Source organism: Callithrix jacchus, chromosome 2 (genome assembly GCF_049354715.1).
Source record: "Callithrix jacchus isolate 240 chromosome 2, calJac240_pri, whole genome shotgun sequence".
Taxonomy (NCBI): Eukaryota; Metazoa; Chordata; class Mammalia; order Primates; family Cebidae; genus Callithrix; species Callithrix jacchus.
The window spans coordinates 190,094,717-190,619,549 of NC_133503.1; the positions used below are offsets into that span (position 1 = coordinate 190,094,717).

Below are 524,833 nucleotides of genomic sequence, written 5' to 3' on the forward strand. Positions count from 1 at the left end.
GATTTCAACACCTCAATGACATTATTAGATAGATCATCAAGGCAGAAAACAAATATTTTTGGACCTGAACTTGACCCCTGACCCAATGGGCCTAACAGACATCTACAGAAGTCTCCACCCAAAAGAAGTAGAATGCATATTCTTCTCATATGCACATGGCACATACTCTAAAATCAAACATATAATCAGCCATAAAACAATCCTCAGCAAATTCAAAAAGCCTGAAATCATACCAAGCATTCTCGGACCACAGGCAATAAAAAGAGGAATCAATACTAAGAAGATCACTCAAAACCGTACAATTAAATGGAAATTTTTAAATTTCCTCCTAAATGACTTTTGAGTAAGCAATGAAATTAAGGCAGAAATTAAGAAATTCTTTGAAACTAATAACAACAAAGACGCAACATACCAAAATATCTGGGACACAGCTAAGGCAGTGTTTGGAGGAAACTTTAGAGCAGTAACATCCACATCAAAGAGTTTAACATCTCAAATGAACACTTAATATCACATCTACAGAAGCTAGAGAAACAAAAGCAAACTAACCCCAAATGTAGCAGAAGATTAAGCATAACCAAAATCAGAGCTGGACTAAAGGAAATTAAGGTGCAAATAAATAAATAAATAAATAAATACAAAAGATCAACAATTCCAGGAGTGGGTTCTTTGAAAGGACAAATAAAATAGATAGACTGCTAGCTAAACTAAAAATACAGGAGAAAAAAAGAGAGAGAGAGAGAAGATCCAAATAAGCACAATCAGAAATGACAAAGGGGACATTACCACTGACCCTATAGAAATACAAAAAACCCTTTACGTACACAAGTTACAAGAAAAGCATAAAATCCTAGGCACATACAACCTCTCAAGATTGAACCAGAAAGAAATTGAATTCCTGAACAAACCAATAAGTTCTGAAATTGAATCAGTAATAAAAAGTCTACGAACCAGAAAAAAAGCCAGGGCCAAAAGAAGTCACAGTGAATTCTACCAGATACATAAAGAAAAATAAGTACATTTCCTACTGAAACTATCCCAAAAAATTGTGGTGGAAGGTCTCCTGCATACATCATTCTATGAGGCCAGCATTATCCTGATACCAAAACCTGGCAGAGACATGGCAAAAAAAGAAAACTTCAAGCCAATATCTTTGATGAATATAGATACAAAAATCCTCAACAAAATACTAGCAAACTGAATTCAGCAGCACATCAAAAAGCTAATCCACCACAATCAAGTAAACTTTATCCTTGGAATGCAAGATTGCTTCAGTATACACAAATCAAGAAATCTGATTTGTCACATCAACAGAACTAAAAACAAAAACCACATGATTAGCTCAATAAAGGCTTAGAATAAAGTTCAACATCCCTTTATATTAAAAACTCTCAACAAACTAGACACTGACAGAACATACCTCAAAATAATATGAGCCATCTATGACTAATCCACAGCCAATGTCATACTCAATGGGCAAAAGCTGGGAGCATTTCCCTTGAGAACTGGAACAGGACAAGGATGCCCACTGTCACCACTCTTATTCAACACAGTCCTAAAAATGCTGGTCAGAGCAATTAGGCAAGAAAATGAAATAAAAGGCACCCAACCAGGAAGAGAGGAAGTCAGACTATCTCTATTTGCAGATGATATTATTCTATACCTAGAATATCCCATAGTTTCTCTATGCCCAAAAGTTCCTAGATCTGATAAACAGGTTCAGCAAACTTTTGGGATACAAAATCAATGTATAAAAATCAGGTGCATTCCTATATTTCAATAATAACCATACTGAAAGCCAAATCAAGAATGCAATCCCATTCATAATAACTGCAAAAAGAATAAGATACCTAGGAATACATCTTACCCGGCAGGCGAAAGATCTCTACAACACTGTTCAAAAAAATCAGAGCTGACATAAACAAATGGAAAAACATCCCATGCTCATAAATAGAAGAATCAATATTGGTAAAATGTCCATACTGCCCAAAGCAATGTAAAATTCAAATTACCTATCAAATTACCGATAATGTTCTTCATAAAATTAGAACAAACAATTTTAAAATTCATATGGAACTGAAAAAGAGCCTGAATAGCAAAGGCAATCCTAAGCAAAAAGAAAAGCTGGAGGCATCATCACATTACCCAACTTTGAACTATATTGTAAGGTAACAATAACCAAAGCAGCAAGGTACTGATACGAAAACAGACACACAGACCAGTGGAACAGAATATAAAGCCTGGAAATAATGCCACACACCCACAGCTATCTGATCTTCAACAATGATGACAAAAACAAGCAATAGGAAAAGGACTTTCTATTCAATAAGTGATGATGAGATAACTGGCTAGCCATATGCAAAAGACTGAAACTTCTTCTCCCTTATTACAGTATATACAAAAATCAAGTAAAAATGGATGAAGTTAAGTGTAAAACCCAAAACTATTTTTTTTTAAAATTAGTAGAAGATAACCTAAGAAACACCATTGTGGACATAAGCCCTGGCAAAGATTTCATGGTGAAGTTGCCAAAAGCAATTGCAACAAAAATGAATATTGATAAGTGGTACCTAATTAAGTTAAAGAGCTTCTGCAGAGCAAAAAAAACAATCAACAAAGTAAATAGACAACCTAAAGAATAAGAGAAAATATTTGCAAACTATGCTTCCAACCAAGTTCTAATATCCAGAGTCTATAAGGAACTTAAAACAAATTTACAACAAACAGTCCAATTAAAAAATGGGTAAAGGAGATGAACAGACATTTTTCAAAAAAAGACATCACTCAATCAACGAGCATATGAAAAAATGCTCAACATCACTAATCATTAGAGAAATTCAAATTAAAACCACAATGAGATAGCATTTCACACCAGTCAGAATGACTATTATTAAAAAGTCAAAAAATAACAGATGCTGGCAAGGTTGTAGAGAAAAGACAAGGCTTATATACTGCTGGATGAAGCATAAATTAGTTTAGCCATTGTGGAAAGCAATGTGGCAGTTTCTCAAAGAACTCAAAACAGAATTACCATTCAACCCAGAAGTCCCATTTTTGGGTATACACCTGAAAAAACATAAATTATTCTACCATAAAGATACATGCACATGTATGCTCATCACAGCACTACTCACAATAGCAAAAACATGGAATCAACCTAGATGTTCATCAACAGAAGACTGAATAAAGAAAATATGGTATATACATTTCATGGAACACTACACAGCCATAGAAGAAACAAGATTATATCCTTCACGGCAGCATAGATGGAGCTGGTGGCCATTATTCTAATGCAAGAACAGGAAAACAAATTCTGCATATTCGTGTTTATAAGTGGGAGCTAAACATTAAATACCATGGATGTAAAGAAGGAACAATAGACACCAGAACCTATTTGATGGTGGAGGGTAGGAGGAGAGGAAGGATCAAAAAGATACCTATCAGGTACTATGCTTATTACCTGAGAGAAGAAATAATCTGTACACCAGACTCCTATGATGTGCAATTTATATATGTAACAAACCTGCACATCTACACTTGAACCTAAAATAAAAGTGAGAAAATAAATGAGTACAAAATACAAAAAAATTATGAAAGACTTAAGGAAAGTAGGGGAATTATTATCTACTCTGGGTAAGCAGAAGAGGTCATGGTACAGAAAGTGGGTTGTAGGTGTATGTTCATTGCAGCCCTGTTTACAATAGCAAAGACCTGGAACCAACCCAAATGCCCATCAACGATAAACTGGACAAGGAAAATGTGGTACATATACACCACGGAATACTATGCAGCCACAAAAAATGATAAGTTTGTGTCTTTTGTACAGACATGGATGAATCTGGAAACCGTCATTCTCAGCAAACTGACAAAAGATCAGAAAATCAAACACCACATATTCTCACTCATAGGCAGTTATTGAACAATGAGAACACATGGACAAGGGAGGGGAGCATCACACACTGGGGTCTGTTAGGAGGGTGAAGGGAGGGACAGCAAAGGGGTGGAGAGGTCAGGGAGGGATAATATGGGGAGAAATGACAGATGTAGGTGACGTGGGGAGGAAGCAGCAAACCACATTGCCATATGTGTACCTATGCAGCAATCCTGCATGATCTGCACATGTACCCAGGAACCTAAAGTACAATAAAAAAGAAAAAGAAAAGTGGGTTGTAGGGCCAGAGATTGAAAATGAAAGCCTGCCTTCCAGATACAGCCTAAGGCATGTGGTCGAGGTTAGCCTCACCAGTTATAACTCAAGTCAATGTCAGTCACTGACATCTGCACTCAATGACAAGGGCACTTCACCACTGTAATATTATTCTCAAAAATGTATAACCCTCATGTAAACATGAGAAAAGCATCAGACATTCTACAAAATCTCTGAACTCACAAGGTCATGAAAAACAAGAAAAACCCAGAAACTGCCACAGGTCAGAGGAGGCTAAGGAAGGAAGACAGCTAAATGCAATGAAGTATCCGGGATGGTATCCTGGAAGAGAAAAGAGACTCGACTGGAAACAGTGGTGAAATCCAAATAAAATAGTTTGGTTACAGTAATATCTTAGTGTGTTTTCTATTGCTTATTACAGAATATCTGGGGACAGAGATCCAAGATGGCTGATTACTAGCAGCTCAGGATTGTAGCTCCCAGTGAAAGCACAGAGAACGAGAGGACGCCACATTTTCAGACAAATTTTTGTTTCTCACGGACCAGGAGATTCCCAGCAGAGGAGCCCCACAGGTCACCAGCATGACTCTTGTGGCCAGCACGCCGGTTTTGCCAGCGCCTCTGCGCAGTGGTGCTTGGTGCAGAGTAAATGGGACTGGGTCCCCTTTTGGTCAATGTTTGGAGCTCCAGGAAGGCAGAGTGGCCTATTCAGCTGATTGAAAAAGGGACTCAAGAAGGAAGCCAGACTGGAGATTCCTGGGCAGAAAAGCACCATGAATCTTAACGCCGCTGTTTTAGCCGGTGCAGTAGGTCACTCAGATTCCAGCGCTGGGAATCAACAAGTTGGACGTCCACTCAGAGACCTAATTTGAAAGACGGTAATTACAAAGACAACAGATGGATACATTTACAATGATGGGAAGAAACCAGCGTAAAAAGGTTGAGAATACCCAAAATTAGAATGTCTCTCCCTCTACAGGGGATCACAGTTCCTCATCAACAAGGGAACAAGGCCTGATGGAGAACCAGTGCGTTCCATTAACAGAATTAGGCTTCAGAAGATGGATAATAAGAAACTTCTATGAGTTAAAAGAACATGCTCTAGCCCAGTGTAAAGAAACTAATAACCTTGAAAAAAGGTTTGACAAAATCCTAACAAGAATAGACAATTTAGAGAAGAATATAAGTGAATTAGTGGAACTGAAGAATACAATACAAGAACTCTGCGAAGTATGCACAGGTTTTAACCGTCGAATTGATCAAGCAGAAGAAAGGATATCAGAGGTTGAAGACCAACTTAATGAAATAAAACGAGAAGACAAGATTAGAGAAGAAAGAGTAAAAACGAATGAGCAAAGTCTCCAAGAAATATAGGACTATGTGAAAAGACCTAATTTACATTTGATAGGTGTACCTGAATGTCATGAAGAGAATGAATCCAAGCCAGAAAATATTCTTCAGGATATTATCCAGGAAAACTTTCCTAACCTAGTAAGGCAGGACAATACTCAACTCTAGGTAATACAGAGAACACCACAAAGATATTCCTCAAGCAGAGGAACTCCAAGACACATAATCATTAGATTCACCACGGTTGAAATAAAGGAGAAAATTTTTTGTTGTTGTTTTTTTGAGATGGAGTTTCGCTCTTGTTACCCAGGTTGAAGTGCAATGGTGCGATCTCAGCTCACCGCAACCTCCACCTCCTGGGTTCAGGCAATTCTCCTGCCTCAGCCTCCCAAGTAGCTGGGATTACAGGCACGTGCCACCGTGCCCAGCTAATTTTTTGTATTTTTAGTAGAGACGGGGTTTCACCATGTTGACCAGGATGGTCTCGATCTCTTGACCTCGTGATCCAACCGCCTCGGCCTCCCAAAGTGCTGGGATTACAGGCGTGAGCCACCATGCCTGGCCAGGAGAAAATTCTAAGGGCAGCTAGAGAGAAAGGTCAGGTTGCTCATAAAGGGAAGCCTATCAGACTCACAGCAGATGTCTCAGCAGAAACCCTACAAACTAACTAGAAGAGAGTGGGGTCAGTATTCAATATCCTTAAAGAAAAGAATTTTCAACCCAGAATCTCATATTCAACCAAACTAAGCTTCTGAAAGAAGTACTATATAGAGAAAGGAACAACCAGTATCAGTCATCCCAAAAACTTACCAAACAATAAAGAATATCTCCATAACGAAGAATCTATATCAACTAATGGACAAAATAGACAGCTAGCATTAAATGGCAATATTAAACTCACAAATATCAATATGAATCCTAAATTTAAATGGACTAAAGACACAGACAGGCAAATTGAATAAAAAGTCAAAACCTATTGGTACGCTGTAACCAGATCCATCTCATAAGCAAGGACACACAAAGACTCAAAACAAAGGGTTGGTAGAACACTTACCAATCAAATGGAGAGGAAAAAAACAGGAGTTGTAACTTTCCTCTCTGACAAAACAGACTTTAATAGTAACAAAGACTAAAAGAAACAAAGAAGGGCATTACATAATGGTAAAAGGATCAATGCAACAACAGGAGTCAATGTTCATAAATATATATGCACCCAATATAAGAACACCCAGATACATAAGACAAGTTCTTTCTTTTTTTTTTTTTTTTTTTTTGAGATGGAGTTTCACTCTTGTGACCCAGGCTAGAGTGTAATGGCGCGATCTCGGCTCACCACAACCTCCGCCTCCTGGGTTCAGGCAATTTTCCTGCCTCAGCCTCCCAAGTAGCTGGGATTACAGGCATGCGCCACCATGCCCAGCTAATTTTTTGTATCTTTAGTAGAGACGGGGTTTCACCATTTTGACCAGGATGGTCTCGATCTCTTGACCTCGTGATCCACCTGCCTCAGCCTCCCAAAGTGCTGGGATTACAGGCTTGAGCCACCAAGCCCGGCCCGACAAGTTCTTGATGACTTATAAAGAGACTTGAACTCCCGCACAATAATAGCAGGAGACTTTGACACCACATTGTTAATATTCGACGGATCAATGAGATAGAAAATTAACAGGGACATTAATGATTTGAACTCAGACCTGGAACAAGTAAACTCAGTGAGTATTTATAGAATTCTTCACCCCAGGTCCACAGAACATACATTTTTCTCAGTATCACATTACACCTATTTTGAAAGTGACCACATAATTGGAAGTAAATCACTCTTCAGCATTTGCATAGCATTTTACAGACTTAAATGAAATATTGGTTGCTGTTTGTTATTTTCTTCCCTTATTCCTTCCTGTCTCCACTGTTAAGCACAATTATTGGCATAAAAGAGGTTTTTAATACCTATATTTAGATTGCATTCCAGCCTGGGCAATAGAGCAAGACTCCTGTTCTCTCTCCCCCTTTCTCCTTCTCTTTCTTTCTTTCTAATAAAAATAAAGAATATCTTTAACTGTGTTATCTCTAAGGAAAAAGAATTTACTTCTTACCACAGAAGCTGAGAAGTCTAAGGTAGAGAGGCCATATCTGGTGTGGGCCTTCTTGCTGGTGGGGACTCTGCAGAGTCCCAAGGTAGCACAGGACATAACATCATGAGGAGGATGAGCATGCTAGCTCAGGTGTCTCTTCCTCTTTTTGCAAAACTACCAGTCCCATGCTGGTGATAACCCATAAGACCACTAATTCATTCACCCATAAATGGATTAATCCATTCATCAGGGCAGAGTCCTCAAGACTCAATCTTTTTTTTTTTTTGAGACAGAGGCTGGAGTGCAATGACATGATCTTGGCTCACTGCAGACTCCGCCTCCTGGGTTCAAGCGATTCTCCTGTCTCAGCCTCCTGAGTAGCTGGGATTACAATTGCCCACCACCACGCCTGGCTAATTTTTTGTACTTTTAGTAGAGAAGGGGTTTCGCTATGTTGGCCAGGCTGGTCTCTAATGTCTGACCTCGAGATTCATCCACCTCGGACTCCCAAATACTGTGATTACAGGCACGAGCCACCACCCCCAGCCGACTCAATCACTTCTTAAAGGCCCCACTTCTCGATACTACCACATTGAGAATTAATTTTTAAAGGAGACAAATATTCAAATCATAGCAAGTAATAGACCAATGTCAATTTCCTAGATGTGCACTAGACCACAATTATGTCAAATGTTAACAGGAGAAACTGGGTGAATGGTACATGAGAAAGTTATCCCACTCTTCTGTAGATATAAAATTATTCCAAAATTTAAACCTTTAAAAAAAAGCCGCGTTACCAAAGACCAGTTGGATAATGTTGCTTCTGGCTAGCTCTGCAATAAGAGAGAGTGAGAGAAACAAAGTGAACATTATGATACTTAAATGGTAGAGTCATGGAGTTGGGTAAGTGGGTGTCCAACAAAGAAATGTAAGAATGGAAGAAAAAGTCCTTGAGGTTTGTTTAACTTAAACATCAACTATTAAAAATTCCAATTGAAGATAAAAGTTTCATTTGCCAGAAGAAGACGAAGAAGTTAATATATCAAAATAAGTTTAACTTGACAAATTGTAATATAAATAGTTGCATTCAGAAGAGTGATGGGGAAATTAACTGTGTTCTATGTGCCGGAGCCAAACAGAATGGTCTAAAATCCAGTGGTAACAGATGGCGTGCAGAAATTAAGTCCAGCCCTAAGCTTTTCAGATAAGTCAGTTAAAATTAAAGGAAACAAAAATGTTGAAATGTGTATGTTTTTAATGTGTAAGTAGTGCATACTGGCCTACTGACAAAACAACAAATTGCAGTTTTATGTAGCCTCAATTTCATTATAATTATTTTAACTGACTCTCATTGAACACACATAAACACACACACACACACACACACACACACACACCATATTTTTATGGCAAATAACTGAATAGTTAATAGTTCCAAGACTCAACAACTTCAATAAGCGTTCTATAAATGGAAAAAATGTTCCAAAACCACTAACAATATAACTGGAAATATGGAAAAGTTTACCAAGTTTACAAAAAGAAATCTCTGAATCACATGAACTAAACAAATAAAGAACCCAAACAGCTGACTTAGCACATGGGGGTTAGAAGGGCAAAGACTAAGACAAAGCAGGAAAGGCAATTAAGAAAAGATTGGGGGTGAAATATGCAACCAAGACTCAAAGTGAAAAATAAACTGAAAATAATGGAAAATAAGACTTCTACAAGTACCAGTGTGATGACATCAGATGAAACGCTTGCTAACCCTAAAATTGATTCCATCTGACCTAATTAGTGCTAAAAATTTGTCACCTCATCTTCTCTTTTTATTCGTTTCCATTCATGTCCTGTCTCAATATTTTATTGTTTATAACCTTATGGCATATGTATGTGTATGTTACAGGGTGCTCAATGTGACTTTTCCTGGCCTCAGCAGAGACTCCTAGGCACTATCCATTCCAAGTTCTTGATCAGTGTCTCTCAAATTTTAAAGTGCATAAGAATCACCTGGGGATTTTGTACAATGCAATGTTTGTGTATCTAACAAGATCCCAGGTTCAAAGACTACTCATTAAATTGCAAGAGTGTAGAGCATCCATGAGTTTTGGCCAAGGAACTGTGAAACAGCTTTGCAGGTGTGGCTCCTTTACTTCCCTCTAGGTGGCATTACAGAAGACAGAATTCCTTGGGTTTTTGAAAAGTCCAGTCATAAGGACCTTCTTTGCAGACAGTGCTCTGATTTGCTGTTTTCCCTTTCCTGTAAGCCAGTTGAGGAAGGTTTTAAGAGAACTCCATGGAAAGGCTGGCTCTATACCTTAGAGTTTAGAAGACAAGAGGATGACTTCCTGATTCCCACCTGTCTAAAGGTGGAAAGGTAGGACTGTGCAGGTAATGACCTGAACTTCCAGAGTTTGCAGGAACAAGGATACATGCAACAGGAGAAAAAGTCCACATTTTTAAGATACCACACCAAATGGAAGCATGACCACATTACAACTTTACCAGGAAAACGACTGCTTCCTTGCCTTTCTAGTGCCTCTTCTCTCAAGGCTCCAAACAGCACTAGTGAGCAAGGAACGTGGTGGAATAGTTTATTTCATAGAGGGAGAAACAGAGCCTATGATGAGGACAGCATTTCTGTCTACTACCCCCACTACAAGAATCTAATTTGGAGGCTGGTTGAAGCCAGCGTAGAAGGGAAGCACCAAATTAACTGTGAAGCAGAGGTGCAGGTGTGGCTTAAGGTGTCCCATGATTTTTCAACTGAGTGGACTTTTAATTTTATAGCAGGGTTCGGATCTGCTGAGATTCTAAAGACTTTACCCAGGGTTGGAAAAGCACTATTCTATAGATTAAGTTTAATAGGGAGTGGTAAAGGGAAAAAAAGTTGTTTGTTCTTTGCATCTCAGAAGTCTGGTTGATTTCATATCTGAGATGCTTATTTATGCTTTTTACAGGAAGGGTATCAATAGACCATACATATATATATACACACACATACACATGTATATTATTATATATTATATACATACATATATACTATATGGAGATCACTGCACATATGTCATGATGAAAAAGAGGAAAGGTTTAACCAGAACAAAAACCCTTCTATAAAATCAAAAGAAATAATTATTTAGCAAATATCTGAATGCTAATCTGCCATATAAAGACTTAGACTTTGAGAGCCAAAAGAGACCCAAAGAATAATCTTGTCAAACTTTTACACTTTATAGAGTGGAAAACTAAGAACTTTATCAAGTTATGTGACTTATCTGATGACACAATTGCTCTTTGGTGGCAGACTCAAGCCTGGAAGTCAGGTTCCATGACTCCTAATGCAGTTTTCCAATAAGCTATGAGTATAGGCAAATAATTTCAAAGAATCAGTGTACCTAAAATAGTTAACAGATTTATAGTTATTTATTGCAAAAAATAAAAAATAAAAGTCATTTCACTAGAAAATTTTGTCTGGTAAATAGGGCAGAAAAAAGTTCCACGATGTAAACATTATAAATTTAACGTAAGTTTGCTGTAAAATAGTGTGAAGGCAAATCACCCTTGAAAAAAAAAACAGGTTGGAGGTCTCAAACTTCCTGATTTTAAAACTTATTGCAAAACTACAGTAATCAAAATGTGTGGTACTGGCATAAAGATAGACATATAGGCAGATGGAGAATATTGAAGCCAGAAATAAAACCCTTGCATATATGGTTAATTGATTTTGTCAAGGGTGCTGAGACTATCCAATCGTAAAAGGACAGTGTTTTCAACATATGGTGCTGGGAAAACTTAATAACTACATTAAAAAAAAAGAATAAATTCAGACCCTCACTTTACACAACATACAAAAATTAACTTGAAATCTATCAAAGACACAGTAAGAGCTTAAACTATAAAACTCTTTAAAGAAAATATAGGAGTAAAACTTTGTGACACTGGATTTGGCAGTGATTTCTTGGCCAGTGACATGATACCAAAAGCACAGTCAACAAAGGCAAAAGTAGACAAAATTCAGCACATAAAACTAGGAAACTTTTGTGCATCAAAGAAAACAATCAACGAAGTGCAAACGCAACCCATGGAATGAAAGAAAATATTTGCAAATTACATGTTTGATAAGGGGTTAATATCTAGAACACACAGGTAACTCCTACAACACACGCACTCACACAAACAAATACAAAAATAGGCAAAGAATTTGAACAGAAATTTCTTCAGCTAAAATATATAAACAGCCAATAAACACAGTAAAAGACACTTACCATCACTGACCATTAGGGAAATGGAAATCAAAGCCATAGTGACTATGCCACCCATATGCCTTGACTGTGTCCCCAGCCAAGTCTCATCTTCAATTGTAACTCCCACAATTCCCATGTGTCATGAGAGGAACCCAGTGGGAGGTGACTGAATTATGGGGGCAGGTCTTTCCTGTGCTGTTCTTGTGATAGTGAATGAGTCTCACGTGATCTGATGGTTTTTAAAACAGGAGTTTCCCTGCACAGCTCTCTCTTTACCCGCTGCCATCCACGTAAGATGTGACTTGCTCCTCCTTGCCTTCTGCCATGATTGTGAGACCTTGCCAACCATGTGGAACTGTAAGTCCATTATATCTCTTTTTCTTTCAGTATGTCTTTATCAGCAATATGAAAACAGACTAATACACGGCCTCATGACCATTGGGATGCCACTATCAAAAAAACAGTAACAAGTGTCAGTGAGGACGTGGAGAAATTGGGACCTTTGTGCATTGTTGGTGGGAATATAAAATGGTGCTGCTGCTATGAAAAACAGTATAACAGTTCCTCAAAATATTTTTGAAAAATGGAATTGTCATGTGATCCACAATTCCACTTTTGGATACATATACAAAAGAATTGACAGTGGGCTCTCAAAGAGATACAGGCACACCCATATTCATGGAAGCATTATCTTCAATAGGCAAAAGGTGGAAGCAACCCAGTGTTCATTGACAGATAAATGAATAAACAAAATGTGGGAGATATACACACACACAATGGATTATTAGCCATTCTTTAAAAGGAAGAAAATTCTGCTACGTGCTACAACATGGATGAACTTTAAGGACATTAAACTGAAATAGGCTAGTTACAAAAAGGCAAACGCTCTTTGATTCCAACTTCTATGATGTCCGTAGAGTAGTCAAATTTTAGAGACAGAAAATAGAATGGTAGTTGACAGGGGCTGGGAGAAAGAGAGAATGGGGAGTTGTTTAATGGGTATAATTTCCATTTTGAAAGGAGAAAATGGAATCCTGAGATTGGTTGCCCAATAGTGATAATGCATTTAACACCACTGAATAGTACATTTTAAAATGTTTACGACGGTGAATTTTACATTATGTGTATTTACCACAACTAATGTTTTTTAAGTTAGAGAGACAGAAGAGCATCAAAGTGATTCACAAACCATCATCAAGGGCTTTTTCAGCCATCTCCTCTTTCCAAAGCCAGTAAATCTGTACTTTAAGGCTGGAATGGCAAACAGAATCCAGTTCATAGACAGTCCCTGATCTCTGGTCGCTGGCACACCCTACTGAGGATTCTCAGGGGCATGGAATGCAGTGAATCACTGTGACATCTGCTCTGGCATTGGGAGGAGGGGCTGGTGACCTGTGTGCCAATTTTTTGTTATGCATGGTTTATGGTTTACAGTAACCACTTTGACCACAGTGGTATCCTTATAACCACTGTAAATACTAGGGCTGAGTTTACTGAAAAAATCCCACTATAGGAACAATGAGAATTTTGCCAATGCCCCATCAATCCTCACTTCTCCACTTTAAAGAGGCAGCCAGGGAGGGCCCTGGTTGAGCAATGGAATAACATTTAGACCCACAGCTTTGCTTTGTTGTGACCAGCATGGTCAAACCTTCCACAAAAATAAAAATACAAAACCCTCATCTCATTGTTTTGGTTGTGAAGAATTTTGTCAACCTTCGGAGTGTAAACAAGTGAGGAGCCTTTCGCTGAGTCCTGCCTTCATCTCAGAAGTTACCTGGAATAGTTAGACCTGAAACAGCCCTGACACCTGGAAAGGCCAACTCTCAGACCTGTAACGTCTGCTAGCCAAAATACCAATGTTAGCACAGAAACAAAAAGTCTGTTGGATTCCTTTATATGTTTTGCTGTTGCAAAAGATGTGAAATTAAAGCAATCCTTATCAAAATGTTTGCAAGACATGGCTGTGCAAATTACTTTTCTATGAGCATTTATGATCAGTGTAAATGATAATCATTTGTGCATTTCTGTGCATGCACACATATCTTTTAGGCCAAGGGAATCCCACATCACTGAGAATCACACAAGCAACATAAAAACCAGCGGCTGCTGGGATGAGCTTTTAAAAGGCATCTGGGTCAAAAGGCTTGAATTATATCCCAGAATCCAAAAGCTCAGAAAATTAATGGAACATAATTACCAAGAGACCAAAAATTAGGCATACCTATGTGTCCTGTGACACTACAGCTAAGGAAACAAAGCTTAGATCAGAGGTTTATATTCAAAGATGCTCACTGCAGCATTATTTACAACTTGAAACAACTTACAAACATCAACCAAAATATAACTCCTAAGAATGTATGAGAGGATAAGATTTTAAATCTTATCCTTGTTAAAATTTTTCAAGAGATACTGAAGAACCAAGAAAAATGCTCATAATGAGGAGTGAGAAAACAGTATCCATAGAGAAAGATGATATTGAGGTGTAGACTAAGAAAACATGGAGAGATTGAGCCAGTGGGGGCCAGATATAGAGAAAGACAGAATCAAAGGAAAGACAGACACCAAGAAAACTGAGAGGAAATACATCAAATTACTAAAGCAGTTATCTCGGGAGGGATTGTTGATCACTTTTTGTCATACTTTTAAGTATTTCATATCTTGCACCAAGCAGCTGTAACTTATATAATTAGATTTTATATATATAAGTGTGTGTGTGTGCATATGTATATATGTATACATATATACTTTTTAAGCAACGTAAAAGTACAGATAGTGGAATTTGCAGTTAGAGTAGTTACACACCAGCAGAAGCAGCCGAAACAACAATTACTTGTCTTGTTCAGTTCAATTCAAGCTCCTAAACGAGAACTTACCTATATTTAAGAAAATACAAAGAAGAAGAAAACATTGTCCCCAGCCATGCCCTGCCAAAAAATTTCTGAGTTGGTTACAACTCAACATATCAATAATTTTAAAGGCATCTTTAAATGTTACCATTCTCCTCCAACCATAAAAATCTGAAGAGCAAAATGGATAGCAAGCTAACAATTTTGGCAAGTGGTAGAATGGCTTCACTATAGTTTTGTGGGCATGGGGGTAGGGAAGTAGGGAGATAAGGAAGAAAGATGGAAGTTCTAGTGAAAATCAAGCACCATCGCTTCTTGGATCGAATTATGAATTATGGAGTCTAAACAGAGGGTCTAACATAGATATTGAATTGTTAGCTTTAATACTGAGAAAAGACAACATGAGCATGTCCAGTTACTTCCCCCAAATTCATGAGACTCCTATAGTAAGGGTGAAAGTATCAGGACAGGAATGTTACTCTAACTTAGGTGCCTTAACATAAAAACAAATAAAGAGAAAAGCAGTTTCCGCCTCCACCTCAACCTATGATTGCCACTTCCTGGCGGAATTTTACATTCTAAAAATGGCAGCTATGGTGAGGGGAGCAGAAAATGTTATATAAGATTCTAGACTTAAGCAAGAGTGTTTTCAAACTCTGCTTCAGCTTTTTAGAAACTACAACTATTAAAGGAAAGTCCAGCCTCCTAACCACTGAGAACTTTGCACATCTATGTAAAGAAAAAAGCATTATTTGTCTCAGAGTCCCCACCCCACTTGCCTCACAGAGTCGTTTTGAGGCTCCGGAAATTGTATGCACAAAAATGCTTTACAAATTCAATCGTGCTAAGAAAATTGCATTTTTCCTAACCTGCTAAGCACATCATTTGAAAGAATACCATGACATTTCGGTTCCCTTACTCAAAGTGAGTAAGCCACTAATTTGCTCGAAAATCTCTGTGCATGAAACTGCTGACATTACAGAATCTGCTTTTACAAAGACATTTTCTTATGCAATAGCAGCCGGGAAACTTCCAAGCAAATTGGATGGTCCAACCAGGTGACTTGAAAACCAAGTCATAAAGAAACATGGGCAAGTCTGAGTCTCCGCCCACAGCCTGCACATGTCTTATGGGGAGTGCTACTGTAGCTTAAGTGATAAATCATCAACTAGAGAAAAATAAACACTAGTTACACAAACAAATTCAATTTAAGAGTTTCTTAATGAACCTTTAACGAGTTACATGTGGGCTGTAAATGCCCTGGAGGCTGCCTCCAAGTGTTTGCTTTCAGGGAAAGAAAAACAAAAATGCATCAGTTCCAGTCATCTTATGATTCATCTCATCAGCAAAATGCAATAGAAACAAGTGACGTTTGAATTAAAACACTATTTCCAAAGGAGGAGGAATGCATCTGCCATTGATAAAGAAATGGACAATCTGAGAAAATGTAATTCTCTAGGTTAGGGCAGAAAGAAACAAAACAACACCGATATGTTTGTTACAAAGAGTGATGATTTACGAGAAATTCAGAACTTTGCATTTACCACACGTGGTGTCATAATCAAAGTGACCCTTTTCCTTTCCTTACAGTTTGAACTTTAAAATTACAGGGTTTTCATCCTCAAAGTTTTTCTGTATTGGCTAAGAGTTAAAACACACACACACACAAAGCATTTGACTTGGGAGGAAAAAGATATAATGAAAGGCTAGATAACAAAAGGGGTGCAACCTATGATTTTTCCACCATGACCCAGACCTACCCACATTTCCATTTCCTGATAATGGGCTGCACAGAGCCAAAATAGATAGGTCATAGGAGCAGTAAAACGAGCTTTATCAAAACATGTACCAGATGGAGCCTGTTTCTATAACTTCTAGGTACTTTAAACTCTCAGGATGAGACACAGGGATTCATTTATTCTGTCAACATCCTTAAACAGGACATACCAAGATGTGTCTTCACATACCAAGATTCTGACCTCAGAGAATGTAGCTAAGGGCCAAGTCCAGCCAGCTGGCACCACACAGCCACCAAATGGCCCATGAATGACTCACAATGGGCAGCCAGGATGGACACACTGGATGCTTGGGTGGGACACAACCAGCCTTCAGGAAGCACGTGGACCTAGAGAAAGCTCCGCCACTTACATGCCAGAGCACGCTCATGCTGAGAGATGCAGGTAGCTTCTGTTATTTGTTGATTTCACTTCACTTTGGGGAAAGCCTTAAATTTGTGTATGAGGAAAGTCCTCCCTCCCCAAATTGTAAAACCTCTAGAAGACTCTTAGAACAAAGTCTCTCAGACTAGGTACTTCAGACAAAATCTTTCCTCCATCCCGTGGCCTGTTTTCTCTACACCCTGGTTTGAAACTCCCCAGAAAATGCTCCCCTGTTAGCATGGGTTCGTTGCCGTCGGAAGATCAGGGTGAAAATATATACATGGTATATGCAAGCATTACGGCAGAGGCCCTTCCTTGGGCAAAACTACTTGAGTCTTTCTTATCCCCGTGTTCCCCTCTATCAAATGCTTTCATAATATTACCTATATCGTTGTGTTATTAAGAAGATTGAATTTCATTCGCAGAAGCTAAGCAGTTACAACAGTGCCTGGCACAAAGTAAACACTATATCAGAGTTACCTATTACAGTGCACACATTAATTCATGCATCAGAGAGAAATTTTCAGCATATTTTGTATGCTAGGGAATGCTTTTGATGCAAAGACACAATAATTTCTGACATCGGTTAAGTACCTACTATGTGCCAGGTAGTGGGCTAAACGTTTTACATTTGTCTTATTTCATGTCAGAGGGGAAAAAAGAAATGGCTTATATTGACTGACGACCATCAGTATTCCAGGGAGGTCTTCTTATCTCATTTTAGAGGTGAAAGAGTCAACCAGCTGGAAAATGAGCCAGTCAGAAATGAAATCACATATAGAGTCCCACCACGTTTATATTCTTTCCACTAGGTTCCTCTGTATACTTATTATATACATATGAAGAATTTCTTTTCTATAATATAAAACCCTAGGCAGACCAATGATTTCCTGAACGCACATACGCACACAAATGTCTAATATGGAATCTGCTTGTTTTTTTATTTGTTTGTTTAAAGGAGACAACATGCCTATGCGTCTGAGGCAGAAGGCTCTGACCGGCCCCCTGTTGTCATGTGTATCTACTAAGAGGCTTTCTTTGGCTATTTTTAACACAGCTACACAGTATTTTTAAAGGCAAAGCAAAGCACCTAGGTTGCCATTGTTTGGCCACAGTTCCAGAATCTTGGCATCTCAGAACAGCCCGCTCTTAACATCTATATTAACCACAGACCTGTCCCAGACATTTGGATTTAGTCCTTTGAGATTCTGAGAAAATCAACGGGGAAAGTTTCCAATTATGTTTGGAATTTTATTTCTGCTGTTTTCAGATACAATTTAAATGCTTCATACGTTTCCAGAAGAGTTTGTGTGATTCTCTGGTGTGTTGTTTGTCTTTTGGCATCACCCAAACTTGAGAGATGAGCTGAAGTTTTAAACCTTGGAAGTAAACAACCTCATCTCCAGTCAACTCGATCTTTCTCCTCTGGGAATCAGCATCCCCTCGGCCACCAGGTCTGGGATGGAAGTGAAATCATGACCACTGTCTTTGAAGATTAGGAAAAGGACCTTCATTATCTGCTTTCTGTCCTCACGTATCTTTGGGGCACAGGGTTCAGGATTTATTGCAGCTGTAGGACAGGAGTTAGAGAGTATGAAAGGAAGCTGGGAAATATGATTTCATTTCCCTATCCATTTCTCATTGAAAGGATGATGGATTTCCCATTCACTTCCAAACAATCACTCCTGCCCACCAGGCAGTACTCACAAGGAAATGGAGCCTTTTCTAGAAATCCTCCATTCGTCTTGCCCTTTAGGGCCTTCCCTCCTTGTCTCCATCGAACAAAGGTCGCAGATTTCTACAGAAATAACTGGGAAAGGTACCTGGCCAACTTGTAGTGGCTCCTCAGAAAATAGTTTCCAACCCCAGTTGCACCTTAGCATCACCTGGAGAGATTTGTAAAACTAGAAATGTCCAACTCATCTGGAGAGATTCCAATTTCATGGGTCTGGGGAGATTCCTGGGCACTTATAGATTTTAAAGTTCCCCAGATGGTCCTAACACACAGCCAGTGGAAAGCCACTGCCTGATTTGAAAATCGCTGTTTCTCAGGATGAGTGCCTTGGTCAGTTTCTCTTCTTTACCTGAAGGTTAAACTCCATCTGGGGTTCCCTGCTGCTGCTCAGAAGTCACCACGGGCTTTGCTTCTCTCAAGAGCCCTTCTCAGTGGGAGGTTTCCAGGACTGGATATTAATTCTTGTGATGGATTGGATTGAGGGATGCAAAATATTGATCCTGGGTGTGTCTGTGAGGGTGTTGCCAAAGGAGATTAACATTTGGGTCAGTGGGCAGGGAAAGGCAGACCCACCCTCGATCTAGGTGAGCAGCATCTAATCAGCTGCCAAAGCAGCCAGAATAAAAGCAGGGAGCATAACATGGTAACACTAGACTGGTTTAGTCTTCTGACCTACCTCTTTCTCCCATACCGGATGCTTCTTGCCCTTGAACGTCAAACTCCAAGTTCTTCAGCTTTGCTACTTGGACTGGCTTCCTTGCTCCTCAGCTTGCAGACAGCCTATCATGGGACCTCGCCTTTTGATCATGCAAGTCAATACTCCTTAATAAACTCCCCTGTATATAGACACCTATCGTAATAGTCTCTTTAGAGAACACTGACTAATACATTTCTCGAAACCAACTTGGCCCGTAGCTGTTTGCCAGTTAGACCCTCCAATATGGGACCTATGCAGAGGAGGTAAGGGGCTAACGGGTCACTTGCCTTAGGCTCTAGATAGCTGGAGGGTCTCAAATGCAGACTCCTGGCCTTATCAACAAATGAGCGGGTGCATGCAGCCAAGAAGATACGCTAGCAGCTTTGAGAAAATATTTTTATCTGACAGTTTTAAACATGACTCCCATTCAAAAACTGTACCACCTAGAGTGTATTATGAATTTACATTTTTATCATAGATTCATTTGTGAATAACACAATTATAATACCTTGTACTTAGCAGATTTGTTGGAAGCATCTAGTTAAATTGCAGACATTATAAACTCATCACAAATTTTGCAACTCTGCTTTAGCTTCTTTCGTTTTTAGTATCTTGGAGAGGTGACAGCTCTGCCATATCTAGCCTAGCTCACTGACCCAGGCATCCATGGTGTCACAGGCCTCCCATATCCACAAGAGGACAGGAAACTAAGCCAGCAATTCCTCTATCCATCACCCCCTCTATTAGAGAACGAGTGTGGAACAAGACACCTACAGCCAATATTTAAGGAGGTACTCACTTGAAAGTAGCAATCTGGCCAGGTGCAGTGGCTCATGCCTGTAATCCCAGCACTTTGGGTGACTGAGGCAGGTGGATCACCTAAGGTAAAGAGTTCAAGACCAGCCTGACCAACATGGTGAAACCCGGTTTCTACTAAAAATACAAAATTAGCCAGGTGTGGTGCCACATGTCCATAATTCCAGCTACTTGGGAGGTTAAGGCAGGAGAATCACTTGAACCCAGGAGGTAGAGGTTGTGGTGAGCCTAGATTTCACACCATTGCACTCCAGCCTGGGCAACAGAGTGAGACTTGTTCTCAAAAAAGAAAAAAAGAAATTACCAATCTTTCACTTGCACAAGAGTGAGAGCCTCCTTAAATATTGCACCCTGGCTGCTCAGGTACTAAGCCAGCTCACTCATGCACATTTATGCATACACACACATCCACAGGTGCATGCACACACACACACAGGTCCCGCCATCTCAAGACTAGTGTGATGATAAAAATCCTGATATAAAGCATCTCATTGAAATGCCTCTTACTCGAAAGAATGTCTTGCATTTAAGAGATGTATTTGATCACCAATTTTCTAGCATAGTAATGAAAACAATTTAAATCTTTCTATTGGATAGCAGTCATCCTGAACTGGTTATAAGGTACATAGAGAACAGGTAGAAGAGGGAAAAATGTGTACCAGCATCGTTGGTATGCAGCGCCTGTCCTCGTAGATCTATAAGCAGGAAAGAGCCACAGGGACTCTTGGCAGCTAAGCTGCTGAGGCTGTTAATTACTTTTGTTTTCATTAAGGGGAGTTTTCACAAAAGTTACAATATATGATGTTCTTTGAATGGTGGAGATGAAAAAACAGACCCATTCTAATCCAGCCAAGCTGGAAGCTGTGTTTATAAAGATAGGCCTGTGGTTAATCCTGAGTCATTTTTTGGTGAACAATATGAACTACAAGAGAGTATATTTCTGTCCTTCCTTTAAAATAAAATATTGTTTATTTCAGTTTGCTTTTATCATTTCAGCACTTTGCCAGTTCGTTACTTTTCCATTTTGAAAAGCCTCCTGCATCACTCTCTATGCATATGCAGCAGATATAGACACACCAGCACACCCCTAAGGAGACAGCCCACTTGGACTCAGGGACATTTATTGTGGCAGCTCTCTGAAGAGACAGTTATTTCCTTGGCAGAGAAAAGCGTACTGTTTCTTAAGGGTATGTTGGAGGAATGTACCTACTGAACCCTTTGCACAAATATCTTCTAGAAGGACTTGGTCCTCACCCACTGGCCCTTGATTCTGTCTCACTATTGAATGAGGTTTGTCCACCAAACAGCTTAAAGGATTAGTGTGTGCTCCAGAGAGAGCAGGAAAAACGTGAGAGCAGCTCTGCTTTCTGTGGGTCAGCCAACGTCTCTGCCAGTCCTACGACTCTCATTTTGCTGAGGACTGATATGCCTGAAGTCACTACAAAAACAAATGATGTGCTAAAGCTCATTCTGTCCTTGCACAAAGAAGCCAAAAAAAAGGGGGCTCTAATTTATTTTAGAATTGGCATAATGAGACAAAAGAGTCTGCTGTGAGAAATTTTTGCTTATGCAATGAAATTTTTACTCTCCAGCTCTTTAACAAATTTTTTTTAATTTTTGACTTTTATGAATGAACAACCAGTGGGATTAAGGTTGGGAGGTAGTATTGTTTTTAACAGCAAATGAAGTCCACTACCAATAATGGCAGTTCTAGTCATTACTTTCTAGGGTGATAACGTGTGTTCCACTTTAGGGGGAAAAGCTTAATCAATGATCAAATGCAAATCTTAAGAATAGAGTCTTGATAACAATAGTGTATCATGATGTCAGAGGCAAAATACTGACTCTGGTATTTATAGGCAGAACAATAGGCTTTGCAATAATTCATCCCTGTTCACAGTTAATCCCTGGAGCTTTCAGAAAATCAGAAACAAAAGGTAATCCATAATTGTAGGTCAGGTGCAGTGGCTCACTCCTGTAATCCACTTTGGGAGGCCAAGGCGGGCAGATCACTTGAGGTCAGGAGTTTGAGACCCACCTGACCAACATGGTAGAAACGCAGTCTCTACTAAAATTACAGAAATTAGCCACACCTGTAATACCAGCTACTCAGGAAGCTGAGGCAGGAAAATCGCTCGAACTAAGGATATGGAGGTTGCAGTGAGCCGAGATTAGCCACTGCACTCCAGCCTGAATGACAGAGCAAGACTCCTTGTCCAAAACACAAAAAAAAAAGGTAATCCGTAATTGTGAAATAGCAGAACATACACTAACCGCTAAGGCAGTCTGTGATAATTTACAGGTTCAGAGATTCCAGTCCAAGTATGAGCTTTTCTATGCACACCATTGCATCTTTACACAGTAGGAAGCCATTTTGCCGGTTGACCTGATAAATGAGCCAGGGATTAATTCAGTTTGTGGGTTTGCCAAGTGGAAGACAAACATTTGCACTTCATTCAGCCCTCAATAATCCAAAGGTTATGCTGTTCGAGAGAGATAATCCATTAAACACAGTTGCTCAAGTGGCTGTCCATTTGGGGAAGAATTTATCAGGAGGCTGTCAGAGAAAAAGACCCCAAATGATGCATCACCAGACATCAAGCTCACCCTGCAGAAATGAAGAGTCCTGCGAAAGAGCCCACACCGGAGACAAGGACAAGCAGATGTATCGAATAAGGGACTATATTTGCAAGAGGATCCCATAGCAGCCTTCTAACTTCTCAAGCTTTGGATCTAGCTTCAGCAACACTGGACTCCCCTGGACATTCACAATGATCTATAGCCTCAATTTGAAGCTCATCCAAAGAAAACTGCATAGTCATCAAGTTTCTATTAGACTCCTCTGGAATTTATTGAGTCTCCACTGGACTTGAGACAAAGATGACTTTGGTTTGCTTTGTCACAAGGTCATCAAAACCATACATTTCAATCATTAGATCCTTGCAAAGTATAAAAGTCCAACCTCCATAATGATTAGAACCTACATAATGGTTCTAAATGAGAAACATTTTTTCTTTAATTTTTAAGTTGATGGATGGATCGTGGTAACATCCAAAAATCCATAATTCTATGGATACACAAAAGAGGTAAGAATATCCATTGCTGGTCATATTTAGAATGTGTACCACAAATAGCATAATGTAGAATGCGATTTGTATTTCTCACATAGTAAATTTAGTGGGACATGGACTAACAAAGAAAAATGCCAGGAGAAGTCCTTGGATTGACACACGACAACAGAGACAGCTGGAGGAAAATGACAAACTCCGTGTTGGCACAGACAAGAAAATACTTCATTTTCCATGGGAATATTGCTACACAAACTGGTTAAGCTCTAGGCAAGGGATATAACAGGGACAACTCAGATTGTCTTCCTTCCAGTCCGCCTTCTAGGTCTTTGTTTCAAATCTTTTGGATGTCGAACACAGCATTTGATCGGCCAGACGTCTGCTGTTGAAGCTTTTTCAATGGTTCAACTACACTCTCATGTGCTCCTTCCCAGTAGAACAAGATTCTGAAACACTGCCATCTTGTGGTGGCTCCCAGACAGAGCATGAGCTCCGGGCATCAGAAACCAACTACCCAAGTGGAGAAACCTGGAGATGAAGGGTTCACAAATGGGAGTGTCAGGAATCGGGAAGATGACACACTGTCAAATGTGAAGTAAATTGTCGAAAGTGACTCATCTAACAGCATTTATTTAAAATAGAATTGACTTTAACAATTATAGCAGTATTTCCAAAATGCTGAGTGTGTGTGAAGCCAAGTCATCATTCTGGGAAAGACAAAATGCATAACAGCCATGTATAGGGTTATTCATCAGACTCCACAAATGTCATTGATTCGTGAGTTAGTGTGAGTGAAAACAAACAGTAGGGTTAGACAAGACACTTTGGGAATTCGAAGGGAGCAGTGAAGAAATTCTCCAAGGATACTAAAAATTGTTACTTTGTGATTTTTTAAAGCCCATTATAAAAGGCATTGTTGCCATTGTCCATGTATTTAGCAGGGGCCTTTGCCAAAGACAGGGAAATTTTAGTAAACTGGTCCCACCCCACAGGATAAAGGACTATTTGGCCAGCAGCTACGGATTTCCTGACTCTGCTTAGCTGAACATTTGGCCTCAGCTGATAGAAGCGGGTAGAGCTATAGCCTGGTCAAAATGATATAGATGAATGTTCTCTCACTCTCTCTTCCCAAACTCTTTCACAAGAAGTGAATTTGGCTCAATCAGCAGGCCTGGGTGTGTGAACTTGCTCTAGGCAAGGGAAGGGAAATTCAGGGTGAATTGCAACACCCACCTCTCCCGGCACTTGGCAAACGTCACTCAGCCGCAGCACGCTCCTCCCCGAGGTCCACACCGGCCTCCCTGCCTCCTCAGCTCATCACTTCACACTGCCACTATCAACCGACTGCAGCAGACACTCAAGTTGATGTTCGGTTTTCTGCTTTCAGGTCATCTGGATGTTGGCTGGTTGGAATTGGAGTCCTTTCAGCAGTGTAACCTTGTGTTGTGATGTTTGCATGTTTTTCATTATATCAAACTAGGTTCATTCTGTTACCTTTAACTTCACCTTCACTTTATTCCTTTGAGAAGAATGAGAATGAAAAACCTGGCCATTTTTCATTCATATAACCGACGCTAACACATATAAGCCTACTATGTGCCAGAGACTGTCCAAAGGCCTTCTGTATCAAGGCATTTAATCCCCATAACAATGCTGTCACGAAGGTGCCACTATTACCCATATTATTTACATAAGGAAAAGCCCAGAGAAGCCAAGTTGTTTGTCCCACACCACATCCCTAGGATGTAGCAAAGCTAATGTCGGAATCTAGGAGGCGGAGCCTGTGTAATTAAACACTACCCTATGCTGTCTCTAAGATTCATTCATTTGCTCTGTAAGCACATATCATTTAAGACAGTATACATAGGGCTGTTACAGGTACATAAATTCTACTTCCACAACTTTATGGGTTTGATTTACAATGTTTGCCACAGCACTTTATTACAAGATGGTAGATAAGCATATTTCACATGTCCAAATTTTAATGTTATGAGAATTTCTCTACTGGCCCTTGTCTTTTTGGTTTTAATTACCTGCATCCAGCTGTTTTCATTCTTCATCTATTTCCAAAACTACCAGACTGATGTCTCTTTTACTTTGTTGTTGTAAATTTACCTAAATTACTACATATGGAGAATGTTTTATGGGTTTTTTTTTCAATGAAAACTAAGAAAGCTGTTATATCCTTAAAAATATCTAAATGTCACAACCTTTGGCCGTCTTAAAGAGGCATTGATGTGTTTGTCATATTATTTAGAAATGATAAACATGAACACATTGGCAGCAAATGAAGAGGAGACGGAAAAAAGCAAATTATGCTTTAAAAAAAAAAAAACAGAAAAAGGTGAGTTAAGATGTTAGGATGATATAATTGCTCACATATGTCTTACAGCAGAAGCTCCAGACATTAAAATAAACAAAGCGTGTTTATGCCACTGACGGCAAAATCAAATAATGAAAATGGAATCTTTCTTTAAAACTATTCCACATTTAAGATCATTTATAAATGAGGTGTAAAATGTGCTGCGTGCAAGGGTTGTATCTCACTTTTTTAAAAAGAAAATGTGGAGAACATTCTTTCACATGCGGCTGGTAGGATAGAAATTAGTCCAAATTAGCAGTAAACTCAGAGCAGCAGCTTCTATCACTACCATGAGAGAAGCACAGCTCACAGATTTTATTTTCTAATTGGTTTCTGAAAAATACAGCTTTATCAATCCCTCTGCTTTACATATATACAAATATAAACCCAAAAGTGCACTTGTCAAAAGTACTCACTTTAGCCAAATGTTGACTTGTTGGATATTCTTTTTTTTTAATATATATTTTATTGCACTTTAGGTTCTGGGGTGCATGTGAAGAACATGCAGGATTGTTGCGTAGGTACATACATGGCAATGTGGTTTGCTGCCTCCATCCCCCTGTCACCTATAAATGGCATTTCTCCCCACATTATCCATCCCCAGCTCTCTACCCCCTGCTGTCCCTCCCTGAGTCCCCCTCAACAGACCACAGTGTGTGATGCTCCCTTCCCTGTGTTGTCCATGTGTTCTCATTGTTCAACACCCACCTGTGAGTGAGAACATGTGGTGATTTTCTGTTCTAGTGTCAGCTTGCTGAGAATGATGGTATTTAGGTTCATCCATGTCCCTACAAATGACACGAACTCATCGTTTTTTATGGCTGCATAATATTCCATGGTGCATATGTGCCACATTTTCCCCGTCCAGTCTATCATTGATGGGCTTTTGGGTTTGTGCCAGGTCTTTGCTATGGTAAGCAGTTCCACAATGAACATATGTGTGCATGTGTCTTTATAACAGAACAATTTATAATCTTTTGGATATACACCCAGTAATGGGATTGCTGGATCAAATGGCATTTCTATTTTTAGGTCCTTGAGCAATCACCCACTGTTTTCCACAATGGTTGAACTAATTTACACTCCCACCAGCAGTGTAAAAGTGTTCCTATTTCTTCACATCCTTTCCAGCATCTGTTGTCTCCAGATTTTTTGATGATCACCATTCCAACTGGCGTGAGATGGTATCTCAATGTGGTTTTGATTTGCATCTCTCTAATGACCAGTGATAGCATTTTGTCATATGTTTGTTCACCTCATATATGTCTTCTTTTGAAAAGTGTCTGATCATATCCTTTGCCTACTTTTGAATGGGCTTTTTTTTTTTTTTCTTGTAAATCTGTTTTAGTTCTTTGTAGATTCTGGATATTAGCCCTTTGTCAGATGGGTTGATTGCAAAAGTTTTTTCCCATTCTCTTGGTTGCCGGTTCATTTAATGATTGTTTTTTTTGTTTGTTTGTTTGTTTTTTGCTGTACAAAATCTCTGGAGTTTAATTAGGTCCCATTTGTCTATTTTGGTTTTCGTTGCCAGTGCTTTTGGTATTTTAGTCATGAAGTCCTTGCCTATGCCTATATCCTGAATGGTTTTGCCTAGGTTTTCTTCTAGGGTTTTTATGGTGTTAGGTCTTATGCTTGAGTCTTTAATTCCTCTGGAGTTAATTTTAGTGTGAAGATTCAGGAAGGGGTGCAGTTTCTGCTTTCTGCACATGGCTAGCCAGTTTTCCCAACACCATTTATTAAACAGGGACTCCTTTCCCCATTGCTTGTTTTTGTCAGGTTTGTCAAGATGGTTGTACATGTGTTGGGTTGCCTCTGAGGTCTCTGTTCTGTTCCATTGGTTTATATCTCTGTTTTGGTACCAGTACCATGCTGTTTTGATTACTGTATCCTTATAGCATAGTTTGAAGTCAGGTAGCATGATGCCCCCATCTTTGTTCTTTTTGCTTAGAATTGACTTGGCTATGCGGGCTCTCTTTTGGTTCCATATGAAGTTTAAGATGGTTTTTTCCATTTCTGTGAAGAGGGTCATAGGTAGCTTGATGGGGATAGCATTGAATCTATAAATTACTTTGGGCAGTATGGCCATTTTTATGATATTGATTCTTCCTAACCATGAACATGGAATGTTTCTCCATCTGTTTGTGTCCTCTCTTATTTCCTTGAGCAGTGGTTTGTAGTTCTCCTTGAAGAGGTCCTTTAAATGCTTTGTTAGTTGTATTCCTAGGTATTTTATTCTCTTTGTAGCAATTGTGAATGGCAGTTTATTCTTGATTTGGCTCTTTTTAGGTCTGTTATTGGTGTATAGGAATGCTTGTGATTTCTGCATTTGTATCCTGAGACTTTGCTGAAGTTGCTTATCAGTTTCAGGAGATTTTGGACTGAGATAATGGGGTCTTCTGAATGTACAATCATGTCATCTACAAATAGAGACAATTTGACTTCCTCCTTTCCTAATTGAGTACCCTTTACTTCTTTTTCTTGCCTGATTGCTCTGGCTAGAACTTTCATACGATATTGAATAGGAGTGGTGAGAGAGGGCATTCTTGTCTAGTGCCAGACTTCAAAGGGAATGCTTCCAGTTTTTGCCCATTCAGTATGATATTGGCTGTGGGTTTGTCATAAATAGCTTTTATTATTTTGAGATATGTTCTGTTGATATCTAGTTTCTTCAGAGTTTTTAGTATAAAGGGCTGTTGAATTTTCTTGAAGGCCTTCTCTGCATCTATTGAGATAATAATGTGGTTTTTGTCTTTGGTTCTGTTTATGTGGTGGATTATGTTTATAGACTTATGTATGTTGAATCAGCTTTGTATCCCTGGGATGAAGCCTAATTGATTGTGATGGGTAAGCTTTTTGATGTTTTGTTACAATTGGTTTGCCAGTATTTTATTGAAGATTTTTTCATCTATGTTCATCATGGATATTGGCCTGAAGTTTTCCTTTCTTGTTGAGTCTCTGCCTGGTTTTGGTATCTGGATGATGTTGATCTCATAAAATAATTTGGAAAGGATTCCCTCTTTTTGGATTGTTTGGAATGGTTTCAGAAGGAGTGGTACCAGCTCCTCTTTGAATGTCTGGTAGAATTTGGCTGTGAACCCATCTGGACCTGGTTTTTTTTTTTTGGTTGGTAGGTTATCAATTGCTGCCTCAACTTCAGACCTTGTTATCTGTGTATTCCAGGTTTCAACTTCTTGTTGGTTTAGACTTTGGAAGGTGCAACTGTCCATGAATTCATCCATTTCTTCCAGGTTTACTGGTTTATGTGCATAGAGTTTTTTGTAGTGATCTCTGATGGTAGTTTGTGTTTCTGTGGAATCAGTGGTGATATCCCCTTTGTCGTTTTTTGTTGCATCTATTTGATTCTTCTCTCTTTTCTTTTTTTTTAATCTGGCTGGTGGTCTTATTTTGTTGATCTTTTCGAAAAAACAGCTCCTGGATTTATTAATTTTTTGAAGGGTTTTTGTGTCTCTACCTCCTTCAGTTCTGCTCTGATCTTAGTTATTTCTTGTCTTCTGTTAGCTTTTGAGGTTTTTTTAATCTTGCTCCTCTAGCTCTTTCAATTTTAATGATAGGGTATCGATTTTACCTCTTTCCTTGCTTCTCATGTGGGCATTTATTGCTATAAATTTCCCTCTAGACACTGCTTTAAATGTGTCCCAGAGATTCTGGTAACTGTGTCTTCGTTCTTGTTGGTTTCAAAGAACATCCTTATTTCTGCCTTCATTTCATTGTTCATCCAGTCAACATTCAAGAGCCAGTTGTTCAGTTTCCATGAAGTTGTGCAGTTCTGAGTTCGTTTCTGAATCCTGAGTTCTAATTTGATTGCACTGTGATCTGAGAGACTGTCAGTTATGATTTCCATTCTTTTGCATTTGATGAGAAGTGATTTACTTCCAATTATGTGGTCAATTTTGGAGTAGGTGTGATGTGGTGCTAATAAGAATATATATTCTATAGATTTTGGGTGGAACATTCTGTATATGTCTATTAGGTTTTCTTGGTACAGATTTGAGTTCAAGTCCTGGACATCTTTTTTAATTTTCTGTCTCATTAATCTGTCTAATATTGACAGTGGAGTGTTAAAGTCTCCCACTATTATTGTGTTGGAGTGTATGTCTCTTTGCAGGTTGTTAAGAACTTGCTTTATGTATCTGGGTGCTCCTGTATTGGGTGCGTATATATTTAGGATCATTAGCTCTTGTTGTTGCATGGATCCTTTTACTGTTATGTAATGCCATTCTTTGTATCTTTTAATCTTTGTTGGTTTAAAGTCTATTTTATCAGAGACTAGAATTACAACTCCTGCTTTTTTTTTTTTTTTTTTTTTTTTGCTCTCCATTTGCCTGGTAAATCTTCCTCCATCCCTTTATTTTGAGCCTATGTGTATTCTTGCATGTGAGATGGGCTTCCTGGATACAGCACACCAATGGGTTTTGACTTTTTATCCAATTTGCCAGTCTGTGCCTTTTGATTGGGGCATTTAGCCCATTCACATTTAAGGTTAATATTGTTATGTGGAAATTTAATCCTGCCATTTTGATGCTAGCTGGTTGTTTTGCCCATTAGTTGACACAGTTTCTTCATTGTGTTGATGGTCTTTACCATTTGGTACATTTTTGGAGTGGCTGGTACTGGTTGTCTCTTTCTACATTTAGTGATTCTTTCAGGAGATCTTGTAAGGCAGGCCTGGTGGTGACAAAGTCTCTCAGCAATTGCTTGTTCATAAAGGATTTTATTTTTCCTTCACTTATGAAGCTTAGTTTGGCTGGATATGAAATTCTAGGTTGAAAGTTCTTTTCTTTAAGGATGTTGAATATTGGCCCCAACTCTCTCCTGGCTTGTAGGGTTTCTTCCAAGAGATCCACTGTGAGTCTGATGGGCTCCCCTTTGCGTGTAACCTAACCTTTCTCTCTGGCTGCCCTTAGCATTTTTTCCTTCATTTCAACCCTGGTGAATCTGACGATTATGTGCCTTGGGGTTGCTCTTCTTGAGGAATATCTTTGTGGTGTTCTTGTATTTCCTGGACTTGAAAATTGGCCTGTCTTGCTAGGTTGGGGAAGTTCTGGATAATATCCTGAAGAGTGTTTTCCAGCTTGGATTTATTCTCTCCATCACATTCAGGTACACCTATCAAACATAGGGTAGTTCTTTTCACATAATACCATATTTCTTGAAGGCTTTGTCCATTTCTTTTCATTCTTTTTCCTCTAATCTTGCCTTCTCATTTTATTTCATTGAGTTGATCTTTAATCTCTCATACCCTTTCTTTTGCTTGGTTGATTTGGCTACTGAAACTTGTATATGCTTCATGAAGTTCTCATGTTGTGTTTTTTAGCTCCATCAATTCATTTGTATTGTTTTCTAAGCTGTTTATTCTCATTAACATTTCATCTAACCTTTTTTTAAGGTTCTTAGTTTCTTTGCATTGGGTTAGCACATGTTCCTTTAGCTCAGAGAAGTTTGTTTTTACCCATTTTCTGAAGCCTGTTTCTGTCGATTCATCAGACTCATTCTCTATCCAGCCTTATTCCCTTGTTGATGAGGAGTTGTGATCCCTTGGAGGAGAAGAGGTGTTCTGGTTTTGGGTGTTTTCATCCTTTTTGTGCTGGTTTCTCCCTATCTTTGTGGATTTATCTACCTGTGGTCTTTGTAGTTGTTGACTTTCAGATGGAGTCTCTGTGTGATGTCTTTTTGGTGATTATGAAGTTATTTCTTTCTTTTTTTTAGTTTTCCTTCTAACAGGCTCCTCTGCTTTAGGACTGCTGGAGGTCCACTCCAGACCCTGCTTGCCTGGGGATCACCTGCAGCAGCTGCAGAACAGTACGTTTTGCTGCCAGGTTCTTCTTCTGTTATCTTTGTCAAAGGAGGATACCTGCCAGATGTCAGCCTGAGCTCTCCTTTATGAGGTATCTCTTTGGATATACAGGGTTGGGGAGCTGCTTGAGAAGATAGTCTGTCCTTTATAGGAGCTCAAGTGCTTAGCTATGAGCTCTGTAGTTCTGTTCAGAGCTGCTGGGCAGGTACATTTAAGTCTGCTGCACTGGAGCTCATAACCACCTTTCTTTCCCAGATGCTCTGTCCTGGGAAGGTGGGGCTTTATTTGTAAGTTCCTGATGTGCTGCTACCTTTTGTCAGAGAAGCCCTGCCTGGCGAGGAGGTAGCATAGTCACAGCCTGCCAGCAGAGGCATTGCTAAGCTGCCGTGGGAACTGCCCAGCTGCTGTGTGAACTTCCTTGCAGTTTTGTCTATAGAGGTATAGTTAGAACTGCCTCAGTAATGGCAGACTGTCTCTGTAATGGTGGACTGCCTTGGTAATGGTGGATTGCCTTGGTAATGGTGGACTGCCTCAGTAATGGCAGACTGCCTCAGTAATGGTGAACTGCCTCAGTAATTGCAGACTGCCTCGGTAGTGGAGGACTGCCCCAATATTGGTGGACTGCTGCAGTAATGGTGAACACCCTTCCCCCAACAAAGCTGGACCATCCCAGGTCCAGCTGTGCTTGCTGTCAAACTCTCAGTCCAGAGTGTTTCAGATTGCTGGTCTTTGTGGGGATGGGACCTGCCAAGCCAGATCACCTGGCTCCCTGTTTTTTCAGTTGAATGGGTGACTCTGTCTCCCAGGCATTCCAGGTGCCAGTTGAAACAGCACCCACATTTGTGTGAGTTTTTGTGGGGAGACCTACTGCACCATCTGAAACAGCAATGCTGGAGACTCATGGCACTTTTCCACCTAGAATCTCCTGGTCTGTGGGCAGTAAAAATTCATTTGGGAAATGCTGTGATCACTTATCCTCTGCATTCTTGCTGGGAACTGCACTCCAGAGCTGTTCCTATTCGGCCTTCTTGGATCATCCTTTCTTGACTTTTTCGATGTGTTGGATATTCTAAACATTTAAACTGATTTGCCAGTTTTCTTTAAAAGTCAGTTTCATGTGTATGCCTTACATGCCTACCACTGTGATGATCTATGCTATTGTAAGTTAACAAACTATGCAATAATTCTCTAACAGCAACGTAATCATCAAAATTTTTTCCAGAAACTGAAAATTCAATCTACTAGCTGTTTAAGACTTCAGCTCTGCAGGGGAAGTCAAAACCCATATCCACAAGTCATGTGACCTCGAGAAAGTTACTTAATCTTTCTGAGAGTCTCAGGAAACTGCTCTATATACTAGGGATAAAAACAGAGCCTGCTTCATAGTATCAAAGTGAGGATAAAATAAGATCAATCATGTAAAACATTTAGTACAGTGCCTGGCACATGAACAGCATTCAGTATTGCTGGACATTGTCAGCATCAACATCATAATCATCACTATCATCATCATCATCACTGTCATCACTATCACCATTACTGCCATCATCACCATCATCAACATCATCATTACCATCACCATCAACACCATCATTACCATCACCATCATCATCACCATCACCATCGCCATTATCATCAACATCATCATCACCATCACCATCATCACCATCACATTCATCATCGCCATCACCATCATCACCATCATTATCAACATCATCATCACCATCACCATCAACACCATCATTACCATCACCATCATCATCACCATCACCATTATCATCAACATCATCACCATCACCATCATCACCATCACTTTCATCATCACCATCACCATCATCACCATCATTATCACCATCACTATAATCACCATCACCATCACTTTCATCATCACCATCACCATCACTTTCATCATCGCCATCGCCATCATCACCATCATTATCAACATCATCATCACCATCACTTTCATCATCACCATCACCATCATCACCATCATTATCACCATCACTATAATCACCATCACCATCACTTTCATCATCACCATCACCATCACTTTCATCATCGCCATCACCATCATCACCATCATTATCAACATCATCACCATCACTTTCATCATCACCATCACCATCATCACCATCATTATCACCATCACTATAATCACCATCACCATCACTTTCATCATCACCATCACCATCACTTTCATCATCGCCATCACCATCATCACCATCATTATCAACATCATCATCACCATCACTATAATCACCATCACCATCACTTTCATCATCACCATCATTATCACCATCACTATAATCACCATCACCATCACTTTCATCATCACCATCACCATCACTTTCATCATCACCATCACCATCATCACCATCATTATCAACATCATCATCACCATCACCATCACTTTCATCATCACCATCACCATCACCATCACTATCAGCATCATCATTGCCATCACTTTCATCATCACCATCATCATTATCATGACCATCATCATCATTATCAACATCATCATCACCATCACTATGATCACCATCACTTTCATCATCACCATCATTATCACCATCACCATTATCATCACCATCATCATCACCATTACCATTATCGTCACCATCGTCATCATCACAATCACTAACATCACCATCATAATTGTCGTCATCAGCACCATCACCATCACCATCATCACTATCATCACCATCATTATTAACATCATTATCATCATTACCATCACTGTCATTAACATCATCATTACCATCACCATCAGCATCATCATTACCATCATCAGCATCATGATAGTTATCATGAACATTATCGTGATCTTTATCATTATTATTAAATCATCATCAACAACGTCATCCAAAGATAATTTGTATTCCTTTGCTGTAACCCCTGCTTTTGAGATATTTACAACATAATAGACAAGACAGATTAGCCAATAAACAGTTGTAATTCATTAAGACATAACCTGTGATGTGATAGATATAATGAATAAGAGGAACATGACAGAACCTGTGATGTGACAGATATAATTAGTAGGAGGAGTCTATCTCCTCTATCTTGAAGAACAAGATCTGACTTCCAGGAGGAAAGGATGTCCAAGGTTGGTTGGAAAAATGCTTATCTAGCAGCTAGGTGCGGATTTTCAAAGCAAAGGGAGAAATGTTATACAAATATCCAGGACTGATAGTGTGAGATATCTTGGAGGTTGTACTGGCATGGTGTTCAGAGTGAGAAGTGAAGAAGACTGAGTTTCAAGCTCTAAGAAATGAGGACACTTAGGGGGCATATGGAGCGAGCAAGAAGAACTTAAAAAACACAGCGGGAATGCTCATTCAGCAGCACATGAATGAAAATTGGAACAATACAGAGAAGATCAGCATGCAGGGTTGACATACACATTTGTAAAGCAGGTTGTATTTTAATGTCCATCAACAGATGAATGTATAAATAAAGTGTGGTATATACGCAAATGGGTTTTTATTTGGCCTTAAAAATGAATGAAATTCTGATACATGCAAGAACATGAATGAACCTTGAGGACATTATGCTAAATGGAATAAACCAGTCACAAAAGGACAAATACTGTATGATTCCACTTATATCTGGCACCAAAAAAAGTAACTTAATAGAAACAAAAAGTAGAATAGTGGTTTCCAGGGGCTGGGGGATGGGAGGATGGGGAGGTTTCATGGGTACAGAGTTGCTGTTTGGGGTTAATAAAAAAAAGGTCTGGAAATGTAGAGATGATAGTTGTGAACGTATGCAATCCCACTGAATTGTATAGTTTAAAAGGGCTAAAATGTGAAATTTTATGTCATGTATATTTTGCCACAATTTCTATATTGAGCAGGAGAAGCCAAAGCAGTGGTTCTGTGCATCAGAAGGGTACACAGATTATGAATCCAGGGAGGAAGAGCATCGGGCAGAGACTGGACAACAACGTTGGTTCTGCTGAGAGGCCAGGCAAGGGATGTAGACACTGGATGTAGACACTGTAGAGTCAGCTCCATCTTTGGAGATAAAGAGTCTCCAGGGGGCAGAGAGGCAGAGATCAGATCACAGTGCGGTGAGGAAAAAATGAGAAATAAGCAGTAAACGGGAGAGATGGACAAAGGTTCATGATGAGTGTCTCTGTAAGTAGGTGGAGGAAAGGTAGCTAGAGGGAAGTGGGGATTTGAACACGTTTTCTTGGTAAAGGGTAAGTGTAAATGCTGATGGAAAAAGCCATGTTAGAGAGGAAGGTAGAAAAGGCCGGAGTGAGAGGAGCAGGGAACCCAATACACTGAGGAGTTGGGGAGAATGAGGGCCTGAGCCCTAGAGACACGCCTTGTCCAGGGATAGAGACCAAGAGACCACAGAGCAGGGCCAAGGGCCCTTTTGAAGCTGGACACCATGAATCTGTAATGATGGCCAAAGTGAGAGGTGATAAAGACAGAGGTAAATGTCATGGCTAAGTCAGCAGTGGCCAGCCACAGTGGCTCATGCCTATCATCCCAGGACTTTGGGAGGCCGAGGCAGGCAGATTACTTGAGGTCAGGAGTTCAAGACCAGCCTGGACAACATGGTGAAACTCCATCTCTACTAAAAAGTACAAAAATTAGCTGAGTGTGGTGGTGCCTGCCTGTAATTCCAGCTACTTGGTAGGCCGAGGCATGAGAATCACACGAACTCGGGAAGTGGTGGTTGCAATGAGCCAAGATCGTGCCAATGCACTCCAGCATGGGCAACAGAGTTAGACTCCACTTCAAAAAAACAAAAAAAAGCAGTAAATACAGGTCTCAAGAGCCTTAAACTTCCTCCAAAGAGAATAAAAAAATGTTTTAAAAGAAAGAAAAAAATACCAAGGTGTATTTCTATTATCCTCTTAAACTACTTTATCTGGACTGAAGGTAGCTACAAAGCAGGATCTTCGCTGAAGCAGCCAAGTTGACATTCTTCTGTGTCTAGCATTATCCCAGATATTCCTCAACACCAACAAGAGTTCAATTTGCAGAGACAGCTGAGAAATTTCAGTAAATTGATTCAGCAATCTAGTATTTTTCTTTTTCTTTTTCAGTTTCCTTTACAATGAATAATATTTCTTTCCAATGTAACTGCTGAGTAGACAATGAGTTTAAGAGTAATCTATTTCTCTTTTTATATCTTTCCAGGCCATGAAAAGAGTTCGTTCCTGGATCTTGAGAACTGATTGACAAGTATCTACATTTACCACCCTCTAGCCATATAAAGATTGTTTTCCCTCTAAGAAAGAATATATATAAGCATATACATAGTCAAACACAGAGAGAGAATATAGATCTAAAAGGATATCTATATGCAAATATATAAAAGGATCTTTACATATATCCTTTTATATCTATAACATTTTATATAGCCTTTCATGTGTACATGTGTATTTATGCCATATATGTACATATATACCATCTGTGTATAAACACACACACACAGAATTTTTTATATATTAGGTCACTGGAACTTAGACTAAATGTTTAAAGGAAACTATACAAAATTTTTGAAATAGACATCAAAATAATAGCATGTTTATGAACTGGATTCTAATCTAAGTGTTTTAACTTTAAAGTGTCACCAGCCCATGTATTTCTCACATAAGGCTCTTCACTTCATGTTAAATTATTATTTATATAAGAGTGTAATAAGCATCCATCACCTCTCTGACTCTCAAAACAAACAAAAATGTGGCTATTTCATCTCACTCACTCTGAATTGCTGTTCTAGATAGCACAGAAAATTGTAGAGTTACATGGCTGCTAATTAGGTAGGGTTTTTTTTTTTTTCCAAAGATTGCCATGGGGCTTTGGAAGAACAAGCTATACAAGTATGTGTTACATGAGGGTGAGGCCAGGCTGGTAGATTTCCTTCAAATTCTGAACACACTCCAACGTGCTGCACATTTCTCAGCTTAGCAAAGAAGAATGCCAAAGCTAATAAAATGGACTCTTTGTTGGATCTCAAAGGCTATAATGGTTGGCATTTTAAATATACCACAAAGCCATTGTATTTGAGACAGCACCCAGGAGAAGTAGTCTTCAACCAGGAACATGCCTCTTCCAGAATTACTGCCCTAGAAATTCAAGTCATCCACTATAGAGAATAATTTTAAAATTTTAACATTCTTCCTGACTTCAAGGAGATAGGGAGGTTGAGAGTGCTGGAGGCCAACAGTCATCCATGTGTAATGCAAGTTAATAAGATCATGACCTGCTCTGATATAGCACTTGGCACATCCTCTCATTAAATCTTATGCTCCGGGTTCTTCGTTCTTCCTAGGGGTATAAAAGTTTTAGGTTAGAAGGGAAAGGCAGCAACAACAGTCAAAATGGAGATACGATTAGTGAGGAAGTATTGGAATACTAATTGCATTATATCCGTGTCTCGCAGAGTTTAAGTATGTCACATATGCTATACACAAAGCCACCCACCTCCAAATCAGACTGTCTCTTTCAAGAGCTGAAAATCAAGTAAATACCATTCCTACTCAAGACGCCCAAATTTCTTAATTCCAGAGTAATTGCAGCTTTTCACAGCAGTCCAGTGTTGCATCGATTTTGCAACCAGTGTAACTTGAAAATAAATTACTCAAGAGGTTGTTATTTGGTTCCTAACTGCAACGTAGACTGTTCATCGACCCCAGCGCCTTTGTTTTCTAGCCTCATTTTTCAGCAGCTAGGCTAATTTATTGCCATTTTAATTACTGACAATCCTCGTGACTTTGTGGCTAAATTAGATTTATAATTCTACTCAAAAGTTCCATGCCATACTCACACCGTTTATCTCCTTGCCGTTACTTTTTTCTTTTTTTTGAAACTGTAACATATTGTTTTGGTGAATCTATCTAGCTTACCCTTTAATGACTAGCATGCTAAAGCTCATCAAGAGGGGTTAAAATATCATGTTTTCCCCCAGTAGCTTAAAAACAGTTTTCCTCAGAGCCCATGACTGACACTGGTAAATATCTAGGTCAGTATTGGCAGTGAAGATATCTTTCAAGAGAGTCTAAGGCATAAAATTTAAGCTAAATTACGTCATTAAACTTCTTTCATGTAGTTACCATGTCCCTTGGGGGACATCTGACATAGAAGTCATAGGGATTCACTAGGCTCAGAGAATCTCAGGAGATGCTATTGGCCTCCCAGTGTCTGGAGTACTTGGGGAAAGACTGGGACGCACCTTACACCAGGATTAATGAAAAAGAAATGTCACAACAATGGTATACAGAAGATTATTGCTAGGCATGGTGGCTCACACCTGTGATCCCAGCACTTTGGGAAACTGAGGCAGGTGAACGGTTTGAGCCCAGGAATTTGAGACCAGCGTGAGCAACATGGCAAAACCCCATCTCTACAAAAAATCCACCAATTAGCTGGATGTGGTGGCATGCGTCTGTAGTCCTAGCTACTTGGGGTGCTGGGATGATGGAAGGACTGCTTGAGCCCAGGAGATTGAAGCTCCAGTGAGCTGTAATCATGCACCTGTACTCCAGCCAGAGTGACAGACTGAGACCCCATCTCTCTCTCATTTATGTAGTTCATTCAAGCCCAATATTACAATATTTTCTCCTCCATGTTGTTTTTAATTCTATTCCTTCCTATAATCACTACAGTCCATACCCATGAGGAAAATTATAAGAATTTTGATATTTTTATTTTTGCAACCTTATCTTCTCTTCACTTAGAATCTAAAATGCACCTGTTGAGTCCTGGCTCTAACCATTCTGTATTTCCATGATTGAGCTCACACTTGTGTTTTGGAGATCTTGTATCTGAAACTCACAAATTTCAGAGGGGAAGAAGAGAGACATTTTTAAATGAGGTAGACATTTTTAAACTGCCCAAGAGACTCTCTCTCTCTCTCTCTCTCATTCTCTCTCTTTTTTTTTTTTCTTGAATGTGCACAAGTTTTCCCAGTGCTCCAGGTAAACCTGAGACAAATCACATCAGAATCACCAAGAGTGATATGCTAGCAGTATTAGTATTTTGTGAAGTCTAATGTGCAGACAGAATGGAGAACTCCCTCTGGCAAGGAACTAGGAATTTCTTTGTCCTCCTTCATCCTCAGACACCCCAAACCATGAGTCACCCAAATCCTCTGCCCCCAGACAGAGGCAAAGGGACAAGCTCAATGATCACCCCAGAGAGCACAAAGGCTCCACCTCCACTCTGGGGAATTACTCTATGGAAAAGGGGTCCTATATCAGCAGATGTTGAGCTTTCAAGATCTTCATTTCTCTTTTCTCTTGTGGTATGTGGAGTTAGGTTTTTCTTTGGGTGACAAGCTTGCCTTTGGGGACCTCAAAAGTCCTTTTACACAATTTGAGTTTAATGGAAGTGGTGGATACCATGCCTAAATTACCAGTTAATAGTTTTTTTAAAAAGAAAGATAAATCTTATAGGTGTGACTCTCTGAACAACAATTGATGCAAAGGAAGAGAAGATCTCTACTATTTCTAGGTAGACTCTGCAAGCATTTTGGTAACTAAGGTTCCAGTGCATCCCAGAAAGCCCTGGTGCATCCCAGGAGCTTGATCCCCAGCCCAGAGTTTGCAGAAGTGTGGCCCGTGGCTGGGGTATAATCCTCTGGTCACTCAGGCTGCAAGAGCCCAGACAGCCAGGGAGTTCAGAGAAAAGATGTGGTGGAATCCAGGTGGTCGCAAAAAGGACAAGCTCCTGCACACTTCTCAGAATCCTCGTGGGCTTTGTGAATGAAATGGGAGAAACTGGAGAGGCTGGGGATATTGTAATAGCCATGGGAGGGAGAATCTGAAAGACACACTCACCATTGTTTCGCCAGATTGATGTCTGGGAAGCAGAAATTACATCAGGAACCAATGTGTTTTGGACACAGACTTTTCCTATTTGGTCTAAGTGTTGAGGGAGAAGAAAGAAGACTTATTTTCCTCTTGGCTATTCAATTTTCCTATTATTGCCATCAGCCCTCTTTCCTCTTTTCTCTATGCTTTTCCCTGGGGAATCTCATTTTTTCCCATGGCTTCATCTATTGTGACAACACCCAAATATATACATTTGGCCCAGAATCTGTCTTCTGAGCCTCAGTCACCTACCTGCATGTCTCAAATCACATCTCTGCTTCAGGCATCTCTATCTCAATGTGCTTGGGTCACAAACACTATGGGTGCTGGGAACATGGTTGTAGGACTCAGGAACAGAGACAGAGTTACAACACCTGCCTGCCTCCTCCTGGTCTTACCCGTTCGCTGTTTGGTAGAGGTGGAAACATGCCATTTCGAGCTGCCATTAATGGGCATCCTAGGTATGGGGCAGGAAATTTAGTAGGGTGGCGTCTCAGGGAGAGGTGAGTGAAGACAGGGCAGGGCTGCTGAAGGGTCACTCTTGAGAATGGGATTGCCAGGATGGGAAGAAGGATGGGGACTCAGGGTGATGACAGGCAGAGCAGCAAGTCCAGGAGGTGTGGCATGAAGAGCACCCCATGTGTCTGTGGGACCTGCTGAGGGGACACCCTTTAAGCCAGTTCCTCTGTTTCTAGTTTGTCCCTCACTGGCTCACTGTGGAAGAAAATATGTTCACAAATTTTCCCTTATTCTTCTGATAATTTGCTCCCTAAATTAAGTCCAATAGAAGTCTTCTTTCTTCCCTCTCAACACAGACCAAATAGGAAGAATCTGTGTCCAAAACACATTTGTTTCTGATGAAACTTCTATTTCCCAGACATTAATCTGGGGATTGAGATTTTCTAATGGTTTGGTATTTATTCATTTATTCAAGAGAATAGTTGATCGTGCATCTCTTACATGCCAGGCACTATGCTGAGTGTCAAGGATATAAGGGGGAATACAACAGACATGGGCCATGCCTTCATGGTGCTTAAGAATACTGTGAAGAGTGAAACAATGAAAGTTCAAAGTAAAACACCCACACAAAATTATCACAATGGTCACAAACACTATGGCAAGGCACTAGGATGCCAGGATTGAAAATACTGGGGGAAATCTACTACTGCCAAATATACATATATAGGGTGATCATGAGAGGCTCCCAGACATGTAAGCTAAGAATGTGAAGAGCTGATGAGAGTGGGACAGGCAGAGAAAGGGCTTATGTGCTAGAAGTACTGAGCAAGGAAGAGTTGCATGAGCCGAGGCTTGAGAAGATTATATAGAGCCATACAAGTCACGTTCTGTGATTTGGATTGTACTTAACTGCCATAGCAAGCCATTTGAGGATTTATATAGGGGCATGGAAAAATACGTGTTTGACACATGACTCCAGCTGATGAGTGGAGAATAGGTAGGGTGTCAGGAAAGAAGGTAGGGAGTCTGTGGCAAAGGCGTTGAAAGAGGTGGTGATGCAGACATTGGAGATAGAGAAGACTGAGGGGAATCAAGGTACACGGTGGATGCAGAATCAATAGTATTTGTGGATGGATTCATTTGTGGAGATTGCAGGAAGGAGAAAAATCAAGGCAGACTCTTGGATTGGGGCTAGAGCAATGGGTGGATGCTGGAATCATTTCCTAAGATGGGAAAATGAGGGCACTGAAAATCAAATGTTAAGTCTCAAACGTTAAGACTGTGATGGCTGTGGAACTTCAAAGCAAAGATGTGAGATAGACTTGCAGGTGTACGACTCTGAAGCTCAGAGGAATGGTCCTGACCAATGTTTATATAGCTGGAAGGTGTCACAACAATGAGACAGGATGTGACTGCTTGGGCTGCCTCACAACATGGCAGACTTAACAGTAGTTGCCCTTCTTACCTGGTAGCTAGATTCCCCCAGATAATAGGCTCCAGAAGATTTAGGCAGACACTACAAGGTTTCTTACAACTTAGTCTCAGAAGTGACAAACTTTTCCTTCCACACATTCCCCCAATTCCCCATCTTGCACAATCCAGTCCTGTATACCATACAGTGCAAACTCACTTTCCTGAATGGAGGCAGGCTGGATAATGTGGTCATAGTAATTGGGAGTGTGTCTACAATAAACACACATCAAAACCAGAAAAGGGATCTGTGCTATCACTTGCCACAGCCCAGAGCTTGAGCTGTCAATTATCTGTTTATCCTGATCCAATAGGATGGAATCAATTAGTAAGAATTTTGCTGACTAAGACAAAATATTTTTTAATACCTTTAAACCGTGATTTTACTATAAACCCCCTTTGATTTCACATTAAATCGGTCAAAGCAGTCCCTGAGATGCAAAATTCAAGGGAGCAGAGGCTTGGTTACCCCTCTCAATGGAGGAATGACCTGCCCATGCAGAAAGAGAAGAAATTAATGGGACCATGCTAGGGACAAGTTACCATGCAGGGCCTTGCCTTATTCCATTACATTTGACTTGCAAACCTGAGTTTCCCTATTGTAAAATTCTACACTTTGATTGAGTTTTTCACTCTGCAGAACACATAACAGTCTGAAATCTTCCAGACTCTAGACTGAAGCTGGGATTGTTTTCTTACTGGGTCTATATTTAAACCACATTCTAAAATATGAAATTTCTATTTGGAAATATATTAATAAACTAAAAACCATAAGAAAGGACATAACTGCAGACACCTCCTTTTTGGAATGGCAGCAGAAAGGGAACACTGAAATCATGAGACAATGAATAAAAAAGGGAAAAGCCATTTTTAGAACATATATGTTACCACCAAACAGAAATCTAACACGGACTCAGTTCCCAGCACGCGTTACAGAATAATCACTAGAAGTGGTTTCACAGATATAACAGCCTCTAGCCACATTCTTTATCCCTCCCTTTTACCCAATATCAGGTTTCTGGAACTGACATTCTTACTTTCTCTCTTCATAGAATTGTTCTTCTCCAAACCACATCTTCACAAATAAGAACCAAAGCCATCCAGTATTTTTGCTCTTTTGGAAGTTTTTAAACAATCTTTAATTAAATTCCGGCTAGAGATATCCTATGAGTCTGTCTAGACAGCGTTGAATTCTGATTGAAATAGTTGTGCACATGATTACATCAGAAATGTGTTAAGGATATGGAGACTGTACTATTTAATTATTTAAACTTTTTATAATTAACATTTTTTATAGTGAACTTCTGGCCCTGATCCTAATAATGCCTTGGGAAATGTGTCACACCATTTCTACACTGGGTTTTATTCCAAGGAATTTTTTAATGGTACACTGCCTGAAGTTAAGACACTTTTTTCTTTTCCTATAGTATCACAGTATGAAATGCAGTGAAGTTAAATATTGGTGGAGAGACTGTGTTTCAGGGACCAGGAGAGAACACACAGCATGGACGCTGAGACCAATCTGAGGTGACTCCCTCTGGATAGCTTCTGCGGTTCTCCTCCAAGGGTGGTAACTTGGAGTTAGGAACAAATAGTAGATGAAACACCCTTAGAAAGAGCCAAATGCTACAAGACGAAACTAAGGAGCTTTTGAGGCATGTCACCATTTTTTAAAATGAAATTTTTTTAATTCAAAGGGAGAAACAATAAAACAACTTTGACATCCTTTAAGTTTGGGAGAGAAAATGTTTTAAGATTGTCTGAACTATTGAAATGTCAAAGTTTCACCAGCATCTGTATTGCTCTAAATCAGACATCCTATGGATGTTTACTGAGTATTCTAGAGTTCTACAGAAGATTGATGACACATGTCTGAAAAACCTCCGTGCTAAATTGTCATGGCCGTACTCTTGGTAGAAATCACAAACTAGATATCCACAAGCCAAATCCAGCCCTCAGATGTGTTTCGTTCGACCCACACCATGCTAAAAAATAATTAACAGATTTCATCCAAAATTATTCATTCATGCACTCAGCAAATATGTATTGAGTACCTTCATACATGCCAAGCGCAGTACCAAATGCTAGAAAGAATACAATGAAAGAGACACGGGATCTCTGCTCTTATGAGACTTATCGTCAAGAAGGGAAGACAGACAGTGAAGCAAAATCAGATAGACAAGCACAGTAAATATGATAAAGCAAAGGACATCATTGTACAAGTATAATAACTGTACCTATTGACCATTTACTATGCACTAGAAATTGTATTATGTGCTTTACTGCATTGTGATGACAAGAGCCCTGTGAAGTAAGTACTGTTATTATCGTTTCCATATTTCAGATGAATATTCTGAACATACGGGATTGTTTTGGTATTGGTAGCTTTTTCAATGTTATAAAGCATTTACCCTTTTGAACTGAATATTGTGATTCATCTATTCTGGATTATATTCCCAAATCATTCATATTAGGAAGGCAACATGGGTAGTTTCATAGTATCAGTAGTTATTCATATTCTATTGGGGATCATAAACTATTCTCTAATATGTTTTTCTTATTTTAATACGTGAATATTTGCAGTATAATGAATGAATACAGATTTTGAGGCTAGTTAGACCTTGATTAGGCCCTTGAGGCTGTTGCTTTCTAGCTTTATGGTTGTAGTAGGTAGAATTTTGTCCCACATGACTTCAGCCTCTATTGTTACACTCATAATTATGTTGTGTCACGTGGCAAAAAGGATTTTGCAGATGTTATTAAAGTCCCAAGCCAGTTGACCTTAAGGTTAACAGAGATTATCCAGGTAGGCTTGCTCTAATCAGATAAGGTCCCTTAAAAGAAGAGAACTTCCTCTGGCTGGAGAGAGAATAGATGCTGCAGAAGAGGAAGTCAGAGAGATTAGAAGAATAACTCTGTGCTGTGCTGGCTTATTGGGTGCCTCATATATGTCACTTGGTGTCATAGGCATTCAGTAAACAGTGGGTTTTGTTGTGAAATATTAATGAGAAAATACTTTTATGAGGTAAAATTACTTACAAATGTACTATCAGAATATGTCTTACAGTTATGATTTTCTCTTCACTGTCCACCACATAGAACCATCCAAAGTCTTAACCCTTTTTTCTCTATGTAACCACTGGACACCCATGTTCTCTGTCCCATCCTGAGCCCATCATATTTATTTATTCATTTACTTTGGTTGTAGAAAACTTTTCTTTATTGCTTGTTCTGACTCTGAATCTATTCAACTGTGCATTTCTAATCTGATGCATTGTAACGTGGTCACTGTGTGGTTACCAGTCATGTAAAGTTACATTTTGCATTATGATTTAGCAGTAAACAGCTTCTAACCCTTAAGGAAAAGGCAGAATACAAATCAATCATCAATTAACTTTACCTTCCTAGCCCCCCCCCCAAAAAAAGTGCATGTGGAAATAGGCAATTAAAATGTAATAGATTTGTTAAAACAAACATCTGGCAAGCCAGAAAATGGTCTCTGCTTTAAATTACTTGTTTATGATAAAACTTTACTAATAGATCAATCACTGAAAAGTTGGCTATAAAATGAATTTTGAAACTGAACTTTTGAACTTGATGCTCCAGACAATATTTTTTTTTAGACGGGGTCTCCCTCTGTCACCCAGGCTGGAGCACAACAGCACAATCACAGCTCACTACAACCTCGACCTCCTGGGCTCAAGAGATACTCTCACCTCAACCTCCTGAGTAGCTGAGACTACAGGTGTGCACCACCACACTTGGCTAATCTTTCAAATTTTTTGGTAGATACTGGGTCTCACTATGTTGTCCAGGCTGGTATTGTATTTCTCGACTTAAGGGATCCTCCCACCTTCACCTCCTGAAGTACACAGGTGTCAGTCACCACACAAGGACCACTTTTATTTAGAGTAAAATACCTGTTTTGAGCTGACCTGCTTCATACATTCAAAATACATCTAAGGTTTTGTTTTCTTACTCAATGCATGTTAGCAAGGCAACATTAGCAGGAAAACTCAGTATGCTTCATCGTTCTGTTATCGACCCTTGCTTCCATCTATCCTTTTACTCTTATTTATCAATAGCATGAGTACATATTGAGCTATGCTCTAGGCAAGGCCCTGTTCTCATTTTTCTGCCTCCAAGAGCTTCCAATCCATTAGGGAGATAAGAAAGACCCAAATAACAGTAGTACAAGGAATATAAGATAGATATTGTATTGGATAGGTGTTGTAGTGGTAAAAGGAATATAACATACATACTTTGTAAATAATTATATGGCGTCAAGTAAGACTTAGAAGCAAACTCTAGACTGAGCAGCAGAGGTGGAAGGATAGCCAGACTGAGAGGCCTTATCATTCATTCTTTGAGTGACTTCAAGCAGGTAACCTGGAATTTTCCACATAAAACTGGAGTGGTCACATGCTGCCCAAGACCTTACAGCCAGTCCACGTGGCTCTCACCTAACAAAGGGGTCAAAAACTAAAAAGCAGAACTGAGAGACTTGAGAGGAAGCAATGCAGCCTCTTTCTCTCTCCAACTGAAGGGTAGAAAACGGGGAGGTTTGCAAAGGAGAAAGGAAAAACATAATGCAGAAACTTCATCAGGAAACCTCAGCAATGACACAGGAATTAAAATCTAGGGTTTTCTGAACTTTCAAATCAATGGTCACATGAATTCAGAGCAAAAGTTGTGTAATCAAGTCTGATTTTGACATCTAAAGAAATCCCCCAACCCTTGATCTAGCTAGAACTACACTTACCAGAATTGATAATACTGTATTCTTCTAATGTTTGACTGTGTATGTCTGCATGCTTTCAAGGAGTGGAAACCATGTGTCTGCACAGAAGTCCAATTCAAAGCTCACCCTGTAAATGGAAGGTCAGCAACTTCCTTATTCCTTTCCTAAAACTATGAGCCACCTCTGACATCTCTATTCTGTGACATAAGATTTCAAAACATATAAATGTTAGATTACATATAAACTTTATTTTAAACTACAAATAAAATAACTTTTGCTGGGCATGGTGGGACCTGTAGTAGTAGGAGGCTGAGGTGGGAGGATCGCTTGAGCCCAGGAGTTTTGGGCTGTAGTGCACTATGTCAGTTGGGTGCCCACACTAAGTTCGGCATCAATACGGTGACCTTCCAGGAGCAGGGGACCACCAGCTTGCCTAAGGAGAGGTGAACCGGCCCAGGTCAGAAATGGAGCAGGTCAAAACTCCCTTGCTGATCAGTAGTGGGATCGCGCCTGTGAATAGTCACTGCACTCCGTGTGGGCAACATAGCGAGACCCCGTCTCTAAATAAATAAATAAATAAATAAAACTTTTAAGAAGGTTTTAGACTCCCTATTAATGTTAATGCCTCTGAAATTATCCACTAATCTTGAAATTTGGGGCAATTTAAAAGGAAAGACTACAAATATACTAGAAACTTTAAATAAGGCTTGAGGACTTCAAGTAAAGGAAGCAGTGTACAGAAGCCCATCACACCATGTCTATATACCATTGGGGTTCAGAATGTGAGATCAGAAGTCAGGCAGGGTGGGTCTGCCCTCCACCATTTTCAACCATGTGTCCAGGACAAGTGACTCTACATTCCTCTGTTTTATCTGCTCATCTGTAATGAGGACAATAATAGTACTTGCCTGTATTAGTTCTCTATTGCTGTGTGACAAGTTACCCAAAACTTCCCAGCTAAATATAACAAACATTCATTATCTCACACAGTTCCCAATGATCAGAAATCCCACAGTTGCTCAGCTGAGTGGCTCTGCCTTAGGGTTCCACATGAGGGGCTGCTGTCACCCCTGTCTCTCCTGGTGCTGGGGAATCAGCCTCCAAGATGGCTCCTGCAGTTGTTAGCAGGCTTGATGGCTATGGGCTGGAGATTTCAGCTCTTCACAAAGTGGGTCTTTTCACAGGACTGCCTGAGTGTCCCCAGGACATGGCAGATAGCTTGCCCCAAGCAGAGTGGGGGGAATGGGGAAGCAGAGAGAGAGAGAGAGAGAGAACAATCAAGATGGAAGCCATAGCTTTTTTACGACCTAGGATCCAAAGTCACACATTATTCTGGCTTTGTTCTACTAACTAGAAACGAGTGATTAAGTCCAGCTCACATTCTAAATGAGGGGAATGACACCCCATCTCTGGAAGGGAAACACCTCAAAGAATTTGCGGGCATATTTTTAGAATTACTACACTGCCTAACAGGATTGTGGTGGGGTCAATGAATCAATACTTCATACTCCCGTGCTGATCAGTAGTGGGATCGCGCCTGTGAATAGCCACTGCACTCCAGCCTGAGCGACATATCGAGACCGTGTCTCTATAAATCAATCAATCAATAAAACTTTTAAGGAGGCTTTTACACTCTCTATTAATCTTAGCACCTAGAACTTGTAAGGAGAGCTTGATAAATGCTGGTACTTCTCACGACTTTGATTACTCATTGTGCACTCACTGCGTTCAAGGCACTGCTATCTGTTGGGGAGACACAGAGCAGGAAGACAATGAGTGATGGTGAGAGAGATGGGTGGGAGGAGCTCCCTGGCAAAACTCCAGCTGGCCTGAGCACTGGAGTGGAGCCTCAGGAACTTCACACCATTCGCAAGCAGGAGGAGCCCGGCCCCTCCTCTTCCTGTGTGGAACCTGGGATTCAAGCTGTGAGGTGAGAAGCACACCAGCAGAAACTCTGGCCTTGTGGAAAGTCCCGTTCTCCCTTTTCTTTCCATTTGCCCAGTAAATTCCATTATTCTCACCCTGCAATTATCCGTGTGCCTAAATTTTCCTGGCTGTGGGACAAGCACCCCCTCTTTTTTTATTGTACTTTAGTTTCTGGGGTACATGTGCAGATCATGCAGGATTGTTGCATAGGTACATACATGGCAAGGTGGTTTGCTGCCTCCACTCCCATCACCTATATCTGGCATTTCTCCCCATGTTATCCATCCCCAACCTCCCAACCCCCCGCTGTCCCTCCCCTACCCCCTTGCAACAGACCTCAGTGTGTGATGCTCCCCTCTCTGTGTCCTCATGTTTGCATTGTTCAACACCCTCCTATGAGTTAGAACATGCAGTGTTTGATTTTCTGTTCTTGTGTCAGTTTGCTGAGAATGATGGTTTCCAGACTCATCCATGTCCCTACAAAGGACACGAACTCATCGTTTTTATTATGGCTGCATAGCATTCCATGGTGTATATGTGCCACATTTTCCTTGTCCAGTCTATCATTGATGGGCATTTGGGTTGGTTCCAGGTCTTTGCGAGTGTAAACAGAAGCACCCCCTCTTTAGCTGAGCTAAGGAAAAGTCCTGCAACAGTGGTTTGACTCAGGAACCGGTGACCAAACAGGATGGGACAACACATGGAAGGGAAGAATGAATCAGGGAAAGTAAAGCCAGAGATCTAGCTTACATCAACCCTGAATGCTGCTGTCCTTCTGGACTTGCTTCTTCATTTAAATCAATTCAAGTTTGTTATGGTGGCGGTGGTTATTTACATCCCCAAAACATCCCCACTGATAAATTCCTAAACATTGAAACATTCTCTGCTGTACTTTGCATGTTTGTTTCATCTATGATCTAAACAACCATAACTGGGTGGTAACTTTGGTTATGGAAAGGACTCAGAAAAAATCGATTTCATGTGTCCAAGGTTTTAAGGTATGCATTCCAAATGTCCAATGGTTAACTTTCTTCTTGTAGATTAAACATAAAGTACAAATTGAGGATTAGCATGTGGCAGTATGTTATTATCACTTTAAAATATTAGTTTCATCATTTAAAGACTTAGACAGTATTAGTAGAAAAATACACTAGTAGCTTTTAGCTAAGTATGCTCCTTAAGCATGTTTTCATTTCTTTGAGAGTATTTAGTTTGGAAAAGAAAAGGAAACAGAATTTTTTAATAAATTAAGAAGGATTTCTTTGCAGAGTTTTAGTTAATTGTGGGAACTCACACACTGCTAATTCTTAGTCATTTGTCTTCAGGCAGACTCTTCAAATTTCTTATTGGAGTCAGGATATTTTCTTTGGTTTGACATTAGTGATAGCTAAAATTTAATTTTTCACCCATAGGAAATATTAATCTCTCATTTGAGAGTCAATAATATTATTTTTCTCAGATTAATCATCAGTGGGTCAGCCAGCTCTGAAACTCAAGAGTCATAAATCATAAAATCATAAAGTTGAAGGCATCATAGGATCTTTAATCCCTGTCCTTATATGGATAAGAAAATTGAGCCCTGGAGTGGTGAAAAGAACTGCCTACAGTCTTAAAAGTTGCAAGCAGGCAGGTCCAAACCCAGGTCTTCTGACACCCAGAGCTCTGGTTTTTCAACCATATTATTGCCAGAATTAGAAATTCATTCCAATTTTCATTTGATTCTAATTATGAATTAAATTTTAATTATTAATCACTAATCAGAATAGAAAAGAAGCATAAGCTGCCATGTTATTTCCCTGTATTTCATATTTTTTATCTCCCCATATGACCTAGGGCCATCTTGACTTACCCTATGTTCGTATCCCTCAGAAAGGATCCGTCACTTTTTACCTTCTTAAGTTGCAAGTTCAAAGTTAGAAAAGTTCTATATCATCGAGTTAACGTCCTTAGCTTACAAGTCAGCCATTTAATTATATCTGCCTAAAAATGGTTGGTGTTTCATAACTTTACCCTCCTCAGTGTGTTTCCTCCCCACAAAAGAAGATCAGGGTTCCTCCTGTGGTCGGCTGCAGCTCAGACACATCTGAAGACAACAGGGGATTTTGTAGCCTTATTCCTGTGCTCTTCACTCTGTTGATCTGTCCAGGGAACACCATAAATAGTGCTTATTAATCTTGTTGAAAGAATTTTGGCTTTGCATATATAATGTGCACTTCAAGGAAAATCAGCTTTCACCTCTGTGTGTCCTCAGCATTTCATCACTGCATCTTAAAAACAGGGTTTTCTTTTACAAAGAAGGGCAGTTTTCTTGTTTTACATCAGCTTATTGAGTTTCTCTCTGGAAATTGTTGCCCAAATGTTTCTCATTTGTTGCTTCCCTTTTCTCAGTTAATCATCTAGTCAGCAGAGCCTCAAGTACAATTTTTCATATTTCAGGGCATCTTTGACTTTCTAGAGTAGAAACTCGTGTCTATACCTTGGAGATAGTTCTTGTAATTACAGAATGTTGCACTTTTAGGAAACCATCACCAAATGGTGTTTGTGCAGGCACAAGGCTATGTCTGTGCCCTATAGCTATTTAAATGTTAAATTGATCAAGGCCTATTTTAGAATGTCACTGTGGAGTTAATAGGAAGTATACACTACATAGGTTCTTCAAGAAAGGGATGAGAGGACGTTCACAGAAAGCAGATATTGACTTGGAAGATATGATAAATAAGGTTGTTGGTAAGATAAAGGAAATGCCACTGTCTTGGCCTGTTCTGTGCTGCTATACAGAATACTTGAGACTGGGTAATTTATCATGAAAAGAGCATGTTTCTTAGAGTTCTGGAGACTGGGAAGTCTGAGGACAAGGGGCTTATATCTAGTGAAGATCTTTTTTCTGCATCATCTCATAACAGATGGTAGAAGAGCAAGAGAACATGCACCAGAGAGAGGGGAAGGGAGCCAAATGCATCCTTGCATGAGGAGGTCACTCCTACAGTAACTAACCCACTCCCTCGATAATGCCATTAATCCACTCACGAGGGCAAAATTTTTATGAGGTCCTACCTCTCAACACTCTTGCATTGGGGATTAGGTTTCTAACACAAGCACTTTGGCAGACACATTCATACCATAGCATTCCACCCCTGGCCTGCAAAATTCATGTTCTTCTCCCATGCAAAATACATTCATTCCACCTAATAACCCCACAAAAGTCTTAATTTGTTCTAGCATCAACTCAAAAATGCAAGGTCCAGAGTCTCACCAAATCAGGTACAGGTGAGACTCAAGGCAAAATGCATCCTAAGGCAAATTCGCCTCTAGCTGTGAGCCTGTGAAATCAAACAAGTTTTCTGCTTCCAAAAATACAATGATAGAACATGAATAGGGTGGACATCCCCACTCCAAAAGGAAGAAGCTGGTAAGAAGAAAGGGGTAACCAGTCCCCAGTAAGTCCAAAGCCCCACACGGAAAACAATGGTAACTCTTAAAGCTGGAGAATATTCTCCTTTGACTTCATGTTCCACATCCTGGAGTGGGGAGTGGGGCTCCAAGGCCTCAGGCAAGCCCCAGTCCTGTAACTTTGCTGGGCTCAGTCTATCCAGCAACTCTCGTGTGTTAAGAGTCTTATTCCTGCAGCTCTCCCAGGCTGGCATTGCACAGTAGTAGCTCTACATTTCTGGGATCTTGATAGCAACCTGATTCCTACAGCTTCACCAGCCATTGCCCTAGCGTGAACTCTCTGCAGTGGCTCTGCCTCTGCGGTGCCTCTGGGCAATGCCCTCGTCAGGGCTGCCTGCAGTGGCTCCACCCTTGAAATAAATCTCTGCTTAGGCACTCAGGCTGTCCATGGCATCCTCTGAAATCTAGGTGGTGTCCACCATGACCACACAGCTTGTGCCCTCTACATGCCTGCGGAGTCAGCACCACAGGGATGCCTCCAAGGCTTACTGCTTGTGCCTTGTGGAACTGTGGCATGAGTGGCTGAATGACACTGCAGCACTATGAGGAGAACAGAGTCCCAAGACTCTCCTGAGCAGTGAACACTGAGGTCCTGTGAGTGCCTCCCAGAAAATCCTTGCCCTCAAAGTCCTAGATTACCCAGAAGATCTCTGAAATGCCTTTGGGGATATTTGCCATTGTCTTGATGAATAGAATTTGGCTTCCTTCTATCCATATTAATCTCTTTGGCAAAAAAAATCACTTGGCCACAACCTTAATATTCTCTCCCAAACAGACTTTTTTTTTATTCTTTACCTGGCCAGACTGAGTTTTCCAAATCTTTCCCCTCCACTTCCCTTTTAATTACATAAATTATGTTTTTAAATCATTTCTCTCTTCTCTTATTTTACTGTAAGTGACCAAAAGAAGCCTTGTAGCACTTTGGATGCCTTTCTGCTTAGATACTTCTTCTGCCAGATATCCCAGTTCATCATTCTTAAATTCTGCCTTCCGTACAGCCATAGGGCATGGACACAATTCAGCCAAGTTCTTTGCCACTTCATAACAAGGATGGCCTTTAATCAAGTTTCCAATAAGATATCCCTCTTTCCCATCTGATATCTCATCAGAATGGTCTTTACTGCCCATACCTCTACCAACGTTCTGCTCATGATCACTTCAGTAATTGCTAAGAAGTTTCAGATTTTCCCTATAGCTCTCCTCTTCTGAGCCCTCACTAGAGTCACCCTTAATATTCTGTTTATGCCAGTTTAGGCTTTTTCTAGCTGCTCTTCCAAATTCTGACAGCCTCTACTCATTACCCAGTTCAAAAGCCACTTGGACACTTTCAGACATTTCTTATAGCAATGATTCCATTCCTGGTACCAATTTTCTGTCTTTGTTTGTTTGTGTGTTATAACAGAATACCCGAGACTGGATAATTTATAAAGAAAATAGACTTATTTCTTACCATTCTGAAAGTAGGAAGTCCAAGGTCAAGGGGCCCACTTCTGGTGAGGGCTTTCTGGCTGCATCATCCAATGGCAAGAGGTGAAACAGCAAGAGAGCGTGCACGAGACAAACAGGGAAGAAGGGGATGACTCATTCTGTCATCAGGAACTCACTCCCAAGATAACAAGCTTACTCCCACAATAATGACATTAATCCATTCATGAAGACAGAGCCCTCATGGCCTAATCAATTTTTAAATGCCCACTTCTTGACACTGTTGCATCAGGGATTAAGTTTCCAACAATGAACTTTGGAGGACACATTCAGACCATAGCAGCCAGGCAGCTGCAGAACTCTTATGCATGGAGGCATCAATCAAAAATGAAGATGTGAGAGTTGTTCTTGTCCTCAAGCACCATCTACTCCATTGTGCTCAAAACATAAAAAGCTGGGGCGGGGGGGGATTGGAATATGCCACCCCTAGGCAGGGGTAACAGGGATATCCACTTCTGCACATGCGCATGGCAAGTCTTCTCCAGCATTCCTAAGGTGACTGTTACCTTTCACAAAACTACCTCACTCTACACCCACATGTCATGCAGCAAATTCGACTCTAGGAGACCCCAGTGCCTACCATAATTTTGTAACACTTTTATTGAGATGGAATATACCATGCAATTAACTCGTTTAAAGTGTGAATGTCAGTTAGTGTGGGTCTTAGTGTATTCACAGGCTTGTGCAACCGTTACCACGATTAATTTTGGAACATGTTTATCATCCCCAAAAGAAACTCCGTATTCATTAGCAGCCACTCACATTTCACATCCCCAGTCACCAACCTGCTTTCTTTCTCCATCAATTTGCCTATTCTGGACATTTCACATAAATAAAATCACACAATATGTTGTTTTTTGTAAATGAGTTTTTCACTATTCATACTGTTTTCAAAGTTCCAGAGCAAGAAAGAAATTCTAGCAAAAGTCCTCAAATTCATACTCATTGGCATTGCTCCAGATTAATGCCTGACTCCAAACCAATTCCTGAATGAAACATACAAATGGATCTTGTCCAGGTCATGTTTCTTCCCTGGAATTGTGAATGGAGATGGCTTGTCCAGAAACCCCTTTATTCCTAATAAAAATTAGGATAGTAGAAGCTGAAGAGGTAACAGGTATCCACCCATATCTTGAAATATTTATCAATTCACTGTTATCATACAAACTATGAATAATTATCCTAGCACAGAATATGACTGCATTGCATATATGCAAAATACAACAATGACCATCATGAATACCCTTGTCCATGTGTATGAAAAAAAGTTATTAAATGAAAGCTATTTTGTTCTCTCTTTGTAGAGGGGTAAAAATGTTAAGCTTAATCTGTTCTATCAATTTCTAAATTTTTTTTAAGTTAGAGAGAAATGGAAGGGGTAAGTAGCTCTCTTTCTTTGATTTCAGAAACAAAAAACCTCAACTCAGCTTGAGAAGCATTAGCATTCTGTTCAAACATAATTTGAAAACCATTTATTCAACTGAATTATATTAATCAGTTATAACCATAGTAGTTCTGAGTAACAAATTATCCCTCAACTCATTGATTTATTAAACTGAGCGTTTATTCTCACATTCATAGGCCTGAGGTTAACTGCAGTTGAATGGAGCTAAACAGAATGACTCTACTTCAGGCTGACATTGAGTAGGATGACTTCAGCCTATAGTTTAGGTTCAAGTCTGTTGCACAAGTGCTCCTCGTGCATTAGAGGCAGACATACTAGGCATGTACTTCTAATGGAAAATCACTAGGTTGCCAGAGCCAAGCCAAAACACACAAATATTTAAGACCTCTGCAAGCATCATGTCAGCTAACATTCCACTGGCCACAAGTCACACAGCCAAGCCCAACATCAGAGTAGCAAGGAAGTATGGTCTGTGAGATGGACAGGGGAATATTTGCTCAACTCCAACTATCACATACATGAAAGCTTCAATACAATTTAGAACTAAGAGAGTTGTGACAATCACCTAATGAAGTTATATTTCCTCATTTTGCAGATGAGAAGATTGAGGCATAAAGAACATCCTTCCCAAAACTACACTGTAAGTGAGTGTGTAGCTGTGTCTAGATTAGAAATCTGCTTTTTTCTCTTACAAAAGCAGGCTCCTGCACATGAAATAGTCTTGGTCTCCAGTTTCTTAAAAGATTGCAAACAAGCTTTGACTTCTGACATTCCCCCAAAATCAACACTGATGAAACCAGAGAAGTGAGAGGAATTTACAGATTCCAAGAACTTTTGGGAAAACTAAAGCCTGTGTCAAACGTGTGTAAATTGAAGGCTTGGAGAGTTGAAGGTAGGCGTGTCTACAGCTTAGTTTCTTCAACTGGTTAATAAGCTAGACAGACCTCTGACAAAACTCATCAGGGAGAAGAAAGAGAAGATGAAAATTAAACAATATACAGAATAAAAATGTTTTAATATTTCCAAGTATTATGAAAAACAATACATAAATTTTTAAATCTAGTTAAAACAAGTAAGTTCCTAGAAAAAAAACAAATCCTGCCCAAATAGTTTTATAGGATTTTTCAGAGAACAATTAATTTCTATTTTATGCAAATTGGTCCAGAAAACGAAAAAAAAAATCAAGCATAATCTTGAGCCTAAAATCAGATAATAATAATACAGAAAAAAAAATCATAGTCTATTTTCAGAATAAATGTGTACACAGACAATCCCATCTGAAGCATTAGGTAATATTAGCAAATCCAATGGTGTATAAAATGCACAAAATGAGGAGGTGGCCTTTGTCCCAGGAACACTAAGCGTCAGAAGATCTAACGAAGTGATTACCACATCAATGTATCAATGCAGAAAAGTATTTTGGTGAATGTCAGCACTCACTTCTAATTTAAAACAAGGAACTGGTGGAAGCTTCCTTAACTTGATGTGGAAATAATGCTACTGTTCAACCTTAATTGGCTTTGCTTTTCTTACAGACACACAATCAACTCCACATCTTAGTCCCTATGTAGCTGGACAGCATCACATGACCAGTTCTGACCAATGGATGGCCAGGGGACAATTATTTGCCACACATGTGCAGAAGCAGTGAAACACTGTGCATAATTTTTTGGTCTCTCATACCTCCTTCTCCATGGAGGAGTCCTCTATTGAGATAGCATGACCCAGATTTCCAAGCCGTCAGCACGTGGAGGACAGATGCCCCTGAATGTTTCCTAGTTCCCCAGAGGACTACGCGGCCAGGACAAGCCACTGCTATTAGGGCGTTGCTTTGTTTTTGTTATTTTTGTTTTTGTTTTTTTTAACTGCAGCATAGCCTAGCCTATCTTAATGAATATACTTGGTAAAAGTCATATTCAAAACAACTAGAACAAAGTCATTCTTTTTTTTTTTTTTTTTTTTTTTTTTTGAGATGGAGTTTCGCTCTTGTTACCCAGGCTGGAGTGCAATGGCGCAATCTCGGCTCACTGCAACCTCAGCCTCCTGGGTTCAGGCAATTCTCCTGCCTCAGCCTCCCGAGTAGCTGGGATTACAGGCATGCGCCACCATGCCCAGCTAATTTTTTGTATTTTTAGTAGAGACGGGGTTTCACCATGTTGACCTGGATGGTCTCAATCTCTTGACCTTGTGATCCACCCTCCTCGGCCTCCCAAAGTGCTGGGATTAAAGGCGTGAGCCACCGCGCCCGGCCCCAAAGTCATTCTTAATGGGAAAACTTGATGTCATCAGTGCCTTTAAGAATAAGATTTTTTTTAATTCCCAATGTTTCCACCACAATTTAATATAAGGTTTTGTTCATGATAATAAGAAAAAAAGAAAATATATAAACATTGGAATGAAAGATAAAACTATCATCCTTTGACAATAATAGGTTACTAGATAAAAGATCAACTTATAAAAATCACTATCTTTTCTGTTGGGAAATTTTTTTAAAATTTACTTTTGAAATATCTCTCAGAAGAGCAACAAAAAGTTTAGTTCCACAGAATACTCAAGATTTTGATGGGAAAATGCTTTTAAATATTTATTAAACACATAATAATAATGGTCTGAGTAAACAGACATTTCGTGCTCTAGAATAAGACAAGACTTTTTTGTAAAGTCAGTTCTTCCCAAATTAGCCCATAAAATCAGTTAAATTTCAATCAAAGTTGCAGGATATGTTTTTTTAATGTAAGTAATGTATTCCACATTAAATATGGAAGACTGAAGGCCTGTGAAAACTTACGTCAAATTTGGAAAAAAAAAAAAAACTAAAGAACTAAGACTTCCTCTATAATAAACACAGACTATATAGCTGTAGTGATTTTTTAAAATGGAATTTTGGCAAAAGCACAGACAAATACACAATAGAATAGAATAGAAGACTCAAAAACATAACTGATGATGAAAATGATGTCATTGAACAGTGGGGAATATTAAAAAGAGTGAATAGTTTTGGAGAAACTGGTTCACCTGTAAAACAAAGCAAAACAGTATTTATCTAAAACATACAAATGTAGATTCCAGAGAGATTAAAGGTCCAAATGAAAAAAAAATGCAAAATCAACAGACAAAAATGTAAAATTTTTTTACCTGTGTCACAAAATTATAACTCACTAGCTAAAAATGTCATTCGTTTATCATACCAATTATTAAGAAATTATATTCATTGAAGGTTATCCTGAGCAAAGATAATGAAAAAGAGTGACATTGGAATGTATATGCAATACCTGCAATCAAAAGGGACTAGTGGAAAGATGGGTTCTAGCAAATCAATAACAAAACATCAGGAGCCCCCTTTGGGAGAGAAAAGGCCTAAGTGAACAGCAAAATTATAGACAAGGAAACGTAAAAGTTATTCAGTCATATTAGTTACTAATAAATGCAAGTTGAAAACGTATGAGATACTCTTTACACTCATCTGGCAAATAGTAGAAAGCTAGATAATGCCCAGTGTGTGTGGGGTATGGAGATGCCAGATCTCTGGACCATGTGAATACAGTCATTCTGGAGAGCAGAAATAAGTATATGGTTCCAGAGAATCAGAATCAACAGAAGTGTGTGTGTGTGTGTGTGTGTGTGTGTGTGTGTGTAAAATCTGACTGGGGAGACCAGCAGGCCAGAGACCCAGGAAAGAGAGAAACAGTTGCTGTTCAAATCCAGTGACCATCTGATAGCAAAATTCCTTCTTGCTCAAGGGAGTTCAGTGTTTATTCTGTGAAGGCCTGGAATAGGTTAGATGAGACCCATCTCCATTATGAATGGCAATCTGCTTTACTCAAAGACCACAGATTTAAATGTTCCTCTCATTCAAAAACATCTTCACAGAAACATCCCGAATAATGTCTGACCAAGCATCTGGGCACCATGGCCCAGCCAAGTGGTCACATAAACCATCACACCACCGTATAACCTAGCAGTTTCACTGCTAAATAGAGATCCCATAGAAATGCTTACAGAGCTATCCACAAGGAAGTATGCATGAGGATGTTTATTGTAGGGGTCTCAGTGGTAGCAGTAGCCCCCAAATAGCCTCTCTCTCCTTTCTGTCATTCTCTCCTTAGACTCATTCTGCACACCGGACCTATTGAAATTAATTTAAAACACAAACACGTCCACATCATTTTTCTAACACAAACCCTTTAGCACTTCCACATGTGTTGCACTAAGAACACCACCACAAGTTTTTCAGCATAGCACTCTCCACACTTGGTGCCTTTAGCCCAGTCTAGCCCTTCTGCCTTGTTCCCCACCTAAGCTTTCACAGGTGGCTAGTAAGAAACTGACTGAGTTTCCAAACAGTGTGCTGTCACACCCTCCTGGCATTCTCACCACATGCTCCCTCTGCCTTTTCTTCGTCTTCACTTGACTACTCATTTCTCCACTCTCCTCTCTTTTTCTGAATGTCCTGGAACCTGTCAGCAAGCCTGGGGAGTCTACGTACAAAATATACCCCACATCAGCCATTTCCCAGCTCTCGCTACTGCAGATGCTTTCATCCAAGCCAGGACATTTCTTTCGTGAAAATGCAGTTTCCCTACTCTCTGTCACAGTCTAAGTCCCAAGCAGCAGCAAGACTGATCCATGTAGAGCTGTGTTGTCCAATGAAGTTGCCACTAGCCCCCATGGCTATTTAAATGAAAATGAAAAAGCAGGTTTTAGTTGCACTGGCCATATTTTTGTACACTCAATGGCCACATATGGCTAGTGGCTACCTTATTGCACAGCATAGATATAGAACTTTTCCATCAATGTAGAAAATCCTACTAGAGTGAAGTATTTTAGAGCATGCCACATTCTCTGCTCATACCCCTTCTGTGTTTTCACTTTGCCCAGAATGAAATCAAATGTTCTTATCGTGGCCTACAAGGCCATTCATGAGCTAAACTCTGCTTATTTCTCTACCCTAATATCACACAACTGCTCCTCATGCCCTTTACTCTGGCCACACCAGCCTTCTTGTTAGTCCTCGAACATGCCATGCACATCCTTGCCACATACTGCTGTTCTCATGGTAGTCAGTGAGTCCTCATGAGATCTGGTCTCTGCACTTCTCTTTCCTGCTACTGTGTGAAGAAGGTTGTATTTGCTTCCCCTTTTCCCATGATTGCAAGTTTCCTGAGGCCACCCCAGGCCTGCAGAACTGTGAGGCAATTAAGCCTCTTTCCTTTATAAATAACCCAGTATTGGGTATGTCTTTATTAGCAGCATGAGAACAGACTAATACACCCAGCCACTTACCAGCTATGAGACATTGAAGAAGTTGATTGACCACTCTGACCAAAGTATTTTATATACATATGTATGTAAATAAAATATTAAAATATTTAATATATAAAATACATACACATACGTATGTATATAAACTACTTACATGGTATTAGCATATCAATATACCTCGTTTTTAATTGTTATGATTTTTCTAACTTTGCAGTGAACATTAACAACTAATCTAAGTTTGTATTCAAATAACACTATACCACTTCATGGAGAGTTCAGGTACCTTATAACAGAGTATTCTCGATTCCTCCCATCTGTCCCTTATAACGTTCCTGTCATTCATTTTACTTATTTATAAGACAGAGTCAACCAATACATTGTTGCTATTATTATTTTGAATAGTTATCTATTAGATCAACTAAGAATGGGGAAAAGCCCTTTGTCAGATGGGCAGGATGCAAAAATTTTTTCCCATTCTGTTGGTTGCTGGTTCACTCTAATGATAATTTCTTTTACTGTGCAGAAGCTCTTAACTTTAATTAGATCCCATTTGTCTATTTTGGCTTTTGTTGCCATTGTTTTTGGTGTTTTAGTCATGAAGTCCTTGCCTATACCTATGTCCTGAACAGTATTGCCTAGGTTTTCTTCTAAGGTTTTTATGGTGTTAGGTCTTGTGTTTAAATCTTTAATCCATCTGGAGTTAATTTTTGTATAAGGTATAAGGAAGGGATACAATTTCAGCTTTCTGCATATGGCTAGCCAATTTTCCCAACACCATTTATTAAATAGGGAATCTTTTCCCCATTGCTTGTTTTTGTCAGGTTTGTCAAAGATCAGATGGTTGTAGATGTCTGGCATTACTTCCAAGGCCTATGTTCTGTTCCATTGGTCTTTGTCTCTGCTATGGTAGCAGTACCATGCTGTTTTGATTAGGGCAGCCTTGTAATATAGTTTGAAGTAGCATGATGCCTCCAGCTTTGTTTTGTCATTGTTGTTGTTGTTGTTGTTGTTTGCTTAGAATTATCTTGGCTATGTGGGCTCTTTTTTGGTTCCATATGAAGTTTAAGGTGGTCTTTTCCAGTTCTGTGAAGAAAGTCAATGGTAGCTTGATTGGGATAGCATTGAATCTGACAAACAGCTAATATCCAGAATCTACAAAGAACTTAAACAAATTTACAAGAAAAAAAAACTCCATCAAAAAATGGGTGAAAGATGTGAATAGACACGCCTCAAAAGAAGGCATTTATACAGCTAACAAACATATGAAAAAAAGCTCATCATCACTGGTCACTGGAGAAATGCAAATCAAAACCATATTGAGATACCATCTCATGCCAGTTATAATGTCAATCATTAAAAAGTCTGGAGACAACAGATGCTAGAGGGGATGTGGAGAAATAGGAACGCTTTTACACTGTTGGTGGGAGTTTTAATTAGTTTGACCATTGTAGAAGACAGTGTGGTAATTCCTCAAGGATCTAGAAATAGAATTGCCATTTGACCCAGCAATCCCAATCCTGGGTATATACCCAAAGGATTATAAATCATTCTACTATAAAGACACATGCACTCATATGTTTATTGCAGCACTGTTTATAATAGCAAAGACTTGGAACCAACCAAATGTCCATCAGTAATAGACTGGATAAAAAAATATGGTTATTCCTCAAGGACCTAGAAATAGAAATATCATTTGACCCAGCAACTCCATTACTGGGTATATACCCAAAGAATTATAAACTGTTCTATTATAAAGACACATACACATGTATGTTCATTGCAGCACTGTTTATAATAGCAAAGACTTGGAACCAATCCAAATGTCAATCAATGAAAGACTGGATAAAGAAAATGTGGCACATGTACACCATGGAATATTAAGTAGCCATAGAAAATGATGTGTTCATGTCCTTCATAGAGACATGAATGAATCTGGAAACCATCATTCTCAACAAACTGACACAAGAACAGAAAAACCAAACACCACACGTTCTCACTCATAGGTGGGTGTTAAACAATTAGAACATGTGGACACAGGGAGGGGAGCAAAACACACTGCAGTCAGTTGCAGGGGCCTAGGGAGGGACAGTAGGGGATGGGGAGGGTGGGGAGGGATAACGTGGGGAGAAATACCAGATATAGGTGATGCAGGGATGAAGGCAGCAAACCACCTTGCCATGTATGTACCTATGCAACAATTCTGCATGATCAGCACATGTACCCCAGAGCCTGAAGTACAATAAAAAAAGAGAAAGAAGATGTGCACATATACACCATGAAATATTATGCAGCCATAAAAGGATGAGTTCATGTCCTTTGCAGGGACATGGATGAAGCTGGAAACCATCATTCTCAGCAAACTGACACAAGAACAGAAAACCAAACACCGCATGTTCTCATAAGTGGGTGTGGAACAATGAGAAAACATGGACACGTGGGGGGGAAATCACACACCCGGGCCTGTTGGAGGGTGGAGGGCTAGGGGATGGGTAGCCGGGGGTTAGGGGGATTGAGGAGGGATAACATTAGAGAAATATCAAAGGTAGGTGATGGGGTATGGAAGCAGCAAACCACCATGGCATGTGTGTACCTATGTAACAATCCTGCACAATCGCGCATGTACCCAAGAACCTAAAATACAATAAAAAAAGAAAAATAAAATAAAAGAATAAGGAAAAGATTATATTTTATCTTCACTTACTCCTTCTCTAATGCTTGTCCTTTGTTTATGTCCAAGTTTCTGACCTACTTAATTTTCCTTTCCTCTGAAAGAACACCAAGCACTGGTGAGGATGTGGAGCAATTGCCACTGGGAATGCAAAAAGTGTTACAGCCACCTTGGAAGACGGTTTGTCAGTTTCTTAGAATACTAGCACAGGCTCACTATACGACACAATAATCACACTTTTTGGTATTTACCCTGGTAATCTGAAAAGATATGTCCACATAAAACCTGCATACAAATATTTAGAGGAGCCTTATTCATAATTGCCAAAAACTAGAAGCAACCAACATATTCCTTAAAAAATTAATACATATCGAGACCATCCTGGTCAAACATGGTGAAACCCCGTCTCTACTAAAAATGCAAAAAAATTAGCTGGGCATGGTGGTGCTTGCCTGTAGTCCCAGCTACTCGGGAGGCTGAGGCAGGAGAATTGCCTGAACCCAGGAGGCGGAGGTTGCGGTGAGCCGAGATCGCGCCATTGCACTCCAGCCTGGGTAACAAGAGCGAAACTCCGTCTCAAAAAAAAAAAAAAAAAAATTAATACATAACAAATGGATAATAAATTAATTTTAATGTCTCATAAGAGAAATCAGTTACAAGTAAATACATGAAAGATTACTTTTGAAGCAATATTTAAATCAATTATGAAAACTTATTAGAACGTAAGCAGAATTGACTGCATCTAAAAAGACAGAAATCTTTGCTAGACTCTCTACAAGGCAATGTACAATTTTAAAAAGAAAAAAAAATTTAGGACCTTTAAGCCAATGTTAGCAATACATTAAAAGGTGAAACTCAAGTAAGAGAAGAGATTTGATGCAACTCTTTGATGTCAATATTTTCAGAAGTGCTTCAGGTCAAAAAGAAAGGACAAATACAAAAGGTGTCCTACCAAGCTAAACCTTCATTTAACATGCCCAGAAGACATATTGAAAACCTGGTTGAGAAACTGAGTTTCTCTATTCACAGCTGGCTGAACATATAAATGTTCAGTATTTAATCATTTTAATGGTGATTTTCTGTGAAAACGTGTCAATTTTCAGCATACTTGAATGGAAAATAGCTGATGAGAAAATTTTTTACAATCAGTGATTGTTTTAGTGGATATGGGGTCAACTGAAAAAATTGATGAGAAAATCACGTGCAAAGGCAAATCAATGAAGACAAAACTGCTGAAGTGGTGGCTGTCATACCCCAGGCCATTAAGAACAAGAAACACGTCGGTATTCATTTCATCATTCACCAAGAATGAAGTGTTTGCCTCTTAACTTTCTCACTGTGTTTGATGGGGTGGTTCAAAACAGGCAATTTGGAAGAAAAGCAAGATGAGAAAAAATGAGTGCTTCAAGCCATCTTCGAGGAATGGGAAGGAGCTTTGAAAACTTCCTCCGGACAACAACAGCAAATAAATAGATAGGGAAATGTCCATTGATTGTTACGAGCTAAGAAAGTCAAAGCCAGGAACACATATAGAGCAAGTTGCAGGAAAGATAGGAGGTGATTATGAACTCCAGTCTTGGAGGAGAAGGGACAAGAATAACGAGTGCCAGGAGTGAAAAAGGGAGTCTTAAAAGAACAAAGGTCATTGACATTATTAGTAGCAGCAGTCATTTTCTTTCTTCCCTTCTTCCTCCCAGCCTAAAAGAGAAAAAAAGGATGGAGAACTCGAGAAGACAGTATCCAAAGAAGGGGATATTTCAGACATTTGAAATATTTGATACAGTGTGTAGCAGTTGTCATTCTTCACAGTTTCCAGGTGTGTCTTTTTACCACCCAGGAGTCCATTATATGAAAGGCTTTGAGAAATCTTTGAGAAACCTTTATAGCAGACTGCTGAAACCCCTTCCTCATAGCCAAACACCAAAGACTCATTATTTACCAGGATGACCTGCTCTGCAAATCATCTTCTTTTTTTTGTTGGTCTATTCTTATCAAATGATCTCATAAACAAAGCAGCTATGACAGCGTGGTGGACGTTGAATGGCCTTGATAACAATGAGTCTCCCTTCAAAGGCCAACCTGGCTACAACCACTGCAGATTTCTGATATTCCAGCTACAGTGACTGTGTTAGTCAGAGTTCTCTAGAGGGACAGAACTATGGAATATATATACATGTATAGAGAGAGGAGTTAATTAATTATTAACTCACATGATCACAAGGTCTCACAATAGGCCATCTACAGACTGAGGAGCAAGGAGAGCCACTCCAAGTTCCAAAATTGAAGAACTCAGAGTCCAATGTTTAATGGCAGAATGCATCCAGCATGGGAGAGAGATGTAGGCTGGGAAGCTAGGCCAGTCTCTGTTTTCACCTTTTTCTGCTTTTATCCTAGCCATGCTGACAGCTGATTAGATAGTGCCCACTCAGATTAAGGGTGGGTGTGCCTTTCCCAGCCCACTAACTCAAATGTTAATCTCCCTTGGCAACACCCTCACAGACACACCCAGGATCAATACTTTGTATTCTTCAGTCCAATCAAGTTGAGACTCAGTATTAACCATCACAAGTCCACCCCCTGTTAAATTGAACCCATACACATCTCCTAAGATCATACATAATTTTGAAATAAAGACAATAAGGTCATAATTATGCCTAACATAATACAACTATCTTTCATACAACCAGAAACACATCAATCCCCAACTCAAACACTATTGCATAAAGTTAACGATACTAAAGTGCTGATGTGAAGTCAATAAATCTTATGTCACATAATAAAGGAGAAAGGAAATAAAATGAAGATATTTTCTTAGTACAAGTGTATACACGCACAAACATGTTTTTAACAAAAGAAGGAGGAAATACTCCTGACAGTTACAGTCCTCATTTCTGCAGCTGGTCACGTGGTCATAGCTGGTATTGATGAATACCTTCTTCTACCCATTCTGTATTCCCTTTGCCTTCTGCAAGCACCTCAGCAGGTTGTGGTGTTTTCCTGGTGGAGTGACCCAAACCTTCATTCCTAAGGGCTCTGGGTCATTTGTGGCCCTGTCTGGATTGGACTGTTGTAGTTTCCCATTGACCTTAATCATAAGCATGGTAATACTAAGAGACGCCCTAATGGATCCTGTATACCATGCATAGCCTTCCTTACCTCCATTGTGGAGTAATAGACTGATTTCATCTGGATAGTACAGATCAAGCACCCCAGCCAACTGCAACTCCCTTAGTCTGTTGACTTAAAGGTAGGAAGAATCCAAAGTGTCCAGGTGGCAATGTTAACTTCCAGTTTAATGGAATTGTTGTGTCTCCTGGTGGAAGTGTTCCTCCCTCTGGACCTAGTAACTCTAGGCCAGCAGAATGTAATGTTGAGGGAAAAGGAAGCAAAAAATTTTGCTAGTGGATCACTAGGGGTGATGGTGAGTGGTGTCACTTCCACTTCTAGCCCTCGATTCCTGGAACTGTGAATCCTGACTATGGGAGAAACAGTATCATATATTGAATGCTGATTCAGAGCACGCACAGCCTTCTGGAGAACTCTGCTCCAGCCGTGCAAAGTACTATCACCTAGTCGGCATTGTAATTGTAACTTCAAAAGGCCATTCCACAGTTCTATCAATCCAGATGTTTCAGGATGTAAGGAACATGGTAATACTAGTGAATTCCATGAGCACAAGCCCACTTTAGCCATAAAGGGAGTGCCTTGGTCAGAGGAAATGCTTTGTGGAATACCACAATGGTGGATGAGGCATCCCATGAGTCCACAAGCGGTAGTCTTGGCAGAAGCATTGTGTGCAGGATAGGCAAACCCATATCCAGAGTAAGCGTCTATTCCAGTGATGACAAACCTCTGCTGTTTTCATGATGGAAGAGGTCCAATATAATCAACCTGCCACCAGGTAGCTGGCTGATCATCTCAAGGAATAGTGTCATATAGAATGCGCGGTGTTGGTTTCTGCCTCTTTCAAATTGGGTATTCAACAGCGGTCATAGCCAGATCAGCCTTGGTGAATAGAAGTCGATGTTGCTGAGCCCATGCACAACCTCTATCCGTGCTACCAGGGCCACTTTGTTTTTGGGCCCATTGGGCAATGACAGGGGTAGCTGGGGAAAGAGACTGGGGGGTGTCCACAAAAGTCATCCTATTCACTTGATTATTAAAATCCTCCTCTGCTGAGGTCACTTGCTGGTGAGCATTCACATGGGTTACAAATATCTTCACAGTTTTCGACCACTCAGAAGGTCCACCCACATACCTCTTCCCCAGATTTCTTTGTAACTAATTTTCCAATCAGGCTTCTTCCAAGTCGCTGACCATCCAGCCAAACCATTGGCTACAGCCCATGAATCAGTATATAATGTCACATCTGGCCATTTCTCCTTCCATACAAAGTGCACAACCAGGTGCACTGCTCAAAGTTCTGCCCACGGGGAATATCCCTTCAGGGATGTCCTGAAAAGGGACCGTAGTGTCTACTTTTGGGTGGTGCCTGCATATCATGCAGAACAACCTGGGAACCAGGCCCTAGTCATCTCTTCCTCTGTCAACTGATCACAGGGAACTCTCCATGAGGCCATCAGTGCAGGGTGGGGGAGAGAAGGCAGGGTGGCAGGAGTGGAGACCATGGGCATTTGAGCCACTTCCTCATGTAACTTACTTGTGCCTTCAGGTCCTGCTCCAGCCCAATCATGTACATACCACTTCCATTTGAGGATGGAAAGCTGCTGTGCATGAACCAGTTTATGGCTAGATGGGTCAGAAAGGTTCATGATAGGCAGTTCGGGTCACATGGTGACTTGATGACCTATAGTCAAACATTCAGTTTTCACCAAAGCCCAGTAATAGGTCAATAGCCATTTCTCAAAAGGAGATTAGTTATCTGCAGAAGATGACAGGACCTTGCTCCAAAATCTTAGAGGCCTCCGCTGTGATTCACCTATGGGGGCCTGCCAAGGGCTCCAAACAGCATCCCTATCTGCCACTGACACCACAAACACCATTGGATCTGCTGAGTCATATGGCCCAAGTGGCAAAGCAGCTTGCACAGCAGCCTGGACCTGTTGCAGAACTTCTCCAGTTCTGGACCCCACTCAAAATTGGCAACCCTTCAGGTCATTACATAAATTAGCCAGAGTAACACATCCAGATGAGGAATGTGTTGCCTCCAAAATCCAAATGGGCCCACTAGGCATTGTGCCTTTCTTGGTTGTAGGGGGGACAAAATGCAGTATCTTATCCTTCACCTTAGAAGGAATATCTCAACAGGCCACACTACTGGACTTCTAGAAATTTTACTAAGGTAGAAGGCCCTTGAATTTTAGTGTGATTTATTTCCTATCCTCTGGCACTCAAATGTCTTACCAATAAGTCCAGTGTGTTTGCTACTTCTTGCTCACTGGATCCAATCAGCATAATGCCATCAATGTAATGGACCAGTGTGATATCTTGTGGAAGCAAAAAGTGATCAAGACCTCTCCGAATAAGATTATGACATAAAGCTGAAGAATTGATATACCCCTCAGTTAGGACAGTAAAGGTATATTGCTGACCTTGCCAGTTGAAGATAAATTGCTTCTTGTGGGCCTTATGGACAGGAATGGAGACAAAGTCATTTGCCAAGTCAATGGCTGCATACCAGGTACCAGGAGATGTGTTAATCTGCTCAAGCAATGAAACCACATCTGATACAGCAGCTGCAAATAAAGTCACAACTTGGTTATGCTTACAATAAGCCACTGTCACTTTCCAAGATCCATCTGTCTTGAGCACAGGCCAAATGGGAGAGTTGAATGGGGATGTGGTGGGAATAACCACCCCAGCATCTTTCAATTCCTTGGTGGTGTCACCAATCTCCACAGTCCCTCCAGGGATGCAATATTGTTTTTGATTTACTATTTTTCTAAGTAGAGGCAGCTCTAGTGGCATTGATTTGGCCTTGCCTACCATAATATCCCTCACCCTACCAATCAGGGAGCCAATGTTGGGGTCCTGCCAGTTGCTTAGTATGTCTATGCCAATTATGCATTCTGACACTGGGAAAATGACCACAGGATGAATCCAGGGACTCACTGGATTCACTGTAAGTAAGACCTGAGCTAAAACTGCATTAATTATCTGACCTCCACAAGCCCCTACTTTAACTGGAGGACCACAATGATGTTTTGGGTCCCCTGGAATCAATGTCAGCTCAGAGCCAGTGTCCAGTAGTACACAAAATGTCTGATCATTTCTCTTTCCCCACTGCAGTTACCCTGGTAAAAGGCCAGAGGTCTCCTTGGGGAATGATGGGAGAAAGATGCACTGCATAAATTGTTGAACATGTGGTGAGGTCCTTCCTCAAGGGGACCAGTCCTCCCTTTCATTCAAGGCATTCTGAGTCTGTTAATTGGCTCAAGTCTCCGGAAATTGACTGAGGGTCCATGATTCTCTGTTTTTTTTTTTTTTTTTTTTTTTTGAGACGGAGTTTCGCTCTTGTTACCCAGGCTGGAGTGCAATGGTGCAATCTCGGCTCACAGCAACCTCCGCCTCCTGGGTTCAGGCAGTTCTCCTGCCTCAGCCTCCTGAGTAGCTGGGATTACAGGCACGCGCCACCATGCCCAGCTAATTTTTTGTATTTTAGTAGAGACGGGGTTTCACCATGTTGACCAGGTTGGTCTCGATCTCTCGACCTCGTGATCCACCCGCCTCGGCCTCCCAAAGTGCTGGGATTACAGGCTTGAGCCACCGCGCCCGGCCGATTCTCTGTTTTTATAGTTCAAATTAGTCTTTTATCCATTTGACCTAGAAGTTTTCTGCTTATATAAAGTAAGTAAGGATGAAGTAGGCTTCCTATCAGTTTCACTTCTAGGAACATCATCATTAATTAGCCAATGCCAGAGCTCTACACAAGTCAGACTATTCTTATTGCCGCTTTGCCTCTGCTGTCCATTACAGTAGCTGCACCCACCTTGCCTTTGATGGTTGAGTGCCACCACTTGGCTCCTGACACTTCGGGATCCAATTATTCCCATTGTATTTAAATTCTGTAATTGAGTGACTGCTGTACCCACGTTGGATCTGACATACAGAGAAGTGCAATTACAGGTCTCTCCAAAGCCGCAGGTGCTGACCTCACGAATCTATTTCGCAAGGCATTGGTCAAGGATATATCTTCTGGCCCATCCCAGCTGGGAGAGGAGTAGGTCTAAAGTGACTAATCCACTCCACCATCCCAGTCTCCCTGAGCCTTTGGATCCCTTCCTCTACATCAAACCAAGGGAGATCAGGCATTTCCAGCTTTTTCACAGTGGGTCATCTTTTAATCCGTATGTCAGCTAACCAAGCAAATAAACTATTAGAACCATTTTTAACTCCCTGAGCAGCCATATTAAAAGCAGAATCCCTATTTAGTGGGCCCAAATCAGTAAGTTCAGGCTGACCGAACTCTATATTCCTTCCACCATTATCACACACCCTTGATAAACATTCCTATGTCTGTTCTCCAGATTTCTGTTTATATAAATTAGAAAACTCTAGCAGTTCTTTTCAAGTGCAGCACACCTTCTCATGAGTCACTCTTTCAAACCTCACCTCTAGGGGCCTGCCGGGACTTAAGTCTAAATATACGCCTAGAAGCAAACAGGGGTGTGGGGATTCCTCCTGAAGGGAATTTACATTATTTTGCCTGGCAACTGCCTCAGGGGAGGCCGTCACTGTTGTCTCAGGCAGCACAGGATTTATCTCCTCAGACAAAGGTGGAAAGGCTGATGGCAGCATGGGTCGGGGAGGGGATATTGCTGCTACTGGGGATGGGAAAGCTGTTTCTTCTGGCAAAAATGGTTCATCAGAGTTTATAAGCTCAGTGTCCCCAGCTTCATTAGGGTCCTCCCACAAATCCCCATTCCAAGTTGCAGGGTCTTATTCTTTCCCAATCAATGCCTTCATTTTAACAGTAGACACCTGGCAAGGGTGCAAACACCTTTCATTGCAGGTCAGCCACTTGCATGATAACAGCTTATGTCTGTTTTTCCACAATTTCAGCTCTTTCTCAACAAGAGATAAGACTCTCACTTAGGGCAATCTTAGCAGATTTGTGTCTGCTTCTGAAGCCAGGAGACAGAATTCCTGAGTTCGTCATTTCTTTCATCACTTTGTCCACTGAACTTAGAAGCAACCAACCAGCTTTATTATGTTCCTTGGTTCTCCACATATGGTCAAGGATATTATGTATAGAGGAAGAAGAAAGCACAGGATACACAAAGTAGCTAACAAAATCACAGAAGTAAGTATTCACATATCAATAACAGTCTTGAATATAAGTGAATTCAATCCCCACTTAAAAATCACACACTGGCTGAATGGATGAAAAAAAAGGCAATAACCCAACATATACTGCCTATAAGAAATTCACTTCACCTGCAAAGACACATGCAGACAAAGTGAAGGGATGGAAAAAGATATTCCACACTAACAAAGACAAGAGGAAGCAGGACTAGCTATACCTATATCAGATAAAATAAGACTTTATATCAAAAAACAACGAGATGTCATTATATAATCATACAGAAATCAATTCAGCAAGAGGATATATATATATATATATATATATATATATATATATATATATATCTCCAACACTGGAGCACTCAGATATACTAAATATTATTGTATCTAAAGAGACAGCAAACTCCAATGCAATAATAGCTGGGACTTCAACACCCAACTCTCAGCACTGGAGAGATCATCTAGATTTATCTAAAGTACACTTTAAATCCAGCATTTCTCATGTACTTTAGATAAAATGGACCTAACAGACATTTACAAAATTTCATCTAAAAAGAACAGAATACACTTTCTTTTTATCAGTACATGGAACATTCTCTAGGAGAGACCACATTTCAGGCCACAAAATAAGTATCAATAAATTTAAAAGAATTAAAATTATATTAAGCACCTTTTCTGACCACAATGAAATAAAACTAAATATTAATAACAAAAAGAACTTTGAAAACTGTAAAAATGCATAAAAATTACAAACATGCTCCTAAATGACTAAAAAGTCAGTAAAGGTATTAAAAAGGAAATTTAAAAACTTCTTGAAACAAATGAAAATAATACCACAACATACCATAACCTATAGGATACACCAACAGCAGTACTAACAAGAAGCTTATAGCAATAATGTCTAAATTCCAAAAAGTAAAAAGACTTCAAGTATAGAATATAATGATGTATTCCAAGGAACTAGAAAGTCAAGAACAAATCAAATCCAAAATTAGTACAAAGAAAAAACAATAAAGGGCAGGGTAGAATTTTTTTTAAATAGAGACTGAAAAAAAAATAAAGTTTCAAGCCACACATAATAGAACCTCCAGTAAACTAACAGTAAACTTCTCAGCAGAAAATTTACAAGCCAAGAGAGAATTAAATAATATATTCAAAGTGCTGAAAGAAAAAAGATTACCAGCCAAGAATAGCTATTCTTCAGAAGTGAAAGCAAAATAGTCTTTCCCAGACAAGCAAAACCTGAGGAAATTCATCATCACTAGACCAACCTTACAAGAAATGCTCAAGAGAGTCCTATATCTAGAAATGAATGACACTAATAACCATTAAGAAAATGCACAAAAATATAATGCTCACTAATAGAGCAGATATGCAAAGGAGAAAGACAAAAAATCAAACTTTATCACCAAAGAAAACCAACAAAATGCAACGATAAACAAAAGAAAATCCTAGGAACTGATAACTTCACTTCTTAACTCTACCAAACATTTAAGGAAGAACTGATATTAATTCTTCTAAAACTCTCCCAGAAGACGGAAGACAAGGGAATTCTTTCAAACTAATCCAATGAGGTCAGCATTACCCTGATATCAAAGCCAAACAAGGACACAACAATAACAACAACAAAAAATTAAAAACCACAGGCCAGTATCTCTGCTAAACATAGATGTGAAAATCCTCAACAAAATACTAGCAAACTGAATTCAGCAGCACATTAAAAAGACCATTTACAACAATCAATTGGAACTTATCCCAGAGAGGCAAAAATATTTTAACACATGCAAGTCAATATATGGGATATATCACATCAACAGAATGAAGGACAAAAGTCATATAATCATCTAAACGGAAACAGAAAAAGCACTTGACAAAATTCAGCATTCCTACAAAATAAATATTCTCAACAAGAAACATGCTGCAACACAATAAAGGCCATATGTGACAAACCCACTGCTAACATCACACTGAATGAGGGAAAGCTGAAAGCTTTTTCTCTTTGAATTAGAACAAGCTGAGGATGTTGACTCTCATCATTTCTATTCAATATAGTTCTAGACGTCCCATCCAGAAAAATTAAGTAAGAAAAACAAATAAATAACATCAAATTGGAAAGAAGGAAGTCAAATTGCCCCTGTTTGCAGACAACATGATCTTATATATAAAATGACCTAAAAACTTCACTGAAAAACTCTTAGAAATGATAAACAAATCAAGTAAATTTACAGGATACAAATTAACATATAAAATTCAGCATCATTTCTATACACTAATAACAAACTAGCAGAAAAAGAAATCAAGAAATCAATCTCATTTACAACAGCTACCAAAAAATAAAATAAAAAATACCTAGAAGTAAATTTAACCAAGGAAGTGAAAGATCTTCACAAGGAAAACTGTAAAACACTGATGAAAGAAATTGAAGAGGATAGAAACAAATGGAAAGACATCCCATGATTATGGATGGGAAGAATCAATATTATGAAAATGACCATAGCACCAAAAACAATCCACAGATTCAGTGAAATCCCTGTCAAAATAACAATGACATCCTTCACAGAAATAGGGGGAAAAAATCCTAAAATCCACAGGAACCACAAGACCCCAAATAGACAAAACAATCCTGAGCAAAAAGAACAAAGCTAGAGGCTTCACAGTACCCAACTTCAAAATAAAGTTACAGTAACCAAATACCGTGGCACTGACATATAAAAACAAATACATAGGCCCATGGGACTGAATAGATAAACTAAAAATAGATCTATATATTTACAACCCACTAATTTTTGGCAAGGGTGCTGACAATATTCATTGGGGAAAGGGCAGTCTCTTCAATAAATGGTTTTGGGAAAAGTGGATATCCATATGCAGAAGAATGAAACTAGACCCCCACCTCTCACCATACACAAAAATCACTCAAAATGGATTAAAGATTAAATGTAAAACCCCAAAAACGAAATTACTAGAAGAAAACACTTCAGGACATTGGTCTGGGGGATTTTATGAATTAAGACTTTAAAAGCCCAGCCAACAAAACAAAAATACACAAATGAGATTACATCAAGCTAAAAAGTTTCTGCACAGTAAAGGAAACAACAGAGTGAAGAGACAACCAGTGGAATGTGAGAATATATTTACAAACTAGTCATCCACCAAGGATAAAAATATTTGCAAACTATTTATCCACAAATAATTCATTATGGATCTATATCCAGAATACACAAGGAACTCAAACAATTCAACAGGAAAAAAATAATAAGCGCAATTTTAAATGTCCAAATGAACATGTAGACATCTCTCAAAGAAGGCATGCAAATGGCCAACAAGTATACAAGGAAATGCTCAACATCACTAATCATCAGGGAAATGCAAATCAAAGTAACAATAAAATATCACTTTATCCTAGTTAGAATGGCTGTTATCAAAAGATAAAAAAATAACAAATAGTGGGGAGGATGTGGAGAAGAGAAAATACTTATATACTTTTGGTGGGAATGTAAACTAGTACAGCCACTGAGGTGAACAGTATAGAAGTTCCTCAAAAAACTGCAAATAGAATTATCATGTGTTCCAGCAATCCCACTACTGGGCATTTATCCAAAGGAAAGGAAATCAGTATATTAAAGAGACATCTGCACCCCTGTGTTTCTTGTAGCACTATTCATAATGCCTAAGCCATGTAATCAACCTAAATGTCCGTAAATAGATTAATGGATAAAGAAAATGTTGTGTATGTGACATATATATATTCAATGGAATACTATTTGTCCATAAAAAATAATTTGTGACAGCATGGATGGGTTTAACTGAAAGAAGCCAGGCACAGATAAACAAATACCACATTTTCTCACACAAATATGAAAGCTAAAAGAGTAAATCTCACAAAAGTAGCAAGTAGGAAGTTAGCTACTACTGCCTGGGAGAAAGGGAGAGGATGGCCAGAGGTTGGTTAGTGAAATAGGGAGAAGCTAGCCAGAAATCAGTTAGTGAATACAAAATTACAGTTATGAAGGAGAAATAAGTTCTAGTGTTCTGTAGCATTGTAGGGGAGACTATAATTTACAACAATTCGTTTTACATTTTCAAATAGCTAAATCTGCTAAAAGAGCAGATTTTGAATATTCCCATCACAAAAAGAAACTTTAAAGTTTGAGTTGTTAGATGTGCTAATTACCCCAATTTGATCATTACACATTGTATCCATGTATCAAAATATCACACTCTACTCCATCCCCAAAAATATGTACAATTATTATGTCAATTAAAATAATTATTTTAAAGTTATAGACTTTAATTTAAACTTTTTTTAGCATAAAGAGAAACTAATCTGAGATTTAGATAAGAAAGTAGATCAAGGGAACTAAGAATTAAGACTATTAGTTCCATTTAATCTGATTAAAATTACCAGTAATAAAATGCAAGATCAAAAATGTCAACTTCTGAAAAAGTCTTCTGAGAAGTACTTTCTTAAGGCAATAAAAGAAATTTGAGCCATAAATCAGAAATGTTTTCATACGCACATTATTCAACCCTTGTGCCTCTCAGGGAGGTACTCTTCTCAAAATGCTTAGCAATAGCACCTGAAATCATTACTTGTTACCACCTCTCTGATGAAATTTCTTTAAGAATGAAAAGAGAAAATGTGAATTATATTCATGTATCTTTTTAAGTCTAGGTTATTGAAATATTGTGACAGCAAAGAAATAGCCTTCTTTGCAGATCTATTATTAATAATGCTTCATTACATTGCTCTTGAATTCAGCACAATTTTCTAAAATTGATAAATTCAATACAATGTTTTATACACAAACCAAACACCCAGTGAAACAGGAATTCAGGCAGAAAAATTTTTTGTCAATGTTTGTTTTTTTCTTATAGTATTTTGAAATATTTTTATAATCATAGAAATACAGGTTTAATACAGAGAAATACAAATTGAATGTGACAATCATGAATTTTTAAGATTAAACACAAGACTTCTAAACAGTGTCTCACTTGCTGCAGTCAGCTTCAATCCACTCCCCAGATTTTCCAGGGTTCAAGTTCATGTCTCTGCTATTGGGTATACTTAACTGGAAGACTGAGAAGCAGATGTTTTTGGAAAGTGTCTTGATTTTGCAAGCAAAGTGGAGCCATTTAAAATTCAAGGTAGAATTATACTAGCCTTTGAGGAGAATCCACTAGAGGAGAGACATCCTGGAATTGCAGTGATTTCAATTTAAAATTATGATTCTTGCTTAATGGTATGTTCAGTGGTGATAAAGAATAAATTAAACTTGTACTCTATGAAAATTTTTCAATAATCTTATTTCTACTGTATGCCCACTAAGCTAATACTATAGCCTCTTACAAGCTGTTACCAAACTGCAGTCTAACCATCCATCCTTTCCTACTACTCTGTTTAAAAGCTCTCTTCCCTCAATGGCATTACAAAAAAAAAAAAGCACCAGAGTTATGAAAAATGAACCCAGGACTCGGTTTTCCCAAATATGTTTTTATTACCTTTGTCTATATATTGCAAAGCACAGTGTTAGCAAAGATTGAAGGAACTAGAAATCATTTTGTTGAAATCTTGAATTTGAGAAAGCATAATTGCTTCTAGACAGCATATGATTTCAATTTTCCAAATGCATGCTGAAGCACTATGGAAGCTGATTTGCCCTAATGATGTGTCAAAAACTCAACAAGGAGGTTACTCACACTTTCTTATGTGCTTTTTATTATTATTATTTCTCTTTTTGGAAGAAATCATGACTTTATCTTTGAAACTCACACAAAGAGCTTTCATCATATTTTTTCTGTCCTCCAATAGCTTACATTTCCCCTCCCCTTACACGCTGCAAAAGGTACTATTGAAAACATTTAATAGATAGATGGCCAAATAGATAATAGGTAGGTAAGTAGATAGATAGGCAATAGATGGATAGATGGGTAAATAGGTGGATAGGGAGGTAGATAGACAAATAATAGGTAAATAGGTAGATGGATAGAGAGGCAGACATAGCTAGGGATATATAAAATGCTTATGTACATGCATCTATACATACCAGGATTGGAGATAAAATGTGGATAAATGACTATGCTTATTTGACTTAGGGTAAAATAGAAGTGTTCGCATTTTCAATCCTTCTGTATTACTTAATACTGAACAATTCAAGTTATCTTGGAACTATACTATCTGAAAGATTCGCCACAAATGGTTATGTAAATTTTAATTAGTTAAAATAATGTAAAAATAGAAATTTTCTGTCACACCAGCCACATTTCAAATGCTAAGCACCCCTATGTATCTAGTAACTACTGAATGTAACAGCACACATATAGAACATCTCTATCCTCACAGTTCTGTTGGACAGCTGTTGTCATGGAATTTTTTCCTCAAACACATTTTTTCTATCATTAAGTGAAGGTTTAATTGGACATTCAAGGGCTGAAACATTCTTTTCCCAAGAGGAAAATTGCTTTCCTCAAACTCAAATAAAAACCCTAAAAAGGTCCTACAGATAGATCAATTTTGAGTCACCAGATTACAGCAAGAAAAGCTCAAAGCCTCTGACTTTAAATTCAAGATTCTCTCCTGTAATCATTGAACCTCAGGGTTGAAATGGACCTTAGGGGTTATCTGATGCAATCATTCCTTTCCTATTTACCATAGCCCCTTCAAAAACTCTACAAAATTGCAATCTAGCTCATGCTTGAAAACCATTAATAAAACATAGCCATGCCTCCAGGCTAAACCCAAACCCTAAGAAACTGTACAAGTTGTTAAATCAACAACAGCTGATTATAGATCATAGATCCTAGTTGCTCATGGCTTTGCTGCTTGTGATTTTATTAAATTGCCCCCATGCTGAGGGCAGTGACACCCTTCCTTTTGTATGCTACTTACAAGAAAATTAATAGCTTTTGCCCAAAATGCCGTTTGGCAGCACTTCTTTAAGAAAACACAGCTGGAGGGGAGAAAAAATTTTGTTTTTCATAAAGCACTTCTGTTTTGACAAAGTGCTTGATTATGCAACAAAATGCTCCTATCACTTTGCTAATTCTTCTCCTAGCACACAGTCAAGATACACTCTAGACTTTCAAAACTGAACCCAGCCATATTTTTATGTTGAACTGGAGTATATCCAGTTTGGGTGGATGCTACAGAAGCTTCCTTTCTCCTGGGTTCATTGTTCTTATTTTTTAATCACCTGCCAGGTGACTATGGTTATGAGGAATAAGGAGGGCTAAACTCGACTTGCTTATAATGCCCTTGAAAGCACGAAAACTGAGGGGATCCAAGATGGCCAAATAGGAGCAGCTCTGGAGCACAGTTCCCAGTGAGAACAGCACAGAAAGTGAGTAAGTGATCACACATTTCCGAACGAGTTTTTACTACCCACAGAACAGGGTATTCCAAGGCTGAAAAGCACCATGAGTTTCCAACATGGCTGTTTCAGCTGGCTCAGTGGGTCTCCACACAAAAACTCACATAAAACTGGGCGGCCATTTCAACTGGTGTCTGGAACACCTGGAAGACAGAGCTTCCCATTCAACTGAAAAAAGGGGGCTGAAACAGGGAGCCAGTTGATCTGGCTCAGCAGGTCCCACCCCCACAAAGAACAGCAATCTGAAATGCTCTGGATTGAGAGTTTTGCAGCAAGCACAGCTGGACCCAGGATGGTCCAGCTCTGTGGAGGGAAGGGCATCCGCCATTTCCAAGGCAATCCACCATTACCAAGGCAGTCCACCATTACTGAGGAAGATCACCATTACCAAGGCAGTTCTAACCATACCTCTGTAAACAAAACCATAAAGAAGTTCACACTGCAGCTGAGCAGAGCCCACAGCAGCCCAGCAACACCTCTGTTGGCAGACTGTGAATAGGCTACCTCCTTGCTGGACAGGGCATCTCTGAAAAAAGGCAGAAGCACATCAGGGACTTCTAAATAAAGTGCCACCCCCCCAGGACAGAGCACCTGGGGAAAAAACGCAGTTATGAGTTCCACTGCAGCAGACTTAAATGTACCTGCCCAGCAGCTCTTAAAGCAACAATGCAGCTCACAGCTCAGCTCAGCACTTGAGCTCCTATAAGGAACAGACTGTCTCCTCAAGCAGCTCCCCAACCCCCATATATCCAAAAAGACACCTCATAAAGGAGAGCTCAGGCTGCCATCTGTCAGGTATCCTTCTGGGACAAAGATAACAGAAGAAGAAACTGGCAGAAACCCTTACTGCTCTGCAGCCACCACAGGTGATTACAAGGCAAGAAGGGTCTGGAGTGGGCCTTCAGCAGTCCTACAGCAGAGGGTCCTGACTGTTAGAAGGAAAAGTAAAAACCAGAAAGAAATAACTTCAACATCAACAAAAAGGATGTCCACTGAGGGACCCCATCTGAAAATCAACAACTACACAGACCACAGGTAGATAAATCCACAAAGATGGGAAGAAATAAGTGCAAAAAGGATGAAAACACGCAAAACAAGAATGCCTTTCCTCCTCCAAAAGATCACAACTCCCTACCAGCAAGGGAACAAAGCTGGATGGAGAATGAGTCTGGTGAATTGACAGAAACATGCTTCAGAATGTGGATAATAACAAACTTCTCTGAGCTAAAAGAACATGTGCTAACCCAATGCAAAGAAACTAAGAACCTAGAAAAAAGGTTAGATGAAATGCTAATGAGAATAAACAGATTAGAGAAGAACATAAATGACTTGATGAAGCTGAAAAACACAGCACAAAAACTTCACAAAGCATACACAAGTTTCAATAGCTGAATCGAACAAGAAGAAAGGATATCAGAGATTGAAGATCAACTCAATGAAACAAAATGAGAAGGCAAGATTAGAGAAAAAAAGTGAAAAGAAATGAATAAAGCCTCCAAGAAATATGGGATTATGTGAAAAGACCTAATCCATATTTGATAGGTGTACCTGAATGTGACAAAGAGAATAAATCCAAGCTGGAAAACACTCTTGAGGATATTATCCAGGAGAACTTCCCCAACCTAACAAGGCAGGCCAACATTCAAGTACAGGAAATACAGAGAACACCACAAAGATATTCCTCAAGAAGACTAACCCCAAGGCACATAATCATCAGAGTCACAAGGGTTGAAATGAAGGAAAAAACGCTAAGGGAAGCCAGAGAGAAAGGTCAGGTTACCCACAAAGGGAAGCTCATCAGACTCACAGAAGATCTCCCAGCAGAAACCCAACAAGTCAGGAGAGAATGAGGGCCAATATTCAACAGCCTTAAAGAAAAGAACAATCAACCTAGAATTTCATATCCAGCCAAACTAAGCTTCATAAGCGAAGGAGAAAGAAAATCCTTTACAAGCAAGTAATTGCTGAGAGATTTCATCACCATCAGGCCTGCCTTACATGAGCTCCTGAAAGAATCACTAAACATAGAAAGGAACAACCAGTATCAGCCACTCCAAAGACATATCAAATGGTAAAAACCATTGAAACAATGAAGAAATTGCATCAACTATCTGGCAAAACAACCAGCTAGCATCAAAATGGCAGGATCAAATTCACACATAACAATATTAACCTTAAATGTAAATGGGATAAATGCCCCAATCAAAAGACACAGACTGGCAAATCGGATAAAAAGTCAAAATCCATCAGTGTGCTCAAAATAAAGAAATGGAGGAAGATTTACCAAGCAAATGGAGAGCAAAAAAACAAAAAGCAAGAGTTGCAATCCTAGTCTCTGATAAAATAGACTTTAAACCAACAAAGATCAAAAGAGACAAAGGAGGGCATTACATAATGGTAAAAGGGTCAATGCAACAAGCAGAGCTAAGGATCCTAAATATATACACACCCAATACAGAACAGCCAGATACATAAAGCAAGTTCTTAATGACCTGCAAAGAGACATAGTCTCCCACACAATAATAGTGGGAGACTTTAACACACCACTGTCAATATTAGACAGATCAACCAGATAGAAAATCATCAAAGATACCCAGAACTTGAACTCAAATCTGGACCAAGTGGACCTAATAGACATTTACAAAACTCTCCACCTTAAATCCACAGAATATACATTCTTCACAGCACCACATTGTACCTACTCCAAAATTAACCACATAATTGGAAGTAAATCGCTCCTCAGCAAATGAAAGAACAGAAATTATAACAGTCTCTCAGACCACAGGAAAATCAAATTAAAACTCAGGATTCAGAAACTAACTCAGAACTGCACAATTTCATGGAAAATGAACTGGCTTCTGAATGTCAACTGGATAAACAATGAAATGAAGGTAGAAATAAAGATGCTCTTTGAAACCAATGAGAACAAAGACACAATGTACCAGAATCTCTGGGACACATTTAAAGCAGTCTCTAGAGGAATATTTATAGCAATAAATGGCCACATGAGAAGCAAGGAAAGATGTAAATCAACACCCCATCATCAAAATTTAAAGAGCTAGAGGAGCAAGATCAAGAAAAACTCAAAACCTAGCAGAAGACAAGAAATAGCTAAGATCAGAGCACAACTGAAAGAGATAGAGACACAAAAAAAATACTTCAAAAATCAACAAATCCAGGAGCTGGTTTTTTGAAAAGATCAACAAAACAGACAGACCACTAGCCAGATTAACAAAAAAGAAAAGAGAGAAGAATCAAATAGATGCAATAAAAAACGATAAAGGGCCAATTCCACAGAAATACAAACTGCCATCAAAGATTACTACAAACAACTCTATGCACATAAACCAATAAATCTGGAAGAAATGGATAAATTCCTGCACACTTGCACCCTCCCAAGCCTAAACCAGGAAGAAGGTGAAGCCTTGAACAGACCAATAACAAAGGCTGAAGTTGAGGCAGAAATTAATAGCCCACCAACCAAAAAAAGTCTGGGTCCCGATGGGTTTTACCAGACACACAAAGAGGAGCTGCTACCATTCCTTCTGAAACTATTCCAAACAATACAAAAAGAGGGAATCCTTCCCAAATCATTTTAGGAAACCAACATCATGCTGATGCCAAAACCCTGCAGAGACTCAACAAGAAAAGAAAACTTCAGTCCAATATTCATGATGAACATAGATGCAAAGATCTTCAATAAAATACTGGCAAACTGAGTACAACAGCACATCAAAAAGCTTCCATCACAATCAAGTAGGCGTCATCCCAGGGATGCAAGGCTGGTTCAACATATGCAAGTCTATAAACATAATCCACCATATAAACAGAACCAAAGACAAAAACCACATTATTATCTCAATAGACACAGAGAAGGCCTTTGACAAAATTCAACAGCCTTTTATGCTATAAACTCTCAGTAAACTGGGTATTGACAGAACATATCTCAAAATAATAAAAGTTATTAATGACAAACCTACAGCCAATATTATACTGAATGGTCAAAAACATTCCCTTTGAAATCTGACACTAGACAAGGATGCCCTCTCTCACCACTCCTATTCAATATAGTATTGGAAGTTCTAGCCAGAGCAATCAGGCAAGAAAAAGAAATAAAGCGTATCCAATTAGAAAAGGAGGAGTCAGACTGTCTCTATTTGCAGATGACATCATTGTATATTTAGAAGACCCCATCATCTCAGCCCAAAATCTCCTGAAACTGGTAAGCAACTTCACCAAAGTCTCAGGATACAAAATCAATAAGCAGAAATCACAAACATTTCTATACACCAATAACAGACTCACAGAGAGCCAAATCATGAGGAAACTCCCATTCACAATTGCTACAAAGAGAATAAAATACCTAGGAATACAACTGACAAAGGATGTAAAGGACATCTTCAAGGAAAACTACAAACCACTGCTCAAACAAATAGGAGAGGACACAAACAGATGGAGAAACATTCCATGCTCATGGTAAGGAAGAAACAATATCATGAAAATGGCCATACTGCCCAAAGTAATTTATAGATTCAATGCTATCCCCATCAAGCTACATATCACTCTCTTCATAGAACTGTAGGAAACCACCTTAAACTTCATATGGAACCATAAGAGAGCCCACACAGCCAAGACAATCCTAAGCAAAAAGAACAAAGCTGGAGGCATCACGCTACCTGACTTCAAACTATACTACAAGGCTACAGTAATCAAAACAGCATGGGACTGGTATCGAAACAGAGATATAGACCAATGGAACAGAACAGAGGCCTCCGAGGCAACACCACACATCTACAACCATCTGACCTTTGACAAACATGACAAAAACAAGCAATGGGGAAAGGATTCCCTGTTTAATAAATGGTGTTGGGAAAACTGGCTAGCCATGTGCAGAAAGCAGAAACTGGACCTCTTCCTGACACCTTACACTAAAATTAACTCCAGATGAATTAAAGACTTAAACATAAGACCTAACACCATAAAAACCCTAGAAGAAAACATAGGGAAAACCATTCAGGACATAGGAGTAGGCAAGGACTTCATGACTAAAACACCAAAAGCATTGGCAACAAAAGCCATAATAGACAAATGGAATCTAATTAAACTCCAGAGCTTCTGTACAACAAAAGAAACCATCGTTAGAGTAAACTGGCAACCAATAGAATGGGAAAAAATTTGCAATCTACCCATCTGACAAAGGGCTAATATCCAGAATCTACAAAAAACTAAAACAAATTAAAAAAAAAAACCATTCAACAGTGGGCAAAGGACATGAACAGATGCTTTTCAAAAGAAGACATATATGAGGCCAACAAATATATGAAAAAAATTCTCATCATCACTGGTCATTAGAGAAATGCAAGTCAAAACTACATTGAGATACCATCTCACGCCACTTAGAATGGCAATCATTTAAAAAATCTGGAGACAACAGATGCTGGAGAGGATGTGGAGAAATAGGAACAGTTTTACACTGTTAGTGGGAGTGTAAATTAGTTCAACTATTGTGAAAGACAGTGTAGTTACTTCTCAAGGACCTAGAAATAGAAATTCCATTTGCCCCAGCAATCCCATTACTGGGTATATATATCCAAAGAACTATAAATCGTTCTACTGTAAGGACACATGGACACGAATGTTCATTGCAGCACTGTTTACAATAGCAAAGACCTGGAACCAACTCAAATGCCCATCAATGATAGACTGGACAAGGAAAATGTAGCACATATACACCATGGAATACTATGCTGCCATAAAAAATGATGAGTTTGTGTCCTTTATAGAAACATGGATGAATCAAAGCATTCACAGATGGGATATGAACAGAGTTTGAGATACTACTTAAAAGGTTTATTAGTCAGGGTTCTCTAGAGGGATAGAACTAATAGGATATACATATATATAAACTCATATACATACTCATATATATAAACTCACATTTTATATATATAAACATATATATGTGTGTGTATATATATATATGTTTAATAAGGGATATTAACTCACATGATCACTAGGTCTTAATAGGCTGGCTGCAAGCTGAGGAGCAAGGCAGCCAGTTCAAATCCCAAAGATGAAGAACTTGGAGTCTGATGTTGGAGGGCAGGAAGCGTCCAGCATGGGAGAAAGATGTAGGCTGGGAAGTTAAGCCAGTCTACTCTTTTCACGTTTTTCTGCCTGCTTTATATTCTAGTGCTGGCAGCTCATTGGATGGTGCCCACCCAAATTACAAGTGGTTCTGCCTTTGCCAGCCCACTGACTCAAATGTTAATCTCCTTTGAGAACACCCTCACAGACACACCCAGGATCGATACTTCCCATCCTTCAATCCAATCAACTTGACACTCAGCATTAACCCTCACAGAGGGTAATACCATTTTATACTTTGTGTTTGTAAAGTCCCAGCCTTTATAAAGATACTCTTTGGCCTTTCTAGTGGAATTGTCATGGTTTAGTTACTTCATGCTAATAAATCTGCCTCCAACTTGGCATAGCAATCTAGAACATTTCTGCTTAAGAGAAAAATGGAACTAAGCCTATTTTGCAGTTCCTAGATCATGAATAGTATTTGCAAGCCTATAAATATATAGGCTTACATATAATTTCTTCCAAAACCAGCAGTAATTCATTCAAAAATATAATCTCTTCTCCACAAGGTAGCCAATGTTCACTCTTTTACAATGCACATCAGATCATGTCACTCCTCAGCTCAAAACCACATCACTAGAACAAAATCCAAGGTCCTTTCCATGGCGTGGGAGGCCCCACATGCTCTGGTCCCAGGCTGTCTCCAGTTATTCTCCTTGCCTCTTTGCCACTTCCTCTCTGTGCGTGACTCCTCCTGGGACCTCTTACTATTCCTCAAACATGCCAAGCACACTCCTGACTCAGGATTTTGTACTTGCTAATCCCTCTTTCTGGAATGCTTCCCACCACATATTCACAAATACCCTCCAGGGCTTAGATCAATCGTCGTCTCTTCAGAGAAGCCTGTCATGGCCACTATTGAAAGTGATTCCTCTTTTCCATCACGTTCTTACCCCTTACCCTGCTTTCCTAAGTGCCCTATCCCACCTGACAACATGTTCACATGTTATTGGTTTTCTTGTTTTAATAAAACTTGTAGGGTATAGATTTTGTTTTCTTCATTGCTGTATTCTAGTAAGCATATCAGTGCCTAGCACATAGTAGGTGTTCAATTAATATATTTTGATAAATGCACAAATGAGTAAATGAGCAATCACCACCTGTCAAACGTGCTCTCTCTCTCCCTCCCTCTCTCTCCCTCCTCTCTCTCTCAGACAAGTACTTATATTTGCACTTTATACCACTGACTGCCCTTTTAATTACTTGACATTTTTATTCACTACTAGATTATGGCTGTTTCATTCACTGCTGTGAGCCCCAGTGCCTTTCAAATTGTTCTTTAAGTATGTACTGAGTAAAAATAAATGAAGGAACTTCCTACTCTGATTACCCATAGGACCTGCCCTGATGTCAGATTTCCCTCTCACCCTCAGATAATAAAGGGAAGCAAGACAAATCTCATAGGTTCACTGGTATTGCCATGAGCACTAGCTCAGAGGAGTGAGAGTGTGGGAATCAATGGGCAGATCAAGGCAGGAAAAGCGGTGCTCTACCAGAAGGGATGGCCTTTAGTGCCCAGGAAAGGTGGGCAGAGTGCCCAACAGTCCTGGAGACCAGTGGCCATACTGACCACCAGGCTAGGGAAGAGTGGAGTCACCACACCTGTGGACAGGCTCTGAAGGAATTTTTCATGCCACACACCAACGTGGAAAACATGCTTAATCTATAGGCTTTATTTAGGGAATATGTGACCCTGGGAACATGTTGGGAAATAAGACTATATAAGCATGTCCCTTGTGATGGCCACCATGTTTTTCTTCCCATTCTAGGTTAAACTGCCTGGAATAGGCGTGAGTGTCTGACCCACAACACCCAGATACCAAAGCAGAGGCCTTGTGTAAAAAGAACCAGGACAATGGTAATTAATCAAGTCAGCTGGCTGGTCTCCTTGAAACATTTCATTAGAGGTTAAGGAGACAACTAGCTAATTGGTGACAAATGGAAAACAGAGTAGACTCACAAAACAACAGAGATGTCACAAGAAGGAGAGATCATGTGGACCATAAGAAAGATGAGACCACCAGGGCCCTAAAAGGGTTATAGTTCCTGACGTCCTGATGAATTTCATGTCCTAACCAGAGCCCACTTGCATCCTTAAAACAAACAACCGTCAGTGAAGCAGCCTGTGTGTATCACTTTCAATTCCCTAAGAGAGAGAAGACTGCTAAGGTGTGGACTCTAAACAGCAACTCCTCCAAGACACCATAAAATGAGCATTATCATCCGAAATCAATGAGCATTGTGCAGTAGTGATCCTCCCATTGCAACAGGGAACGCAAACACTCCATGCCTTGCCATGCAAAGCCAATAATAGCCGCTTTGGCTCCTTTGAGGTAAAGGGCAACTCAAAAGGAGTAAGAAGCACAGGCAAGGGTAGAAGAGAGCTTCTCACAGCATCAGGCTGTTTACACCACGAAGAAGAGAGCTGGTTCCAAGTTGCCCAGAGGGATGCACATAAGGAGACAGGGCTGGCCATCGTGTAATTCCGCTGCAGGGAAAACTTTCTGCTCAGTTAGACATCCAAGGAAGCAAACCAGAGCCACAGGCTAAGGACAAGCCGTACTGATGACCACAGTCTTTTGTATTCACAGATGTTCAGGGTTTTGGTTAATATTAATATTCTAACTGGCAAAAGCTGTGATCTGAGAAATCAGAATGGAAGAACCCCAAACTATGAAATGCTCCAAACATTTCCCATAAATCAGCAAGTGTGTCAGTCTGCCCAAGAGGGTAGGAACATTGCATATGGCTTAGGAATATGTGAAGAGATAGGATGGAGAAGAATTCTAAGATACAAACACGTATATTAGTTTCCTATGTAGGGCCAGAATTATCAGTATCACTGTCTTCCACCCTCATATCTTTGGCCCATCAGAAGTTTTTCGGGGCAATAACACCTATGGAGCTGTCATCTCCCATGATAACAATGCTCCTTCTGGAATAATACCTGTCAAGGGACCTGCCTGAGTCAGCTTTACAACTAACTTTTAAAAAGTTCCTTTTGGAATAATGCCTGATGAAGGACCTGCTGAGTGTCAGCTTTACAACTAAATTTAAAAAGTAAGTAGACTGAGTACACTCTAAAAAGAATAGCATTGTAAATACATAAACCAGTAATTGTCATTCATTATCAAGTATTACGTACTGTTCGTATTTGTATGTGCTCAACTCTTATGCAACTGGCAGCTCAGTAAGTTTCCTACGTGAACATCACCACAAATACATGAGTAACGCGCTGTACTGCGTTATAAGTATTGTGTAGAGAAGACTGCTGAAGACTAGGAAGAGGATATGTTGCTAAGAAATTTACAGGAGCTTATCCAAGGAGGACAAAATATAATTTTAAACCAACTCAAATTCATTGCAATGAAGAGAGCTTTCTTAATTTAAGATGTATATTTAGATGCCTGCAGAAGACAGAAAGCAAAGACTGAAAGAAAGGAATGCCAACCAGCCCTACCTCCCACTCCTTTTTCATTAAGAGACTATGGAAAACAGGTACCCTCTAGACATGACTTGGAATGTAAAAATAGCAGAAAGCAACCGAAGTGAGATCATTGGTAGCAACGGAAATAGTTGGTACTGGAACTGACTGATCCCAAGAGGGAGGAATTAATAGCAAACAACACTATCTTGTGAAGATATCTGCACTCCCATTCACTGCAGCATTATTCTCTGTAGCCAAGTATGAAAACAGCCTGGTGTCCACTGATGGATGAATGGATGAAGAAACATATATATATTACATATATGCATTCATGTGCTGCATAATGACGTCTCAGTCAATGAAGGCCACATATACAATGGTGGTCCCATAACATTATAACGGAGCTGAAAAATTCCTGTCACCTAGTGATGTTGTAGCAGTCATAACATCGTAGCACAGCGCGTTGCTCATGTGTTTGTGGTGATGCTCATGTAGGAAACTTACTGAGCTGCCACTTGCATAAAAGTTGAGCGCATACCAATATGAACAGTACATAATACTTGATACTAAGCAACTGTGACTGGTTTATGTGTTTACAATGCTGTTCTTTTTAGAGTGTACTCCATCTAGTTACTTTTTACATTTAGTTGTAAAGCTGACTCAACAGTTTCTTCAGCAGGTATTATTCCAAAAGGAATATTATCATAGATGACAGCTCTATGGTGTTATTGCCCCCACCTCCTGAGTCCAGCCAAACTCCTGATAGGACCGAGATATGAAGAAGAAATGTCAATATCGCTATCCCATATTGATATTTGATAGTGATAATCCTGTGATATTATGATATTGATAATTCTGACCCTATATAGTAAACTAATATGCATGTTTGTATCTTTGTTTTTAACAAAAAAAGTTTAGAAAGTAAAAATTTTAAAAGCTTATAGAATAAGGATATGAAAGTAATATTTTTGTAGAGCTCTACAGTATGTTTGTGTTTTAAGCTGTATTACTACAAGAATCAAACATTTAAAATTTTTTAAAGTATATAAGGTAAAAAAGTTAAGGTAAGCTAACGTTAATTTACTATTGAAATAATTTCTTTTTCCAAAACGAAGTCTCACTCTATCACCCAGGCTGGAGTCCAATAGTGCAATCTTGGCTCACTGCAACCTCCACCTCCTGAGTCCAGCCAATTCTCCTGCCTCAGCCTCCCAAGTAGCTAGGATTACAGGCACCCACCACCACGCCCAGCTAATTTTTGTATTTTTAGTAGAGATGGGGTTTCACTATGTTGGCCAGGATGGTCTCAAACTCCTGACCTCATGATCCACCCTCCTCAGCCTCCCAAAATGCTGGGATTATGGGCATAAGCCACCACACCTGGCCCAATTTTTTTAAATAAATTTAGTGTGCCCTCTTTATACAGTGTTTATACAGTGAGTATGAATGTCCTAGACCTTCACGTTCACTCATCGCTCACTCACTTACTCTTCAGAGCAACTTCTAGTCCTGCAAGCTTCGCTCATGGTAAGTGCTCTATACAGGTCTACCATTTTTTAATCTTTCGTATTGTATTTTCACTATATCTTTTTCTATATTTAGATGCACAATACTTTCCCTTGTGTTACAATTGCCTACAGTCAGTAGAGTAACATGCTGTGCAGATTTGTAGCCTAGCAGCAACAGGCTATCCCATATAGCCTAGGTGTACAGTAGGCTAGGATTGTGTAAGTTTGTACTATGAAGTTTGTACAGTGGACAAAATCACCTAACGGTGATTCCTCAGAACATATTCCTGCTGTTAAACAATGCAACTGTATGTACAGTGGAATATTATTTAGTCTTAAGAAAGGAGGGCGGTCCTGCCATTTGCTACAACACAGACGAAGGAGCACATTATTCTGAGTGAAATAAGCCAAACACAGAAATAAAAATACCGCGTGATCTCACTTTTATGTGGAATCTAAAAAAAGAAAAAGAATGGAAAAAAGTTGAAAACGCAGAGGTAGAGAATAAAATGGTTATCGGGGTGGTGAAGGGAGAGGAAACAGGGAGCTGTAGGTCAAAGGATACGAAGTTGTAGGTACGTAGGATGAGCAAGTCTGTATATTATAGGAACAACATGAGAACTACAGTTACTAACATTGCATTGCATTGTATCGGAGATTGTTGTTGAAAGAGTAGATTATAGGTGCTCTTGCCACACAATAAAAGTAAGTTACTATGTGAGATAGTGGATGTTAATTTGCTTAACTACTATAACCATTTTAATATGTGTATGCCTATCAAAACATCACGTTGTGCACCTTAAATATAAACAGTTTCTAAAAAGCAATGGAGAAATAATAGAAGACTTCAGACTAAAGTAAATACATACATGTATACACATATTCATACATGGAGGCAGTCGCGTGAGATAGAAATCCCTATGATGCCTGATGAGGTCCCACCCAAGCACATGAGGTTTGTAAGAATAAAACAGAAACAATGCCCACTAAGCTGAATTTTTGTGTTTTCTGTTTTTGTAAAACTCAGTGGTTTAAAACAACAGTCAATTGGTATCACTCACACATCTCCCTATCAGCTGGGAGTCTGCTGATCCAAGCTGGGATTGGCTGGGTGGCTGTTAGCCTCCTTGGGCCAGCAGACTAAATAAAAGGGCTTGAGAAGTCTTTGAGAAACCTGTGAGAGAGGCTAGCCTGAGGTCCTCGCATCAGTCCACTACAGAGAGGCTGCCATCATCTACCAGGATAAACCATTTTGCAAATGTTAATCATTTGCCTCCTGCCGTCAGTCGGTTCCTGTCCAGTGGACTCAAGAATGAAGCAGCTATGTTGGCACAGTGAACTCTGCATGACCTTGATAATAATAAGTCTCCTCTCAAAGACTAATGTGGCTACAACCACTGCAAATTCCTGTATTCCAGCAACAGCGACCTACCCAGCCCTGGGATAAGCTCCAGGGGACAAGCCTTTGTGGCAGGTTAAACAAATAGAGGCTTTTCTGCCATTGAGAAGAGAGCTATTCCGATTTTCCTTTCTTACTTTCTTGCCATGGAATCATTACCTGAAGGCTTATGAGACTTTGTACATCACATATTCTTTTTTTTTTTTTTTTTTTTGAGGCGGAGTTTCACTCTTGTTACCCAGGCTGGAGTGCAATGGCGCGATCTCGGCTCACCGCAACCTCCACCTCCTGGGTTCAGGCAATTTTCCTGCCTCAGCCTCCCGAGTAGCTGGGATTACGGGCACGCGCCACCATGCCCAGATGATTTTCTGTATTTTTAGTAGAGACGGGGTTTCACCATGTATATCACATATTCTATGCAACACTGGTTCTGGCCAAGGAATTTATCTGGAAGCTAAAGAAACAAATCTATCAACTAATACATATGAGATTTGCTGACTTTACTCCCAATCTTCCAGAAATAAGTAGTGTCATTAAGTGCAACAACAAAGCAACCATGACTAAGACATGTTTCAAATAATCGCAGGAATTTGGACAAATTCCCCTGATGAAAAAAATAACCTGGCTAAAAGACGAAAACACCAAATACACCAATTATCAGGGCAAAATCTGGAAGAAAGTCTGAATCCAACATGCGCTGAATCCTGGAGTGTGAAAGCAACTTTTTCACACTCTTGGGTCTCCATTCTTTTCTTTGGACAGAGTCTCACTCTATCACAAGGCTGGAGTACAGTGGTGCAATCTCGGCTCACTGCAATCTCCACCTCCTGGGGTGATTCTCCTGCCTCAGCCTCCTGAGTAGCTGGGACTACAGGCACGAGCCACCACGCCCAGCTAATTTTTGCTAAATTTAGCTGACACATTAGAATGAAACTAAACAAACAAAGACAAATGGAAAATCTTAAAATCAGCCAAAGACAAAAGTAAATAGGGATGATAAAATAAGACCAGCCTACAGACAAGGTAACTAACATGTGAGCTAAAGCTCGCCACATTGGACTTAGGCTACAAGTGGAAATGGTGCTTTGCAGATTGCCTGGTTACTAAGATTTTGACCTTAGTTGACCCTAGTTACTAAGGTTTTGGGAGCCAGGAACAGTAAGGATGCAACTCAGCTTGTACCAACCCTTCACCACTTTCAGGATATTTTCTCATACAACTGTACACAGTGGCAAAGGCTAACAATAAACCTCTACAACCCTACACAAACAGAACTACAAGGACGTAGCCAACTCAGGAATGAGGATCAGGATCATCCGCTAGACAAAGAACCCAGGGAAAACCGTGCTAGTGCATACCAACAGTATTTTCTTAATATGGCAGTTGTTTTTAGTGTATGACTTAATTCCTTCCCTGCTACTGATAAGAGGTTTTCTGGAGATGCATACATTTCTCATGTAGTTATTTGGCTGGGTAACATCAAGAAGTTACATGGTATGATAGGCCAAATAACAGTTCCCTAAAGATGTCCACATTCTAATTCTTAGAACCTGTTAATATGCTAGTTTACATGGTAAAAGGGACTTTGACGATGTGATTAAGTTAAAGATCTTCAGATGGGGGATTATCCTGGATCACGCACGAGGGCCAAATGTAATTACGAGGGTCCTTCTAAGAGGAAGGTAGGAGAATCAGAGCCAGAGAAGAACATGTGACAATGGACATAGAGATAGCAGTGATGGGACTATAAGCCAAGGAATGCAGGCAGCCTCCAGCAGCTAGAAAAGGATAGGAAACAGACTCTTGCCCAGAACTTCCAGAAAGAACACAGCTCTGCTGACACCCTGACTTCAGCCTGTAAGACTCATTTCAGACTTCAGACCTCCAGAGCTGCAAAATAATAAATCTGTGTGTTTTAAACCTCTAAAGTTTCTGCGATTTGTTATAACAGCAATAGCAAACTAATACACTTAAGAATTGAACTGATTTAGAACAAAGATATCTCCATGGAGATAACCTGGAGATCTAAACTCTTAAGAGAAACAAAAAGCCTTTAAAGTAATCCCATAACTGCACCTCTACCTGAAGGCATAATAAACAGAAGAGAAAGTGGTTTTTTTCGGGTAGATGTATGATAGAATGTGTTCAAATGAGGCATCCTTAGAACTGGATAAATAGGAACGGGGGCCCCTGTGCATGGCAATCAAGGGGTGAAATGCTCTAGACATATGCTGCTTTGAAGAATCCCCTTAAATCACCCCACATATAATCCCCTATACAGGGAAACTTTGCTAGGCCTCTTTCAGGGCAGAATTTCCTCTAACAGGCGCATTGATATATGTGTCTGACACAAAACGTAACTCACTTAGACTTGAAGCTAAACATGCACCTGTGCTGTGGCCTAGTGCAAGGAGAAAACAAAGAAAGAAAAGAAGGAAAGCAATGCAATAAACTCACGTAGACTCACGTAGTTACTCTCTTTCCCATGAACATTGAGGAACTATATCCTAAGTAGCGTGAAAAGCCAATCTTTGTTTTGGATCATGTCACAGACTACACCAGAGTAAACACAAAGTAAAATGTATAATACTTTTATCACTCCATGACTATCTTAAAAATCACTTATAAAATGAAATCAGAGATTATAGTTGCCCTCAAAAGGGATTTTCTTTCTTTCTGATCACTACCTAAAAATCCCCCAGAGAACTACTGTATGAAATGGCATTGAAATGGACTACAAGCTGGACAGTGGGGGAAAGGGCCAAGCTTCAGCCCGCCACTTCCAACAACGTCATCTAAGCTACTGAAAATCGCAGAATAAGAGCCGTGCTCAACAAGGATTTTTCCATTAATTTGAGTCCTTTTTTATGAGCTGACAATGTCTTGCTTGCAGATTTCAGTAAAGTACATGGCCTTCTAGGAAAATATCACCTGTTAGAAAAATAATGGAGCAACCAAATAAAATTCTTCTTTGAAATGTATTCAATGAGTTCTCAACTGTTATTGTGCGCACAGAGACCTAGAAGCTAGGAGGCTGGTCTTCGCCTATAGTGTACAGTTGGGAATTTATTTAGCTTTACTCAAATATGAAAAAAACAGACTCAATTTAGGAAATTTTCAGTGAGGTGCAAATACACATACAGAGAGAGAGAGAGAGAGAGAGACCAAGATAGTGCTGAAAATGACCCCCAAAATGGAATGGGGTTAAAAAAGAAGTCCTTCGGTGGGAATTCTGGGGGATAACTATAGCTCCCCTTATAAATTCAGTACCAGTTCCACAGGCAGAATTTATTGGGCACATGTCATGCCAGGGGCTTTAATGTATTTTCTCATTCGTTTTTCACAACTCTTGTGGCAGTGGCTACTTCGGCCCTCTTCATGTGATGGGCACTTCTGACCATTCCCTTTCCCTCTTGCCCGCCACTCCAAGGAAGGAAGAATTTCCAACGTGGTCACTCAGAGCCCTTTTCTCTCTCTCAGACTTCCACTACTTCGTACCATGAACCTGAGAGGCTAAACCAAAGTCCAGGGTCTCATTCCTCATATGCACATGTAGATGCATGTATGCAGATACCAGAATGTAGATTCTGGGGCTGTTTAAGGGGACACTCTTTAGCCTAAAGCATTGCAGCTACCACCAGTTCAGCTTGTTACCAGAGCTTTGCTGAACTGTCAGAATTACATTTACAGGCTGGATGTGGTGACTCACACCTGTAATCCCAGCACTTTGGGAGGCCAAGACAGCCTATCACTTGAGGTCACAAGTTCAAGACCAACCTGGTCAACATGGGGAAACTCTGTCTCTACTAAAAATTCAAAAATTAGCTAGGTGTGATGGTGTGCACCTGTAGTCCCATCTATTCGGAAGGCTGAGGTGGGAGAATATCTTGAACCCTTGAACCCAGAAGGCAGAGGTTGAAGTGAGCCAATATTCAGCCACTGCACTCCAGCCTGGGTGACAGAGTGAGACTCTGTTTCAAAAAAAAAAAAAAAGAATAACATTTACAGTCACTAATTATGAGGGGACCCCAGTCTGCCATTGTTCCAGGTGTCACAAACCTCTTGGGAACATGTAAACACAAGAAGAACCCGAGTAGGGTAAAAATCAACATCCTTAGTCCATGGGTCCAAGACCCTTAACTGCTCCAAAATTCTCCCTTTGCCTCCTAACAAGTATTGATATTATTCACATGATACAGATGGAGAAACTGACGATTAGGTAAAATAGTTTAGAGTCACAGTTTGTTCTTCATTCTATAGCTGAACTTCGAGTTCAGTTCACTCTGTCTCCAAAGTCTATGTTGTACCCACTAGAAGATTTAATCATAAGTCCCTAGCTTCTTTGACCTGAAGGGGGTAAAATATCACTCTTTGGAAAATACAAGTAAATAACTTGCTTCTAAGACTTATTCTATACCAATGTGTAAGAAATTGTAAATCATTTATATTATCCATGCAAAAAATCTTAGCACAATTCATAAAATACCATCAGATCAATTTCCCATTGTTCTCAACTCAATGCATCTTTATTTTACAGCTGTTTATTTACAATGTTCTTATTGCAGGCCCCGATGATAAGATCCGTTTTTGATTTAAGCAGGAAATAAAGCAGCTTCTACTCATAAAGGGTAAAATGTGTTATGGATGGATTGCCAACTCAGAATACTGGCAGGTGAGGGGAGAAAAAGAAAATTTTCCCAACTCTGACGTTTTGAAAATGCACAAAGAACTCAATTCTAAGGAAATAGGACTGAAGACATTCAGACTGAACACAAAGTAAAGAAGCGTCCTAAGACAGAGAGGAGCAGCATCTTTGGTTCAGAACTTGAGGCCCCACTCATCTGTTATCATGACACTGTGCAGGTCTTAACCCCTCCAAAGATCAGATTTACCATCAGGAAAATGTCATCAAAATCTTCAGTCTTACCAACCACAAGGTAAAGCAGTTATGAGACTCAAGAAAATTATGTAAATGAAAAGGTTTTAAATAGTATCAGCTGTGGTCTGCATGTGTCTCCCCAAGCTCATGTGTAGGAAACGTTTTTTTATTTTATTCCTTTCTTTCTTTATTTATTTTAGAGATGGAATCCCACTATGTTTCCCAGGCTGGTCTCAAACTCCTGGCTTCCAGCAATCATCTGGCCTCAGTCTTCCAAAGTGCTGGAATTACAGGCATGAGCCACCACGGACTTCCATGTGTTAGAAATTTAATCCCCAATGCAATGATGTTGGGAGGTGAGACCTTTAAGAAGAGATTCGGTCATGAGGGCTCTACTCTCATGAATGAATGAATGCCATTATTGAGAGCATGGTTTTGTCATACAAGTGAGTTCTGCCCCTTTGGTCTTTTGCACATTCTTGCCCTTCTACCTTCCATCACGAGATGACGCTTTAGGAAGGCCTTCACTGATGTCAGTCCCTCGGCCTTGGACTTCCCAGGCTCCAGAACGATAAGAAATGAATCTGTTTTTTATAAATTACCCAGTTTCTGGTATTATGTTACAGCAGCATCCAGTAGACTGAGATGGTAGCCATAACAAAAACACCAAGGGATTGTATCAGTATTGACTGGAGGCTCTGAGAGAATGAGAGCTGGGAGAGCAGGCAAGTGGAGGCATAGTACAGGAGTCTGTCCACAGACAGCACGCTCCTGCCCTGCTCACGTTCCAGGCTCCACAGACAGCACCCTCCTGCCCTGCTCACGTTCCAGGCTCCACAGACAGCACCCCTCCTGCCCTGCTCACGTTCCAGGCTCCACAGACAGCACGCTCCTGCCCTGCTCACGCTCCAGGCTCCACAGACAGCACCCTCCTGCCCTGCTCACGTTCCAGCCTCCACAGACAGCACCCTCCTGCCCTGCTCACACTCCAGCCTCCACAGACAGCACCCTCCTGCCCTGCTCACACTCCAGCCTCCACAGACAGCACCCCTCCTGCCCTGCTCACGTTCCAGCCTCCACAGACAGCACCCTCCTGCCCTGCTCACACTCCAGCCTCCACAGACAGCACCCTCCTGCCCTGCTCACGTTCCAGGCTCCACAGACAGCACCCTCCTGCCCTGCTCACGTTCCAGGCTCCACAGACAGCACCCTCCTGCCCTGCTCACGTTCCAGGCTCCACAGACAGCACCCCTCCTGCCCTGCTCACGTTCCAGGCTCCACAGACAGCACCCTCCTGCCCTGCTCACGTTCCAGGCTCCACAGACAGCACCCTCCTGCCCTGCTCACGTTCCAGGCTCCACAGACAGCACCCTCCTGCCCTGCTCACGTTCCAGGCTCCACAGACAGCACCCTCCTGCCCTGCTCACGTTCCAGGCTCCACAGACAGCACCCCTCCTGCCCTGCTCACGTTCCAGGCTCCACAGACAGCACCCTCCTGCCCTGCTCACGTTCCAGGCTCCACAGACAGCACCCCTCCTGCCCTGCTCACGTTCCAGGCTCCACAGACAGCACCCTCCTGCCCTGCTCACACTCCAGCCTCCACAGACAGCACGCTCCTGCCCTGCTCACACTCCAGGCTCCACAGACAGCACCCTCCTGCCCTGCTCACACTCCAGGCTCCACAGACAGCACCCTCCTGCCCTGCTCACGTTCCAGGCTCCACAGACAGCACCCTCCTGCCCTGCTCACACTCCAGGCTCCACAGACAGCACCCCTCCTGCCCTGCTCACGTTCCAGGCTCCACAGACAGCACCCTCCTGCCCTGCTCACGTTCCAGGCTCCACAGACAGCACCCCTCCTGCCCTGCTCACGTTCCAGGCTCCACAGACAGCACCCTCCTGCCCTGCTCACACACCAGGCTCCACAGACAGCACCCTCCTGCCCTGCTCACGTTCCAGGCTCCACAGACAGCACCCTCCTGCCCTGCTCACACTCCAGGCTCCACAGACAGCACGCTCCTGCCCTGCTCACACTCCAGGCTCCACAGACAGCACCCTCCTGCCCTGCTCACACTCCAGGCTCCACAGACAGCACGCTCCTGCCCTGCTCACACTCCAGGCTCCACAGACAGCACCCTCCTGCCCTGCTCACACTCCAGGCTCCACAGACAGCACCCTCCTGCCCTGCTCACGTTCCAGGCTCCACAGACAGCACCCTCCTGCCCTGCTCACGTTCCAGGCTCCACAGACAGCACCCTCCTGCCCTGCTCACACTCCAGCCTCCACAGACAGCACCCTCCTGCCCTGCTCACACTCCAGGCTCCACAGACAGCACCCTCCTGCCCTGCTCACACTCCAGGCTCCACAGACAGCACCCTCCTGCCCTGCTCACACTCCAGGCTCCACAGACAGCACCCTCCTGCCCTGCTCACACTCCAGGCTCCACAGACAGCACCCTCCTGCCCTGCTCACACTCCAGCCTCCACAGACAGCACGCTCCTGCCCTGCTCACGTTCCAGGCTCCACAGACAGCACCCTCCTGCCCTGCTCACGTTCCAGGCTCCACAGACAGCACCCTCCTGCCCTGCTCACGTTCCAGGCTCCACAGACAGCACCCTCCTGCCCTGCTCACACTCCAGGCTCCACAGACAGCACCCTCCTGCCCTGCTCACACTCCAGGCTCCACAGACAGCACCCTCCTGCCCTGCTCACACTCCAGGCTCCACAGACAGCACCCTCCTGCCCTGCTCACACTCCAGGCTCCACAGACAGCACCCCTCCTGCCCTGCTCACATTCCAGGCTCCACAGACAGCACCCCTCCTGCCCTGCTCACACTCCAGGCTCCACAGACAGCACCCCTCCTGCCCTGCTGAGCTCACACTCCATGCTCTTCTGCTCCTGCAGATCCAAGGGGAGAAATGGGAGCCAATTTTTGCTTTTAAACTGCATTTGCTTTTCTGGAGAACCTGGAGTCTGAGTTTATACTTGCCCTCAAATGGAGATTTTATTTCTTTCTGGTTATTATCGAAGAATATTCCCCTCAGAGAATCGCTATATTCAAGCCTCCCAGATTTAGATTTCTAGCCTCCAGAAGAACTGAGAGAGAATAATTTCTGTGGTTTTTAAATCACAAAATTTGTGGTCATTTGCTACTGTAGTACTAGGAACATAGTCCAATATCATTTAAAACACTGAGACTGGATGAAATCAACAAAGGCATGCATATTAACAGAAAAGAGAAGAGGACTTAAGACTGAGCCCTGGGGCCCTGCAGCTGTAAAAAGCTGAGAAAAACAGGATTCAGGAAAGGACAGTGCTGTGGGAGGCAGCCAGGGAGGATGGTGTCCTGGAAGTATATGAGCAAAGAGGGTGAGCCAACAGGTCAGATGCTGCTGGGAGTCAATAGAATGAGGAAGAAGAACTGACCAGTGGATTTAGCAACATGGAGGTCACTGGAGACCTTGACAAGAAATGTTTCAGTGAAGCAAAATCTGATTTGGGTTGATTTAAGACAGAACTGGAGAGAGAAATTGGAGACTGCGAGTACATAGGCAAGTCTCCCAAGGTCTTGTGAAGAAAGCAGAGATGGGATGACAGCTCTGCAGGAAATAAGGTCAAGACAAGGTCTGTAAGACGAGAAGAGCTCCAGCACCATGCTTATATGCTGATGGAAATGATCAAGATGACACAAAATATGTATTACAAAAGAGGAAAATTACTAAAACAATGTACAAAATTTTTTTTAATATTTTACATCTATGTCCTGCCAAGATAATAAATGTATAGAGACTTTCCATAAAGTAATTTAAAAAAAAAAAAAACAGACTCTCACTCTGTGACCAGGCTAAAGTGCAGTAGTGTGATCTCAGCTCACTGCAACTTCCAACTTCCAGGTTCAAGTAATTCTCCTGCCTCAGCCTACCGAGTAGCTGGGACTACAGGCACGCACCACCATGCCCAGCTAATTTTTTGTATTTTTTTAGTAGAGACAAGGTTTCACCATGTTGGCCAGGATGATCTCGATCTCCTGACCTTGTGATCAGCCTGCCTCGGCCTCCCAAAGTACTGGGATTAGAGGCATAAGCCACCATACTTAGCCAAAGCTATTTTTCAATGCCTTTTTCACCGATATTATAGCTGATGAAATATATAAAGAGGTATAGATATTCTTTTTTTTTTTTTTTTTGAGATGGAGTTTCGCTCTTGTTACCCAGGCTGGAGTGCAATGGCGCGATCTCGGCTCACCGCAACCTCTGCCTCCTGGGTTCAGGCAATTCTCCTGCCTCAGCCTCCTGAGTAGCTGGGATTACAGGTGTGCGCCACCATGCCCAGCTAATTTTTTGTATTTTTAGTAGAGATGGGGTTTCACCATGTTGACCAGGATGGTCTCGATCTCTTGACCTCGTGATCCACCCGCCTCGGCCTCCCAAAGTGCTGGGATTACAGGTGTGAGCCACCGCGCCCGGCCTAGATATTCTTTTAATGATAGTCAACTGAGTAATACATACAGATCCACATGGAGTATTACTTGGACAAGACCTCTGTAAGCAAAAAAAAAAAAAAAAAAGTAGCTCAATCCATTTAATATAAGATGCCAAAAATGGTTGAATTCCTTGACAACTGAATGGCCATTGTGGAACTCTATGTAGTTCTGCTTTTGTGAAAGAAAAAAAAGGCTTTTTGTTTCACAATTATTCTTGCACTGTGTCCTGCTGTATTCTTAGCTGTTGCTTACTTAGCAAGTGCCGGAAACTGAAAAGTACAGTAATCTTATGTTGCTATTAGATATGTCAGGAAGTTATTCAGAACAGTGCATTGAAATATGTGCATTCGAGAACATGTTTTTGATATAGAAAAACTATCAATAAAGAATGAAAGAGAAAGCAAGGGAAGTTTTTTGTTTCATCAATGGCCTCCTGAATCAACCAGCCGACAAATAATAGAAAGAGTTCATGATTTAACATTTCCACTTACAACTCGGGAATATATGATATTCACATTCTCTGGTTCTTAATTTATATTCTGAAATGCTGCATTCTTTTTTTATTGCATTTTAGGTTTTGGGGTACATGTGCAGAACATGCAAGACAGTTGCATAGGTACACACATGGCAGTGTGTTTTGTTTCCTTTCTCCCCTTCACCGACATTTGGCATTTCTCCCCAGGCTATCCCTCCCCAGCTCCCCGCCCCGCTGGCCCTCCTCTTTTCCCCCCGATAGACCCCAGGGTTTAGTACTCCCCTCCCTGTGTCCATGTGTTCTCATTTTTCATCACCCGCCTATGAGTGAGAATATGTGGTATTTCATTTTCTGTTCTTGTGTCAGTTTGCTGAGAATGATGTTCTCCAGATTCATCCATGTCCCTACAAACGACACGAACTCGTCATTTCTGATTGCTGCATAATATTCCATGGTGTATATGTGCCACATTTTCCCAATCCAGTCTATCATCAATGGGCATTTGGGTTGGTTCCAGGTCTTTGCTATTGTAAACAGTGCTGCAATGAACATTCGTGTGCACGTGTCCTTATAGTAGAATGATTTATAGTCCTTTGGATATATACCCAGTAATGGGATTGCTGGGTCAAATGGAATTTCTATTTCTAAGGCCTTGAGGAATCGCCACACTGTCTTCCACAATGGTTGAACTAATTTACACTCCCACCAACAGTGTAAAAGTGTTCCTTTTTCTCCACATCCTCTCCAGCATCTGTTGTCTCCAGATTTTTTAATGATCGCCATTCTAACTGGCGTGAGATGGTATCTCAATGTGGTTTTGATTTGCATCTCTCTAATGACCAGTGATGATGAGCATTTTTTCATATGATTGTTGATCTCATATATGTCTTCTTTTGTAAAGTGTCTGTTCATATCCTTTGCCAATTTTTGAATGGGCTTGTTTGTTTTTTTCCTGTAAATCTGTTTGAGTTCTTTGTAAATTCTGGATATCAGCCCTTTGTCAGATGGGTAAACTGCAAAATTTTTTTCCCAGTCTGTTGGTTGCCGATTCACTCTAGTGACTGTTTCTTTTGCTGTGCAGAAGCTGTGGAGTTTGATTAGGTCCCATTTGTCTATTTTGGCTTTTGTTGCCAATGCTTTTGGTGTTTTGTTCATGAAGTCCTTGACTACTCCTATGTCCTGGATTGTTTTGCCTAGATTTTCTTCTAGGGTTTTTATGGTGCCAGGTCTTATGTTTAAGTCTTTAATCCATCTGGAGTTAATTTTAGTGTAAGGTGTCAGGAAGGGGTCCAGTTTCTGCTTTCTGCACATGGCTAGCCAGTTTTCCCAACACCATTTATTAAACAGGGAATCCTTTCCCCATTGCTTGTTTTTGGCAGGTTTATCAAAGATTGTATGGTTGTAGATATGTTGTGTTGCCTCCAATGCCTCTGTTTTGTTCCATTGGTCTATATCTCTGTTTTGGTACAAGTACCATGCTGTTTTGATTACTGTAGCCTTGTAGTATAGTTTGAAATCCGGTAGTGTGATGCCCCCTGCTGTGTTCTTTTTGCTTAGAATTGACTTGGCTATGCAGGCTCTCCTTTGGTTCCATATGAAGTTCATGGTGGTTTTTTCCAGTTCTGTGAAGAAAGTCAATGGTAGCTTGATGGGGATAGTGTTGATTCTGTAAATTACTTTGGGCAGTATAGCCATTTTCATGATATTAATTTTTCCTAACCATGAACATGGAATGTTTCTCCATCTGTTTGTGTCCTCTCTTATTTCGTTGAGCAGTGGTTTGTAGTTTTCCTTGAAGAGGTCCCTTACGTTCCTTGTGAATTGTATTCCTAGGTATTTTATTCTTTTTGTAGCAATCTTAATGATATCTTTCTGCTGCCTTTTTCATGAAGGAAGCTGTATGCATCAAATTCTTGGATCACACAAAGATTTCCCTCCATACTCAGATTTTTCTCCACTGTTTTTTGATCTTCAGAATCTGTATAAGAATATTTTTGTTGAAATCTTGTATAATGTTTCTTTTATCAGCCCATTTCAAAATTTTAACCAGCATCTCCCTAAGTATGTCTTTCTCTTTGGTTTAAGAAATGAGAATGTTTGGCTGAGTGCGGTGGCTCACGCCTGTAATCCCAGCACTTTGGGAGGCTGAGGCGGGTAGATCACAAGGTCAAGAGATCGAGACCATCCTGGTCAACATGGTGAAACCCCATCTCTACTAAAAATACAAAAAATTAGCTGGGCATGGTGGTGAATGCCTGTAATCCCAGCTACTCAGGAGGCTGAGGCAGGAGAATTGCCTGAACCCAGGAGGCAGAGGTTGCGGTGAGCCAAGATTGCGCCATTGCACTCCAGCCTGGGTAACAAGAGCGAAACCCAGTCTCAAAAAAAAAAAAAAGAATAAGAATGTTTAAGGAGCATAATCAACTCTTTGCTCCTCTCTCTTATGTGGGAGCTTCTGTTACATGTATTCTAATTTACAACTACAATTTTTATGTTGGATGTCTCTCTCTCCACAATTTTTCATGTCACTATTTTCTCAGCTTAATTCTTTTCCTTAAGAGTTTCTCGTTTATTTTCCACAACGCCAATTTGATGTCCATGTGAATTTTAATCTAACATTAAAGGTTTAGTTTATTAACATTCCTTCTTCTCACTCATTTTCACTTTCGGATTCTCCTGTTGTTTTTCAATCTCAGCCTGGTTTGTTTTGTTTATTTTTACTTACAATTACTGTTCCCGTTACATTAAGATAAATTCTTCTAACATCCTTTTGGAGAAAGAATGCTCTAACATCTTTTTTCTGACTTTTATAACTGACTTAAGGTACTTCTTTCTTCTTCCTTGGGTTTCTATTATTTTATAGAGAAACTTTTTTCTCTATTTCTCTACCTGTTACTTCATAATAAATTAGACTTCATTAAAATGTGAAACTCCCACTCATCATTCTGTCATCATAATGTATCCATGTGAGACAGTGTTACAGTCTTTAGTAATTATTATGTATATATATTTAACTTGGAAAAACTACACAGCAATTGTTAGCTGAGAATAGAAAGTTACTAAAAAGAGAGAATAGTGTGATCCCATCTTTGCTTTAAGTATAAATATACAATTTAATTATTTGTTAAATAAATATTTAGTACCTACTAACTGCCCATGAGTTTGACAAAACAAGACTAACTCCCTGCCCTCATGATGAGTGCATTCTACTGGGGGAGAACACCAAAAATGAATAAATAATAAGTATTTTAAATCATTAAACATGGAGATGATTCACCTAAACTAAACAAATAGGGTGGCAGAATCCAGAATACAGTGACCAGTTCAAATAGGGTAAGTAAGATGACCTTGCAGTGAGTTTACCTTGGGAAAGATAGCTCAGTTGAGCTTGGCAGGAGGACAATAAACGCTCTTTCTGTGCCTGAAGGAAGTCTCTCCAAGCAGAGGGAAAAATAAGTGCAAAGGCTGCAAGGTAGGGAGGGATTTGTTGTGTTTGAAAAGTAAATTAATAAATGAAGCCATATGCCTAGAATGTATTTATAGGGAGGAAGGGGGACATGAGGAGCAGATGGACATCCAAACCACATCCAGATTATGGAGACCCTTGGAGGCATTGCTAAGAAATTCAGATTTTTTTCTCAGAGCTAGGAAATAAAAGGTTTTGGGTGAACTAAAATTAAAATTCAGAGTTTACTTCATTTTTAAATTAACATTGTACTTATTAAAGATGCCAGTCATGAACTTAGCTCTACTGTAAGCTTTTAAGAAACTTTATTCTTCAATTTCAAATATTAACACATTTTAATAAGCATTTAAGGAGTCTGATCGATATTTGACCCCATTTTAAACCTCAATTAATGTATTGCCTTGAAGCACTTTACACTGCATATATAGATTATTTCATTTTCTTTCCAATTTTACAACTGTTTGAACTTTTCTAAGTATATGCTTAAGTAATTATAATAAACAAATTACAAATACAATGATTCTTGTCTCTCAGATGTCCCAGTAATGTGTATAAGCTTAGTAAGATTTCAAAGAAATGCAAATTTAAATTAATTGTACTTATTTTTGTATTTTTAAACTTAAATCACAAGTTTAACATATTGACATGATAATATGTCAGGTATTCTTAAACGCTGCAGGTAATTAGCATAACAAATGTACACAAAACATGTCAAAACTATTATGTTTTTATTTTCTTTATTTCTACACTTAATTCTAAAACCTCCCTGGAGTTATAGGGGTTTATCCACGAAGGGAAAAATTATAATACCTCAAACAACAACTTTGAGCACACTTTTCCAAGGGAATATTTAAAGTTTCTTGGCATGCTGAAACTGCTTAATCATCAGACTCAGTCTCCGGGTATCCAAGGGCAACTCTCCTCCCCCGCTGACTGCCAAGCCCAGTTGCATTTGTAGTCCTTCTTGTAGCTAAGATCGAAGTCACAGCATTGCCTAATTTGCATGTCAGTTTAGTCTCTACCTCCCACCCAGGTGGCTTCTCCACTTGATTGAAGTTAACAAATCTAGTTACCGTTTCCATTCATCCTCAATTTTTACCATATTCCTTCTATCTTTTAGGACCACAATTTTTAGATATTAAGGTAACATCGGATTGAATTTGGGGATGCCATGATGGCTTCATCTCACAACAACAGCAAGAAGTCCTTGAAGCAGGGGTGTAACATGAACAATATGACAGTTTCAAAATACTACTCTGGCAACTCTGCGGAAATAAGGGTCAGAGTGGCTTCAGAGAGATGAGCCAGAGGCTCTTGAAGAAATTCATGTGAGTGACTGCCCTGGGATTCCCTGGAGGACTGCACGTACCTCTCCATCCTTGACCCAGGTATGGCCCTCCTCTTCAGGAAATGAGGTCTGCTTCCACAAACTCCTCACAAAGCTGTAGAGGAAGACACATGGGAATGGGAGAGGGAGCAGATCCCATCCAGCCAACCAGACCAGTCCAGTGATACGATCTCAATGACATCACACTCCTTCCTGCCTATGGGCATAGAGGTGAAGAGCCATAGGAACGCAGCAAAGAAAGAAGCCAAGAAGGAGAGAAACCATCATGGAGGTAGACAGTCTGAACTGGACTGGAAATAGGATCCCAGAATTGCAAATGTCACGCACTGGAATCTAAGGAGAGTTGGACACCCTGGAAATGTTCACAGGTATTGCCCTTTTCCAAGCTCTCCAGTTGGTGATGGGAGGAAGGGAGGGAAATAACATCTTTTGCACCTAATTGCATCCACATTTTCCATCTACATTTCTTTTAACATTTCATTCAAATCTATGAGAGAAAGTAGACCCATTATTAATTGCGTTTTTTTTTTGAAGCCTACAAATGTTAAGTAGTTAGCCCAAGATAACATCAAAATGTGTGTACACACACACACACACACACACACGCACAGGACAGAGCTAAGACTAGAGTTTCTGAATCCATTCCTTCCTTCAGGAATCTACTCATGTGGCTTAGGATTTTCAGACATGAAATTCTCAAAGCCACACTAGGCAGCCCATTTCTAGCTGATTTGTCACAAGATAAAAATAGTATTAAGTGCTCACTAGTGCTAGGTACTGTATGTAGGAAAAATAAAGCTTACAAGATAACTGTTGTGTTGTCCCCTGGGCTAAGCACTGGGTCTGGCAAGTATAAATTTTTAACAAATATTTAACCAGATGTTTGTTGCTAGGTATGTCCCACTGATATGGTTTGGCTATGTCTCCACCCAGAATCTCATCTGAATTGTAATCTCCATAATCCCCAAAAATCTCATAATCCCTACAGGTCAAGGGAGAGACCAGGTGGAGGTAGTTGAATCATGGGGGTGCTTTTCCCCATGCTCTTCTTGTGATAGTGAGTGAGTTCTCATGAGAGCTGATGGTTTTATAAGCTGCCCTTCTCCCTTCATGAGAGACTGTGTTAAGAAAAAAACTTCTCTTCCCAGGTCCGCAAAGGGCATGGGTTCACCTCCATCTGGGAACCAGAGGAGTTTCAAATGTAAAGTTCTTTGTCTGACTTTCCTCAGCCTGGGCTAGGTAGAGAAATCTAGGTGGGTTTCTTTGTTTGAAAAGCTCCCCCAAAAGCTCTGGGAGGAGGGGGCTCTGTTGGGGACCAAGTAGCCATTCTGGTACCAAAGTCAAAGATCAATCACTCCAGAGAAAGTTTGAAAGAACTCCTCTCATTGGATGGGAACATGAATGGGGAGGGACCAACTCCATGGTTAAAACCCCCACTGCTCCTTACCTATATGGATTCCTTCCTTGGATCCCCTCACATGGCAGCATGGGAGTTTCTCTCTCTCTCTCTCTCTCTCTCTCTCTCTCTGCTTAATAAATCACTCTCTGCTAAACTTTCTGGGTCTACGATATTTATTCAAATGGGAAGCTCACCATGCCTTGGAGGCCCCTTTCCCCATTCTTGGGGTAAGACAGGCCAAGGACCTTGGATTCTGAATGGGGAAGGAGCTGAGTAGGCAGCTCCACCCCCGTTACATTCACTGGGCACTTTTTCTTCCTTCTACCTTGTGAAGAAGGTGCCTTGTTTCCCTTTCACCTTCCACTATGATTGTAAGTTTCTTGAGGCCTCCCTAGCCTTGCTGAACTGTAAGTCAATTAAACCTCTTCCCTTTAAACTACTCAATCTTGGGTAGTTCTTCACAGCAGTGTGAAAATGAACTAATACACTCAACTTTCCCAGATGGAAGCCTTTTGTGGGTACACTAGATTCAAAATCAGAGTGGGCTCCAGTTCCTGCAGCATAAATGCTAGACTGGCAGCCCTAAAACCCTCTGCCAGGGCCCAAGGAGCCACTCGGTGCTTCCCACAAGGAGCCCAGATCCCCTCCCTCTGCCCTGACCATACAGGCAGATGACACTCTGGCTGCTTCTCAGGCCTTCCCCAAGTCCTGACTCTGGTTCCTTCTCTGTTCTGTACCTTTAATGAGCACATTGGATTGGTCAGAAAAGTCCTCTTCCTTCCAGCAGAAATAAACAAAGACCACCCAAATGAGAAGAAGCAAAGGCTACTTACCTGAGCTTTCTATAGCAAGGGAGTAGCAACCCTCCCTCGGACTTTGGCAGACTCACGGGCGGGCAGAGGAGTGGAAAAGCTTGGCGGAAAAAGAAGGAAAGGCACAGACGTGTCCTGACTGAAGGCTGCTGTCATGGAAAGCCACGGTTGGGATTCACTAGAAGTGGGACATCCTATGTGATTGGTTTGGGGGGCATTTTTGGCTTTCTCTAGCCATTCCTAAGTTGGAAGTGAAGACAAAATTGGGGACGCTGTCAGTTGCTAAGCCCTTGACAGTTAGGGCTGATTGTAACGAAAGTTGTTTGGCTTTCTGAGTTGTTTCTGAAGATAGGAAACTGTCTTCCTACAAGTCTGACATAGCAGAATGGCTAGGCTGTGGATAATGCTTGGGATCCTGGGCTGGTTGTGGCACACTGCGGGTCATAGTTCTATTTTCACTTCTGCTCTGGCCATAGTCTGTATATTCAGCCTCTTCCTCCTGTACTGAATTCTGCTCTTAAAACAAAATTAGAAGTGCCTTTTACTTTCATTTTTTATGTGGCTTACACCAATACAGTTCCTGCATGTGACTTGCTCCCTACTTCTTCCTTAGAATCTAATCCAGTAAGAAAGCAGAGCTGAGAAATAATTTAGGTATCATGAGCTCACAATTGTCCTACCCTTAGGACTCCTTACCCAGAAAAAAACTACCTTCTCTCTTCCCAAGATAAATGTTCTCATCAGGTGCTCTACCTGAGGCAATAACACACTCACCAGATCACCCTTCCAGGAAGGACTGGCCTTCATTTGGAGGAGTCCCATCAGCAGACAGTTCCCAGCTGCAAGCTTTCTCTGGTTCCACCTCAACTACCAGAGCCGCCTGACCCTGGGTCATAAACCACACCCAGCTATTGAGCAAGGCAGGGGCATGAAGATGCTACCATTTAGGACCAAAGAAGACAACTGCGGCCAAGATTTCTCAGGCCTACAACCCTATTTCACTGCTTCCTCTGCTCAGATCTCGCCCTTCCATTTACGGCTGCTGATTTCTAATAAAATCTTGTGCCTCAAACTCCATATTAACAGCTGCTTTTGGAGAATCCAACCGGTGACTCTAACTCAGAGCCTGCTGCCACAGGCTCCAGGTGCTTAGCCCTGCAGATGAGCCTGGTCAGTATACATATGAATACATCCTCAGTTCACAACTTCACGCCTCACTATGTGACTGAAGCTTAAGAGTAAACACACACAGCAGTGTACAGTGTAATCCTCATTCTCTGGCTAACTGCGTGTGTAAACAAGACCTGACAGAGATGAGCAAGTGGCAGTTCATAGTCCGCCCCTTGGTCCTTGATATGCAAGAATCTAACTTAAACCCAGAGAGGAGGCTCTCCAGTTCTTCTCTGTGGAAGTGATAGGGCAGTCGGACACTCTCATAGCTCCCCCGTGCCCCATAATCTCAGGTATGAGTGTAACATTGAACCTACAACAGTCTGGTCAATAACCAAATAATAGAAAAATAGAAGAGTAGAAAAGTCCATCGAAAGAGAAAGATGATTGAATTAAGCAAAGTGTTGCTTTTCGTTGTTCCTGATTTACAGTTTCACCCCAGGCTCAGAGTCTCAGGCCAGCATAGGAATGTAGCACAAATCCTCTGAGCTCTGCGCTGGTTTGGGAGCAAGCTGTCTGGACTTCATACACAAAACCACTGGCAAGCACAGACTGTGGCTCCAGAGAGTTACTGGATTAAGGAGAAAACTTTTTCATTGGTGTTAAATTAAACATGATCCAAATCTTCACATGACTAATATTTTGTACTTTTTTTCTCATCAAAGGGTGATTTATTGAGTAGAGGAAATGGACACTAGGAGTAAATAGCAAAGTGAATGAGCGTGAGTAGGTAGAGAGAGGAAAAGGCACTAATTTGGCCTCCATTTGCTGGTGAATCACCCCCTACAGAATTATCACCAGCAATGAGAAAACACATCCATCAAGCAGACAGTGTGCTAAAGAGTCTTCGAACAAAAGCCAAGGAACCAGCCACTGCCTCCTCTTTTCCCAGTGTGCAAGTATTCCAAATTCCAAGGGCAAAGACAAGAGTCCCCAGCTGTTCATATTACCCTCAAATGAAACCTCATTACTATAAGTCATTATGTTCCAGTAGCTTTGTCTCTAATGTCTTCAAGCTGCAAGACTGAATATTTCATCTGACATGAGCAAGCTCAGGAGAGCTTGTGGTCTGAGGCATCATAGAATAACAAAAGGCAACCTGAATCACTTGAAGAACATCAAATCAAACTAAATCAAGATGGCAGACCGAGAACATAGACCTCTTCTTCTGCTGTCCCAAGTGCCCAGAAATACAGAATAATGGGAAACTGCCTCTGTGTGTGTGTGTGTGTGTGTGTGTCTGTGTGTGTGTACAGGACAATAACTGTTCATCAGCATTAGAAAAGAATTATCAGTGGACCAGAAATCTGGCTAATTCCCAAAAGACTGAAGGCAAATGAGGTTGCTGTGAATGAGTAAACAACAGCCCAAAACTCGCCCCAGGTGAAGGGAACTATGACAAATAGGAGCAAAGTTCGGTTTCTCTCAGCCTGGATGTCCAGTTCTAGGGAACTAGGGAAGCCATCAGAGCTATGAAAACACATTCACAGGAGTTAGAGCAGCCAGTGGGGTCCATCCTGCCTTCGCCATTCCCTCACTCCACACCTCCACTTTAATCAGAAGACTCTAGCAGTTAGTTTGAATGCTTGGGTTAGAAAGACTGGTTTGTGCCAATAGTAATTTCTGACAAATAGGAAAAAGGAAGCTCAAAAAACAAAGCACTCACATGCTCAACCTGAAAGCACATCCTACCCCTTTCTCCGAAGTCGCTAGAGTCAGGTTGCAGTCAACAGTAACACGATCACTCAAGTGCAAACTGAGACGCAGTTTGAAAATGAGTACATGGGCAAGAAATAGAAACTATTTCAGGAAAACTAACTCGTAGACAGACACAAAAGACCGCAAATAGAAAAACTGATGCACAGTGAAATTAAGCTAATGCAGCAAACAAAAGGGGATTTTAAAGAAAATATGAAGAAGCTTTATAGGAGAAGCTATCTCATCCACAAAACTAAAATGAGTTATTTGACAAAGAACCAATTAGAGACCTTGGAATAAAAAAGCATAATTTTCAAAAAATCTTCAAATAGGCCAAATATCAAAATGGGCACCACTGAAGAATAAGTTACTAAATTTAAGTTGGAAAATTCCCTGGGAACTCTATACAGAAGGGCAAGAAAAAGCATGAAATGAAAGCCTATAAATATTAAGGATACTTGCAAGAGTTCCAAAATATATTGAATCAGAGAAACTCAGTGCGATGTAAATCAGAGTTTCCACAGACCTTTTATTGAACTTGACAAGTTAATTATAAAAGAGAAGAGAAAATGTAGATTGAAAAAGAAAAATAAAAGGAACCTGTCCTTCCAAATAGCAAAACATGCTATAAAGTTCTAGCAACTAACACATATATACTTGGTCCTAGTACATGAACAACCACAGATAAGTTGAAAAAAAAAAAAAAGCTCATACCCAAAGGCTTATAAATCATTCTACTATAAAGACACATCCACATGTATGTTTATTGAAGCACTATTTACAATAACAAAGACTCAGAACCAACCCAAATGCCCAGCAATGACAGACTGGATAAAGAAAATGTGACACATATACCCCATGGAATACTATGCAGCCATAAAAAAAGAATGAGCTCATGTCCTTTGCAGGGGCATGGATGACGCTGGAAACCATCATTCTCAGCAAACTAACACAGGAACAGAAAACCAAACACTGCATGTTCTCACTCATAATTGGGAGTTGAACAGTGAGAACACACACAGGAAGGGGAACATCACACACGAGGGCCTGTTGGGTAGTAGGGGGAAAGGGGAAGGAGAACATTAGGATATGGATTTTTTAAATGCATGCATAAGACAAATACCTAATGCATGTGAGGCTTAAAACCTAGATGACAGGTTGATATGTACAGTAAACCACCATGATACATGTATACCTATGTAACAAACCTGCACATTCAGCACATGTATCCCAGAACTTAAAGTGAAATAAATATGTAAAAAGCCCATGATCTGACATATTACATATGGAGATGTGTGATAAATCTGGACACTTAACCATTCCCCGTTTGAAGAACAGCTTCTGGCTTACTGCTTGGGCCTTAGGAAAGACTGATGACCACCACACTTTGGAGTATCGGCATCATGAGTTCTCTACCATGAGCCAGGTGTTGCCTGACCCTCCTAGTCACACGACTGTGCTAAGAGGCAACCTATCAACACATGGAAACGGCACCACAATGGCTTTGTAACGTGTCAGCTGGGTTCGGCTGAACTACATTTCCCTGATATCCCTATCTTGTACATTTCTGGTTATGGTGAGCCAAAGCAAGATTGTTGGGATACTTGGAAGGCTGAAAAGAAGACATAGCTATTTGCACTGCTGGTGCAGCTGTTGGTCATTCATTGACACACCTCGTTAGCATAAAGTGGCATCTGGACCTGCAAATACTTTATCTTATCCTACATCCTTCCTTAGCTTTTCTGAGTTCTGGGCCAGGAATATGTGTTGATAACCTACATGATAAAGAGTCATCAAGACCAGAAGTTTTCATTCATCCTCATGGGGTTCCAGCTCATGCTTGCAAAGTTGCAATCTACTCATGATCACCCCTTCTTGACACTCTTGTTCAATGGACTTGCAAATACAACCGCCTTACAGAGGCTGCTCAACCAGCTCCTACATCGCATAAGCCAGTTCCCTACAGCAAATCTCATATACGTGAAACTCCTACTGGTTCTTCTCTGGATGGATCCTGATGGACACAGATATATAGGAGACCAAGCTCAAGCAAAGCCAGAAGGTAAAAACAAGTGACCTGAGCAGGTGGCTTGGGCTTCTTCAACACCAACTTCAGTTGGAATTGCCTCCTGTCCCTCGTTGCCACACCAATGACCTCCTAGGATGTCCCTTATGACCAACTGGATAAGGAAGAAAAACTTGAGCATGGTATGCTGGTACCACCAGAAAGTGGAAAGCTGCAGCACTGCCACCCCACTCAGGGATGACACAGAAGGACAAGGTGAAAAAAAATCCTCCACTGGGCAGAAAAGGCCCACTCCACATTCAGCAGTACATGTCCACTATTATGGAAGTGACAGATGACCAGAGGTATGGATCGACACAGTCATGGGCAGTTACTAATCATTTGGCTGGATGGTCAGGGACTTCCATGTTTAGAAGAGAGGTGACAAGGACATCTGGGGAAAGGTATATGTATGAACCTCTCAGACTGTAAGATATTGTGTCCCCTGTAAACGCCTACCAAAGAGCATTCACTACAGAGAACACCGTTGACAATCAGGTGGGTAAAAAGTCATGCTCTGACTCACCTGCCTCAGACCCACAGTCATTTGTCTTTCTGTTTTTTCTTTTCTTTTATTTTTTTTGAGACAGAGTCTTACGCTGAGTTTGGAGTGTAGCGATATGATATCGGCTCACTGCAACCTTTGCCTCCTGGGTTCAAGTGATTCTCCTGCCTCAGCCACCTGAGTAGCTGGGATTACAGGTGTGTGCTACCATACCCAGCTAATTTTTGTATTTTTAGTAGAGACGGGGTTTCACCTTGTCGGCCAGGGAGGTCTCGAACTCCTGATCTGCCCACTTCAACCTCCCAAAGTGCTGAGGTGATAGGCGTGAGCCGCTGTGCCCAGCCTTTCTGTCTTTTCTTCTACTGCTTCTTCCCCTTAGAATTGTGCTTCTCAGATTGAGATGCGTTTATGCCCAGGAGTGCACATTAGTTTCTCAAAGCCCTACCATAAACAGGGCTCACCTTCCTTGAGCACCATTTTTTTTTCCAATGATAAGCAGTGGAAATGTTATCTTTACATTGGGGAATAAAATGCAATATTCATCCCAATGTTTTTAAGTCACAAAAGACTGGAAATAACATTTTCAGCTGGTGCTGTGCCTTGCCCTCACTCCCCTCACCACTCCAACCCCAGCCCAGCACTCCTCTGCCCCAGCAAGGCAGCCGTATACAGCCAACGGTGGCCCTAACCACCAAATGATTCTTAGTTCCAGCATTTGCAATAATGAGCAACACAACAGAATCACCTTCAACCCCCTCTAGAATAGTAGGTAACATGTTAGATAATGTTTTATTGGGAATTTGTCCATATGTGTGTAAGGATCATTAGATTCATAAAAGAAATGTGAAATTAAATCTTCTTCATTATTTCTGATTATGTTTTTGAAAACTAAGAAGAAAAGAAGAGCTATTAAGCAACTATTATTGCATAACATTATTTTTTGGCAAACTGATAATAAATATTAAGCCCCTTCCTGACGGCAAAACGCAGTTGGCATCCCTCGTTTCCTTACGTAGTCACTGAGTCTGCTATCAGAGAAGGTGCATAGTGAACGGAAGAAAAAGCGCGCTAACGAAGCAGGGTTTCTCAGCAGCAGCCCCGCTGACATTTGGGGCTGCATGTCTGGAGGGAGTGGAGCACTGTTCTGTGCGATGTAGGCCATTTAGCAGCATCCCTGACCTCTACGCACTAAATGCCAGAAATACTGCCCCTGCCAGTTGTAACAACCAAAAATGTCCCCTGGGAGGCAAAATAGAGACAACAGAACACAGATAACAAGAGACACAGAAGCTAATGTCTTTTTAAAGCAGACACACACTCTGCTTGCAGTGGCTTCTAAAAGAAAATTAATTCTGCTGTAGAGCAACTGCCTACATCCTGCCAGCAATAAACGGCAACCCGTCCTCACTGCGGCAACAGTTGTTTTTAACTGCAACAAGGAAAACGTGTGGGAAAATCTGCTGTTCCAGCAGCCTCTCACTTTTCCTTGGATATGAATCTTAATTCCATTCCCCTGAAAAAAGTCGCTTGGAAGCGCTGCTTCTATTTCTTTCCACATACCAGAGATTGTTTGTGGTAGATAAGGCCTAGCTCACACTATTCATTTCAGAACGCCGCACCCGGCAGCCGGGTCCCCAGTCATCGCTGAGCTGGGAGCCGTTTTCCTTGCTTTCACAGCGGTGGCCAGAAGTGCTGACACGCTGAGCGTCTTAGACGGCATCTGAAACTGTTCGCTAAAGAGATCAGGGCTGACCCACGGACATGTTAACCGTGCACCTGAACGTAAAAAGCTGACCTAATTTCATAAGAGGCCGGTGACATCATATCAATAATGCATTAATTCGATTCCAGCGGAATGGATAGTGTTGAAAATATGCGTGTCCCCAAAGTCCAAAAGTAAAACTACAGTCCAATTGTAAGAACAGCTGCCAAAGAGCCTCTGTCTGCTCCACTGAAATCACTTTCACCCACACGATCTGCATTTTTTTCATTGCCTCAGAGCGCAGGCAGCCCTGGGTTGGCGGGGGTCCTTTACATTCTGTTTCTATTCCTAGATCTTACTTCAAACCTGAGGAACCCAGCTCTCCTCAGGGAAGGATAGGAATCTGCCTTGTGGGTATGAAAAGGAGGGACAAAGGAATGATTTATGACAGAGGAAGTGTGAGTGCCTCTCTCTGCTTCTCCTTCACTTTTGCTTTTCCCATGAAAATGTTCTGTGCCTAGTAATCTAGAAAATGCAGCAAACAATGCATGCATTTGGATATATTTTTTAAGGATATTCTTTTGTTAAGAGAGCTACTAAGCTTGCTTCATTAAATTCACCTTTTTTTCTATTTTTTTTTTTTAATTTCTATCTTTCTTTTTTCTGTTTCTTTTTGAGATGGAGTCTCACTCTGTCACCCCGCCTGAAGTGAAGTGATGCAAACTCAGCTCACTGCAACCTCTGTCTCCTGGGTTCCAGCGATTCTCCCACCTCAGCCTCCCAAGTAGCTGGAATTACAGGTGCACATTACCACGCATGGCTAATTTTTGTATTTTTAGTAGAGATGGGGTTTCACCATGTTGGCCAGGCTGGTCTCAAACTCCTGACCTCAAGTGATCCACCTGCCTCAACCTCCCAATGTGCTGGAATTACCGGCTGGCTGCCTTTTTTTTTTTTTTTTTTTTTTTTTTTTCCATAAAACTGAAACCAGGTCTACCTTTTGTTTTACATGTGCTTTTTTATACAATGTCAGAGACTGGGAAGTTGGGATTGCTGTAAATTTTTCTATTTTCCAAAAAGGGAAGCTATTAAATAAAGGCCTCAATGGCATAAGTCTAACTAGATCTCAGCTCTTCAAACTATTGCCCCCCGGGTTCTCATCACTGCACTCATGCAGCCTCACTACTTCTCTCCATGTTGTTCAGCCACTACGAGCCATGGCATGAGTTTTCTGAATGGCTCTATTTTCAAAATAAAGAAAATGCGTGTGAAACAAGAATGAAACTCAAGGTACGAACTGCTGCCTGCAATCCCATAAGTTGAATAAATTGACTGTTCAGTTAAAATATCTGATTATATGCAGTACAGTAGTAAAATCTAAGTATAATTTTTCCATAAAAGTCTTATAAACTCTATTTAAGGAAAGTGGGTCTTCAGTGGAAGATTAAGTCCTCAGAAAAAAAGCAGGTTGAAACTGTCCTAATTTACAGCCCATTGAAGGGTCTGTTTTTTGTGAGGAAGTTTATTGGTACATTAGGAACACTGCAAAGATAAAAAATATGCATGCAATCAGCAGTGAACTGGATAGTGGAAAACTAAGCAAAGCTTTCCGATCTGGATGGGAAGTGGGGGACTCCTTTTGGGCAAAAATATTGGCTACTTGGAGCATTCTGAAGCCAGGGAGCAATAGAGATCTAACTTCTTTTTTTTTTTTTTTTTTTTTGAGACGGAGTTTCGCTCTTGTTACCCAGGCTGGAGTGCAATGACGCGATCTCGGCTCACCGCAACCTCCATCTCCTGGGTTCAGGCAATTCTCCTGCCTCAGCCTCCTGAGTAGCTGGGATTACAGGCACGTGCCACCGTGCCCAGCTAATTTTTTGTATTTTTAGTAGAGATGGGGTTTCACCATGTTGACCAGGATGGTCTCAATCTCTTGACCTCATGATCCACCCTCCTCGGCCTCCCAAAGTGCTGGGATTACAGGCGTGAGCCACCACGCCCGGCCTTAGAGATCTAACTTCTAACTGACATTAGATCTTCAACTCAACTTATGGATACAATTATTCCACTGATGAAAAAAGATGCTCAGATTATCACACTGTCTTTCAGAAAATGAGGGAAAAGTTGCTTTTATGCTTTTATTATTACTGTTTTCTTCAGAGTTTGGACACTCACAACAGAGCCTCAAATATTCAACACACTTGGAGTCTCAAAAGTTAAATACAGTAAGACATTAAAAGCAAGGCACTGACCTCAAAAATAAAAAAAAAGTGACTGGGTGCCAGGCAGGGTGGGTCACGCCTGTAATTCCAGCACTTTGGGAAGCCAAGGCAGGAGGATCGCTGAAGCCCAGGAGTTCAAGACCTGCCTGGGCAACATGGTGAGACCCCTTCTCTACAAAAAAAGTTAATTAATTACAAATTTAAAAATAAACAAAAAGAGAAAAGTCACTGGGTCACCACAATATTTGTCTGGAATTCAGGGTTGCCAAGGGATGAAACTATTGGCACCAAATGCAGAAATGATTTTCCTACATGACTTTCATTCCTAAAATCCAGACTCAAGAATGAAGAGTAGACATTAAACTAAACACTGATAAAAATGTCTTTCCTAAGACCAAGTCAAATAAGGTCACAGGTGAGACAAGGAAAACAACACAGAACATTTTTGAAAACCTGCAGGAAATAGAAGATGGAAACCAAATGACTCAGCAATATAGACTAGACAACACGCAGAAAACCCTCATTAGAAGACAAACTGGGCTGGGCACGGTGGCTCACACCTGTAATCCCAGCACTTTGGGAGGCTGAGGTGGGTAGATCGCTGGTCAGGCATTTGAGACCAGCCTGGCCAACATTGTGAAACCCCGTCTCTACTAAAAATACAAAAAAAAAAAAAAAGATAGCTGGACGTGGTGGTGGACACCTGTAATTCCAGCTACTTGGGAGGCTGAGGCAGGAGAATTGCCTGAACCCACGCGGCAGAGGTTGCGGTGAGCCAAGATTGCGCCATTGCACTCGGGCCTGAGCAACAAGAAAGAAACTCCTTCTCAAAAAAAGAAGACGAAGAAGATGACGACACAGTGGAATTCCCATAAAAATGAAGTGTGAAAATGCCACTGCCCTCCTGCCTCATGGAATGAACTAGGTTCTGAGCATTTGAAGGCAAAGGTTTTAAACCCTGCTGCAATTTCTTCTCGGCTCACTTGTCAAACCCCCAGACAATAGTTCTATGTTAATAATATTTTCTTATGAGAGGATGGCTGGGTCTTTCTTCTATAGCTTCTGAGGGACAGCCAGCACATGGTAAGGTCAAAGTCATGGTTTTCATGGAAATGACCCTGTATTCCCTCAGCAAAAGGTATAGAAACAGCTCAAGCCTGAGCAGAGCCAGCTGCCCTGGCAGGCCTGGGTCTTTGTCCTCTGGCAACGATGGAGGGTAAAGAGCCCTTTGTAGGTTAGAATGGGAAGGCCTCACTAAAAGGAAGAAAATTTGGAAGGACACAGACCCAGGCCCTGGGCCAGCTTCAGGGTACAGATCTGGTGCCGTCACACAGGACTCCTTTTCAGAAGGGCTTCACAGTTGGGGTTTCATGCTCTGTGGTTCCCATCTTGAAATTCTTAAAAACTTTATCTCTGAATTTGCACTTTGTAAGTCCAATGGGACAGTGGAGCATGCACGAAGGCTTGGAGCCTCAGCTCCCCTGCACTCCCGCCTCCCAGCCTGCCCTGGCCAGGTCTCAGTAGGCCACTCCTGCTGATCCCAGCTTCCTGGCCCCCACTGGACTCCCACCAGACTCCCATCTCCCGGCTCCCAACCAGTGACTGCTGTTGCTTTCTGTCCCCAGCAGAAGCCTGGTCCCAGGTGTGGAAGAGTCTGGGTGTGGAAGAGTCCCCAGCAGCATCTCAGAGGACCATGGCTGCAGCTATCCTCACCCCAGGTGGCAGCACTATAGCACCTCAGGCAATCTCGATCTCTCTCTCTCTCTCTCTCTCTCTCTCTCTCAATCTCTCTCTGTGTGTGTGTGTCTGTGTGTGTGTGTCACTTACTCCCATCAAGGAAGTGAGACACCTGGCATTGAGGTTATCAACCCTTAGAAGTTGCCCATTGATAGGATTTGGCTGTGTTCCCAACCAAATGTCACCTTAAATTGTAATAATCCCCACATGTCGAAGGCAGGGCCAGGTGGAGATAATTCAGTCATGGAAGTGGTTTCCCCCATACCGTTCTTGTGGTTTTATAAATGGAAGTTTCCGTGCACAAACTCTCTTGCTTGCTGCCATGTAAGATGTGCCTTTGCTTCTCCTTTGCCTTCCACCATGATTGTGAGGCCTCCCCAGCCATGAGGAACTGTGAATCCATTAAACCTCTTTCCTTCATAAATTACCCAGTCTTGGATATGTCTTTGTTAGCATCATGAGAACAGACTAATACACCCATTCATGGTAGATTGGGGCCAAGGACTGTGGAAAAAGGAGATTGATTTACCTGCTCCCCCTACTGGTGGGGGCATGGCATCTGGCCCAGAGGCTGGCAGGCGGTAGACAGGGAATTTGCCAAGTCACAGGAATGGACATCTGGGTGCCTGTGAAGGTCTATCCTTGCCTGGCCAGTATCCCCATGCCCAAGGGAGCATGCCATTAAATACAAAATAAAAAACACCATGAACTGTGAACAAAGAGTCCACAGAAGACAAGGAAAGGTTATATTTTAGTATCTTTAATGGTATTTGTTTTTCCTGCATTTTAAAAGCAAGGGGTCCTACATTTTCATTTTGCACTGAGCCCTGTGAATGATGTGGCCAGCCTTGTCTAGCACATTCAAAAGCCAAAGCTCTCCCATAGACAGTGAGCAGCATTCAGGAACTGTCTGGGAGATGAACTGTTTCTTTCCAAAGCTGGAAGAGACCCAATATTAGATGCATGGCTCTTCTGGAGACTGAATCTTAAAACATAACAATGAAGACAACATGATAACTGCGTGTGCCATACAATGGACACAGGAACAACTGCCAAGCCCCAGACAGAATCCTGATAGTATTGTCTGAGCACTTAGATCAAGGTATCCCTGAAGTGATATTTACACTAATCACAAGACCCTGGAACCCACAGATTCCCTTAGCTACTCAAGCCAATTGGAGTTGGGCTCCTGTAACATTCAACTGGAAGAGTTTTAAGTTGTGCAGAGCCACTGAGATCAGTGGTTGCTGGAAAGGATGATTTTCAATCTCATTCTTCACCACACTAAATTTTCCATAAACTCCCAGAAAGGGGATTGGTAGAAAAGATACATGTTACATCACATCAGGCTGATAGGCTGACACCACCTCCCCAACTCCCAGCCCACACTGATGCAAGACCACATCCAAAGAAAAAATTAAGTTACTTGAAAGTTTGTTCCAGCCGGGTTCCGTGGCTCACACCTGTAATCCCATTACTTTGAGAGGTCAAGGCAGGCAGATCACCTGAAGTCAGGAGTTTGAGACCAGCCTGGCCAACATGGCGAAATCCCTTCTCTACCAAAAGTACAAAAATTAGCCAGGCATGGTGGCGGGCACTTGTAATCCCAGCTATGAGGAGACTGAAGTAGGAGAATTGCTGGAACCCAGGAGGAGGAGATTGCAGTGAGCCAAGATGGTACCACTGCACTCCAGCCTGGGAGACAGGAGCAAGGTGCTGTCTCAAAAAAAAGAAAGAAAGAAAGTCTGTTTCAAAGTCAATGGAAAATAATAAAGATAGGCAAGACACGAGCCAACTTTGATGGAAAGATAATCCTAAACAATGGATCAGTTGGAAATTAAAAGGCAAAGGAGTTTCTAGAGTCAGGAAATGTAAGAATATTCATGAAAAAGGGGAGATCGGCTATAGAAGGGCTGACTCTGAATTGCATAAACGATTCCTAAGTTTTAGCAATAGCGGCAATTTGGGAAGGAACAGAAAAGTAAATTGCTCAGTGCAGAAAACAAAAGTCATGGCTGCCTTACTTGCAAGAGACAGAATGAGGAGTTTACATTTTGGGTTATAGAATTTGCTTTAGGATCCAGAATGTATCGTGACATCATTGCTGACAATAATTCCACAGGCAGAAACAGATTCTTATTTTATCCTGGAGTACCCTTTTATTTGTTAGCAAAACTCGCTATTGCAAACAATCCGTTCTGTGTCATAGTCCCCTTTGTTCATGATTAACTGATACTGAGCTAAATACTTTGCATACTGCGCCCTGTTTCATCCTTGCATCTCTAGAAGATAAACTAGATTGCCTTTTCCATTTTACAGAACTGAGATTTAGAGGGTTTGCATATCTTGCCCAACAGCTCAGCAAAAACTAGCAAATCCAGGGCTCATCCAGGTATGTCTGGCTCCCCATGCTGTGAACTTTTATGTTACACAATTGCACAGTTTTTCATGAGCCAGAGAGGCCTGGGACGTTCACAGCTTCTACAGAAAAGTTTTAAGATGGGGAGGGGAGGATACACACTGCAGACTCTGCCTTTCTATCACCAGTTTTGTTATCATGGTGGTTGCTGCTCTAGAGATGGAAGTCCTGAAATGTTGCCCATGCTGGCCTCGAACTCCTGGGCTTAAGTGATCCTCCTGCTTCAGCCTCCCACATAGCTGTGACTACAGGTGCGTACCACAGCACACGACATATATTGTCAGATATTTATTCATATGGCCCCTTTCCTCAAATCATTAACAAAGAATAATATTACCATCTTGACTTCTACTTCTCAAAAGACAATCTCCTTATAAGTTCAAAATAAAAATTTATTTTATCATACTCATAGCAAGATGAGAAAAAAATTATAGGTAAAAATTATTTTATTTCAAAAAATTTATTCTTAAAGAATGACTTTAATAAAAATCCAAACTATATAAGGTGACTATAAGGTTTTGCCATGTATATGTGGGATACCTAGCACCTGGCACTAAGGGAAACCTGAGCATTTTACAAACACCCAAAAACAGTGTAAACTGTGTTTAGCTGTCACTGGACGTTGGGTTGGCTCTGACCCCATATCAAAGATCTGCTAGGTACACAAGCTTTCTGCCATTAATCAAAATGGTTTTTTTCATGGTCTTTTCCAATTATCGGAATATTTGTAGCAACCAAAAGAAAGCAGTAGTAATACTTTCACTTTTGTGAAAATGGAAAACCTCACTTATAAAAATGTCGCTAGGACCAGAAATGAGAAGGCAGATTTGACTTTGCCTGGACTCTTCACTCCCCTTCCCAGCATGGAATAAAAACACAGAAGTGAACACTAGAGGGCAACATTGTTCCTCAAATATATACTCCAGAGCAAAACTAGGGAAGTCTGAAATTTCTCAATATTTTTTCTCCCCTTTAAGAAGACTCCCTTTTGGAAGAATATTTGTATTTTCCTATGGCAGATAATAATGCATCATATTCTGTCTATTTCACCTTCAACCTAACGAATCCAAAACCAGCGTGATTCTCTATTGTCTTCTGGGCTCTCTGACTTAGTTGGTGGTCCCAGCAGATGCCAAGACAGAAATATGGAAGGCATTCCACCTCCTTGTCCATCCCCCACTGCACTGTATTTGGGTGTTTGGTCATTGGCCATTCTCGCTTGACTTCAGTCCTGTGATAACAGAACCTGATTTATCTCACCCACCATGGTGTTCTCGAAGTCTGATGCCGTAATGTCATGGGGTGAAAGTTCACTAGATCTTGGTTAGATAAATGCCACTGAACACTGTACATTCCAAACTCTTTCCTTTCTCTCATTCCTCACTTCCCAACAGTCATCAAGCCTCTGATTCTATTTCTAAATGTCTCTCTGATTCCCTCTTTCCATGGATAGTGATTCTTTGCTTGACCAAACTTTAGTCGGACTCCTGCACCTTCTTTGGGGCCCATCTGTGCATTTCCTTGTAAAAATCTGGTTTTAGCAAGAACCCTACTAAGTTGCTTCAGAAAGAATCCCCCACCCTCAATATACGATAAGGTTCCTCAACCCCCACCATTCCCCAGGTGGTGTCTGATAAGCCTGGCATGTCTTCAGCAAGAATCCTATAAGGCCAGTTTAGCCAGAATTCCTCTCTTATGCCTAATGTTACCTCTCAGTACTTTTCCATCCACTGACCTGGACCCCAATCCTTTGCTCTAAATTATCACTTGCCCATGCCATATTTGGAACTGAGCTCAATCTCTCTCTGCCACTGCAAAATCCCATTGCCATGGTCCCCATACCTATAGTGATGGTCCCAACTGAAGTGACCCTTATTGTGCTTTAACAAGTATTATTGAATAGCTTTTTCTTTAACACTATCTTCAACAATTTGTCCAAGCCTTCCTCATGATTCTCATTAACTCTTGAAAGAACCTATTAAATAGACTCCGTGTCCTCACTTACGAGCTCCTGTCCCCCTTCTGCACACCAGCACCTCTTTCTGAGCACCTGTTTTCAATCTTTAAAAGATTTATCCCATCTGTAGCATAAAGTCTAACATCCTTTGCAAGGCCTGAAGCCCACCTCTACCCTCCATCCTCCACTTCCCCAACTAGGCCAAAGTATTCCCAGTTTCCCAACTTCAGCAGGCCCTGTCCTGCCTTTACGTGTGCCATGGCCTCCCCCTGGAATGCTCCCGCCCACCTGTTCATGCTCGTCAGGATGTACCTCTAGGACAACCGTCATCCTGCAGCCCTGAAACTCTGTTCATCTTTCTCCACCTGTGCCTTGAGGGCAAGGATTCTGTCTGATTCCTCTTTGCATCCCAAGAGCCTCATCTGCTGCCTTCGTTCTGGCAGAAGCTTGAAACCCATCTGCAGAACCATAGTTTGTGAGCACATCTTCCTTTTCAGCTCTGCAACCTCCACCCCATTTTTAGTTGATTACACTGCTTTTAGTGCTTTTTTAAGGAGTTGGATTTTTATTTTCATAATGACTTTCATGAAGTCTTTTTTTCAAGAGTACATATCAAAAAGTTACTGTGGTAACTGGCTTAAGAAACCTGAAATCCAAGAGTTAACTGAGTTTTCAGACAGTTAACCAAGACATGAGGTCTTCCAGTTTCCTTGACTGGGTGGGAGGTGACCCAGTGAGTCCTCCTTGCCCAGAGTGGCATTTCCTTGCAGACAGCACTGCCTGCTTGCTTCAGCAAAGCAACGGCTGGCATCCTGGCTCCCCATCCAGATGAATGCTGTGGACTGAAAGTACACCCAGAAATTCATATAGCCTAACCCCTAGCTCCTCAGAATGCAATCCTATTTGGAGATACTGTAGAGGTATTTCGTAAAAATGAGATCATTAAGGAGAACCCAAATCAGATATGGCTGGTGTCCTTATAAGAAGAGGACATTTTCGGTTGGGAATGATAGCTCATGCCTCTAATCCCAGCTCTTTGGGAGGCCAAAGCAAGCAGATCACATGAGGTCAGGAGTTCAAAACTAGCCTGGCCAAAATGGTGAAACCCCATTTCTACTAAAGATACAAAAATTAACTAGGCCCGATGGCATGCACCTATAGTCCCAGCTACTTGGGAGGCTAAGGCAGGAGAATCCATTGAATCCAGTGGGTAGAGGTTGCAGTGAGCCAAGATCAAGCCATTGCATTCCAGCCTGTGTGACAGAGTGAGACTCTGTCTCAAAAAAAAAAAAGAAGAAGAAATTTTTGGATGCAGACCTGTACAGAGGAAAGAGCATTTGAAGGCAAAGGGAGGAGATGTCCAGCTCTTATGGGCCTCAGAAGAAAGCAACCTGCTAACACCTTTATCTTGAACTTCTAACCTCTAGGATTAGTATTTAAGTCACCCAATCTGTGGTGTTTTGTCCTGGCAGCCCTAGCAAACTACTACACTAACATTCATGTGTCTGTCCCACCTCTGGATGCCTTTCCCAATAGTGGGATGTTACTGTTTCATGACAGACTGTTTTATCTACCAGTAAGTGAACAACTTTCCAAGCCAAGTGCTTTTAATGGTCAGTAGCCATTATGAATGTAATAAAACATAATACAGTTTTTCTTAAAAGAGTTATGCCTTCTTTCCGGACATTTTAACACCCAGGAGAATGCAGCAGAATCATTTTGAAAGGTGCTCTGTGGGTGCCTCATGCCCATCGAACTATGTCTCCACTCTCACTTTTGGGGTTAGGAAAGAAGGAAGGAAAAAACGATCAGATCCTCAACCCTCAAACTCCTGTGCAATCCTCCTCTGCCCATTATCCTTCACTTCTCTCATCTGTGTCAAACATGGAGTATTAAAGATTTCCCATCCTCATGAGAAACACAAAAATCTGAATCTTTTAAATGCCATAGGCCTTTTGACACGTGATTCTGTTTTTAAATATTTTAGAAAGAAATGGCATCATCCAAAAAGTAGCTTTGAATTCACTTTGCATTGGCTTGCAAATAAGATACGTAAGCTAAGCTATGAGAGGCAGCATGGCTTCCCATATTATTATTACTATTATTGTTATTATTATATATACAGCACAGCTCGTTATGTTGATGCTGCTTTCCTGTGTATTCATTGTTTTGTTTGGGTTTGTTTCCTAAATTAGAGTACAAGCATCTTACTGAATGGGAGCTTCCCTTTAGAAAGTGTTATGGGGCAGCGGCTATATATACATGTGTATATGTGTGTATATATAATCCCTCTCTACATATTTATATATATCTACATACGTATGTATATACACACACATATATATATGACTTTATACAATCAGGGCAAAAGTGTTCATTTCACACAGAAGAATAGACCTGTCAGTATTCATGGAGGGCTTATGTCTGCCCAGCTTTATCTATGGTGATTCGGTTCCTATGACTCAGACACAAGAAACATCAACCTTTGTAACTCTCTGCCTCAACTCCAAATATGGCATGGGCAAGCGGCAATTTAGAGCAAAGGATTGGGGTCCAGAAGAAACATTTTTTGTACCTCATGTAAGGCTTTGTTGATGAGAAACACTCTATTGAAGTGGGTAAGAACTCAAGCTGAGGTGGATGCTACATCTCCATTCAAATCTCAGTTCTGCTACCAACAAACCATGACAGCTGGGGCAGGTCTCTTACCCTCTTTGGGTCTGTTTTCATGTGTAGACATCTGTTGCATGTCCAACTAGCAATATCTCTCTGTTGTGCTGTTGGGAAGAATAAATGAAATATAAAGTATTTAGTGTGGCACCTGACACATAGTTGAATATGTATATATATATGTATATGTATATATATTATATATATATAAATATGTATGTGTATATATATGTATACATACATATATATATAATTATATATATATACATACATATTTATATAGATAGATAGATATAGAGAAATTATATGTATATATATGTATATGTATATATGTACATATACGTATATATGTATGTATATGTATATATGTATGTATATATATAATTGTATATATATAAATGTATATATAATGTATGTATATATATGTATGTATGTATATAATTTCTCTATATCTATCTATCATAATTATATATAGATAGATAGATGTATATATATATAATTTCTCTATATCTATGTAAATAGATAGATCCATATAATATATATAAATTCTATATATATTATAGATCTATATAATATATATAAATTTCTCTATATATAGTTAGATCAATATAATATATATAAATTTTTCTATATCTATCTATCTATATAGATTGATCTATCTATATTATAAATATATAATAGACAGATAAGTGGGTAGATAGGTAGATAGATAGATTTTATATGTATATAAAATCCACTATAAGAGAGAGCCTGTCTTCAGCAAGAATCCTATAAGGTCAGTTTAGCCAGAATTCCTCTCTTACTCCTGATGTTACCTCTCAGTACTCTTCCATCCACTGACCTGGACCCCAATCCTTTGCTCTAAATTGCCGCTTGTCCATGCCATATTTGGAGTTGAGGCAGAGAGTTACAAAGGTTGATGTTTCTTGGGTCTGAGCCACAAGAACCGAATCACCATAGATAAAGCTGGGCAGACATAAGCCCTCCATGAATACTGACAGGTCTATTCTTCTGTGTGGAATGAACATTTCTGCCATCATTGTATAAAGTCATATATATATGTGTGTATATACACATATATGTATATATATATATATGTAGAGAGAGATTATATATACACATGTATATATAGCCACTGCCCCTATAACTCCTTTATAAGGGAAGCTCCCATTCAGTATGAAAAACTCGTATCTTAGGTATATAAAGAATGCTGATTTGGATAATATTTTGTCCTGCTGTTCACTGGTTCATTGGTGAGAACTTGACCTAAAAAACAAAGTTCATATAAAATGAGTCCAAGTATAAATTTAGGAAAAAGGAAATAGGCTACAGTATGAGCACAGAAATTATTAGCTTGTTCTTTATTGTTGCAACAGCAACATGTCAATGGATGCGTCTTAAAATTCCTTTTCTACTCAAAATAATGTCTTTGTGAACAAGCAGTTTGCTGCTGCTTTGAGTTTCCTTTAGCCCCTTGGTCAATGTCACAGGTCTGGAAAGCATATACAAAGAGGCAGAGAGTTACAAAGGTTGACGTTTCTTGGGTCTGAGCCACAGGAGCTGAATCACCATAGATAAAGCCCGGCAGAGGTCAGCCCTCCATGAATACCGACAGGTCTCTTCTTTTGTGTGCAATGAACATTTCCACCATGGTTGTGTATAAAGTCATCGATGTAATTTGTTAAATAAAGGCACTCTCCTTCCTTAAAAGTTTATCTTAATATTTTAAGAATTAAAGTATTTAAGTATACCATTGTAACTTAAATCATCCATATTTTCTAGTGAATTTGAGCTCTCCTTGGGAAAACAATTATACCCCATACTTCTTTTGCTTAAGAAACCAAGACATCTTTGTTAAATTTTATTTTAATTTCCATCCCCTTTCCCAAGTCCACTACCATGGCTTTGAAGGATTCCATTCTTTTCCTCTGCCCTTCATCGAACCGCCTTTGATGACCGTGCCATGAGGCACTGCATCCCTAGCCCACCAGCTGATATGCCCTGGCCTCAACATCCCACCCACAACTCTGAGACCTCTTCCATGCATCTTCCACAGAAAACCAAAGATGGCCTGGGCCTTGCACCAAGACAGCTTTTCCCCTAGAATCACATTGAAACAGAGTAACTCTTGACCATCTTTGTTAAGTGGTTTTCCGTGTTTTTTCCCTCTAAGAAGAGAATTTAAAGAATGATGTGTTGAGGCAGTGTTTTCTTTTAAAGGTAAGGAAACAGAAGCCCTTAAAGAGGACAGGCTGTGATTGTTTGGAAGTGGCTCTGGGCTTTGCTGCGTGCCTCCTCCCTGCCTTCCCACATCGCTGCAGCTGCCCACTACAGGAATCCAGCAGGGCCAGAGCACACCGCCTGCAGGGAACCACAGCACTTCCCGGCACGCCAGACACTCAGCCTCTGGATGACGCAACCGAGCGGGACATGTTAGTCATGCACAAACAAGAACTCCCCTTGCCCAGTTTTATTTGCTTGGATTCCAAATATCGCCACCTACACTGTGTCAAGCACAGAATGGCCATGATAGTCCTCTTTCCTCTCTTCACTTTTACAGCAAAACAGCACTGTGCTGAGTACAGCAGGAGTATGAATGAAGCTGTATCCACCACTGTCAGTGACTCACAACCTAATGGAGAAGAAGATAATTTCAAAACAATATGGAAACCCAGTGATAGGTATGCAGCATAAAAGAACTTCTAACCCAGAGGGCACAGGACAGGAGTTATTAACAAAGACTTTCTGGAAAAAAGGCAAAGCCTGAACTGATCCTACACTTAAGATCTCAGAATTCTAGAGAGATCAAAATATGTTTACATGCTTAGGAAAGCCCCTGTTTCCAGGAGATTACTTCCCAAGACAATGTATTCAATAAATAACCCTCAATTCCCAGTGGAAAATGGGCAGCAGAGTTATGATTTCTTTATGGAATTAATTTTTGTCCATTTGCTTTCACTTCTTCTTGTAGGAATGAAATAATAAATTCTGTTCACAAAATAGGTATTTCTTGACTTTTAAACCCTGGTACGGAAAACATCCATTTCCTGCTCGGTTAAATAAGGTTTTTGCAGATGCTGGTTCTCAGCCTTCTGCCAAAGCCATTATAGACGTGGGCTGTGGTGTTTGGACAGACTTTAAATAGGAGCATTGAGTCCCTGTGGGTGTGTCCTGATGTGATAATTGCTTTTGGGACAGGTTATTGTGCATATCGCCCAGTCCGAGACGTTTGGCTTAAAATACATTTTGCATATCGTGCAAATCACTTGGAAAAAAAATCCTTGGTGAGCTGCCTGTAAAACTCTTAGCACAGACTAAGTCATATCCTCAAGTATTTCATTTTTCCATTGGATCTAACATCCCCGGAGCCGTAAAAAAATAATGGAGACTTTAATTAAAGGCCAATTTTATTACTCTTCTTCTAGGGATGGAGAAACTGAGACATTGGCATAAAATGAATCATCCACAGTTGCAGAAAAGGTCTGAAACAACATCTACTGGTAAATGCTAGCTCTGATGTCTGTTCGTTAGATATTCTGACCTTTTGCATTCCCTTTCAGTGAGGTATTTTCCACGTTTGTAATATCATGCAACAAATCTGTAGACCAGAATGCAAAAAAGAAAATACACACTATTGAAATGGACTTCAGGATTGTCTTGTCATGCACCCGATGTGCTTTAATTATATAGTGTAGTATATGCAAAAACCATGTCTAATTTCTTTATCCTTCTGAGCACATAACTATGCTATCCTTCAAGATAGCACATTGGGGCCAGGCGCGGTTGTTCCAGCACTTTGGAAGGCCGAAGTAGGTGGATCATGAGGCCAAGAGATAGAGACCAACCTGGCCAACATGCTGAAACTCCATCTCTACTAAAAATAAAAATAAAAAAATAGCTGGACGTGGTGGCAAGCACCTCTAGTCCCAGCTACTCAGGAGGCTGAGGCAGGAGAATCGCTTGAACTCGGGAGACGGAGGTTGCAGTGCACTACAGTTTGGCAGCAGAGTGAGACTGTCTCAAAAAAAAAAAAAAAATAGCACATTGGAGGCATAAACTAAACCTATTTCTGCTCTCCGTAAAGCACACTCTAAGGTTATATTGATGTTACAGGACTACTCCCCAGCAAACGTACTGGTTTATTAACTTATTTTGAATTCATTGTCTTCAGCAGGCAATATACACCAAGACATACACTGTCAATATTCAGCAGTCAAGTGGGACTATCCTCTGGCTGTTGAGTATTGAAAAATGTATTTCTTGGTAAATATTCCCTGCTAAAGACAAATTAAAAGTAAGGTAATACAATTGTGGGCGGGCAGCCCAGTGGTCAAATGTAACCCTTGATATTTTTGGTGCTTGCCGTGACCTGAAGTTCATGCATTCCAAGAGGCAGGAAAATATTCTTCCCAGGTAATGAAATTGTGGTCACCTCGTCCAGGCCCCTCTTCATATTGACCTGTCATATACTCACCATGTGGGTGCACATGCCTGAGCCAGATGATCAAACTACAGCTCCCCGTCCCCGGAAAGAACCATCAGCTGATGATAGACAAAGGGGCCAATCCACATTAGAGCTTCCGTTCTTTTCATTTTTATTTCCTAAGTGCCAGGCTCTGTGCTACACACCAGGAATGAAGAAGGGAACACAATAGATACAGCCTTGTGGAGCTTATAGCGCAGTGGGAGAGACTTTGAATAAATACAGAGTGTTTGTTGAAAACTCAGAACTACTATGAGAACATTTAATGAGGGAATCCAATCCAGACTGGGAAATGAGGACAAGAGCATCTCTAAGAAGAAAACAGTTACGCTAAGAACTGGTTCTCAGAGTTGCCTACGCTTTTAAAAATGCTTTTGCCTGCCTGTTTCCTCCAGAGATTCTGATTGAACTGGCATGGAGTGAAGCCTGGGTATCAGGATACTTTCAGGCTCCTTAGGCAACGCTAATATGCAACAAAGTTTGGGAAGTCACAAGTCCAAGGATAAGCACCAGAGAATCTAGTGAAGATTGTCCAAGTGGTGGGAACAGGACATACAAAGTCCCTGCAGTCAGAAGGAGCTTGGGGGGCATTCCTGGAACAAGGGATCTGCAGTATAAGGAGGAAGCTGGGAGGGCCAGATGAAGCTGAAGATGAGTGTGGAGAATAGGCAGGAGTTACATCACACACGACCCTGCTAAGTCAAGTTCCAGATTTTTCACGTTTTAGTAAGATCTAGTAAGATTTAGATTCGTTATAGGAAGATCACATTTTAGTAAGCAGTGGGAAATCACCATTTGGGTCCAGGCAAAAAAGTGACTTTATCAGATTCCTGTTTGCAACAGGTATCTCTGACCACTGGGCACAGAGTGCATTACAGGGCATATGACGTCATGATATTCACCTGAGGCACACTCTGTATTCAAAGAGGTTGGTCTCCAGAAGCAGCAAGATCAGCCAGTTGTGGTGTCTCACACCTGTAGTCCCAGCACTTTGGGAGGCTGAGGCAGGCAGATCCCCTGAGGCCAGGAGTTTGTGACCAGCCTGGCCAACATGGTGAAACCCCCTCTCTTCTAAAAATACAAAAATTAGTCTGGCATGGTGACACGCGCCTGTAGTCCCAGCTACTTGGGAGGCTGAGGCAGGAGAATCCCGTGAACTCTAGAGGTGGAGGTTGCCGTGAGCCAAGATCACGCCACTGCACTCCAGCATGGGCAAGAGAGAGACTCCATCTCAAAAGAAGAAGGAGAAGGAGGAGAAGAAAGAGGGAAGGAAGGAAGGAGGGAAGGAGAGGGAAGCAGGGAGGAACAGAGAGAGAGAAAGAAAGAAAAAGAAAGAAAGAAGGAAAGAAAGAAAAGAAGGAGAAAGAAGAAAGAAAAAGAAAAGAGAAGAAAGAGAAAGAAAGAAAGAAAGAAGAAAGAAAAAGAGAAAATAGAGAGAGACAATAGAACAGGAATGGAGCTATGGTCACACCAAGCAAAGCAGAAGGGTGTCTGGCTCTCCTGGCTTTCCTGAGCAGTGGGAAGGCTCTGATTTTCTTTTAGATAAGCCACACTGAGACCAGCTCCCCGGACACATGTTACACTCACATCCTGTCTTTCGCCTGCAGATCTAAATTCCCCCTGAACCCACCCCATGCTCTCAGCTCCTCCCGCAGCAAACCCAGGTTTTGCTGAATGAGCAGAGGCAAGAGCACAAAGAAAGAAGGAAGACGAGATTTCCCTGCTGAACCATGGTGGTCACCACATGCAGTGCTCTGAGAATGGAAAATAAAAGCCAAGTGCCTCCTGCAAGGGTGTAACCTCAAGAGGAAACAGGGGTCATTCCTACACCTACACCTCTGTGCTGTCCGGAAGAGCCACTTGACCACTGTGTGAACCTTCTCTGGACTCTGCGTGTGAGCAAGACTTGCCAATGGCAGCAACACTGTCTAATGATGAGCAAGTTACTCCTTCATTCCGCAAAAAGCTGCAGGTTAAGGTATGCGGTTACACTACTTTCCTCTCCACACCGATTTGCTCTCAGACCCTAAAACAAACCCTTCTTGTCCCATTTCTTTCCATACACAAAATGAGTGTTGTAAGACCTTGGGAGAAACATAGAGGACTCTGATCACCATTTGACTTTTGCATTCAAATAAATTAAAAGAGAAATATACAAAGTCAAAAAAATTAAAATAGAAATATAATAATGGCTCCTATGAACCACACCCTATGCACGCATATCTCAACTAATACTCCCACCTCCTCCCCCATGAGTAATGCATTATTATATCCATTTTACAGAAGAAGAAACTGAGGTTCTAAGAAGACACTGTAATTTTACCAAGGACACAAAAGGAATAACTGGGTAAGTCATGACTTGAATCCCATTCTAGTTGGACCCTGGAGTGTGTATCCTTAATCAGTGTGCTCCATGGCTTCCCTCTTTGTGGGCGCTCTCTCAGCTTGTGGAAACTCCCCAGCTCCTTCCACTCCACAGCATCCTAGTGATGGTGTACCTCATGGTACCAACCTGAAAAGTCTTTATCTTCTAAATACTGAATGTGTAACCTAGGCAAGTAAAGCTCTCTGGGCCGCAGTTTCCTTACCTGTAAAGTAGGCATAATGATGATAACAGATAACAAATAGATTCTCGTGCGGATGGAGTACGATGATTATGAAAAGCACTGTGTACAACTTTTGATCATGTACTCAGTGCTCAATATACACAAGCAATCATTACAGTGCAAGTCGTTTTATCATTGCAACTGGGTGCACACTTCTCCCTCACATTCTTAATCCAGTTGTGCAGCACCTTTAACTTTCGGAGTGAACAGTGGCAATAAGTTTAGGTCAAAGATCATAAATAGAGCACAATCAGCTGTGCTTTGGCTGTAACTTGTTTGAGAGGAAGGGCGGGGGTGGTGAAGAGAGGCAGCTTTGCCCATCACCACTAGATGGTGCTAGTATATTACGACCCACCACAAGGCTTTTCGTATAAATTACACCATAAAACATATGCAGGAGGGCTGGCAGGCACCCGGACATTGTTTTCTAAATGTTGCCCATTATTCTACTTTTGGCACAAGGGCTCTGCAGTTCTTCTTACATTGGGCCATACACTATCCCAAGAAAAAGGCCGGGATTGTATTCCAATTCCTTTGTTGCAGACAGAAGATAATTTAGTCTTTCGATATCATAATTAGGGTCACAAAGGCAATCTGTATTTTTTGCTTAAAAAAAAATCTGTATTTTTTGTTAAATATAAAGGGTAATGAACTACTACTCCACAAAAAGTGATGATATAAGCAGAGATTAGTCAAAGAATCTTAAAAGTTTTCACGTTAGTTGTTTCCTTCGTTGAGAAAAATCTTAAAGACCTCCTAAAATTAAAATGTCCTGGCAGTTTATAAATCAAGAATAATTGCGGTAAGTTGCCCCTGCCTAATTGCAAAAGTTAAATTTTTTAAGTTAATGTTAAAAGTAACTTTAAAATTTTAAAAGTAAATTCCTGCCTTTTCTCAAGTTTCCCGTATCAACAATGCCCAATTTTTATCCACAGATGGAAGCCCAGAGCATAGCTTCAGGCTTATTTCCACGAAAGGGTCGTTCCAGGATTCTTGCTGGTTGCCACACAGCCTCTGTGATGAAGCCCTGTCGTCGTTGCTCCCTGGGAACCACAGGTGGGAGGGCTTTTTGGCATGCTCTGTCACAGTAGAGGACTCAGCTTCCCCAAATTGCATGCCTGGCTCTTCCAAATGGAAACGTTCTCTCTTCACACTCATTATCAGAAGATTTCACATGAGGTGTTCAGATATCTCTCACTCACACATATTCCAAGTGATGAGACAAGGAACTATTTGCCAAAGGGAAAATATCGTGTGGTTTTCTGTTCTTATCACCAAAAATGTTTTCCAAAGGAGCCTGTTTTTAACTTCTTGTTTTAATTTCCATTTGGGCATGACGAACAGCCTTCAACAGCTATGTCATCGGAGATTCTAAATGCAAAGGGAGAAGGCTTGCCTGATGATTTGGATACCTTCCGCATTTCATCTTCCAGCTCACTGCCCTTCTTACATGCATTTTTCTCACGCTGGCTTCCACACTAGCGCTGTGGGCAGACAAAGCCGGCAATTGCTATCGCTGTCTGTTGATGCAAAGGATCTGATTCATCTGCGACTGAGTTAGCTGGTGGTACAGTTGGGACACAAACTCAAATCTTTCTGCGATTCGCTTGGGTGTTCACCACTGCACACCACAGGCTGCTTCTCCATTGCTCCTGCTTATTTGCTGTTCATGGTCAACTGTCCTCAGCTCTTCGTGGGTGTGTGTGGTCTCTGTCCAACTATTAACTCGGTGCAAAAGTAATTGCCGTTTTGCCGTTGAAATAAAAGACTAAAAATAAATTCTGAGTCTAAAGACAATAACTGTCTAATATACCAGCTGTCTAATATAAGGCTTCCCACAAAGCCTTAAATACTCAATAAATAATTAATTGGTTAGGCTTTTATTGTGCAAAGAACGAGAGTAATTAAGGCATATTATTTGTAAACCCCAAAATCGAAATAAAACTGAATACTTAGATTTTTCTTTCATATAAAGGGAAAACATATCAGGACTGAAATTTTTTCAAATTTATTTCAAATGGAAAAACTATGTCAATTCAGGGCAGACTTATTTCCTATTCTATATTCATTGTGGGTTTAGGTTATAATTTTGGATGACACCAAAAAGACGGGTGTTTCGCTGTTTTTCTTTGCTAAATGACATGACTTGGGTACATGTAAAATTGTGTTTCTGTGGGTTCACCTCCATATTTATTCGCTGCCTGAGTCCCATTTTCCAGTGTTTCATAGTCTGGAGAGGAAGTGTGGTCAAGTGGTCAGAAAAACAGTTTAGAAGGCTAGTGTTGTGGTTCCTATTCCTGTCTGACTCCCTGACTCATTGTAAGATCTTCAGAGAGTTACTTAAGCATTTTGAGCCTCAGTTTATCCATTTCTTCCCACCTAGAGATGTTGCTAAGAAATAGATAATTGAAAAGTGTAAAATAAAAAATGAGGTTGGTTATAAAAAGAAAGAATGCTACATAAATGCAAAGCTTCATGTAATGAGTAATCAGGGCTACAGAAGGAAAACAGGATACTCTAGTTTGCCAGCTGAAAGGAGTCTTCAAAGGCCCTTCTAGTAAGTGCTGATTCCACTGGGGCACTAACTGGGATAGTACCTGGAAAATAATGTGGAATGGGAAGAAAATCAAGGAACCAAGAATCTAGGGAAGAGGAGGGTTGGGAATTGGGGGTCTTTCTCCTAACCTCCGAGGGAAAATGTAAGTGAGCAGAAACACTCAAATTGCATTTGGGGTCACACTCTCAGGCATAGCAATAGACCTTCTTAGAAGGTTCTGTTTGATCAGGCTACAAATTCAAGATCAACTTGAAATCTTGGCTTCTCTTCACCCATCATTCTTTCCATCCTTGGTATTCATCTTCTAGAAGAAAAGCTACAGTGGATGTTATTTCTTTTGAGTTAAAAAGGGAAGCATATGCAAAACAAAAATTAAAGCCACTCCAGGGGCCAGGCGCACGTTCCAGGTGGCTCACGTCTGTAATCCCAACACTTTGGGAGTCCAAGGTGTGTCACTTGAGGTCAGCAGTTCCAGACTAGCGTGGCTAACATGGCAAAACCCCACCTCTGCTAAAAATACAAAAATTAGCTGGGCGTGGCTGTGCAACCTATAATCTCAGCTACTAGGAAGGCTGAGGCAGGAGAACTTCTTGAACCCAGGAGGTGAAGGCTTCATCTCAAAAAAAAAAGCACTTCAATTATTCACACATAGAGAATGATTTTTTTATAATTATTTTTAATTGTTACATAATTATACATATTTATGGAGTGCAATGTGATATTTCAGTACATCTATACAACATGTAATGCTCAAATTGGGGTCATTAGCATAGCCATCACCTCAAACATTTATCATTTCTTTCTGTTGAGGACATTCAAAATCTGTTTGTCTAGCTGTTTGAAAATGTACAATAAATTGTTGTTTATTATAGTCACCCTGTAATGCTGTAGGACACGAGAACTTATTTCTCCTGGGGAATCATTTTTATTTCATCACGTGGTCTATCAGCTGGTTGATTGACTGGTGTTCTCAGCCACTGATAGCCACCAGGAGAACAAAACAAGGAAGCGCTTTGAACCTCACCGTTGGCCCTGTGATTGCTGTCATTGTGTCAGGGGTTGCTGTCACCTTCATGAGACAGAACCTGATGAATCAATAGTTCATTATAGTCCTGACACTAAAACTAATAATAGTAATTATAAGAATAACAACTATTTACTAAGCATACATTGATTGTCAGGTACGAGGCTCAGCATACTCTATATGTGATCTCATTTAACTCTCTCAAATTCGATCACGTAAGAATTGTTATCCCCATTTGCAAACAAGGAGACTTCAATTCAGAAATCAAGTAACTATGTGAGGCCACAGTGAGGAATGAAATCCAAAGTTTTCTGACTTCGAAGCCATGGTCTTGACCACCAACCCAACCTCCCTCCTACCGGAACAAGTTAAAGAGGAGCTTGCTTCAGGAGTTGTCAGGGAGAAGCAACGAACTTGACATCATTCAATAAACCTTAAATTTCAAGAAGTAAAGAAGCCGAGAGGACTGTTTCTACGGCCTGTGGCATTGGGTTTCTTTTCCTGCTGGAGGCCGCCAGTCAGCCAAGCTGGTCTCACTTCTTGAAGAGCAAATGAAAAGGTGGAGAGAATTTCTGTGTGCATGCCTGCTTGCTACATGCAACAAAGCGCTCCGGGACAAAACAAAGAAAATGATTCAGAATATCAAAGATTCTCAGAATACAGACTGATGAAAAAGTAGAGAAAGGTAAGAAGACATTCAGAGCGAGTTCACCTGTACAACAGATGTAGCCCAACCTCCCACAGTGAATTAAGACCTGCTAAGGACCAGTCATGAGCACACATCCTGCATGAAACAACCAGGGAATCAGCATGTTGAAACTGAGGGATCAAAGAACCCAGGAGGAAAAAGACACATCAGGACAGATGGCACCCTCCAGCTCTACAAAGACTTCACATAGCCAGGAGCATGCGACTATTAAACAGAAAGAAAAAAAAACCAGAGCTGGAAGTGCTGGTCAGGAAATTAAAGAGCCAAGGGACACAGACATTTTTTTTCTTTATTTCTAATTTAGGATTCAGACTCTGAGACAGGACACAGAATGTAGAATTGAAATTTTGATACGCTGATCATATAATTTATCATTCAAACTAGCACGCTTTTGACAACAGAAGGGAAACATATCAATTATTAATTACTCCAGGAACAACAAGTAAACTAGGACCACAGGAAAACTAGAACATACAGTCACTCTAACTTTTGGGAAAATCTGTGAATACAAGAATAAAATTACGGAAGAAAAACCCAGGTAAGGGTAAAAATATATATGTATGTGCATGTATGCATAAATATAAATATGGGTATACAACACGTGTGTGTGCGTGTGATATAGATAGAGGAATAAAGGAAGTACTGTAGTGGAATATGCTGGAGAATTTGGTTAAAGTACTTGACATTGATCATAAAATTGACACATTAGCAAGTTATGGAAAATAAGGAGAGGCTCCAATTACCCAAAACTTCTGGAAATTTTCATCTGAAAATCAGGTCATCTGGTAAGTGTCTAGATTTACTTGTTCAGCTTACAATTTCACTTCTCAGAAAATAAAGCGGCAAAGGAACTGCTACTTTGGGTGTACTTCTCCTTAACAGTAAGGAACTTCCAGGAGATGTGAGATTCAACGCATGCTCAGACTGACGCCAAGTTTCCAACGAAAGAGAGATAGGATCACTCAGACTGAGATGGCTCAAGAGAGGAGAGAAACCCAGCAGAATGAAAATCGGACAGCAAAGTCACAACCTCTGGAAAGGTGAGGGCATAACACTAAAAACACCTGTAGAAATAGAGCCAGAGACGCTAAAACCAAGACAATGTAAGGCTGGAGGGAAGGTCTAAAGTTTCGAGGAGATTTTCTTAGGACCAAGATGGAAGACATTCTGGCACATGCCCCCCTCCCCTTCCACCCTAAAGAATCCCTGTCATGTTGAATGAGCACAGTAAGTGGAAGCCTTGAGGATGGCAGAAGATAACGGAGCACAATTTCCACTTTGCTTTTGTGTTCTCTTTCAATAGTGGCATTGTGTTGGTAACTGGGCAAAGTGATAATCCTGAAATACTTTAAGCTAGTCCAAAGTATCAAGTTTAAACTGAGAAGAAAATGACAGACTGAATGCTGTCTGGAGGAAAGCAAAGGGATGATGAAGGATGCCTCGACTGAGGCTATTTAACCTGGAGAAGGAAAGTGTCTTCCGTTTGAGGGAGAAGATCCATGCTTTCCACTGTTGGAGGAGCCATTCTGAGGGAACAGTATTACTTTGCAGGCATCAGAGAACACAATTAGAAGGTCAGATTCTTTACTGTATACACACTCACACCTTCTGAGGGTTAGCATTGTCCCAAAGAGACGTCAGGGTCTAGTCACCTTCCTGGCACGATGCAAACAGAGGCTGGAAAAATCATTTAGTGGAGATGATGGTTGCTTCAAATCCTCTTCCAGAAGAAGAGTCTTCTAGAAGACTGTGATTGTGGACTAAGGAACAGTGAAGATACTTTTGAAGAGATCAAAGCATTTATTAAGTGGTTTAAAAGTGTTCTTTCAGCCTTCAATTTCTATACTCTTGACTTTAAATGGCCAGTCAACCTTAGTGGCTCACTCTGCCTGGCAGGGGCCCTATCCTTCTTGCTTTATGGGAGGTAGAAAAGGTTAGTGCTGCAAGAGTGGACACTGGATTCCATCTGCCGACGGTGGGTCTCAGCTTTATCTTTTACTAGCTTTGCAACCTTGGAAAAGTTTCTTACCTTCTCCGCATTTCAGTATTCTCATCTCTAAAGTATAGGAGATGATACTACCCACCTCCTAATGTTGCTATAATGAAATGAGACAGTGTATGTAAAGAGTGTCAATGCTTACTATGTAATAAGTACTCAGTCAGTTTTAACTATTAGTATTGGTTAAATCCAAAACCGAGTTCGGAGAGGGTCTACAACTGATCAATTTTACTTTTTATGCTTTTTCAGTTGAAAATCATTCAAAATGTAATTCGTTTACATTCTAAGATATGCTATTATGGGTTTGAATTGTAAGTTTCTAGAGAACTGAAACCTCAAGCAACTTCTAAGTTTCTTGGTTGGCATGGCAACAATAAGTTCATGGTGACAGAGAAACTTTCTGCTCTCAGGGTTGATTGCTAAGCTCCCGGACTAGCTATGACAGAGTCAGTTTTTGTGTGACTGCGCTAAGGGGATACTAAAGAATAGAACAGTAATATCAATTCCTCAGCTTCTTAACATTACATGGATTTAGCGAGTTACTTCAACTACGTCTTATTAAACAGACTATATATAGGGAAAGCTAAAGAAAATTATTCACCTAGGTCCTAGACATTTTGAAGCTTTTCAAACCTCAGGTTCCTTTTAAAAGTCTCCGATACATTGAATGAATACGGTAAATAGAATTGCATAATGTTGGCTGAGGGTAGTGGCTCACTCCTGTAATCCCAGCACTTTGGGAGAGGGAGGCAGAAGGATTACTTGAGACCAGGAGTTTGAGGCAAGCTTGGACAACATAGTGAGACCCTATCTCTATTAAAAAATAAAATAGTTAGCTGGATGTGGTGGCATGCACCTGTAGCCTCAACTACCTTGGAGACTGAAGCTGGAGGATGACTTGAGCCCAGGAGTTCAAGGCTGCAGTGAGCCATAATTGCACCACTGCACTCCAGCCTGGGTGACAAAGACCCTGTCTCTAAAAAAATTAAAGAAAGAAAGAAACATAATGCTATATGGTCAGGAAAATGAAAGATAACCTCAAAAGCCATTTTAAGGCTATCAGATTGAGGAATGATGTCTTCTTGTGAAGATGCTTATGTGAAGATTTCCCTGAACTTTCCACATGCATGTGTATCTGGCTTTACTCTGGTTATTCAAAACGCATCTTTGCACATCTCATTATCTACAGGGAGACAAAAGGGAATGTGATGTTCCTATCAGATGGCCACGTACAGCACCTGATTTTGGATAAAATGGGAATCGTTTAAAGAAAGAGGAGGCTTGAAGGGAGATGCATCAGTAATGAGGTCACACAGGTTTAGTCCCATCTCAAGTATAAACAGAAATGTCCTGGGGTACAGAGATTTGGATTTTAGGTATTGTTTACTAATGCAGCAATAACGAAGAGAAATGATTTTAAAGCAATCGTCCAGAACAAACAAGATGAAAATGGTCTTTATGAGGAGCTTAAAACTTAAATTTCTAATTTCCAATGTCTCAAAAAAGTGATTAACCTATAATAACATAAAATAGTTGCTTAGCTGGGTGTGGTGGCTCACACCTGTCATCCCAGCACTTTGAAAGGCCAAGGCAGACAGATAACTAGAGGCCAGGAGTTCAAGACCAGCCTGGCCAACGTAGTAAAATTACAAAACACGCAATTTAGCAGGGCATGGTGGTGGGTGCCTGTAATAATCCTAGATACTTAGAAGGCTGAGGCAGGAAAATCGCTTGAGCCCAAGAGGCAGAGGTTGCAGTGAATCAAGCTCATGCCACTGCCCTCCAGCCAGGGCGAAAGGGCGAGACTCCATCTCCAAAAAATAAATTAAATAGTTGCTCCTGGTTTTAGGAAAACATCATGGTGAAGGGATCAGTGCTTTCATCTGTGTCGGCACCATCATCCTTATAGTTAGCATGATCCTCATTCAAGGGATGATACTAAACACATCCTGACGTTTAAGACATTTAGGCCCCAAAAAGGACTGGCCTACCTCTATGCACAGAACTCAACAAGTGGCCCAAACCACTTAGGCGGAGGTCTGAACCTGAGACAAAGGTCAGAATGTCACCTAAAATTAAAGTAAAAATGCACTAGTGGAAAAATAGACAATGGAAAATATTTACTCAATTTTAATTAATAATAACCCATACAGATTTTATTTTATACTCACTATGAGTATAAAATTATTTCTATAACAAAAAGTATTTGAACAAAAACTACAATTGATTCTCAATAAATTAGTCTCTCTGTCTTCGGCTTTTCTGGAGAAATAGAACCAATAACATAGATGATTCTATCTATGCAGAAAGATTTACCAGAAGGAATTTGCTCACACAATTATAGAGGCAAACAAGTCTGAAGACCCACAGTCTGCAAGCTGGATTCTCAGGAGCACCCATGGGGTAGATAGGGCATTTTAAGAGCCAGCAAGCTCAAGACACAGGAATAGCCAATGCTTCCATTCAAGTGCAAAGACAGGAAAAAGCCAGCATCCTAGTTCAGAATCAGTCAGGTAGAAGGAATTTTCTCTTCATCAGGGGACAATTGGTCTTTTTGTTTTATTCAGGCCTTCTACTGCTTGGGTGAGACTCTCCCACATTAAGGAGGGCAACCTGCTTGACTCAGTATACCAATTTAAAGGTCAGTCTCTTCTAAAAACATTCAGAGTAACCCTTAAGCAAATATCTTGACACCCCATGAGCCAAGCAAGTTGACACATGAAATTCACCATCATAGTCCCTTTTAAATTTACTTTCTATGAGTACTGGTATTTCTCATTAAAAAAAATGTTAATGCAACTCAATAACAACAATAAAATTTTTAAATGGGCAAAGGAATCGAATAGCTATTTCTCCAAACAAGATACACAAATAGTCAATAGACACACGCAACAATTTTCACCATCATCAGGTATAAGGAAATGCAAATCAAAACCACAATAATATATCTTCACACCCACTAGAATAACTATTATCAAAAAAATGGAAAGTAAGAATTGGGAAAGGTATGAAAACATTGGAACCCTTGTGCATTTTTGGTGAGAAAGTAAAATTATACAGCCACTGTGGAAAAGAATATGTCAGTTTCTCAAAAAGTTAAACATAGAATCACATATGATCTAGCCATTCTACTTGTAGGTATGGACCCAAAAGAACTGAAAGCATTGACTTGAACAGATTCCTGTGCACCGGTGTTCACAGCAGCATTATTCACAATAGCGGAAAGGTGGAAACATCCCCGTGTCCTTCAACAGATGAATGGATACACAAAATGGGGTGTATACATACAACCAACTACTATTCAGCCTTAGAAAAGAATAAGATTCTGATACATGTGACAATATGGATGAACTCTAAAGATATCACGCTAAGTGAAATAAGACACAAAAAGACAAATACTACGTGATTCCATGTATATGAATGTGATGGTCTGAATGTTTGTGTTCCCCAAAATTTATATGTTGAAAACTAATCACCAATGGGATGATAGGAGGTAGGATCTTTGGGAAGCGAGAGTGAAGTTCTCTTCAATGGGATCAGTGTCCTTATAAAAGAGAGCAAGGGAGCTTCTTTGCCCTTTCCACCGGGTGAGGTTACAGCAAAAAGGTGCCATCTATGAACCAGGAAAGACCTCGCTGGACACTGAATCTTGATTTTGAACCTCCAGCCTCCAAAGCTATGAAAATTACATTTCTGTTGTTTATAAGCTACCGGGTTTATTGGGTTTATTGCATTTTGTTGTAGCAGCCGGCATGGACTAGGACAATTAGGTGCCTAGAACAGGCAAATTCATAGAAACAGAAGGTAGAAGAGAAGTTACTAAAGGCTGGAAATATTACAGAAAACCAGAGGCTGGCAATCATTTTAAAAGGATTTTATTAAGGAATTACTGCAAGAGGGAGAAAGGAACTTCAGTATAGAACTGGGCTCAATTATGACAACACCAAGGATACGTAGGGGCCTGTGGATAGAAAATTAGTACAAGGAGTCAAGAGTAGGGAGGGATTCTTGCTAAACTGACCTAACAGAATTCTTGCTGAAGGCAGACCAGATTGATCCAATATCACCTGGAGGATAACGGGGGATGAAGAGTTTGATCAGATATTAAGAAGGATCAGATATCAAAAGTGGAGGGTTCCTTATACTGACTTGGCAGGATTCGTTTCAAAACTGGGCAATGCAGTCCTGACAAGGATGGAGGTCAAGGTCAAGGCCTAATTGAGAAGCTGGGTTAGAGGAGTCCAACTTAAGTTTAGTCAAGGAGAGAGTCGTTGTCAGGGGCAGCTAATATTTAATGGGTACAGAGCTTCTGGTAGCTGGGGTAATGAAGAAGCTTTGCAAATAGCAGCGATGGCTGTAAAATATTATGAATGTGCTTAATTCCACTCAACTGTGCACTTAAAAATGGTCAATATGGAAAATTTTGTGCATATTTTATCACAATAAAAAATCTTCAAAGAAAGTATCAAGGTTAATCCACACTATTCCTTCTGTTTCCATTAATTTCCATGCACATAGTGGTAGTCAATAAATACTAGCGTCAACAACCGTCAGTTTCGTACATCAATATCTGTAATACAGTCCCCAAAGACTATACATCATTAGCAACCCAAGGAAGACACAAAATGAGAATGAGAATATATAGCTCCCATAAAGCAAACAATACTTTTAAAAGACTCAAGTTACCTGCCTATAAAATGGAAATCCAAGTGTACCATGTAAACATAAAATAATAAAATTAAATGTAAAATAGGCAAATCACACAGGATATCTGAAAATAAATTGGTTATCTTACTTGGGATGAAACCCATGTCCTAACAATGGCCCCATGAGATGAGATCAGGGTCTCCCTCAAATTTCTGTCTGCATCTCCTTTTTCTCCTCCTCTCCCTCCACTCCAGCCACACTGATGTGACAGCCTTTGCCTGTGCCATTTTCTCCCCTACCTAGAACGCTCTCCCTCCAGTTATTTGCATAACTACTACTACCTCCCTTCTTTGGGACTTAGATCATGTGCACCTTCTCAGTGATCCCACATATCCATTTTACTTATTTGTTTATTGATTGATCGAGATGGAGTTTTACTCTGTCACCATAGCAGGAGTGCAGTGGCAGGATCTTGGCTCACTGCAATCTCCACCTCCCAGTCTCAAGCGATTCTCCTGCCTCAGCCTCCCAAATAGGTGGGATTACAAGTGTGCACCACCATGCCAGGATAAATTTTCTTTTAATTTTTAAAATTAATTAATTTATTTATTTATTTTATCGCACTTTAGGTTCAGGGGTACATGTAAAGAACATGCAGGATTGTTGCATAGGTACATACATGGCAATGTGGTTTGCTGCCTCCATCCCCATCACCTATATTTGGCATTTCTCCCCATGTTATCCCTCTCCAACTCCCTACCCACCACTGTCCCTCCTGTATTCCCCCACAACAGACCACAGTGTGTGATGCTCCCATCCCTGTGTCCATGTGTTCTCATTGTTCAATAGCCACCTATGAGTGAGAACATGCAGTGTTTGATTTTACTGTTCTTGTGTCAGTTTGCTGAGAATGATGGTTTCCAGGTTCATCCATGTCCCTACAAAGGACACCAACTCATCGTTTTTTATGGCTGCATAGTATTCCATGGTGTAATGTGCCACATTTTCCCTGTTCAGTCTATCATCGATGGGCATTTGGGTTGATTCCAGGTCTTTGCTATTGTAAACAGTGCCATAATGAATATACATTTGCATGTGTCTTTATACTAGAACGATTTATAATCCTTTGGATATATACACAGTAATAGGATTGCTGGATCAAATGGAATTTCTATTTCTAGGTCCTTGAGGAATCGCCATACTGTCTTCCACAATGGTTGAACTAATTTACACTCCCACAAACAGGGTAAAAGTGTTCCTATTTCTCCACATCCTCTCCAGCATCTGTTGTCTGCAGATATTTTAATGATTGCCATTCTAACTGGCATGAGATGGTATCTCAATGTGGTTTTGATTTGCATTTCTCTAATGACCAGTGATGATGAGCATGTTTTCATATGTTTGTTGGCCTCATATATGTCTTCTTTCGAAAAGTGTTCATATCCTTCACCCACTTTTAAATGGATTTGTTTGCTTTTTTCTTGTAAATCTGTTTTAGTTTTTTATAGATTCTGGATATTAGCCCTTTGTCAGATGGGTAGATTACAAAAATTTTTTCCTATTCTGGTGGTTTCTGGTTCACTCTAATGATTGTTTCTTTTGCTGTACAGAAGCTCTGGAGTTTAATTAGATCCCATTTGTCTATTTTGGCTTTTGTTGCCATTGCTTTTCATGTTTTAGCCATGAAGTCCTTGCCTATGCCTATGTTCTGATTGGTTTTGCCTGCGTTTTCTTCTAGGGTTTTTATGGTGTTAGGTCTTATGTTCAAGTCTTTAATCCATCTGGAGTTAATTTTAGTGTGAAGATTCAAGAAGTGGTCCAGTTTCTGCTTTCTGCACATGGCTAACCAGTTTTCCCAACACCATTTATTAAGCAGGGAATCCTTTTCAAATTGTTTGTTTTTGTCAGGTTTGTCAAAGATCAGATGGTTGTAGATGTGTGTTGTTGCCTCTGAGGCCTCTGTTCCACTGGTCTATACCTCTGTTTTGGTACCAGTACAATGCTGTTTTGATTACTGTAGCTTTGTAGTATGTTTGAAGTCAGGTAGCATGATGCCTCCAGCTTTGTTTGTTTTTCGTTTTTTGGGTTTTTTTATTGTTGTTGTTTTTGCTTAGAATTGACTTGGCTATGCGGGCTCTCTTTTGGTTCCATATGAAGTTTAAGGTGTTTTTTTTTTCCAGTTCTGTGAAGAGGGTCATAGGTAGCTTGATGGGGATAGCATTGAATCTATAAATTACTTTGGGCAGCATGGCCATTTTCACAAGATAGATTCTTCCTAACCATGAGCATGGAATGTTTCTCCATCTGTTTGTGTCCTCTCTTATTTCCTTGAGCAGTGGTTTGTAGTTCTCCTTGAAGACGTCATTTACATCCTTTGTTAGTTGTATTCTAGGTATTTTTTTCTCTTTGTAACAATTGTGAATGGCAGTTCATTCTTGATTTGGCTCTCTTTAAGTCTGTTATTGGTGTATAGGAATGCTTGTGATTTTTGCACATTGATTTTGTATCCTGAGACTTTGCTGAAGTTCCTTAACAGTTTCAGGAGACTTTGGGCTGAGATGCTGGGGTCTTCTAAATATACAATTGATATCATCTGCAAATAGAGACAATTTGACTTCCTCTTTTCCTATTTGAATACCCTTTATTTCTTTTTCTTGCCTGATTGCTCTGGCTAGAACTTCCAGTACTATATCGAATAGGAGTGGTGAGAGAGGGCATCCTTGTCTACTGCCAGATTTCAAAGGGAATGCTTTCAGTTTTTGCCCATTCAGTACAATATTGGCTGTAGGTTTGTTGTAAATATCTTTTATTATTTTGAGATACATTCCATCAATACCTAGTTTATTGAGAGTTTTCAGCATAAAGAGCTGTTGAATTTTGTCAAAGCCCTTCTCTGCATCTATTGAGGTAATCATGTGGTTTTTGCTTTTGGTTCTGTTTATGTGGTGAATTACGTTTATAGATTTGCGTATGTTGAACCAGCCTTGCAACCCCAGGATGAATCCTACTTGATCATGATGAATAAGCTTTTTGATGTACTGTTGCAGTTTACCAGTATTTTGTTGAAGACTTTTCTTTTTTTTTAGGAGGAAAGAAAGAGAAAGAGAAAGCGGGGGAGAGAACAGGAGTCTTGCTCTATTGCCCAGGCTGGAATGCAATCCAAAAATAGGTATCAAAAACCTCCTTTATGCCAATAATTGTGCTTAACAGTGGAGACAGGAAGAAATAAGGGAAGAAAACAACAAACAAACAGCAACCAATATTTCATGTAAGTCTGTGAAATGCTTTGCAAATGCTGAAGAGTGATTTACTTCCAATTATGTGGTCACTTTCAAAATAGGTATAATGTGGTACTGAGAAAAATGTATGTTCTGGGGACCTGGGGTAAAGAATTCCATAAATATTCACTGAATTTATTTGTTCCAGGTCTGAGTTCAAATCATAGATGTCCCTGTTAATTTTCTATCTTGTTGATCCATTGAATATTAACAATGTGGTGTCCAAGTCTCCTGCTATTATTGTGCGGGAGTCCAAGTCCCTTTATCAGTCATTAAGAACTTGTTTTATGTATCTGGGTGCTCCTGTATTGGGTGCATATATATTTAGGATCATTGACTCCTGTTGTTGCATTGATCATTTTACCATTATGTAATGTCCTTCTTTGTTTCTTTTAGTCTTTGTTACTATTCAGAAGATTTTTGCATCTATGTTCATCATGGATATTGGCCTGAAGTTTTCTTTTTTTGTTGAGTCTCTGCCAGGTTTTGGTATCAGGATGACGTTGGTCTCATAAAATGATTTGGGAAGGATTCCCTCTTTTTGGGTTGTTTGGAATAGTTTCAGAAGGAGTTGTACCAGCTCCTCTTTATGTCTGGTAGAATTCGGCTGTGAACCCATCTGGACCTGGACTTTTTTGTGTGGTAGGCTCTTATTTGCTGCCTCAACTTCAGCCCTGGATACTGGTCTTTTCAGGGTTTTGACTCCTTCCTGGTTTAAGCTTGGGAGGTGTCCAGGAATTTATTCATTTCTTCCAGGTTTACTGGTTTATGTGCATAGAGATGCTTATAATAATCTTGATGGTAGTTTGTATTTCTGTGGAACTGGTGGTAATATCCCCCTTATCTTTTTTATTGCATCTATTTGGTTATTCTCTCTTTTCTTTTTTATTAACCTGGTTAGTAGTCTATCTTGTTGGTGTTTTCAAAAAACCAGCTCCTGGATTTATTAATTTTTGAAGGGTTTTTTTGTGTGTCTCTATCTCCTTCAGTTTTGCTCTTATCTTAGTTATTTCTTGTCTTCTGCTAACTTTTGAGTTTTTTTTTATCTTGCCCCTCTAGCTCTTTCAATTTTGATGATAGGGTGTTGATTTTAGATCTTTCCTTGCTCCTCATGTGGGCATTTATTGCTATAAATTTTCCTCTAGACACTGCTTTAAATGTGTCCCAGAGATTCTGGTACGTTGTGTCTTCGTTCTTGTTGGTTTTGAAGAACATCTTTATTTCTGCCTTTATTTCATTGTTTATCCAGTCAACATTCAAGAGCCAGTTGTTCAGTTTCCATGAAGCTGTGCGGTTCTGAGTTAGTTTCTTAATCCCGAGTTCTAATTTGATTGCACTGTGGTCTGAGAGACTATTTGTTATGATTTCTGTTCTTTTGCATTTGCTGAGGAGTGATTTACTTCAGACTATGTGGTCAGTTTTAGAGTAGGTGTGATGTGGTGCTGAGAAGAATGTACATTCTGTGGATTTGGGGCAGATAGTTCTGTAAATGTCTATTGGGTTTGCTTGGTCCAGATCTGAGTTCAAGTCCTGGATATCCTTGTTAATTTTCTGCCTCGTTGATCTGTCTAATATTGACAGTGGAGTGTTAAAATCTCTTATTATTCTTGTGTGGGTGGGACTCTAAGTCCCTTTGTAGGTCATCAAGAACTTGCTTTATGTGTCTGGGCGCTCCTGTATTGGGTGTGTAAATATTTAGGATCATTAGCTCTTCTTGTTGCATTGATCCCTTTACTATTAACTAATGCCCTTCTTTGTCTCTTTTGATATTTGTTGCTTTAATTCTATTTTATCAGAGACTAGAATTGCAACTCCTGCTTTTTTTTTTTTTTTTTTTTGGCTTTCCATTTGCTTGGTAAATGTTCCTCCACCCCTTTATTTTGAGCCTATGTGTGTCCTTGCATGTGAGATGGGTTTCCTGGATATAGCACACTGATGGGTTTTGACTTTTTATCCGATTTGCCAGTCTGTGTCTTTTGATTGGGGCATTTAATGCATTTACATTTAAGGTTAATATTGTTATGTGTGAATTTGATCCTGCCATTTTGATGCTAGCCGGTTGTTTTGCCCATTAGTTAATGCAGTTTCTTCATTGTGCTGATTCTCTTTACCTGGAAGGTGGAGGTGGCAGTGAGCTGAGATCACAACCACTACACTCCAGCCTGGGTGACAAGATTGAAACTCTGTCTCCAAAAAGAAAAAAAATACAGTTGAACCTCATTATTCACAGATTTCATACTTTCTAATTAGGGGCCTTCTCCCAAAAATGTATTTGCAACCCCAAAACCAGTCCTTGAGGCACCTTCATGGCCGTGTGCAGACAGGCATAGATCAGCAAGATGTTTGACCAGCCCAATGCACATGTCCAGCTGAGGTGCAACCTGTTGCCACTGTGCCTTCTGGTTTCAGCTGTCATACCATAAACAAGTCTTTTCGTAGTCTATTTAGTGTCACATTTTTCATATTTCCATGCATTTTGTTGTCTGAAATGCTACCCGAGCAGTGTTGATGTGCTGTCTAGTGTTCCTAAGCACAAAAAGTCTGCAATATGCCTTGCAGAGAAAATGCATGTGTTAGATGAGCTTCATTCAAACATGAGTTGTAGAGCAGCTGGCCGTGAGTCCAAAGCTAATGAATTAATACTGCATACTAAATAACTGTCTTTCAACAGAAACCTATAAAACAATGTGATGTATTGATAAGTTAACTCAATGTGACCAGAAGCTCACAGATACCTAGCCCTGTACATCTTCTGGAAGCAATCATTCAGTATTTGCTAATTTGGTGTTCATAGTGACTTTATAGTATGTAACTATTGCCAATAATGAGAATCAACTGTACAGGGTACTCTAAAAGCACTACACAGGGATCTTTCTTGCTATAACAAATCTATCAGTCCTTGGTCATATCCTCATTGCCCTCGGCCCTATGTGTGAAAGGCTGCTGAGTGCAAATATCAGCAATGCCACCTGAAGTCTTTTATCTGACTTTCAACTTGCAGGCAAGCTGGAAGTCCAAGAGCATCTTGAACCCTGGAACTTCCCCCAACCAGGACAATCTGGGGATGTGCCCGATGATGCCCAACCTCCTGGAGCCTCAACTGGGATAATTCAGAGACACATTCTCCACTGCTTCCCAGAGCCCCCACAGAGAAACTGATCTCCAGTCGTGTGTGGTGGTAACTGGTTTAATAACACACCCTTTAGTGGCTTCATTCAATTCCTGTCTCACTTCTTCACTCACTTAACATGGGAACATATCCTAGATAAACTACTGGCACTCACATCCTTGTTTCAAGTCTGCTATATAGGAACCAAAACCAAGACACGTGCTGATCCCAAAGCTATCACAAGCACCTCAACTGAGGTGATGCCACTGCAAAGTCACAACCATTATCATGATACCCTCCCAATCAAGTAGAATAATTCATGACTTAGAGGCACACTGACTGCCCATGACACAAGGTGGTCCCAATCACTGAGCTTAGAACCCCACACTAGGGATCCATCTGTGGTCCAACTTTTTGGTGACCCCCCTGGAGCTGCTAGAACATCTATGACAAGACAGCTCCTAACAGCGCCGGGTATGTGACATGTGCTCAAAAATTTGTCATTCAGTGAATGAACCTGTAGTGGACTTGTAACCCCATGTGGTAAGTAATGCAAAAACCATTGTGGTAGAAATATACACTGTAGCTTTTTTTAAATTTTAAAATAAAAACATCATGGTTTTACATGTTTTGGAGTACATGTGATATTTTGAGGCATGTATATAATGTGTATTGATCAGATCAAGGTAATTGGGATTTTTGAGCAATTAAATGGCAATACAAATTGTATTGACAGAGAGGATGGGTAGGAAGGAAGATGAACTCCTGCTCTCTAGTTAAATGAGACAATGAAACATTTGAGATGTTTTATTTAAGTATATTCAAAATCAAAAACCAAATTCTAAATGGAAGAGAGAGGAAGACAGAAAGGAAGAGAGAGACAGGGAAAAAGAGAAGAAAATCCTGTAGGAACAGAACAAAGGCATTCACCCTCACCAAGAACCTGTCACCCTGAGACCCAAGCCCTGTGGCTAAAACTGTGGAGTAAAGGTCCAGTCAGAGCAGGGCTGGAGAGAACCGCGAGCTCAGCCTTCCCCAGGCTGTTGATGGCATACACAGTAGCAGGCAGCATCCTGTGCAAAGGGGAAACCACAAGCAGGAAGCAGCCTCTGTCTTTATGCCTTTCTAAGATATTTATACACTCCACTGTGGCAAGCAAGCATAACTGGTGTAACTTGGATGAAATTTTAATTATACAGGATTTTAATGATTTAAGTTGCTGTGGGCAGAGAGGGGAAGATAATAAGGAGGGAGTGAAGGTTCACCCAAGTCCAGCTGTCTGCTTCCCCTCAGCCCCCTAGAAAAACCAGCATACCAGAGGAAGGTCTCAAGGTTCACTGTTGAAGGTAGGAGACAGCCACATAATTCTAGCTACTGGCTATGGGCACCGGCTGTGTCAATATCCAGTCTCGCCACAACATGTCAACAAGTTTACAGATCTGGAGTTGATAATCTTGCTATAAAAAGGATTATGGGGAACATGGGCATCTCCATGCTGCACACTGCCACCTGCCATTTTCTCCTATTCTTCCTTCTCTCCTTCTCTCCCTTTCTGCTTTAGTTTTCTGGACTGGTGCTTGCAATGTTGACACAAAAAAAAAAAAAAGCAAAACTCTCCAAAAAATTTGAAGAGGTTTATTTTGAGCCAAATATAAGGGCCATGGCCCATGACACAGCCTAAAGAGGTTCTGATAACATGTGCCCAAGATGGTTTGGTTATAGGTTGGTTTTACGCATTTTATGGAGACAGAAGTTACAGGCAAAGATGTAAATCAATACACAGAAAGTGTATTGGTTTGACCCAGAACCGCAGGACATCTCCAAAGGTAGAGGGGCTTCCTGCTCATAGAAAGACAAAGATTTCCTAATTGGCAATTGGTTGAAAGAGGTAAGCTTTGCCTGAAGAGGTACCGTCAGCATAAAGAAATGCTTGAGTTAAGATAAAGCGAGTGTGGAAGACAAGGTTCGTGTTAGGTGCATGAAGCCTCCAAGTCACAGGCTTCCAAGAGAACAGATGGTAAATGTCTCTTTCGGACCTTAAACAGTGTCAGACTCTCCGAAAAAGACCTAGTAAGGGAAGGAAATTCTCTAGAGAATGCAAATTTCTCCCAGAAATTTCCTGGCTTTGCAGGACCATTCCAAAACATGTCAAAGAAATGTATTTCAGGATGAAATAGTTTGATTTTCTTCTTATTGCTATAGAGTCTGTTTGGTCCATGTTAAGATCTGTTTTAATGTGAATACTGGTCAGTTTTGCCTAAACTCCAAAGGGAGGAATGTTCAACACTGCCCCCACCCCCACCCCCCACTTCCTACCATAGCCTGAACTAGTTTTTCAGGTTTCTTTCGGATCCTCTTGGCCAAGAGAGGGGGTGCATTCAGTCAGTTGGGGAGCTTAGAATTTTATTTTTGGTTGACACCATCTCCTATCATTGTCAAGAGCTGTGGCAGAGGGAGACCATTCTGTTCTATTCCGTGTATGCCACCATTATCCTGCAAACACTGAGAAGGCCACGCTTGATTGGTCTCAATGTAGAGCAGTGTGGAACCATGGAAGGGGCCTCCACAACACGCTCACCCAACACTGACTTTGCTGACACACACCTTGCCAAGGCGGGAATGAGGTCATACTTGGGCCAGTGATACTTACCACGAAGCTCAAGTGAATCAAAAGTAAACTTCTAAGCCCCTGACTAACTGAATGGACACCCTCTTAGCCAAGGGGATCCCTAAGAAACCTGAAAAACTAGTTAAGGGCATGACAGGAAGTGGGGGTGTCGGACATGCCTCCCTTTGGAGTTTAGGCAAAAGTGACCACCATTCACATTGAAAGAGATCATAAGACGGATCAGACTCTTTGCAGCAAATAAGATATCCAGTTCAAACCTGACTCTGGGATAGCATCACATTACAGATAGATGGCCCTAAAGGAAACCAAACTATTTTATCCCAAAATATATTTAACAAGAACCTTGGCTTCCACATCCCCCTTATCTTTTTTTTTTTTTTTTTTTTTTTTTTTTTTTTTTTTGAGATGGACTCTCACACTGTCACCCAAGCTGGAGTAAAGTGACATGTACTTGGCTCACTGCAACCTCCGCCTCCTGGGCTCAAATGATTCTCCTGTCTCAGCTTCCTGAATAGCTGGGATTACAGGCGATCACCACCATGCCTGGTAATTTTCAGTAGAGACGGAGTTTCACCATATTGGCCAGGCTGGTCTTGAAATCCTGATGTCAAGTGATCCACCACCTTATCTTAACCCAATCAATTCTTGATACTGATTTTACTTCTTCAGGCAAAGCTTATCTCTTTCAACCAGTTGCCAGTCAGGAAATATTTGAATCATCCTGTGAGCAGGAAGCTTTCCCACCCTTGGAGATGTCCCACTTTTCTGGGCCAAAAAAAAATGTACAACTTCCATGTGTTGATTCATGTCTTTGTCTGTAACTTCTGTCCCCCTAAAATGTATAAAAGCAACCTATAACGAAACCATCCTGGGCACGTGTTCTCAGAACTTCTTGAGGCTCTTGTCACAGGCCATGGCCTTTAACTTTGGCAAAATCAACCTCTACATTGAGACCTGTCCCAGATACTTTGGTTTATCCTCAAAAGGCCCTTTTTAAAACTAACACATAATTCTATTCAGCAGAACTACAACATCTGATTTTACAGTAGGATGCCCTGGGAGGATCTGCAAGATGGGATGACTGAGTGGACCAACAAGAAAGTGTGTTTTCATTCATTCAATCATTTACTGAGAACTAGCTACTCTGCTAGCTGCCTTGAAGGCTGCCACAATGAACCTGATAGAAGTTTGATCCTCAAGCCCTTGACAGTTTGGCAGGAGACACAACACATGCACAAACAACATTGAAACAAAACAGTGCCCTGACCAAGAACATGGGTAAGAGGCTCTCAGCTGGGAGTTCAACAACGCTTCACAGACAGCATTTGAACTTGGCCTTGGAGGATGGATAGGCTTTCCATAGGAAAAGACAAATGATTCCAGGTAAAATAAACAGGTAGGAAGGTACGAGGTGAGGGCATTCAGGCACAAGAAGTATTTCATTTTGGCTGAATTACGTGTATGCTAAAGGAGGTAAGGCTAAAAGAGTTAGCACGGGGCTAGAGTTTTAATTTACAGGTAATGGGGAGGCAACGAATGTCAGAATTGGTTCAACTCTTCCCTTCGAAGATTAGATTCCCACACCTAGAGAGGATCAGAATCTTTTCCAAGACCCAGAGCCTGTCAGAGCTGGTGCTAGGTTCCCCATCCAGGGACTCTTCACTGTGTGTGGCTATTTCTCAATCAGAACTGAGCCTTAGAATGAATAATCTGGCAGTAGAATAAAGAATGGATGACAGAGGTGGAGGAGCGATGGGCACGGGAGCTGCAAAGAGGCCAGGTTCCAGGAAGGGAACACTAGGCACCTGGAGCCAGCTCTTGGTAGTGGAAACGTGAAGGAAGGTAGGAGTCCAAAAGTAATTGTGGAGGGAGAATTTACAGGACAAGACGACTAGTTGGATGTGTGGGCTGTGGCAGAGCGAGAAGGAAGAGCTGATTCCAGGGCTTCAAGTCTGAGGGACTAGGAGGCCCTTTTATGGGCAAAGGAAACCACCCACTCTTTCCTTGGCTCCTGGCAGGGCACCTTCCTCTCTGCCACCCTGCTGCCAAGAGCACTCCCTCAGGGGTGTCCTGGCCCCCAAGTCAACACTCTCTACAGAGCTCTTGCTCCCTGACATGTGACAATGTCAAACACTATTATTCCTTTTTGTTAAGTCTCCTTTTTCTTGGATTTCCTAGTTCCATGAGCTTTTAATACTTACTCTAACTTTTCTTCAGCCCCATAAAATGCAATTGTTTTCTAAGTTTGCATTCTTTTCTCTTTTTATGTTAGTAACATATGACAGAAACCCAATTCAAACCAGTTCAAGCAAAAAAAGGAAACGTATTGGTTCCTAAAATTGAAAAGTTTGCAAGGGGATATGTCTTTAGCTATAGCTGGATTCAGGGGTCTAAAGTGCATCCCTCTCTCTTCTCTCTCTTTCTTCCTCTCTCTTTCTCTTTCTCTTTCTCGTGTGTGTGTGTGTGTGTGTGTGTGTGTGTGTGTGTGTGTGGTGTGTGTGTGTGTCTGCTCTACTTTTGTTTCTGCTGGCTTCCCTCCTAGGCAGACTCTACTGATAATATAACCTCTAGCAGTTCAATAGCCCTCCAGTTTAGTTGCTCTTGTAGAAGGAAAAGAAAGTTTTAATGGATTCAGCAAAAGCACCAGGATTTCTTTTATTAGACCCAATTTATTAGATGCCATTCCTAAACCAATCCCTATGACCGGAGGGCTGGAATGTGCTGATTGTCCCGGCCTGAATGGCAGGTGTCCAGGGTCGTGCTCATCCAACTCACTAACTCAACTAACAGTTGGAACGAGTGTGTTCACTGAAAGGAGACTCAAAAGTAAACCACGAATTATCTAACCACGTGCTGGCTAGGGAAAACAACATGTAGTTGTTGTTGTTTACATCTATTTATATCTATTAACATCCTAAATTCTTATCTGTAGACCTGGCTTCTCTGTGGATTTCTGGATGCCTTACTGGATACTTTCTCTTAAACATGTCATTTCTGTTTAAAACTCTACACATTCAAAAATAAATGCTTCTCCTATTATATGTCCTATTTATCTACATAGTGCTGCCATATTCTAAGTCACCTGAAATCATGACTCTGGAGCCATTCCTCCTCCAAATGCATGGATGTGTACATTCAGATGAATACACGTACATTCAGATGAATACACAAACACACATCCCAGTCCTCTTAATTTCTTCTCTGCTTCATCTCTCACAGCAGCCACTGATGTGACAGATTTAAAGGTGGCCAGATCCTTCACTCTTTTCTGACCACTCATTTTTCATTGTGATTTTGCAACAGGTAGAGTTTATTTCCCCACCCAGTGAATCTGGGTTGGACTTGGAGTTTTCTTGGCCCAATCTAAGCCTGTCTTTGTGACTTGCTCCTCTGGCTTCAGCCTGAGATCATGCTCAAGCTAACCTGTGAAGCAAAGGCAAGCCATCCCAGCTGAACCCAGCCCAGACTAGCCAGACACCAGGTAACCTGGCTACTGACCAGAAATATTTATGTTCAGCAGAACCAAAAGAAGAAAAACTGCCAACGTGAGCCCAGTCCAACTTGATGATCCACAGACCTAGGAGCTAAATACATGGTTGGTATTTTTAAACCATTACCTTTGATATTTCCGTGTTACATAGCTAATGTTAACTGATACACTTTCTTTCCCAAGTCGTGCTTTCCATTTCCATCTAAGCTGACTGATGAGTTAAGGCTAGAGTTGGCCTTAGAATAACCAGTAACAATTATTTCTAATGTTTACATAGTACTTATTCTGTGCCAGACAGCATTCTAAGCACCTACATATAATAACTCATTAAAAGTTTCACACAGATTAATATAGTTATTCAGCCTTGAAACAAGCCAAGCATTCAGTGATATTTGGTCCTCTAAATATCAGGAAGCATCAGGGACTTCCATGAGACCAGTTTCATACATTATCTCTCTCTAGCATGGAATCTCCAGCCCAAGAATATAATTTTAATTTTAAACAATCACACTAAACCATCCATTACTCTAAAAAGAACATGAGGATATCATACACATCAATGGGAATTCCCCATGTATCTCTGAGAATTAAATTGCTCTTTATTGATTAAAAATCCATTCAAATAAAATATTATAGTATTAAAAGGGGATGTATTATTTATCCTCTTACAATGTTTATCAAAGCTACTGTGTTTAACAGATAAATTTAATCAGAACAATTATCTACTAAGTATTTAAAGACAGAAGTACAAAATAGTAATGATTACCCCAACCCCCCATCAATTAATCTGCCGTTGTTCCAAAAAATAACCCATATCTAAAGTGAATCCTACGAACATTCTTCCTGGGAAAGTTCTCTATTGTAAAAGATCCCCAGGGTGGTGGTAGAGGGGGTGTGAAAGGGAAAGAAATCGTTTAAGAAAGCACAGCATTTTAAAAATTAAATTAAGGATTCTAGTTAAGGACTATTTGAGAATATTACACATTATAAGACTAACCTCAATACCTTTATTTTTCAGTTAGCCTAAAATTTCCAATAGCTATTTTGTTCATTGTTTTTTATTCTATTTTTTCCAAGTATACAAGAGAAGGAAGGGCTGGTTCCCTTTATTAACAAGTGAAGCTGAAAAGGAAGTTTTATAGTCAGTCATAAAAACGAGCCCAGTGAATAATTTTATTTTTGTTGAAAAAACACCACAAGATAGGTAAAGGTCAACTTTCACAAGATTGTAAAACAGAGAGAGGTAGCAGAGTAAGTCTGGGCCTCCTTCCCAGAACAAAAAGAGCTCACTGTGCTGGAGGCCTGTCACCTAGGCACAGGTAGGCATTCCGTGCCCTGGAAAACGTCGGTTTTGTTCTTGAAGCCTGAAGAATAATGCTTCCCTAAAACTCGGACTGTTTTCATCTCTGTCACTGCCAAACACACACAAGTGTTCTGTAAACACATATGAGCACAAAGAGCAATGAAGACATGGGACAAAGATGACCTTATTTCAATGGTATAACATGAAACGCTAGACAGTAAACCATTTCAGGTCACAAAACCATCAGATCTATGCCACACAACACACATGTGTTGCATCATTTGGTACCCTGTTAAGATGTTCCTTTTACATGGCTTGCAAACAAATTGGCATTTCATTTCCTAATATTAGTAACTGCAAAATGTAAGAGGTGAAAAAACTTTTATAACAGGTAAAGTATTAAAAATGACAAAAAGAAAAATCTCTTAGATCAGGTGAGAGAAAATTGTGTTCATAATGTTGTGTTTTATTGACTGCCCAGAAAAATTGAAAAATGTTGTCAATAGACAAGTTCCATTCTGTTTTACTACAGAAGACCTTCAAAGGAAAAAAAGCACACAATTTGCTTGCCATCTTACCTCCGTCATATTGCTGGGTACTCTTGCTCTTTCAAAATGGAAGGCTGGGCTAGCCTTTTAGCCTTTTCTCCGTCTCTCTTCAAGACAAACCCGAAATGAATTTAGCTTTAAAGCGGTGGTAGAAACGTTTTCCTTATACTGCCGTGAATAAACACAGCAGGAGGAGTTCAATATGGTGGATCAAAGGCTTGCTGCAGTAGCTCTGCTAGAATTTCCTCTTCACACCAGTGTCACTCCAAAACCACTTCATAGTAGTTAAAATGGATTGTTGTAATCTACAAATATAACAGATGATGAGCAGGTCACTCTTGTGCAGATGATACTCAGAATTTCAAAATCCTAATACTCCTGACATCACCAATTTTTTTCAATGGATCAAATTGATATTTTATATTAACATTATATTAATACAATAGGGACTCTTTCATGTTCACTTAGCATCATGCCTGAGATGTATTTTTATTGTTGCACTAGTTTTAAGGGTTCTTTTTGGCTACACAGTATTTCACTGTGGAAGTATACTATGATTTTTTTAATCCATTCTATTGATGGACATTTGGATAATCCCAGTTTGAGGATATTGTGTCTCTGGTGTGCAGATATACACAGTTCTGTTGAATATCTACTAGGAAAGGAAACACTGGGCTAGAAAATATGTGTATGTGAATCTTTAGCAGATACTGCCAGTTTTCAAAAGTGGTTGTATGAATTTAGACTCCCAACTCTACAGTCTAAAAACTGGGCAGCCAGTGAGAATTCCAGTTGTTTCACATCCTTACCAGCACTTCATATTGTTCCTAAAATTTTAGCCATGCTGGTAGACCTGTAGTCGCTAGGATCTCATTGTAAATTTCATTTGTATTTCCCTGACAATCAAGGAGTTTGAGCATTGTGAATCTGCAGTTTGGTCAAGGCTCAGTGGGGTCAGTTTGTCTCCGCTCCACTCGGTGTCAGCTGGGGCTACTCAAAGTCTTGGTCACTAGAATCATCTGAAGGCTCTTTCACACATATTTCTGGAGATTGATGCTTATAGCTTGGGATGTTAACTAGAACACCTATACACAGCATCTTCCTTTTACCTGAGCTCCCTCACAACATGGCTGGACATTAAGTTTCAGTTTCCTGTAGAGGGAGAGAATGGAAAAGAGAGGGAACAACTGAGAGCAGTGACTCATACCTGTAATTCCAGCACTTTGGAAGGCCAAGGCAGGAGGATCTATTGAGCCCAGGAGTTCGAGACTGTGGTAAGCTATGACTGAGCCACTGTATGTTAGCCTGGGCAACAAAGCCAGACTGTCTCTAAATATCAAAAATTAAATTAGAGCAGGCACAGTGCTCATGCCTGTAATCCCAGCACTATGGAAGGCTGAGGCTGGAGGATTGCTTGAGCCCAGGAGTTCAAGACCAGCATGGGCAACACAGTGAGACTCCAACTCTACAAAAACTAAAAGTAATAGTCCTAGCTACTCTGGAGACTTAGGCAAGAGGATTGCTTGAAGCCAGAATTCAAGGTTACAGTAAGCTATGATCATACCATGGCACCCCAGCCTGGGCAACACAGTGAGATCTTATCTCTAAAACGAATTAATTAATTAATTTAAAAGAAGGGAGACAGAAAGTTAGCGGCAGCCACATTGGCTTTAAGACCTAGCCTCAGAAGCCACACAACATGAGGTTTGCGACATGCTATTCACATGGTCACAAAGTCCTGTCGACCACTGAGTGTAAAAATTATAAGGCTCTAGAAGAGATTGGAAATGTCACTGTCCTATTCTGGGAAACTAAAATCCACCACAGGTGATAATTTTTTAGACCCTGAAGGAATGAATTTTTTTCTTTTTTTTTTTGAGACGGAGTTTCACGCTTGTTACCCAGGCTGGAGTGCAATAGTGCGATCTCGGCTTACCGCAACCTCCGCCTCCTGGGTTCAGGCAATTCTTCTGCCTCAGCCTCCTGAGTAGCTGGGATTACAGGCACGCACCACCATGCCCAGATAATTTTTTTTGTATTTTTAGTAGAGACGGGGTTTCACCATGTTAACCAGGATGGTCTCGAACTGTTTACCTCATGATCCACCCGCCTTGGCCTCCCAAAGTGCTGAGATTACAGGTTTAAGCCACCGCGCCCGGCTGGAATGAATATTTTTTCTTTTTTTTTTAATTTTTTATTTTTTATTGCGTTTTAGGTTTTGGGGTACATGTGCAGAACATGTAAGATAGTTGCATAGGTACACACATGGCAGTGTGTTTTGCTGCCTTCCGCCCCCTCACCCACATTTGGCATTTCTCCCCATGCTATCCCTCCTCAGCTCCGCCCCCCCCGCTGTCCCTCCCCTATTCCCCCCAATAGACCCCAGTGTGTGGTACTCCCTTCCCTGTGTCCATGTGTTCTCATTGTTCATCGCCCGCCTATGAGTGAGAATATGCGGTGTTTCATTTTCTGTTCTTGTGTCAGTTTGCTGAGAATGATGTTCTCCAGATTCATCCATGTCCCTACAAAGGACACGAACTCATCATTTTTTTATGGCTGCATAGTATTCCATGGTGCATATGTGCCACATTTTCCCTGTCCAGTCTATCATCGATGGGCATTTGGGTTGGTTCCAGGTCTTTGCTATTGTAAACAGTGCTGCAATGAACATTCGTGTGCATGTGTCCTTATAGTAGAATGATTTATAGTCCTTCGGATATATACCCAGTAATGGGATTGCTGGGTCAAATGGAATTTCTATTTCTAAGGCCTTGAGGAATCGCCACACTGTCTTCCACAATGGTTGAACTAATTTACACTCCCACCAACAGTGTAAAAGTGTTCCTATTTCTCCACATCCTCTCCAGCATCTGTTGTCTCCAGATTTTTTAATGATCACCATTCTAACTGGTGTGAGATGGTATCTCAATGTGGTTTTGATTTGCATCTCTCTGATGACCAGTGATGATGAGCATTTTTTCATATGTTTGTTGGCCTCATCCTAAGTAAAGAGTGGAATGTTTAAACAGAAGAAGAAGAAAATAACCAAGTAGATGGAAATGTATAACATATTACTTAACAATAGAAAATATTGAAATCAGAGGGAACATAATTAAAATACACTAATTCAGAATCATTTTTATTAAGGTGAGAAGGATAAAAGTAAATTAAAATTTCTATCCCATCATTGATCATTTGTTATGTGCCAGGCACTGTGAAAAGTATTTCCTATTTAATTCTCACAATAACTCTGTCTAGAATATTTTTATATCCCCATTTTATGGGTGAAGGAACTGAGTTTCTGAAAAGTTAAAATATTTATGTAGCTAGTAAGAGGATCCCATACAAACTCTATCTAGTTTCAAAGCTCATGGTCTCAATGGCAGTGCTAGTCTGGAAATGGAAAATAAGAACTAAATCTAAGCAAAAAACCTAGAACTGTCATTTCAATTAACAGATTGCTAGCCAATGAGTGGATAAACCCCAAAATCTCCACAGAGTAACATAACCAATGTTTATTATTTTTATGTAAATTTTGAATGTTTCTGATAAGCAGGACTCTCTTTTCAAGCAATAGTTCAGGGGCCTCTGCCTCTTCTTTCTTGAGGTCCCACTATCTTCTGTATTTCCCCTCTGAGGTTGTCCTTGAAGGAGAAACTCCTGGGAGATTTTTATGGCTCAGGCCTAGAGGTGACATCCCTCACTTCCACTCACATCTATTGGCTGAACTCAGTCACATGGTCATATCTAACTGCAAAGGAGATTGGGAAATCTGTCTCCACCATAGCACTTAGTGATTGAAGTCCCTCTTTTACAGAACTGTGGCATTTGCTTGAAGCATTGAGAAATACTACAGAAATTAATTAGCACTTCATTTGCACTGGTTAAATCAGTAGATTTTTATTCATTTCTCTTCATACCAAGATGTGGAATTCTAAAAATCATTAGCATATGACCTAAAGGCAAACTCGTCAGTAATCATTTTCTGCGGGGTCTGTTTTATTTGTGTTGTGTTGTTTTGGTTTGGTTTGGTTTTTGTGACAGGGTCTCCCTCTGTCCCCCAGACTAGAGTGCCCTGGCGCATCATAGGTCACTGCAGCCTCAAACTCCTGGGTTCAGATGATCCTCCCACCTCAGCCTCCTGAGGAGCTGGAACCATAGTTGTGTGCCACCAGACCTGGCTATTTTTTTTTTTTTTTAGTACATATGGGATCTCCATATGTTGCCCAGACTGGTCTCAAACTCCTGGCCTTAAGTGATCCTCCTGCTTCAGTCTCCCAAAATGCTAAGATTACAAGCATAAGCCACTGTATCTGGCCTCCTAGGTTTGATTATAAATGAGGCAATAAAAATTATATCATGAATACTAGCGTCAAGGGGAGAGTTATAGGTTGAGTTAGCCATTGCCAAACACATAAGTTAAAGATTTTGGAGTTTTCAGTAAATGAGATAGCCTGTAATTAAGAATTAGTAAAGAGAGAAGACATAATATACATGTAAATGACATTAAATGTGCCCACATTTTGGATTTTGATGACTTAAACTTGTATACCAACTATCTACAACTGCCCCTTGCTGTTCTTTGAAAGCCAGGCATGCTCCTGTGTCCAGGTCCTTACTCTGAGGAAAGCTTTACAGGCAGAGGAAACAGAGAGCAGAGAAAAGATAATCTGCCCACAAGTGTGTGTAAAGCTGGAAACATGCAGTGCATGTATTATATATTGTGTACATAATACATGCACTACATGTTCATGCTTTGGAGCTGATTTCCAAACCTGACTGGAAAACAGATATCCAAAGCACTGCACAAGGCCAAACAGTAGGCCCCACAGAGGAGGCACAGACCCAGAGGCGGCTCTGAAACTGAAGTCCTGTTGGGTGGACCAAGTTTGAGCTTAGTTGCCTTAGAGATCACAGAATCCCTTCCAAGTAATTATCTTTGCCAGGTGTGGTGGCCACACCTATCATCCCAGCACTTTAGGAGGCTGAGCAGGTGGATCACCTGAGGTTGGGAATTCAAGACCAGCCTGGCCAACATGGCAAAACCACATCTCTACTGAAAATACAAAAATTAGCCTGGTATGGTACTCCAGCTACTCCAGAGGCTAACGCACAAGAACCCAGGGAGGCGGAGGTTGCATTGAGCTAATATCTTGCCACTGCACCACACCCTGAGTCACAGAGCAAGACCCTGTCTCAAAAAATTATTATTATTATTATTATTGTCATTATTTTTATAGAAAGAGTATATTAAGGGAAATTTTAAAGCTGAGAATCATTCATCTTCATCCTCATCCCATCCCACTCTAACAAGGACATGAAGCAAAAGCACTAAATTATAATATAATAGATTTTGGTTAAGCATGAAAAATTTTGGGGAATTATTCACGAATAAAAATAGGAAATAATGAGAAAGCCTTCGCTCTGCTTAAAAAGAAACCTCTGGGCAGAGATAGAACACCCTTTTGGTTAGTCCTTTAAACTCCAGTTGTAAATAGAACATGCCTTAGGGATAAGAGCTGAAATCAGATGGTGTAGTTCTAACACTGCAATCGTCTCAGGAGACAACATTTCCAGAGCTCTCCCTCAGAAAATTCCCTATCTCTGGAGAGTGAAACGGGGTTGAGGGTTGAAGAATTATGTGTTGGCCACAATGTTCACTATCGGGGTGATGGTTCCACTGAAAGCCTAGACCTCACCACTACATGATATGGCCATGTAACCAAACTCCACTTGCAAACGTAAAAAAAATAATAATTTTTTAAAAACTACCTACCTCTCTCTCCTGAAGGAGACTATGGACAGAATGTGTATGTCTCCCCACAAGAAATTCATCAAGCCCTAATGCTCAATGTGGTGTTATTTGGAGGTGAGGTTTTAGGGAGGATTGCTGTGTAACTTATGATAGGCTTACATCCTCATCAGCCCACTATGAGTTAAAAATATCATTAAGTCAAAAATACAATTAATCAGCCAGGCACAATGGCTCATGCCTATAATCCCAGCACTTTGGGAGGCCGAAGTGTATGCATCACTTGAGGCCGGGTATGGTGGTGCACACCTGTAATCCCAGTTACTTGGGAGACTGAGGCATATGAAGCACTTGAACCCAGAAGGCAGAGGTTACAGCAAGCTGAGATCACACCACTGCACTCCAACCTGGGTGACAGAGCAAGACTTCATCTCAGAAAAAGTAATTATTATATTTATTTATATATATACACACACACACACACACAATTAAACCTTCTAACCTACTCAGTATAACTTAGCCTAGCCTGCCTTCTATGCTCAGAACACTTACACTAGCCTACAGTTTGCAAAATCATGTAACACAAAGCCTACTTTATAATAAATTGTTGAATATCTCGTGTAATTAATTGAGTACAGTACTAAAAATTCAAAAGCATATGGTTGTATGGGTACTCAAAGTACAGTACAACAATCACACCACTGTGAAGTCAAAAAGTCATCAGTTGAACCATCATAAGCTGGGAGCCATCTGTAATTAGGTCATGAGTGTGGAGCCCTCATGAATGGGATTAGTGTCTTTATAAAAAGAAGCAGAGTGAGAATCTTTCTGTCTACCATGTGAGACTACATCAAGAAGTCATTACTCTACAAACCAGGAAGAAGGTCCTCACTAGGAAGTGAATCAGCCAGCGCTTTGATCGTGGACTTCCCAACTTCCATGACTGTGAGAAACAAAGGTTGGTTAAGCCACCCTGCCCCTGGTGTTTGTTACAGCAGCCTGACATGACTAGGAGGCTAAAACCAGTTATCACTTTAATAATGAAAGTAGGGTCCCAACTCCTCAAATGAGCTTTCCCCTAGTACACAGGAAATTTGTACCTTTCACTTCATTTCTGTTTACAACCCCAGCTATTTGGGGTAGAGACAGGTACGGAAGAAACAAAGTCAAGGAATTCTTCAGAACCTCAAGTATACTCACCTAAGAGCAGAAAAATCCAGATACAGAAACTGATTACAATGTGTTCACCCTACCCATTGCTCAAGTACAAATTCACTTGTTATATGCTTCCTTTTGGGATTTTTCTGTTCCAATACCCAGGCAGGAGAGAAACATATAATTAATCTCAAAGCTTCAATGTGCTTTGCAGTGTGGAAGAGGTCACAAAGAATACCAAAAATTTTCAGCAACCACTTCAAACATAGATAGAAAATAAAGCTGATTTTGTCAACTTCAGATAGAAAGGCATAGAAGTAATCCCAAGGCTAGTAATCTCTTGTGTTTTGTTGTTTATATTTTCTACCAAGGTTAGCTACGATATTAAAAAAAATAGAAGCAACGCAAATATTTCACAATGGGAGGGCAGTTTGGTAAATCACAGCAAAATTAATCATCATCATAACTAACAACTACCAGGAGCTTATTTTGTGACAGGCACTGTGCTATGCAATTTAGATGCATTACCTCATTTAATCTGTACAATAATCTCCATTTCACATGTAACTAAATTTGAGACCCAAAGACATTCTGGAAATTCCCTGAGACTACAGAACTAATAAGCAGGAGTCTGAATATAAACTGAGGACTCCAGGACCCTTGTTTTTAAGCACTACACAATGCTACTCTGTGGTCAGACGTGTTCCCTTTCAGAAGGGAATTATTAGTCTCCAAGAGAGGCCAGGCCTGGTGGCTCACACCTGTAATCCCAGCACTTTGGGAGGCTGAGGCAGGTGGATCACCTGAGGTTAGGAGTTTGCGACCAGCTTGGCCAACATAGTGAAACCCCATATCTACTAAAAATACAAAAAATTAGCTGGTTGTGGTGGCACGTGCCTGTAATCCCAGCTACTTGTAGTTGAACCCTGGAGGCAAGGGTTACAGTGAGCTGAGATCGCACTCCAGCCTGGGTGACAGGAGCAAAACTCTCAAAATAACTAAATAGTCTTCAGGAGAGTTAGATGTGTAAACTAACATAACTACAATACCTTGTACTAAGTGCAATGGCAAAAGTACAGAATCTAGGAAGACCTCCCAAATAAAATAATACATGCACTACATTTTGAGGATCAGATTGGAGACAAGGAGGAAAGAGTAAGTAAGGGCTTTCCCAACAGAGGAAAAACTGTGCAAAGGTCCAGAGGAAGGCTTTGGGGATGTGATTGACAGCATGTGAGCTTGTGGCCAGTGGCACTGTGCTGGAATATTGCAGAAGGGTGTGGCTGAGGGTTAGGCTAGAGATGGAGGCCTAATCACAAGTGCTCTGACCCCTGGCTAACAGGTCTTAGGGAGAGCCAGACTTGAAGGGTCAAAAAGGTTCATGTTAGAAAGATGCATTTCAGAACTGTGGGAGAGGAACTCACAGGGGTCAAAGTGGAGGCAAAGGGATGTGTTAAAAAATTATGGCAACAGTGCAGGTGAGGGACGATAATGGCTCAAATAAAGCAAGGGTATATAGTCAGGAGATGGTTTGCTCAATAGATGCACAGGAAATAGAGTCAGTTAGACATGGAGAATAATCGCTGGTGTGAGGAAGGGTCTATCTAAATGGCCTTCCAAAATGCGGCCTCAGCTCTCAGCACTGATGGTTAGAATCTCTGGTTGAAACAGTGGAAAAGGAAGGAAGCTGAGGCCGATCTGTCAGCTTAAGTGCCTATAGGACAGGCAGGAATAGATGGTCGGGAAGGCCTGGGGCTTTCAGAGGTGGTAGCACACTTCAGCACTCACAGACCGTCTACTCAGCTTTCCAGGAACATTCCTAAGAAAGCACAACTGTGTTTTATCTAAACAAATGAAGTTAAAGTACAGCTGAAAACCCCACATGTTATGCATAAAACAAACATAACAAGACTCTGAAAGGTGATTAAACGAAGGCAAACTGACAAGGGCCCTAGAGCCCCAAGGATGGCACTCTGACAAGTTCCCTTGGTTTTCTTTTTGCCTCACTCATCCCAGCCATGGTGCCAGAGAAGCCAGCAACTGAAAAACACTAACAGGTGCAGACTAAAAATGCCCCCAAGAGAAGCTACTGCTTCTAGCTGAAGAACAAGGAAAGGTATGGTGAGGCGTGGTGGCTCACACCTGTGATTCCAGTACAATGGAAGGCCAACGCAGGTGGATCATTTGAGGGTGGGTGGATCACTTAAGGTCAGGAGTTCAAGACCAGCTTGGCCAACATGGTAAAACTTTGTCTCTACTAAAAATACAAAAATTAGAGGGATGTGGTGGCACACACCTGTAATCCCAGTTACTCAAGAGGCTGAGGCAAGAGAGCCACTTGAATCCGGGAAGCAGAGGTGGCAGTGAGGTGAGATCGTGCCACTGCACTCCAGCCTGGAAAATAGAGTGAAACTCCAACTCAAAAAAAGAAAAAAAAAGAACAAGGAAAGGCACCACATAGCAAGACAGAAAACTTTTGGACAGTAACCACTCTACCCCAGCCACACACCACAGAAAAATAGAGCCCCACTTCCTCCTCCATCAGCAAAGGGCAGGAGGGGATCCTGGAATTCCACCCTCTCCCTGCTGTAACAATCACGCCTCACTCTATCTCTTCCATTATTATGAAAGATGATTGAGTGGGAAGCCAGGATTCTCACCCTCACCACCAAAGAGAAACCCCTTCATGGTGTCTGTGGACACCATATGGAGATCTTGGGTTCCACTTCCACCCAGAGGGAATAAGGCATCCCTCCTCCTCCCTAGCTGTATTTAAACGGTTTGAGAAGCCAGAAATCTTACCACCATCTGTTGGTAAGCACCCCTCAAACAGTGTTAGTGACGGCCGCATGGGGAGCAATAGTGAGACGTTCCTCTCCTTCCCAACCAGAGTGGTGTCATCTGAGGTCTACAGGAGCCTGAAATCCACCTCCACCCAGCAGTTATGGGGGTCCCTCCCCTGAAGTCATAAAGGAAATTAAGTGGGGAACCTAGATTTTCACCACCCCACCCCACCCCGCCACCCCTGGCAGTAACAAGGTAGTGCACCCTTTCCCTGTAGCACATGTCAGAGGAAGCCTGCTACACAGAAGATTTAGGTAAGGACCAAAATATCCAGGGTAAAATACAAAGTCACTTATCACACCAAGAACCAGGAAAATCGTATATTAAACAAGGAAAGACAATCCACAGATGCCATCACCAAGATAACAATGATGTTAGAATTATCTGATAAAAAATTTAAATCAGCCATCATAAAAAGGCTTCGACATACAATTATGAAAAGCATTCTTGAAACAAGAGAAAAGAGAAAATCTGAGCAAATAGAACATGTAAATAAGAACCAAATATAAATTTTAGAACTAAAAATACACAAAAAATGAACTGAAATATACAAAAAACAAAATAAAGTCTCAATAGATGACCTTGATAGCAAAAGGGAACTTTGACAGAGAAACGAATCAGCAAACTTGAGGATAGAACAATAGAAATTGGCCAGACACTGTGGTTCACACCTGTAATCCCAACACTTTGGGAAGCAAAGGCAGGCTAACCACTTGAAGTTAGGAATTTAAGACCAGCCTGGCCAACATGGCTAAAACCCATCTCCACTGAAAATAAAAAAATTAGCCAGGCGTGATGGTACACACCTGTAGTACCAGCTACTCAGGACCCTGAGGCAGAAGAACAGAAATTAATGTAAATAACAGAAGAAAAAGAGAAAAACTAACTGAAAAAAAAAATGAACAAACTCAGGAACCTATATGACTATAACAAATAAATCAAACACTCAGGTCATTTGAGTCCCAGAAGGAGAGGAGAAAGAAAGTGGGCTAAAAAAGTATCAAAAAAAGATGGCTGACAAGATGGCTGAATAGTCTGCCATCTTGTCTGGTCTGTAGCTCCTAGCAAGATCAACACAGAAGACAGGTGATTTCTGCATTTCCAACTCAGGTACCCAGCTTATCTCATTGGGACTGGTTAGACAGTAGGTGCAGCCCACAGAGGGTGAGCTGAAGCAGGGTGTAGCATCACCTCACCTGGGAAGTGCAAGGGGTCAGGGAACTCCCTCTCCTAGCCAAGGGAAGCCATGAGGGACTGTGCCATGAGGAATGGTGCATTCTGGCCCAGATACTGTGCTTTTCCCACAGTTTTCACAACCCACAGACCAGGAGATTCCCTTGGATGCCTATACCACCAGGGCCCTTGGTTTCAAGCACAAAACTGGGTGACCATTTGGACAAACACCATGCTAGCAGCAGAAGTATACTTTTTATATCCCAGTGGTGTCTGGAATGCCAGTGAGACAGGATTGTTCACTTCCCTAGAACGGACGCTGAACCCAGGGAGCCAAGTGTCTAGCTCAGCAAATTCCACCCCACAGAGCCTAGCAAGCTACGATCCACTGACTTGAAATTCTCACTGCCAGCACGTCATTCTGAAGTCAACCTGTGACTCTTGAGCTTGGTGGAAGGAAGGGGCATCCATCATTACTGAGGCTTGAGTAGGCGATTTTCCCCTCACAGTGTAAACAAAGCCACTGGGAAGTTAAAACCACAGCTCAGCAAAGCTGCTGTAGCCAGACTGTTTCTCTACAGAGAAACAGAAAGAAAGGCAGCAGCCCAAGTCAGGGGCTTATAGGTCAAACTCCCATCTCCCTGGGAGAAAGCACCTGGGGGAAGGGGTGGCTGTGGGCGTAGCTTCAGCAAACTTAAATATTCCTGCCTGCTGGCTCTGAAGAGAGCAGCAGATCTCCCAGCACAGCACATGAGCTCTGCTAAGGGACAGACTGCCTCCTCACATGGGTCTCTGACACCAGTGCCTCCTGACTGGGAGACACCTCCCAGCAGGGGTTGACAGACACCTCATACGAGAGAGCTCCAGCTGGCATCTGTTGGGTGCCCTTCTGGGAGGAAGCTTCCAGAGGAAGGAAGAGGCAGCAATAATGGCTGTTCAGTAGCCTCCACTGGTGATACCCAGGCAAACAGGGTCTGGAGTAGAATTCCAGCAAACTCCAGCAGACCTGCAGCAGAGGGGTCTGACTGTTAGAAGGAAAACTGACAAGAAGGAACAGTATCAACATCAACAAAAAGGACATCCACACAAAAACCCCATCAAAAGGCCACCAACATCAAATACCAAAGGTAGCTAAATCCACAAAGATGAGGAAAAACCAGCTCAAACAGGCTGAAAATTCCAAAAACCAAAATGCTCATTCTGCACATGTATCCCAAAACTTAAAGTATAATTTTTATAATAACTAAAAATTTCCCAAGTTTGGTAAAAGATGCAACTTCCCAAATTTTCCAAATTTGGTAAAAGACTCAACTTAAAGAATGATGATGCTATGTAAATTCTAGACAGAATAAACCTAAAGAAATCCATGTCAAAACACATATTAGTTAATCTTCTAAAAACTAAAGATGGCCAGGCACAGTGGCTCATGCCTGTAATCCCAGCACTCTGGGAGGCCGAGGTGAGTGAATCACTGGAGGTCAGGAGTTCAAGACCAGCCTGGGCAACATGGTTAAAATCTGTCTCCACCAAAAAAAAAGCAAAAATTTGCAGGCTGTGGTGACACATGATTGTAGTCCCCAGCTACTCGGGAGGCTGAGGTAGGAGAATGCCTTGAACCTGAGAGGCAGAGATTGCAGTGAGCCTAGATTGTGCCACTGCATTCCAGTCTGGGCAACAGAGCAAGACTCTGTCTCAAAAAAAATAAATACATACCTATACATACAGACATACTAAAGGTAAATAAATAATTCTTGAAATCAGTGAGAGAAAACTAAAAGACAGATAGTAGCCAAGAGGATTTTTAAAACATTACCCAACTATATGCAAGGACATTATGGAGTGGAAAAAAAAAAGTCAGTCCGAAGAGGTCACATACCATATAATTCCATTTACATAACATTCTCAAAATTAGACATTGTAGAGATGGAGAACAGATTTGTGGTAGCTGGGGACTAGGAATAGTGAAGGGAAGAGGAAATGATTATAAAGAGGTAGCATGAGGAAGATCTTTGTGGAGGAAGATCTTTGTGGTGACAGTGTAGTGCTATATCCTGGTTATGATGGTGGTCACATAAATCTACACCTGTGACAAAATACCAATGTCAATTTGCTGGCTTTGATAGTGTACTATAGTTATATAAGATTGGATAAAGAGGACCCAGGGCTTCTCTGTACTGTCTTTGCAAGTTCCTAAGAATCTATGATTATTTCCAATAAAAAGTTTTAAATTTTTCATACAACTACATATAAACACACATACATATACACACATACACAGAAAAAGAGAGATAGAACAAAATCGCATAGAGAAATGGGTTACCAGATCATATTTGACTTTAGCACATTTTTCACTGTACTATAGTAATGTGCTTTCTTATAGAAATGTCTGCATTTATTAAAACTTATTGCACTTCAGTGAAATAATGGAACTATACTCTGTAATTCTATCTGGAAGGAGTTGGACATTTTTCATTTTCCACAACTTGCTTTTTACAGACCTTGTGTGTATCTTTGGCTCTACTTTTTTCTAACTCTGTTACCTTCTCCAAGCTTCAGCTTCTTCATCTAAAATGGAATTAAGAATGCATACCTCCTGCTTTACTTTTATTAGTAGTAAAATTCTTCTCGGCCAAGCACGGTGGCTCACACCTGTAATCAGAGCAGTTTGGGAGGTTGAGGTGGGAGGATTACCTGAGCCCAGGAGTTCTAACCTGCCTGGGCAACAGAGAGAAACCCCTAACTCTTCAAAACAATTTTTCAAAAAATAAAAAGTGACTGGGTGTAGTGGGGTGTGCCTGTAGTTCCAGCTACTCCAGAGGCTGAGGTAGAAGGATCACTTGAGCCCCAGAGATTTACTGGTGCCCCAGTGAGCTGTGATGGCACCACTGCACTTTAGCCTGAGTGACAGAGACCATGTCTCAAAAAAAAAAAGAATAAAATAAAATAAAATAAAATGTCTTCTTGTATAAAATGATACAGCATCAAATAGCAAAACCAGAATTTATGGAATAGCAAAATGTTACCCGATTTGAGGGACCTCTATATATTCCCAGTATTTAAAAAGTGCCTGGAAATGCCAGAAAGCCAGGAACGACCCCATCCTGTCCCAGCCTGCGAAGTTAAGAGTTAGGAGATTATCTCACTCATATCAGCAAACAGTAGGAAACTGAAGCATTAGCAATGAAAAATGAAACGAGGGCAATTTGAGAGAGAGCTTGATGATGAATTGAATGTCAGGAATAAAAGTGAGAGAGAAAAAGTAAGAATGACACACAGATTTCTGGCTCGGGATAAGACAGTTGCCCTTCCTGAAGATAAGTCAAAGAAGTGGGCGGTTTGGGGGCAAATATAATAAGCCCTCCTGGGAACACGTCTAACTTTATGAGTCTGGATATGCAGATAAAGAGCTACAAGAGAGGCTGCGGTAGAGAAGTTGATCTGATAGTTACTGGTATGCCAGTCGAAGCAGTGGCATCAGTGAGGCACCCAGGAAGAATACAGAGAGAAAAGTGCAAAGGACAAGAGAAGCACCTGAAAGAAGACTGAAGCGCATCATGGGCAGGAGAAGAGGTTCCTGAAAAGGCAATGCAAAAAGAGAGCCAGAAAGGAAGGAGACGATTGGGAGGAAGTGATGCCAGGGAAGACAAAGGAAGGAGAGCGATGTGGTGGGGGACCAATGTCGCAGACAGCTTGGGTAAGGTGGGATGCAAAGCTCCACTGGATTTGGCCTTTGGAGATCAGTGGTGTGGGGCAGCGGACAGGTGACAGCAGGTTGGATAGCGAATGGAAAAAGAACAAGCAAAGCCGATGAATGCGGAGGGTTCTCTTTAGAGTGGTGGTTCTCCAATCATCAGCATTACCTGGGAACTTGTTAGAAGTGCACATTCTTGGACCCTACCCCAAACCTATCAAATCTGAAACTCTGGAGATGAGGCCCAGGAATGTGTGCTTTAACAAGTTCTGTAGGTGATTCTGATGCACACCAAAGGTTGAGAGACATACAGGTCTAGAAGAAGAAAGAGAAGCAACTGTTGGGAGAAAAAGGAAGATAGTCAAAGGAGGGTTTTGAGTTCCAAAATGGGAGAAATTTTGGTGTTTTAGCTAGAAATTACTCTTTACTGATTAAATCACCAGAAATTTTCAGCACAAGATTTAACATCTTAATGACCACCAAGGCCTGGGCTCTAGGGCTCTCTCTGCATCTTCCAGTCCTTGATGGGCTATAGAGGGAGATACGGAATTAACAGAGTCCAAGTCAGATGGTTGCAGGTCCTCCTTTCCCAGTTTTTGAACAAGCTGTCAATTCATGTCCAGAGCAGGAGAGAGCCAGTACTTCAGAAAAATCTTATAAAGAATTTGACATTGCATTATAAGATCTCTCATAACAATTTAGATTTATCAATAGTACTGGCATAAACTCGTTTGCTTCAGATCTAAATGTTTTTCATTGTCCAATTTACTTTTTGTGTGTGTATGCAGTTTTGTAAATAATCTCACTCCCTGTGCAGAAATTAACCCAACGCAAAGAAAAATCCCTCAAACTGGAATAGCCTTATCTTACTTTGGAAAGAGGAAACAAGTTTTTCTGCTTCTCTTCTACCCATGTCTACAGATGTCCCCACAAAGTTCAAAAAGTTACTTCTGGCCTTGGAATGCACATACAGGCAGCTTTTGATGGGCTAATTTAGATCACCTAGAAAGGGCAATCGCAACCATATGCAGGTAGCCTTCTTTGGAAATTTCTTAAATCAACTTTTGAGAATTGTCCATGATCGCTTACAAAGGCCCTAAGCTCTAAACAACTTCTGCCATTTCATTTCATGAGCTAGGCTCTGAGGACACATTGGAATGTGCAGGAACTAGAGCAGCGGCAGTGGCCCCATGAGGTAGGACCTCAATAACTCCAGGCTTGTCAATGATCCAGGCTGTCTGATTTCCCTTTTCCACAATGCCAGCGATCCATCCTTGGTGACCCTCTCTGTACTTGGAAGATCTAATTTTAGAACAAAAGTGATCCACCTATTCTCTTAGAAGACAAATCAGTAATCCTCCTGAGGTTTCAGCTGAGTTTCCTTGAAGAAGCCTAAATTGCCCTCTGGTCTTGCTGATGGCAGCCATCTTGGCAATGACTGGCATATTGTGAGTGACAACGGACACATCATTTCTTTGTTGCTTCTCAAGGTTCTGAGAGTGTCCTAGAATGCCAAAGCCTGTGACATCTGTGGCCGCATGGGCACTGAATTTGTGTATTAATCCAGGAGCAGTTCTGTTAAGGATAGCCATATTAAACATGGCTTCCTGATAGGCCAGCTCCACATCTTCTCTGGAGACCACCATCTTCACCTGCTTCCGTCTTTCAGGATTATCCAGCCATTGGTGTGCATTGACAGCAACTTGGGTTCCTAAAGGTTTAACACCAACGCATCCCTAACAGAGGCATTATTAGGCATTAAGCTGCCACAGTGGCAAACCCACCGATAAGCCAAGAGGTGACCACCAATAAGTCGAGAGGTTACCACCGTTTGTCCACCTGTCACTGCAGTTCCTCCCTCCTCAGTAGCTGTCCGAAAAGCCTTTGATCATGAGCGGCATTATCTTTTCCCGTTCCTCCTCACTTACACTCTGGCTGAGGCTGAGTAACATCAACATGTTGTCACACTCGGTAATGACCATGGCCCAGGGGTCACATAGCACACTGGCACAAGCTGTGCACCCCATCATGTAAAATCCTCCACCAAGGGGTAGAAGTCGTCTGTGGTCTGCACCAGTGACAGGCCCTCATGCCTCAGGGGACCAATGCAAGAGTCCATCCCAATGCCCTGAGCTGAAGGGCTGGGCCAGGGTCCACCCCCTCTGGCAGGCGGGCTTCCTGGGGAGCTTGTCCCAGCTAGGTGTGGGCCGTGTCAGTCCCGCCAGGAGTTTGGGCAGTGCCTCCTGCAGGTCCTTGCAGCCTCAGTCATTCCTGCCAGAGACGCAGTCAGTCGCCAGCTCAGGCTGAGGCCCCACGCCTGGGGCTGGAAGGACTGGTAACTCGAGAAGACCAGGCCCAGAGACAAGGCCATGGGGCCGAGAAGACTTTTGCCACTGTCATGGCTGCAGTAGTGTCCGGCATTGGCAGCTTCCGGCACTGGCAGCTTCCAGCATCGCAGGGGCTTCCGTCATTGCACCTGCCTGGCCGGCCTGAGGAGAGGGGAGAAGAGGACAGGGCCCTTTTAGTTTCCACTCAAGTTAATATGAAGTGACAGTCAAATATCTCCCGCAGAGATTCTCCCGGACACCGCTCTGGACACCCTACTCGCCCACACCACACTTCCCTGGCCTTCCTCCAAAATGGGAGCGGTTTTTAATATGCTTGCATGGTACTAAGAAAAGAGCTAGTATTTGAAGAGATTGAATCTATAGAAAAGGGGAAATAAGTGTTGGAGCCAACTTTTGGGAAACCCAGAAATGGATGTTGAGTATTTTGAGATAGGAAGTCAGAGGAGCAGCCTAGGAATTATGTCCCAGCCTGCGTACCTGCCTGTTTATGAGGCAAAGCAGGAATGACAGGATACCTCTGTTCTGACATGTCTGCTTCTAATACTTCACCCACTGCCTCCTCCAAGATTCTCTGTATTTTCGTTTACTGTGTGACTAATATCTTCAGGCACTGAGGAATATTTCACATCATCTGACCTTTGAAGGCTAGGCAGGCCCGCTGCAGGTTAACAGTTCACCTAGCCCGTGTCCCAGGGCTATTCGGAGCATGTGTGTTAACTCCTGTCTATTCAGGTGCCCGGGAGCAGGGATTGAGTTTCATGCTGGTGACCATGTGGGCTCCAATGCCTGAGCCAGGGAGGCCAGGAAGGGCAGTGTTCCCAGGCGATGGGCAAATGAGAAGGGGATGTTTGGAGCTTTTTCCAAACAAAGTAGGTAGGAGACACTGGTCCAGCAACTTCAACAAAAACAATATTCCACATTCTAGGGTGATTCAAATGTCAAATACAGACAAAATTTTAATGGAGGGGAAAAAAAAGAGATTTGTCTGGCAGGAAAGAAAAAAAAGAGGCTGCCAGTTATGACAGCCACCATTGGTAATGTTTATTTTGTTTTTCCTTTGGTCGAGTTGGTCTGCAAAGACCTGGCGCACCCAGACCAGAGACAGTTGCAAAACAAGTGTCTGTACAAGGGACCTACAAGGAGTCTCCAAGATTTTTAACTTTCATTAACCTCAGTGCAGATTTTCTTTTTCTTAAAAACATGATGCTCAATCTTTGTGGTCAAAGCCTTAGGCTGACAGCCTTTAATACAGAAGTCCAAACATTGGAATGCCAAAAATAAACAGAACTACGCACCAAATCACATTCTCCTTTGAAAGTTGCTTTTGAAGGCCCAAGGGAGTACTATTAACATCACAGGGAAAGCTCAGCAATTAATTGCCTTTCTAAGGGCTTTTAGAATGTTTCCCAGAATTGACAGGGAAAGAAAATTAATGCCATATCAAGACATTAATTCACATCACCAGTTAGTTTACTCGAGGTCTTCTCTGATAGTAACTTCTGTTTACTACTAGCTTTGATGAAATGTGAGAATTGAAAAAAGAGTTTCTATCCCCAGCACCAACCTATGCACTGTGTAAATTCAACTGATATTGATCCTTTCTTTTCTATTCCACTTCAGGGAAAGTAAAGTCAAGTTTGGGGACTATTCATGGTAAGTATCCACATACACACAAATTCCTCTATATATATGTATTAGACAGAAGGAATATACCTTACCTCTTCTCCTTATCCTTCCCACTTGGGAGGAAAAGGGCTAGGCACGTTGTCAGAAATCAGTATATCTGTGGGCACCAGGTTGTTTCATACAGAAGAGCATCTTTTTCTGCCAGTGCTCATGAGGCTGCACCATTGTTGGTTTTATTATCTGGAAGTAGATCCACCAGATATTAAAGTGTTGTAATATAAATGTAATGAGTCATGACTAGCACTTTGGATACAGATAGAATAGGATAGGGTGGGATGAGATGGGATAACATAAGATGGGAGAGGATAGAATGAGGAGAGAGAGAGGTGGGGAGGGGAGGGGATGGGAGACAGGAGGAGAGGGAAGAGAAGGAGAGGGGAGGAAGGGAGAAGAGGAGAGGATGGATTGCATAGGAGAGGATGGATAGGATAGGGTAGGATGGGATGGATTGAATCGGATAGGATAAGAAATACCAGAGCAAACCACAGGTAAGCAGGAGAGAACTGGTCTATGAAACTTTTATTTAAGTTTGACGTGCAAGCGTGTGCGCACACACACAACTGCAGTTGTGTTCTAAATCAAAATGTAAAATGAATCTTTCATAATCAAAAAGGTTGATTCTAATTTGATAGTAGAAATTAGGGCTGGGCACAGCGGCTCATGTCTATAATCCCAGCACTTTGGGAGGCTAAGGCAGGCAGATCACGAGGTCAGGAGTTCAAGACCAGCCTGGCCAACGTGGTGAAAATCTGTCTCTACTAAAATACAAAAGTTAGCAGGGTATGGTGGCACATGCCTGTAACCCCAGCTACCTGGGAGGCTGAGGCAAGAGAATTGTTTGAACCCAGGAGGCGGAGGTTGCAGTGAGCCGAGATTGTGCCACTGTACTCCACCCTGGGTGACAGGGTGAGACTCTGCCTCAAAAAAAACAAAAGGAATGAAAAGAAATGAAGTTGATAATAGAAATGAGACTTCTCCACCTAATCCCCAGTGATTGCCAGTTTTTCACCCATAAATAAAGAGCTGCTCACATTGGCTGGGCATGTCAGCAAAATACTAATTGTGTAGTGTTCAGAGTGAGGATGAGCCCATCCGTGCTGAGCAGAGGCTTCTCCAGCTGTGAATCTGTGCAGTGTGGCATCGCTGGGACACTGTGTAGCTAATAGGGTTTGTATGTTTGTCCCCTCCAAATCTCATATTGAAATGTGAGATGAAGCCTGGTGAGAGATGTTTGGGTCGCAAGGGTGAATGAATGGCTTGGTGCCCTCCCCATGGTAATGAGTGAATTCTCACTCCATTAGTTTATGCAAGAACTGGTTGTTTAAAAAAGCATGGCATCCTCATCATGTGACATACCTGCTCCCCCTTCACCTTCTACCTTGATTGTAAACTTCCTAAGGCCCTCACCAGAAGCAGATGCCAGCATTAGGCTTCTTATAAAGCCTGCAGAACCATGAACCAAAATAAACCTCTTTTCTTTATGAATTGCCCAGCCTCAGGTATTCCTATATAACAAAGCAAAACACACTAACACTGGCACCAAATGCTCTAGAATTGAAAGGAGGTGAAAGCAGGCAAATCATGGGACTTGCTTATTTCAAGTTTTCCCAGAAACAATGTGTCTAGGTCTGTCCATACCTCGTTCAGCTCACACAGGCCAACACCTAAACACCCAGCCTTGGTCCAGCCTCTGAAGACCACCCGTGGACAAACTAATGAGCCCTACAGTTTGTATTTTCAATTTCAAATGATGTTTTAAGAAAACACTTAAGTATTACTTTCCAAGAAACTGGTTTCAAGAGGTTCAAGCACAAACACTCCCATTTATGTTTCATCCTCAATCGAGATGAAAGAAGCTAGTTTAAAATTTTTCCTTTCCATGAAACAGATCCCAAACCCTGAGTTTTACCACCACAAGTTTAAAGGTTGCTGTGGTCGACCAGCATGACGCCCTTGCTGCTCCTAATGGGTCCTGCTCTGGTCAGCTCATTGGATATGCACTGTGAATACCTGGACTCACTTGACATTGGCACAAAATATGGACAATGCTGCTTTTTATTCAGGCAATAATATTGCAAAGTTGCTTTGTGCTTCTTAGAACTCAAGATAATTTTATTGTGAAAATAAAGATCAAAATATTTCAACTTCCCCTTTTCCCTTTCCTCTTCATGTACAATGATGGAGTTTGGAGAAATAAAAACAAGCCAAGGGTTTTACAAGGAATATCTGTCATAGTCAGGGGCTGTCAAAGCATCTCACTGGGTGCTTAATGTATTCGTAACAACAGAACTTGGATTTTAAAGTTCCCTTTGATAAAATGGAGCTTACACACCCCAAGAGATGTTCAAAATGGCTTTTCATGGAAGAGGATGAATTTATCTAATCCAAACTACATTTAACAAATAAATTAGATAAAAATGTTTTCCTTTCCGTATTTCACTTTTGCTGAGTCAAAAGTGACTAAGGAATAATATCTAATCTTAATTTCAAATTTATTTCCTTCATTATTGACTATGTATTACATTCATTCTCATTGCATTCATTTTGTACATTCTAGTGTATACTTATAACTAAACAAACTAAAGAAGTTACATTGAATCATATTTAAAATTATTTCAGCTATAAAAAAAATATGAAGCAACAATGAAACTTTATATAAAATAAATATTGGGGCCAGACACGGTGGCTCATGCCTGTGATCCCAGCACTTTAGGAAGCCAAGGTGGGAGGATCACTTGAGGCTGAGTTTAAGACCAGCCTAGGAAACATAGTGAGACCCCCATCTCTACAGAGCAACAACAACAAAAAATTAGCCAGGAGGTGGCACACACCTGCAGTCCTAGATATTTGGGAGGCCAAGACGAGAGGATCACTTTAGCCCAGGAGTTTGAGGTTGCAGTGAGTTATCATCATGCCACTGCACTCCAGCCTAGATGACAGTTTGAGACACCCCTCTCTAAAATAATTAATAAGAAATAAAATAAATATTGGCTGGCCAAATGCATACTTTACAGTTTTGTGACCATATTCTTTTTCTCATTCTCTGTGTTCTAAAAGGAAATATACTTGTAAGTAAAGATTCACATACTTATAGAAATGGTATTCATTTTAATTTATTTTTAAAATAAGCATTCTTCAGAACTGAACTCAGACTGCAAATTCTTAAAGGCCATTCCCCACATGACATTCTCCAGAACAAAGGCAAAGAATGAAGATAGTTGATTGGTGCAGATATTCTTTCTGTGCAGCCTTCATAAAAAATAGGAAAGTTCTTTCCTAGAGTCTAGTACCGTGAGCTCATGCCCCTGTCAAAGCATTAGGAACCAAGAAAACAACGACAGCCTGACCTGGGCTTTCTCTCACTCCACAAGAAGGACTCCATTTAGAAGCTGGAGGCCGGACCATGCAGCCCAGGCCTTCAGGACTGATGCCGTTTGCAGTGGGCACACTGAGCAACAGCTCCAGATGATTCTGTTCAAACCGGAGGGGAGTTTTCACCACCAGTGGTAATGGGTAGTCTAACAGGTCAACATGGAAAGGCTACAGTACCCAGTACTTGATCAAACACTAACCTAGGTGTTGCTGCCAAGGTATTTTGTGGATGTGGTTAGCATCTACAGTCAGTTGACTTTAAAGAAACGAGATTTTCTTCAATAATCTGGGTGAGCATCATCCAATCTGATGAAGGCCTTAAGAGCAAAACTGAGGTTTCCCAGAGGAAGGAAAATTCCACTTGTAGCCAGCAGCATCAGTTCTGGCCTGACAGATTCCAGATGGCTCTTCCTGAAAGCCTGCTCTAGGGATGTCAGACTTGCCAGACCCCACAATCACTGATTCTGTTTCTCTGGCAGAATCTTGACTGATACGCCAGTCAACTGGGTTTGGATGAAATCAACCTAAATTTATGTAGAAATAAAGGACCTCATTATACCCTAAATTTTAGTCAATTGCCAAATCTCAAAACATAGCTTTTTAAAAACTTTAGAACACAGAGTAGCAGACATTTAAGATTATTTGCTACTATATCCTTAAATGCCATCTAGATGGGAGTTAGTAAAAATACTCTATTGTACGACTAGTTCATTACAATTTCTATCTGGTGTAAAAGACATTTGAAATGAGCATTTGCACCAGTTGGGTTTCCATTGTTGTGAGTTGGCTGCAGCCTTTCAAGGCAGAAAGGAACATATAAGGAATATGCTTTCTGAAACTCCTCCAAAACCAAAGTCATCTAAAATAAGTATGATTTAATGAAAGCTAAAATGAAGTTGAAATTGGTTTCAGCCCATTTCCTAAATTGCAGCTGTTCTGAATAATTCCACCTTACCTTCCTTATTTCAGTAGTTTCCTGGAGGATTTTTCTCCCACATCTAAGAAGGAATTTTTACTCCAAATTTTTTACACAAACTATCACTGATGAGTCTTCAGAGTCCTTTCTCCACCATAACTACAACTTTGCTTCCTGTTACATTCCACTTTAGCCAAAATAGGCCCCTGTAACTGGGTGGTTTTATTTTGTTCCATCGTAAGAGAGTTTAATATAAGCTTGTCAAGAAAAGAGACAGCAGTGACAGTTAAATTAAAAGTGGTGCCAATTAATGTATTTATAGAACACCATACACAGACAACACATGAGGGAAGAATTTACAGTACACGAAAAGCATACCACACTTCAGCAACAGTCGATTTGTCAAAAGAGCTGTGCTCCTGACAAACGATCAGTAAGAGAAAACCCCAAAGATCGGAGGAGGATGAAACGAGGTTCACTCCTGCAGCCTGGGGAGGCAGTGGCAGAGGAATATTGACTGTAGGACTGTGGAGCCACATAAGAGATACAGGGCATCAAAGCCACCTGGTCCCACTGGTTATTGTGACACTGGAAGGATCACCTGCCTCTGTCCCCAGGACACTGCTGATGTTGGCAGACTGTTTTTCTCTTTTCCACGTCTTTCCCTCTGTCATAGCATGTCTTCCTGGTTTCCCATTCCTCCTCTTATGGGAGAATCTCCTATCTGTCATTCACCAAAGTCTGTGTGTTGCCCTGGGCTCTCAGAGTCTGGAAAGTTTAAACTCTGCTAGGGAAGTAATGAGGAGATTGCCATGTTCCAGTGAACACATTACCAACTCCAGGCCCTCTTTTTCCTGAGTTCCCTTATAGTGCAGAGAATGTTCCTGCTCAAAGGGATTGCTGGCATCTGTGGCTAGCTGTGGTGGGGAGGATATAAGGTATTTTAAGGCTGGAGGGCCCTTGCAGGTTCAGAAACAGCACATTCAGGCAGTCACCCTGCATGATTCATGTCACTCTGGAGCCACAGCAGTGGTGAGAGATGAGGGAGGTGCTCTCTCTCCATACTATAAGAGGACTCGGGAGAAAAAGGGCCTGAAGTTAGCAGTGAGTTCACTGGGACAAGGCAGTCTCCTCCTTACTTCTCTCCATAGACCCCTTAAGCAACACATGCTAATTGGTTTCTTAAACAATCAGAGGTTTCTCATATGCTGAAGAATATATGTACAAAATATATAATTACAGGACTTTTTGTTCTGGCTATCATGGAGTAGATTAAAGAAAACTAAAGGAAAACCTAAAGAACAGATAAATTATATTTTTTAAATTTGTTTAACCTGAGTGCAGTGGCTCATGCCTATAATCCCAGCATTTTGGGAGGCCAAAGTGGGCAGATCACCTGAGGTCAGGAAATCGAGATCAGCCTGGCCAACATAGTGAAACCCCATCTCTACTGAAAATACAATTAGCTGGGTGTGGTGGCGTGCATCTGTAATTCCAGCTACTTCGGGAAGCTGAAGCAGGTGAAGCACTTGAACCTGGGAGGCAGAGGTTACAGTGAACTGAGATTGCACCACTGCACTCCAGCTTGGGTGACAGAGTGCGACTGCACCTTACAAAAAATAATAAATTGTTTAAAGGCATGGAGGAACTGCCAAGACAACCAGACAGAATTTGGGCACCAGATCTGCAAAAGATAGGAAGCTTCCAGAGGTGAGCCCAGCTCGCCACATTCCAATTTCACCTTCGGACCACGTGTCAATTCTTCGTACTGGGCTAGGGACTAAGAAACTGGGCAGGGGGCAGATACTAAGAGGCAGAGAAGCCAGCAGAGCGTCAAGCAATTTTACAGGACTGGGAAAACAAAATGGGATCTGCAGCTGCAGAAGTGGCCTTGAAAGGCCAAAATACCGAAGGGACGGAGGACACCAGTAATGGATCCAACATGTAGTGATGGCTTTCTCCAATTAGTCAGACAGAAGATTGTCACACAAATACATATAGAAATAATTAGCAACGTAAATTTATTTGAATGTAAATGAATATAAATTGTACAAAACGATAATAATATCTGATGGAGATTTAAATATGTATAGGATTAAACAGCAGGACAAAAATAAAAAATTTAAAGTCCTTTGAGAAGCAGTGAAGAACTCATTTATATTAAACCTGATTAAATCAAAAGTGATTGTTTTAATCTCTATGATAACTTACAAAAGACTATCAGAGGGATATCTTTATCTCGGGAGGCCGAGGCGGGTGGATCACGAGGTCAAGAGATCGAGACCATCCTAGTCAACATGGTGAAACCCCGTCTCTACTAAAAATACAAAAATTAGCTGGGCATGGTGGCGCATGCCTGTAATCCCAGCTACTCGGGAGGCTGAGGCAGGAGAATTGCCTGAACCCAGGAGGCGGAGGTTGCCATGAGCCAGATCGCGCCATTGCACTCCAGCCTGGGTAACAAGAGCGAAACTCTGTCTCAAAAATAAATAAATAAATAAATAGAGGGGAAAATGAAATAATCTTTAAACTATGTAATTAAATCAAAAGAGGCAAGAAAAGACATAAGCACCATGAAAGGTCAGGATATGGAAAATTCCTGAGGGAGACATCAGGGGCTGAGGGCAGGAGTTCTTGCTACACCAACATGGCAGGATTCTGAAGGCTGGCCAGAGTGATACGATATTGAGGGTAGGAGATGAGCAATTTGATCTGATATTAAGGGGGATCAGATATCAAGGGTTGGGGATTCTCTCTGAATGGAATTAGTACAATTCTTGCTGCAAAACTGGACTATGCAGGCCCCACAAGGACGGGGACCAAGGTCAAGGCCTGGTCAAAAGGGATTCTACACGAAAAGCACACCAAGCTTCTCAGGACTCAGAGGAGCCTAATTAAAGTCTGACCAAGGAGAGAGTCCTTGTTAAGGCTCAAACAATTTTGTCCGGAGGATTTTCTCCCATTTAAAGCAGTGGTGCCCAACCTTTTTGGTACCAGGGACTGGTTTTATGGAAGACAGTTTTTCCGCTGACAGGTGTGTGGGATGGTTTTGGGATAAAACTATTCCACATCAGATCCTCAGGCATTAGATTCTCATAGGGAGCTCCCAACCCAGATTCCTCACATACCCAGTTCTCAATAACAGTTTATTCTCCTGTAAGAATTTAATGCCACTGCTGATCCGACAGGAGGCAGAGCTCAAGCAGTAATGCTCACTCGCCTGCCATTTTCCTCCTGCTGTGCAGCCCCATTCCTTACAAGCCATGGACCAGTACCAGTTCATGGCCTGGGGGTTGGGGGCCCCTGGTTTAAAGCATAACTGATACTGATGCTACACAAACTTTTCTACAGATTAGAAAAGGAAGCTACACTTTCTAACTCATTTTATGAGGACAGCATGAATTCAGTATCAAAATCTGAAAATAACAGTACAAAAAAAGAAATACTACACACCAATCTCTCTCATAAACATAGATGCAAGAAAGAGAGGCCGGGTGCAGTGGCTCATGCCTGTAATCCCAGCACTTTGGGAGGTCAAGGCGGGCAGATCGCCTGAGGTCAGAAGTTCAAGACCAGCCTGACCTACATGGAGAAACCCTGTCTCTACTAAAAATACAAAATTAGCCAGGCATGGTGGCACATGCCTGTAATCCCAGCTACTTAGGAGGCTGAGACAGGAGAATTGCTTGAACCCAGGAGGCAGAGGTTGCGGTGAGCAGAGATCACACCATTGCACTCCAGCCTGGGCAACAAGAGTGAAACTCTGTCTCAAAAAAAATAAAAATAAAAATAAATAAATAAATAAACATAGAGGCAAGAAAGAGAAAAGCAGTCCTTGATACCAGGAAGTGGCTGGCACTAGCAGCCAGTACTTGATGCTGCTAGGAGCTGGCCTGGCTCCCACAGGCAGGCCTTGGTGTCCTCCTGTTCAACATAAACCATTTCGTAGAACACCAACAGCAGGTAAGGGCCCTCTGTAACCGTGATGGATCAAGACAAATTGAGACCATTCATAACCATGTCTTAACACAGACAAAATCAAGACCATTGTTCAAACCACAAAAATGACTGGACATCCTCTCATCCTGGCTATTATAAGGGACTGTTGCCTCTCTGCTGATTACACCTTTAGCCTCAATGCATTCCTCCAGCCTCATAGATAAGATTTCTTAAGACACTCAACTAAAGAATTGTCCCTGCTTCCTGATAGCATGATTGGAGCACAGCTGTACTTTCTTAAACTCTCCCTGAAAATACCAAATCCTATACTAAATCCTTCCTAATTCTCTCTGACTGAGATACCCCCATGGTTCCTGTTGTACACAGTCTTATTCTTTGCAATGAGCAATAAACCCACTTGTTCAACTTCAAATGTGTTTCTTTGGCTGTAGGGTATTGACAGATGCTTAAGTACTCATCAAACGTTTCCGTATCAAATCCAACAGTATGTAAAAATAACAATATATCACAACCAAGTTGGCCTGATTCCAGAAATGAAATCCAAGATTTGTTTGATATTTTAAAATCTGTCGACATACTTTTATGAAAGAGGCTCTGGACAGCTCCCACGCCCCGGCAACCATGTGAGGACCAGGGAAAAGACAGGCATCTGCAAACCAGGAGGCAAAGCCCTCACCAGACACCAAATCTGCCAGCACCTTGATATTGAACTTCTTAGCCTCCAAAACTGTGAGAAATAAATGTCTGTTGTTTATAAGCCAAAAAATAATAATAATATAATTCATCACATAACAAAAAAGGGATGTCACATGATCATATTAACAAATGCACAAATTGTGCTTGATAAAATGCTTCAATTACTTGTATTAACAAAAAATTAAACGTTTAGCAAAATTAGAATAGAAGAAAACTTTCTTTGTCCTGATATAGAGAACCTAGAAAAGCCATGTAGCAAACATCATATTTAATGGTGAAATAGGAAACGATCTCCTCCTGAGACAGAAAATATGCCACTGTGATCACTTCTACTTAACCTACTGGAGGTTGTAGCCAGTATAAGAAAGCAAGAAAATAGTCAGTAATAAATCTGACAAAGATTTTTAAGAACTTTACACTGAAAGTTATGCACATTGAGAGAAATCTTTAAAATCTAATTTAATGGAAAGCTTATTGAGAAAAAATTTTAAAAATCTATTCAGTGGAAAGCTATGCAATGATTATGAATTGAAAAACTCAATATTATAAGGGTCTAAGTAAGTTATTTCCAAGCAAATCTAGATTCCAGCAGGACTGGGAAAATCTAGAAGAAAAAGCTATGGGATTTACATAAGCAGATACTAAGATGCATTATAAAGCTACAGCAATCAAGAGGGTCATGGCATTAGTTCCTGATATACCAATAGGCCTATGGAATAGAAAAGAGAGTGCAGAAACTGTCACTTGATTTTTGATAAAGGTGACACATCAGTCCAATTATGGGAAAAACTGCCTTTTCAATAAAATGCATAAAGTAATTAGAATCCATATGAAAAGAAAACTTTTAAATCTCTATTTTACATCATGCTTTATAAACTACAGGAATTGTAGCTGTAAAAGTAGGCATAAATAAAGATTCTAGGGGGAAGATGGAGAATATCTTCATGACCTTATGGTTGGCAAAAAAAAAAAAAATTAAGAAGAGGCAACAGCAATAACCATAAATTAAATGATGGATAAATTCTACTACATGAAAAGTAAGAATCAGTTCATCAAAAAGACACCATTAAGAGAGTGAAGGCTGGGCATGGTGGATCACATCTGCAATTCCAGCACTTTCGGAGGCCAAGGCGGGTGTATAACTGGAGCTCAGGAGTTCAAGACCAGCCTGAGCAACATGGCAAAACTCTGTCTTTACTACAAATACAAAAATTAGCTGGGCGTGGTGGCATACCTGTAGTCCCAGCTACTTGGGAGGCTGAGGAAATAAGATGGCTTGAGCCTCAGAGATGGAGGCTGCAGTGAGCTGAGATGCTGCCACTGCACTCCTGCTTAGGCTACAAAGCCAAATCTGTCCGAAAGAATGAAAGAAAAGAAAGAAATAAGGAAGGAAAGAACGAGAAAAAAAGAAAGAGGGAAGGAAAGGAAAAAAGAGAGGAGAGGAGAGGAGAGGAAGGGCAGGGAGGGGCGGAGCAGGGTAGGGCAGGGTAGGACAGGGTAGGTCAGGGTAGGTCAGGGTAGGGCAAGGCAGGGCAGGGCAAGGCAGGGCAGGGCAAGGCAGGGCAAGGCAGGGTAAGGAAGAGAAGGCAAACAATGGACTGGGAGAGAATATTAGCTATGTTATATACATATCCAACAAAGGACTTATATCTAGAATATATAAACCCCCCTCAAAAAAGGAAAAAAGACCTACAAGTTAATAAAAACAAGACAGATCATCCAATAGAAAAACAGGCATAAAACTTGAACAAGCACTTCACACACACAAAAAAAAAATCCAAATAGCTACTAAACATATGAAAAGATGTTCAATGACATTAGTCATCAGGAAAATGCATATTAAAACCACAATGAAATGGCATTAGATCCTCGCCAGAACACCAACTTCAAGTGAGGCCATCTAGCAAACGGATTTTCCATAGACTGCTATTGGTAATGCAAATTAGCACAACCAATTGAAAACAGCTTGTCTGTGTCTACTAAAGCTGAACCTGTGCTTCCCCTATGACTGGAAATTCTACTCCTAAATATATGCTCAAAGCAATTGAGTACACATAAATATATACCAAAATACATGTGCTCAGACACCCATAGAAGCACTCTTCATAGTGAGCAAAAACTAGAAATGACTCAAAAGTCCATCAAAAATAAATGTATAAATTGTCTTTTATCCAGGTACTAAAATGCTACATGAAAATGAGAATAAACAAGGCTGCTATATGTAACAGAATGAATGAGGCCAGGCACAGTGGCTCACTCCTGTAATCCCAGCACTTTGGGAGGCCAACTCAAATGGATCATGAGGTCAGTAGTTCGAGACCAGCCTAGCCAACATGGAGAAATTCCATCTCTACAAAAAAATACAAAAAATTAGGTGGGTGTGGTGGTGCGCGCCTGCAGTCCCAGCTACTATGGAGGCTGAAGCAGGAGAATCACTTGAACCTGGAGGCGGAGGTTGCAGTGAGCTGAGATCACACCACCGCACTCCAGCCTGGGTGACAGAGCAAGACACCATCTCAAAAACAAAAAGAACAGCATAAATGAATCTCACAGACAAAATGTTGAATGAAAGAAATTGAACACCAGAGTAACTACTATGTGATTTCATTTGTATAAAATTCAGAAACGTACAAAACTAAATTGGTGACTGAAGTCAGGATATTGGTACCTTTGACGACAGGGGGATGGGATTTCAGGGAGTAAATGGAAGGAGTCTTGGGGAGGGCTTCTGCATGGACAGCAATGTTCTGTGTCTTGGCCTGGATGACATTTATCATTTGTGTTCACCTTGTGAAAATTTATTACACACTTTTCCCTATTTTTATGTTTTAATAAAATGTTTATCTTTAAGATACCAAAAATATGTGTTTACTGTTGTGTAAGATAACAACAGACATGTAGGGAAGAGAGTTATTTCTTGAAACATATGTAGATGGAAGGTGTTGGTTTTGCCTGAGATTTGAATCAGGAGCTTTGGAAGACTAGAGGACTTTGCAGAAAATTACTTCCAATGACATAATTCCAATGTTCCAAAGACTTTGAGCATTCAGAGTTAACTTTCACTGTTTTGTTTTTCATTCCGTTGTTTCCACTCCATTTTCCAAACGCCCTAATGAAATCTACATAGCACAATAAACAAAACCTGCTGCTTGTTCCTGGCCCGTTGACACCACGTCAAGGTTTGAGCAAAAATAATTAAAATCTTAAACCCAAATCTTCTTCTCCTAACTATCTCAGTGCCACCCAAGGCACCACAATGGCCCAGAAATGGAAATGAGTGTCTTGGCCATTTCCCTGAGGAATACCACAAAGGCTCATTGTGGTATTTCAAAGGGCAAGGCTTCCAGGACAAAATCCCTCAACAGGAAGCATGGTGCCTCACCCTGGCTGTTTCAGCGTAGCCTGTGTAGATCCCACTGCAGAAACCAGTTCTTCCTACTTAAGGTCTGGGTCAGTAATGTTCAGAGGAGAAGCAAGAAAGGAACAGGTAGTAGTACGGTGCGGAAACGCTCCTGACTGTGAGCTCTGTCTCTGTCCCTAACAAACTGTTGGGTGCTGACAAACTCAAGGGCCTCTCCGCACTTACTCTTTGTCCATAACATGGACATCTGGCTGGATGGTCACAAAGCCCCTTGACAGTGCAAATGTTCTATGACACTCTGGTGACGCCCTAAGGTAATTTTTTTGGTCTTGTTTAAAACTCGACCTTGACACAGGCATGGGCTCTAAAATGAAACTAAGTACTGGTGCCCTCCACTGGACGGCATATGCCAATGCTTTGTGACACATGCTGCTATGTTGCCTAGACGTGTTGAAAAGCCACCGTTCTTCATATATTCTCTGCAGGTAAGTTGTGTTTTGAAGAACTAAGACTGTGTCGCTTCTGCTAGAGCCTCAGTTAGGCAATCATACTGTTGAAGCCCGACTTCTGGTCCTTTGATTTTCACACATCACTGAATATAACAGTGCATAACAACAAACAGAATGCTTAAATGGAGCAAAAAATCAGCACAACTCTTTATCCAATTGGTCAGATAGTCGTTAAACAGGAGGGAAATTTTTACTTCTGTTTTTTCAAATGTTTGAACACGATGTGACTTCCAATCAGAGGTATTGTAAAGTGTTCTGGACAAAGTTAAAAACCTGTATCCAATTAATATGTTATAGAAATGGAATTCTCCCTGTACAAACACATTAGACAGCTTCCAACCTTCATCATTCTGAGCAAGCTATGCCCAACACAATTATAAATTCCCCACCACTGAGGACGAGGCATTTCGGTTCACAAACAGGCACTGTCAATAGTATCACTAAGCTTCTCAGGAAAGCCCAAGAACCGACTACAGAGTCCTTGAGAGCTTACTAGGTGTCCAACACTGCTCTAAGCATGAGATCTACAATGGTGAGCACAAACAGACACAACTGTTGACTTCATGGAAATAACACTCCAGGACAATCTTTGAAAAGTATAGAATAACCGTAAGTTCCCCTTGACCAAGTAAAAGCCCTGCATCAACTTTCTTTTTAAAGATCTCATCAATTTTATACACAAAGGAACAGGAGTTGGGAGGTAGGGAAAGAAAGGTAATCCCAAGGCTTCTAAATATTAGTGTTATCATTTAAGTTTGCTTCTATATTCATGGTACCTGCCATCTGTATTCGAAGGATGTCAAGGCAAAAGCATAATATGCAGCAGAAAAGCAGGTCGAAATGAGTGCTCTCAGTGTGGTCATTAACGAAGTAATGACAATTGAGATTTGGGGACTCTAATATTGTTCCTGGAGAAGACACGAAGAGATGCACATTGAAGCAGGAGATTGTGTCATCTCCTTGGGTGGGTAAAGCATGGGAGGTGGGGATGCAGGGAAGAAACCTGTAACGTTTCAGACCTCTGAGACATTCACGAAAATGAAGTTCAGAAGATGTTCTGATTAATGGAGGAGAAAAATCATTCTCTTTGATGTTTGGTTTAGGCTGAGTAGTAGGAAAAGATTGACTTCGTTCCCAGGAAGTTTTTTTTGTGGTTGTAGGTTCCAGAGGAATTCACAGAAAGGATTGGCTTGCTCTCATGGACTTCACAACAATCAACGCAAGTGCCAAGAAAGAGGGACAAGGCTGGATGAAGCCCAGGTGAATGACATGGGAAAGAGGGAGACAGAGACCAGAATTTCAATAGGAAATGATTGAGCCATCGTGTCCATGAGTGGACAATAAGCCCTCTAAATTGGAATAAATACAGTGCCCACTCGAGGATGGGTACTTCTATTGCTATGCCTGTTTAAAATAAAACCAATGACTTACGTCGTATATTTTTCTAATAACAAACAACAAAAGGAAAAACAGCTGAAAACAGCCCAGAAAAAAATCCTGGGTTTTGAGTTGGACAGAAAGCCATGCTTAGGAGATGCAGGATCGCCTGCAGGGCTGTGCACCTTAAAGCCATCACTTCTGTCCAGCGGGAGCTTCGCCTTTGGAAGAGATAAAAAGATAAACAATTCTGTATAAATAATAGATATGCTTTGTATAACATCAGAGGAAAACTCCCAGGAGCAGCAGCTTGGGTAATCAGATACCTAAGAAATTTGCTTCAAGAAAATCCTTCTTCATTCTGTGATCTGGACATATTTGTTTATTCATTTGATGCATGGTTACAATAAAACTAGACAGAACTGGGGAAGATGACAATTTTGAACAATGCTTAATACTGTGTAATTCTAAATGCAACTTTACATGATTGGTTATAGAGCCACAGCATTTAATTACTGCATGTGTCTTTAAGGCTATAATGTTTCTCTTCAGTTACATTTTTTATGGTTGATGAAATAGGGGGTCTTGCCATTTCTATGAAATATTGAGCATTGAAACAATTCCCTCGTACACTAATATTTTAAAGATAATACCCCTTTGCTGAATTACAAACCCCACAATTGATATGTGTATACTGCCAAACACTCATTTGATCCCAAATGAAAAAAAAAAGACATCTAAAGTTAAATTTCATTATTTTTAGTAGATTTTAGGAGTCTATTAAATAATGTGTTCTTGTCATTCTTTCCAGCCCACACCTTTGTGTGAGGATTTGATAAATGCCACATCAGTGAATAAGATGAAGAAACAGAACTATATTTAACATGACAGATGTAAGGAGATGTCAGATTGGGGATTCGAAGTCAGGTAATCCTTTAGCACCTGCCTATATGAATACCAATCAATCGGGCAGTTCTCTTGAGACCACAAAATTGGGAGGCTGGAACTCTGTGAATATTGGGGTTTTGACTCATACTGTCAAGTGGATTTTGGGCTTTCAGTTCATCTTAATTACTGGTTATTTTATTTCTCTTTGGTTCTAATAGAACTAAAATATAGAATAAAAAATATCAAATGACCTTTTTCTCAAATTCTGCTTGTTAAACAGAAACAAGATAATGAATTCAGAAGGTTATTTTTGAACCAAGCTGATGTCACAGTTTCTAACCTGCCAAGCCATCATTTATGCTGAGAAGTAAAAAAGATAACCCAGAAATATCCAGGCGCAGCGGCTCATGCCTGTAATCCCAGCATTTTGTGAAGCTGAGGTGAGCAGATCATCTGAAGCCAGGAGTTCGAGACCAGCCTGGCCAACATAACGAAACCCTGTCACTACTAAAAATATAAAAAATTAGCTGGGTGTGGTGGCACACACCTCTAATCTCAGCTACTCAGGAGGCTAAGGCAGGAGAACTGCTTGAACCTGGGAGCAAGAGGCTGCAGTGAGTTGAGATCGTGCCACTGCACTCCAGCCTGGGCGACCGGGTGAGACTCTGTTTTAAAAAATGAATAGTCTACAGTTAGATAACCCAGAAACAGTGTCTAAGATAAGTACATTTGATTTGACATGATCGGTTAGTTTTCTGCAGAAAATGAAGAAAATGTTCTCTATGGCTTTGGGTGCCCTGGGTCTGTAAATCTCCATTTATCCACCGAGGTGCTGAGCAGAAGCAGAGGAGCCAGGCACCTGTTTCAGGATATTACCTCAGTACTTCACTTCCTTGTACCTTCAAGCCACAATGTACTCTGTGAGGAATTAATTTTCCTTTGACTCTAAATATAAAGCTCAAAAGATGACTTCAGTGAAAGAAGTATCTACCACTCTCATCTTTTTTCATTCCAAAGCATAGTAGAAGAATAGAGTCCATCAGAGATGTCTGCCTTCCCTAACTATATTAAAAACAAAATTACAAGGCACGAAACATGCCCTGAATTTGAACAGTTAGAAAATATTTTTACAAATGCATATGAAACAGCTGCTGTTCCCAACAGAGGGGGGAAAGTCCATGCCATTAATGACTTGAGTTGGGAGTATTTAAAAATCATCTCAAATTGGCAAATTACGAAAATTACCAAAACATGAGTTTCTCTCATGCGGGATGGAGAATCTGTGACAGTGCACAACTCTGCTCTCTACCCTGTTATCTAGATGTGTGAGTTTAATGGTAAATCCTATAGGTGGGGACTTGGCAATTCCCAGACACGCTCACATAGGATTAGGTTTTTATGAAATGATTTGTTATTAAGGAAATAATGAAACAACATGTTTATTGCCAAAAAATTTTTAAATAAAAAAAATAAAAACCTCTGTTTTCTAATTTGGTCAACCTCAAGCTCATTATTTTGATTTCTCTAACTCATATTTCTGAGGACAGTGTTGTAGAGCTTTTTAGAAGGATATATTCCATGAAATATAAAACAAGTCTTGCTAAGTATTTGGAGAGTAAGGGGTAAAAGTTTCTATAAAAGAAAGGAAAAGTCTACTCAACTGTTAGTGCTAGGAAACGGCACTTTTTTCCCATGCCTCTCTTGGAGTCATTACCTTTAATTCCATTTAGACAACTGTTAGTCATGGTTCATGGTTAAATGATCAGTAGATATTTTCCTAGACAGTTTTTGTGCCTTGTCATGAGCACAGTGAGTTGTTCCTGCTACAACATCAAATGTTCATTCATTTGTAGGAAAAGGGCCAGAAGTCAGTAAAAGAGAAAGGCAGAGGTTGATCACTTACCTCTCTGCTGAGCTGCACATGGCATTTTAAACAGATTCCAATCATTCAGAGAAACAAATTACTAAACAGTTTAAGTAGGCTCTTCAGACCAAGAAGTATTTTTTGAGACAGAATCTCATCCTGTCGCCCAGCCTGGAGTACCGTGTCGCAATCTCAGCTCACGGCAACCTCTGCCTCCCAGGTTCAAGTAATTCTGGTACCTCAGCCTCCTGAGTAGCTGGGAATATAGGTGCATGCTACCACGTCTGGCTAATTTTTGTGTTTTTAGTAGAGACAGGGTTTTGCCGTCTTGACCAGGCTGTTCTCGAACTTCCAGCTTCGAGTAATCTGCCCGTCCCCGCCTCCCAAAGTGCTAGGACTACAGGCATGAGCCACCCTGCCTGGCCCAGACCAGGAATTTACCAGAAGATTATCTCAATTAACAGTGGAAGCTTTGAGTTCTTAAATATTTTCTGAGATATGTTTCTTTATTCTGGTGTGGCTCTGCTTATAAACACCCAAGCCGCTGATGTCATGAATTTGCAGATGAAGACACAAAATAAACAGGTGTTTGTCTTAATTCAGCAAACTTTCATCAGGAAGAACACTTTTCCTTGCCTCAAAACATGCATTACATCTTATTTTTTCTCCTCTTATCAGATGAGAATTGTTTCCTTAATCAAGGAACAGATTGGAATGCCCCCTAACTAGTTCTTGTCCTTTTAACCCTGGTATTCGTATTCTAGTCTGGATTAACTACAGGCTGAAACAAAGGTGCCAGCTAAGACAGATTCAACAAATTGCCCAGGAAAGAGATTCATCAGAGGCACGCCTTCTTTTTATTTTTTATTTTTTATTTTATTTTTTTATTATTTATTGCATTTTAGGTTTGGGGGTACATGCGCAGAACATGCACGACACTTGCATAGGTACACACATGGCAGTGTGTTTTGCTTCCTTTCTCCCCTTCACCCACATTTGGCATTTCTCCCCAGGCTATCCCTCCTCACCTCCCCCTCCCACTGGCCCTCCCCTTTTCCACCCAATAGACCCCAGTGTGTAGTACTCCCCTTTCTGCGTCCATGTGTTCTCATTTTTCATCACCCGCCTATGAGTGAGAACATGTGGTATTTCATTTTCTGTTCTTGTGTCAGTTTGCTGAGAATGATGTTCTCCAGGTTCATCCATGTCCCTACAAATGACACAGACTCATCATTTCTGATTGCTGCATAATATTCCATGGTGTATATGTGCCACATTTCCCAGTCATCAATGGGCATTTGGGTTGGTTCCAGGTCTTTGCTATCGTAAACAGTGCTGCAATGAACATTCGTGTGCATGTGTCCTTATAGTAGAACAATTTATAGTCCTTTGGATATATACCCAGTAATGGGATTGCTGGGTCAAATGGAATTTCTTTTTCTAAGGCCTTGAGGAATCGCCACACTGTCTTCCACAATGGTTGAACTAATTTACACTCCCACCAACAGTGTAAAAGTGTTCCTATTTCTCCACATCCTCTCCAGCATCTGTTGTCTCCAGATTTTTTAATGATCGCCATTCTAACTGGTGTGAGATGGTATCTCAGTGTGGTTTTGATTTGCATCTCTCTGATGACCAGTGATGATGAGCATTTTTTCATATGATTGTTGGCCTCAAATATGTCTTCTTTTGTAAAGTGTCTGCTCATATCCTTTGCCCATTTTTGAATGGGCTTGTTTGTTTCTTTCCTGTAAATCTGTTTGAGTTCTTTGTAAATTCTGGATATCAGCCCTTTGTCAGATGGGTAAACTGCAAAAATTTTTTCCCATTCTGTTGGTTGCTGATTCACTCTAATGACTGTTTCTTTTGCTGTGCAGAAGCTGTGGAGTTTGATTAGGTCCCATTTGTCTATTTTGGCTTTTGTTGCCAATACTTTTGGTGTTTTGTTCATGAAGTCCTTGCCTACTCCTATGTCCTGAATGGTTTTCCCTATGTTTTCTTCTAGGGTTTTTATGGTGCCAGGTCTCATGTTTAAGTCTTTAATCCATCTGGAGTTAATTTTAGTGTAAGGTATCAGGAAGGGGTCCAGTTTCTGCTTTCTGCACATGGCTAGCCAGTTTTCCCAACACCATTTATTAAACAGGGAATCCTTTCCCCATTGCCTGTTTTTGTCAGGTTTATCAAAGATTGTATGGTTGTAGATATGTTGTGTTGCCTCCAATGCCTATTTTGTTCCATTTGTCTTTATCTCTGTTTAGCTATTTACGACAAACCAACAGCCAATATCATACTGAATGGGCAAAAACTGGAAGCATTCCCTTTGAAATCTGGCACTAGACTAGATGCCCTCTTTCACCACTCCTATTCAATATAGTACTGGAAGTTCTAGCCAGAGCAATCAGGCAAGAAAAAGAAACAAAGGGTATTCAAATAGGAAAGGTGGAAGCCAAATTGTCTCTATTTGCAGACGACATGATAGTATAGTATACATAGAAGACCCCATCGCCTCAGCCCAAAAATTCCTGAAACTGATAAGCAACTTCAGCAAAGTCTCAGGATATAAAATCAATGTGCAAAAATCACAAGCATTCCTCTACACCAATAACAGACTTAAAGAAAGCCAAATCAAGAACGAACTGCCATTCACAATTGCTACAAAAAGAATAAAATACCTAGGAATACAACTCACAAGGAACGTAAGGGACCTCTTCAAGGAAAACTACACACCACTGCTCAATGAAATAAGAGAGGACACAAACAGATGGAGAAACATTACATGTTCATGGTTAGGAATAATTAATATCATGAAAATGGCTATACTGCCCAAAGTAATTTACAGAATCAATGCTATTCCCATCAAGCTACCATTGACTCTCTTCACAGAACTGGAAAAACCACCATGAACTTCATATGGAACCAAAAGAGAGCCCGCATAGCCAAGTCAATTCTAAGCAAAAAGAACACAGCGGGGGCATCACACTACCGGATTTCAAACTATACTACAAGGCTACAGTAATCAAAACAGCATGGTACTGGCACGTCTTTTTTTTTTAAATGAAGATCTGAAGGCTCATTGTTTTCTGCAATAGTCATCATAAGATACAACCTGTAACTTTTTGCAAATCCAAAAGGAGATTTTGTTTGATCTCAGTGTCTTTCTGTTGGAACTGTAGACTCAGTCAAGAAGAAAGCGAGCAAGAAAGAACGAAAAGAAAAAGAAAAGCTACATAGGAATCTCAAAATAAGCCAATTATAGTGGCCACAGAAGAAGGAACTATAAAAATGGTCATGATCCATCTGGTAACAAGAAATGCAAAATGGCAGGTGTGCTGCCATCTCCAACAACCAAGCGGCCTTACAAAGAGTCTACTCTGCAGAGTTTGAATAGAGGTTACATAGTTTCAGGTGGCTCCATTCTTCCTTCCAATCTGCCTTATTGCAGTGGTCTGGGTGGTTGACTACCAAACATACACTTTACCCCAAATGGTCAGCCATGATGATCTTTTCTCCTTGCTAGTAATTGGCTGGTAATTGGCGTGTCATCCAATCCTGGCCAAAAAAGATTGGGAAATTTTTTCTTTCTTCCTTGAGATGACCCCCTGCATGCTTCAATACCTAGAACTACAACCATGATGTCAACATGTAGTAAAGGTCAAAGCTTTAGACAGAATTGCCAGAAAACAAATTAGGACCCTGAGATACCACAGCAAGAGCTGCTGTGCCTATGAAATTCTGGTTAAGTGAGATGAAATACTTCCTGATATTTCCTAACTAAATCATTTTGAGTTGGAAATTTCTGTTACTTAAAACCGAAGTGACCCTCATAGCCTCACTTAGTATTTAAAATCTCAAGATCCTTAATCATCACTAAGAATGGTAGGATGCATTCAGAATCATGCTGATCCACCTAGCAATTAGTACCTGCAAACAATGGATAAAAGTATTCACCCACGACTGGGTGTAGTGGCTCACGCCTGTAATCCCAGTACTTTGGAAGGCAGAAGTGGATGGATCACCTGAGGTCAGGAGTTTAAGGCCAGCCTGGCCAACATGGTGAAACACTGTCTCTACTAAAAATACAAAATTAGCCAGCCATGGTGGTGTGCACCTGTAATCCCAGCTACTTGGGAGGCTGAGGCAGGAGAATCACTTGAATCCAGGAGGCAGAAGTTGCAGTGAGCCGTGATCGAGCCATTGCACCCCCGCCTGGGGCAACAAGAGCAAAACTCTCTCTCAATAACAACAAAAGACATAGTTAGCCATAGAAACCACTTTGAAAAGTGTTTATGAAGACTGCCTCTTTTTTCCCTATTTTTTGCACATCTAAAAATAGAGAAGAGAATTTTTAAAAGCTGAACGCTTTTTCTTCCTAAAGATCATGATACAAGTGTGATTGAGACAGAATCTTCTGAACAATGCTTCACAGTGCTTTTCACCATGAAAAGTATTGTCAAAGTACTGTCATATACATCGCATTTTATTTTACTACCATTCTGAGATTCAGGTAGGACCTATACAACCTTCCTTTAACAAATAAAGAAACTCATTCAGAAAGATTGTAGGACTTGCCATAATTGAAGAAGGCTAGGAAGGTCCCTGATTTGCATCTCAATGTATTTTCCATTATCTACAATATCTGTGAATTGAAAGTCCCTGAAACAGAATGGAAAGGGCATGAGTTTTTAATTCCAGCTCCACTCCAAAGTGCTACTAACTATGTTACTTTAAACAAACTACTTGTGCCTAGTAGGCAAAACAAGTCCAGTTACAGCCAAATCTTAGGGGTTTCCCACACTTGGTGGGCCCTGGTAAAAACAAGAGGGTCCCAGGCTGCCTCATTGGTAGGAAGTCTGGAGAGGAGACGGTGCACAAGAATGGCCCAAAAGATCTGGGCTGAAACCAGTTTCTCTTCACCCTGGTCTTTGTGTGAACCTAAACCCACTAGGCAGCTCTGTCTTGGCCACAGTCAGTATTGAGTTGATTTGGATTGACTTCAGTCCAGCCTCACATCACCCAAATAGGCCATTCTAAAAAACGGCAGGAAAACTGGAAAGGGCAACCATCATAACAGTGGATTCTTACTTCATTTTCCTCTCCATTGAAAATCTGGCTTATTGCATTACAGAATAAAAGTTTCTCTTGCTACTAATTTTTTTCCATAAGGAAGCAGTGGTAACAATGAGAATAAAAACTTAACTAGGCGTGGTGGCTGTATTCCCAGCACTCTGGGAGGCCAAAGCGGGTAAATCAGTTCAGGTCAGGAGTTTGAGACCAGCCTGGTCAACATGTGAAAACCTGTCTCTACTAAAAATGCAAAAATTAGTCAGGAAGGGCAGTGGGTACATTTAATCCCAGCTACTCAGGAGGCTGAGGCATGAGAATTGCTTGAACACAGGAGGTAAACGTTGCAGTGAGCAGAGATCACACCACTGCACTCCAGCCTGGCCAACAGAGCGAAACTCCATCTCAAAAAAAAAAAAAAAAAAAAAAAAATCTCAAGTGGTTCTAATGGTTTTAGTTAGAATGATCATCAATCTAAGTTTGCCCAAGACAGTTTATGCCTGTCATCCTGGCGTAACTAATAGTCCACCACTCCTTTCTCAAAAGTTTCCTGGTTTGGACAATAAATTATGTGATCTCTAACACTGAGTTGCTTAGGAAATGAATTTCTCTTCGTTGATCGAAATTTTTACTGGTGGAACTTACCCAGATCATCCCCCATGAAGGCTCTCTTAGAAGAAAATCATCAATCCATGTTTACAGGGACAAGTTATGAGAAGTTACACGTTCTTTCCCTATCCATTTCATCAATGTGTCAGAATTCTTTTTTTTTTTTCTTCTTTTGAGGCAGTGTCTCACTCTGTCAAACAGACTAGAGTGCAGTGGCATGATCTCGGCTCACTGCAAACCTCTGCCTCCTGGGTTCGAGTGATTCTCCTGCCTCAGCCTCCCAAGTAGCTGGGACTATAGGCATGCACCACCACACCCAACTAATTTTCGTATTTTTAGTAGAGATGAAGTTTTATCATTTTGGCCACACTGGTCTTGAACTCCTGACCTCAAGTGATTCTCCTGCCTCAGCCTCCCAAAGTGCTGGGATTACAGGCATGAGCCACCACACCTGGTCAGAAGAACTTTATTTTAAAAGACTGTTTCATCATTTCACTTAATAACTAATTTCACTAGCATTGATAAGAAATGGAATATATGCTATAAATGTAAAATCCATAAAATTGAACCCTTCCCTTCTGAGAACTTTTAAATGTTATGTTTATAGGACTTTTTGTTAAATGTACTGAGTGATTTATACTAAATATAATTTGGTGTTTCATCTACCTCAAAGTCATATAAAAATTTTTGACTGTACTCCCATGGCCCTCAGCAGCCCCCCATGTCCCAGTTCTCATTGCCCTCCTCTGCACTGGCCAAGGGGCTGCAGAGAGGATGCCCTAGAGTGTCCAGAAATGGGGCTAGAAAATGAACTCAGAAAAAAAAAAGTAATGATTCATTGCATTGTGGAGCGACATGGTGACACCACAAGGACCACTGAAGTAATTAGCATTTAGCTTGCCCTTTCCCTGAACTCCTTCTGATTCGACTTTTCTTACACATTGTCCCTTGTTGCCAATGGTCATTTCTCCCAACTGTCAGCTGCTGGCAGTTCCCTATTCTCCATCCTCCCTTTGAATGCATTATACATCATAAGACAGAACCAGACGTGTCTAAGGAAGACGCCCTGAGTAAATCAATAGCCCTAATTTAAGGAACAAACTCTGAGTCAATGGGCTTTTTTCAGAAAATAGAGCTAGTCTTCTAGAGTGAGACACATAGCTTTGAGACGGTCATTGTCTTCCTCCTAAGAGGACTATTCCAATATTTCTATGTTCCAAAATAAGTAAATTTGCCCAAAAAAAGTCTAATCTCAGAAAAGGTGGTGCATTATTGAACCACTGGTTTTACTTAAATTGTAATACATGGAGGATGTCCTGCAAGATCCATTACTTTCAGTGGGATATTGAATAGCAGTGGTGAAAGCAAGCATCCTTATCTCATGCCCGTCTCCACCTCTGCTATTCAATATTGTACTAGAAGTCTGAGCCAGGACAATTTGGCAAGAATAAATAAATAAAAGGCATCCAGATTGGGAAGGAGAAATTAAAACAATATGTATTTCCAGATGACATGATTCTATTTTTTTTTTAATCCCAAAGAATTCACCAAAAAATGACAAAAACTAATGAACAAATTCAGCAAAGTTGCAGGGTGCAAGATCAACATGCAAAACTAAGCTGGAATTTTATACATCAGCAACAAATAATTATTTGAATTATTTTGATTGCCTTGGGTATATATCTAGGAATGAAATTGCTGGGTCAAATAATATTCCGTGTTTAACATTTTGAGGAACCACCAAACTGTTTTCCACAGTGGCTGCAAAATTTGAAATTTCCACTAGCTAGGGTTTTATTCTTTTGGATACTATTGTAAGTTGAATTGTTTCCTTTCTTTGGAATTGTTTCCCTTTCAATGGGGACTGGGACATGGCGGGGCTGCTGGGGGCACAGTCAATAACTTTTATATTTAAAATTTAAATCCCAAATTATATTTAGTTTAAATCATTCAGTACATTTAACAAAAAGTCCTATAAACATAAAATTTTTAAGTTTGCAGAAGGGGAAGGGTTCCATTTGAATTAATTCAAATAATTCAAAAATTAAGAAAACACTTCTTTCTTGTCAACCTCTGAGAATATTAGAAAAAAAAGAAAGAAAACAATTCCATTTACAATAGCATCCAAAAGAATAAAACCCTAGCAATTAAATCAACCAAGGAGGTGAAAGACTTGCACACTGAAGACTATAAAATATTACTGGAGGAAAATTTTAAAGGCCTAAATAAATAAAAAGACATCAGTGATAATGAAGAGGAAGACTTAATATTGTGATGAAGATGGCAATAATCCCCAAAGCAATTCATATGTTAAATGCAGTCCCATCAAAATTTCAGTAGACTTTTTTTGCAGAAATGGAAAAGTTGATCCTCAAATCCATATGGAATTACAAATAGCCAAAACAATACTGAAAGAAGAAAAAATAAAGTTGGAAGACTCACACTTATCGATTTCATACTCACTACAAAGCTACAGTAACCCAAACAGTGTCATGCTGGCATCAACACAGACATAGAATGGAGTAGAATTAACTGTACAAAAATAAACCCCAACATCTATGGCCAATGGCTTTTTGACAAGGGTGCCAAGATCATTCAATGAGGAAAGAATAGTCTCTTCAACAAATGGTTCTGGGAAAACTGTGTGAACACATGCAAAAAATTAAAGTTGAACTCCTACCTCACTCCATAATCAAAAATTAATTCAAAGAAAATCAATAACCTAAAACAAAAAAAAAAAAAAAAACCTTAAGGAGTAAAACACAGGAGTAAATCTTCATGAAGTCAGATTTGGCAATGGATTCTTATATTTGATACCAAAAGCATGAGCAACAAAAGAAAAAATAAGTATGCTGGACTTTACAAACTTTAGAACATTTTGTACAGCAAAAGATATTATCAAGAAAGTAAACAGTCAACTTATGGAATGGCAGAAAATATTTTTGAATCATATATATAAACCATGGTTATTACTCAAGAACAAAAAGACAAAAAATACAATTTAAAAATGAACAAAGAATTTGAATAGACATTTCTCTAAAGAAAGTAGGTGTATAGCCAACAATAGCATAAAAAGACTTTTAGTATCATTAGTCATTAAGGAAATACAAATCATAGCCACAATGAGATACTACTTTGCACCTACTAGGATAGCTATAACAAGAAAGAAAAAGAGAAAAAAGAAAAGAAAGAAAGAAAGAAAGAGAAAGAAAAGAAAAAAGAATCAGTGTTGTCAATAATATGAAGAAATAGGAACCCTCGTACATTGCAGGTAGAAATTTGAAATTTTGCAGCCAGTGTGGAAAACCATTTGGTGGTTCCTCAAAATGTTAAACATAGAACATTGTTTGACCCGGCAATTCCATTCCTAGGAACCCAAGACAATCAAAAACAGATGTTCAAACAAAAACGTGTACAGGAGTCTTTTTATCAGCTCTATTTACAATAGGCAAAAGGTGAAAATCTCTCAAATTATCCATCAAGAAATTAATGGATGACAAATTGTGGTGTATTCATACAATGAAATATTGTTCAGCCACAAAAAGGAATGATGCTTGCTATAGCATAGATGAACCTTGAAAACATGCTAAGTGAAAGAAGCCAGGCTCAAAAAGTCACTTATTGTATGATTCCTTCTATATGAAATATCAAAAGCAGGTAAATCCATTGAGGCAGAAAGCAGATTAATGGTTCCCAGGGGATGGGGGAGGAGGGAAGCAGAGAATGATTACTCAATGGGTACAGGCTATTCTGGAGCAATGAAAAAGTCCAAATAAGAGAGAGCGGCTGGTTTTGAATTTCTGGCCTCAAGCTATCCTCTTGCCTCAGCTTCCCAAAGTACGGGAATTACAGGCGTGAGGCCACCATGCCCTGCTAACATGTTTCTTTTAAAGTTACCTGACAATAAATTATGAAGAGAATTGACCAGAAATAGAGATATTTCCCTGCTATCATTTTAAAAAGAAAGTTGTGCTCATAATACACATATTGGCATGAATCCAAACACGAAAACTTCTTTATCAGCGCCCAATTTGTCTACTGTTTTTAAGGACTGGGTTGTCTCCACTAAGAAGCAAGAACGCCATCCACTCCAAATTCTTGGTGCCACCAAAGCGAAGTTCTTGCACAGTCCTGGACAGCTTTAAATATCAGGAACAATTAGAGGGAAAATGCCAAGAGGGAAAGCACAAAGAAAAAATTAAAAGAAGGAATAAAAAGAGGAACATAAACAAGCGGTGTCTATTGGAAAATGAATTTCTATGACAGCACCTCACCTAAACTACAGATTTCTTTTTCTTGATCAAAATGCCTTTCAATTAAATCCAGTTCAGGAGATTGGGGCAAAAATGCCTAACACCATTCCCTGAAGAAGGAACCCTCACAGTTTAGTAGGAAATAATTCGGACACAAGTAATGTGAGTGACAGCCACTGGATCACGAGAACGAATCACTTGAAAACAACACCAGCTGAATTCAGGTTTTTCACATATTGGTATTTTGGGGGTACCATGAAGCAATTTTCCGTTTTTTTATAATGGTAAATACATATAAAAATTTACCATTTTAACCATTTTAAAGTGTACAATTCAGTATTCATTTGTGCATTCACAATGGCGTACAACCACTACCACTATCACGTTCCCAAACATTTGTATCGCCCCAAAAGGAAACCTGTGTTCGTTAAGGAGCCTCTCCCTTCTGCCTCACCTCAGTCCCAGACAACCACTAAGCTGTTTTCTGCCTCCATGGATTTACCCATTTTGGCTATTTCTTGTAAAAGGGAGCAAACAACATGTGAGCTTTTGTGCCTGGCTTCTTCAACTGAGTATGTTTATGCTGCAGCCAGTGACAGTACTTCGTTCCTCTTTATTTCATTGTACGAATATGCCACAATTTGTTAGCCATTAATTTCTCCATGGATAATTTGAGAGTTTTCCACCTTTTGGCTATTGTAAATAGTGCCGCTATAAACTTTCTTGTACAAGTTTTTGTTTGAACATCTGTTTCTGATTGTCTTGGGTATATTCCTAGGAATGGAATTGCTGAGTCACACAATATTCTATGGTTAACATTTTGAGGAACCACCAAACTGTTTTCCACAGTGGTTGCACTATTTTATATTCCCACTAGCAACTAATGAGTCATATGTCTTTAAGCTTTGGGGTCTATTTTACAGTCATTTGAAAATAGTTTTCAACTAATATGATTTTTTATTTCATTTTCTATCAACTGTGCATGCTCTGCCCTATTCATGGTGCAAAAGGTGAGACACAACTGACATGTTCATCTGTCGGAGACTGTTGAAATCAAATATGGTACATGAGGGCACAGAAAAGTCACTTCAGTCTTATTACTGTGTTTAGTATTTTTCCCTTGATATGGATAAATAAAAGCTTATCTCATTACTTCCCAAGCTCATTTGACCAAGGAATGTTCTTGGCTTCTTTTTATTTTCTTTTAAAGATAGGGTCTCAGTCTCTCACCCAGGCTACAGTGCAGCAGAGTGGTCACAGCACGCAGCAGCCTGGAATTCCTGAGCTCAAGCGATCCTTCTGCCTCAGCCTCCAGAGTAGTTAGTTAAGACTACAGACATGAACCACCACGTTCAGCTCTCTTTTTTTTTTTTTTTTTTTTTTTTTTTTTTGAGATGGGGGATCTCGCTTTTATTGCCCAGGCTGGTCTCAAACTCCTGGCCTCAAGCAATCCTCCTGCCTTGACCTCCCAAAGCGCTGGGATTAGAGCCACCGCACCCAAGCGAGAAATACTCTTAAACTCTAACAGGTGTTTAGATAAAACAAGAAATGACCCCCAATTTAATTAATATTGATAAACATTTTAATAGAGCAAAAATAAAGTGGGAATTTAAAATTTTGTATCTTTTAATATGCTACTAGAAGGGAAAATGATCCAATCTTGATATCTGATGCAGCATAAATAATAACTAATAAAAGCAGTTCATCCTCATTGACTATCACATACCAGGCACTGCACTAAACAGTTCACATCTCACCCCCAAAACAGATACCTGTGGGATACCTGTTTCTGATTTGTTTTTTACTTTATAAATAAAAAAATGCTCTATAGGCCAGGTGCAGTGGCTTGCGCCTGTAATCCTAGCAGTTCGAGAGGCTGAGTGGGGTGGATCACCTGAGATCAGAAGTTCAGGACCAGCCTGACCAACATGGCAAAACCCCGTCTCTACAAAAAGTACAAAAATTAGCTGAGCCAGGTGGCTTGCACCTGTAATCCCAGCTATTAGGGAGGCTGAGGCAGGAGAATCCCTTGAACCTGAGAGGTAGAGGTTGCAGTGAGCCAAGATCATGCCAGTGCACTCTAGCCTGGGCAACAGAATGAGACTCCATCTCAACACACACACACACACAAATACCTATTTTGGCTCATTTATATTGGGTATTTCATTTAATCTTCCTCTGTCAGCTATAGATCTTGGGGAGGAAGTTTGCATATGTGTGTGAAAAACTCACACCCAAAGTGTTTTTTTCTCTATTCTCGCTCAACAACAACACAGGCTTCTGTGACCAAATGTGAGGGAACTCTCTTCACACACCAAGCAACCAACCAATCCTGCAGCAGGCGCCAGCTGGTGTCCTCCAACTCAATTCAATTCTGACGCTGTTGACCTCGAGATAGCCTTGGAACCTACAGGTTAATGCCTCAGTCCCACAAGACCGCCTCCTCTTTCCCATCAGTCTAAAGTCTGGGCCTCTGGAACTTAGGACTTCAACATAGGATTTCCCTTTTTGGGGTTTAATTTGTTAGAGTGGCTCACAGAACTTAGGGAAATAGTTACTTAAGTTTACCAGTTTATTATGAAGGATATTTTAAAGGATACAAATAAACGGCCAGATGGAGACACACAGGATGAGGTCTGGACAGGTTCGAACACAGGAGCTTCTGGCCCCATGGAGCTGAGAGGCTCCCCCTCCCCCGCACCCACCTCCGCACTCCCGGAATATGGGTCCGTTCTTATCAGCCTCCGAGTGTTCAGCAGTCTTCTTGACCTTCTATGGAGACTTCACTAGATAAGCGTGATTGACAATTGGGTGTGGTTTGTCCAATAGCATTGGACAAAAAGGCTATGGCCTAATACAATAGGCTGAGTAGGAAAAGCCAGCAAGGCCTGTCTGTTCACATTCTTCCTGGTCTCTCTGTGCAGCATTCCTTCCTCCAGGGTATGGGGCAGAACTAGAACCCCCTTTAGAAGGAGGGTCTTAGGACCTACAATCAAACAAGGTAGGTCAGGGAATTTCTTCATGGCCAACTCCAAGACAAAAAGGTGGGAGAAGATTTCTGCCTTGGGAAATTAAAAAAAAAAAAAAAGCATGTGAAAGGAAGGCAGGAGAAGGTCAGAGAGAGAAAGATTATGTTTTCTGGGGTCTGCTACTGAGTCCTAAAGTGTTCCCACATTAGAACAAAAACCATGGGAGTCACAAGCCTGGAACCATGGATTAAAAACATATATGTATATACCCATAGTGTGAATTAAGATTCAGTTAGGCCAGCCCCAATGGCTCACACCTGTAATCCCAGCACTTTGGGAGGCCGAGGTAGGCAGATCACCTGAGATCAGGAGTTCAAGACCAGCCTGGCCAACATGGCAAAACCTCATCTCTACTAAAAACACAAGAAAATTAGCCAGGCATGTTGAGGTGTACCTGTAGTCCCAGCTACGAGGGAGGCTGAGGCAGGACAATCAATTGAGCCCAGGAGGCAGAAGTTGCAGTGAGCTGATATCACACCACTGCACTCCAGCCTGGGTGATAGAGACAGACTCCATTTTAAAAAAAAAACTCACTTGGAATTCTGGTAATGAGTCTCTGAGTCTCTCCAGCCTAAAGGACGATCAGCAAAAGACACTACAGAAAAGGGAGTTCAGATGCTGTCTCCAGCTAAGGGACGCTTACATCTTTTACTTAACATAGTCATTAGTTCTTACCATAAAGGCTCTGTGTTTCCAAAAGTTCCTTTATTTCATTCACTACCTGTACCTGGTAGTCCACACTAGCAGAGTTTTCTATGGAAAGTTCCAAGAGAACACAGTAAAATGTAGCTTACTTTCTGTAAAAAAAATAAATATATAAGAAAGTCATTTAGGTCCATTCAGAATTTAAACTATGTAAACTATTTATAAGGAAATGTAATCCTACCTAAACCCTGATGGAGTTGTCACAATTTGACATTATCCAGAATTAGAAATCTAGTTTCCTTCATTGTAGGTAACAAAAAATATTTTGGGACAACAGAGGCTAAAAGGAGTTAAGCAGCAAACACAGCTGGAAGTCTTAATGATCCAAAGGCATCTCCATGGAGGAACTCTCAGCCAAGAAGCTCAGAGACACAACGGTCCACTTGAGAGGCACAAATTAGCCCTCCAGGTGGTGAAAGCTGCTGATAGGTGCTGGTGGTAGGGCAGGTTTGGATGGACGAAAGCCACAGAGGAGACGGTGATGTAGGAACAAGGACAGCTTCCATTTTGTCCCTTCTCTTCTCAGCCAGTCACCTGCAGCAGCAGCTCAGGCCAGAGCCTCCTGCCCCAGAGGAAATCTTGTCATCTTGCTCAACAAAAGTTCCATACCTTCAGTACCCTGATTTATAGCCTTCTTCTCTAATAAGAGAGATGTCTGACAATTTCGCACTCAGGTTGGCCTCGTCCAAAGGGTATTTGACTTAGGACTCTAGTAATTCCAAGGGATGAGTCTCTATTAGGAAGAATTGTGAACAAGTAGAATGAGCCTGGTGGAGTAGAAATGACATATCTGGCAGGCCGGGCGTGGTAGCTCATGCCTGTGATCCCAGCACTTTGGGAGGCTGAAGTGGGTGGATCACTTGAGGTCAGGAGTTCGAGACCAGCCTTGCCATCATGATGAAACCCCGTCTCTACTAAAAATACAAAAAATATTTTGGGACAATAGAGGCTAAAAGCCAGTCATGGTGGTGCAAGCCTGGTCCCCAGCTACTCAGGAGACTGAGACAAGAGAATCACTTGAACCCGGGAGGCGGAGGTTGCAGTGAACCGAGATTGTGCCACTGCACTCCAGGTGACAGAGTAACACTCAAAAAAACGACATACTTGGAAGATGGGAAATCTGAACCCACTGAGACTTGACCACAGAAACTTCTCCCTGGGCCTCAACTCCATCATCAGCAAAGCCAGGGGACTGAGGGGATGGATGCAAAGATCTCTTCCGTTCTAGCACTAGAAGCCCCTAAAAAGGCTATGATACCTTCCCAGTGCTGGTAAGCCGGGGGCCAGCCCTGCTTGTAGGGCAAATAAGGCAGAGAGAGAGGCTATGATGAGGTTACAAGTAAGAGTGAGTCAGCCTGGAGGTTAGGAAAAGCAGCCAGCCGGAACTCAGCCCACACTGGGTAAGGATGTGTGGGTGATGGAGAACGTTCCCTCACACCAGATCTTTCACCACAGTTGCCTGCATTTCACCTTCTCTGTCATCCTCAGAGATGAGGGGCAATGAATAGAAAAACATTCAAAAGGCAAAGGTGGTAATTAGGCCTCATAATCAAAGGGGACCCTACCACTCTCAACAAGCCATTAGCTTTCCCAGCAACTCAGTGCCCCTCATTTAAGCCTCCTGGCTGTCTATTAAAGATGCTGTGACTTCTTTCCAGGGTCAAATGACTGATATGGACAAGAGATGGTAGGACAGATTCTCATGTAATTCTGATTTTATTTCCTGCGAAAAAGAAAGAATTTTAAAAAATATATATCAACCTCATCCGTTACACACTATAAATTGTCCCTGTGATTGAAGACCTGTGTTCAACATTAGCAAACCTCTTTGCCCTCACACCTGGTTTTAAAATTAAGCTTGAGTGTAAAAAGTTTTATTATGTGCGTGTTTTTAATAGTCAAAAGTTCAGGACAGTGGATGAGTGTGTTTCATAATTTTTGTTTGTAATGGAAGCCACAGTTAGACATTTAAAGCAAGTATAACAGGCTAACAACCTCTCCTTCCTGTGGTTAAAATGATAGGAAGTGATTTATAAACTGTCATTAGCACAGCTCAGCTAAGCAATATTGGTTTTTGTTAGCATGATCTAAAACTCTTGGCAAACTAAAATGAAAAGCGTAATCTTCATCTGTGGTCAAACGATAAGATTCATTATCCAAAAAAGTCGTAAGACTTGAGTAAGGATATAGATGTATAAGATCTTTGTAAAATTTAGACTTACATGCACAGCCAGGAGTTATCTTAAGTCAGTATGGGTGGTCTGTAACTCAAATCTTTAGAAAATAAACTAATTGCTAGAGAGATTAAGGAGAGATTAACAATAAAAAGCTGTTATTTTACTAACCTCTAAAAACCAGATACCGGTTACACCTGAATACAAATCACTATATGTAATAACTGCAATGAAAATTTTAGTAAAACCATAAAAACCCATTGCCTTCTGAAGATCAACCCATTTTCCAATAATAGATTAATTCAAATGAAAATCTCCACCTTTGTGATTTGGGCCCATTGTTAATCTCTCCACAGAAAACTGCACAAGTCCTGTTGAAGACTTCTGTGACATACCACTAATTAAAGAGAAGTTTGTATCTGACATAATAGAGATTCTCAAATATTTGTTGATTAATTTTCCTGCACTATTACTCTCTAGTGCTTGTATTAACCAAGAAGCATTGTCTTAACCCTGGAATAGAAAAACATATTTGAGGCTGGATGTAGTGGCTCACAACTGTAATCCCCACAGAGCTTTGAGAAGCAAAGTGGGAGGATTGCTTGAGACCAGGAATTCAAGATTAGCCTGGGCAACAACAAAGTGAGATCCTGTCTCTAAAAATTTTTTTTTAAAACTTAGCCATGCGGCTCATGCCTGTAACCCTAGCTACTCAGGAGGCTGGGGTGGGAGGATCAACTTTAGCCCAGGAAGTCAAGGCTGGAGTGAGCTCTGACTGCGCCACTGCACTTGGAATAGAGAGCAAGGACGAAAGAAAGAGAGAAAGAGGAAGGAAGGAAGGAAGGAAGGGAGGGAGGGAGGGAGGGAGGGAGGGAGGGGGAGGGAGAGGGAGGAGGAAGGGGAAAGAAGGGGAGGGAGGAAGGTAGAAGGGAGAAGGGAAGGGAGGGAAGAGAGGAAGTAAGGTTTGAATGTCATTAGAAATAAGTGGATAAAAAATTAGGTGTATTAACATCATCAAATTCATAAAACAATTGTTTTACATATTTAAAATATAGAACATATCATACGTTTTCAAATCATAGTGGCCAAACAGCCACCATCTTCAAGAATCAAGAATAAAAGAAATGTTAGGAACTCTTACAGAGGGATGAATGACAATATCATAGAGTATTACAGAGCCATTCAACAAAATAAATAGGAGTTATGCCAATTTACTTGGAGAATTTCTAGGAGGTGACAGTAAGTACAAAAAATAGGACAGAGATAAGTTCATAATATGATCTCATCTTTGTAATGTAACAAAATACCCACTTACAAACGGATTTACATATGTGCGAATCTAAATGTTTTTATACAAGTATATGATGCATGCGTGTCTGTATGCACAGTCATATGTGGTCATAAGGTATATGGTTAGATAGAAAAAAGTACTAAAGAGCACACCAGGTGGCTAACACTTTTCCTGGGGAACTGGTGGGTGGGGACAACACAAGTCAAAAGAAAAAGACAAAGGAGACTGAACCAAAAAATATGATTGTATTTGTGTAAAAGTATATGTATGCTTTTTAGAAAAAAGAGCCCGGGCACATAGACTCATGCCTGTAATCCCAGCACTTTGGGAGGCCAAAGCAGGCAGATCACTTGAAGTCAGGAGTTCAAGACCAGCCTGGCCAACATAGCAAAACGCTGTCTCTACTAAAAACACAAAAATTGGCTGAGTGTGGTGGTACATGCCTGTAATCCCAGCTACTCGAGAGGCTGAAATGAGAATTGCTTAAGCCCAGGAGGCAGAGGTTGCAGTGAGCCAAGACTGTGCCACTGCACTCCAGCCTGGATGACAGAGTGAGACTCTGTTTCAATAATAATAATAATAATAATAATAATGTAAAAAGGATATGTCTACAAACTTATAGGGATGGGTTTGGAATACTAAAACGTTAATGTGTCTAGTCTGATTCTCCATTTTTTTATGATAGCTTTACTTTTTCTTTTTATAAAACCAACACTTTGTCATTACAATATATATCAGAAAAACAGAGAAGCAGAAGGAAGAAAATAAAGATTATCCATAATCCTAACAACCACTGCAACCACCACCAAGTTCTTCACGCCTGTCCTGGGTTCTGCTGTTGAGGAAAATGTGATCGTGCAAGTACAATCTTCCTTTATCAGGTCAAAATAAATCATGACTGTCACCTGGCCAGGTGCTCGTTTCTCACTGAGCTGGCCTCCCTGTCTCTCGGAGGCACAGGAGTCCCTGAGCATCCTCTGTTAGCTATTAGTCTGAGTGCTCCCCTTGGCCTCTGGCTCCTCTCCACAGTGGGCCCCAGGCTGAGATCTGCTGTCCGGAAACAGCCACCTCTGTGTCTCCCTCCCCACCTCCAACCCCATGAGTGGGAGAGAAATTCTAGGTTGTTTCCATGACCCTCCAGAAGAAAGAACTCGGGCAAATTAGATCCTGGCCCACTCTCTGTTTCCTAGTCTACTTCAAAGTGGCTTTCCCCCAGGTTCAAAAGGGAGCAATGCTTAGATGATCTCTTTCCAGCGCTCCAAACATTAAAATGGAGCAAGAGCCCTAAGCTCTCAGCATTCCCCTCAGTGCCAGTGACACCCCTCCTTTCTCTGAATTCTGTCCTGGGAAAATGTGATCAAGACAACATGTCTTCTTCCTCACCTTTGCTGCATTGTTCTCTCCTATGTGCTAGTTTGAGGAATCTTCTCTAGGCAAACCTGGCTTTCAGATCTATTGTTTGGCAGCAAAATCCTATTCTGGATGTCAGGAGCTGACTATTAACTCTTGTTTTCCTTGGCACTTCTGTTGTAATGTCAACAAATCCTCATTTATTTACCCCAGCACTGTACCTTACCTTGGGCTGACCGAGGATAAACTAACGTACCCAAAGTACAAACAGAAAGCACATTACAATGTTTTCTAATGTTACCTCTGTTTCACAAAGAAATAACTTTTTTTTTTTTGAGACAGTCTCACTCTGTCATCCAAGCTGGAGTACAGTGTCGTGATCTCGGCTCGATGCAACCTCTATCTCCTGGATTCAAGCAATTCTCCTGCTTCAGCCTCCCAAGTAGCTAGGATTACAGGCATGTGCCACCATGCCTAGCTAATTTTTGTATTTTTAGTAGAGATGGGATTTTTCCATGTTGGCCAGGCTGCTCTTGAACTCCTGATCTCAGGTGATTCGCCCCCCTCAGCCTCCCAGAGTGCTGGGATTACAGGTATGAGCCACTTTTTAGTAATGATCAACAGCAATAATTTTCTCCAAACGTATTCTTGGTTGCGTTAGAACATAAATGGGTGCATTGATTATGGGGGGACAAGGGAAAAATGTCTCTTTGCCCTCTGACAATTCACTGAAAACCAAAACTGAAAAAAACACAGAAAATGGGAGGAAAAAGCATACAAATATGTTTCATCATATTTTTCCATGACACAAGAACCTTCATAATGAAGATCGAAAGATACAGGGGCAATTGCTTCTTTTTATGCTTTGGTTCAGCAAAGTGTGAACAGCCATGCAGGAAAAGGGTACGATCCAGGCCAATAGAGTGAAGGGAGGCCCAGCAAGTCCTGTTTGTTTCGATTTTTTTTTTTTTTTTTTTGGCCTCTCTATTTAGTGTTTTCTTCTCCTCCTCCTTCTTCTTCTTTCCTCCTCCTCCTCCTCCTCCTCCTCCCCCTCCTCCTCCTCCCCCTCCTCCTCTTCCCCCTCCTCCTTCTCCCCCTCCTCCTCCTCCTTCTCCCCCTCCTCCTCCTCCTCCTCCTCCTCCTCCTCCTCCTTCTTCTTCCTCTTTTTACACAATTAAAATGAAGTCTAACTCTGTTGCCCAGACTGGAGTGTAGTGGCACAATCTCCTCTCACTGCAACCTCTGCCTACCAGGTTCAAGCGATTCTCCTGCCTCAGCCTCCTGAGTAACTGGGACTACAGGTATGCGCCACCACACCCAGCTAATTTGTATATGTTCGGTGGAGATGGGGTTTCGCCGTGTTGGCCACACTGGCCTTGAACTTCTGACCTTATGTGATCTGCTCCCCTCAGCCTCCCAAAGTACTAGGATTACAGGCATGAGTCCTGCGCCCAGCCAACATTCCTTTTTTTCTGAGTACAGGGCAGGGCCCTCCCTGGAATGGGGGTCTTATGACCTATAATCAACCAAGGAAGGTCAGATCATTTCTTTGTGGCCAATTTTTACACAGGGATATGGGGGAGCTTACAGTCATATTTTCAGGTTTTATGGTTGACTTTGGGGAAGGGGATTTTGGTTTTGATAACCTGCCTTACGGAAAGGGATTCTAGTTTCTGTGGCGAGCCTTTGGGGAGAATAAGACTGAGAGATAGGAGGGAGGAGAGGTCAGAGAAAAACTGCTGCTTCTGAAGCTGCTTCTGAGACTTTCATTTGAGGGTATCATTTTCTGAGGCCCAACAGTTACACTATAAAGTAATTTAATCAGAAAAGTCATTCCTGCCCTACGAAGGAAAATGGGAGGTACCTAGAGGGAACATTTTTTTTTTTCTTTTGAGACTGAGTCTCGCTCTGTCACCTAGGCTGGAGTTCAAAGGTACAATCTCGGCTCGCCACAACCTCCACCTCCCAGGTTCAAGCAATTCTCCTGCCTCAGCCTCAGGAGTAGCTGGGATTACAAGCGCCCACCACTGTGCCCAGCTAATTTTTGTATTTTTAGTAGAGATGGGGTTTTGCCATGTTGGCCAGGCTGGTCTCGACCTCCTGATCTCAAGTGATCTGCCTGCCTTGACTTCCCAAAGTGTTGGGATTACAGGTGTGAACCACCACACCCGGCTGGGAACATCTTTCTTTCCCATTACTTGGTTCATGGCTGAGGCCCCCATAACAAAAGGCAGATTATCATGAGAAAAGCATACAGATTTATTTAATATAACTCTTTTGTGACAGGAGAGCCTTCAGGAATGAAGACCCAAAGACACCAGCGCTTCTCTGAAAAATAGATAGGAGATTGGTTTAAACTGAGCTTCTGCACTAGACCCAACAAACCAAACCAGAATGGGGTTACTCATGGTAAAGTTCCATGCCACCTAGCTAAGTTGGTTATCTGATCTTTCAGGAAATCCACAGACAGAGAGAAAGAGCCAAATCCCCAGACAGGCCAGTGTTAACTGGCATAACAAGGAAGCCCTCTTCCCTTTAACCTCTACAAGAAAAGTAACTTTGAAATGACCACCTTACCTTTTTTTCTTTTTCTGCTTTCCTCAGCCCTTTTTTGCCTATAAAGCCAATCTCCCCAGCTCATCTCTATTTTATAGAATGAGATGTTGCCTGATTCTGGGTTTGCAAATAAAAGCCAATTAAGATCTTTACATTAAATTTGTTATAATTGTGTCTTTCGATGTAGGTGAACTTGTGTCTCTTTTTACATTAGGTTTGATGAAGAAGTGGGCAGTCGTGGAGAAGTATAATTGGACATAGGGGTATAATCGAATGGTAATAACCTGGGGGGGCACTAAGCAAGGCCTGTTTGTTCAGATCCTTCTCTGTGTGCCTGTGTTTTCAGATATAAGAATGCTCCTGACCAGGAGCCGTGGCTCATGCCTGCCCGTGGTCTCAGCACTTTGGGAGGTCGAGGCGGGTGGATCGTGAGTCAGGAGTTTGAGACCAGCCTGGCCAACATGGTGAAACCCTGACTCTACTAAAAATACAAAATTTAACTGGGCATGGTAGTGGGCCCCTGTAATCCCAGCTGCTTTGGGAGGCTGAGGCAGGAGAATCGCTTGAACCCGGGAGGCGGAGGTTGCAGTGAGCCATTGCACTCCAGCCTGGGTGACAGGGTGAGACTCCATCTCAAAAAAAAAAAAAATGTTCCTTTCCTCCCAAAATAGTGAGATCATGAGGACACATCCCAAACCAGTCTTTTGATCCATTTTGGAGGAGAAGGTAGGGGAAGGTAAGAGTGGCCTTTGGGTTTCTACTGTTTTCTCAAATGCCCAGGTGTCACATTTTGGGGTAGCATGTCCCAACCCCCATCAAACCCAAGCAACAGATATATTCCTTAAATGCAAACTAGTGAGAACAGCTTCAATCTAAAAGATGTGATCGAAGTAGTTAGGTTCATCACGTAAAATTTCCAGATCAATTGTTGGGGGCCAATCATGGTGTGACACACTTGTGGTCCCCGCTACTTGAGAAGCTGAAGCAGGAGAATTGCCTGAGCCCAGGAAGCCAAGTCTGCAGTGAGCTGTGATTGTACCACTGCACTCCAGCCTGAGTGACAGAGCAAGATCCTGTCTCCAAAAAATGATTGATTGATATAGATATAGATAGATGATTGATAGATAGATAGATAGATACACAGATAGATAAAAGATAGTTGGGTTTCAAAATTTGGTGAAAGATAAAGAGGTTGAACTTAGAAATCTCAAGTCCAGGCCGGGCGCGGTGGCTCACACCCGTAATCCCAGCACTTTGGGATGCCAAGGCGGTGGATCACAAGGTCAAGAGATCAAGACCATCCTGGTCAACATGGTGAAACCCTGTCTCTACTAAAAATACAAAAAATTAGCTGGGCATGGTGGCGCATGCCTGTAATCCCAGTTACTCAGGAGGCTGAGGCGGGAGAATTGCCTGAACCCAGGAGGCAGAGGTTGCGGTGAGCCAAGATCGTGCCATTACACACCAGCCTGGGTAACAAGAGCGAAACTTCGTCTCAAAAAAAAAAAAAAAAGGTCCAAATGTGAAACGACTGAATGGTGCCCCAAAGAGGTATCCTTCATAATGATTCAGGGAACAAGAGCTTAGCTTCTCTTTTAGCCAAACAGGTTCATTGGTGACAGTCAAACCTAATGGCTTCTATTGCCGTACAGGGAAATGAAGCACCACAGGACAGGATCATGGAAAAGGCAGTGGCAAAGTCAGAGCCCAGTTTCCCAAACCAAACCAGAGAAGTTTCTAAGTCCCAGTGGATAAATTAGAATATGGTCCAGGCTGGGTGGGGAGGTGCAGGTTGGAATTCGGGCAGAGCTGAGAACAGGAAGCCAGCACCAAAGCCCAGGTAAAGCAGAAAGGCCCAGATCAGAGAGCCTGAGGCTTGAACTGAGCACGGAAAACTGGTAACAGCCAGAAGACAAGTCCCCAGGGAAAAGCGTGAAGCAGGGCCTTGAAGTGGACTGACCATGGCCTGCCCTCTGCTTTGTTTGAAGCAACCTTCCTGGTGTGGGCAAATGGTGGCTGCCAGTCAGGAGTTACTATCAGAACAAGGACAGGCCCAGAAGCTGTCAGCAGTTGCAGCAAATCTCTGGGGAAGCTTCCTGATTCTAGCAAAGAACTAGAGAATTCAAAGGAGGAGCATAGGAGTGAGGGATAACCTGCTTTTAGAATGATAGGGGTCCCTGACCGCAGACATACCTGTCTCTACCAGAGCCAAAGACTCCTTCTACCCTATGGATTAAGGTCAAGGGAATCATGAATGAATTTTAAGATGCTTCTGAGCTACAGAGTTTCTCCATTCCTTGGACTGGAATCAAAGTTGTAGGGCAGGGTGCTCCTGAAATGTATGGAGCCATTCATAACTGAAGGAGATGGATTGGGAGGTGGAGAGAGAGATGGACAGAGAGAAAGAAGTTTGGGGGAGGGGAGGAGATGCAATATTAGGTTAATGGGAAAAGGTACAGTGACCTCATGATGCGAAAATCCTGAATTAAATGCCATTTCAATAGATCTCTATTAAGTATGGAAAGAAATGCGCTGTAGAACTAAGCAGATGGTACCCAGAAACTCAAAAACAATGACTATAGTGGCCACTCTAAAAAAGCCAGTTCCTAGGAATAGCTGGTAGCTGGCCAACATTTTCAGCTGGAAACTATGAATTCACTTTATTTGGGGACATCTAAGGCTTCAAGGCAGGATATGATGAGTCCAATCAGTGCCGACAATCCACCCTACAAAGATTTCAAGAACATATCCCCTCCAGGCCATTCTCACCACCTGTGTTTGAATGCAAGCCTTCTCCACTTCTCACCTGAATTCCTGAAACAGCCTTCCAACTGGTGTAACTGGGCCAAACTCTCTCTACCACCCCCATCCGCAGATGGAGGCCACAATGTGTTTCTTGGTTATGTTCCAGGAGCCACTGACCCACGGAAGTGAAAATTGATCTACCAGGGATTCTCTTTGCATGGCCTGAAAGCCCTTCTGTGGGTCCCGTGTGGGTGGGTCCACTGTCCACACACTGAGCACCCACCCCAGGAGTGGAGAAGAAGGGAAGTATACAGTCTTTGAAGAGAAACTACCATGCACATACCCTGCTTTGGTCCCTCAGCCTGCTGCCCTGGGGCCATATTTGGCCCTAACCTAGGGAACACTGAGTGGTGATCATTAAGCTCCTGTCTGTCCTCCCCTGGTAAGCAAAAATTTGATTCATTAAGTCATCTCTCCCTCAATTCATCCATTCATTCACTCATTTAATAAATATTCATTTAATAAACATGAGTGGATACTAACACATACCAGGCAATGCTCTAGGAGCTGGGGATACCATGGTGAACAGACACTGGGAAGACTGTGAATACCTTTATTCTTGATGGCTTACTGCCATGACCCACAACCTTTCTCAGCAGAGCAAATTCTCTCTGCAGAGGAATCATGGAAGCAGAAAGGAAGAATATTTCAACATTGGAGTACGTGAAACCACAGGTCTGCAGAATTCTCTTCAAGGGGAATCTCACACGGAACTGGTTTTCAATATTGACTCTTGCCTTCGGCACCACAAGCTTATCTTTGGTTTCCCCTGGTCTAAGTTCAGGGTCCCCTAGACAGTCTCAGGATGGGGGACACTCCACCTATTCTGGGCAGCTCTAGTCCCAATGCACTCACCTACAAGCTGTGGGACCTTAGACAGGCTGTATTACTCTGTTCTCACACTGCTGAAAAAGACACACCCAAGACAGGATAATTTATAAAGAAAAAGTGGCTTCACGGAATCACAGTTTCACGTGGCTGGGGAGACCTCACAATCATGGTGGAAAGCAAAAGGTGTGTCTTACGTAGTGGCAGATAAGAGAGAATAAGAGCCAAGAGAAAGGAGTTTCCCCTTATGAAACCATCAGCTTTCATGAGACTTATTCACTACCCGGAGAACAGTATGGGGAAAACCACCCCATTATGCAATCATCTCACATGGGGTCCTTCCGACAACACGTGGGAATTATGGGAGTTACAATTCAAGATGAGACTTGGGTGGGTACACAGCCCAACCATATCACAGGTTGATTCACATTTCTGAGCTTCTGAAAAAATGAAAATCATAAGAATCATCACTAACACATAGATGGCTTACCCTGTGCAAAGCACTATTCTTCATGCTTCACATGTGTTACCTGGGCAAGGCTCAGGACAACCCCTTGAGGTGCATGTGCTTGTTATTGCCATTTTACAGGGGAGGAAACTGAGTCTCAGAGAGATGAGTGGCAGAGTCAGGATAGGAACCCAGGCAGTCTCCCTCCAGAGCCCATGCTCTCAATAGCTCTTTTGTCTTGCTGGCTAGTCAGCTGCAGGCTCCACGCAAAGCACACATGGAAACCCAGCAACTCACCTCCTTCTTGTGTGCTGTCCTGCTAGATCACTACTCACCACAGCCCCCAGACCAGCTGGTATAAATTCTCCAGGTCTGGGCCACCCTTCAGAATTTAACACATACTCAGATGTACATCTGAGGAACATAAAACACTGAAAAATGAAGCCTTTATTTTACCTCCTCACAAAAGAGCTTGTTGCCTTGTTTATGGGACATGAAAAATCAAGATTGCCTTTTTGGCTGCCAAGCGTAGTCTACTATTTTGAGACAGGTCTTTGTGAGTAAGTAAAAATTATTGCTTTCATTATAGGCATTCCCCTCCGGCTCTAAAACTCCATGATCCAAGGCACAGCACAGTAAGTGACTGCCCAACAGGACGGCTTCCTGCATTTCTTCGGGTGAAAAGTTCAGTCCCAGGATCTCTCAGTGTGGCGCCTGCCAGCCATCATCGTGAAGGATTGTCTTGCAAGCTAATCTCAGTGTGTTATGCCATTGCAGTGGGTAATGACACATAGCAACGCCTAAATCATAAGAATCAGCTTCACCTAGAAGAAAAGAACAGAAAGAGAAGTACTCGCTTCCTTGGCCTGCTGGGATTCAACTATTTAGGATCATTCAAAACCACGAAAGCTCAGAAAAGCCAAAAAGTTGTGAGTTCTAGAATTCCCTTTTGACAACCCTCGAAACAGCAGTTGGTCTCATGAAAGGGAATGAACTTTACAACAAAAGAGACCTGGCCTCTAATCCAGGCTTTGCCCCTTACTGGGTGTGTGACCTTGAACTTGTGACTTCTCTGAGCCTGTTCCTTCATCTACAAAAGACAGATAATAAAACCCACTTTGTTGGGTTGTCCTAAAGATGAAAGGAAATATGGTAAGCAAACTATAATAGTGTCTGAAATGTAGGAGACATTTGATAATATTTCTGATTTTATTTTAAAAGTACAGAACTTTTTGGGGGATCATTTTGCTGGGTCCCTGTTTCATTATAATTTAACAGCGTTCATAAGGGATTTTTACAGAAGCCCTGAAGGACTAGCACACCCAAAGTATAGAAAATTCTGCTCTCTATATCCCATGAACCAGACTTTCCACATCTTTAGTAATTAGTCATAACCATGACTCCTGAGACACTGCCGGCTACTAATGTATCTTCTGAATCATCAAAAATAGATTGACTTATGTTTTAAGTGGCACTTTTTCAAAGGTATTTTATAATGTTGTTTTTTGGATACACATTTGCAAAGGAAGAGATTTTTTTTTTTTTTTTTTTTTTGGGCATGGCTGAGTGCCAATAAAGCTTTATTCACACAAACAGGCAACAGATCAAATCTGGTCTGTTCATAGTTCACTGAGTCCTGTTCTGGGTCACCATTAACTTCAAGATATTTAGGGAGACAGAAATATATACGATATTTCCAGGTATCGTTCACCTGAGGTGTATTGTAAAAAGAGTAGAAGCATAGCTGGTAGATGTTTCTGATGGAGGATATTTTTATTTTTACCCCTGTTTATCCTGGGATCCAGAAGAGATATTCTTTACTGTTCTCTGAAGACAGAGTGAAATAGCTCCCATTTCCCCAGTTCTTATTAATTTCTAATTAATGCTTCCTGTACAGAGAATGAATATGACAAGGGTTACTGAAGTTGCCTCAAGCATTCAGCTGCCGAAGTTTAAAAAACTACACAAACCTTCAAAGAAAAGTGTTTAGTAATCAGGGTCCTCGTATCACCAGTGGAGGGGGTTCAGGTTCTTGGCATCTTGAGCAAAGAATTGGACAAAACATGCAAACAAAGCAAGGAAAGCATGAAGCAACGAATGCAGAGATTTATTGAAAATGAAAGTACACTCTTCAGTGTGGGGGGGCGACCCAAGCATAGGGGCTCAAGGGACCCTTTACAGAATTTTCTGGGGTTTAAGTACCCTCTAAAAGTTTCCCATTGGTTACCTGGTATACACCCTATGTAGATGAATGATCTGCAATTAGTCTGACTGGTTGCAGAAAGCAACCAATCAGAGGCTGAAATTACAAAGATTACACCTACACAAGCCTCTGACTGGTTGCTTTCCACAACCAATCAGAGGCTGAAGTTACAAATGTTACACCTATGCAAGCCTCTGACTGGTTGCTATCCACAACCAATAGGAGGCTGAAGTTACAAAGATTACACCTATGCAAGCCTCTGACTTGTTGCTTTCCACAACCAATCAGAGGCTAAATTGAAGTTACAAAGTTACATTTCTAGTCAAAGAAGACTTGGCCAGCAAACAGTCTGATTGGTTGCAGAAAGCAGCCAATCAGAGATACTTTCAATTTTCCATCTGCCATGCAGAAAAGGGGTTAGTGGGTGGGTGGTGAGTACCCTCGTGTTTTTTTTTTGTTACTTAGGTGTGGAAAGTTGGAGTTTTCTTTTTGATTTAGTTCTAGGAAGTCAGAGTGAATCGTCCTTAGGTTCCCTGCCTCCAGATGCTATTCTCCTGCCTCACCAGAAGGAAATAGGTGGCACACACAGAGCAGGAGTTTTAACAAAGGAGTGGGCCCACCTCGCTGTTCTCCCCACTTTGGATTGCCTCCTTTGCCTGGCATTGGCTGGACCCAACGAGAAGCCCTACAGCAAAGAGAGTCACCCCTGATTTAGTCAGCCTTCCAGTCCAGCCTTCCGAGGCACAGAACACGCTGAAAAAGAGAGAAGAGTGGATTCAGAAGGGCTACAGAAAGATATTCCTCATATTCTTATCTCATTATCCCGTGGTACACCACTGCAATGGGGAAATGTTTGTCTTTTTAAATAGCTACAATGTAAGGGCTTAAAATCCTCTCTGAACAAAAAGTTTTCAAAAAAATAAATCATCCACTTTCCATATCACTAGGAATAATTTCTAAAGCATTGTATTCATTCCACAAGTCTTTTTTTTTTTTCATCTGCTTGAGAAACCAACATTTCTGCTAGGTTGCAACATAGGCGTACCTGACTATACCTCAACATTCTCAAAAATCACACACTTAAATTACAGCCTTTCAGAGAAAAATATGATTGGGCAGACCACTCCAAACCTATGCAACTTTGGAACCAGAATACTCACAAAAAACAGTAATTGGTTCCTGGGGAGACAACAGGAACCCAACATGCAGGCAGCTCAGCCTGGCTGGAAGCTGTCGCTGGGCCATTAAAAATGCACAGAAACTGTGGCTCATGCCTATAATCGCAGCACTTTGGAAGGTTGGAGCAGGCGGATCCCTTGAGTCCAGGAGTTCGAGAGCAGACTGGCCAACATGGTGAAACCCTGTCTCTACTAAAAATACAAAAATTAGCGAGGCATGGTGGCAGGTGCCTGTAATCCCAGCTACTTGAGAGGCTGAGGCTGAGAACTGCTTGAATCTGGGAGGTAGAGGTCGCAGTGAGCCAAGATCATGCCACTGCACTCCAGCCTGGGCAACAAAGCAAGATTCCGTCCCCCTCAAAAAAAAACAAAAAAGCACAGAAACAACACAGTAAACATATCAGCCGCACAGCAGTTAAAGCAGAGCTGGGAGTGTGGAGGACCATAAACAGAGGGGTGGCTCCTAGCCAGTGGGGCTACAGCAAAACTGGGCCCGGTGGCAGCCCCATCTAACCTAGTCGAGAGCTGTGTCTCTCAAGGGAGGGGCTCCAGAAACAGGCCTTCATCTTAATTTTCTCAAAATTCAGCCAAAAGCCCTTGCTGCTTGGGCAGCCACTGAATTTATTACCCCCTTCGTGATAAATGTATGATCTATTCCGGCTCCTCTTGTGTTCCACTCCCATGATCTATTCCGGCTCCTCTTGTGTAAGAAAAATCATATATGAACCCAAATGACTTCCACATTCTTACACTGGTATTGTCTTCACCTGCTTCTCTGGAAAACAGCTCTGAGGCAAAACTTACAGGTTATTGGGGGTGGGTGTTTGCAGGAGTGATGGGGAAGGGGAATGAATCAGGAAAGAGGAAAGGAATTTAAAGTTGTGTTACCAAGACAGCCACAGTTTTATGAAAACAGCCCTGGTTCCCTGGGTCATGTGGGTCATCTCCAGAAAGTTCACAGGGAATTACTGCATCTCAGGAAAGATGGCAGAAGGGAGGCTGGCAGTTGACCTACCAGCTTCTTCTTGTCTCCTGTCTCTCATTGCTAAGGTTTACCTCACAGTACAAGAATTCTGCTAACCTCCAGGTGGAATCCCACCCCAGATAGCCGCCAAGGAAACTGGAGTCCCTGAGGGTTGGACAGAATGCCATCGCTGTCACAGCCCCTAGAACCTGACCATGACCCTGTGCCCAGGGGAAGATGAGAGGATGAGACAGCCAGCTGTGCTGGGAGACCAGGTTGCTGCATGAGCTGTCTAGAAGCCTCCCTGGCCAGGAAGAGGGGGATGCAGGTGCCGAGAACATTTGGAAGGGCACAAAACTGGGTTCAGTACTGACATTATTCCCTTATTTACAAATTGCACTCGAGCAAAATTTTGCCCTAACATTTCACATGATAGCAAAACAGACTGCACTGTGTTAAATCAAGTTTAGCCTAAAGCTGCCTCCTTACATATTTTAAGCTTGACCTTAAATATTTTGAGTTCAGGACATCGTGAACTATAGCTAGTGGACGTGTAAACACACCATAACCTACACTTGTGCCAGTCACTGAGTTTTGGCCAATCAAACGTAGCCAACCGTTTGAACCATGTGCAAATAAGGCACATGCCAACCTGTAACCAATCCAGCTGTTTTATACCTCACTTCCATTTCCCATACATCACTTTCCTTTTTCTGTTGATGAATCTTCCACCATGTAACTGCGCTGGAGTCTCTGAGCCTACTCTGGCTTGGGAGGCTGCCCAATTCACAAATCATTCATTGCTCAATGAAATTCCTTTAAATGTATTTATTTATTTTGAGACAAAGTCTTGCTCTGTTGCCCAGGCTGGAGTGCAGTGGTGTGATCTCGGCTCACTGCAACCTACGCCTCCCAGGCTCCAGTGATTCTCCTACCTCAGCCTCCTGAGTAGCTGGAACTACAGGTGCATGCCACCGCGCCCAACTAATTTTTGTATTTTTTGTAGAGATGGGGTTTCACCCCAGGCTGGACTTGAATCCCTGAGCTCAGCAATCCTCCTGTCTCGGCCTCCCGAAGTGCTGAGATTACAGGCATGAGCCACTGCGCCCAGACCAACTCCTTCAAATTTAATTTGGCTTAAGTTTTTCCTTTATCAACCATAAACAAACCCATATACCTTGCCCTCGAGAAGCCATGTTCTTGTTAAATATATACGATAGGTAGGATAGGTACCCCAAAAGCATACCAAGCTTAACTCTCTCCCAAATTCTCATGACCCCCACTCACCAACCTGTTTCAGCAGGTATCAGAATGATTCTAATGCCTGTCTCTTCTCATAACTCCTGGTTAGAAAGGCTTCAGTGCTTCTCCCGGTGTTCATGGTGGGTAAAATCTATGTTTCATTATGTAGCACACAGGTCACCTTTTCAGTGAGTGTCCTTTCTACAGGCATCTTTTCCAAATCAAGACCTGGCTGCCCCTGATCGTCCAGGTCGTCCTGGTCTCTCTCTGCTCCACTGGACTCTTGCCAGTGCAAGAGTCATTAACAGAGTTAATGACTGGGGATGGATAAAGGAGAAAGGGATAAAAAAAGAGATACTAGGTTGGTGAAAAGCAATTGTGTTTTTTGCCATTTGAAAGTAATGGCAAAAACGCAATTACTTTTGCACCAACCTAGTAACATTCATGGTGAGATGATTACTATCTCAGTGTGATGATCATCTAAGAATTAACTGTATAGATTTATCATTTGTTTTCATATAAAGTTCTACAGCTTGAGAGTTCCTGTGATTCACCAAGGATTGTCACATACTTGATTATAGGCTTCAGAAAATTTTTATAAAATAATATGATCTTTTCATGCCTATCTGCACTGAGATACTCAAGTTTCCCAGGATGATGGGAAACTTGTTATTTCCTTGAGTTAAAAAACATATATATATCATAAGCCCATGAAATGTGAATGGTGATGTTGTTTTCCTTTATTTATTATTCCCTTTATTTTGGCATCTTTCTCAGACACTTATTTTGTGTTAGTGGTGATGGTACTCATAAGTGCACTAGCGTGTCACACATTACCTGTCGTGTATGAAATCTCATGCAGGGGACCCTCTATATACGCTTGAGTATACAACCAATACATTAAAAGGATAAATACCCATCTAGGCTGCTAGGTTCAGTTAATGAAGCTGATATTATCAGTTTTATGTCTAATGAGCCAGCTGCCTGAACAGGGTCCCATACCAGCTTTTTACCTTGTTCCTCTGAACGCTAGTAATCCAGCACAACGGTAATACATTTTCACAGGGAAAAAAACGGAGAGGAGTTTCCATGAGCAAATAAATTTGAGAAAGATGGAGTTATAGATATATAAAAAGCCATCTTCACTGCAGGACTTCTCAGGGCCTTTATGTTCATGTGTATTGTGATTCTCCTTCCATAAGGAGACTATAACATGCATAACATGTAGTGTTTCTCCTCCTCCCACTCCCACCACCCCTTGTTTTGTTTTGTTTTTTTCTTTTGCCAGCGTGATGGTTAATTTTATGTATCAATTTGAAGAGTGTTTTTGGATGAGATTGACATTTAAGTTAGCGAACTTTGCGTAAAGCAGCTTGCTCCCCATAATGCGTTGGTTCTCACCCAAGCAGCCTGAACAGAACAAAAACACTGGCCTCCCAAAGCAAGATGGAATTCTCCAATAAACGGCCTCAGAACCTCACCCGCACCATTGGCTCTGCTGGGCCTTGAACCTGCCAGTTCATATCACACAAATTTTGGACTTGCTAGCCTCCATAATCACATAAGCCAGTTCCTTATAATAAGTCTCTTTGTGAGAGACACACACACACACACACACACACACACAGATGCTCTTGAAGTGATGATGGGGTTATGTCCCACAAATTTAAAATAACATTAAGTCAAAACTGCATTTAATACTTCACAAACCAAAGTACAAAAATTGTTAAGTCAAACCATCAAAAGTCAGACATGGTCTGCATGCATACGTATCTTCTTTTTTCGTGAAATAACTATTAACATTTCATGAGACACTAGAGTTCCAAGAAGAATAATCCATTAGGGAAATGCTACCATAGACCACAGCCTTATAGAAGCTCTGGTGTCTCACAGACAGAGAATATTGGTAGGAAGGGAATCTAAAAAAAAAAAAAACCCTGAAGAAACGTAAAGCAATTATTTATCACTACTGGTTGTCAAGTTTTATGTCATATTACTGGGTTCATTCACAGGATAATTTTTATATTACTATATAATTGTTAATTCCTTCACACACACTTCAAAAAAAAGTAATTGCAACACAAGTATAAACACAATCCCCAGAATCCTTCTTTTTTTTTCATTTGGCCCACCTATATTCCATTATATACATGTCACAGTTTTTCTTTGAGCATTACTGTACAGGTGTGGCAAGGGCACTGTCTATGATACAATCAAATGCTGACAGATGTTCCATTTCAGTGCCAGACATCTGGTTTATCTCCTACAGTAAGTACTGACTGCACTCCCACCTCTCCCTGTGCTGAAAGACAACTCGCGAAGGTATTTTAACTTGTTTTCCTTACCCACTAGCAACAAATAATCTAGTCATTGGGTTAAAATATACCAGGCCAGGCATGGTGGCTCACACCTGTAATCCCAGCACTTTGCGGGGCTGAGGCAGGCAGATCATGAGGTCAGGAGTTCAAGACCAGCCTGACCAATATGGTGAAACCCCATCTCTACTAAAAATATGTAAATTAGCTGGGCGTGGTGGTGTGCTCCTGTAGTCCCAGCTACTCGGGAGACTGAGGCAGGAGAATCACTTGAACCCAGGAGGCGGAGGTTGCAGTGAGCCAAGATCACATCACTGCACTCCAGCCTGGAGACTCTATCTCAAAAAGAAAAAGCACATACATATACATACACACACACACACACACACACACACACACACACCAGTTGGACAATACTAAGCCAAATATAAATCCTTCGCTAAAATGTATGATAAAAAACATAGAAGACTCTAGGTATTTCAGCAACTCAATTATCATCAACTTGATTTCAATCTTAAACAAAAATAATTTTCTGCTAAAGTTGAAGGGAAACATTCTTTCTCTATTGGGATGAATTATTTCAGGCACTGACATCCTAAGAATAAAATAACTACATGATTACAAAATATTCATAATGCCCAGGAAGTCCTTCCACTGGGGAGGAAAGGTGGGTGGAATTAAACATTGATTTATCAACTATTTTTAAGTAAAAATTATTGGTTCTAGAAAAGCTCACTCTGCTACAGCAAATCCTTGTGGAGATTTCTTTTCTAACAATATAATATAGTAGTATACGCTCACATAGAGCATATAGTTTCCTTCATTTACATATACTAAAAAATGACTTGCTATAACACAATTTTTTTTTTGAGACAGAGTTTCACTCTTGTTGCCCAGGCTGGAGTACAATGGCATGATCTTGGCTCACTGCAACCTCCACCTCCTGGGTTCAAGCAATTCTCCTGCCGCAGCCTCCCAAGTAGCTTGGATTACAGGTGGCCATCGCCACACACAGCTAACTTTTTGTATTTTTAGTAGAGATGAAGTTTCACCATGTTGGCCAGGCTGGTTTTGAACTCCTGAGCTCAAGCAAGCTGCCCACCTTGGCTTCCAAAAGTGCTGGGATTACAGGCATCACAATTTTAAATATATTAAAGAAAAGATGCTCGTATTAATCCATTCCTGCATCTATATAAAGAAATACCTGAGACTGGGTAATTTATAATAAAAAGAGGTTTAGGTGGCCACAATTCTGCAGGCTGTACAGGAAGGTTGATGCTGGCATCTGCTCAGCTTCTCGGGAGGCCTCAGCAAACTTACAATCATGGCGGAAGGTGAAGTGGGAGCAGACACAAAACATGGCCAGAGCAGGAGCAACAGAGAGGGTTAGGAGGTGCCACACAATTTTAAATGAGCCGATGTCACAAGAACTCACTCACTATCAAGAGGGCAGTGCAAGCGGATGGTACTAAACCATTCATGAGAAATCTGCCCCCATGATCCCATCACCTCCTACCGAGCCCTACCACCAACATTGGGGGTTATGATTCAACATAAGGTTTGGGTTGGAACACAGATACAAACCATATCACTGTTGAAATTTTACAAAGTATTACTTTGAATGATGGTAGCGTTTTTGGCCAGACTAGAGTAATAAAGCATTAGGCTACGTTAGCCTTCATGTCATACGCCCCTGCAGAAAGGTTGGCAGCTCTAATGGATTAAACAGGCCTATGGATAGATAGATAAGGTTGGAACCCTTCACAGATGGGCTTTGCAGTCTAGGAGGAAGGGGTTGAGATGCAATCCTCCACCAGGGATTATATGAGATCTACCCTAAAGCTGGCATCCTTTACATGAGTGTAAGAAAAAGGCAAAAGAGAAAATGTGGCATTCAGAAGCATTATCCACACAAAGCTGATCAGAAGGAAGGGTGTTTTTCCAATTAGATAGAAAGCTTGGTCATACTTTCTCTAGGTCATTAGGCATCATATGATGCTATTCAAACAATGGCTTTGCTGCTCCCATTCCAGCCAGAGTGATTATTCAGCATTTCTAAAAGAGCACTACACTATTATTGAGATATACAATCCTTTTCTTTTCTTATTATGTCTAGATTTTATTAAGATGGCTATAAGATATTAAAACAGTTGCTATATATCACCATATGTAAATTTTACAATGATGAAAATGGTCCTTGAAGAGAAGTTTAAAATATTTTTCAAGTATTTTTGAGTCTCCAGCAATGAAAGTAACTACATAATGAAAAGTGTATTCTTTCAATTCAGGATATTTTATAGGAAAGTAACGGGTCTGGGAAAATCCTTAAGGCAAATAACTTTGCTGTGATAAAAATTACAAGACTCAGAAAGAACTACATAATGGCATTTCTCATCTAATAGCTTCTAGCTAGAAAATCAGGCAGGCATTTCCCAAAGGTTGATAAGAGGTTACTCACCTGTCGATTTCTCTTAGCATCCAGTTGAAATAATGCAAGAAAAACTAGACTAGAGAGTATCTTTCCCTAAAACCTCTTTGCCTTAGAGCAACTCTAGGGCTTACCATTACCCACGAGGCCATCACTGAGAAGAGACAACCCCATCCTCATCCCTGGGGACCCACTCATGGCTACCAGCAGGTAGGGGTGATAGGGAACACACAGACAGGATGAACCTTCCAGTAATGTCTGCCATCGAAAATGAGGCCATTTTGCAGTGCCTGAAAAATAAAAGTGATAATGCAGAGAAGGATGGAGAGATAAATGATTTTTACAGAATAGTTTATAACAGCTATTATGAGCTACTTGTCATCTGTCACTGGGAAAAGAATCTTTTATAAGGGATCTATGCAGAAAGAACATCACCTCAGAGAACTTAGGATCATGACTTAATTCAAACCTAGAAGTGACCATTGGTCTAAGGATATGTTTCTATGCATTATTCTACTGACTTCAGTCCTTTGTGTGTGCAGGAGCTGTCTGTCATCTTTGTTTTTGTTCTGCATCTGGAGAGGCAGATACTTAGGGGAGAAAAGATGCTCAAAACCGCCAAGTTCAATCCACTCCCACTGAGATTGAAACCCACATTCACTGACTACTGAGCCTATTCAAACATTTACAAGGGCTTTTCCACATTCTTTAAAATTTTAAATTACTCTTTTGACTTTTTGATAATTTTTAAAACTCTAAAAATCATCTATGAGGCAGTATAACCATATTGTTTTTTGTTAGGTGACTATTTGCACTTGGAAACATGTGTCTGCCATGAGATAAAGATGGCAATCTAATTTGATCACTGAAAAAAGGAGAGATTGGATTTAGAAATTATATCCATACATAAGTTTTAAATGTGCCAAAAAATTATTATATCAAAATATACTTAAAACTTGAGGAATCCATAAAATGTAATATGGAAACCCTGATAGGCTATGTTGCCTACCGAGTTATTTTGTTGGCATACCCTGAAACACTAAATTTCTGCTTCCAGATGCCACGAGGTCATTGACTTAGAACCATTCTCTGTGCTACCTGTTTTCTTGAAAGCTGGTAGTTCTTAAGGGTGAGGCTGTTCAGCATTCTCATACTGTGCCCCAGGAACCACAGCTGAGAAGGCAGTGAGGCTTGGCCTCACCCACCTGGGACCTAAGTCCAGGTCACCAAGCTAGAGCTGATCCTACCTTTGACTTCTTGTGCCTACATCTAAATTCAACCTTCAACCCACCCTTCATAAAGCACCAGTGTTGGTTTTAAAATATATACTGGCTGCATTCTGAGCATTGGATATATGCATGAATAGACACATTGCTAAAACAGCATAATCTGACAGTATATACATTCCCTCCTCTGCCCATCAGAGAAAAGAAAGGCCCCTTTGCACCATTAAATTAGTTCAAAGGAAGAATGCACAAAAAAAGAAATGATTGTTGTCAAAGAAAGAACCCTTCACTGTGTAGGAACAATTTTTCCCTCCAGATTTCAATTACGGGACACATAAGAAATACCTTGTTACTGCTTTTAACACCCGAGTTGAAACCCTATAATAAACTCCTTTTGATGTTTCAGTCACCATTAAGCAACTTACTCATTTTATGCATGCTACATGTGAAAACTACAATATAAAGGTAAATGAGATGGAACTCCTTCTCTCAAGGAAAAGGAGAGAAGGAGCTTTTTCCTACTCTAGAAAAGAAATCAGCTTTGTGCCTGTCTGAGTATATTCCAAAATAGGAAAATGGAATCAAGTGATGTGTAGTGACCATAGACAGTGTGCTGAGGGAGGTAAAAGCAAAGGAGATTTTTCCAGAAATCAGAGGCAACCGAGGCTTGACCGAATAGACCCTGAAGTCGGGCAGGAATTCAGGAACAAACCAAGGCTGAGCAGAGAAGGACAGTGAGGAAGCAGGAATGAGACCCAACTTCAGAAAGCAAAGCTTTGTTCACCAGACAAACCCGGGGAAGTAACTTTATTCTGTACATGTTCATGAGAATAACGCTTTCTGTGGCTACCAGCTTTTGCAGCTTAATCATTCTCTGCAGGAGACCAGGGAAGTGAGATGAGCATCTCCACAACTTGAGTACCTTGCTCATTTGTATGGAATTGAGTTATATGGGGCCAGTCTACCGTCTTATCACCCCGAACATGCCCGATATAATCTGAATTAAATTGGGCAGGCCGCACGGAGGAACATCTGCCAGCGGGAAACTCTTGGGGCGGCAACTACATGGGGCGCAAGAAGTCATGAAGGCCTGGGCCAGGTGGTGGCAGTGGGACTGGAAGCAGCCAACGAAGATCTCTGACAATAAACTTGCCGTAATTTTACTCCGTGAAATCACAGAAAAGACAGCAATAACATCCTGACCACAACAGAGAATGCAGTCCCACCAAACGGGGCTTTTCTTCCCTTGATTGTTCAGCGAAGGAGCCAGATCCTGAGCACAGACCGTCTGAGGAAGGCCAGTTCCCCACTTTTTGGCTTCTTTCCCTTCACTCCTCCCAAGCAGGAAGCAGGCTCCAGAACAGCCTTGCTCTTCATGGCACAAATGCCGCCATCAGTCTCCACTGCTGACATCTATGGTGGGTTTGCCATAGCTTACCAAATACTGGGCAGGGGCAGGGGAGATGGAATTTATGAAGAAATAGAAGGCATGAGCCCTTTAATGTCCTTGGGAATACGCAACCCACAGACTGAAAACAAGTGAACCCTTTCAAAGGAAAAGATAGTATTCACAGCAATAAATGCTTAAGATATACCAGGCACTTGGCAAAACAGTGAACACACATCATCTCTTTTAATAGTCACGGTCATCCCTTTTGGTAGGCATTGCCACGTTTTGTCTAAATTCTAAAGATGTTCATTTTTTTTAACATGTTAGCATGCCTGGAAGTTGAGTGTGTTTTGCAATCAGTATGTGTTTTAAAATAAACAGGCAGGAACTATACAGTGAGATGTTCTATTTATGTATGTATTTATTTGGTCTGGTTTGGATTTTTTCTCTGAAAAGCTATTATTAAATAATGATCATCTTAAAGTCAGTGGTGTCTTAGGATGAAGAAAATGTAAGATATTATCCCCATCTTAAAATGAGACTGAGGCCAAGGGAGTTAAGAAGTCTTCCCACTAGTAGATCAAGAAAATCCAGCCATCTGTCTCAAAGCCCCCACCCTGAGAGGCACTCTTAAATGGCATGAGAAATAATGTATCCCCCTGCAAAAAAAGAAAAACAAACAAAAACAAAAACTGCATGCCAGGACACTCAGTCACCGCACTAACCCCACCCTGCCACCAGCCACAGCATGTCGGTATCCATTTACTCATTTGCAAGCCTCAATTCAGCACCTACCTGGCAGGCATTGTTCTGGTGGCCACACACTTTTGGTGATAAGAAAAAGCTGTCCATTCCTGCCTAGACCTCATAGACCAATGAGAGAGACAGACGTTCAACTCTGATGACACATATAACCATAGAATTACAAACTCTAAAGCATCACAAGCAAAACCACCAGATGCTGTGATAATATGATAATATAAACCAGAGTCCAGACCTCATCTGGGGCATCAGGGCAGCCTCGCCTGCAGATGGGGTTTTGGAGTTCCTCTAAAGGATTCCAATAAGACTGGACAAAGGAGGGTACTGGAGTGAAATGTGCTGAGTCAGGAGCGATTTCCCGGAGGAAGGAGACCATTCTAGGCACACGCAAAAGCCCCGAGGCTGGAGGAACATGCTGTGTTTGAGAGCCAGAAAGAACGTCAAGGAGGCTCGAGGGGAGAGTTCTCAGGAGAGGAAACCAGACAGGCTTGTGGCTCATGGCGAGGTTGTAGCTATTTATCCTCAGAACAGTGAGAGGCAGCTACTTTTTTACTTTAAATGTTGAATGGATGGAAATCCTACCATTGAGTGTGCAAATAATTCTTGCCTTATATAGATACAAGTTTAAAAGCAATGCAGCATCCCAAGGTAGAATGTTCTTTCAAAATAGTTGAGGCTTATGTCAACAAATTCCCTGGAATGTGGGTGATAACAAATATCTGTAAATCTTAACAGGCCAGGACTGAGCCATATGATACTCATCAGTTGCCCCTTAACCAGAATCAATTTCACATGGGGAGAGGTGTTCCCATTTGGAAGGGATTTTTGTCAGTAATGGTGAACATCAGGGCTGGATTATGACAGTTGGAAGGGGCCAGCCACTTAGGGTGAATCTGTGGCTTTGCTGAGTATTGTGCCTAGCTTCCTATAAAACAGCGAACTACCAAATAACGGGTTGTCCTTCCTCTCTGAAGGCCTGCAGTACAAGTGCCAGCTGCGGCGTAGGAGGAGGTGAGCAGTAACAAGACAGGCCTTCAACCTTATGACTGGAAGTGACTGAAATCATCGGAGGGAGCGGGGTGGCTCTGAGATTCCCACAGGAGCAAACATTAGGGAAATCGCCCACCAAGCCTGTTCTCCTGCCAGAATCCACTCCCTTCCTGAGGTCTGAACCACTGCTAGAGGAAATCCAAAAGAAAACAAGCCCAGAGGCCCAGGAAAAACAAATTTGCTTAGAGGTGGGGTGAGTTTAGCAGACTTGATACCCAATTAAAGAAACTTGAATTGATTCATCCTTTTGGGAAACCAGTTTGACAATGTGTATGTGCCTTAAAAATGCCCATACATTTTCATGAGAGATACCAGGCAATGTTGGCAAAAAAAAAAAAAAAGCCCATACATTTTTAACCTGTCTGGCTCGCATATCTTCCTAGAAATATATCTTAAGGATATACTTCTTAAGAAATAGATATAGACAGATATAAGTTAATATAAATATGGGCCGGGTGTGGTGGCTTATGCCTGTAATCCCAGCACTTTGGGAGGCCGAGGCAGGCAGATCACCTGAGGTAGGGAGTTCGAGACCAGCCTGACCAACATGGAGAAACCCCATCTCTACTAAAAAATACAAAATTAGCCAGGCATGGTGGCACATACCTGTAATCCCAGCTATTTGGGAGGCTGAGGTAGGAGAATCGCTTGAACCTGGAAGGCAGAGGTTACAGTGAGCCAAGATGGTGCCATTGTACTCCAGCCTGAGCAACAAAAGTGAAATTCCATCTCAAAATATATATGTAAATATAATATTAAATATATCTATATAGAAATAGAGAGAAATATAGCTTAAGAATATATTTCTTCTCAGCAAACTGACACAAGAACAGAAAATCAAACACCACATGTTCTCACTCATAGGAGGGTGTTGAACAATGAGAACATATGGACACAGGGAAGGGAGCATCACACACTGAGGTCTGTCAGGGGGGAAATAGGGGAGGGAAAGTGGGGGTTGGGGAGAGATAGCATGGGGGGAAATGCCAGATATAGGTGATGGGGAGGAAGACAGCAAATCACACTACCATGTGTGTGTACCTATGCAACAATCTTGCATGTTCTTCACATGTACCCCAAAACCTAAAATGCAACTTAAAAAAAAAAAGAATATATTTCTAGGCGGAGCGAGGTTGCTCACGCCTGTAATCCCAGCACTTTGGGAGGCCAAGATGGGTGGATCACGAGGTCAAGAGATGGAGACCATCCTGGCCAACATGGTGAAACCCCATCTCTACTAAAAATACAAAAATTAGCTGGGCGTGGTGGTGCGTGCCTGTAGTCCCAGCTACTCGGGAGGCTGAGGCAGGAGAATTGCTTGAACCCAGGAGGCGGAGGTTGCGGTGAGCTGAGATCGTGCCATTGCATTCCAGTCTGGGTAACAAGAGCGAAACTCTGGTCCTAGCTACTCAGGAGCTGAGGTGGAAGAATCGCTTGAAACCAGGAGGCAGAGGTTGCAGTGAGCTGAGATTGTGCCACTGCACTCCAGCCTGGTGACAGAGCAAGACTCCATCTCAATATATATATATATTTCTAGCATTTCTTCCTAAAATTTCCCTTTTAACAAAAAACAGCCCCAAAATCATTTCTTTTCTAACAAAGAGTAACCTAAAAAATCAAGCTGTTAACATAGATAAGCAAGCCAGAAGCTTGCACGGGTGAATGCTGGCTGCTGTGCCAGTAGATAAGGGCTACCCGGGGTGCAGGTATATTCAACATGGAGGCTCCAGCTTCCTTTTTCTTTGTCACCATGTGTACAGTAAATAAAGGCAGCCACGAACGGTGGCAAACGCCTGTAATCCCAGAACTTTGGGAGGCTGAGGCAAGTGGATCACCTGAGGTCAGGAGTTCAAGACCAGCCTGGCCAACAAGGCAAAACCCCATCTCTACTACAAATACAAAATTTAGTCAGGTATTTCTGTAATCCCAGCTACTCAGGAGGCTGAGGCAGGAGAATCACTTGAACCTGGAGATGGGGGTTGCAGTGAGCCATTGCACTCCAGCCTGGGCAACAGAGTGAGACTCCATCTCAGAAAAAAACCATGGTTCTGGCCAGGTGGAGAATCTATCTGCATAATAAAAGATTAGGGTGAGGGTGGCCAGGTTTTCATACCCTATGTAAATGACATACCTAGCTCTAACCAGTTTTTCACACCCTGTGCAAATGGTACACCTGGTCCAACCAATCTTTTGTGCCCTATATAAATCAGACACTGCCTCCTCAAGCTCATCTATAAAACCCTCTGCATTTCACTGCAGAAGCAGCAACGCATTTCCCTGGGACGCCTCTCTGCCGCAAAGAGCTCTTCTCTTTCACCTTCTTCAGAGCAGACTTCTGCTCTGAACCTCACTCTTTGCGTCGGCATCCTAGTTTTCTATGGCCGTGAGACAACAAATTTCAGGTATTTACCCCAGACAACAACGCCGCTTCGCAGGCATCCTCCAATCTGCCCCTCACCTTTGCACCAATAGCTTCCACTGATTGCAGCTACATCCATCTAGGGCATTTTTCCTGCTGTGCCTCCTCCAGAAGTAGTAAACATTCATTTGCATAATATGCTGAACACAACCACCTTATCAACTTGTTTACTTCTCACAACGTTATGACTTAGTACCATTGTTATTCTCGTTTTTCACTTGGGGGAATAAGGCGTAGAGAGGTCAGGTAACTTACTCAAGGTCACACAGCTGGTAAGAGGCGGAGCTGGACTCAAACCCAGACAGTGTGACTCTAAAGTCCACACCATGATATCCTCTGCTGCTTCCTATCCTTATCTCATTTCCCTCTTTATGGCCTCGCCTCTCCCCCGCCTCAATGGAGAGAAGCAAGGGTGTCCTGGGTCCGGACTCTGACTCCATCTCAAAAAAAAAAAAAAAAAAAAAAAAAAGGGCCGATCACAGTGACTCACGCCTGTAATGTAGTCCCAGCTACTCAGGAAGCTGAGACAGGAGAATGCTTCAATCTGGGAGGCAGAGGTTGCAGTGAGCTGAGATCACATCAGCCTGGGCGACAGAGAGAGACTCTGTCTCAATACATATATATTTGCTTATTCTTTCCAGCCAGAGTCCTTGTCTCCTTTTAATTATTGAAACATTCACAGATGTGAAATGCCACCAGATTTGATACTTGACTATTGCTAATTTCAACTTTATTTGGCTCAGGAAAAAAAAAAAAAAGCCACTATACAACAGACATCATAAGCTCATTACATGGCAAGATCGTTTCAGTTGCTATAATCTCATACAATCTGCAGTTGCTCTAAAGCTTTTTACTCCATAAAGGCAGCTTTTCTTTTTTAATTTTTGCACTGCTTAGCAGTGAATGATAGTTATACTATCATGGTGGTAAATACTGCTTCCTAGAAAGTGTGTCAGAGTTTCTTGGGTACAATGATTCATGGCTCACCCAGGGGGCAATAAAGATGAGGTGAGCCACACACTAAGCCCTTCCCGGGCTCATGGTACATGCCTAACTACATTATACTCTGTGATCCACCGCACTATACAAGAATTTTTTTTTTTTTTTTAGGTGTTGTTTCATTCTTGTCACCCAGGCTGAGTACAATGGCATGATCTCGGCTCACTGCAACCTCCGCTTCCTGGGTTCAAGCAATTCTGCCTCAGCCACCTGAGTAGCTGGGATTACAGACGCCCACCACCACACCCAGCTAATTTTTGTATATTTAGTAGAGACATGGTTTCACCATGTTGGCAAGGCTGATCTCAAACACCTGACCTCAGGTGATCCACCTGCCTTGGCCTCCCAAAGTGCTGGGATTGCAGGCATGAGCCACTGTGCCCGCCATACAAGGATATTCTTTTGGCAGTCATGAGTACAAGATCAATTCTGTTGTGTAGGGCTGAATGTTGTGAAATGTGCATAAGAAAAGGATTGCAATTACCTGTATTTATCATGTCAGTCATTCTAATCATCAGACAATGATATGAACACAGTGAAAAAGACATCCCTCATACTCTCTTCTTCCTGAAATAGAGAAACTATAAGAATTCCATCAGCTCATCTGCCACTCCACGTGGAAATGGCCCATTTCTGACGACATCGTGGGAGTTTTGCTTTTTGGTTTTTGTGTTTATTTTGGTTTGGGTTTTTGCTTCAAGGTAGATCAACAGGTAAAATCTGGCCTCCCCATCCTTGTTGAATATCACTCTGGGCATCCCCTTCTTGTAAGACTCTCTCTCCCTACCCCTGTTCTCTCAGCTAGGCAGTGCTCTGTCTTCCTACACCCAACCCCCTCCTCACTTCCTATCCATCCCCCTACCCAGAAATTCTGGCTGCCCCAGAGTCTCCTAACATTTCCCAGAAAATTAAGTCACCTGTGTTCTATGGCCTGAATGTTTATGTCCCCCCAGAATTCATATGTTGAAACCTAATCCCCAAGTCAATGGCATTAGAAGGTGAGGTCTTTGGGAGATGATGCTGTCATGAGGGCTCCATCTCAGGAATGAGATTGGGGCCCTTATGAAAAAAAGTCTTGGCCGGGCATGGTGACTCACACCTGTAATTCCAGCACGTTGGGAGGCCAAGGCAGGCAGATCACCTGAGGTCAGGAGTTCAAGACCAGCCTGACCAACAGGTAAAACCCCATCTCTACAAAAAATACAAAATTAGCCGGGTGAGGTGGTGCATGCCTGTAATCCCAGCTGCTTGGGAGGCTGATGCAGGAGAACCACTTGAACCCGGGAGGCAGAGGTGGCAGCAAGCTGAGATCAAGCCATTGCACTCCAGCCTGGGCCACAAAAGTGAAATTCTATCTTTAAAAAAAAGGCCCGAGGGAAGTAGTTCACCTCTCCTGCCATGTGGACGCCACAAGAAGGCACCATCTTTGAGGAAGAGAACAAACCCTCACCAAACACCAAATCTATGGGCACTTTGATCTTGAACTTCCTAGCCTCCAGAATGATGGGAAATAAATTTCTCTTGTGTCAAAGCACTCAGTCTATGTATCTTGTTAGAGCAGCCCACAGGGACTGAGATAATGAGCTAGTGGGAGAAAGGCACACGACACCCACATCCTCTCTCTTCCCATCCAAGTCACCCTAGCAGGGTGCCCATTCAAACAGAATTTTTTTCAAAGACAAAGCCCTCAATCATTTTGCTAAAATAAAAGGGATGGCCCTTTCATGAATTTTAGGTCCTATTATACAGGACTACTCAAAGTAAGCTGGGCACAATGGAAAGGGTGATATTTATGAGTAGGAATTTTTATTGCAGTCTCCACTAACATCATCCATTAAAGGCGCCTCCCTATTTGCTTCAGAGGCCCAGGACTTTCTTGCTTCCTCCTTTCACAGCGATCATTCTCAGGAGTTGGGATTCCACAGCAATCTACATAAAGTGGAATTTCAATTCAGAATGATCAGTTCATTTTGCCAAGTAAGAGCACCTAAAAAAAAAAACAACTACAAGTTCTTATCACCATTATTTCATTTATTTATTTACTTATTTTTGAGACAGAGTTTCACTCTGTTGCCCAGGCTGGAGTGCAGTGGCACGATCTCAGCTTACTGTAACCTCCACCTGCCAGGTTCAAGTGATTCTCCTGCCTCGGCCTCCTGAGTAGCTGGGATTACAGGTACACACCACCATGCCCAGCTAATTTTTGTATTTCTGGTAGAGACCATCACCATATTGGTCAGGCTGGTCTCGAACTCCTGACCTCATGATCTGCCTGCCTTGGCCTCCCAATGCTGGGATTACAGGTGTGAGCCACCGTGCCCAACCAATTTTATGTTCTTATTTTCCTCACATCAAAGACTGGTAAGTCCTTGGTCCTAAGCCGGCACTGGACCATAGACCAAAATTTGGGAACCATTGCTCTGGATATCAGGACGGTCAGCTGAAGCTGGGATCAGACACCGACATTTTGCAGGTAATAGTCAACATAAAATTCACCTTGGGTGCATTTCCTCATTCTGTCATTCCGAACAGTTAGGAAGAGTTCAGACAGTAGAGACAAATACCCCTGCATCCAAGGTTCAGCTCCCCCACCTGACAAGGGGTGACCCAAGTAGCTGAACCTCTCTAAGCTGCCATTGCCATGTCTGCAAAATGAAGAGAAAGCAAAAATTCACCAAGTTGTTAGGATTAAATGCGGATTAGCAAAGGGTCTTTGCTTCAACAAATTTATAACTATTAATATAACTGTTACTAGACCAGAGTGTCTATGCATATGCCAGACATTTTCTAAGACCCCTGACTACAGGGTCTAGAGTCTCCGTTTTGCCTTCAAGGAGATAATGCTCTGAAAGGGACCCACAAAAGGGTGGCCAGATACAGGGAAGCCAGAGTTAGGGTAGACGCAGATACTGGAGGCCAAGGAGATTATAGAGCAGTGGTCCCCAACCTTTTTGGCATCAGGGTCCGATTTCATGGAAGACAATTTTCCATGGATGGAGTAGGGGAGGTGGGTTTTGGAATAAGACTGTTCCACCTGGGATCAGCAGGCGTTAGTTAGATTCTCATAAGAAGCGTGCAGCCTGCATCTCTTGCATGCACGGTTCACAAAAGGGTTTGCATTCCGATGAGAGTCTAATGCCACTGCTGATCTGACATGAGGCGCAGCTCAGACGGTAATGCTCACTAGCCTGCCACTCACCTCCTGCTGTGCAGGCCAGTTCTTAACCGGCCACAGACCAGTGCAGACCCACAGCCCTGGGGACTGGGGGCCCTGTTACAGAGGATTGAGAGTGAGGAAAAGAAAATAGAAAAAGAGAGGCCTCTCAGAGGAGGTGGAATCTAAGGAAAATCTTACAGGACACAACACTAAAAAAAAGCAAAATTTTCAATGAGGCTTTCAGTTGAGAATCAGACCAAGTCATCCTGCCATGCCTAAAATGTGCAGATTGAAGTCTGGCACACTAAACTTCCTTCTGTTATCCTGGGTCACCACATTAACTGCTTGAAGAAATGGCTTTCCTCAAAGCAGTAATTTTCCTTTGCCTCCCTGGCTCTATTCTACATGAGTTGCCCTAAGGAAATTCTTCTCTGTCGCTTCTGACCTGAAGAAGATGACGCCTGGTGAGGTGGCTCATTCCTATAATCCCAGCACCTTGAGAGGCTGAAGCAGACAGATCACTTGAGGTCAGGAGTTTGAGACCAGCCTGCCCAACATGGTGAAACCCCGTCTCTACTAAAAATACAAAAGTTAGCCAGACGTGGTGGCACACACCCATAGTCCCAGCTACTTAGGAGGCTGAGGCAGGAGAATTGCTTGAACCTGGGAAGCAGAGGTTGCAGGGGGCCAAGATGGCTCCACTGCACTCCAGCCTGTGTGATGGAGAGAGACTCTGTCTCAAAAAAAAAAAAAAAAAGATGAGCTTTCAGTGAAAAAGGAGAGAGAAGTTGCAACTGATAGTTTTCAAGAAATTCTGGGCATAGAGTATTTGAATGACTGAATCCCGAGTGCTACCTCGATCCTGCCACTCACAGTGTGGTCCCCTGAGCTGTAATACTGACATCACCTGGGAATTTGCTAGAAATGCAGAATTTTGGGCCCTGACCACAGTGGCTGAATCAAAGTCTGAATTTTAACAAGATTCTCAGAGGACTGGGAAATCCATTAGGGTTTGGGAGGCACTGCCTCAGCCCAATTCTTGGTGAAAAAAGTCAACAACTGGACTGGATATGATCATCGTCAGAGCCTTTGTCTTTACCTTCATTTGATCCCATTCATTGCTCCTCTAGATGTCTTAAAGGATAATAGTGAGGGAACAGAGAGAACAGCTCTGCCCTAGAGGCATCTGACTTAAAATTACCCTATATTATGTTACAAAAGAACAATGGAGTTTAGAAATATTTACTTGGCTCTAGGCCCATGATCCTTAGTTATATTTCCAAACAACCTGTAATTTCTGGAGCTTTTTGTTTGTTTTATTCTTCTTGTTCTTGGTATTATTATTACTTTTTACAGAGGAGAAAACTGGAACTCAGAGACATTAGGGGACTCGCTGGGTTCACACAGTCAGTCCAGGGCTCCTTCTTCAAGCCGAGCAGCCCACCATTCACCACAGCAGAGAAGATGGTCCCACCTGCACGACTCAGATGGCCCGTGGCCCAGCATCAACCAACTGCAGAACCTGTGGCTCCTATTTCCAGACCCTTCTTTTCCATTCCGGTTACCAGCACCCTTGTTCAGTCCACAGTTCCTAAACTGCCAGACAGGCCTACTCCTTGCTGCTTCCAATTCTTTGCCCTTTAAATCCATTTCACACACAGCCGCCCAAAGCCCAGCTTCATATCCCCTCAGGAAGTAGTTCAGAGAAGCAATCCACAGGGTGCCATCCCACAGACAAGGACTATGGGACTCATCCTTGTATTCCTCATAAGGCTACTGGATGCCTTACAGAGTAGATAGGCTGAATACAAGGGGGTCCTAATGAACAGATGAGAAAAGCTACTACTGTCTCTGGGCAAGAGACAGAGGCAGCCAAAGAGGCGGGACTGCATAAGTGGACTAGAAGCATCCTGGTGGAACAGAGGGCTCGAGCAGACTCGCTGGCCTAAGATAGGAGGAACCAGAGCAGGGCTCCCACTTTTTCCCGTAGCTGGGAAGCTCCAAGGGTGAAAAGAATGAATGCTGAATGGCAGCATTCTGGTTCAGCACAGAGAGAAGGGAGGCATTTGTAGAATCATGTAGGCATTGTGCAAGGGACTCCACATGTGGCACCTCTGATTTCCCAGGAACGGGACATTCTGAGGTCAAGATTAGGATTCACTTTTCACACGTTCAGACTGAGCTTAGGTTAAGGATAATTGCCAAGGTCTTGTAGCCAGTCGGTTTCCACCCAGGTGTGTCTGATCCAGACATTCTCTTCCACTCTGCAGTGGCCCTAGACACCACAAGGTGAACCACCTCATCCTCTATTTGTTTCTATAGACGACTTACACATGTTTATGATATTCTCCTGAATGTGGCGTTGTGTGCAAACACTTAAGACATGGACATCAGAGGAAGACCACACCCCAAACCTCTAATTCCTTCCCACCACCTTCAGGGTAACACGGTATAGTGAGTGGGATGGTGATCCACTATGGTTCACCCCAATAGTGATCCATAAATATGTGTCCCCAAAATATGGTGACCTCAAAACATATATTCAAATCCTAAGCATCAAAACTTGTGAATGTGATCTTATTTGGAAAATGGTGTTTGCACACATAATTAATGATCTCAAAATGAGATCATCCTGGATTTAGAGTGGGTCCTAAATCTAATCACAGTGTCCTCATCAGAGAAACCCAGAGACAGATTTAACACACAGAGATACAGGGGAGAAACCAAATATAGACAGAGCAGAGATGGGATTTACACTGCCACAAGCCAGGGAATGCCTACAACCACCGGACGCTGGAAGAAGCAAAGGAAGATTCTCTCCTGGAGCCTTCAGAAGGGGCACAGCCCTGCTGCTTCCTTCATTCCAGACTTCAAGTCTTCAGATGACAAGAGACTGAAATATTGTTGTTTTAAGCCACCCAGGTTTTTGGTAACTTGTTGTGGATGCCCTAGGAAATGAATTTACACTGAAATTAAGAATCTCAACAGGCGTGGTGGCTCACACCTATAATCCCAGCATTTTGGGAGGCAGAGGTGGGTGAATCATTTGAGCTTAGGAGTTCGAAACCAGCCTATGCAGCATGGAGAAACCTCGTCTCTACCAAAAATACAAGCATTAGCCAGGAGTGGTGGCATGCACCTGTGGTCCCAACTATTTGGAAGGCTAAGGTGGGAGAGTCACTTAAGCCCAGTAGATGGAGGTTTCAGTGAGCCAAGATTGCACCACTGCACTTCAGCCTGGGTGACAGAGGGAGACTCTGTCTCAAAAAAAAAAAAAAAAAGAATCTTTTGTTTTAAAACTATCATCTAGAAAACTGTATTGGCACCAAGGGCCTATAAACCTATGCTCTCAATCCATTTGGCTTTGGATTGGGGAACCCAGATTTGAAAAACTATGTTTAGGGTATTGAGACATTTTAAGAACACACAGTCAGAAACTAGTATGTATAAAGTAGGGCAGTTCATTTGCTACCTTTTTTTCCTCAAAAAGAGAAAATTCCTTTTCATGCAAATATTTTGCAGTGAATAGATAACACTGTTTAGGAATGAGGATTATCTGTGCTGTTCCTATCGTAGCCTAATTAGCTTTTCTTTAATGTGCATTAAGCATCCAAGAAATGAAATGAGAAAGAACAAACACGAAGAGCTTAGGTTTCACCCACAAATCTGTTTTGTAGCCTGCAATCTGGCAGAAAAGCCTACAAATCTCCCACTACATCTTTTTGGTGTAAACAATTCTTATTTTCAGTCTTCCTCTCTCTCATGCCAAAAAGAAATTTTTAAAGCAATCATGAGCTAAACCCAAAGGTAAGTGGTAAGGCAGGCTTCTCCTAAACGCTCTCCATTATCCCCTCTCTGGCCTCATTTTGAATCATTCTCTCTGAAAATTCGGCAGGAATCTATCACCCTGCAAATAGAGGTGAAGCGAGTGAGGCTCCTTCCCCAGTAATCTTCTCTGGAGCACTGCTGCTGTTTACCTGGGAGCGGAGGTAAAAGCCAGGGCTCTACAACAGGTAGTAAGAAGGGAAATGTGTATCTCCAGGGTAGCCCTGGGCATGAAGTTGGCAGCCTCTGAGGTTAGAGACCCTGGGTGTGAATCCTGGCTGTGTCACTTGATGGTGTGGGCCCAGGCAAGTTGCTGGTTTTTTTTTTCTTAATTGACAAGTAAAAATTGTATATAATTATGATGTAAAACATTCATATATGCACACATTGTGGAATGCTAAATCACACTATTTAACATATGCATTACCAGGCTGGACACAGTGGCTCATGCCTGTAATCTCAGCACTTTGGGAGGCCAAGGCGGGCAGATCACTTGAAGCCAGGAATTCAAGACCAGCCTGGACAACATGGTGAAACCCTCTTCCTACTAAAAATACAAAAATTAGCCAGGAATGGTGGTGCAAGCCTTTGGTCCCAGCTACTTGGGAGGCTGAGGCAGGAGAAGTGCGTGAACCTGGGATACTGAGGTTGCAGTGAGCTGAGATCATGCCACTGCACTCCAGCCTGGGCAACAGAATGAGACTCTGTCTCAAATAAAATTAAATAAAATTAAAAAATATATATATATATACACACACACACACACACACATATATATACACACACATATATACACACACACACACATATATATATACACACACACATATATATATACACACACATATATGCATTACCTTACTTACTTTTTTGTGGTGAAAACATTTAAAATCTACTCTTTGACATACTATATATGTTAACTGCAGTCACCACGATATACAATGGATTTGCTGAACTTATTCTTCCCATCCAAGTGAAGAGCTTTGCGTCCTTTGACCAACATCTTCCTAGTCTTTTCCCTAATGGTAACCACCATTCTACTCTCTATTTCTATGACTGACCTGTTTGCTTTTCACATATAAGTAAGATCATGTGGCATTTGTCTTTCCGTGCTGGACTTATTTCACTTAATATAGCATTCTCCAGGTTCATCCATGTTGTAGTAAATAATGAGATGTTCTTCTTTTTTAAGGCTGAGTAGTATTCCATGGCATTTGTATACCATACTTTTTTTATTCCTTCATCCATTGATGGACACTTTGGTTGATTTCATATCTCAGCTATTGTAAATAGTGCTACAATGAAGATGTAAACATCTGTTTGATATACTGATTGTACTTCCTTCAAATAGATACCCAGTGGTAAGCGTGCTGGATCATATGGTAGTTCTATTTTTAATTTTTTGAGAAGCCTCCATACTGTTTTCCATCCAGCCTCCATACTGTTTTCCATCCAAGCCTCTCTGAGTCTTGGCTTCCTCCTTTGAAAAATGAGGAAAATGGATGGGCGCAGTGGCTCACATCTATAATTCTAGCACTTCAGGAGGCCAAGGCAAGTGGAGCACTTGAGGTCAGGAGTTTGAAACCAGCCTGGCCAACATGGTGAAACCCTGTCTCTACCAAATTACAAAAAAAAAAAATAGCCAGGCCTGGTGGTAGACACTTGTAATCCTAGCTACTTGGGAGGCTGAGGCAGCAGAATTGCTTGAACCTGGGAGGCAGAGGTTGCACTCCAGCACAGGCCACAGAACAAGACTCCATCTCAAAAGAAAACAAAGAAAAAGAAAAACAAGGAAAATAACAGCGTCTACCACATATGGTTTTGAGACGAATGAAATCCACATTGCCAAACCTTGTGGTCAGTTCTCAGTACTCATCACACTCAGTTTGTTAGCACACTTGCTCCATTTGCCATCAAAATAAGTACTCTCTGATTTCCTCCTACCTCCTTCAGCTCGCATCAGCATCCATCCCTTTCCTATGGAAGTTGGTTCTTGGACCTCACATCTCCTCCCTCCTTTGTTGGTCATCTAGGCCTCTGACCTCAGGGACAATATATCTGCTGATGGCTCCTAAATCTCAATCTCCAGCCTCCTCTCTGAGCTCCAGACTAGTTTATGCACTCAGCTCTGTCTATGACATCTCCACCTGACGTCTGGTGAGCAGCACAAAAGCAGTACATCCACTTCAAATGCTTTTCCATCTCCAGACCAGCTCCTCCCTCAGGCACTCATGTCAGGAAATGGTACCCCTAGTTTGAGCTCCAGCCAAACACTTAGATGACATCCTTGACTCTTCTCTTGCTCTCACACCACATTCAAGTCCATCAGCTATTCTGCTGCCATTATAACTCCAGAGAAGATCCAAAACCCACCATTTCTCACCTGCTCCAGTTTTAGCTCAAGCTTCAAGCCATCATCTCTTCCTCAACTATTGCAGTAGCCTGTGAACCAACCTCCCTGCCTCCTCCCATCCCTTCCCCAGCCTCTTCTCCACCAAGCAGGCAAAGCAATTCCTTCAAAACCAATGTCAAAATATGTCCCTGCTCAACAGTCTCTAGCGGCTTCTCCATTTCACTGGGATCTGGCCCTGATCCCCTATCATGCATTGTGAAGCCCTTCCCAGGCTCAGGGCCTGTTGTTGACTGCCTGCAAAGCAGACAGATACCTACTCAACAGAGTGACCTCCTCTGGGATCCCCAGCCCCCTCTCTCATGCCCAGATTTATTTTCCTTCTTAGCACTCATCTCCTTTATGTATGTATTTGTTTGTTGTCCAACTCCCTCCTAGAAGCAAATTCCACAAGAGCAAGGACTTTGTTTTATTCATTGCTGTGCCCTTGGTACCTGGAATGCTACTTGACACATTAGTAACTGCTGAACAATTGGATGAATGAATGAGTGAGGTGACCCATGTCAAGCACCCAGCATAGTGTGGCACACAGCATATAAGTAGTAAGTACTACCTGTTGCTGTGCTTGTTCTTATTTGTATGACTAATTATCGTTTGTCCAGGAACTTCATGCACCTCCTGGCCCTTCACCTGTTTGAGCTCTTTCACTGTCATGCCCAGTCTTCTCCACTGGGACTCTGAGAACAATAAGAAGAAAGAAACAGATTACTACGGCAAGAAAGAATGTCACTGGCTAAGCCTCCTACATTGTCACTGAGTCTGCTTCTCCCAGATAACACACGAAAGGTGGGGTGAAGGTTGGACTCAATGGATGGCAGAATCGCCATTGAATGCCCTGAATGTACTTTTGGGGCACCCACAATTCAAATAATCTCTTCTGTGATCTTTTTATAGACCAGCCCTTAAGTATTTCTGCCTCCAATTATACCTCCCAGACTGACTCTACAATGTAGCAAAGATTGCACTTTTTGTTCAGAAAACACAATCAACCTTCTCTGTAATGACTATTATGCTATTTTGGAAACTGTACATTTCATATATTCAAACGTACACATTCAAATATATGAAATTTTGTGGGAAAAAGGTAAGCCCTGGGGAAATCAAGCCAAATAAATTTGTGCTGTTATTTGAATTGGAAACTGAGATATCAATCTAACTTGTTCTTGATCTACATAACTGTTGAGATTTGGGCTAAATGTTCTGCATGGATTCATCAAAGAGAGGTGGGCACACACTCAAAACATCATTGTAAACATGTTTTAAAGACACTGTCTATTCTCATGCCATTGACAAAGACATACCCAAGAATGGGTAGTTTACAAAAGAAACAGGTTTAATGGACTTATAGTTCCATATGGCTGGGGAGGCCTCACAATCATGGCAGAAGGCAAGAATGAGCAGGTCATGTCTTAAATGGATGGCAGCAGGCAAAGAGAGGGAACTTGTGCAGGGGAACTCCTCTTCATAAAACCATCAGATCTCGTAAGACTTATTCACTCACAAAAACAGCACAGGAGAGACTTGCCCCCATGATTCAATTACCTCCCCCGGGGCCCTCCCACAACACATGGGAATTCAAGATAAGACCTGGCTGGTGATACAGGAAACCCTATCAGGCACTTACTGGAGTCTTTGGAAAACACTGGAGCAAGGACGATGCTGTTCTTTGCTTCTGAGATGAGGCCTCCAGCAATCAGCTCCCCTGGTCTGGTTGACAGCCAAGCCACCCCAAGATAAGAACTACTGGTTGGCAACGTGCATGGATACCTGTTGTGTGCAGACAGCTCTGGTGATGGAGCCAATGGGGTTAGTGTCAGGTTTAAGCCAAACGCCCATTTGTGGCCCCAGTGCTGTGGGAGGGAATTGGAAAGTTACTGAACCAAAGCCTAAAAGGACTGAGTCTCAGTCCAGAGCCAGCTGAGCCACCATCCACGCTAAGGGCAAACACTCTTTTGGAGACAAACTGGCAAGATTCTTAGACAGAAGGCGACAAAATCACTGACTCAGGGAAACCAGACCCTCTCGGGAGGGGCTAAGCCTTTTAAGACATGACTGGAACATTCTTGGGTGAGGCAGTTCACTGAAAAACAAACAACTTAACAGTTATTCTCCATCCAAAACAGGTCTCCCTGTGAGCAGCCCAGCCATGGCCTCCACCTCAGGTCTGGTCACACCTGAAGGCTCTTCGTGAAGCTCCTGTCTTTCCCTTGGCCATGTGGACCACATCCTGGTTTGTCCCAATTCCTGGCCTGCCCCTGATATTGCCCCTGCCTGCCTGCTGCCCTACCTCAGTCCAAGTGGGGAACTGCCTTCCAAAGCAATCCCTGTCTCAGTCCACCATAGGTGATAATAAGGTCACCACCTATCACGCCCAGTAGTCATGGTGACAACATGACCCCATCCCCTGACTCATCTGATTACATCAGCATGAGCACCTGACCCACACTAGACCCCTCAGGCTCTCTTTTGCTGATATATAGACCTGGAAGAAAAGGACCTAATATCTAAGCTCAGACGCTATGGCATGGGCACTGGACCAGATAAGCAAAGGCATCCTGTACCAGATACCAGATGTTCCAAGGTCAGGTGCCCACCCTGGCTCAATCAGTTGAGAAAGGCCCTCTGTCTGGCACCCGGAGATGCTGGCTGTGCCTCTTCCCATGGGAAGGAGGAGAAGACTATGTAGCTGAGAGAACTGGTTTTGGAATTAGAGAGACTTAACATCCCATTTCTACCATTTTCAGCTGTGCAGAAGTGCAGGCCTGCCCAATGGGTGACTATGAGTACTTTTCCACGCTTCTATTTTCTGGCAATAGGTAGTGAGGTCCAAGGACTCAGCCCTGCCAGGCTAGCCCCTCCACACACAACTGCCAGAGAAAGGGGTTGTGCCTGAATTCAACTTCCCATGGGAAAAGGCACGGCCAGGGTCTCCAGGTGCCAGACAGAGGGGCTTTGCCAGCTGATTAAGCCAGGACAGGCACATGGCCTCTGAGTATCTGATACCTAGTCAAAGGGTGCCAGGCAACCGAGCCTATGGTGCTTATTCTCCTGGGCAAAGCCACCCTTCCCTATGAAAGCAGAGATCCTGGGCAGGTCCCCTTAACAGAACACAACCCCCTGGTGTGTGCAGCTGTGCCCCAGTCTAAGAACAACTCCCCACAAGATGCAGAGAGAAGAGGAAGCACGTGCAGACACACAGAGTTTTGAAAACCTAGTCAGGAAAAAAAAATGTAAGATATCTTATTGATAGTTTTATATTAATCACATGTTGCAATAATAATAATGTCTTGGATACGTTAAGTTAAACAAAATACATTCAAAACCAATTTCCCCTGTCTATTTTTTTTTTTTTTTTGAGATGGAGTCTCGCTCTGTCACCCAGGCTGGAGTGCAGTAGTGCAATCTTGGCTCACTGCAACCTCCACCTCACAGGTTCAAGTGATTCTCCTGCCTTGGTCTCCTGATTAACTAGAACTATAGAAGCCCGCCACCACACCCAGCTAATTTTTGTATTTTTAGTAGAGATGAGCATCCGCCATATTAACCAGGCTAGTCTTGAACTCCTGACCTCAGGTGATCCGACTGCCTCAGCCTCCCAAAGTGCTAGGATTACAGGCATGAACTACTGTGCCCATCATGCTTTACCTTTTTAATAAAGCTACTTGTGAGAAGCTAAATAATGGTATCCAAATATATTCACTTCCCACGCCCTGGACCTTAGACCATCATGTTATATGGCAAAGGGGTCAATATTCCCTTATATGGAAAAAGATAACACTGTCTATAAACCCTGGTGCCAGGACCCCAGTATTGCCTATAGCAGCTGATTATGAGCTGTTGAGTTACCTTCTGTTGGGGAAAGAGTACATTTGGGATTGTAGCTGGAGTAGAGCCTTGTTAGGCAGAGGCATCATTGAAAATGTGTACGTATGGGATGACGTATACTTGTGTTACAGAGAAGGCTGCCACGTGTAAGACATCTGTTCAGTTTTCTGCTTGGCCACTTCTCCCTGGGACACCCAGTAGTCATGATGGACAAGATGACCCTATCCCCTGACTCACCTGATTGCATCAGGATGGGAAGCTGATCCAAGCTGGACCACTCAGAGTCTCTATGTTGACATATAGACCTGAGGGGAAAAGGGACCTAATATCTAAGCTCAGAAGCTATGGGTTGGGCATTTTCTACTCCCATCTGGACCAGACAAGCAGAAGATGACAGGCAGGAGGTCAGGGGGATAGTGATTAGAGATGCAGGGCAGACAGGAGGTCAGGGGGATAGTGATTAGAGATGCAGGGCGAGTCCTGACAACAGCCGAGTCTCTAGTACCAGTCCCTTCCTGAGGCCACTTTGCCTTTGCCTTGGGTTCTGTGGAACATACTATATCTTCATAATAAATCCCTCTTTTCAGCGTAGGCTAATTTAAGCTGATTTTTCTTAGATTCTACCAAAAGAATTCAACTGAAAGACCTTCTCATAGATTAGTTGTGAGAAACTACTATGCTTGATATGAAAAGTAGGTTGGAAACAATGCTGTGCCCTAGAGAGGCTAGTTGTGCAATTATATCAAGGCAGCCCCCATCACTGCTCTAGCGGTGACTCTGATTGCTCCAGCTTTGAGGAGCCCTGACATCACTGTCTCTTCTCCAAAGCCTGTAGCACAGACCCCTGTCCCAAACTATCCCATTTCCTCATTGTTGAGAAACCACTCACACAGCTGCTCTCCTTCCAGGAACACTTTGCCTTTTCTTCTCTCTCCCCTCCCCCGCTACCTTTTTTTTTTAAACAGAGTCTCATTTCTTTGCTCAGGCTGGAGTACAGTGATGCAATCATAGCTCACTGTAGCCTTGAACTCCTGGGCTCAAGTGATCCCCCTGCTTTGGCCTCCCAAAGTGCTGGGATTACAGGTATGAGCCACTGCACCCAGACCTTTCTGTCCCTTTTTAAACTAAAGCATAGGATATACCCTTGGACTAAATCATCCCTAAAATTCTTTGCAGCTTTGCTATCTTGTGGTCCTGAGTCTCTTTCATGGTCCACTCAACTTCACTGGTCAGATTCATTATCCAGTGATAATCAACAGTCCTCCCTCGGGGAGTTGCTCTGAAGATTCCACATCACAGCGCATGTGAGGTACCTAACAACATTCCCGGCACATGGAAAATGCTCAATCCAGGAATAGTTAATAATTATGATTACAAAAATAAAATAAAATGGGCCATGCACGCTCCAATCCCAATCCCTCCCTCATTTTTTTATTTAATATCCTTTAGTATTTTTTTAAAATAGAGATGGGGGTCTCACTATATTGCCCAGGCTAGTCTCAAACTCCTGAGCTCAAGCGATCCTCCCTGCCTGGCCTCCCAAATTGCTGACATTACAGGCAAAAGCCTCTGCACCTGGCCCTTCCCTCATCCTTATGGATCCTACACTAGCTGTCTGAGTTCTAAATACACAGTTCCCTAGTCTTATCCCCTTGTACCCTCATTGAACCCCTGAACTCACTCTTCAAGTTCCCCTTTCTCTCTAGACCACCAGTGTTTTGGCTTCTGCTGGGATGCCCCTCCACTGCAATGGGCTGTGGGATTCTCTGCAAGGTTCTTTGCTAGAACTTGCACTCAATTAGCTGAATGCGGTGGTGGCCCCCTGTAATCCCAGCTACTTGGGAGGCTGAGGCAGGAGCATTGCTTGAACCTGGAGGTTGCAGTGAGCCAAGATTGCGCCACTGCACTCCAGCCTGGGTAACAAAGCAAGACCCCATGTCAAAAAAAAAAAAAAAAAAAAAAAAACTCGGTTGTGGGTCTCACAGAGGGATCAGCCCTTTGAAATGTTGCCTTTTCTTCCTTGCCTTCTCAAATGTGGATTCTACTGGCCCTTCTAGGTTTGTTTAGCTTCTCTTTAAATCCACTGATGAGACCAGAAAAAGGTTGGTTTGGTTTCTGTCACACTGAGCTTCGACTGAGAGATCATTTTTCCTGGGTTAGAGGTACGGTGTGAAATAGTATATGAATAGAATACTGTGCATGTATAGGAAATATACAGTCCATATAATGACAGGTTCTCTGAACAGCTTGCATGAGACTCTCCCAGAGTGCTTGTGAACACACAGCTCCCCAGGACTTACCCCTATTCTACCATCAGAATCACAATCTCTGGGTAAGGGCTGAGACTTTGCATTTCAAGCATACTAAATTTAAAATGCCCTAGCATGGTGATTAATATTTTTTGTCATGTATTTCTGGGTTGGAGTACCAACTTTGCTGCTTGTTAGTTGTAAGATCTAAGACAGTTCGCTTAACCTTTGTGTTTATACTTCTGTTTTCCTACTTCCCTCCCCCCAAAAAATAATAGTAGCAAATTCATGGGATTACTTTAAAGATAAAATGAACAATGAGAGTGTATCCTCTGATCTTGCTAAGTTCACATATTAGTTCTGGAGGCTCTCCTGTTGAAGTTTTGAGATTTTCTATGCAAATTATCACATCATCTGTGAACTAAATACTTCTTTCTCTCCACTGTAAATGCCTTTTATTTCCTTTGCTTGCTTGATTGCATTGGCTAGGACTTCCACTCTGTGTCGAACAGGAGTGATGAGAGAGCTCATCTTGCCCTGTTCCCAGTCGTAGGGGGATCATGTTTGGTTTGCACAGCACTTTTTGCCCTGCACTTTGCACCATGCCTGACACACAGCAGCCACTCAAAAGAGATTGCTAAATGAATTAAAACAAAGTTAACCAATTTATATAGAGATAAAAATGACACTGGTTTCATTAGCAACATTATCCAACCAATCAAATTATTGAGTCACAAGTAAAATTATGAAATAAATAGGGGGATACCATCTTGAAATCAGGAACATTTCCAAGCATAAAAATCTTCTGGCTGGGGGGGAAAGAAACTTAGGGATAAGCTACGTGCATAATATAAAGGTAAAATCGGGGCTGGGCACAGTGTCTCACCATGATAATCCCAGAACTTTGGTAATCCCAGAATTTTGGGAGGCTGACTCAGGCAGATTAACTGAGATCAGGAGTTTGAGACCAGCCTGGCCAATATGAGGAAACCCTGTCTCTACTAAAAATAGAAAAACTTAGCCAAGTGTGGTAGTGCACACCTGTAATCCCAGCTACTCCGGAGGCTGAGGCAGGAGAATTACTTGAACCCGGGAAGCAGAGGTTGCAGTGAGCTGAGATCATACCACTGCACTCCAGCCTGGGTGACAGAGTGAGACTCTGTCTCAAAAAAATAAAAATAAAAGGTAAAATTGCACTACTTATTTGATGAACTGATACCTACTAAAATATAATTAATAACACTGAAAACAGAAAACAGATTTGATTAGAGTGCAGTAACAATTTAAAGTACGATTGCTTGTCTACCTTTTCTCTGGGATAGTGAAGCCTGAGAAGAAAGAGAATCTGATTTCCACATATTATCAAAACGCTAAAGATGTCCAATTAGTATTAACTGTATAATGGAAAGGATAACACACTTGCCGGCTTGGAGATCAAACATAAAACACTCAACTCCAAACGTATTATTTAGTGTCTATTACTGCCTTTACGGATGCAGGTGGTGGAGGGTAAAAGGAGATGTAACAGTACTCTAAATCAGCGATCCCCAATCTTTTTGGCACCAGGGACCAGTTTCATAGAAGACAATTTTTCCACAGACTGGGGGCAGGGTGGTTTCGGGATGATTCCAGCACATTACATTTATTGTGCACTTTATTTCTATTTTTATTACATTTTAAGACATAATAATTACATAACTCACCATAATGTAGACTCAGTGGGAGCCTGAGCTTGTTTTCCTGCAACCAGACGGTCCCATCTGGGGATAATGGGAGATCGTGACAGATCATCAGGCATTATATTCTCAAAAGGAGCCCACAACCAAGATCCCTCACATATGCAGTTCACAATAGGATTCACAATCCTATGAAACTCTAATGCCACCACCGATCTGACAGGAGGCTCTGGTCATGTGAGTGATGGGAGTGGCTGTAAATACAGATGAAATTTCACTTGCTTCCCCCACCATTCACCTCCTATTTTCTTCCCCCACCATTCACCTCCTACTCAGTAAATTTAATATTTTGTGGTAGATATCAGACTTATACTCTAGAAACAGAAAGGAATACAGCCCTGACTCTGACTGCCAAAATATTAAATGGAAGAGAAGAGCAAGAACGCTGGGGCAGTGACTGGGAAAGGCAGCAAGAATATGAAGGCTCTCCGTACAGACCGCAATGCCAGTGTTTTAATCTCAAACAGCAGTGGCCCCGAGCGGTATGCCCCAACAGTTTATGTCTCACTGCCTGATTAGAAAGAGCTAAATGTATTTTATTGCCTGAGTTTTATATAGTTAAATAGTATCTCTTTTAGATGGTGGAAAATTAAAAAGATTTTGAATAGGTGTCAAGGATAATAACATAAGCTTTATTATTATTATTATTATTATTATTATTATTTGAGATGGAGTTTTGCTCTTGTTGCCCAGGCTGAAGTGCAATGGCATGATCTTGGCTCACTGCAAACCTCTACTTCCCAGGTTCAAGAGATTCTCCTGCCTCAGCCTCCTGAGTAGCTGGGATTACAGGTGTGTGCCATCATACCCAGCTGATGTTTGTGGCCAGGGTGGTCTCAAACTCTTGACCTCAGGTGATCCACCCAACTCGGCCTCCCAAAGTGCTGAGATTACAGGTGTGATACATATTTTCAATCACAGGCATTCTATCTTATTCTGGTATTTAAACAAAACAATCAGAAGTTGAAGAAAGAGGGAAAAAGGAGAGCGAAAAGTCGTTATATTTTAGTCTTAGCTGCAGCTCTTCATTCCATTCTCCTCGTTAGCATTGCCAGACCTCAGGCTTGCAGAGCCAGGATGAATTACGTATATGCTCACCTTTTATGTTGTATCATTATGAGCCAAATATAAGTCAGCAAATCATCAAATGTTTACCTGTATAAAGTACATTACTTCAAAAATCCTGAAAGTCAGCTTGTGGTGGCATCATTTCTCAGGGGCACAGGCAGAATCTGTCCCAAAACTCACTCTTGTTTCTTAGGTCACTTTTCAGAGGAAAGAGTGAGTTAGTACTTACCAATACCAATGCCACCAGATTACACAGTTGCCCGGCAAGAGTCTCTCCAAATGATTTTATTCTCTAGCAGTTACAGACAAATCAAAATTTATCCAAATGCATAAGGTATGTATCTGTGCTCTGATTTAAGCTGCCTCAAATTCTTTCCTCGGAATAAAAGGGGACCAAGTCAGAAAAAAGCTTGTGTGAAATGTATCTGCTGTCAATTTTTCTTTTGGTTTACTTTTATTTTTTTAACATCTAAAACAGGAATGTATCCAAGGCCAAAATTTTATTCTAAGGTACATTCAGAGAAAGCATCATTCCTCCCCAATTCCAACCTGTTCTCTTCCTTCTCTCATAAACATTTAATTAATTTTTGGCTTATCCTACCAGTGTGTCTTTTCACAAATATAAGCACATTCACATGCGCGCGTGCACACACACACACACACTCACCCATATTCATATTTCTCTCCCTTTTTGCCCCCAAAATAGCATACCACTTTATGGTTTGGCACCTTGCTTTTCTCACTTAACAAAATATTCTACAGATTATTCCATATCAGTATATAGAATTCTTCCCCATTCCTTTTTACAGCACACATTTTGAAGCATCTGTGTGGTCCCTTTAAAAATATTATTAAGGAAGTCATTAGAAGTGAGAACTGTAACTCTTGGCAGAATTTAGCTAATTCTAGCTTATGTGCAGCAAATGACAGTTTCAGGATCATTTACTCATTCCCCTCACCTCCTACCTCCACTTCTGGCGTGCGCTGAGAGTGCAGAAACTGACTTTAATAATTAGCCCAGGCAAATCATACTTAGGCATTAGGCTGGAATAGCAAAAGTAAAACTTAACAATCGGGAGGAAGCAAATACTTCTCTTTTTGCTCTCTTGGAAGATGGCAACTTGGCAGAAACCATGACTTGATCAATAGGATGATGTTTGTATGAACACAATTAAATAGGCTGAAATTGTAGACTTCCCCTTACCACATCCCCAGTGAGCCATGGAGCAAAATTACTCAAGGCCCAGATATAGAACTGTGAGGTTTAAATTTATACCTAGTCTACCCTATATTGGAGGGTTGTGACTCAAAACTAGATATCAATCTTTAGGACTAAGTCTTCCATCACAATTATTAAACAAGTTGGCTATACTAAATACATGATATAGGATGACTGCATGGAATCAATGAAGATAACCCTGTTGGGTCAAGCTTACACAAATAAACCAATATGGCAGCTACTCCCAAACCATGCTCACAGCTACACTCCCAACCTGTTGTCACAGGTTCCTCAAGTTGAGGCGGTCTGAGTTACAGAGTTCTAGAACTGGGTTACTTAAATACGATATTTTATTTTGCCCTTTGAAGCAGCTGTTTCTTGGCAAGGGGTAGCGGGGGTTACTTGAATCTATTCATTTAAGATCAAATTCAGGAGAAAAAGGTAAATTAGACATGTATGCAACTTTTAGTCTTTCTTTCTGCATTAGCTCCTTCAAAAACTTGGAATTAATAATTTTAGGCACCAAAATGATATTGCTGGTCATTTACGAAATTGTTTTGCAAAGAGTAACTTTTTCCATGCTCTGAAATCAGTGCTAGTTTGCACTTCTAGTAACATTTTTTTTGGTGGGGGGGCTTTTTTTTTCTTTTTTATTGCATTTTAGGTTTTGGGGTACATGTGCAGAACGTGCAAAATAGTTGCATAGGTACACACATGGCATTGTGTTTTGCTGCCTTCCTGCCCTTTGTTTTATAAATATTTTTTAAAACTGTTTTTTAAATGAACTTATATATACCCATTGCATTAAACACAGAAAAGTATACAAAGGAAGGAATAATCAGCCATATTCATACCACTCAGCAATAACTATCTACAGTGAATAGTTGAGCATATTTTCTTCGAGCATTTTTTTCTACATGTACATATTTTTTTCTTACACTATTGAGTGTTGAGTTTGTAAATCTTGTAATGATCTTTGACCAAAAGCCATCAAGTCTAAGACTCTTTAAGCAGAAGATAAAGCTGTACCTTCAGAAAGAAAACACCCAACAATTTGGGGATGTCTTTTTGGCTTCTGAGTAATTAAAAAAATATCCTACTCATTATTATTACTTACATTCTGAAATTATATTTTCAAAGAACAAAATTTAAAAAGAGAGGCCAGGCATGGTGCCTCACACCTGTAATCCCAGCACGATGGGAGGTAGACTCAGGCGGGTCAAGATGTCAGGAGATCAAGACCATCCTGGCTAACAAGGTGAAACCCATCTCTATAAAAAATACAAAAATTAGCTGGGCATGGTGGCACATGCCTGTAGTCCTGGCTACTTGGGAGGCTGAGGCAGAAGAATCACTTGAACCTGGGAAGTGGAGGTTGCAGTGAGCTGAGACTGTGCCATTGCACTGCAGCCTGGGCAGCAAGAGCGAAAACTCCATCTCAAAAATAAAATAAATTAGATAAATAAAAAGAGAGAGAGAAGGCAATATTTCACGTTTGGGTCAAGATGGCTGGCAGGCCGGCTACTGCAGCATCAGACAGGTGGCTGGATGGTATTTGAAAATGATATTACAGTGCTGCAGGATTCAAGAAATGGGTAAATGTGAGATGAGATGATGTACAAGGACAAAGAGGTAAAGGAAGCCGTAAGCGGACTTTCTAATGGCAGGATGTTTCGCATCAGAACACTGGATCTGACTCTGAGACAGCAGATCTTAAGAGCAGCGGACCAAACACAAAGAGGATAAATCCTACCTTGAACCGTATCTGGAAGTGCTTATTTGGGAAAGAAAAGACTGAGAAGAATGGTCAAAGAAGTCATCACGTATTTGACGTCTGTGGATGCAGCTGTCCTCCAAGTATTTTTATGAAGATGGTAAAACCTGAAACATAAAATTTAAGAATTATTTTGTCTGCAAATGTTTAAATAAATGTCTATTATAATTATTAAAAGGAAAAAACGGAGGAGCCAAAAAGTCTTTGAAATCTGTTTCAGATTTTGACTGTGACAGAAAAATAAATGTCTCATTTGTTTCCATGTTGCCATAGTGTTACTGAAATTCATAGGCCTTTAAAATCTAAAAAGGGCTCTTTGCCATAGTCAGAGATGACACTTCCAAATCACTCATTTGAAAAATGCACTTTAGAACACTCAAACAAGGATGATGACTTTTCATTGATCCACTGGAATTGTCTCACCATTGCCCCTGAAGACCAAAGGTGTGCGTTTGCATCAGGCAGCCGGGGCTGTGGCAGTCCTTGTCCAGAGACCAGTGAAAGGAAACTGGACTTGATGGGGATCGATCTAGGACCTCATCAATCCCAATTCTCGACAAAGGTCAGTGTAATTAGATTGCTCTAAGTAAAATGAGTCAGCCCATGAAACCTAGAATAACAGAACGATAAACCGTGAGGTGATATTTGCTTTAGAAAAGAACTCTTTCCCAGAGAATTTCTTTAAATAACAAGATCCTCTTTTGTATATTTAAGTAAGATTCAAATATATTTAAACACACCTTTCGGGAACTTGCTCCTGAAGACAGTCCTATCCACATTAACCTCCTGTTATGCTGGGAAATCTTTTAAATACAGCATTGCTATTTGACACATTTAACACAATAAATACTTACCAAAGTTACTTTTTTTAAAAGAAATTAAGATCTTTATTACTGCAATATAATGTCTCATGACATAAATATTATGCAGCTTGGTATTTTTTTATATATATATTTTTAATTATACTTTAAGTTCTGGGGTACATGTGCTGATCTTGCAGGATAGTTACATAGGTATACACATGCCATGGTGGCTTAGTTTAATTTTAATTATAGGGAATGTAATATGAGGTTACATCAGAGCTACAAGGAAAATTAGCTTCCTATTTCTCAAGGCCTGTTCAAGTTGTGTGGAATTTCAAAAAGGTATTTTAAAAGGATGTAAAATATGAAAATATTTATTTATTTATTATATAGTTTGAGACAGAGTTTCGATCTTTTTGTCCAGGCTGTAGCGCAATGGCACAATCTCTGCTCACTGCAACCTCTGCCACCCAGGTTCAAAGGATTCTCCTGCCTCAGCCTCCCCAGTAGCTGGGATTACAGGCATGCACCACCACGCCCGGTTAATCTTTTGTATTTTTAATAGGGACTGGGTTTCTCCAGGTTGCTCAGGCTGGTCTCGAACTCCCCACCTCAAATGATCCACCTGCCTCGGCCTCCCAAAGTGCTGGATTGTTTATTATTTTTTGAGAGGGAGTCTAGCTCTGTCATGCAGGCTCGAGTGCCATGGCGCAATCTCGGCTCACTGCAACCTCCACCTCCCAGGTTCAATCAATTCTCCTGCCTCAGCCTCTCGAGTAGCTGGGACTACAGGCGCTCACTACCACGCCCCGCTTACAGACACATTTAATACTTTCAAAATAGTTGGGAAACACCTGAATCCAGGATATTGAGGTCTCATGCTCACTATTTACAAAAACTTTACAAAGCTAAATTGTGAGTTAATAGGTTCATTCTAGGCACAAGACACTTTCTTACTTTTAATAATAAATTGCCTTATCATGTTTATTAAACGCAAAGAGATGTGTGTGAGAGAGGGTACAAAATAAGACCGCGATAGGCTACTACTATGCCAGGCTAAGTGCAAAATGAAAATGCAGTGACCCTTATTCAAATTCAAGAGAGCAACAGCAGCGAGTTAGTCCTTCTAAGTTCGGGCGCTCTGTGACTGCACAGGTCGCATACTCGTGAAGCCAGCCCTCTCCAGAGTCCCTTTTCATTCCCCAGGTCCTCCTCCCTCGCGGCACACAGTGCTGGGATGCGGGGATGGATGCTGTAGTTGCTGTCACACTGCTGAGCCTTAGGTCAAACTCTCAGTGCCACGACTAGTTACCTAAAATCAGGTCTTACAAAACAGAACACACTTTTCTCTTTCTTCTCCTTTATTTAAAAGAGATGATAGGCTTAAGGAGTTATTTTTAATAGGGCCTTTTTACACTGAAAAGAATCCGGGCGTACTGTTTGCGAACTGCCTGCAGCAGGCAGGTCTCAGCGCCCCAGAAGGCGGCCGGCCTCAGCCTGGGCGCCTGCGGGGATCGCTCCCTGCTGCCTCGGCGCATTTTTTCCCCAGGGACGTGGGCCACAGTCTCCCCTGGAAACCCTGGGTGACAGGCTCCCTCCTGGGCGACCGACCTTTCCTCGCGTCTTTCGCCCTCCCGGAGCCGCAGCTCCATCCCTCCCGGGCCGCTAGTCCTCCGAAGCAGGCCCTAGCCCCGGCGCGAGCTGCCTCCTCCGCAGTCCCCGCCCGCCGCCAGCCCCCGGCCACCGCGGGACGGCGCCCTTCCCAGCCCCGCGGCGCCGGGCCCCGCGCCCCGGCCCGCCTCCCGCGTCCGCGCCCACGTCGCTTGCCCTGGCTGCCAAGTCTTCCAGACGCCCGGGCCCTCCCGGGGAACCCAGCGCTGGAACCCCCAGCCCCCGGCCCCGCAGGATGCGGGAGACAGGGCCCGGCCGCCGAGCCGGGGCGTCCCCGGGCCTCGAGGCGGCCCAACGCCCCCGCCCCCGCTAGCGCCCCCGCGTCCCCAGGCCGTCCCCGCCGCGCCCTCAGCGCCGCAGCCCCCGGGCGGTCCATGGCTCAGCGGAGAACCCCGCCCCGCGCCCCGGAGGCGCCCACCCCGCGGCCTGAGTGTGCGCAGCGCCCCCAGCGGCCGTACAGAGCGCAGGCGGCGTCTCACGGAAAGAGGCCTCGGCGCGCCCGGCCCGGCCCCCTCCCCAGCCCGCCCCCGGGGCCGCCGGCGGTGTCCGCGCCTCCGCGCCCGCCCCTGATTTCCTCCGGGCGGCGGCGGCGGCGGCGGCGGCGGCGCCTCGTGCGCGCGGTTATTTATTTCCGGGCCCCAGAGCGCTTATAATGGAGCCGCTGTCAGCAGAACCTTCTGCCGCTGCCGCCGCCGCCGCCGTCCCTCCTCTTTTTTTTCCCGGCAGATCTTTGTTGTGTGGGAGGGCAGCAGGGATGGACTTGAGCTTGCGGATCCCCTGCTAGAGCAGCCGCGCTCGGAGAAGGAGCCGCAGCCGCCGCCCCGCCGGAGGCCCCGCCGCACGCGGCCTCAGTCCGCCCGCGCCCAGCTCGCCCCGCGCCCCTCGCCTCCCTGCAGAGTCCCCTCGCGGCGGCAGATGTGTGTGGGGTCAGCCCACGGTGGGGACTATGGTGAAATTCCCGGCGCTCACTCACTACTGGCCCCTGATCCGGTTCTTGGTGCCCCTGGGCATCACCAACATAGCCATCGACTTCGGGGAGCAGGTAAGCCCCGGCCCTGCGCCCCGCGCCCGCTCGCCCTCCCTCGGCCTTAGACGCCCGGACACTGGGGCGCAGGGGAATCACCTGCTCTGAGTCCCTCTTTATCCTGGAACGTTTGGTCGACTGTGCTGCTTGTCAAGGGTGACTTTTCCAGCACCCCATTCCCTCTCTCCCCTCAATTATTCAGCAGACTTTTCCAGCCCTCTCTGGAAAATGTTAAAAAGACCGGATGGTGTGAAGCTTCACCTATGGAAGGGTTTTTAGTGCACAGCAGTATTATGTAATTTGCGATTATGTAAACCTCAGCTCTGTAATTAAAATGTAGTTTCTAGAAGCTTAAGTGCTGGGTTTTTATTTATCCATGGCTGGTGGTAATGGTGACGGTGGGAGATTCTGTTTTATAATGCGTCCAAGTTGGTTTCCCAGGTACTTCTAATTTTTAAACATTTGTTTCGTAGCCCAGGTAAAGATTAGGAGTATCCCAAATGTGTCCTGATAAGGCGGTCTTGACCACTTCTAGTTTGGGATTTCTTTTTTTCCTTTTCCTTTTCCTTTTTCTTTTCTTTTTCTTTCGTTTTTTTTTTGTTTTTTGTTTTTTTTTGTTTTGTTTTTTTTATGGACCACTAAAGAAGGGGAGCACGTTTTTGTTTAGTGTCGCCTTCTCGTCCTTGTTTCTTTTCATGTTTTCTCCATGTGGCGTCATTGCAAATCTAGCGCTGCAGGCTCTTCAGCGATGGGGCATTGACACCCTGCACTTTGCATGTGGGGACCGTTTTGGCAGGGCCACCAGCGGGATGCAGCTGTGTTCTAAGGCCGGGAGAGGATTTGGTGATGGAGAGGCAGTGGCACGCTACCCTGATGGGTAGGTGTCCGAAGTGGCCACGGGGTGCGACGAACGGCACTCCTGTGTTGTGGTACTGTCTTAATTCTTTCCTTTTAAGTAAAGAGACTTTAACGGGTATTTATATAGAATATGCACCTATTTTGATGCAGCGCTCATTGTAAAAGCCTAACAGCTTTGGGAAGGCAGTTGCAAACCGGAGATTTGTTTGACTCCTTCGTTTGACACATACCTATTTGGATTCTGTGCTCTGAACTTTTGAATGATTGCAACTCAATAAGCTCCTTAATATGTAGCCCACATTGTAAGCTACTTTTTACTTTGAATTTTATTGGTGATAAGTGTTCACAGTGTGGCATATTCTCTAGAGACCTTTGTTTAGAGAGCCAACCAGTGTCCTTTGATAAAATGTTGTCTCTTCTGTTGCCACTGTGCCCTGCCAGTGCCTCACAAGGGTACCCCAAGGGCTTCTCCTTCCCTGCTGCACCCTGTTCCTGCCCACCTTCCCTTCTTTCTTAAGTAACGGGTGACTTTGAACATTTCCTACAGTCTGTAGAAAAGGTTTTAGACACGAATTTACTGAATGCCCCATTTTAGATTAGACAAATGCTGTATATTCACCCAAGCCTTTTCTTATTTTAAGGCTTACCTTCTTGGAGCTGCACCAAAGGTTGTCACAAAGCCCAGGCTGCTCATCTGAACTGGTGTGTGTTTGTGTGCATGTAAGAATCACATAGAGATAACTAGTGGAAACAAGAGTAGTCTGTGCCGTCATTAAACCACCACCTCACGCGTACCACAATACTGCCTCCCTTTTGCCTTGATTTAGTGATTTGATTTTAGTATAAGAAAAAACAATGTCCTGAAGTCACAAAAGGGAGGCTAAACATAAGAGACAGCTATCCAGATGGTTTATCTTCACAGGTCTAATAATTCTAACTCATCCTTAGAACATTGCCAACCTGATTCTCATAGCTGATGTAAGCAAAGTACTTAAGAGAGTTGTGTTTTTGTAGAGAAGCAAAATGTTATCAACAAGTGTCATTTGAGGTCTTTTTCCCAAAAACACCAGAGCGTTTATGAGGTTACAGGCTGCCTGGCGGCGGAGATATTTTATCACAGTTAGGGGTGGAGAGATGGGGAAAATAAATTGATAGGTTTTCAAAACCTTGCGTTGCCTTCTGGTGTCAAATGATAATTGTTTTGCAAAATGCTGCAGGGCAAGAGAGTGAGACTTACTCTTTCTCAGCATTAAAATGAAGGGAAAGAATTACAGTGGAAGCCGAAGAGTGGCCTGGTATGTGTGGGTGATGAATAGAAGAACATTTTACCCCATCTCTTCTGAAGCACAGTAAAGAGGGGGAGAAATGAACCAGTTTGCAAAAGTGGGTCTAGGTTAGCTGAAAATACGCAGCCCTCGAGTTTATATGGAGTTCTAGACAGATGGACACATGTAGGTCCTGCCGCCAAGTGGGCAGGTGTGTTACACCTTGTTGGGAGTGAATGATGGTTCATTTGCCAGAGAGTTACAAATCCTAAGATGGAGAGGTAGCATGGGAGTACAAAGGTAAATGCAGCCTCACATTCATATGCTTTTGAGATGATTAAGAAATCCAAAACAATCCTAGCACTTAGGGAAGCTGAGGCTAGAGGACTGCCTAGGCTGAGGTGGGAGGATCACTTGAGCTCAGGAGTTCAAAACCAGCCAGCCTGGGCAACATAGTAAAACCTCGTTTCAATTAAAAAAAAAAAAAAGGTGGGTGTGGTGGCTCATGCCTATAATCCCAGCACTTTGGGAGGCTGAGGCAGGTGGATCACCTGAGGTCAGGAGTCAAGACCAGACTGGCCAACATGACAAAACCACATCTCTACTAAAAAATACACAATTAGCTAGAAGCGATGTCAGGCCCCTATAATTTCAGCTACTTGGGAGGTTTAGGCAGGAGAATCACTTGAACCTGGGAGGTAGAGGTTGCAGTGAGCTGAAGTTGCGCTATTGCACCCCAGACTGGGAGACAGAGCAAGACTCCATCTCAAAAAATAAAAATAAAAAAGAGGCCAGGTGCCGTGATTCACACCTATAATCCCAGCCCTTTGGGAGGCGAGGCAGGTGGATCAGTTGAGGTCCCACCAGCCTGGCCAACATGGTGAAACCCTGTCTCTACTAAAAAGTACACACACACACACAAAATTAGCCAGGCATGGTGTTGCATGCCTGTAATCCTAGCTACTCAGGAGGCTGAGGTGGGAGAATTGTATGAACTCCAGGAGGCAGAGGTTGCAGTGACCAAGGATTGCGCCACTGCACACTCCTGCCTGGGTGACAGAGTGAGACTCTGTTGAAAGAAGAAAGAAAGAGAGAAAGAGAGAGAGAGAAGGAAGAAAGAGAGAGAAAGAAAGAGGAAAGAAGGAAAGAAAGAAAGATAGAAAGAGAAAGGAGAAAGAAAGAAAGAGAAAGAAAGAAAGAAAGAAAAAAAATGCAAAATTAAAAAATAAAACATCTCATGAACTTTTAAGTTCCTGGTTTGTCAAGAACAGAACAAAAGCAAAGTCATATTAAATGTTTCTTAGATGAGGTATTTTATGATTATAAATATCACAGTTGATGATTTAAAAAAAAAAATGTACAGACCTTAATGGAAATCCAGCTATGTACAAGATTCCACTGAAAGTTAAATAAGTAAGTTGCACATATGTGACCATGTAAAGGAATTACCCATTAATGACCCCAGAGCCAGTGTGTATGGAAGGGCTAGGAAAGAGCCTGTAACAATCTCTACAGAAACTTCTGATGTTCTCCGTGAACATTACCTGGTGTATACAGGTTTGTCATTTTTTAGCTCAATCAGGAAGGAAACCAAGTATTATGGAATATTTACTGTAACAAAACTAGCAAAACTTATTATCACATTTTTTCAGTTTTGGTAGTGGCAGTAATTGGAGGTGGTGAGGTGGAGAGGTTGAATTTTATACTAAAAAAAGCTCTACAGAATAAAATGATCTTCTTTTAATACTAAAACAGGCACCATAGAAAATAGGAACACATCTACTTTTGCAGAAACATAAATAACGTTTGTAATATAGAGCCCTATAGGTATATAAAATACTTTATGATCATTGCATATCTAGAATTATTTTATCTCCATTTTTACAGATTGAGAATCAAAGGTATTAATCACTTCCATTGATTGGGCACCTAGTATGTGCCTGTATCTCAGCATAGGACATATATGAGGAAAGAATGGGAGGTCTACACATGGTGAGGTAATGGTTCAAGATGACACAGATAGTAAATGGCAGAGCTAAGGTTCAAGCTCATACCCACCTGGCCCTTTATCAATTTAGGAATAAGTTGTAGCTTTACTGATTCTCAGAATAGATCTAAATTTAATCTTAGCTATCATATATTGATTTTTTTTTTTTTAAGACTGGGTCTAGCTCTGTTGCCCAGGCTAGAGTGCAAGTGGTGTGATCTCGGCTCACTGAAGCCACCATCTCCGAGGCTCAAGCAATTCTCCTACCTCAGTTCCCTGAGTAGCAGGGACCACAGGTGTGTGCCACCATGCCCGGCTAATTTTTGTATTTTTTGTAGAGATGGGGTTTCACCATGTTGCGCAGGCTGGTCTTGAACTCCTGAGCTCAGCTGATCCACCCACCTTGCCTTCCAAAATGTTGGGATTACAAGCGTGAGCCACCAGCTCTAGCCTGTATATTGAATTTTTAAAACTCAACATATGTAGGATGATTAAAAGGAGGACTTCCAGTAAAGGGATATTATGACCAAGAAGTTCATTTTAAGAAAAGCCGAATTACCCAGGTAATTAAATCAACATTGTATCTTATTTTAACAAGGCATTGATTTTGGTCAAGTTGGGGGAAGAAACAGTTGATACCTCACAACAAAGCTATTTAGAAGTCACTTAGTCTTTATCATTAGAACAATACAGATTGCTAAGGAAAGAAGGAGCATATTAAGACAGTTTATAAACAGTGTATTTCTTTTAAAGTATCTGCAAATGTCCATTTGATCTCACCATCTCCAAAGAATTGTTTTTCTGTTTAAATTTGTTTCAAAGTCCCTGATTTCCTTAAAAGCCAAATTCACTAAATTAGTAAATTAGTGAACTTTTATAAAAGGTACTCAGTGTTACTTAAAATGTTAAGGGCCACTTTGTTGTGAAGACCTTGAAAGAGAAAAGAAAGTTGAAATTGTTCTCACTTAAGAAATGTGTTCTGCCTTGGGCCAGGTAATCTACGCTTTCATACTCAAAGGAGAAAGGAGGCCGGGTGCAGTGGCTCAGGCCTGCAATCCCAGCACTTTGGGAGGCCATGGAGGGTGGATCACCTGAGGTCAGGAGTTCGATACCAGCCTGGCCAATATGGTGAAGCACTGTCTCTAGTAAAAATACAAAATTAGCCAGGCATGGTGGCAGGTGCCTGTAATCCCAGCTACTTGGGAGGCTGAGGCAGGAGAATCACTTGAACCCAGGAGGTGGAGGTTGCAGTGAGCTGAGACTGCGCCATTGCACTTCAGCCTGGGCAACAAAAGAGAAACTTCATCTAAGAAAAAAAAAATCAAAGGAGAAAGGGGTATTTCAAATATCTTAATTTCTTTCAAATACTTTAGATATTTTAGGCTAGGCACAGTGGCTCATGTCTGTAATCCCAGCCCTTTGGGAGGCTGAGGCGGGCAGATCACAAGGTCAAGAGATCAAGACCATCCTGGCCAACATAGTGAAACCCCATCTCTACTAAAATACAAAGATTAGCTGGGTGTGGTGGCACACGCCTGTAGTCCCAGCTACTCGGGAAGCTGCGGCAGGAGAATTGCTTGAACCTGAGAGATGGAGGTTGCGGTGAGCCGAGATCACGCCACTGCATTCCAGCCTGGCGCCTGGCAACAGAGCGAGACTCTGTCAAAACAAAACAAAACAAAACAAATACTTTAGATATTTCAAGTGGCCTTGTATAATTCACTGAATTTGGTTGGGTCTAATACGATAATTCCAAGACCAGAGCTCTTTATCTGTGCATGGAGAGTTTTGCACATGAATTGTGACAATTCCTAGACTAAGATGTGTAATAGGACTATTCATATATCCTCAGCCCTTTCTATTCAGGAAACCTAGAGTTAGGCTTCTACAATGTAAAAGGAGCCCAAATTATTAATATCACAACGCAGACAAAAAGAGAAGCCCAGGAAAAATAGCTCTCCATCCCTCCTCCCAAAGTACAACAAAACTATTTCGTTACATCAGGAGGAACAGGAATAAAAAAGGGCAAATGTAGTGTATGACACTGGCCCCATCAGGGAAGAGACTCTTCATCCAAAGTCACTGAGCACAGGGCCTCCTTCGGCAGTGCTTACGAGCTTGCCTTAAGGAACAAGATAAGGGTCTCTTGTAAGATCCACTTCCCGAAGTGCTTAAAGAGAGAAATGGAAATCTCAAGATTCTGAGTCACTGTGAGGGAGAGTTTTTCCCCCTCCAATCTATTCTATAGTAACAGAATAAATTTCAAAATAATTATTTTTTCTAATTATAAATAGAAGTAATATCAGCTAATTTTTTAAAGTTTGGTAAATTTTTAAGTGGGAAAAAAAATACCTCTAATTTCACTCTGAAAAGTCCTTTAATAATTTGGGTATCTCCTGCCAATTTATTTTTATAATGTAATTGAGAAAATAAATGTGTATGGGGTGTGTGTGTATATATCATATATATATACACATATAAAAATGTGTATGTGTGTATATACGCATTTTATATATAAAATTGTATATGTGTGTGTATGTATGTATGTTTCACAAAACACAGAAGCATTTTCCCCAAATGATTTAAAAGTGTTTATGTATGACTTTAAATTGCAGCATAATTTTGGTAATGAGAGCATGCTGTAATTCCTTTTGCTGTATATTACCCCTATTGTTAAGCACAGGTTTTTTTGTTTGTTTTTGCAATATAAAGTTTCAATGAACATCTTTGTGTAATAAGTAGATAAACGTGTTTTCTCTGACTGCCTTGGGCTTTATGCCTGGCATAATTTGGTGCCTATTTCAGTTTCCGATTCATACATAGAAAATGAGGTCATGCCTTTCTTGCAGTCCATATTTAGTCAAGGACACTGTGACCTCCTGAGTCCAATTGATACTTACTTCCCCGTTGTGTGTCTCAATTTTCTTTAGATGTCCATCCGCATTTAAAATACATCCCTTAAGATGACTTAGGTAAGTGGGTTGTTTCTAGAGCCACAGAGGTATAATCTTGAGGTTGGTTTGTTTACTCATTTATTCATTTATTTATTTATTGAGGTGGTTTGATGACCAGCCTAGATACTACTCTGTCAAAATAATTCCAAGCATATTGGTCATACAGAAACAATATTTAACTCTCTTTCTAGTAATAGATCAAATTCTTTAAAAGCAGTTTTTATTTTGTTTTGTTTTTTTGAGACAAGTCTCACTCTGTGGCCCAGGCTGGAGTACAGTGGTGCAAACACAGCTTACTGCAGCCTTGAATTCCTGGGCTAAAGCCATCCTCCAGGCTCAGCCTCCTGAGTAGCTGGCACTCCAGGCATATGCAACCATGCCTGCGTAACTTTTTTTATTTTTGTAGAGATGGGGTCTTGTGATGTTACCCAGGCTGGTCTTGAACTCCTGGGCTTAAGCAATCCTCCCACCTCAGCCTCCCATCCTGCTGGGATTATAATAAGGTGTGAGCCATCACATCCAGCCTAAAAACAGTTTTTAAAGGGTACAGTGTGATACTGTTTATGGGAATCACTTTTTAGATGAGATAAGCCCAGTTTTATATTAGCAGTGAATAATTTGGTTTCCATATTTGGTTTGGGACAATGGAGCAGGTTATGCTAGGTGGGAGGAGGAGAGGCCATGGACGGAGATCCATTCCTTTATTGTCTTGTGTCAGTAAATAAACCTCCTTAAACTCCTGATATAGCATTCCAGAGTGACTTGGGTGGTGTTTACATTCAAAAAAGAAAAAATCGGGTGTTTTCTGAACACCTATGACTCTATTAGTTTCAGTAAAGATGCAGTAGAGTAAAATCTAGTTTTCTACAGCCTTATCTGGGTCTCAGCTACCCACATGAGTGACTTCTCTTTAAAGTGGAAGTCACTGGGTTTTTCCTCTTCTTTTAGTATAAGCACTAATGTTGCTGGAAGGCTAACCTATATTGCACATTTATCTACCTTATTAAATGAGTATCATATGGCAAAGCATAACATAGCATCTTTGGAGGCTGTGAATATCCATTGTTGTGCTGGGCAGTCACGTGAGATTCAAAATACTTAACCAAGGGATTGTCACCAACCAGTGGGAGCTGACCTTGGCTGGTCCTGAGCGCTGCATGACCAGCAGTGTTATGGCCTTCTTGAGACTCTTAGGTGTGTGATGGGGTTTTTAAAAAAAAAATTCATAGGCCATGTGCCTGCTTTTATCATTTTAATACTAACCAGTTGCCAATTAACTGGTTAATAGTAATCAGTTGCTACTGGTTTCAGTAATTGGTTACTGTGAACTCAGTTTCCTCTTGCTGTGCAGTATGCCCACATAACCACGCGATGATAACACCAACACCATAAACATAGCTAATGTTTATTGAGTTCTTGCTTTCTAATGTTCTGCTGTGGACCTGCTCTGGCCCCAGGCAACTAAAATTCACTAGAATTCCAGGAAAGATGAAGGAGTAACTTTGGTGGCTTCCTTTGGGAAAGGCATTTATACTCTGTGACACTTGTTTTCCTGCTCTCATTTTGCATCCGTTATAGAGAGATTCTAGAGTCAATGTCAGTGAAGTGATTTTTGAACAAGGCAAGGAGGCATGGCCATATTCGACCCAGCCCCTGCCCTCAAATTGTTTAGAGCCTGGTGAAGAAAACACGTGAAACACCTCTGCAGTTGGAGCAGCACAGAGCGAAATGTCTGATTATATAGCACAGTATATTATGACACACAACAAGGTACTCATTCCTTACAGCACAGCAGTAAGTCTGCGGTCATGAAACAGCAAGATGTTTGGACAATAGTTCTCATCTGGAGGTGCTCACCTCCTGCCTTTCCTCTCTAAATGCTCTGCTGGGAAACGTGGAGAGCTCTGGTCTGCAAAGATGAAGATAGAATTGCAAGATATGCCAGTTAGCAGGCTTCATATCAAGCCATATCAGCCCAGGCGTTGTTTTTGTCTGTTGGTTGGTTTTGTTTTCCATAGCTCTGGGATCATTCAATTCTTGTTCCAACAACCAAATACCACTCATGATGCTATAAGAACAAATGCACTTAAAATGACAAAGAACATTTAGGAGGGCTTTCAGTCAACTAGAAGGAAGTTTTATTCATCAGAACTTAGTGTTTTTCCTATGTAGTTGCTTCTTCATACCAAAAAATGCTCTATTTTGTTTGTTTGTTTTGTTTTGAGATGGAGTCTCACTCTGTTGCCCAGGCTGGAGTGCAGTGGCACAATCTCAGCTCACTGCAACCTCCGCCTCCTGGGTTCAAGCTATTCTCCTGCCTCAGCCTCCTGAGTAACGGAATTAGAGGCATGTTCACCATGCCCCGCTAATTTCTATATTTTTAGGAGAGATGGGTTTCACCATGTTGGCCAGGCTGGTCTCCAAGCCCTGACATCAAGTGATCCACCTGCCTTGGTCTTCCAAAGTGCTGGGATTACAGATGTGAGCTACCATGCCCAGCCCCAAAAGTGCTCTTAAAGTCCATCCAGGGAAGGAAAGTAACGATTATTTGTCAGGGCAAAGGTTGGGGCAATATTTATTCCCCTAGATAAAATGTTATCTAAAAGCAGTCTGTACATCTGGTGTAGGGTCCCTAGGAACAGACTGGCCAGCTTTGTCTCTAGTTAGGGGGAGGATATTTCGGTTTAAGTTAGCGCGCAGGTCCTAGCTGGTTTTTAGATCAGTAATGGCATTTTCCAGAGGTCACACTGAAAGGTGGGTTTGTCAGTAAGAATCTGCACTGTCCTCACTAAGATGGGCTGACATCACTGTCCCCAGCCTGGGGGACACAAGAGGGACTGAATGTATGCGGCTCTGTACTCTGGTGTGTGAGGAAGTAACAGGCACTGCCACACACCACACCCACCAGGCTATCCCACCTAGGCAGAGATATGCCAGTGAGGACCTCTGGCTCCAGGCTAGGGAGAAATCCAAAGACAGAGCAGAGTCCCCAGATAGGGAGTTCCAAAGATGACTTCAAATGTGAGGCTGAGGCTTCTTAGGACATTTTGTCATCCTGATTAAATAGCTTGGAAGCAGAATATCTGCTGATAGGTTAATGAGACATTTCCTAGGGAGCCAGATGAACCAGGAACCAGGAGGGACAGAGGTCAGCTGTGGTTATCAGCTTCTGAGGACATGAGAAGGAAAGGTGGCTTATTCTAGCGTGCGACCCAAAGAGGAATATTATGGGCTTGGAATCTTGCAGGTTCGGTCATCCTGTGTGAGAACTAGTTGCTTCAGGTTACTGCCTTTCATTCAAATGATAGTGAGTCCACGTCAGTATGCTTTTCAGAACCTTTGTTTTACTTAAAATATATACATACACACACACACACACACACCAGGCACGGTGGCTCATGCCTGTAATCCCAGCACTTTGAGAGGCCGAGGTGGACGGATAACTTGAGGTCAGAAGTTCAAGACCAGCTTAGCCCACATAGTGAAACCCTGTCTCTACTAAAAATACAAAAATTAGCCGGGTGTGATGGTGGGCTCCTGTAGTCCCAGCTACTCAGGAGGCTGAGGCAGGAGAATTGCTTGAACTCAGAATGTGGGTTCAAGCGGGTGAGCCAAGATCACTGCACTCCAGCCTGGATGTCACAGGGAGCCTCCATCTCAAAATAAATTAATAGTAAAATAAAAATACATATGTGCTATTTAAGTCAAGGGGAATATGTGAGTTCCTGACTGCCATTTCCTAATTTGCCATTTGACATCGCTTTGTGTTTCCAAAATGGTTTTTAAGATGATAAGAATTTTGTATGCTCTTTATGCTGCCCTGTGAGCCACCTGGAGATCGGCCGGCCATTGAATCATGCACTTTAACAGAGGGGAATAGTAGTGTGGAGAATCTGAAATAGTAAATGACAAAAAAAAAGTTCTCTGACTTCTCAGTGCTTTGAATGGTTTGGCAGGAAATTCACCATGGCTAGGACACTGAGGCCTCCCTCCATGTGTGGCCTAAGCTTGACATTTTATAAAGGCAAACTGCACAGAGGAGAGTAACAGATATTCACACTTAATACGGAGGCAGTGCCTTTTACCTCTTCGTGATTCTAGCCAAGTCCAATGCCACAACTGGAAAGACAGCTCGCAGCCAGCCTGACAAGGAAGTCAAGACATCACCCTCCTCCTCTGCAGGTTTCTGTGTTTGAATGTTGCTCCCTCACCGCCTTCCAGAGAGGCTTGTTTCTTTGGGATGGTTTCAGATGAGGCCTTGCATCACCTGTGAAGACACCTGGCCTGGAGCCTGGCATGCAGCCAGCTGCCTGTACCTCATTTCTACCCCTACGCAGAGGCATTCCACCACCTGGGGCTCATGCCTATTGGGCTATCTCCTAAACGTGGGCAGATGTCCTGGCATTGTAGGTATTTAGTCTACCACGTGTTTCTCAGCCTCTCCAGACAAGCCAGTGTTTTAGTGAAGAGCAAGGAGCTTGGGATTAATACCAGGTATAGTAGAGACCTGCCAAAGGGCCCTACAGCAGTGGATGACAGTAAGCCTCACTAGCTGAACTGTAGAATCTCCTTTGTTTCTGTAAAATTTATATTTACTCTGATTTCCTTTAGGCTGTAAGTGAAATCTACAGATCTTAAGTGTATAGGTCTATGAGTTTTCTCAAATGACAAATACATACCTGTGTGTAATCCATGCCACTAGGATATGGGACATTTCCATCAGCCCAGACACGTCCATGGTGCCCCTTTGCAGTCTTCCTGGCCAACTACTGTCCTGATTCCTGTGCCAGCCTTTGCATCTGCTCATGAAAATGACACGTGTGCATTGTTTATTACAGTGTCTGGCACCTTATTCTTTCTTATTGCAAAATATAGTAATATTGAGTGTTTAAGTGGCTTTTCAGCAGGTGGCGAATTTATAAAATTATTTTTTCCAATGGTACACTTCTTAAATTATGTGAACTGTTGATCATTTTGATGTTCAGACATGGTTTTAAAAGCCTACATTAAAAAAACTAATGCCCTACAACAAAATGGGGCATATACATACAATGGACTATTATACAGCCTTAAAAAGGAATTAAATTGGCCAGACACGGTGGCTCACATGTAATCCCAATGTTTTGGGAGGCCGCAGTGGGCAGATCACGAGGTCTGGAGTTTGAGACCAGCCTGACCAACATGGTGAAACTCCGTCTCTACTAAAAATCCAAAAAGTAGCTAGGCATGGTGGTGTATGCCTGTAGTCCCAGCTACTCAGGAGGCTGAGGTGGGAGAATCACTTGAACCCAAAAGATGGAGGTTTCAGTGAGCAGAAATCTTGCCACTGCACTTCATCCTGGCCGACAGAGTGAGACTCCATCTCAAAAAAAGAAAAAAGGGCCGGGCGCGGTGGCTCAAGCCTGTAATCCCAGCACTTTGATAGATTAAATTGAATCTTCTTTTAATTATAGCTTGCTATTTGACATGAGATTAGGGGGATGGTGGCTACCATGTACCATGGACCCCTTCTGTAATCAAGTCATACAAGTGGGACCAAGTCTTTCTCAATTTTGTTGACAATTATGACAATAACACACCCATGGTGTTTTGAAACAATGTATGATGGTTGCTTAATGAGCTAAAAGTTGTAATATACTTCCCCAAGTGCTCAGTATATTATTTTGGAGTGTTTTCATTATTAAATAATGGAGAGTATGGAACACAGAGGGCAAGAGTATGTTCAAGAATTTGTTCATTCAACAAATGTTTCTAGGACATTTATTAAGTGCTGGTCACTGAATGGAGTCAGCAAAAGGACAAATGTAGTCCTTGCCTTCCAGTGAGTCTATTAATAGGAGGGCAAATAGACAAGGAGGCACTTAGTAAGAAATAGGATCAGAGCTGGGAGGAAGAGACCAGGGGCTTTGCTCTGGGATCCTATGGGAGGAATCTATAGCCCATCCTCAGAATCAGGGAAGCTTTTTGGAAATTTTTGTTCCAGCTGAGGCCTAAAGAGAATACTGTGTCCCCATTCTGGAAAGCAAGACAGATCCAGTAAAGGAATGAAAGATGCTTAGTATGACTGGAGCAGGGGAAAAGACCTGAGAAACAGCAGGAGAGGATGGCTAGGTGAGTGACCCCAGACTGGGAAGGGCCCAGTCACTCAGGGTTAGGTGCGTGGACTTGGTCCTGTTCACAGTGGAGAACTTTAAAGTGTTCTTAGTAAGGTGTGGTGTGCTCAGATTTGCATGTTTGAAAGATAATTTGGTTTCAGTATAGCTAATGAATTAGAGGGAGGTGAGACCAAAGGCAAGGACACCAATTAAGAGGCTACTGTGGCAACTACCAGAGATACAGCAGTGGCTTGGATCAGGGTTGGGGTGCGGACGGAGGGCTGGAAGAGAAGATAACCTAGAATCAAATGGACTTGGCTCTGATCAGATGAGGTGGGAGAGGCTGGGGCAGGTGATGATGCCACCAAGTTATATTTTATTTATTTATTTTAGAAACTGGGTTTCACTGTGTATGTCACCCAGGCTTGGAGTGCAGTGGATAGTGGACGATCGTGGCTCACTCCTGGGCTCAAGTGATCCTCCCACCTCAGCCTTTGGAGTATTTGGGACCACAGGTGCATGCCACCATGCCTGGCTAATTTTTGAAGTTTTTTTGTAGAGACTGGGTCCTGGTATGTTGTACAGGCTGGTCTCAAACTCTTAGGCCCAAGAAATCCTTCCACCTCAACCTTTCAAAGTCCTGGGGTTACAGGCTTGAGCCACCATGCCCAGCTGCTACCAAGAGCTGGGTTGTGGTGAAGAGAATGAGCTCTGTTTCAGTCGTGTTAATTTGTTAGTAGATTTAATGAAATGTTTTAAATTGCTTTCCTGAGAGAATACAAGTTATGAATAAACAGTGAGGACGGCAATGAATATTTAGTGTTGGATCTCTCTCTTCAGGACATTCGCTGTCAGTGGGAGCTGAACTAGAGTTCGTTTTTCCTACCTGCAAATGCTGTGAATATTCATTTATCTCTTTAAAATATAAAAATGTTCTATTATAATACAGTTAGTTCTCAGCCATTTGCCTTAATGAAAGAGTGATATGGAAAATTCAGAACTATTTATGAATATGTGGCATTGGAATATATTAGGACTTTGGAGGAAGCAAATTTCTCTGCATCATTGTTGTGCTCTGCTGAGGATAACATTACAGTTGGACCAGGTGCCTGGTAACAGCGGAGAGAACCAACTGGAATTGAAATGGATGAGGCCCCTTGGTTTGCTCTGTCTTTATGAATAGTAAGTGTTTACCATGTAAGCAGTAGGGGGTAGACTCACCTTAGAGGGCTTTTTTACAGCTTTATGTTTGCTCCTGTGTTTGTTTTAGTATTGTCTATAGCTTACCATCAACTTGTGATTCATAAAATTCACTTAAAATACATCTTTCTACAGAAACAATATATAAATCATGTTTAGGTTTCCACGCCCCTCCACATAAATTATTTTATTTTATTAAGTCAGGGTCTTGCTCTGTCCCCCAGGCTAGAGTGCAGTGGTGCAATCTCTGCTTACTGCAACCTCAACCTCCTGGGCTCAAGTGATTCTCCCACCTCGGCCTCCCAAGTAGCTGTGATTGTAGGCGCTTGCTACCATGCCCGGCTAATGTTTTGATTTCTTCGTGGAGACAAGGTTACTGTTACCCAGGTGGGTCTCAAATCCCAGGGCTCAAGTGATTCTCCTGTCTCGGCCTCTCAACATGTTGGGATTACAGGCATGAGCCACCACACCCTGCCACCTAAGTTATACCACTCCTAATCTTGTTTAAAGATTCTGTATTTGCAATGAAGAGTAGACAACCATACCGTTAAAATAGTAGCAGTTGGGGAAAGCAGTAGTATTGCAATTTATTATTTGTCTTGATTAATTGCACCTTAAGAACTGTTGGGCAGATGGCAGTAGTTCGGGGGGAGGTTGGTGCCAAGGGCTTAGTTTTAAACGAAAACATCTTCTGGGTCTATGTGGCTCATCAGCATGATTACAATTATCTGAAAACTCACCAATGAGAGATGAGTGGTGCACACTCCCAGGGGTACCTTGACACAACATGGAAGACAGGAGGGTGCGTGTGAAACAGATCCGCTTGGGCGGAATTAATGGGTGTGATGGGAATGAATTCTCCTGGGTGAGGCTGGATCTTCTGCAGGATCCCACAGGACTCCTGCGCTCCGCTGGCATCATGACCCCAGGACAGCCTGAGTGGGCCGGGATTGTGAGTAAGGTAAAAGGAAGATACTGTGCGTTCTTCCAGTTGCATGTGAAAGACATTTTTTGGGGACAGGCAATAGAAGCTTGTTGCCTGTAACTTGATATAATCTAAAGTATAGTAATGGCCAGTTGTCTGCTGCTAGGGTCACTTGCAAGGCAGTTTAAAATGTTTTTAAACTAATTTACCCTCCAGGTGACAAAATAATCTGTATGACAAACTCCCATGACACAAGTTTACCTGTATAACAAACCTGCACATGTAACCCTGAACTTAAAAGTTAAAATTTTTAAAAAGTAATGTTTTTGCATCAAAAACTCACTTCTGTATGGTTAGAGAAAGGCTTGTTCTGATTGTCACTATCAGTAGCAGCTTGGACTTTAAAATATATGTTCCCTGCCCTGTAATTTGTTGTGACCTAATCATGTGCTATGCACCAGGCTCATTTCCAAGGGCCTTGCCGCTTCCATATCACATTTCCTTTTTCCTAATTAGTCCTTAAGTGGCATTCCATTTTTACTTTTTTTTTTTTATAGTCACCCAGGCTGGAGCGCAGTGGCACAATCCCTGCTCACTGCAGCCTTGAACTCCTGGGCTCAAGCAATCTTCCTGCCTTGGCCTCCCAGGTAGCTGGGACTACAGGCATGTGTCACCACTCATGGCTAATTTTTAAACTTTTTATAGAGATAGGGTCCTGGTATGTTGTCCAGGCTGGTTTCAAACTCCTGGGCTCATGCAGCCCTCCCACCTCAGCCTCCAAAAGTGCTGGAAATAAAGGTGTGCGCCACTGCACCCAGCCCCAAATTATATTTTCAAGTGTGTTATTGCTATGTTTTCTAGTGAGGATAAAATTTTAAAACTCCTAACTGTATTCATTGATTTAGTCCTACCCGTAACTTCATTCAATTGAAATCATCTTACAAAATAATGTAAAAAGCAATGTTTTCATTTACTTTACTAAGAGACTCATAAGCTGCTAGGAAGCTCATCATTTAAATGAGAATTTGGGGAAGTGAAAATGCTTTTTATGATTGGACCGTATCAATCTTGCGAAGGGAACATCTCTCTATATGTCACATCCAATGCTTACTTACATTCCTTTTTTTGTTTTTGTATTTGAGAATTGTTCAAGTCATCTCCAATGTAAGACAAATGCTTTAGATTGAGGGAGTGGAAAGTACTTAATCTATTGTTTTCTTCTTTTTAGTTCAGCAGAAATAGACAGTCTGATTTCAGGATGCAACAAAATGAACATTGCCTGGTGCTCACTTCACATTTATAGAGCACTTCACAATTTATAAACTATATTTCCATTCAATGTAATAGTTCCACAGTCCACAAGCACCGGGGACGACCCCATCCAGAAGAAGAGTGGGGCTATCCCCAGGGGATATGAGAGCCCACTGACCACCCCTCTTTCCCTCCTCTCAGGTGAACCCATCTTCCTTCTGAGCCCCGAATGGCGCTTCTGTGCAGAGCTTCTCTTGGAGCACAGAGGAAGGCAGAGTCCAGTCTTGGTGTTACAGAGAACTGCACACAGAGGCAGTGAGAAGCAGAGCCACAGATAGCCTGGGATCAAAGTCCCCTGCCTGCAGCCAGCCTTCCTTTTCTCTGGGTCTTGGCATCCTAAGCCTCCTGCTGGTACCCTTTGAGAATCATGCCCTGTTGGAACAGAGAGCGAGGTTTCCCTAGCAGCATCATGTGGGTCACAGCCTTAGCAGCATTCCATGTCATGGGCAGGTTTCGCAGTCCTCCTAGAATTCCCTTCCTGTATACACCACTCTCCTCCTTCTTAAACCTTTATAACACCACCATGCCTCTCCCTGCCCCCTCTGCCCTCTTCTAAACTAATGGGAGCACCTGACAGTTCCTTATCTCTACGGCAGAGCATGACTTTCTTCAAATCTAATCATCAGGAGAAAAAAACTCAATGAGGCCTCTCTGGGCTTTAATTGGCTGTGCCTTCTGGCAGACATCGCAGTTTCTCTGCTTTTCAGCACCTTTTCATAAATCAGGTCTTTTAAAAAGGTTTTTCCTGCTTCTAAGCATTCGTTAGTTTCAGATTAAGTTGCTCAGCTTGCCTTTGTAAAGGGTTCCTTTCCTCTCCACAGCAGGCAGCTCCAGGAGAGGGAGAGAGGGCATCACAGCATTCGCCCCATTCTTCTAGGGGGTGCCATAGTAGGACTCCTGGCAGTGCTACACGCTGTCCCCCTCTTACCGTGAACCCCAGATGCAGCTGAGGTGTGATTCCAGCCTACTGTCCTGTCTTCTGTCTTCTGTACTCAGCACACAGTAGGGACTTCAGAGGGCTTGAAGGAAATGAGTGGCTGAATGCCTGAAAATACAAGCTTTCAAATGCAGTTTGCTTAAGGTTAGTACAGATGTCCCCATCCTCTATCAGCCAGAGCACGTTTTTCCCTCCAAATGGAAGGACAATGCACTGAGTTTATTAGATGACTTCCTAGACACACAATACCTTGGTACACACATTTAGCTCAGGGTCAGCAGCGGGGAAGCCCACGATGCATGACTGTGCAGCCACGGCCCACCCTCCCCAGCCAGGTAGCAGGCTGCTTCTCTCAGGCTGCGTCTGGAAGCGGGGCGGGGTTAGCCATGGCATGGACCTGATATGCGGGTTCCTCATCAAACCAGTGAGACCAGCTACTTTGAAAGACAATTATTCTTGTGTTTGCTGAGAAATCCTTTTGCGGTGAAAGGAAATATACAAAAACATCCATTTTGTGAGGTGATTTTACCTGAAGAAACGAAGTGAGAGTGATTTGAGTACTGAAGTTACTAAAGTACTGAAGGGATTTGAGTGCTGCAGGTGCCAGTTAGGAGCAGGTTTAAACCGGAGGGTGCATCGTGAGGAGGCAGAAAAGGATGCAGAGGAGGGCACCTCACCACCCTCGTTCACATTCCCAGCCCTGAAAGTCCACAGGGAAGACCAGCTTTTCTTTTGAGGACACACATCCACGTGACCGTGAGAAGCAGCGTCTGCCCGAATGACAATCTAACTTAACAAGTGTGTATGTTCATCCAGCGCAGGGGGACACGGCTATGATTAGAAGGAGCTGAATAGACCCAGACGTGAAGAGCAACATTTGTGAGAAGACTTAATGATTGTATAGCTCGTAAAGAGCATTCTGGGCTGACTGTACTTTTGATCATCAGAGTGGGCTGTGATGACCAAACCAAAAACCTTTTAATGTGTCACACTTTATATCACAGCAATGAGACCCAAACAGAGAATAACACGGAAGTGATAATGATCTAGGAGCTAGCAAACAGTATTGTCTGTTGAGCTCTTCCCTCCCTCCCTGCATCCAATAAATAGTTTAATAACCCGTAATAATTATCTCTGCAAATAATGTGAACGGCCACTGTTTATGGACTCTGTGTATACAGCTAACTTTGTAAGGAGAAAACCCCTTTGCTTTAAGGGATCCCGACTTTGTTAGATTACTTACCATTACCCAAAGGGAAAGAACGTGGTCAAAAAATAGGATGCTTTCCCTCTCCCAAGTAAATGAGAAGATGGAAGAGAAAAGACTTTTACTTACCTGCCATACAAATCTGACAAAGAAGAAATCTGATCTCTAGTATGTACTAATTTCTTAGTGACTGAAGATTGACGCAAAGTCCAAAGGGAAAAGGATGGAAGTAAGCGTGGCATGTTTTTAAAACATAACATTGTTTTGTAAACTGAAACCTTATCCCCCTTCTCCCAGAACCATGATATGTCTTCATTTGGGATTATATTTTAAATCAAATGTTTTCTTTTTGAGGTTATTAAATCACTGATTATATAACCATGGCCACCTTTTTATACTTTTCAGTTGTTTGAAGTTTCCCTTAGTATGATATAAGATATTTACAGGTTTTTTGAAATATGCTAGATTATTTTTTAAATGGAATGGAATTCAGTTAAAAAAAAAAAAAAAAAGCAAAACCTTAGGAAGCAAAGCATGTATTTGCCATGAAGATGATAGTGGGGCTTCTAAAAGAAAGCTTCCAGCCCAAGCTGGAGGCGAGTGTGATATGATTAATCTCTCAGTGGCTCTAGATTCCATGGAGTCGACATATCATTGTGGTTTCCAGAAATGTAGAAATAACCTTCTAATGCATGCACTGTTGTTTTTCCCAAGGGTAGACAGACAGCTGCTAGGCATGAAAGCCCTTTTCTTTCTTTTTCTCCTCTTTGAGGGTTGTTGGTTTGAGGGTTTATAGGGTTTTTGCCTTCTGTGGTTTGGTAGGGGCAAGTGGGATGAGTGAGAACAGGAAGAAATAGCTAGTTTTCTTTTAGCAGATCACTAAAAATACTTTATAACTTACCTCTCTCTTTCTCGTAATAAATAATTATTGCTGCTTATTGCAGAAAAGGTGCGGTAGTGACAACATTTTTCTTCATAGAACAGAGTGTAAAACTTTGTTGGTGTTTAATTGAGACAAAAATCTCACTCCATCACCCAGGCTGGAGTGTAGTGGTGCAGTCCCAACTCACTGCAACCTCTGCCTCCTGGGTTCAAGTGATTCTCCTGTGTCAGCCTCCCAAGTAGCTGGGATTACAGGTGCAAGCCACCACACCAGAGTAATTTTTGTATTTTTACTAGAAATGGGGTTTCATCACATTGGCCAGGCTGGTCTCGAACTCCTGACCTCAAGTGACTGCCTGCCTCAGCTTCCCAAAGTGCTGGGATTACTGGCATAAGCAATTGCACCTGGCCCAGAGCGTAAAACTTTGAAAACAAATTTAAAATTCTAATTTTCAACTTTCATTTTCCTAGTGTCTCGTAAGAAGCTATGGTTATTTGAAAGCATATGGTCTTCCCATATTGAGCATGAGAAAATCTCTTTATCCTAAGATTGTCAGAGAGACTGGGTCCATATCTATAGGCACAAAATAAATTTTTTTTTTTACTCTGCCCATCCATATGCTTTGTGCTTTGGCAGCCTGAGCAGTAGATTGTTACCCAGCCGACGTGGCCCCACACAGTTTTTACCAATCCAGAAGACAGCCAGAAGAACCAGGCCTGCCCAGACCACAGGAATCCCAATGGAGGCCTGGATGTGCCCTCATTCTGGATGGTGACCCTTTGTCCGCTGAGCCGCCCTGGGACCTTGCTCCTTGTCTTTGCTGCACCGTGAGGTCCCAGGGATTTCCGGTGGAACCTTTCTTCCACAGTCAGGACTCAATCCAGTCAGCACGCCCTACAGTCGGGATGCACTAGCACAGCTCTTACTCAGAGCCACACCCACGGCCTCTGCAGCAAAGGAGACTTTGTCCCCTTTTGTCCCCGCTTAGTGATCTCTGTGTTTTCACTGGCTACATAAGCATTCACTTTGAGGTGCCAACTTTTCTGTCTTTTTCCCCAATATGGATGAAAATAATACATAAAAAATTTTGCTCTTATTAACCAGCCACTGTGTCTTTAGTAGTTTACTGGCTCCCTTGCTCGCCTAAGAGCAATGCCTTTTGCCTTTGATGCAACACCCTCCATCCCGTAAGGCAATCTGTAAGGTGGTAGTTTGAAAATCAAAAACTTGAAGTTCATTTTTTTTTTGCACTGTCGCCCTGGCTGGAGTGCAGTGGCATGATCCTGGCTCACTACAACCTCTGTCTCCTGAATTCAAGCAATTCTCTTGCCTCAGCCTCCCAGGTAGGTGGGACTACAGGTACACACCACCACGCCCGGCTAGTTTTTGTATTTTCAGTAGAGACGGGGTTTCACCATGTTGGCCAGGCTGGGCTCAAACTCCTGACCTAAAGTAATCTGTCCGCCTTGGCCTCCCGAAGTGCTGGGATTACAGGTGTGAGCCAGCCCTCGAGGTTCATTCTTAACCATGCTTCTCCCTAGGTGACAAATGTGTGTGCTCTCTGCTAAGTTAATTGTGTTGGGTGATGTAAAATAGGTCTCTAGTAGAAACAGCCCAAGAGACAGTACTCAGTTGCTTCTCTGGGACTTTGTCACTTGCTCTTGAACCATTCCATTGCTTACATATAATATAATTCAGAAAGGCCTTATTTGAAAAGCCAAGGGACTAAAAATCACATGAAATTAATTATTAAATAAGTCTTGTCATCCATTTCTTATCCTAGTCCAAACCTCTACTAACTATTAAGCTGGATACATGTAAATGTCATTGTAAATATAGCTCTTTTCCCACTGTTCTATAATGAAGAATAGCATGGCATTGCCTGTATGGAAAATTAAAGGAAAGCAGGGGGAATGCCATCTTAAACACTTGTATCATGGAAATGGTAGACACTTAGGTAACAGTCTTTAATCTTTATGATTATAACCACCTCCTCACAGTTTCACACACTGCCTTAAGCATATTTACAAAAGATGCCCAGAGATTAGAATTTGGCTGCATCAAAATACGTTGGGCACCAGGCATGTTGGCTCATGCTTGTAATCCCAGCACTTTGAGGCAGACAGATCACTTGAGGCCAGGAGCTCGAGACCAGCCTAGCCAACATGGTGAAACCCTGTCTCTACTGAAAATACAAAAAATTAGCCAGGTATGGTAGAAGGCGCCTGTAACCCCAGCTACCCGGGAGGCTGAGGCAGGAGAATTGCTTGAACCTGGGAGGCAGAGGTTGCAGTGAGCCAAGATTGTGCCATTGCACTCCAGCCTGGGCAACAAGAGGAAAACTCCATCCAAAAAAAAAAAGTTTTACCAGAATCTCTTAGTTGGTTATAAATAAATAAATAAATAAATGGGAAAAAAAAAGAGACTGCGTAGGGATTTTCTCTGACCAGTTTGTAGTACTGACGTAGTAATCTGTTACCTTTCGCTCATAGCTAATTAGGCATGTCCTTCGTTGCCCAGCACCTCTGGTAATTGATCAGGGTTGTAGGACATTAAAGGCACCCCACAGAGCCCAGGGTGGGGAGAGTCAAATTAGGCACTGCCTAGCACCCTGGGGTGGTTTCTTCTGCAAGGACTGGACCCAGAACAACTTCCTCTCAAGTCAATGTCGATCCAAGCCCTTGTGTAGGGGCCTCAGAAGTCCCTGTCAAAGAATGACACTATATGGTAAGGTCACAAAAATCATGAGAAGATCCCAAGATAGCTCCTCTGGGACATGTACTTCTAAACACACCTACCTACCGTTTGGTTTAATTTACTTTATACTGCCTTTTTTTCCTAATAAAATCAGAAAGGTTAAAAACTATATATATGTATATGTAAAACTGCCAGATTTTCTTCTGTCAACAGTGATGCCTTCAAATCTTAGTATGGTGGTTTCAGGCACAGGACAGACGGAAGAAAGACAGTTCTGGACTCATTATTCACCCAAGCTAGAGTCTTATCATATACACTCGGTAAATAAATATGTAAAACAATACCCATTTTTGTTTTTTTACCAGATTATCAAAACAGGTGTTATTGGAAAGCATGCTTCTGTCCATACCATTAATCTGGATGTTGAATGGTTAGGTGCCTTATTAAAATCCTCTTTGAAAGTTCAGCTGCAGAAAAGGGGCCTTTCTTTTTCTTTCTTTCTTCCTTTCTTTCTTTCTTTCTTTTTCTTGCATGCTGAGGTAAACAGTAATAAAAGAGCAGGAAGAAGTTGATAATATGATAGCTTGGTAAGTAGTTTCTCCCCGAGGGAAACATTTTTAAGTAGAAAATTGATACCAACCCTATGGCTCCAATCCTCCCTGAAAGATGCTCCCAGAAACTTGGAGTTCTCTGAAACCAAGTCAATGAGCTGGTTATGCACAAAGGAAAGAGGGGTGGGGAGAAACATGAGAGGCAGAAATAGCTCTCAAACTCAAAGCAAACATGAAAAATCCTTCAAGTCTGAGGAGTGTGCTGCCAAAGAAATCCCGAATCCACAGCTCCATAGTCCCACTGCAGAGCAGAAAGTCACAGGCAGTGAAAGGGGTTCACCTTTAAATAGTCACCTGTGACCAGCTTCCATCTGCAATTACAAATAAAGAAAATATAGGGTTCTCTGTGACCTCTGGTTTTTCACCAGATCTCTGACTTGTAGCTCAAACACTCTAATAAAAATCCGAATACCCACAGTGAGTGCTTAGCAGAGTGAGAGCAAGTCTGAAGCTTCAGAAGGCTGCAGTTAGATAAAAGAGCATTCATGTCTCTTTAGGTGAAGGACCTCTTCTAAGTGAAAGTTTGTTTCTTCTGAGCCGGTAGTCAAGAAATTTGGCAAAAGCACTGAAATACTACATTTCACTAGAAACACCTTAGGCCAAAAGTAAGGTCAGAGAAACTTGGCAAGTGAAACAGTTGTGCTTTTAGAAAAGAAGCATGCCTATTCGCTTATTGTGCAGAGAAAGCTGGGACTATAGGAGAGGTACATAAGACATCAGAACTGTCCCAAGACTGGCAACCTTGGGGATTTTTTTTTTAAGACTTTATGTTACGCCACACTTGGGGAGTAGGAAGGCATGAGGCAGAGTGAAACAAATCACTGCCACTCAGAGAATAAAGTTGTTCTTTCTGAAACCACATGTCTTATTTGCTCTATGGTGAATGTGAACTTGACTCCAGGTGAAATCTTGTAGATGATACAGGAACACGGTTTTTTCCCTTTTATCCCTCTCTCCTTGGACTTACAGGAGGAAGGGAAAAATGTGGTCTCCACTAAAAAAAGATGATATTCTGGTGTCTACAGTAGTTCATGCTTGTATTTACATACCTTATATGCAAAATGTGTGCCCACTGTGAATGATTGATACTGTCTGGGCTCTGCGGGTTAAACAGCCAAGATTTCCTTACTGTAAGCTTTAAGTTATCCTTACTGCTGCTTTTCCATCATCCTCCCTCACCCAGAGAATAACTCAAGAGCAAGCATACACTGAGGAGGTAAGTAGCAATAGGAGAGAAATCATGTTAAGCTTGAGTCTCCTCCCTTCTTGCTCAGGTTCTGTCTTCTGACCAGGGTCTATTAGTCTGCCCTGGTTTCAGCATTGCCTAGTTCACTTTTTCTGCTTCTGTCAGATAGTCTTCTTTTTTTTTTTTTTTTTTTTTTTTTGGTAATCCCCTGATAATTGTTTGGGAGGAAGGCCTGTTTATTGGGGTCTGGTGCATTATAATAAATGAGAACTGGCTGGGCACGGTGGCTCACACCTGTAATCCCAGAACTTTGGGAGGTCGAGGCAGGCAGATTACCCGAGGTCAGGAGTTAAAGATCAGCTTGACCAACATGTAAAAATTAGCCAAGTGTGGTGGCGCACACCTGTAGTCCCAGCTACTCAGGAGGCTGAGACAGGAGAACCACTTGAACCTGGGAGGCGGAGGTTGCAGTGAGCCAAAATCGTGCCATCGCACTTCAGCTTGAGCGATGGAGCAAGAGTTTGTTTCAAAAACAAAAAAGAACCCTTGTAGCTCGGCAAAGGTCTGGTTTTTAGGGAGCTGAGTGGCTCAGGAGATGGGCTGTCGCTGCTGAATTGTAGGCAATTAGCCAGATTGAGATGTAGTGTCTGAATGTTCTGATCACTTAATCACTCCTGGGCATCTGGCCACAAATTGAGACCCTCTTACCTTGAAGCTCTCAGAACAGATTTTGCTGTCCAACAGCAGAACCACAGTGGGAACAGAACATGCCGAATGGAGGAGCAGGGTGCATAGAACAGATATTCTCTCTAGGAATTTTCATATGTTCTGCCGTCTAATGATCAGAACATTCTGTTTTCAGTGCCATTACTGAGAGAAGAAAGGGAAGAAAATCACCACCCATGGGTGATATGATTGCTCCTGCATGGCTCATGAGCACCCAGTGAATGGAAGAGACACTTCAGTGTGTTGTTCCTACTTGGACTAGATAGAAGAAAACCCCCACTCTCTGTGTCTGCAGCCTTTATCTGTTCAAGTCTAGCCCAGGGAACTTGGGTGCACGTTTTCTCAGGACACTGGAAACTAAGAGATTTGATACTCTGCAGGCTGGGATGAACAGTCCATTTTAGTTCCTCCAGGTCTTATGCAGACTGAGTCACAGCTGGTCCCTAAGAAAGGCTGTAGACGAGAGTCTGTGTCCTATAGGCCAAACCATGCTCTCCAAAACTGAATAACCAGGACCACCCTAGGACTCCATAAAACATTGCTGAACTGGCTTGGACCCTCCAGGCCAGTCTCATTGGGGTGTTCTTGGTCAGAGCAAGTCTCTGTTCTTGACCATCAGGTATGCCAGTGAGCTGAGCCTTTGATACGGTTTTCTTATGCCTGAAGCACATCAGCAATCTCCAGGCCCAGTAGGTGCAGAAATGATTGGCAAGGCACTCAGCCAAGTAAGAAACCACACCCCTATCATCAGTCAGCATTATGGAGAGGACCCTAATTAGCTGTCTCCCATCTCCACCTGATAGCAGGCTAAAATGGTGGTATAAATTTCCTCTAGGAAATAGCCTCCTATATATCTCTTTCCTAGGAATTCATCTAATTTTAGTGAAAGCATTTATCTATTTAACCTTTTATTGTCTTCTTGGGATACAAATTGCTCAAGGTTTATTATCCTTTTGTAAAGTGCTAATCCTTTTTATTTTTCTTAAGACTAACTCCCCAGAACTTTGGAATTGACACCTAGTTCTAGAATTCTAGGATTTTGGTGAAGTAAATAATTACATATTGACACATGCTGCAACATAGATAACCCTTCTAGACAGTGCTAGGTGAAATAAGCCAGTCACCAAAAGACAAATACTGTCTGATTTTATTCGTATGTGGTGCTTAGAATAGTCAAATTCATAAAGACAAAGTAGAATGGGGGTTGCTGGGGCTTGGGGAGGAGATAATTGGGGGTTAGTGTTTAATGGGGACAGAGTTTCGGTTTTGCAAGGCAGAAAATGTTCTGGAGATGGATTGTACAGATGGTTGCCCAACAATGTGAGCTTCACAGGACTTAGTGCCTCTGAACTTCACACTTAAAAATGGTAAATTTTGGCCTGACGTGGTGGTTCGTGCCTGTAATCGCAGCACTTTGGGAGGCCAAAGTAGATAGATCACCTGAGGTCAGGAGTTTGAGGCCAGCTGACCAAGACGGCAAAACCCTATCTCTACTAAAAATGCAAAAATTAGCCGGGCATGGCAGTGCATGCCTGTAATCCCAGCTACTTGGGAGGCTGAGGCAGGAGAGTCGCTTTAACCAGGGAGGCAGAAGTTGCAGTGAGCTGAGATAATGTCATGGCACTCCAGCCTGAGTAACAGAGTGAGACTTCATCTAACAGAACAAACCAAAACAAATGTTAAATTTTATATTCTGTATATTTTATCATGATTTTAAAAATATGTTTAAAAGATTATCACGTTTTCTGCATTAATTATTTTCCCTTGAAGCTCTTTTTTAAGAAGCTTTTTCTTTTGTTTTTTTAAATAAAACTTTGTGAGCTCTTCGTTCCTCTACCCATTTTGCTTACCCAGTTCTACCTAATGATTGTAAAATCTGTCCTCCCAGTAGTGACAATTAGTATCGTCAGGCATGTTAGTCATACATATTCCCGCTCAGAACTTTCAGCCGTGTTGTAAACTGAAAGAGAAAATATCACGATTAAGGTGTTAGCCTATCAAGTTATAAAAAACCAAACGGCATAATATAGTGGAACAGCTGTGATTTTTTTCTTTTTTTTTTTGTCTGAAGCTCACTCAGAAATGTCCTGTTTTCCCATTAGTGTTCCCTTTCCATAGATGCCCCTGCAGTCACCTTCCAGGATGCCCCTTGGCTGTCTTTAGGTGTCAGAACGTTCCCCTTTCCGACTGACTCTGAGTGAGGGGGATGTAAATGCCTGGGCATCATTAGAAAGCCAGGGGGAGCTCATTTAACCTGATATACCAGTAGAATTTTGAAGCAGATAATTTGAAAATGTATAATAATAACTGCTAAATCAGATCATTTGTCATTTCTAGAAACCACCTTATGAAGCCAATTCATAAGCATCCACTTTTGCTTGAAATAGGCAACTAAACAAACTGTCACAAATCAAGAAAATGCACAATTCAATTTACTTTGGATCCCAAATCTAATATGATAAAATCCAGATTCTAAAAATCAGAATGTGGTAGAGTTCTGAATCCAGAAAAGAATAATCTGTGGGGTTTTTTTGGGTTTTTTTTGTTTGTTTGTTTTTTCATATTCAGCAGTCACCTTCTTCCTAGAAAACTGCGGCAAAAACAACTTCCTTATTTGGTTTTGTCTGCGACAAAATAGAAAATGGTGGACACTTATACTCTGCTGGATGACTATTGGTTTCCTTCATAAAAATCTTTAAACCGTATCTTGAGTACACAAAAAGGAAAAAAGAAACTTCTTAAAAAGTGCTATGGAAATTCCTTCACCTGGCCAGACCCTTCACTTGTTGAGAATAGAAGAGCAGTGGATCTCTTCATGAGCAAACCCAACATGTTCAGAGAGGTGTGGTAAGGATGAGAGCAAATGTTATCATCCATCCTTTATAAGGCAGGAGCTCCCTTTTAAAAACATTTAAGAACTTCTTGTATATTCCTCTGCTTATTCTTAGATGGTTTCTGCGATATTCACAGCAGGGTGCTTAAGTGTCTTGGACAAAGTCAGCCAGAACATTTATTAGGTTTGATCACAAAAATCAGACATTGATAATTTTCTATGATTTGAGCTGCTGTTGGTGAGATGGTACTTGCCAATCAAGGTAATGTTTCTACCTCTGATGGGGGATGTGTTTGCATCTTTACATTCCTTCCCACATCAAAATAAATACATGGCCGGGCGCGGTGGCTCAAGCCTGTAATCTCAGCACTTTGGGAGGCCAAGGCGGGTGGATCACAAGGTCAAAAGATTAAGACCATTCTGGTCAACATGGTGAAACCTCATCTCTACTAAAACTACAAAAAAATTAGCTGGGCATGGTGGCGTGTGCCTGTAATTCCAGCTACTCAGGAGGCTGAGGCAGGAGAATTGCCTGAACCCAGGAGGCGGAGGTTGCGGTGAGCCGAGATTGCGCCATTGCACAATTGGGTAACAAGAGCGAAACTCCGTCTCAAAATAAATAAATAAATAAATACTATGTCCTGCAGACACCCTCAAATATATGAAGTATCTTATTTACAGTACAGAATTAGAATATTAAAGATGAAAGACTAAAAACGAGTGCCACTAGGACTTTCATTCTGTTTTCCAGTGTCTTGAAGTTTCTTCTAGGAAAGAGAAAGTCGAGGACTTGACCTTTGGTAGTCTTGATTTCAGCCCGAAGGTAACATGAGTTTGGAGACTGATCAAAATCTAGCCAGCCTTACACAAAATCAAACAAAAACCCTTCCTTATACTGAAGAAGAAAGAAAGGAATCTCTGGGGTTTTTTGTTTTGTTTTTTTTAACTGATAAGACTTTGAGTCGAGGCTAGAAGGATCGAGCCTGTTTGGCAGAATATATTACAATACCTCTTCTTTAAGAAAAGCAAGTAAGACGTTGAGCCAAAACCCTGTCTGTGCATGTGTATGTGTTCAAGTTTTGAAGTTTTAACTTATCTATGTTACCATTTTTACTTGTCTTCACTACTCTTGATATTAAAGATTATAATGAAAGAACATAATCTTTCCAGAAATAAAAAATTAGTCTACATATTTCTGCATTCAGCGCTTGGGTTTACATCCAAGGATTGAAGTCAGGATGTGCAGACTGTGAGTGCTGTCGTCGCTCTGGCTGCATACATACGTCACTCCCTCATACATCCAATGTTTTCCTTTGAAGACCTTCCCCCCCACCCCACCCATGTTAAGCTAATGCGGCATGAGGCTCAGTGTGCTATCAGTGAGGTAAGGGTCTATTGGATAACTGGGTCAAAATCACTTTAAGGATCTTTGCTAAGACTTTTATGAATAGCTTTTCACTTGGGTTGTTGTTCAAAGGGAGTGTAATGTTGTTTAACATTAACACATACCTGAGTCTTCAGGTCTTTGCCTTCACGTAGTTAGTGATTTGGTTCCTTGGCCAACATATGCACACCTTAGGGGCTGGCAGGGACTTGGCTGGATTTTTGCCTGGGGACACCTGCAGTCTGTATACACTGGCAGAAAAATTCACACCATGGAGTGTTTTGTTATTCTCATTAAGTGATTTACTGAAAAAATAAACTGTTTCCAAACCCTCCTTGATCAGAAAGTGTGCAGAGTCATCTGCCAAACAAAACAGTCCAATTGGAATTCAGAGAAGCTCCCCTCGGAATGGGGTATTTGTGTTGCAGCTTGGCCCATCCTCAGCCTCCTCTCTGGTCACCCAGAGCAGGGATCAGGTCCCCAGAGGATGCCAGTCACCTATGCCCCAGCAGGGCTTTCCAGTTTCAGGCCTGGACCTAGAAGAGCATACCCCTTGAGTCCAAGAGACTTGTAACAGTTTTATGGAGTTGAGAGGACTGCTCCAGGGTGTGATTTTGTCAAAAGACAAAGAGTGTGACTAGTTAAGCAGAAAGACAAACCGGAAAAGTAATAGTAGACAGCAGGAGCATCTGCCAGTCTCACCAGCCAGAAACCCATAGTAACATGGCATCAGAGTTTCAGGGTAGAAAGCAGGACACTCAGTCTATCAGGGAAGAGTGTGGGATTCATGCAGCTTTTCATCACTGAGTGCACTGAGATGTCTGGAAGGATGAAGGGTCTGATTACAAAAATGGCTTCCGGTCAGTAGTGCTGGACTCAGGAAGCATTTCAACCTGGGCATGGACTGCAGGTTTTCACAGGGCTCCTTTTACAATGGGACAGACTCTTCCAAGAGGCTGGTATTCCCGCAACTAACCAGGGGGACAGCAGTCATCTCACTGAGCAACACTCATCTCTTTCAGTCTCAACAGAATTAAAAATATATGTGGTTTCCAGTTAAGTCTGGTCATAAAATATACATATGTGAGACACTTTAAAATTTAACAAGCTCTGCACTTATCCAGAATTAGTTTTTTAAAAACTTGTAAAGATTATATCACCATAAAAATGAAAATGAATTGTACTAGTTTCAGAAGCAATGGTTACTCTTGCTTGATTAAAGTAATGTTACTGAAGTAAGTAACCTTTTCTTTCCTACTTTGGCCATTTTGTTTGAAACCATGCTGTTGTCTTACTGATGGTGCTAAAACAAAACAAGCAAATACGTAGCCATGACAGTGTTCCAGGTAACTGCTCAGCGAGCTTTATGTCTATTAATTCACAGTCTTCTAAATAATCCCACGAAGCAGCCACTGTTATTATCTTCTTTCTCCAGATGAGGAAACAAAGGCACAGAGAGGGTGAATTCACTTGCCCAAGATGACACAATAGATCTTTATTTATTTTGAGACATGGTCTTGCTCTGTCACCCAGCCTGGAGTGTAGTGGTGTGATCTCTGCTCACTGTAGCCTCAGCCTCCTGGGTTCAAGTGATTCTCCTGCCTCAGACTCCCAAATAGATGGGATTACAGGTGTGCACCACCACACCTGGCTCCTTTTTGTATATTTTGTAGAGACAGAGTTTCCCCATGTTGGCCAGGCTTGTCTTGAATTCCTGGCCTCATATGACCTGCCCACCTCAGCCTCCTAAAGTGCTAGGAATACAGGCCTGAGCCACCCTGCCTGGCCAGATCTTTTTTTTTTTTTAATACTCCTAAGAAATTTCCTAGTAAATCCCCAGTATTTATGGGTTTTTCCTCTAATGTCACAATGTCCTTTCTCCTGTAGTCTTTGGGGCATGCTTGCCTGAACTATAATTAGCAATAGTAATCATAGCAGGTATCACCTTCTGTGGAGGCCTCATCACTCCAGACCATTCATAGACTGAGCATTTACCAATGCTTTCCCCTGTGACACAGGTCCTGTCATTGTCTCCATTTTACAGATGGGGAAACTGAGGTCAAAGATGTGAGATAACTTGTCTAGGGTCAGACAGTGGAGCTCTTATCTGTACCCAGACAGGCTAAGGGTGGAGCTCATGTTATTCCCACTAGTCCTCCTTTCATTGTACCTTTAAATTTTATATAAAATAATTGAAATCTGTCCCTGTACTTTAAAGATGCTGTGAATTTTGTGGAGGGTGAGCCGTGCTCTCCATTTAGGCCAGGTTTGTGTGTGAGTGAATGCAGGTCAGCATGAGCCCCACGGAAACCCTGTGCGGTTCTGTTTGGTTTCCTAGTTCTTTTTTTTTTTGAGATATTGTCTCCCTCTGTCGCCCAGGCTGGAGTGTCATGGCACCATCTCAGCTCACTGCAACCTCTACTTCCTGGGTTCAAGCTATTCTCCTGCCTCAGCCTCCTGAGTAGCTGGGATTACAGGCACGTGCCACCATGCCCAGCTAATTTTTGTATCTTTAGTAGAGATGGGGTTTCACCATGTTGGTCAGCCTTATCTCGAACTCCTGACCTCGTGATCTGCCCACCTCAACCTCCCAAAGTGCTGGCTTTACAGGTGTGAGCCACCGCGCCTGGCCGGTTTCCTAATTCTTTCATGCTGCCAACTCTGAAGCAGTTGCATTATTGAAAAGAGTTTTAAATACAAGAGAGAAGGTAGAGTGCTGTTGGAGGACTGCAGGGCCCCAGCAGTTCCTTTGCATGTAAATAAGTTTCTTGAGTAACGAAATGGTCCATAAGGGGATGTACTTATGTAGGAGGTAGTTTTCTACTTGGCATCATACTGTAAGCAAGACAGGGCCTATAGGTCAGTTTGGCTCACTTCCCTCAGGACCAGTATTGGCCAGTCCACAAAGTGATGTGGTGGCTCTTTTGAAAGGTGTCTGGCAGATATCACTTGTCTTTGAGGTTGTGCAGCAGCCTTTTTTACCCTGAATGCTAAAGTAGGTCCTCATCCTTGTCTCCTGTAGCTTTGGGAGTCCATCCTGGACCATATACCCAGACTAGGGGAGGAGTAGGCGAGAATCTTGTTTTGACCTAAATGCTGTAAACATTAGCGTGTTGTCTAAGAGCTAACAAGCTCTGCAAGGTAGGAGACTAGAGCTTTTACTAGTCTATTGCCCATTCCCGTGAATAGCAAGCACCCTTGTATGTGAATGAATGAAACCTTCTCAAGACCTGAGCTTTAGAGAGTAGGCATGTTGGAATATCAAGAAAGACAGCTCATTTTTAATGAGCACACCAAGCTAGTTCTTATAGTCTTAATTCCTCTGATACAAGTTCCAGAATATATGGGAATGCTATAATTTAAGAATGGAATGAATATTTACGTGCGTCTGAACATCTGAAGACATAATCCATTGCAAGCCTTAATGTGGGCGGAAGGGAAGCCATCATGCCTAGAGGGATTCTGTTTGTGGCCTAACTGATCCATCTGAGACATAGGAATCATATTGCAGGTTGAGAAAGCCCTCCCCACAGGTCAGCAGGGCCAAGCTTGGGGCCATCAAAGCAGCACTGTGATTGCATCAAGAAATGGAAAACATTAAGCACAGGAAATTGTTACTCATTCAGCTGCGACGAGCTACTTTTTAGTAGTCCATGGAAAGGTAGGCTAGTAATAATTTTTGCAAACAAATTTCTTTTCAGAAAGGTTAGGTGTTGCTATGTTTTTCAGTATCCAGATTCTTCATTGCTCTCACAGTGGAACAGATATTTTCTCCCCATTTTGAGTCTTGTTTCTGCTTTCTTTGCTCCAAATGTTACAGAGATTGTTATTTGTAACAGCCCAACAAACTCTACAGGTAAATAAAAGATAACTAGAAAAGTAGAAAATAAAGCATGAATCGTAATTAAAATTTAATTTATCCTTTCTTGGAAACTTACTTCCTCCAATTCCTTCTTTGGCACTTTTTAATTTGTTTTCATTCTCATACTATGTTTTCTGGGTAACTTGAACGGTTCTATCAATCTGTTACTTACTGCATGTAATCTCTTTATTTTGACTTCCCCTCTACCCTTAGGACCAGGAACTAGCAATTTGATAACTGACTTTGGTTATTGAGTGTTTTTGAAAAGGATGCTGCTTGTTTACAAGCCAGAAATTTGTTTTATCCCTCATTGCAACTATTTTGGGAGCTTATAACAAACCACAATAGTGGAAATAATATTTATTTGCACATGGAGAGCTGTTACAATTCCCAGAGACAATAAAATTTATGTCTGTGGCAGCAACTTTTTAATAGCTTTTAAATATGTTTGTTATTTTTAGTTTTTGAATTATGTTCTACTTTGTAAAGATAACTGCCTAAAGACTGTGTGACTTTTCAGATCAGGAAATTATACATACATATGTGTGTGTGTGTGTGTGTGTGTGTGTATTTAAAAACCTGTATTTTGAGGTTATTGATCTAAAAATTGCTTTTCTTAGAAGGGGGCTGCCAGGAAATTTCACTGTCATTTTGAATAGAGCTGTATTCACTGCTGGTATTATGAGCTGTTGAGAAATTCTATCGAGAATTGAATATTTTGCTGGGCCAGAACTTTTTCCCAAAAAAATTTAGGGAAAGTTTTAAAAGCAAAATATCTCTTGTAGTTTATTAATCCTTGTACCTTAAAGTTCATTCATCTTCCTTATCTTTCTTAATAATTTAATTTGGTGATGAGAAAGATTCATATATGGGAAATAGTTCATGGTTTGGTAACTGCTTTTCTTTAATTAGCACAATGAATATGTAGGTTGAGGAAAAGACTGTTTTCAAGTCTGTGAATATCTTAGTTGGGCACGTTTCCCAAAAGTTGCTGCAGGATAATAAGTTTTGGGTGAAAATTGGACGCTGTGATCAGGTAAATGCGAACAGTGCTAAGCTGACTGCAGTGAAGGTGGCTTCCTGTACTATAGGATTTCTCTGGTGTGGATGAGGTACAGGGCCCCCTTCGAGCATTTGACCATGAATCCCTTTGGCACCATGGTAATCACAGCTATAAATACTGTAAAGGCCCCCAGCCATCCCCTGGGGAGATTATGAAGCTGTGGATGATATCAGTCTCAGCGAATGTCATTCTAGTGCCTTGAGTCACCAGTGAACTCAACCACAGCAAGGTGCAGAGATATGAGAAACACAGAAAAGTTGCTTTGTATTAGGCATTTAGGGACTTAGCCAAGAGAGGCAAAATAATAATAAAAAATAGCAAGCAGGGGCATCTTTAGGCAGCTTTTCATTTAACAGCTCCCCATACAAACATTCGTGATGGGATATATATTGAAACTTTAGAATTCTTCCAATAGGAATTCAGAGTATCAGCTGGCTGTCCAATTCCAGTTCTGTGGAGTTTTCACTCCCTTCATTTCAGGACTCCCTGTGACTCTCCAAGGTCTCCTGAGTTGGACACCACAGTCCCACTCAGTAGAAAGCTGCATTTGTGGCCCAGCGAGGAGCTGTTCAGCAGGACCTATCCTTGCACTCATTCTGACCAACTCCAGAGGAAGTACCTGGTGCTGACATTCAAAAAATTCTTTTTTGCCCTTAAAAAAAAAATGAACGATTTAACTGTCTCTCTGTGAAGACATACTGAGGAAGGGATTCCACATGGGGCACCTTGTAGGGTAGCCAGCTGACCCAGTTTATCCAGGACCAAGGGTTTCCTGAACTGTGGCCTTCAGTCCTGAAGAGAGGCGAGTCCCAGGCAAAGCAGGACCGTTGGTGCCTTCTGGATGCCGAGAGCCAGACTAGATGTTGGGAGTAAAGTGATGAACTAGCTCTAGCATTTCACCAGGAGGGCCAGTGACATTCCTTTCTGGGCAGTGCTTGGGAAAATGGTCAGTGGAGAAGCAGTGGAAGAAACACACCTGCAAAACAGGCCTACAACCTGGAGCTCTTAAGTGGCTCCTTGCTTAGTAGGACTTACTGTTATTCTCTTTCAGTTATGACCAAATTATTTTTCTAAGTTTCTAAGTTAGCAGTGTTGTTTTTTATTCCTGAGGCTACACACACACACACACACACACACACACACACACACACACACTCCCCCTTACCTCACAGTATTTAAATGTCCAAGCCATCAGGGAATAACTTTCCAGCCACTTCCTTCCCCAACTGCAGCCAAGGACTGTGTTTGGTTTGGACTCTTCCCCGGCACTGGGGCACGTTTTCATTACTTCCTACTCATGTTGTCCCCACCTTCAGTTATTCCGGCCTGTGTGGGTGTATGTACTGGGCAGGAGGTAAGTCCAATGCTGGGGCAAGCCCAGCAATGTCTTCCCAGTCTGATATGGCTGCCCAGTGAGCCCAGGAATAAGAGGATGTCTTTGAAAGGTAGCCTCAGATACACAGGAGGACTTCTCTGTATCAATTTTGCTTACTTCCTTCACATAAAAAAAAAAACCTGCTTCATAGTTGTCCATATGTATGTGTTCAGTCTGTTGTGGTGATTTTAGTGTATCCTCTAGTGAGGTGCTTTCCAAGGTCAAACCCTGGACTTTCTTCACATTACTTCATGCCTCCATTTATCATACAGACAAAAGGTAAGTGACTCTTACCCTTGCCCAATCCAGAAATTGAAAAACCTGGATCAGAAATAAAATATCGAAAATTCCCCAGGTTTATATGAAATGGTTAACTTGCTAAAATTGAGAACGGTCATTTTAGAGGCTAGGTTGATGTTTTGCTTGCTGAAATTTTATTTAGTTATGAGGTTATACACTCTGAGGAAAACACAAAACGTATTCATGTGTTATGTCTTCTATTTATCCTGAGGATGGAGAGGACAAAGTATATAGGCCTCAGGTACCTGTCTAAATAAAACACAGGAAATATGCAACAGATCTTTTTATGTAATGATTTTGTGAGAAGGTTTTCTCAAAGACTGATTCTTAGGACACACAAGATGTGTTGTGGTTGGGCAGCACTAGCCTGGCAGAAGTGAATTCGAGATCATGTGTCAGGCACTTCTGTTCATTTGCTGCACGAGAACAGGCAACTTGCCCAAGTGCATTCTTCCTAAGCATTTGGTAGTTTATTTATAAAGTAAGAATTTGGCACTTTTTTCTTTCATATCTCAGAACCTGTATTATTTGTAGAACTTTGACATTTTTCAGTAGAAGCTGAATTTTAGCGATGTACCACATTCAGCTTTTGATGAATTGTTCTAGAAATTTGACCATCAAGCTTGAAGGAGAACAGAGGGACTTTGGGCATCTGTATGCCAAAATAAGTATTTCTGGTTAAGGCTTTCTGAATTCTGTTGTTCTCTTCATTACAACGGACAATAAGAGTTATTGATTAACTAAAACTGTAGTAAAAGTCTGGGTGCTCTGAAATTGCTTCTTCCGAGTGATTACCATATAAGGAATTCTCTTGGGTAATTCAGACCTTTAAGATACGTACCTATGACTTGGGCAAAGTTGTTTCTAGCTTATTCTTCTCCCTCTGATTTGGATATAGTGCAAAGGGATGAGCTTTATTAATAAGCTTATATTTTCCACTTGTATGTCTAGAGTCCAGGCCATGAAATATTTTTACAAGTGTATCTTCCATGTGATGAGATTCTTATTAGAAGGCATATTGCTGATGGTATCATTTCATGGTATAGGCTTAAAAAACCTACTTTTTTTTTTTTTTTTAACTGTTACGGTTAAAAAAAAAGAAGAAGAAAAGAAATAAGGAGGAGGAGAAGGAGAAACAGAAGCAGCAGCTTGTTTTTGTTTGTTTTTGAGATGGAGTCTCACTCTTTTGTCCAGGCTGGAGTGCAGTGGTGCAATCTTGGTTGACTGCAACCTCTACCTCCCAGGTTCAAGTGATTCTCCTGCCTCAGCCTCCTGTGTAGCTGGGATTACAGGTGCTTGCCACCATGCCTGGCTAATTTTTGTAGGTTGTTTTGTTTTGTTTTATAGAGACCAGGTTTCACCATATTGGCCAGGCTGGTCTCGAACTCCTAACCTCAAGTGATCTGCTCACCTCGGCCTCCCAAAGTAGTGAGATTACAGGTGTGAGCCACCGAGCCTGTCCAGAAGCTTGTTTTTAATGTTAGGAAATACCCTTGCCTGATATCCAAGCTGACCTGTCACACACTCTTCATCATATGGTGAGATTACCATGGTTTCTTTTTCCAAATGGCATAAAGCAGGTGGTAGTGCTTAACATAAGAGTGTTGCAGCCACAGCCTAGAAACAAAGCAACATGTTTTAGTTTGTCATTGATGTGATTTATCTTATGCCGGAACAGGCATGATCTGAGATGTGCAAATACTCTTCTTTATTCAAACAGATATGGCTCCCACACCTACCTGAGGATGTTGTAAACTGTTGGCAACCAAGTTACTATTTCAGATTACGGTATTGTCCCTGAAGGCCTCAGAAATAAAAGATAATCTGAGAGAAAGATAACATTGATAAAACGTATCAAATTACAATTTGAGAGAAAGAGAACATTGATATCATGTATCCAATGACTGAGTTATCAGCACTCAGTGAGTAGGATCTCCCAAAATACAGGTCTTAAGACAGCAGTTTTGATATAAGGAGAAATACAACAAAGGTCCAAAGACCTTAGTGATGCCCAGAGAGGATCCTTTAAGTTGGGAGCCCCAGGAAGCCAAAGGAGATGATGAGACACCCAATTATCTGCTACCTGATAAGATACCTAGTTAACAAAGGAAATGGAATGTGCCTACAGCAGGGGCTTTGGGGATCCCTTATTCACAAGCGCAGCCTTCTTCTCAACTATGCCTGGACTGACCCTGCTTAACACTCAGGCAAATAATGCCACAGCAGCATGTCTTGTATGCGTGCATTTGTCTTTAAAAGACTGTTTCTCAGTCACCTAGACTAGTGACTGAGAATGTGGACTCTAGGGCTGGCTAGACTGCTATTTGCATCCTGCACCAGTTCATCCACTTACCTTGGCTGTGCACCTGAGACAGATCACTTAAAATCTTTCTTTTACCTTCCTTAGCTATAAGAAATACCTGCCTCAGAGGGTTGTTGAGAAAATTAAAAGTGAAATGTATATGCAGTACTTAGAGCAGTGGCCCATGGTAAAAGTCTTAGGTGTTACTGTTACAAAAATGTACAGTCTCTCTCTAAAAGAGAGAGAGCCATGGATAGGAGTGAGCAAACTGCCAGAGTGCACAATGGTGTCCTCTTCCTCTCAGCCGCTTAGCCCAAGTCAGTGAGGTTCCTCAGAGACGGTGGTTCTGTTCTCTTCTAGGCCCTCTGAGTTCTTCACTGATTTTCAGCCTCTAGCCAGCAGGTGAGGAGAGAGGTTTGCTCAGGAGTTTTTGGAGACCAGACTTCCCACATTCTCACACTCCCAAAGCTCCCACCTTCCATTGGCTTCCTACTTTATTACTTCTCCCACATCCCATTGGCTAGAAATGGTCATAGGGCCCCACCTAACTGCAGAGGGACATGAGAAATGTAGGTTAGCTGGGGGCCTAGGAAGCAGAGAAGAACATGGATATTGGTCAGAACATGGATAGCAAATGCATGATTTTGACTTTATGGTTTCACTCGAAGCAGAAACACTTTTTTAGTTTCATTTTAAGAATATGAAAATCTGCTCTCACTTGGCATGCAACAGTCAAATTCCAGTGTTCATGCTGAAATTTCGCTGTGTTATCGTCTCTGAATAACATAATGAAAGCTACCAGGTAGGGAGCGTTTGCTGTGTACCAAAACACCAAGGACTTGACATACTTATTTGGTCTTATTGAATGAGATGAAATTAATTTATTAATTCCCACCACAGCCCTTATGAAGTAGGTACCACAATTATCCCCATTTGACAGATAAAGAAAGTGAATTACCAAAAAGGCGTGAGTCCAAATGACAAATAGGAGTTGAGGAAGAAGCACAAACAGGATGAATAAAGCTGCTAGTTGGTCGTTTTCACTGTCCCTTTAATCTGTAATCTGACAAGATTTGGTAGAGAGATAACCTAGTCACCAACTCTGTTTTCTTTTTTGGGAGACCAAATCCAGATACACAGCTTGAGACTAAATCCCATAAGAGGTGTTCACTCTACCTAATACAGCACCCATTAATTTGTCATGAACTGTGTGGTTTGCCAAGAAAACCTAATGCACATGTGCGTGGAAAAACACACATCAGTGTGTACTGTATCCTTAGGTTTACTTTAATTTGTTTGCTTAGAGAAACATGTTATGGTTGTTAGCAGGTTAACCATGCATACATTGCATTAGTCTGGAAAAGAGGTTTTAGTGTCTTAACCACGGATAATTTGTTTAGTTCGTCCTTGAAAAATTAGTTAGGACCCTTACGTGGATCTGCAGTTAGTATTTTAATTATAGATTGTATTTACTTAGTTTTTAATACTAACTAACCTCTAGATTTTAATCATAGAGGTAATATACCATGATGTCACTGGTACTTGTGTTTTAATTTTTTTGAGTTTTCGAGTATAACACTGTAGAAAGAAAAGATGACGGCACAATTCTGTGGGCCCCTGTACTCAAACAGTGTGAAGAGTGGTCTTCAGATTAGACACTTATTTCCTTAAGAGATTCTGCAGGAACAGTTCAGGTGAGTCAGCTCATTACCATCCTTATCAATTCCATAGATTTCAGGTTCCTCTAAGGCACTAAGATGTGTTTTTTTAAAAGGCTTGAGGCTGGGCGTGGTGGCTCACATCTTAAATCACAGCACTTTGGGAGGTCAATGGAGAAGGATCACTTGAACTCAGGAGTTTGAACCCTGGGCAACATAGTGAGGTCCTGTCTCTACCAAAAAATACAAAAATTAATCAGGCATGATGGTGCATGCCTGTAGTCTCAGCTACTCAGGAGGCTGAGATGAGAGGATTGCTTGAGACCAAGAGATCAAGGCTGCAGTGAGCCGAGATTGTGCCACTGCACTCCAGCCTGGGCAATGGGGAGATCCTGTCAGGAAAAAAAAAAAGAAAGAAAGAAAAGAAAAAAGCACCAAGAAGTAGATATAACAGATGTCAGATAGAAGCAGCAGATGTGTAGTAGTACAAAGAGTTTTGATAGGCCATGGAATAGCTGAGTAGTTAGAATTTCTGTGTACCAGTCTACCTTAAAGACTTTTGGCCAAGCTACGAGGCAGCCAGGTATTTGCCCAGTTGTTTGTGTATGGCCTCATGTGTCTTTTGAAAATCTTGATGATGGTAGCCAAATGAGGAAAGCACCTGTTCTTCAACATTTGTTTTTTCTTTTTCACAGTTTTTGTTTCAGTTTTATAAAAATATAGGGAACAATTAGGCAGACCATCCGTCTGTGTGTTGCTAACAGGTAATAAGCTCTTGCATTTTACCTCTAGATCTCAAAGCATTTTCCATTGTGCAAAGTTAGAATATTCTTTATTGCATTTGCTCTTAAAAGTTATTTTCATTGAGTTGAGAAAGTGATATTGCTCACCTTTTGGGGTGGGTAACCAGAGCTGTCAGGGGCCGGGGGGACACTAATATGACCTCTATCAGGCCACGCAGAAGTCAGGGGCAAGGCAGAAAATAGAAGTATCAGGGCTGACTCCTTGGGATGTTACAGTGGTGATTTAATAGGGACTTTGGACTTGGGACCTCATCACCTCATTGGGAACCAGGAGTGTTAGCAGTTGCTCCTGTCAGCTGATGAAATGAGCTCACATACCGCAGAACTGTTCATTGCATTTATTAATTCGTATTGATTGGAAATGACTGCCATTCTGTGTTACGATTAACATGGCACAGCTGTTCTCATTCTGTGAACTCACAATGAAGGCACCGTGTGACTCTATGGCACATCGAGCTTTTGTGGTTTAGAATTCATGACCATGAACATTGCTTCCTAATTTAAATGCAACTTAATTTTAACTTTAAAAAGAAACTGCTTTTTCATATCTCTATTATTGGAAAAATCCCCCAGCCTTATTGCCCTTTAGGCTTCTAGTCCAGTTTTGGTTTTTATTTTCAAATGAGAATATATTGTATGCAACAGACATGTCATTTATAGGGTAGGTCTGCTCCACTAACTTGACTAATTTTTTTTTTTTTTCAAAAGAATCTGAAAAATAAATCATCACTTTTAATTTTTTCCTATTTACATTTCATCAAAGACTATTTTTTTCCTTCTTTCAAGAAAGGATGGTCCTGCTGGGAACAGATTGTTTCAGCCTCTATGGCTGTGGAGATAGAATGTTATGGAGGTGGGTTTTTGTCTGCAGTCACTGCTGTCTGAGGGCTCTGCAGACTCTTGGTTGGGGTAAGGTATTCTTGCATACCACACACTTGTGCCATGGGTTTCTGTCTGCTGCCTCTTTTTCTGGGCAGCAGCACCGCAGGGATAAAGAACAGTGTTTAGTTTAGTTTTGTTTGGTTTTGAGATAGATTCTCACTCTGTCACCCAGGCTGGAGTGCAGTGACACGATCTCCACTCACTGCAACCTCCACCTCCCAGGTTAAAGCAGTTCTCCTGCCTCAGCCTCCCAAGTAGCTGAGATTACAGGTGTGTGCCACTATGACTGGGTAATTTTTGCATTTTTAGTGAAGACAGGGTTTCACCATGTTGGCCAGGCTGGTCTCAAACTCATGACCTCAGATGATCCAGCCGCCTTGGTCTCCCAAAGTGTTGGGATTACAAGAGTCAGCCACCATGCCCTGCCAAAGAAAGGTTTAAATGTGGAAATGACTTCTCATGCATCAGAGGCTGTGAACTGTGAAAGTCATTTGTGAGTTTTGATCTCCAGTTTGTTTGAAAATATCCACTTTTTCTCTCTCAATCTCCCAATTCCTGAATTATTTCTAGAAGGATCACTGCCTCACAAGCCATGCTAGGATGGCTTTCTTGCCATACAATGTTGTAAATTGTTCATTTCCACTGAAAATTGTTCATTTTATAAAAAGGATCTCTCCTTTTTAAAAGTTCTTTTTATTTTAAAATAAGTATTGTTGTTATTCCTGATATTCTGAAAAATAGAGACACTGGTATTTAAGTGAATCACAGTTCAAAGCACTTATGACTAACAAAATAAATGAACTAAAGTTATTTTCTTGTAATATAGGTGTAAAATAGTAGATGTTAGGCTTTCTGACTACTCACGCAATTGTTACCAGTAAACACTGAAGTTCATACTTTTCCCTCTGCAACAAATAATAGTCAATGCCAGAAGCGTGGTTGAATGTTTGGTTGTATTTAGTGTTGTAAAATCACGTTAATAGTGAATTTTATATTACCAAGTCCAGATAACCTTATATTAATTACCGTATTAGTGGTGTTTAATGGTAGGTTCTTAGAGCATAAGAAAAGGGCAAATGTGGTTTTCGTGTATTTCTGGGATGTGAACATTTGTGGCCATGAAATTTCTGTTTATGGGCAGAGTTTTTACTATTGCGGTTAACATTGCTTCTGAATGCATGCTGTCTGTCATGAAAAATGAAGGCCACTACCTTTATATATAAAATAAAAAAAGATAACAGTTGAATCCTTATTCAAGCAGATGGACCCAATGTAGGGTCATTATGTGATTCTGCTGGTAGTGCTATTTCTGAAGTGTGAAATTTTCATTCTGTTCAGATGGCTAGGAAAAACAGCCTCCCTCAAAGAAGTGTCTCATGCAGCTGTCCAACAGAAGTAATGTGAGCCACATATATAACTTAACATTTTCTAGTAGCCGTATTTAAAAAGTAAGAAACAGTTCTAATTTTTAGTACTATATTTAACTTAATATATCCAAATACTATTATTCCTGCATGTCATCAAAATAAAATTATTGTTGAGATAGTTCTTCATTTTCTGTTCTAAGTCATGGAAATCCTTTACACATACCGGACACTGCAGATCAGTCTAGCCACTTTTCAAATGCTCGTAGCCACATGTCTGGGTTGCTAGATTGGACAGCAAGGTCCATCAGTGGCTTGATTGCAGCTTCTGATAGGAGGAAGAAAGGGATCACATGAAACGTCTGTTCCCTTTGCAGAAAACTAAATGTCAGATCTTGAACAGGAAAATGTTGAAAGAACTGTCTGCAAAATATAACCTTCTGATGTTTATTTGCACAGATCAAATGCTGTTCCATAGCAGAGTTTAACTTTATTTTTATGGAAATAAAACCAAACACTGATCTAATGTTAGTCATTTCCTAAAGAAAATTAAAAATCCACATCAGAGGGCCTTAATGTAAAGGATTCCTATTTCACTCGTTTATCTGGTTCTACTGTTGCCATAGCCACATAGAAGGGATGCGGCAGAAATTAAAGACTCCAGTTAGAGTCACAGTGCTTTCTTTAGTTAACAGACTACTTTTCAGCCAAAGACTGTTTTTACTGTATCGAGCTTTTTCCCCTGAAAATGTGGAAGTTTCGCTTACTGAATGTTTATGTTTTGGTTTAGTATGGGCAGTGGAATGATGGCACATTAATGCCATTTCAAATGCTTCACAGCCCTTGCAGCAAGTATCAACCATCATTACCAAAAACAGTCAGCATTTATTCATAACCGGAACATATCACAGAGTCTGTCTGAGGATTTTCCTCCCTCCATGCTTCTCTGGAATACGGACTATTTTATGTCATTCCATTTTCAGAGTAAAAGAGCTGTTACTGTAATTTTAAGTGAGATGATAACATACTATGTCTTCCTGGCCAATTTAAACGGCTGTTGTCAACCAGATGGCCCTCATTTTCAAGAAGCTGTGACCTTTGGGTTTATTACTGTTGATTGGAGAAGGAGGTTTTGTAACATTACCCTCAAAGGATTGGTAATAGAGGCATGTTCTCAGAATTAACTTGGAGCGTATCTACAAACTCACACATCTATCATTTATATGATGTTGGGCTTTAATAAAGTCTTGACATGTTTTTGAAGTTTAGTAACTGAAGCAAAAAAAAAATTCTTTTTTTGACACAGGATCTCATTCTGTCACCCAGGCTGGAGTACAATGGCATGATCAGGGCTCACTACAGCCTCCATCTCCCAAGCCCAAGCAATCCTCCCACCTCAGCCCCCTCAGGTTGCTGGGACTACAGGTGCACACCACCACCGCCAGCTCATTTTTTTGTATTTCTAGTAGAGACAGGGTTTCATCATGTTGCCCAGGCTGATCTTGAGCTGCTGGGCTTAAGCGATCTGCCTGCCTTGGCCTCCCAAAGTGCTGGGATTACAGGTGTGAGCCACTGCACCCAGCTGTAATAACTTAATTTTTTTGTATGGTAGAAACTGATAAAAATTCTCTGCTTTACCAAATTTTAGTTAGGCTCTCCTGAGCCTTCTCAACCTTCTGTGTCTCTCCCTCCGGGTCTATCTTAATCAAGATTCTTCCAAGTCAGTTTAGTGGGAATCCTCCTATACTTTATATCTGGTCAAGTTCCTCATTCCCCGACCCTTGACGTGGGGACCTTGGTCTACCCTCAGCAAGAATCCTGTTTGGTGAGTTTTGTAAGATTCTCCCTACCTGTGGTGTCTCCTCTTGGTAATTTTCCATCCACCAGTTCTCTGACTCTGCTCATTGGCTGTCATTTCCCTCATTCTTGTATTCAGAGTTGAGCTCCATCTCTTTCCCCTACTGTAATTGTCCCAAATAAAGTCTTCCTTACCATTTTAACAAGTGTCAGAGTAACTTTTTTTCAATGGCACAATAATAAGTTACATAGAAAGCCCCATGTATTAGCACTTTAGGACAATTTTGTTGTGAAGTGGTACAGAGTAAGTTTATGTCATCTCATTCAAAAAACTAAAAAACGCTCTATTCGGCAGGTTAAGTAAACTCTGTGGTTAGAACTGGAGTTTATGTGTACTTAGAACATTCATTGTTTAGTACTATTATATTATGTACATATTTTATTATGCTTACAACCAAAGTGCAAAATCTGTCCTAAAATTTAGTAAAATACTTTCTTATAAAATAGTGGTTTCTCTAGTCTGAATTATTTCTACAGGAGTGAGATCTTAATTTATCCCACAGTGTTTGATCCAAAGTATGTGGGCATGTAACTCCCGCTGGCGTTATATACTGAGTTGCAAAGGTTGTTAGAGATTAGGCTTGTTTTTGTTTTTGTTTTTATTTGAGATGAGGTTTCACTCTGTCATCCAGACTGTGCAGTGGTGCCACCTCAGCTCACTATAGCCTCAACCTTCTGGGTTCCAGGGATCCTTCCTCCTCAGCCTCCCAAGTAGTTGGGACTATAGGCACACACTACCACGCCTGGCTAATTTTTTGTATTTTTGGTAGAGATGGGGTTTTGCCATGTTGCCCAGGCTGATCTTGAATTCCTAGGCTCCAGAGATCTGCCCTCCTCAGCCTCCCAAAGTGCTGGGATTACAGGCGTGAGGCACAGTGCCCGGCCAAGGTTTATTTTAATCCACTTGTAAGAAGTCAATGAGAGCTTGCACTGAAAGTAGCTCTCTCAATTGCAGACTGAAATAAAGGTGATGCAGAATTACATTGTAATATTATTGAGCCACTTTTACTGCAGAGAGAACCTCCTTGTAGAAATATTGGCCCCCCACCCAGAGGGCTTATTGAAATAAGAAAGTCCAGGCTCTCACTGCAGATTTTCATGCCTGCATTACAGCAATATAGTCCCACATAGATATGGGTGCATGGACTTGTGTATCAGCCTGTTTCCTCCCCATATGTCTTTCCTGAATGCTTAGTTATTCTATGAGTTATGCAAAAAGAGAGAGGTTGAGACAGCAGAATAAAAGGTAGTTTTAGTGTTTCATTTTTTTCTGAAGATAATTATGGAAACTCCCCAGAGAGTTACTTTCCAGGAAGACTTCAGCTCTTTCTGGACACTGGACCGCAGTGCCATTCACACCAGACAAGGGGTAGCTCATGCTGGCAACTGGTCATTAACTCCCTATTCAGGGTTTAGCCTTCGGTGCTTTATGGTGAAGCTACTTTCAATCTCTACCTCAATATATTTCCGTTTGTTTTTAGAATACAATATTGTATGGCTTAAGAAAATTAGCTTTTTCCAAAAGTAACTCTTCAGCAGTGATTGAATGTAAGTTCTAGGTTAAGGCCTTTGATGAAGGTATCCTCTACTAAGTGTCCATTGTGTGCACTTTTCAAACAGTCAGAGACCAGAGTGATGACCTTTCAGTGAGGCTCTTTATCTCTTTGTAAAAGAATCAAGGGCAGAATTGCTATCTTTCCATTAGAAGTGGCAACCTTGAGACTAGGGGTGGTGTGGAAGCCCAGTGTGCACACAGGAGTCTAATTCTTTTTTCTGCTTCTGCCTTATTATTATTATTATTATTATTATTATCTTCGCTCTTGTCACCCAGGCTAGAGTGCAATGGTGCAATGTTGCCTCCACCTCCCAGGTTCGAGCGATTCTGTCTCAGCCTCCGGAGTAGCTGGGACTACAGGCACCTACCACCACATCTGGATAATTGTCTGTATTTTTAGTAGAGATGGGGTTTCAACATGTTGGCCAGGCTGGTCTCAAACTCCTGACCTCAGGTGATCCGCCCGCCTTGGCCCCACTGAAGTGCTGGGATTACAGGTGTGAGCCACTATGCCTGACTGCTTCTGCCTTATTTATTTATTTTTTTAAAAAAGATGGAATAGCACCAAGAAGGAGAGGAGGAGGGAGGCTTTCTCCTCCTACTGATCCTACTGAAGAGTATAAGACTTAAATATGGAGTATGGGCAAATCCTGGGCTTCCATGTGGAATAAGGTAGGTAGAGAAAAGTGCTAAAAGTTTTATCAGAATGCATGGTGAACTATAACGAGTATGGGTAGACTAATGAGATAAGTGACAAATTCTCCTAGCCACTGATTATTTTTTCCCTTTTTTTTTTTTTTTTTTTTTTTGAGACAAAGTCTTGCATTGTCACCCAGGCTGGAGTGCAGTGGTACAATCTCAGCTCACTGCAATCTCTACCTCCCTGGTTCAAGCAATTCTCATGCCTCAGTTTCCCAAGTAGCTGGGACTACAGGCCCACACCATCATTCCTGGATGATTTTTGTATTTTTAGTAGAGATGAGGTTTTGCCATGTTGACCAAGGCCATTGGTTACTTTAAGTTGCTTTTTTTCTTTTTGCATTACGTTTTACATTAAAATTGTTACCGCTCCTGTTATAGTGAACCCTTTATTCTTTACAGTCAAAGGGGGTTGACATACCTCTCTCCAGGTGAAGCCTGTATCTGTAGATTATGTAGCTCTGTCAGAGGGAACATTCTCTAGACAGAATACCCTGGGGAAATGCACAGCTTTTTACTTCTTCACACTTGTGAACCTAAACATCAGAAGTGATGCCAGGTGTCACACTTTATCAAGTCAAGTCTGTCTTCTTGACTGGTTCTGTATACAGTGGGAGGATTGAGGAGTAAGGAGAAAGTTGGTCTCTGGGGAACACAGAGCCTATGACCTTGAGAAGATTCATTTAACATGACAATTGTATTCCATCTCATGGGTGTTCAGAAATACCTATATTCTTTATTAAATTCACTCTTTGTTTTTTCTTTCACTCCCTTTTGGCTTTCTGATTCTCATACTTCTGTTTCACTCATTTCCACTCATGTTTAGCAGTTTCTATCCTTTTCTTTCCTGGTGTTTTAGCGTCATACATAAAAACCTACCACCATCAACGAGCCTCATGCATGGTCACACAGCCTCTGACACACCTACGCAGGCTGCCAAAATGCACCGCAGAAAGCCAAACAGAATCAGTAAGCTTTGATTCATCATTTCTACCCTGTGGTGCCCAATGCTAGACTCTTACACGATACATCCTTTCCATCTGCCTATTTGGCAAAAACAACAGAAAAATGGGAGCTCATGTCTAAAAGAATTGAAGCACTTTATTCAGTGAAATATTTGAACGTAGAAAACATCATGGTATGGGATAATCAAAGCAGATTATGTTATTTTTTAATTTAAAAATCAAATCCAACAGAAATTCATGGCAGTCCATCTAAAAAAGGCTGAGATCTGTACAATGAGGTAAAAGCATGAGCTCCCAGCCCCCGGTCCTTTCTTTGGTCACATCCAAAATGAATGTTTTTCTTTTCCCCATGGGAGAGTTTGTTTGCCATTGTGTTCATCCTGGCCAAAGCTCATGGCTTGCAATGTTGACTGTCCTGTCTCTTGGTTGGGTGAATTTTTGAGAAGCTGTTCTTGGTGCCAGACCAACCTGTTACAGAGACTGTACTGAAGAATAGTCAGGTGTACCTGATATTTGCATTCCAAGAAAATCCACTGAAACATGTGCACTTCTTGAAAATACTGGTGCCCAAATAAAAACCTTTTGTAAGAGAAGAGAGCCAGAAACGGGAGTCATCTCCAAGGCTTTTATGTCGCTTTTATAAGATGTCGTAATTTCTTCTCCCTTCTGAGTTGGACAAGTTTGAAATGGAATTATCCCCTTCCTCTCTTGCTGGGTCCTGTTCCTCTCTCTTATGCCCCAAGTCACTCTCTGATGGTACATCAGATCGTTCAAGTAAAAGCCTTGTGAGAAAAAAATTATCCACACAACGATTCAAGGTTTAGAAGAAATTACAATTAGACCTATCAAGTGGCTTCTCTCTCATAAAGCTTCTAACCCAATCTTCTTTGATTTTGCATGTGAGAAAACTGAGTCCTGCAGAGGTCACTGGCTGAAGGTGATTGATGCTCAGGTGTCCTCTCCTAAGACAATGACCTCTGACCTCTGACCTTCAACCTCTTTAGCTCAACAAAGTAAAGAAAAATGTTTCTAGGTTTGGAAAGGAAAGGAATTTAGCATAATGTGCTCTCCACATGAGAATGGCAACTGGGATGTTTTGTGGGTCAGGAATACTTTTTCTTCAGCTTATCTCCAATAATTAGTCAAACTGTTATGCCAAAAAATGTCTTTAGCTGGAAGCCAGGATTGGACAATCTAGTAAACAAGGATGAGCAAACAGAAAAATAGGGGTTGGAATTCATAATTGGTTGTTGACAACAATGACCTGCCCACTGCCCACCTTGGCCTTGGTCTGGCTTACTAGCCAGCACCCTTGATCTGTGGCTTAAGAATCACTAGACTCCACTGGGCAAAATTCCCAATCGTGTTTGACTTGTGTTTGGCAGTATTAATTCTCTGCATTGGCCAGTGCCTCTGTGCTCCTGGGCACTTGTGGTCATTGTGTCTGTGTAGCTCAGGGCCCCTGTCTTTGTGTGTATATGTTGGCATTCCTTTTTCTGTTTGTCTTGGATGGCCTGGGTATGGTTATTATTGCATGAAGAACTCCTTAGTAGGGTGCAAATGAGTACTTTGTCATCCATGACAACTGACTCGGGCACAAGAAACAAAGAACTAGCACATCACTGGGGAAGTGTAGAAACAGTGGGGCTGCCTGGAAATCTTGGTGGACCTCAATATCATCCATATTTGTTTAATGATCAATGGGGGACAGTAAATGGTAAAACAGCTAAGATTGCAGATGACAAGAGTGACTATGAATGAACAATTCCGAGGCAGTGGAAGTGTACTTGTTATTCAAACACAGGTATATCCGTACACAGTCACACGCATATAGACAGATGAGCTGCAGCCCGAACACCTGCTAACTAGGGGGTTTATGTGGGAAAATCTGTCTCGTTACTGCACAGTAGGCATTAATTTTAAATCCTCATATGCAGAACAATCAGGAGACTTGCCTGTGGTCCCTTGAAGACATCAGCCCAGAGGTTCTGCCACAGCCCAGTAGGTATTATTAGGTGGAGGATATTTAAAGAGAAACAAAATGTTCACTTACTTTTCTAAAAAGCCACAGGCCTAGAGGGACAGGTGACATGTTCAAAAGGGCAGAGACACAATGCTGGTGGGTAAGAACCAACTTCAAGGCTCAGGACTCCTCAGACTGGAAAGGCTAATGCTCTGTTAATATTCCAACTCTGTTTTGAAGTATGGACAGAATAAAAAGGCCTTGTTGGCTTTCTGAAATTAGGGCCCCTGCTCCCAAACTTGTGAAACTTTCAGAGAGAGGAGGGAGGGACAGAAAACTGGATTGACTCCAAGAGGTGCTATAGAGACAAGATCTCTCTGTGTTGCCCACGCTGGATTGCAGTGGCAATCATGGCTCACTGCAGCCTGAACCTCCCAGGTTCAAGCCATCCTCCCACCTCAGCCTCCTGAGTATCTGGAACCACAGATGTACACCACCATGCATCTCTAATTTAAAAAATAATTTCTGTAGAGGCAAGGTCTTGGTATGTTACCCAGGCTGGTCTCAAGATTCTGGGCTCAAACAGTCCTCCTGCTTCAGTCTCCTGACGTACTGGGATTACATGCATGAGCCACTACGTCCAGCCTATTTACATTTTCAATACCTGGTATCGAGAAGCTGAATTGATACATTGAACACGCACACACCAGTCTCCTGCCCTCACGTTATATATGATCTAGTGGAGGAAACAAAGATAAACAACTATAAAGCTATATGAGAATGAAATAAATGTCAAACAGTCATGCAGAGAATAAAATTGTCTATGAAAACATTGGGAAAGGCATCACTGATTCTGGTGTGAGAGATGGAACATCGTCTCAAGAATGTTAGCATCTGAACTTGACCTTGAAGAATAAGTAGAACTGGGATAAGGTGGAAATTAGGAGGGAGGAGTGTCTGGCCTGAGGAATCTGTCTGAGCCAGAGGGAGGAGAAGTGGCAGGTGTGATGCTTGGGGGCTGGCAAATTGTCAGGGGAAGCCAGAACATGGAATGCAGGGACAATATGGGAAAGGAAACTGGAAGAACATGGCACAGATCATCTGCAGCAGGAGTTTAGCCTCATGTTGTAGGAGTGAGAGTCCTTAATGGGTTCTGAAGATGGAGGTGGCATGGTCTTGTCCATGTTTTAAGAAGATGATGCTGGAGCAATGGTGAGAAGCAACGGAGAGCTGAGAGGTATTGCTGGATTGATGGCTGAAGCAGACACAGATTAGGGGCCAGGTCCCAGTGAAGCTTAGCCTCTGATAGATGCCATGGGCAGGGGTTACAGGAAGGACCCAGGCGTTGAAGGTCACTGTAGCACACTTCAGTTCAGATCATCTTCACGTGGGAGGTTTCTGGGATCACCTTCCCACTACAAAGCTGAGAACACTGTTGCATATTTTAATTTGTGTTTCTTTTTTTGTGTGTTGTCTTAATTTCTTAACTAAGAAATTCTTGTTTTCTTAATTTCTTAATTAAGAAATTCTTGTTTTTTTAATTTTGTGTGTGACTCTTCTGAATTTATATTTTGGCCAAAATAACTCTTTAATAGCCCTTGGGACTTAACATTTTCCTATGGCATTCAGATGACAATTCATATTACTAATCTGTAAGTATTTTTGCCAAAATTCATACCCTGCAAGTATCTATGCGCCTATCTTTAATACCATCCTGTGTCATCCCAAAACCTTTATGTGCATTGAGAGATAGGTTCTGCTGATAAAGACCTAGTCAACCATACTTTTTTTTTTTTTTTTTTTGGAATAGCCCTCTCTCTGTCACCCAAGCTGGGGTGCAGTGTCCTGATCATATCTCACTGTAACCTTGAACTCCTGGGCTCAAGTGATCCTCCTGCTTCAGCCTCCTGGGTAGCTAGGACTACAGGTGCATGCCACCATGCCCAGTTTATTTTTTAATTTTTTATAGAGATGGGGTTTCACTGTGTTGCCCAGGCTGGTCTCAAACATCTGGCCTCAAGTGATCCTCCCACCTTAACCTCCCAAAGTGCTTCAACCATATGTTAATATGACTGGGATTATTACACTGAATAAAAAGAAAATGTAGCACTCTGCTTATTCTGTTACTATAGGTTGCTCTCATTTCAGACTGCTTTGTATGTATGTTGGTTTATTGCATGGCTGTTTCTAGATAGCAGTCAATTACTTGAGTACAAAGATTGTACTTTATTTGCCTTTTGAACGGTTCCTGTGTTAAAGAAAAAATTGTTCTGATGCTTACTAAAACCATAAAGAAGACTTTATTAATAGGATTCTTGCTGAAGGCAGGCCAAGGAAGGGCATAGACATCAAGGTTGGAAGATAAGGAACTTGATCAGCTATCAAGGGTGTTCAGATATTAGGGATGTGGGAATTCTGGCTAAACTAAATTGACGCAGCAGGATGATTGCTACAAATAAGCAGGCTGAAGACAGGGCTCAAGGGCAAGGAAGCGGGCTCAGAAGGGTCCCATTAGGGTTTGCTCAAGGAAGAAAGTCTTTGTCACCCCCCAGCCCTAGAACTGCTTGTTACATGTATTAAAACTGGAAAACATGTAGTTATGGGGTGGGGCGTTCTGTCGTACCTGTGCGCAACCTGATTCCAGATTAAGAAGCATCATGAGAGACTGTGTCATAATAGTCAGGGGGAACACTCAGTGAAGGAGGCGGCAGGTGCATTAGTTAACAGGTGGCAGAGGGAAGGGGGTTTTGAGAGGGTGGTCTCCATCAGACACATTTGCTCCAAATTTGACTACTCTATTTACTTATATTTTGGTTTAAAAAAATAATTGTTTGGGGTTTGATTATAATTTGAGAAAGTACTAACCCTTAAAAGAGAAAGGGTTAGTGAAATTTTCTTAAAAGAGATTTTCTTAAACAGATTCTTAAACAGATTTTCTTAAAAGAGAAACCTGTTTTCCTTTGGTAGTTTTTCAAACTTACTAGGATCTTTTCTTTTTTTCTTTTTCTAAACATAGTACTCTTAACAGAAACAACTACCTTCAGGATCCAGTGATTAAAAGTAGCCCAGCATGAATTTTATAAAGGGAAATAAAAAGAGAGGGAAGAATTGACTGTGTTAGTAGCATGAATGGAGGTAGGAGGACAGATTGTTTTCTACCTTCAGACTTTTAAAAGGTGCTTCTATGAGCCGCAGCAGTGTTATTTATTTTTCCTGTGGTCCTCAGACCTTGATGGCGTAAGGGTAGAAGAGACTGAATTAAGATGGATAATATCAAGCACGGAATCTTTATGAAAAGGTAAAAGAGACATCTCAGCCCTGGGGCCTTGCCACCGTGACTAATTTCATTGTTGAGTTTGGAAAAGGATTAACTGCTCAGGCATTTTCTTAGGAGAAAACAGGAACTTAAGAGAAAGTGGTAAAGTTCCTCTTTGAGTTAGACCCTAGAAACTACAAGGAAAGATGTTTTGAGGTTTCTTCTGAAATAGAAATGTGTGAAAATGTTAGTAAACTAAAAATTAAGTGGATTGAACATCAAAGTTTCAATATTCTTTTGCTGTCATATCACACAAGATTAATTGTTTGCTTGTACTTGGAGGCAGCGTGTACCATAATCAGAATGCTCTTAAGCGGTTAGTTCTAATAGCACACAGCCACCAGGCAATTCAAAAGGACCTACAGTATACTGGGATTTTTATTAGCTAACACCAGCAATCCTGCATCCCACTGACATCCTGCAATTGCACATGGAGGCTTCCTGTGGAAAGTGTATGACTGGCCAGGGGAGAGGTCAGAGAACAGTCCTGGTGACTGTTAAGACCCTACATACTTTTCCTCTTTTCCCCTTTCCCTGTCGCCGTGCTGTAGCCATTGGTCAGCGCTGCCGTTTTATGGTGTATGAATAAGGACATGAAGTGGCTGAGCTTGTTTCACCAGCAGAGCTGAGACTCTTGAAAGCCAAGTGACTGTTTTGTTACTGGCCAAAGTAAAGTGTTCAGAATGCAATACGCTGCTTGGGGCAATGAGGTTAACTTAGTGAGGAGGCTGTGCGGGCTGCGGGAGGGATCGTCATCTGCACTTGCAGGAACATGATTTATCTTTCGCTTTTTATGGTCCATTTATTTCCCCCCTCCCTTCTTCACCCCACAGTGCCCTGGAGAAATCATATTTCTCCATAAAGTGGCATTTTGTCATGATGTAAATGGTAGCATTGAATCTGGAATTTTACGAATGCACTATCCCACCCAGCAGTCTAGGTATAGAAGAGGTAAAAAATGACCTTGACAATGGCTCTTAAGGTTTGTACTCATACTGAGTCTATTTTCTTTTAATTTCTTTTGCAGATGTTTAAACATAGAAACAAAAACTTCATCCCAAGGGAAACAAGGTGAATAGTGCCTTCTCAGGGGTCAGAAGGTGGAAGTTAGACATGTAGTTGTCTCTCTGGTGCTGCAAGGGTTGGGATAAACAGCCAGGCACCGAATTCATGGTTACTGTGATTAGTCGTGTCACTTGGGTACTTTAAACTCCAAATCAATGAAAGTTAATTCTGAATTGACTTACCGGTGCAGGCATGTGCAAGCATGCTCGTTGTTATTCTACTTTAACAGTCGATCATTTTTGGGCTGGGTGCAGTGAATTGCACCTGGAATCCCGGTACTTTGAGAGGCCAAGGCTGGCGGATCACCTGAGGTCAAGAGTTTGAGACCTTTCTGGCCTTAAACTCTAAGGTGAAACCCCATCTTTACTAAAAATAAAAATACAAAAATAAAAATTAGCCAGGCATGGTGGCAGGCACCTGTAATTCCAGCTACTTGGGAGTCTGAGGCAAGAGAATCTCTTGAGCCTGAGAGGTGGAGGTTGCAGTGAGCCAAGATTGTGCCACTGCACTCCAGGCTGGGTGACACAGCGAGACTCTGTCTCAAAAAAAAAAAAAAAAAGTCCATTATTTATGCTTTCATAGAGTTATTCTCCTCCCCCATGAAGCTCAGAATTGCAGATTGCTTCTTCCCTCACTTAGAGAAACACAGAAGCTGTCTCTGGTGAGGAGACCCAGGAAGTCAGAGTCGGGAAAACAGGTACCGGTGCCACCAGGGAATACAAACAGTCCGTGTCTGTGGCTTGAATTCAGCCGGTACCCAGAAACTAACTTCCTGTGTAGGATCCTTTGTGAGCAAAATCTGGGTTTCAGATCGTAATTCTGTTGTGGCTTTGAGGGCCCAGTGCCCAGTCTAGGGTCACACCGAGACTGGGTGACTCAGAGGAAGGATCCCTCCTATTGAGTCATCACCCAGCTTCCTGTGGCTCCAGAGTTTTCTTTGGAGGCTTCTCATTTGAGTGGTCTCTGGCCTTTAGCTGGGAAATGGTAGGTCTGGGAAGTGCAGAAAGATGAGAATTGAACATTTTCAGGTCATAGTTGCTTCTGTATTTTGTACCTACAGAAAGTCATCATTTCTTCCCATGTCAAGGAGAAATGGAAAGCTATGGTGGAAAAAACTCAGAGCTTTCTGTTAAAATTATTGATTGACTGATTGAGACAGGATCTCACTGTGTTCCCAAGGCTGGAATGTAGTGGCATGATCATGGCTCACTGCAGCAACTTCCTGGGCTCAAATCATCCTCCTGCCTGAGCCTTTCAAGTAGTTAGGATGACAGGCACACACCAGCATGACTGTTTTTAGTAGAGACTGGGTTTCGCCATGTTGGCCAGGCTGGTCTTGAACTCCTGGGCTCAAGTGATCCGCCCACCTCAGCATCCCAAAGTGCTGGGATTACAGGTGTGAGCCACGCGCCCAGCCCTGTTATATTTACACATCTCGTCAAATCACTCCCCTTGCATGTGCCACTTTGCTGGCACATAGACTTACTATAGGGGGCACAGTGTCTGACTTTTAGACAATTATAGTTTAAAACAGGTGTCAGTAGTGCAGGTGCATGTAAAATGATGCGTACAAACATGGAATACATTTTAATATGTTTACCTTTTTCACAGCAGTTCAGGTTAAGTATCGATACCTAGGAAACAATGCTCAAGAAGTATTAGAATTCTTAAGCCCCACAAACTCATCATGTGGGCTCCACAGCACTGTAAGGAACATCACGGCAGGCTGGGCGTGGTGGCTTAAGCCTGTAATCCCAGTACTTTGAGAGGCCAAGGTGGGTAGATCACCTGAGCTCAGGAGTGCAAGACCAGCCTGGTCAAGGTGGTGAAACCCCCCCTCTCTACTAAAAATGAAAACATTAGCTGGGCACAGTGGCATGTGCCTATAGTCCCAGCTACTCAGAAGGCAGAGGTGGGAGGATCACTTGAGCCCAGGAGGCGGAGGTTTCAGTGAGCCAAGATCAGGTCAGTGCACTCACAGCTTGGGAGACAAAGTGAGACCCAATCTAAAAAAAAAAAAAGAAAGAAAGAAATATCATGGTAGACCACACAGGACAATCTATTGCTATAAATGATTAGCTAGGACTCTTTGTGGCAGTTGGTTTAATGCCTGGTCAGGAAGAAAAAGATATAAGAAACATTTGATCATGTGAGATAAAATTTTAAAAATTAGTTTCAAAAATGAGAACCATATTTTCTGAATTATGACAACGAGTATTGTTCAGAATGTGGATAATTCATTTTATACCTGAAATAAAATGGGCTTCCTAAAGCGGAGATTCTCCAGGGCAGACACTGGCATGCTATGCTTCTCCTTTGTGATTGCACCGGTATCAGTTTAGAGATTCATTGTGGCTTTCCCAGCATCTCCTTTTCATATTTACAAGAGGTCACAAGAGGTCAGTTAAAACTGATGACGCCTAAGGACTGATCACACTTAATAGAAGAGCCGCCGCAGCCGGTTCCCATTAGAAGGGCCTCCAAGAACAACATGCACAGGAACTCGCCTGCTTTTCTCCTGATGGTCCTCAGTCGCCCCTGCCTCCTAGCAGGAGGAGCATGACCTCCTGACACAACCATGGCCACAGCCACTCCCATGACCACCTAGGAAAAGGGTTTATAGCGTGAATGGTGATAAAATAGCAAGCACTCATCAAAGACTGCCATGCAGGGACGGTTCTGTTGGACACTCAGATAATTATTAAGTGACAATTATTGAGATTGTGGTCAAGATTCCATTTAAAGCATTAAAGTCTCTTGTTTTAGCCCTGACTAAGCAATAGGCTTCTATGGATTGGGTATTTTTTTACCCACCCAAATATGTTTTATGTTGAGATGTTTAGAGTTTGTTGGGGGGTTGGGGGTGATGCAGGTTGCAAGGGGCAAGAGGTGCTGCATAGGAGAGAATTCTCTTTAACTGATTAATGTTGTCTCTTTATTCAACAGCTGTTGAATTAGGCAGTCTGTACCTTTAGTGTTTTCCAGAACAAGTGTGTTGACGTGGCAGAAGGGTGGAGGAATTAAAAATTATCCTTGCACAGTTGCACCCGAGTTGTATATCGCTCCATGTCTCCTTACGTATACAAGTTTTGTACATTTATCTTGTCTTCCCATCTTGATTGTGAACAAGTCAGAAGTTACCTGTTAATGTTTTATATATAGCCTCAAAACACCTACTTCAGTGCTAAGCAGAGTAGTTAGAAGCACAGCCTTCGGACTGGGCACAGTAGCTCATACATGTAATCCCAGCGCTTTGGGAGGCTGAGGCAGATGGATCACAAGATCAGGAGATCGGGGCCATCCTCGCTAACATGGTGAAACCCTGTCTCTACTAAAAATACAAAAAAATTAGCCAGATGTGGCGGCAGACACCTGTAATCCCAGCTACGTGGGAGTCTGAGGCAGGGGAATCGCTTGAACATGGGAGGCAGAGCTTGCAGTGAGCTGAGATTGTGCCACTGCATTCCATCCTGGGTGACAGAACAAGGCTCCATGTCACAAAAAAAAACAAACAACCAGAAGCATAGACTTTGAAGCACAATCAAAACGACCTTTTTTTTTTTTTTTTTTTTTTGAGACGGAGTCTCGCACTGTCTCCCAGGCTTTAGTGCAGTGGCACGATCTCGGCTCACCGCAATCTCTGCCCCTCGGGTTCAAGCGATTCTCCTGCCTCAGCCTCCCAAGTAGCAGGGACTACAGGCTTGCACCACCACACCCAGCTAAGTTTTTTGTAGTTTTAGTAGAGATGGGGTTTCACCATGTTGGCCAGGATGGTCTCAATCTTATGACCTCATGATCCGCCCACCTTGGCCTCCCAAAGTGCTGGGATTACAGGCATGAGCCACCACACCCGGCCGAAACGGCCTTTTGAGTGACATCTGGTGAGACCAGGCGTCTGGCTTTATCCAGGCAGCAGCAGTGTTTGCTCTCCAGTGTGAATGTGGTTGTACCCTCGAGTGGCAAGGGAAGGTGGATGTCTTCGTAGTGGGTTGGAACCATCTGCAGGGCCGTTAGGCATCCAGCTTTAATAACCTTGTGTCAGGTAATCAGTGTGAGCTACCGTCTAACAGGGAAAGAAATGTACGGATTGGGTCTGTAGACAACAACAAGGTAGCTAAGAAAAATAAGGCCCTTCTGAGCTGAAAACATAAGGCAAATTTCATATAAATAAGATACCTTAGAATAAACACCTAAAGCAAGTGTATTAGGGTTCTCTTAGAGCGACAGAACTGATAGTATATACATATATGTAAAGGGAAGTTTATTAAGTTTAACTTACGTGATCCCAAGGTCCCACAATAGGCTGTCTGCAAGCTGAAGAGCAAGGAGAGCCAGTCCAAGTCCCAAAACTGAAGAACTTGGAGCCTAATGTTTGAGGGCAGGAAGCGTCCAGCATGGGAGAAAGATGTAGGTTGGGAGGTTAAGCCAGTTTCTCCTTTTCGTGTTTTTCTGCCTGCTTTATATTCCCTGGCAGCTGATTAGATTGTGCCAGCCAGATTAAGGACGGATCTGCCTTCCCCAGCCCACTGACTCAAATGTTAATCTCTTTCGGCCACACTCCTAGGGACACACTGAAAATCAATACTTTGTATCCTTCAATCCAATTAAGTTGACACTTAGTATCAACCATCACAGCAAGAAAGGGTAGAGTCAAACCTTGGTCATTTCCAACTGCCTTAAGCTGTCGTATGGACACATCGAGCATCACGTCATTGGAGGATGTCAGAAGCCATCAGAATCACGCAAGGCAACCCAGTGACTACTCTAATATTCCAAAGCCAGTTGTGCAGCAAAAAAACTAAATCCTATGCCTGTGATTCTCCATCAAGTCTCACGCTGTTTGAAATGCCAGCGAGCACTGATTTCTTTATTTCTCTGTTCAAAAAACATAGGAAGTATCTGTTTCCTCAACTCTAGCTGTAAACCTAGCAAGAGTATACCTTATTTAGAGAAGTCAGCTGTGGTTTCACAGAATTTTATTCTATTTTCAGCCCCTGTAAAACTCCAACAAGAATTTTCAGTCCATCCCTGACAATCACATTATTTTTACAGAATAAACAAAGTAAGCATAAAGTAGACACGGACTCTCACCCTGGCTGGCTCCTTCCCAGCCTATTACCTGCCAATCAGTCATAGACTTTGACACATTCATTCATTCTGTCATTCAACACTATTTATTTGGGCCCTAGAATTGTTCTGGGTGCAGGGATCACAAAGGAAAGATGACACCCACATACCTGGAACTTTCAGTCGTCAACTGAGGGACACAAGCAACCCGTTACGGTGTGGTGGGTGGGCTGCTCTGATGGAGGAGGTGCAGAGCTGGGGACATATATTGCAGACCGGGATTCAGATGAGTACCTGCTGTGTGACCTGGGGGTGAGTAATGAAATTCTCTGTGCCTCCATTCCTTCATCTCTGTAGAAAAGGGGAACTGGCCAGGCATGGTGGTTCACATCTATAATCCCAGCACTTTGGAAGGCTGAAGTGGGCAGATTACCTGAGGTCAGAAATTCGAGACCAGCCTGGCCAACATGGTGAATCCCCATGCCTACTAAAAATACAAAAATTAGCCACACGTGGCGGGGGGCACCTGTAATTCATGCTACTTGGGAGGCTGAGGCAGGAGAAATGCTTGAACCCAGGAGGCAAATGTTGCTGTGAGTCGATACTGTGCCATCGCACTCCAGCCTGGGCAACAAGAGTGAAACTGTCTTAAAAAAAAAATCAGGGTTGGGTGTGGGGGTACTAATAGAATCTGCTTTGTAAGATTATGATAGAACCAAATGATAAAAGCTCTTCCCGCATTCCTTGCCAACAACGCATGATAGTTGTGGTTGCTGTTGTGGTTGGTTTTAGACAACAGAGTGAAAGAGCACTTGGCTGGAGGGGGCTAGGTCTGCACATCGCATTGATCATGGAGTGAACCGAAACCTGGATTTCACTAAGATCAAGGGAGTATAGAAGAAGAAGTGTAAAATTTAAAAATTTAAGGCCAAAGAGAAGAAAAAATATGAAAGAAAAGACAGCAGATGAGCACAGTGGCTTATGCCTGTAATGCCAGCACTTTGGGAGGCTGAGGCAGGTGGATCACTTGAGGTCAGGAGTTTGAGATTAGGCTGGCCAAAAGGGTGAAACCCCATCTCTACCAAAAACACAAAAATTCATTGGGCGTGGTGGTGCATGCCTATAATCCTAGGTAATCAGGAGGCCGAGGCACGAGAATCACTTGAACCCAGTAGGCGGAGGTTATAGTCAGCTGAGATTGTACCACTGCACCCCAGCCTCAGTGACAGAGCAAGACTCTGTCTCAAAAAATAAACAAATAAAAATAAAATAAAAAAGAGATAGAGACTAAAGACCTTTAGAGAAGTCCATGGCCTTCAGCCCATATCTAAGGAAAAAGATTTGCAGGCGGTACTTTCAAACTTTTCCACCACCTGACACAGTAATAGATTTTCATTGCAGCCCTCATTCAAACAACTAAAAGATACTTACATGCTGGATGTGACCTATCAAATTGATTTCATGATCCAGCATGGATTGAAATTCACAGTATGGAAGATGCCGATCTAGAGAATTACAGTATTTATCAGACATCACTCTGCAAGTTGGTTCCAGAGCCAACAAGTTGGTTAATTTAACATTCCTGCCTAAAGATGGGTGAGAGTCACATTCCCATTTAACAAGTCTTTCTTGAGCACCTTCTGTGTGCCAAGTAATTCAGTAAGCTATGATTGGATCGTGATGGACAGCTATGGGAGAAGGAATGGGGGTGGGGAGCTAACCCAGCCCAGGGGTCAGAGAAAGGCTTCAGAGGAGGTGACACTGAGTTGAGGGATAAGTAGGAGCAGCCAGGAAGAGGCAGGTGGGAGGGAGAATGGGATGGCTGCGGGGGGGGGGGAAGAATCTGCATTTCTCAAGGAGATGACCTGAGTCCAGAATCTAGAATGGGGAAGAAGAGGAAGTGAGGGACCAGACCATGGAGGGTCTCAAATGTAAAACTAAGGAGACTGGGATTTGGCCAAAGGATAACAGGTAGCTGTGGAGGAGAGACAGGGTCAGAGCTGCATCTTCAGAAGATCCCTCCAACTGTGAAGCAAGATGGACTGGAGGTGACAAGAACAAGGTCAAGAGAGATCAAATAGTAGAAAGGATTCAACAAACTCCATGAGAAGTAATACTGGTCTGCACTAGGCAGTGGGGTTGGGAAGTGATAGATGGATATAATCGATATTTAGGAGGCAGAATCAACTGGACAAAGCAATTGATTGAAAATGTAGGAATAGGGGAGAGGGAGGCCTCAGAGATAATGCCAAGCCTTGCTGAGGAGAACATTGAAGGAGCAGCCTTGGGAACTGTCAGAGGCTAACTGAGGAATTCATTTCTGAACACACTGAGTTGAGGCACCTGTCAGCCACCCAGCTAGCACTGGCTGCTACGCAGTTAACTTTGCCTATTTCAGGCCAAGGAGAAGAGTCTCAGATAGAAACATTGACCCAGTGTTGGCGCTGCCAACATGAAGAAAGGAATTGAAGCTGTAAGAATCAATGAGAGATCTCCTGAGGAAATGGCTGCCAGCAGAGCACAGAAGGAAATGTCTCCTGTCCTGCAGCCCAGTCTATAGACGTGCAAGTGCACACACACCCACAACAGACCTATATAGACGTGCAAGTGCACACACCCACAACAGACCTATATAGACGTGCAAGTGCACACACACCCACAACAGACCTATATAGACGTGCAAGTGCACACACCCACAACAGACCTATATAGACGTGCAAGTGCACACACACCCCACCACAGACCTATATAGACGTGCGAGTGCACACACACCCCTACAACAGACCTATATACACATCTGAGTACACACACCCCACAACAGACCTATATAGACATGCGGGTGCACATACACCCCACAACAGACCTACATAGACGTGCAAGTGCACACACACCCCACAACAGACCTATATAGACATGCGAGTGCACACACACCCCACAACAGACCTATATAGACGTGCAAGTGCACACACACCCACACAGACCTATATAAACATGCAAGTGCACACACACCCCACAACAGACCTATATAGACGTGCAAGTGCACACACACCCCACAACAGACCTATATAGACGTGCGAGTGCACACACACCCCTACAACAGACCTATATACACATCTGAGTACACACACCCCACAACAGACCTATATAGACATGCGGGTGCACATACACCCCTACAACAGACCTATATAGACATGCGGGTGCACACACACCCCTACAACAGACCTATATAGACATGCGAGTGCACATACACCCCACAACAGACCTATATAGACATGCGGGTGCACATACACCCCTACAACAGACCTATATCGACATGCGAGTGCACATACACCCCACAACAGACCTATATAGACATGCGAGTACACACACACCCCTACAACAGACCTATATAGACATGCGAGTGCACATACACCCCACAACAGACCTATATAGACACGCGAGTGTACACACACCCCTACAACAGACCTATATCGACATGCGAGTGCACATACACCCCACAACAGACCTATATAGACACGTGAGTGCACACACACCCCTACAACAGACCTATATAGACATGCGAGTGCACATACACCCCACAACAGACCTATATAGACATGCGAGTGCACACACACCCCACAACAGACCTATATAGACATGCGAGTGCACACACACCCCACAACAGACCTATATAGACATGCGAGTGCACACACACCCCACAACAGACCTATATAGACATGTGAGTGCACACACACCCCACAACAGATCTATATAGACATGTGAGTACACACACACCCCTACAACAGACCTATATAGACATGCGAGTGTACACACACCCCTACAACAGACCTATATCGACATGCGAGTGCACATACACCCCACAACAGACCTATATAGACATGTGAGTGCACACACACCCCTACAACAGACCTATATACACATGTGAGTACACACACCCCACAACAGACCTATATAGACATGCGAGTGCACACATACCCCACAACAGACCTATATAGACATGCGAGTGCACACACACCTCTACAACAGACCTACATAGACATGCGAGTGCACACACACCCCACAACAGATCTATATAGACATGTGAGTACACACACACCCCTACAACAGACCTATATAGACATGTGAATGCACACACACCCCTACAACAGACCCATATACACATGCGAGTACACACACCCCTACAACAGACCTATATAGACATGCGAGTGCACACACACCCCTACAACAGACCTATATAGACATGCGAGTGCACACACACCCCACAACAGACCTATATAGACAAGCGAGTGCACACACACCCCTACAACAGACCTATATAGACATGTGAGTGCACACACACCCCACAACAGACCTATATAGACAAGCGAGTGCACACACACCCCACAACAGACCTATATACACATGTGAATACACACACACCCCTACAACAGACCTATATAGACATGCGAGTGCACACACACCCCACAACAGACCTATATAGACATGCGAGTGCACACACACCCTTACAACAGACCTACATAGACATGCGAGTGCACACACACCCCTACAACAGATCTACATAGACATGCGAGTGCACACACACCCCTACAACAGACCTATATAGACATGTGAGTACCCACACACCCCACAACAGACCTACATAGACATGCGAGTGCACACACACGACACAACAGACCTACATAGACATGCGAGTGCACACACCCCACAACAGACCTATATAGACATGCGAGTGCACACACACCCCACAACAGACCTATATAGACATGCGAGTGCACACACACCCCACAACAGACCTATATAGACAAGCGAGTGCACACACACCACACAACAGACCTATATAGACATGCGAGTGCACACACACCCCACAACAGACCTATATAGACATGCAAGTGCACACACACCCCACAACAGACCTATATAGACAAGCGAGTGCACACACACCACACAACAGACCTATATAGACATGCGAGTGCACACACACCCCACAACAGACCTATATAGACATGCGAGTGCACACACACCCCACAACAGACCTATATAGACATGCAAGTACACACACACCCCTACAACAGACCTATCCCCACTATATGTATTAGGGCATTTTTCCATTCTGTTTAAAAAATTGTGGGTTGTAATGTTCTAAGTTGTTTTCATGACACACTCATGGCTTAGGTAATATGTAGAATGAGAAGAGAGGTGAAAGTCAACACCTGAGCTTTCAAGAACTGACACAGACGTTCTGTTTTTTTGTTTTTCTATTGGATCCGCTTACCCACATTCCACCTCATGTCACAGTAGAGGTGAGGTCATGGCAGCATTTCCCTAAATGTCCCATGGAGGACTTTGTAACATCAACTTCAAAAGCAAGGTTCTATAGGCAAAAACATTTGGGAAATTCTCTAATTCCATGGTCCCTTTGGAGATTTTTAGCATACATTGACAAAGTGAGAACTTCTATAGCAAAAAAAAAAAAAAAAAAAAAAAGGAGAGAGAGTTTAACTTTGTTTTCTAAATTTATTTCAATATAAAGAGTTTTTTAAATACATGGCACCTATTAACATCTGAAAGAAATAGTGTTCCTTAGAGTATACTTTCAGTAACATAGCATTAGCTTGTCCATTTCCAAACCTAGACTGTTTCACAATGAGTATTGGTAATCATCAGTCACTGGGAAAGGATTTGCAACAGTGGGATTTGTTTTTAGGGAGGTCATAGGGAATTTAAGGACTTAAAGATCAATAAGGCATCTAGTAGAGTTCTATATAAAGATAAGAGACAATCAGGTAAGGAACCTTTTAGTCCGGTAATTCTGTTAAATCTTTCAAGATATGTACATCAAATATCTTTGATGCCTATACAAAGATGTATAGGCATCTCTTGGAGTGATTGCAGCTTTGGTTTCAGACCACCAGAATGAAGCAAATACTTCATTAAAGCAAGTCACACACATTTTTTGGTGTTCCAATACATATAAAAGTTATGTTTGGGTGGGTGTGATGGCTCACGCCTATAATCCTAGCACTTTCGGAGGCTGAGTGGGGAGGATTGCTTGAGCCCAGGAGTTTGAGAGCAGCCTGGGCATCATGGCAAGACCTCATCTTTACAAAAAATAAAATAACTAGCCAGGTGTGGTGGTAGCATGCCTGTGGCCCAGCTACCCAAGGCTGAGGTGGGAGGATCCCTTGAGCCCAGGAGGTCAAGGCTGCAGTGAGCCATGTTCACATCACTGCATTCCAACCTGGGCAAAGAAGCAAGACCCTGTCTCAAAAAAATTAAAAAATAAAAAGTTACATTTGAGCTAAACTATAGTCAATTAAGTGTGTAATATATTAAGACTTTAAAAACAGTGCGTATACCTTCATTAAAAGATACTTCATTGCTACAAAATGCTAACGATCATCTGAGCCTTCAAAGAGTTGTAATCTTTTTGCGGGTACAGGATCTTGCCTCGGTCTTGATGGCTGCTGACTGATCAAGGTGGTGGTTCAGAAGGTTGGGTTGGTTGTAGCAATTTCTTCAGATAAGACAGGAATGAAGTTTGCCACATCAGTTGACTCTTCCTTTCATGAAAGATTTTTCTGTAGCATGAGATGCTGTCTGATAGCATTTTGCCCACAGTAGAACTTCTTTCAAAATTGAAATCAGTCCTCTCAAAACCTGCTTTTGCTTTATCCACTAGGCTTATGTAATATTCTAAATCGTTTGTTGTCATTTCAACAGTGTTCACAGCATCTTCACCAGGTGTAGATTCCATCCGAAACACTTTCTTTGCTCATCCATAAGAAGCAGCTCCTCAGCTATTGAAGTTTGAGCATGAGATTGCAGCACTTCAGTCCTGTCTTCAGGCTCCACTTCTGACTCTAGTTCTCTTGCTATTTCTACCACAACTGCAGTCACCTTCCCCACTGAAGTCTTGAACCCCTCAAAGTCATCCATGAGGGTTGAACTTCTTTCAAACTCCTGTTAACGTGGATAGTTTTACCTCCTCCAATGAATCAGGAATGTTTTTAATGGCATCTAGAATGGTGAATTCTTTCCAGAAGGTTTTCACTATCTTTTGTGGAGATCCGTCAGAGGAATCACTGTCGATGACAGCTATAGCCTTATGAAACATATTTCTTAAACATTAAGACTTGAAAGTTGAAATTACTCCTTGATCCATGGACTGCAGAACGGATGCTATGTTAGCAGGCATGAAAACAGCATAAATCTCCTGTACATCTCCATCAGAGCGCTTGGGTGACCAGGTGCATTGTCAATGAGCAGTAATATTTGAAAGAAATCCTTTTTTCTGAGCAGTAGGTCTCAGCAGTAGGCTTAAAATATTTTCAGTAAGCCATGCTGTAAACAGATGTACTGTCATCCAGGCTTTGTTGTAACACAGGCAGAGTAGACTCAGCATAATTCTTAAGGGCCTGAGGACTTTCTGAATGCTAAACGAGCATTGGCGTCAGCTTAAGGTCACCAGCTGCATCATCCCATAACAAGAGAATCAGCCTGTCCTTTAAAACTTCGAAGCCAGACATTGACTTCTCTTCTCTAGCTGTGAAAGCCCTAGATGGCACCTTCTTCCAATAGAAGGCTGTTTTGTCTACCTTGAAAATCTGTTGTATAGTATAGCCACCTTCATCAGTGACCTTAGCTAGATATTCTGGATAAATTGCTGCAGCTTCTCTGTGAGCACTTGCTGCTCTGCCCTGCATTTTTATATTTTGGAGATAGATTCTTTCCTCAACCCCCATGAACCAACCTCTGTTAGCTTCTAGCTTTTCTTCTGCAACTTTTTTACTTCTCCCGGCATTTATGGAATTAAAGAGTGAGGGCCTGGCTCTGGATTAGGCTTTCATTTAAGGGAATGTTGTGGGTGGTTTGATCTCCTATCCAGACCACTCAGACTTTCTCCATATCAGCAATAAGGCTGTTGCACTTTCTTATTATTCTTGTGTCCACTGAGGTAACATTTTTAAATTTCCTTTAAGAACTTTCCCTCTGCATGCACAACCTGGCTAACTGATAGAGAAAGCCTAGCTTTCTCTGCCTAAGTCAGCTTGCCGTCCTCACTAAGCAGGGGTTTTTATTTACGGTGAGAGAGGTGTGACTGTTCCTTTTACTTGAACACTTAGAGGCCATTGTAGGGTTATGAATTGGCCCAATTTCAATTTTGTTTTGTTTCAGGGAACAGGGAGGCCTGGAGGCGAGGGAGAAGGGAAAGGCCAGTGGGTAGAGCAGTCAGGACACACACATTTACTAAGTTTGCCATCTAATACAGTGCAATTGGTGATGTCCCAAAACGATTAAAATAGTCACGTTAAAGACAGCCTATCACACTTCACCATACCAGATATAATCATAATGAAAGAGTTTGAAATATTGCGAGAGTTACCAAAATGTGACACAAGGGACACAGAGTTGAGCATGTACTTTTGGAAAAGTGGTGTCAATAGACTTGCTTGACACAGGGTTGCCACCTACCTTCAATGTGTAAAAAAAAAAACAACAAAAACAAAACACAATCTGCAATGCACAAGAAAGTGAAGCTCAATAAAACAAGGTGGGAACATGCCTGTACCCAAAAGGCACACACACAAATTTCTTTGTAAAAATATCACAAAGAATTTTTTCAGCTAAGATCTACTCTGATAATCTGGAAGGAAAATATGTTCAAAAGTTTTAACTGTAAAAGGCTCCAAAGAACAGGACACCACTAAGGTGTCACATTCCAAAAGGGATAATTAATCAGTCTCATGGCCTCAGGGCTCATTTTAGGATATTTGCTTTTATATATGTTGGGCTATAACCTGCTTTTTTTTTTTTAAGACATGGTCTCACTCTGTCACCCAGGATGGAGTGCAGTGGTATATTCTTGGCTCACTGCAACCTCTACCTCCCAGGTTTAACTGATCCTTATGCCTCAGCCTCCCAAGTAGCTGGGATTACAGGCATGTGCCACCATGCTGGGTAATTATTTTGTATTTTTAGTAAAGATTTAAAATGGAGTTTCACCATGTTGGCCAGGGCGGTCTCAAACTCCTGTCCTCAAGTGGTCCTCCTGCCTCAGCCTCCCAAAGTGCTGGGATTACAGGCATGAGCCACTGCGTCCAGCTTTTAATCTGCTTCCGTAGCATCCTTTATGTAGCTCTCATTTGAAAAAGAGTGAAGGTCTGCTGAAGGAATCCAGAATTTTGTCTTCTTGGTTTTTTACATCCTATCAATCAATTGCACATGATTTGGGGATTATTTTAACTTAAGATGAGTTTAAACCGCACCCTATTATTATAGAGATCTCTCTAGTTCAGAATAAAAGCTGCATCTATTTTTTTCCAAATGCAGAAAATGTGTTCACTCTTCAAATAATAAACACCGGTGTTTAGTAGGTCACAACTGGATTTTACCACCATTGTTGAAGACAAATTTTTTCCATCTTTTTTTGCTGACTGCCTTTTCGTGGCTGGTGGTAATGGCTCCAAGTCAGCAACTGTGTTTTACTTTGCCGTTAGCATGCCACCAAGAACATGGAAAACGTTTCTGTGCACACACGTGAAGGATCAGCTTCCGAAAAGAGCAGTTGCCTGCAGTGATGTGTGATGAGTGAGATGCTGTGGGCGGATGCACGTTGGACCAGACTTGCATCCAGGCATTCTTCTGTCACTCAGACAAGTAGTGTCAGGCACACATTGTTTCTGTATACCACCTCCTACTTCCATTACCTCAGATCATACACAGTAGAGCAAAGGGAAACACAAGAGCATGCCTCCCAAAGCACACACGGAATTCTGTTTTCATTGCCTCACCTTGTGCGGAGGAAAATGCCATGTATATTTCTTTGAAGGGCAGTGCAACGCTCCGTGCAGTCCTGACATCATTCCAGGAAACGAAGCAACTAGTCAGTTCCACACATTGCTCTACGCATCTAAAGGCCCTATCTGTTCAGGAACAAGCTTCTTATATGACCTGCAGCAAGCTCTCTCATCTGCTTCTGAAACTTGTCACCTCTGTGGGAAAAATAATTGAACTGTACTGGAAGAAGTGATCTGCCTTTGGGAGTCAGCTTTTCACCGCAGCACATTTCCAAATTAGAGCAGTTAGTAAACCTGGGGACATTTATCTTAAGACTGTGATCCAACAGTAAGCAAATGGACTTTCTGTGGTGGGCAGAACTATTAGATAATTAGGATAAGAAAGAAGAAAGGAGAGGGAGCGAAGAGGCATTCAATGGAACATCCCCCAAAGCCTCTTACACAGGCTCCCTGTGCTCCCCAAGCTGTCTTTCATTCACGTTCATGACCAGGGCCCCTCTGCACTTCACCTGTCTCCTTTCTGTGGTCCCAACTGTAGCTACCTCATGGATTCACTGTCAGTGCTGGGCACACAGGAAGCTGCAGGGTATAGTTCCAGCATGAGAAATTCAGCTTTTTCCAGGTCTCCTCTGTGGTTAAAATAAATGTCCTTTGAAAATAGGCTCTGCTGCTCTAGAATAGGCTGGCTTTCCTAGGACACTTCCCAACAATGCCTTACCGCCCAAAGCTGCTGGGACTTGCCGGAGGATAAAGCCATGCAGTTAGCTGCATTGACTCTGTCTACATCCTACGAGGTTTGGTTTTCACCAGTGTGAAGAGATCTTAGTGATATTTCTGTTTATCCCAACAGAAATTCGCCATCAGATAAGTGTTGGCTTAGCAAACATATTTGTTTTGCAGGCCAGAACGGATCAGTGGATAGCGTTACTTCTTCTACTTAGGGAAAAACATTTTTCTCCCAGTGGGCGGTCGCCCCATTCATTGTTCAACAGTCAGCCACACAGAAATGCAGTGATAGCAAATGAAGAGGGAGAGGATTTACTGCCCCACAAGAGAGCAAACAGGGCAGGGAAATGCTTCTGCCAGGTCCTCGCTTACTGCCCTTTCAAGGTCACACAACTGGCTGGGCCACTAGGTGTCACTTGCAAACTTCCAGGACAAACTCACTTGGGACTGGGTTTCTCCAGGGCAAGAGGAGCTGCAGCAGTGAAGGCAAGAACAGCACCATTGAGATTTGCAGCCACCATTCCTGCGAGTCTCCTGGCCTGGCTGCTTGCCCTTTGCCTATTTATTCTGCCTCCTCACCCTAGTGCATCTCCAGTTACTCAGCCTCTTCCCTCTTACCTTGCTGCTCCACCAGAGAACTGGCCACTGCATGTCTGGTGGTCTCACTGCCTGTGATCCCCTGTAGTCCTCACCACACTGCCACTTTATCATGGGCACAGCCCCTGGGCATTGGGGAAATACCCAAGAGCTACTGGACAAAGCCACCATGGGTGAGGAACATTTAGGGGTTTAGGTCTTTAGCTATGACTGAGTGGCAGAAGTGAGCCCTCGCTGGTTCTTCAGCAGCCCAGCATGTCCCTATGGGCCTCTTTCCAGCCCCAGAACCCTTAGATGTCAGGATCAAGGCAGACAAGTCCAAGGCAGCCTGACTCTGCTGACTCATCCCTTCCTCCTTAAACTTTGATAAGGGTGTCCACCTCTCTTTTATTTTAGGCTTTGTTGTAGCTAAGTGTTGTCATATGTATGTATGTATTTTGAGATGGAGTTTCTTCTTGTTGCCCAGGCTGGAGTATAGTGGCACAATTTTGGCTCACTGCAACCTCCAGCTCCCGGGTTCAAGCAATTCTCCTGCCTCAGCCTCCTGGGTAGCTGGGATTATAGGTGTCCACCACCGTGCCCAGCTAATTTTTTGTATTTTCAGTAGAGATGGGGTTGCACCATGTTGGCCAGGCTGTTCTCAAACTCCTGACCTCAGTTGATCCACCTGCCTCAGCCTCCCAAAGTGCTGGGATTACAAAGCATGAGCCACCATGCCCAGCCCTGTTTTATTTTTATTTCATTTAACTTCAAGGATGAGTAGTCAGTCCTAGATAGTGTATTTAGCTTTTGTTCACCAGCACCCATCTGCCTCTTCACCTAGAAACCCCAAAATCATTCTTTCCTTTCATCAATGCTCATTGACAGCCTAGATAGAGTGGTGAAGGAGGCACGTTTCCCGCTGTGAAGGAGATTCGCCTGGGGAGGAAGGCCACTGGCGGCAGACAAGAAACAGATCTTAGTTCTCACATCCAGATAAATGTTGGCTTTCACCCTCCTGTCCACATCATCAGTCTGAGTCTCAGACCAAGCACCTCTTCCCTGGTACTCTGTCAAGAGTTGGTTTCCTGCCTGGTTTTTGCCACTCTAGTCCACTCTGCACATTCTTCCCAGATCTGTCTTCATAAGCCCTCCACTCACAAGCCTGCAGTCTTTCCTATCACAATCAGATCCAATCTCAGATCCCCTGCCCAGTATAATGGGACTCGACTCTAGACACCTGACCTAATTTCTCTCCACTCCATGCACCCTTCCTCAAGCCAGCCTCTGTTCCTCTCTAAGCCCAGAGCAGGCTGAGCCCGGGTACTCCCTCCCACTTCCAGAGCCCTCCACCCTCTTCCCAAGGGATCTAGGATCCTCGCCATCTTCAACACAGGCAACTTGCTCTTGCTGATCAAATTGGCACCATCATTTTTGTCCTGTGTTGTTCCATATTCTCATCAAGACCTCCTTAAAGGCAGAGACCAGCTTTTAAGCCTCTTGTCTGTGGTCCATGGTTCTTGCCTAGTACAATACCAGGCACATAACAGGTACTGAACAAATCCTTCTTAGTCAAGCAATTGCTGGGGTGGGCCCCTTCCACTGTAGCCCCTGCGTGGCAGAAGTTTGCTGGAGTATAAGGTGTAAGTTGGGACAGCTCCCCGGTAGAGGCTGGGGTAGACTTTCAACTTCACGAGCTATCACTGGAAGCTGCTTTTGAAAATGCAAAACTGGCATTCTTTGCACACACTGGGTGCTTTCCTTCCAAAGCTGTCAAATTCAATGAGGATAAATATTGAGTAATAAGTGGGCTTGATTTTGCTTAGCTTTTGACAAAGCAAAAGTGAAAAGCTGACTTTGGGGTGGCTAATTTATTCAAAACCAATTTTTTATGCTTTTTTTTTTTTACAGCAAGGGAACCATTTTTTACAGAAAGAAAATGAAGCTAAGGAAAGGCTTATTACAGCTGTAGGAGATTGGGTACTCAGCAGACAGACTTGGTATAGAAGGTGCTTTTGAAACTTACTTCACTGAGTCTAGATCTTTGTACTTTTTTTTTGGAAATCACCAAGCAGGTACCACAGTTCCTCATTTTGTTCTTCCTCACCTCCCTGCTGAATGGAGAGTCATGAAATCTCAGGCAGTCTGGGTCAGCATGGCTGCCTCTTGACTGAGCTCATCCACCCACCCCAGAGTTAAGGTTCTTTACGTCCCTCTCCAGGCACCCGAAGGGGCTGAGGATAACACAGCTAGTAGGGGGAAACTCAGATATTAACCTGATGGTCCACATTCTTTCCAGCTTACTTGACTGGATTTAGAGGCCAGAGTCCCAGTTTTGTCACTAATAGCTTTATAGCCTTGGGTAAATTTTTTTTTTCCTATGAGCCTCAATCATCTTGTCCTTCACAAGAGCTAAGAACTCTACCTTTGCTAGGTTTTTCAGGAGGATTAATGAAGTATGATAACTCACGAGAAAATGAAATGCCCAGCACAGAGCCTAATACTCACAGGAGAATGCATGAAAAGAGTTGAATCTTGGCTTGGCGGGGCATGGTGGCTCATGCCTCTAATCCCAGCACTTTGGGAGGCCAATGTGAGGTCAGAATTTCAAGACCAGCCTGGCCAACATGGCAAAACCCCATCTCTACTGAAAATACAAAAAATTAACTGGGAGTGGTGATGCTCACCTGTAAGTCCCACCTACTCAGGGAGGCTGGGACAGGAGAATCACTCAAACTCAAGAAGCAAAGGTTGCAGTGAGCTGAGATAGCACCACTACACTCCAGCCTGGGTGACAGAGCGAGACTCAGGAATGAATGAAAAATAATTTTAGATTTCTACTTAGCAGTTTCTTTAAAATATATTTTACAAAAAGAAAAAGAACAAGTGAATAAGTGATTTGAGTCTCACTCCAGATATATTTTAATGTTCTCCCCTTTTCAAAATTGACAGCCGATGTCAACAAATGCTTAGTTTGTCTAATCTTTTTGTGGTTTGCATAGAAGGTGGATAGAGTGTTTTTGAAAGTTGGGACTTCCTGTTTTTCCCTGATCTGTATTTTTCTCTTTGAATTCTTCATTTTTTGCATCAGCTAAGAACACGGTCATATGGGACTAGTCTTAAGTTCCAAGTGTGTTTGAGGGGTTTTAAATTAGGTGATATAGTAGTTAATGTCATATTTTATCTGTTTAGTGTACTTTTATATTCATATGGAAGTAAGTAATTATGGAGAAACATTTTTGTTCTGTACTTTTTTTTTTTTTTTTTTTTGAGATGGAGTTTCGCTCTTGTTGCCCAGGCTGGAGTGCAATGGTGCAATCTTGGCTCACCGCAACCTCCGCCTCCTGGGTTCAGGCAATTCTCCTGCCTCAGCCTCCTGAGTAGCTGGGATTACAGGCACCATGCCCAGCTAATTTTTTTTTTTTGTATTTTTAGTAGAGACGGGGTTTCACCATGTTGACCAGGATGGTCTCGATCTCTTGCCCTCGTGATCCACCCACCTCGGCCTCCCAAAGTGCTGGGACTACAAGCCTGAGCCACCACGCCCGGCCTGTTCTGTGCTTTTAGAATGATATGGGGAGGGAGGCAGAGCAGGAATCTTAAGGCATTTTAACTTGTGAAGAAAATTCATATTCTATATTGGGGAATTGAAAGATATCTTACAGCTTACTTTAAAGCAGACTAAACTGTATTGTCAGAGCTGTTAATTTACGCAAAATGAAAACATGAGCTGGGCACAAGTGACTCATAACTGTAATCCCAGCACTTTGGGAGGCCAAGGCGGGTGGATCACTTAAGCCCAGGAGTTCGAAACCAGTCTGGACAACATGGTGAAACCCCATCTCTACTAAAAATTTAAAAATTAGCCAGGCATGATGACATGCAACTGTAATCCCAACTACTGGGGAGACTGAAGCTGGAGAATCGCTCGATCCTGGGAAACAGAGGTTGCAGTGAGCCGAGATGGCACCACTGCACTCCGACCAGGTAACAGTGAGATCCTGTCTGCAAAAAGAAAGAATGAGGGAGGGAGAGAGACAGAGAGAGAAAATGTGTACCGCTCAAAGTCCAAAATTCTCATTGTTTTAAAGTACAATTTTAAAAAATCTGCACTTTGCCATCTTGAAAGTTAACAAATTACCTTAGGAGATTCCCTTTTACTCTCAGTAAAACAGAAAGAAATATTTACTGTGGTTTATTCCTTAGCATTAAAGAGAGGTTACCAAGCCAAACACTGAATACTTTAGAAATTTTCCAGATAGACACAGCTTAGAAATGGAGCTTAGCTATTTTTGCTGTTTTGTTTTAATGTATTACCACCATTCTAGAAGCACAACATGAATTTAGGATAATTGAATGGGACCTAAATGTGATGCAAGAATATTAAATTTGCTTTTAAAAATGCATTGAAGCCACAGGGAAGCTCAAAAGTGAGACTTTGTAAAAGAATTCTGACATTGAGGTTGGAACCATTCTTACATTTATATAAACACTGTGGTATAGATGCTAAAGGAGTTGTTGTGGTGGTTGTTGTCTGTTGCCCAGGCTGGAGTGCAGTGGTGCAATCTTGGCTCATTGCAACCTCTACCTCCCAGGTTCAAGAGCTTCTCCTGCCTCAGCTCCTGAGTAGCTGGGACTACAGGCGCACATCACCACGCCCAACTAATTTTGTGTTTTTAGTAGGGATGGGGTTTCACCATGTTGGCCAGGCTGGTCTCAAACTCCTGACCTCAGGTGATCTGCCCACCTCAGCCTCCCAAAGTGCTGGGATTATAGGCGTGGGTCATCGCACCCAACCCCAACGAGTTTAGATGTAGTTATGTCCAAAGAATCCAAGTGACAGTAAGACATGCGAAGCACCCTTTTTTTTCCCCTTTTTGCACAGCTGCTCAGGAAACATTTCACATACCTTTTGTTCTAAAGTTCCCTTTCCACTCATTTTGGTCAGTTAGCATTATTAACCTGTATGATTTGCGTAGCTATCCTCTTGTGTTTCTGTCTTAGCTTTTGTTTCAGTGACAGTCTGTCTCTGTATATTTCTCTCTGCCTTTCTACTTTCTCCACCACTTTTTCCATCTTCAGCTCCTGAGTTCATCCTCCTTCTTGTGATATGAAAGTGCCTAACCTTTACAGCAATTAGTCAGTAATGTTCAAGTATACTTAGCGTGTTTTGCGTATTTGCCCTTAATGGCGAATGTACATATGATGGCCATAAAAAGTAAAAAGTCTGTTTGGCCACCACATCTGCACATTTATCCACCAAGAGATGGTGCCAGGCAGATACACCACAATCATTAAGTATATTTGAATACATGAAGTAGTTCTTTGAATAAATACATGGATGGCAGTGATAATCCCTGGACGGGAGCAATCATGTGGCCTAGACAAGTTAAGGAGGTTTCTAATTGACCTTGTTCTCAGAGGATGGGCAGAAGACAAGAGGAAGCCATTCTGCTGGCGTTTCAGCAGGGCGAAGACATAGCCCAGCCAGGAAATTCAAAGTTTGGGCCTTGATAATTTAGAGTTCTAATGAGGGCAGCACTGATAGTCCTGGTAAGTTTTTAGGGCTCTGAGAAGCCTTCTTGGACCCAGTAGACTGGACGCAATGCCTTCATGCTCTCATCAGACTGTTAGAATTTTTTCACCTATTTGTAAACCAATCGTGATTTAGGTGCTAACATCCAAAACAGGGAAGTAGGTCATGAAGGGCTTAAACCAGCTGCAACAGGAAAGTGAGTCAAACGGAGAAGATTCCTCTTTTCTCACGGCCAAAGGTGTGGGCTTTGGAGCCTCACGGCTGTCATTTGACTAGCACAAAACTCCTAGCGTGTAGCATTGTGTTTCAAACTGTTGGAATTCACGGTGTTTTTCAAGTGAGATGAACAGGGAGGTTTCTGCTACACAAAGCACACCAGTGACCTGTCAGCCTTTGCTTGGCCAGGTGCTTCCTCGACTTTGCACCCTGCCTTGATAAAGGTGCTTTTATTTTTTTCATTTTTAAATTAACAAAAGTAGCATGTGCTCTGCTCTTTATCGTAAGTAAAATGATACGGAAGTGTATCAAGTTAATAATTGTCCCATTCCTGTCCGTCTTAATCCCACTTCTCCTAAAATAACCAGGATCAACAGCTTGGTATGTGTCACTCTCCAACTGTCTCTGCTCATACAGATAAACTTACACATTTTTTTAGGGTCTTTTTTTATATTTTTAACAGAATGAGAATATTTCTATATTGCTTGACTTGCAACTTACTTCTCCTTAACACTGCTTCTTGGACCTCTTTCTTTTTTTTCTTGTTTTGAGACAGAGTCTTACTCTGTTGTCCAGGCTGGAGTGCAGTGGTGCTATCTTGGCTCATGGTAACCTCTGCCTCCCAGATTCAAGCAATTCTCCTGCCTCAGCCTCCCAAGTAGGTGGGATTACAGGAAAGCGCCACCATGCCTGAGTAATTTTTTTTTTTTTTTTTGGAGGTTTCAGTGGGACTGGAGAATCACAAGGAATCAGGTGTTCAGAGGAATGTATTGAGTAGAGGTGAGGAAATAGGATGTTGAAAAGTAAAAAAAGGAGAGAAGGAGAGGAAGAAAGAGGAAGAAAAAGAGGGAGAGAGAACAGGAATATTGCTTCATTCTAAAAATGGGTATTAATAATGGCCGATCAATATTTTGTGTATTTAAAATGGAGACTCTATAAATATTTATTGAGTTTACTTGTTCCAGATCTGAGTTGAAGTCCTGGATATCCTTATTAATTTTCTGTCTCGTTGAGTCTAAATCTCGTTATGGGTCTTATGTATCTGGGTATTAAGATCTCTTATTGTTGCATTATTGATGCTTTTACCACTGTATCTTTGTTGCTTTGAAATCTATTTTATCAAATGTGAGAATTGCAACTCCTGCTTTTTGTTTATTTATTTATTTTTGCTCTCCATTTGGTTGGTAAATTTTTCTCCAACCTTTTGTTTTGAGTCTTTGTGTATCTTTGGATATACCTTTAGGTTTTGGCTGTATCTTTTGATTGGGGGACTTAGTCGATTTAAATTTAGGGTTACTGCCATTTGATGTTAACTGGCTATTTTATCCATTTGTTGATGTAAATTCTTCTTCATGTTGATGCTCTTTACTTTTTGGTATATTTTTAGAAAGGCTCATACTGGTTGTTCCTTTCTATGTATAATGCTTCTTTCAGAAGTTCTTGTAAAGCAGGCCTGGTGGTAATAAAATCTCTGAGTACTTGCTTGTTCATAAAAAATTTTATTTTTCCTTCAATTGTGAAGCTTAGTTTGGCAGGATATAAGATTCCACACCAAACAATACTATCTAGGCTGAAAGTTCTGTTCTTTAAGTATGTTCAATATTGGCCCCCACTCTCTTCTGGCTTGTAGGGTTTCTGCTGAGAGATCTGCTGTAAGTCTAATAGGCTTCCCTTTATGGGTAACCTGGCCTTTCTCTCTGGCTGCCCTTAGTATTTTCTCCTTCATTTCGATCCTGGCGAATCTAACGATTATGTGCCTTGGGGTTGCTCTTCTTGAGGAATATCTTTGTGGTGTTCTCTGTATTACCTGGGGTTGAATAGTGTCCTGCTTTGCTAGGTTGGGAAAATTTTCCTGGATAATATCCTGAAAAGTCTTTTCCAGCTTGGATTCATTCTCTCCATCACATTCAGGTACACCAATCAAACGTAGATTGGGTCTTTTCACATAGTCCCATATTTCTTGGAGACTTTGCTCTTCCTTTTCATCCTTTTTTCTCTATTCTTGTCTTGTCATTTTATTTCATTAAGTTGGTCTTCGACCTCTGATATCCTTTCTTCTGCTTGATCCATTCTGCTATTTAAACTTGTGCATATTTCACTAAGTTCTCGTGTTGTATTTTCAACTCCTTAGTTCATTTTTATTCCTCTCTATATTGTCTATTCTTTTCAGCATTTCGTCAAACCTTTTCTCAAAGTTCTTAGTTTCTTTACATTGGGTTAGAACAAGTTCTTTTAATTCCCAGAAGTTTCTTATCATCCACCTTCTGAAGCCTACTTCAGATAATGGAACACAGTCCTTTTCCATCAGGGCTTGTTCCGTTGCTGATGAGGAACTGCAATCCCCTGTAGAGGGAGAGGGGTTCCGATTTTGGGTATGCTTGGCCTTCTTAGGCTGGTTTTTTCCCTTTATTATAAATTTATCCATCTGTCGTCTTTACAATTACCACCTTTCTAATTAGGTTTCTGAGTCAACGTCCAATTTATTGATTCCCAGCGCTGGGATTCAAGCAACCCACTGTGCTAGCCAAAATAGCAGCGATAAGACTGATGGTGCTCTTCTGCCTGGGAATCTCTGGTCTGGCTTCCTTCTTGAGTCTGCAACAAGTGGCTCTGCCTTCCCGGAGCTCCAAACACCGGTCAGTAAGGGAACCAGTCCCATTTACTCTGCATGAAGAGCTGCTGCACCAAGGCGCCAGCAAAACCGCTGCTCCAGCCACAAGAGTCGCGCTGGCAACCCGTGGGGCTCCTCCACTAGAAATCTGCTGGTCCATGAGTGACGAAAATTCGTCTGAAAGTGTGGCATCCTCTCATTCTCTGAGCTTTCACTGGGAGCTACAATCCTGAGCTGTTAGTGATCAGCCATCTTGGATCTCTCTCCTCGCCTGAGTAATTTTTTTACTTTTAGTAGAGACAGGGTTTCACCATGTGGGTCAGGCTAGTCTTGAACTCCTGACCTCAGATGATCTACCCACCTTGGCCTCCCAAAGTGCTGGGATTACAGGCATGAGCCACCGCACCTGGCCTGTTTCTTGGCCCTCTTTCTACTTCAGTACATTGACTTTCACTTCACGTTTGATGGGTAACCTTCCGCCATCTGTACGGACCCTGATTATTTCACCTTTCCCATATTTGTAGACACATGAATTATTATCAGCTGTGTGTCATGACAACGCTTTCATGAACGTCCATTTGTGCATGTCATTGTATACTGGGACTTTTGTTTAGATGGTTTTCCGAAGGGGAATTACTGGATCAAGGAGTTAGCACGCTTTTAATACCTCTTGATATATTCCTTTTCCACACAGTTATGGAAGTTTCCACACCAAACAATACTATCTGACATTTCCCACTACTCATTGCCCTTGCTAGTGCTAGATTTTACCAGTTAGTTTCATTGTTTTTTCTTTTTTTTTTTTTTCACATCAAAGGAGATTTCAGGGCTATATTTTAATTTCTAAAATCCAATGGCAGTCTCATTTCAGTTTTTCCTCCCCTGACTTCGGCTGAGGCAGAGCATCTTTTCCTGTGTCTGTGGCCCATGAACACTGCATCTTCTGGGAGCTGCCTTCTCCACAGTTAGTTTAATATCTGCTAAGGCAGGCATCCCTCGCTGGTCTCTTCTGTCTCCTTTTTCTTGCTTTTTTCTCCTATATGGAGTTAAAACTCATTTTGCCCAGGTCCAAATAAAAATGCAAGTCACTAGAATTCTGACTGGAACACCATCAAATTTACAAATGGGTTCAGAAAGAGCTCTGACATATTTATGACATTATGTCTTCTCATCAAGGAACATAGTTTGCCTCTCCATTTATTCAGGTCTTAATTTATGAATCTTAATAAAATGCTATGGTTTTCTTTATTTAGGAACTACTTGTTTAATTTATTTCCAGGAAGTTTATAGTTTTATCTCTTTTATAGTGGCAGTGAGGCAGTTTATGAGTCTAATATCATTCTAATAAGACACACAAGAATGTGCCATCAAAGACAAAGAAAGAAAATAGACCTTTATTTTTTTCTTCTTCTCCTTGATACAGATTACTTTTAAATAATAAACATGTTTTACATAGTTTTATTAGAAAACAGTTTATCTCTTAACACATTTATATTAAAATTTTCCTACATGATGCTTTAAAATAACAATTTCAATTTCAACTCCTGTATTAGTTTTTTATTAGTTTTTGCATTGCTGTAAAGAAATACTTGAGACTGGGTAATTTATAAAGAGAAGAGGTTTAACTGGCTCACAGTGCTGCAGGCTGTACAGGAAGTGTAGTGCTGGCATCTGTTTGGCTTCTGGGGAGGCCTCAGGAAGCTTCCAATCATGCAGAAGGTGAAGGGGGAGTAGGCAAAGCAGATGGTGAGAGCAAAAGAGTGAGGAGGGGGAAGTCCCAGACTTTTAAACAACCAGATCTCGCATGAACTGAGCGAGAACGCACTCTACACCATGGTGCTGAAGCATTCCCGAGGGATCGACCCCCATGATCCTATTACCTCCCTCCAGGCCTCACCTCTAACACTGGAAATCACATTTCAGTGTGAGATTTGGAGGGGACAAGCATCCAAACCATATCAACCGATAAGATTTAGTACTTGTACCTATGGATATTCATCTTTTTTGTTTTGGGGTCCCTGAGTAGAAATCTCACAGATCTCAGAAAGTCTTAAATAACTCTGTTTGGGCAGTGAATATTTTGGGGAAGAGCTTCACTGTCTGCTCTCAGCCCTCAACTGTCAGAAAAATGAACACAAATGAAGGAAAAGTCCACCACACGCAGAAGATTGAAGGTGGTGTCCAGAGTCACTGGAAGAGTGCTGACCAATGGACCTTTCCACAGTCTGCTGATGTCTGGACTTTCCACACTCCACTGTCCTGCTGTGGGTGGGCACATCACAAATCTTCCTCTGTCTGGAGTCGTTAGGGCCTTCGTTGGGGGTTGTACTAACTTCAGCAAGTGCCTTTTCTAGGGCCTCACTCACCCATTTTAGGTGAGTGTTAGAAGGCAGAGAAGAGTGATGCATCACTGAGATACCGTCTTTCTTTGGGGATCTTCCTGGAAGCTTCAGTCCTGGGAGTATTCTTGAGCTCCTTATCCTGCAGGATTTCTTTACTCAGACTTCCAGGTAGAGGTTGGCCAGGCCAATGCTCTGTCACTAGATACCATGGCCCTGCTCCTTATTCTGTTCAGAGGAAAATGCCTCCAACAAACAACATGACATACACTCTTTATGAGGGCACTCCAGTTCCCCAAACTATGTGACCGTGACATTAAAAAGCAACTTCTTTTAGTGATGATTATTTTTCATACTTAATTGCCTGGGCAGGTAATAAAGCATTTCTTTGTGAGGCCATGTACCACCGCTCACCAGCTTTTCTAGCCTGATGATGGTAGAAACGTGTTTATCCTGCCTCCGTCACCCCACCCTTCCTCCTCATCCAGTGTTGAGGCGAGGAGGAAGGAGTACCAGGCAGGCTACCAGTATCACTGGTTCTACTCAGCAGCACCATATATTAACCAGGAACCTGGGGCAGGGCATGGAATCTCTTCAAGCCTCAGTTTCCTTATCCACATTGTGACATGGTAAAAGCCCCATAAAACTGCATACCTCAATCATACCTCGGCTTCCTGTTGAAACTGCTCTCTGTAACCCTAATGCGACAGGCAAGCAGTCCACACCCAAGCTTGGCCCCTGTGACCTGTAATAACTAATTAAGGTCTGTAATTTCCACCCTACCCAGGCAATGTATAAACTGACGCTTATCCTGACTTCTGTGAACCACTTAAGTAACAATCAGAATGTCAGAAAGCCCCTCACCCTCACCCCCACCCAGGAGGTGGTCTACGGAATTTCCAAAGTCCACTGGCCTTCGGAATGTCCAAAGCCCCTCACCCCCACCCCTGCCCAGGAGGTGGTTTACGGGCATGAAAGGTCTTAACACCCTCCTTTCGGGGCCACCGGTTGGAGAGACCTGAGTCCTCCGTGGCCACCAGCAATAAAAACCCTGCAATTTGGCATACTTTTGTCTTGGTGTTGACTTTCTATGCTCCCTCTGGTACAACAACATCATGGGAATTTTCAGTTCTTACCCTGTAGGGTAAGATAACTTACCTTTTCCTTGTTAGATAAAACCAATAAGATAACATGTGAAGTCATGTTCAAGAATGCGCAGTAGTGCGTATGTAAGAGGTTGTTTATACTTCATGGATCCATAAATGTTTCTTGGATGAATTCGTGTACTTCACTGTCGGAGTTCAACAGGCAGACTTCGACAGATGAATAAATTCACTGAGACACAGATTTTCAGTGAAAGCGGACTGGGGTGTCCAGGCTATTCACCCAAAGGAGTTAATGGCTGCTGGCCTTGACTCTGGCCTTGCGGACTTTTATTTTGTATAGACCAAAGGATAAGGGTCTTTGGATAAACTCTATTAGAGAGTAATTAACATCTGCTGATCCCCTCTTCCCCAGTAGAAGGCAGTTTTGCCCTCATGGAAGATCAAAGCTTTGCTAACGGAGGTAGGGGTAAATTGACTTCTCTGGGGAAGCCGCTTTACAATTCCTAGTATGTACTCTATGTTCTAATGCCTTAGGGTAAGAACTGACTGCCTTTGGCCTATTCTCTCATCTGAAGCTATGTAAACCACTTGACCTTCAAAGGGTGTTTTGTGACTGTTTCCTGTAACTATCTCTAATATTTTTCCTTTAATATTTTTGCCACCACCTTGACTGAACTCCACCAACAAATACACCTTCTGATGCTGCGGCATCTTCCCAGGGCAAGGTGTGGGACAAAGGTGCCTCCTTGCACTGGGTCTCCTTGGTCCTTGGTCCCCTTACCCATGTAGGTGAAATGGGAGCAAGACAGTGCTTCAGGCTACTCTAATATTCAGAAACAAGGTCTGAGTCACAGGGAACCTGGACTTACAGAATGAAGCACAGCATGGGCCCTTACTGCTTCCTGTTTCATGTATGTATGAAATAGCAAGTAGTACAAATGAATTCATTTTCCCATCTTTAGTAATTTTTAAAGCAGTTTAATTTTATTCACATTATTCTATAACTCTCATTATTACATCACTTTTCTAGGTGAAAAGCCTTAGGCATGAAGCATGGATATCATTGTAAAGACAAAACAAATCAGGACATATAATTCTTAAATTGCTGTTGCAACCAATCACACTGTGGACTCTGGAAATTTGGGGGATGCCACGATCATATCCTTTGTCCTTCCTTGTATTGTGTTCTAAAAAGCTTAATTCATTGAGATGAGTTTACTTCACCTAGAATACTGTGCATCAGTAATTGAAACCAATAACAGCAGTGTGGGATGGCGAGGTAATGACATTCCTACTTCCACACGGCAAAGCAAATGCTGAAGACAGCCTTGTCACACGTAAAATAGTGTCTATTTGAATTTTGCTGAGATTCCTATCTGTGTGTGTGTGTGTAGAATGGTGGTGACCCTCTTCTGTCCTGCGGTGTCTTCTCTTGTCCTGATAGTTGTAAGCAATGTTACTGATTCCTAACAAGTGGCTCAGTGAGACTGGTCAGGGGCTGAGTGGACTAACTTGTGTAATGACTGCTTTTATCTCTCTCTCACCTCCTAAAAACAACCAGATCAATCACCCCTGACCCTTAGAAGTCATTCACAAAACTTGATGTGTGCCAGTTACGTAAATACCAACAGTGAGTTCTAAGGGATCCCTCACACAGAAGTAAATGAACCCCACAGCTGAGAAGTGAAGAAAACTTTGGACAAGTTAAAGATCCTTGTATAATACACTCTGCCATGTGCAAAAGGAGCCCCTCAAGTTCTTGTCCTCCTCTTCAGTAGGCCACTAAAGGGGTTCTCTTGGCATCTCCACTGCACTGGTGATAGTGAGCAGGTACATGAGCTCTGCAAGATGGCCTGTGTGGTGCTGGATTTACAGGTTTCAAACTCTTCACCAAGCTTCACAGTCGTGATTGCACAATGTAATTGACCTTATTTTTTCATTCTCATTTTCTTGGCATGGCTCAGAATATTAAATACCTCTTTAGTTATACTCAGTTCAGCCGTTACATCTACGCCGTAATGTTTATTGTATAGTACTGCTTAAAAAATAATCTTTACTTTAGAATCTTTGGAATTTTTCATAAGAATAGTCTTTAGTCAGAAGTTCTCTTTGATCTGATAGCCAGTCGTCTCGTGTTGAAAGTATCGCTAGCATCAACTATAATCTCTAATTCAAAGTGAAGAAAGGGTTTGGTTTTAGTGTAATAGAATGATGGTTAGGATCACTAGCTATGAAGCCAAGCTCTCGGGATTTTTCTCTGAGCTTTGTGTCCACCCTGGACGAGTGATTTAGCCTCTTCATACATCAGTTTCCTCCCTAGTAAGCTTGGAAATATCTCCCTCACAGTGTTGTCAGGGGAAGGTAAGATCTTAGAATAGTGTCTGCCACAGGGTGAGCACTAGCTGCTCAGATCGTCACCATCATTATCATGGTCACTGGATTTCTTAAGGTCCAAATGCAAATGGACCTTCACTCTTTTTTTACTTATAAATGTCCATGGAAAGCAGTAGATGACGCATCTTGAAGTTGCACTTGAGTCAGAAGAAGGAACAGAGATTCTGAGCTGCTTAGGATCCACAGTCACAGTTAGGGCTCTGGGGTCATCAATAAAAAACATCCACCACGAAGCAGGGAGACAGCAGGTGGAAGAGTTGGTTAAAAGACTTTCAGGATCCCAGAGGTAAACCTGTATTCCAGATTGTTGTTTGTGGAGTCGGTGGTAGTGTTTTAAAATGTGGGCAGAATCTTGAGATATTAACTAAGCAATATCATTTGGGAACCATCTCTCTCTATAAGTATAAAAAATTAGTAGGAAATGTGAGAATTTCACTCACAGTAAAGCTGTGAGATTGAGGTGGGGAATATGCATTCTGAAATGGCACAGGAAGCTTTGGTTTTTAAATACACTACAACTTTCATAATAGCAATCCTTCCTTGTCAGGCCTTCTACCGTCTTGAATTAAAGTTACGTTTAGCTGGGTTAATAAGCTTCATGTTTCATGAGACATCTGGAGGATTCAAAGAGGGCCTTATGACTCTGAGGCTACTCTTTCATGAAGGAGCATATTTTCAGATTAAGAGGTCACACAGGAAAATGCTTTTCATTTTCTTCTGACATATCGAAGACACCAACAGGAGAAAGATGAGTTAGCCAGACATCATCCTGCGCTGCTTGGTTGTTTGTCCCTGTTCTTTACGGAAGCTCCTCTCCAGGTGTGGGAGGTGACCGAAAACACCAGTGTCGTATTTTGGACTTGCCCGATGTTGTCCTGGAGTTTTCAGGAAGCACTAAATATGGACAGCACCACACAGAGCAGTCCCTTTGACTCCTAAAGGGACCAGGTTCCATTTGACTGCTGCTCCCCCTGAACCACAACCTCATGTGTGGGCGTGAAGTTCTTGGCTGGAGCTCCAGCTAAACAGAGTGAGGGAGTCTCATTTAGCACTGTATAGATCCCTGGGAAAATAAAGCATGGCTGGAAAACTACCGGGAAGACAAATGATCCAATTTAACCCAAGCCACTTTTCAAAACTCAGACCAACAGAACAATAACAGTGGAAAATTACAGGAACCCAGGCTCCTTGAGAGGACCAAAATCCAAAATTGCTGATTCTCCATGGCTTTGGAAGAAGCTCTTCCCACAGGTAACTCTGCCTACACATGTACTTCTGACTTTTCCGTGGATCCACACGTGTACATTTTCTCAGGACTTAGGATGTAAGGAAGATTTTTAAACTATATTTCATCTGCTACAATGGCCAGTTTACTTGATGTCATTATAAGTATAATGAGATCATTGAAGCTGTAGGCCGAGGAGCTGTCTTTTATCAAAGGGATTAGATGGCAGCCCAGGCTGGTTCTGAATGAGACAAAATAATTACCTGGCTCTTAGGTATCATTGTTTTTTCTAGTCCAGGATAAGGCAAGTGAAGGAAGTATTCATCTTACTGAAAGTAAAAAATGCAACTTTCAACATTTCACATAATAATCTCTTGCTATTTTAGGGAAAAGTATCAATTTCCAACTAGACACCCTTTTTTGTGGAAGAATTTGAGAAGCTGTTTCCATATGAGAAACATGATTTTTGTTTTGTTTTTTTAAGACAGAGTCTCACTCTGTTAGCTAGGCTAGAGTGCAATGGCGTGATCTCAGCTCACTGCAACCTCCGCCTCCCAGGTTCAAATGATTCTCCTGCCTCAGCCTCCTGAGTAGCTGGGATTACAGGTACCCACCATCATGCCTGGCTAATTTTTGTATTTTTCGTAGAGACAGGGTTTAACCATGTTGGCCAAGTCTTGAACTCCTGACCTCAGATGATCTAACCAGCTCAGCTTCCCAGAATGCTGGGATTACAGGTGTGAGCCACAGCATCTGGCCTGTGATTTTATTTTCTAACCATGTGGCTGTGAATGTTTATAACAAGGTCAGGGCCCAGCAGCCCTTGGCAGGTCCTGACTTTCACGGCTGCCTCTCCTGAGTGCTCTGTTACGCATCCAGGCACCCTTCATTCACCGTGAAAGGTGGTTCTCTTTCAGTAGAAGACTAAGCTTCTCCAGGGTCTGGTCAGGAAAAAAAAAAACCTCTCTTATCCTTTGAATGTGAACTTCTGATTTCCTCCTTATGGCAGCTAACTTCTGTTACAAGATTTGACTCCATAATGGAACAGCTTGTCCTGTATCCCAATTGACATCCAAAAAGAGTGGAAAACAATCTTGACTTCCACTTTACACCAAGGAGGCTAATTATGTGGCCCATCACTACATTCTGTTCGTGTCCGTGTGTCTCCAGTTAAGCAGCCAATTAGATGCTCAGTGTGGCTTGGTGGAAATGGTCATGGAAGCCCTTCCCGTCTATTGAGAAATGATTAGAACTACATGAGTAGGTACAGTGACATTGTCAGCACTTTTTATATTTTGAGTTCACAGACTCTACCCAAAAGTATGGGTTTTTAATCCAGAGATCTAAACTTACATTTAGAAGACTTTATTTGTGAATGACCAGATATAAACTTTGTATCATAGTTAATACACATTCATTTGTGCATGTATTGGGTTTCAAGCAATGTGCTAAGTAAATGCAGAAAAACTGGGGGAAATAAGCCCCATCCCTGCCTCAAGGAGGTAACCGACTGGTGATGTGGGTGATCAGGTAAGCAGGTCACCGCTGCACACCCTGACGAAGGCAATGACAGGATCTCAGATCTGCACAGGGGACTGCAGAGCACAGAGGAGGGAAGACCAGAAAGAGGATGGGAACCAGAGGCTAGAGGATATTGGGAGTCAAGAGGGGGTTTTTTTAGGGTGGAAGAGACTTTTGCCTGTATAAACATTGATGGGAAGGCCAGTTAAGTAGCAAAGATCAGACAAAAAAGAGGAAGATGGTGGATTTGAACAAGGCTTCTGAAAGGGTCAGAGGAACATAAAGGTAGAGCCCCAAATGGATGGCCCCAGACTCGCCCGCCTTTCCTTTGTGACGGGAGGGAGAAGGTGAGGAAGAACTTAGGTCAGATGTGTTTTGTTGAGTTTTGTAGTTTCAGAGAGAGAAGCAAGAAGAAATTTAGTTTCTATCTGCTGGATTCCACATTCCAGATGAAAAGAGGTGAGGTTATCTGCTGAGTAAGAAGGAATGCATCTCCCAGTCTTTCCAGCCTAGGAATACTGAGAGCCAGGAACAGGAAAGACCAGAGGGATAACTGGGCAGCTGACAGCTGACTCGTGGTTGTGTATTCGCTTCCAGCAACTCTCAAAGCCCAAGTAGGAGTCTACAAATACAGTGAAGAGTGGAATAGGTCAGTCAGATGAATCTAAGGCTAGAGATTTGCAGGCAGGGAGCTGTGGGTTTGACAAGGGCAGGGTTAAGTGATGACCCTGAAGTGTAGGCTACAGTAGTAAGGAAGGGAAGACGGGAGCGATGAGAGGGAAAGTGGGGAGTTGAGTGAGTGACAAGTTTAATGCAGTTTAGAATCGAGGGAGTGGGAGAAACAGAGAGAGGGCAGAAATTGCAGCCAGAGATTTTAACTGAAATTTGAGAAGTGGAGCAACTCTGAATGATGAAAGCAAAGGTGTGGCCACAAGAGTGGGCGCTTGAAGCAGAGTAGACAAGGTCACTGGCATGGAGGGGGTCAAATAACTCAGCGGACATTGGGTATGTTGACCAGATGGTTATTGAAATGCCTTCCCTGCAGAGTTGAGATGCGGAGGAGACTGAGCCAAGTGGCAGGGTCCCCAGTGAAAATCAAAGTGACTTGAAAGGATCACCTTTTCCATTTGGAACTCTAAGATGAGAGAGGAATATGGCTAGGGGTGTGAATCTCAGAAAAGCAGGGAGTTTACAGGAGGGCAGAGACACATTGGCTGGAATGGTGTGGACAGCAAGAATGCACACCTACTTCCAGGACTGCAAGGATGAGGATGACACCAGGCTGGGAGCTGCAGGCACCCTCACCTCCTGTTGCCCAGCTCTGGGGTTGCCAGGAATTTCAGCTGCTGGGTGGACAGCAGCAGTCAAAGGCCACGTAGTGTCATCTCAGGTGGAGGTGACACACATGGCAGAGACAGGGAGGTGCTATTCACTGGAGCAGGACTGCAGAGCTTTTGCCCAGGCCCTATAACCATGATAGAACCTGCAGGAAGCATGATAAGGGACATTCTCCTCCAAAGGCCCAGAGGAATTAGACTAGGGTGCCACTCTATTACGGTAGCCAGGGTGGTGGTTCACGGACCCAACTTATGTACTGAACCCAAAAAGATAATCTGTCTACACATCAGTGTCTCACAGGTTTCCCAGACAGGAGCTGAGCTGAGCAGTTTGTACACCAGACCTCTCAGGGAGGATGGGTTGCCACCTGGACCCATGCCCCAGGACTCCTTCCCACTTGCAAGGAATGCTTGTTGCTAGCATTAGCATAAAATGACTGGCAGGATTGGGGTGAATTGGTGACTCCTATCCTGAGGAATCTCAGACTGCAGTATAAGGATATTTCTGGTCTCCAGATCTGAAGTTTACAATGTTGGCATCTCTTTTAGGATTTAGTGATCTAGACAGCTCATACCAAGGAGATCAGTTCATATCTGTGGGATTTGGTAACCATTTCTGTAGAAGTTGTATTTTTTACTTTTTAATATCCTGTGGTTTTGTTAACTTTTGATGGAAAAAAAGAAATCAGGCCATCAGGACACTAAACCTGGTGGATACTGGGAAATAGATACAGAGGCATGCGTGACCCACTCAATGCTTTGTGGACCCTGGTGGATACTGGGAGATACAGAGGCATGCGTGACCCCTCAGTGCTTTGTGGACCTAGATATGTTTGGTGTTTTTTGTTTGGTTTGGGTTTATTTATTTATTTATTTATTTTTTTGAGACATTTCTTCTCTTGTCGCCCAGGCTAGTGTGCAATGGTGTAATCTCGACTCCCAGGTTCAAACAATTTTCCTGCCTCAGCCTCCAGAGTAGCTAGGATTACAGGCACCTGCTACCACCATGCCCAGCTAACTTTCTTTTGTATCTTTAGTAGCAACAGGGTTTTGCCACATTGGCCAGGCTGGTCTCAAACTCCTCAGGTGATCCACCTGCCTTGGCATCCCAAAATGCTGGGATTACAAGCGTGAGCCACCAGACCCGACCCCAGATATGTTAAGTCAGCCATTCCATGTTGCTGAGTACCCATTGTGCAGAGAAGACTGATCTGAGTGAAGAAAGGCCTTGTGCCGTGCACCTGGGGCCAGACCCAGGCTGTGATGAAGGGGCGGCTTCATATTTACAATTGTTGGAGTGCTGTTAGATCTGGCCCTAAAGTAAAGTGTCTTTACTTTGGAAAGCCCATGAATGTTTAGAAACTCGCCTTTAAACAGTGAACCTCTGCCCTGATGAATGTCTTGGCCATCTGCCTCAAGGCCTAATTTATGCTGGAGACATCGTAAGACACTTTTTTAGCTGAATTTCATGAACATAGCTATTCCTCTTTACCAGCCACAGCAACTGTTCTTCCTGGTCTTGGCTAGAGATGCAGCAGAATTTGGGATTGACATTACCCGAAGAACACGTCCTAGCTACGTAAGGGAACTACAGCATTCTCACAACCCTGGCATGACACAGAAGGCTCGCCACGTCCTTCACGTGTTTAGATTTACTCCTAGTGTGCTGCAGAGCCAAATTGTGGACTCTTTCTTCCTAGCTCTGTTCTTTCTAGATGACCTCGTTCAGTCCCCTGGCTTTAAATTCTGTCTGTAGGCCAATGACCTCCAAATGTATATCCACAGCCCAGACGGAACCTCTGGACTCCAGACTCACCGAGCTGACTCTCCCACTCAACTCCTCTACTTGGAATCCTAACGGGCATCTCAAATCCAATATGAGGCTCCCAATGGAGCTCTTGCTTTTTCCTCCCAAACCTTTCCTCTCTCATTTTCTCAGCCCAGAAAATCGCTGCAGCACTTGATCAATGACTCAAGCCAGAAAGCTCAGCAGTCATCATCAGGTTCTCCCTCTTCCTCACACCCAGGAGGACACGGGGGCGGCCCCCTGCCCATGCTCTGCTCCCTGGGAAGGAAGGTGGGAGGCATGAGCCAGGCGTCGGGACCTAAGCCAAGTGTAGTCCATGCCACACCCATTCACTTTCCCTCCCACAAGCTTACCAGTCAGGCCACCTTGTCTGGCTTGGGTTACCATGGAGCCCTTGACCTCTGTGCCTCACATCCCTCTCCAGTCCACTTCCATCACCAAGGCCAGAGGGAGCCCCTGTCTCACCTCTGTCCAGACCTTTAATGGCTTCCCACTGCTGTTGCAGCAAAGTACATATTCTTTACCACCACCTAGAATGATCTCAGCATTGCCTGCTTTTCCAAATCCACCTTCTACCCATCTCTGTTTCTCTTACTGGCCTCCCTTCTGCTCCTTAAATATACTGAGCCCTCCTGCAGGCCTCTCCCTGTCTCCAGTCTTTATGGACCTGTCTCTCTCTTGGTCTTTGGGTCCCAGCTCAAATGTCACCTCTTTAGAGGGACTGCCTTATCTACCTAAATGAGCCCCTCCAAAAAATGTCCCATGATTGGCATGTAGTATACCCCCCTTATCTGTGGGTTTGTATCTACAGGTTCAGCTACCTGCAGTCAGCCACAGTCTGAAAATTCTGCAGTATTTTGAGAGAGAGGCCACATTGACATAACTTTATTACAGTATATTGTTATATTTGTCCTATTTTGTTATGAGTTATTGTTGTCACTCTTACTGTGCCAAAATTATAAATTAGACTTTATTATGCTTTGGAAGGAAGAGGCAGAAGGATCACTTGAGCCCAGGAGTTCAAGACCAGCCTGGGCCACCTAGTAAGACTCCGTCTCTACAAAAAAAATTAAATAAAATATAAAATAAGCTGAGCGTGGTGGTGCATACCTGTAGTCGCAGCTACTCAGGAGGCTGAGGCAGGAGGATCACTTGAACTCAGGAGGTTGAGGCTGCAATGAGCTGTGATATTGCTATAGTACTATAGCCTGGGTGACAGAGGGAGACCTTATCTCAAAAAAAAAAAAAATGGGACTTTATCACAGGTGTGTATGTATAGGATAAAACAATATATAGAGAGTTGGGTACTGTCCAAGGTTTCAGACATCCACTGGGGGGTCTTGAAACATACCTTCTGTGAATAAGGGGCGCCTATGTGTTTTGTGTTCGGAACATATAACAGTAAATTTTTATTCTATTTGTATACATTTTACTTCATTCTTCCAAATCTTTATTGATCATCTATCTTGAGAGGTCCTTTATGTTGTAGATCTGGGGAGGTAGCAGTGAAACGAAGATCTCTGCTTCCTGGAGCTTACATTCAGGTAGAGCAGTCAGGCAAGAAAATAAATAACAAGTAAAGATATGATGCAATGTTAGGTAGTGAACATGTGATGAAGGAAAACAGGGTGAGCAAACAGAGACAGATAAAGCAAACAGAAGGTGACTGAGGGACACATAGAACTTAATGATTAGCCGGGCATGGTGGCGGCACCTGTAATCCTATCTACTCAGGAGTCTGAGGCAGAAGAATTGCTTGAGCCTGGGAGGTAGAGGTTGCAGTGAACCCAGATTGCACCACTGCACTCCAGCCTGGGCGACAGAGCAAGACTCGAGGAAAAAGAAAGTAAAACTTAATGAATGGAAAGAAATTACCAAATAAATGGGCAATAGGTGGTTTATTCAATAAGTGGTTTCGAAGTGATAAACTACTTGGAGGCAATTAGTTTTAATCCGTAACTCACTTCATAAGTTTCAGGAAGATTAAAAAGTTAAGTGTGCAGATGAAGCCATAAATTAGAACAAAATTATCCTATCTGTGGTGGGGTAAGACTGGCAAATCCAAAAATATAGAAACAAACTCCATAAATTGATTGACAGATGGCATGAGAACTGATGCCACAGTTCTTGTATCAAAAGAAAACCTGGAATTAAGCAGTGAACTCACTGGGGGAAACACTTGCTCCAGATGGGGCTAACAAAGTGCTCCTTATGCAAATGTAGCTCAGGTCCTCAATTCCACAGCTTTTCTCATACTTTTGAATGTTTCTTGAAATTGGGATCATTTTCAAATAATGTTTATATTTAATGTGGTCTTTAAAAATATGAAATCAATGGCATCTCTTACAAGCAAGAATACCTTGCAATTATAATGTGCTTTTAAGAAGTGTTTCTTTAAAAATTAGTTCATACGTCTCTTGACCTCGTGATCCACCCGCCTCGGCCTCCCAAAGTGCTGGAATTACAGGCGTGAGCCACCTGGTCAACAAGGTGAAACCCCGTCTCTAATAAAAATACAAAAATTAGCTGGGCATGGTGGCGCATGCCTGTAATCCCAGCTACTCACGAGGCTGAGGCAGGAGAATTGCCTGAACCCAGGAGGCGGAGGTTGCGGTGAGCTGAGATCGCGCCATTGCACTCCAGCCTGGGTAACAAGAGCGAAACTCCGTCTCAAAAAAAAAAAAAAAATTAGTTCATACAATTAGTATGGACATTTAAGTTCTCGTTGGAAATAGGCAATTCGTTCATTCATCCAATAATGGAGTGTTTACAGTGTTGCCTTGGCGACAAGGTGGTAGGTGAACAGCAGTAAACAAAAGCGGCAAAAATCCTTGCTTTCAAGTGTCTGTCGGCCAGCCACAGCTTCGAGCCCTGTGCACTACCTACCTTGCTTCTCAAATCAGTTGGGTTATTTTAGGGAGAATAAGTACTTTGACCAAGCCACTCAGCGGTTAAGCGATAGAAGCAGATTCCAACTCAAGCCTGCAAGGCTTTAAACCCTGTGCTCTTTCTCCAAATTACGGTGATTGTTGGGCTAAATGAAACTTTCCCACTCTGTCTTGCTGACAGAGCTATCATTACCTGGGCCCTCTCTCTTCCCACCTGCCTCAGCACTGGCCTGAGGACTCAAGTCTGGGAACTGTCAGTAGAAATAGAAAGCATTTCAGTGGATGCCTCAGCCTAGGCTGGAGTGTTTTTAGCAAAAAAAAAAAAAGAATGCTTTGCCAAGAAGACACAAAAAATGTCTAGTTCTCCATTATTTAGCAGCCCTATGAGATTCACAGTCCTAAATTTTGGGAGGGATGGGAAAGAAAAAAAACAAACCATACGCTATTCTTGACATCTGAGAAATAGGTGATTAGAAGTTGTCTCAGATGGGTGCGGTGGCTCGCATCTGTAATCCCAGAACCTTGGGAGGCCAAGATGGGCAAATCATGAGGTCAGGAGTTCGAGACCAGCCTGCCAACATGGTGAAACCCTGTCTCTACTAAAAATACAAAAAATAAGCTGGGCATGGTGGCAGGCAACTGTAATCCCAGCTACTTGGGAGGCAGAAGTTGCAGTGAGCCGAGATCGCACCACTGCACTCCAACCTGGGTGACAGTGCGAGAGTCTGCCTCAAAAAAAAAAAAAAAAAAAAAAGGCTGTCCTAAATGGAGTTCTCCAGAAGCAAAACCTGTGTGTAAGGGAGGAAGCAGGAAAAGTGAAGCAAGGATGTGGTCTCCACTGGAGACTGGCTTCACCCTGATCCCAGGGAGAACTCTGGACGGTGAATTGTAGCACAGTGGTCCCACATGGAGACAAGGGCGGTGATCTTAAACACCCCTGTGTCACCCAATGCAGTGGCTTCATGCTGACTGGAACTATGGTGGGTGCATCAGATGAGTTTCACCAACGAAAAGTTGCTGGGAGTACTTCCCCCTTACAAGAAGACAGCTGCGAGCCATTAGTGGCCAACTCCCAGCTTCTGGGGATGGGTCCACTGCCAGGTAAAGGATAGGGGATCTGGGTGAGACACCAACAGTGTCCCCTACAGAAGGCCAAAGGGAATTAATTTGGTAGATTGTCAAGTGGTAAGTTTTGCACATAGACAGGAGGAGCCCTTAGACTAGAGATGTTTGTTGAACACAGGGACTTGTTATAAAGGAGCGTTTTGGTTTTTATTTTGTTCTAGGGTGTTAATGTATTCCATCAGGAAAAAAATTTGTTTCTAAGAAAGGCATCATGGCAGGTGTGCTCTGCAGAGACCATGATGGTTCTTATGGAAGTTTTCAAGTTATTAGTAGAAAAAGGGAAAACAATTAGAGATAAAATTGGAAACAATTATCAGAAGCGAGCTTATATAATACCAACTGAGTCAGAAAAATGATAATGAATTCCTGCAGATAGCCTACAGTTTTATTCTAGATTTTTCTAAAAAATAGTTTTTCACATTGGTATTTTCCTATAAATCCGTTTTTTTCTGACAGTGCTTTGCAGGGAATGTCAGTTCGATAAGTTTTCATTATTCCAGTCAGCTGTGTCTCCTAGTAAAGAAATGAAACGAAGGCAAAGAATGTGAAGCCCTTGAGTTTTGCCGAGTAGCTGTACCTGTGCTTCTGCCAGAGGATACTGACACTGGATTACATTTGGAGACCAAAACCTAGATCAGCCCTCAAAACTAAGGAATAGCTTGAAGTGTAACATGAAATAACCTCCTTTCATAGATTCTGAGGCACATTCCTTCCACCTCTATATTTTAGCAGCTCTGAAATCTGGATACATCTTACGATCAATGACATCCAATTATAACTGGGGACATTTTTTCTTTTTCTTTTCTTTTTTTCTTTTTTTTTGAGACGGAGTTTCGCTCTTGTTACCCAGGCTGGAGTGCAATGGCGCAATCTCGGCTCACTGCAACCTCTGCCTCTTGGGTTCAGGCAATTCTCCTGCCTCAGCCTCCTGAGTAGCTGGGATTACAGGCACGCGCCACCATGCCCAGCTAATTTTTTGTATTTTTAGTAGAGATGGGGTTTCACCATGTCAACCAGGATGGTCTCGATCTGTTGACCTTGTGATCCACCCACCTCGGCCTCCCAAAGTGCTGGGATTACAGGCGTGAGCCACCGCGCCCGGCCCTCTTCTCTTTTTTTTTTTCGAGACAGAGTCTCTCTCTGTTGCCCAGACTGAAGTGCAGTGACACGATCTTGACTCATCCCAACCTCCACCTCCCAGGTTCAAGTGATTCTTCTGCCTCAGCCCCCACTGGTAGCTGGGATTACAGGTGTCCACCGCCATGCCTGGCTAGTTTTTGTACTTTTAGTAGAGACGGGGTTTAACCATGTTGGCCAGGTTTGTCTCGAACTCCTGACATCAAGCGATCTGCCTGCCTCAGCCTCCAAATTGGGGTTACAGACATGAGCCACCATACCCAGCTGGAACATTTTTTCTTTCTTAGTGGCATATAATAATGTATCTTACTGTGGTGTCAGACCTGTATTGACTTCGATAGGGATGGTACCATGTTCAAGAGGCCAAAGAAGGGACCTGGAGCCAGTGAATGAAACATAAACCCTGTTTGCTGAGGGGACTTACATACAGGGAAGTCCAGTGGTGGCAGGCTGCACAGGAGAGCTGCTACTATTTGTAAAAAGCATGCAGTTTATGTAGATCAGGTGTGTCCGCAGTCTTAGGGTATGTTTAAGTTGTTATTGCTATCGGGTGCATCTGCCGTGCAGGGTCATTCTTAGGGTATGCTGAAGTAACTAACAGATGTGTCTGCCATACACTTACAGTCTATAGTATCAGATTCAGTGAAACACAATAGATGGAATTTACTTTGTTTTGTTATAATATAGTATGATTCTCATATATGTTTGGAGATTAGTTCTTGAATCTTTCGTTGTATTCAGTCTTTCCTCTTTCAAGCACCCATTGGCTCCTTTGGTATTGCTCAGATTACCCAGTGTAGCAAGGTAGCACTCAGACTATGGCCGTAACCATATATTTGCAGGGAAAATTATCAACAGCTATCTTGATGAATAGAAACAGGGAATAGACAGAAAAAGTGCATTTCTTTCATTTCTTCTTCTTTTAGTTTACACAGCAGAGATAGTATGAATTCTGTGAATGTGACTGTGTCTCTATTGGATGTGTGACAAATGGCAGGCCAAGACTTTAACGTATCTTTTTCCTTAAAAATAGGATGGTAGATATATGTCATTCCACATTTGTCAGAATCCATGCAATGTATAGTATACCTAATGTAAACTGCATTGCATTAGACACCCTATCCACAGTTTTACTTTCCATGGTTACAGTTACCTGGGGTTGACCAAGGTTCAGAAATATTAAATGGAAAGTTCCAGAAATAAATAATCTGTAAGTTTTACATTGCGTGCCATTGCAAGTAGTGTAATGAAATCTGTCACCGCCTTGCTTTATCTCTTACTCGTCACAAGGAGTACAGTAAGATATTTTGAGAGAAAGATCACAGTCATATAACTTTTATATTGTTATACTTTTCTGTTTGATTATTGTTGTTAATCTCTTATTGTGCCTAATTTATAAATTAAACTTTATCATAGGTATGTATATATAGGAAAAAACATAGTCTATAGAGGGTTTGGTACTATCGATGGTTTCAGGCATGCACTGGGGGTCTTGGAATGTTTCCCCCATGGCTAACAGGAGACTACAGTCTGGTCTTTAGTTATATTGTTGTGTCAGTGTCGATTCCTGATCATAAGACATGTACCACTCTGGTGTGGGATGTTGATAGCAGGGGAGGCTCCGTGTTTGTGGGGGCAAAGGATATATGGAATGCTCTGCACGTTCTGCTCAGTTTTACTGTGAACCTGAAACTGCCTTCAGAACAGTCTATTTTTAAAAATATATAACTACAGAACGCTGACTCTTCTGCTTAGTTGCCTGTCCTAATGACAAAGGCAATGTTCTAGAGGCATTTTAGTCAGAAAATTCATTTACCTGACATCCTTCCCCACTGGTCTGCTGTTACTGATTTGTCTAAGGGGTGGGAAAGTTAGTTTGGAAGTACCATCCTAACAAGGCCTGCAGTACCTAAGAGGGTCTCTTGGAGGATGGTTAAAGTGGTCAGGGTATTTTACGACCATATCTTCCTGCACAACCATTATCCAAAAACATTTCTGTATTTTTTTTTTTTTTTTTTTTTGAGACAGAGTTTCGCTGCTGTTACCCAGGCTGGAGTGCAATGGCATGATCTCGGCTCACCGCAACCTCCGCCTTCTGGGTTCAAGCAATTCTCCTGCCTCAGCCTCCCAAGTAGCTGGGACTACAGGCGCGCACAACCATGCCCAGCTAATTTTTGTATTTTTAGTAGAGACGGGGTTTCACCTTGTTGACCAGGATGGTCTCAATCTCTTGACCTCGTGATCCACCTCAGCCTCCCAAAGTGCTGGGATTATAGGCGTGAGCCACCACGCCCAGCCCTATTCAAAAACATTTCTAAAGGTGTTCTTTTCATATTTGTCTGCATAGAGCTCAGGAATGTGTTTCAGGTTAAAATACAGTAGGAATCAGGTAAGCAACATGCATTAATGAAGGATATAATAAATTCCTTCAGTGCCCTTTTTCAAAGCATAGAACTCTGTGCCATGAAGAATACATAACATATACACAGTATTTAAGATTACATGTGCACACCTGAACACACACATACACACACACCTTCTTTAAAGAAAAAAGAACCCATCCCCTTGATATAAACTGTTTGATTCATTTCCAGAATTCCTGTTGCCGTTATGTCAATTCAGCCTGCAAACAAGATTTAACATGTTAAGTTTTTTTTAAAAAAATCAACTTTTAACCAAAATGTCTTAGAATTATTTTTCAATATTAGCAAAAAATATTAGTTGGTGTTTTGCTATTATTTTAACCGCAGTGGACAGGTATCTCCATCACAAAAAGAAACTCAAACTGAAGCTGATGCAGAGGAAAATGAAAACCAATCACCTTTATCTATAAATTACATGAGATGTACCCTATAAGCCGCTTAGCGTTTCTATAGAAACATGGTCTGCTGAGTTTTATCTTAGAGCTATGATTCCCCAGAGAAGAGATGACATTTCTGACACTCTTTGTGGGTTTTTTCCCCCTTCCCAGGCCTTGAACCGGGGCATTGCTGCTGTCAAGGAGGATGCAGTTGAGATGCTGGCCAGCTACGGGCTGGCGTACTCCCTCATGAAGTTCTTCACGGGTCCCATGAGTGACTTCAAAAATGTGGGCCTGGTGTTTGTGAACAGCAAGCGAGACAGGACCAAGGCCGTCCTGTGTATGGTGGTGGCTGGGGCCATTGCTGCCGTCTTTCACACACTGATAGGTGAGGCTGCCGACTGCCACTGGTGAATCTAGCTTTGGCAATTTCTTATTCCTTTTCATTGATTTAAATATATTTATTGAGATAAGTGGTTTCTTCACTAATTATCAAATGTTTCTTATGAAATTTCGAGGGATAGATGGAACAGTGCTTGTGCTCCTAGCTTAAGACAATAATGTGTTTTCTCTGGGGAGCTGTAGTTTAGTGTCTCTGATTCCCAAAGTGAAAAGGAGTGATTTCATTAGCAGGTGATTACATCTAGGAATAACATTTGGTAAGGGCAATAAAATAGCAGTTGCTTTCATTAGAGATATGCGTGCATCGTTGTACTGGCTCACTGAATCTTAAAAATAGAAATGGGAATGTGGCTCACACCTGTAATCCCAGCACTTTGGGAGGCCAAGGCAGGCAGGTCACAAGGTCAGGAGATCATACTGGCCAACATGGTGAAACCCCATCTTTACTAAAACTACAAAAATTAGCTGGGCATGGTGGCACATGCCTGTAATCCCAGCTACTCAGGAGGCTGAGGCAGGAGAATCACTTGCACCCAGGAGTCAGAGGTTGCAGTGAGCTGAGGTCCCGCCACTGCACTACATCCTGGCAACAGAGCAAGAGCAAGACTATGTCACACACAAAAAAAACTGGAATGACTCTTATTTAGAATTAATGCTTATTAGCAGTAAGAATAAATGACAGATTGTTCTATTTATTAAATTGATTTGTTCTAGGATCTCATTATTCTATTTTATTCAAAGACAAGACTAAATACTCTTGTCATAGCATTCTTTCCATGAAACAACAGGAAAAGTACATCATACATATAGTGAATGGCCTCCGGTCTAACTAAGACCTTGGAAACACAACTCTCCTTCCAGGCTGGAGTTCTGCTGCTGCTGCTCTCTTGGTGGGGCTAAAACCTTAAGGGCATGATTTCTCAATGTTGTGGCTTTAAAACAGCTTTGCTTACCTGGCATAAAAATTGAGTGGTATTGCTTGAAGCCGGTTACATAAAACACTGTGAATGACATTTCATAAACCCATTGTGTACCTTGAAATTGTTGCTGATTTGTGTAAGACGCATGACTGTCAGTGGTAAATAAAGGAACCAAAAGATTAACCCAGACCATTTACAGTGTGTTTGCATGGCAGCTAATGCTTACTCACATAACTGTGAATCTGAAAGTAAATAAGGTAAGGGCTTTGTGGTTTTCCTTTTTAATGTGGCATAGAATTCTGTGCTAAGAACAGTGTGGAAGAGAGTCTGATGGACCAGACATTCAGCCAAAGCATTGATATTGATCCTTTAATTTGTGCTCAGAGCCTCAGGGCATGCAGTAAAGAGGAGATGCCTCTCATTTCCTCATTTATGCCCTGAATGCTAAGTCCACACTGATGGTTTGCACATTTGAAGTAAATTTCTGCTACATTTGACCTGAACCATTTTCAAAGAGTATGTGTACAGTAAGGGTGGGGGGGGAAGCCATATATTTTTTAAAATAAGGGCTTCCTTAAATGAGCAAATGAGTTCCTTTTGCTACTAGCTCTTTTTTTACTTGGACTTCTAAATAATCCAACATTCCAATAATCCATTCTAAATAATCCAACCTATTTAGCCATGGTTGAATGAGACTTTGGGACTAATTATCAGTTGTCAGTAATTCTGAAAGGAAAAAGCTAAGCATCCTGTGTTATTGCAAGTGTGGGGAAGAAAATGTGGCCGCTGAAATAAAAATCAATGTCATTTTAGTTTTTCTATTTTAAAATAGATTATAAAATTTCTAATTTAAACCAAAATGGTTCTATATCTCATATATATTTAATAATCATTATTAGTTTTTATACTTTTACAATCACAGCATTTTTCCATCCACCAAACAGATGTTCTCCACAGTTGCTACAAAAGCACATATCAATTTCTTTTGAACATTTGAAAATCAGATTTTCATGATGCATCCTTTTCTAGCGTGTTGGCCTCCTTCCCGTTTTCTGCCTAAGTCTTTAGCTCTCTTGCCTCTGCCACCTGCTACATCAGGCACCTTGCTCACCTTTCTGCTTCCTTCCAGTTTTAGTAGTCATGTCAGCTTTTTCTGTATCCAGATCTTGCCCATTTTGTTTCCTACAATCGTGACCACAAGCTCCATGATGGGATGTTGCTGTCTCTCCACCCACCCCCCAGTCTTACCACCACTTTCCCATGTCATTGAACATTTCCCTTCCGATGTCAGTGTCTACTTTATGCATCACCTATATTGGACGCTTACACCCATTTTCACTTCCTAGTAATGCTGAAAACAGATACTTACATTTCTACTTCAGCAGTCGGCTCCTGGATAACCATATGTGTGACAGGGGAACACTGACATAGATGAAACAGAAAAGGAAATACTCCAAGTATATTTGACTTGAAAAGCTATTGTGTGATTTCAAGCAGTCTTCCTAATTATATTTGCTTGGGCTGATATTGAAATGAGCATATTTTCCCTACATGTACAGCTCCTGAGTGGGGCCTACAGGAAGTACAGGAAGCCTTGTATTATAAATTCATCACGCTGAATTCAAAGAGTGGGAATATAAAGCAGATACATCTAGGCTTAAACTAATTTCTCTCTATTCTTTTACCCAGGCAAAAGTACTTGAATTGCCTTCAACATTTCTTTAAGTGCTAGTTTCCCATCACCTTAATGAATTTATTTTCTTTTAGCAAGTTCTTCTGATTTTTCTTTTTTTTTCTTTTTGAGACAGGGTTTCACCATGTTGGTCAGGCTGGTCTTGAACTCCCAACCTCAGGTGATCCACCCGCTTTGGCCTCCAGAGTGCTTGGATTACAGGCGTGAGCTACCACGCCCAGCCCTGATTTTTCAAAGGCCTTTATTTTGACATGTGAGAGCACAGAGCAAGAAGAGATTATTTCTTTTTGGGGTTGGGACAGTCCTCATGGATTGAGTCGTTTCTTAACCATCTCTGAAGGATGAGCTGCATTTCAGTGCCACCTTTTCTTTTGTTTGTTTGCTTCTTTGTTTTTGAGACAGAATTTTGCTCTGTTGCCAAGGCCAGGAGTGCAGTGATCACAGCTCACTGCAACCTTGAATTCCTGGGTTCAATCAGTTCTCCCACCTCAGACTCTCGAGTAGCTGGGACTACAGGTGCATGCCACCACATCTGGCTAATTTTTGTATTGTTTTGTAAAGATAGGGTTGCCATGTTGCCCAGGCTCATCTTGAATTCCTGAGTTCAAGCGATCTGTCTTCCTGAGCCTCCCAAAGTGCTGGGATTACAGGCATGAACCACCACACCCAGCCACCACAACACTGTCTAATTTTTCCTTATTTTTGATACAAAATGGAGTTAAGAATTTACCCTGTGCTCTATAATGCATGTTTTGCTATCGCTATCTAAAATGATCCCAACGTGATGGTCTCTTAGACTTTTTTCCCCCTAGTCTGGATGAACTTTGACACTTCATACTTTTCAGTATTTACTAATAATTTACCAATCCCTGGAGCATCTTCTTCACGTAGAAGGGATTTCAAATGTGGCCATTGCCAGCTCTGAAAAACTGAGTTCAGGTGTAGCTTCTCACTTTCACTAACGCAGTGTCCTCTCTGCGCATCAGTTGATGGGTCACAGTAGGATGAAGGAGGTAAGCTCAGGTCAGAGGGCACTAAAAACTCTTTCGTCCTGTCATCCCTCATTCACTGGGTTTGCCCCAATAAAGGAAAGAACCTTTTACTAGGTCCTTTTCATTAGATTTACTGTAGTTAAGGAATTCTTTTTCCTTGTGTTTCTTTTTATTTTTTTTTTTCTGTTTTTTGTTTGTTTGTTTGTTTTCTTTCTGGACCCACTGGTGAGACCTTTGCACTTGGTAATGCGTTTCCCCAGACAAGGCTGGGGTAGATTCCACTGACCTCTCAGACACTTACCTGGAAATGCTTGATGGAGACTGTGAGGGAAAGATGGCCCCAGAGAATGTGCCCAACGACTTCTCCCACCCAGCCAAACCTTGTGCAATGAGCCAATTGAGCAGACATTTGGAATTGTGTTTGACTGACAGAGTTGAAGCCTAGAACATCCACTGGACAAGAGTTACTGTCCATTCTATGCACACCCACAGCCCGGCTCAGGATACGCAAACTGCAGGAGGCTTGGAAGTATTTTTTGACCTTTGTTGAGCAGCTGCAAGTATCTATTTTTTAGCTTAACTATAGGCATGACTTCTGTCATGGACCCATCTATGAGACATCATTTTTAAAAACTGCATCGTCCTGCTAGATTAAGTTACGAAACAAAAGCCAAAGGTATGGAGCCCAGGGTTTGCCACCTTCACACCTTCATTTAGGCTAGTGGTTGCTGTGCATTTAGGCTGACCTTGCATTTGGTTCCATTTGGGTCCAAATTAATTTCACAGGCATAGAAATTAGTATTTCCTAACCTCCTAATTCACGAAGATGTCGAAACCACTGCTGTGGATTTTAACTTTCTTCACACACTTATTCTTAACAGTAACAGGTAAGGCCCTTGCCGTGTTCTGAAATCGCCTGGGTGATCAGCAGAATTCAGGGGAACAAACCAGCAGGATCCTGTGCCCCTCTAGCAAGCCACTGGAGTCATTTCTAGACGACTTCTGGGTGCCAGACTTCTCTTTTCAAACTTTTCCATTATTCATGGGTTATTAACCAGCTCTGTAAAGGGTGAATTAGTAAAATTTGCCATAATTTAAACCAACCAGGGTACTAGGAGTGAGCAGATAGTGTCAGCATAGTTTCACAATTTATTGCCATGTAACATTCACCCCCATCCTTAGTGGTTCAAAACACAAGCATTTATTTTTGTTCACAAGACCACAGATTGACTGGGTGGATCTTTGGAACTTGGCTGGGCTCATGCCTCTGTGGTCAGCTGAGGGTCAGGAGGTGGCTCTGCTGACCTTGGCATGCTCCTGGGGGACTGTTAGCTAATGCCAGGCCAGCCTGGATGGCCTTTGTTGAGACAGCTGAGCTCTCCTCCATATAGCCTCTCATCCTCCACTAGCATTGCCTGGGCTTTTTTAGACAGCTGTGGTGACATTGCAAGTGAAGGGACAGAAGCACACACGATGGCTCCCTGTGCCCAGGCATCAGAGCCTCCCACCACGCACTGCTGACCAAAACAAATCACAGGCCAGGCCAGATTCAAGGGGCGGGAAATAGACCCTAATGTTTGCTGTGAGGAACTGCAAAATCACGTGACAAAGAGTGGGCATATAAGTCGGATGGAAGACTCGGGGATCTTTTTGCCACCCGTCTGTCCCAGTCACTTCTCTTTTTGAGACAGAATCTTGCTCTGTTGCCCAGGCTGGAGTTCAGTGGCATGATCTCAGCTCACTGCAACCTCCACCTCCTGGATTCAGGCGATTCTCCTGTCTCAGCCTCCCAAGTAGCTGAAATTACAGGCGCCCGCCACCACACCTGGCTAATTTTTGTATTTTTAGTAGAGATGAGGTTTCACCCTTTTGACCAGGCTGGTCTCAAACTCCTGACCTTAGGTGATCCGCCTGCCTCAGCCTCCCAAAGTGCTGGGATTACAGCCGTAAGCCACCACACCCGGCCTCCCAGTTACTTCTTTTGAGAGTTACAGATTTCAGCATTTATTCAATCAGCACACTGGGCTAGATCCTGAGAATTCAAACATGAATAAGAAATGTTCTCTAGAAAGAAGCAGATCTCCTACAGTGAATTATTAGGAACCCCGCTCTACCAAGTGCTGATGCCAGAGAGATAGGATTTCTGTTCTTGAGTTAAAAATTCACATTTACATTACTTACATTGTGCATGGCTTTATGGTATCTCTTCAAGGCCTAGGTGATATTTATGCCTCCCATCCCCAACACTGGACAAGTGTTGCCCAGTATAGATTATAGATAGGTGATATGATATGTCCGCCTCCCAGCCCATATTCAAGAAACTGTCCCCTTCACAGCTGTGTTAGTGTATAGTATCTCATGCGTACAAGTCACTCAACACATATTTGTTGAAGTGATTTAAATATGACCTATCAGCCATAGAAACACACATCCCTTGGAAATAATGCCTTAGAAGCACAGGGGTGAAATTCCCTGCTCCGATGAAAAGCCTCACAAGCTGGACACAGTGGGTCAATAACAGTACCTGTAACACTTGTAAACATTGAGAACTTGGGAATTTGAATTAGAATAATGGTTCTCAAATTTGCCCATTGGATGTGGAAAAAAATGTATGTATGTAGACTTATTTCAGTTAATATTAAATTTTTATGGTTTGCAACAGCTACTGAACGAACATGTTGGAGAACCGCTGATTCCAGAAAGGGACCATGGCCCTGGCTGGCTGAGGTCAGTGGAGCCCTGGATCTGAAGGGCCCTCTCTGAGTCCCTTGTTTAGGAGGGTCAAAGCTGTAAACAGGTCAAGTCAGTGTCTTCTTGATGTTGCAATGTCATAACATTTGTTTACATCCATTCAAAAACTTTAATTTTTTTTGTAATGCTCTGCTCTTCGTAAGGAATACAAGCTGTTTCAGAGCAGTCTTGGTAATGTGGTTTATAGAAGCTGACGGTTGCTAAATATTGCTAAGCCAGCTAGCCTGGTAATTATGGACTCTATGCAAAGCACTTTAAACAAATTACACACAAACCACCCCACACACACACACACACACACACACACACACATTGCTCTAGCTGTTAATAGCTCAGGGGCATGGGAGGGAGGGAGTTGCCCGGAGAGAGTGGGTGAAAACAGTTGTTGGGATTTTATACTCACAGCTCTCAGGGTAGAAGTACCCTCTACAGTTATCATCAGACTCCTCTATCATGTAGAGGAAGAGTAGAAGGAAGTAAGAAAACCGAGGAGAAAAAGTTTCTTCCCTTGGCCTCCAAATGTCTCCTCTAGTAGCTGAAAGAGGAAGAGACTGAAATAAAAAGAAGTTAAAAGGAGCAAACGCAGTCTCTAGCCTCGTAGGTCCCATAGTACTCAGAAACCCAGGGAGCTAGGGTGAGCCCTGGATGCTGAAGAAGGCAAGAGTTGGGGACACCTCACAGAACAAGGAAGCTGGCCGGGCTCATCCCCAGGAGAATGGATGGCAAGCCCCGCAGCAGTCCTTAGACCCTGTAAATATTCCATGTTTACCCCATTTACTGTGCATGAAGGCACTGTTTTTGATGTTTCTGTTAAACTATTGTAATAAGTAGTCATATTTAAGAAACTGAGGTTAAATTACATAGCGAGTTTATTTGGGCCAAGATTGAGGATTGCCACCTGGGACACACTTCCTAGTGGCCTTGGAGAGTGCTCCTTTCAGCCTTTGTTACAAGCAGGTTTTTAAAGGCAAAAAGGGCTGGGAATGGTGACTCACGCCTATAATCTCAGCACTTTGGGAGGCTGAGGCAGGTGGAATCACCTGAGGTCAGGAGTTCAAGACCAGCCTGGCCAACATGGTGAAACCCCATCTCTACTAAAAATACAAAATTAGCTGGATGTGGTGACTCACACCTGTAATCCCAGCTACTGGGGAGGCTGAGACAGGAGATTGCTTGAACCCAGGAGGTGGAGGTTGCTGTGAGCTGAGATTGTGTCACTGCACTTCAGCCTGAGCAAGACTCTGTCTCAAAAAAATAAAAATAAAAAAAGGCAAGAGGGGACAAGGAATGGGCTGACATGAAGTCATTTGACGAGAATACTCATTGATTTATGGTATAGGGTATGAATTGTGGTATCCAGCATATGGCATTTTATGGCTACTTAGCATCAGTTCATCTAGAGCCCACACAGCAAGTGGCTTCAAGGTCACTATTTAGCTCAAGGTGGGAGTGAGGCGTGACTACTGTCACACAGTGTCACATTTCAGTGCATCTCTAGGCCTGATAATTCAAGGGGCTCACCTTTTTCAGATGAGTTTCTTTCCATTCTCAGCGGGGAGAAGCTTATGTATATTGATCTCTGTATTTCTGGGCACTATATGCAGACTGCATGCCCAGCTCTCAGCTGCTGAAACTCACATGTCCCATTTGATCTTCCTGGCACCCGGGAGTTTAACATGAAAATAAGTCTCTCTCCCTTTCTCAGAAGCCACTTGCACCTGTGTTCCAGGGCTGCCGTAATAAAGTATCAAAAACTCGGTGGCTTAAGCAACGGAAATTGAGCCTTTCACAGTTCTGGATGCTATAAGTCCAAGGTCAAGGTGTCACAGGGTCGGCTCCTTCTGAAAGATATGAAGGAGACTGTCTTCCAGGCCTCTCCCCTTGCTTCTGGGGGTTTACTGGCAATCTTTGGCATTCCTTGGCTTGTAGAGGAGTCACCCTGGTTCCTGCCTTCATCTTCACACGGTGTTCTCCCTGTGTGCGTCTACCTATGTATCTGAATGTCCGTTTCATAAGAACATCTGTCACTGGATTGAGAGCCTACTCTACCCAGTAGGACCTCATCTTAACCAGTTATACCTGCAATGACCTCATTGCTAGATAAAGTCACATCTGAGGTGCCAGTGGTTAGGAGTTCAGCATCTGAATTTTGAAGGGACATAGTTTAGCTTATAACTCTGCCCTTTCACCAATTCCATAGCCCCTAGCTTCAACCACAGCAGTCAAGTCCCCTCAGCTGGTGTTTTATAGTGACGGTAACCTTCACCAGGGGGTTTTAGTTCATGATCTATTCCTAGCCAGCCCTGTGCTCTTGCACTTGGCATTGTGTCGGTTGCTCTGCTCGCCTGGCACAGCTGCCTTTGCCATTGCCAGTGGCTTAGCTGAGAGGCGGGTGTGGGGACAGTGATGTGGGCAAGGTCAAGATGGTCTCCTTGCAGGTCCCTGCACAGTGAACATTTGTTGACTGAATGAAAACACATGTGCAAATAAACAGCAGCAGCAACAATAAACTTTGAGACAAAATTTCCACAGTTCAGCACCCAAAGTAGACCACTTGTATGATTAAGTAACATCTTCATTCTGGCTTTGTGTTCCAGCCAGCTTAGCTCATGTCTGAATGCGTTTCTCACCTGGCCGCAAAATCAGACAGGAGCTCTCCCTCCCTGCCTTCCCAGGTCCAGTCAAACCTCCACTAATCTACTTTTCATCTCTGTGCAGCGTCTGATCCAAATGACAGGGACATCACAGCTGCCTCCTGTCACCCATGTCCCTTGCTATAACTAATCCCATCTTCCCAGGTCTCTCTTCTTTCTGCCACGTGACATCCCCTCTCTTGGATTTCTCTTCTTGATGCCTCAATGGTTCTGACAGCCCCGCTACCACCACACCTGGCACCTTTACTCACCTGGCAGCCCACCCTCTGTTGTTCACCTCTGCCCTGCCTGGAAGGACTAGGAGCTTTCCTCCTGCACTCTCCCTGACCTGCCCCGCCTTACTCTAAAATCGTAGTCATTCCAGCCTCCCACCCCTTGACACCACTTACTCGCAGCTCTACCCCTCTGCCCATTTGCACATTTCAGTATCCTGGATATCATCCCCAAGACCTTACTGAATCCAAAATTCCCATAATTCAAGACTAATCCTGAGAAAGGATGAAGGGTTATCTCTTTTTACCAATTAACATGGTAAGTTGCCCCCCCCACCCCCGGTTTTGAAATGTCAGGGGATTCTTATTTCATATAAAGGGAGACTTTCTGCACTCTGGCTCTAGTCTGATCTCAGAGCAGCTTCCGTGGTTGTTAGGTACACTAATATCCAGAGTTGTAAGAGAATGAAAACAGTAGGCACACCTACTGCTAGAGTGCTTGTAAGACACTAAAAAACACAAAGATTGTGATTTTCCTCCTCTCCCCTCCCCTCCCTTGTCAGGAATCCTGACAGATATTATTAGCAAAGGTTAAATAAAACATTGAGCTATTTTTCACCTCATTGATAGAGGTTTCTTTTCTCTTCTTATAAAGACAGGCTCTCACTCTGTCACCCAGGGTGGAGTACAGGGGTGCAATCATAGCTCACTGTACCCTTGAACTCCAGGACTCAAGCCATTCTCCTGCCTCAGCCTCCCAAGTAGCTGAGACAACAGGCATGTACCACCATGCCTGGCTAATTTTTTAAAAAGCTTTTTGCTAGAAAAAGAGTCTCACTATGTTGCCCAGACTGTTGTCAAACTCTTAGGCTAAGCGGTGTTTCTGCCTCAGCCTCTTGTGCTGGGATTACAGGCATGAGCCACCACGCCACGCCTATTACTTTTTTTTTTTTTTTTTAATTTTTTATTGGATTTCAGGTTTTGGGGTACATGAGCAGAGCATGTAAGACAGTTGCGTAGGAACACACATGGCAGTGTGCTTTTCTTTCCTTCTCCCCTTCACCCACATTTGCCATTGCTCCCCAGGCTATCCCTCCCCATCTCCCCCTCCCACTGGCCCTCCCCTTTTCCCCCCAATAGACCCCAGTGTTTAGTACTCCCCTTTCTGTGTCCATGTGTTCTCATTTTTCATCACCCACCTATGAGTGAGAATATGCGGTGTTTCATTTTCTGTTCTTGTGTCAGTTTGCTGAGGATGACGTTCTCCAGATTCATCCATGTCCCTACAAACGACACAAACTCATCATTTCTGATTGCTGCATAATATTCCATGGTGTATATGTGCCACATTTATATAATCTAAACCTCTATCAATGAGGTGAAAAATAGCTCAATATTTTATTTAACCTTTGCTAATAATACCTGTCAGGATTCCTGACTTTTACATTAGGAGGCCTTTCTCCTTCTTCCCTATTCCTGTTTGACACATATGCATTCATTCAGCCTGTACTGGCTGAGGGCCTACTATGTTCCGGTCACAGATGACAAATTCTGATATTGGAAGGACTACAAAAGCACCTCTCCAGTGTCATTTTCCAGCATGCAGGACTATACCCTAAGTTGCCACCCTCTTCCCAAAAAGTGAAATAAAAGAACTGGCAAGTGTGGGAAAGCTAGCTTCAAAGTTTTATGGAAAAGGCATATTAACATCTAAAAATTTTCTCTTAGTAATTAAGAATATGTATAAACATTTAGCTTCAAACCTAGCTGCCAAGCATTCTTTTGTAATATGAAAATATAGAAACAACCTAACTGTGTAACAATAGGAGACTGGGCACGTTGATACTAAGCAAACTCCCAAAAAGAAATTCAGTTCATTGAAGGGAATTTAATGAAATAAGATGTAGAGGGCCGGGTACGGTGGCTTAAGCCTGTAATCCCAGCACTTTGGGAGGCCGAGGCAGGCGGATCACGAGGTCAACAGATCGAGACCATCCTGGCCACATGGTGAAACCTCGTCTCTACTAAAAATACAAAAATTAGCTGGGCACGGTGGTGCGTGCCTGTAATCCCAGCTACTCAGGAGGCTGAGGCAGGAGAATTGCTTAAACCCGGGAGGCAGAGGTTGCAGTGAGCCGAGATTGTGCCACTGCACTCCAGCCTGGTGCCTGGTGACAAAGTGAGACTCTGTTTCAAAAAAAAAAAAAATGTAGAAACATATCATGGAAAGATGTTCATGGTTTTCAAAAGAGAATGTGTAATACAATCTCATTTTTATGTTAAAACACACGACCATAAAAGAACTTGGTGATTAGAAGCCAGAGCATTAGCTGTGAGCCACTCTGGGTAGAGAGATGAGATTGTAGATGATTCTTTTATATTTGCTTATCTAATTTATCTATGGTGAACAAATACTACATTTAAAATTGTTTTTAAGCCTTTGAAATAAAAAGAATATAAAGAGATCCTTTTCTACATATGACATTTCCACATATGTCTTTTGACCCTTTGCAGCTTATAGTGATTTAGGATACTACATTATCAATAAACTGCACCATGTGGATGAGTCGGTGGGGAGCAAGACAAGAAGGGCCTTCCTGTACCTCGCCGCCTTTCCTTTCATGGATGCAATGGTGCGTAGAGAAGATCGTTGGCTTTCTTTTTTTTTAACTGATGGTAAAATATACATAATGTAAAATGTACCATTTTAGCTATTTTTGTGTGTACAGTTTAATGGCATGAAGTATATTCACATTGTTGTGCAACCAATCTTCAAAAAACCTTCATCTTGCAGAACCGAGATTGTATCCTCATTAAACGGTAACTCTCCTCGGCCCCTCCCCAGCTCCAGGCAGCTTCCATTCTACTTTGTAACTAAGATTTGACTGCTTGAGATACCTCAGAAGACTGGAATCAAACATAAACTGGCTTATTTCACTGAGCACGTCCTCAGGGTTTATCCAGGTAGTAGCAGGTGCCAGAATTTCCTTCCTTTTTAAGGCTGAGTCACTTTTCAGTGGATGTCTAGCCCATATCTTGTGTATCTGTTCATCGGCTGATGGACACTTGTGTTGCTTCTGCCTTTGGGCTCTTGTGGGTATTGCTGCTGTGAATGTGAGTGTGCGAATATCTGAGTCCCTGTCCTTTGGGCATATACTGTTGTTTAGGGCGTATACCCAGAAGTGGAATTGCAGGATCATATGGAAATTTGATTTTAATTTTTTTCAGGAATTAGCACACTGATTTTCATAGCAGCTATACCACCAGCAGAGTACTCAGGTTCCAATTGCCTGTTGACTTTTAACCAGTTCATCTTGTCAGTTTATTTCATTTTGCCACAAGTTCTGGGAGGTGGCAGGAAAGCCCCTTTGAAAATGCTGATGCAGATATACAGTTCTTTTCTGATATACTCAGGATCAAAGGATCAGAATCACTTTCTGATAAACTTATCACTTGTATGGCACAGACACCCAAAGTTTTAGAGTAAGAATCTCTTGAACATTCTGTTAGGGTTTCATTATTTTAATAACCAGCTTTGCCCCATTAGCTAAGGGCTGCCCACTTCCATAAATTCTTTGTCACAATACTGAGGAGTGCTTAAACAGTGCTTTTATTGTCTTCTGCCATCTTATAACTATAAAAGAGACCTAGCAGAAAAAAAAAATACACACACACAAACACATACACATATATATATATATTTCCAATAAGGTCCAATGCTGGGAAGTAACCCCTTTCCTTTGGCTCCATTTTGAATTATTCTTGGAAGGAGACTTAAACATATGTTTGCCTGTATAGTTTTTTACCACCCCTACTTCCAGTTTATATACAATTAGATGCATAAGGTAAGTGCAGAACTGGCTTCCCCTTGATGCCTGATAGCCCATGGTGGTAGCCCAGTTAGAGAGCTGAAGGAAGTGGCCTTCCTGACATCCCTGAAGAGTCAAAGCCTAACTTCCTGGACAGGTCCATGCTGTTGCTCTGAGGTCTATCCTCCCATCTGTGTTTCAAGTGGAAACTTAAACATATGGAAGAATTACAGTTACAAGGTGAATTCCAGGAACTCGGGACTGTTAGTAAAAGTGAGTTGCAGATTATTAAGGACCTGGTATTCCCCATCCTTTCAATTGTATTTATTTGCCGTAAGAGAGTCTCTGAAATCAAACATAACACCAGAACATTTGTAATTGGTACCCTTTTCTTCCGTGTTTCTTTTATAAGTTCCCCCAAAGACCCTGGTATAACAGCAAGAGATGGCTAATAAGAATGAAAATAATGAATATTTATGAGGACCAGATCATATCCTCCCTCCCCACCCCCTCACCCCTGGCAGCATGGCCTTGATGTATTGGTTGGAGAGAGAATTTTTAAAGCCAGAAAGCTTATCATCTTGCCAGCTTTCAGACGACAAAGCCAGCCCACGGCCATGATCTGCAGACGGTCAGGGAAGTAGCTGTTGCTCTGCAAAGTCTTGACATGGACCTGGAGAATAGCCCCTGCTTGTCTCATTGCGCTTAGCTCAGATGAAATGTCATTTCTGTGTCAGTCCAAATCAACCTTGTAGGTACGAAGGATAATCCTTAAACAGAACCCATCATGAACTTGAAACCTTCTCCTGGTGTTCCCCAGGCTTTTCATCTGCTCCTCTCGTACCGCCTTCCTCATTTCCCAGAGTGTCAGATCAGATCCTGCCCAAACTTGAAGGCAAGAAAACAGTAGACCCTAATCACTCAGTGTAATAACTCAGACCCAAATGAGAGCCCTCATTATGACATGCGTCACGTGGGAAGGGCGCTGCTTTGGGATTGAAATGCTTGAGAGGGAGAAATTATGTTTCCTCCATTCTTGGTGTTCCTTCAGCTTTTTTGCCAGGTATACAAACCTAATGACGCACTAGTCTGCATACATCTGGTACTGAATGAATACGTTGGTGCAGTCATTCACTCCACTGACAACTCTAACATGGAACTAGCCACCAGATCGAATTACAGTAGTTTTACCAACCAAAGATTTATCGGAACTGTGCTGCTAAGGCTCTGAGGGGGAATGAAGTGTATTTCAGGAATGCCCAGAAAATCACAGTGACCAGAAACAGCATAATCCTAAAGGTGTATCTCATGCCAAATTCTTTTTTTCTGGCAGGCATGGACCCATGCTGGCATTCTCTTAAAACACAAGTACAGTTTCCTGGTGGGATGTGCCTCAATCTCAGATGTCATAGCTCAGGTAAATATGGTCTGTGTGTCAATCTGAGCTCCTCAGAGTCCCCTTCTGGCGTGTGTAGCTGATGAGTGATTTACGTTCATTCGACGTGCAGTACACTCTGCATTCGACCTGGTTTCGGCAGCACCATTACATCACATCACATAGGGACCTCAATAAGTATTTGCTAAATGAATGGGAAAAGGAAACTCCCTGTATTAAAACTATGTATAATCTTGCTACAGTATGGATTGTAAGAATTTAAATTTAGTGTTGCGGTTTTGACCTTTATTTTTAAAGAGCATGCGTGTGAGATGACTTTAAAGTCACACCTGGTACATTTGGGCATGTCCTAGGGTCCTGTGCATTTCGCTGGGTGCCCTCTGTGTGCCCTAACAGTATCAGTCTGTCACTCTGTTCTAGAGAGAGGGCTCGTAGGAATTATTCTGAGATGTTTTTCTAATCCTCTGTTGTTACCATGCGGGGCTGCCATTCACAGGTCACTTCCCCGCATTTAGAAAGAACCAGGAAGTTGATTCAGCTACCTTTCCATGCGGTCTGAGAAGAAGGCCCATATCCCACTTTCTGTTGGGTCCGATTCTCTGAGCCCTGGTACTCAGCTCTGACTTTCTCTCCTTTCTTCTTCTACCAAAGATAGAGCATGAACAATGTTAGTGGAAAATTAGATTGAGTTCCTATAATTTGTCAGTTAGACTAAGTTCTACAATCAAGGGTTTGGGAGAATGATTTCTTCATAGAGGAGGTTAGACTATATCTCTACACATCCTTCCAAATTCTCTTTTCGTTTGTTTGTTTTTTTGAGATGGAGTTTTGCTCTTGTCATGCAGACTGGAGTGCAATGACATGATCTCGGCTCACTGCAACCTCCTCTTCCTGGGTTCAAGTGATTCTCCTGCCTCAGCCTTTCAAGTAGCTGGGATTATAGGTGCCTGGCACCACGCCTGGCTAATTTTTGTATTTTTAGTAGAGAGGGTTTCTCCGTGTTGGCCAGGTTGATCTTGAACTCCTGACCTCAGATGGTCCACCTGCCTTGGCCTCCCAAAGTGCTGGGATTACAGGCGTGGGCTACCACACCCGGCCTCATTTCTATTCTGTGAACTTTTCCACACATTTTTCCTTTCTTGCACACCCTGATCTCTTGGCCACCTTCTTGAAATACTCCACTGTTGAACTGTTAGTACTTCCCTAAAGACCAAGAATTTCCAGACTCTTTGTGTTTACTCTATGGATCACTATTATAAGTAATTTAAATAGATTTCTGCTAACACTGTGTGTGTGTGTGTGTGTGTGTGTGTGTGTGTGTGTGTGTGTGTGTGAGAGAGAGAGAGAGAAAATACTAGCAACCATCATTCTTTGGTATGTCTTTGTTGATTTTCTTAAGAGTTAGTAGAGAATTTTGTCTCAGTCTTACTTTTTGCCTCCTCTGGGAGATAAACTCTTACTCACTCTTAATCACTTAGTCTGAAATTCAGGAAGCCCCTCTAATTTCAAACGTTGGCCTCAGCAAGTCGGTGAGCATTTGTGAGCACACATTTAAGTCAAATTTAAAAAAAAAACTTTAGCTTTGCCTAAAATAAACATAGTAGGCATCCAAGGACAAAAGAAGAAAAGCCTTTCTCTGAAAAAGACTTTGCCAATACACCTACAGCCATTTTCCTTCTCTATTTTAAACCTGATCCTGGCCCTTGCCTGTTGAGGGAAGGCCCGCGAGTTCAGAATAAACAGATCTGGTTAGTGGAAGCGTGGAAGCCGAGTTCAGGTGCCATCTGGCTTCAGGCTGTGCCTGATGGAGTAGTTATTTTAAACCTTGCCGCTTGAGTTCCTACCACAATTTGGCTGGAGGAATGAATTCTCTTTTTAAGCCTTTTACCCTCAAGCTTCCTCTCATTCCCTGATAACATATCTAAGTTGGTGAGTGAATAGATTCCATGCAAAGTACTTTGAAATACCACCTGTGATAAAATGGAAATCATTTATAAGACCTCAAATTTCAGTGGCAATTCTCTAGGGTGTTTTCTTTCTTCAGATTTTACTAAGTTCATGGGTTTCGCACAATAGTACAAAAAACCTCTTGGTTTGGTACAAACGTGCAGTGCTTTTCTGGCGGTCATTATTTTAATAGTTGTATGTTCCAGTCAGTCATTGCCAAGGGATCTGTGAAAACATACTGCTGTTTTTGTTTTATTTCCTGGTCACCTGGACCTTCTTAGCTTGCTCGATATCAAGGTGAGAATTCTCAGGGTTGTTTGCCCTCCTCAGACTTCCCATCCTCTAAATCCTCTGTAGTCATCAGCCCTTTCCTTTCAAGGTCAGCTGACATTCCAAGGATGGTCAGATCATAATGTATACATTCTCTGCATTCCTGTGAATGCCCTTATCTCCTGCCTTTTCATCTCAGCCTTCGGAGAAAATTCCTCTGGACCAGCCCTATGTTCTGCCTCTCCCTTCATTTTCTCCATGTGCTTCTGCAAAAGGTTATCCAGTGGAACAAAGTGATCAAGCTATAAATGCATAATCTTATCCCTCACCTTTGCTGACTCTGTAGGAACTATTTCAGAGGGTGTTTCTCCACCTCTCATCTCCCAACAGATGACCTCATTTCCCACTTCACAGAGTCAATTGCAACAACCAAATTCACCTTCCAGCCACCAAACCTACACGCGTACCTTCCAACAGGCATCCTCTCTGTTTTCTTCTCGTTGTAGTGAAAGAGGTGTCCCTCCTCCCATCCAGGGCCACTCCTCTGGGTCCTGGCCTGTGCTGCTTTCTCAGGAGCCTGTTCCCTGCTTTCTCCTGCATCATTTCCCTTATCCTGTCATGCTCAGATCTCTGCCATCTCAACACAGCAACAAGAAGCTTCCCGTGTCTCCCACCTACCTCTTTAGCTACAGTTCTCTCTGTCACTTTATAGCCAAACTTCTTGGAAGGGTGGCTTCCACTCACTGTCTTTATTTTTTCACTTCCCTTTCATTCTCTACCTATGTGAAGCTGACTTCCACCCCCATCAGTCCACCCAGATGGTTCTTACTAATGACTTTCCTGCCATTAAACACAGCAAGCAACTTCCCTGATCTTCAGTTTGTCTCTCTGTCCCCCCTCAGTCACACAGTCCTTCCCACCAGCCTTCCACCACTGCCGTCCTGGTTTTTACATGCCTATTTTCCCATTGGCATTTGGCCATTAAAGTTGATATAGCTCAGGAATATACATTGTCCTGCTTTTGTTCTCAGTATGCTTTTGAATGTGTGGATCCCAGGAGGATTCCAGACAAAGGCTGGGCTGATTCTATGATTTCTGCAGGACAGGGAGGTTAATACATTGTTAAGCTTGCTTTAGAGACTGTACTATTGAATAGAGATATACACTTGATGGTAATTTCATTCTCTCCTGACTCTGATTATTTCACCCTGTTCTACTTTTATAGGTTAGTATCTTAAATGTTAATGTAAGTTGTTTTATAATTATTACTGTTGGTGTTTCTTGGCAGCACTTTCAGTGACTTTGATAGGGTCTCCTGGCTGGAGTGCAGTGGCACGATTAAAACACACTGTAACCTCAAACTCCTGGGCTTAAGCGATCCTCCTGCCTCAGCTTCCTAAGGAGCTAGGACCGCCGGTGCACACCACCACACACCTGGCTCATTTTTTAAAAAATCTTTTAGAAAGGTAGGGTCTCACTGTGTTGCCCAGGATGGTCTGGAAATGCTGGCCTCCAGCAATCCTCCAGCTTCAGCCACCCAAAGCACTGAGATAAGAGGTGTGAGCCATGGCACCCAGCCCATTTTTAGTGCCTTCTGTCCTATAAACATTGACGCCTATTTTCCTGTATACGTCATTGATCACTACTGTTGTTTCCTTTGTTAAATGTAGCCTAGTCCTCAGTTGTGTGTTACATACACACCTCAGTATCCATCCTTGAGAGGGAAAAGCTATATTTGGAGGGACTGGGAGACCAAAGTTTGTAAATGTTTTTTAAACCAGTAACTTTAAGAAAAAAAAAAATGCCTTGAAAGATTTTTGCAGTTGCCTTAAAGAATTTTCATGGTGGGTGTAACAAAATGATCAGTGTATTCTCCCACTGAGTCCCAAACATCTGCACCTGAATTATATGAGAGCAACATTGGGTCATCTTCCAATTTTTGTTTCTCTTTACATAAAAATCAAGATCTTTGCTCAGAGGTCTGTCTCAGGTTCAAGAGTGTGCCCCTGTGCTTTTGTGGGATGGTTCCCGCTTCTCCCCTCTGACCTGTTCCCATTTCCCCTTCCCTCAGGTTGTTTTTGTAGCCATTTTGCTTCACAGTCACCTGGAATGCCGAGAGCCCCTGCTCATCCCAATCCTGTCCTTGTACATGGGCGCCCTTGTGCGCTGCACCACCCTGTGCCTGGGCTACTACAGGAACATTCATGACATCATCCCCGACAGAAGCGGCCCGGAGCTGGGGGTATGTGTACCAACCCAACGGCAGTCTGTCTGAGACTCAGAATAGGATAGAGCTGTATTCCGCCTCAATCAATGAAATCAAATCATGAAATTGGCCAGGATGTCATACCCAAAGGCCAAGTGCTAGGTGTCTGCAGGGAAAGACAGTTGGAGAATTAATGAACTCTAACAGATGGATGTGATCTGAGAAGGCACCGTCCAGCCTCCTTAGCCCATAGGAGGAGACAGAGGCACAGAGAATCTGTGGTCGAGGAATAGATATGACATTCATGGTTTCCCTTCCTCTCAATCGTAAGTTATTCTGTAGTCAGCAAAGATTTTAGGACCCATGATGCCTGCGAGTTTACATTTCACTGAGTTTAATTTTACAGCCGGGATCCAGGCTTTGTTTATACTATCTTCAATGGCCAAGCGCAGTCGCTTATTCAGGTACCTCCTGGGGACCAAGCACAATATTAGCTACCACAGGGCAGCAAAGAAAATGTTAGGATGTGGTCTCTACTCTCGGGCAGCGTCATATCCCATTGGGCAGATTAGAACAATACAGAAGGAACAGTTAAACAGTCATCCAATCAGCATAGCACCTGCGTGAGAATCGAGGAGACACTAACACTGGGAGAGTGTAAGAAGCCTCCCTGGTGGAGGTAGATCTTGCTGTGGCCTGAAAGCTGAATAAGAAACAAGTAGGAGTGAGATAGATAACCGTATACAGATGACAAGGAGCATTCTGTTTATTTTAAGTATAAACAGTATCTGGTTTCTGTGTGTGCAATTTTCCCTCCCCATAGTTATTAGACTTCATTCGGTTTGTCTGCATTTAGCCAGAAGGCATGTATTCATCCCCTCACCTCACCCTGATCCCCACTTGAGCCACACATTACTTCGTCGTGTCAGGCAGTAATTGTATTGACCACTCACCTCCATCAGGTCAGGCTGTCAGTGAAATCCTATCTAGTTATCCCATCACTAGGCCAACCACAAATTGGTGTTGACGGTAACAATCTGTCTCTTAACATTTAGCCACCAGCAAAAGGAAATAAAGTGGCCAAGACGTAACTCACACCCTTGTGAATAATCAAAACCAAAATCGCATAATGAAAGCCAGGTTTTAAAGATGTCCCACACCTTGGCCGCAGAAGTCTTAGAAATCACTTGTTCTTTACATGCCTTTGTTTTGATTGTGTTTCTGAACAGTTTACATGAAATCTATGAGAGCTCCGATAATAAGAACCTCTGTAGTCAATTTCTACACTGCCAAAATAATCAGGCACATTTTTATAAGCTGACTGATTCCAAAATAAATTATAATAACTTTTTATTTCTAAGAGTTACCTCTTCCTGACATGGCTTCTATCCAGTCCATTTGAAGAGATTAACAAAGACTTAGTTTCAAACCTGTTTCTCAGGCCCTCGACATGGGTTGTACCTTGGTTAGAAATTCCCTGAGTCCCTATGGAAAAGACTGGTTGAGATCCTTTAGGTTTCAGTGTGTGTTTTAATTTTGCAGCCGCTTGCCAGCTGTCTCAGTTAATTTCTAATAAGACTGAACATTTTATTTTAATTCAGCTTGGCTTGTCTACAGAGGCTTTTCCTTATATAACTTTCAAGTATAGTGAATTGGCTCATGATTAACATACAAAGGAAAAGCTTTGATTCGGAATCGTTTTTTTTCATCCTACTTCTAGGGTTTAGGTAACTTTTATCTTCATTTCTTAATGCAGGGAGATGCAACAATAAGAAAGATGCTGAGTTTCTGGTGGCCTTTGGCTCTAATTTTGGCCACACAGAGAATCAGTCGGCCTATTGTCAACCTCTTTGTTTCCCGAGACCTTGGTGGCAGTTCTGCAGCCACAGAGGTAGGCCATGCTTTGCGGATGTGGGGCTTATAATCACCTTGGTGGGCTAATGGGGGGGCTGAAATTTATTTCCAGTTCTTCTTGAAAGATCAAGTAATTCCCCAATATTAAATTACATGACAGTCACACGAGGAAGCTGTGACAATCTCGGTCAGTGACTTCTAATCATGTAATTTTATATTTTTATGATTAGGGAAGGAAACAGGTCGTGTGTGTCATACATCCTTCTCGTTTATCATATGAGGAACCGAGGCACAGAAAGGGTTTAAAAAAGACACAGAACTAGTTGGAGGCTAGTGTTAGAATCCAGGTTTTCTGACTCCCACTCAGTTTTCCATGTCCCTGGAGTCAGCACCGGGCCTCTTCACTGTGGTGGCAGAGGATGACAGAGCATGTCACGTGGCAGCAGAGTGGGACACACCCAGCAGCTGCAGGGCTGCTGCCTCTGTGTCGAGCTGGCCTGCCCTCACCTGCCCTTCACCAGCCTGCATGTGCCACCCCACCCATTACCACTGCGCCACGCCTGGCCCGCCTGCCTCAGATGAGGAGCTCCTTGACTGACCAAACTTTATCTGGAAACTGGCAGCCACTCCAAAGAAAGAGTTGACTCACTTTTCCCTCTTTCAAGTTTGGTTTGAACAAATAGAATTACTCATTGGCTTCCTCCTCCACTGTCCTCTGGAGAATTAATTCCATCTCTGGAACTGCTGCTCCTGAGGAAGGCTCATGGCTGCCCACGAGGGCCTTCCCTCCAGGCACTGCCCTGCAGGGAGCAGCCCGGCGCCCCGACTGCACTGTCAGCATGTCTCCAGCCAGAGTCCCTGCCAGTTTCTCTGTCCCGGGAAGCTGCTTATGTCCGCCTGGAAAGAGAAACGCATAAATCAAAAGCAGAACGCGTTCTCTTACTTCCATGTGTTCCGGGATTTCGTTTTTTTCATCGCGAACGTCATCTCGGGTGGCTACAGTAACACACAGCTTTTGTTCTGGAATTCTTCAGTTCAAGTTTCTCATAAAAAGTATGGGACCCCTGCCACCTGTGTGCTAGAATTCCATCCTCCCCTTTTAAAAAAGAAAAAGGACAAATTAGAGCCATTTGAAAATTGCCCGCGGTGGCATATAGGAACAGCACGTGGGGTACAGCACCGGCATTTACTGGTCATCTGCTAATGCGCCAGGCATTTATGTACATTTCCTTGACTCCCCAATAACCCTATGGGGTGGATATTATTGTTCTTACTGCTCCACCGGAGGAGCAAGAAGGGGAGTGGTGGGAGATGTGGTGCTTCGCGCAGCTGGTGAGCGATGAGGTGAAGGTTTGGATACAGGTCTGCCTGATCCCAGTGCTCTGTTTTGTTCCGGCACACCAAACCACACCACACTTCCTTCATACAGCTAGGGACTTGCCTCGTGTTCCTGGAACCTCTGGGCATTGCTGTTTTGTTAATTATAACAGATGAAGCTCCTCCTCCTCTTTCACAAGCTAGACAGAGAGTTGAATGCTGCCAGAATGTAGGTTTAGTTGCTTTGTTTTCATTTTTCTTCCTTTTCATTCAAATAGGGAATAAATTGTCATTTTCTTTTCCTTTTTTTTTTAGATGGGGTTTCACCATGTTGGTCAGGCTGGTCTTGAACTCCTGACCTCAGGTGATCTGCCCACCTTGGCCTCCAAAGTGCTTGGATTACAGGCGCAAGCAACCACGCCCGGCCTATTTTTCTTCTTTAAGAGATGGGTCTTGTTTTGTCACCCCGGTAGGACTGAATGGTGGCATGATCATAGCTCATTGCAGCCTCCATTTCCTGGTCTCAAGTGATCCTCCTGCCTCAGCCTCCTGAGCCACCATACCCAGCTAATGTTTTAATTTCTTTTGTAGAGATGGTGTCTTGCTTTGTTGCCCAGGCTGGTCTGGAACTCCTGGGCTCAAGCAATTCTCCTACCTCGGCCTCCTCAAGTGCTGGGATTATAGGCATGAGCCACTGTATCTGGCCAGAAACTCTCATTTTCATGGAAATACATTGATAGCTTTCTGCACAAAATATGTACTTAATTTTCTTTTTTTTCTTTTATTTATTTATTTTTTTTTAAAGATGGGGTTTCACCATGATGGCCAGGCTGGTTTTGAACTCCTGACCTCAGGTGATCCACCCACCTCAGCCTCCCAAAGCGCTTGGATTATAGGCATGAGCCACCATGCCCAGCTGTACTTAATTTTCTTAAATTAAAAATCTAAATTGGGCCATATTGACCAAACAGACTGGGAGTGAGTTGGTTTGGAAGGAGAGTAGTAGCACAGAGCCACCAAAAGCCACAGAAAATGTCAGCGTCCCTGAAGGACGGAGTGCAGGCTTAGAGGTGGATCCCTAGGAAGAGACCCTGCAGAGAGCAGAGAGGGCTTGCACTTTGATTTTGATAATCCAGAATAAATAGGGCTAAACTAGAGGGTTCTGTGTGGCTCAATGGAATGAGCAAAGATTCTGGAGCGTGGTGGACCTGGGTTGAAATCTTGGCTTCTCAGAGCGATCGACAGCCTTTTCCCAACTTCATAGCCTACACTTTAAGGTGTTATTAAAACCCGAAGGGTGAGATTGAAACCATCTTTGCAAAATTATGACTGAGACAGTGAAAGAAATCTAACTGAACTGACTCCATCTTGCTTCTAACCTCCAAGCTGTCCTTGTTCATTCCTGGGCATAAGCTTGAACTAACTTTGGGAGACACTTAGTTTATAGTTTCAACGAAGGTGGTCACAGCCCTTTCCCAAAGCAGACCTCCTTGCCTGGGGACTAGACTGCCTTTGTAGGACTAACATTAGCCACAAGATTAGAAATTATGCTTTAGGAGTCATGTAACTGGAGGCCTCAAGATTCTGCCCCTCCCTAAACTGCTCCAAAGATCAGTGCTTGAGATACTTTGCAGACCCTGCACTTGATGGATCAGCTGGTCCCACCCAGATCAATAAACTGGCTCATCTGATCTTTGTGGCCCCCACCCAGGAAGTGACTCAGAGAAGACAGCTCCGACCCCTTGTGATTTCATCTCAGATCCCAATGTTAGGGAGACAGATTTTGAGTTAATAATAAAACTCCGATCTCCCCCGAAAGAAAAGAAAAGAGAAAGAGGAAGGGAGTGAGGGAGGGAAATCTTGGCAGAAAGAAGGAGAGAGGGGGAAAGAGGGAGGCAGGGAGGGAGGGAGAGAAAAAGAAAAAGAAGTGTTGGCTTCTCAGCCAGTGGTCGGCACTTCTTGTTGGATCCACATGGAACATGATGCATTCTCCTTGTTTCACGTCCACTTTGTTGGCTGGTTCATTCCAGTCCCAGGGATGCAGCAGAGTGCCTGCCCTTAGGAGCCCAACTCGCTGTCAGTTCTCCCCTCCCCGCCCATCCTGTGCACACCCCCCCCCCACCCTGATGCTTGTCACCCACTGTGGAGGGCTCTGTCCTCTGCACCTGAGTTGGCGTGCTTTTTCACCTACTGTAGCTCCTAGAGGACTTTCTACTGATACCCTGCTAACTCTGCCAAGTCTTCTGTTGCAGGCAGTGGCGATTTTGACAGCCACATACCCTGTGGGTCACATGCCATACGGCTGGTTGACGGAAATCCGTGCTGTCTATCCTGCTTTTGACAAGGTGAGAACCCATGTGGTGTCACGTCTGAAACACGCTTTTGAAATGACTGCCTGATAAACAGGGCTCTCTGATGAGGGACACTGTGTTGCTTCTCAGTCCTGCTTCCCTTTGTAAGGTTAATGTGACGTTGGGGGCATTGAAGGAATATTTTCCTTAGAAAATAACGGGGGCAAATAGAAGCTTACCTTGACACTGATCCCTGAATGCTTTTCCAAGTCGTCTTCCTGTGGTTACTCTCACATTATTCCTCTTGAGAAGTGATTTTTTTGTGAAAAGGGAATTAAACCTCCACAAAAAATAAATTTATTGGTTTTTATTTCTGTAGTCTTTCTTTCTCTCTTTCTTTCTTTCTCTCTCTCTCTCTCTCTCTCTCTTTCTTTCTTTCTTTCTTTCTTTCTTTCTTTCTTTCTTTCTTTCTTTCTTTCTTCTTTCTTTCTTCCCTTTCTTTCGAGATAGTCTCACTCTGTTGCCAGGCTGGAGTGAGACTATCTCAATATCTCAGTCTGTTGCCAGTGGCACGGTCTTTGCTCACTACAACCTCTGACTCCCGGATTCAAGTGATTCTCCTGCCTCAGCCTCCCAAGTAGCTGATTATAGGTGCATGCCACTATGCCCAGCTAATTTTCATATTTTCTACTGGACTGTGAGTTAGGACCCATCACCTCCTGCACTGTGAGTTAGGACCCATCACCTCCTGCACTGGGAGTTAGGACCCATCACCTCCTGCACTGTGAGTTAGGACCCATCACCTCCTGCACTGTGAGTTAGGACCCATCACCTCCTGCACTGTGAGTTAGGACCCATCACCTCCTGGACTGGGAGTTAGGACCCATCACCTCCTGCACTGGGAGTTAGGACCCATCACCTCCTGCACTGTGAGTTAGGACCCATCACCTCCTGCACTGTGAGTTAGGACCCATCACCTCCTGCACTTGGAGTTAGGACCCATCACCTCCTGCACTGGGAGTTAGGACCCATCACCTCCTGCACTGGGAGTTAGGACCCATCACCTCCTGGACTGTCAGGACCCATCACCTCCTGGACTGGGAGTTAGGACCCATCACCTCCTGCACTGGGAGTTAGGATCCATCACCTCCTGCACTGTGAGTTAGGACCCATCACCTCCTGCACTGTGAGTTAGGACCCATCACCTCCTGCACTGGGAGTTAGGACCCATCACCTCCTGGACTGTCAGGACCCATCACCTCCTGCACTGGGAGTTAGGACCCATCACCTCCTGGACTGTCAGGACCCATCACCTCCTGGACTGGGAGTTAGGACCCATCACCTCCTGCACTGGGAGTTAGGACCCATCACCTCCTGCACTGTGAGTTAGGACCCATCACCTCCTGCACTGGGAGTTAGGACCCATCACCTCCTGCACTGGGAGTTAGGACCCATCACCTCCTGGACTGTCAGGACCCATCACCTCCTGGACTGGGAGTTAGGACCCATCACCTCCTGCACTGGGAGTTAGGACCCATCACCTCCTGCACTGTGAGTTAGGACCCATCACCTCCTGCACTGGGAGTTAGGACCCATCACCTCCTGGACTGTCAGGACCCATCACCTCCTGGACTGGGAGTTAGGACCCATCACCTCCTGCACTGGGAGTTAGGATCCATCACCTCCTGCACTGTGAGTTAGGACCCATCACCTCCTGCACTGTGAGTTAGGACCCATCACCTCCTGCACTGGGAGTTAGGACCCATCACCTCCTGGACTGTCAGGACCCATCACCTCCTGCACTGGGAGTTAGGACCCATCACCTCCTGGACTGTCAGGACCCATCACCTCCTGGACTGGGAGTTAGGACCCATCACCTCCTGCACTGGGAGTTAGGATCCATCACCTCCTGCACTGTGAGTTAGGACCCATCACCTCCTGCACTGTGAGTTAGGACCCATCACCTCCTGCACTGTGAGTTAGGAGCCATCACCTCCTGCACTGGGAGTTAGGACCCATCACCTCCTGGACTGTCAGGACCCATCACCTCCTGCACTGGGAGTTAGGACCCATCACCTCCTGCACTGTGAGTTAGGAGCCATCACCTCCTGCACTGGGAGTTAGGACCCATCACCTCCTGGACTGTCAGGACCCATCACCTCCTGCACTGGGAGTTAGGACCCATCACCTCCTGCACTGTGAGTTAGGACCCATCACCTCCTGCACTGTGAGTTAGGACCCATCACCTCCTGCACTGGGAGTTAGGACCCATCACCTCCTGCACTGTGAGTTAGGATCCATCACCTCCTGTACTGTGAGTTAGGACCCATCACCTCCTGCACTGGGAGTTAGGACCCATCACCTCCTGGACTGTCAGGACCCATCACCTCCTGGACTGGGAGTTAGGACCCATCACCTCCTGGACTGGGAGTTAGGACCCATCACCTCCTGCACTGGGAGTTAGGACCCATCACCTCCTGCACTGGGAGTTAGGACCCATCACCTCCTGCACTGGGAGTTAGGACCCATCACCTCCTGCACTGTGAGTTAGGACCCATCACCTCCTGCACTGTGAGTTAGGACCCATCACCTCCTGCACTGTGAGTTAGGACCCATCACCTCCTGGACTGGGAGTTAGGACCCATCACCTCCTGCACTGTGAGTTAGAACCCATCACCTCCTGGACTGGGAGTTAGGACCCATCACCTCCTGCACTGGGAGTTAGGACCCATCACCTCCTGGGAATATTTATTTGCAGCACCAGGATGCAGAGCATCTCCTAAGAAATGCTTTTGGTTCCTGCTTCACAGGCCTTTGAGAGTGAACTCAGAAGGCCTGAATCACTTGGTGGAGAGATCAGGCACTGTGTTTGAGTGGGTTTAATTCAGTCTGTAGATAGAAATCATTCTTTTCATTTCAAGGCACGTGTGTATGGAAGTAAATCCTAGAAACCCACCATGAATATGTCACCTTGCTAAATTTCAGTTCTAGCTCCTGATGAATAAGATGATCATCTAATGAAACTGATGAGAAGGGCAGGTGCTGAAGTGTTAGAACCTCCTGGCTGCCTACGTCTCATCCGAGATTATTTTTGGCCACCTTGAAATCATAAAATTTAACAATACAATACTGTATGGTTTCAGTGAGAGCATCCAAGAAAAACATTGTTTTATTCCTGATCACAGAGGCTAGGAGCTATAAAAAAAATTCCTTTAACGAGAGTACCTCTAGCCAGAACTTCGAGTTACTCTGAATTGTTTTAAAACCTCACCCATTGTTTCCAAGCATTCCTGGGAGCTACACCAGGCCTTGCATGTGAATGTCTATTCACCAAAGTCTTAGGCACCTCCATGTGGACTTCAGAATCTGCTGCATTGACAGCTGAAATCCTCAGCCTCTTTGTGGGTTCCAGAGTCAGAGATTTAAAATTTCTTGCATACCTTCTGGGAGTTCTAGCCAAGTATGCACTGAGAGGTTTCCGCTAGTGCAGATTCTGTCTAAGGTTCAGTTATCTGCAAAAAAGGATGCTCTGAGCCAATTGGGCAAACAACATGAAACTCCAGTGCTAATCTAATGATATCTGCTGGTTTATTTAAATAATCTTTGTGTGAATATGTGCCATTTTGCACATCACAATGCCCCTGAAAGAGCTGTGGTCCATTGCTGTCGCCATGGCGGTATGTGTGTTTTGCTGAGATTCTCCAGTTCTTTCCAGCAGAGGCCTCCTCTCATCGTACCCAGTAGGGCACCACTCTTAACCGAAAGCAGTCCTCTAACAGATCCAGGGTGAATGGAGATGGATGTCTCCAGCCACTGGGACTTGTACTTTGCCATAGAGTAGTCTAGAAAGCAGATATGTTTTAGAGACTTGAATTAAGAAAACGTACAGTCATTCAGAGGTTGGTGCCGGTGGTGGAAGGGATTTGAGAAATGATCTTAGCCTCCCAGTGAAGGAAAATCACAAGCTCTCTTCCAAGTGCATCCTGTAATAGCTGTGGGTGTGTGTTTCACGGGGCTGGATGCAGAGCCAGGTGTTCAGGGTTTGTTTTTGTGAGTCGGCTCTGGAATTAATTGAGTCCATAATGAGGCCAGGGTTATTTTTCCCTGCCAATTTTTGTGGTCTGGGGGCCAGGCCCACGTTTTTCGGGGTCGAGGAGCACGCTTAGCAGTGCAGCTGGAGAGCTTCAGGAGGCCCCTGTGACTGTGGGCCAGGGGACATCTGAGCCCCAGTGGTCCTGCTTGAAATCCAGTGAAGCAGATGCTTGGGGCATCTGTTCTACTCAGATGTTGTGCTGAGTGCTTCTGGGGAGACACACAGGGCATTATCTCAGCGAGCACAGCCTCACCAGGACTGGACATGTGACAGGACGCAATGCCTGCCCTCAGAGAGCGCCAGAGGCATCAGGCTTGCCAGGAGTGGGGCCCAGCTTGGAGGTCAAAGGTCAGAGAGGCTTTAGGGAACAGATGGGCTGAGAAGATGATGGGTGTTAGAAACAGGGATGTTTTTGAAAATCAGGATTCAATGGCAGGAGGAACAAAGGCACCAGGTGTGTCGGGGGAGGAGCAGGAAGCTCCATTTAAGATAGAAGTGGAGAAGTCACAGCTGGAAAGTGAGTCTGTGTCAGATTGCACAAGACCTTGAATGCCCAGTGGAATCTATAGTCTATTTGGTGGGGAGGAGAGGAGCCCTGGAGGCCACCGAGCCGGGCCATGGCATTTAGGGAGACGCCCATGGCGAGGCACAGGCCCAGGAGGAGGGCACAGCAGGCAGGAGCAGGCTTCAGAGCTGAAGCCCCAGGACTGGGTGAGGTGGGCTGCCCAGGCCAAGGGGAGGCAACTGAGTTGGACGACACTGCAGGGCATTGAGTCGAGAATTCACTCTGGTTAATGATCCTGTGCAGGGACCTGACAGCTGCCTGAGAGACACTCAGTGAGACAGCCGCCTGGCACACTGTCACATGAAACCTCTACTTCAGACACATCAGATAAAACAAAAGCAAGATGCTCTTCAGGATCCCCCAGGGGTTCAACCAAGGATATGCCAGACCCATTCATGACTGTGGTTTTCTTTCCCAGAATAACCCCAGCAACAAACTGGTGAGCACGAGCAACACAGTCACGGCGGCCCACATCAAGAAGTTCACCTTCGTCTGCATGGCTCTGTCACTCACGGTAAGGACAGAGGCTCTCTCTTCTCTCTGTTTGTAAAGGGACAAATTGCTATTTTAAAGGGGGAAATCTTATTTTCCACTGTGTAAGGTGACACTAGATTAATTAGCAACCTCTTCAATACATGTTCTTCTTCAAATATGAACCATTGTTATTCAAGGAGGCCCTTGAGTCTGGGAATAAAGGACCTACTTCTGGCGTTTCTTGGGACTTCTCAAATGCTACAGAAAGGAAGAGGTTGCCTTTTGTTGGAATAACACACTTGTCTTATAATACACTCGAGACATTTCCAGCCCACTTTTTAAACATCAGGAGTCGACTTTACAGCCATCCCTGTCCCTTTTCCAAATTTAATCAGCGTTATTGCCGTTTTCCCCAGTAAAAATTCCTTTCCACTTACGTTTGCGCTGATGTAGCCCACTTACTCGGCTGTCGTGTGCACACAGGCATTGAGCCCCTGCGAGATCCCAGGCCCGTGAGCTGAGGATACAGCTGTGAGCAAGCATGTGTGACACGTGTCAGCAGCAGAGCCTGTCAGTGTTTCTATGCACAATCTTCAGTCAACAACACACATCCTTCATTCTCACGCCCCTGTGTCGAATTCAGATGTGTTTGAACATTGATAATGTTCAATAAACATGGAGAAAATAGGTACATGTTTTATAGTCCAAAGGACGTAGTATATAATTTAAGGTCATTTAGAGCATTTATCAACAGTGGCAAAAACCCTGCCATTTATAAACTACCTTCTGTTGGAGACTGTGCCCTTCAGGTTATAAAGATGAAGATGAGAAGAGGATAAAAAGAAATAAGGGTCTTTTGAACTCAGTTCTGTTTTCGGTGTTTATTGTTGTGACAACACATGTCCTGTTAATCCTGTAGAAACTTGCATTCATATACACAATAGAAGCATTTGCAGAAATGTCTGGATGTGTGCCGTTGTCATTGTCAATAACTAACAAAGAGGACCTAACGCCGTGAAGGTGCTGGGTTGTGCCAATAATGGGAACATAGGAGCTGGGTCCTTCTTACCATCATCACAAGAAACTTGGAGTTTGATGAGCTCTGTTAAGGCCATTAAAATCAAGGCCTGCCTACACATTTAACCTTTAATGGACATTTTGAAAGCCTGAAGCTTAATATTTGATTCGTTGATCCAACACCTAATTAGATAGTCCCAAGGGCAGTGCCCATCACAGAAGACCTCTGACCCTGCCGAGTCATGACCTCGTGTCCTCAGCTGCCCTTGTCGCCACCAACACAGCCCCTTTTGCCAGACTGTCCCTGTGGAACATTGGGGCGTTGGGAATGTCTCCCAGCACTGGCTCTCGGCGGTGAATTTCTGATAGCAATGCCTGTTCGAGCGGGGCCGGTTACCCGGGCAGCCCTGCTCCTCTCTTGCCATGATTTCTCTGTGGTGTACAAGTTTTTCCATAGTTCCCTAAAATATTAGCAAAACACTGAGCAACTTTGAAACCATTTATAAGAGCATCTTAGGCAGAACAGAGAGATTTCTGTTCCAGGAACAGACCTCAGCACTTGGAGACTGTGTTAAATGGCGGCAAGTCCAAGGTTGAACTGACTCTGCTGCCAGGGCTGTGCCTTGGACCTCATCTGCATATAAAGCTGGCAACTCCTGGTTGCTGCTGACTCTGTGGTCCAGAAACTCGCCTCCTCTCTCTTCTTTCACAATGTTTAACGTCTTCCCGCAGCTAGAGTTGAATCTGATGGAAACCTTGACCAGAATGAGCTTAAGGACATTCTCCTCTCTTTCAGTTCACAGGCAATAATTTGTACTTCTAAAAAAATTATTGCCGCAAGTTTCCTTTGAAATGATAATGATTTATAATCTGGGGAAATGCTTACATTTCCCAGGTAGAGGTTTTATTTATTATTCTAATCTTCTATCTAAAAACCATCTGTGACTTGAAGTATCTCAGGGTAAATTTTCACCTTCTAGAAATAGAGATTCAGAACCCTTTGTTGGAAAGGAACTTGGAGATGAACTGGTCAAAACCCATAATTTTTCAGAAAAGGAAATGATTCACATCGGAAAAGTGACTTGTCCAGTATCCAGTAATAGAACCAGCTACAGCCCAGCCTTCAGGGCATGCTCTCTGGGGTCCCGTCCTCTGAACCACACTATTCCCAGAGCATAGGAGCAGATACTGGCCCTTAGGCCTCCAGACTGGGGCACTTGCCACCATGCCTGCAATAGTGGTTTCTTGCCCATTAAAAACCATTGTATTTGAGTTTGTGGCTTAGGAAGGCTATCACATATACCATCCTTATGATGATTCAATCAATTGATCCAACATCTTGGCTAAAGGAATTTTCACTGAAAGACACAGAAAAAAATATAAAGGGAGATTTTTTTCCTTTTTTCTTTTTGAGACAGTCTTGCTCTGTGGCCCAGGCTGGAGTGCAGTGGTGCAATCTCGGCTCACTGCAATCTCTGCCTCCTGGGTTCAAGCGATTCTCCTGCCTCAGCCCCCTGAGTAGCTGGGATTACAGGTGCCTGCCACCACACCCACCTGATTTTTGTATTTTTAGTAGAGACGGGGTTTTACCATATTGACCAGCCTGGTCTCGAACTCCTGACCTCAAGTAATCCTCCTGCCTCAGCCTCCCAAAGTGGTGGGATTACAGGTGTGAGCCGCTGCGCCCAACTGGAGATTTTTCTTTCCAAATTAAACATTAAGCTGCCTCTGTAATGAGTACACACCTCATTCTATCTCTTACTGTATTCATTCTTGTATATCTCTTGCTGCTCTTGGGCTCCAAACTTCACGTGGCAGGGTCTGCCATGTAGCCTTTTATCCCCAGGGCTTAGCATTCTGCCTGACACTGAAAAAGATCACAGTAACAGATTAATAAACAAGGAATCAATTAATTCTTAATTATGAGACAAGGGTCAGTAAGGTACCGACAGCATTCACCCTTGGTGAACAGCAGTCTTCTCCCTTATGCTCCGTTTATACTATTTTAAAAGATTTTAAAAGGCCCTTGATTTTCTAATCTATTTTCTTTTTCCTTGGCTTTGGGTTTGTGTCTTTTTTTAACTTTTTGTAGAGATGGGGTCTCATTGTGTTGCTCAGGCTGATGTCAAATTCCTGGCCTCCTAAAGTGCTGGGATTATAGGCATGGACCACTGTACCTGGCCTGTTTTTGTTTTTTGAATTTTGAAACTTCTTAATGTCTCTGTAGCAGAGGTCATTGAAACACTCGAGAGCAGCACACTTGGTGTTGCTTTCAGTGGACGATTCTGTGTATACAGTAGGAGCTGCGTGATGATTCCACAGCCCTCCACACATCACCCAGTGTTAGCTTGCTTTCCTGCACTCGGCTGCTTTGGGAAAATCAATTTTTGTCCCTGAGTCTTTGAGAAGAGTTGACCCCCAGGAGCCTGCAGATGCTCAATGACTCAGTGATTCAAAGGAAAACATACTGTCCAAAACCAAAATGCATCCTTCCCTCAGAACAGGCCCCCTCTCTAGGCCCTGGCATTTGGAGTTCAAAACTTGCCTTTGCCTGTGAAAAATACCACGGTGTCACTGTTGACAGTTAGTAAGAGGCTCGTATTTCAGCATGCTACAATGATGTGTTCGCTTATGCCCTATTATACATTTTCTATTTAAATGAGTATCTGTCCCACTCCAGAAGTTGGTTCTGCCCTTATAGTCTTATCCAGTGGTTCTGTTGGTCACTGGGTTTTCTGCCCAGTGTGGAAGAGGGGCTGAGGTCAGAGGAGTGTAGAGGGGGAAAACAGAAGTGTTCACGATTTTCGTTAGCATCTCGCTTTCATCTTTCAGAGCTGTGATTAGGCGTGCTCAGCCAGAAGTTGATTGATTGATCTCTCTAAACCATCTGATGGGCATGAGGATGAGAAAAGGGGTACCTTCAGTTGACCAAAAGATTAGCTTCAAAACAGGAGAACTGTCAGATGAAACAGAATCCCGTTGATAGCAACGAGGAAGCAACAGTGTAAACCCAGGTTAGCAAGGTGCCTGTGGACTGACAAGTAGCTGTTTGGGGTGAAGGAAAGCAGAGTTCAAAAATATGCCCAGCAGAAAGCCATTTGGAAGAACAGCTTCAGAGGGTCTGCTTTCACATGGAAGTGTTGCAGGGTTGCAGCCACGCAGGGGAGACTGCATCACAGCCTCACCATGTGAGGTGCCTCTGCTGGTGCTGGAGTCAGGGCCAGTGGTCACCTTACCCTGCACCTTCCCAGATAGCTGCGGCCTCTGTCACTCACGTGACTGGCTGTGGAACAGAGTGGCAGTGAGTGTGACCTAAAAGGCCATGCTTCTCCAGGTAGACATTCCTGAAGCCACAGGCTGAGTCGGCAGTGAGCTCACAAGAGAGGAGCAGACACCTCAGGGGACGGCAGCTGGCAGTGCTGAACTTATAGAAACCCAGCCTCGCGCAAACCCCTAGGGCCTACCATGGTGCCCTCCTGGACTCTAGATGTGGGGAGAAGATAGAAACCACTCACCAGCATGGGCTGTATCTTCCAACCGTCCTTTCAGAGGGGAAGAAGTATCCCAAAAGAGTGACGGACCTCCCGATTCCTGGACGCCAGGCCAGTTGGTGAAAGCCAACCCATCAGGCTGCTAAGTTTACCAAATTTGCCCGTTTACCCAAAGCGTGACTTTTTAAACTATTTCTGAAGTTCATAGTCAATCATATTTTAATTAACAGAAGTTTTTAACAGCTTTGGGTGCTTTTAGTTGATTAGTTTCCGTTTTGATTTCAGAACACTTAGTGTTTCTCTTCTCAAGCTCCCTGCTGCTCTGCTTTGGGGAGTTAGTGACAAGAGAGGGGGCCGCTCAGCTTCAGGAGACAGAGAGAAGAATCCATGCAAAGCACAGGCTTGGCCTCTGCTAAGGCCTCCCCAAACCCTTAGCAGACAGAGGAAATGGGCATCGCTCCAGATGGATCTTGGCAAGCAGAGCCAGCCGGGCACTTTTGTGCAGTGTACAACCTACATGACCATACCCAGCACCCCCAGTATGCCACACTCAGAGAAAGCCAGAGGAGGGAAAGAACAAGGATCAGGGAAAGGAGAGTGACTGAATGTCAGAGAGATGGAGTAGCATGAAGGTCAGAAGGAAAAGGGAGAGAGACTGGTCAGAAAGAGGGGAGGTGACAAGTCAGAGAAAGCTGGAGTGAATGGCAGAGGTGGAGGTGCAGACAGGGAGAACGAGGTCTCGGAGACCCTGGGGCCCTCCCAGCCCTTGGGGCCCCGCCAATCCTTCCAGTAAAAATTGCTATAAACTTTAGAAGAGTTTAAAAGAGACAAGATCTTAAAACTCAGAAAATTTGACAAATTGTTGGTTGGCCAGATTGGTTATCCACTGGTTGATTTTTGGTGAGCTGACCTGTTTCAAGATGGCAGGTGTGGATGGGACTCTGTCCAGGGCTGGCCACTCACATCCACGTTCCAATTATGCTGAGGTCATGGGACCATGCCAGGGGCCCCAGATTGTATCCACTGGCCCCCAAATGACTGGCTTCCCTGGCTTCGACACATGGAGGCTGCTTGGTGTGGTGGGGGTGGGGAGCTGTTGCTGTCACTTGAGGCAGAGAGAGAAGGAAGCCTGGCAGGGTGCCACGCTGGCACAGTGTGCTAGTCAAACCCCATGGCCTCACGCAGTAGGGTGCAAGGCTATCTGAGGTCAGTGGCTGTTTGTATCTAAGGATCTAGTTCTTTTAGAAATAAAGTTAAAATAGGTTTTTACTCTGGATCTTTCTGAGCCTTGTTTTTTGCAGCCTGTGGGTGGTTAAAGGGAGACCGTGAACCTGCATCCAGCCCAGAACCTTCTATCTTGATTGTTATGGGTTGAACTGGATTCACCAAACATTCTTACATTAAAGTCCTAACCCCCAGTATCTCAGACTTTGGAAATAGGGTTAAAATGAGTTTCTGGTAGGTGAGTAGGGTGGGCCCATAATCCCATATGACTGGTGCCCTTTTTAGAGGAAGGAATTAGGGCACAGACGTGCATACAGGGGAAGCGCCGTGTGAAGTTTGGAGTTTAGCTTCCTCAGCCCAGGAGCTACCAGAAGCCAGGGAAGGCCTGGAACAGACGCTTCCCTAGCACCTTCAGAGGGCGTGTGGCTCTGCTCTCTCCTTGACTTCAGTCTCCAGAACTGTGGGACAGTAATTTTCTGTTGCTCAGAATCATCCAGTTTGTGGTAGTTTGTTTTGGGTGCCTGGCAAGCTAACCACCCTGATTTCCAAAAGGAAGGAGTCTTCTTGTCACCTAAGGCCACATGGATCGATTAACCAGACTTCTTACTACTCAACTCACCTGCTTTTTTTTTTTTTTTTTAGATTCTCTCTCCTTTTGTTTCATGAGACATCTTGATTCTTTTATTTCCAGATTCTCCATGTGAGTAGAGGATTTACTTAGAAATATAACACTTTTCATGCAGTGTGGCCCTGTGTCTACATTTTTTTATTTTAGTTTTCATTTTTTGTGGGTACCTAGTAAGTGTACGTATTTATGGGGAACATGAGCTATTTTGATACTGGCAATGTGTGCCTGCATTAGGTGCTTAATGATATCTTTGCCGAAGGTTTCTGTGGGGAAAGGGGGTTGTTGACATCATAGCATCTGACAGAAGTTCCAGGGCTGGATTCAGGTGACGTTGCTTCTTGTTTTTATTCTGCTTTTTATTCATCAAATAATGCAGTGCCCCTCAACAGTCTTTGCAGAGCCCAGGACTAACTTGTGCCACTACCAGCATTCAAAAACTGAAATAGTTTTCCAATTTTCAGGAAACGAAGTTGCCAGTATTTTATTCCTTTGTGTTTATCCCCCCAGATTGCCTCAAAATCTTGACCTCTTCCACTGTTTTCCACTTGAACCTTGCAAAGGGTAATCGGATTTGGCACAAAATTATCAAAATTACTCATTTCTCAGTTGAACGTATCAGTACACACCCCTGTTCTGGGTCCCACGTGGGGCCCACCACTTGAATGAGTTTGAAAGCAGCAGGGAAGACACCATGTTATGTATACCCTGGGCCTGCAGACACGTACTGCTTACCAGACCCTCCAAGCCCGGAAGGAAGGGAAGCCTGGGCCCCACGGATCCCTGCACCTGCCAAGCGCTGCCTGACCCGAGTCCCACCCTGCCCTGCTCTTTCAGTTTTTACTGCTGTGGAAGCAGAGATATCATAGGGAGAGGTCAGTCACAACTGCCCTTCCACACAGATGGCAGTCACTCAGTAGGGCTTCAGTGGTAGACTTTCACGATTCATACTTTATGATTCCCTGTGGCTTTTTTAAAAAATTGTTTTTATTAGTCTCAGCTTAAAGACAGGGTTCAGAAATCAGACATCAGCCTGGACAGGTGCTTCGGCACACACTCCTGACACGGATGCGCCATCAACGTGGAGAAAGCAAGGACGTGGTGCCCCTGGCTTTTTGGCTTTCCGAGCCCAGCATGGCTCTGAGATGCCCAGGTCTCCGCACACAGTGCTTCCTCCACGGCCTGAAACTCCCAACCGCCTCCCATTCACTTGGGTGCAGCAGGCAGGGAGCCCAGCAAAGCCCATGTGAATGCTCTCAAAATACCTCAAAAATTACCAAATAGAGGTAATTACATGAAGCAGTGTGTGAAATGAGCACAGTGAGGACCTAAAACAGCTGATTAGCATGCTAAATGGCCATTTTGTAAGTTTAATGAAGTAAGACATCATTTGACACAAGAACGAAAGAAAACAATCAAAAAACACTCTGTTCATAGGAGAGACCTCACTGGCTTCCCTCTCCCAGAGCCAGGGTGTCTCCTGCACCTACGGGCAGCACGTGTAAAGTGCTCTTAGCTAATCTGTGGTCTTTGCTCAAAAGGGTCTTCATTTTCTCTTAAAGGGTCACTACTGTGTCCCCAGCTCTGGGTCAGACGTCCCACTTTCTCGGGCACAGTAGGGTAAACAGTTTTGAGTGGTGCCATGAAATTCTTCTAGGGTCTTTTTGTATCTTCCGAGTCCAGTGCTAGCCTTAAAAAACCACAAAGCCCTGCCAAGAAATGGCACATTTGGCAAACGACAGGGCCTCGAAACCTGCTCACTGTGAATCGGGTGCCAGACAGTTGCCAGTAGCCTATAGTCCTCCCTGGAGATGGCTCTTAACTGATGTGGCTAGAAGAATGACCTGATTGTTACCACAAAAGAAGTTTCCAGAGGGCCAGGGTGCGTGCACCGGAGCTGACACCACTCACCTCTTACAAGTTCCCACCTTTGAAACTGGAGGTGAGTTCAGATGCGGGGCTGCCTGTCACGCCTGTGGCTCTCATGACATCTGACTGCCCTGTTTGTGTCTGTTGATTTAAAGAGGAAAAAGGGATGGAGGCAGAGAGATTTAGGTGAAGCTGGACTTGGCTACATAGCTTAGTAGCTTGAACCAAGCCACAGGTCTTGGGTTCAAATCCCAGCTCCACCACTCATCAGCTGAGTGGCTTCAAGAAAGCCACTCAAAACTGCAAGCTTCAGTTTCCCCAGATAGCACACAGAGATAATGAGAATTGCTCGCCTTTTATGGCTTTAAAAGGAGTCAAAGCTTAGAGAAGTGCCTGGCATGTGAACATGCAAAGAATGCCAGCTCTCCTTTCAGCCACCAGCTCCACCACCATGGCATCGGGTGGTCCCTGACACAAGGAAAGAGGGCTGCACATGGACATAAGTGGCTCAGGGTATCTTTTATGCTAAGGAATCATTTTATGAGTTTTGTATATATCTATATTTTATAGCCATATATATATATTTTATGGCTATAAAATATAGATATATACAAAACTCATAAAATGATTCCTTGTATACATTCCTCATAAAATGTGTGTGTGTGTGTGTGTGTGTGTATATATATATATATATATATATATACATCAAATTTTTATAGGTTTTGGTGGGTGGGTGAAGGGGTATTTTTTTAAAAGCCAGTCTCTTGATTGGTGGATTTACACACACGTTCAGTAGACAGACCCTGCCACAGACATGACCCTTGGGTACACCATTTTTCTCCCCAGGGAAGCTCTTTGGGTGACCCATCACCCCTTGCTATTTACAGCCTCCCAACCCCAGGTGCAGATGGTGCTACCCGAGCCCCACCTTCTTGCTAATGCAGAGATGCCAGTTCTCCAGCAAGCTGCAGTGAACACAGTAAGAGGGGAATGAGCAGGTCAAGCCCTCTGACTAGACCTCTGATAGAGCTGCAGACACCACCACACAGTAGAAAATGCCAGTAAGGACGGATTTTAAGTAGCCCCTGGGCCTGGGAAGCACGTTTACGTTTTGAAGTCCTGGGGTGAGAAAGAATACCCCCATGTCCACAGAAACCTGTGTCCTGTGGGGGACACGTGATGCTTCCTGAGGACCCCTCACGACCCCTGTTGGCATGACACTCACGCAGCTCCCTCGTCTCTCCCCACGTTGCCTTGTCCCACACAGGTGTGGCCGTATGCGTTGCTGAAATCATCGAATGCCCAGGCAGCAGAGCAGAATACATCAGCCCGTCACTTTCGCTATCCACCTAAGGCTATATCTACTTTTTAAATTAGCTGCCTGGCACTGTTCTCAGGATAAACATGAGACCCTTAAGATCCAGTCGAGGACTGGGCCCTTCTAGAATCCATCCTTAGGATTTCCAACCTTGAGGCTCCCGGCCTCCCCCTGATTCTCTAAGCTTTCTTTCCACCACGGATGAGTTCATGCTGGGAGCCTTGCACGGTTTTACGGTTATCTCAGAAAGCTTTGCTCCCTCTTGTCAATGTCGGTCTTCAGATCCCACTTGTCTGGGTTTGCTCATCCTGGCTAGTTTTGGGGTGACCCTCCTGGGTAGAGAAGGCAGACAGGTCAGGGGTTTGGAAGGTGCCCCCAGCCTCTGGCAGCTCTTTCCCTTTTCCCTTCTTTCTCATGGCACATTTTTTCAGCTCTTTTTCTTGATCTAAGCACCTTTACTCACTCAGGGCACTTGGGTTTTCACCTCCCAACCTTGCTCTTATAGGGGTTAGGACACATCATTTGGTACAACCGTAGACCCTGCCATAGACCCAACACCTTTGTGCACCAGGCCGGCCCTCAGCCCCTCAGCCTGCCTCTCTCTCATAGCCATGGCCAACTCGGAAATGATGAAGATTTTCGGGAAATGAGCCCTCTTGGTAGACACCCATCCTCCCACAGCCTTTCCCCATAGTCCTTCACCTCTGGCCGCTGCCCCCGGGGAACGACATGGCCTTTCATGCCCATGTTGGGCCACCTCTCCAGCTCCCCGTGCAGCAGTGTCTCCTCACTCAGTGCTTTGCATTGGTGGCTGCTGTGTTGGCCTCAAGGGCCTCGTCGGGCTTCTTGGCAGGCAGGTGCTTCCTTATCAACCTCTTCCTGGCACAGACAGGTGCCCCTTCTCCTGCACTCCTGGCACCCGCTTCTTGCTGGCAAGTATGTTGGGTGCAACTGCACCACACATCAGCCCCATCCTTGAGGCTGCAAGCCCTTCAAGGTAGACTCTGCTTGGGGCATGCCGAAACCTGGGTAAGAGGGACCTGCAGTTGGCAGGTGAAGGCATGGATGCATGTGTTGCTGTCCCCAGTACCAGCTTCCACACCTGGGGAACACGAGGCCTTCGGATGCCTTCCTTCTGTTTTCCTCCTCATGGCCTGTATTCTGGTTGCTGGGAGAGAATTTGTCTTCTAAGAGTTTTTCAGCCTCTTTTAGAATCTCCGGTGCTATTAGATCATATTTGCCTCTTTTCTGTAAGTTTCGAAATCTGTTTTCCTTAATTTCTTTTTTTAAAAAAGTCCCTGATTCCTGTGAATTCAAAGAAGTCATGGCCACTCTCTTCGTCAGCAGCTCCCTCTGCATTGCCTGTCAGGATGGTTCCCTCCAGCAAGGCCGTGAGCCCGCCCCACTCCGGCATCCACAGGGGAGAAGCTATGTCTGGGAGGGATTAGGTGGAGCTGCCAGAGAGGAGAGTGGCTTAGTGGCCCAGTCAGGTCCCCCCTTGCATGCTGTTTCTGTAGAATCCCAGCGCAGATCACAGCATAGCTGGCAGCTTCTGTTGGGCTTCACTGCCTGCTGGAGGGAAGGAAGTAGGTGCCATCCCAGAGCAGGGGGCCGCCGCGGAACTGAGGATAAAGGTGTTTCATATTTAAAACATCTTCATCTTAAAGCTTCAGAACTTCAGGCCACAGAGAGAGCAACTCAGGAGGAAAGAAAACAAACCGGCAGCATCAGGGAAGGAAGCAGCCTGGAAACCCACTCTGTCAGTCTTTCTCTTGGACTCACTGAGCCCACCTCTCTTTATGCGCTCTCTGGGAAGCACCATTCCCAAAGCTAAACCAGAATTCTGGCCCCGCCCCTCTTCTCCCCACCAGTGCAAAGTAGCAGGTCTCAGGCAGTGTCGGTGTTTACAGTGCCCTCATCCCAGTGGAACACAGGCTCGGCCCTGTCTCCTCGGAAGGTCTGCACAGCTCGTCCAAGGCACAGCTGGCAGATCAAGGGAGACGCACAGGAAAAGGGAACACCTAGAAGTCAGAGATTTGGGGTCCCATCTGGCACTGCCTCTTGCATCCTCAATTTCCTCAATTAGAAGAGTTATTTTTTTTTAAATCATTTCAGGGCCAGTTTTGCACCCCTCAGGTCAGGACGGGCTCCTCCAATCTTGTTTTTCCTACTGTCCATGTGTGATGGAGAGGGCCTTCTGTGCCCTGGTGAGCCTGACCTGCTCCTGTCTCACCACTGCTTGGGCTAGCGCCCCAAGGATTCCTTCTTCTCGGCTGCACACCATTAGTTGTAACTCCATCTCAGTAAAACGTGTTAGTTCCGAGTCCTTTTGTCATGTGCCAGAAGGCAGCAGAATCTGAGCTTGCAGTAAAAATCGCCACCCAACAGACCTTTGTCTGGCTCCGGGTTAGAAGTTCGGTTCATGAGAATGACCCCGTCTCACCTTCCTGTGGCAGCCTTCCCGAAAGCCATAGCTGTCACTCAGCCCTCCTGGGTGGATCCTAAAGGCCATATTCCAGCCATGGTACCATGCTGACCCTTTGTCTGGAACAAAGACGGCCTGTTTGAGGCTTTGTTAATGCTGGGCCACCCCACCCCCATGCCATGAGGTGGAGACTGCCGCCCATTGTTCCCGGCTCCACTGGAAGAAAATGCCTCTCTTGTGCATGGGGGATGAAGAAAGAACCGAAGGTGAATTAATGGAATTCAACACTTTCCCATTTGGTGCCCCGCACAGCACCCATGGGCTGGAATGGTCTAGCAGCCGAGGGCATCTCAGAAACGGAGAAAGCAGGGTTCTGGGACCCCAAGGCCTGGATTGAAGTCTTGCCCCTGCCTCTTTACTAGCCGGTGACCTGGGGCAAGTCACACAGTACCTGTAGGCCCTACGTCCTCCTCAACTAATAAGGCATCTGTCTGGGGAGTGTATGAAGATGATACGGAATCACATATGGAGCGCTCTTGGTATGTGACTGGTGAGAGTGAGTTCCTTTGCACCGAACCTCTGCCTTCCCTCCGCACTTCTCTCTGGAAGCTGCAGGAATCCAGAATTTGCTCTTTATGTCAGCATGTATAGCAGATTTGATTTGAGGGGTTGATTGGTTGGTTTGGGGGGAATTTAGGCAAGATGAACGCAATAAAGGCTCATCTCCAAAACTCTACCTAAGCCCTCATAATAAGACACCAGGGCAGATGCACACGTGTCATTTAAACAACGAGCAAATGACAAGCAGAGCGTGCTTGTTCCCAATGTTTTTAAATTTTTGTTTAATTGTAGAAAAATACGCATAAAATGTACCATCCTCACCATTTTGAAAGGGACAGTGAAGTCCATTCACATTGACGCTTGTCATCACCGTCTGCCCATAACCGGGTTGCAAAACCAAAACTCTATACCCTTTAAACGGTAACTCCCCGTGTTCCCTTCCCCCAGCCCCAAAGAAGTTCCAAGTTGACTATTAATAGTCAAGAAGAAGGAAAAGCTAAACAGAAGCTGGGGTGTGGAACTTTCTCAATAGTCTTTAGATCCGTGAGAAAAACCAGGAAAGGATTAAACCTGCAGAGAAAAGGAATAGGAGTTGGACAACCCTCTGTAGGCTTGGTGCATGGCGCCCCCTGCTGTTTGAGTTGTGTCATTTCTTCCCACCAATACAGCGTTACTAGGAATTACGGAGTCGTCTTAGATCTGAAAGACACATTGCTTTCATGCAGTATGTGCATTTGGCAATTTCATTAAACCTAGATGATAGCAGGGGTGATTTAGTTTTCATATTCTTAAAAAAGATGGTGATGAAACTACATCTGAAAATGTTGATTTTTTTTTTTTTTACCATGAATATGCTGTAACAGTTGATGGTTGTGTCAACTCCCTTATGGAAATATTCAAGGCAGATTTACAATTATTATTATGATTACCAACGAGCTAGATGGAGGGCATTAAATTATATGTAAATACGTTGTAATATGCTTTTCCAGGCTCCTTGGCTTAGAGCACCAAGCTCTGTTTCAGTAATAGATGTCATTTACTTTCACCTGTTGTAAATAGTTGTTGTGGTTCACTACCCCTATGTCAGCCAATTGGAACTTTTGCTAGCCTGCTCTTGTGTAAAAAAGTCCGTCCTGTGTCCCCACTGTCTGTGATGGTAATAATCGTCATTCCTCCTATGAGGTTCCCTACTTTGTCCCACTGGGCACGACGCAGACGTGGAAGTGTCCCTCTCTCCCGTGGTCCCCTCACGTGCTCTCCTGGGAACAGGTGGCTTTTCACCTTTCTGAGGTCAGGTCAGCCAAATTTCAAGAGCCCATTCCTTCTGGCAGTGGCTGCAGGTGTGTGCCCCTTAAGCACCAATCGCCAGAAATGGGAGTCATTGGCTACTTTCACACATTGCTGCTTTCGGCATCTTCACCCTGGTAAAATGGCACTGTTTTTCCTTCTAAATTGGAAATATGAGAGTATGACTTGATGGAATTTGCGTTGTTCCATTTGGGACTTATCAAGTAGTGCCAACATCAGGAACACTCCTAGAGAGGCCCCATCTAGCTCATGGGACAGCTCACGAGTGAGGAGGAAACCACCATGAGGACAGGGCAGCCACGCCGCCAGCCTCCAGCCTCCCTCCCTCTTCCCTGGCTCCTATATTTCACACTCTACGTTGGTTCTTCTCCCTTCCCCACCAGTCTAAGCCCTTGCCAGCTCTCACCTGGATGTTCACAGTAGCCTTGACGAAGATCCTTGATTCTGCTCTTCCCCACCTTGCCCTGAGTGAGGCTGCCTTAGTGTCAATCTGATCTTGCCTCTTCTCTACCCACAACCCGCCGTGGCTCTCATGTCCCTCCCAGTGAAAGCCAGAGTCGTGACCATGACCTGTGAAACCTTTCCTGAACTGTCGTCCTTCCTTATACACGTGCAGCTGGTGCAATCTGACACTAGGAACCAGAAGGCCAAACAGTGTTCCTTAAGGCTGCGTCAGCTGTCTCTGGAAAGTCAAGCAGGACAGCATGTGTGTTGTCTAATATTGTCCTGCCCTGTGCTGGCCCCTCCACCCCTAAGTATATCAGATCAGTGTGCCTTCCTCATGGGGTGATGTGGGACACGGTTTCTTAAGATGCTGGCTGTGAAAACCAAGCCAACTGCCACTTTCTGAAAGCTGCCCCTTCTACAAGACAGGACTTCTCACGTTCCTGTCGCCAGCACGTTTGAAGTTTGACGATATCTGTGAAGACATCTGTAGGGGTCTGTTTTATTTTAAAATGTTTGTCTGATGAAAACAATACACGTTCTTTGTGGAAGCCACGAAGAAGTACAAAGAGGAAAATTCAGTCCTAATCTCACCACCTCCAGAGGACTCCACTGCTAGCATTTTATTAGAATACAGTCCTGGGAACCTTCTGGAATACTTAGAGCTGACATCCACAGATCACGTGCAGTGCCGGTACTGGAAAAGTGTTCTGTGCAAGCTGCAGTGCTCTCAGGCATGGCGTTCGCAGACTAGTGCCGGAGGTCTGGTCTGTGATGGGATACGAAGCTGGCACCAGAATGTGAATGACTTGACCACCAGGCATGCTGTTCAGTTCAGCTGGTGTTGATTGGATGGTAAGACTTTCTTCATGAAGGAAGCCAGATATCAGTTTACTTTATGGAGTCAGCTGCTTATGGCAGTGTGGACCGGTCCACAGTTGACAGACCGGCACTCTAGGCAGCTCAGTTCCACACACTATCCCTGTGAGGGAAACACCATCCCCATTTCAAAGAATAGTCTCAAGGCTGGGGTGCTCAAGGAACTCACCTAGACACAACAGAGAGGCACAGCTGGGTGGGAGCGCCAGCCCGGCAGTCAGGCGCCGGTGCCAAGCCCGAAACTCCTCTTCGCACTCCGTGTTGCTGAGGGCTAACCACTGGCTTGCCCGGTGGAGACTTCCACACAATTAAACGTATATTGAACCTTTTTATTGGAAGGTTCATAAAAATGATGTCCAGGGCCAATGATTTTTATTCAAAACAGCTGCATGGTTTTACTTTTTCTAAGTGCAGGGGATAAGAATCTCTCATGTACTGCTAATTCTGATTATTCGGTGTAATGGAGAAGCCTTTGTGAGTCCCGCAAAATGTGGTTAAGAGTTTATGGAAATTAAGTCAAGACCTGAGCACTCGGCAGTGTGCCCTCGTGGGTAGAGTTCTCTAAGGACTCACGGAAATGGCTGTCCCGCTGTGGCAGGTTTGCATGTTTCTTAGTTCAATTGCTGAAGGGGACAACTGGCTTTTTCAGATCCCGTTCCAAATTCTTTGGAAAGAGACTCAGATTGTCCCCAGGGCAGCCCAGGGACCATGCATGGCCCACTCTGCCAGTGAGGAAGCAGGTCTTGGTTCAAATCCCCCTTCTGGGGTTCTTAGCTTAGAGAACCAAGCTGTTTGGGACTGTAGCATAGTGAGAACCAGAGAGAACACTCTCTGTAAGGCTGGTGGCTTCCTTCATCACCTCTGCACTCTCTTGGGGAACCTGAATGTGTGGTCAGAGTCTTTCATGACTTAGCTCAGTGATACACAGATTTAGAAATAAAGGTTGAGTATTGCCCCAAGACAGAATGACGGCATGCAGTTAAGGCCCACTCAAAACTGTTAAACTACTCATTGATCTGAGTCATCATCAGCATTAGGCTCAACCAGGTCATCCCTGGAAACTGTGACTGTAGCTCACATGCTGACTGGAAACTGTATTTTAAAGGTTGTGAATAAAAAAGCTGCAACCCAGTGGTGGTTAGTTTCTAAAGAGGTTAATATGATTCAAGTCCACACCTTAATCATGCAGAATGAGACTGAGAGGGGACTACACTCTACCAGACATGAATGTGTCCTGGGTTGCACGTAAGCATTTCAGAGGTCAAAGCAGACACTGCATGGTTAATGGTTGGTCCTCAGAAAAAGAATCACAGTCTGTCAGATAACAGAGAAGTGGATTATGAGTCATTGTCATCATCATCTTCTTTTTTTTTTTTTATTGCATTTTAGGTTTTGGGGTACATGTGAAGAACATGTACGATTGTTGCATAGGTACATACATGGCAGTGTGATGTGCTGGCTTCCTCTCCATCACCTGTATCTGGTATTTCTCCCCATGCTATCTCTCCCTAACACCCCACCCCCTGCTGTCCCTCCCCTATTTCCCCCTGACAGAGCCCAGTGCTCCCCTCCCTCTGTCCATGTGTTCTCATTGTTCAACACCCTCCAATGAGTGAGAACATGCAGTGTTTGATTTTCTGTTCTTGTGTCAGTTTACTGAGAATGATGGTTTCCAGGTTCATCCATGTTCCTACAAAGGACACAAACTCATCGTTTTTGATGGCTGCATAGTATTCCATGGTGTATATGTGCCACATTTTCCCAATGCAGTCTATCATCGATGGGCATTTGGGTTGGTTCCAGGTCTTTGCTATTGTAAACAGTGCTGCAATGAACATTCGTGTGCATGTGTCCTTACAGTAAAACGATTTATAGTCCTTCGGATATATACCCAGTAATGGGATTGCTGGGTCAAATGGAATTTCTATTTCTAAGGCCTTGAGGAATCGCCACACTGTCTTCCACAATGGTTGAACTAATTTACACTCCCACCAACAGTGTAGAAGTGTTCCTAGTTCTCCACATCCTCTCCAGCATCTGTTGTCTCCAGATTTTTTAATGATCGCCATTCTAACTGGCATGAGATGGTATCTCAATGTAGTTTTGATTTGCATTTCTCTAATGACCAGTGATGTTGAGCATTTTTTCATATGTTTGTTGGCCTCATGTATGTCTTCTTTTGTAAAGTGTCCATTTATGTCCTTTGCCCACTTTTGTATGGGCTTGTTTTTTTCTTGTAAATCTGTTTTAGTTCTTTGTCAATTCTGGATATCAGCCCTTTGTCAGATGGGTAGATTGCAAAAATTTTTTCTCATTCGTTGGTTGCTGATTCACTCTAATGACTGTTTCTTTTACTGTGCAGAAGCTGTGGAGTTTGATTAGGTCCCATTTGTCTATTTTGGCTTTTGTTGCCAATGCTTTTGGTGTTTTGGTGATGAAGTCCTTGCCTACTCCTATGTCCTGAATGGTTTTGCCTAGATTTTCTTATAGGGTTTTTATGGTGTTAGGTCTTAGGTTTAAGTCTTTAATCCATCTGGAGTTAATTTTAGTGTAAGGTGTCAGGAAGGGATCCAGTTTCTGCTTTCTGCACATGGCTAGCCAGTTTTCCCAACACCATTTATTAAACAGGCTCTCTTTTCCCCATTGCTTGTTTTTGTTAGGTTTGTCAAAGATCAGATGGTTGTAGATGTGTGGTGTTGTCTTCGAGGTGTCTGTTCTGTTCCCTAGGCCTATATCTCTGTTTTGGTACCAGTACCATGATGTTTTGATTACTGTAGCCTTGTAGTATAGTTTGAAGTTCAGTAGTGTGATGCCTCCTGCTTTGGTTTTTGGTTTTTTTGGTTTTTTTTGCTTAGAATTGACTTGGCTATGCGGACTCTCTTTTGGTTCCATACGGAGTTTAAGGTGGTTTTTTCCAGTTCCGTGAAGAAGGTCATTGGTAGCTTGATGGGGATAGCATTGAATCTGTAAATTACTTTGGGCAGTATGGCCATTTTCACGATATTGATTCTTCCTAACCATGAACATGAAACGTTTCTCCATCTGTTTGTGTCCTCTCTTATTTCATTGAGCAGTGGCTTGAAGGACCTTGAAGAGGTCCTTTATATCCTTTGTTAGTTGTATTCCTAGGTATTTGATTCTCCTGGTAACAATCATGAATGGCAGTTCATTCTTGATGTGTCTCTCTTTAAGTCTGTTATTGGTGTATAGGAATGCTTGTGATTTTTGCACACTGATTTTGTATCCTGAGACTTTGCTGAAGTTGCTTATCAGTTTCAGGAGATTTTGGGCTGAGGCGTTGGGGTCTTCTAGATATACAATCATGTCATCTGCAAATAGAGACAATTTGACTTCCTCCTTTCCTGTCTGAATACACTTTATTTCTTTTTCTTGCCTGATTGCTCTGGCTAGAACTTCCAATACTATATTGAATAGGAGTGATGAGAGAGGGCATCCTTGTCTAATGCCAGATTTCAAAGGGAAGGCTTCCAGTTTTTGCCCATTCAATATGATATTGGCTCTTAGTTTGTCATAAATACCTTTTATTATTTTGAGATATGTTCCATCAATACCTAGTTTATTGAGGGTTTTTAGCATAAAGGGCTGTTGAATTTTGTCAAAGGCCTTCTCTGCATCAGTTGAGATAATCATGTGGTTTTTGTCTTTGGTTCTGTTTATGTGGTGAATTATGTTGATAGACTTGCATGTATTGAACCAGCCTTGCATCCCCGGGATGAAGCTTACTTGATCATGGTGGATAAGCTTTTTGATGTGCTCTTTCAATCGGCTTGCCAGTATTTTATTGAAGATTTTTGCATCTATGTTCATCATGGATATTGGCCTGAAGTTTTCTTTTCTTGTTGAGTCTCTGCTGGGTTTTGGTATCAGGATTATGTTGGTCTCATAAAATGATTTGGGAAGGATTCCCTCTTTTTGGATTGTTTGGAATAGTTTCAGAAGAAATGGTACCAGCTCCTCTTTGTATGTCTGGTAGAATTCGGCTGTGACCTGTCTGGACCTGGGCTTTTATTGGGTGGTAGGCTCTTAATTGCTGCCTCAACTTCAGACTTTGCTATTGGTATATTCAGGGTTTTGGCTTCTTCCTGGTTTAGGCTTGGGAAGATGCAAGTGTCCAGGAATTTATCCATTTCTTCCAGGTTTACGAGTTTATGTGCATAGAGATGTTTTTAATAATCTCTGATGATGGTTTGTATTTCTGTGGAATCTGTGGTGATATCCCCTTTATTGTTTTTATTGCATATATTTGATTATTCTCTCTTTTCTTTTTTATTAATCTGGCTAGTGGTCTATTTTGTTGATCTCGAAAAACCAGCTCCTGGGTTTATTGACTTTTTAAAGGGTTTTTTGTGTCCCTATCTCCTTCAGTTCTGCTCTGATCTTAGTTATTTCTTGTCTTCAGCTAGGTTTTGAGCTTTTTTGATCTTGCTCGTCTAGCTCTTTTAATTTTGATCTTGCTCCTCTAGCTCTTTTAAAATTGATACCCTATCTAAAATAGGGTGTCAATTTTAGATCTTTCCTTGCTTCTCATGTGGGCATTTATTGCTGTATATTTTCCTCTAGAGACTGCTTTAAATGTGTCCCAGAGATTCTGGCATGTTGTGTCTTCATTCTCTTTGGTTTCAAAGAACATCTTTATTTTTGCCTTCATTTCATTGTTTATCCAGTCAATGTTCAAGAGCCAGTTGTTCAGTTTCCATGAAGCTGTGTGGTTCTGAGTTAGTTTCTGAAATCTGAGTTCCAACTTGATTGCACTGTGGTCTGAGAGACTGTTTGTTACGATTTCCGTTCTTTTGCATTTGCTGAGGAGTGATTTACTTCAAATTATGTGGTCAGTTTTAGAGTAGGTGCCATGTGATGCTGAGAAAAATGTATATTCTGTGGATTTGGGATGGAGAGTTCTATAAATGTCTATTAGGTTTGCTTGGTCCAGGTCTGAGTTCAAGACCTGGATATCCTTGTTAATTTTCTGTCTCATCAATCTGTCTAATATTGACAATGGGGTGTTAAAGTCTCCGACTATTATTGTGTGGGAGTCTAAGTCTCTTTGTAAGTCGTTAAGAACTTGCTTTATGTATCTGGGTGCTCCTGTATTGGGTGCGTATATATTTAGGATCATTAGCTCTTCTTGTTGCATTGACCCTTTTACCATTATGTAATGTCCTTCTTTGTCTCTTTTGATCTTTGTTTCTTTAAAGTCGATTTTATCTGAGATGAGAATTGCAACTCCTGCTGCTTTTTTTTTTTTTTTTTTTTGCTCTCCATTTACTTGGTAAATCTTCCTCCATCCCTTTATTTTGAGCCTTTGTGTATCCTTGCATGTTAGATGAGTTTCCTGGATACAGCACACTGATGGGTTTTGGCTTTTTATCCAACTTGCCACTCTGTGTCTTTTTATTGGGGCATTTAGCCCATTTACATTTAGGGTTAATGTTGTTATGTGTGAATTTGATCCTGCCATTTTGATGCTAGCTGGCTGTTTTGCCATTAATTGAAGCAGTGTCTTCATTGTGTTGGTGCTCTTTACCATTTGGTATGTTTTTGGAGTGGCTGATACTGGTTGTTCCTTTCTGTGTTTAGTGCCTCTTTCAGGAGCTCTTGTAAAGCAGGCCTGGTGGTGATGAAATCTCTGAATGCTTGCTCATTCATAAAGGATTTTATTTTTCCTTCATTTATGAAGCTAAGTTTGGCTGGATATGAAATTCTAGGTTGAAAGTTCTTTTCTTTAAGGATGTTGAATATCAACCCCCACTCTCTTCTGGCTTGTAGGGTATCTGCTGAGAGATCTGCTGTGAGTTAATGGGCTTCCCTTTCTGGGTAACCCAACCCTTCTCTCTGGCTGCCCTTAGCGTTTTCTTCTTAATTTCAACCCTGGTGAATCTGACAATTATGTGCCTTGGGGTTGCTCTTCTTGAGGAATATCTTTGTGGTGTTCTCTGTATTTCCTGGACTTGAATATTGGCCTGCCTTGCTAGGGTGGGGAGGTTTTCCTGGATAATATCTTGAAGAGTATTTTCCAGGTTGGATTGATTCTCTCCATCACATTCAGCTACACCTATCAAACGTAGATTAGGTCTTCTCATATAGTCCCATATTTCTTGGAGACTTTGTTCATTCCTTTTTATGCTTTTTTCTCTAATCTTACCTTCTCATTTTTTTTCATTGAGTTGATCTTTGACCTCTGATATCCTTTCTTCTGCTTGGTCAATTCAGCTGTTGAAACTTGCACGTGCTTCACAAAGTTCTCATGTTGTGTTTTTCAACTCCATCAATTCACTCATATTCCTCTCTAAGTTGTCCGTTCTCATTAGCATTTCATCAAATCTTTTTTCAAGGTTCTTAGTTTCTTTGCATTGGGTTAGAACATGTTCTTTTAGCTCACAGAAGTTTCTTATTACCCACCTTCTGAAGCCCGATTCTGTCAATTCATCACACTCATTCTCCATCCAGCCTTGTTCCCTTGCTGGTGAGGTGTTGTGATCCCTTGTAGGAGGAGAGGTGTTCTGATTTCGGGTGTTTTCATCCTTTTTGCACTGGTTTCTTCCCATCATTGTGTATTTATCCACTTGTCATCTTTGTAGTTGTTGACTTTCAGATTGGGTCTCTGAGTGGACGTCCAGTCTGTTGATGATGAAGTTATTTCTTTATGTTTCTTAGTTTTCCTTCTAACAGTCTGGCCCCTCTGCTGTAGGACTGCTGAGGTCCACTCCAGGCCCTGCTTGCCTGGGGATCACCTGCAGCAGCTGCAGAACACTAAGGGTTGCTGCCAGTTTCTTCTGCTATCTTTGTCCCTGAAGGATACCTGCCTCGTGTCAGTCTGAGCTCTCCTTTATGAGGTGACTCTTTGGATATATGGGGGTCAGGGAGCTGCTTGAGGAGACAGTCTGTCCTTTATAGGAGCTCAAGTGCTGAGCTGTGAGCTCCGTTGTGTCATTCAGAGTTGCTGAGCAGGTACGTTTAAGTCTACTGCAGCTGAACTCATAAACCCCCTTTTTTTTTTCCCAGGTGCTCTGTCTTGGGGAGTTAGGGTTTTATTTATGAGTCTGTTGTGCTGCTAGCTTTTTTCAGGGCTGCCCTGCCCAGTGAGGAGGCAGCCTAGTCAGTATCTGCCTGCAGAAGCTTTGCTGAGCTGCTGTGGGCTCTATCCAGCTGCCATGTGAACTTCCCTGCAGTCCTGTTTATATGGGTGCCGTTAGAACTGCCTTGACAATGGCAGCCCTCCTCTGTAGTGGCAGACTGTCTCTGTAATGGTGGGCTGCCTTGCAACAGCAGGCTACCTCAGCAATGGCGGACTACCTCCAGAGTGGTGGAGTGCCTCAGTAATGGTGAATGCGCCCCTCCCCCACAGAGCTGAACCGTCCTGGGTTCAGCTGTGCTTGCTGTGAAACTCTCAATCCAGAGCGTTTCAGATTTGCTTTTTTTTTGTGGGGGCGGGACCAGCCGAGCCTGATCACCTGGCTCCCTGCCTCAGAGCCTTTCTTTTAGTTGAATGGTTGACTCTCTCCCATTTGTTCCAGTCGCCTGTTGAAAAGGCACCGGGATCTGTGTGATTTCCCATGTGGTGACACACTGCACCGGCTGAAACAGTGGCACAGAGATTCGTGGTGCTTTTTTGCCTGGGAATCTCCTGGCCTGGCTCCATTTCAGTCCCCTATTCTAACAGTTCAATTGGCTACTCCATCTTCCCTAATCTCCAATTGCCAGCTAAAATGGTGCCCGGACCCATGTATTTTATACAGAGAACCGCCGCACCGGGGTACCGGCAAAACAGCCGCTCTGGCCAAAACAGCCGCCCTGGCAACCCATGGGGCTCCTCCGCCTGGGAATCTCCTGGTCTGTGGGCAATAAAAATCCATCTGGAAATGCAGTGTTGACTCACCCTCCATGCTTTCACTGGGAGCTGCAATCCTGAGCTGCTCCTAATCCGCCATCTTAGATCCGTCCCATCATCTTCTTTCCTCTTCTTCCCTCTTCTTTTTTTCTCCTTTAATTTTTAGAGACAGGATCTTGCTGTGTCACTCAGACTGGAGTACAGTGGCGCAATGTTGGCTCACTGCAGCCTGGACCTCCTGGGTTCAAGTAATCCTCCTGCCTCAGCTGCCCAAGTAGCTGGGGTTAAAGGCACATACCACCACACGGGACTAAATTTTTTTTTTTTTTGGTAGAGATGGGGGTTTCATGTTGCCTAGGCTGGTCTTGAGCTCCCAGCCTCAAGCAATCCTCCCACCTTGACCTCCCAAAGCTCTGGGATTATAGGCATCAGCCACCATGCCCAGCCCTTCTTTTTTTAATTAACCTTTTTTTTTTTAAAGTAACTTTCAGTTTACAGAAACATTGTGGAGATAGTGCAGAGTTCCCATAGACCCCTCACCCTCACTCACATTGCTTTACTACAGCACACACATTACAACCAAGGAACTAGCCCTGGTGCGTGACTATGAACTGAACTCCATGATTCGTTAGGATTGCACTGGATAGTTTTCTCATGAGCTCTTTTTTTTCCAGGATCCCCTCCAAGACACCACAGTATGTCTAGTCATCATGCCTCCATAGCCTCCTCTGGTCTCTGGGAGTTTCTTAGACTTTCCTTGTTTTTAAGATCTCAACAGTTTTGAGAAGTTCTGGTCAGGTATTTGGTAGAAAGTCCTCAATGTGTGTTTGTCTGGGGTTTGTCTCATAGTTAAGGCTGGGCTTAGGGATTCTGGGGAGGAAGACCACAGAGACCAAGTGCCACTCTCATCATATCGAGGGCACGTGCTGTCAACCTGACTTACCACTGTGGATATTGCCCTCGATTACGTGGCTGGGATCATGTCAGCCATGTTCCTCTGCTGTCAGGATGCCTTTCCTTTCGTTCTCTTGAGAAGGAAGTTCCTTGGAAGGAGCAGGAAGGTCTGCTCTGCCCACCTTAGAGGGGATTAGCTAATGAATTACTTAGAGTTCTGAGCAGGACATTTGTCCCTTCTTTGCCATTTTTTTATTTCTATCCCTATGGACTCATGGATATTTATTTTCTATTTAGGAATATATTTCAATACTGCTGTACTTATTTTGTTGCCCAAATTATTTTTGCTCTGGCCATTTGAAAGCTCCTCCTGCCTGGTTTCTGTGTCCCTTGCTATGTTCCCATTCTTTAATTTTGGGGCATGTCCTTCCTTCTCGTAACATAGATGCTCCAAGCGAACCATCTTGCATATTCTCTGCCTTAGTCCTAGTCCTAGAATGAGTCATTTCTCCAAGGAGCCCTTGTTGCTTTTATTAAAGAATAAATAGAAAAAACAAGATCTGGACACTGTGTGGATTATTCTGTTTTGAAGGCTGTGTCCTAATGTGAGAATATTGACAGCAAACTCGACAGCAAAAAATCCACCCTTGCAGCCGCTCAGAGGAACAACTCTTGTTCATTGTTAGGAGTTTATTAGGGTTGTGTTCTGGTTTGGAAAAGTCAATGTCATTAGGCTCTGCAAATATTTGAAGAACACAGCACGTCATGGTCAACTGGGAGGCATGTTCTGAGCTGAGACTACTCTGGGTGAACTCATTAAAATGACACTGTTCCTGAAATACTCTTTGTCAAGGGAACTTCTAAAGCTTCCTGTTTTTTGAAATGGACTGGTTAAATGTAGTCTGATTATTATGATAGGGCTCAGTACTTTGCTTAGGGAGAGCTCACCTGCAGATAGGTACTATCGCTTTTAATAAACACCATACCCACTTCTAAGTTAAATGTATTCCTTTCTAAGTTACCTGTATACCTAAGTTATATGTGCAAGAAAGACCCACTCGTTGAAAAACCTGCTGAAAAGTGAAGTGGCATTTTCATACTGGAAGCATGGAAAAAGCTTCAGAGATTTCAGGGAGGGAGAGAAAGGAGGCTTTGATAAATATGGCGTTCCTCCTCTTTAGTTACCTGTGATAGTTCAAGCCCCAGATCAGACTAACAGCTTCCAGTTCCGATAACCCATGAAGACCCAGTCTGGGCTGTGGGTGTATGTGTTGAAAACTGAAGAAGCACTTCTGTTGGTACATGGCTTTGACAAGGGGCATTTAGGGTGTGCTCAGCATAGAGACCCAGATAAAGAATAGAGTGACATACTGTGGTGTCTTGGAGGGGATCCAACTTGAGTGGTGCCAAGTTGGATCATACTGTGGAATTTTAGAAATGGAATATTGAGCCACCATCCAGGAAGCTCCTGTTAGAAATCCACCAGAGCTGGGTGCAGTGGCTCACACCTATAAGCACTTTGGGAGGCCAAGGCGGGTGGATCTGTACAAGGTCAGGAGTTTGAGACCAGCCTGGCCAATATGGTGAAATCCCATCTCTACTAAAAATACAAAAATTTGCCGGGCATGGTGGCAGGTGACTAAAGTCCCAGCTACTCGGGAGGCTGAAGCAGGTGAATTGCTTGAACCCAGGAGGCAGAGGTTGCTTGAACCCAGGAGGCAGAGGTTGCAGTGAGCCAAGATTTTGCCACTGCACTCCAGCCTGGGTGACAGAGCAAGACTCCATCTCAAAAAAAGAAGAAAAAAAAAGAAAGAAAGAAATCCACCAAACCTTACTTAGCACCGTGGTTGTGTTCAAGGTACCAGAACTGTGGCTGCCGACACAGCTTGGCTGATACTGATGTCAGTGTGATGTGGGCACACTCACTATTATTGTGTCCTCAAACTGGACTTCCCGCTCCAGAGATTAACTGATCTCCCACAAGACAGGAAAACGCCTTTGGGCAAACATGACCCATGTGGGGACCCCAGTGCAGGAATTACCTGGCTTGTCTGCCACAGAGGCCCATTTGCGCCATCTTTCTCTCTGACTTGCAATTACACCCTCCTTTTTCCCTGGTTCCTTGAACAGAAGAGCCACTTTACAAGGAATTTGCAAAGCCTAGAGGGATTGCAACATTTGTGTGAGGCATTATCTCACATTCAGATCATTGCTGGCTGCAAAATAAAGACAGCACACTAATGGTTCTCCTGGAAGCTTAAGTTTTTTAGCAGTATGTGGCCTAGGTCTCTCTAACAGAAAGAATGGCTTCCTTTCTGTAGGTTCTAAAGCACAGAGCCAGCCCAGACTGTAAGGCAGTCATCCCTTAGTTCAGTTCTTTGCAGTTTTACTGCTATGGGACATATTGGGGGCCCAATACAGAGCAAAGCTGGAAGCAGGGATGACCCATGTGTTTATGGGGGTGGGATATGGACAGGGAAATAGTGTTCCAACTCCATGCTCAGTGTTGTTTCAAACTGTAACATGAAATTGCCGCCATTGGGGCTGTGACTGTGTGCAATGTCTCACCGTTGCAGGCTAGTAGCTTCACAGTGGGAAAAAGGTAACAGGGCCACTTGTCCAGGGCATTCAAATAATAAAGTCCCTGAGCATCAAGTTGCTAGACCGACGGAAGTATTTTTTCCTTCATGTCAAAAATGGGGTGTGAGTACTGTCATCAGGCAGTAGGATTAAATGATAGTACCTCTGCCATTATGATAACAGTGAAATATACTTTCCCAGATGCTGAAAATACATGGGAGAATGGCTCTATTGCACTTAAAAAGTGAAATATATTTATAATAGATCTCCAGTGTATTTCTTGAATATGTCAACATGACATAGTAAATAGAGCTTGCCTAAATCCATGAAACTGAATGTACTCAGAGCCTAAAAGAATGTCATATTCTAAAATTCCAGTGTTCTGTTCTGACACTATTGTAATTCATTTTAGAATCTATTCAGTTTTATTTTAGAGAAGAATAACGTGCATGTTAAGAAAAGGAGATAAATATTTGATGAAACTGGCAAGTTTTTAACAGGATCTTCCAAGGTTAGGTTGTTGCACTTTTAAATTCAGATTTTTAAAATCAGCACCAAGTTTTGCAAGTGAGTTCTGTCAGGATTGTTACTCACAGTAGCCATGTCCCCAGTCCACCTCTTCCAGCGCTGCTCACTTCCCCCCATCCCTTTCCTACTCCCGGAGGCACTCCCCAACTCTTGATGGATTATGACTGCAATAAACGCTGAAGGCTAAGCCCTGATTCCCTTCATTTCTCAAACAGCGGTAGTTTTTCCTGGACTTAATAATTGTCTCAATTATCATTTTTCTTAGCTTTCTGTGTACTTAACACTAAGTTATTCCCACGCTTTCCTTTCGTGGTATAAATCTCAAGTATTCAAGCACATTAGGTAGCTAGCATCTCTTGGAGCCTTTTTTCTCCCTGCTCCGGGGAAGATCAGCTGACCTGTGGGCCTTTCGCAGCCTTCACCTCCGCCCCAGAGATTCCCCTGGCTTTTGTCTTGTGCTTCACCCGTGCCTTTCTGTTTTCCGCTCCACAACTCACTCGCATTGGCAGAGCAACCCCCACCAATAGCCTCTTGAAAAAGTATGTACAGAAGGTAAAACTTTTAAGGCCTTGAATATTGAAAGTATTTTTCTTTTCTTTTTATTTATTTAGTTTTTTTTTTTTGAAACGGAGTCTCGCTCTGTCACCCAGGCTGGAGTGCAGTGGTGTGATCTCGGCTCACTGCAACCTCACCTCCCGGGTTCAAGCGATTTTCATGCCTCAGCCTCCCAAGTAGCTGGGATTACAGGCACCTGCCACTATGCCCTGCTAATTTTTGTATTTTAGCAGAGACAGGGTTTCACCGTGTTGGCTATGCTGGTCTTGAACTCCTGACCTCAGGTGATGCGCCTCCCTCAGCATCCCAAAGTGCTAGGATTACAGGAGTGAGCCACCATGCCTAGCCGAAAATATTTTTCTTTTAAACACACTGGAGTGATAGTTTGGTTTAGAGTTCTAGAGTAGAAATACTTCATTTGAAATTACTGCTCCTTGTCTTCTAGCTTTCAGTGCTATCGAGAAGCCTGAGGCTGGAAGCTCATAGGACCATCTCTCCATCCCCAGTGGTGTTCAGTGACGTGCCCTGATAGGGCTTTTCTTGTGCACGGCACCACCTCCCCCAGATGGGCCCTTTCAGTCCTGAAACTGGTATCTTTCAGTGTGAGATTTACGCTGTCCCCTTTTCTGGAACTCCTATTATTTGGATTGGACTTTTGTTTCTTTAACTGTTCTCCTGTGTTGTATTTGCAAGGCTTCGTGATTCTGCTCTGTCTCCATGGCAGGCTTCTCTAAACTTATCTCATTGTTAACTTGTGAATTTTCCTTTCTACTTTCATCTTTTTAATTCTTAGAACTTTTTTTTGTTCTGTCAATGCCTTCTTTTTTTTTTTTTTTTTTTTTTTTTTGAGGCAGAGTTTCACTCTTGTTGCCAGACTAGAGTGGAATGGAGTGATCTCAGCTCACCACAACCTCCACCACCACCACCACAGCCGGCCCGGTTCAAGCGATTCTCCTACCTCAGCCTCCCAAGTAGCTAGGATTACAGAAGGCGCCACCATGCCCAGCTGATTTTTCATTTTTTGTAGAGACGGGTTTCACCATGTTGACCAGGTTAGTCTCAAACTCCTGACATCAGGTGATCCACCCGCCTCAGCCTCCCAGTGCTGGGATTACAGGCATGAGCCACTGCACCCAGAGTGAATGTCTTCTTTATAACATTCTCCTGTTCTTGTTTCATGGGTATAGTGCTTCTCCCGTTTCTCTGGGAATATTAATGGAGAAAAGTTTTCCTTTTCACGCCCCCACCACCACCGTACTGTCTTTGTTTCCTCTTAAATTGTAGCTTTTTCTTTTGTTTTGAACTCCTCACATTGGAGGACTTTGTCAAAGTCTGATTTTCCCTGGTTGGCTGCTCATTTTGGTAAGTGGGGCACTAGTTACTACTTGCAGTAACTCTGCCTTCTACCCCCAAGCCCACGCATTTTACCTTATCCAGAGACTATTAGTTTATTGGAAGGTGTGAGCACCAGAATGAGATTTATCACGTGCAAGGGCCTCACTGATGGCTGGTCAAGTGGAGCTGCTTCACTGAGAGACACTAATTTTTAGGAACTTTATCTCCCGGGCTGGTCAGACTCCTTAGAGACCATTTCTGGTCTCCTGCCTGGGAAGAACTCAACTAGTTTCCCATGTTCTGGGAGCACAGAAGAGGGAGGAAGCCAGAACATGCAAATGTCATCTTTCTCTTAATCCCCGTTTTTCGTGTACAGATGGAGTATGCCCAATCCAAAAATAGGAAATCCAAAATGCTCCAAAATCTGAAACTTTTGATTGCTGACATGCCTCTCAAAGTAAATGTTTATGGGAGCATTCTGGACTTCGTCTTTTGGGACTAGGGATGCTTAACCTGTAAGTATAATACAAATATTTTAAAATCTGAAAAATTCAGAGTCCAAAACACTGTGATCCCAAGCATCAGATAAGGGATACACAACCTGTAGTAACTCTGCCCTCAGCCATGCCAGGTACCCTGCTGTTTTACCTCATCCAGACACTCAACTCCTGTGTCCTGTCAAATTTGGGGCAATGTCATCACCCGCTGTGCAGCGGGAGCTGTGGATGGATTGCCTACAAAGTCAACTTCCAGCCATCCGCTTTGGACCCTGCCTTCACCCCGACTCCAGAAGGACCTGTGCCACACTTCTGATCTCTGGGGAAGGGAGGTGGGGAGAGAGCTCCCCTTTCCCCCTCAGGTTCAGAATTTCCTTTTCCTGCATTTCGTTACATCAGTTTACCACCTCCCCATCTGCTTTCCAGAGTCCCACATTCTGTTGCTGTCTCTTCTCTTAACTAGACTTTGAAAGGTTCATAGGCTGATCCTTACTCTAAATATTAATATTTCCATTTTCATTATATGTGCTGATTCTATGTGGTTCTGTATACATCCAAGTACTTTCAGGTCATTTTTTATTATTTGTTAAAGCTGTAAAAATTCTATGAATAAACTTGTCCACCCGGCACTGACTGAGCTGTGTGGCACGCTCCTTAAGCCTTGCCCCAAAGCACATTGGTTCTGAACAGGCCTGCTCACCCATTCAGAAATGACCCACTCTTGGAGGAGCCACATCTGCTCTGCTGTGGGGGTCTCCTGGGGGCAGCCAGGGCACACGGACCAGGGCCTCTGTGGTCAGCAGAGGGCCAAGCAAGGCGGTGGCAGCTCTGGGACCAGCATGCCCACCACCCAGTCTGGCCAGTTGTCCCTCTTGCAACTCTCCCAGGATTGTGCCATACATGACTGGCTCATTTCACTCGCTTATACCTTTTCCTCACAACCCAGTTCAATGTCTTTCTCCCCAGCTCTGTTTCGTGATGTTTTGGACACCGAACGTGTCCGAGAAAATCTTGATAGACATCATCGGAGTGGACTTTGCCTTTGCAGAACTCTGTGTTGTTCCTTTGAGGATCTTCTCCTTCTTCCCAGTTCCAGGTAAAGAAAAACAGAATGAAAGAAATATTCCTGTTTATCCTGATGCCTCATTAAATCTTTCTTTGGAAATGTTTGCAATCGTGTCAACAACACAAATGTAAAATTTCACTGTGGCTTACAAAGATGCAAAGACATTAGCCAGCAGGTTAAGAGTTCAAGAAGTATATCAAACAGGTGTAACTTGTTTTTATTTTATTTTATTTTATTTTACTTATTTTGGGATGGAGTCTCACTCTGTCACCCAGACTGGAATGCAGTGAGTGGCACAATCTCAGCTCACTGCGACCTCTGCCTCCCGGGTTCAAGCGATTCTCCTGTTCAGCCTCCACAGGCACCCACTCCCATGCCCAGCTAATTTTTGTATTTTTAGTAGAGACAAGGTTTCATTATGTTGTCCAGGCTGGTCTCGAACTCCTGGCCTCAAGTGATCCGCCCACCTTTGCCTCCCAAAGTGCTGGGATTACAGGCCTGAGCCTGGCTGTATAACTTGTTTTTAAAAGTGCAGTGATTGCAAAAATAGTCAAGAAAGTAGACCTAAAATTGCCCTCTGCCTTGACTGTGGTGGTGGTAGTACACAAATGTGTTCATGTATCAAAATTCTCAGAACTGTGCACCAAAAAGCCAGTTTTACAATACCTTAATTTAAGCGGTAAAATCAAAAAGGAAAAATAGAGTGAGCTTATTGCTAAGGCCTGGAGCTATGCAAAGAGAAGGACTGCTGGAGAAAGGAAGACTCCAGGACAACTGGAGGCCAGATGGTGGATGGTCAGAAAGGAACCGCCCATGGCTGAGACAAAAGCCAGTTGGAAAGTTATTACACCAAGCTGATACAGTGGTATGGTGTATACTCTACAAGAATGAGGTCGTTCTAGGTAAAATGAGAAAAGCAGGTTGCAGAATGGTTGATTAGTATGCAATCATTTCCATAACAAATATGTAGCACATGTGTCTGTATCATCATATGGGTGTGCTAAGTGCTTGCATAGCTACATTCTTTTTCTATAAGTAACTCACCAAGCTGCTAACAGTGGTTGCCTGTGGGAAGCAGGCCAAGGGCCTGGGAAGTCACCACTGGGAAGAAAAGGCCTTTGTACTCTATTCCCTTTTGTACCTTTTAAATTCTGTACCACGTGTGTCACCTAGTCAAAAATAATTTTCCCAAAAAGATCCACCTAAATCATTAAACTGGGAAGCCATAATCTACAAAGCCACAATGAGTTTAAGAAAGGAGCCATGGGCTGAGTGCAGTGGCTCATGCCTGTAGTCCTAGCACTTTGGGAGGCCAAGGCAGTTGGATCACCTGAGGTCAGGAGTTCAAGACCAGCCTGACCAATATGGTGAAACCCCATCTCTATGAAATACAAAAACTTAACCATGTGTGGAGGCACACACCTGTAATCCCAGCTACCTGGGAGGCTGAGGCAGGGAACTGCTTAAACCCAGGAGGCAGAGGTTGCAGTGAGCCAAGATCATGCCACTGCACTCCACTCTGGGGGACAGAGCAAGACTGTCTCAAAAAAAAAAAAAAAAAGAAAGAAAGAAAGGAGCCATGGAGCCCAGGTAGGCCAGGGCTGACGGGGTGGCCCCTGCTCTTAGGCCTTGTAGTGTCACTTTCTGGACTGTGACAGAAATGGAGAAATGGCTGGAAGATCACAGCACCAGGATGGCATCTGGACTTTGTTGGGTAGACACAGGGTGAACCAAGCTCTGGAAGGTGCCACCATCTAGAAGAAGCTGCACTTGCAGATTGAGACACATGCAGTTAATTTCCTATGGCTGTGACCAGAGGAGGGGCCTGGAGTGCCCCAGCTGGGAGCAGGTTGTAGCTGGGTATGCAGTTTGCCTTTAAGCTCCATTGGACTCCACTTCCTTGCCTGTAAGATGAAGGGCTTCCACACAGCTGCCAGGCCCTGCCACTCTTTGCAATCTGTTGGATTTGGGCCAGCCTGGTTAGCAGACACCTGGGACCCTGACTCTCTCCTTTGGTCAGAAACCTCAGTGGGTTTGTCTGTCTGCCTAAGAGAAGAAAACGAGCCTCGTTAAAATTAATACAAGGTTTCCACCAGGGGGAAGGCAGGACACACTGTTAGGTCAAGACAGCAGAGGCTTCCTTCCAAACCAGCATATCCTGGAAAGGAGTTTTTATCCCAAGAAGGAGTATTTTCTCCTCCAAGAGCCTTTGCCTGGTGCTGTCCACAGGGAGGTCAGGCCCTGCCCTGCACTTTCTCAAGCCTTTCCAGTTTCAGATGAAATCTAGATGCTCAGGGCCTTCTTACTGACAAGGGCCAGCCCTGTGCCTTCCACAGTTCCCCGCTGGCCACCCACGGCCCTCCTGCAGCTCAGAGATCCAGTGAGGAGGCAGGGCATGGGGAAGCCATGCGGCCCGTTGTGAGATGGCAGCATACCAGAGGAGAGGCCGCACTGTTAGGAGAGGGACCAAGAGAAAGGTGGAAGTGGTCAGGACCAGCACAGGGAAGGCACAGAGGGAAGTGGGGACATGCAGTTTCCTCCTCCTACTCACCACTCTGTCCCTGTGCCTTTGACCACAGGCAGGGAGAAGATGGCTTCTGGTGCCAGCTTTTCTGCTCACCCAGCATCACACTAGAGCCCCATCATGTTGCCACTTTTGTCTGAGTGTTCTCTTCTAGAGGTGGATGATCAGAGGGTGCAGCAGGGCAGGTGTGGGGACAGGATTAGACAGGAGCAGCCAGGCTGCCTGGAAGATGCTGTCCCAGTGGAGCAAGGAGCCTGCCTACCCCCAGCAGTCTAGACCCAAAGGGCTGTGAGGAGGCTGGCCCAGCAGCTGGGCCCAGGTTCAGGGACAGGGATTGGGAACCCTAGCAGGAAGATGAGATGGCCAGGGTCTCAGCAGCAAAGCCAGGGTCCCAGGCAGCCCCTGGCTCTCCGACATGGGATGTGGGCACGGCTAATGAGTTCTCTACTCTACAGTCACAGTGAGGGCGCATCTTACCGGGTGGCTGATGACGCTGAAGAAAACCTTCGTCCTGGCCCCCAGCTCTGTGCTGCGGATCATCGTCCTCATCGCCAGCCTCGTGGTCCTGCCCTACCTGGGGTATGTGGTCAGGGAATTTGGGGCTGTGGGTCCTTCTGCCACTTAAATACTGTGTCCAGAGGTCTAAGATCTACATTTCCATGGGAAATCCCCAGGCATGTCTAGATCGGAAATGATGTCTGCCCAGGTACCAGGTGGAGGCTCTTGGGATCCCTTCTAGAAAGTGCTTTTGGGGTCAGGTCAGACACGAGCAATAGCCACTGAGCTCCTGTTGGGGCCCGGCCTACCCTGCACGGGCTAGTCTGCTGGATGTGACAACCAGAAGAGAGGAAGGACATGGTCCCTGGGCTCAGGGAGCTCCCAGTGTCCTGGGGAGGGTGGGAAATGCTGTGGGATCCATGTGCAGTTGCGGGGAGGCAGCCCAGCCCCAAGTTCCTAGTTCCCCTCACACATTATATTGTTAGCTGAGGCCCTTAAGAAGCCAGATGATGGAGAACGCTGCTGGTCTCGGCTGTCTCTAGGCTACACTGAACTTTCCTGGGTTTTGGCATTGACGGTTGTGCCTTGACTTGGCCTGAACAGACAAATTGCCTTTGTGTTCTCATCTGCAGGGTGCATGGTGCCACCCTGGGTGTGGGCTCCCTCCTGGCGGGCTTTGTGGGAGAATCCACCATGGTCGCCATCGCCGCATGCTATGTCTATCGGAAACAGGTGAGCAGTCATGCCAGGAGCCAGGAGCGTCTTCCCGGGTGCATTGTCCCAGGTGCATCCTCCCAGGTGCAAGAGAGCCTGTGCAGCCGCTGACCAGGGTTGGATGGTGGCGCTCATCACTGGGGAATCCTTGGTGACCTTGCCTAGTCTCATGGCTTAGGGCAGCTGGAAGCCTAATGGGAGTGGGGTAAGAGAAAAAGGGGAAAAGCTAAAGGCGGCAAGTAGAGACAGTCCCTTTCAAGACTTTTGCTCCAAAGGAGAGAGAGGTATTGATGTGGATTTCAGAAAGCCAGTGAAGATGGGGTGAAGTTCGGCCTGTGGCTTGCTTCAGGGAGTGACCTACAGAAGGGCAATTCTGCCAATGGGAGAGGGGACAGTGGGACAAACGTGGCTGTGTACACAAGGACCGGGCAGCCCAAGATAGGAGTTCAGGTGGCTTCTCTGGTCACGCTGGAGCAGAGATGCAGTTGGAGAGCTTGTGCCAGTGCCTTTCTGATTGCTTATTTATCTCAGCGGAGTAGGAAGCCAGATCATCATCTGAGAAAAGGGAGGTGTTAAGAGGGTGGAAGAACGAGGACACATGAGTGGGGAAACAGTTGGTCAGGAGAGTAGCCAAGTGAATGGGCCAGGGCAGCAGGGTGACTGCCAGGCCTCTCAGAGGGCCTGCTTATGGTACGTGTCGTACATCCTAGGACACTGGCTGGCCCCTGCCGTTGGGCTCCCCCAGCCATGGCAGCTGAGATGGTAACGATCTGAACCACAGCACAGCTGGAGCTTTGCCTGGCAAATATAATGAAAGAAAAGTAGGGTAGGGAAATGATGGTCATTACAGACCATGTCATGTAAGCTGATGAGGGAGGGAGAGGACATTGAAAAGGTGGCCACAGTGAAGGGATGATATGATCCGTGGATGGGGGACTAGCGGGGTTGGCAGGCAGAGGACAGTGTCCTTGCCTTGGCCTGTTGGTGGTGCCAAACATGTCCATAATGGCAAGGTCTGTGGTGACCCAGGAGTGGCTGAGTTGGGCTGGGGCTGAGAGCCTGATCCCTGAGAGGCCATCTATTGTAAGGACAGGCAACATGGCGGGACATGACCAGGAATTAGGACAGTGAGTGATAGAGAATGACAGCAGGCCTGGAGCTGTCCCGGGGGTGACTGAGGATGCTGTACAAGGTAGAATATTCTGATAATGTGAGATTCCAAGCTTGAGACTTTAGGGAGGAGGAAGGGAAAGCAGTCTGCAGGTGACTGTGAGGAGTTGGGGAGAGCTCAGCCCCCACTGGAAAGGGCAGCGGGGGGTGGGTTATCTGGGGCAGGGTAGTGGGACACTGAAGTGCCTGCCTAGCTCAGTGCCAAGCACACAGACAACCAAACTGCAAGGAACACGCTGAACTAAGATACAAAAGAGATGAGGCCACCCCAAGCATAAGCTGGCAGCGAGGGGTCCCCTGAGACCCCGGTGGTGTCTCCCTGCTGGTGGTTCTGCTGTGCAGTGTCCCCATCCACAGCCCCACACTGATGAGTCTTCTTCGGTCTAGAAAAAGAAGATGGAGAACGACTCGGCCACAGAGGGGGAGGACTCCGCCATGACGGACATGCCTCCGACAGAGGAGGTGACAGACATCGTGGAGATGAGAGAGGAGAATGAATAAGGCACGGGACACCATGGGCACTGCAGGGACAGTCAGGATGTCACTTCAGCATCATCTCTTCCCTCTCCCATCGTGTTTTGTTCCTTTTTTTTTTTTTTTGGTAATGAAAGAGGCCTTGATTTAAAGGTTTCGTGTCAATTCTCTAGCATACTGGGTATGCTCACACTGACGGGGGGACCTAGTGAATGGTCTTTACTGTTGCTATGTAAAATCAAACAAAACAACTGACTTCGTGCCCCGGCTTCACGAAAACCCAAAAGACACAGCTGCCTCATGGTCACCATTGTGTCCTCCTCCCCTGGACAATCTCCTCTTGGAACCAAAGGACTGCGGCTGTGCCAGCGCCTCTCGGTCACCCCGCACAGCAGGCCACAGACTCTCCTGTCCCCTTTCATCACTCTTAAGAATCAACAGGTTAAAACTCAGCTTCCTTTGATTTGCTTCCCAGTCACATGGCTGTACAAAGAGATGGAGCCCCAGTGGCCTCTTAAACTTCCCTTCCACCTCAGAGTTCGAAACCATCTACTCCACATGTGCGGGAGGAGGGCAGCAGGCTGCAGCCCGGAGTCACCGTTCACACTGCGGAATGGAGACCTGTGACCACACCTGGCTGACGGATGGGTATAATCTCCCATAGAAAGGTTTGAAATGGCACGGGGGCAGCAAACTGACACGGCTGAATGATAGCATTTCCCTTTGCATTTTCCTAGATCTGAGGGAGCTGTCAGTTCTCACCCCCACTGTGTATATACATGAGCTAACTTTAAGTTGTCACAAAAGCGCATCTCCAGACTCCAGTCCCTGCCGCATGACTTTTCCTGAAGGCTTGCTTTTCCCTTGCCTTTCCTGAAGGTCGCACTAGAGCGTGTCACATGGAGCGTTCTAACTTTGCATTTTAGTTTTTACAGTGAACTGAAGCTTTAACTCTAATCCAGCATTCTAATGCCAGGTTGCTGTAGGGTAACTTTTGAAGTAGATGTATTACCTGGTTCTGCCATCCTTAGTCATAACTATGCGGTACAGGTAATTCAGAATGTACTACAGTACTTCCCTCCCACACCATACGATAAAGCAAGACATTTTATAACAATACCAGAGTCACTATGTGATCCTCCCTGAAATAATGCATTTGAAATCCATGTAGTGCAGTATATTTTTCTAAGTTTGGAAGCAGGTTTTTTCCTTTAAAAAATTATAGACACAGTTCACTAAATTGTTGATTTAGTCAAAATTCCTAGACTGAAAGAACCTAAACAAAAAAATATTTTAAAGATATAAATATATGCTGTATATGTTATGTAATTTATTTTAGGCTATAATACATTTCCTATTTTCGCATTTTCAATAAAATGTCTCTAATACAATACGGTGATTGCTTGTGTGCTCAACATACCTGCAGTTGAAACGTATTGTATCGATGAACACTGTACCTTATTTGCAGCAGTTTTATAAAGCCCATAATTTGCATCTGAATGTAAGGCTCGGTAAATGACAACTATTTTTCATTATGGGTAACGGGAATAAATGCGTCACTGGAATGGGAACAGAAGTGCAAGCTGGAAGGGCAAAAATTGGAAAGAAAGAAAAACGCAGGCCTTTTGTGTCTACCGTTTTCAGTGCTGTGTGATCATAATTGTTCCTCATAGAAAAAAGAATGCAAGGGCATAAAGTAAGCTGTGAGCATCCCAGGGTTGCATTCACGTTCCTGGGGTACCCAGTGCCGACGGGGTGTGCCCACATGGGGATATGTCCTTGGCGTGCTTCCTCAGAGTGGCTTTTCCTCCATTAATATATACATAGTGCTGAAAAGTTAAGATGCATAGCTGCTTTGCAATGGTTTCAGAGGCAGATCTGAGAAGATGAAAAAAACATCTAAATGTATCAGCTTTTTTAAAGGACATTACTAGAAAATTAAACAGCAGTATTTTTTAACATGTGTGACTCTTTCATGCTTCTGGGGTTGGAGCTTAAAGATACAAATTGAGAAAGGAGGCTGGGCACAGTGGTTCATGCCTATAATCCCAGCACTTTGGGAGGCCGAGGAAAATGGATCACTTGAGGTCAGGAGTTCAAGACCAGCCTGGCCAACATGGTGAAACCCCATCTCTACTAAAAATATAAAAATTAGCTGGGCATGGTTGGCTGGCACCTGTAATCCCAGCTACTCAGGAGGCTGAGGCAGGAGAATCGCTTGAACCCAGAGGGCAGAGGTTGCAGTGAGCCGAGATGGCACCACTGCACTCCAGCCTGGGCAGCAAGAGCAAAACTCGTCACACACACAAAAAAAAAAACCAAGAAAGCAAATCCTTTCCCTCTAAATCAAGGAAGGATCAGCAAGGGCCTCTTCATTATGTGACAAGGACATGTAACTCCAGAGACCCCTTCAGTGATCAATATCAGTGGCCCATAATATTTGGTTAGAGTTTCTGAGAACACAGGAAGCAATGCCACACTCAGGCCACCACAGTGGAGCTGACTTTGCAGGACTTGTTCAAATCTTCACCTTAAAGCACGTGATCCTTCATATATTTTCTTCACTTGGGCTGCTTAAGTCACAGCCTAACAACTTCTGAAACAAAACTGAGAATTAGAATATTCCCCTGCATCTGTTTGTTCTAACCGGGTCCCATCATCCAACTAGACACGAAAGGAGATCAAACCAGGGAAGGGGAACTTTCTCCTTCCCACTTTGCAGTCATTAGGGGCAAACTTTTGACTTTTGGGACCAAAGAAACATTCCCCCAAAACGTTTATTTTTCACTGCAGGGTGTTCAGCTGACAGCTGAATTTAAAAGGGCACCATGCCTGTCAGATTCTCATGTCAAAGACCATGGAAAGACCAGGCATGACTTTCCCAAAATTGGGTGACTGCTTGTGGACGAATACAATCTAAAAATAGAGGAGTACAAAGTAGTTTTTCATTTAGATGCTGAGAAATAGGTTTGGACAGCTCAAAGCATAGAAAAGAGTGTAAGGGTTTTCTCTGAGTAAGCCAAGGCTAGAGCTCCTTTGGTGGCCTGTGTTTATTTGAGGGGCACAAGGGAGGTCATTCTCAGTATTCAGTAGCCATTTGTTCTGTACTGACTTACAGGGATCTCAGTGGCAAAGGGCGTCAGTCTAAGCAAAAAACTAGACGAGGCTTGCGCTCAGAAAGTCATGGTAGGATTGGACTGGCCAGCCACGTGGCTCAGGGAGTATTGAGGTATTTGCACATTGGCAGGAAACCCTCCCCTATTGGGGATTCTTTAATTGGGGCACGGAAGGCCACTTTTTGCATTTCTGGGTAAAAAACAGTCATGCCCCATGACTGCCTGCGTTGGGTTTGTCTCGTGCCAAAGTTACTGTTCCTTTATTTTTGTTTTGCCTTGATTTTTAGCATTAGCTAAAATCAAAAGTTTGGCTTCAAAATGTCCTGGATAGCTGATTCCCTAAGAAACTGAAACACTTAATATTGGTTTAGGATGTATCAGATAGGGCCAAGTAAAGCTTCTTTACAACAGTAAAAGCACTTTATACTTCACTCTCTGAGTCTTCCCAATACAACCTTGGGAGGTGCAGGGGCTAGGGGGCCCAGGATGGGGAGGCCTGGCAGCTCCCAGGGTAGTGACAGAGCTGGGCCGAGTTCTCCAGACACCAGGGTGCATCACAGCGGGGCCAGCTCAGGAGTGCTCACTCCTAGCCCTCCGAATCTCTCTCCAGGTTGGGATAAACATTACGTATCACAAATATCAGAAAATTTATTCACTTATATCTTCAAAATAAGAAGTATGAAATGTTAACAGCTCCTTGCTCTCTTGTTCCCCATTTGGGGATCTTCTGGAGGGAAGGGGCATGGGGAGAGTAACTTTTCTATACCCTTGGTTTCTAGAAACACATAAATATCAAGACTCGTAGCTGACTGGATTTTTTTTTCCTTCAAATTGAAGTGGGAGAGAGAGAGTGTGTGTGTATGTGTGTTGCAAACTAATAAGTATTTATAGTGTTGTAATTACATTTCCTTGAGAAATATTTTCTTGTATTTAAAATCTTTCTACTTCAGTGACTCTCTTAGCACAACAGTGCCCAGGACAGCATGTGCCAGTTAGTACCAGCTCTGCAGGTGAGCTAACTTCTAAACTTAAATTGATGTCTTCATCAAACCAGTGCACAGTCTGGGAAAAGGGGTCCTTTATGTTCTAAGTTCTGCTCCCCGCCTTTTCGGAACCGAAATTGCAATGGAGTGTGAGGAAGGGTTTTGAAAAATGCAGAGTGTTGAGATGTCTGCATTGCACGTTCAGCCAGTTCAAAGCCAGTAGCTCGTGCCTGCATTCTGTAGACAGCGCCCTCACACACAGCCCTCTGACAGCTCTCGTATAAGCACTCGAACAGTAGGAAAGCACGTTTTTGAGCAACGTGTTGGGTAACCATTCGGGATACTCCTCTGTGTGGTTATTTTGAATCTATTTCTGTCACTAAAGCAGCAAAAAACATCATGTGACTCATCAAATGATCTAAACCACACATAAAACAGGATGTAGAGAAAAACTGAAGAAAAATGTAAAAGGGCCTGTTGCCTAAGGCAAAATGTCTAAAATCAAGCAAATGTTCAAAATGAGGGAAATTACATTGTGCAATCAAAATAACCCAGACTCCACTCAGAAGTCAGAAAAGTAACAAATACATAGTATACTATCTGATCTCAAAAGGGGAAAATGAGATGGTGAGACCTTAAGACTATTTTCTTCTCAAGAGGGGACATCAAATCTATTATTAACTTGCAACTTTCTGCTAGGAAGAGCATTAAAGGTGGGCCTCCTAAATCATTTTTGAGAAATCTTTGTCAAGTCCAAGTGGTTACAGGAGAATTATATCCAGTATCTTTTAAAATATTTCATTTAATGATAATGTTTTTCTCTGCTTCATTTTGCAATCAACCAGGGTCTCTATAAGACTGCATAAGATATATGCACTTTTATAGATGGCTGTCAGCTACACATAGATTCAGCAAGTGTTTTTTATATAGTACCTGTTTTTAAGTTAGGCTATGTAACTTGAATTGCACTTTACTAACAAGACTTGACATTTACATTTATGTAAACAAAAGCACACCAGAACTAGGCACCCTTTCTCTCTCCAAGACTCTAAGTGGTTTCCTTAGGTTAAATAAGGAGAGAGAAAGGGACAGACCAGCTAAAAATGGTTGTACCACTCACTACAACCTCGTGGAAATTCTTACTGTAAGATTTAGAGGCAATGTTCCCTAGGAATGAGCCAGGACAAGAAATGGCACCTTTGGAGTTGGGGAACATCACAACCAGGTAGATGCTGGTTCCCTGAAGTTGGGGATGTGAATATCCGGGGACCCACTGTTTGAATAAACCAGCTACTGAAAGCTAAGTTCACCCTTGCGTAACAAAGATACAGGGTATGCATCAACACCAATCACCCAGCACCCCACAGCATTGGCCATGTCACCTTGCAGCAGGCCCCTCACCCCAGCGCTGCCACATCCACAAGCTCACAGTGGGAAATGTGCTGCTCCTCGGATTCAATGAGATATTTTGGTTGCTTAATGACATATTGATCAGGGAACTAGCTAAAGCTAGTAGGACCAAGGAGCTAGTTGAAGGGCTTCGGGAAAGTGGACAGAGCCACACACGCAATTCTATTCCTTGCCAACATTCATTCATTTAAGGAGTGTATTCAACTGGGAGCCTTAGCTTCCACATCACTCACACTTCTTGGCCTCACCTTGCTCATCTGTCCAATAGGAGGCTTGAGCCATTATTGCTAAGGCCCCTTCCTGGTCTAACATTCTGTGTATGGTCTAGGATTTAGAACATGGTATGAGATCCTACAGTGGAAGAATAAAATTACTTCAGTCTTCATTTCAGATATGAACATTAGCAGTGATCCAGATTTTTCTTTTTTTTTTTTTAACAAAATGAACTGTGCCTGGAGTCATTCCTCTACATGGGCTGTGGCTGTCAGCTCAGGTTTGTCACTTTCACATCAAAACTGTGGGTATAAACTATTGAAACCAATCACGTTAAAATGTTTAGCTGGGCACAGTGGTGTACATCTGTAGTCCCAGCTACTGGAGAGGCTGAGGCAGGAGGATCGCTTGAGCATAGGAGTTGGAATCCAGCCTGAGCAACAGAGCAAAACCCCGTCTATAAAATACAAATATTTGTGTAGTTTTTGATTAAAATCGACTATAGAGGTCAGTATGAAATTTATGTCACATTTAAGGAAGTGTTGTTTATGTATCTAACAGATGAAGTTTTTTCCATCAGTAAGAGCATTTATATATACTTTGTTTCAGGGTTTATGGATTTGTATTCACATATTGTCAAATAGGTTTCATACCCTAATTTTACTTTAAGTAAAGCTTAAACACTTGGCATACAATTGAGATTGCTTTTAGTTTCTTGGTTTTTTTATTCTAAGCATGCATCTATTTACTCACTGCAAAGTTACTTGGTTTCCCAATCCTGATTACAGTTTCCCTTTTTATCAAATTTACCTGAGTTATCAAATTTACTGAGAAATTTCTCTAAACTGTCTTACTTAAATGTAACCGATTTCTTCAGATTTTATTCTGTTTTAAAAATTACTTTTACTTCCCATAACTTGAGTAATACTGATAATATTCTCTGAACCCTCTCCAATTTCTCTACATACCTTCTCAAATGAGAATGCCACAATGAGGCAAGTGTTCGGTGAGTCTGAGAAGAATCTCCTACCCACATCTAAGAGATTCTTCTTCTTTTTCTTAGTCTTTATGGGAAAAGCAACAGTCTTTTCTTTTTTCTTTTCTCTCTGTGTGTGTGTGTGTGTGTGTGTGTGTGTGTGTGTGTGTGTATGTGTGTGTGTCAGAGTATCGCTCTGTCACCAGGCTGGAGTGCAGTGGCGCGATCTCAGCTCACTACAACCTCCGCCTCCCAGGTTCAAGCTATTCTCCTGCCTCAGCCTCCTGAGTAGCTGGGACTACTGGTGGGTGCCACCACAACCAGCTAATCTTTCTATTTTTTTTTTTTTTTTGAGATGAAGTTTCGCTCTTGTTTCCCAGGCTGGAGTGCAATGGCGCGATCTCGGCTCACTGCAACCTCCACCTCCTGGGTTCAGACAATTCTCCTGCCTCAGCCTCCCGAGTAGCTAGGATTACAGGCACGTGCCACCATGCCCAGCTAATTTTTTGTATTTTTAGTAGAGATGGGGTTTCACCATGTTGACCAGGATGGTCTCGATCTCTTGACCTCGTGATCCACCCGCCTCGGCCTCCCAAAGTGCTGGGATTACAGGCTTGAGCCACCGCGCCCGGCCCAATTTTTCTATTTTTAATAGAGACAGGGTTTCACCATGTTGGCCAGGATGGTCTCGATCTCCCAAACTCCTGATCCGCCCACCTTGGCCTCCCAAAGTGCTGGGATTACAGGCATGAGCCACCGTGCCTGGCCAGCATCCCTTTTCTTAAAGCATCACTTTTTAATCTCAAAGATGGCTCTAATTTTTTTAGCTCCTCCTAAGACACTGTAAAAAGTGTTTCATTACATACTCGTAGTCAGTAAGATTCTAGGCACCCTACAGACTCGTTAGGGATTGCCTATTTCCTTCCTTACTATTCTTTTGTTAAAATTCCAGATCTCAGTCCTATCTCCACTGTGCATCCCTCTTACTGCCCCTAACACCAACCATGTTTTTGAAGTCTTCACAGCTTAGCTGCCCGCCACAGTGCATGGGCTATGCCATGGCCTCAGGCCTAGCTATCGTATCAGGGTGTGTTCAGTTCCTGGTTGCCTTAAAGACTGAGCTGGCCTCAGCATCATTCACTGTCCCTGTGGTACTGTTAATACCACGAGGGGCAAATCTATACCCACCCTCATGCTTTCCGCTGACATCTCCATCTAGAGGAGGAACATTTACCTCCCACCTGGAAACCTCCTCCACAACCCCCAACTGCCAGTGGAGTCCCACCCACTGCCATCAGTCCTGCCTCCTGATATCTCTGCCTTCCACACCTTCCTCTTTATCCTCTGTAGTCTCACTGGCTTAGCTCAGGGGAAAATCATGGTGAATTTCTTAAAAATTGTGAAGAGAGGCCGGGTGCAGTGGCTCACTCCTATAATCCCAGCACTTTGGGAGGCTGAGATGGGTGGATCACAAGGTCAAGAGATCGAGACCATCCTGGTCAACATGGTGAAACCCCGTCTCTACTAAAAATACAAAAATTAGCTGGGCATGGTGGTGCACGCCTGTAGTCCCAGCTACTCAGGAGGCTGAGGCAGGAGAATTGCTTGAACCCAGTAGGCAGAGGTTGCAGTGAGCCGAGATCATGCCATTGCACTCCAGTCTGGGTAACAACAGCAAAACTCTTGTCTCGAAAAAATATATATATATTGTGGAGAGAATCACACCTCCTTCTAAGCTGTTTTTTGGGGTTTCTGACACTATAAAAGGCAATGCTAAGGTGCAGAGAAGGTTGGCATTGCTTATATTTGTAATTCTGCTCCCAACAAGCTCCGGGTTTTTTTGCCTGGACAATATAAGATAGCAAATACCATGCTGATTACCCAGTTCAATACACTGGGCTTTGAACAAAAGGGAAAAATAAATCAGGAACTGTGAGTCCTCATTCTGTCTCCTGCTTATTAGCTGTGACTCAGGCAAGCAACTAGATGCCTCTGGATCAGCCTCCTCTCCTCTAGAACAAGATCTTTTCTACACAGTTCTAATCTATTGCGACACCAGGATTTGCAGAGTGACCAATGGCAGTTCAAGAAGGCAGAGGTGCAGTATCTGCTTAAGCTTCCAAGCCACATGGCAGTGCTTTGGACAACAAATCAAAGCACATTGCTGCGGTCTGCTTTCAACAAGGAACAATGACTAGAGACTAGAGCTTTTATGAAACGAAACCTGTTTATCTCAGGTTCAGAGACCCTTGATTCCAAAGACCAAAATAGAATTAACAAATGCAATCATTATTTCCAGACTTCATACTATACACCTCAAATTCTTACCAGGTCTTTCATCTGTCATCTGATACACAGTAAAAGCTCTCTTGGTCTAAAGGACATGGCTGAGGAGAGTGGCCTGTATCTCCACTGCCCCTGGCACCATCCAGGCAGATGCTGGCAGTCCACATGTGGGCTGAGGTAAAGAGCATTTCCTCCATCATGCCAGCAAGGCCACATCCTAATCTCACCTGGTTCTTGTCTTTCTCCCAATGCCAACCTGCCCAATACCATTTAATTCCATACTCTTCAGAAAAGTATACAAATGGCTGGCAGGCCCACTTCCACCTTCACTGGGAATCCAGTCCTCATGCACCCAGGTTCCCTAATCTGGGCCTATTTCCAGCTCCAAACACAGCGGTGATGCCCGTCTGTTCTTCTAGCTCTAACTTGTTCCCAAGCTTTGGACCAGTCACTGGGTATTTCCAGTCACCTCCCAACATCTCCTTAGGGTCCCAGAGGGGCTGTGGCCTTCAACCCATCCCTGTACACTTTCCTCACCCCTCCCACACTTTCTATCTCCCATCTAGAGGAGTCACAGGGGCACCCACCCAGAAACCCACTTCATGTCCTACTCCTCTTAGTTAAGTCTCTAAGTTCTGTCAGTGCTGCCTCCTAGCATCTCACTCCCACTCCCTCCTATTCCTCTTCAGTCCCAGCAGCTTGGCTCAGGGGCTCCTGCTCACCTTGGGCTTGGATATTACCGAAACTTCCCTCCAGAACCATCTCCCTTCGCCAGGCTCAAGTATTCCCCTGGGCTATGACGGAAATGACATCTCCTGGAGTTCTGCAGCCCGCAACCCATACATCCACTCCCAGCAGCCCAGGATAGTTCTAGAAACCCTGGCCTGATGAATGCCCTGCTTTGCCTGGAAGGTCCTTCCTCACTCTAGGCACTGGGCTACTGTAGGACCAGCCTGACACTTACACTTACCACGGGTGGGCACCAGGTTACGTGTGGGTTATGTGTAGAAAATAAGAATCCAGCCAGAGGACAATACTCACACCAAAGAGAATGTGGCCACACAAAACCAGGACTCCTGATAGCTCCCGGCCTCCTGCTGCAGGAATTTGAACTCCCTGACTCTGTCAACCTCAAAACAAGGAGGGCAAGAAAGGACCAAGAGTAGATATTTAAAAAGAATTTGTAGCGATGGTTTCTTTGCACAGAGCTACACTGGTCCCACTCCTCCTGGGCTAGGGGGATATAACATTCAAAAGCTTGAAATGGAGTCCTCAGTCCTGGGAACTCCATGGGCTGGTGTCTGAGTCACCCAACAAATCTAATAGAAGGGCACTGGGGCTGACTGGTATATCCTGCGTTTGATAGGGCAGGGGGTACAGAAGTCTTCCCTTGGCCCAGACCCTGGCTACACAGATCAACAAGCCTGCCTAAGGTCATCTTAAGGCCTATCCCACAGGGCCACCTAGCAGGGTGGACAGGGCCCAGCAGAAAGAAGCTGGAGCTATCACTGGCTTCCTAAGAGCAAAGGAGGAAGTGGTGGTCGGAGGCAACAACATTAGCACATCCCAGGAGCTGCCTTGGTCAAGGCACCTGGGAAGGCCCTGAGCCAGGGACAAGAGGTGGAGGGACAGAGGGGGCCTCAAATATTCCTGAAAGTACCCCATGAGAGAATAAGAACGAAGCCCTGGCTGGGTCCAAGAGGTGTGCCGGCTTAGGACAATTCCTATGGAGGGTTGAGATCTCTGTGCCCTCCCTACCTTAGCTCCCTCCTCCTATTCTAACTCTGGAGGGCTAGACAAGGCAGTGAGCAACTGTCACAGCTTCTACTCTCACACAGATGTGGTATTCCAATTTCTGAGTTAGGAAAGCATTTGGCGACATAAGAGGACTATAAAAGGTCTATCACCCCAGCCACACTCAAAAAGGTGATGGGCCGCCCTGAGCTGTTTTCACCAGCGGTAGGAGAAGGCCTCTAGTTGAATACATCTTAAACAGCGAAAGACAAAAACAGTTGTTTTGTGATTCCATCCCTGGAGTCATGTCAGTTCTGCTCACCAGTGACAAATGCACAAAAGCTCTGTGAATGGTAGGCAGGGCTAGAGAGGGGAGGGCTGGGGAGGGTGGGCACGGGGGAGGTACAAATGGGGGGGTGGGCACAGGGCGAAGTGCGAATGGGGAGGTTGGGCACAGGTGATGTGGATGGGGCGGGCTGTAGAGGGAGGGCATGGGGTGGGGGTTAGGATGTGGAGGGCTATGCCTCGGCCAGCTACCCCTACACCCCCAAGCTTGGAACCCTACCTGGCCCCAAAGCTGGCACTCTTTGGTGAATGGATGCAAGCACAACAGCCCTCCCTTCAGTGCTCTCTTCTTGTCCCTGAAGAAGGCCAAACCCTTTATGAACTAAGAAACTCTGCATGAGTTCTTTTTACTTGCAACCAAAGGGCCCGACATGGAATTCCTAACACCCCTTGGTCTGCCTTCCCTTCCTGCTGCTTCCACCCTACATCTATGTCTCTTCTGTAAAATTCAGATAGAAAACTTAAAAGTGGCTACAAAGGACATGAACAGATGGCTCCCAGGAAAGGACCTGAAAATGATTTACAAAAATGAAAACATGCTCAGCCTTTCTCAAGTAAAAAAAAAAAAAAAATGCAAATCAGACTTCCAACAACCAGCTCATAATGTTTGATAAAGCCAGTATTGGAAGTGCCTAAGGAAACATACTTGTGCTCTCCAATGGGACTGTACATCAATGGTACTGAGGGAATTTGGCGACATAAGAGGACTATAAAAGGTCTCTTCCCGGGTCCACAAGGGGGCATAGTTTCAAAGGCAAGAACTTCACAGTGCCATGCCTCCCACCCCACCGTCTCCATCTGGGGGTTAGAGGTCTTCTTCGTTTAAACTTTGGCACTCGCATGTCGGAAAGAATCAAAGAAATCGATTACTCCAGCAGAAGTTTAAAGGAACTCTTAATAGGCCCAGAAAACCTGAAGGGGGCGGGAATTCCTCACAGGTTAATGTCCCTGTCCCCAACATCCAGGCAGACTCCATGTCTGGATCCCCTTCCATAATATTGTGGAAGCTTCTCTCTCTCCTTTTTATCTTTTTCTTTTTCTCTGCCTAAATAAATCACTTTCTGCAAAATTCTTTGGGGTCCCATATTTACTTAATTGCTCACCATGTCCGGCATGGTCCCCTCTCCCATTCTTGGGTGACAGAGACCAAGAGCCTGTAAGTACACCTCCTACCAGGGAGCGAGCTGAGCCTCCCCCAGGGCCCAGTATCAGTACCACCTAAGAGGACAACTTGGTAAGACATTTCAAGCACACACTCAACTAGGGAAAGATTAACGTCACAGGCAAAGAACATGAACAGGCAACCAAGCCCAGACAAAAGGCAAGGGCAGGAGTGAGGAGGTGAGGCAGAAAATTCAGAGAAACTGCAGAAAGAATGCCCAGGTTTCAGGCAAAACCAAAGTGGTAAATAGGAACATACCATATAAACAATAATGCAGCTGGTGTTCTTTATTTAATGGTTGTAAAGGGCTTCCATAAGACCCACAACCTGCATCCCTGTTTTTCTCTCCACTTCCTTGAGTGGGAAAAGGAGGTGGAAAAGGAAATTCAAGAAACACTGTCCACAGAGTTAAGCAGAGCACCGTAATTCAGACAGCTAGAAGGAGTAAGTACATTTCCGACACTGAAAAAGTGTATCAATCCAAATGAGTGGGCCAGTGGAGGAGAAAAGTGGTTTGTTGTTCACCATGGGGAGGTCTTTCTGCTGCACATGACCAATGTAGCACTGCTGTCTAATGGATGCCCAATACCTACCCAGTGGTTCTTCAGAAGCCCAGATCCATTTTGTAGGACTCCCAGATGCAGTAGTTCTTTGACAAACAGGAAGGCAGATCTCTGCTGACTCAAATTTCATTCTCTATCTCCAAGATGCCTCTGAAAGTCCAGTCTTCCCCCATCTTCAGATGATTAACTTCTTTCAATGACAGCCTATTCATAAGCAGTTTGTTGAAGTTCTTGCTATCACATTGCTGGGTACATTTCCAGCAGTGTAAATGGTTCATAAAGAAATGCCCTGCACACAGCAGACCTCTTCGCAGCAAACACACAGCAAGACTGGGTCAGAACTGGGGCTGTGGCCCTGTTTTGCACGTCTGGGGGATCTTCCCCAGTAAGTGCTAGCATCTCACTTAATCCACACCACCACCAAGACAGACTGTGTATGGTAAAGATGAAGAAACAGGATTTAGGGAGGTTCAGGAAGTGCCCAAGCTCACCCTTTTAGTGGGCAGTGGAAATGCTGCTGAATCCAGACCCAAGCTGGTAACTATGCACCTAATTTGGTTGGTAAGGTTAGGGGCACTTAGTATGGCCTAAGCACTGTGCTAACTGCTTCATCTCATCTAACTCTCAGCACTGCCCAATACTGCCTCCCCAAACTCCTGATTCCTCTGCTAACAATGGGCAGGGGCCAAGAATCAGCCATGTGGACATCATAGGTCTGCCTTGCCAGTGCCAGAAAGTTAAAGCCGACTGCAATACCACAATCTGCCAAAGTCCTCAAAGGCAAGCATTTGACCACAGCGACACAGCTAGGCTTCTGAGTTGTATTTTCTAAGTTTATTTTTAGTTATTTATTTTTACAGTCCTCAGCAGCAGGGTTTGCTAAAGTGAATCAACAGCAAAGCCCCCAAGTTGGTTCAGTTTCTGACAGGGAAGACAAGAACCTCAACAAGTAACAGAGGAAACTCTGCCCCAGGAGCCAGGCATCTGACCGCATTTGCAGGTGGGAACCAAGGTCCCAAACTGCCCAGAGCCCCAGGGGCATGTTTTTCAGAGCAGGCGAAATTTCTGACACATGCTGAACATCTTATGGTGTAAACAGAGGAGATGCTGCTAAACAAGCCAAGATGAACACTGCCAGGTTCACACAGTGTGCTGCTCTGCTGGTCTCCATTCACAATGGCTTACACACAGAAGAAAAACACCATCACCACTGGCAGAGGTTCTAAAATTGGGTTGTTATCCTCTCCGAATTCATAATACAAAAAGTTAGAAGGTGCTAAAATGCAGGCAACAATACCAACATACTTTTATAAAATCAATGGAAATGAGAAAGCTTATTAAATACATTCATTTTGACTTTGTTCCCTTATCAAATTATTCAGAAGTAACCAACGTTGCTGTGGATTGCTATGATTCTTATAAGGGGTACAACGTTTTAGCACCATTTATGTGAAAACAGTCAAGGCATTTTTCAATATGTAAATGAAAGCTCCTAAAATTAAGTATAAAATATGATTTTGAAGTTCAGAATTAGGCTCAAGCATTTCTGCTTACTAGGAGAACTGCCAAGTCCACTGTCAAGACTGGACATTTTAAGCACTGTGTCCCTTCCTTGTACTGACCCATGTTTTGGCAGTTTCATTTCTGATCCGAACTTATACCAAACAAATCAATGAGATTAATTGAGAAAACACAGCGTCCTCCTCCATTAATGCCACTGAATGCTATTAAAAAACATTCAGAATGCTTAAACAAACATGGTTTATGCTTCTGACTTTTAAAGGGGAGTACCTACAAAGTACTGCTTAAGAAAAAGAGGTAAGAAAATGATCCAACTGTACTTTAGTATCCAAAAAAAGACACAGCCAAGAAGTCTATGTAAGTCCTATGTAAACACCGAGATGGTAGGAGTGTTGTATCATTAAAGGTGATACAGCACTTCACAGCCTCTCTCTTGAAGATCTTCAGAAAGTAGACTAACTCTTAAGTAAAATAGCACATTGTGGAGAGAGGGAGGACATGATGAATAACAACAAAGACCAAGTACATAAAAACTCACAAATGCTTTTCCCAACAGAGGTGTTACCAATTCAGGTGGCTTGAGATTTTACCTGTAAGCTCCAAAAGTGGAGGGGAAAAAAAAAGATACCAAGGCAATGCCTGTCCTCCTTAAACAAAGAAAATCTTATCAGACACTAACTGAAAATAGAGTAAGAAAAGTATAAATGGCTATATAAAGAAAAAAGGATTCATCCTGTTCTGTGCATTGAAAACATTTTCATACACTCTGTATTCTAAGGAAGAAGAACTGCAAACACTTTCAATCAAATCCAGGCCTAAATCATCAGTTAGAGACCATGTATTACTGGCTTCTTGTTCTCCAGTGTGACCATCACTGTTCCTTGTGGATGAGCAACAGATGTATATGCACAAGGAGCTCAGGATGTAAGGAAAGGAATCTGAAAATGTTCTGGAAAAGCAATGTTAATTCCATGAAGCGTAATGCAGGGAAATTATTTTATGTTTAAATTCACCTTACATGAGCTCACAGGTGTAAAAGTCATGCCTCCTTAAGATGGAGATAACTTTTCTGCCAATACAGAGGGTCCAAAACTCCTAAACTCTTGCAAGAAATTCTGGGATAGAAAGTTAAGCATAGCATAGTTCCTACTACATTCCTTTATTCTAGAACACTTAATCATTTTGAAGATAAATGATAAAAGATAAATAAACATTTTGCTCTAAGTGGAATATCCTACTGAATTCATCTGATCTCCATTTAACTTCTAATCTGCTGATGTCATCTGACCAGCTCAATACCAAGAATGAGAAATGGAACTAAGATTCTGGGCAACTGAAGTTGCAATAAAAAATTTTTATTTTTAAAGTTGATCAATCATTTCTATTCCCTGAAGTACTATTTCTTTGAAAGCTTTGCTTCTCTGATGCCATGATCCCACTAAACCTAAACAAGAGTCTCATAGATTCTGACAAGGGCGTCAGACAGAAAGCAACATAAAAGAAACACATCTTTTTGCCCAGAAATCCAATTGAAGTTCACTGAGTTGAGAACATTTTCAAAATGCAAGGATAGGCAACTATTATTAACATGAGTATTATTAAAATTCAATGACATATATAAACTAATGGTCAGATTTAATGTACCTGAAGGGCACAGATCCCTGCTGCTATGCATATACGATATAAATGTTTCCAGTTGTGCCTTAAAAAGTATCAGAAATGAATGGTAAGCATTTCCTGTTGTGCAATCCCATATACTACAATGAAAAATCAAAGCCAATAAGAAGTCATTATTACTTTAATTTGGCTTCTAGGTACCTTCTTATTCAAGGCACAATTGCATTTCACAGTGAAAAACACAAAGCCTCTCCAATGTATTCATATACATTCAGAGCAGAATTTGATTTCAACACTCTAATCAATAAACATTTAGCAAAATGTGGTGAATATTACTGATGAGGTAATGGGAGAATGCTAAAATAACAGTCTGAATAGTTTTGTGCATCCTGAGTTTTCTCAACTAAAGAAACTGAATTACAAAATTGTTTCTTTAATTAACAAAATTTACATTTTCAAAAAAAGTTTGCCTCAAAAAGAATTGCTTCTAAACTATATTAAATAGGACCAAATAAAGATTTTAATTATCATAAAACAAAGCTCAGTACTTCAGGGAAACACCACCTCCACAAATGTTGAGCCAATTCAGGGGCTGCCAGTAGAATCCTATTGTCTCTGGTTCATGTGAACACCATCTGTAGTCCACACCCCCTGAGGCCAATTCAGGCCATAAGGCAGACCATGCTCAGCAGAGTTGCCCCTTCACCACCCCAGTCACCACCCTTAGCCTGACTGGGCAGATGATGGTTCATAGCCAGGAAGGCTGCCTCCCTCAGGCTTCCCAAAACCAATCAAGGGCATAGGCGGCTCAGCCACACTTTTGCACTCATATTCCTACATGCTTCTGCTTAAATGTACTCATGAAAAATCTTAGATGGTTTGCTGTCACTCATCCCCTGCCCCAGATGGGTTACACAGATCTGGCAATGGACACACCCTCCAACACAGCATGAAAAGAGCACAGGAAAACCCGGGTCCAACTCAGCCCCACCTCAAAGTAATTTGGCCTCGGTTTCCTCCTTTGAAAACAGGTGTATAGAATCTGGCTATAAAATCATGAATCCATGGAACTGAAGAATAATTAAAGCTTCCAACACTAAAGCACAAAGGCAAGTAGTGTCTGTCCACACTGATGGGGCACCACCTGCACCAAGCCTGGACTCCAGTGCACTGGAGGCATCAGACACCTGTCACAATCACAAGGAGGAAGAAGTTCTAGGTTCCCTCACCACTCCCTCCTATGGCTCCTCCAGTCTTCAAAAATGCCTTGAAATAACCCACTTTTGGACCCAATTCTTAGTCTGCTGCAAGACAATCTGCTTAAAATAGCCTTAATTAAGATGTAAGTCTAAACCACTGCTCTTCCCTTCATAAGAAGATGAGATTACCAGAGGTTGTCATGACTATGCCAGCAACAGATCCATCTCAGAATTATACCACTTAAAGCAGACTGTTAGAGGCCCCCTTAGTGCAGTGGGCAGCACATCCATCTCATAATCTGAAGGTCCTGAGTTAAAGCAGACTGTATAGGGAGATCTACAGAAAACCATTACTACTAGAAAGGGGAAAAATACTGTCTTAAAAACGTTAGAAGCCAGTGTACTATTAGAGAGAGTTTTGATTTGAGATATAAAGAACATATTCCTCTCCAAAACTTAGTTTCCTCTGATACAAAACTATTTGCCTTCTGGAAAAGATATAGTTTGCACTGTACAACAGGTGTGCTCTGAAGGCCCCCAATGAAATATATTGCATCATAGATGAGGGGAAAGACTTGGTTAATTTCTCTTATCAAAAGCTAATCTTCAGGACATCCTGTCCAACGTGGCTCCCAGGGGCCCAAGGGTTCTCAGAGATTGTTCTTAGAGACCTCTCAGGCCTGCAGCCCAAGCCCAGGAGCCACCTGTGCATCTTAGCCACATCACCAGGCTGTCAGGAGCATGCGTCTCTCACAGACTGGTCTCCTCACACACTCTGACGGGGATGTTATAGTGCCGATCGTCCTCAGCAATAAGCGTTACCACTGGCCAGTCCTTGGGTGGGTCAGTAGGGTAGACTGTGATGAACTCCTCCGTGTTGTACTTGGAGAGCCGGTACACCTGGATTGTGTGGCGCACAGCATAGGCAAGAAGGAACATTTCAACCTGGGAAGAAAAGAGCAAACGGGTATTCTGAGGAAGATAGATGTGGCTTAACGCCATGTTCCATCCATTATCCCACAACGCACAGCAAAGGTGAAGCCACAGCCTTTTTTTCCTCCCCCTATGGGCACAGCCCCAATCCTTTTCTATTTAAAAGAAAAGGGCAGATAACCAAGAATGAATTATATGTCTGTTAAGGGACCTGTATCCAGGATAAAGAACTCTCACAACAATTAACAAAACAAAAAAACAAATAACCAGCTTAAAAATTAAGCAGAAGATCTGAACAGACACCTCTCTCCGAAGAAGATATACAACTGACCAACAAAGCACATGACAATATGCTCAACACTGTAAGTCATTAGAGAAATGCAAATCCAAACTACAACAAAAGACAGTACTTCACACCCACTAGAATGATTATAACCAAAAAGATGATAATGGAGAGTGACTGCTTCATGAGTACAGGATTTTCTTTGGGGATGACATGTTTTAGGACTTCATATAGGTGGTGGTCACTGTCAGTGTACTAAATGTCAATGAGATATATTTTAAAATGGTTAATTTTATGTTATATGAACTTCACCCCAATTAAAAAAAAAAACAGAAGTGTTGGTGGAGATATGGTAAATGGGACACTGCTACATTGCTGGTGGGGATGTAAAATGATACAGCGGCTTTGCAAACAGTTTGGCAGTTCCTCAAAATGTTAAAGAATTATCATATGACCCAGCAATTCCACTCCTAGGTGTATACCCAAGAGAACTGAAAACATGTTCACATAAAAAAATTATACATGTATGTTCACAGCAGGGTTATTAAGGTTATTCACAGAACTAAAAAGTAGAAACAATCCAAATACCCATCAAACTGATGAACAGATGAGTAAAATGTGATCCATCCATACAATAGGATATTACTTATCAATTAAAAGGAGTAACGTACTAATACATGGCGCAATATGGATAAAATCTTAACAAACAGTATGCTAAATCAAATAAGCCATAAACAAAAGACCTAATTCATATTATTCCATTCATATGAAATGTCCAGAATAGGCAACTCCATTGAGACAGAAAGTAGATTAGTGGCTGCCTAGGGTTAGAGTAAAGAGAAAGTGATTACTAATGGGTATGTTTCTTTCTGGGGTGACAAATGGTCTAAAATTAGACTGTAATGATGGTTGCAAAACTTTTTTAAAAAGTAAACTTTGTGGTATATGTAATTATATCTCAAAAAAGAAATTTAAAATTTCTTATTAAAAAACAAAAAAGAATGTACTTACCATCACAGCGGACTTTACAGGGTCTCAGAAAAGACTAACTTTAATCTAATATACAAACCATCCTCTACAAGCATTTTTATTGCACCATACTTGCTATGGTTTGAGATGTAAGTACCACATTATGACTACAGATAATTTTTCAAAATAACCATCATCAGTCCTGCCTGACCCAGCAGTGACCGTTAGTCTCCACTCCTTCCTACACACCTGGGAATAACAGAAGAGACTTCACACTCCAGGGCAGCTCAGAACAGAACCTAACTCAGCTCTCTAATCCTTGCAGTTATCTGTCCTGGCACTTGGGACATTTTAGAAAAAGCACGCACAGGAGTCAATTATGCAAGTAGGAGGGTGGCACTTTGATGAACAGCTTAATGCTACTTTAGCAGTTGGCTATTCCACTGAAAAAAAGCCTCATTAAGACTTTTTAGGGAAATGAGCACATCAACGATAGCACAGATAGCACAAGGTGTGGTGACTCAACTATATTGGCTTTAGAGATGGTACTGCACTCAGTTTCTGTGTAAAACTCCACATTTTACATATCTGTAAAAGATCCAAGAGCAGGCTGGACTCTACTGGCTAAGGTGACTCCATTTCTCTTTTTAATGCAGCTACAGCTGCCAAGATTAAACAAGACCCTTCAACGGTTCTTCCAAGAACTTCGTTTATTTGTAACCTCCCAGAGCCAAGAGTACAAATCCCATTCACCACCCTTGAATCATAAAGCCCAGGTCAAGATAACAGTGGTGACTAAAAATTACATTCCACAATTCTTTGGTACTCCTCACTCGAAACAGTGGAACCAAATTTCCCTCTTCTTGAGAGTGGAATGCATTAAGTAACTTGTTTCTAAAAGGTAGAATACAGTGTAGCAGTGTGTGACTTCCTGGAATAGGGCATAAAAGGCATTGTGGCTTCTTTCTTGCTCTCTGCTTAGATCACTCTGAGAAGCCAGCTGCCATGTTGTAAGGACACTCAAGCAGCCCTCTGGAGGCCTATGTGAGAGGAACTGAACCCTCCTACTAACTACCAGTACGGAACTGAAGCGTCCTGCCCACAGCCACATGAATGAACAACATTGGAAGAAGATCCTCCAGCCCCAGTCAAGCCTTCAGATGACTGTAGCCCTGAACATACAACTGCAACCTCATGAGATCCTGAGCCAGAACCATCCCTGAATTTCTGACCTATAAAAACTGTGACATCAAGTTTGATCAGTAAAGCTGCTATATTTTGGGGTAGTACATGCTCAAAAGCACAACTCACCTGTTCAAGACCACCAGTGTGTCCCACCTGGTTTAGGTGGTTCCTCAGCAGCTGTCCTGGGTCATTCGATGTGTCCCGAGCAAACAGAAGCACAGAGAAAAATGGTACTTCCTTTCCTTTCTCTTTATCATTATATAGTTCAATGGCTCTGTTTAGCATTAGAAATTTTACAGCTTCATAGAGGCTATATTCTTCCTCTTCATTTGTGAATAGTTCATCACAAGCTATCTGTCTTGTTTCAGCAGTTCTCATGTCAGCCAAGCCTGCCCACTACAATAAGAAAGTTATGTAATAATTACAATTTTTTGTTCTAAAAATCCCTGGTATAAATTGAGCACAAAATTATTTTTAAAAGGCAACCATGGGTCATTTACCAGTGCTTACAACATTCAGGTTTCCAGATTTAAAACGGTACACTTTATACCACACAAACTCCTTATTCAGCTTTTTCTCCCATTAATTTGAAAGAAAAATACAAGAGAGGAAGAAGCACTGAGGCCATGGAAATTTTGACTCCCTTAACTTCACAGGCAATGAGACTGAAGTATCTCTGAGCCTTCAGAGATACTTATGGAAGAGCTAATACGCGTGTGTGAGGCCTGTATGTAAAGCTGTGAAGCGCAGCTACAATTACAAGGGGCTTACAGGAGAGTTAACACCAGAAACACAAAGCCAACCCTCCAAAATGGAAGAGAGCTAAGGAAGAGTGTAGGGGCTCCTGAATATTAATTTACTAAACTTATCCTTCTAACTTCAAAAATATATATGAACTTCAAATGAATAAATCCATTCAGGAAACTCTTACTGACTCCTGATTAAGAATAAAGTAATGTGAATATAGGCAAACTCTTTAAAAAAGAAAACCTATAAATATATGTGCTTTTAAGTTACAGCGAATGAGAATAAGAGATGCCAACATAAATGCCATTCCCTATGAATAAACAATAACCAGTGCCCCTCTCAAATGCCATTATGGAATTTAAATCCGAGAGTGAATTTTAATGGTAATGACCGCATAGAATTCTCTGTAATATTTGGGCAGAAAGCTGTTTGTCTTTATCTCATATTTTCCAGACTAGACCAAGCTGACAGTCACAGACATGGCTCTAGAGTCAGTCAGGATAGAATCAGGGCTTCACCACAGAGCAGCTGGTGGCTTTTGCAGGGCATTTAACTGAGCTCCTGGCCTTAGTTTCCTCATCTAAAAAACAGGGATGTACAGCAACAGCACCTTCATAGTTGTGAGAATTAAACAACACTTGAAATTTTAGTGTGGAGCCTAACATAGAAGTGTTAGTAATGCTGGCTCAGATTATTAATGAGCAATTTTAATCTTAGTATAAATTGGCATCACTCAAGCATTCCCAAATATGAGGGTCTATTATAATAGAAACACCTAACAAAGCGGAAATAGCAATTTCACAAGACCTTAAAAAAATGTGACACCTGTGGTTGTGCTGAAGAACCCTCTCATCTCATTCACTCCCACAGGGCTAGAGCCCTGGCCTCAACCCTCCACTAACCCAAGGACTGGGGAACACAAAATTCTGCGTTCTAATCTAACAGGTAACAAGAATGGAATTCCCCTCTTCCCTTCTCTTGCTCCCATTTCCTTATAGTAGAAAAAAGATAAAACTACTGAACTTCCTTTGACAGTTTATTTTCAGTAAGCATTTCTTATCTTTGTAAGCAAAACCTAGGTTCCAAGAAGTCAGGGCCCTCAGTTCACTAATTCAGTAAAGCACTGAATGAACACCTGTGCCAGGCCTGCTGCTAGGCACAGGGAGTCAAGGAATGCACAGGACAGTCTCTCATGGAGCTAAAAGTCCAATGGGAGCAGCAGACCATATGTGAGTAAAGAAATCACTGCCTGAAGTACCTGAAGTGCATGCTATGAAGGACCTTGAAAGTCTATGTTTGACCCCCTCTCTACCTGACTGCTCTCCACTGACAGCCTGGTGTAATTGACAGGCTCTCAACTCAGGGTTCTTGGTGAAAAGGGCTCCAAGCTGCTCAATGCAAGCAAGCTAGGGGTCATGTAAGCCAGTGTGCAGGCAGGACATCCCACCCAGAGGAGACAGTGGAAAGCCACAGAAAGGTAGAATTTTAAACACCAAATCAATAGGAATCAGCAGACCAAGTTCTCCCTACAATTCTGTTTCAGAAAGAAATCTCAGGATAGTTTTCTAAAGACAAGTTACTAAATCTAACTGGAAAATCATTGAGGAAGAAAATAAGTCTGATAAATATGGGTAGAATCTTAAAACACAAGAATAGGAAACAATTCAATAAATGTGAATTACTATGACTGATATTAGTATAGGAAATAGAAACCAAATTATATTCTTGAAACATAAATATGACTTGGAACAGAGACTATATTTGTTAAGATTTCCTTTTAAGAAAGTTAAATACTTCATTATTTGATGCCTAGTACCTGGCATCTGCTCTAAGAATATATAATGTTGGTACTTCCCATTTTACCAAAGCCCTCGTGGGAAGAGTTTGAGTTCATTTAAAACCATTTTGCCTAAAAATCAGCCAAGAGCATTTGAAAATCCACTGAGTGAAGACCAAAACCGGTCTTCCAAGGCAAGCAGGAATGAGAGCTTCACTCTAATCAGACAGGACACTACAGGTTCCAAACCTTCTTCCTCAGCAGAGTAAGGGACTCTTTAATTTTATCAACCAGGTCCTCGTTCTTCCCATCAAATTTCAGTCCAAGTTTCCATTGCCTGATCCAGTTGTATTTGCTTATAAGTTTTTCTGGTAACTAGAACACCAAGAAACAAAGAGATAAAGAGGTGTTAACATTCCAAGAAATCCACCACATGCTCTAAGCTATAAGAAACCACAAAGTCTATGAAACCTACCTTTGTTTCCAGAATTAATCCTGCAAATCTGTCATGCGGGTTTAGGATGGAGGACCTAAATCTACAAGTCAGGAACTTAGAAAGTACCACATTGAGGAGGGCTGCTGGAGTGAAATGGTGCTTTTGGTTGAGATGCCAAAGCACAGTCTGCCTTGCAGGACTCCAACCATGGCCAGGACATTCCACAGCAGTTGTACAGATGAGCTAAGGCCATGCCCACAGCACGTCCTCACACCACCACCTTCAGGCTCAGGGCTCAATGCAGCCTCTCAACCACCACCTACACATGGCTCAGGACAGTGTTTCTGAGCATGTGAGAAGGTCCAGGATGAAGTCAAATTTGCTCCTTACCCAGTAAGAAAAATAAAATCTAGTTTCTGGTACTTAAAAGAATCTACCCAAAAAAGGTAGAAAAAGACCTTTTTGTTAAATAATGTTAACACATATACTCAAAGTTTTAACATTCAGAGAAATTATATTATGTCTAATTTAACTGTCTAATTGATATATTAAGATAAAACATACAACTGAAAATCAGAGGCAGGAGTTAAGGGAGCTGTGAACACTTAGTTCAGGAAAGAAATGACAGCTGAACTCCTACAATGCTGGTTTCCCTTTTTTTATTCTTTGAGTATTTGTTATTTTGTTTCCCTCTAGTTATCAGCAGAAGCTGCATTTGAAAGGCAAGTTGAGACCCAATCTGACTGATGACAGCATAGGAAGTGAGACTCTTCCAACAGTCCTGGTGTGTCAGGAGAAAAATCATAGAATTGGGCTGGGCATAGGTGTATCACTTCACTGCTATAAAATTTACAAAGGAAAAAAAGTTCAACAGATCATTAAAGAACAATTAAATCCTACAATTCCTATGAGGAACCTGACCTTGTTTAGCAGTTTTTAATACAGTTTTGCCAATCCAGGCAACATAGCAAGACCCCATAGCTATAAAAAAAATTTTTTTTAATTCCCTGGGCACAGTGGCATGTGCTCGTATTCCCAGCTACTCAGGAGGCTGGGGCAGGAAGATCACTTGAGCCCAGGAGTTTGAGGTTACAGTTAGTTATGACTGCACCATTGTACTTTAGCCTGAGCAACAGAGCAAGACTCTTATCTCTTAAAAAAAAAAAAACTTTATATAGCAAGAAAGAAACAAATAAAAATAAACACATAAAATAAAAAACAGTTTTAAATGAAGCTGTATCTTCCATTCCATTAGTCTTACATTCTAATGTAAGACTAAAAGACCCTTTCATGAACAGTAATTCTGGTTGCAACTTCTCAACCTATAGCAATCATGTGAAACTAAGGTGGTTTCTACAAAACGTAGAACCACAACTGGAATGTAAATTACTTTTCACTGTGATCACAGTGATGGTGAATTATATCACTCACTAAGGTGGGGGGGGCCTTCTCCTCTTCATCTTATTAGAGTAACAAATGACCACCCATCTAAGAGCTGCACCAGCCCACTCCGTACCCACACTGCCCTGCGTTTCAGCAACATGTGGCAGCTGCAGCAAAACCCTCGGTTTGGTCTCTCAGATTTATCACAAGAACCTCACGTGCCCTCAAGTGGCAACAAGCTAAAATTACAACTGGTTACAAAGAACTACAAATGAGCAGAAAATACTGGCTACACAGATGTGAGGTGGGAAAGGAGGTGAAGGGAAGCCCAGAAGACCAGCTGAGCATCTGGAGACAGTATACAGTTATCTAAAAAGTAGGGGCAGTACTCAACTGAATTACTCAGGAGACCCTGAAGACCTCACTACACAGAGAGAAACAATTATTTCTTATTCCTTTCACACATAGGTCAAACAATTCAGGGTTGTATGCTTCCAGGAAATGCAGAAATCCTTAAGACAGTTTTAAAAAACCAAGCATGAAAAAAAGAAGCCAGCAGAAAGGAATGAAGTCAAATTTATTCAGAGGAAAATAGTGAATACAACTTTAAATGCTTTCAAAGGTCACAGCACATGGAACACATGTGAATAGCCTTCATTTTCCGCTAAGCACAAACTGGAAAACTGGACTTTCATTAAAATGAAGAAAAGTTAAGCAAAAAAACAGATTTAAATAAGAAACAGTGATTGGAAATATTCAAGAATAAAGTAGGTAATTAATTAGCTTAGGTGTCATTTCGTTTGTGACTGAACTATAAGACAGCCTCTAGTAAATGCCTGTAATTCTTGATACCACGACAGCTATTAAAAAAAATTTGTCATTCCTAAAACTAACTCACAAAAAAATCTGATTTTTTTGGTTCCTCTCAGGAACCAAAGTGTTGTCTCACATTTTTTAGCCAGGCTAAGCCATCTCCATAGTTGGAGTGAAGGTCAGATGATCTGGCTGCAGCCAAACACAGAGACTGGGATCTGGACAGAAATAGGAACAACAAACAGGAAGCCCAGGCAGGATGACAGGAGGTGAGGGGCAGCCAAACTGTCAGAGCGGCAATAAGGACAAAGCTCCGCCTCACAGGCAGGGAACAGAGCAAGGCCAGCAAAGCTGGGCACCAGCAGAAAGGAAGCCCGGGTCCCCTTCACTGAGCACAGATTAAGGGAAGAGTCACTCACTCCAGCTTTTCCAGTTACCTTTAATACCCTAAAACCAAATGATGTTCTAAAAGACAGAGAAGACAGCAAAATGCCACAGAGAACATCTCTCAATCTGCAAAAAGCAGCAGATAAAGCTAGCTAAAGTTTCCACCCTGATTTCCTTCAGTCACACTGCAAGAAACACTTAACTCGCTCAACAAAGCCCTTGTCACAGTGGACCTTCCAAGGGAAGGGTGGGGCATGAGGGGCAAAGTGAGAACAGGATTTTTTTTTTTTTTTTTTAAGTTAATGACTTTACTTTGAGACATGATGGAAAAACTACAGGTACACATGGAAAAGACACGGTAACTGAGTGAAAACAATCTAACCAGAAAGCTTTAATGCCTGTCAGCTAAGTTGAAGCTGAAATTCTGGAAGCATGACATGCCGCAGGGCCAAAAGGAATGGATAATTAGTATTCCTCGCCTTCTTCTTCACCCTCTCCTTCAACAGAATCCACACCAACCTCCTCATAATCCTTCTCAAGGGCAGCCATGTCCTCAAGGGCCTCTGAAAACTCTCCTTCCTCCATCCCCTCACCCACGTACCAGTGAACAAAGGCACGCTTGGCATACATCAGGTCAAACTTGTGGTCCAGGCGAGCCCAGGCCTCAGCAATGGCTGTGGTGTTGCTTAGCATGCACACAGCTCTCTGTACCTTGGCCAGGTCTCCACCAGGCACCTCAGTGGTAGGCTGGTAGTTGATGCCAACCTTGAAGCCAGGGGGGCACCAATCCACAAACTGGATGCTGCGCTTGGTCTTGATGGTGGCGATGGCAGCATTGACATCTTTGGGAACCACGTCACCACGGTACAACAGGCAGCAAGCCAGGTATTTACCATGGCAAGGGTCACATTTCACCATCTGGTTGGCTGGCTCAAAGCAAGCATTGGTGATCTCTGCTACAGAAAGCTGTTCATGGTAGGCTTTCTCAGCAGAGATGACAGGGGCATATGTGGCCAGAGGGAAGTGGATGTGAGGATAGGGCACCAGGTTGGTCTGGAATTCTGTCAGGTCAACATTTAGGGCTCCATCAAATCTCAGGGAAGCAGTGATGGAGGACACGATCTGGCTAATAAGGTATCCACAGGAGGACCTGCAGGACACCTGAGAGATTTGCACAACCAGACTAAGCTCATGGGTTCTTTCCTTCCTTCACTGGCCCCTCAGACACAAAGCATGAGCTGAATTTGAATTTGTCATCCAATCATGTCTCAGACATGATACCACAAAATGAACTGGGTGAAGGAAGTTTTCAAACTATGTTAAATTGCTAAGGGCTGGAACAGCAAAACAAGGACAAGTCCTTTAGCTGCACGAGAGCAAGGAAAGAACAAAGTCATTCTTCAGCTGACATTTAGACCCAAAGTTTAATAAACATAAATACCAAACCCACACACAGGTACACTGTGTTTTCTCTCTTTGACAGACACCTCCTGGCATTCAACAAAAACTAGGTAACAAAAACCAAACCACAGGGACCAAGTAGTTAAATTATGCTCCCAGAAAAATGTAATAGCTGATACACATAGAAAAGAAACTGAAAATAACACTTAAGAATTTTTTAACTATTTTCACAGTACTCAAATTAAGTCAGAAAAACCACCTTAAAACCCCACCACTCACTCATACAACGTACTCTAACAGTGATAAGAGTTTGAATGTAATCTACCCAGACTATTTTTAATATGGCAGATGTTATTCAAATACAACTTGCTAGCAAAAAAAAAAAAAAAAAAAAAAGGGCGGGGGGACATTGTACTTTACTTTTTTCAAGCAATTTTATATGCTTAATTAATTACTTAGGACACTGTTTATACCAGATGCTCAGAAAGTATAAAAATGCAAATTTAGTGTCAAGTAAGTCCATAAATCTAAACGGTTCCTTAAAGGCAAAGCCTCAAAAGGAAAACTTTGCCTAAAATTGAAGAGGATATTAGTCACAATCTAGAAATATAGATTTGTAGATTAATATAATATAGCTACAGTTGTCAGGCACAGCCTCCTGAGTACCTAAGACTATAGGCACACGCCACCACAATCTAGAAATTGTGACATATTTAGCTACAGTTGTCAAGCACAGAAGTTAAAACAAAGCAAAGCAAAAACAGTGAAATCATTGTTTGCTTCTCTAGCTGGGTCTTATATTCAATCATAGGAATGCTTTTGCCAACTGACAAACAATTCTGAGATATTTTACTAATTAATGTCATCATTTACAAAAGAAAAAACAGCCTAGTATATCCATTTCTCTTGTCTCTATATGAAAGAAATAAGCTAATACTAAAATATCTGTTTAAGATGGCATACATCTTTGCACGGGAGAAAATATATTTCCCAGATGCTGGTTTTGTTTTTTTTTAATAGGCTCCTCAACATTAAGGGATCTCCTTATGGTCCCCAGGCTGGCCTTGAACTCCTGACTCAAGTGATCCTCCCATCCCAGCCTCCTGAGTAGCTAATACTACAGGTACCACCACACTTGGCTCCAGATGTCATTTTAACAGTTGGTATAGGTATGCCAATTTTATACTGGTTTATTAAATAATCGTGGAACAGATGGGCAATATCATCCAACCATCAGTCCTGGTTTTGCCCTTTGGAACATGTGATCTCTCATCTACCTAAAACACCTCTAGCTTAGCCAATAATAAGTTCTTCTAAAAGTCTTCTTTATTCTAGGAAAATACCCCAGCTCCTTCAACTGCTCCCAGAATGCGATGAACCATCCTGGCCACATTTCCATCTGTGGAGGATACAGGCACCAAGCTGGAGACGGGCTCTGACCAGCCCAGTTCAAGGTGGGGCTGTCACTCAATGTGGGGCTGTCATTGCCTAATTCTTAGAATCATTCCTTTTAAAATGCAGCCAGGCTGGTCTTTTTGCTTAATATCAAAAAAATGAAAATAATAAAAATAAAATTTAGCTATCGCTTTGTGATCATTGCTGTCCATCACACTTCATGCAGGATCACAGTGGGCTTGCAATCAGTTAAAATCCTATCATCTTTTCCCTTCTTTTCATAAATTGCTATAAGGCCAATCTCCCACAGCTAGCACTTCCAGGTTTTGGATTTCTTTAATTTAAGCATAAGACTTTCAATTTTCTTCCAGTTAATGTCATACCGTCATTTCTTTTTAATTTAAAAATATTTTGTTGGTTAAAAAAAAAAGCTAATGATCATCTGGGCCTTTAGCAAGTTGTCATCTTTCTGCTGGTGGAGGGTCTTGCTTTGATGTTAATGGCTGCTGACTGAGCAGGGTGGTCACCACTGTTGAACGTTGGGTGGCTGTGGTCATTTCTTTCTTTTTTTTTAATTCCACTTTTATTTTAGATACAGAAGGTACATGTGCAGGTTTGTTACATGGGTATATTGCTATCTCTGACCAACCATTTCTGACCATAACCCTGAAACTATCACCCACCCGACTATGTGACTTTATGCACGTCAGGACATGCAGACACATGACTTCCCAGGGCATGTCTGCCATGTGGTACATTTAAACACTAAAGAGGGCTGGGCCTGGGACAGGCTGATTCTCAGCTCCTCAGGAAGCCCCACTCCATGGGACAGTAATCATCTCTCTTCTAGTGTTGCTATTCAGCCACCTATTAAGCCAATTCTCACACTTTGCCAAAGGTACTAATTTATTGAATTATAGCTAAAAACTAAAGAAACGTGTATTCTAAATCCCTAGCAGGTTCTCAAATAGTAAAATATGCAGCCAACTTAATATAAACACCAAAATTGAAATCTAACTGTTTTTACAATAGTGCTTTTTACAAACATCTGTGCTCTAATTCAACTAAACTGTTCACATAAATTTTATCATTTTTCCCTTCTGGGAAACATCAGTTATTTTTGGTCATTTTACTATGTGAAATCATCCCAGCCACACAAAACTGAACAAACCCAAATGCTGACGTGATACTACAGACGATACTAGCAGGGAGCACAGACAGAAAGGGAAAGTTTTCTCACAAAAATTGTTTGAAACATTTTGGACTCAAACCTGCAGCAGCAGCGTACCAGCGTGAGCTCTGGGTCCTGCAGCCAGGGTGGCAGCCCAGCAGCCTGGCTCATGGCCTGGAACAGCGTGGCCCTCAGTGCACAGTAATTATCACCACGGACTCGCCGTATAGAGGTGAACTTCTGAGAAACCTCCTCATAGCCCTGGGAAAAGGCATGAAAGAATTCAAAATGGTCATTACTAACTTGCGATAGCAGAGAAAGATTCATTCCTGTGGAAAACACTTGGCCTGGGATCGCTGGGAAGATGCCCAATGTTGGAGCTTTATGTCCCTTTCTAGGCAATTGTTTTAACATTTACTCACTGACAACCAACATTTTGAAGGGTTTAATCTGTGTTTTAAGTGACCCTAAACTCTTTAACAAAAAGGCAAGAAAAAAGAGAGACAAACTAAGTTTATATCTTCATATTAAGAAAATACAGAAAAACCTCAAGTTTCTAAAAAACAAAGGGAGGCAGTGTGAGGGGTGGGGTGCTGTGTGTATGTGCATGTATATATAAAAGTCTATATGCCAGGAGATGGCTGAAAAATAATTCTGTTAGGCTTTTCTTTTTCTTTATCTTTTTTTTTTTTTTTTTGAGATGGAGTTTAACTCTTGTTGCCCCAGGCTGGAGTGCAGTGGCACAATCTTGGCTCACTGCAACCTCCTGGGTTCAAGCAATTTTCCTACCTCAGTCTCCTGAGTAGCTAGGATTACAGGCACGCACCACCACGCCCAGCTAATTTTTTGTATTTTTAGTAGAGACGGGGTTTCATCATGTTGGCCAGGCTGATCTCGAGCTCCTGACCTCAGGTGATCCACCTGCCTCGGCCTCCCAAAGTGCAGGGATTACAGACATGAGCCACCATGCCCGGCCTTTTTTTCTTTTTTTAAGCGAAATGAAGTGTCACTCTCACTCAGTCTGGAAGTGAAACAAGGAAATGAAAATGTTCAGTGACATTCTTGGGCACTCAAAAATAGCAATCCAAATGGAATATTCTGAAATGTACCCTGTAAAGACACCATAAAATCCTAGTGACTCTGGTCCCCCAGCATGCATCGTGCCTGGCTTCTCCAGCTAGACACATGCACAGTCCTTGGGATTGACTTAAGTGCCTGTCACCTCCCTGGCCCTGAGTCCAGTCAGCCCCTTAACTCATCCCACTCTTCCTTGACAGTCACTCAAGACCCACTTCCTACCCTGCATTCACATAAAGAAAGAAGTGGCATCCGCATCAAGGAGTGGGTGTAATGCAGACCACCTCTGTCCTGGGTGTCTAGGTACTAGAACCTCATCATTAGCTGTTTTCAAGGTTCAAGTCATAGGATAATGTTTTAAGTGAATATAAAAGTACTTTTTTCCCCAATAATAACATTTTGAGAGTTGCATTTTTATTCAGTGGTCTAACCACTGCGACACATAAGGTTCCATCAGGCAGAATCGCACCTACTAATAATTATGCACTTCTTGCTTACGGTAAACCTCAATTACCCCAGAATACTTATGATGGCAAATTCAACTGCAATTGTACCTTTCCAAATGCATAAATTACTCATGCTATATCAGAATAAAATTAAATCTGGCTTTGTATAAACTTACCTTCTAAAGAATATTCAAAACAAAAATAGACAATTACACAAATAAGGACTAAAATAGAACGGAGGTGAAAGCTGTTTTCAGGCATCTGAGATGATCTAATTACTGCCACGGGTCCTGATGATATAGGGCTAGAGGTTGGAAAATCTGCAAGTGACCAATAGCATAGTCAGCAAAAATATAAATGTTCTTAACCTCTGGCAGGAACTAAGAGTCCCAGGTGTTTCATAATTGAGTTCTCTAACAAGTGCCTAAAAACACAAAGCATCTACATATCGGATTTGCAGAGAGCTATCATCTGCTCTCAGAGCTTTATAAATGGCAGCTAGATTTTCACTAAGGTCAGCCCATGGGCAATTGAGGTACATGCTGAAAAATGAGCAATAATTTCTATAAAAAAGAGCTCTAAGGAAAAGACTAAATATTCAAAAATTTAAAACTTTAAAATCCTAATTAAAAATTTTCAAAATATTTCTATTAAATATAATGGTCAGTATCTCTCATTTAAAAGTGCATTCAAATTCATAATGTAAATAATCCCAAGAGAAAAACCCAGAGCAAAAGATAAACCCAGAGGCTTCAGGAGGTCATGGAAGTCTTGGGTTAAATCTGCTATTTGACTGTTTTTGAGCTATTCACATGGTTCATCCTACTGATAATATTGGATTTGGTGTATATCTGAGGGTCGAGACCATAGGGTCTGGTGCTTGATCAGCTGTATAGTGTATGTTGGCCAGGTGTGTGAGCTGAGTAATGAACCGGCCCAAAGAGCCACAGCAGGACCACATCATACGAGTCCCCAATGTCATCCGACAGCCTTGGGACTATCTTCGAGTCACCAAACTATGCAATGAGATTGGGAGGGGGCAGCTCCTGGGACACCTTAAATGACAGAAGTAATTCCTGATTTTCCTGTGTAGGGAGTGCAAGAAGGTTCTAGGCCCCAGGACTGTCGGGTGTGTAAGCAAACCCAATGTGCTGTGGGAAGCAGGACTGTGGAATAGGCCTGAGGTATCCCTGAGGCTTTTATTTTACAACACCAGGGCATTCCCAAATGGCCCCAAGAGGATAACCAATGGCTGGCCCTATCTGAACAGCAGAGTCAGATGTTTTTCAAAGAAATTAAGTTACTGAGTAACTGATGCTGATTCTATATTAATATTGTGACTTAAAGCCCTTTCTTTGGAGTCTATTTCCTTATCTCTAAAATTAGAACATCAATAATAAAGTCTATAGCAGTCATCTTAACTAATGTCTAAAAATATCAAATGACATATTAAACAACTTACGACAGACTATTTGAAAGACCTGAAATATGTGCATCTGTGTTATACCTTTTTCATACATGTTGCTTTCTGTGTATTTCCCCTCCATTCTTTTTTGCAGTAGTCCATGATATCCATTTCAGGAGCTACACTTAATCTTGGTTCTGTTAAAGAATTAAAAGAAAAAAGCAAATAATAAATCAAAGCATAATCAGAATACTGCTTTAGTTGGGGGTTACCCTTCCCTCTTCATTTTCTTTCTTCATGCCAAAAAATCCAGAATTCAACCACTGCCTACCCCCTGGTCCAGACCACCATTACCTCACCCCTAGATAACCACGATGGTCTCCCAATGGGTGTCCCTTGTCACCACACTCTCTAGACCATTCGCCACATGGTAGCTAGCCAGGATGACACATCTAAACATGAGTCAGATGGTATTGATCACTCCTGGGCTCACAGAGCTCCAGAGGCTCCTGTCTCATGGCCTTATTCCTCATACAGTCCCCTCTCTGCCTCTCTGGTCTCTGCTCCCACCATTCCCCACACTAACAGGGCTACAGCCTCCCAATACTCTCCAGCATACCTGGCTTGCTCTTCCCCACACCTGCAGCGCTGCTCCCTCCCTCCATGCAGGCCTCTGCTCCAGGGTCAGCAGGCACCTTGTGTTATAATATCACACACACTTTTGGTCTCTATTCCTTTTATACTATTTGGTTTTTCTTCTTAGCACTCATCAATACCTGAAATATTTTTCTATACCACCCCCACCCCGCCACACACATACACACCCATACAAAAATACAGTAAAACACAAGCTCCTTGAGGGCAGGGACTTTGTTTTGTTTCTCAGCTGTGTTATGTCCTCAGCATCTGGAGCTGCACTGACACACAAGTGCTCATGAATACTTTTCTAATCAAATTAAAGATGTGACAGTTCGAACTATGATAAAAAGACGTCTAAAAATGAGTAATCAGTTTTTTATAACCATTTTACAAAGAAACAACACCTACTATCACAAAAATTACATTTAATTATCTTGATGTATTTATGTCCTACCCTGATCCCAAAAAGCCATAAGTAGTCAATAATAAACAGGAAACTAACAGAACTCTCCATGTCTGTTAATCCACAGACCTCACCTGACTCTAACAACACATCCCCCAAAATTAAAAATACAACTCACCATCAGACAAATGTTATAGTTAAAAAAAAAAAAAAGTCTTTAGATTTTCCTAATACGGTTTGGGGTTTCTGTGGTACATGCATATACACGCAAGTGTGCATATAAGCATGTGCATTTTAGGAAGAAAAGGAGGTAAATTCTTTGACACGTCTCAACTTCCTTTTTAAATTATTTAAGGTATAGCTGCTAGCAATGATTTTAGAATGTAAATACGGAAGTACCTTACAACATATTTACTCCTGAGCAAGTTGTACATGAAATAAATGTTTTATTCAACTAAATTCAACAAATATTTACTGAGTGTCTAAAATGTACCAAACACTGAGCTAGGAACTGAGAATACAAGGTGATGAAGACAGGGTTCTATCCTCAAGGGCCTTACGGATTACTGAAGAAAAGACAACAAGCGCTTATAAACCAGGGTGTGATTGATGGACACTAGGATGATTAGGAGCACAAAATCCTCCTTGCAGTTTAGGTAAATTTTTTTTTTAATTTTTTTAGGTAAATTCTTAAGGACTGACAATTTTTTTAAATCTCATTGTGAATCTTTTTATAAAGAAAAGTAATCTTTTACATAGAAGGGGAAATAATACATACACAGATAACATAACATATTTATTTGTGGCATACATTGGGATTACTTAAAAGTGAAGCAGGCTCCTGAGGTATAATAAATAGAGACAATGAAGACCAATGCTACCAATCCTTAAAGAATCTTCTTCTTTTATTTTAATTCAAGAAATACTTTTTGCATGTCTACTTGGTGAATGGATGCATTCTCATGTATCTGTCTTTCCATTCACCTGCCCAAAAGGGAAGAAATGCAAACATCCAGAGTCAGGACACTTATCGGTCCACATTTTTCCTCCAGGTAGGTTTATGAGCCTGAACAGAAAGCACATGTCCAGCTTAGAAAGGGCCTCCTGGAAAGGAAGTCTACATTCCTGCTCTCCTCCCTGCAGTACTCATTCCTGTGCACATCAAGATAAGACCTGGCCACCTGAACAGAGTGGGGCAAGCCCAATACCTCAGGACTAAGGAGAGGAGGCACAAGGCCTCACACAGGCCAAGAGACCAAGCCACAGGCCATAGTCAAGTGCTGAACCAGAGGCCTACGTGGAGCTGTGAGGGTTGGGAAAATGAGTACCAGCACAGCTGGCAGCATCAAATACCTGAATTCCCATTCTGCTGTGGTCCTCTATGGCTACTACATGCCAGGTACCAGGCTAAGAGCTGAGATGAAGGACAAGGTTAAACCTGACCTCAAGCAGTTTAAGGAGTTAAACAGCACCTTTCTTTAGTTGCAAACTACATAGACTCTGCCGTTTTCAAAAGAGGACATTTCGAATGGCAAGAAAATAAAAAATAGAAAAATAAGGAAATTGAAAACCAGAGTGGTAAAGCCAGGAGTTGAAATAACCAAGAGGTTTGATCTTTAACCACCACACGGGTGACAAAGACAAGAATCAGACCCCCAGAAGATGGGAAGTTAAAACTGAAACCCCTCCAGAAAGCAGGGACTCTCAAACAGAGGGTAGAATAAGACAGGAATCTCAATCTTTGTCTGTAATGGGTCAGATAGGAAATAAGTTAAGGCTTTGAGGGCCATAAGGTTTCTGTCACAGCTACTCAATTTACCACGCATGAAAGCCACCACAGACAATATGTAATCCCAGCACTTTGGGAGGCCGAAGCAGGCGGATCACGAGGTCAGAAGTTAGAGACCAATCTGACCAACATAGTGAAACCCCATCTCTACTAAAAATACAAAAATTAGCCAGGTGTGATGGCATGTGCCTGTAATCCCAGCTACTCAGGAGGCTGAGACAGGAGAATCACTTGAATCCAGGAAGTAGAAGTTGCAGTGAGCCAAGATCATGCCATTGCACTCCAGTCTGGGCCACAGAGCAAGACTCTGTCTCAAAAAAAGAAAGAAAGAAAAAACTTTATTTACAAAACCAGGTGGTAAGTCAGATTTGGCCTTAAAGCCATAATTTGCCGACTCCCAGGTACGGTGGAAAAAATCTTTTCACTGCTCAGTCTGGGCTCTGCTTCAGGGGAGAGGGTAGTGAACATTATTTCAGAAAGGAGACTGAACCCAGAAGGTCTGAGATGCAAGGAGTGTAAGGGGATCCATGTCACTCTTAGACTAAAGCTAGGAGTTACAAGACCCACTATAAAGCTTGATCGCCTATGTGGGATACAATGCCAGACAGAAGAGAATCACAACAGAAAGCCTATAGGGTGGAGGACTGTCAGCGGGTAACAAACACCAGCTGAATACGCACTTCCTTCTTAGGAATCTGACTAATGAGGACGCTGCACCCTACATGAAATTTTGAGCAGCCACAGCAATAGAGACTGAGCATTCTCTGAAGTTTCATGGAAGACTGGAACAGTGAAGCCCCAGAACACACCACTATGAAGAGTGTCTCCTGTGGCTACCACAGTGAAGTGTTCACCAATTCCTTGAGTAAGGCTCAAAAAGTATTATAAAAACCACACTGTGTATCATTTGTTTCTAATCACACATGGCAATGCTTTTGTTCACCATAAACAGAAGCTAGTTCTCAAAACCAGAACACAGACAAGGGTCTTCTAAGGTTCATGGAAAATGAGTTTTATGAAAAAGCTGTGGATGGATTTCAATTTTTTTTGGTACCATGATAAACTCAAACTAACTTTTTATAACATGTATGAACAGGATCTAGTCTAAAGCACTGAGAAAGATAAGACATCAGTTTGAAAAGAGCCCCTGTTAGAGCAACATGAGTTCTGCTAAAATTAAAGCAAGAAAAAAACATCAACCTTAGAGTGAGGCATGGGTGAAAGAATGGTGAAATCACTTATGATTTATCAACAGTTTATAAGGACAATGCCCCAAATAAATCAGCAGCTTACAAATGGAAAACTCGTTTTCATAAGGGACATAATGATGCTGAGGATGAAAACTGCAGTGTCAGACCATCCATATCAATTCAGGAAGAAAATATTAACCTTGCTTGTGTCCTAATTGAAGAAAACCAACAATTAACAGCAGAAACAACAGCCAACATCATAGACATCTCAACTGGTTCAGCTTACATAATTCTCACCAAAAAATTACAGTTGAGCAAACTTTCCACTCCATAGGTGCCAAAACCACTGCTTCCAGATTAGCTGCTGACAGAAGCAAAGCTTTCAAAGGAAATTTTAAACAAGTGGGATCAAGACCCCAAAGCATTTCTTCAAAGAATTGTAATGGGAGATGAAACCTGGCTTCACCAGTACGATCCTGAAGACAAAGCACAACCCAAGCCATGGCCACCAAGAGGTGGAAGGAGTCCAGTCAAAACAGAAGCAGACTGGTCAAGAGCAAAGGTCAGGGCAACAGGTTTTTGGGATGTTGAAGTATTTTGTTTGTTGACTTTCTGAAGGGCCAAAGGACAATTAACATCTGCTTATTCTGACAGTGTTCTGAGAAAGCAAAATCTTCAGCAGAAAAATGCCAGAGAAAGCTTCACCAAGAGTCCTTCTCCATCACAACAATGCTCCTACTCCTTCCTCTCAAACAAGGGCAAGAGTTTTGATGAGAAATCATTAAGCATCCACCGTACAGTCCTGATTTGGCTCCTTCTGACTTCCTTTTGTTTCCTAATCTTAAGAAGCCTTTAAAAAAGGAAACACATTTTTCTTCAGCTTGTAATGTAAAAAAGACTGCATTCACATCATTAAATTCCCAGGCCTGTCAGTTCTTTAAGGATGAGTTCAACAAATGGCTGGTATCATCATTTAAAAGTGGCTTGAAACTGATGGAGCTTATGCTGAGAAACAAAGTTTTTATACATACATATATATATATTTTTGTTTGTTTGTTTGTTTGTTTTTTGAGACAGGGTCTCGCTGTTACCCAGGGTGGAGTGCAGCAGTACAATCATGGTTCACTACAGCCTCAAACTCCCAGGCTGAAGTGGTCTTCCCACCATAGCCTCCTGAGTAGCTGGCACCATAAGCATGCACCACCACGCCTGACTAATTTTTGTATTTTTAGTAGAAACAGGGTCTCCTTGTTTGCCCAGACTGGTCTCAAACTCCTGGACTCAAGCAATCCACCCACCTCCGCCTCCCCAAGTGCTGGGATTACAGGTATGATCTACCACACCCAGCCTTCTATCTTTTAATTCCATTTTTCCATAACCTTTTTTATAGTCTTCTTATACATTAGTCATATAATGAGAGAGAAAATGCCACTTGTGATTATTCATGGAGTATCCCTATGCGGCTCCTGCATGAGGGCAGTCAGGGAACTAAGGATGTACATCACATGCAACCTTGCCAGCCAAGTCTCCATGGACCAGCGGAGGGGGCCAGGAGTAACACCTCACTCCAGGAGCAATGGGTCCTAGTAGGAGTAAGATCAGGCAAGACAAGAAAAACACAGACATGAAATCACAAAACGATGAGACTCTGTGCTACTGATCCCAACACCGTCTTTCTTATTACTTAACCACATTCATATGGCCATCTGCATACAAAGATGCGTACAGCCAGTTTCTCAGTGAAGTCTTTCCATTTGAAATGAAAAATGCACTTCAAATCTGAACCCTCCCTCTAAGAATATAAGGAAATCAAGAACAGAGAGAGGATGGTATCAAGAGATTAAACAAAATAATCCTCACAGATGCAAAAAATGATATGAATGTAAAGAATGCAGAGGGAATGCTTGCATTAAAATTTAAAAACCTCAGGCAACAATAGTCTCTAAACATACCTCACCAAAACAAATAATCAATACTGATAAGACCATGTACATAAGAATATTTCCTAAGAAGTACACATTAGTATTTTATGAAAACGAATATACTGATTTAACTGCATTTTCTGCTATAAATAAGAACTCTATAAATAAAACAATTCCAAACATACCTGATGCCCCTCTTTCATGTATAAGCAATTCTTTCTCCTTTTCTATTTCATCTGCAGCACGGTACATGTCCTCCTCACTGAAATCACACCAAAGCAGACATTTTCAAACACTTGTTGCACTGACATTTTCCGTCCTATTACACAGCTGCTTACAAAATGCATAATACACTAAGGATTTAACTTTTTTCACTTTACATGATGATAATCTGATAAAATATGGGTCTTATGTGTTAAGGATAAAGATGCATATGTTTCTATCACACCACTTTATTCTACTTCAGAATTTCTTACTTTAAATAAGACAAGCTACATCACTTCACTTGCTACATGGTTCTGAGGTCATTTTATTTGTAATGCCTATTAATGCTTCAACTATGTATCTAGACATCATAGTGTGCATCTTATTAGTGAAGCTCCTGAACTGATTCTGTCAAGTTCCAAGAACAGAGACTGTGCTGGTAAAAGTATTTATATAGGAATGCAGGCCCATTGCCGACCTTTGTAACCTGTCACAAGCAAACCCAACAATAGCTGCCTTAAAAACAAGAAGAGACTACCAATTACAAATTGCCAAAGCTGAAAAACCTCCTCAAACTCCTCCTGCTTCCTGACCCCACATTCAACCAGCCGCTCATGCAGCTGTCGCATATATTCCCACTGTCCCACCACTACTGACTTCTTACTCAGACTTTCCTTAAGAGTCTTTAGTGCTTTAGTTAATTAACAAGAGCCCACTAAGTACTACAAAGGGAAAAAATCCACTAGATGCTAGGCAATGATGAAGAATGGGACTTCTGGTTTGAAGACGTCTCCTTTTTCCCTCAAGATTCATCCCAAAATGACAATAAAAGGAAATAGAAACACCAACTCTCTCTTTCATGAAACCAGAAGATAGGTGAAAGTCTGAAGAGGTGGAAAGCAGATGAAGTGATAAATGACACAGGACAGGGAAGCCAAGGCTGGTAGATGGGCATCAGTGGAAGGCAAGCCGGAAAACCTGGCAGAACTCCAGAAAGGCTCAGGAATTGGAGGCACCAAGTCTTTCAGGGAGCATGAGTAACACACTGAGCAGAAAACAAGGAGAACTGCTGATGTTCACATAAGCAATGATCAGACCCCCGATTCCCCATACTTCTGCCTCATGAGAGCATACCCAATCCTCACACAAGGCTGCAGACTCAATGAAACACAGGAAGGAAGAGGTGCCAGGCTAAAAAACAAAAAAAGAAAATCAGTTAATGACTGAGATACCCCTACCCCCAATTCCCTCATCACCTTAGCTCCTGGTACGTGACCTAGTATAGCTGGGGGAAAGAGGAAGGGGTCAGAGGGCAAGAGACAGATTAAGAAGAGGTACTGTGAGGGGCAGACTGTGGAAGGGAGTCTCACATGTCCCCATTAAAACCTTTTCAGTTGTTCCCAAACACTCAGAAAACTAACATCAAAATTACAACCTTACCCACCGCTCTAGCCTGTATCCCATTATCTCCCTATGCACTACTCACACTTCAGTCCAAACGCCTGACCAACACTGTCGTGCGCCCGTACATCTGTGATTCACTCATATGCTCCCTATTCCTGAATGGCCCACAATTCCTGACCTGCCCACTGCCTAACATGTCACAATACACGCCATTTGGGTAAGCCCCCTGCAGAGTGCAATGGTTAGAATGGGGACCCAGGAATTAGACTTCCAGGGTTTATTTAACTAGTCCTCATTCCAGCCCTTATTAGCTGTATGACTAGAGTAAATACACCTCTCGGCATCTAGCTTTAACCACCTGTCAAAATGGCAGTAGCCCTTTACTCACCTCAAAGGGCTACTGTAAGAAACAGATACATGGAAAATAATTAGCACTCAAAATTAAGTTAGCTATTCTTATTAATTCTCATTTTATGGTGCAAAGTATTAATGAACAACCTGACCAATGATCTTTTTTTATTTGTTTCTCTCTAAATACGTAACTGTGTGTATTTTAAAAGTGTGGGGATGAGGGAACAAGTATCAGGAAAAGGTACTTTCCATGTGCTCTTGGTTCCAGTGAGATTTCAAGTAAAAAGTGTGATGTCACCCTTGGAGCCCATGCCAGAGTTAAAAACAAACAGAAACCTGATTCATGGGGACCATACATCAAAGGCCTAAAATAAAAACTGACCAAATATGTTTGTTCTTCTCTTAATAATTTAACAACATCTTTCAGTCTCCTTCCTGGCTTTATAAGAGACAAATTCTAATCCTGTAAAACAGTCATTCAAGCAAATTACTTTCATGGTATCATTATCGGAAGCATACCTCTGCCTCAGTTTTCTCATCTTCAAAATGAGAAGACAGGAAGAGGCCATATAAACTACATGGTTCCTCTTCCAGTTCTTTAGTCTAAGTTTATGAATATATTTGTCATGAAAATTGTACTTTAAGCGAAAGTGGCTATACTGTATGCACATTTGGCTCAACTTTTGTTTTCTTCCCTTTTTAATCTACAAAATAACCAAAATCCAAAACCAATACCCGGAGGAGGTTCTCTAAACAAGCGACTCTCCATCCTACAAATATAAATTCCTACGAAGGCCAACAGGAAAGGAAAGAAAGAAACAACAGAACTAAATGCAAAGGGAAGCTGAATGGGAAATTGCTGGAAATAAAAAGCAGTGATTTAGGATATATGAAAAAAGCTAGGCAGAAACAGAGTAAGAGAACCAGAGTATATTCAAATTGCCTTAACCACAACTGGATTTCACTCAGATCCTGTGCATAAACATTTGCTAACTTCATGGCTACCAAGGACATTCAGAAAAATGTAATATCACCTTTACTAAAGGCCACCATTAAAATAAAAATAATTCTGCTTGAAGCCAGGAGTTCAATATCAGCCAGGCAAAAAAGCAAGACCCCACCTCTATAAAAAAAAAAAAAAAAATCCGTTGGGTGTGCTGGAACTCACCTGTAATCCCCCCTACAGAGGAGACCGAGGAGAGACGATAACTTAAGCCTAGGAGTTGGAGGCTGCAGTGAGCTATGATCACACCACTGCACTCCAGCCCAGGTGACAGAGACCCTGTCACTAAAAAAAAAATTAATTAGTTAATTAAATTTTTAAAAATAATCCAGAAGAATAAGTTTTAGGTTTGAGCAATGAACCTCAATCAATATATTCAGGAAGGAGGACATTTCACAGCCAGAATGAAATAGTTACCCATCTAATATAAAGATAAGCAAAAAGAAAGAAAGGAAGAAACAGAGCAAAAAAATAAAAATAAAAATGTTATTTTAAAAATGCTTCACTCTTTCCTCTTTATTGCTGAATAAAATTTCATCAAATAGAAAAAAAATGCTTCACTCAATAAACTTTTGCTTTAATTAAGTATTAAAATAATAAAGCTGAAAATAATGACAAAATAAAATTATACTAAAACCTGAGAATCTGAAACAGGTAGAGAGTTTAGGTTTAAATTTTTGTTATGGGATGGGAAGATAATAAAACAGTGAGAGCAACAGGGATTTGGTAACCTTTTGTGTGTCAAGTTGGGGTGGCAGTGGGGAGGTAGCCACTCTGACACGGAAGAAACCATTGAAGCTCAACGACTCAGATGATCACCAGAGCAAAAAGTTCTATGTTAAAGAAAAGTTAAGCTAAAGTCTAAATGACCTGATTTCCTGGCAGTCACACTCAATTCCACAGTTAAAATTTGTTAAAGGATACAAATAAAGGACAAAATTACAGTTGGATAGAAGGAGTAAGTTGTAGTGTTCTATACCACTGTAAGATGACTATAGTTAATAATCTACTATATAGATTCAAACAGCTAAGAGAAAGATACTAAACATCCCCAAAAACAAAGAAATGATAAACGTCTGAGATGATGGACCTGTTAATTACGCTGATCTGATCACTATAGTTATGTGTATCAAAACATCATTATGTGCCCCCTAAGTACGTATAATTTAAAAATAATTCAATTTAAAAATTATGAATATGTTTTTTGAGACAGGATCTCACTCTGTTGCCCAGATTAGAATGCGGCCATACAACCACAGCTCACTGCAACCTCGACCTCCTAGACTCAAGCAGTCCTCCCACCTCAGCCTCAAGTAGCTGGGACCACAGGTATGCACCACCGCATCCAGCTAATTTTTTAAATTTTGTATAAATTTTGTTATAAAACAGGGTCTCACTCTGTTGTCCAGGATGGTCTTAAAGTCCTGGGCTAAAGAGATCCTCCTACCTTGGTCTCCCAAAGAGCTGGGATTATAGGTATGAGCCATCAGGCCCAGCCTAAATTTTAAAACCAAATGCTAACAATTCCTAATTAGAAAATTCTTAGTTTTGCACCATGGCATTATTTTAAACTGTATATGTATATTTTCAAGTTCCTATCAAACAATATTTACCGATTTTCTTTTTGTGTATATGGCAGAGTTTCGCTGTTGTCACCCAGGCTGAGAGTGCAATGGTGCACTGTCAGCTCACTGCAACCTCAGCCTCCCAGGTTCAAGCGATTCTCCTGCCTCAGCCTCCCAAGTAACTGGGATTACAGGTGTGTACCACCATGTCCAGCTAATTTTTATATTTTTAGTAGAGGCTGGTTTTCACCACATTGGCCAGGCTGGTCTCAAACTCCTAATCTCAGGTGATCCGCCCGCCTTGGCCTCCCAAAGTGCTGGGATTATAGGCATGAGCCACCATGCTTGGCCTATTTACCTGTTTTGTCTTAACCTAGAGATAAAATATTTTATTTTTGATATGAAGGCAATTTATCCAACTGAGTAAGCTATATGTTGCATACTAAATTATAACTGGAACCACTGGCTCTGTTCAAACATCTGCATACCAACCAATTTTTGAAAACTTATTTTAAATATGCTTACTATACAGACACAAAATTACACTTTTCCCAAGAACAAAAGCCATGAGTTAAAAAAAGAGCTCAGTAAAGCAGAAGAGATTTCTCTGAAGTCAATTTTTCAATTTCTGATTCAAGTAAACATGTAACAGGAAAAAAAAACAATTCTAATATATATGCAAAGCTAACATAACAGAATTTTAATCACTTGCCATTATGAACCTTTTAAAAATCGTTCCCCTTGGTTGTTTAAAAGAATTAAGTATGGCTTTTTTAATTCAGTTCTCTGGACTTGAACCCTGCAGTTCATACTTAACTTAGCCTGTCCTATGAAAGTAATGGCAACATTAAGGCAGTGTTGGTGAGACAGTGTCAACCAATGTGATACTAACACACCTTCCCACACCAGCACAGGAAAAGCAAAGACCACTCAACCCAGCCGTTCTCCACCACTTGTGGTTCAGAGATGGGTGAACAACTCATCAAATACAGGAAAGTACCGGCGCCCAGGCCAAAATTCCAACCTCTTCTGCAAGTGGATTTTCCATGACTGGCTCATGCTACTCCATGTGACTTCCAGAGGTAACTGGGGTCAATGAGCCACTCTCAATAAGGTTTGATTCTTAGCGACATCCCAGTTCTGGACCCCAAAGCAGGCTCTTCATCAGGTTGAAAGAAAGTGGACTTTATCCCTACTCCAAACTGTAGCAGCATCTAGGGGTGGGGTGGGGCAGAAAATACATCCACAAAAACAACAATGTGCCACTTTTTTTGTTCACAGCCCCTTTGAGAATTTAGATTTCATCAGAACCTAAGCCCAGAAACATACATAAAATTGCTTTCAATTTCAGAGGGGTTCACCAACAGTATGCCTCCACAAATTCAAATCCTGTCTCACACTCAGAGAAGGGCCATGGAGTAGTCTCTTCTCAATTCCCTAAGAAATTCTGGCCTGGCCACCAACCATGTCCCAGGACCAGATACAGCAGGAGTCACATGTTGGGGGTGGAGCAAGCAGGGGATACAGCATAGGAGATCAGCAGAGGGAGCTTAAAGAATGTCAACTAATCTGGTCTGTCATAAGATTTCCTCAAATGTGACCCTAAGTTATGTTTTGAGCTATCCTTGGGGCTTGTCCAGGAGAGGTGAGCCAACCACATCTTTCAAATGCGCTGATTAGTGGATGGGAAAAGGAAGAAAGGAAGGGAGGGAGGGAGATAGAAAAGGAGGGAGGAAAAGAATAACTGCAATTACAAAGTAGCTTATCACTGGGTGCTGTGGCTCACACACCTATAATCCTAGCACTTTGGGAGGCTGAGGCAAGAGGATTGCTTGAGCCCAACAGTTCGAGACTAGGCTGAGCAACAAAGTAAGACTCTGTCTCCACAAAAAGTTAAAAAAAAAAAAAAAAAAGCTGGGTATGGTGGCATGCACCTGTTGCCCCAGTTACTTAGGAGACTGAGGTGGGAGGATCTCTTGAGCCCAAAAAGTTGAGGCTATAGTGAGCCATGATTATGCCACTACACTCCAGACTGGGTAACAGGGAGAGACCCTGTCTCAAACAAACAAACAAAAACAAAGTAGCTTATCCATGTGGTTTATATGTTTCTCTTCCTTCACTTCTCTCCCTTGTGAAATGTGATGAGCTTAGTGGAAAGGAATCAGAGTAACCTACTGTGCTGCCTAGGAAATAAGCCATCTCTTTCTCTACCCATCACCACAGCCTTCAGAATCAGATCCCGAATTTCTAATTCAGCTGCAGAAGTTGGGCTATGATTTGTATTTGTAATTACTGTCCACTGAATGTATTAAAAATGACTCTGTAGGATATCTCAAAACTTCTGGTCTTACGGTGTTCAGGCTTCTAAGTGCAAACATTTTAAATGATTCCTCTGCACAGCAAACCCAACTATCTGGGTGAAAAGAAAGGCCTTGGCTCCAATGACAAAAAAAAAAACAGACTAAAAATGGACATTACACTGTTTAAATTGATACTCAACTATTAAGCTGCATGTATCATCATGCAAGAATAGACATAAATACCTTATATTGTAAACTTTATGTTTATATGATACCCATAGTACAGTTTGTCTAGCCCATGAAGATACCATAGAGAAATAGCCCACTACCCAGATACTGCTGAATCAGAAAGATGGAAAAAGGCTAAAAAGTCCAAGATTTAAGACATGATGTTCAAAAGGTGACATCTTAAACTCACCTCTCTTATTCTGCCCCATCTTATGAGAGGTAAAAGAGAATGAGATAATCAAACACACAAAAAAATGAGAAAACAAAATTAAGCTGCTTAAAAACACACACATAAACTAGAACATCTATTGGTAGGCAAACTTGGGAAGCAAATCAAGGGAAAAAAAAGTGAAGCTGACTGTCACTATAAACCATGTAGCTCTCCCTGGTTGTGCTGAGGAAGTCCAGAAGAGATAGGGGAGGTTCCCACCAATGCATCAGGGTCTCTCTAGCCAAGCTACACTTAACAAATCTGCAAATGTGTAAAATGACAAACCTAGGCTAGCTTTTTTGCATTCCTTTCAGCTCTCTAAGTCTATATAGTTCCACAAGCAGCAGACAGAAGAGGCACCTGTGCCACAAAAAGAAAGAGCATTTCTTCCTACCATTGTCTGTTTTTCATAGGTGTTCAGACTGAGAATCACATCCACCAGAAAACTTGCCAAATAACTACATATACTTTGAAGAACATGGTCTGGCTTCAAAGTTTCTGCCCTGCACAGAGGGCATGAAACAGCTGGGGCTGAGGTGCAACATGGGACAGGGTATCAAATTAAGTGCACATGATTCTAACCACCAGGGTAGGAGGAAGGCAAAGCAGCAATTAGGAACCAGCATGGGCCCATGGAGCAGGAACTGGGGACAAGAGACCCCCTATTTAACCTTCTGCAGAGTCTGAGGTAAGCCTGATATGATTTGGGTACTTTTCCCCACCTCCTACTCCACCAATCTCATGCTGAAATGTAATCCCCAGGGTTGGAGGTGAGCCTAGTGGGAGGTGATTGGATCATGGGGGTAGATCCCTCATGAATGGCTTAGCACCACGCCCTTGGTGATGAGTGTGTTCTGAGTTCATGCAAGATTTGGTTGCTTAAGTCTGTGGCACCTCACCCCCACCTCACTCCCTCTCACACCATGTGATCATCTGGTCCTAGCTGACTTTCTCCCATGAGTAAAAGCTCTTTGAGGCCTCACCAGAAGCCAAGCAGATACAGGCACCAAACTTCCTGTACAGCCTGCAGAACCATGAGCCAATTAAATCTCTTTTCTTTATAAATTACCCAGCCTCAGGTATTTCTTTATGGCAGTGCAAAAGCAGTTTAATATAAAAAATTGGTACTGAGGGGCCAAGCACTGCTATAAAGATACCTGAAAATGTGGAAACAGCTTTGGAACTCGGTAGTGGGCTTGGAAGAGTTTGGTAGAGGTTCGAAGAGTTCGGAGGGCTCAGAGGACAGGTAATCAAGGGAAAGTTTGCAACGTCTTAGAAACTGGTTAAATGGTTGTGACCAAAATGCTGATAGAAATATGGATACTGGGCCAGGCACAGTGGCTTACACCTGTAATCCTAGCACTTTGGGAGGCTGAGGCAGGCAGATCACTTGAGGTCAGGAGTTTGAAACCAGCCTGGCCAACGTGGTGAAACTCTGTCTCTACTAAAACAAAAACAAAAATTAACCAAGCATGGTTGTGGATGCCTGTAATTCCAGCTACTCGGGAGGATGTGGCAGGAGAATCGCTTGAACCTGGGAGGCAGAGGTTGCAGTGAGCCAAAACTGTGCCACTACACTCCAGCCTGGGTGACAGAGTGAGACTCCATCTCAATGAAAAATAACAATAATAAAGTAAAATTAAAAAAAAAGAAATATGAACACTAAAGGCCAGGCTGATGAGGTCTCAAACAGAAATGAGGAAGTTATTGGGAACTGGAGTAAAGGTCACTCATTATGTCCTAGCAAAGAATTTGCCAGCACTGTGTCCATTTCCCAGGAATTTGTGGAATTAAATAATCTGTCTGTAATTTCACAAGCTGACAGGTGGAAGGAACTGAGTCTTGGATCAGACTTAGGGCTTTGGACTTGATGCTAGAATGAGTGAAAACTTTGAGGAATGGTTGGAAAGAGATTATTTCCTAATATGAGAAAGACCATGAAATCTGGGGGGCCAGGAGCAGAATGATATAGTCTGGATATCTGTCCCCTCCAAATCTCACATTAAAATATAAACCGCAGTATTGTAGGTGGGGTGCGGGAGGTATTTGGATTCCTCATGAATGGCTCAGTGCCATGCCCATGGTGACAGGTGAGTGCTGACTCCAAGTTCACACCAGATCTGGTTGTTTCAAACTTAATGGCACCCCTACCTCTCTCTTGGTCCTTCTCTCACCATGTGATTGCCTGGTCCCACTTGGCTTTCTGCCGTGAGTTAAAGCTTCCTGAGGCCTCACCAGAAGCCAAGGAGATACAGGCACCAAGCTTCATGTAAAGCCTGCAGAACCATGAGCTGATTAAACCCCTTTCCTTTATAAATTGCCCAGTCTCAGGTACTTGTTTAAACCAAACAAAAATGGCATAATACAGACTCTAACCCAGAGAGCAAACCGGCTGCCACAGGACACGTCAACTCACACATGGGTGTGTACAGTGGTTTCAATTAAAAAAAAAAAGTGCACTATTTAAAAAGCAGCATATTTCATGCAAAACCCCAAATAGCCGGATTCTTTAAATACAGAAGATGCAGCAACTACAGGCTTGAGCTTCGGGGACCCTGCCTCCCAACAGAGAGACAATCTCTCCAGGTCCTGGCCAACTTCACTAACTTACTTCACTTACTGCCTAGTTCTGGGGGCAGGAGTTTGAGACCACCAACTCGATCTTAATTCCAGTGACCATTAACCCATTAAGTGTGAATAACATCATCCCAAGGGGATTCTCAACAAATGAGAATGTCTAAGTACTATGCAAATGTGTTATCATAACACATATCTACTTAACAGGTCTCCAAAGGACCCCTTTTTAGGATTTTTTTTTTTTTTTTTTTTTTTTTTTTGAGACGGAGTTTCGCTCTTGTTACCCAGGCTGGAGTGCAATGGCGCAATCTCGGCTCACCGCAACCTCCGCCCCCTGGGTTCAGGCAATTCTCCTGCCTCAGCCTCCTGAGTAGCTGGGATTACAGGCACGCGCCACCATGCCCGGCTAACTTTTTGTAATTTTTAGTAGAGACGGGGTTTCACCATGTTGACCAGGGTGGTCTCGATCTGTTGACCTCGTGATCCACCCGCCTCGGCCTCCCAAAGTTCTGGGATTACAGGCTTGAGCCACCGCGCCCGGCCAGGATTTTTTTTTCCTAAAGTTCTAGCTGTGCTTTTTGCATTTAAACACATCTTAAATTTAAATTTCCAACCAATTAAAATATGTCAAACTGGTTGAGTGCTTTCATTATTTCTTAAATTACAAGAGCATGCATAGGTGCCTAGAACTTGAAAGTGTAGAAAAGTTTCACTCTGAGTTTCTCTTCTGCTTCCACGTGTACCCCCGAACCTTGCAGAAACTATGAATTCTTCCCAAACCATCTTCTTCACAGTACAGTAAGAAATTGATCTAACCAGCACTGACTTTCCTTTTTAAAAGGAAAAGGGGGAAGGGATACTAGTCAGGCCGTTAAAGGGTCAAAGAGAATGGGTCAGACTCGGTCCAAAGTCTGTCCAACAGGTGGGACTTCGCCTCCAAGAACATGTCGCGCGGCTCCGTTCTCCCGCGGCTGCGGCAGGAGCGACCTCACTTCCTCCCTGTGCCAAGCTGGAGGAAAGACCTACTGGGAGTTAGTAACAAAACACATCGCTTCTCAGGTTTGCTCCCCAAGTTTCTGGAACTTTGTTTAACTTTACAGACATGCAGATATCAAAAATGAGACGGGGGGGCACTGTGTGATCAGAATTGTGAGGGGCTCTGGCGGAAAAATCTGCATTCGGACACTGGGCATAACTGTCTGGCAATCCCTCCTTGTCGCCGACGACCTCCCTCAGAATTGAGGACGCCCAGGGACCCTCCGTGACGACTCCCCACCCCAGCCCGGCTTCTGGAGGAGACAGAGCCCGCCGCCCCCAACCCGCCCCCCGGGCACTCACTGCTCGGCCGTGAAGCACATCTCGGACCGCGGCTGCCCGCCGGCCGCCGCCTTCCCGCCCTCCTGCGCCGCGGCCCCAGCCTCCCGCGCCGGTGTCTCTGCACAGCTCGCGCCCGGCCAGGCTCCGGGCTGAGGCATGGTCCCCCGACTCATGCGGCCGCTTGGGGCCGAAGGGGTTCAGCCGGTTCGGAACGATCCGGAGACCCTCCCGTCGGGGTGCCAGGCTGTGGGCGCAGCCTCCCTGCTGCCCGGGCGGCTTCCGAGGGTCCACAAGGCGCTTCCGCGCGCGTCACCGCGGCCCGCCCCACGGCCTCTGACCTGACGCGTGGAGGTGCGGCTGGAGGGAGGCCGGGACGCGGCGCATGCGCATGCTCGTGCGCGGGCTGCGCGGCCGGGGCTGAGAGATGGACCGCGCGTTGAGGCTGCTGCGCATGCTCTGTCCCCGGGCGCCGCTGGCTTGCTTCCCTGGCCAGCTGTGTGGGGAGAAGACGAGGGCTTGAGAGCTGGAAAGAACGAGACGAGCGGCGGGAGCGTCCTGGGTGAGGAGGAGGAAGGCTGGTCTTAGGTGTGAAGGGCGCTGATCCGTTCCGGCGCCTTGCGGTGTCACTCTCGGCTTCCGAGCGTCGCCCTCCGCCGGAGCGGGTTTTCCTCAGCTGTCAAGCGTGGCTGCGGCCTGTCTGGGCTGTCCCCTGCCGGGAAGGTCCCGGCGCCCGAGTACGGCTGACCTGGGCCTCCGCTGTCGGGCCAGGCTGGTCGCTCCGGGCTAGGAGTTACCGCACCGGGATTGGGGCAGAGAGGGTGAACTGGTTTAACTCGACCTGCTTAAGCAAGCGCAGCAGTGTGTGTTCTTGGATCATAGTATTTCTTTTTTTTATTATTATTGCATTTTAGGTTTTGGGGTACATGTGAAGAACATGCAAGATAGTTGCATAGCTACACACGTGGCACTGTGATTTGCTGCCTTCCTCCCCTTCACCTATATCTGCATTTCTCCCCATGCTACCTCTCCCCACCTCCCCACCCCCCGCTGTCCCTCCCCTATTCCCCCCAACAGACCCCAGTGTGTAGTGCTCCCCGCCCTGTGTCCATGTGTTCTCATTGTTCAACACCCACCTATGAGTGAGAACATGAGGTATTTCATTCATAGAAACATTTTGGAACAAAATGTAAAGGGAAAATATGAACCGTTTTCAAGCATCCAAGAGTGAAGTGCTTCGTCTCCGGGATGGAGGAGAGAAGTAGCCTCCAAAGTTGACTTGCAGTCGTGGGCAAGAAGCGTCACTGAAGCAGTGCAGCGCCAGAATAGGGCGGGATGGAACAGCTGGGCAGTTCAGAAACCCGCGAGGAGTCCAGGGCGGAACAGGTAGGGAGCAGGGGATTGTACTGAAAGATGAAACTGGCCAGGCATGATGGCTCACGCCTGTAATCCCAGCACTTTGGGAGGCCGAGGTGGGCGGATCACCTGTCAGGAGTTTGAAACCAGCCTGGCCAACATAGCGAAACCTCGTCTCTACTAAAAATACAAAAATTAGCCGGGCGCAGTGGTGGGTGCCTGTAGTCCCAGCTACTTGGGAGGCTGAGGCAGGAGAATGGCTTGAACCCAGGAGGTGGAGGTTGCAGTGAGCCAAGATCGCGCCATTGTACTCCAGCCTGGATGACAGAGTGAGACTCCATCTCAAAAAAAAGATGAAACTGAAAAAGTGGTGCTGGAGACCAGACCATGAAAAAGCCATATTAGGCTAACTATGGAGCTTATGTTTAATCCTCACTGACAGATCTTGAGATCATTTTGAAAAACCACTTTGACAGCAGTTTGGTAAAAGTTTGGATAAGGGCAAGACTTGGAAGACCAGTTTAGGGAGACTAAATAGTAGTGACCTCCAAGGGAGAAACTGGACGGAAAGAATGTTTCTATCTTGTGGCAAAGAACTCCGGGGGTACTGTTTTCTCCTTTAATTTTACTTGAAAAAGTAATAAATACACATGCTAAAAAATTCAGAGCATGCAAAAGAATATACAAAGACTGTTAAGGTATGGGATTGTAGAGAGTTGAATAGTGTTCCCCAAAATTCATGTCCACCTAGACCCTTACAATATTAACTTATTTGGATAGAGGGGCTTTGCAGATGTAATTAGTTAAGACGAGGGTCTAGTATAGAATGAGCTGGTGTAGAATGAGCCCTAAATCGAATGGTTGGTGCCTTTTGAAGAGGACATACAGATAAATGGGCACAGAGGGAAGAAGGCCATGTGGAGAAAGAAGCAGAGATTGGAGTGTTGCAACTGGAAGCCAGGAAATGACACAGAATGCCAGGAGTCAGCAAAGCAAAGAAAAGGCAAAAAAGGATTATTACAAAGCACCTTCCAAAGAAGCTTAGCCCTGCCAAAAACCTGCTTTCAGACTTCTAGCCTCCAAAACTGCAAGAGAATAAATTTTGTTGTTTTAAGACACTCCGTTTCTGGTACTTTTTTATGACCACCTCAGGAAACTCATACAGGGATCAAGATTATACATTCAATCAGGACCAAATTTATTGATGTGAACCGACCAGAGATTCTGGATTCAGTGTTTTATCTCAGAGGCTTAGAAAAAGCTCTAATGCTGTGTTTAATTGCTGAGTGTGTCTTTTCCAATTATGCATGTCAAACTGGGAAAATAAACACAGGACAGGTTTGGGGACCCACTGGGCCCACCGTGAGAACAATGAAAACTCCATTGATCACTTAACCCCCATCCACCCAGAAGGGCCTATGCTAAATGAAGTTGAAGTGCTAGAACTGCCCAGGTATCTATAGAGAAAGGTATCCACAGGCTTTGGGAGACCAGAATGTTAGAGTAGATTTATCATTTAAGACCTGCTTACCCACCCCAGGAGGATCCAGAGGACATACTTTTCACCATTACTCTAAGAAATAAATTTGTGAGGGGAACCCTAGCATCCTTGAAGAGATCTGTGGCTGTTCTTAAGTCACATATATATTATAGTAGAAACTGCTACCATCAACCCGGGATTCCTAAGTGCCACCCTGAGGTGGCACTTAATTGCCAAAAAGTAGGTTGGCATGATTATTATAATTGCCAGCAAAGCTAAAACAATATTACTTACAGAGACCTGTGCTGTTGGCCAGTTAATCGTTGTGTCCCTAGAAAATAGTCAATCTACTACGTTCTTACTGGTCTGTAAAAGTGGAAGAGTTCTAGATTTAGGAAACAGATATCCTAACTTGCATCACCAAAACAGAGAGTCACAACCCCTCAATCAGTTCCCAGACTTGAGCCAGTTTATACTCTCAGAACTCTGAATGAAGGAAAGGCTGGATCCTCTTGAGGAAGGACTGCTACATTGCCAAAAATGTATATTGTTATTTCTCCCAAAGGGACCAATATCTATCTACCAGGGTAACTGTGCATTGGGGGAAGATAAATAATCAGATTTGTCACGGATTGCTACACAATGGCTCTGACCTGATATTAATCTGTGAAACCAAAACCATTACTCTGCCTACCAGTCAGAGTAGAGGCTTAATGGAGGTCAAGTGATCAATGGAGTTTCAGCTCAGGTTCATCTCTCATTAGACCCATTGAATCCCTGGACCCATCCTGTGGTTCTATTTTCCCAGTTCCAGAATGCATAATTAAAAGAGATATACTCAACAACTGGAAGAATCCCCACATTGGTTCCCTGACCTGTAAAGACTATTGTAATAGGAAAGGCCAAAGGAAGCCACTAGAACTGCTTATACCTATGAGAGTAGCAAACTAAAAGCAATGCCACATTCTGGGAGAGATTGTAAATATTAGTGCCACTGTCAAGGATTTGAAAATTGCAGAAGTGATGATACCCACTACATTTTTTTCCCCTCACCTATTTGGCATGTGCAAAACACAAATGGATCTTGGAAAATGACAATAGATTCTTATAAACCTAATTTCATGGTTACTCTAGTTGCACTGCCATTTAGATGTTTCATTACTTGAGCAAATCAGCACATCTCCTAGTACTGGGCATGCAGCTGTTAATCAAGCAAATGCTTTTTCCCTCTATACCTATTAGAAAACACCATCAGAAGGAATTTACCGTTAACTGGTAAGACCACTATACAACTTCTTGTCCCACTACAGGAATATATCAACCCTTCAGCCCTATGTCATAATTTAGCCTTCCCCTCACAAAGAACTTCATGCTGGTCCATTACATTGATGATATTATGCTGATTACTCATGGTGAGCAGGAAGTAGCAATTACTCTAGACATTGGTAAAATATATACATTCTGAAGACAGGAAGTAAGTCTCACAAAGCATCTGGGGCCCTCCACCTCATGAAATTTCTAGGAGACCAGTATGGGACATGTCAAGATATCACCTGTAAATTTTTTTTAAATGAATGAGAGGTTCTTATGTTGCCCAGGTTGGCCTCAAATGCATAGCCTCACCTCCTCAAGTGCCAGGACAACTGTCATGAGCCACCGCGGCCCCCAAGATATCACTTGCAAATGGAAGAATAAGTTATTGCATATTGCATTTGGTGCCTTCTACAACAACAACAAAAAAAAAAAAAAAAAAAAAAAACAACGCACAATACCTAGTAGGAGAAGAGAAGGCTCTACAACAGGTCCAGGCTCTTGGGCAAGTTGCTCTGCCATTTGGGCCATAAGATCCAGCAGATCCATTGGTACTTATAGTGTCAATGACAGATTTAAATGCTGTTGAGAGGCCAGGCACAGTGGCTCACACCTGTAATCCCAGCACTTTAGGACGCCAAGTTGGGAGGATCACTTCAGCCCAGGAGTTTAAGACCAGCCTGGGCAAAAATGGGAGACTTCATCTCTATATTTAAAAAAATGGAATTATCCACCTACACACACCTGTAGTACACACCTTTAGTCTGTCCTGACTACTTGCAAGGCTAAGGCAGGATCACTTGAGCCCAGGAATTCAAGTTACAGTGAGCTATGATCATGCCACTGCACTGTAGCTTAGGCAACATAAAAGATCCTTTCTCCCAAAAAATAAGTAAATACTGTTTAGAATCTTTTGCAAGCAACCATAGGTGAACCATAATACAAATCCTTAGGATTTTGGAGCAAATCTCTGTCATTGTCTGTGGGTAACTATTCTGCTTTTGAGAAACAACTTCTGGTTTGCTACTGGACCTTAGTAGAAACTGAAAACTTAACCATAGGCCACCAAGTTAACATGTGACCTGAGCTCAGTGATAAATAATGTTGATGGCACATAACCTTCTGATGAAAATGGCACTGTACTTCTGTGGTTTTCCTCCCTCAAACCCACAACTCCAGTCTAATTAGAAAAAAAATTAGACAATTTCATTAGAGGGGCATCCTACAAAATACTTGACCAGTAGTTTCAAAACTGTCAAGGTCATCAGAAACAAGAAATGTTGAGGATCCAAGATGGTGGTTTAGGAGCAGCTCAGGATTGCAGCTCCCAGTGAAAGTGCAGAGGGTGAGTGGACACTGCATTCCCAGACGGATATTTATTGCCCACAGACCAGAAGATTCCCAGGCAGAGGAACCCCACGGGTTGCCAACGCAGCTATTTTGGCCACCGTGGCTATTTTGCCGGCACCCCAGCACGGCAGTTCTCCATACAAAATACACTGGTCTGGTTGCCCTTTTAAGCTGGGAATTGGAGCTCCAGGAAGACAGAGTCACCCACACATCTGATTAAACAGAGGACAGAAACAGGGAGCCAGGCCAGGAGATTCCTGGGCAGCGCTGTTGTTTCAGCCAGCACAGTGGCTTGCAGCATGGGAAATCACACAGATCCCGGTGCCTTTTCAACAGGCAACTGAAACACCTGGGAGAAAGTCAACCATTCAACTTTTTTAAAAAAGGCTCTGAGGCGGGAGCCAGGTGATCAGGCTCAGCGGGTCCCATCCCCCCCCGCAAAAACAGCAATTGAAAACGCCCTGGGTTGAGAGTTTCATGGCAAGCACAGCTGAACCTGGGACAGTCCAGTTCTGTGGGGGAGGGGCGTCCTCCATTACCGAGGCACTCCACCCCTATGGAGGTAGTCTGCCATTGCTGAGGCAGCCCACCATTGCTGAGGCAACCCACCACTACAGAGAGAGTCCGCCATTACAGTGGTGGGCCACCATTGCCTAGGCAGTTCTAACCACACCCATATAAACAGGACTGCAGGGAAGTTTGCACAGCAGTAGGGTGGAGCCCACAGCAGCTCAGCAAAGCCTCTGCAGGCAGACAGTGACTAGGCTGCCTCCTTGCTGGGCAAGGCAGCCCTGAAAAAAAAGGCAGCAGCACAACAGAAACTCATAAATAAAGCCCTAACTCCCCAGGACAGAGCACCTGGGGAAAAATAAAAAGCAGTTTATGAGTTTTGCTGCAGCAGACCTAAACGTACCTGCCCAGCAGCTCTGAATGAACAACGGAGCTCACAGCTCAGCACGTGAGCTCCTATAAAGGACAGACTGTCTCCTTAAGCAGCTCCCTGACCCCCTTACATCCAAAGAGTCACCTCACAAAGGACTGATCAGACTGACATTTGGCGGGCATCATTCTGGCACAAAGATAGCAGAAGAAGAAACTGGTAGCAACCCTTACTGTTCTGCAGCTGCTGCAGGTGATCCCCAGGCAAGCAGGGCCTGGAGTGGACTTCAGCAGTCCTACAGCAGAGGGGCCAGACTGTTAGAAGGAAAAATAAGAAACAGAAATAACTTCATCATCAACTGGATGTCCACTCAAAGATCCAATCTGAAAATCAGCAACTACAAAATTACAGGTGGATAAATCCACAAAGATGGGAAGAAACCAGCGCAAAAGGAGGAAAACACCTGAAACCAGAACACCTCTCCTCCTACAAGGGATCACAACTCCTCACCAGCAAGGGAACAAAGCTGGATGGAGAATGAGTGTGATGAAATGACAGAATCAGACTTCAGAAGGTGGGTAATGAGAAACTTCTGTTAGTTAAAAGAACATGTTCTAACCCAATGCAAAGAAACTAAGAACCTTGAAAAAAGATTTGACGAAACGCTAATGAGAATGGACAACTTAGAGAGGTATATGAGTGAATTGATGGAGTTGAAAAACACAACACGAGAACTTCGCAAAGCATGCACAAGTTTCAACAGCCAAATTGACCAAGCAGAAGAAAGAATATCAGAGGTTGAGGATCAACTCAATGAAATAAAATGAGAAGGCAAGATTAGAGAAAAAAGCATAAAAAGGAATGAACAAAGTCTCCAAGAAATATGCGACTATGTGAAAGGACCTAATCTACATTTGATAGGTGTACCTGAATGTGATGAAGAGAATGAATCCAAGCTGGAAAATACTCTTGAGGATATGATCCAGGAAAACTTCCCCAACCTAGCAAGGCAGGCCAATATTCAAGTCCAGGAAATACAGAGAACGCCACAAAGATATTCCTCAAGAAGAGCAACCCCAAGGCATATAATCGTCAGATTCACTAGGGTTGAAATGAAGGAGAAAATGCTAAGGGCAACCAGAGAGAAAGGTTGGGTTACCCACAAAGGGAATCCCATCAGACTCACAGCAGATCTCTCTGCAGAAACTCTACAAGCCAGAAGAGAGTGAGGGTCGATATTCAATATCCTTAAAGAAAAGAACTTTCAACCCAGAATTTCATATCCAGCCAAACTAAGCTTCATACCTGAAGGAAAAATAAAATGCTTTGCAAACAAGCAAGTACTCAGAGATTTTTGTCACCACCAGGCCAGCTTTACAAGAGCTCCTGAAAGAGGCGCTACACATAGAAAAGAACAACCAGTACCAGCCACTTCAAAAACATACCAAATGGTAAAGTGCATAAACAAAATGAAGAATCTGCATCAACTAAAGGGCAAAACAGCCAGCTAGCATCAAAATGGCAGTATCAAACTCACACATAACAATATTAACCCTAAATGTAAATGGATTAAATGCCCCAATCAAAAGACACAGAGTGGCAAATTGGATAAAAAGCCAAAACCCATCAGTGTGCTGTATCCAGGAAACCCATCTCACATGCAAGGATACACAAAGGCTCAAAATAAAGGGATGGAGGAAGATTTACCAAGCAAATGGAGAGCAAAAAAAGCAGGAGTTGCAATTCTCATCTCTGATAAAATAGACTTTAAAGCAACAAAGATCAAAAGAGACAAAGAAGGACATTACATAATGGTAAAAGGATCGATGCAACAAGAAGAGCTCATGATCCTAAATATATACCGCATCCAATTCAGGAGCACCCAGATACATAAGGCAAGTTCTTAATGACTTACAAAGAGACTTAGACTGCCACACAATAATACTGGGAGACTTTAACACCCCATTGTCCATATTAGACAGATCAACCAGACAGAAAATTAATAACGATATCGAAGACTTGAACTCACACCTGGAACAAGCAAACCTAATAGACATTTTCAGAACTCTCCATCCCAAATCCACAGAATATACATTCTTCTCAGCACCATTCTTCTCACACCTACTCTAAAATTGACCACATAATTGGAAGTAAAACACTCCTCAGCAAATGCAAAAGAATGGAAATCATAACAAACAGTCTCTCAGACCACAGTGCAATCAAGTTAGAACTCAGAATTCAGAAACTAACTCAGAACCACGCAGCTTCATGGAAACTGAACAACTGGCTCTTGAAGTTTGACTGGATAAACAATGAAATGAAGGCAAAAATAAAGATGTTCTTCAAAACCAATGAGAATGAAGACATAACATACCAGAATCTCTGGGACACATTTAAAGCAGTCTCTAGAGGAAAACATACAGCAATAAGTGCCAACATGAGAAGCAAGGAGAGATCCAAAATTGACACCCTATCATCAAAATGGAAAGAGCTAGAGGAGCGAGATCAAAAAAACTCAAAACCTAGCAGAAGACAAGAAATAACTAAGATCAGAGCAGAACTGAAGGAGATAGAGACACAAAAAAAACCTTCAAAAAAATCAATAAATCCAGGAGCTGGATTTTCAAAAAGATCAACAAAACAGACAGACCACTAGCCAGATTAATAAAAAAGAAAAGAGAGAATAACCAAGTAGATGCAATAAAATATGATAAAGGGGTTATCACCACAGATTCCACAGAAATTCAAACCATCATAAGAGATTATTACAAACAACTCTATGCACATAAACTAGTAAACCTGGAAGAAATGGATAAATTCCTGGACCCTTGCCTCCTCTCAAGCCTAAATCAGGAAGAAGCTGAACCCCTGAATAGACCAATAACAAGATCTGAAGTTGAGGCAGCAATTAGGAGCCTACCACACAAAAAAAGCCCAGGTCCAGATGGGTTTACAGCCGAATTCTACCAGACACACAAAGAGAAGCTGGTACCATTCCTTCTGAAACTATTCCAAATAATCCAAAAAGAGGGAATCCTTCCCAAATCATTTTATGAGACCAACATCATCCTGATACCAAAACCCAGCAGAGACTCAACAAGAAAAGGAAACTTCAGGCCAATATCCATGATGAACATAGACGCAAAAATCTTCAATAAAATACAGGCAACCCGATTGCAACAGCCTATCAAAAAGCTTATCCACCATGATCAAGTAGGATTCAGCCCGGGGATGCAAGGCTGGTTCAACATACACAAGTCTATAAACGTAATTCACCACATAAACAGAACCAAAAACAAAAACCACATGAGTATCTCAATTGATGCAGAGAAGACCTTTGACAAAATTCAACATCGCTTTATGCTAAAAACCCTCACCAAACTAGGTATTGATGGAATGTATCTCAAAATAATAAAAGCTATTTATGACAGACCAACAGCCAATATTATACTGAATGGGCAAAACTGGAAGCATTCCCTTTGAAATCTGGCACTAGACAAGGATGCCCTCTTTCACCACTCCTATTCAATATGGTACTGGAATTTCTAGCCAGAGAAATCAGGCAAGAAAAAGAAATAAAGGGTATTCAAATAGGAAAGGAGGAAGACAAATTGGCTCTATTTGCAGACAACATGATTGTATATCTAGAAGATCCCATCGTCTCAGCCCAAAATCTCCTGAAACTGATAAGCAACTTCAGCAAAGTCTCAGGATACAAAATCAAATATGCAAAAATCACAAGCATTCCTATACACCAATAACAGACTGAAAGAGGGCCAAATCAAGAACGAACTGCCATTCACAATTGCTACAAACAGAATAAAATACCTAGGAATACAACTAACAAGGAATGTAAAGGACCTCTTCAAGGAGAACTACAAAACACTGCTCAACAAAATAAGAGAGGACACAAACAGATGGAGAAACATTCCATGTTCATGGTTAGGAAGAATCAATATCGTGAAAATGGCCATACTGCCCAAAGTAATCTATAGATTCAATGCTATCCCCTTCAAGCTACCAATAACCTTCTTCAGAGAACTGCAAAAAACCACCTTAAACTTTATATGGAACCAAAAGAGAGCCCACATAGCCAAGTCAATTCTAAGTAAAAAGAACACAGCAGGAGGCATCACACTACCGGACTTCAAACTATACTACAAGGCTACAGTAATCAAAACAGCATGGTACTGGTACCAAAACAGAGATATAGACCAATGGAACAAAACAGAGGCCTCGAAGGCAACAAAACATATCTACAACCATCTGATCTTTGACAAACCTGACAAAAACAAGCAATGGGGAAAGGATTCTCTGTTTAATAAATGGTGTTGGGAAAACTGGCTAGCCATGTGCAGAAAGCGGAAACTGGATCCCTTCCTGACACCTTACACTAAAATTAACTCCAGATGGACTAAAGACTTAAACATAAGACCTGGCACCATAAAAACCCTAGAGGAAAATCTAGGCAAAACCATCCAGGACATAGGAGTAGGCAAGGACTTCATGACCAAAACACCAAAAGCATTGGCAACAAAAGCCAAAATAGACAAATGGGACCTAATCAAACTCCACAGCTTCTTCATAGCAAAAGAAACAGTCATTAGAGTGAATCAGCAACCAACAGAATGGGAAAAAATATTTGCAGTCTACCCATCTGACAAAGGGCTGATATCCAGAATTTACAAAGAACTCAAACAGATTTACAAGAAAAAAACAAACAAGCCCATTCAAAATTGGGCAAACGATATGAACAGACACTTTACAAAAGAAGACATACATGAGGCCAACAAACATGAAAAAATGCTCATCATCACTGGTCATTAGAGAAATGCAAATCAAAACTACATTGAGATACCATCTCACACCAGTTAGAATGGTGATCATTAAAAAATCTGGAGACAACAGATGCTGGAGAGGATGTGGAGAAATAGAAACACTTTTACACTGCTGGTGGGAGTGTCAATTAATTCAACCACTGTGGAAGACAGTGTGGCGAATCCTCAAGGACCTAGACATAGAAATTCCATTTGACCCAGCAATCCCATTACTGGGTATATATCCAAAGGATTATAAATCATTCTACTATAAGGATATATGCACACAAATGTTCATTGCAGCACTGTTTACAATAGCAAAGACCCGGAAATTCCCATCGATGATAGACTGGACAGGGAAAATGTGGCACATATACACCATGGAATACTATGCAGCCATCAAAAATGATGCGTTCGTGTCCTTTGTAGGGACATTGATGAACCTGGAGACCATCATTCTCAGCAAACTGACACAAGAACAGAAAATCAAATACTGTATGTTCTCACTCATAGGTGGGTGTTGAACAATGAGAACACATGGACACAGGAGGGGAGCACTACACACTGGGGTCTGTTAGGGGAATAGTGGAGGGACAGCATGGGGTGGGGAGTTGGGGAGAGATAACACGGGGAGAAATGCCAGATATAGGTGAAGGGGAGGAAGGCAGCAAATCACATTGCCACATGTGTACCTATGCAGCTATCTTGCATGTTCTTCACATGTACCCCAAAACCTAAAATGCAATTTAAAAAAAAAAGAAACAAGAAATGTCTGAGAAACTCATAGCCAAGAGGAGATATGGCAAATAAATGTAATTCTGATGTCCTGGGTGGGATCCTGTAACAAAAAAACATTAGATTAAACAAAGGAAATCTGAATAAATCATGGACTTTATAGTTAATATATCGCTACTAGTTCATTAATTATAACAAATACAGTGGTTCACACCTGTAATCCCAGCACTTTGGATGGCTGAGGTGGAAGGACTGCTTGAGTCCAGGAGTTCAAGATCAGCCTGGGGAACATGGTGAAACCCTATCTCTACAAAGATAAAAATTAGCCAGGTGTGGTGGCATGCACCTGTGTTCCCAGCTACTCAGGAAGCTGAGGTGGGAAGATTTCTTGAGCCTGGGAGGTTAAGGCAGCAGTGAGCCATGGTCACACCTCTGCACTCCAGCGTAGGTGACAGAATAAGACCCTATCTCACAAAAAAATTTAAAAATAAAAAACATCGTAATAATGTAAGATGTTAGTAATAAGGGAAGTTGGATCCATAGATCCAACTAAGGGAACTCTGTAGTATCTTCTCAATGTTTCTGTAAATCTAAAACTCTTCTAAAAGATAAGGTCCTATTTTTTTGATCGAAAATAAAACTCAGACAGGGCATGGTGGCTCACGCCTGTAATCCCAGCACTTTGGGAGGTGGGTGGATCCCGTGAGATCAGGAGTTCCAGACAAGCCTAGCCAACATGATAAAAAAAAAAAAAAAAAAAAAAAAACTGTCTCTACCAAAAAATACAAAAATTAGCCAGATGTGGTTACACGCACCTGTAGTCACAGCTACTTGGGAGACAGACAGGAGAATCACCTGAACCCAGTAGGTAGAGGTTTCAGTAAGCTGAGATCATGCCACTGTACTCCAACCTGAGTGATAGAGTGACACCCTGTCTCCAAATAAATAAATAAACTCAAATCACCGTATCATAAAGTGTTAAGCCAAGACCTTCCAAAATAAGAATATCCAGTCATTGTTCTAACTTTGTACTTTAATTTTAAAAATTCAATGTTGTCCAGGCATTGTGGCTCATGCCTGTAATCCCAGCACTTTGGGAGGCCATGACAGGTGGATCACAAGATAGGTGGTGAAACTGTGTCTCAAAAAAATTAAAATAAAAAATTGGCCGAGCACGGTGACTCATGCCTGTAATCCCAGCACTTTGGGAGGCCGAGGTGGGTGGATCACGAGGTCAAGAAATCGAGACCATCCGGGTCAACAAGGTGAAACCCCGTCTCTACTAAAAATACAAAAATTAGCTGGGCATGGTGGCACACACCTGTAGTCCCAGCTACTCAGGAGGCTGAGGCAGGAGAATTGCTTGAACCCAGGAGGCGGAGGTTGCGGTGAGCCAAGATTGAGCCATTGCACTCCAGCCTGGGTAACAAGAGCGAAACTCTGTCTTAAAAAAATAAATAAATAAAATAAATAATTAAATGTTAAATCATTTTGCCTTTATCTTTTAAAATCTATATTGTGTATATGTTTCTGGTATACATAATACAGAGATGCAGCATGAGTTTTTAATATAGTCACATTTGGGATATGCTAATTTTTTACTGATATTACAGAATGAAATGATTCAAGAGATGTATGTGTGTATTAAATAAACCAAAAACTACCGTTTTGGGGGGATTTTTTTTTTTTTTGAGACAGAGTCTCACCCAGCCTCCCAAGTAGCTGAGATTACAGGTATGCACCATCATGCCCAGCTAATTTTTGTATTTTCAGTAAAGACAGGGTTTCACCATGTTGGCCAGGCTTGTCTTGAACTCCTGACCTCAAGTGATCCATGTGTCTCAGCCTCCCAAAGTGCTGGGATTACAAACGTGAGCCACCGTGCCCAGCCAAACACTAGGGTTTCTTAGAGGCAGTCATGAGAATAAAGCCCATGAACTGTGATATAATTACAAAAATTAGCCTATTCTTATGTCAAGATAAATAAATAACATAAAAAGCCATATGTTTAAGTAAAAGCCTATGTAATAACTTACAGACAATGTGTCAGTTTTCAGTTTCTTCTTAGAATCAAACATCAGATAACTAAAATAAATATGATGGTATTGTAATTTGGAAATACTTGATAACTTACATTTTTAATGAATCACCTTTAATTTATATGTTTACTTCAGTGGCCTTGCCTAGAATAGTTAATATGTGAAAGAGTCCACATTCCTTTTCGTTGAATGCTGTGGTCCTTACTTGTAATAACTGTTCCCAAAGAACAATGCTAAGCCATTACAGTGTTCTTACATTTTAAATTTTTCTTTAAGGTGCTTAACACAAGTTGGATGCATATTTTCATATTCCCCCTTTTCAATACCATAAACTCATAATTTACAGCCAGATAGTATTAAAAAATACCCTATATTTTTATACTCTCTGGAATTTCCCAATGCCATAGCAATAAAAATTAGATTTGAAGTGTGTTCTGTACAACAATCTCTAAAGTACTCACAGGAAAGGTACTTTTTAGTTTATTGCAGTTTTATAGGTTCATGGACTGTGCCCAGGCTTTGGAAGAAACTATTGTTAGTTTTACTTAGAAATTAACTACACTAGGAATACCCATGTATTAATTTGAAAGACTCTTATTCAAAATGGCTTTTGATTATTGAATGCCCATTTTTATTTTTTTATTTTACTTTAAGTTCTAGGATACATGTGCAGAACATGCAGGTTTGTTACATAGGTATATATGTGCCATGGTGGTTCGCTGCACCTATCAACCCATCATCTAGGTTTTAATTGAATGCCTATTTTTAAAAAACAGTTGGGGGGAAACCTACTGTGCTTCTGCAGTTCTCAGGCTAAAGGAAATAACTTTATAAAGCAAAAAATAGAGGAAATAGCTCAATAGAAAAAATATCTTGCTGTAAAATTAGTTTACCTGGAAACCCCCAAAACTTTCCCCAAGAGTTTTTATTGGGAGAAGTACGGGTCATAATGAAATTTATTTTATCATGAAAATGAAACCATTTTATATATAAGGAGGAGAGAGAATGATGCAGTTATAATTCACAGACTTGGAGTTCTGGAAAATATTAAATCAGTCATTTGCCTCTAGCTAAACAGAATTTCACCCTTAAGAATCATCCAGGGAGATGATAATCTTAATTTGTTTGGAGAGCTTCTGAAATGGAATTCCATACCCTTGGTAGCTTACTATCTGCTATGGATTGAATTACTGAATTGTGTCTCCCCAAAATTCAGATGTTGAAGGCCTAACCCCCAATGTGACTATATTTGGAGATAGGGCCTATGATAAGGAGATGATAAAGGTTAAATGAGGTCAAAAGGGTTGGGCCCTAACATGAAGGGGCTGGTGTCCTTATAAGAAGAAGAGACACCAGATCTCACTCTCCACCATGTGAGGACACAGCAAGAAGACAGCCATCTGAAAACCAGGAAGAAAGCCATTACCAGAAACTGAATCACCTGGCACCTCCATCTTACTTTTCAGCCTCCAGTACTATCAGAAAATATCTGTTATTTAAGCCATCTAGTCTTGGTATCTTGGTCTGCTAGAGCCAAGAAATTCCCTACAGAGTAATTCTCTACACTTACCTTTTACAAGCATATGGGTTTCTTTGGAAAGGAAGTCCATCATTGATATCACATAGTGGAACTTAAAAAGAGCTAGAGGGGCAAATCATAGATGTTTCCTAAGAAAATAAAGGTAAGGAAGAGACCCTTTGTCACTTACAGGAAACCTTCACCTCCTCAAGTAGTCTGATGTTAGGTGGATGATTCTCTCACAGCCTGATCTTGTCTCCATGATAGTCACAAGGAAAAACATTATTCTACTGTGATGGTTAATAGTCAGTGTCAACTTGATTGGACTGAAGGATGCAAAGTCTTGTTCCTAGGTGTGTCTGTGAGGGTGTTGCCAAAGAAGAATAACATTTGAGTTAGTGGACTGGGAAAGACAGACCCACCCTCAATCTGGGTGGCCAGAATAAAAACAGGCAGAAGAACGAGAAAAGACTTGACTGGTTTAGTCTTCTGACCTACATCTTTCTCCTGTGCTGGATGCTTCCAGCTCTCAACCATCAGACTTCAAGTTCTTCAGCTTTGGGACTCAGACTGGCTTCCTTGCTCCTCAGCTTGCAGACAGCCTATTGTGGAAGGTCACCTTGTGATCATGTGAGTCAATACTCCTTAATAAACTCCCCTTTATTTATATATATCATATCAGTTTTGTCCCTCTAGAGAAAAATCACTAATATACCTACTATTACCAAAAACTCTACTGTGAGAAGGTAGATTATCAACCTTATCTCTAAAAATCATACCAGAATTTCACTGGCAAAGTCACAAGGGCTTTTGGATCTTCTGCAAATATTTTGTTCCACGCATTTTTCTTTTGTCTTGGTCCAGAGTTAGGGATAAGAATGTATAAAATTTCATCATTATTGCATCATTCCCATAGACCTCAACAGCTAGAATCCATCTTAAAATAATGGTCTTCAAACTGATATACTTCTGTCTCCTGAGGCACAGCAATACCACTTTTATACATTTGTACAGCAAAGACCCTGGAGTAAAAGATACTTTTTACAGGTGCATGGGGATGTGAATAGGACTGTGCTCCTTTCCAACCATTTCCTTCATGTTTACCATATTCCTGCTATACAAAAATAGAAGATTCTCAACCATGCCTAATCTTACTACATTGTGTGTCTAAAAAGCTACATTGTCTAACACAATAGCCAGTAGAGAAGTGTGAGGAATTGAAATGTAGCTGGTCGGCCGGGCACAGTGGCCTATGCCTATAATCCCAGCACTTTGGGAGACCGAGGTGGTAGATCACGAGAGGTCTGGAGATTGAGACTGTCCTGGTCGACATAGTGAAGCCCTGTCTCTACCAAAAGTAGAAAAATTAGCTGGGTGTGGTGGCAGGCACCTGTAGTCCCAGCCACTCAGGAGACTGAGGCAGGAGAATCGCTTGAACCTGGGAGGCAGAGGTTGCAGTGAGCCGAGATCACACCATTCCACTTCAGCCTGGTGATAGAGCAAGACTCTGTCTCAAAAAGAAACAAAAAAAGAAAACATGTAGCTGGTCAGAATTAAGATTTGCTGTTTGTCAGAAACAGGATTTTAAGGACTTAGTACACCCCCTAAAAAGAATGTAAAATGATCACATTTGTAAGTTTTTTTGAGACCAGGTCCAACTCTCTTGCCCAGGTTGGAGTCATAGAATCCATCTTAAAATAATGGTCTTCAAACTGACATACTTCTAAGCCAGGCTTAGGTAATCCGCCCATCTCAGCCTCCCAAGTAGGTGGGACTACAGGTACACAGCACCACAACCAGCTAATTTTTTAAATTTTCTGTAGAGAGAGGGTTTTGCCATGTAGTCCAAACTGGTCTCGAACTCTTGGGCTCAAACAAGGGTGATGTAGTGTAGCAGAGAGAAAACGAGCTATGTGACCTTGGACAAGTCATTTAACTTCTCTGAGACTCAAAGCTTTTCGTTTCCCAAAAAGATGACTTGCTCCTGAGGGAGTTTTGGAAGAACAAAGCAGAGAGTATTGGTAAAAAAAAGTATCGGTGGCATTTAATGTCATCAAGGTGACAGACTCATGGCAAAGCTCTCTGCCTTATCTAATGTTCACCTTAGAATGAAGATTTAAAGTGAGATGCTTGCCTTACTGTACTTCCCAGAAATTGTAAAGCTGAGCTACTCTTAATAACTAGGTCATCATTCCTTTGAAATTCAGGTGGTTTCTAATTTCTTGCTTTGAACAAATTTGAGAGAGAGCCTAAAGTTATTAGCTGATGATTAAAAATAATATTTCATGAGTGATTACTATGATATTTTTGGCATGTAATTCAGAAGGTCAAGGATTTGATTTTGTGATAACAAAACTATTTCCATCTATTTATGACAGTGTTTTATAGTGTTTATAAAATCCAAAAATAGGAATAGAATTGAAATTAAATCCTATCTCTTTCTAACAGTAAATTGCATTCATCAATAGATCTGGAGTGCAGTGGCGCAATCATAGCTACTGCAGCTTCAAACTCCCAGGGTCAAGCTATTTCCTGCCCCAGCCTCCTGAGTAGCTGAGGCTACAGGCACATGCCACCACACTCAGCTAATTTTTTTTTTTTTTTTTTTTTGAGAGAGAGTTTTGTTCTTGTCACCCAGGCTGGAGTGCAATGGCACGATCTCGGCTCACCATAACCTCCGCCTCCCGGGTTCAAGCAATTCTCCTGCCTCAGCCTCCGGAGTAGCTGAGATTACAGGCATGTGCCACCATACCCAGCTAATTTTGTAGTTTTAGTAGAGACAGGGTTTCTCCATGTTGGTCAGGCTGGTCTTGAACTCACAACCTCAGGTGATCCACCTGCCTCTGCCTTCCTAAATGCTGAGATTACAGGCGTGAGCCACAGCACCCGGCCAGCTAATTTTTTTTTTTTTTTTGTAGTCTCACCATGTTGTCCAAGCTGGTCTTGAATTTCTGGTTTCAAGTGATTCCCCTGCCTTGGCCTCCCAAAGTGCTGACATGACAGACATGAGCCACCACACCCAGCTTTCATCCATAGATTTTGAAAGAGATGTATATAATCACATTTTACTAGGTATATGTAACAATTACTAAAATTTAAATACGTTGTTTTCATCAAATTTTTATGGCTAATGTTATAATGAAACTTTCAAGTAAATGTAAGTAATAAAAGACTTTCAACCATAAAAACACATTGCGTTAAATAAAATTCTGTGAATGGGAAACAGAAAGGAAATAATTCAATGAGAAAAAGGAATAATGTAAAATTATAGTTTTTTATGAATAATGAATTTATAATATGTTAGATTCTATTAAAAATAAGTCATGATTATTTTAAAATATCTATTTACAATGCAGTAGAAATTATATCCTTTAAAACTACATTTCTAATAGAAAATTTTATTTTTTGTTTATATATAATGTACATATTTTGGGGAACATGTGACAATGCATTCATAAAGTAAAGATCAATTCAGTGTAATTGGGATGTCTATCACCTTAAATATTTGTTTTTTCTTTATGCTAGAAACATTCAAATTCTTGTTTAGCTATTTTAGACTATACAATGTAGGTTATTGTAACTACTGATCTATCAAACACTATGTCTTATTTCTTCTATCAAACTAGACATTTGTTCCCATTAGTAAACATTTCTCCCCACTCTTCTCGACCTCTGGTAATCACCAGTCCACTCTCATGAGATCCACTTTTTTTAATCTCCCACATATGATTGAGAACATGAAATGTGGCCGGGCATGGTGGCTCACACCTGTAATCCCAGCACTTTGGGAGGCTGAGGCAGGTGGATCACCTGAAGTCAGGAGTTCGAGACCAGCCTAGCCAACATGGTGAAACCCTGTCTCTAAAAAAAAAAGAAAAAAAAAAAAGACAACATGAAATGTGTGACTTTCTGTGCTTGGTATTTCAGTTAGCATAATGACCTCCAGTTTTTGTTTTTATTTTTTTCATGTTGCTGCAAATGACAGGATTTCATGCTTTTTAGTGGCTGAATAACATTTAATTGTGTATATATATCACATTTTCTTTTTTTCTTTTTCTTTTTTTTTTTTTTTTTGTAGAGAGACACAGTCTCACTTATGTTGCCTAGGCTGGTCTTGAACTCCTGGCCGCAAATGATTCTCCTGCCTCAGCCTCCAGAGTAGCTGGGAACACAGTTATGCACCACCACACCCAGCTAATGTTTTCACATTTTGTAGAGACAAGGTCTCCTTGTGTTGCCCAGGCTGGTCTTGAACTCCTGAGCTCAAGCGATCCTCCTGCCTCACACTCCCAAAATGCTGGGATTAAAGGCACAAACCACTGCACCCAGTCATATCATATTTTCTTTGTCCATTCAACCATTGATGGGCACTTAGGTTGATCCTTATTTTGCCATTGTAAATAGTGCTGCAACAAACATAGGAGTGCAGATAGCTCTTCAATGTATTGATTTCCTTTCTTTTGGATATATACCTAGTAGGGAAACTGCTGGGTTATACGGTAGTTCTATTTTAGTTTTTTGAGGCACCTCCATACAGTTTTCCTTAGTGGCTATATTAACTTACATTCCCACCAGCAGTGTATGAGGGTTCCCCTTTCTCCACATCCTTGCCAGCATTCGTTATTTCCTTTCTTTTTTTTATAAAAGCCAAGGTGAGATAATACCTCAGTATGACTTTGATTTTCATTTCTCTGATAATTAGTGATGCTGAGCATTTTTTCATGTACCCATTGACCACTTGTTTTGTTTTGTTTTTATTCCATTTTAGGTTTTGGGGTACATGTGAAGAACATGCAAGATTGTTGCATGGGTACACACATGGAAGTGTGATTTGCTGCTTTCCTCCCCATCACCTATATCTGGCATTTCTCCCCATGCTATCTCTCCCCAACTCCCCACTCCCCCACCATTGGCTATTTGTATATCATTTTTTGAGTAATATCTATTCAGTCTTTTGCCCATTTTTTAATTGGATTATTTGAATTTTTGCTATCTAGTTGTTTGAGTTTCTTATATATTCTGGTTATTAATCCCTTGTCTGATAGATAGCTTGAAAATATTTTCTCTCAATTCTGTGGGTTGCCTCTTCACTTCGTTGTTTCCTTTGCTGTGCGGAAGCTTTTTAGTCTGATGGAATCCCATTCTGTTTTTGCTTCGGTTGCTTGTGCTTTTGAGGTCTCACACACAAAAAAAAATATTTGTCCAAATCAATCCTGGAGCATTTTCCCATTGTTTTCTTCGAGTAGTTTCATAGCTTCAAGTCTTAGATGTAAGTGTTTTCTCTATTTTGATTTTATTTTTGTATATGGTGAGAGATAGGGATCTAGTTTTATTCTTTTGTGTATGGTTATTCCATTTTCCCATTAACATTTATTGAAGAGACTCTCCTTTCCCAATTGTATGTTCTTAACATCTGTATCAAAAATGACTGGACTGTAAATTTATATCTGGGCTCTATATGCTGTTCCACTGGTCTATGTGTCTGTTTTCATACCAGTAGCATGCTGATTTTGATTACCCAACCTCAGGTGATCCGCCGGCCGTGGCCTCCAAAGTGCTTGGATTACAGGCATGAGCCACCACGCCCGGCCTATATACCTTATTCTTAACCCAGTTTATAGTATACAATGCTCCTTAATGAATTTTTGTTACATGATTTAATATTAATTCTTTATGTCAGTATTATAATGGCCACATAGTATAGCAGAGAAAAAATAACTATGTAACCTTGGGCAAGTTATTTAAGGTTTCTGAGCCTCAGTTTCTTTTATGCAAAATCTGGATAGTACCCGCTGTTATAAATATGAGGATTAGAAGGGAGGTGTGTCAAAGGTCCAGGACAGTGCTTGTGAAATTATTGCTGTATCTAACACTTTCTTAGCACTTTATAGTTTTTGAAGCACCTTTCATACACCACCCTACTGAGTTAAGACCTGAAGTGGTCAGAGCAACAAGCCTAGTGTTCTTTCAGCTATACAGAATGACCTTCTGAAACATGTTAATTTTAAGTAACCTTGGACTTCACTAGGTCATAATTTCTGTTTTATCCAACAAAGTAACATACTGAATTGGTCTGATCCTTGGGGTAGTCAAGAGGCCAGAATAAGAAATCTTCCTGGTAGAGAGAGAAAACTATTAGTGTTTTAATAGATATTATCTTGCAAAATTAATCAGCTACTTGAGATTTCCTTACATTCTGTCATTTATAAAGCTTTGTGGATAAACCCAATCATGGACACTAGGTGGCACCATAAGCTCTTTTCCTGAGCCAGTCTGGCCAGCCCAATTGCTCTTCCTCACCATTGCAGCCTAAAGATTTTTAGCAGTCTGGAATGAACAAAATATAGAGAAATTTTCCTTTTCTGTGTAGAAAGAATCTATGAGAAGTTTTTTTTCCAAAGGTATTGATTTCGTACTGTAAATAGTATGTAGAGGAACAAGGCTTTCACAGCAAACTACAGCCAGGATACTTGTACTGAGTCCAAATGCTGCTATTTAACAGCTGGTTTTCTTGGAGAAAGTGTTTCCTGCCCTGTGTGCATCTCACTGGATTACTGGGAGGACCAAATGAAGTCGCATATGAGCAGTACTACAATTAAAAACACTGATGCGCCGGGCACGGTGGCTCAAGCCTGTAATCCCAGCACTTTGGGAGGCCGAGGCGGGTGGATCACGAGGTCACGAGATCGAGACCATCCTGGTCAACATGGTGAAACCCCATCTCTACTAAAAATACAAAAAATTATCTGGGCATGCTGGCGCGTGCCTGTAAACCCAGCTACTCGGGAGGCTGAGGCAGGAGAATTGCCTGAACCCAGGAGGCGGAGGTTGCGGTGAGCCGAGATCACGCCATTGCACTCCAGCCTGGGTAACAAGAGCGAAACTCTGTCTCCAAAAAAAACACCGACACTTCCTGCCTCCAAAACCCTCCTCTTTGTGGGAGGCCCCAGCTGCCTGCCTTTCAAGATCACTCAAATATTTGTAAATGACTTCAGCAAAAGATCTATTAATTTCAACATTCCTTCAGACAAACAACTGAAATAATCCTTAATGTTGTCCTCACCACTAGCTTTAACTTCTCATCAACTCAGTCCAGTGGCTACACTCTAGACCTGGATATCCAGAAGTGGACCAATAACCTTAAAAGAGTCAATTTTGGATCCCATTCTCTGTCAGCTCACTTCTCCTTTCATCTCTCCCATTTGCTTGTCAGTTGCATGGTGACTTGCAGCTCCTTTGCTCCTTCCCTTTCTCCCTGTCAGCCCCTCTCTGCACATACCCCTGCACCCTCTTGCCTATGCTGGTTACAGTAAGCAGCTACTCTCATGAACACCTACAACTCTCTCACACCTTTTTCCTAAGTGCCATCATCCCTCTACCCCTCAACCCTGGACCAATTCAGCCATTTGTTTGAGGGAATGTGGATTATTGAGCTGTAAGTGCACAGCATAGAATTGAATTGCTACTCTGCCAGCAACTGGCTGTGCAACTCTGAGCAGATTATTAAACTTCTGAGCACCAGTCTTGGATATGTAGAAGGAGGAGAACATCTGCCTATAGGAGAATTAAGAAAGGTAACATGTAAAAAGATATCTTTTGGAGTATATGTTTATGCTTTTATCTTTTATATCATCCGTATGTGACCTTTTCTCAGTGATCCAGAGGAATCTCTCTGGAGAGCAAGCAGGTGAATAGGTAGGCTAGGATTATTAGAGTAAAAATACAAATAGAGTTAGTATAGTTTTCTTCTAATATAGGGAACTGAGACTCCAAACTAAAGGTCTGATCTGTCAGGCTTATAGATCATGCCAGAAAAGAGTTTGGAAAGAGGTAGGGGAAAGCCCACCATAATCAGAGAGGATAATGAGGACCAAGGATCAGGAGACTGAGCGGGGCACACCATCAAAGAAAATGGGCAGGGAGAGGAGAGGAACTGCACTTGTCTCTTTTCAAGAGTCCATCGTGCACTGAAGCCCAAGAAATCAAAGTAGATCCCTTGACCCCTCAGCAGTGGGGATGTGGAAGGGCAGTCTACAGCATATATTTATGTCATCCTCAAAAACTCCTGTCCTCATTAAAACACCACAAGACTATTATTAGCCCCATTTTACTGAATAGGAAAGTAAGCGGCAGGAAAAACTCTAATTCAGGCAGCTGGCTTCAACAGCCATGTTCTTAAGTGCCATAGCACACTGCCTCTCAATAAGCATCAATTCTCTATCCCCACCTCCAACCCCTCTATTAAAAGCCAGGATGAAGGAGCACAGTTAGAACAGTTAGGCTACTGTGTGCTTCATGCTATTACTATTTAAAGTTAAAACGCAGCCGGGCCTTTGGTTCTGCTCCATCATCTTACATTCTTGGCTTGCCCCCTTCTGCAATTCCCACAATCGGTCTCTTAAGCCCTCATCGTTCAATGCCCTCCTGACATTATGCAATGAATTTGCCTGTGAGTCATAGAGAAAATCAGTGCCATTGAGGGTAAACTCTTAGCTTCTCTCTTTCCTCCAACTAAGTTATCTTCAAGGGCACTGTTTCATCCTTTCCAGCCAGTTTCTTTGCTATATCAGACCATCCCCCATCTTTCCCTTTCACATCCTCCAGGGTTTCTGTTGAATGCCTCTTTCCAGTATCATCCGCCTCCCTCTCTCTGCTAAGTTCTCTCAGCATAAACAAAATCTCTTCTTCCTTTCACATTTCTATCCATAATTCTCCTAGATGTCAGAAACTGCCAAGCACCAGTCCCTGAACTCTTGCTAAATAGTGCTGAAATTTAACTAATTTATGAAGAAAAATCATGGAATTTTTCATAAAGCTAATTACAGTGATTGCCCTTTGTTCTGACATTGTGGACTTCTTCTTCTTCTTTTTTTTTTTTTTAACTGTTAAAATATTTTTTTATACTGCCTTTCAGAAGTGTGAAGACTTTGCATGAGAAAAAAAAGACCTCTTTGCCATGTTAAGCCATTGGGATGTGGGGCTTCTCTGTTAGCATGCATAACTAGCCCAGAAGCTCACAAGCATTTTAGTCTCAGAGCAGCCCTACATTCTCTATACTCTTAAAAATTATTAAAGACTTGTATTAACTATATTTTCTTAATTTCTGTATTCTGTGCACGCTTTGGTATCTGGGGCCTTGCTGACCAGGCAGAGGCTACCCCTCCCAGATATAGCTAATTATTCCTAGAGATGGAAAACAACTATCCTGTGACCACACTTTGTATATGCAAACCATTCAAGTGAAAGCCTATGCCCCTAGCTGCTCCCTTTCTCGGACTCTCACAGGGCTGCTAAACTTCAAAACACTCTTTCCCTGTCCCAGTCACCTGAGGGCCAGGTACCAGACCCTCTGAGACAACCTGGAGCCTGCTGAAATTATTCAAATTAACTGATTCTAAGCCTGCTTACCCTTTCTCACCCGTTCCTGCATACACACATCACAGTCAAGGCTCTTGCTCATGCTTTCCCCTCACTCCTGCTCCCAGCTGACCCTGGTGCTTCCTCCTGTGACCCTGCATGCTTTGGTGTGTGCCCCTTTCTTTTGGGAACTTTGAGTAACGAACTATCCTTTCAATGGCAGTCATCTCCTGCCCTATTGGCCTTATTATGTATACCTGAATGATAATAAAACCTGCATTTTAAAACAGGACCTTAATGACCTTTTGTTTATGTGTTTATGTGGATTTATATTGATATTTATTGGATTAGATGTTAAAATTGGGGAATTTTAAAAATACATGCTAATTAAAAAAAAATAAAACTCACGTCACATTAGCATAAGCAACTCTTTAACATTGAAAACCTATATTCCAAAACTAAAAAGTGATGAGAAGAGTAACATTGTTTCAACTTTTGCAAGTCTCTTTAATGTCTGCCTTAATAGTGTTATTCGCATCCAACAGTACCAAATATTAAATGCATTTAAGAAAGAGATCTTCCAAACAGGCAACAAGGCCGTGGGCAACAAGGCCATTTTATTTCTCGCTTGGGTGCAAGCGGGTGGAATCCGAGAAAGGACAGGCAACGGGGATAAGGGTGGGAATTGGCTTTATGGGTTGGGGTAGTTTTTTGCAGGGCGGGGTGTTGCAGAGTAAGATCAGTTACAGTGGTGGGGGGTAGGGGCAAGGAGTATACATGACCACAAATTCAGTTACAATGGCGGGTGGGGTGAGGTGGAAGAGCAGTTAAGATGGCAGGTTGGGGCAAAGAATCATAAGCATAAGAACAGTTAAAATGGCAGGGTTGTGGTGAGAGGTATTCACATTATCATAAGAACAGTTAAGATAGCAGGGTGGAGTGAGATGCTTGTCCTGGGAAGCTACACTGGACGATTAGGGGCAATGGTGAATGCAGGCAGTGGGTTGGGGATGATTAGTGGAGACAGGCAGGACTTCAGACTATCTGGGTCCAGGCTTGCACATGGAGACCTGACAAATAGAACGAAGCTAGATTTTTCAGCTCTGCTTCTATATTCAAACAGCTGCAATATTACACTCTAGAAAACTCCACAATATATTCATGAGAGATTGAGAGTGAGACAAATAACATTTTAGTATTATTAAGAAATTGGTTTTGACCTCACAGATCAAAACAACTGAAACATCACCAGACCACATTTAAGATTTTCTTGGCTGGGTGATGGTGGCTCACACCTGTAATCCCAGCACTTTGGGAGGCTGAGGTGGGTGGATCCCTTGAGGTCAGGAGTTTGAGACCAGCCTGGCTAACATGATGAAACCCCATTTCTACTAAAAACACAAAAAATTAGCCAGGAGTGGTGGAGCGCACCTGTAATACCAGCTACTCAGGAGGCTGCGACAAGAGAATCACTTGAACACAGGAGGCAGAGGTTGCAGTGAGCTGAGATCATGCCATTGCACTCCAGCTTGAGCAACAAGAGTGAAACTTCATCTAAAAAAAAAAAGATTCTTCTCCACTGGATAAATTCCCGGAAACAAGCAAACTCCCAAGACTGAACCAGGAAGAAATAAAATCCCTGAACATTAAAACAACTTAAAGAGTGTAATTGGATTGTTTGTAACTCAAAGGATAAATGCTTGAGGGGATGAATACCCTATCCCCCATGATGTACTTATTTCACATTGCATTCCTGTGTCAAAACATCTCATGTACCCCATAAATATAGACACAAATTTGTTTTAAATTTTAAAAATAAAAAAAGGAAAAAAACTCCCAAACATACCAATAATGAGTAACAAGACTGAATCAGTAATTAAAAAAAAAAACTGCTTCCCCACCCAAAAAAAGCCCAAATCCAGATGGATTCACCATTTGGTTTTGGGCTTTTTCACCCGTCACCCTGGCTGGAGTACAGGGGCACAATCTTGACTCACTGCAACCTCCACATCCCAGTCTCAAGCAATTCTCCTGCCTCAGCCTCTCAAGAAGCTGAGATTACAGGCGCCAGCCACAATGCCTGGCTAATTTTTGTATTTTTAGGAGAGACAGGATTTCACGAGGTTGCCCAGGCTGGTCTCAAACTCCTGACTTCAGGTGATCCACTAGTCTTGGCCTCACAAAGTGCTGGGATTACAGGCGTAAGCCACTACACCTGGCCTGATGATATGATTTTATATCTAGAAAACCCTAAAGACTTCACCAAAAAACTCTTAGATTTGATAAATGAATCCAGTAAAGCTTCACTATTTTACTGAATTAATGTACAGAAATCAGTAACATTTGTCCACATCAATGCTGATTTAGCTGAAGACCAAATTAGGAGCAATTCTATTTACAATAGTTACAACAAAATAAGATACCTAGGAATACGTAAGTAAGGTGAAATAATTCCTATAAGGAGAACTACAAAATACTGATAAATGAAATTGTAGATGACGCAAACAAATGGAAAAATATCCCATGCTCGTGGATTAGAAGAATCAATATCATTAAAATGACTGACTGTGCTCCCCAATGCAATCAATCTATAGATTCAATGCCATCCCTATCAAATTACCAACATACATTTTTCACAGAATTAGAAAAAACTATCCTAAAATTCATATGGAATCAAAAAAGAACCTGAATAGCCAAGACAATCCTAAGCAAAAAGAACAAAGCTGGTCCAGGCATGGTGGCTCACAGCTGTAATCCCAGCACTTTGGGAGGCCACAGTGGGTGGATCACTTGACCCCAGGACTTCAAGACCAGCCTGGCCAGCCAACATGGTGAAATTCCATTTCTACTAAAAATAAAAAATTAGCCAGGTGTGGCCAGGTGTGGTGGCTCATGCCTGTAAACCCAGCACTTCAGGAGGCCAAGGCAGGTGGATCATCTGAGGTCAGGAGTTTAAGATCAGCCTTGCCAACATGATGAAATCCTGTCTCTACTAAAAATACGCAAAAAAGTTAGCCGGGCATGATGGTGGGTGCCTGTAATCCCAGCTACTCAGAAGGCTGAGGTACAAGAATCACTTGAACCCGGGAGGCAGAGGTTGCAATGAGCTGAAATCACACCACTGCACTCCAGCCTGGGCAAAGAGTGAGTCTCCATCTCAATGACAACAAAAACAAACAAACAACAGCAAGCTGGAGGCATCACATTACCTGACTTCAAATTATATAACAAGGCTATAGTAATCAAAACAGCATGATATAGTATAAAAAAATAAACACATAGATCAGTGGAGCAGAATAGATAGCCCAGAAAAAAAGCCACATACTTACAACCAACTGATCTTTGACAAAGTCAACAAAAATATACACTGGGGAAGGGACACCTGAGGAAACTGGATAGCCACATACAGAAGAATGAAACTAGAGCTAGAACTCTCACCATATGCAAAAATTAATAACTCAAGTTGGATTAAAGACCTAAACACAAGAGCAGAAACTAAAAATCCTGTAAGGAAGCATAGGAACAACTCCTCTGAGCATTGCATAGGCAAAGAATTTATGGCCAAGACCTCAAAAGCAAATACAACAAAAAATATATGGGACTTAATTAAAATAAAAAGTTGCACAGCACAAGAAGAAAAGCAACAGAGAAAACAGACAACCTATGGAATAGGCAAAAATGTTTGCAAACTGCACCTGACAAAGGGCTAATATCTAGAATCTACAAGGAACTCAAACAGCTCAACAAGAAAAAAAAAATAACCCCTTTAAAAACAACGGGCAAAGAGCTACACTGGCTCTGGGCTCTCCATGCTGCATCGCTTCCTTTTCCTCCACTGGAGCAGCTATGATGGTGACGAAGACCCTGAACCTCAAGGCTGAGGTGGCCTGAACGCAGGCAGCTGGCGGTCAACATCACTGTGACAGCGAAGTCTGCAGAACATACTGAGGACCAATCTGGGGCCCAAGGGTGTTAAGGACAAGGCATGCTGCCTCAGAAAACCCACTCCAAGCAGGCTGACCCCACGCCCCTCTGATTGCTCTGCAGCTGCATTACTGAACCCCTACCTAGGTGCCACACCAAGGCTGCCAGTGCTACAATTCACCAAAACCTAATTACAGCTATGGGGCAGCACAGGCAGCTCAAGGGAGGACAGGGAAAACATATGTTGGTTATCCATATTCATAAATTCCTGTTTGACATATATCTCTAAAAAATCCTGGTTTTGGTCTTTTTTTTAAAGACTGCCACCACAAAAGTCACAGGATAATGTATTGTAGGTCTGTTGCAAGTTAACAAACTACCTCTGTGCCTGTTACCTAAAACCCCCTTATGCCCCCCTCACCCCATATAAACCGCTCATTTTGTAAGCGCAGGGCTGCTGCCTCTTCTGAGCAACCCGGCAAGTTAATAAACTTTCTTGCCTGACTTTGGGTCTATTCTCCTTTCTCTCGGCTACCCTTACAAAGGACACCATGAAGATGCTTGTTTCTGGTCCTGGAGGCATCAAGCTTACTAAGGACTGCATTGTGCTGCCTCACGAAATGCAAATTAAATATGCAACAGCTTCCTTAACAGCACAGATAGCAACAGCCCAGAATGATATAACCAGAGACAGTACAAATTCCAATGTCCTAATCATTGGAGAGCTACTGAAACAGGCAGATCTACACATTTCTGAAGACCTTCATCCCAGAATAATCACTGAAGGATATGAAGCTGCAAAAGAAAAGGCCCTTGAGTTTTTGGAAGAAGTCAAAGTAAACAAAAAGATGGACAGGGAAACACTTACAGATGTGGCCAGAACATCTCTTTGTACTTAAGTTCATGCTGAACTTGCAGAGATCTTAACAGAGGCTGTAGTGAATTCCATTTTGGCCATTAAAAAACAAGATGAACTTACTGATCTCTTCGTGGTTGAGATCATGGAGATTAAACATAAATCTGAAACAGATAAAAGCTTAATCAGAGGGCTTATTTTGTAGCACAGAATATGGCATACTGGTATGAAGAAAAGGGCAGAGGATGTGTAAATTTTCAAGTGCAGCATATCATTAGAATATGAAAAAACAGGGGTCCAAAGTGGCTCCGGCCGGATGTCGTGGCGCTTGCGAAGGCGAGGTCATGAGTTCAAGGCTAACCTGAGCAACCTTACCGATTGGCAAAAAAAAAAAAAAAAAAAAAAAGAATATGAAAAAACAAGTGAATTCTGGCTTTTCTTACAAGAGTGCAGATGAGAAAAACTCATAAAAGCTGAAAGAAAATTCATTGAAGATACAGTTTAAAAAATAGGACTGAAAAGGAAAGTCTGGAATGATTCAGATAAAGGATTTGTTGTTATTAATCAAAAGAGAATTGACCCTTTTCCTTAGATGCTCTTGCAAAAGAAGGCATAGTCACCCGGCACAGAGCTAAAAGGAAAAATATGGAGAGGCTGACTCTTGCTTGTGGTGGGGTAGCCCTGAATGATTTTGACAACCTAAATCCTGACTGCTTGGGACATGCAGGACTTGTATATAAATATACATGGGGAGAAGAGAGGTTCACCTGTATTGAGAAATATAACAATCCTTGCTCTGTCACATTATTGATCAAAGGACCAAGTAAGCACACACTCACTTAGCTCAAACATGCAGTAAGGGATGGCTTCGGGCTGTCAAAAATGCTGCTGATTCTTCCACGCACACAGAAGTAAAGGAAAAAGAAATGCTATTGATGATGGCTGTGTGTTTCCAGGTGGTGTGGAAATGGCAATGGCAGAAGCTCTGGTTAAATAGCCCGGTGTAAAGGGCAGGGCACAGCTTAGAGTCCAAGTGTTTCCTGATGTGTTGTCATTATTCCCAAGGTTCTTGCTCAGAACTCTGGTTTTGACCTTCAGGAAACATTAGTTAAAATTCAAGCAGAACATTCAGAATCAGGTTAGCTTGTGGGTGTGGACCTGAACACAGGTGAACAAACGGTAGCAGCAAACATAGGTGTATGGGATGACCACCGTGTAAAGAAACAGCTTCGCTTCTGCACTGTGATTGCCACCCACATTCTCTTGGTTGATAGGATCATGCGAGCTGGAATGTCTTCTCTAAAAGGTTGAATTGAAGCTTCCCCTGTAACTGAATCTTGAAAACTCTGCAACTTATCCTGAAGAATACAGCTGTGGAATTTTTGTCCAAGCTTCAAATGATTTTCAGAGGAATTTTCCCATATGAAAAAAGGAGAGAACACTGGCATCTGTTGAAATTCCAAAGTTCTGAAGGTATAATTACAATTTTTTTTTGAGACAGAGTCTTGTTCTGTTGCCCAGGCTGGAGTGCAGTGGCACAATCTCAGTTCACTGCAGCCTCCTCTGCCCCACTAGGTTCCAGTGATTCTCCTGCCTCAGCCTCCTAGGTAGCTGGGATTATAGGCGTATAACACCACATCAGCTAATTTTCATATTTTTAGTAGAGACAGGATTTTGTCATGTTGGCCAGGCTAGTCTCGAACTCCTGACCTCAGGTGATCCTCCCATCTTGGCCTCCCAGAGTGCTGGGATTACAGGCGTCAGCCACCAGGCCTGGCCCAATTACAGTATTTTTATAAATTGCACTGAAGTGACACACATAAAGCAGGTCTTTTCACTCAGCAGGATATTTTGATTTAGTGGCACTGACATAAAATTTCCATGTTAGGTAAGCATGTTACCTACCTTGTTATTAATTATTCCTTGAAAAACAAACAAACAAAAAAGGGCAAAGGACAGGAAGAGAGAAAAGAAGACATGCAAACGACAAACAAGCATATGAAAAAATGCTCAACATCACTAATCATCAGAGAAATGCAAATTAAAATCATGAGATATCATCTTATGCCAGCCAGAATGGCTATTACTAAAATGTCAGAAAACAACAGATGTTGGCAAGGATGTGGAGAAAGGGAATGCTTATGCATTGTTGGTGGGAATGTAAATTAGCACAACCTTTATGGAAAACAATATGTAGATTTCTCAGATAACTAAAGTAGAACTACCTTTTGATCCAGCAATCTCACTAGTAGGTGATTTCTGTCAGGGGACAGAAATCAACATATCAAAAAGCTACTTGCACTTGTAAGTTTATCACAGCACTATTTGCAATAGTAAAGATATATAATTAAACTAAGTGTCCATCAGCCGAAGACTGGATAAAGAATATGTGGTGGGTATGTTTCTATATATATAGATATATACACTTACCATGGGAATACTACTCAGCCATAAAAAAAGAATGAAGTCATATCTTTTGCAGCAGCATAGGTAGAACTGGAGGCCATTATTCTAACTGAAACAGCTCAGAAAGTCAAATATTGCATATTTTCACTTATAAGTGAAACATGGACATATGGAACATATGACCACACAGAGTGGAATAATAGACACTGGAGACTACAGAAGGTGGGAGTGTGGGAGGGGAATGGGGACTGAAAGTACTTACTGAGCACAATGTTCACTATTCAGGTAATGGGTACATTAAAAACCCAGACTTGATAGACTGGACAGGGAAAATGTGGCACATATATACCATGGAATACTATGCAGCCATCAAAACCAATGAGTTCGTGTTCTTTGTGGGGACATGAATGAACCTGGAAACCATCATTCTCAGCAAACTGACACAAGAACAGAAAATCAAACACCGCATGTTCTCACTCATAGGTGGATGTTGAACAATGAGAACACATGAACACAGGGAGGGGAGCATCACACACTGGGGTCTGTAGGGGGAACTAGGGGAGGTACAGCAGGGGTGGGGAGTTGGGGAGAGAGAGCATGGGTAGAAATGCCAGAGATATAGGTGACAGGGAGGAAGGGAACACATCACACTGCCATGTGTGTACCTATGCAACAATCTTGCATGTTCTTCACATGTACCCCAAAACCTAAAATGCAATAAAAAAAAGTTGAAAAAGGCCGCGTGCAGTGGCTCAAACCTGTAATCCCAGCACTTTTGGAGGCTGACCTGGGTGGATCATGAGGTCAAGAGATCGAGACCATCCTGGTCAACATGGTGAAACCCCGTCTCTACTAAAAATACAAAAAATTAGCTGGGCATGGTGGCACGTGCCTGTAATCCCAGCTACTCAGGAGGCTGAGGCAGGAGAATTGCCTGAACCCAGGAGGCGGAGGTTGCGGTGAGCCGAGATCACGCCATTGCACTCCAGCCTGGGTAACAAGAGCAAAACTCCTCAAAATAAAAAAGAAAAAGAAAAAAGAAAGATTTAAAAGAAAAAAATATTTTAAAAAAACCCAGGCTTTGCTACTATGCAAAATCTGCACTTTTATCCTCTAAATATATTTTTAAATTTTTTTAAAGATTATCTTCTTCATTGTTTTAATGGTCATAGTCTTAATATGGGTCCTCTAGAAAAAAGAGCATTATACTTTGAAGAAGTGAAAACCCAGAACAATGAGTGAGAGAAAAAAGAGAATTGAGGCAAGGAAAAGAGCTGAAGCAAAGTGACACAATGTGCTACTGTGTTGGCTGCCACTTCATACAAAACTTCCAAAACAAGCACACATACATGGTACATCATTCAGTCACATTTGCTCCCTAGCACATGAGAATTCTTCAGAAGGACTGCAAGGAAGAACTGAATCTCAGAGTTTACATGGGAGGGAGAATCTTGCTCCCTGCCTCCATTTCCTAGTTCCTGTTAATCAAGGTTCTCCCCACAGAAAGCTAACTCATCCACATTTTTGGGTAGTGTCATCAAGCCCTTCAGTAGCCACTTTAAGGTGCCAAACTCGATTCTGTATGATTTATGCAGTGTTTCATCCAAGCCCGGAGTTAGGGCGTGATGCAGTACACAGGACTTGTGAATTGGAAAGGAAGTCAGATTATCCCTTTTCAAGCCTGTGCCTTCTACTTAGATTTCAGCCAGCCTGAAAAAGATGGTATAGGAGGCATGAGGTGGGAGGTGGGTGAAACCTTCAGAAGGAAAGAGAGGCTGAGCACAGTGGTTCTTGGCTGTAATCCCAGCACTTTGGGAAGCCAAGGCAGGAGGATTGCTTGAGCCCAGGAGTTTCAGATCAGCCTGGGCAACATGGCAAGACCCCTACTCTACCAAAAATTTAAACAGAAAAGAAAGGCAGCAGGGCAGTTGAGGGAAGAAATCTGAAAGTGTCTAACACCATAACTGACATTTATATAAGTTCAGAACTGCTTCTGCTCTGTACAGAGCAGAAGTACAGAGGTGGCTCTCCTGAAGTGGTAACATTTCTTGAAAGGAATATAATCTATGAAGGTCATTGAGAAAGTATATTTTATTAGTCATATAAATAATCACATTTTAAATGAAATATAATGAACATATGTATTAACTGAATAACATAATTTGTCCAACTTGAACCTTGACAGATGAGTCTTGGCCTATAGCAAATAGTCTTAGCCTATAAAAAAATAAAATGCAACAAATATTATGCTTGATATTCATTGTATCTAACTCTCAATGCTATTTAATACGCTGTATTATTCAGACTCCAATTTGATTAAAAATCAGTGGAGTGAATTATACTACAGTTTGTTTTTCTAATGAAATATGTAAAACCTATTAAATCACTGTGAAAAGAATGAGAACTCAAGATACATTCATAATGGCAGTCAAATTGTAATGTTCCATGGTAATGTTTCACTAAAGTAACACTGGAAAATGCCTTGAGATGGAAGCTGGTGTGGGTTATGCTTATTACAAGACCACTTTGCACTTGCTATTTGGAAGAACAAAAAATATGAGCTCTACTAGTTAACACTCAAAAACAAGGAAAATCATTGCTTCCTGCTAACAGTCTAAAATACTGAACTATGGAACATCTTTATTTCTATTGACTCTCTCTTGAGATTTCAGATTACTTATTCCTGTTGTATTCATTGTGATGTTCAAGGTTTATCACATGACTTGCCATGGGTGTGTATGTGTGTGTGTTTAAAGAGTAGTTATTTCAAGTGGCTTGTGGAAGAACAGAAATCCTCAGCAAACAATATCAAAACTGTGTAAACAGTTGAGAATGTATATATAAGTTGTCACCTTTAAAGCAAACTGAGTCTTTCAGCTGAACAAGACAAAGTATATTAGGCATGGCTGCAGGAACAGCATTCCCTAAGGCTTTACCAGCTGTAAAGCATTACCTACAAATCCCATGAAATAGAGGCAGATAAAGAAGAATGCAGTTCTAATGACCAGAAGTCACACCAAACTATCTCTCATGCAGTTCTGTAAGATCCACACAGTTTATCATGTCTCCTTGACTAAAAATTCATTCTTTTGCTGATACTTAAGCACCCATGACTTTCAAATATCAATCTGCAACCCCATCGTCTCTACAGGTCCAGACAATATATTCCCAATGGCACCTCAAAATCATCATGCCACAAAAAGAATCTATTCCTTATTCTTGCAAGTCTGCCTTCCTTTCTGTATTTTTAATTTTAGTTGATATTGCAATCCACTTAACTCTCTTATGCTAGTCATTTCATGCATCCCTTCAAAAATATTTTTTTTGTATAGTAGACCCTGGGGATACAAAAATAAACAAAGCAAAGTCCTTTTCCTCGTGGATCTAATATTCTAGTGAAATAGACAATAAATTCTCTCTCTCTCTCTCTCTCTGTGTGTGTGTGTGTGTGTGTGTGTGTGTGTGTGTGTGTGGTGTGTGTTTCAGTGGGAAAAAATGAAGCAGGCTGGGCGCGAAGGCTCATGCCTATAATCCCAGCACTTTGGGAGGCCAAGGAGGGTGGATCACAAGGTCAAGAGATCGAGACCATCCTGGTCAACAAGGTGAAACCCCATCTCTACTAAAAATACAAAAATTAGCTGTGCATGGTGGTGCATGCCTGTAGTCCCAGCTACTCGGGAGGCTGAGGCAGGAGAATTGCTTGAACCCAGGAGGCGGAGGTTGCGGTGAGCCAAAATCGTGCCATTGCACTCCAGTCTGGGTAACAAGAGCGAAACTCTGCCTCAAAAAAAAAAAAAAAAAGAAGCAGAATAAAGGGGTAGTGACTGACAGATATTGTTTGTTGTTGTTTTTACTTTAAGTTTCAGGATACATGTGCAGAATGCATAGGTTTGTTACATAGGTGTATGTATGCCGTGGTGGTTTGCTGCATCTATTGACCTGTCCTCTAAGTTCCCACCCCTCCTGCCCCCAGATATTCTGTTTTACATAGATTATCAGAGATGGCCTCAGACATTCCAGATTTGTATTTAATTCTTTCTTCTTTGCCTCCTATGTCCAACTGGCCACTCAACTTTCATCTTATTCTCTCTCTCTCATACTTACAACTGAAGTTATTCTTTTAAAAATCAAATGACTGTTCCCTATTCACTATTAGTAATGCTCTTCACAATTTGGTCCAGGCTACCTTTTTTTTTTTTTTTTTTTTGAGACAGAGTCTCACTCTGTCAGCCAGGCCAGGCTGGGGTGCAGTAGCATAATCTCAGCTCACTGTAACCTCCACCTCACAGTCTCAAGCAACTCTCCTGCCTCAACCTCCGGAGTAGCTGGGATTACAGGTGTGGGCCACCATGCCCGGCTAATTTTTGTGTTTGTAGTAGAGACTGTATTTTACCATATTGGCCAGGCTGGTCTCAAACTCCTGACCTCAGGTAACCTACCCACCTCAGCCTCCCAAACTGCCAGGCTACCTTTTAAACTCTAACTTTTGCCACTCCCCAATTGCCTGTAAGAATTTATTCTTTCCGGCCGGGCGCGGTGGCTCACGCCTGTAATCCCAGCATTTTGGGAGGCCGAGGCGGGTGGATCACGAGGTCAAGAGATCGAGACCATCCTGGTCAACATGGTGAAACCCCGTCTCTACTAAAAATACAAAAAATTAGCTGGGCATGGTGGCGCGTGCCTGTAATCCCAGCTACTCGGGAGGCTGAGGCAGGAGAATTGCCTGAACCCAGGAGGCGGAGGTTGCAGTGAGCTGAGATCGCGCCATTGCACTCCAGCCTGGGTAACAAGAGAAAAACTCCGTCTCAAAAAAAAAAAAAAAAAAAAAAAAAAAGAATTTATTTTTTCCATCTCCATTGGTTCCAAATGTAGATAAGTATATTATTAGTATTTGTTTTTAATTTGGCCTCTCACTATGATGTCATCTCCTCAAGTACAGACTGCCTCATTCATCTTTACATCCCCACACCTAGCCCAGTTCCTGGCATGAAATAACAAGTAAATGTTTGCTTGCTGCATCAGAAATTAATAAGTTTATTGTAGTTTAATTTTGTTCTTTTTTTTTAATGGAGTCTCGCTCTATCACCAGGCTGGAGTGCAGCGGCGCGGTCTCAGCTCACTGCACCTCCACCTCCTGGGTCCCGGTTCAAGCAGTTCTCCCACCTAAGCCTCCCAGTAGCTGGGAATACAGGCATGAGCCACCATGCTCAGCTAATTTTTGTATTTTTTTTTTTCAGACGGAGTTTCACTCTTGTTACCCAGGCTGGAGTGCAATGGCACGATCTAGGCTCACCACAACCTCTGCCTCCTGGGTTCAGGCAATTCTCCTGCCTCAGCCTCCTGAATAGCTGGGACTACTGGCATGCGCCACCATGCCCAGCTAACTTTTTTGCATTTTTAGCAGAGACGGGGTTTCACCATGTTGACGAGGATGGTCTCGATCTCTCGACCTTGGGATTCACCCTCCTCGGCCTCCCAAAGTGCTGGGATTACAGGCGTGAGCCACCGCACCCGGCCTTAATTTTTGTATTTTTTAGTAGAGATGGGGTTTCACCATGTTGGCCAGTCTGGTCTTGAACTCCTGACCTTGTGATCCCCCCGCCTCGGCCTCCCAAATTTCTGGGATTACAGGCGTGAGCCACTGCGCCCGGCCTATTTATTTTAAAAAATAAATCTACCCAGGAATTATTTGGATAAAATATAAAAAGTATGTCAGATGACGCTGTTTTGACTGTAATAAATTGGGCAAAATAATTGACAGGTTTAAATATTAAATGGGAATTTCAGATCTTTGTAAATGAAATGGTCCGTGAACTATTAAATCACTACCATTTCTGTCTAATAGAGTAACCATTTGAAATTCATTTCTGTCTAATAACCATTTGGAAAACATTAATATTATTTACCCTTTTGAACAAATTAAAATCTTTTTTTTAATATATAAGATGGGGTTTCACCATGATGGCCAGGCTGGTCTTGAACTCCTGACCTCAGGTGATCCACCCGCCTCGGCCTCCCAAAGTGCTAGGATTACAGGCGGGAGCCACCGTGCCCAGCCAACAAATTAAAATCTTAATCTTAAGTGTTTAAGGCTGGGCACGGTGCCTGCAATCCCAGCACTTTGGGAGGCTGAATGGGGGGATCATTTGAGGTCAGGAGTTCAAGATTAGCCTGGTCAACAAGGTGAAATCCCATCTCGGCCGGGCACAGTGGCTCATGCCTATAATCCCAGCATTTTGGGAGGCCAAGGCAGGCGGATCATGAGGTCAAGAGATCAAGACCATCCTGGCCAACACAGTGAAACCCCGTCTCTACTAAAAATACAAAAAAATTAGGCAGGCATGGTGGCACCCAACTGTGGTTCCAGCTACTCAGGAGGCTGAGGTGGAAAAATCACTTGAACCCAGGAGGCGGAGGTTGCAGTGAGCCGAGATTGCGCCACTGCACTCCAGCCTGGTGACAGAGCAAGACTCCATCAAAAAAAAAAAAAAAAAAAGAAAGAAAGAAAAGAAAGAGAGAGAGAGAGAGAAAGAAAGAAAAAAGAAAAGAAATCCATCTCTACTAAAAATACAAAAATTAGCCAGGTGTGGTGCTGTGTACCTGTAGTCCTAGCTACTTGGAAGGCTGAGGTAGGAGGATCACCTGAGCCTGGGAGGTCAAGACTGCAGTAAGCTGTGATCACACCACTGCAAACTGGGCAACAGAGGGCTGTTCCATCAAAAAAAAAAAAAAAAAAGAAGAAGTATAAATCTTCAATTATATTGATACCAATTTTTGTTCTTAGCAGGAAGATGATTCTTAAGCCCATAGTAGAGAACAGCCAGTATAGGGGAGATATATTTTTCAGCTCAGCACAACGAGAATTAGAAGATATTTTTCAACTTAATGTAGATGGTGAGTAAATACTATATGGGAACGTTTTAAGAGAATAAATCTGATCTTGATTAACTCACTAGTGATTGTTTTTTATTCTGCTTTTCACTAAGGGGGAAAAACTCTTGCAGAAAGTAATATTTTCCATTTAAAAAATAATTTTATTTCTTTCTGTGTGAAAGGAATACATTTTCTTACCAAATAGCAGATTTTGAAAACAGGAGCTTAATACTTGTTAGGGTCAAAAATAGTTCTGTGCTTCCATTTACTTTTTTCTGTCTATTATTTCCAAGCAGAGTTTGTTTTATGGAGAAGAAAGCAGGCTCAAGATAATGAGAAAGGTGCAGCACTGGGGGCATGTCTCTTCTGCAGTTACAAATGGCACTTATGCTGTGTCATCCAGTTTCATCAACAAGTATTTTACCAGAGAGAAACTAAGAGTTTTCTATCATATGGTATTTCCCAATGATTATGTAGTGAAATGACCTCCCTGTTTCATAATGAGCTACTCAGAGCATAGATATTGGAATTCTCTCTACATTAATATTAGCAAACCCTTGGAGAGTTGCTGAGGAGAGGATTGGGAAGAATCATAGAAAGATTGCTTTTGAAAGTAGTCCTTTACACAATGAAGAAAGTGAAAAGACGACCCACAGAATGGGAGAAAATATATGCAAATATATTCAAATAAGGGACATGTATCAAAATATGTAAAGAACTCTTTTACCTCAACAGTAAAAAGAAAAATAACCCAACTTTTAAAAAATGGGCAAGGAGGCTGGGCATGGTGGCTCACAACTGTAATCCTAGCACTTTGGAAGGCTGAGGCAGGCTGATCATCTGAGGTCAGGATTTCAAGACCAGCCTGGCCAACATGATAAAACCCCATCTCTACTTACAATACAGAAATTAGCTGGGTGGTGGTGCATGCCTGTAATCCCAGTTACTCAGGAGGCTGAGGCAGGAGAATCGCTTGTACCCAGGAGGCAGAGGTTGCAGTGGGCTGAGATCATGCCCCTGCAGCCTAGGTAACAGTGCCAGACTCCATCTGATATGGTTTGGCTGTGTCCCCACCCAAGTCTCATAATTCCCATCTGTTGTGGGAGGGACCTGGTGGGAGATAATTGAATCATGGGGGTGGTTTCCCCCATACTGTTTTGATGGTAATGAATAAATCCGACAAGATCTGATGGTTTTATAAGGATTGCCCCTTTTGCTTGGCTCTGATTTTTCCTTTTGCCTGCCACCATCTAAGATGTGCCTTTTGTTTTCTGCCACAATTGTGAGTCTCCCCACCCCACCCCCAGCCACGTGGAACTGAGTCCATTTAACCTCTTTTTCTTTATAAATTACTCAGGCTTGTGTATGTCTTTATCAGCAGAATGAAAGTTGACAAATATACCATGTCAAAAAAAGGGGCAAATAATTCAAATAGACATTTCTCCAAAGAAAATAACAAGAGTCCAATAAATATATGAAAAAATGCTCAACATTATTAGTTATCAGGAATATGGAAGTGCACATCAAAACCATAGTGAGATACAGCTTCACACCCACTAGAATGACTATAATCAGGAAGACAGACAATAACAAATGTTGGGGAGAATGTAGAGAAATTAGACCCCTTGTACATGTGAGAATGTAAAATAGTGCCACTGCTTTGGAAAAGTATCTGCCAGTTCCTAAAAATGTTAAAGAAGGAAATGGTATAGTACAGTAGTTCCAGTCCTAAGTATATACCCAAGACACCTGAAAACATCCCCATACAAAAAACTTATACATGGATGCTCACAGCAGCGTTATTTGTAATAGCCAAAAAATAGAAACAATTCAAATAACTATCAACTGATGAATAGATCAATAAAATGTAGTATATCAGCTGGGCATGGTGGCTCACGCCTGTAATTCTATCACTTTGGGAGGCTGAGGCAGGTGGATCACTTGAGACCAGGAGTTCAATTCCAGCCTGACCCACATGGCAAAAGCCTGTTGCTACAAAAAAATTAATCGGGTGTGGTGGTGCATGCCTGTAGTCCTAGCTACCTGGGAGGCTGAGGTGAGAGGATCATTTGAGCCCAGAAGGTTGAGAGGCTGCAGTAAGCCATGATTGCACCACTGCACTCCAGCCTGGGTGGTGGAGTGAGACGCTGTCTTGAAACAAAAAAAATCCAAACAGTGGACTATTATTTGTCAATAAAAATAAATGAAGTACTGATGCATATTACTACATGGATAATCCTTGGAAACATTGTGCTACCTGAAAGAAGCCAGTCATGATTTGGTCCGCATCTCATATGGTACATATAGCATACTATATGTACCATATAGTGTATGATTTCCATCTATATGAAATGTTCAGAATAGGCACATATGTAAAGACAAAGTAAATCTGTGGTTGCCAGAGGGTGAGGGTTTGGGGAATGGGGAGTGACTGCTAGTGTGGATACAGAGTTTCATTTGGTGGTAACAAAAATGTTCCAAATTTAGATCGTGAAGGTTCCACAACTTTGTGAATATATTACAATCTCCCGAATTACACATTTAAAAAGTGAATTTAATGTTATGTAAATAACTCAATAAAGCTATTTTTAAAATCTCTCTTCAAGTGCTTAAAAAGGAAAAATTGATAACATTACATTAATTTTTACTAATATTGTTGTCGTTGGTAATAAAAGCCCAGGAGAAAATATGAACAAAAATTGGCAAAGACCATCATCTGACCTAGTAGTTGCATCCTTTTCAGCACCACAGACAGCTCTTTGGAGATGCCATCTTTTAGAAAAGGTAGCATACAAAAGGCAGCTACTGAGATTCTGCAGGTTTTCTAAAAGTAACATTTCTATTACACATTTCTTCTTTTCAGCACTGCCATGCGTAATGGCATCCATGATTGCTTTTATGTATACGTTTTGTGATATAGCATCAATCTGCTACACTACCCTATTAATCCATTTAACAAAATACATTGTTATATGCCAGATACTCTCTTAGACAAAGCACTTACTCCATTACCTTCATTTCCTTATCCAAAACTTGTGGATAATTATATATGAGTGATAAACTAGGACAGTATTTGTGAAATAGTCCATATCACTTGTATTCATTTGAACACATTATCCCATTACATTATTATAAAATTTATTTTATTCTGGAAGCACAGAATATCCTGTTACAGTAGAAGCCCAGATGAATGTCCTGGATATACTCAGGCTTAGGATTCATTCAGTTAAGTTTCCATGGTAAGAATGGCCTTTTAAAAAATAAATTTTATTGCACATATTTAAGGTGTACAACATGTTCCAAGATACATATAGTAAAATAGTTACTATAGTCAAGCAAATTAACATATGAATCATCTCATATAGTTAACTCCACCCCACCCCTCATTTTTTCTGGCAAGAGTTCCTGAAATCTATACTTAAAGCAAAAATCCTGAATACAGTCTTATTAACTACAGTCCTGTTGCACATCCTAAAGATCAGCTACCTGTAGCCTGTGACCTACATCTACCCATTTGTACTCCACTACACCCTTGATAACTACCATTTTATTTACAATGTATTTGACTTTTTTTAGATTTCTCATATGAGATCATGCAGTATTTTTCTGTGTCTGGCTTATTTCACTTAGCATAACGTCCTCCAGATTCATTCATGTTGTGGCACATGCCAGGATTTCCCTTTTAAAGGCTGAATAATATGTGTGTGTGTGTGTATGTGTGTGTGTGTGTGTGTGTGTGTGTGTGTGAGATTTATCTGCTCACCTATCAATGAACACCTTGGTTGTTTCCATATCTTGTCTATTGTGACTAATGCAGCAATGAACACCACAGTGCAGATACTTTTATTAGGTGGTGATTTCATCTTCTTTGGGTATATACCCAGAAGAGAAATTGTTGGGTTATATGATAGTTCTATTTTTAATATAGGAAACTTCATACTATTTTCCACGGTCGCTTCACCAGTCTACATTCTCACCACCATTATACAAGAGGTCCCTTCTCTCTGTACTTTCTCTAACATTTATCTCTTGGCTTTTTTTTTTTTTTAGACGGAGTTTCGCTCTTATTACCCAGGCTGGAGTGCAATGGCGCAATCTCGGCTCGGCGCAATCTCGGCTCACCGCAACCTCCGCCTCCTGGGTTCAGGCAATTCTCCTGCCTCAGCCTCCCAAGTAGCTGGGACTACAGGCGCGCGCCACCATGCCCAGTTAATTTTTGTATTTTTAGTAGAGACGGGGTTCCACCATGTTGACCAGGATAGTCTCGATCTCTTGACCTTGTGATCCACCCTCCTCGGCCTCCCAAAGTGCTGGGATTATAGGCTTGAGCCACCGCGCCCGGCCTTCTTGCCTTTTTTATAATAGCCATCCAAACAAGTATGAGGTGATATTTTATAGTGATTTGATTTGCATCTCCCTGATAATTAGTGATGCTGACACCTTTTCAGATACCTGCTGTAGAGTGGCCTTCCTGAGCATGCTTCAGATGGGTGCAAATTCCCAAGACATAACTATGGATCTGGCCTGAAAATGGGCCCATTTCTAAGGATGATTAAAGAATTGCAAGCTATGTATCCCTAAATTCAGTCCAATGTTGAACTTCCACACAAAATTGCAGATACATGTCCCTACATATATTTCTATATAATCGGTCTTGTCATAACAGGATTTGCCTGTAAGGAGAATTTAATTCTAACCCCACATAACACTGTTTTAAAATAATTCTGTAATACTTAACACTTTAAAACAAGAAATTGTATACAAAAGTCCCAGAAATGTTTGAACAGTGAAATTGTGTTAAATCTTGTAACCTCTTTGATCCTCACATTCTCCTCTATATGACTGGGGAAGGCAGGTTGATAAGACGGTCTACAAAGATCTAACTCAATGTGTCTGGTTCCATTTTTTGTTGTTCTTTTTTTTTAAACTCTCATTCCCTCTCAAATGGCTGAGCTTTAGTTGTCATTTACCAATCTTGCTCATACTTAAATATTCAAAGAACTAGCACAGGATGCCTACTTCTGCCAAATTCCATACAGCCAGGTGCTGCTTCTTCAGGAAGAAAAACAATAATTATTGATATTTAAAGGGCACAGGGTGGAAGGCACAAACTTGACCTCTCAATGTTCATTATTTCCTTTGCTGTGGCTTAAGAAAGAACATCATGTAAGAGGTCAGAGCACACTTCCATGGGAGTCCTGGGCTTCAATATCACAAAAGCTGTAAACAGTAGTAAGTAACACTTGTCTTCCTGAAGAAAGAACATAGTTCTGTGAAGGTGCAAACAGGAGCCCTTAATATTTTGAAAGTCTGGAAGATGGATCTTGAGTCCAAATGTTTCAAAAAGCAAAGGCTTTCCATTTCCACTCCATACTAATTCTTTAATCCTTACCTTTTATTTCAGTGATGAATTTATTATTTTCTTAAACTCTAAGCTTACCTGAAAGATCTTTCTCCTTTTGCAGTGCACAGAATCTCAGCTGTCTGCACATCTTTCCTTTAATGATTTCCCCAATTTACCCATTTGCTATATCCTCTGAGGCTCAAACATGCCATTTCATCTCACATCACTCAGCAACATTTATTATATGTAGAACATCATCTTTTCCAATTTTACTAATGTATGAATATTTTTTCTCATTAGTTTTAGGCCCACATCAGAAAACAATTTTTACTATAGTAACACTTGAGAGATGGAAAATGAGATTTGAATTTACTAAAAAATATACCTAATACCTAAAACTATATATAAGCCACCAATACAAACTACTATATCAACTTCCTTCAAGATAGAAGCAAACCATAATATGTCTATCACAATATACTCAGGACCATAAATTCCCACAGATTTGTAGCATGAAAGCATTTGCACGGCTCGCCTTCCTCAGTTCGGGCTCCAGACTCAGGAACGCAGTTGGATCATGTGCTGCAGGTAGACACCATCTCTGTGCACATTTTTCCCTGCGGTTCCTGTTCTGCTTTCCAATACCAAGAAAGGTGTATCTTGACCATACCCAGATTTCTTTTTGGAAAATAACTTTCCCCCTCTGCAATCTTGATGAGACTGTACTTACAGGTAGCAGCCCTCCTGCTACTGAAACCCCAGGAGTCCTGAGCACCTCCCAGTAGGTCCTGGTCTATCTAGAGACTGAACATGTGATGGGTCCAGTACTGTCTTCCAGAACTTTGACATGTTAGCAACTGTAAATTTGGAAGACTGGAATTCATGCCAGTGGCAGCAACCTACCCAGAATTCTCCAGCAATAGGCCATTCCTGGAGTTGCTGTTGCTTCTCCGCTGGAGCTGCCTAATTCAAAGGCTGGTCCTCCCAATAATTTCCTCTTTTTTTTCAGCCGGTCAAAGTCAGTTCCTGCTGTTTGCAACCAAAGAGCCCTGACCAATTCATCTCTTACTTCCAGCGGAGTCTCTTCCCATGTTTAATGACAACTTCCAATGGGAGCCAGTGTTGTGTGCCAATACCAGCTAAAATGCTAAACCATTTTTTTTTTTTTGAGACAGAGTCTCATTCTGTCACCAGGTGTCAGGCTAGAGTGCAGTGGTGCGATCTCGGCTCACTGCAACCTCCGCCTCCTGGATTCAAGCAATTCTCCTGCCTCAGCCTCCCAAGTAGCTGGGACTACAGGTGCACACCACCATGTCCCGCTATTTTTTTTTTTTTTTGTATTTTTAGTAGAGACGGGGTTTCACCACGTTGGCCAGGATGGTCTCAATCTCTTGATCTTGTAATCCACCCACCTCAGCCTCCCAAAGTGCTGGGATTACAGGCGTGAGCCACCGTGCCCAGCCGCTAAGCCATTTTTAACAGGCCAGAAACACTGTTTTAGGAGAATTATTACACAAAGGCCTCTGCCTTCTCTCCACAAAACTAGAGATTCAAAGAACACTATAAAACACTATATAAAAGGAACTTGGGTCATAATTTTCTGTATCTTCAAACCTCATATTTTTAGTTTTAATAAAATGTAATGTTATTGAAACTATATTGAAGTCCTAGAATCAAAGAATAAAATTAGTCACAACCTGATCCTAAGCCAATTCAACAGCAATGTTTTCACATGTTCATGTCAACTTCTCATCCTGGTCTATGTTCTAAATTCATTTTTAGTATTAACCATATATTGACGGAGACATTATAGTTAACACTTTTGGTTAAAATTTTGTCACGCATGTTTCCATTTTGCCAATCTCCTTTATTTTTTCCTTCTCCTCCCTGTCCCACCACCCATAGATAATGCTAACAGTCCAATGTTTCTCAATTCTCGAGCTATTGTGTGTGTATATATGTACATATGTATTTATATGTACACACATCATATATAGAGATATGTAGGTATGGTGAAGTTTTAGTTGTTGCTTTCTAAACACTGAATCCAAATAGAATCCTACCGTATACATAACTCTGCATGTTGCTTTTTTTACTTCACGATACATTGTAAAATTCTCTCCAGCCACCTGGATCAAATTTATTCTTTTTAATTGGAAGATTTCTATAATTTACACTTAATGATATGGTTGAGATTAAATCTACCATCTTGCTATTTGTTCTCTATTCACCTCCTCTGTTCTTTGTTCATTTTTTTCCCCTTATTTCCTGCTATTGGTTAACTATATGTCTACATTTTAGTTTCCAGTGGTTGTGCCAATGTTTATAATACATATCCCTAACTTACCAAGCCTACTTTAAATAGCAATATTTGAATGTTATAATAACAGTAAACTTCCATTTTCTCTTTTCATCTTTTGTGTTATTGTTATCACACGTTTTACTTCCGCATAAGTAATGAACCCCACCATGCATTTATTAATTTTGCTTTATATAATTACTTTTTTTTCCTTTTTCTTTTCTTTTTTTTTTTTTGAGATGGAGTTTCGCTCTTCTTGCCCAGGCTGGAGGGCAATGGCACGATCTTGGCTCACCACAACCTCCGCCTCCTGGGTTCAAGTAATTCTCCTGCCTTAGCCTCCCGAGTAGCTGGAATTACAGGCATGCACCACCATGCCCAGCTAATTTTGTATTTTTAGTAGAGATGAGGTTTCTCCATGTTGGTCAGGCTGGTCTCAAACTCCTGACCTCTGGTGATCCACTGGCTTTGGCCTTCCAAAGTGCTGGGATTATAGGTGTGAGCCACCGTGCCTGGCCTTTTTTGTGTGTGTGTGTGATGGCTCTTCTTGCCCATGCTGGAGTGCAATGACATGATCTGGGCTCACTGCAACCTCAGCCTCCAGGGTTGAGGTGATTTTCATGCCTCAGCCTCCCGAGTAGCTGGGATTACAGGCATGTGCCACCATGGCTAGCTAATTCTTGTATTTTTGTTAGAGACAGGGTTTCACCATGTTGGCCAGGCTGGTCTTGAACTCCTGACCTCAGGTGATCTACCTGCCTCAGCCTCCCAAAGTGCTGGGATTACAGGCGTGAGCCACCACACTCAGTCAATTGCTTTTAAAATAAATCTTTAAATAAGAATGAAACACTTTTACATTGTTGGTGGGAGTGTAAATTAGTTCAATCACTGTGGAAGACAGTGTGGTGATTCCTCAAGGATCTAGAACTAGAAACTCCATTTGATTCAGCAATCTCATTACTGGGTATATACCCAAAGGATTATAAATCATTCTCTTATAAACACACATGCATATGTATCTTCACTGTGGCACTGTTTACAACAGCAAAGACCTTGAACCAGCCCAGATGGCCATCAATGATAGACTGGACAAAGAAAATGTGGCACATATACACCATGGAATACTATTCAGCCATAAAAAAGGATGAGTTCATGTCCTTTGTAGGGACATGGATGACTCTGGAAACCATCATTCTCAGAAAACTGACACAAGAACAGAAAACCAAACACCACACGTTCTCGCTCATAGGTGAGTGTTGAACAATGAGAACACATGAGCAGAGGGAGGGGAACATCACACACTGGGGTCTGTTGGGAGGTGGAGGGCTAGGGGAAGGACAGCGGGGTGTGGGGAGGTTGGGGAGGGACAACATTGGGAGAAATGCCTGATGTAGGTGATGGAGGGATGGAGACAGCAAACCGCCATGGCATGTGTGTACCTATGCAACAATCCTGAGAGATCTGCCCATGTACCCAGAAGTTAAAGTACAATTATAAAAAAATGAAATACATTTATATTTAGCATTTCTTATGTTTTCCATCCCTTTGCATAGATCTGAGTTTCCATCTGGTTTTATTTTTCTTCTGCCTAAAGAACTTTCCTTAAGCTTACGTGTAGTGCAGATCTGGTAGTCTCTCAGCTTTTATCTTTAAAAGCCTTTGTTTTATTTATTATTTATTTATTATTACTATTTTGAGACAGAGTCTCACTCTGTTACCCAAACTGAGTGCAGTGGTGCAATCTGAGCTCACTGCAACCTCTGCCTCCTGGGTTCAAGCAATTCTTCTGCCTTAGCCTCCTGAGAAGCTGGGATTACAACCATGCATCACCATGCCCAGCTAATTTTTGTATCTTCAGTACAGATGGGGTTTCACCATGTTGGCCAGGCTGGTCTCGAACTCCTGACCTCAGGTGATCCACCCACCTCGGACCCCAAATCGCTAGGATTACAAGCATGAGCCACTGTGCCCGGCCTAAAAGCCTTTATCTTAAGGTGAAATTTTGTTTCAATAGAGGAGGTCTCACTATGTTGCCCAGACTGAAGTGCAACGGCTATTCACAGGCACAGTCATAGCACACTATAACCTTAAAC

General features: G+C 42.3%; 3 protein-coding genes, 2 long non-coding RNA genes and 3 pseudogenes across 12 annotated transcripts; 4 read left to right on the plus strand and 4 right to left on the minus strand.

Moving 5' to 3' along the window:
• The first annotated feature begins 34,662 nt into the window (after positions 1 to 34,662).
• LOC118151895 (U6 spliceosomal RNA) lies at positions 34,663 to 34,759 on the plus strand (annotated as a pseudogene).
• A 139,370-nt stretch (positions 34,760 to 174,129) lies between these two features.
• Positions 174,130 to 177,354, minus strand: LOC118151591 (selenide, water dikinase 2-like; annotated as a pseudogene). Its single transcript, XR_013532351.1, has 2 exons — positions 177,218 to 177,354; positions 174,130 to 175,640 (listed from the first exon to the last, which is right to left on the minus strand). The product of XR_013532351.1 is annotated as a selenide, water dikinase 2-like (transcript).
• A 52,347-nt stretch (positions 177,355 to 229,701) lies between these two features.
• LOC108590699 (uncharacterized) lies at positions 229,702 to 262,458 on the minus strand. 3 transcript variants are annotated; one of them, XR_013532353.1, is made up of 7 exons: positions 262,274 to 262,458; positions 258,656 to 258,783; positions 254,583 to 254,639; positions 239,910 to 240,058; positions 237,898 to 237,980; positions 234,602 to 234,649; positions 229,702 to 229,857 (listed from the first exon to the last, which is right to left on the minus strand). It is a non-coding gene; the product is annotated as an uncharacterized LOC108590699 (long non-coding RNA). The 3 variants fall into 3 exon arrangements; XR_013532352.1 differs by having other exon boundaries at positions 234,602 to 234,699; XR_013532354.1 differs by lacking the exon at positions 262,274 to 262,458 and adding an exon at positions 259,100 to 259,286 and having other exon boundaries at positions 234,602 to 234,699.
• Positions 261,733 to 427,552, plus strand: ANKH (ANKH inorganic pyrophosphate transport regulator). 3 transcript variants are annotated; one of them, XM_002745105.6, is made up of 12 exons: positions 261,733 to 262,192; positions 360,642 to 360,858; positions 372,609 to 372,727; positions 375,237 to 375,320; positions 379,588 to 379,758; positions 381,479 to 381,613; positions 385,146 to 385,238; positions 390,261 to 390,356; positions 420,682 to 420,811; positions 423,761 to 423,884; positions 424,436 to 424,535; positions 426,075 to 427,552. In XM_002745105.6, the coding sequence occupies exons 1-12, from the start codon at positions 262,097 to 262,099 to the stop codon at positions 426,186 to 426,188; spliced, it is 1,479 nt and encodes a 492-aa protein (XP_002745151.1). In that variant the 5' UTR covers positions 261,733 to 262,096; the 3' UTR covers positions 426,189 to 427,552. The 3 variants fall into 3 exon arrangements, with proteins under 3 accessions (XP_002745151.1, XP_035147647.1, XP_078221777.1); XM_078365651.1 differs by lacking the exon at positions 261,733 to 262,192 and adding an exon at positions 262,513 to 262,615; XM_035291756.3 differs by lacking the exon at positions 360,642 to 360,858.
• A 12,209-nt stretch (positions 427,553 to 439,761) lies between these two features.
• Positions 439,762 to 476,532, minus strand: OTULIN (OTU deubiquitinase with linear linkage specificity). 3 transcript variants are annotated; one of them, XM_017969984.5, is made up of 8 exons: positions 476,219 to 476,532; positions 466,376 to 466,432; positions 465,223 to 465,299; positions 459,197 to 459,291; positions 456,284 to 456,427; positions 449,430 to 449,555; positions 446,783 to 447,052; positions 439,762 to 444,231 (listed from the first exon to the last, which is right to left on the minus strand). In XM_017969984.5, exons 1-8 carry the CDS (start codon positions 476,368 to 476,370, stop codon positions 444,037 to 444,039), a joined length of 1,116 nt encoding a protein of 371 aa, XP_017825473.1. In that variant the 5' UTR covers positions 476,371 to 476,532; the 3' UTR covers positions 439,762 to 444,036. The 3 variants fall into 3 exon arrangements, with proteins under 3 accessions (XP_017825473.1, XP_002745152.1, XP_054108298.1); XM_002745106.6 differs by lacking the exon at positions 466,376 to 466,432; XM_054252323.2 differs by lacking the exons at positions 465,223 to 465,299; positions 466,376 to 466,432; positions 476,219 to 476,532 and adding an exon at positions 459,714 to 459,916.
• Positions 452,478 to 454,999, minus strand: LOC103791668 (tubulin alpha-1B chain-like). The gene is made up of 2 exons (XM_035278868.3): positions 454,944 to 454,999; positions 452,478 to 453,406 (listed from the first exon to the last, which is right to left on the minus strand). The coding sequence occupies exons 1-2, from the start codon at positions 454,997 to 454,999 to the stop codon at positions 452,665 to 452,667; spliced, it is 798 nt and encodes a 265-aa protein (XP_035134759.3). The 3' UTR covers positions 452,478 to 452,664.
• A 112-nt stretch (positions 476,533 to 476,644) lies between the features above and the next one.
• On the plus strand, positions 476,645 to 478,668 carry LOC144581482 (uncharacterized). Its single transcript, XR_013532355.1, has 3 exons — positions 476,645 to 476,756; positions 477,365 to 477,580; positions 478,428 to 478,668. It is a non-coding gene; the product is annotated as an uncharacterized LOC144581482 (long non-coding RNA).
• A 26,216-nt stretch (positions 478,669 to 504,884) lies between these two features.
• LOC100403274 (T-complex protein 1 subunit zeta-like) lies at positions 504,885 to 507,129 on the plus strand (annotated as a pseudogene).
• The last annotated feature ends 17,704 nt before the right edge of the window (positions 507,130 to 524,833 follow it).

Bases quoted from the DNA above. Each gene is read 5' to 3' on its own strand.
- OTULIN (XM_017969984.5), bottom strand. From the start codon at position 476,370: ATGAGTCGGGGGACCATGCCTCAGCCCGGAGCCTGGCCGGGCGCGAGC. The intron at 459,292-465,222 runs GTATGTTTGGAA...ATTCTTTAACAG, and splicing joins ACATGAAAGAGGGGCATCAG to AACCAAGATTAAGTGTAGCT. The intron at 447,053-449,429 runs GTTTGGAACCTG...TTCTTATTGTAG, and splicing joins TTACTCTGCTGAGGAAGAAG to TGGGCAGGCTTGGCTGACAT.
- LOC103791668 (XM_035278868.3), bottom strand. From the start codon at position 454,999: ATGGAAATGTGGCCAGGATGGTTCATCGCATTCTGGGAGCAGTTGAAG. The intron at 453,407-454,943 runs GTATTTTCCTAG...GGGCCAGTGAAG, and splicing joins GAGCAGTTGAAGGAGCTGGG to GAAGGAAAGAACCCATGAGC.
- ANKH (XM_002745105.6), top strand. From the start codon at position 262,097: ATGGTGAAATTCCCGGCGCTCACTCACTACTGGCCCCTGATCCGGTTC. The intron at 360,859-372,608 runs GTGAGGCTGCCG...GACCCTTTGCAG, and splicing joins CGTCTTTCACACACTGATAG to CTTATAGTGATTTAGGATAC. The intron at 390,357-420,681 runs GTAAGGACAGAG...CTTTCTCCCCAG, and splicing joins GCATGGCTCTGTCACTCACG to CTCTGTTTCGTGATGTTTTG.